Source organism: Pungitius pungitius, chromosome 11 (assembly GCF_949316345.1).
Source record: "Pungitius pungitius chromosome 11, fPunPun2.1, whole genome shotgun sequence".
Lineage (NCBI taxonomy): Eukaryota > Metazoa > Chordata > Actinopteri > Perciformes > Gasterosteidae > Pungitius > Pungitius pungitius.
In genome coordinates, this window is record NC_084910.1 from 12,554,233 (window position 1) to 13,087,881 (window position 533,649).

The 533,649-nt window shown below is 43.4% G+C and overlaps 48 protein-coding genes, 1 long non-coding RNA gene, 2 other non-coding genes and 1 pseudogene across 90 annotated transcripts; 25 read left to right on the forward strand and 27 right to left on the reverse strand.

The window, feature by feature from the left end:
* Positions 1–4,078: 4,078 nt before the first annotated feature.
* On the reverse strand, positions 4,079–7,371 carry alg2 (ALG2 alpha-1,3/1,6-mannosyltransferase). Its single transcript, XM_037454481.2, has 5 exons — positions 7,146–7,371; positions 6,303–6,474; positions 6,048–6,185; positions 5,695–5,862; positions 4,079–4,912 (listed from the first exon to the last, which is right to left on the reverse strand). The coding sequence occupies exons 2-5, from the start codon at positions 6,471–6,473 to the stop codon at positions 4,172–4,174; spliced, it is 1,218 nt and encodes a 405-aa protein (XP_037310378.2). The 5' UTR covers position 6,474; positions 7,146–7,371; the 3' UTR covers positions 4,079–4,171.
* A 207-nt stretch (positions 7,372–7,578) lies between these two features.
* sec61b (SEC61 translocon subunit beta) lies at positions 7,579–10,606 on the forward strand. The gene is made up of 4 exons (XM_037454482.2): positions 7,579–7,737; positions 8,241–8,338; positions 9,244–9,348; positions 10,105–10,606. The coding sequence occupies exons 1-4, from the start codon at positions 7,735–7,737 to the stop codon at positions 10,190–10,192; spliced, it is 294 nt and encodes a 97-aa protein (XP_037310379.1). The 5' UTR covers positions 7,579–7,734; the 3' UTR covers positions 10,193–10,606.
* A 43,533-nt stretch (positions 10,607–54,139) lies between these two features.
* Positions 54,140–73,381, forward strand: nr4a3 (nuclear receptor subfamily 4, group A, member 3). 5 transcript variants are annotated; one of them, XM_037454820.2, is made up of 9 exons: positions 54,140–54,582; positions 57,447–57,617; positions 58,420–58,501; positions 61,232–62,064; positions 66,046–66,175; positions 66,781–66,944; positions 67,045–67,244; positions 69,805–69,983; positions 71,664–73,381. In XM_037454820.2, exons 3-9 carry the CDS (start codon positions 58,438–58,440, stop codon positions 71,924–71,926), a joined length of 1,833 nt encoding a protein of 610 aa, XP_037310717.1. In that variant the 5' UTR covers positions 54,140–54,582; positions 57,447–57,617; positions 58,420–58,437; the 3' UTR covers positions 71,927–73,381. The 5 variants fall into 5 exon arrangements, with proteins under 5 accessions (XP_037310717.1, XP_037310719.1, XP_037310718.1 ...); XM_037454821.2 differs by lacking the exon at positions 54,140–54,582 and adding an exon at positions 56,476–56,789; XM_037454822.2 differs by lacking the exon at positions 58,420–58,501.
* Positions 73,382–75,829: 2,448 nt separating this feature from the next.
* On the forward strand, positions 75,830–84,636 carry stx17 (syntaxin 17). Its single transcript, XM_037455075.2, has 7 exons — positions 75,830–76,268; positions 77,037–77,245; positions 77,350–77,415; positions 78,899–79,213; positions 80,175–80,225; positions 82,110–82,196; positions 83,678–84,636. The coding sequence occupies exons 2-7, from the start codon at positions 77,123–77,125 to the stop codon at positions 83,912–83,914; spliced, it is 879 nt and encodes a 292-aa protein (XP_037310972.1). The 5' UTR covers positions 75,830–76,268; positions 77,037–77,122; the 3' UTR covers positions 83,915–84,636.
* On the reverse strand, positions 84,627–98,287 carry erp44 (endoplasmic reticulum protein 44). The gene is made up of 11 exons (XM_037455074.2): positions 98,137–98,287; positions 93,751–93,823; positions 92,559–92,598; positions 92,170–92,285; positions 89,674–89,858; positions 89,476–89,591; positions 89,222–89,396; positions 89,006–89,117; positions 88,760–88,901; positions 86,646–86,748; positions 84,627–86,558 (listed from the first exon to the last, which is right to left on the reverse strand). Exons 1-11 carry the CDS (start codon positions 98,194–98,196, stop codon positions 86,448–86,450), a joined length of 1,233 nt encoding a protein of 410 aa, XP_037310971.1. The 5' UTR covers positions 98,197–98,287; the 3' UTR covers positions 84,627–86,447.
* Positions 98,288–98,443: 156 nt separating this feature from the next.
* Positions 98,444–115,857, forward strand: invs (inversin). 2 transcript variants are annotated; one of them, XM_037455069.2, is made up of 19 exons: positions 98,444–98,526; positions 99,085–99,180; positions 104,198–104,297; positions 104,939–105,105; positions 106,105–106,278; positions 106,854–107,021; positions 107,157–107,337; positions 107,682–107,791; positions 107,979–108,150; positions 108,959–109,114; positions 109,269–109,390; positions 109,669–109,776; positions 109,864–109,970; positions 110,064–110,273; positions 110,908–111,119; positions 111,324–111,900; positions 112,580–112,731; positions 115,106–115,183; positions 115,263–115,857. In XM_037455069.2, the coding sequence occupies exons 2-19, from the start codon at positions 99,178–99,180 to the stop codon at positions 115,376–115,378; spliced, it is 2,913 nt and encodes a 970-aa protein (XP_037310966.2). In that variant the 5' UTR covers positions 98,444–98,526; positions 99,085–99,177; the 3' UTR covers positions 115,379–115,857. The 2 variants fall into 2 exon arrangements, with proteins under 2 accessions (XP_037310966.2, XP_037310967.2); XM_037455070.2 differs by having other exon boundaries at positions 104,942–105,105.
* Positions 113,257–113,328, reverse strand: trnat-ugu (transfer RNA threonine (anticodon UGU)). The gene has a single exon. It is a non-coding gene; the product is annotated as a tRNA-Thr (tRNA).
* trnat-ugu (transfer RNA threonine (anticodon UGU)) lies at positions 114,859–114,930 on the reverse strand. Its single transcript has one exon. It is a non-coding gene; the product is annotated as a tRNA-Thr (tRNA).
* A 44-nt stretch (positions 115,858–115,901) lies between the features above and the next one.
* On the reverse strand, positions 115,902–124,344 carry tex10 (testis expressed 10). Of its 3 annotated transcripts, none has more exons than XM_037455071.2 (16): positions 124,270–124,344; positions 123,478–123,669; positions 123,184–123,371; positions 122,785–123,111; positions 122,480–122,692; positions 122,080–122,332; positions 121,882–121,994; positions 121,481–121,728; positions 121,090–121,225; positions 120,420–120,589; positions 119,427–119,604; positions 118,409–118,625; positions 117,042–117,122; positions 116,774–116,958; positions 116,453–116,663; positions 115,902–116,346 (listed from the first exon to the last, which is right to left on the reverse strand). In XM_037455071.2, exons 2-16 carry the CDS (start codon positions 123,658–123,660, stop codon positions 116,224–116,226), a joined length of 2,826 nt encoding a protein of 941 aa, XP_037310968.2. In that variant the 5' UTR covers positions 123,661–123,669; positions 124,270–124,344; the 3' UTR covers positions 115,902–116,223. The 3 variants fall into 3 exon arrangements, with proteins under 3 accessions (XP_037310968.2, XP_037310970.2, XP_037310969.2); XM_037455073.2 differs by having other exon boundaries at positions 124,201–124,274; XM_037455072.2 differs by lacking the exon at positions 124,270–124,344 and adding an exon at positions 123,960–124,178.
* Positions 124,345–124,537: 193 nt separating this feature from the next.
* Positions 124,538–132,755, forward strand: si:ch211-197h24.6 (uncharacterized). 3 transcript variants are annotated; one of them, XM_037454384.2, is made up of 13 exons: positions 124,538–124,649; positions 124,942–125,034; positions 126,234–126,264; positions 127,159–127,236; positions 127,328–127,467; positions 127,555–127,680; positions 127,949–127,994; positions 128,088–128,153; positions 128,230–128,633; positions 128,734–128,838; positions 128,949–129,051; positions 129,203–129,233; positions 132,533–132,755. In XM_037454384.2, the coding sequence occupies exons 2-13, from the start codon at positions 124,960–124,962 to the stop codon at positions 132,738–132,740; spliced, it is 1,413 nt and encodes a 470-aa protein (XP_037310281.2). In that variant the 5' UTR covers positions 124,538–124,649; positions 124,942–124,959; the 3' UTR covers positions 132,741–132,755. The 3 variants fall into 3 exon arrangements, with proteins under 3 accessions (XP_037310281.2, XP_037310283.1, XP_037310282.2); XM_037454386.2 differs by lacking the exon at positions 132,533–132,755 and having other exon boundaries at positions 129,203–129,480; XM_037454385.2 differs by lacking the exon at positions 126,234–126,264 and having other exon boundaries at positions 124,572–124,649.
* rbm12ba (RNA binding motif protein 12Ba) lies at positions 129,614–132,601 on the reverse strand. Of its 2 annotated transcripts, none has more exons than XM_037454390.2 (2): positions 132,497–132,601; positions 129,614–131,565 (listed from the first exon to the last, which is right to left on the reverse strand). In XM_037454390.2, the coding sequence occupies exons 1-2, from the start codon at positions 132,544–132,546 to the stop codon at positions 129,873–129,875; spliced, it is 1,743 nt and encodes a 580-aa protein (XP_037310287.2). In that variant the 5' UTR covers positions 132,547–132,601; the 3' UTR covers positions 129,614–129,872. The 2 variants fall into 2 exon arrangements, with proteins under 2 accessions (XP_037310287.2, XP_037310285.2); XM_037454388.2 differs by having other exon boundaries at positions 131,744–132,519.
* Positions 132,756–132,769: 14 nt separating the features above from the next.
* On the forward strand, positions 132,770–141,774 carry tmem67 (transmembrane protein 67). The gene is made up of 28 exons (XM_037454383.2): positions 132,770–133,109; positions 134,822–134,910; positions 135,045–135,135; positions 135,301–135,400; positions 135,794–135,857; positions 135,945–136,016; positions 136,110–136,172; positions 136,547–136,701; positions 136,847–136,955; positions 137,082–137,168; positions 137,327–137,392; positions 137,500–137,653; positions 137,736–137,856; positions 137,960–138,065; positions 138,228–138,284; positions 138,408–138,506; positions 138,924–139,022; positions 139,317–139,403; positions 139,505–139,604; positions 139,706–139,845; positions 139,925–140,065; positions 140,203–140,283; positions 140,372–140,488; positions 140,597–140,713; positions 140,810–140,917; positions 141,079–141,181; positions 141,272–141,414; positions 141,498–141,774. Exons 1-28 carry the CDS (start codon positions 132,863–132,865, stop codon positions 141,576–141,578), a joined length of 2,997 nt encoding a protein of 998 aa, XP_037310280.2. The 5' UTR covers positions 132,770–132,862; the 3' UTR covers positions 141,579–141,774.
* Positions 141,775–142,591: 817 nt separating this feature from the next.
* On the forward strand, positions 142,592–148,522 carry pdp1 (pyruvate dehydrogenase phosphatase catalytic subunit 1). Of its 2 annotated transcripts, XM_062565624.1 has the most exons (10): positions 142,600–142,692; positions 143,048–143,087; positions 144,263–144,545; positions 144,639–144,806; positions 145,173–145,384; positions 145,606–145,687; positions 145,928–146,022; positions 146,113–146,281; positions 146,387–146,605; positions 146,883–148,522. In XM_062565624.1, exons 3-10 carry the CDS (start codon positions 144,294–144,296, stop codon positions 147,261–147,263), a joined length of 1,578 nt encoding a protein of 525 aa, XP_062421608.1. In that variant the 5' UTR covers positions 142,600–142,692; positions 143,048–143,087; positions 144,263–144,293; the 3' UTR covers positions 147,264–148,522. The 2 variants fall into 2 exon arrangements, with proteins under 2 accessions (XP_037310731.2, XP_062421608.1); XM_037454834.2 differs by lacking the exon at positions 143,048–143,087 and having other exon boundaries at positions 142,592–142,692.
* A 2,009-nt stretch (positions 148,523–150,531) lies between these two features.
* cdh17 (cadherin 17, LI cadherin (liver-intestine)) lies at positions 150,532–160,670 on the reverse strand. The gene is made up of 19 exons (XM_037455012.2): positions 160,577–160,670; positions 159,163–159,217; positions 158,636–158,731; positions 157,970–158,107; positions 157,726–157,861; positions 156,892–157,050; positions 156,451–156,603; positions 155,836–156,041; positions 155,572–155,703; positions 155,331–155,481; positions 154,461–154,670; positions 154,299–154,375; positions 154,025–154,213; positions 153,276–153,520; positions 152,255–152,385; positions 151,927–152,151; positions 151,716–151,826; positions 151,124–151,240; positions 150,532–151,004 (listed from the first exon to the last, which is right to left on the reverse strand). Exons 2-19 carry the CDS (start codon positions 159,208–159,210, stop codon positions 150,922–150,924), a joined length of 2,607 nt encoding a protein of 868 aa, XP_037310909.2. The 5' UTR covers positions 159,211–159,217; positions 160,577–160,670; the 3' UTR covers positions 150,532–150,921.
* Positions 160,671–161,855: 1,185 nt separating this feature from the next.
* On the reverse strand, positions 161,856–164,045 carry gem (GTP binding protein overexpressed in skeletal muscle). The gene is made up of 4 exons (XM_037454180.2): positions 163,363–164,045; positions 162,989–163,065; positions 162,701–162,908; positions 161,856–162,618 (listed from the first exon to the last, which is right to left on the reverse strand). Exons 1-4 carry the CDS (start codon positions 163,715–163,717, stop codon positions 162,335–162,337), a joined length of 924 nt encoding a protein of 307 aa, XP_037310077.1. The 5' UTR covers positions 163,718–164,045; the 3' UTR covers positions 161,856–162,334.
* Positions 164,046–167,685: 3,640 nt separating this feature from the next.
* On the reverse strand, positions 167,686–179,034 carry rad54b (RAD54 homolog B). The gene is made up of 16 exons (XM_037453694.2): positions 178,913–179,034; positions 177,967–178,142; positions 177,504–177,696; positions 172,751–172,966; positions 172,125–172,421; positions 171,872–172,034; positions 171,524–171,749; positions 171,143–171,229; positions 170,939–171,059; positions 170,691–170,830; positions 170,306–170,596; positions 169,982–170,145; positions 169,644–169,905; positions 169,030–169,096; positions 168,742–168,939; positions 167,686–168,654 (listed from the first exon to the last, which is right to left on the reverse strand). The coding sequence occupies exons 2-16, from the start codon at positions 178,111–178,113 to the stop codon at positions 168,434–168,436; spliced, it is 2,793 nt and encodes a 930-aa protein (XP_037309591.2). The 5' UTR covers positions 178,114–178,142; positions 178,913–179,034; the 3' UTR covers positions 167,686–168,433.
* Positions 173,156–176,032, reverse strand: LOC119197420 (fibrinogen silencer-binding protein). The gene is made up of 2 exons (XM_037453695.2): positions 175,166–176,032; positions 173,156–174,582 (listed from the first exon to the last, which is right to left on the reverse strand). The coding sequence occupies exons 1-2, from the start codon at positions 175,570–175,572 to the stop codon at positions 174,033–174,035; spliced, it is 957 nt and encodes a 318-aa protein (XP_037309592.2). The 5' UTR covers positions 175,573–176,032; the 3' UTR covers positions 173,156–174,032.
* Positions 179,035–179,622: 588 nt separating the features above from the next.
* rnf41l (ring finger protein 41, like) lies at positions 179,623–182,856 on the forward strand. Its single transcript, XM_037453696.2, has 7 exons — positions 179,623–179,755; positions 179,862–180,104; positions 180,196–180,402; positions 180,534–180,673; positions 181,603–181,765; positions 181,878–181,998; positions 182,274–182,856. The coding sequence occupies exons 3-7, from the start codon at positions 180,197–180,199 to the stop codon at positions 182,655–182,657; spliced, it is 1,014 nt and encodes a 337-aa protein (XP_037309593.1). The 5' UTR covers positions 179,623–179,755; positions 179,862–180,104; position 180,196; the 3' UTR covers positions 182,658–182,856.
* A 420-nt stretch (positions 182,857–183,276) lies between these two features.
* Positions 183,277–196,612, reverse strand: virma (vir like m6A methyltransferase associated). Its single transcript, XM_062565496.1, is given in 27 exon segments — positions 183,277–183,710; positions 183,800–183,946; positions 184,601–184,950; positions 185,079–185,242; positions 185,454–185,550; positions 185,822–185,976; positions 186,067–186,207; positions 186,464–186,596; positions 186,714–186,931; positions 187,026–187,275; positions 187,378–187,613; positions 187,709–187,864; positions 187,959–188,347; positions 188,868–188,961; positions 189,280–189,362; positions 189,458–189,612; positions 189,711–190,238; positions 190,329–190,564; positions 190,566–190,790; positions 190,882–191,612; positions 192,157–192,402; positions 193,542–193,661; positions 193,800–193,962; positions 194,052–194,100; positions 194,913–194,999; positions 195,887–195,999; positions 196,491–196,612. Coding segments are annotated over 27 exon segments (5,592 nt in total). The 5' UTR covers positions 196,554–196,612; the 3' UTR covers positions 183,277–183,447.
* Positions 196,613–197,282: 670 nt separating this feature from the next.
* On the forward strand, positions 197,283–207,052 carry esrp1 (epithelial splicing regulatory protein 1). Of its 5 annotated transcripts, none has more exons than XM_037453778.2 (16): positions 197,283–197,651; positions 198,053–198,217; positions 198,343–198,459; positions 198,769–198,880; positions 199,315–199,458; positions 200,025–200,079; positions 200,189–200,299; positions 200,424–200,556; positions 200,680–200,722; positions 200,891–201,210; positions 201,862–202,086; positions 202,180–202,426; positions 203,345–203,525; positions 204,206–204,347; positions 204,780–204,869; positions 205,763–207,052. In XM_037453778.2, the coding sequence occupies exons 1-16, from the start codon at positions 197,520–197,522 to the stop codon at positions 205,895–205,897; spliced, it is 2,352 nt and encodes a 783-aa protein (XP_037309675.2). In that variant the 5' UTR covers positions 197,283–197,519; the 3' UTR covers positions 205,898–207,052. The 5 variants fall into 5 exon arrangements, with proteins under 5 accessions (XP_037309675.2, XP_037309677.2, XP_037309676.2 ...); XM_037453779.2 differs by having other exon boundaries at positions 197,284–197,651; positions 202,180–202,414; XM_037453782.2 differs by having other exon boundaries at positions 197,284–197,651; positions 204,780–204,902; positions 205,763–205,902.
* Positions 207,053–208,235: 1,183 nt separating this feature from the next.
* On the reverse strand, positions 208,236–222,401 carry epb41l4b (erythrocyte membrane protein band 4.1 like 4B). 5 transcript variants are annotated; one of them, XM_037453776.2, is made up of 23 exons: positions 221,526–222,401; positions 219,482–219,586; positions 219,355–219,397; positions 218,924–219,002; positions 218,645–218,689; positions 217,705–217,757; positions 217,112–217,232; positions 216,412–216,499; positions 216,242–216,330; positions 215,798–215,867; positions 215,511–215,680; positions 214,638–214,747; positions 214,076–214,109; positions 213,727–213,760; positions 213,503–213,606; positions 211,361–211,500; positions 210,694–210,815; positions 210,501–210,599; positions 210,346–210,401; positions 210,096–210,248; positions 209,797–209,917; positions 209,518–209,651; positions 208,236–209,178 (listed from the first exon to the last, which is right to left on the reverse strand). In XM_037453776.2, exons 1-23 carry the CDS (start codon positions 221,823–221,825, stop codon positions 209,115–209,117), a joined length of 2,334 nt encoding a protein of 777 aa, XP_037309673.2. In that variant the 5' UTR covers positions 221,826–222,401; the 3' UTR covers positions 208,236–209,114. The 5 variants fall into 5 exon arrangements, with proteins under 5 accessions (XP_037309673.2, XP_037309672.2, XP_037309671.2 ...); XM_037453775.2 differs by having other exon boundaries at positions 210,346–210,404; XM_037453774.2 differs by having other exon boundaries at positions 210,346–210,404; positions 210,501–210,602.
* Positions 222,402–223,401: 1,000 nt separating this feature from the next.
* ptpn3 (protein tyrosine phosphatase non-receptor type 3) lies at positions 223,402–235,450 on the reverse strand. Of its 4 annotated transcripts, XM_037453171.2 has the most exons (27): positions 235,316–235,450; positions 234,508–234,578; positions 233,849–233,991; positions 233,369–233,503; positions 233,184–233,226; positions 232,927–233,008; positions 232,734–232,778; positions 232,592–232,644; positions 232,290–232,407; positions 232,099–232,186; positions 231,917–232,005; positions 231,777–231,840; positions 231,176–231,378; positions 230,967–231,092; positions 230,714–230,875; positions 230,437–230,500; positions 229,725–229,802; positions 229,531–229,587; positions 228,927–229,083; positions 228,624–228,796; positions 228,273–228,363; positions 228,002–228,063; positions 227,755–227,901; positions 226,969–227,097; positions 225,734–225,879; positions 225,476–225,611; positions 223,402–224,047 (listed from the first exon to the last, which is right to left on the reverse strand). In XM_037453171.2, exons 3-27 carry the CDS (start codon positions 233,915–233,917, stop codon positions 223,973–223,975), a joined length of 2,592 nt encoding a protein of 863 aa, XP_037309068.2. In that variant the 5' UTR covers positions 233,918–233,991; positions 234,508–234,578; positions 235,316–235,450; the 3' UTR covers positions 223,402–223,972. The 4 variants fall into 4 exon arrangements, 3 of the variants coding, with proteins under 3 accessions (XP_037309068.2, XP_037309067.2, XP_037309069.2); XM_037453170.2 differs by lacking the exon at positions 234,508–234,578; XM_037453172.2 differs by lacking the exons at positions 227,755–227,901; positions 234,508–234,578.
* A 2,946-nt stretch (positions 235,451–238,396) lies between these two features.
* On the forward strand, positions 238,397–252,753 carry l3mbtl1b (L3MBTL histone methyl-lysine binding protein 1b). Of its 7 annotated transcripts, XM_037453181.2 has the most exons (22): positions 238,399–238,760; positions 244,242–244,376; positions 244,688–244,883; positions 244,990–245,069; positions 245,190–245,333; positions 245,538–245,589; positions 245,901–245,995; positions 246,111–246,215; positions 246,286–246,421; positions 246,508–246,599; positions 246,694–246,845; positions 247,068–247,171; positions 247,346–247,431; positions 247,543–247,653; positions 247,738–247,852; positions 248,091–248,190; positions 248,624–248,818; positions 249,536–249,637; positions 249,741–249,805; positions 249,940–250,112; positions 250,360–250,422; positions 251,347–252,753. In XM_037453181.2, the coding sequence occupies exons 1-22, from the start codon at positions 238,758–238,760 to the stop codon at positions 251,473–251,475; spliced, it is 2,433 nt and encodes an 810-aa protein (XP_037309078.2). In that variant the 5' UTR covers positions 238,399–238,757; the 3' UTR covers positions 251,476–252,753. The 7 variants fall into 7 exon arrangements, with proteins under 7 accessions (XP_037309077.2, XP_037309071.2, XP_037309072.2 ...); XM_037453180.2 differs by having other exon boundaries at positions 238,397–238,760; positions 244,990–245,333; positions 247,068–247,144; XM_037453174.2 differs by having other exon boundaries at positions 238,398–238,760; positions 244,990–245,333.
* Positions 238,984–241,614, reverse strand: LOC119197135 (putative transmembrane protein 244). Its single transcript, XM_037453182.2, has 6 exons — positions 241,471–241,614; positions 241,137–241,222; positions 240,423–240,496; positions 240,219–240,344; positions 240,099–240,143; positions 238,984–240,004 (listed from the first exon to the last, which is right to left on the reverse strand). Exons 1-6 carry the CDS (start codon positions 241,501–241,503, stop codon positions 239,910–239,912), a joined length of 459 nt encoding a protein of 152 aa, XP_037309079.1. The 5' UTR covers positions 241,504–241,614; the 3' UTR covers positions 238,984–239,909.
* A 1,586-nt stretch (positions 252,754–254,339) lies between the features above and the next one.
* Positions 254,340–259,787, forward strand: LOC119197973 (uncharacterized). The gene is made up of 2 exons (XM_037454721.2): positions 254,340–254,881; positions 255,523–259,787. The coding sequence occupies exon 2, from the start codon at positions 255,537–255,539 to the stop codon at positions 256,362–256,364; it is 828 nt and encodes a 275-aa protein (XP_037310618.1). The 5' UTR covers positions 254,340–254,881; positions 255,523–255,536; the 3' UTR covers positions 256,365–259,787.
* Positions 259,788–259,795: 8 nt separating this feature from the next.
* On the forward strand, positions 259,796–262,322 carry LOC134132902 (sperm acrosome membrane-associated protein 4-like). Its single transcript, XM_062565762.1, has 2 exons — positions 259,796–261,821; positions 261,929–262,322. Exons 1-2 carry the CDS (start codon positions 261,626–261,628, stop codon positions 262,123–262,125), a joined length of 393 nt encoding a protein of 130 aa, XP_062421746.1. The 5' UTR covers positions 259,796–261,625; the 3' UTR covers positions 262,126–262,322.
* Positions 262,323–262,392: 70 nt separating this feature from the next.
* msh5 (mutS homolog 5) lies at positions 262,393–271,496 on the reverse strand. The gene is made up of 25 exons (XM_037454720.2): positions 270,721–271,496; positions 270,501–270,624; positions 270,294–270,374; positions 269,933–269,986; positions 269,637–269,758; positions 269,338–269,447; positions 269,059–269,094; positions 268,736–268,818; positions 268,589–268,634; positions 267,952–268,090; positions 267,787–267,849; positions 267,566–267,694; positions 267,403–267,475; positions 267,159–267,268; positions 266,965–267,045; positions 266,780–266,867; positions 266,601–266,668; positions 265,858–265,976; positions 265,561–265,687; positions 264,854–265,003; positions 264,526–264,600; positions 263,042–263,188; positions 262,790–262,927; positions 262,641–262,714; positions 262,393–262,555 (listed from the first exon to the last, which is right to left on the reverse strand). Exons 1-25 carry the CDS (start codon positions 270,829–270,831, stop codon positions 262,435–262,437), a joined length of 2,469 nt encoding a protein of 822 aa, XP_037310617.2. The 5' UTR covers positions 270,832–271,496; the 3' UTR covers positions 262,393–262,434.
* Positions 271,497–271,736: 240 nt separating this feature from the next.
* Positions 271,737–275,069, reverse strand: si:ch1073-228j22.2 (SPRY domain-containing SOCS box protein 4). Its single transcript, XM_037455176.2, has 3 exons — positions 273,757–275,069; positions 272,151–272,944; positions 271,737–272,066 (listed from the first exon to the last, which is right to left on the reverse strand). The coding sequence occupies exons 1-3, from the start codon at positions 273,822–273,824 to the stop codon at positions 271,936–271,938; spliced, it is 993 nt and encodes a 330-aa protein (XP_037311073.1). The 5' UTR covers positions 273,825–275,069; the 3' UTR covers positions 271,737–271,935.
* Positions 275,070–275,426: 357 nt separating this feature from the next.
* LOC119197343 (rano class II histocompatibility antigen, A beta chain-like) lies at positions 275,427–277,446 on the reverse strand (annotated as a pseudogene).
* Positions 277,447–278,312: 866 nt separating this feature from the next.
* fam171a1 (family with sequence similarity 171 member A1) lies at positions 278,313–296,900 on the forward strand. The gene is made up of 9 exons (XM_037453966.2): positions 278,313–278,995; positions 285,042–285,269; positions 285,868–285,960; positions 288,021–288,179; positions 288,781–288,957; positions 291,497–291,613; positions 291,886–292,000; positions 292,446–292,563; positions 292,864–296,900. Exons 1-9 carry the CDS (start codon positions 278,884–278,886, stop codon positions 294,409–294,411), a joined length of 2,667 nt encoding a protein of 888 aa, XP_037309863.2. The 5' UTR covers positions 278,313–278,883; the 3' UTR covers positions 294,412–296,900.
* A 777-nt stretch (positions 296,901–297,677) lies between these two features.
* Positions 297,678–305,287, forward strand: nmt2 (N-myristoyltransferase 2). Its single transcript, XM_037454347.2, has 12 exons — positions 297,678–297,921; positions 298,417–298,534; positions 299,351–299,498; positions 300,049–300,167; positions 300,636–300,727; positions 300,864–300,980; positions 301,086–301,256; positions 301,373–301,481; positions 301,579–301,749; positions 301,834–302,001; positions 302,240–302,377; positions 302,710–305,287. The coding sequence occupies exons 1-12, from the start codon at positions 297,809–297,811 to the stop codon at positions 302,728–302,730; spliced, it is 1,485 nt and encodes a 494-aa protein (XP_037310244.1). The 5' UTR covers positions 297,678–297,808; the 3' UTR covers positions 302,731–305,287.
* Positions 305,238–307,330, reverse strand: rpp38 (ribonuclease P/MRP 38 subunit). 2 transcript variants are annotated; one of them, XM_037454348.2, is made up of 2 exons: positions 307,181–307,330; positions 305,238–306,721 (listed from the first exon to the last, which is right to left on the reverse strand). In XM_037454348.2, exon 2 carries the CDS (start codon positions 306,712–306,714, stop codon positions 305,875–305,877), a length of 840 nt encoding a protein of 279 aa, XP_037310245.2. In that variant the 5' UTR covers positions 306,715–306,721; positions 307,181–307,330; the 3' UTR covers positions 305,238–305,874. The 2 variants fall into 2 exon arrangements, with proteins under 2 accessions (XP_037310245.2, XP_037310246.2); XM_037454349.2 differs by having other exon boundaries at positions 305,238–306,743; positions 307,181–307,320.
* Positions 307,331–307,570: 240 nt separating this feature from the next.
* acbd7 (acyl-CoA binding domain containing 7) lies at positions 307,571–309,856 on the forward strand. The gene is made up of 4 exons (XM_037454731.2): positions 307,571–307,728; positions 309,052–309,169; positions 309,259–309,321; positions 309,429–309,856. Exons 1-4 carry the CDS (start codon positions 307,717–307,719, stop codon positions 309,500–309,502), a joined length of 267 nt encoding a protein of 88 aa, XP_037310628.1. The 5' UTR covers positions 307,571–307,716; the 3' UTR covers positions 309,503–309,856.
* Positions 309,857–312,037: 2,181 nt separating this feature from the next.
* On the reverse strand, positions 312,038–319,695 carry LOC134132848 (uncharacterized). The gene is made up of 2 exons (XR_009957043.1): positions 319,268–319,695; positions 312,038–312,073 (listed from the first exon to the last, which is right to left on the reverse strand). It is a non-coding gene; the product is annotated as an uncharacterized LOC134132848 (long non-coding RNA).
* Positions 319,696–320,060: 365 nt separating this feature from the next.
* On the forward strand, positions 320,061–327,543 carry LOC119197978 (peroxisomal carnitine O-octanoyltransferase-like). Of its 2 annotated transcripts, XM_062565277.1 has the most exons (18): positions 320,061–320,232; positions 320,733–320,856; positions 321,365–321,489; positions 321,592–321,773; positions 321,874–321,998; positions 322,090–322,198; positions 322,679–322,772; positions 322,900–323,028; positions 323,132–323,233; positions 323,385–323,468; positions 323,543–323,650; positions 323,758–323,888; positions 323,979–324,102; positions 324,235–324,313; positions 324,429–324,522; positions 324,836–324,955; positions 325,913–326,870; positions 327,109–327,543. In XM_062565277.1, the coding sequence occupies exons 1-17, from the start codon at positions 320,068–320,070 to the stop codon at positions 326,031–326,033; spliced, it is 2,016 nt and encodes a 671-aa protein (XP_062421261.1). In that variant the 5' UTR covers positions 320,061–320,067; the 3' UTR covers positions 326,034–326,870; positions 327,109–327,543. The 2 variants fall into 2 exon arrangements, with proteins under 2 accessions (XP_062421261.1, XP_037310627.2); XM_037454730.2 differs by lacking the exon at positions 327,109–327,543 and having other exon boundaries at positions 320,129–320,232; positions 320,717–320,856; positions 325,913–326,562.
* A 593-nt stretch (positions 327,544–328,136) lies between these two features.
* crot (carnitine O-octanoyltransferase) lies at positions 328,137–334,535 on the forward strand. 2 transcript variants are annotated; one of them, XM_037454728.2, is made up of 17 exons: positions 328,137–328,267; positions 328,752–328,891; positions 329,385–329,509; positions 329,609–329,790; positions 329,891–330,015; positions 330,107–330,215; positions 330,907–331,000; positions 331,128–331,256; positions 331,360–331,461; positions 331,657–331,740; positions 331,815–331,922; positions 332,031–332,161; positions 332,252–332,375; positions 332,492–332,570; positions 332,686–332,779; positions 332,933–333,052; positions 333,454–334,535. In XM_037454728.2, the coding sequence occupies exons 2-17, from the start codon at positions 328,777–328,779 to the stop codon at positions 333,572–333,574; spliced, it is 1,842 nt and encodes a 613-aa protein (XP_037310625.2). In that variant the 5' UTR covers positions 328,137–328,267; positions 328,752–328,776; the 3' UTR covers positions 333,575–334,535. The 2 variants fall into 2 exon arrangements, with proteins under 2 accessions (XP_037310625.2, XP_037310626.2); XM_037454729.2 differs by having other exon boundaries at positions 328,768–328,891.
* Positions 334,536–334,646: 111 nt separating this feature from the next.
* On the reverse strand, positions 334,647–347,319 carry abcb4 (ATP-binding cassette, sub-family B (MDR/TAP), member 4). The gene is made up of 28 exons (XM_037454727.2): positions 347,208–347,319; positions 346,969–347,089; positions 345,484–345,553; positions 344,695–344,854; positions 344,561–344,609; positions 344,227–344,418; positions 343,712–343,883; positions 343,448–343,572; positions 342,830–343,001; positions 342,606–342,719; positions 341,615–341,725; positions 341,399–341,524; positions 340,923–341,126; positions 340,662–340,832; positions 340,236–340,397; positions 339,919–340,134; positions 339,177–339,323; positions 338,975–339,079; positions 338,426–338,503; positions 338,072–338,155; positions 337,765–337,968; positions 337,586–337,686; positions 337,342–337,482; positions 336,619–336,775; positions 336,315–336,512; positions 335,674–335,880; positions 335,373–335,519; positions 334,647–335,226 (listed from the first exon to the last, which is right to left on the reverse strand). The coding sequence occupies exons 2-28, from the start codon at positions 347,031–347,033 to the stop codon at positions 335,020–335,022; spliced, it is 3,885 nt and encodes a 1,294-aa protein (XP_037310624.2). The 5' UTR covers positions 347,034–347,089; positions 347,208–347,319; the 3' UTR covers positions 334,647–335,019.
* A 3,737-nt stretch (positions 347,320–351,056) lies between these two features.
* Positions 351,057–360,109, forward strand: rundc3b (RUN domain containing 3b). Its single transcript, XM_037453246.2, has 11 exons — positions 351,057–351,297; positions 353,635–353,750; positions 354,239–354,372; positions 354,593–354,678; positions 354,890–354,979; positions 355,247–355,327; positions 355,418–355,592; positions 355,940–356,097; positions 356,427–356,573; positions 357,252–357,373; positions 357,450–360,109. Exons 1-11 carry the CDS (start codon positions 351,203–351,205, stop codon positions 357,593–357,595), a joined length of 1,350 nt encoding a protein of 449 aa, XP_037309143.2. The 5' UTR covers positions 351,057–351,202; the 3' UTR covers positions 357,596–360,109.
* Positions 360,110–360,139: 30 nt separating this feature from the next.
* cnfn (cornifelin) lies at positions 360,140–363,304 on the forward strand. 2 transcript variants are annotated; one of them, XR_009957074.1, is made up of 5 exons: positions 360,140–360,206; positions 360,542–360,667; positions 360,769–360,905; positions 360,986–361,523; positions 363,248–363,304. XR_009957074.1 is itself a non-coding variant. In XM_037453251.2 (4 exons), exons 2-4 carry the CDS (start codon positions 360,544–360,546, stop codon positions 361,073–361,075), a joined length of 351 nt encoding a protein of 116 aa, XP_037309148.1. In that variant the 5' UTR covers positions 360,140–360,206; positions 360,542–360,543; the 3' UTR covers positions 361,076–363,022. The 2 variants fall into 2 exon arrangements, 1 of the variants encoding a protein (XP_037309148.1); XM_037453251.2 differs by lacking the exon at positions 363,248–363,304 and having other exon boundaries at positions 360,986–363,022.
* Positions 363,305–363,340: 36 nt separating this feature from the next.
* Positions 363,341–366,584, forward strand: tlr21 (toll-like receptor 21). The gene has a single exon (XM_037453222.2). It carries the CDS (start codon positions 363,366–363,368, stop codon positions 366,291–366,293), a length of 2,928 nt encoding a protein of 975 aa, XP_037309119.2. The 5' UTR covers positions 363,341–363,365; the 3' UTR covers positions 366,294–366,584.
* Positions 366,585–366,771: 187 nt separating this feature from the next.
* On the reverse strand, positions 366,772–370,841 carry si:dkey-250k15.4 (uncharacterized). 2 transcript variants are annotated; one of them, XM_037453243.2, is made up of 4 exons: positions 370,711–370,841; positions 368,269–369,500; positions 367,513–367,646; positions 366,772–367,381 (listed from the first exon to the last, which is right to left on the reverse strand). In XM_037453243.2, exons 2-4 carry the CDS (start codon positions 369,485–369,487, stop codon positions 366,782–366,784), a joined length of 1,953 nt encoding a protein of 650 aa, XP_037309140.2. In that variant the 5' UTR covers positions 369,488–369,500; positions 370,711–370,841; the 3' UTR covers positions 366,772–366,781. The 2 variants fall into 2 exon arrangements, with proteins under 2 accessions (XP_037309140.2, XP_037309141.2); XM_037453244.2 differs by having other exon boundaries at positions 370,730–370,800.
* Positions 370,842–371,021: 180 nt separating this feature from the next.
* Positions 371,022–374,212, forward strand: pafah1b3 (platelet-activating factor acetylhydrolase, isoform Ib, gamma subunit). The gene is made up of 6 exons (XM_037453249.2): positions 371,022–371,099; positions 371,399–371,492; positions 371,839–371,928; positions 372,071–372,187; positions 372,351–372,473; positions 372,790–374,212. The coding sequence occupies exons 2-6, from the start codon at positions 371,412–371,414 to the stop codon at positions 373,048–373,050; spliced, it is 672 nt and encodes a 223-aa protein (XP_037309146.1). The 5' UTR covers positions 371,022–371,099; positions 371,399–371,411; the 3' UTR covers positions 373,051–374,212.
* A 1,633-nt stretch (positions 374,213–375,845) lies between these two features.
* Positions 375,846–380,407, reverse strand: LOC119197167 (carcinoembryonic antigen-related cell adhesion molecule 5-like). Of its 2 annotated transcripts, XM_037453242.2 has the most exons (10): positions 380,209–380,407; positions 379,726–380,013; positions 379,087–379,365; positions 378,720–378,983; positions 378,212–378,487; positions 377,841–378,092; positions 377,462–377,749; positions 376,969–377,220; positions 376,463–376,556; positions 375,846–376,319 (listed from the first exon to the last, which is right to left on the reverse strand). In XM_037453242.2, exons 1-9 carry the CDS (start codon positions 380,258–380,260, stop codon positions 376,480–376,482), a joined length of 2,028 nt encoding a protein of 675 aa, XP_037309139.2. In that variant the 5' UTR covers positions 380,261–380,407; the 3' UTR covers positions 375,846–376,319; positions 376,463–376,479. The 2 variants fall into 2 exon arrangements, with proteins under 2 accessions (XP_037309139.2, XP_037309138.2); XM_037453241.2 differs by lacking the exon at positions 375,846–376,319 and having other exon boundaries at positions 376,326–376,556.
* A 1,532-nt stretch (positions 380,408–381,939) lies between these two features.
* On the reverse strand, positions 381,940–384,723 carry LOC119197342 (carcinoembryonic antigen-related cell adhesion molecule 1-like). The gene is made up of 4 exons (XM_037453555.2): positions 384,669–384,723; positions 384,273–384,581; positions 382,416–382,697; positions 381,940–382,298 (listed from the first exon to the last, which is right to left on the reverse strand). The coding sequence occupies exons 1-4, from the start codon at positions 384,721–384,723 to the stop codon at positions 381,940–381,942; spliced, it is 1,005 nt and encodes a 334-aa protein (XP_037309452.2).
* Positions 384,724–391,875: 7,152 nt separating this feature from the next.
* On the reverse strand, positions 391,876–394,898 carry LOC119197172 (hemicentin-2-like). Its single transcript, XM_037453247.2, has 5 exons — positions 394,257–394,898; positions 393,888–394,145; positions 393,137–393,418; positions 392,775–393,050; positions 391,876–392,666 (listed from the first exon to the last, which is right to left on the reverse strand). The coding sequence occupies exons 1-5, from the start codon at positions 394,321–394,323 to the stop codon at positions 392,557–392,559; spliced, it is 993 nt and encodes a 330-aa protein (XP_037309144.2). The 5' UTR covers positions 394,324–394,898; the 3' UTR covers positions 391,876–392,556.
* Positions 394,899–397,020: 2,122 nt separating this feature from the next.
* Positions 397,021–409,841, reverse strand: LOC119197169 (carcinoembryonic antigen-related cell adhesion molecule 5-like). Of its 2 annotated transcripts, XM_062565616.1 has the most exons (12): positions 409,554–409,841; positions 408,391–408,717; positions 407,117–407,389; positions 406,610–406,876; positions 404,703–404,975; positions 404,195–404,461; positions 400,555–400,827; positions 400,191–400,439; positions 399,460–399,574; positions 398,875–398,921; positions 398,623–398,663; positions 397,021–397,981 (listed from the first exon to the last, which is right to left on the reverse strand). In XM_062565616.1, exons 1-12 carry the CDS (start codon positions 409,597–409,599, stop codon positions 397,754–397,756), a joined length of 2,406 nt encoding a protein of 801 aa, XP_062421600.1. In that variant the 5' UTR covers positions 409,600–409,841; the 3' UTR covers positions 397,021–397,753. The 2 variants fall into 2 exon arrangements, with proteins under 2 accessions (XP_062421600.1, XP_062421601.1); XM_062565617.1 differs by lacking the exons at positions 404,195–404,461; positions 404,703–404,975 and having other exon boundaries at positions 409,554–409,837.
* A 1,741-nt stretch (positions 409,842–411,582) lies between these two features.
* On the forward strand, positions 411,583–414,032 carry LOC119197341 (carcinoembryonic antigen-related cell adhesion molecule 1-like). The gene is made up of 3 exons (XM_062565529.1): positions 411,583–411,975; positions 412,199–412,525; positions 413,728–414,032. The coding sequence occupies exons 1-3, from the start codon at positions 411,930–411,932 to the stop codon at positions 414,030–414,032; spliced, it is 678 nt and encodes a 225-aa protein (XP_062421513.1). The 5' UTR covers positions 411,583–411,929.
* Positions 414,033–414,600: 568 nt separating this feature from the next.
* On the forward strand, positions 414,601–436,417 carry LOC119199372 (carcinoembryonic antigen-related cell adhesion molecule 5-like). Its single transcript, XM_062565530.1, has 9 exons — positions 414,601–415,232; positions 415,641–415,967; positions 425,755–426,027; positions 426,279–426,545; positions 433,674–433,946; positions 434,321–434,587; positions 435,552–435,824; positions 435,940–436,145; positions 436,280–436,417. The coding sequence occupies exons 1-9, from the start codon at positions 415,187–415,189 to the stop codon at positions 436,415–436,417; spliced, it is 2,070 nt and encodes a 689-aa protein (XP_062421514.1). The 5' UTR covers positions 414,601–415,186.
* An 8,180-nt stretch (positions 436,418–444,597) lies between these two features.
* Positions 444,598–452,955, forward strand: LOC119198231 (carcinoembryonic antigen-related cell adhesion molecule 5-like). Its single transcript, XM_062565531.1, has 14 exons — positions 444,598–444,662; positions 444,756–445,076; positions 445,516–445,791; positions 446,135–446,383; positions 446,555–446,618; positions 449,478–449,506; positions 449,573–449,625; positions 449,724–449,790; positions 450,083–450,412; positions 450,758–450,863; positions 451,275–451,312; positions 451,687–451,758; positions 451,908–451,991; positions 452,183–452,955. The coding sequence occupies exons 1-13, from the start codon at positions 444,623–444,625 to the stop codon at positions 451,955–451,957; spliced, it is 1,695 nt and encodes a 564-aa protein (XP_062421515.1). The 5' UTR covers positions 444,598–444,622; the 3' UTR covers positions 451,958–451,991; positions 452,183–452,955.
* A 330-nt stretch (positions 452,956–453,285) lies between these two features.
* On the forward strand, positions 453,286–457,535 carry LOC119197339 (nectin-3-like protein). The gene is made up of 7 exons (XM_062565718.1): positions 453,286–453,494; positions 453,587–453,659; positions 453,952–454,284; positions 454,487–454,589; positions 455,181–455,215; positions 455,303–455,358; positions 455,504–457,535. Exons 2-7 carry the CDS (start codon positions 453,596–453,598, stop codon positions 455,627–455,629), a joined length of 717 nt encoding a protein of 238 aa, XP_062421702.1. The 5' UTR covers positions 453,286–453,494; positions 453,587–453,595; the 3' UTR covers positions 455,630–457,535.
* A 352-nt stretch (positions 457,536–457,887) lies between these two features.
* Positions 457,888–529,133, reverse strand: grik5 (glutamate receptor, ionotropic, kainate 5). Of its 5 annotated transcripts, none has more exons than XM_062565714.1 (24): positions 528,570–529,133; positions 528,117–528,262; positions 524,872–525,222; positions 523,593–523,671; positions 523,167–523,384; positions 483,787–483,948; positions 483,060–483,224; positions 480,420–480,517; positions 479,957–480,122; positions 476,552–476,730; positions 475,858–475,911; positions 475,001–475,159; positions 474,497–474,649; positions 473,255–473,359; positions 471,529–471,636; positions 470,168–470,371; positions 469,092–469,205; positions 468,378–468,487; positions 468,004–468,177; positions 467,723–467,888; positions 466,417–466,642; positions 464,145–464,273; positions 462,865–463,031; positions 457,888–461,698 (listed from the first exon to the last, which is right to left on the reverse strand). In XM_062565714.1, the coding sequence occupies exons 6-24, from the start codon at positions 483,896–483,898 to the stop codon at positions 461,069–461,071; spliced, it is 3,219 nt and encodes a 1,072-aa protein (XP_062421698.1). In that variant the 5' UTR covers positions 483,899–483,948; positions 523,167–523,384; positions 523,593–523,671; positions 524,872–525,222; positions 528,117–528,262; positions 528,570–529,133; the 3' UTR covers positions 457,888–461,068. The 5 variants fall into 5 exon arrangements, with proteins under 5 accessions (XP_062421698.1, XP_062421699.1, XP_037308710.2 ...); XM_062565717.1 differs by adding an exon at positions 462,279–462,315 and having other exon boundaries at positions 461,504–461,698; positions 462,910–463,031; positions 523,167–523,671; positions 528,570–529,130; XM_062565716.1 differs by adding an exon at positions 462,279–462,315 and having other exon boundaries at positions 461,504–461,698; positions 523,167–523,671; positions 528,570–529,130.
* On the reverse strand, positions 505,899–510,410 carry LOC134132872 (uncharacterized). Its single transcript, XM_062565532.1, has 3 exons — positions 506,522–510,410; positions 506,030–506,332; positions 505,899–505,967 (listed from the first exon to the last, which is right to left on the reverse strand). The coding sequence occupies exons 1-3, from the start codon at positions 509,828–509,830 to the stop codon at positions 505,899–505,901; spliced, it is 3,681 nt and encodes a 1,226-aa protein (XP_062421516.1). The 5' UTR covers positions 509,831–510,410.
* Positions 529,134–533,649: the final 4,516 nt, after the last annotated feature.

Sequence of the window (533,649 nt, forward strand, 5' to 3'; positions counted from 1 at the left end):
TGGAATGAGGCTAATTTACTTCACTCGTTTTGAGAGTCAGATATAAAAATAAAAACGCTGTTCATCAAAGATGGACCCATCACCATATTAATGTGTCAACAGGTTTAATATTTCTCCATCCATGTCTGTTGTTTCTTATCTGACTGCACCTCCTCACTACTGGTGGACGTTTCCTCACACCTTAGCATCTGAAACAAGACTCCATTTTATGGCCAAACCTCCTGTGAATTAGATGACGTCTGATCTATGAAATCTATGGACTTGTTTATCTTTAAGCTATAAGACGGTTTAGACCACAACGAGCAGTGTAGAACAAGTCATAATGCTTCTCTGAGCCATAAAGATGATTTTAAAGAGACTATGTATAATATTCCACTATTAGAGATTATATAGAAATTTTATTGTGACCTGTCACAGAAAGAAGAGCTTTATGTAGCTTTAGTAAATTATTCCTTTCCTCTGTGATATCAGTTCCTCTTGTTTTACCAGTGTTAGTGGTAACATTTATGAGGTGCAAGCTAATATATTTTAATAGTTTATGGAGACAGTAAAGAGTGAAATACATAATTTGCTAACATATACCATGTAAAACACCTCTTAAAGATGAGCTATGAATACAAAGCAGATTCCTCATTTCTTAAGCATTCATCCAGCAGTAAAACTTCTCCTGTGCAAAATGGGAAAATATTTGCAGCGAACAAAAAGCCATATTGTTGTTGTTACATTAAAACCAACATTGTATCTTTACGCATCACACATAATTGCAAAATATAATTGAGTAGATGCAGATTTTTTTTAATGCCTATTCAATTTATTCCTGATTAGAGCCCCTTTGGAGACATCTAAGAAAAATGAACATTTTGTATTTTTGCGTTTGATAATTAGGATGAAAGAACATTTGAACCTTTTGATTGCATAGAATGAAAGACAGAACAAAGGCAAGAGAATATCTACCAGCATTCTATAAGCTGATGCAACATTAGTGTCAGACTTTACATTTTAAACTACTGATGCACACTGTTTTTGTTTTCTTAGCCAAGTGAGAAATCTTCCTTTTTTAACGTTAAAACTAGATCAATAGCATCTTAAAAATGTCATTGTGTAAGACTAAAGAACTCTGAATCCTCTGTCAACGGTCAAATCTGAATCTGTTTACTTTTATAAACTTTTCTTTTACATTTTTATTTGTTTGACTTTAATAACGAAAACGATAACTATTTTAAAATTAAATCAATGGACTACTATATATTTAAATAGAAACAACCCCGATGAAGATGAAGAAAATACGATATGAAACATGTAAATGCGGACTTGTATCTAGGTAAATTTAAGTGACATAAAAGTAAAATACTCCATTTCTTATTAATGACCTTTAAGAGCAATGGATGTGTTTCAAGATCTTATAATACTAATCATAACTTTTCTTTTTTTTGTTTAATTCAGTTCTACAAACCTTAACTCTTCAATAATCAAATGTAAAATATTTAAATCTGCGTAGGACACACACACACACACACATACATCCCGTTGTTGCATTATTTTTAAATCTCGTGCACATTTCTCTGTTTTGGGGAAATGAGTCCATGACCTGGTTCAGATTGATGTATTTACTCTAAATGTGCATCTCATCATCGGCTTCACTTAGCCCCTATGATTAACTCATCATAAGGTGTGATTAAAAGTCAGAGTAAAAATATTCCAGACATTTCCAATATTCCTCTAATAATGAAACCAGCTCCCAAACTGCCAACGAAATAGATATACAGCCATAAAACGCACACACATACATCTCTTCTTTCCTCGCCTGAAAACACACACCTAAACATTTGGTGGCTATCTCCCCCCCCCACACCCCGGTGCTGCCTAGGTGGAATTAGAAAACCAACCCTGCGGTCTCATTAATTAATTAAACGCCATGTGCCAGTGGCACCTGGGTACCGGTTATCACTGCCACTCAGACACACCGTGATCTCAATAACCACCCCACCACGGGGCACTGAAAGGGGGGAGGTGGGGGGTGGAAGTAAAGGATGGGACGTGGATTCTGCTCACACAACTTTGAGGTAAAAGACAGTTTATGAGTGAGGAAGAAAAGAGATTTAAGATGCGGTCTTTCTGTGGAGGCAGTAAAGTGGGACACATATACACTGAATTACTCTGTTTGTGGGTCTTTCCCTCCCATGGAGGCTCCACAGGCCCTTTTTATCATCTCGCCTAGCAGGGACCCTAAATCACTGCAGCTACACCCTCCTCATTATCTATTCTTAATACCCCTGCATGTGAAAAAACTGCTTGAACACACACACACACACACACACACACACACACACACACACACACACACACACACATAAACCAACACACAAACATTAAACCAACGCAGAGTTTTAACATTTAACCGTTTTTTAGTGTCTCAAAATGTATAATATATATTCACAATGCACATTCCTTTACACAACTTTAAAATAGCAATCGACTATCTAAAGTTCAATTTTATTTCTCTATGTGAAGGATTGTCAACAAATATTGGCCAAGCCATGACTTAGAGTGGGTGTATTCTTTCATTTTCTTTACTCATTATATTTGCTCAAATCCCAAACTGTAGGATCACTACCAATAATTGACATCAGCCGATCACTGTGATTGTCCAAATACTAGACCTTGATATCTATTCCAAACCAAACCCACCTGCACTAATTGGATCTACAGGGACAATCGGTTTTCAGTTTTGAAAAACAAGCAGCATTGCTGTTGCTTTTCTTTGCGTTTGAGCTTTTGAAATCGACTCTGAAGAAATGTCGGAATCAATTGACTTCATATTCTAAAAAGACTGAAGCAAATATCAGAATAACATATTAGGCAGCCTATCGTCTTTAGTTACTGTCTAGGCTATCTGCAACTACTAAAGGGGTTTCAACTACTACACAACCTGGCTTCAGCATCCAAATAATTGGGAAATGCACTTCAGTCCTGTTGACCTAAGCACACAAGACAAACTCTGAGGTAAAACAGTTTAGAAAACTCTATAAGCTCTAATTTAATGTTTAATTGTTACGATTGTCAAAATGAAGAATTCCTCACCATGAACAAATTATTTATTTACTCTTTTATTAGACTCCCTTTATGCATGTGGATACAACTCAAACCCTGGAATTGATAATGCAGACGGATGGAGGCTGTAATTTAAGATCTTCTCATGAAAGCCATTTGTCACACTGACTTTGATAAGGAGTCTAAATAAAATAAATAGATAAAACTCCCTGGCTTCAATGTTGTCTGAGAATGTCCAACTCAAAAGAAAAAAAGGATGACACAACATTGACAACCTTTCTGTGCCTCCCTTCTGACCCAAAAAAATCCTTTAGGGAACCCAGCCAAAAAAAAGAGAGTCAGAAAAGTATGTATCCTCTTGTTTATTAAGACTTCAGGAATGTCAACAACAGTGTTTCTACACAGCAGAAGGGCCGAGGAGGCGACATTGACCTTCTACTATTCTCCTCGATGATAATGACCCAGACAAAGCCCCACTGCCCATCAACCAGACCTCTAATAAAGCCAAACACTCTCTATCATCTGCTAATAACCTCACAGCAGCCAGAGTCATGAACAGGCCAGCCAGTCCTCTGAATGCGAGCGGGGACAACAGGGCTCGGGGGGGGGGGGGGGGGACAGGAAGTAGTGGAAAGCATCCTGTTTATTGATCTGGGACGGTGCGCTGCCTGATGGCACGTGGTGGTGGTGGTGGTACCAACGTTCTGATTCTTTGTTGTTACCATAGCGTGAGACAAAACAGACACAGATCAAAACATTTCATTTCATCAATCTTTTCGGTACGCTCATTTGCTACTTTCTACACGTGTACAACTACACCCACACAAACGTACGCACTTGGCGGCGTGGAATTTCTTCCCAGAGATGGGGTAGGTAAACTCGTTACTCTTGTCTTAATTGGTATAGAGATTCCATCCTTTTTTCCCCCCTCAGCAACCCCTCCAGGGGAATGCTGATTGATTGTCCTCGGAGTCTTCGTAATACCAACCACACCCCCTCCCCCCACCCGCCTCCTGCACATTTACACACACACACACATTCTCTTCAAGGAGACATCCTCTTCACCGCACTGAAGACCCTTCTCATCAACAGACGATTCCCAATTCGATGTTCGTTCACATCACTGGCTCAGCCTGACGATGTACCCGTGCAGCTGGTTTGAGAAGGCCTGGAGAGAGAATTTATCTTGAACCCTCCTTCTCCCGGCTTGTCCCATGTCCCTGCGGAGCTGCGGCTCCCTCACGAGCCTCTCCATGGCCTCAGAGAAGGCCTCCGCCGTGGGCTCGCACAGGAAGCCCGTCTCGCCGTCTGCCACGCTCTCCAGGGGGCCCCCAGAGTTCACTGCGATAACGGGGCAGCGGCAATACATGGACTCGACGGGAACGATTCCAAAATGCTCTCTGCTCGGGGTGTACAGCACAGCTGCGCTGCCCCGCAGCAGTGCCACCTTCAGTGAATCAGAGGGGGAGCGCAGGAAAGTGACAAAGTCTTCCAAGTTGAGCTGTGCTGCGAGCTCTCTCAGCTCGGCATAATGTTGAACGTTCTCAGTAACTCTGTCATCGTAGCCCCCCGCCACCACCAGGTGGATACCTGCACTCTGGCCTGGAGGAAGGCTTCTCTTCAGGGATGCAAGAGCCTCCAGAGCCAGCCCCAGATTCTTCTTCCTCTCGTATCGGTTCAGAGAGAGAAATAGGCACGAGGTTCCCTCGGGGAGCAGCCCTTCCAGGCCTTGTGCTTCACTGGACTGCTGGTCAAAGGTACGCGTGTTGAGGGACGGATAGAGGACATCTGTCTGGACTCCTCTTAGAGCACGAAAAGTCTCTGCGAAGATGCCTGCGGTGAACTGGCTGTTTACCAGAATCTATGAAGTAGTACAGAGAGATTAGTTCATGACAATCTCACATATATCACATGCATTTTAATTCCCTATGAAGTTGATGGAAGCCTGCAGTCGTTCAATATCCTGAAGTGTAGACTATGATGGAAATGTCAGGTTATTTCCTGTCGGAGCCCTGAGCTCTTACAACAGCGTGCTCATGGAGATCAGACTGTAATTATTATATTACGTTATAGATTTAGCAGTAATCAAGTACCAAATAAGTCAAGAGGAGACACCTCCACTCTCTTGACCTGACAAACAACATCTAGGTGAAATTAAGTAAGTAATTCTGAGCAAAGCCACTCTGTTCTCCGGTGCAATAAAATAGCTGGAAAATAAATGTTCACTAGTTTTTGGATTGAAGGCAGGAGTTACTTGTCATAGAACTGAAATCCTGTAAACAGTTTATTATATCCATCAGGATAAACTTAAACAAAAAATGATGTGTAACCTCATTACTGCTCGGAAATCATTTTCCTGTCTGCAATGAGCGAAATGCAAAACCGATCCAAAATCAAATTGAGCAACTAAATCGTATCATCCTACTAGTCCCTGAGATAGTCTGGCGACTTGTCCAGGTTGCGCCCCGCCGTAGCCAGACACCTTGTGACCCATAACAGAATAACCGGCTATAGATAATAGATGGACGGATCATCCTATTAGTTTACTAAATTGATTGAGAATATCTTATAAGACATCGTTATGGTGGTCTGCAATCAGACCACCACAACCTGTGTTGTGTTGCAGCCTCAGCTGTAACGCACCATATCAGCCATGCCAGTGGTGCGTTCCTCCAGCCAGTCAATGGGAGCGCGGTAAAGCTTCTTCAGGGTTGACTTCCTCTGAGTCAGTAGCTGGTCTGGAAAGTGACAGTAAAACAAAACCTTCTTCCTGAGACGGGACAACCGCAGCACCGGGATACACACTGACACCTGAGTGAAACAAAAAAAGTGTGTAGACAAAATAATTTCCTTTTCTGAGTAAAAAGAAAAATAGGGAAGCAAGAAAATATTAAATATGATATATTCACAGAGAGACAGAGCGAAGATAGAGAGGGCTTGGGGACTCAATGAGTGACGCCCATACAGACAAATAGTTCCTCTGGTATATGACTCACCTGGTCGCAGAAGACGACGTCGTACTCCACCCCGCTGAGGAAGACCAGGTAGAGGGCCACATAGATCATCCTCAGGTAGGCACACAGAGCATGCAGGTAACCAAACACACTGGTAGGCAGCCAGTCACCCACACACACCTATTGGAAGAGTTATTGAAACAAGGAAAAAAATAAGTATCATCGGAGTTTGACTACTCTGTCGTTGTCGTGTTTCTTTAAGGGACGGTAGTGGGTGCAGCGGGTGTGTTAACGTACTACAGGCAGCTCTGGGTCCAGGGTCTCCGAGAAGCAGTGTGCCGGGTCGTAATGGGCCGTCCAAATCTGTACACTACATCCCTGACTCTTCAGAGCGACAGCGGCATCTACCACCAGTCTCTCTGCTCCGCCGATGCCGAGGTCTGGATGGAGAAACACCACCCGCGCCATCCTGCACAAAACAGTGATTTCGGGTTCAAATTTATTCGGGAATCGAATTTTGGAATATACAAAAAAATGTTTAAATTCCAAGGAGTTTACACATATATATATATATATAAAAAAAACTTAAATGGACATGAGGTAAACTGATCTGATGAGAATGCCAGTAGACAATGTAAAGCAAATCTTCAATAGCTTAAACCATTGCTTGATATACAATAGAAAACCAGATATTTATAAATCCTCTCTCCTACACCCAGATAAACTATTCAGAATTGTATTTTTGACGATCTTTTCCTTGTGGTTTGATAACATTTTAATCAATAATTTATATCACAGAAGTCAATTCATGTCATATATAACGTTAACTTAAAAGTACTGGCAACTATTGTGGCAGAATGTCAAGTTGTGTGCCATATCAGGTCACTAAAAGGAACACCTCTAGCTGGCACAACATTGGCAAGTAGGAAGTCAAGCTTTTCCTGAAACAAGTTGTCCAACGTGTTTATAGCTCATGTAAGTTGACTTATTTAAGTGATGCGATTAAGCTTGCTAGCCTATGCAACGTTAGCTTTTGAAATGATAACACTAACACTAACTTGGTGAGCAGTCGTCCTTGTAAATGAACACAACTAACGTTTATATCTCCGCACCAGCTAATTATAAAGCAGTTATATTTACCTTCCGATCTCTCAACCACCGTGCTTAGGGTCGGCTACCTGTGATTGTGCTCGTCTGTATGCACCATTACTTCTCGAAGTGTCATGAAACTCTATCGCTTAGGGCGCCATGTTGGCTCAAATCATCTTGTTCTGATCGGCGCTATTTGCGGTCTTTGAGCAACAATGGCGTCTGTTTCCTCAACGTAACGAGACGCGCTTCCTGTGAGACACGTCTCCTTCAGAATCATAGAAGACCATAAATATGCCTTTCAATTAAAATACAATTACATCGAAACTCAATCTGCCAAAGATGATTTTTTATTTAAAGAGTTTCTTTAATCAAACTGGTCCTAAGAGAGCTCCTAAAGTATGTATTATAATATTTATGGTACATTTATTTTGCGGTGGGCTGGTCAGGCTTCTGCTAGGTCTCCTACGCTGGTCTTGATTTTTGCAGTCGTGTCCTTTTTTAGACAAGCGTCAGCTTTGTGGGGTCTCTTCTTAAGTTTTTACCAAATACACACGGATTGTCTGCTGTTCATTTGACGTGGACATCGGCTTGAAGAACGGTTCCAAGTTTCACCTCGCATCGGGAAAAATAATACAAAATGGTAAGATACTGAGGTCCATTTGAAACCGCTATCTTACCGGCTCCATTGCGCTCATTCAACGTTAGACGAATGCTAGCGTTTTGCTATGTGTTAGCTACGTAACTTTCTAATGTTCGCTCATCATTTGTGGACGTGGCGCTTTTTGAAACCACTCCACACTCCCAAAGACAAAGTTTACGATGGCACAGATCTCCATCAATGAATTATAACTACATATTTCGGTTCGACATTTTATTAGAATGAATTGAATTGAATACATGGCATAGTAGGGAAGGCCTTTGCCATCAGGCTGTGCCATTAATACACTGTACAGTTCACAATCAAAACGTAAATAAGCTAATCAAGAATCCTCGTTAAGTCTATTGAAAAGCTGTCAGTTCAGTTCATTGCTTTCTTTCTTTTTGCCAGAGATGTGTGAATGTGTGTGGAAGTGACAGGCAGCATGTGAGTATGTTGGAGTTGAATACCATGGCTGTATATTCATTCTGGTGTCTTCTCCTCAGCCTGGACCAGCAGCAAGTGCAACTAATGTTGGGGCATCTAGCCGATCCCCAAGTAAGACTGTGGCTCCCCGTGCAGCAGGATCCACGGTCCGACAGAGGTAAGCACACACTAACAAACCTTTATCTTTTCTAGAAAGATGGGGAAGTGCTTCCTTGCTCCTTATACATTTGTAAAAGACCTGAATATGAAAAAGAATCAACATAATGTGAAGCCTTTCCTCCAGTGTCCAGCATTTGCCACATTTACATTCAACACTTTTAAACCTTTTACTTTGACTTGTTGGGTAGATCACTTTGTTATGATCAGCAAATCATCTGGGGTATTCTCTTTTGGAAGATTTTAGTTTATCACTCTAGTAGAGTTCAAAGACTTGTAGGTTTTGGGCTTAACAAGACCAAATCATTATAGTTTCCTCCATTAAATAGTTATGGTTTTGTTGGACAAGTTTGCCTTTTCTTTAAACACGAGATATAAGGTCTGTTCATCTCTCATGCTCACATTCTCTTATTTGCCAAATACCTCAAGTGTCGACCCTGCCTGCTCATGTCATGATGCCCTAAGGAGTGATTGATGATTTTCGGATCCCCTTTCCCTTTTATTTTTGTGTGCCCTGTGTCGATTAGATCAGCAGATGGATGCTGTGCTGTGGGCTTAATCAGCATGTAATCAGAAGCTCACTGTTACCTCTCATTATTACCCATTACTATCACCCTCTTCATTACCTCATTAACCTCTGTTTAATCTCATCACACGTGTGAAGCGGCCATGAATCACTGCGCTCTTTCATCGGCAGCTATTATAGTTTGTTACATTGTGAATACAGTGTTTAATCGCAATTATTTTCTATATTTTAATGGTTGTTTTTAAGAGACTGCTGGATGAGTCAAAGTTATTAGTTTTTCCCCATAATTGTTTATTTAAAATCAGATTTAGGTATTTCGTAAACACAATGCAGTGTTGAAATATCCTTGACTTAGGGTATCTGGTCTTTGTGTTCCACAGAAAAGCCACCAGCAGCAGTACACGCAGTGCTGGCAGGACCACGGGATCTGCAGGTACAGGTGGCATGTGGCGCTTCTACACAGAAGACTCGCCAGGCCTCAAAGTGTAAGTACAGTTCATGAAAGCAGAACACAAGGACTTTAACACGAGCAAGATCATTTAGCCACTGACATTTCCAACTTCCAAACACGCACTAATTCTCAGGGCTTCCGAGACTTTATGTCATTAGTGTAATATATTTTCATCAGGTAGAATGGGAGCAATGTTTATTGACAGGAAATTGGAAAGACGTGCCTTTGTGGTCCAACAAATAATCTTTGTGTGGGATTGGAACGCACACTTTTATAAAACTCAACCTCATGAACTTTTATCCCACTGCATCCTCGCCCTGAATATTGGAGCAGGCGTTGGGTCTCGTGGCCATAGCCGGCTATGGTTGATCGATGGTGCTGTGGTGGTTATTGAGTGCCTCTGCAGCAGTCTAAGGAGGGCAGACTCGCCATTCAGTTCTGTGTATCGAGTGTGTGTTTGTTCCTGCGTTAGACGCTGTCCTCAAAGCTTCATTAAAGGATGCACTCTGAAAGGTCAACTCAATTACAGCCTTCTGACAGGGAGAGGAGGGGGTCGCTGTGGAGATGGTTGGCATGGCAATGCTGCTACTTAGCGCTGAACCCCTCCACCCCCCCACACACTCAGTCCCTCCTTCAGAGATGAGGGTGCCTCCTTGTTTCCTAAGCTCATCAATAAAATCAGCCACTACACTAGGACTCTTGCTGGGGTTATAGTTTGAGCAAATTATGGGATTGTGTATGTCTTTGGGTGTTAATCTGAGTGTCGATCGATTTGTCTTTGCTGTGACAGTGGCCCGGTACCAGTGCTGGTGATGAGTTTGCTCTTCATCGCTTCGGTCTTCATGCTGCACATCTGGGGGAAATACACGCGCTCTTAAACTCTGCCCGATGACCTCTGACCCTGCGGCTTGGCTTCTTAACACATCGGACCTGGACCAAACAACAAATGAACAACATCAACAACAAACCTTACTCCCCTGGTTCCCTTCGGCACTACAACAAACAACTTGATTTTAATTTTTTGTATGCATCCGATTCAGTACATGATCTCCATCTGCACGGATGTTGGTATCCAACTTGTTGCTTTTGCGCTTCCTGTGGTTTTAATATCTGAAGGGTTGAACGGGAGGAAGCCATGCAAGCCCACCGCCGTTGTCATGTGTGTTTGTGGCTCACACTTCAAGCAGCGTGTTCCTGCCACGGCTGCCTGGTGTAGTGCAGTACACAAGGACATAATTGTTTTTATGTCCCAGCAAACGGTTGTCCCTTGCAGCCTGGATTTTTTTTTTTTTTTTTTCATAACCGTATTTGTACAAATTTAATTGTAATATTGTACAATTAAAAAGAGAAAAAAAAGTGACGTTTACCTGTATTCTCTCAAATTATGGTTTTGCGTTTCAATGAAATGAAGATGTTCTTCAACAAATTCAGGTATGTGTGTTCACTCACTGCTTCAATGTTGAAACAATGGTATGGACGATTATTAAGAGAAACGTTAAGTGTTCATTTTCAGTGTAATTGACACCTCACTAAAGGCTTAATTAAATTCAACACATTAAAGTTACCCTCAACATAATTTACCAAAATTTCAGCCTTGATCCCCATTTTAGGATTGACTTGGATTATTCTCTTACATCAATCTCCATTTAACCTGGCCCTTGAGGATAATTGACCTTAGGAACCAGTTGGGTTGGTAGAAATCTGCTTAAATTTTAAATTTAACACTTTTTGTTTAATAATTTTCTGAAAAACATTTAGTCAACATCTTTTTGTAGGTTGTTTGAAGCAGAAAATTCTACATCTAGGTCTTTCTATATAATTAATGAAAACCTTCTGAATCCCAGCTGTTTTTCTGTCTTTTCCTGAGGGGGGCACTACAGACTGTTTTCTGAGGAGCACTGACTTACAATATTGAGATCTAACTCGACACTGAAGGCACAGACGCTCATTCCCCCTGAGTCAAATGATCAAGTCATCATGTAACGTCTTTGTATCAATGGCTTATGTGTAGTCGCTGTGTGCCCTAAGGAGCAATTACCGATGCATCCAATAATTTTTAGTTACAGCCTCACTAAAACGTGTTTTATTTAAACTTGAGGTCAAATTATCAGTTACTTTTTATGTATAGCTCATAAAACATTTTTTTGTAACCCGAGAGTTTAGTTCATTTCATTTTCTAAATGAAAATAAATTTCCATTATATGAGAGGAACAAAAATGAATTATTAGAATCTGCTCGGATTAGAATCGTCCACATGGGGTTGAATACTGAAACCCCAAGAAGAATTAATGACATGATCAGCATAATGCTGTGAGTTGTAGAAGGGGCTGTGGCCCAACCTGCACTACCAGGATACCTGTGTGGAATACAAAATCACCGGCAGGCTTAAATCTGTGTGTGTGTGTGTGTGTGTGTGTGTGTACGTGCGGCTGCTTGCACCCAGTGTTAAACGTAGCATTCTTATCCTGTTCATTAATTCATTCTGTTGCTACAGCTCTGCGGTCCCAAAGGCTTCCAGTGTTCGTGGCAAACTCGGGCACAACTGCCACATGGCTCGCTCCGTCGTCCCTGTCCTGTGCACACGCACACACACACACGCACGCACACACGCACACAAAGAGACACTCGCCAACTCCGAGGCCCAATTCATGGTGGCACAACACGGCAGTGAGCCAGAATAATTTAACAGAACAATTAAATATGAAAGAGCCGTGGCGACGCTGTCCCCCCGAATGGCGAGGAGTCGAACAGGCCCGGCAGCACGAGGGGGGCTCGACACAGCTAGTTACAAACTCCTCCTGACACCGTCCATACGAGTCAACCGAGCGCTTCATCAAGTACACCAAGAATCAAGGGCAGATTCTCAAATCCTTGAGTCTGACAGACACAGGCTCATAAAATACTCTATTTAAGCACACTTTTTTATTTTATGTTTCTGCAGTTGGTGCTTTTTTTATTTTTTTAGATATGTCAAAAAAATAGTTTTGCAGTTGATAGCACACACCGGCTGTAAAGGTTGCTGGATTCTATCCCAAAGAAGGCAGTTTGCCAATATATTGATCTACAGAAGTCACAGTTAGTTTGCAACTTTCTTTGCAAACTAACCGCAAGAAGAGATTATAATCAACGTGCATGTTGAGTGACCGGCAAAGACAGATAAGCAAAAGCCTAGAACTTTCTCGTTCGTTTACACAAACCGTCCTGAAACACGAGGCGTTTGTCTTGAGGAATGAAAGAATGGAGTAAGAGATGGAAGGAGAGAGAAAGTAGAGCAGTTTTCTAAAGAGTGCTTCCTCTCTGTGTCTTTTTTCACCAGAAAGCCATATCCTGTGAAGAAACCACGCGCTTTTGGGGATGGCCCCTCACATAGAGAGAGTTGAGCATGCACATGTGCGCACACACACACACACACACGCACACACTTGAAAACTGTAAATAGGTCACATGTATTTTTTGTTCATGACATGCTGCTCTGTGGTTTCACATGGCGGAAAAATCAACTGTTTGAGTTAGTTTCTACCGCTCATGGGTACGTCACGAACTCACTCATCCATCACATAAGTTCACGCTGAATGTCCCAACCTGCAGGTAAATGAAGCTATCAGGATATCAGGTGCAGCAGGGGGCTTAGACTCTTAAACTCGGCTCTGCTTTCAAAGTCTGCACAGACTATTTCTTCTTGAAAAGAGTTTGAGTGCTCAGTCATGCACACATAGATTTCAAGTATGTGTGTGTATTTTGGAACAGATCACATGGTTGGTAAAGCGTGGAATGAATAGTCAGGCGGGTGGAATCGATCCACTCTCACCAACCAAGTGAATCCTAAGGGGTTTGTCCCGAAAAAATTAGGGCAGGTTAAGGGGAGGGATACCTGTCTCAGGAACAGTGAGATGACATGAAAGCTTTACACAGGCGTCATATGTTTAACAACAGCCGAGTAGTATACAGGTAATGGCTAAGGGGATTTAAGAATTTGGCTTGTTTACTTGGATTAAAAAGCATTAAGTCAATTGAATACAATTTATAGACTAATATCATGCATTGTGATTGTACATAGAATACAATGGACACATTTAGTCTGTTCTTTTTGCTTTTTTATTCATACGTAAACTTGACCGTTTTTCAACTACATGATCTATTTTGAGTAGTTAAGAGAATCAGACAGTTGAGGAATACATATTTCCATCTTTTACATTCTCCGTGATGTGGGCAGATGCTTGTTGATGCTGGCTTGGTCGCTGTGGTCATCAGACCAGAGATCAGGTCGTCACTAGTCAGTAGAATAGCAGCTAATTGGTGCAGGCCTCTGGATGATGGTCTATGATCAGCCGGTCTGCCTTAAAATGATCTGATTACATATTTTGCATCCAGACCACATGGTCTCTGTCATATGAACTGTTCGGGTCACGAGGGTCGGCGGGAGCGGTGACACGGAGAGATAATTTATGAATGTGTATTTGTGAGTGTGTGTGTGTGTGTGTGCGCCAGCTGGAGGCTGCCTTGTCTTTCAAGACTCTCCTATAGAGAGAAATAAGAGAGGCAGAGTCGCAGCCAAGACCATTCTGCATCCATCAGTACCTCAGTTCTGGCTCTCTAATCCTCTAAATGTCACACACTCACTTTGTGTTTGACAGCCATGAGCCCGTTCGCCCTGCATAGAGGTGGAACTGTCATAGGAAACAAACCTTCAGATCCTAAAACACAACAACGACTGTATTGTAGTAGGCTTCAAAAATGTATTGTAGTGGAATGTGCATCATCTCACCAGTTGATTTGCCAGAAATTTTTGACGCAACTGTTGAGTGGTGCAGATCTGGCTGCAGCCTCAGACCGGCCTCTCTCAGTGAGACCATGTTCACAACATTTATTTCATCAGATATCAGTGCTCTTTGTTTTCTTCTCCTTTGTCCTCCACACACTCTCCCTCATATCACTCCTCTTCCCCCACCGACCTGTCCTCTGTGATCCATATTTCCTGACAAAATCAGTTCCAAGCCATCACCTGAAACTGTCACGGTTTGGGTTCTTGTCTTTTTTGGTTGGAGTGGTTTTGATTTGTTTTTTGACTATTAAAGTCCTTTTTTTTTCGCATACTCTGCGCCTGAGTCCCCCCTCCTTGCCCACGCACCCCCCGTACTGACAGAGACATGGTGATGAGACTAAAGCAGGACACCTGAAATTGCAACCAGCTTGGACTGATAATTCTTAGATTTTCTGCTAGGATTTTCAATATAATTACTGCAGAAATATCTTAAATGTCTCATCATTCTGATTTGAATGTGCTTTTATCTGTTTTGAAAACAGTGTGTTAGCATATGTAAAATATCCTGCAAATATACCGTTTTTTGCAGTTTGTGGAGTATGAATGACAGAATGTGGTCATTGAATGCATTTTGTCTGAAAGCAATGAAAAACGATTCACAGTTTGCTCCGTATTTCCTTGTGTGTCGCTAATGTGTGAAGAGTTTTGAAAATGGTTTCAGTATTGTATACAATGCTTTTTAGCAATTGAAAAAAACTGTAAATTGACAGAGCACAATAACTGGCTAAAATCACATATGGTTTATGATGGATTTATAAATTAATTGAAATTCAATTGGAGTGGATGAAAAAGATAAGAAAGATATAGTAAAATACAGGACATTTAAATCAGTTTGTTCTACCGATTTGTTGTATTTAAAATATATGCGAACAGGAAAATCATCAGAGGTTAAAGGACATTGAGGAAAAAGAGAAAGAAATGTAACAATAGATATCTAACAAATGAGACTAAAAGTTGTTTGAAAAAAATCAATAGACAAGTTGAATAGAAAAGGAAATTGAGGTCTTGAAGAAGATTATGGCTCCAACAGATTAGGTGAAAACAAATAACAACAACAACAAAGAGTCGATACAAACGACAAACTAGCAAGAGGTAAAACAAAGAAAGAAGAGACACAAGATGCTTTAGAGAGATAAAAATACCTGCAGGAAGATGGAAACAAGTGGAGACAGTTGATGGCGGTAGAAAGCCGAAAGACAACGAGCAGGTCTGCAGCGATGATGCATGCAAAGATTTTAAAAGAATGGAACAATGTGGAGGCTCAACTAAGGTACAGGAAACCAAAACATCAGTTCAAATACAAATAAATTGCATTGCTATAAGTGGCTCATAAAACAGCAGAATACACTGTGAAAGTCCAACTTAATTACACACAGTTAATTGTCTTCATGTGCCTTTGGGTTACGATGAGGAGAATCCCTGAATGGAGGTCAAGGTGTCCTCTGCAACCTTTTCACACACATCCCGTCCCATCAAACCTGACGATGGCCCATGTGACTGCCACAGGCATGCAATGGCAACTGGTTTGTGATGTCATAAGCATGTGTCCCCCGTTCATCCCCCGTCACCACGGCAGCAGAGCGGATCAGACTGGACCCCGTGGCCACGGCTGCACATATTTAAGGAGGAGGGCTGGAGTACACAGCTGCGCTGAGTGTCTCAGTTGTCAGCCTTGTGCTTACTAATATTATAGACACTTGGTGTGTGTGTGCGTGTGTGTGTGTGCATGTGTGTGTGAGTGTGTTGTGTGTTCTTATGTGTTTGTAAGGGTGTTTATGTGGAACGTATTTTTAGGTGACTGTATTTTCCACTCCTTGTGCAGCGCTCCAGGGCAGCCACAGAATGAAGGGGGGGGGGGTCCATGGGGATCACCTTGTGTATATTAATGTTCCTCGTGATGGTACATTAATATAGTCTTAAAGAATGTATCAGGACACTCTTCATTCATTTATTTTTTACACCCTTTCACTGAATATAATATTCACAAAACCAAAATGTTTAGCAGCAAACAGTTTTTTTCAAATATTAAGGAGAGAGCGTTCATCTTTGCTTATAGTTGTCATTTTCTTGGCTTGAATCATCTCTGCTGCACTACTACATCAAAGACTTCCTTCATTACACGAAAATAAAACAATACTCTCTGAAAATGAGTGTCGTGGCATCCTTGAGAAGTGGGGAATGAGATTCGATTAAAGGGATTTTTGTCTCCGTGATGATCATATTGTTGCAGTTTACGACTTTGCCACAAATGATAAATGTGTTCACATACAGCTGTGTGCTAAGATGGGTCCTTTAAAGGAAAAATGTTGATTATTAACAGATGTGTCATTCATAAATACGAACAATCGCTCTCTGTCGCTCTCTCTCTCTCTCTCTCTCTCTCTCTCTCTTTCTCTCTCTCTCTCTCTCTCGCTCGCTCTAAAGCGGCATCATGCCAACCAGCTTGTACACTACATACAGGCGTGTCGGTTTTGGGGTTTATGATGTCATAAGCTTTACACAGGATGAATGGAAGAGTCATGAGCTTTACACATGAAGATAAATTAGGAAGGCCGTCACACAGAATAAGTGCAGACTTAAATGGAACATGTCTAACTAAACTAACAATAAGCCACGTTATACATTATTTTACCCCATCCACTATCTCTATTCCTGTGCTTCCCATCCAGACAAATTATTTCCTAAAAGGTTGTAACAGTGACTAAATGCCCTTTTAATTGAAATGGGTAATAAGGGACGTGTTGGCCACTCCTGTGCAGCAGAAACAAGTTGTAAACAAAGCACACAAAACGGAGCAGTATTAGTGTTGATTTGGCCTCGAGCACCAAAGGGCAGGGAACCTATTGTTTTTGACGAGGTTGTTTTAAATAGATTGTTTTATCAAAATCTTCACACTCTGCAGAGTGTTTGGAAGGTATTTGGGCTCGGGAGGATGCAGCAGGCTCCGTGACGGCCAAAACGCACACGCCACGGTTCGGATAAAGTTCCCTTGATGATCCCGAAATTTGGCTCTAGAATGAGTGTATGCGCCAAATATGCTGTTCGATGAAAAGCCACGTCCACAGGTGACCTGTACACAAGAGGAGAGCTCCCGCTCATTCAATTTGTCCAAATCAGCCCTGTTTGTTGTTACATTTTAGATGTGACATCATCAAGGTCATTCTATAAGTGTGTCTGCTGCGGGCCTGAAGTCAGAGAAAGGCATGTGGATGCAAGGAATCCTGTGTCCTACCAAGTTGATCCCAAGGCTTTTCTAAACTCTCATCCAGTCTCTCCCTGGGTCCCAGCAGGCAGCACCCACTGCCCTGACTCACACATTCTGGAGGGGGGGGGGTTCTCTCTGCTTACGTGATTTATGAATTTGCATATTGGTAAGGTTTGTCTTTTCTGCACATACCGAACTCTTGGTGTGACAGATAATCTTTCTCTCTCTGCCTACCTCTTGCAGGTTTGAGCAGGGAGATTCCCTAAAATGCTCCAGTGTAAATCAGAAGTGCTTGGGGGGGGGGGGGTTCTGTGCGTGGATGCATTTGTGTGATCAAACACATGTCAACGCCCCGGGCATTAGAGCAGGTAATACCATAATGACAGGCCAGTCCTGCAGTCAGTTCTCTTTAGTGGCCCCGGGGGTTGAGGTGTTGGTTTGTGTGTGTGGGGGCTGTGAGGGGGGGGGGGGATAGGAGCTCATTCTTCTTGTGTTTCCTCAGATATTCTACTTTTTACTGCTCGTTGAGGTGTAACTAGTTTTGATTGTTTTGGTTTATTGAGTTAAACCAAAAAATTAGTTTGGTTAAAAAGTAATTTCCTCTGAAACATAAAAGTATTAAATAATAAACTGAAAATGGTTAAATATAGAAGCTGAGTAAATACACATAGTTCCCACCACTGGTTTCTTCCTTCTTGTCCTTTCGCTGCTCTGGGCTCCTGAGCCCATTGTTCACTAGTTGCTCCCATGAATAAAATGATGAGTAAAAGAACAGGTGAAACAAACCTCAAAGTGAAAAATGCAGACTTGCAGATTTATCACACAGAGATTTGTCAGGGTGAATGACTGATGAGTGGGGCCAGAGAGTAAACACGAGTAAACACGAAAGCGGGAGCGTGCGTGTGTGTGTGTGTGTGTGTGTGTGTGTGTGTTAGCTCTGCGCATTGGACTGTTTTTCTATGCATAATTAAGAAACTGGAGGAAACAAGGAAACACAGGAGATTGTCTTGTTTAGCAGGGAACTTGTTCTTCTCTGAGGATGTTTCATATTGATGACTCTTTGGTGGTCAAACGGAAACAACTTTGATTCAACTTGGTCTTTTGGGAAGTTAATGTTGACCTTTTGGATGCAGTCATTGAAAATGGTTTGACAGGTTGATAAGACTGGATTAGTCACAGATTTACAAGGTTACACAAATAATCACTGGTGCAACTGTGTGTTTGACTGGCTTTGAGGACTGGTGGAAACAGGTTGTCCTCGGCTGTCACTTTTAATATCGTCACATGGCCACTGGAGCTCTATTATTCATGAGATCAATGTTGAGATTCAACAAGGCCTGATATAGTACAACCATCCCCCCTGAGACTCATCTCCTCCATTTTTCCTCCTCCGAATTTCTCAGAAGATTATTTTCCCTTCACAGTGCTCTTTTCTGTTGAGATTGAGTAGTAAGAGCTGCGAACATGAAAACTGATCGTGTTCGCCTCGGGGGGGAAGAGGAAGCAAGGCGGACACCAGTGTCAGGTACCCAATAATAACCTTGTGCTGATGCTCATTTCATGGGCACTGCATGGTAAACTAACATTTTGGACACTTTTGACTCATCCTCATTGCATCATTGTACAGCAACAGCTGTACGGCAATGTTGCATAACTGCAAACTGATGTTTTGTATAATTCTATTGCACGTTGTCAATATATCATCTCCAGGTAATTCGACTTTCTAGCCTGAAAAGTACCAGGTAAAGAATGTTTAGTCACTAATAAATGATTCTTTAAAAAACTTATCACATGGTATAACAAACATCTGCATCGCCAAATCTGATCAGGGACATAAGGTTGACAATCCAATGGCGATCCTTTAGCTCCTACCCTTACTCATGATGCCCTTGTTTGGGCCAAGTGTGAACCTGTGCAGCTTCACAAATGCATCGTGCATGGTTGTGACAGAATCAGTTTGTCAAAAGCTGTCTTCTGTGGTTATTTTTGCTACTGCAGGAGTCTCCAGGACCACAGATTTGTCTCGATGACACACACACAAAGATTTACAAGCAGAAAAAATGAAAGCTATAAGCTATCATGGCTGGTAAGAATGTTCCATATCGCAGTCAAGCTTTTTCACAGATCCTCCAACACTCTCCATGCAAAAGGTTCACCCACACAAACATGCGTTTTATATTCTTGTGTGTGTACAACGTGACTGGTGTGAAGATGAAACTAAAAGCAGCTAAATGCAATTCGGCCATGTGTGTGTCAAAACCATCAGCCACAAAAGGACGTTTCCTGAATAAATTATAATCATTATTTATATATATATATATATATATTTATCAAGTTTGTGATTTATGCAATCAAATAATTAGAAAAATAGTCAAACTAGTGAAGTTAATGCAGGCCTACCATAAATATTCCTTTAGAACTGCAAATGAGAGTGGCCAACCAATGATGAATTAATGATAGTTGCGGATACATATGAAACCAGTCAAAAGTGTGGACACACTGTCTCATGCAAATGAATGAGAAGGTGCACAACAAATTTCAGAGAGCTAAATTCACTCTGTGAGGTTCAAGTTTAACTCCAAGCTGGTGTTTATACTGTCCCAATCTTGTCAGTGTTAAATCAACTCTCAGCGAAGTGTTAACAATTTAACTCGGAATAAGTGTCAAAAATGTATCTGCTCATTGTTAAATACAAAATCTTTTGGCTAAAGTAACTTACATTGCATTTTTAACACATGGTGTTTACATTTTAGCCCAGGGAGCAATTCAGGGTTAGGTGTATTGCTCAGGGGGGACATGGAAGAGCCAGAGTTTGAACCAACAACCTCATGGTTCCCAGCACACCCTCTCTAATCCATGCACCACAGTACATAGAGTTAAGCACTACACCAAGAAGTGTAAGACTGTACAGTGACATTTCAAATCTATCAGAGTGAGTTTAACTCTACTAAGTGTTGCAAATGAATCTGATCTTGAAACTGGATAATGACTCCAACTCTTTCGTATAATTGACTCTGTAAGAGTTTGCAGTGTGATTTTTTGCCCAACACTGCACTGAACTACAGCTTCCACGGAGGCAGACGCCAACGTGTCTGCGGGTCAGTCGCCATGGCTTTGGCGTCTCTGCAGGGTTCTGGCCTGAGCCGCCCGTGCGTGGACGCCTGCGCAGTGATGTCAGCGCACAGGCTGCGCTCAGCGCAGTCGGGGTTGAGGTCTGGGACCGCGTGGAGCGGCAGCAGCTGGAACAGGCCCCCGAGGGAAAGCTGGGAAAGTGGCCACAAACCTACACCCTCCCAAAGGACACAGAGAGACACGCATAGGGGACGACCCTGACTACAGTGTGTTATTAGTGGATGCATTGTGATGCTGTTCTCTGTCTATGTGCCACATTGTTGTGCGTAATCACTAAAATCATCTTGGGGATGTGTGTGTGTGCGCGCAGGAAGCAGTGGGGATACTCTCACACCGCCCACCATAGATATAACAACAAAAAATCCCACGTTTCTCAGGGACTGTCTCTGCCGGCCAACGCACACATGGAAAACTACCATTGGGTTGTTGTGTTGTTGCATTGGCCAGCTGGTTGGTAAGCTAACTAACACTGGCTCAACAAAGGCTGTGTCAGGACACGTTAGTCTCCGTATGTGTGTGTATTTGTGTGTGTTTAGGGACAGCGAGAGAGATGATGGCAAAATAAAGTGGTGCACACACACTCACATGCTTCTCTCTTGACACGTGTGAGGACAAACACGACTTCCTTGACTGACGTTAACACGGTGTTGAGTAAACACACTCGCACCACGGCAGCCACAGACGACACCCCCCCCCCCCCCCCCCCCCCCCCCCGCACACTCGGATACCTATAAGCACCTCGGCTGCGTCTACATGCACCTGGTTAACCACTACGGGCCCAACAAACAGTTCACACACCAGGTCAGGGTTCAGAGCAGCTACAGCTCCCGCGTGCACATTCAGCCACAAACACAGCTCGTACCTGTATTTTGGCTTAAAGGCATGCCCTTGTCAACACAGTCCACTTTCATGCCGCATAGGGAAAGAAACATGTCACACTAAAAATCACTTTCTATTCTTCCTGCACTCACGCTCAAGGCCAAGTCATTTATTTTGTGTTTACAGTAATCAACAATAAAGAATATATCAAGAGCAATGGCTTGGGTTAACCTGCCTGTTGCTGACCAATATCTAAAATGCTGGGTCTTATATCTTGATATTAACCAACAGTAGTAATGCGATGCAATGTAGTCTGACATAGGTTTTTGTGTAATTGTGTGTTATGTTGTGAAGGATTTTAGTGGCTCCCCTGCAGGGTGATGAAAATGTGTTTCTACAGGCACAGTGGGAAGTTATTACAGGGGTTGTTGATTTTTTTTTTTTGATCTACATTACTTATATGAACAAACAGGATAAATGCGTAATTGGGTTGATTGCTTCAGAGAGTATGTGTGTTTGTGCACTAAGTGACAGAAAACCGAGGCACAGTGACTCAGTCCTGTGGGGGCACTCATGATCCTGTTAATAAATTCCTCCATGTACCAGAAACCTGAGAGTCAGCTGTGCTTGTTTATTTGTGTGCGTACAACTGGAGTCACCCCATGACAGAAACAGGGATAACTCCTACTATTATTTCTACACCTCTATAATTTAGAAGGAAATATTGTCCTATTTACTCAGCGGCCCTTTTTTCATATTTCATTTCAGTGGATGCTTACCTTAGACATCTCATTCAGAATTCATGCAATATGTGTGTCATCTTATGAAGTGGGAGTCACTAAGAATCAATGTTCAATCAATGTTATAATTATGAGGGGGGCGGAAAAATGTACCCTCATGTACGACGGCCCCTGGACCAAAAATGTCCCAGGGCCCCTGCTTTAAGTTTCTGAATTTGTGTTCATTCACATAAGACATTATTGAGTGGCATTTTATAAAATAGCAGTATTGTTAACTTCAGAACATTAAAGGATCCGAATGCTTCCTTCCTTCCTGCTCAGCTGTGCATGTTGCTGCATATGTGTGTAATTAACCACATTTAAACCCCTCCACCAGCGTTCTGTCCTTCCTAATCGCTGAAAACGGGTACAAGGGTACAAGTCCCCTTTTTCTTCTTTAATATGAAGAGACAGAAATCTGTGAGAAATGGTGAAAGAAAGGACTGAAAACGTTCACAGCGGCAGGGAGAGGATGTCCAGAAGGTGCGCGTGTGAACGGGTTGTGGGGCTGCTGGAGCGTGGTGAGGTTGGGTGTGTGCAGGAACATGCTAGAGGATGAGGCGTGTCCCCTTTGGCTGAAGCAGTGCAGCGTACATCCAGCAGTGCCATCTGATGCCTGTGTTTGTGACGGTGCAACGGCGTGCGGCCGAAGCTGAGAAGAGATCTGGCAGCTATAAATAGCCGTTGTGTTAAAGAGGCGCGTTGTAAATATAGTGCCCTGGTGTGGTGTCACTTTACACACCCACCACCACCACCCCGTCTTGTTCTCAGCTCCAGCCTCTATACCGGAGTCCTCTTAACGGTTTCATTATGCCAGAGTGCGTCATGAGCGCTGGAAAAAAAGACCTGAAAACACAGGAAGAAAGAATGAAATGAAAGACGGGGGCTGGCAGCAGGGTAGCAGTGTGTGTGTGTGTGTGTGTGTAGGTGTGTGTGTGTGTGTGTGTGTGTGTGTGTGTGTGTGTGTGTGTGTGTGTGTGTGTGTGTGTGTGTGTGTGTGTGTGTGTGTGTGTGTGTGTGTGTGTGAATGCGGCCAGGATTTCCCGGGTCATCTGGTGTCTGCAAATTTTGGAACCCTCCAAAGGACAAGAGGAAGGAGAGGGAGGTGATCCTCCACTCACTTCTTTTCCTCCTCACCCTCTCATCTTCTCTCGCTTCCATCTCCTTGCCTAACCTCTCCACTTCTCCTCTTCCTCCTCCTCCTCCTCCTCCTCCTTTCCATTCCCGCTTCTTCTTCTCTCTCATTACTTCCATTGGCTCCTCATCATCTCTTTCTTCTCCTCTCCATTTCGTCCCACCAGTTTCTCCCCTGTCCTCCCTTTTGCCTCCTCTCCTCTTATTTCCCCTCCTAGTTTCCTCTCCTCATTCTTTCCATTCCTCGTAGCTTCTATCAAATCATCTCATCTCTTCTTTCTCTCGTGTAATGCTCTTTCCTCTCTCCTGTCCTGTTATCTCTTCTCTCGCTTTGTTTTTTATCCTCACCTCCTCCGTTACCTCGTCTCTTTTTCCTGCTCCTCTACTGTATTTTGTGCGTATGGGTAGAAGAATTCCTCCTATCGCATATAAAATCCTTCCTATGACATCACTCAGTGACGTCCCTTGACATTCGGAAGGCCGCCAAACCAGGTTTTAAGGGCACAGTGTGAGCATGCTTGCACATCTGGCAAAGATTTTCTAGATTTTTTTTTTGTTCTTTCCTTTTCAGCTTGAACAAGTGACTTTTTTTACAAAATAAAATTCGGACACTCTCAGTCTGTCTCTCCAACACACAAGTAATGAAACACACACTGACACACAAACACTGTGACGCAACAGCCACTGGTCATGTTCCCAAGGTCCTGTTGTCAGAGCTGACTAGAGGCCTTTGTCTACGCTTACTTTAAAAATAAAACTGGAGCAGGGTTACCACACACACACACACCATCACTCACTCTTTGTGCATGAACTAAGCCTGACCCGAGGTGGAAAAGGACTCCACTGCCAACTCATGATGCTGTTTAAGTAAAGTGTGTATGTGTGTGCATGTATTTGTACTACCATACTGTATCCATGTGTGCATAATTCCACTCAGCCACCTCCTTAAAGTGCCATTATTGGATTGTGTAACACCCATGTGTATATGAGCACGCACACACACACATACACACCTTGAAGATGATCACACCACCTGCCGTTTAACGGCTGTGCATAGAAACATGATCCCCCACAAACTTCAGGACCAATATTAAACTCGTCAGGCTGTTCATAGCTCGAGGAGACTTTCTGTTCTGACAGTGTTACTTACTGACCCTTCCCAACACTCCCATTACAGTACTGCAGGAACATCCCAGTTCAGCACCTGGGAGGATTAAAGATAATAATCAGAATCTAGTTTCATCCACTGAGGTTCATCCACTGAGATCTCACCGCTGTCAGCTGCACATTTGAGCATTATGTAGCATTATGTAGTTATATACAGTTGCTTTATTAGTAGTACTGAATGATCAAAACCAATGACCCTTAAGTACATTACTTTTCTTTTACCAATTACAAATGCTAAATTAATACATCGTGGTGAGAACAAGACAATGGCTCTGGTTTTTCTCTGCTGCATGGACATTTTTGGGTTTTTACGGCGCTTTGAATTTGAGAGTTAAATAGCACGTTTCCACATGCAAGCAAGGGTACGCCTTCTGCCTAACATTCATCCAAACTATACAAATGACCCTTAAAGTGCCACATGTGTTTACATTGCTATCATGAACGCCGACACAGGAGTTTAAAAAACTACACTGTGCCATGTTTTACCAATTGAGAAACACTCAGCTAAAGACACACTTAATTAGCTTTGTCAACTAACTCCCAGATCCCTTCCCTTCTCCATTGGCTTCTACTCCAAAAACACCTCAGCCACAAATTAATCATTGCCTTCCTGGGGGCTTCAAGGGTGCATGTTGAAACAAGTACAGATTCAAGTAAGAGCTCTTGCAGCGGATTAGCAAGCTTTGCCCCAAGAGTTCCACATCAGCGATAATAAAGGCAGCAAATGGAAGAGCCAATTGGTTAAAAGCAAAAACTCCCCTTTGTCATTTATTTTTTGCCATTATCATATCAGTTCCACCTCTTTATTATATGAAGTAAAAAGCTGACATTTCAATTAATAAATTGCACTGTGAGCATTGGCAGGGCTCTCCAAACTCTTCAGCCCCATCCGTCTTGATTGAGGAAAATGGCCGCCCTGGTTTCACATAGTGTGCGAGTCGGCGGTCGGGCCACATCACAAGGCAAACCCTCCTCGGGACACTCGGAAACCTTCCAAGGAGCCGGAATAACCGCGAGGACCTTCAGGGGGGGGGGGACACCTGCTGAATCAGGCGCTTCTACGCCACAGAGTGTGATGGAAACTGATCCACTAATATCAGCCGCGTAGCTATTAGTGTCCTGTGCAAACACACTGCTGTCCGTTAATACTGTAACCTGGCACACACACACACACACGCGCGCGCTGCTCTATAAATGCACACTCACGCGGTGGCTGTCATGCATTTCTGATCTGGTTTCTGCTGCACAAACCTTGCCGGCAACACATTATACAAGCGGGTAGGCCCACACATGCACACACACACTCTCAGTAGTAGACACTTGAAAGGACACCCTAGAGAGGGGTCCTTTTCACAGTAATAGTGCCCGGCAGCACTTAGCGCGGACCGGGTGGCTCACTCCCACTGTACCGAAGGGGGTGAGGGTTCTCGATTCCACTGCAGCCCACTCTTCTCTTCCCGCCGAGTGGGGGGAAGAAGAGTCTTTCATGGACACAGCACTTCACCGGCTGCGCGCTCACGCACACTCCAGAGCCCTCACTCGCCCATCGTCAACCGTGGAGTGCGAGATCTCAAATTTGAGTGAACGAACAAGTGGGAATTGGCGATGAGTGTGAAATATTTCTGATTATATTCAGATGGTTCACACTCAAAATGCTGAAACTCAGCTGCCACAACAGAATGGGCACATGCAACAAATGCCCAGCATACACATACAGATGGATCAGTGCTACTTGGAATAAAGGCTCCAAAAGGCTGCTGGAGGAATGAGTGACGTCTGCTGCTTACCTTCAGATTGTAAAGATGGAGGGTCGTCGCTATAACTTTCCAGGGTTAGTACATTTCTCCACAGAAAGCATAGTTTTGTTGTGGCAGCTGATCCTATTCTATTGTCTCCCTGATACCTGAAAGAACAACAGGTCCTGCACCAACACATCCTCTTTTGTTCATTTGATGTAGTGCTATTTCTGGTCTGAAGACAAAAGTCTCCCATTGCTGTTCAATTTGGTTGAGATCTGGTAGCTGCATATGCCGTACGCACAATTCACATTATTAAGGTATCCCCTGTGTGGAAGTATCTTCATTTGTACAAAGATGAATATGTGTAAAAGAAAACCCCTTTCACGTACTTCTTTTAGGGACTGTTCTGTTTGCTGACCCATAAAGACTAATTACCTTAAATTAATTACTGTTAAATGAAGAGAAGAATGGTTAAAAGCGACAAGACGAAAGAGTCTTTTCAACCTTGTGGCAAAGGTTTGGGGATGGTTAGACTTGGGTAGACTTTATGATGACCTGGCCATAGATTACTTTGCTGTTGTAGCAGTATATTAAAGCCCATAGTTTGGGTTTTAGATTTTCCACAAACATATGCGGGTTTACTGTAGTGTTTAGGTGTCCACATACAAACTCTGCGGCTCCTTGGCCCCAGCTGACTCTTTTGTTGTCTAAACACAGTGGAGTTCGGACCCTCGCTTTACCCTCATTGTGGAAAAAGAGGCTGTGAGTCTGAGACGGACGGGCATGAGAGCAGCGTGAGGGTAACAGGAGGTCTCACCTCCACAGCATGTATATGGGTTAAGCAAGACATCGTCTTCTAACAGGTTTTCGTCTTTGTGTCCTGTCTTTGATCCTCTCATCTCGTCCAAACGTATTAAACGTATTCTGTAGCCTCTGTGGTATTCCCGTGTGCCTTTGCCAGCTCGGCATCACCGTTGGAATTCATCCCTCGTGGTTTGGCACATTTAAGATTGCAGCAGCATTCCCTACTGCTCGGCCAGAGCGTAAATTCAGCTCATCAAAGAGGATATCTGGGCTTTTATACGGTGTGTTTCTTGGCTGAGGATCTAGACAAGATGACCGTAATACTAAGCCTTTAGGAATCAGGAAAATAGTTCTCGGGATGCCTGGAATTCCTTCCGGAAACCTTACTGTCTGACACACAGCCGGTGTATTAAACTCTAGTGTGCGTCTGTGTGTGTGTGTGTGTGTGTGTTTGTGTGAGTACATTTGAAACAGAGAGGGTGAAAGTAATTGGCTCTACCTCTCTCTTCCTTTTGAGGCCAGAGCTGACTGCAACTACTCACAAGACTAAAATTATGGGACAGTTATTCGGAGAAGCCTATTATGGTATGAGGACACAACATGTCTCACCCCCACGCACACAAACACACCACGTTACACCATTGCAGTTGATAGTAATCAGGCTGTTCCAATGTTATCGGACCAGAATGTGATGCTGCTGTGGATTCCTCAGATACCTAAGTGATCGGGTTTATTCCTCCATTGAGACATTGCAGACACTTGGCTAATAGCAGTCCGAAGCAACAAAATATAATTTGTGATTTGCCTGTTGCCCCATGAAGTCATGCGGAGGAAAAAGAAAGCGGTTCACAGATGAATGGAATGCAGAGGGAAAGTCAAGAGAGGGACAGAGGATGAATCTGTCAGAGTATTTACAAACTTTTAACCATGTTAGCATCAGTTCAGAGCCAATTTACACTCTGTTGCAGGTAGAACTCTGTTGCCATCACAAAAAGACAAGAGTTTACGCAGTAATGTGCAAAGGTAAACAATGTCCCAAAAGGTGATCTAAATATTGTTTACAAGAGATACTTCGGGTTGTGATTTATACTTATACAACCACAAAATAATTACATTTGAATCAATTACTTGTTGTACCTGAATATTTGAAGAATACTTTTGTTTTTGAATTTGTTCACCCTGGAGGCATGAAAGAAAAATAAAGAAAAGTCTGGACGTCACATGACTTTGTGCATTGAAGCAAAGAAATCTATCCATTCATAAACACTTCCTAAACCCATGAATCTTCCTATGATAACTATTTAAAAGACTTGTCTAGACTTGTACAAACATGTAGCAAGTAAGTAAGTAGGCGTGAGACTGTTTAAGTAATTAGGTACATTTAGAGGACGGCAGAAATATCCAAACTGATAGCCGGCCTGTATAGGTCAAGCTTTAATTTTAGCTTTGCAAAACTCCTCCAGAGACACAGAAGACATTGCATATACACTCACCGGCCACTTTATTAGGTACCCCATGCTAGTAACGGGTTGGACCCCCTTTTGCCTTCAGAACTGCCTCAATTCTTCGTGGCATAGATTCAACAAGGTGCTGGAAGCATTCCTCAGGGAGTTTGGTCCATATTGACATGATGGCATCACACAGTTGCCGCAGATTTGTCGGCTGCACATCCATGATGCGAATCTCCCGTTCCACCACATCCCAAAGATGCTCTATTGGATTGAGATCTGGTGATTGTGGAGGCCATTTGAGTACAGCGAACTCATTGTCATGTTCAAGAAACCAGCCTGAGATGATTCCAGCTTTATGACATGGCGCTTTATCCTGCTGAAAGTAGCCATCAGAAGTTGGGTACATTGTGGTCATAAAGGGATGGACATGGTCAGCAACAATACTCAGGTAGGCTGTGGCGTTGCAACGATGCTCAATTGGTACCAAGGGGCCCAAAGAGTGCCAAGAAAATATTCCCCACACCATGACACCACCACCACCAGCCTGAACCGTTGATACAAGGCAGGATGGATCCATGCTTTCATGTTGTAGACGCCAAATTCTGACCCTACCATCCGAATGTCGCAGCAGAAATCGAGACTCATCAGACCAGGCAACGTTTTTCCAATCTTCTATTGTCCAATTTCGATGAGCTTGTGCAAATTGTAGCCTCAGTTTCCTGTTCTTTGCTGAAAGGAGTGGCACCCGGTGTGGTCTTCTGCTGCTGTAGCCCATCTGCCTCAAAGTTGGACGTACTGTGCGTTCAGAGATGCTCTTATGCCCACCTTGGTTGTAACGGGTGGTTATTTGAGTCACTGTTGCCCTTCTATCAGCTCGAACCAGTCTGGCCATTCTCCTCTGACCTCTGGCATCAACAAGGCATTTCCGCCCACAGAACTGCCGCTCACTGGATGTTTTTTCTTTTTCGGACCATTCTCTGTAAACCCTAGAGATGGTTGTGCGTGAAAATCCCAGTAGATTAGCAGTTTCTGAAATACTCAGACCAGCCCTTCTGGCACCAACAATCATGCCACGTTCAAAGTCACTCAAATCACCTTTCTTCCCCATACTGATGCTCGGTTTGAACTGCAGGAGATTGTCTTGACAATGTCTACATGCCTAAATGCACTGAGTTGCCGCCATGTGATTGGCTGCTTAGAAATTAAGTGTTAACGAGCAGTTGGACAGGTGTACCTAATAAAGTGGCCGGTGAGTGTATGTTTTCACCATAATAAACAACAACTTGTAAACTGAGCTATAAAAAATCAGCGGAGCCTTCCTTTGAGTACAATCTTATTATTACTGATTTTAAAAAAAATTCAATCAGATACGACTGGGATCATCCGTCCTTCAGTGTGTGTCTGTTGTTCGCTGATTTCAGCTGAGACAGTGGAAACAATGGTCGTGGGTAAGTTCCAGGATTTGGTATCAACGTGATGTTGGATGAACAGCACACCTTGTGGGACGTTACAGCGGTTTAGAGGGGAAGAACATGACATGCTTATCTTACATCCCTCACACACACACACATACACACACACACAAAGGGCTCATGTGAAATTAACCAATATGTGCAGTTGGGCCTCACTCATTTCTGCTGGGAGCGAGGCACGGCCTCCCCACCACACACACACACACACACACACACACACAAAAAGACACTTGTACAATGCCAGATTCAGAACAAATGCATAATACATAATACAGTTGGCGAACTATCAGTCCATTTGTCAAACTATGATTTGTTTTAAACCATAATGTAGCACACACTAATGCTTGTTTCCCCGCTGCTGGAAACTCACAACACAAGTGAATAGTGCCATTGAGATCCTTCTTTTTCCATTTTGTTTTAATGGCACAGTTTCTTTTTTTCTCTCTTACCCTGGCTGTGGAGAGCCATTCCACTTTGGGCTACGTTTTTTTTATTTCATCTTTTTTCCCAGAAACCCTCCATCACCCGTTCTCACAACTCACCTACAATAGCCCACGAGGGACAACCCAAGTGTTGAAATATGAATATCTGGCAGACTTTTGAAAAGGGTGAAAGGATTCTGCTAAATTACTGTGCAATAAATCCGAATCGTAAACATCTCGTAGACATCTCGCAGACATCTCGTAGACATCTCGTAGACATTTCGCAGAGATCTCGCAGATATCTCGCAGATATCTCTCAGACATCTCATAGACATTTCGCAGACATCTCACAGATTTCTCGCAGACATCTCGTAGACATCTCGCAGACATCTCGTAGACATTTCGCAGACATCTCGCAGACATTTTGCAGACATCTCACAGACTTCTCGCAGACATCTCGTAGACATCTCGCAGACATCTCGCAGATATCTCGCAGACATCTCGTAGACATCTCGCAGACATCTCGTAGACATCTCGCAGACATCTCGTAGACATTTAGCAGACATCTCACAGATTTCTCGCAGACATCTCGTAGACATCTCGCAGACATCTCGCAGACATCTCGTAGACATTGTCACTTCAGCAAATCAAAGAACCCAATGGATTCGAGTCCACAGAGAAGCAGAGCTGACTGACCGATATCGCGGTCATTCCGCAGATAAATGGGCAGTCACTCGTATTGAAATCTTTGATCCCAAAATGACCTGCTGATTCTCCATTGTGTGTGTGTGTGTGTGTGTGTGTGTGTGTGTGTGTGTAATATCTACTTAGGCTCCTAGCACTATAATAACGAGGATACGGTTGGCGTCACACACAGCTCATATTAACCCCATGGCCCTTTCTGTGCCTGCAAGATTTGGTGGTTTTGTCTTAGTCTTAGTCTCTAGCAAATGTACACACACACATTCTGATGTACTCATGCGAGGGTAATTTAAGTGATTTACTCCTCTTATGGATGATTATGTTGAGTGAGTCACAGAGGGAATATAACAAAGTCTTTGGCTCAGAGCTACGGCTTGAGTGTTGCCTCGCTCTTCTCATGTAATCTCATCAACCATCTTTATCAAGCCCCGGACCCTTTGGTGACTGTCTTAAACTTTTGCGGTCACCGCCCTGAGAGAAGCCATGCACCAAAAAGAACTCAATAAGAACGATTCATGCTTTCACACTATAGGCTGTACAGGCGCTAACAGAATGAGACATTGTTACTCGCACACATTTAAGCCGATGTGGGTGAGCCAGAGGTGAGCGAGAACCCCCAAGAAGTCCCAAACCAATTTCACAGAGAACTTCAGTGCAGAAGAAAAATCAACACAACGAAATGTTTCAAGAGCAAAGCTTCAGCCTCATCCCGTCGATCCCACACTGCCCTCCCTGCTTGACTCCCCCTCTCTTGCTAAAACAAGATCCATGAGTGGCTCCCGAAGATATCTAACCTGGCAAGCATATGAATGTGTGTGTGCACGTGTGTTTGTGTGTGTGTGCGTGTGTGCGTGTTTTCCTTTGGGTTGTCCCACAGGGGATACGTGTGTCTTGTCTGTGAGTCACATGCTGGCTCTGTGTCTGTGAAGCCGTCCATCAGAACACATTAGCATCAACATCCCCTAGTTTACCCTCAGGCAGGCGCACATACCCCCCCCCCCCCCCCCCCCCCCCCACACACACACACACACACACACGCACACACACACACAGCACACACACACAGAAGCTTACACACATTGCACATCGTGAAACCTCCCCAGGGCCGTGTGCTATTCCCCCACATCCCCTCAAGCTGAAACCTCAGTTTCTGCCCTCACCTCACTTTCCGCGTCGGAAAGGCTGTTTCCTCACACTGGACAACGGCTAGCATATGCTTGTCCTTCCGGGACTGGATGACAAACGCACGTACACAAAGTATTCATATTCAAACTACGTTATGGCCTGCAAATGGACAAAAAAAAGTGTCCCGATCAAAAATAGAAAAGTGAGTTTTGGTCCTGACAATGGTGTTTTTTAAAACAGATTTCCACAAAAAAACTTCTTATTCCCACAATTGTTAAATAAAAATGTCTTGAAAAAAACATTTTAACAAAGCAAGTAGGATAAAAATAATGATCGACCAAATAGAATAGACCACTGAAAATGACTGACTGGCCCACCATAATAAAAAAAACATTTTTAATCTATTGAATTATTAAAATAATACGTTTTGACGTTGGGTTGAAGCAAAATGTTTCGCATTCACGGATTGGCAGAAAACAGGAAAAGAGACAAAGACACAGAAGCAGGAGAGTGCGGACTCACTGAGTTGAATAGCAGGATTTTATTCAGAGTGCTTAGCAAGGCTCTTAGCTCTGAGAGTCATTATCAGTCTATGACACAGATGAATGGAACATTAGCATCAGGGAGCATGTGACATGACACATGGCACACACGACCCACTCTCCTCTTTATCGCCTTTCTCGCACCAAAAGTGGACTGTGACATATTTGTCCTGGCTGCAGCGTGTGTTTGCTTGTTTATGTGGCATATTCACATGAGTGTGTGACTCCGGCATCCACAGCACAGTTCGTCCCATGAAAAGAGTATAGGCCATCATACTCAATCATGCTGCCTCAAACAGCCGTTAAAACGGTATGCAGGCTGTGTGTGTGTGTGTGTGTGTGTGTGAAGAGAATAAAAGAGAATATAACAGCTATGCAGAGCTTCACTGCGTAGTGAGTGTTTGATAAGAGCCTCTATTTGGACTTGCGGCCTTGTTTGGAGTGTGCCTCTTTCTGGTGTGTTGTTTGACGAAGAGGCTCTCAGAAAATACACATATGCACAAACACACACACACACACTCCTCACAAATGGTATCAATGGTTTTCTAGCACATGAAAAATTAGTGCATGTTTAGTGGATGAAAGCGGCATTCCAAGGTCGTCCATCCGTTGACTGTTCTGCGTTCGAGATAATACGTTTCTGGGACTATTCCCAGGATGTGGACGGAGCCGTGCATAGGACAACGTGGTTAAGCTCTGGGTTTCCGGTGAACTCGCCTCAACTCTGCTGACAAGCTCGAAGTGGCTTCTTGGCTTCCTTCTCATCTCCTTTGGCTCACTGGGCCAGCAGTGTGCACGTTCACAAAAATAGCAAGGGGATCCTTTGTGCGTATAAGGTGTCCTCCTGATGCAGTGGCAGAGTGCCACTTAAGCATCTTAGAGCTGGGAAACACTGGGATTGCCTGGCCTATCCATCCACTAATAATTGGATTAGCATTTATCTAAAGAGGCCAGGGCAAGGCTGCAATTAACTAATGTCCTAATTGGATTAGTGAGTGTGGCTATGTGCGTGTGTGTTTGTGTGCGTGAGGGCTTCCCCAGTTTACTGTGTCACCGGCGGGTATAGTAATGCTGCTGGAGTGAGACATGCATGTAGCGTCCTTCTCAGAGGCCACTGTATGGTCGCGGTTGTGACCCCGTGTATCCCGGTGCCGAGGCAACACGAAGAAGGGACATTGCATCACCAACGTTATGCATGACGTCACTGATCAAGTAGAGGAAAGACACAGAGATAAAATATGAATTCACAGAACAGGGTCCAACCAAGCAACTTGTAGTGAGTGTGGGGATGGGCTCTGTTGTGTGGGACAGTTCAAGAACCCAGGAACCAAGTGTGCCCGTTACCACGGTTACGTGACCGAGTTAAGTGCCACTTCTACTTGGATTACAAAGAACAAAAATAATGACAAAATCCTTTTACAATTAAAAAAATTTGCCATCAAAGGGGCTCAGAGAGCCAGAATCCTCTTTGTTTAGTCAGCGAATATCCTGTGTCAAAAAGAGGGTGTCGATTAAGGGTGGAGGACTGTATTTTCTTCAGGGTGGATGAGTTATTAGCAGTTTGGTCTCATAACGAGAGGATCCTAGGTTCCCTGAGTGCTCGCTCATAATGAAAAAACATGCAAGTACAAAGTTCAAGTTCAATTGCTCATAGGTTGAAAAGTGAATTCCCTGCGATTTATTGTTGCCAAGGTATAATCTGCTTCCCAGCCAGTAAATGCTAAACTCCATTAAACCCTGAACAGGTCAAAGCAAACATGTGTAACTTTTGCTGGACAAATGACCAGGTTGATGAAGAATGTTTAGCCACTGTTAATGTCTGTTAAACAGAAATGTTTATCTAAAATGAGCTGTCATTAGCCCCCTGGACAGACCAGATCAAGATAGCGTGGAGCAACAATACCCCTGATTGTCTTGAATTGATGTACAATTTATTTTGATGTTGCCTGGAGATTGTAGAAGCCTCTCAACCCACATAAATTGAAACAAGTAAATGCGAGATGACAATAAAACCACCATGAAGGGTAAATTCTCTGAGAAACTAGTAAAGTAGTCTTCCTATTTAATTTATAATCCTGGATATGTGTGGTGGATTTATCTTTGTGCTTTTAAGGATTCAATAAAACATGATCACACAACTTCAATAAATGAAGTTCTACAGGCCACTAGATGCAATGGCTGAGACACTCATGACACAAACTTATTTCCAAAAATGGAAAGCACACCCACTCGTGTTATGATTGCTTGTGGTATCAGCATTGGCAATGTTCTTGAAGGAACAGCATGTTCTTCTGATTCAGTGCAAGAGGCATTGTGGTTAGTTTGAAAGAGCTCTCTGTGTGTCTGTCCTTACGTTCTCCACAACGCACAAACCAACACCAACTAATTACATACTCAATACAACAGGTCTATTGACTAGATTGTTTGGTGTATGCGAAAGAAAAGTCCCCCCTGTCACCTCAGCAGTGCACCAAAGTTTGAATCTAGTTTGGGCTGCGTTTTAGTGAGCGGGGGCAGGGATGCTGGATGCAGCAAATCCATAAGCCCCATCGACAGGAAAAAACCTCTCTTCTTCAGCCGGAAAGAGCATTCGAGGAGAAACACTCTGACGCTAACTGGACGTCCTCAGAGTTCAAAACACACAAACACACACACACACAGCAGGAAGGCAAAGATTTCGAGAATTGAATTTTGACAAAAGAAAAATTGTAGACAGAGCGGGACGACTTGAACAAAATGAAAATCCTAAAACTCCTCTGCATGTTGTTTTCTGTACACAACAAAATGACATGTATTTAATTAGGAATAACCTATCAACAATATCTGAAACAAAATATTGTCTGTCTGGTTTCTGGAGTACATTACAGTATGTTTTTTCAATTAGTCGGACTGAGCTTCCAGGCAACAGTTCAATAGTGCATTACAGGAATTGTGTTTGAGGGTGAGGAACTTATTTTTTCACAAATCTCTTGTGAGGCCATGCAGATTTTCTCGGAATATAAGATTGATGTATTACAAGAACTGGATACGGGACTTTAACTTTAAGATTGTTGGCCATTGACTTCAATGATAAATGTTTGCTCATAGTGTTTTTCCACTTCTTGGTCGTGTTTAATGTATGGCTCACCGCACATTAGTTTTCTAAAGAAAAGTCCCTTTTATGAAAAATCATTACTAAATCAATAAATCCATTCGTTGGAACTTTGAAGAGTTTTGTCAACAGTTCTATAGCCATCTGCTATAATGATAAAATGCATTTTTGGGGGGTAGGGTATTTCTTACATTGCAATACCATGAATGGGCATCAACAACTTCTTTTGTCGGCTGACCTAACCTCAGAAATCATATCTTAAAGGCAAAGCATGGCAGGGCAAGGTAAAGCACATTTCAACAACAAGGCAATTCAAAGTTCTTGACATAAAACCATTAATAATATCCAAACATATAGCAAGGATATTCAAAGACATTTGAGAACATTGATTCAAACATAAAAGAAAAGCCATCTTTAAAAAGACCACAGTAAAACAATGGAATCAAATATGAGTACCAAAATTAAATTGCTTAAAGTAAGCAGCAACAGAAAAGTCTTTAATTTGGATTTAAAGGAGCTGGGGGACTCAGCAGACCGTCAGCTTTCTAGGACTTTGTTCCAGATATGTGGAGCACAAAAACTGAACGCTGCTTCTCAATGTTTAGTTTTGATTCTGGGAACAGAAAGGAGACCAGTCTCAGACGACCTAAGGGTTGGTGGCAGTTCATAAGCTTTCAGCAGATCAGAAATGTACTTAGGCCCTAAACCATTCAGTGCTTTATAAACCAACAGCATAATTTTGAAGTCAATTCTCTGTTTGATAGGAAGCCAGTTTAAAGACCTGACAACTGGGGTGATGTAATCCACTTTCCTGGTCCGCGGGAGGACTTCAGCTGAAGCGTCCTGGAGCAGCTGGAGCTTTCTGAAGCACAATTTTCAGTGCAGTTTAACTCTGGAAAAACACAATGACATAGTAATACACTTCTCTTTACACATATACAGGACACACAAACCAAGCAAACCCAGAAGAGAAGCATATGTCCACAACCCATTGTGACAGAATGATTAGTTATTGTTATTGTTGTAGAAGATTATCTGGAGCGTCATTGTGAGAGGGTGTGTGTGTGTGTGCTCGTGTTTTTAAGCGCTCTATGTGGCTTGTTACCACCAATCTTTTATGGCATGCTATTAAACATTCAGCTCTTCATCTAAATAGCCCAAGAAGCAACATAATGCTGCAGGGATTTGAAACATGAGGCCTCGACTTTCGGCACGTTGCATTTCATCAAAGTCACCAAACAAAAGGATAAAGTGAACCGTGACCCCCCATTCCCCCTGACACAACCTGTTATTTTGAGGCCCATCCCCTTCAAGCTCCACTCATTCACACATCAATCAGGCATATCCTCCCACACAGGCCACAAACACCCACACACAAGCACTTTTGGCACTACATTAGTAATTAGGTACATGACTGCACCTGTCCTCTGTTATTCTCCCCCAAGAAATACAACCTCGGGGTTCCCATAATCCATCCATCCAAGGCACGGTGGATCCATTTAGACTCCATACATCCATCCAGACTGTGTGAGCGCAAAAGCCTCCCGGCGTTTCAGTGTGTACATACAAGCATGAACACATGTACGTTTTTGAGCAGGTGGCCCAAAACCCAATATAATATCCCGTAAGCATTTACGAAATCCCTGCAGTAAGGTGGAGGAGCAACCTAATAACTAACATGCAAATACCCGGGCTGACGTTTCAACATTCCTTAAGTGGCATCAAGTCAAGTGATAAATACTAAAGGATACAAGTGAGAAGGAAAGCTATGAATTATTGTTTTGACAAATATATACAGTATATATAAATATAAACATTAACAGATTCCGTTAAATTAAGAATTATCTAAAAAAATGAAAATCATATTTTATTACAATTTGGAGGGCAAACCTCACCTATTGATCGAGATACTTGGCCCAAGATGACGTTGTTTACTGTGAAATTAAGTAATCGCCGTCTTATTGCGATTATTTTGACTGATGTTAGATTGCAATATCAGTCGAAGTTCATTTTTGTTATTTTTATTAAAAAAGAAATACAGTACAATTTGTGAAGGTGTATTCGCAAAACAAAAATTATTGAAGTTATATTTTGCAATTTTCATTCAAATGTTAATATATATTTTAATCTGTCTGGAAATCAATTCAAATCTTCCTTTTAAAAATGTTGTTGTCATTAAAATATACAACCAGTTGTCATTTCATTGAGTAGTGAGAGATTTTAGGTGACCATATATCTTACCCACCATCAAGAAAGAAAATAAATTACTTGAAAAATGTTTTTTCCACAGTCAAACTTTGAAATATAAATTTGTTCTTTTTGGAGTAGGCTTGGTGAAAAAAAAACATAATCTCACCCTTGGAAACAGGATCTTTTTTAATCAATTATCTCTAAAAAATAATAAGACCAACATTCTGTGAGTGGACACACATATACACAATTACATACAAACACCAACTCTTTCACAGCCACCTCAAAGACGCACAGCCTCAGCCAATGAGAGGAAGCGGGGCAAGGAGGAAATTACACTGTATGTGTTCATCATCAGCGCCGACAGAAATAGCTCCGTCAGAGAGTAAACAGCACATCCCATTCATAAAAAAAACAGCCCTCAGACGCCTACTCTCCGACCATGCAATGAGAGGAAAAGCAAGAGATAAAGACAGAAAGAGTAACAGACAGAAAGATGCACAGGGACAGATTCAGAAAGACACAAAGAGAGATGGAAATTTACACACAGACAAAAAGAAAGAAAGAAAGAAAAGAAAGAAAGCAACAAAAGATCAAGCAGGAGATGTGAGGAGAAAGAAAGCCTGTGATGATGACATCACATCCTCGTCACTGCTAGTTCCACTTCTTTGGTTTGGAAAACACCAGAAACCTACGTCACGTGGTGAGACATCACTTCCAACTCTCGATCTTTCTCAGTAAGTCACACACACACACACACACACACACACAAAAAACATCCACTATAAATAAAGAAATAAATGTATGTATATATACAGTATATATATACTTACACACAATCATTGATAATGTAACGCTTTATAACACAGGACTCTTTGCATCCATGAGTGCTTATAGGAGTCACAGCTGTTTCCCGCCCACACATTGTGCCATTACACCAAACCACTTTCCATTCACAAGCACGCGCCCAATCAAACGCACACACATCATGGTTACCACGCAATACCAGATAAGGAAATGGTAAGTGCCGTTGACTTACATGCATCTATATATGTGTGTAAGCGTATGCATGGCAAGTCACCAAGAGGAAGTGATGCAAGCTGTAGTGGAAGGTACATTTTTAGAATTGAGAGGAAGTGTCCATCAAACCTCCACATTAGCACATGAACGAAATACAGAAACACACACAAACACAAAACCCAGTGAAAGCGCACACTTCCTCCACAAACACCAACACTTTCATACAGCAGTGCACAACATGTTGGATCTGATGTGTGTAGAAGTTTTAAATAAATGAAAAGAGGCAATCATCACTGGCAGGTAATGCTCCTCCAATGAGCACGCGGCTCGTATGAAACTTTATTTCATATGTACGCACACACGCCCACACACAGAATTTAAACAGTAACCTGATACTACCAGGTGACGATAAAGCTGTGTCACTGCAATACTGTGCACATAATTGTCATACGATCGAAGACATGTGTGTGTTCTCACTTCCATTTACATCACAGGATGAAACCAACAAGTGAGACTTGAGTGGGCAACGTTGTCCGAACCTCCATCACTGGAACGCAATCCCGCTTTCTATGAGACCAGAGGGGTCAGACAAAATAATCACAGTTTTAAAACTGCTGCAAAAAACACTGACTTGTTTTTGAAATGCAATCAGTTAAATATTTCCAAAATTCTACCTCCACTCAACAAACACACCTTGTCTTAGGCCTTCTACAAACCACATTACATTACATACATTGGTGAAAAGGTTGGGCATAGAATATGTCTTTTAATTGGTTTCCCGGTTTTCATGTTGTACGACAGAAGATCCAGGTAATCCATAGGTAGGTAATCCATTGCAATAAATTGTATCCTATTCAAAGAAAACATCAGGGGTTAAAGGTAAGTTACAAGCACATACTGCTATAAAACTGCATTTAGCTGCTGAAAGCAGTCATTGTTGTAACTCACCCTGGTGTATGATGGGACAGTGCTGTCTTCACAGAAGCTAATGTAAGCCATCACAGCCTCTGCGTACTCATCCAGATCACTGCTAGCATACCTGCTACCAGCCAGATGCAGCGCAAAGGTACTATAGGAAGTAAAACTTCTGGTTTGTTTTTCACCTCTTATTTTTACAGAATTTTATAGATTAATAAAAGTTTTAAGTGGTTGTGGAAAAACTGGGCAAAAAGAGAGGATGACATTTTACAAAATCCTCAATATTATGAGGATGCAACATTGAGGCAGCGAAGAGTGTGATAGACTAAAACATTAAAATTCAAACAAACAAACCAGTAGAAGTAAAGGGAGGAGAACAGTCAATACGCCTTCTGATGTTATGGGGACTCCAAAGCATGGGAGAAAGAACGGGAGATGGTGATGGTGATGTTTTTCGATGCGGAATCGCATTTTTCAGAAGCAACTCTAACCTTCCACAAATAAAACACATCAGAACACGGTCGCACACTTACCACGAGTACAAGGGCCGAGCCTGTCGGACCCCTGCGGGTCACCTCGAGGGCGGTTTATGGACGCACTCACTCACCAACCCTAAAACTTTCCTCCCCCCTTTAGCGCATCTTCCACTACCCCCTGTCCTCCCACTCCTGTCTTTTTCCCACTCCAGTAGTGTTTTCCACACCAGTGGAAACAAGGAAGGGTGGGTGGCAGGGCCTCCTCACCAGCATCCATAGTGTACACGGGAAAATGGGTCAGATACAGGATGATGGAGGGGGGGGGGGGGGGGCTTCTATGTCGACAATCGAGCAATGCACGTGCCGGGGGGCGAATGTGTGAATGTGCGTGTGTTTAGAGGTGACTGGAGCGAGCCGGTGGTGAGTGGCTCGAGGGTGGAATCACCTTCCGGGACATGCTGCCGGTGCTTCTCTCTCAGAGACACAAATAGTGGAATCAATAATTAACCTTACACATTTGAAGGGAATTCTGAATCCCAATGTTTCAGTTTTGGAGTTATATTTTTCCGTTTGTTATCATCAGTCTGAGGAGGGTAAACAACATATGAATTGTATCTCGTCAACAAGTAACTCTATTTCGATGCCGCTGTTGTATATACGTTTTTGTGCGTGTGGGCGCCTCTGTTGTGTGTGTGCAAGCGTTTGCATGAGTGCATGTGTGAATGGTGTTGATGCGTAGGAGACGGTTACGTGTTTTGGCTTACAACATGGCTGTTGATGGCTTGAGTTGTCATGGCGATTCTTAGTAGGACTTCACCATGGTGACCATGACTGGACACACAGAAGCACTATTTTAATCCAGTGCAATAGAATATTTCGTAAATGAGTGAATGTCACACTTTTGTCTGTTTTTTTTGAGTTTCACACAAGGCAGTTCTTTACAAGCCACAAAACAAGCTTTTTGTAAAAATAGCTCCTGATGCCAACAGATCCTTTTTTAACGCGGTTCAAAACTGCCTTGAATACAAACCGAAGGAAATTAATTGGAGGTGTTAACTTGGTTCCTTGTAATGTATATCTGAACCAGGACCAGGAAGTCAAGCAGGGTCCCATTGTATTATCACATGTTTTGGTTCCGTGTGTCAACTAATCTAGTGGTTCCAAATGAACCTGTTATTACTTTGCTATTGTTTCAGGTCCTTCTGCAGCCAATGTTGGTGTTCCTTTTCTTTTTGGGTTTGTTTGGGTTTACAACTGTTTGAATCAGACCTAACTACCCGCAGATATTTTTGCATTAAGGCAGACTTTCTTTGGTTTCATTCAGATTTGGTCTCTTTTTGTTTAAACAAATGAATGAATGTTGGGTTGATTTTCTTTTGAATCTGGTCAAAAGTCTGATTTTTTAAAAATTTGTCTTATTTCAAACTCAAACTTTGAAGTCCACCATGTTTATTTTTTCCCACATGCAGCATAACTCGACCCCATCTCACACATAATTTTACACTGCAGTGACCAGATGGACGCAATTGTCCTACTGTGGGTTAAGGGGTCAAAGATGGACCATTTCAACAGCAGCTCTTTGTGGCGCGGAGAGCAACACCCACCCACACGGTATCCCCCGCACACACACAGGACGCACTTTTAGACGTCAGCCAATCAGACACAACAAAGCTCTGACATCATGGCTGACATGACAGCAAAGTAGGAACAGCTGTCGAGCAGTTACAGGCCGCACCAGAGGAGAGTGACGCAACAGTGTGTGTTGGCGTGCATGCGCTGCATGAGAGTTCAGGTCAGCGCCGCGTCCGTGTAGAATCGACAACACTGGCGTGGTCAGCGTGGGGGAGATGAGTCACAAGGTCAAAGTTACAGTCCAGTAAAGGGAGAAGAATATAAAAGAGAAGTCAGAGTAAGCGAGAGCTTATAAGTCAGAAGTCTGGTCCAAAAGAAGAAGTGGACTTTACGAACAGACAGAGGCAGTTTATGTTTAACAATTTGATGACACATCCTCATCTAAAGAACATTTTGGAAGCCAAAAGCACGGCTCTCATGAACGAGTTGTGGGTTAAGTCCACACAAATGGACATTGGTGTTTCCGTGCTTTTCTGTGCTACGTGTTCATGTTGCGTAAAGATAGTCGTGTGTGAACGGTTTGCTCCGGTGGGGAAAAGAGGGAAACCTGCCCAGACATTCCATGGGACAGATTCCCAAAGACTTTCCACTACAAGGACGCGCACTCAGAAACACACACAAACACACAAACACATGCTGCCTCTCAGCATGAATCCCTGTATACGGTACAATGGGAAGCTAAAGAAGAAACTTGATGGAGCAAAGACTCTCTGACAGCTCCCAATCTATTGGTATTTTAGCGTCATGAAGAGTGGCAGATAAGCACACAACAGGTCGGGCTGAGTCAGGGAAACACAACATACTATTAAACACTGCACCTTCCAAATTCCTGAACAGCTCATAGCTCAAAATGGGACTTCCATTTGCAAAGTAAGGACAGCCCCACTGATACAGAACATCTGAATAAAAATAAAAAGACAACGTTGAAATATGGGAATGTCATTAACGTCACAGTCATGTGGAATACTATTGGATGAATACCAATTTTAAAGACTGCTTATTTTGACGAGGGTTAGACAACGGCATGTGACACTTCACAAAACAGTGAACTGACTAATGATACCAAGTGAAACCTCGCAGTCAAGTGAAAGCAGAAGGGCTCGGGTTTACACAAAAATTGAAGTAAGCACAACGTTCCCCCTCTCGTTTAACCACATTTTTCTGGCAGTGCCACAGTGCAACAGTTCCTCTTCTTCATCCAACCATCAGAGCCCCCACTCCCCATTCATCCCCTGCCCGTCAACCACCGTCCCCACTGAACAGAGTGGGACAGTGGAGCATTTCCACAGCCGTGGCCAGGAGAGCTTCCAGGGCGTCACGGACACACACAATCACATGATTGCAGCTCCACAAGCTTTCCAGATACACACACATGCCAAGAACTATATGTCCCATGGCACAACTTATATGACGACCAGATATGGCGACTATGGAAAAGGTATACACAAAGAAAGACACAGTCGGTCATGGTCATTGTTGGGTTAACGGGTACTGCTTAACGTTACCTCATGTGTTCGATTCCTGACAGCTTTGAATACAATGACTCCTACTATGTGTGTGTGTGTGTGTGTGTGTGTGTGTGTGTGTGTGTGTGTGTGTGTGTGTGTGGCCCTGTGATGCTGCTACATACGTGTCTTGTCAAAAAATTGATGCTGATAAGTAACCAATTACAGCAGGTGTCTTTCAGGAGAAGATCAAAAATGACACGTAGACAGCGAGATATGACCCTATTTTTTTATGGTGGAAAGGGGATCTTTTTAGGATGGTGTGTATGTGCGCTTGTGTACATCCAAGTTATCAGTCTGTGTGTGTGTGTGTGTATGTATGTGCGCCTAATGCCCCCCCCTTCCCTCCCACACCCCACCTTTTTGGTGTGGAAAGTGAACGGGAGCAGCGTTGTGTGTTTCCACAATGGAAGCCTGTTCCTGGATGAAAGCTGCAGTGGAAGTTCCCTCTCATGGAGCAGAGGAACACAAGGAGGGGAAGAGGAAAGACGGAGCAGAGGGAAGGACTGAGTGGTGGGTTTAAGGAGAGGGCAGCAGAGAGAGAGGAGGGCGTACACTCGGGGACTGCAAGAGAGCAACAAAGAGTAAGGGGAGAGGAGAGTGGAACGGAGCCAGTGATGGTGACGGCGATGCGGGGGAGGAGGGGGAGGAGGAGGGGAGGGAAGAACAGGGGGGCCCTCGGCATTGGCTAAGTGGGTCAGTCTGAAGTCGAGACCTGCCGTTGACCCGCGTCTGTTCTGGCAACTGTCTGAGAGACTTGAAGAGCAGCCGCTCCAACAGAATGCCCTGTTCAGAAAATTGATATTTATGTTAAAAACAATGAATTATAGGTAGCCTGAGCCATTAATGGCTCGGAGGAGTGAATGAGAGTGAATGAAAGAAACATTTTAAAATGTTTTAGACGTTGTTAAGCACTTTTATATATTTGTATATATAGAGTGGCCGTAACGTGAGACACAAAGTAAAGATTCACTTTAAAGAAAGGTCTTGATTATGATTATGAGGGCCACTACATAAGAGCCACTAACCAGGAAATCACTGTACATTCTAAGATGATGACATCACTCATTTCTAATGAACCTCAGGTACTTATTGGATGAAGACTTCAAAGCAGCACAGCAGCCAGACCGAGGCTCAGAGGAAATTATTTACCTGACGAGCACACAACTTTCCAAACATTACACAACATTACTGACCAAACATTCAGAAAACAGAACCCTCTCTCCAACAGATTTAGTTAGGTGAATCACATCCGGTGAGTAATCAGATTATTCAACAGAGGGAAGAGAGGAGCGCTGTCTCCCTCGTCCCCGTCACTCCAACTTTTCAAAATCACAGATGATCAACACCCTGCAACAGCTCACTGTAACGCTACAATGAAGTTTAATTTTCTCTAGCTGTGTAACATCTGTGGCTCTTGAAGAAGCTCAAAGTTGAAAAAAATAAACCTAATGTTGCTGTAAAGATCATCACTCGATTGAGTAGCATTCTGGGAATTCTAGGATTTGCCTCTTTGCACGTCTCTGCCTCTCGGTCCATCAGCACCGGTCCGGCCCCCTCCCAAGGCTGCGTTCGTTCCCCTCTGCTCTGCTCCCTATACACCATCAGCTGCACCTCCAGTCACCAGTCCGTCCATGGTTGTGGACTTGTGGAAGAACGCAGCCCCACCTTCCCCCATCACCCTGTGTGACTCCCCTGTCACCACTGTGGATTCTTTCCGATTCCTGGGCTCCATCATCACCCAGGACCTCAAGTGGGAGCTGTCTTGTACTGTATTGTATTGTACTTGTATTGTACTGTCTTCTGTCATGCACCAACCGCCAAGTCAAATTCCACGTATGTCTAACATATAATGGCAATAAACGTTTCCTGATTCCTGATTTTGGAGCTTGACATGACAAGAAACTAAAAGTCAGTGTACCTCTGCTGCTTTGATTTAGATGGCTGTTCTTTTAATCAATTTTTTTTTAGGTGTAACCACTTGAGAATAGGGTTTTATTTACCATTCAAAGATCAGCAGAGCCTAAATAAATCACATCGACCTCACCCACGCAGGTGTGCGTTTGGGGTGTACGAATATTCCTGAAAATTGTAAGATGGGATTCCCGGAGTCTCCTCTAAAAATCTTACGTGAGCAAACTAATTATGTGGTGGAAGTCTCTCCCACACAGTCAGTCAAGTCAGCACCTCCGGTAATAGGGAGCGGCATGCGTAAATACTTGCTCTTCAGGTATGCTGCTGCTTGAGCATAGCGAGAGGCGTCCAGACCCACTGTCACCTCAGGAAACCTTTCTCATGTAAATTTCTGGGAGTGTCTTTCACCGCGTGGAGCAGTGGCTTCTGGGAAGATCACAATGGCCACCGTGGGTGGTTTGGGGTTTATGAGTGCCCACGTACAGCCTCGGTACGCCATGGTGCATTGGCTTGATTCCCGTACCCAGATAATTGTCAAGAACCGGGTTTTCGAGCGTGAGAAGGAGTCAAATTGTAAATGTCAGATTTGAAACACGGTGAATCATAAGGGGTGAACTTTTATAAAAGAAAAGGTCGAGGCTCAAAGGGAGCCAACTTAAATAACATGATGAATCCTCTTGCACAACTCATAAGATGTTGTTCAAAAGTGAACCGCAGCTGTTATCATGTTGTAGCACAGTGACTTTCAAAAAGAATGAAGGTCAAACACAATGTCCAACGAGAAAGAGCAAATCATCAGTGGTAATCCTTAAGATTTCAGTCCAAAACAGATTTTGAATTTCAGTTTTAGGGAAAACAATCAAACTGTTGTTCAAAGTTTACCAGTCTGGAGTCATTTTTCAGGCTGATTTTTAGAATTCATTCATCAAATGTTATCAGTGGGACATAACAATTACCAGTGTTAACCTCCTCCATTCATAGATAGCAAATATATATTTATTTAACAGAACATTTTAAGATTGCCTTTCAAACTTCAAAGATTCTGGTGACTGCATGCGGTTACTTGTGGGGAGATGGTGGCGCATGGAGTAGTGCAGTGTGCTGGGGGCTGTAAGGTTGGTGGTTTGAATCCCGGCTGCCCCATGTGCCATGTCGAAGTGTCCCTGAGCAAGACACCTAACCCCTAATTGCTCCCCAGGCAAAAATGTAATGCATGGGTTATAATGCAATGTCAATCGCTTTGGATAAAAGCGTCAGCTAAATAACATGTAATGTAATAAATAACATGTAATACTTAAAGTCAATCCTAAATGAACACAATTACATTACTAAAGTGTACAAGGTTTTATCACCCAAGGCACAAAACAGTATACAGTGCATCTTTGGGTGTTACATATTGACTATTAATTCATTCTTATAAAACATGTATATACTATGAATGATAGCAAATAGACCATGTTTTTCAGTGATTCTTTTTTTTCTGATGTTATTGATAACTCTTTATTAAATGTGTATTATTGAAGAAGATTTGAATAAAGTACACCTCTTTGGTCCCATCCTCTCTTGCACATCTCCATTACTGAAACATAGATGTGATTAACTGGAGAATGCTGTGTGGCAAATTCATGAAACTATTGATTTTCTTCTTACGGAAGGAAGTTCACTGGAATACCGGTTGAGGGTTAGATCTATGGATGTGAAAACAGATTAAAGATGAAAACCTCTGGTCATCTCTTGATTGGTTTTACTCTCATCGTTGTTGGCTTTAGCAAAATGTACCAAGTGTGCAAATGTGCATAGCAAAAACCAAATATCCTGAATGCATCCCAAAGGTCAACCATCCCTAAACTATTAAAACATTCAAAGGGTAAGACTATGAATGAAATGATGACACTTAGTGAGTCAACTCATAAACCAACGTGGAAAAAATTTATACTACGCAAGCACTCACAGATACATACGAATGTGCTCCCTCACTGACGGCCCCGGGCACAGACGTGATCGGACAGGTTCCTCATTACAAGTTAACATTTGCTGCTCCCTCTTTTTAAGCTCAGCTCCACATACCTGACGTTTATCAAACATAAACCTATTATGTCCATTCACAATAGACTCTCTGCACTCTCATGCATTCAAACACTGTGAGTAAGAGAGTGATTTGACTTGCCATTGATAGTATGAAATAACCCCTGGATGTATCATTTAATTATATCATTAACTAAATGTATTACGCAAGTCTGTGTATTGGATCCATAAATAATTAGTTAGATTAGGTCATACTTGTTTTTTTTTAAAGCTGACAATTAATATGCAAACATTATTAATCAGTGATGATGCAATCTCATTCTATCTGATGCTGCAAAAAGTGAAAACAAATTTGAACCATTCTTTAATCAAGGTTCACACTGTTTTCTGTCGAAAACACCCTGTTCACACCCTCACACTTTTACAACCAGTACAGCCACAATCTGAGCTGATAACCTTGGAGCAACTAAACAGATAAAGGATCAATGCACAAGGTGCCTAATCATTTTCTTTCAATTATCTTTTTAAATTGTTGGAGTTCTCTTAAAAATACATAAAAACTAGTTAAACTGCATAAGAAATAGAAAATTGTCTTGGTGCTTTGTGCATACAGAGCGAAGCAAAATAACGTACATTACAATTAAGAATATAATATAAAAGTAGTTGCCAGGATATCTGTATTCTCAGCAGTATGACTGGAAACCACTGTCCACTGCAGGTTTAGTGCATTAGAAACAATTCAGATAATTCAAGAAAGTATCAAAAGTGTCAGCATGGGGGATAGCCCAAACAAGGAAACTTTCCACCTCTGCCCACCACTGTGACTCATGCAGAAATGCAACTACTTGTTTATCTGCAAGTGCGTGTGGGAGTGTGTGTGGATGTGCGTGCGTGTGTGTGTGTGTGTGTGTGTGTGTGTGTCTACCCGTGCAAAAGCTCATGTGGTCAGTGTGTGACCCAGAATGATGTTACTCTGAGCCACAGCAAAGCGTCAAACACTGAGCACATAATTAGACCCTGTACGCAGATTAAAAATCACAGTATACACACACACACACACACACATTCTGCTCAAGTGTTGAATATCTGTAGGGTGACGAAGACACTGACTCAACCGCCAAAATGTCATCTCTTCTTTATGAAAAGATTAGCCTAAGCTGTATCGCTGATACCTGGGCTGAAGTTGTGAGAATGGAATGAGCGGAGATGAAACTAATAGAGGTGTACGGGACTTTGCCTCCGCAAAGCAGGGCCCAGATGGGATAACTAACGGGCATCGCTCCCTAATATGAATACTCAAATACATAAAGAAACTCTTGCATTCATACAAAACATCCATACTTTAAAAATAGCATCCTGGGTATCAGTGGTGGCCTTCGATAGCGGGTTTTCTTTGAAGTGGTTTTAATTTACTTCATGCAAATATTAGGGTAATCTTCCATCACTTGCTGCATTCATCACTGTGTCTTTTCAAGTGTATCTCCATCCAAATACTCCAAGAAGGGGAATTCTGTGATTTTTTTAACTCTAATGATAGAACAACGTCACACACCAATACGTGTTCCTGTTTCTGAGACCTAGAAAATTGCCTTTAAACAACTGCCTACACTGAGATGACTCATATGCCCACTGTTCACATATTTTAACAGAATATCTTACAAATCACAATTTTCAACTGGTAGTTAAGTTGTAAACGTAACAGTAGTGACAATTATTTAGTTCCAATAACCTTACATGACAAGGTATTGATCAGCAAGATTGTCTATAACCATAAGCATCAAGGGTTTGAAGATCCCCATTAGACATGCTTAATTAAAAATGATAATACCTAAAACATGATATCTTAAAATCGTTCTAAAAAGATGTGTCCTACTGACATGTTGCATGTTGGACCAATTAGCTTGCTTGATTTCTTGAATTTTTAGTGTGAAATCCTCCACATCAATTCAATCTCTATCCCCCACGTTAAGTAACAATGAGTAAGTGGACTTGTTTACATATTTACCTATGTAAATAAGACATATATGATTATTTATATTACATATTTTTCTTCTCAGGTTCTGCTCTCTCAAACTGTATGGATTTACAGATCAGCCGTTTGTGTTTCTCTGAATTAGACGGTTGCACACAGTTGTACCTTCACCCACACCGGATCCCGGCTGCTTCTGGTCTGTTCAACCCTTTATGTGACTGACAGGACTTGTATCCTCATCCATCAACGGTCCAGACCCCTACAATGCAACTCTTACTGTTATTACTCATCTGCTGTGGCTGATGCGTCTCATTAAAGATGGAACAACTTCTGTCAAACATCTGGTTGAATACTGTCAGCGACTGTCAACTTCCGCCCCGACACATAACTGCAGACTGGCTAATGATGTAGATATCTCCGAAATGGTGGAACGAGCTCTCTGATGACATCAGGATGGCAGAGAGTCTGCACATCTTTCGCAGCACACTAAAGACACACGTCTTCAAGACTACACCTCGACTAAAAACACTAACAAATTGTAGCACCTAAATTGTACCTATAATGGCTTTTATCTATAACAAGGAGAAGAATTATACAAAGCTTCTATTCTACCCCTAAATTAAATGTTTAATTGAATCATAAATGCTTCTTAACAGATGTAAAGAGAGTCACACACATAAGGACACTGAATATCTTTCAAGACCAACATGTCTACTCGCCTGACTCTGCACATGTGCTCATAAGCTTGTTTGGACTTGACCGCGCAAATACATAAGGCATATACAGAGTGTGTATACAATAGATATAGTTCTTTGCAACCGTGCAAACTAATGCTTAATCCTTGAGGGGAAATGTATGCAAGCATGGTGGAGTCCTGTTGAAACTGCACTCAAGCTATAAACAGACACATTAACACATGCACAACAGACCACAGATAAATGTGGTGTCAAAAAAAGGGGCTTGGTTTTAGTTACAGTGCCACGCACTCCCAAAAATGTAGGCACGTCGATGAATCATGCTGTTAAGTTTTATTACAGGGTAACAACAAAAAGTGATAAATCGGCCATCAGACAAGAGCGAGGGAAACTAAAGAACATTACGCACAAGCTGCTGCGCATCACCGCTCTCACACTCCGTTGAGACATTCACACCAGAAAAAAAGTGTAAAAACCCATGATGATAACATCACATAATGGCCCACAATCCCTGAGTGATATACAGTTCACCTCCTGTGCCGTGGCTCCTGGAACACCTCTCTACACTCCTCTCCCCTGTCTTTGGGCACTGGTGTGATAAGGCAGTGGTGGGTTGTATTACTTCACTTGGGTACTCCTAGGGGGAATCCCCCTGGTAAGCTGTGTTGGTGAGTGTGTGTGTGTGTGTGTCTGTGTGTGTGCGTGTGCATCGCAACAGAAAATAGGGAAGAATGCAGCCATTGAGCGCCCGGCCATTGCGCCAGCAATCCTCTCCCCCGCACTTCGGCCCCTTCCCGTCCTCGCTTGCACTCTGACGTTCAGTTGAAGCAGATTTGGTGACATGAAGATAAAAGCCTTCCTGTGTTTCTGTGCTTTCCTCTTTCTCCAATGTCACCAGAGCGCTGAGTGCTGGTGCCTTGGACGTAGACATAGAGAGCTCATTCAAACGGACACAATCACTTTTCACAGTGTCTCGGTGCAATATGCTCAGCAGCAGCTCTGTACAGGAGACCTAAAGATGATGAACCACTGTATATACCACAGCTGTGCTCTCACGACTGTCACAATATGGCTCCACACAGAAAGTTTCTATCCAAATGACTCATCAACCTGACTCATAAATATGATTTGTAAAATTGTATTTGTGTGGCAGGAAAATTGTGATTCCAGAGATTCATTCACTGTACATCCATGTACATTTTCATGTAAATCCCACCAATGACTGTCCCCAACCACAAGTGCTTGTGTTTGTGTACATTACTGTCTTTATGAATGAGTCACATGACGCGCAGCGGTAGTGGACGCAGTTCATTACCCACACATCCAATTCTATTAATAGGACAAGGTCATAATCTCTAATCACTTCCACGTCAGGTGGAATAAGAGGGCAGGTTAATCTGGATTACACGTCACCATGTTGAGGTGGTGACAAAAAAAAAGGCAGCTGAAACAATGACTAGCCAGGAAGCGAGCGGGAGAGAGACCAGGGCAAACACAAAGATAGGAGGAGGCCGGAGTCAAACAAAGAGGTATAAAGACTTCTAGAAACGCCTTCCTTTTATAAATAAATGATCCAATGCTCATCCGGTTCATTTTATGTGACCAAAGAAGGCTTATAGATGCTGATTACTAACATAAAAAAACAAATTATTGAGTGAAATAACAGAAATAATAAAAACCCCTCTTATGAAATAAATGATTCATTTATAAGGGCTTACACTCTATGAGCCGGATCTAGCTTTAAAAGCAAAAAAAAGGGAGAACAGCATGGACTTGAGGACAGACTTGTGATATATGCCCATAGGAAATATTTATCTAATAAACCCATGGGGATGGAATCAACTTAACAATCAAAAGTATGGAAAACGGATTATTCTATATTACATTATACGATTGCAAATACAACGACATCTCAGTTATCCATGAAAAGGGTTCAACTCAGGGGTCACCTGCTGACCCCAACCGGGTTTCAGCCCCATCAGATGACAAGAAGAATCCTACAAATTATTGACAGCTCTTTCAGTGTGAAATACGCTTTTTTTGTTGTTGTTACAAACGAATTTCGCATGGCTGCAGTGTCGAATGCTCTGCACATTACAACGCACACTTGAATGAGACAACCCGGGACAAATTGGCTCATTGTATGTTTTGGTGTCTTCTCTCTCTACTGTGCACACGTGCATAAGCAGACGTTTGGCTTCCCTGTCTGTGTGTCAGAGGTGACACGCGGAGAGGGACTTCCCGGGGTGGACAGGTGCACGTTGGTTTAACCATGACCGTGTTAACCACGCACACTCTCCTTTTCACGTTGTTTTGTCACAACAGCCTACAGATCTGCGCCAGTAACACAAAAAAAGCTCTCCTGCGGCGCAGATGTGTCTCGACCACTGCGCTTTGTACCCCGTTGGCGCTCTCAGCTCAAATAAAAAGTGAAATGTGCTCGGCTGGTGGCGAGGAGGCAGCGCTGCAGTGGGAAGCTCGCGACACACAATAACGTCCACAAACCTGCCGTGCGTGTGTCTGATTGAAGACCCCAAGGTTAAAAACGTGTTCGCGTCTACGCGCTGTTGCAGCCGTGAGTCCCAGGGAAGAGAGAGGGGCGCTGTGAGCGCTTCAGAGTGACTCTGGACAGTTGGGTTTTTTTTTCCTTTGGTGTGACGGTTGTGTCAGCTGACTGTATAACCATGTCTTAACCGAATAGCACGTTGACTGAGTGTGCTGATTTTGGAGCCGGGGCTCACTCCCCCCTGTAACAGATATCGGCCCAGTCGCTTTTGACGGAGGGGAACGGGGACACGCTGTACGGCTAAAAATACCTGTCTACGACTATATTTGGCTTGGCTGGATCACAAACGCGACGCTGAAATAGTCGGTCCCGCCCCGGGACAATGAATGGGCTCTCTGCTATCTCACCCTGCCTCCGTCGGCCAGTTATTTTTAGCAACAAGTCTTGCGTCAATCACGAGCCTCAGTGCGTCAAGGCTTCCCCGCCCCCTGGATCTCGTCATTGGTCGGAATCATGACGCTACGTGCCTTGTGATTGGCTCTCGTGCTTTACTGTTCTGAGCCGCTCCGGAGGCAGCTTTTTAATTTTGAGGTTGCCGGGGAGGACGGCTTCTTTCATTTCCCATCAACCCGGATAGTGTGCTTTATCTGGAGTCGAATTAACTTCAGTCAAAATGTGTGTTATATTTGAGATCTTTTTGCTAGGCCATGTAGTAAACTAAAACAAGGGGACCAAATAAAAATGTTTTTTAAATCAGACAAAAAAGCAGGTAGTTTCATTAAATGCATTCAAAATGTAATGAATTAGATTAGAACATGATTCTACTGGTTGGATGAGAAGATTCGACTTCCTCCTGTGCAATTTATTTTACGGGAGAATTTTTCTTTTTATTGCCAAAGGGTCAATATCTTGACAAAATAAGGCTAGACATTGCTATGTGATATCAGGGTGGTACGTTGAAACAAAATCATTTGATTTGGAAAAGGATCTAATAAAATCATTTCACTTCACCAAAGAACACAACCTGGCAATGATATAAGTGGAGGCTATACAATTAGATAGACTTCTATCATCTATCTATATTAAATATTTTGACAGGCGGGGCAGTTTGTCTAAAAAAGTAAAACATATCCATAAAAGATTGTCAAGGCTGAGTATAGAATTGAATAACATTTAATGAAAATCGCCTTCTCAAAAGTGTGCAATATAGTAATCAAATATTTGTTGAACTGAGGTGTGACTTGGCCTTTTATTAGTAAGATTAAGTATTTAGGCAAAGTAAAATCGTACATGTCTCACTGATTAGTTGATTTTGGTTAGCCCTTGTTCAAGCTAATTACTAATCAATTTGTATTTTCTTCCATGTCTTTACTTACCATCATGACGGTGATATTGGAGACTGATATAAAGGGCCTGGTGTAAAAACCACGAGTGTGCCTTTGCCAGTAAGGGCCCCCCTTGGCTTCCTCCCCTACAACCATCAAACCAACCGCCTCCACTTCTCTCTCTCTCTCTCTCTCTCTCTCGCTCTGTTTCTGGCACTGTGAGTGGGACTTGTGTGTCTGGTACTGTAGTGGAGAGAGAAAGAGAACGAGGGAGAGCGAGTGACGTCACCTCTCCCATGGCGTCACATTGACGTAGCGCATACCAGCCGGCAGAGCCCACATAAATGCACTATTTGACTTTCTTCCTTCAGACGGCGCACATAAACAAACCCGCGTTGCAACTCCACACTTTGCACTGACACACTCACGGGAACGGACGAAGACCCTCTCCCTATATCCGGGAGTTTTTCATGTTTTTTAAATTCCGCTTCATGTTTTCTACATTAAGTTAGAAGAAGAAACTTTTTGCCGCCGATGCATCCCGATCCTCGCAATATTAGCTCTACTTTTTTTATACATATTTCTCTTTATTACTCCGACTCTTGGTGATTATTCTGGATGAAAATGGGATACTTGATGCGAGGTTGTTACCACATGTAAAGACGGAACCTCTACAGCAAACCAGTGAGTAAACTGTGAATGAATGACTCTCTAAAACTCTTCAGCGCGTACCACTTGTTGGACTACCGCACTCACACAGAACTAAAACATATTATCTCTTAACTGTGTATTTACTCGTATTGATATAAGGCCGACCTTAAATCTTGAAATCGATACTGTGTTATGATCATTCGTGTCTGCTCTGTCCGACATGGTGCGTCTAACCTGTTGATATGTCAAACTCTAACACGCTGCTCGTATCGTATCCCCCTGTGTGGCGTCTCCAAATAGCAAAAGGAAGCTGAATTACATTTCAATTTACGACAGAAAAGGTATTATGTCCTTTCTCGTTGTCATGGTAATGAGATGCCTCTCACTGAGACATTGAATAGTGGAGTCAGGCGCACTAATGGTCTGAGTGGAGAATAGTGTAACCTAAATTCAGAAGCTGAGAGAGAGCAGAGTTAAAGCTGCTTGATGTCAGTCTCCAAATGTGTGTGTGTGTGTTTAGAAGGGTTGTGCTGTTTATGAGTAAACGGGGTGCGGGTCTGTGTTTACAATCTGACGGATTAGCCATGAGTTTAGGTTATTGTTTCACAAATGAAACGCAAACCGCGTGATGCTTCTCGGCTTTGGTTTACCTTTGGGATTAAAGCGCCACAATCAGTCAGTGTGAGCTGTCCCCCGACTGTCTGTCCCCTGTCTAATGTCTCTGTGAAGGAATAGCCTCTCATTCCACTGGTCGCATGAAAATACCCTCTTCACCATAAAGCCACATTAAAAAAAAAAAGTATTTCCTTAAAGCACCTGATGGCATCACAGACAAAAGTAAGGCTGGGTGCTAATCATAAAACGTGTTGAAACGAGGTTATTTTCTAGTTGTATTTAGCTTGTTTTTCTTCTTCCTTTCACACACTCAGGTTTAGGCACGCACGCAACCGCGCACGAGGGGACTTCTGACACCCCCCCCCCCCCACACACACACACACACACACCCTCCTACCCCCTCAGGACTGATTTACAGTACTCACATATTCCTCTGGTCTCTCCTTAATGTCCTCTCTTTTCTCTGTCTCTGTTTGCTGTCCGGGGTTATTGGTGCAGGGGGCTACCGGGGGCTACCGGCGCTCCGGGGCGCGTGCTTTGCAGCTCTTGTGCCGTTCTCCTGGTTACCGGTGCGCGCAGGGCCAGAGCCCCACCGACCGGTTCGGCCTGAGAAGAAAGCAATGGGGGGGGGGGGGGGGCGTTTGCTCATTTTGAGAGAAAAAAAAACGACCGAATGTCTCACTTTTTCAGTGTTTGTTTTATCTTTTTCCTTTTTTGAGTGAATATTGTCTCAGCTTTATCTTCACTCTCCTAACATTTCACAAAAGTATGTGATAAGAGTACGTTTACGCACAGTTGGGCTCTGCACTTCATAAGCTGAGTAAAGAATGGGGCTCTTTTGCATTCTATTTCAGAAACTGCCATAACCAAATAGCTTTATTGGCATAACGTTTTGTTTTCTCCACTGAAATGGTCCCACACAGAATTGATTGTTTTAAAAATCAATCCTGATCAAGTAAGTGTTATACAGCCGGAATTGTTTGTTTACTCTGGTTTGTCTTCTTACTTTCTTCAAACACATTTCACGACTCGTGAGAATGGTGGTATGGTTGTGGAGAAAAGTGGCTGTTGTCCAACGCAAAGTGGAGGAGTTGCACTTGTTGACACAAGAGATGAGAGCGGACTGCAGTACCCTGTAGCTCAGGTTCGGTCCAGATGCAAACTTGGAGGTCTAGTGGTCTCTCTATCTGGCCGTATGGTCGCGATGCTGTGTCTAACAGAGAGAGAGAGAGAGAGAGGGAGAGAGAGAGAGAGAGAGAGAGAGAGAGAGAGAGAGAGAGAGAGAGAGAGAGAGAGAGGGAGAGACAGAGAGAGAGAGAGAGAGAGGGAGAGACAGAGAGAGAGCGAGCGCGTTAGTTTATTGGAGAGTGTAGCTATGACAGAAAGGGGGCGCTACGCGCCTTGGAATCCGGCGGCCATGGTGCGTCCTTCTGCAGTGAGGGAGTCGGAGGCGCGCGGCGCACTGAAACGCACTGGTTCTGTTTCAGGTCCGACTCTTACACTTTAAAATTTCTCTCTGCATCTGGGTGAACCCCGAGCCCGGCGGTGGCGATCACTGACAGCACAATCGATGGCCTGAAGGGACTGGCAAAGACGGCTTTCATAAAAGTATTCACCTTTGAAAGGTCTGTATTTGTAGAAGCTGCGTTGAGCTGCAGAACATTAGACTCTTATTATCCAAAGAGAGGACAGCTCACTGTTGAATGAAACCTTTCGCCCACGTAAGTGCAACTTTTGAAATGAGCTAAAGTTCCTCAGTTGTGGTTCATATTAATCTCTCTGTGTGCACTGTTTAACGTTGGTCTAGGTTTCATTTTAACATGCACATGTTACTTCTGCTTTGCCTCGCAATGGCTTTTCAGAGAGAATTGCAAAGATTTGCCGTTTAGGCGAATTGCATCTGGAACGATGTTTTAATACCATTTCCTCGTTCTGCTCATTTTCATCCATCTTTACTTATTTGTTAGATTATACTTTCCACAAATAGTTTTTATATATTTAAGTGCAAAATTAAGTTTGGCGTTTTTTCATAAATAGTGTGGCTTTATCTGTTTTTTAAAAATATATTTAGATGTGCAAAGAACGTTAGCCGAATGAAATCCGACCTCTGTGAGGAAATTGTCCAAAGGGAGTTTGGGAAAAATAGGAAACATCGTTTATTCGAGTGATCAGCTCCAATTTCTCCTTGCTGCTTTACGGTGATCACTGAGTGCAGGAACCGCACAATTTGGATTCAGCGGGCCGCCCCATCACCGCCAGTAACCCAGACATCTGTCCTACAGAACCAGGTTCGGAAGAGCGAGCCCGGCCGAGCTTTCAGCACCGGAGATCGGACGTTTCCTTTGCGACGCCCGCCGAATCCTCCCCGCTGCAGGAGCCCTGTCACGGCCGCTGCCACGCGAGCCCACACCTCCGGACACTCAGCACCATTCAGCGCGAAGCTCCTTCACCAGGTAAAGACCACAGCCTCTTTCTCTTTCAATTTCATCCAATGTTTTTTTTCTTTTTGTCTTTCTCTGTGTATTTCTTTCTTCGCGTCATCTCTGTTCTCAGTTGATGCGTGAATCCGACTGTTGTGGTTTATGACTGTTTTTGTTCAGCTATTAGTGTTTAGGTGTCTGGTTACGTTCAGTTTATTATTGTAGAAAATAAATGCAGTCCCCGATGAAGTAAATTGTCAGCTTGATTGTGAGATCAGAGGTTGCGTGTAGAATTTGTTGTATTTAACTTCCGTTTACTGCGTTTAAAATTGCATGACAAATCCCCCAAAAATGTTCTTTTGATCTTAAAATGATCTTTTCGTTGTGTGCGAGTCAGCTCATGTGCTCTTTGTGAGGGATTGTGTGTGTCGGCTGGCAAATAGTGACTGAACTGACTTTTCAATATTTAGATTAAAATATTTCTGAGACCGGAGACTAAATCCCGGGGTCAATCACATAGGTCAAAGAGGGCGATCTTATTTAACATTTTGGTACTGTTTCATTTTGTTTAGGCCTATTATTTGTATCCTGGTCAAGTGAATATTCAATCACATGATAACATTTCCGAATAAATTGAAAACATGATAAAAAAAATCATGATGGGTACTTCACACACGTCAGTGGTGGATGTGTTCTTTTGTGTGGCCCGTGTGCGTATACATCACTTTACCTATTGTGTGAGGCCACTGAATGGAGTTTATGTCATAATTCACTGACCAAAAAAAATAATCTGTCTTTGTATTTATATCTGCAACTTCATGTTTTTATTTGTTAGATCTATGGCATTCTGACAATGAACAAGCGCGCTCAGTTATTGGAACAGCTGCAGTTTGTCCAGTTGAAATGCACACCTCGAGGTTAGAGACTGTTTCCCTTCGCCTCAATGCTGCACCACCTGTGTCTGACTCTGCTTGGGTTATCTGTCCTCTGCTTGTGCGCACGCACACACACGCACGCACACAAGCACACACACCTGCTGAAAAAGACAATCTAAGTGTGGTGTTGGATAAAGGTTTCCACGCTAGTTGCAGCAGCATGAAAATAAAGATCCTCCACAGATACAATTCTATTTGTATTGTTGATTATGAGTGAGAGGGTGCACTTGCATGTGTGTGTGTGTGTGTGTGTGGTGTGTGTGTGTGTGTGTGTGTGTGTGTGTGTTACTGAGAGAAAGCTAGGAACACAACCAGAGGTAAAGCACAAAAAATGTGATTGTGTGCAGACACTAGAGGTTTTACAGGTTTTTCTCAGCATAAGGGCTCGTGTTATTGGAAGAATAAGCACATGCAGGTTCATGTTGACATCTTGGACACGTTTACTGGTGAAAATATTTGTATGTGTGCGTGTACGTTTCTGTGTGTTGGAGTAAATAAGTCGTCAGAAGCGTCTTCCGTCACTTGACAAACACGTTAAACATACGTCACTACAGTTTGTTTTGCAAAATTGATTGGCCTCTCTCTTTTTGTCATTCTCCTCTTCTCTGGGGTATGAATTCCCACTTAATTTTATGTCTGCATACACAGCTGTTGATAAAATACTGTATTAGTTTGAAGTCATAAACATTTGGAACGCACACACACACACACACACACACAAAGTACACAACATGTAGTAACTCTCCTGTGTCCACAGGTAAATTCCTTCCTCTGATGCCTCTCATCAGTTGCAAAAGTACTTGAGGTATAGAAAGGCCCCATGACGCCCACGTGTGTGTTTTTCCAAGTGGGTTAAAGAGCTGGTCAGTAGCAGAAGAAGGAAAAAAACGTAAAGCACACGTAGGTTGACAGCTTGACTCATATCCTCATTTCAACAAGTGTAGGTTAATCCGCAAATGCTTCGTCTGCACCCAATAATGGATTTAAAGTTAAAGTTAGATATCACCGCCATTCTTTTCAAATCAACTGCAGGTTTATTAACTTTTTCCCAAGAGGTCAAGTGTAAGAGGTCAACTCTCTTTTTTTAACCTTTTTTTTGTCTTGTTATAAGAACCACAAAAATAAAATTACAAAATGAAATAAATGAATAGGTTAATAAATCGATGAGTGTCCCTTTTGCTTTAATTAACGCTTTGAGTCATCCTTTTGTTCCTCGAAACCCCGCAGCCAAAACGCAGGCTGCCCCTTAAGGAATCATTTAATTGTGTTAGAGCAGCTCAAATGAATGTGTCACTGAGTCTGCTTTTGCCATGACTGACATCCGTGCACCGCAGGCATATATGGCCGCAAACTAAAAGTTGGAAGTTATCATTTCAGATGTATTATTATCAGCCTACAGACGTTAGTTGCACATTAATGCAGAAAACGGAAGAGTGGGGGTTATTTAGACAAAAAGGTTGGGGGGGGGGGAGGGGGGGGGCATTCATTTTCCTGACCGAGCCTGAGCGCGTCGCTTTGGATTGAGGTATTTGTGAGCTGCTATAACAACAGCGACCCCGTGTTTCCCCATCTTATTTGACTAGACAAACATGACGCGCGTTGAACGAAGCCGATTACGGCAGCGCGCATGCTGGGCGTCAAAGGGAGCTGCGCCGTGTTGACAGTTCCCTTCTCAGGAGCGACGAGCAAACACCACAAAGCCCTGCCTGCGCTGACACTCATGACCGATTAACCCGCCCACACACACTCATCATGCACACACACACACACACACAGGTGTGGAGTATGGCGTAAGGGGTTTGATAAGACAGGACCAGAGTCTACAAACTCGCAGATGATGAGGAGGTGGCCTGCTGCTGTGACGGAATCAAATCAAGCGGAACAACTCAAGACATGCCGACTGGCGTCTGTTGCAGTTAAAGGAAATATCTGAGTCTGTGTGTGTGTGTGTGTGTGTGTGTGTGTGTGTGTGTGTGTGCGTGCGTGCGTGTGTGCGTGCGTGTGTGGGGGGGGCAGAAAACATCCACCATAGGATTCCATTATTATTTGATGTTATCTCATCTGCTTTCCCATCTGACTAACCAGCTTAACCCACCCACACACACGTGCAACACAAACACACACATCCTGGTTGCATACTTCAGCATTTCAATCGAGTTTCTCGTGCTGATAATCTGCAGCTTCTCTTACTGAACTAATGGTGGGAGAGTCGACAGCGTCTGCGGTGGTGTGTGCGTGCTCCAAATGGTTCTACTTATTCAGCGAGGTGCATGAAGGGCTTAAGCAGGAAATTGAGTAAATGGTGGTAAATGGAAATATTTAGTCCTTAAAAGGTGCATTCAGAAAACTTTTATAACTTTGCAAATGCTCTGACACCTCAAGAGCTGAAAAACTGCCTGTTCCAATAAAGCTGTGCAGAAACTTTTAGTCATGCACTGTTTAATTGTTGACCCTGTTTGGCACTACCCTGCATGTAGTTACAGAAGTGCCCTTCCTGTTTTTGGTTCTGTGGGTAATTTCCCTCCTGATGTCCTGCTTTTCTATTTAAATTAGTGGTTAACTAATAGGTAATTTCCGCACTGACTATCCATAGCCATACAGCTGTGCATTACTAACACCAAAAAAATGCTTTTGACTGAAAACTTTTGTGATACACGTGGTCTGATACGCGACGCAGCTCTAACCTCCGTGTGTCCTCTGTCTCCCTGCCAGAGATGCCCTGTGTGCAGGCTCAATACGGGCCCGCCCCTCCAGGCTCCGCCTACTCTGGCCAGTCCTTCAGTTACCAGGGCGACAGCTATAGCTCTGACCTCATGACCCCTGACTACACCAAGCTGGACCTGGGTGGTGGTGAGATCTCTGCCGCCGCCACCACCTCCCTACCCAGCTTCAATGTCTTTGTGGAGGGCAGCTATGAGCCCAAGTCCTCCTGCCTTTACCAGATGCCCACACACAGGCCCATCAAAAAGGAGGAGGAGAGCTATCCGACTGCTCCGCCACTGGAGGCCATGTCGTCCTCCACCATGTACTTTAAACAGTCTCCCCCGTCCACGCCCACCACCCCGTCCATGCCGCCCCAGCCTGGCACCTCATTCCTGTGGGAGGAGCACCACCTGGCCCCTCCTTCGCACCCCCACTCTCTGGGTTCCGGCCTGGAGACGGGCCCCCTCAAGTCGCCCCGCTTTCAGCACTTCTACCAGCACTCGCCTCCCCACAGTGGGGGCAGCGTCGGCGGTTACGACAGCCTGGCTGGAGGACTGGTGCGCACCTCGTCGTCGTCCTCGTCGTCGTCCTCCTCTGTCTCCCACCCTCACTGTCCGCCCCTGGAGCAGCCCATGTACCAGCTGCACCGCGGGGCCGGGGGAGGCAGCCTTGCCTTCCGCTCCCTGGCTCTCGGGCCCTGTGGCCCCCTACTAGGAGACAGCCTGCCGTCGCCTCCGCCGCGGGGACCCCAAGGAGAGGGCACCTGTGCGGTGTGTGGGGACAATGCAGCCTGCCAGCACTACGGCGTACGCACTTGTGAGGGCTGCAAAGGCTTCTTCAAGGTAAAAAACTTAACTAAAAAAAACAAATATGACACTGAGGGTTGCTCCAAAAAAGAGAAGGCCTCACCTCCGTCACTTCAAGAAAGAACTACTTTTATTCTTTTGAAGTACCCCTCTGGTGCCTCTGTGGCTTCTGTCCGACACACACACACAAACATTCCACCTCATCACTCGGTAGCTGTGAAGAAGCGTTTGATTTGAAACATGTTTCTTGCGGCTGCCTCGCCTCCCGTCTGCACTCGTCTCTGCGCTCTCCAAATCGCCTTTAGAGTCATCATGAAAGCACAACACTCCCACAGGGGCTGTCTCTCCCAGGGCCAACTTGTGTCTTTTTGCCTGGTCTGTCTGTGTTTATTTGTTTTGCTTGTGTTAGGTGAGAACACAGGATGATAAAAAAACAAACAAATACTCTCACTCATGCTATGAGTCAAGTGGAAAAGGAATCCTCTTTTAAATCTAAGTTTCCTTCCAGGGCTTTTTTTAGTGAATCGGTAGCCACAAAATTGACCACATTTCACTGTCATCTACTGAGGACGATATGAGTCAGTTTGAGATGTGGTCCCTCGAATGTGAATTAAATCAAACATTTTTCAGCTCACGGTCTGACATCCAATTCAGCTCCCGCGCGCATACACTCAGTTACACAAAGTCAAGAAACATCATGTCGTTTTTACATCTATATTTGAATCATCTTCGTGTCATAAGAGACAATAGACACAACAAACTTCTCTGACACGTGGATGTGGTACACTGCCTCCTTCAAATAACAGCAAACTCACACTCGGTCTGTGGAGGGATTTCTTTGCACAGTTTTTGATTGATAACATTTTCTGGTTGTTAAGCGTGGCTGAATGAGACAAGAGAGAGCAAGAACGAGGGGGGGTGGGTGCGAGTGGGGGGGGGGGGGGGGGGGGCACAGAGGTAATTGAATAATGCCTCTGGTAGGTGGAAATGAATTATCCTTCTTTTCAATTAGTTTCACAATTAGTTTTTATTTAGTAATTAATGAAAGCAGCGTCTGGTGGCAGCAGGCCGCAGGCTGTCTGCTTGCTTGCAGTGCTCAGCAGCCTGTCAAACCTCACCATGTTTCCTTTGCACACGCATGCAAAAGCAACCAACCGTGCACACAGCAACGTGTTCATGTCTATCAGTTTGTTTCACCCTTAGTCGGGGATGCAACAGTAAAAGCTGAAACATGCTTTTCAAACACCTGCTCATTTGCATGTTATCAGCCACATTACCTCCATTATCCTGATGGTTTTATTGTTCCCGAAAAATATTTTTTCTGATTATATTTAATTATCCCTGAATGGTTAATACACATTAACAGAGGCTTGCTGTCACTTTTGTTATTCATTAGTGCAATTTATGGAATATTTTCAATGTCAATTAATTTGCACTCTCAAATCGATTTTTTATTTTTTTCAGGAGAACGTAGTCCATTCACTGGTTTCTATAAATTAAGTATTTAGAATATTTTTTGTTGAAATAAAAACAGAACTCAGCTGTTGTACACGCAGTATGCTAGACACAACACATATTAGTAAAACTGACGTGTTTTATACTTTCCTAACTAGTGAGTTACTTTCATTGCACTTTTGAGCTCACATCATTTTGATCTGACAAAGTTTAGGAGGTGCTGTCTAGAGGTAGAAGAACACTGGAAATCAAGATGTTAAAATTGACAGAACTATATCACGTAAATTGAAATATATTTAATTAATTCAGGAAATGCAACATGTTAAACACCCATACATACATACCCCATACCCATACAACGTTAGGTCTATATTTTCCGTAAAGGAAAACAATTTAATCTGCCTGGAGATACACATAACTCTTTAAATAACCCTTTCGCTTCCTCTGCAGAGAGAGAGAAAGAGAGAGAGATTGCTTTGAATTAAGAAGCAGAGGATCTGAGGGCAGATAGGAGGCAGTGGGAGGAGAAGGGGAACAAAGTCCCTAGAGGCTTTTAATTTAGGCTTAGGCCATTAGCACATGTTACATGTCAAGTATTTGCCTCCATCCAGCCCCTAAAACACGCAGCATGTGAGCTCCTGTATAAGCGTGAGCGTGTGAATGGGATATATGTCTCATTCCTCAACTCTGAATGTCAACATTTGACTGAGCCTGTTTTCATTAAGACCTTGACCTCGCCTACTGCCAACCTCCACTTTCTGATGCAGGCAAATTTTGAAATTAGTCAGTGTCGCCCTCAAATTGAAATCCAACCAGTATTGCCTTGAAAAACCAGATAGAGTATATGAATTGACCAAGAACAATATATTAACCATGCTTTTAAAAATACACATACAATGAGCTTAGCAGCAATGAGCAAGATAGCCTACAGATTTCCTAACCGTATTGAGATTATTTGGTTTGACGATCAGAGACTGATATGTCGTGTCCCTCTGAGACGCCAGTCCTGCCCCACGTTGCTTATTAGAAGGCAAGGTCACAAGAGCCCCAACCAAACACACACACACACACACACACACACAAAACAGTGGCGAGAGACATGAGACATAGGCCTGCGCATGACCTTAATTGATCATTCCAACTTTAGGCTTTTATTGGAAGCAGATTTATTATTCCACCCTTTGGTCACCAAAGCAAACCAGTTTACACCACTTATGAATGAACAGGTAAAAAAACACGGTCATATTGCAAAAACTTGAAGAAGAAAAAAATGTACACCTCAAATCCAAACATCAGAGTTTGACTCCACGCAAAAAGTTGAACTCAAGCATGTTAATTCCAGACGCGAAAGACTGTGCACGTGTACACATACATATGTCATGCAGCCTGCACACAGCTTCACGTTTAGTTCGATCTCCCACTAAACGGATGCTATTTACTCTCAAACACATTAATGACGATAACTAACTTATCCCCGCGCGCACGGGTCACTGACCATTGCAGGGATGAGGGGGATTTAATTCAGAGCGATCTGCGGTGCCATGGCAACGGCTCTCATCCTGCGCTGGCGCCCATTACGCGCCAGTTCCGCACTCGCGCCGGAGCATATGGAATAATTGGTGTGTTATTGGTCTCCCGGGGGCACGGGCATGTGTGGCGCGAGGGGTTCCCTAATTGGATTTATTTGTTTTGATGTGTTTTAGAGGCGTTAAAGAAGAGGAGAAGCTGCGACACTTTCCATGTTCCATTTAGTTTAATTTGGAGTTTGTTCTGGTGCTGTCTTGTCCGAGTGGACTCCTGGAGTATGAATGTAAACACCGATGCAAATTACACTTTTATCATCGCGTAATTCGCTGTAACAGATTTGCACCTCAGGCAAAGACTTGCTCATGTCGAATCCCCCCAAAACGTCTGCAAAGGTTGTCAGCAAGCACCAGGAGACCTCACCGGATGCAACAAATTTACTGTACCGATTGTATTCACTTGTGGTTTGTTTATTAACAATACTGACCATTATCACACTGCGGACGAACATTAGGCTACTCTGTTAATATTGTCTCTCATCTCAGCTCGTTTCCGATTTCATTTTAATAAGGTCAGTAATAATCGCGCCGGCCAGCCGAGGAGAAAACAGCTCCCGCGGGGCCCATTGAGAGAGGGGCAATGCACAAGGCCCCGGAGCTCCCGTGAACTGACCCACGAGCTTCACAAACAATCTGATCACGCAGCTCTTACGACCGATGCGCCCCCCCCCCCCCCCCCCCACCCAATCGCGCGGGACCCGCCTCTGTCCGCCACACGCTCGGTCCCCATTGTCAGCTCCAGCGCTAATAAAATTGTCCCTCCTGCAGGCGAGGCTTGTTGGGAAATTAATTTTATCTAATTATACTGATGTCAACGCCGCCTTTCAGAGCGTAATTAAAATCTGACCTGCGAGATTCTGCTTTCGTTCTTTGACGGGGAAAGAGGGGGGGCAGAAATTGAATTAAACAAATGAAATATTAGTTGGCTGATTGTGTTTTGAGGCTTATATCGGAATGTGGGTTTCTTTTCTCTCTCCAGCGCACCGTGCAGAAAAACGCAAAGTATGTGTGTCTGGCCAGTAAGAACTGTCCCGTGGACAAGAGGAGACGCAACCGCTGCCAATACTGCCGCTTTCAGAAGTGTCTGAGTGTAGGCATGGTGAAGGAAGGTAAGAGAACATGAAGTGACCACACGATTTAGACACACACACACATCCGAGCGCAACTTAAGTTTGACCTCTCCAGTCCATGATGATGACGTTTGTTTTTGCAATGAGGGTTTAAAAGGCCGCTAATGACGTGGCTGATGGCAGCACAGACGCATCCATTGAACAGTCACCTTTTCTACACGTAGACAACTCGTACACGAAGGCGCTTAGACATTCTCACACTTTCTCTGCATTTGCATCATCGCATCTGATACAGCTGACTGTTGCTGCACAGTGGGAATGTCTGATGTGAAGAGGTGCAATGACACATTCCTGCATTTCTCATCTATTTCACACGCAAATTCCCTCGTGAATGCAAACAAACCTGAACGCACCTCTTCATCCCGTGGAGCAGCTCCACTGCCATCTGCTGGCTAGTGGGCTCCTGTGTGTGGATTGTGGGAAGGTTGGGAAAGCTACAGCGATAAAAGCCTCAGTCATAATTCTACCGCTATAAAATACTGATGAATCAGTTAGCGAATCGAAGTTCTTATTGTCGATGCTGCATATTGGAAAATTAAACTGACGAACATCTCCGTTGTCTACTCTGCATTTCTTGTTCCCAGTGGTTCGTACTGACAGCTTGAAGGGGCGCCGAGGCCGTCTGCCTTCCAAACCAAAGAGCCCCCTTCAGACAGAAGCGTCTCCTCCTTCTCCACCCCTCAGCTTGCTCTCCGCTCTCGTCAGGGCTTATTCTCACTGCACCCCCCGGGACCTCGACTACAGCCAGGTAGCCCAACACGCACTTTACATTTTAGTTAAGAAAATGCATTGAGTGAGAAACATGGCTTGTTGAGAGGGATCATTCAGTCGTTTATTTCCCTCCCCAGTTCAGCGCTGCCGACCCTCCCTCCTCCTCCTCAGACGCCGAGCACATCCATCTCTTCTACAGGCTGCTCACCATCTCGATGGAAACCACACGATGCTGGGCAGAACGGCTGCCCGGGTTCTGCGAGCTTCAGCGTGACGATCAGAACCTGCTCATTGACTCTGCATTCCTGGAGCTGTTTGTCCTGCGATTGGCTCACCGGTAAGATATGGCGAGGGGGTTTGGTGCCTGAACAAAAAAGACAATCGATGACAGCTTTATTTTCACTTTTTCATCTCCAGTCCAAATGTGTGCATTTAAAAACATATTCCACTATATATTTCAAATACACACCTAGGGCTTTATTAAAAACTCAGCCTCCTTTGGCCCAGGATACTATATTGGGCATATCCCTTTACCATCACACTACAGTGTGTACCTGGCCTGCTATAGTGCATATCCAGTGTAGGAGGAGCGGAGCTGAGCAATCTCCATTTGAACCAAATTATGAATGGAGTCTGTAGCTACGACAGCAGCTCCACCCACAGAGTTCCGGTCCTCACGCCTGATATCTGACGCACAGAGAGCTCTGTGTGTGTGTTCTGCGGGCTAAAACTGTGCTAACATTGTGAACTGTGAGTTGGCAGGATCAATTCCATCTAAAAGCTAGTCAGCTGAGAAACTGAAAAGGACTGTTATAGAAGGAAATACATATTCTATTCAGCTGACTGAAATAAAAAAAAGAAAGAAATCGACTTAACTTCCTTCAAGCATCCATTGGTGTGTGCGTGTGTTTGCGTGTGAGCGTGTGTGCGTCTCGCTCTTGGATACCTGTGGTGCCATTATGACTGCCCTTGCCCATCATTGCCTCAGAATTGCCCCTGGTTACCATTCTGTTCTCGTAAGGCATGTGGCTGGTTATATTTATGAGGAGGACGGGGTTGGGATACAAGCTCATCCCTTTGTCTGCGCTGTCGTCTCGTGAAGAAAACCAACACAGTCACACACTCAAGCACACTTACTCACACACACTCACGCACACTGATGATGTAGAATCCCAACCTTCCCTCCTCCTCCCAGTGAAGTTCCAGGTGCAGGGTGGGTAGAGGACGGGTGGTGGCATCACAGTCCCAGCAGGAGGGGGATCATGCTGGAACTCTGACTCACGCTTAATGGTGGACTCATACGGGCCTCCGTCGAACACACACATGCTCACGCACACCGCCCATCTTCCCATCAGCCAAACTCCCACGGCACAGAAGAAAACACACAAACACGGCCTTACTTTATCTGTGCAAAGGATGAGGTCCACGCTCCCATCTCATTGTTGACGCAGCCTTACATTGACCCTGTGCTGAACTCAGGTGTCTCGCAGACCTCTGTGCAAGAATATATCTGTATGCTTGTGAGGCTCTGTGTGTGTGTGTGTGTGTGTGTGTGTGTGTGTGCAGGGTAAATTTGCTCTGCTTTTCTGAGTTGGCATTGCCGTAAGCACCCCGTTACCAAACAGTTTCTGTGGTTATTGGTTGATTACCGTGGTGACAGTGTAGTCAGGAGTGAGTGGAATGTGTGGCAGACATCCAGCTGAGTGTGTGTGTGTGTGTGTGTGTGCGTGCATCTGCCTGGCTGATTGTTTGCCAGCCTGTCTGCGTAGTTCTGCTCATGTGCTACTATCAGACATGGGTCAAATAGAATTGTGTAACTCACTGGTAGCTCAGTGCACCAGAGGGGGATTTTACTCTATCAGGGTAATTCACCGTATCAACTAGGTCTCATAGACATTTATAGTGAGTTAGCCCTAAATCCTATTGAATTCCTAACATGCTGTTTCTTCTGTTTTATATTAATCTGAAGTAGAAGATTATATATATTCCCCCATACCAACACTCGATTCATAATCTTAAATGCGCAATGTCAAGAAGCATTGCTCATAAATGCTAAAACCTTTTTTAGAAATCCCAAATATTGAAGCCATTTAAAGTTCCAGGGGTTTATTTACTACGACCATTAGCGTAAAAAATCCCCCCCCCCCCACCACCACCTGGTTCTTTGTTTTTCATAACTGCTAAACCAATGTTTATGTGTGGGATGTGATTTGATGCTTCTGCCCCCCCCCCCCGTCTCTGAGGCTTTCCCTCTCTCATCATCTCGTCATGCAAGCACACACTTTCTGCCCTTGACCCATTTTCTCGAGATCTTGCAACCAAACACTTTTCCTGGTCTCTGCAAAAAGACCCGCTCTTCATTTAGGCGGTAATGAAGACTAGTCATCGCCCTCCCCCAGTCATTGGTTGTTGTCTTTCCCTCTCCGCTCGATGGTAAACAAGGATGTTGTGTTTCGTGAGTAACTGATGGCTAAATGCATCTGAGAAGCCTTTTCATTTCCTCATTAAGGCTTTGTGTTACCACTGCACACCGCAGGCCGGGCACATTAAAGCTAAAGTAGTTCACCTATTTGCAAATACACACACACACACACACACATGGAGCAGAACTTTGCTCTAACCCCCTCACCCCTTCTGCCAAGAGGAAACACAGGAATGTTTTAAAATGCTATAATTTGGAAAACACAACCTTAATCAGCTGCATGCTTGTGTTTGATGTGCGTCCCGTTTGTTTGTGAGTGCGCATACTGCCAGGTTTTCTCATTGTTTTTATTGTAATTGTTTCCTTGCCTCAGTATCTCAAGCCATATTTACAATACATGAGGGAAACTGCAGCGTTTCATTGGAGAAGAGCTCTAACCAAAAATCCGTCATCTCCTCTTTCCTCTTTGTCTCAGGTCGATGTTGTCGGAGGATAAACTAGTGTTCTGTAATGGCTTGGTGCTGCACAGGTTCCAGTGCCTTCGTGGGTTCGGAGAGTGGCTGGACTCCGTCCGGGACTTCTCCACCCACCTCCAGAGCCTAAACCTGGACGCCTCCGCCTTTGCCTGCCTGGCCGCCCTTGTACTGCTCACAGGTAAAAAACCCAAGCCAATGACTTTCATATCACAAAATCACAATCAGGAGAAAATCAAAATAAAATACGTATGAATGAGGTTGACAACAAATGAGCGTGTTTCAAAAAATCATTGTCCATCATACAAGGTGTTACATCATACAATCTTCGATCTAGATCATACAATCTTGCGAAAATATACGGATGAAAATCCACAAACACTTTCTTTATCCAGAGCCTTTTCCTGTGAGTGAACTCATGTGACAGTGATCAGGTGGATACATCCACTAACGTCACACGTACGCTCAAGGACACAAATGTGCATGCTTGTTCTCCCACATCTCTGCCTGAAACAAGAACCCGATATCCTGCAGCACCTGCTGCACCTGCCTCACACCTGCCCATCTAATCAGTGTGCATGTGTGAAAAAATGAGGGATAGTCGGAGCTCTGCAACTGCAAAGAAGAGACAATCAGGAGTGACCAGTAAAGCACATTAGAAACAGTCAATTAGTACTCAAAGGTGACGGAGGAGGCCCGTGCAATTAATATTCCACTTTTGAAGCTTTTACCTCAGAGACACCGTGCTAGTGTGTAATGGGTAAACCCCCCCCATGTTCATCTTTCTTATCTCACTCTGCCACCTCCTTCTCTTCCTCCACCTTCTCTGCCTCTGTCCAAGCCCCCCGACCCCGTCCTCACTCTCTGGGGGAGCACTTAACTCTGTGCCTCATCGACCAGCCCACCGTGGAGCACAGCTCTGGAATGGCGTCTGCCCCGCTCTCAGTGGCTCTCTGCCACCTCGGTAAAGCACACAGAGAGCCGCCACGACAGGGCCGCCAGAGCCGCCAGGCGATCGACCGCTTCAGAGTGGCCCCTGCAGAAAGGCAGTCATTGATCCCTCCCCGGGAGTTTGCGCGCATAGAGAAAGGAGGGATAGGGAAAGAGGGGGAAGCGAGAGTGTGCGCGAGAGGTCTGAAAGCTGCCGTGAAAGCAGGGCCGCAGTGACTCCGTGGAAGCAAACCCGGGACAAACAAAAGAGTCATATTAACAAACAATAAATAAGCTTCGGATGCTGAATACCTCAAAGTGAGACTGGTCTTACTGACAGCCTCCCTGCAGATCATGTGTGTGCCTCTATATGTGTGTTTGTGTGTGAGGCTGGACACCCTGTTCTCTGCAGAATGAGTTAGTGTCACATTAAGCCTGGTACGGGTGCCACAGGAGTTGCTATGGGCAGCAGTGTGTGTACATGCGTGTGTTTCTAATTGAATTTGGCGGCTCACAGGCCCGAATAATCAGCTAATTGTTGAACACTTTTGTTTTTGTCAGTGCCTTAAACTGCAGGGACAATTTGTCTGTTAGTGTGTGTTTAACTGTTTGTATAAGCTATGTGTATATATATATATACATGTGTGTGTGTGTGTGTGTGTGTTTGTGTGTGAGTGTGTGTTTGTGTACACAGTGTACAGGGGGCTAATTAGGTTAGACTGCGTATTGATCCGTAGTGAGTGAGACAAGTTAAGGCCTGTTAAGAACATTAGCTATACCGGCTAATGAGGTGGAATTCAATATAAAAGAAGATGTAGCTAATGCTCTGTCAGCTGTACGAGCTCTGATGTATGTCTGCTTATTTATAGGATGTAATTTCTGCTGCCTAATGGGTAATTTTCCTAATGTCTCTGTCTCTGTCGATCCGCAGAGCAAGTCCCAGGTCTGAAGGACTCAAAGCGGGTCGAGGAGCTGCAGAATAGAGTGATTTGTTGTCTCAGAGACCACCTGGGTTGCAGCTCCGCTTCCTCCTCGTCCAAGCCGGTGCCCCCCCTGAGTCGTATTCTGGGTTTAAGAGCAGAGCTCCGTTCCCAGAGGACCCAGGGCCTTCAAAGGATCTTCTACCTGAAGCTGGAGGACCTGGTGCAGCCCCCACCGTTGATTGACAGGTTCCTGGACACTCTGCCCTACTGACTGGTGGGATGACCACACAGAGAAATAACCCCCTCCCCCCGACCTCTCCTGGAGCGCGCGCACACATTCGGAGAGACTCTCACTCCCCTCTGACTGTACAGAGCAGAGAGCCAATCAAATGCTTCGCACTCAACGGGACAAGCAACTGAACGCTTTTCTCCAGTTTAACAGACGATCACACAAACGCTTCACCGCTTTTTATTTGATCCTCTGGTTTTTCTCATGCGGGGGGGGGAAGATGACGAGGTTGGGATGGACCGAAAAATGACTGTCCTCTTCCAGCAAAAAAGAAAGATGGTTTATAAATACTGTTTATCTGTGTTTTTGCTGACATCCGTTATGAGGACTCCTTTTGAATAGAGAGGGAGGGATGGTCCCAGTGAAACACAAATTACTGTGTATTCTACATCCTCCTGCTGAAATTCGGAAGGGGCTTTTTTTATACTAAAAATGTCCTGAAATGGCAGAGGTCATCCAACAAAGCAGACACAGATATTTCATAAACACATGGTTGTTGGGCTCTTGATTCCAAGTGCAATTTCTTAAGTGCTGTCTCGCCGCAAAAGGAATAAGTGGAGAATTAATGGTTTAATGTCAAACTCTAAATTATTTCAACGGAAAGACTTGTCTTGTACTATCAGGAGCTAAACAGTCCACGTCTGGCTTTAGACAGCAGAGGAGATGTTGTGCACTAACAATTGATGACTGAGTCACCCAGACTTGAACTCGCTGTAGTATGTTTTTTTTTTTTTTAATTAACTCATTTTTAAACCATAGGTCATGAATAAGAATGGAGGAATAAACGTGGACAAAAATTGGCTTTTGAAGCACTTACACCCTGACAAGGGCTAGAAGCACAGACACACACCCTACCTGCTCCCCTTGGGGGTGGCGGCGAGTCGGGGAGAGTAGGGTGCTCGCCAGCCGTATGTCCAGGGATGAAACATTCCGCAGTCATGCTCTTTTTCTATTTGTTTCTATGTGGAGGCTGTGTGAGAGTGTGGATGGATTAGTCGCATACTGTCTTTGTGTGTACGCTTAGAGAAGGGTCATATGCATGGTGGGTTATAAGCTGTCACGAGCTGCCATATCCCGTCAAAACAGCTGTGTTTGTGTCTCAGACTGTGGCTCTGTGGGGATCTCCCTGGGCATCCACCACCCACTCACAGTCTCACAGTTTAAAATATGAAAAAAGAAAATTATAGAGATATAAATATATATATATATAAATATATATATATACAAAACTAATATTTTGAAGTGTTTTTAGCTTTTTCAAATATTGTGGTACAAGTCGTGCGTTGTTTTTTGAAGAAGAGAAAACAAAAAAACAAAAAAAGTTGGTGTTTTTCAATGTCCCTTTTTGGTTTGATTTTTATTTTCTTTCTCTTTGGTTCACTGGATTTTCTGTTCAGCACTTTGAAATCATAAACTAGTTCTGATTATTCTGCCAAACTGCGTCCTGTGCTTTGATTTGTACTTTGATTTGTTTTATATGACTTGTACACAAAAGCCCCAAAAATCAGAATTACAGTTTTTCAAGACTAGGCCTAAATTGAGCTGATTGTATTCTGGATTCATATGCCTGTCTGGTGAGACACAAAAGCCTCTTGACAGGTAAAAGACCCTGCCTCTCCCCCGGGGGACCCTTGGGCTCTCAGAGAGAGTAGAAGGGGATTAGGAGAGTGGGAAGGGGGAGGAAGAGGGAAGCCCCAACAGCTTCATGTTAGCATGAGGTCCAGATCAGCCTCCAGCCTCGTTAAACACCATCGATCGCCATGGTGACATTTCACAGCACATGCCATCCATACTGTCACTGCCATCACTCACTCGTCCTCCTGCGCAACAGCACGGGCACTATCACACACACACACACATACACACACACACTTTGTTCCTATGGCAGCCAGGTGATTGATAGTAACTGTGGTAGTGAAATTGTGAACAGCTTCTCTAACTGTGTGCGTGGGGAGAGTAAAGTTCAGAGTGAGTACCGAAGTGTGGAGTGCACCATGTTGAACGATATGACACCACACAACACAAAATATTCACTCCTAAGAATTCACTCCCTGATTCTAGAATCCAAGACTTTTCAGGAACTAAAATAACGCTATGACCAACCGGGAAAAATATATTGTCTTCTAAGTGTGAAGGCGTTTCACGTCGGACAATAATCTGTTTGGGATGCAAGCTGAAAAAAAATTGATGTGAGTGTGTTTGTGTGCACTTGTGTGCAGTGTGTGCAATGTTACATTCTACAACGGCGCCATCTCTGAGGGACCGGTAAAAAAACAACAACCAAGAAGCAGAGAGCTTTCTTCAAGCTTGAAACACACACTCAAACTTGCATGTGAGCAGACAGAAACACAAACACACAGTGAGCTGTCAGTCTTGTGGCCGATCGATTATTGCTGACAGATAGCAGATACCCCTAGAGTCTTAATTAGAGGTCCCATTTGAACATACACATACACACAGATACATTTGCACACGCAGACAGATGCAAAGTGTGTCTGAATACCTTCAGAAAATGAAAAATGACCCCTTTAAGACTGATGATATCAGAATGTGTTCATGTGAAGAGAGACGTGCAGGTTGACAAAAACTCTGTATAGGCCTTTTAAACAGAAGATAGTTTGACGTGTAACAATACTAAAAGCACAAGTGTAAACAATGAAAGGAAATACGACTGAATTTGTTTTAGCTGCTCCAGTTTCATGTTCCTGGCTTTGTGCATGCTGGCTCACTGCAACACATGAAGAGAACACACCGTCTATGTCAGGAGCACCTGTGCTTTTCCTTCTATGACAAGTCTACATGTCCCCTGTGGAAAAAGTCTACATCCTGTGAGTCATCAGGGTGTGCTGATCACAAAAATAGTAAGTAACAGAGCTCCATGCAGGCTTTCTCTGACAAACGTACTGGATTACACAAAAATACATTTTTGGGTGATTTGCTGTTTAGACTTTTACTGTCAACTTTGCTCCTGCCCTTCAGTTCATGACGGGAGTCCCCTGGAAGTGGACAGACAGACTCACACAAGTACAAGAACACACATGCATGCACAACATGTGTACAACACCAGGGGAAATCCCCTGTAGCAGGGGACTGCGGGTTTTACTGTGGCCCCTTGACGCATCCGCTGAAGGAAGAGTGTGTGGGGGGTTGGCCTAAATGTCAAAGGTAAAAGGTGCCTAAGAAGAGCAGTGGAAACATGCAATAGACCCACTCAAAAAGGCTGATCTCAGAGCAGCAGCGGTGGGGGGTGGGGGGGGGGGGAACCCCACTTCTCTGTCCTCGCCTCTGTAACCAACCTAAAACAGACAAAAAAACTCGCTTTATCTTATTTTCCACAGGATTGACGCTGTCTACTTTGAACCGCAAAATGGAAATGACAAACAATAAAATGTTTTTAAAATATGTTCAATTAAATCAAATCTGGGTCCTGTAACCTAATTGTATAACAATCAGATCTGTTATATTCAGTGGAGTTGGGTCTTTAGACTGTAACATTTTGATTTATTGCTATCACAGCTTACAATATTAACATGTTACCCATTACCCCATAGATTAGCTCGGGCCAGTCTTTTGTACATTTTATGTACCACTATGTCCAAACATTTTTTAAAAGCTCGCCTCCACGACACCACTATTTTGACTGAATATTTAATGAATCAGAATAAATTCAGTTCTGATTGCTTTGGTAGCAGAAACTGGTGGCAATGACAAGGTCGTCCATTAAGGCATGAAGAGGTTTTTGGGGCCCATTCTAAAAATGATAAGCAATGACAATCAGATTGTATTTTGAACCAAAAGATTTACCATTACTTGAAAAAACAGGAATAAATAAATAATGATTTGTTCATTTAGTGCAAATTTTTCCTATTGTCTTTTTTTAACCTAATTAACTCTTCAGAAAGAAATGCAAATGGCCAGCAACATGGCTTGATAAAAAGTGATATACAATAGATAATGTTAGAGTACATTTAAAGGGAAAGAGAGTGAGATTTGGGGAGAGGCAGACATTTAGTATTGTTTATAGGCTGCAGTTCTTAATATAAAAAACGCAGGATCCAATATAATGGATCATATAACCGCGTGGCAGTGACTTGTCGTCACGCAGAGGAGGAACACAATGTGCTGCGGTGACTGTTTGACGTCGGAACCTATTCACGGACGCACTGGGAAGATAATTGTTTACAAACAACGAAGTGCCAGAAAAACACGAAATCGTCACCGAAAATCAGAAAATGTGGCCCTTCTATAATTCCAACGCGGGTAGAGAACCATCACAGTCATAACAGCGAGTAGAAATCGCGTCCTTCGCGGGATATTTCCATTGGTGAGTTGAAGTTAAGTGTCACCTTATGTCCCTTAAAGTTTCGTTTTCCTGGCCGATGGCTACGTGGCTTCAGGTGCTTCACGATTGTCTGGATAAATCAGCGAGTTAACGCAAACCCAAATATAAAAAGTGTGATTTAACAGCCAGTACGAGGCTAACAGCTAACGTCATGCTAGTCCCTTTATTCACCTGATGTCACTCGGTGAAAAGTTTCTATCCAGCTGTTAATAAGAAAAGGAAACGTGAACACATCTCATCTCACACTTCGATCAACTGTTTCATTCAACGTTTACATCGAAAGCACAACCAGCTCGTGAGTTACAAAACAACCATGAGAATGGCAGCTTATTAGTAAAATATGGTATCCACTTCTAATTGTCATTAATCTAACCCTCACTGACTGTACAGCAGGTGTATCGTAAAGCATTATTGTGACATTTAAATGAGACATTGTTGTGTAGACTACCTGTTGCCAAAAAAAAAGGAAAATGTTATAATGACCCTTGTTTTCATTATAGATGATTCTGTCACGTGGTATCAATAAACTGAATAATTGCTGAGTTCCCCGTGTTGTTTCTCCCCAGATGTGATACTATCAGTGTATCATGGAGGTTATACGTCACTTACTGTTTTCACTAAACAATGTTGGCAATACAAAATGGATTAGTCTTATGGAGGTGCCAGTTTCCGATGTGTAGGCATACTCGCGCGCGTGTCACATATTTGATTAATGTATTCATTAAAGGCGTGCTCTGCTGGTATTTACAGTGTGTACGGGGGCGGTGATATAAAGCCGAGCAGGTGCAGTGTCTAAGTTACGAGGCGGCGTTGGCTGCGGGCCGTCGGCGGGACACATGGCCGAGGAAGGCAACAAGCTGACACTGAGGCGCTTGGAGGCACCAATCCACAAGTTCATTAAAGTGGCTCTCCCCACGGACCTGGAGAGGCTGCAGAAACACCACAATAACATACTGAAGGTGACGGCTGAAATCTGGCTGCACACATGATCGCACTCTTGTGTCTACACTTTTACTTGTGCTCCACAGATGGGTAACAGACAGTTTCTCTTTCATTCCCGCAGTACCAACAAAGCCTGCAATGGGACCGGCTTCATCTGGAGCATATTAATGCCAGCAGAACTGTTCAGGTATAAGATAACACTCTGTAAACTAAAACAGTAGGTGTGTGTGTGTGTGTGTGTGTGTGTGTGTGTGTGTGTGTAAGTCAGAGCCTGGCAGTGAGCCACACAACAATGAGTCACTACGCACGCACCAACCGGATGTTACTTTGTTGTGTATCAACGGAAAAACAGCAACTTGACAAGAAACACCATCCGCCTTCTGTCTCCACGCAACACTAGTTCCAACTTACTTGTTGTCCCCCTCAACCCTACCCCCTCCCCTCCTCCTGCCCGCCCGCCATATACAAACTTTTCTAAGGACAAATTTTCTCTCTAAAGTCATATGATTACATCTAAAACCATCTCCATGACAACTGATGAGGTGAGCAAAGAGATGTCCAGTAAAGACATACATAAAAAGACTCTCTGTGTAAAAATTCACTCTTAGAAATCAGGGCAAGAAAAGAGCTGTTACCAAAACTCCAAAGCACCATCTCTTGTGTGCGTGTAAGTACTTGTGGCCTTGTTCACATGGTGGGTGTGAAATGTCTCTGAGGATGTTGTTGCCTGGAAGCCGCCATGTCTCTGAAGGTGAAATAACTCCAAACAGGCACAACCCATCCTCTCACCATTACCCTGCAAACTCCAGGGACACCCACAGAGTGCTTTGCCATGTCCTCACGGTGTTAATCCAGAGTAATGGGTTAGTCTACTCTGCTTTAGGTGTGTGTGTGTGTGTGTGTGTGTGTTTGTGCTTGTATTCCATAGCATAGATAGATAGAATATGCGCTACTGAGGAGATGCTTGGTTGATCTGTCAGTGTCTTTGAGCATCTCACACTCACAATTAATTTGCAGGCTGACCTGTGCCTGCCTCGACTGTCTCTCTGTTAATTAGTGTGTGTTTTCAGGTTTTTTTGCACACGCGGATGAGTGTATGCATGTATGTTTATTCATGTTGTGTAATTAGCCGAATGTGTTATCGGCATCGCGTTGACCCCTGAGCCCTGGTGGGGCTGCGGCCTGAAGGGCTGATGGCTGGGATGTAATCCTCCTGTCACCCTCAGGGCACAGTGGGAAGAAAGGCCTTATGGTCCCCAGCCTCATAGCTGAACCTTATTAAGCCACACCACAAAGCATGCACGCAAACACACACACACACACACACACACATTTCCCACCACTTGAACAGTTTATTGGGATGCTTAACCTGTCAGCATGATCACTTGTTTCCAAAAGGGGCGACCGGCAAAATTAATAATAACAAGGATTTTTTGTTCATTTTATGATATAGTATTTTACAGTAGACCCATCTCTTTTTATTGGGATAAATGAATATTATTGGAGTCTCTTGTCTCATCTGCATCTGCAGTGAATACGTGATGTTCCCACAGGTTTTCTTGTACCACGTCTGTCAATGTGTCCCTTAGATTGAGTCAAGCATCCCAGTAGTAGTGTCCCTCACTAAAAATGCTCGGACATGACACCGTTTCTCTTCTGTCTCCCTGCAGCAGCTGAGAGCTAACGTCAGAGAGATGGAGAAGCTGTGCACACGGGTCCGTGCCGAAGACGCCGACGCTTTGGAAGAGCTGGTCAAGCCGGTCAGAGATCGGGCATCGGCCGCAGCACGAGACTTCTTGCTTTTGCACTCGAACCCCGCGCCGCAGCCAGCGCGAGCAACGCCGCCGTCCAGCTGTGTGTCCAGCAGTTGCCATACGGATGACAATATGTGCGAAGAGCCAGTCTCTGGCAGACAAATTCAGCTGCAACTTCCAGAAATCCCTGCTGATCAGAGTGCAGCGGAGTCCTGGGACAACCTGGAAGAGGTATGAGAGCCACACCCTGACACACACGCTGGAAATATTGTTCTATTTAATACCTATTTTAAATTAAGAGTCATTTATTTTTCAATTGAAAGCAGAGCTTGTTTCTTGACTTGTTATGGGCCCTTTTTTATATGAGTGTAAGGTGTGCAGCATATTCTTGGTGTGCAAAACAATGTTTCAGTTAAAGTAAGCTTCCTGTTGAATTTTAAATTAAAAAATGTCGGATTAGATCAGGCACAGTCCAAATATGTAGCACCATCATGTTAATTGTCTCTTGTGATTCTTACCAAAGGAGTTGAATGTTTGAGCATCTCGCTTTAACCAACATTAAATCCACTTAAACCGTAGTAATCAACCAAACTATGTCCCGGAAATCTTGACTTAGATATTTGGCAAAAGTAATGATTCATAACTGTGTTTTGAAATTGTTTTCGTTTTTTTTCTTTCTTTTTTAAAATTTTATTCTTTTAACCAATAGCTGCCAGTAATAATATTTCACCTTGGAAAAAAATGGAATGCTTTAAAACGTTTCTTGAATAGCACAAGAGTTTGGAAAATGATGTGAGCCAGCAAGCAGAATAACCCTGGAACCAAAGCAGCTAAATTAAATTGGGCTTTTCCTTCAAAATGTTTCCTTCAAAAAGGTCAAACTAGAACCAAAGCACTGAGTACATGAAAAGGAGTTTCCAATAGACTAGACTAAAAAATGTTGCTATGGTTACCTGCATTATTCAACATCATTGCAAGATGATCAGATGCCACTGACCCCTCGTTCCTGCTCTACTGGGATACATACGACACACATTCATATTGATGTTCATTAGTTAAAGTCACTGTCGATCCCAAACACGGACAGTTTGGACATAATGTAGCTGTAGATTTGTGTGACAAGCATCCTGATACAATGAATCGGGGAATTTCTCTCTCTCTCTCTCTCTCTCTCTCTCTCTCTCTCTCCCAGGACCTGAAGGAACTGGGCGGTTTGGTGACGGAGTTTTCTCTGCTCGTCCACGTGAGTACAAACACACAACTTTACTGTGTGCTTCCTGGCTGATACAATCACTTCTCTCTATCTACATGTGTGCAAAGCTACCCCATGTGAACGATAAAACAATGTGACAGAGGCCGTTTGCCTACAGCATGTCCAGGAAGGGGTGCGTATTTGGACGTGTGCGCCGGTGTTGCCTGGTAAAGCTCCTCCGAGAGGAGGTTACACAGATCGGCTCAGGACTACCGCTGGGGCCTCAGAGGCCCTTCACCCGGGCAGGAGGAGAGATTGAGGAGTAGACGAGGGAGGGAGGGGGGGGGGGGTTGTCCACAGGGGGAGAGGTGGAACAATAGATACATCGGAGCAGGTGGAGAACAGAAGGCTCAGATTATCACTTTATCCTCAGGGATAGGAAAAAAAGAAAAAGGCCGAGCGAAGGGGAGATTAACGGTGAAAGGGAAAGACACAGAGAGGGAAGATGTAGTTAGGGTAAAAAATAAATGATAAAAAAGGAGGGGGGGGCAGAGAGCATAGACATGTTGTTGTGGTGTCTCAAGGGTGAAAACATCGTTATGGGGAGTAATATTCCCGCTCTGGGACACAGTGGAAATACTTGTGTTTGTGTCGGTACATGCTTCACGTTAGTGGCTGTTTCTTTGTTTGTCTCCTTACCTGTATGTTATTTCTTTGTTTGTCTCCTTACCTGTATGTTATTTCTTTGTTTGTCTCCTTACCTGTATGTTTTTTCCTTGTTTGTCTCCTTACTTGTATGTTATTTCCTTGTTTGTCTCCTTACCTGTATGTTATTTCTTTGTTTGTCTCCTTACCTGTATGTTATTTCTTTGTTTGTCTCCTTACCTGTATGTTATTTCTTTGTTTGTCTCCTTACCTGTATGTTTTTTCCTTGTTTGTCTCCTTACTTGTATGTTATTTCTTTGTTTGTCTCCTTACCTGTATGTTTTTTCCTTGTTTGTCTCCTTACCTGTATGTTTTTTCTTTGTTTATCTCCTTACCTGTATGTTATTTCTTTGTTTGTCTCCTTACCTGTATGTTTTTTCCTTGTTTGTCTCCTTACCTGTATGTTTTTTCCTTGTTTGTCTCCTTACCTGTATGTTTTTTCCTTGTTTATCTTTCATGCACAATTATTTGCCCATTGTGTGATTGTACTTTATAAAACAACAAATACAATCTAAAATTCCAGACTGACAATAGCTTATTTAGTTTGATAAAAGGGTTGAAAAATGTAGATGAAATAAAAATAAATTTAAAAGGAAGCATAATTCTTTTTTTCTTATCCTACCTAAAGTACACGCCTGTTTAAGAACAGGTTTAAGATCATTTAAGCCATCAGAAAGAAACTGACAGAGCTGAACCTGTAAAGTAACTTGCAGCAAGGAGGTCAAAGAGGGAGAAAGGGTGATGAGGAGGAGGAGGAGGAGGAGGAGGAGGAGGAGGAAAGTGCTCTAGCTGTTGTTTGGTCACTGTGTCCATCCAGGCCTCACATGGAGAGAGACAGCTGCCTTACTGAATATTTCATGAGATCTACACAATACCACTCACACACACACACACACACACACACACACACACAATATGACACCCCCCCCCCCCCCCCCCCCCCTGGCCGGTGAAACATCCTTTGAATATACTTCCCACGTTCACACACAATCATTTACATCTTTCCTGCTAACCTGTGCTGGCGAACAGAAATTTGGAGGGATAAAAGAAAGCTTAATACACAACAGGTGGTAGCTCTATCAAGTGTGTGTGTGTGTGTGTGTGTGTGTGTGTGTGTGTGTGTGTGTGTGTGTGTGTGTGTGTGTGTGTGTGTGTGTGTGTGTGTGTGTGTGTGTGTGTGTGTGTGTGTGTGTGTGTGTGTGTGTTAATATATGTTTGTGTGTGCATCAGTCCCAGCAGGAGAAGATTGACAGCATTGAGGACAACGTCAACACAGCCGCTGCTAACGTGGAGGAGGGGACCAAGAGCCTGGGGAAGGTGTGTGCTTGTGTGTGTGTGACTTGACAATCTGATGTGTGTGTGTGTGTGTGTTTGGGAGATGGGGAGATCGATGGCACTTTGCCTCCCAGCCATTCCACAGCATTTGTCCCTATTGATCCATTCGAATTCGGAGGAAAGCTGCAATTAAGGAAATGGGGAAAGGCTCGGGATCGAGAGGAGTGGAGAGGAGGAAGAGTGATAGAGAGGTAGGATGAGAGGGGTGACAAGAGCCAGCCTGTGTGTGTGTGTGAGTGTGTGTGTGGAATTAAGAAGGGGTTTGAATGACTGTTAAATAGTTTTTCAGGCGCAGCATTCGGCCTCCCAAAATCAATACAGTACACAACACACTGAGTGTTACTCCGGAGGACAACTCAGTGGCCTCCTTCACACAAATCACGCGCTTCAAATGTTGAACTTTTTGTCTGTATTACTCAGAATAAATCACCTGTTTTTGTTCATCTACAACACATACACAAGTGTAAACTTTTTTTTCTGCGTAGGATTTTGACATTTTCTAACTGTCTAACTGTCAACAGTGTCAGCATCAGGACACGAGGAAACAAAACATGGATAAACACTAAACTCATATAATTTCATTTCAATTACTTTTAATTCACTTTCCTATGAATGCAGGAATTATGTGCTGATGTATTAAAATAGGCAATAAAACCACATTTGGATCGGCGGATACCAATAAAAGGAACTTTGGTACTAACATTTCTGAAATAAATGCTAAAAATAATTGAACATTCTTTTGAAATTGAATTCACCCAATTGGCAGAGCAAATAAAGGTTGCCCTCTCTGTAAGGTTGCTCGTAGACGCAGTGGGCTGCACATTAGACGGGGTGTGTGGAGAGATAAAAGAGATGAGGGGTGTCTGATGTTTTAACGTGTTTGAAAGCTTGTAATCTGTCATCAGGTCAAACCGCATTACACACACACGCGCACACACACACACACACACACACACACACACACCTCCTACCTTCACAACCTGTGCCCAGAGTCCTTTTAACTCAGCTCAGATGAAATTAAAATTCCCTCGAATGCCACGGGATGTGGACAAGCAACGCTCGCTTTTGAACTAGATTAATTTAACGGTGAAGTGTTAATCAAGTGCGTGTCCCTGCACGCGGGCTTGCGTGTGTGTGTGTGTGCGTGTGTGTGTGTGTGCACACGTCTTTAATTGTCATCAGCAAAGAGCACCTTCCAGTCTGATGATAACAGCCGTAATAACACGGAGCCCCCATCTCTCTGATTTCTCCTAAATGGATATAACATGAAAAGTCTTTGATGTTGATTTACATTTACACATGCAGGCTTATTTGTGGGTCGATGTGTGATCATGAAAGGATGGACGCATCCCAACTCTATCGCGGACTGTCTTGAAGCCACAAAGTGCTAATGACTCAAAAGGTGTGTATGTGGATGTTAAATGAAACCAGAACATGTCTCTTCTTCTTCTTCTTCTCTGCAGGCCGTTGGCTACAAGTTGGCGGTGCTGCCGTTTGCAGGGGCGTTGCTGGGCGGCGTGTTAGGAGGTCCACTCGGCCTGCTGGCTGGGTTCAAAGTCGCAGGCGTGGCAGCGGCTCTGGGAGGGGGGGCTCTGGGGTTCGCCGGTGGCAACATGGTCCAGAAACACCGCAAAACCCGAGTGGATCTACAGATGAAACAAATGAGTGAACCGCCACCAGAACGGAACAAGGACAAATGACCTAACAGTCCTGGCCTCTGACCCCGGGGTCCCGACTAATCACAGAGGCCTCCGTGTTGACTGAGCAATCAGCAGCACAGAGCAGAAGTCGGGGGGGGTCCACAATGCCTTAAAGAGACTGGACATGAAACGGCGTCTGTCGACACGCACTGCTGTGGTCAACTGTCTGTCAGCATGACATCATTGATCTTTACTATTACTACTAAATAAATCTGTCATTAAATTAAGACCACAATTGGACACCTCAGCCATTTTGTCAAACGCTATCACTAAAGCCTGCGTTATATTCTACGCAAAAATGGTGCGACTTCAATTGTGTGGGAGTGTAAACCTGTGAACACGTGTATGGAGTGTAAATCAAGCCGTTTATTAAGACATTGTTTTTACTCCTCGAGCTAGCATCCTTATTTCATATTATTGTTCTTCACCTATGTTTGCCAGAAGTTCCTTCTTGTGCAAATGTATATCGCAACGTGAACAGCTGCACAAATGATGACTGATGATATATCACAATGATATATGGAGAGAAAGCATCCATTCAGTGTCAAAGTGAATATTCTTGAATGTTTGAATGAATTATACTGTTTGTACGGATCCGCTTTTGCAACGTGTGAGACGCACACACTTTCAATAATATCATTCATTGGATAAACATCACGTTGTTCAGAGACACTTAAATATAAAAGCATCAGACAAACACCACATTCTGTAAAATGTTTTTTTTTAATTTACCCTTTAATTTATTTTTTTTACTCTTCTTCAGGCCCTGTTGCTCCTCTGTATGTGGGCTGATATGTCACTATGCAGGCATTGGTCGGCCTCTATGGAGGGGCACAGTACAAACTTAGCAATGGTTCGGGCTTCTGCTTCTGGATTCATTCACACTCAGAGGATCTCAGAGAACAGGACTTGTACCAAAAGCTCAAACACATATAAAGAGACAAAACCAGTTTTAAGAGAAGTTGTATAAAGTGGCCGACTGTATATTTTCACCATTCATCACAGTCTCCCCCCTCCCCCTCTTGTCTTGTGAAAGCACTAAAGTATTTTCTCCCCCAGCATGATGACACATTTGACAACAGATAACAGAAAAAACAGCCATGTCATGAATTTGGGATCATTTGAAAGTACATCATTGCAAAACAAATGTGTTTCTCGATTAGATCCCTGGGAGCACAAATGTATCCAGCCCCCTTTGACTTTTGAGATTTTACAGTGGTGGCGATCATGAGCATTTGAGCCACTGCAGAAAAATAAGATACTCCGATTTCTTGGATGAATTGCACAATTTTTCAAGTCCTTCAAGACAATAATTACAAGAGGCACCTTTGGCAACAGTTACAGCCTTATCAATAGGCCTGTAACAGTTCTACACATCTGGACGTGAATTTTTTTTTCACATTATCCTTCGAAATCCGGTGTAGTTTTAGCTTAAGGTTAGAGATAGTAGACATTTATCTACAGCTGTACGTTTGCACCAGGAAGCCGCCCAGCTACCAAGGAGCCCGCCGGGCTTCCTGTTTGGGTCATGATCTTTTTTGTTTTGCTTTACTAAACACAATTTAGTATCGTGGCCATAAGGCTCATCCGCTTTGACATTACAGTATTTTCTCTTGATCAGGGTGAAAAATAAAATCCTAATTACATCCATTGTTGTTAAACAGTGTATAAAATCCGAGGGAGCAATACTTTTTATAAGCACTGTAAGATACACTATTATCAATAACCATTTAGTACCAGGGAGAGAAGGGGTGCATCTCATAGGGTGGAGTAGACTCTTAATCTTCTGTGTCAAGTCATGGTTTAAAATGATGACTGCTACCATGTATTTCAAATTGTATTTTTTCTCTTCTTTCAGAATGTGTGTGTGCAGAAGATGTGGAGATAAAGCTACTTCAAACGGTTGTATTGTGATAACTTACAAATTTACAAATGAATTAAACTAGAGTTGGTCATGTTGAGATGCGACCATGCAGTCATGGACACTCAACAAAAGTCTCCTATTGGACAGGCTAAATTTGACTAGCCACAGATAAGAACCGTACAACTGGAGTGAGGGAACAGCTGTTATTTTTCTTTACAAAAAGCGGGGTGATGTAAAAGAAAGGAATAAAATAAAGAAAACTGCATTTAATTTAGACCAGCAATGAGACTCCCATGTAGCATAAACATATTTACAAGCTCCAAAAAATAAAAGTAAAAACACTTCTTTTGATGCCCTAATGCCCCTAACCCACACACGATTCCTTCTTTACCCCCCTCCTTTTGATCCAAAATAAAAACTGTACGTGAAAGAGTTATGAAAATATAGGTTATTCCAACGTGGTTGTGTCGTGGACTGAACTCCCGTTCTTCTTTTTCTCCTTCTTCTCCCCCCTTAATTCTCCTCCTCTTCCGTAGATCTCTCCCTTCAGTGAGGGTGTTGGGTGTTGTTGTTGTGTCCCGCTGCCTTTCCCAACCCTAACCCCCCTCCCTCCCTCCCTGACCCTGGGGCATGGCATTGAGTCACAGGCTCACTGGAAGGCTGTTGAGGTCACAGCTCGTCACGGTCCCGACTGAGGATGGTGTAGCGAGTCTCACTGGGCGCCAGCTTCTGGAACGAGCTCTCTGGAGGGCTGCTGGCCAATTCCCCTCCCGTCTCCTCCTGCGGGGAAGAGTCAGTACAAACGTGACGACGTAAAACAAACTATCAGTGGCTGCGTACGAGTGTGTGCTGCCGCTGCATTCAGACCTGTCCGGGCGTACTGTCCGTGGGGTCAGGGCCATGGTGAAACTCTCGGTGGAGCTTCCCAGAGTGAAGGTCCAGCACAAACTGTCTCAGCTTGCCAGGGATACTAGAAAGAAGAAAAAAAACACATTGGACAATCAAGCAACAGTTTTCTTTTCTGAGAATGATAGTATTGCTTGAATGCTTTTTTCTGTTTAAGATTTCCTTCTGATTAGCGTCCCCTGTTCATGAGTAGGTGCTTGTTTATAAAATGTATCATTAGCATATTTGACTTATGTGGGAACTATTTTGTTTTTACCAAACTACACCCGGCAAACAAATCACCACGGAGGAGCAGCTACTCGTGGACAAGTGGCTTGCGACAGCTCAAGATGAAAACATGAATGCTGTCCTCCTCGGCAGTAATGTTAGCTCAGCAGTGCTGGGTAAAAGCAGCAGAGTGTTAATGGACACTTTCTTTCTGCGCTGTGGTTGAAAGAAAATTGTTCGAACATGAAAGTGAGCACAGCGGGATCTGGATAATCTGGAATGAACGGGTCAGGATTTCAGCAACTCAAACTATTTAGATCGTTCTTACCTATCGCACAATTTAGCAAAGTATGTATTTTTGATTTTGTGGTAAACTGTCCCTTTAACTATGTTGCATCAGCAGGAGTCAGTATACAAATCACCAAACCTGCAATCAACGAACAACCTAATCTGCATCCTGAAGTTGGTACATAAGGCGCAAACAATATGACAGTCAGGGGGGAGGAGGAGAGGATGTCATGGTGACAGGATGCGACACGGTCAGGTGTCCTTTTGAAGAGCTTTACCCTGGACGGCCACCTGCAAGTGGATCTCTAGGCAGCTGTGATCCAAAGGACTTTCCTTAACAGTTAGTAGACAAGACAAGTAGTAATGCTAAATGATACCAAAAACAAATAAGAACATGCATATATATATATATATATATATATATATATATATATGCATTCAGGATTGTATTGGGATTCTAAGATGTTTTTTCCCCCCTTCGTCTGTACTTGACTCGTATAACAGGACTAAACCAGTCTTGAATTTCATGAGAACAACAAAATGTGTAACTCATGCGTGCCTCTCAATAGAAAGTCTGTTCAACGAAAGCATTCCAATATACCAAGTTAAGAAATATAGTTGGCACAAGACGAAGCAGCTCGTGGCAGTGGCAGATGACATCAGCCCCTCCAGACGTGTCTCTAAGCAGCATTAACCCATATCAACACTGTCCTGTGAAGTGTGCTTGTTAATGACAGGTCATGGGCTGTTGTCATATCACAGAGGGAGAGCATGTCTCCAGTCTCAGCTAATCATGTCTGTCAGAGCAGCATGGACACATGCACGCAAACACACACACACACACACACGTATGTGTGCATGTATATATATATATATATATATATATATTAAATACACTGTGCTAATGTAATAACAAGCTGTGTGCCACATGCAGGGTTGATGTGATGTAATTAGGTTGTGCAGGGCTGGTCAGTCCTCAGGGCTTCTGTCTAGCTGATCAAACTCTGATTGGGGACTGGGGGAGGCCGAGAGGTGGGGGGGGGCGCGAATAAATAAGATCAAATTAGATTGGACTGGATTAGTTTAGCACTTATTGCACGTGCCAAATCATGTCACATTAGCTCCAGTGTCCTGGCCCATTCATAAAGGACAGATTTTAGGAGGTGTGACATTTCACTGTTGTTGAGTGCATAGGGGATTATGGTTTGTGTGTGTGTGGTGGGGGGTGTAGTTGGTGAATAAAATAGGATTAATTTATGGAGATCTCGTTATGAACATTTTCATATATGGTAAAAAAAAGATTGCTAAATATATCAGACTAATCTGACATGTGGGTGATTATTTGTTAATTTCGGCTGCATTTATGGTTTTAAAAAAAAAAGTCCATATTTGAAAAAAAAACCATTTTTCTCCATATATACAAAAGGGAAGTGCCCACAAAGTTGCATTGCAAAAGAAAGGTGTAAACCTTGTTCAAAAGGACAACACAAATAAATTAGCAGAGAGAGATACTATGCATATTTAAGGACCATAATGCTGCACACATACAGTTCATCTTAAAGGGGAAAGGTGGCACTTACTTGAGGTCTTTAAAGTCGGGATAGACATACATGTGTCTGAATGAGTCGATTGCAATGACGGGACAATCGGCAGGAGTTTTCTGGATATGGAGCAGAGGATGACGGAACTTCTCGCAGTCTGCGTGCAGGAAGTTTATAGATCCTGAAGAATGGGACACCAATGTCATTAACACCACTTCTGCACACAAGGCCACAAGGCTTATGAGTAAAGACGGGAACAAAATGCCACAAAACACACAGCCTCACCTTTCTCGCTGATGAGCTGGCGAGCTACTTCATGCTGGAACTTCTCCAAACTCTCGGTGTCTTCTTTAACGTGGAATAAAATGAGGAAAGGGATTCCTTCTTCCGTCAGCTCCTGAAAAAATACAAATACGCACAATGACAACATTTTGTATGAGATAAAAAACAAAAAGGTCAAGCAGACATTCTGTTAAAAAAATAAAAAAAGATGTCACAAACCTCTCCATTTTCAAAGGTGATCTCCCTGACCAGAGGGACACACTTGTCCTGGGTCCAGGCGTAGGTCAGATCAAAATTGCTAAGGGAGCCGAGGTAGACCATGTCCGGGGCGCTTTCCCCCATAGGCTTGTAGATGACATTGTCTCCACTGAAGCGTTCGGCCTCAGATACGGCTCTATAGTAGCACAGAATGGAAGGAATTGTTAAGGCAAACAGCAACTGAAGAACTTAGTCTAAAATAAATATGAGCTCACCCAAAGGCAGCCAAGAACGTGCAGTCATCACGGAGTATGTTGGCAACTTTTGAAAAGGCGTGGTAGTTTTCAGAGTCCCTTTTTTCGAAGTAAGCAATGACATTTCTCTTGCTCCTCTGTGGAATAAAAAATGATACCGTTTCTTTTTCATAAAGATGTGGGATTTGCAATGTTTTGTAGACAGTGTGTGTCACTCACATCAAGAGTTTTAATCTCCTCCATTGAGTTAATCTCTTTCACTGGGTCGACCTGCTGCTGGCGGATGAAGTCAGCAATGGCCGCCACCGACCTCTGACCCCTGTACTCCCTCTTCATCATCATCCCATTGCGGAACAACTTCAACGTTGGATACTTGCTGATGCGGTACCGCTGGGCTATGTCCGCTGTGCAGCAGGAAAGGGGAGACGTTAAGAAAAGAAAGACAAATCACTGATGAAGAGGAAGAAGCCGAGTATAAACACATGGCGATGCCTGGATGAGGGGCGGCGCAGTGACAGAGACGGCTGTCAAACCTCAGTCTGAAAACAGTGCCTTCAGTTGCTCTGAGGTCTGATCTCCCACATGAAAGCTGCCCCCTGCTAAGAGTAAATACTCTCTGTACACACACTGAATGAGTGTGTGTGTGTGTGTGTGTGTGTGTGTGTGTGTGTCAGGTGTCAATCTCCCTGCTGGGGGTCTCTAAGCCTCCCTTCTTCACAGGAAGCAGCAGTTTTGTCATTAGTCTTCAAACAGTTTGCAGGTCATCAATAATTCTCTTTAATTTGCTTTCTCAAAAGGCTGAGGCAGGTTTATGTTTCAGTGCTTTGGTGTCTAGGGCATCTACACTCACCGGCCACTTTATTAGGTACACCTGTCCAACTGCTCGTTAACACTTAATTTCTAAGCAGCCAATCACATGGCGGCAACTCAGTGCATTTAGGCATGTAGACATTGTCAAGACAATCTCCTGCAGTTCAAACCGAGCATCAGTATGGGGAACAAAGGTGATTTGAGTGACTTTGAACGTGGCATGATTGTTGGTGCCAGAAGGGCTGGTCTGAGTATTTCAGAAACTGCTAATCTACTGGGATTTTCACGCACAACCATCTCTAGGGTTTACAGAGAATGGTCCGAAAAAGAAAAAACATCCAGTGAGCGGCAGTTCTGTGGGCGGAAATGCCTTGTTGATGCCAGAGGTCAGAGGAGAATGGCCAGACTGGTTCGAGCTGATAGAAGGGCAACAGTGACTCAAATAACCACCCGTTACAACCAAGGTGGGCATAAGAGCATCTCTGAACGCACAGTACGTCGAACTTTGAGGCAGATGGGCTACAGCAGCAGAAGACCACACCGGGTGCCACTCCTTTCAGCTAAGAACAGGAAACTGAGGCTACAATTTGCACAAGCTCATCGAAATTGGACAATAGAAGATTGGAAAAACGTTGCCTGGTCTGATGAGTCTCGATTTCTGCTGCGACATTCGGATGGTAGGGTCAGAATTTGGCGTCTACAACATGAAAGCATGGATCCATCCTGCCTTGTATCAACGGTTCAGGCTGGTGGTGGTGGTGTCATGGTGTGGGGAATATTTTCTTGGCACTCTTTGGGCCCCTTGGTACCAATTGAGCATCGTTGCAATGCCACAGCCTACCTGAGTATTGTTGCTGACCATGTCCATCCCTTTATGACCACAATGTACCCAACTTCTGATGGCTACTTTCAGCAGGATAATGCGCCATGTCATAAAGCTGGAATCATCTCAGACTGGTTTCTTGAACATGACAATGAGTTCGCTGTACTCAAATGGCCTCCACAATCACCAGATCTCGATCCAATAGAGCATCTTTGGGATGTGGTGGAACGGGAGATTCGCATCATGGATGTGCAGCCGACAAATCTGCGGCAACTGTGTGATGCCATCATGTCAATATGGACCAAACTCCCTGAGGAATGCTTCCAGCACCTTGTTGAATCTATGCCACGAAGAATTGAGGCAGTTCTGAAGGCAAAAGGGGGTCCAACCCGTTACTAGCATGGGGTACCTAATAAAGAGGCCGGTGAGTGTATGTGTACATATATGCATCAAATATAGTGTAGAGTGTGTACATGTGTGTTTCTTTTCACCATTAACATCCAATGGCCATCCATTGGATCCATCGTATATCAATATTAATTATAATTTGATTATAATTTGGACAACATGTAAAAAAACACAAATTTAAGCTTCAAAATCAGTTAAATTTGATGTTCACTACATTTACAAAATAAATGCTTTGGTTGTCAAATAAATGATATGGCTCTGATGTGTTGGGCACGTTATAAATTACATGTTTAGATCATACAACCCTCCCAATTTTTCCGGGAGACTCACGAATTTCTCCCGGACCGACCTTTCTCCCGGATTTCTCCTGATTTCCACCCGGACAACAATATTGCTACACCATCAGTCACTGGGCGCGCCGTTTCAGACAATAATAAAGGTTACACCTTGAAGTCAAGCGCGGCAATTACAATGGAAAAAGATGAGACTGGCGCTGCAAAGAAAGCTGCTAGCACCCGCCCCTCCACCCCCCACCGTTGAACCCCCCCCACCGGTCCTTTCGAATATCTCCCGAATTCTGAGGTCTTAAGCTTGGCAAGTTTGGTTTAGATGTTAATCGTATTCATATAATGTTTGGTACGAACATAAAAAATAAAAAAGCTAAGCAAACTCACAGTGTTGGTCACAGTCGACACGGGCAAAGACCACCTGCTTGGTTTCAGGGAACTCCTCCCTCACTATGTTAGATGACTCCTCAAAGATTGGATGAAGCATCTGACTGAACCTGCACCTGTGAAGCGGAAGTGGTGAGAGGTCCAAACAATTTCTATAATTTGAAAGTGAAATATACTTTTTCAGTTAATGTTGAGAAATTGTGTTTGCCTCTGACAATTCATTAATGAATCAGATCAAATGAGAATAAAAAGACATGTAAAAATCACCTAAATCTCTTCCGCCAATAACTATATAATTGTAGCATTTGGCTTTCATTGGAAAAGTTAGCATCATAAGCAAAGATCATTTGAACATGAATAACATTCAGAGAGAGAAAGAAAACACTTACCAGTCTGCATAAAAATTGACTATTGCCACCCCAGCATTATCTGAAAGTAAAACAAAACAATAGAATAGAAGCCTTTATACTTTACTAAATACACTGATAAATGTACAACACCAGTCAAACATTTGGACACATTTTCTCATACGAAAGAATAAAAAAATCTGTCCTAACTTTTGAATGGTCCTGCATATTTTCCTATTTTGTAAAGCATATTAAGAAGTTTTAGCTAAACAATCTTAAAGTTTTAGTCAACGACAAAAAAATTGGCCTCTTTTTCTTTTCGCGCAAACTGTTTACCTGCATTTAACCAACGCATCCAAGAGCAGGATATTGTCCTATTCCCTACAGCGGCCAATAAAACAACTAACATAGCGGGCTGAAAAGGCTTTGTTTTTATTAGAGAAATGATAGAAAAAAATACAATATCTTAAAGACCAGAGGAAACAATAGTTCCAAATAAATGAGTATTTAATTATTATTTTGATATTTTGGAAAATACCGTTTCCTTGCCCGGTACTAGACTCAAGCGAAAAAAATAAAAATAATAAAAATATTTGGCTTGTTTCCTCCCTTCTCTTTTTACAAGCCAAAGCTTAGTTTATAGTGCGCACGCCAGGATACTCCATAATGACAGCCGGCGCGTGGGGCATGTTGGCTCCGCATGTGGACAGGGCGTTGGTTGGGCAACTCTGACTTTTTGTCCTGTGAATTGACTTTTGCATTAAATTAAATGATGAAAGCACCATATCTATGTCTAGGCATTTATACTTAGAAGGCTAATTTGCTTTTAAATACTTAAAAACCTTCATTCGGGTAAATATTTTTTTGCCAAATCGAACTGTTTACAGGTTATTCAAGCTTTGTTTTACTTCTAGGGCATGTAATACTTACAGTAGTCCATTATTATATGACACCATCTAAAGATAATTAGAATCCCTCCTCTACATTGTGGGCGTTGGATTGTGGCTTTTAGCCAGTTACACCTACAATCTTTGGGCCATAAACGGACCTACCTATGGGTTACACTTGTTGTATTTGATGCCTCACAGATTACTACTTCCTCTAGTTTTTCAGAAAATATTCCAGTGCACGGTATGAACGGCTCCGCTCATGTTTGGCGCCCGTGTTTTGGTGCCGTAGCTTTCGCTCCGCCAGTAAACGCAGATATAAAAAAGCTTAAATTGTGAAGCCTTACTTAGGACGTCATCTATGTTGCCTGAGTCCAGACTGGTGATTTCTGCTTGTACAGGAGTAAAAAGGCCCATCACCTACAGGCACAGGGAGAGATAGATCAGTGAATAAAACATGAAAAGACATGCATGATGGTTAAGACAACTATGTGGTTAAGTGAAGAAAATATTCTGAAGACAGTTCACTGTGCCAACATGAGCTTTTAGTTATTACCAGAGGGAAATTTCATGACCAAACACCTTTAGTTGAGATCACATCGATGATCATATTGTGCACATATTTAAAATGGTATGCGTAAAAAATAAACGTAGTGTATTTCAATATCAAAATTCCATCAGCTTCCTAAAAAGCAAAGCATGTAGCGTAATTGCACTACATTCTATTACACTTTTTAGTGGTTCAATCAAATTCACAGAATTTTATTTAAAAGACTAATAAATGAACACTGCCCAAATAGTCTGTTTCAATGAAGATGAAGTTAAAGCACAATGCTAATTTCCTCAAAACACCAAACAAGGAAGCAGCATTCATTTGCATTAGCAATCTTCTGTAAATGTTATTTTATGTCCTTTATGACATCCACCTAGTTGCATTCATATTTTTTCTGTCACACTAACGATATGGCTATTAAACAATACGGACACAAGTTTTTTAATACATCTTGTTTTGGTGATGTTACAGAACGTAAGATACAATTATGGTCAGTAGAATTAAACTATTTTTAGTAGTAATTCTACGGCCATAATTGTTTCTTTTCAGGAAAAAAAACAACGCTCACCAGCGTTGTTGAGATGCTGATTGTCAAATGAAAAAAGGCATTTGAATACTGAATAAAATATTTTCTTTAAAAAAGGCCCCATGTCTAACAATTCACACGTCGTGAAAGAAGCCCAAAGACTAACTATTATCGAAACTAACAGTATTTTAGTAAATAATTAAATAAAGTATTCAATTATTTCTGAATCACCATGACACCCACAGCACCTATTTAACATAAGCCACGGTAGTAAACTATGGAAGTAAATCTGTGCCATCGGGGGTTGAAATAAAAAGTTGATTGAATTTCTAGCACTGAATATTTATGCATTGAAATTATGTACCTGAATGTTTTTCAACATTAAAACACCGCAAAAAAATTCAACCTAAAAAAAAAAAATGTTGAAATATTCGAAATGGAGGCTACAATATTCAACCGCAAAAAATTCAACCTTGGCACACCAATATGCGGAGGCTACAATATTCAACCCAAATAAATTCAACCTTGGCACACCAACATCCGGGACACTAAGGTAGAGCAATCGATTCTAGATTCAAGATCAGTAGCGTGCGTCAAGCTAAAGGAGCGAGCACCCAAAACACCTTCGGCTTCGGATTGTATCCATGTCCAATAATAACGGGACTTTAACTCTTCTTCATGCCATCAGTGTGGCAACGTATGAAGAAATACATAAAAGAACATATAATGTTCACCCTAAACCAAAACGTTTGCTTGCCACTGACGATATACAACTCTATTAAATTATACAAATCAACTGAAATCGATTAAGCTCGGTTGGCCGAGTGGGTAGCACAGCCGCTCTGTGGCACTTCGTTATTTTGCGCGACACGGTTCGAATCCCGGTTGTGGCGGACTTTTAATAAATGTTCTTTTATGTATTTCTTCATACGTGGCAGTGACGTAGTGCTCACTTATACAATCGTAATCGCTGCAATGGATATGGGATGCATTTTTGAACATTTTCAGAACAATATGTTTGCAAATGTGTGACGACTCAAGTGACAGAGGCAGACAACATCTGCCTGCCGGGGGGAAACAAACACGCACCCGTAGCCAAACCAGTAGGTTCAAAAACCAGTAGGCACGTAACACCGGGGGAAAACAAACACGCACCCGTAGCCAAACCAGTAGTTCAAAAACCAGTAGGCACGTAACACCGTCACTGAAAAATGGGTTCTCGTTTCAGACTTTACGAGCAAATACAGGATCCCTTTGAGATAAATTCTAAAGCCTCGCATTAAGACGTACATCCCTTTATGTAAGACTCTGCGCTACTTGCAGATCGCTGTGTTGTGCCAGATCCTCAATAAAGTTTACCCATGGTCATGAAGACTCATTTAACGTTACGTGGACTTTGAATGTCGCTTAATACCCAACTGAGATCGGCTTGTGCCGCTGTGAAAAAGGATCCTTCCACCGACCACTTTCCACACTCGGCGCTACTGCGGTTATTCCTGCATGTCCTGTCGGGTTTATGCGTCTGCGCGCTCCGTTAAAGCCGCTGCCGCTGCCCCCCCCCCACTACGATACAGCGGCTCATCTGCCTCTTCAAGCGCGTTCCTGGTTTTCAAAACTCCGCCAATCACTCCTAACAGCTTGTCGAAGGATCTCAGCATCATTAAATGAATTCAAAACTAGAAGAAGAGGCGTATGTGAGCGGCTGTACGCTCTCGTTTAACTTCCGCTTAGTTCATGTCCAACACAGTCTGTTAATGTACAAATGTCAGCTGTCTATTACGGAATCTTACAGACACAAACCACACTGATGACATGAAGAAGAGTTAAAGTCCCGTTATTATTGGACATGGATACAATCCGAAGCCGAAGGTGTTTTGGGTGCTCGCTCCTTTAGCTTGACGCACGCTACTGATCTTGAATCTAGAATCGATTGCTCCTCCTTAGTGTCCCGGATGTTGGTGTGCCAAGGTTGAATTTATTTGGGTTGAATATTGTAGCCTCCGCATATTGGTGTGCCAAGGTTGAATTTTTTGCGGTTGAATATTGTAGCCTCCATTTCGAATATTTCAACATTTTTTTTTTTTAGGTTGAATTTTTTTGCGGTGTTTTAATGTTGAAAAACATTCAGGTACATAATTTCAATGCATAAATATTCAGTGCTAGAAATTCAATCAACTTTTTATTTCAACCCCCGATGGCACAGATTTACTTCCATAGTAAACACTTAACATTGCAAAGTCTTAAAAGACTTAGGTCTTAATGTCTATACTATGTGTTTCTGCTGTGTGATCTTTACTGACTATAGATTCTCTTCAAACAGAATATATGACAGTTGCTATCATCGTTGAGGCTATGACAAACAAACACTATTGGTTTTAAGGCAGGCTGCAAATTTTCAAACTGAAATAACCAGAACTGTCCACATGCTGTGTTGTAGAACCTCAAGATGTAACTGTTTGCGCAAACATAAACCAATATACATAGTTTAGCTAGTCACCGTCCTTCCCCTTGTTTAGAGTTGTTTAAGAGTTTCCTGGCTCATTTTGATCTGTTAATTGTGTCAAAGAACAAAATTACTAATATATATATATATATATATATATATATATATATATATATATATATATATTTTTTTTTTAATGCATGTATGTCTGCATGCACTTACTTAGCAATTACTACATTTTCAAAATGGTTTCTGCAACTAATCATGTCCATAAACTATTAAACCATAAACCATATAACCATTTAATAGACAGTACTCCACTATTCATCACTGTAGAGAATGTTTCTTAATTTGCTTCTAGAAGTTAAACAATAAAACGATTAATGTGACTTCTTACTGACATAGTTGCGTACAGAAATGAAACGTCACAGTTGCTGCGGATGGACAGACAACTCGGAGAGAAGTCTTCATTTCAGGCCCCAAATCCTCACCAAAGCGGAACAGCCACACTATATCTAGTTCCGGGGTTTCAGCCAATAAGAAAGAGCCACAACAGAGGAATTCTCCAACCGGCGAGAACCATTCAGAGACCTACAGTCTATAACAGATTCACACAATAAATGTGTATCGTTTTATTCGTGCAATAAAAAATAGAAACCTTGAAAAACCACCATAAACCCATGCATACATTTTACAAATGGCCAGTATATTTCTGCTGTCAAAATGTGGTAACATCCAATGCCAGGCCGACACTTTATTTCTACTCAACAAAGTTAGCAAGACGTCCAACGCCTATTTTGTAAACTTGGATTTGACGGTCTGTAAAGTGAGTAACATTTCGAATAGAAAAAATGAAAATGTTACTAACGTTACAGCTAACGTCACTCGGCACTACCGGTTAAGTTGACATTGCAGCTGGACAACTTGATTAACATTAGCTATGGGAGTCGTTTGGTAAAGCCCAGTCAAAGGGTCCTCTCAATGAACATGATACACACCCACACCTCCAGAAGCGAGTGGGATAGCTCATAGTCTCCTTAGCCACTATGAAAGTCACGTAACATGCCAGAAGAGGCTCATCGGTTAGCTAGCAGCTAACTGTCCAGCGCCAGGCTAACTGGCGTCACTTAAGCTAGCTCACCGTTAGCTGGCTATTCTAGCAAAAACACAGTATTTGATTCACATTCCAAGGCTGAGTTTCGAATGCTTACCAGCAGTACAACCGCGAAGAAGCGGATATCGAGAGAGGGAGATAAAACTAGCAGGTTCATTGTACAGTTTTGTTGTTGGAGGTGGTGCTGATGAATCTTGCCAGTTTGTCTCGACGCTGCACTTAGACCTCAGACGGAAATCGACGGCGAACAGATCTCACGGTGACCACGGAAACGCGAGTACACTTCCTGGTAGAGCTTAGCTTTGTGGGTAATGTAGTATTTGAACTCACAGAACAGCAGAAATGAGCGAAGCGCCAAACTTCAATCATGGTGGTGTATTACTTTACAAAACTAACGGGAATTGTAGTGTTTTCTTGCCCATACGTTGGCGTTTTAACGGGAGTAGTTGGAAGAATTGTTCCATCTAAGGGGAAAGGAAATCAAACGGTAAATATATCACGGACAACGAAGAAGTGGCAATGACAAGTTACCAGAATGCTATAGCATTTATGTTTTACTCAGTTTATTCGATGTCACATATTTGTTCTCCTGTGTATATTTAGCTCGCTTGTGAATAGCTTGGGGGGAGTTGCATGATCATGCTTCACTTTTCTGTAGTACCCTGTTCGACCTATTTTCTACCATCTAGCAAAGTATATGAAGTTATTGAGCAAAACGTTACTTCGTAGCACAACACTGGACTAAGTTAGAACTAGATCCATCTATGCTCTTCTATGTAAAATCCTTGCAAATGCCCTAAACCCCAAAATGTACGTGTGTGGCTGCTGCTTTATCAAACCCAGACTCCACAGCTCAACAGCCCGTTACTGAAACAAAATGTCATCGCACCTCAGAAGAAAGGCCTGGTTAACACGAGCAATGTGTCACTCTGGGGCACCATCTCTCCTGTAATCAGTTCAGTAGCAGCGATATGCTGGCTCTCGTTTGTGGAAACAGGTGGGCTTGTCTCAGTATGTGAGCGATCCTCTTCTCTTTCCCCTGCAGGAGCCAGGATCAGGGCAGGTAGGGGACCTGGACGTGCACCCACACCCTCAAAAGATGCCCTGAGCTGAGAAACATCTGCCCCTCAACGCAGCTATGGTAGAGAATCCAACACACACATACACACACACACACACACACACACACACACAGAGAGAGACACAGACAGAGTTGTTAACCATATTTAATTAAGGTTTATAAATCAATAGTTTTATTTGCTGTGGTTATTGGGCTCATCCGTTTGTTCCTTTTGTCTCTCTCTCTCTCCTGTACTACCAGTTTGTAATTCTCTCTCTAGAGTAAAACCATTGAGACTATGCGGGACAAACCTAATTCTGTGTGTTGGAACAGCCTAATTGTTAAGGAGATTAAGATGGAATGTTGAATTGAATCCCAGCATTAATATTTTATGGGCTAAAGCTGTCCACAGGGGGCTCACAGTGTGTTAGCAACTCACAGATGGAGTCAGAGGAGGATTTCTCTCTCTCTTCCCATCTGAATATCAGGTTGGGAACGGATCAGAATGTCTTTCCTAAGTTGTTATGCTGGAAAGAAAATAAGCTTCTTAATATCCAAAAAAAATGTCAGTGCTGTTACATATATCACAATATCTGCCCAGGTAGGAAAAAAACTCTTAAATTGAGTTGTTTATACTTTGTTGCTACAATATGGTATGGTATTCAATTTTGCCCTTATTTTCACTATGTTGCTACTCTGCTTTATGTTTTTAGCATATTTTATTCTAAGAAAAAACAAATCAGTGTAAATTGTTCAAATTCAGTAAAAACCGAAATAATATATTATGCCAACTGAAAATTGATAGATGGGCTCTTTCCTAGAAGTGTCTTAAAGGACAAAAGTTTAGGATTTACATTCATGTTTTTAGAAAAAGAGGTAGTTGGCATTTATTGATGGCTCTCCAAAGGCAACGTTAGTTTTCTTTAAAGAAAAAATTAAAGAAAAAGAAGCTGATCTTTATATAGTTTATAACCCTACATGTATACGTTGTGAGGTGACCTTGTCTAAAGACAGTTCAATCACTCGAACAGCTGAACACATGAACCCACACCGCTCTCCCTGCACTTTGCCTTTTCTGTTTTCGCCATCTTTTTCCATTTTGCATTGCTTCCATTGATTTTTCTGTTTGTTTTTCAAGCTGATTATGTCCCTGTACTCTTATTCGCCAGTGGGCAAATTGCTCTCTGCGCTTTAATTGGACATTTAATTAGATCACAGTTTTAGTTCAATTAGACTCAGAGGTGTTGGAAAAGGGTTTTGGAGGAGAGAAGAGGAAAAAGTCCCCGAGCTGGTCTCTGCCTCCCTTCCCCCTTCTGCTTCCCCCTCCACACTCTTTTCACTCATTTTCTTCCTCTGTCTCTTTCTGTCCGGCTTGCAGTCTCTCGCTCCCCTCCCTCCTGAGGGCGGCTCATTAGTGATATAATGGGATGACGCAAAACACACACAGCTCCCCTAACTCTTGGAGCGTCTCATGCAGTGTCTTGACCACACTCACAAGGTGACAGAGACTTTAGCTGAAGTGGTTCGCTTGTATTTTCGGTTTGTGACTTTTAGAAATCTTGCTCTCCTTGCCCCCTCACTCCTTTGGTACTGAGACTGTGGATGAGTAGGCATTGGTATTTTGTGACAGAATCTGGGTGTTATTAGGATCTCTGATTAATCTCCAGCACCGCCTGACAGCGTTCGAGTCACAGTCGAATCGACCAGCCTACACAAACATCAACGGCATGCTGGGCAGAACCCTATTGACGCAGTGGAGTGCTCCGGTGTGAGATCACTATACCTAATGAGACCGAGATAAGCCTCATTACCGGCACCGCTCATTTACATGCCAGTCAAATGCCTGCGTGCGCTGCATCTGTTTTGGCTCCCCGACTGTTCGGCCCTCGCCTCCCTCTTGTTGTCATAGTTCTCGCACAGAGCACTGACTCCGAGCATAAACAACACGGTACCCCAGTGGCTCAAAACACATGGGCAAATGTAAACACACACCCAGTTGTATAAAGATATGCACACACTTGCGCTCTGAGAAGGTCCTCGGAGAACACAAGCCAATCTCTGTGTCCCTCGAGCAGTCCCACACATCACCTTCCGCTCCGACTCCCTACTAACCTCCACCTGCAGGAGAAAGATAGGACTAACTTCTTTGTCCCATACTCTACGCACTCACACACCCTACATCACATAGTTGCACTGGTAATTTGCATGTTCCCTCTCTATATCTGTGCGTGCGTGTGCGTGTGTGCGTGTGTGTGAGAGAGAGGGAGAGAGAGAAAGAGAGAACGCCAGGCAGGGGTGTTGAAGCCACAGGCGTCACTACTTGACACCCGTGGCTGTGAGATTGACAGCTGTGGGCCCGCCTAATTGCATTACTCTCCCAGGTGATTGGTCCGCACCCTGGGGGCTCATTTGTCAGGATGCATTGTGGTAATGATGTAAATTAGCAGATCTAAGTGTCACTCAGCCTTCTTGCCCCCTGCTGATTGGCTCTGCTGTGCCCAAGGGCCCAACCCCCAGCTGAGGGATCCAGCTCATTGGTCCTCGGGGAAGCAGGAAGTCCCCTAGAAATAGAGCTTTACCGATAGGGCATCCCTGTGGACTGATATTATCCTTCCTTCCACCTCTTTACCTGTCCTTCAAAACCCATGGACCCATCCCTGCAGCCGTTGTCTCTTATCTAAGACATGGATACACACACACACACACACACACACACACACACACACACACACACACACACACACAGAGGGTTGTTGGTGGTATAGGCACCCATGACAGCCCCATGTAAGAGTCCGAACACACTCGGTCACAGCTGTATAAGCTAAAGATACATAGCTATGAAAGTGTGTCTGTCTGGAATTGAAATGAAGGCCAAAGACTCAGGTTCTGTTCCCCACTGCTTTCCCAGCATGCAGTAGCTATGTCCTCTATCAAAAGCAGACACCTTCATATTGAAAGACAGCCAGAGAAATACATATACAAACACGCTGAACACAAATATATACACACTGCCTCAAAGGCATCGTGTGTGTGTGTGTGTGTGTGTGTGTGTGTGTGTGTGTGTGTGTGTGTGTGTGTGTGTGTGTGTGTGTGTGTGTGTGTGTGTGTGTGTGTGTGTGTGTGTGTGTGTGTGTGTGTGTACAGGGAGGCAGCGGTACGTATAACTGCACTCCTGTAGTGTTGCTGAAAGGTTTCGTGGGAGTTTCTGGATTCTTTGTTAAACTCACTGCAGTTATATGAGGCAGAATATGAATAAGACTAAATAATGTCAGCATCAGCATGAATCAATACTTATACAGATACACAGTCACTTGGTCAGGACCTCGGCCCGTGATCAATAGTTTACTCTGAGCTATTGTCTTCATGTTAACAAGTGGAGTGCTCCCTGAGGAACAAGTATGAATGGCTAAATGAGACCACTCCAAACCTCTCAACAGGACCTGGTGTTGTTTTTATACCCTCCTTTGTTTGATTTCAGAAGCCTTTATAGCTACATTTGGATGCACTGTAGGTGTTTCCAAAACACACGCAAGTCCTCATGGAACTCTAATTGCGCTATGAATGTCCCTCACATAGATTAAAATATTGACATGTGTCCCTCATGTCAGGGTTTCTTCATCTAAGATTATTCATAAATCAATGCACATTTTTATTGTGGCTCCTGGAGCTTTCATATTGACTCCAGAAATGCCGAAAAAGATCAAAATAAGTCAACAAGAGCTTGAGAAAAGTACGGAACGATCTGGCAAGATTGGAAAGATGTAAAGTGGATATCTGTCATCTGTTAAAATCAGTTTTTTTCCACTGTGACCATGTATCTCTGCATGTGTTAGATATTAGTATTAGCAGAGTGTGTGTATGTGTGTGTGTGTGAGCGCACACGAATTACTGACTGACTAATCATTATGAATTAGTGATGTTTGTGGTTGTTTTTAGTGAAGCCCCTGTAAATACTCCCTCTCACGGAAAAATAACTTCCCATGCCGTGGCACATGTGCCAAACTTCCACACACACCGACGCCTTCATTTGCCGCACCTTCACCACCCTCCTTTACGTGCACATAGACCTACTTGGCAGTAAAATTGCATACGGTATATATATATAAAATTGCCTAACCTGTATCAAGTCCCCGCCACTACTCGACGGAGCGTGAGAAGGCGGCGGGCATGATGGGTAATTGCCATGCTGCACGCAGTGTCTACAGTAGCACGCTTTATGAGGTGAGGGAAGCGAAAGGGGGATGAGAAGAAAGGACGGATGACACTGGCTTCTTCCATCCTCCCGATCTTTCCGGGGTTTTTTTGTCAGCAAGATTTAAAAAGTTTTTAAGACTGTGGCCCAGGAAATCAGCCCACCCATGTCAACGTTTCCTATTAGTTGTGATGAATAAAACGGACAGAAGAGAATTTATTTGTTTGACCGATAATGAAAATGTCTCGGAGAAATCTCAGATTGTGGCATGAGTTTATGCCTCCAGCGTTTATGTGTTTAGGGCCAATAATTGATTTCTGTGTTGTGCCCCGCAGGCCTTGTCCCACATCTCTAAACCCCCCCCCCCACACACACAGCAAGGCATGCTGCAGTATTAATGAGACATGAATAAGACATGAAGAGAGACCCCCCTCTTACACGCTCACATAGGGTCTCCCCCCCTCCCCAGCTGCTTCCTGTCTGCAGATTACCCAGCTTTCACTGGGCTCTGGTTAAGTGGGGCCAGGAAGAGATTTAGCCCCCTCAGCAGGAGCAAACACACTGATATACACTCACAAGCGCACACATGCAACTCTGCACGGCACAGTGTTTTATTGTGTGGTTGACTGTGATGTTTGAAGATAATTCATTTGAATTTGCTCCTCTATCGCTTCCATCGACTGGATCGACTTCAAACGACAAACAAAATTGTAAATGATGTTTGTGTATGTGAAAGTTATATAAAAAAAACATATATTCTTTATATGTGGGGATTGGGAGGGATTCTGAAATGAGCATTAGGCATTTAAACATGGCTAGTCCAGGTGTTATTTGGGGTTCACTGAATGGTAAAGAGGTGGTCTAGACTAAACAGCTGATGAGACCTTCTATATGTTCGTGTTGCAGGCCTCAGCCACATCCAGCCCTGGACCCGCGTCTCTGGGCTCTCAGGTTCACGCTGCAGCTGTCAATGGAGATAGGAGCGCTCTCCTCAAACTCATCACAGGTAGTTTCAGTTTCTTGAATATATTACAGGTTTAATCTCTAAATTAACTGCATCACATAGGTAGAATCTTAGAGCCACCATGTTACTTTAAAAACAACTCTCATTAATTAGTTTAGTTTCGTTAATTTATTTCTTTATTGATTACTATTATATGTGTTTCTTTGCTTTTCCGGGATCCGTAGAAAGGTCAGAGTGCAGGGACAGCCGCAGCAGCGGGTATGAGCACAGATTACTGCAGAGCAGGTGGTCACGCCAGCTTGGAAGCTGGTACTGTGGTCCATCAGCTGAAGGGATGGTCTGCCCTTCTGCAGGAGTGCCGATACTATCTGGACTTTCGGCCATGTTGATATTTATAACCTTGAATATTTGAGTCTTCAGGCCTGCCAAATAGAAAAAGAATAGCATTCAATGCAAATGCAATTGCTCTGACCTGCTTGGTTATCAGTGTTATATCACTTCCTTATTGCTTCCAGCTGCCCTAAAGATATCGAGAAAGGTGGAAGTGGAATGGTGGAACAGAATGAGTCATCTTTTTAAAAATATTTATTTTTGTGTATCAGATCGTAAGTCACACAATTGTAATTGACTGACATACATCTCCATGCTCTCACCCTCTGGCCTGATCTGTGCTTTGTGTGTAGCAGACCCGCTGCTGCGGGACCGCGAGGACCAGTTTGGCCGGACCCCTTTGATGTACTGCGTGCTGGCTGACCGACTAGATTGTGCAGAGATTCTGCTGAAGGCCGGAGCCACGGTTAACAAGACCGACCAGAGCCAGCGCACCGCTCTGCACCTCGCCGCGCAGAAGGTTTGGACAAACACAAACACAGACGCGGGCATACACCTGAGCACACACAAATGTTGCCCTTGTGTCAGCCCTTTTGTGAAGTAGGTGTAGTTAATTCCTAATAATAGCTAAGTGGATGTGTATATATGAAGATGTATTGAATATGAAGACAAACAATCAACAGAAAAGAGAGAAATTGAGAGCATAAGCTCCGATGGGAAGCCAGTGCCCTCTAGTGGCTTTAGCTATGGCTTTAGGGGTTATGGGGTGAATACCAACTGAAAGAAAAATCCACGGATAAGGTCCTTTTTCACTGCAATTTTGCCAAGTAAATCTTATGCATCAAGACACGTTTAATTTTAATTTACGTCTACATAAGTCTTGACTGAGGAAAAATCAAAAGACTATAATAATGAGATCGGGTCGTCTGTTGTCTCTTCAGGAACATAGCTGCGGAAGAGTGGGATATGGTACTAATATATGTCCTTACAACTCATTTGTTTATGGGTGGCTTCTTTTATTGGAAGGCACTTATTCAGGATCATTGAAGAGAGAGAGGTGCTAATAGGTTATTGGGGTCTATCGTGTGTGTGTGTGTGTGGGAGGGGGTGCTAGTGATGGGAAGACCTGTCTCTTTGACATCTGATCAATAAATGGCTGAGACAGGGAGAGAGGCCAGGGATTACCGATCTAATTGGACTGAGAATAGTGAGAACGGGAACACACACACACATACTCTGAGTCTAGATGCATGCTCACACACGAGATAGATCCGTCAGACTGTGGAGTTGTGGTCACGGGACGGCAAATATACTAAACGCACTCAACCGCGTTCACGTTGGTGCACAATACATCATCCAGCGGCCTGGTGGTGAGAGACCAAAACTAAGGATGATTTGGAGGGAGGGACGCTGTTTACTGTCTAACAGCTCATCACAGAAGCAGGAGGAGGGAAGACGGATGACCTGCGGATTGAACCAGACGCAGCTGAAAGCCTTGATTTTGTGTTTTGTGTCGCAGGGGAATGTGCGCTTCCTGAAGTTGCTGCTGTCCAGGCGCGCTAACTGGCTGCAGAAAGATTTAGAGGAGATCACCCCGCTCCACCTGGCCACCCGACACCCATCCCCAAAAGCCCTCGCACTGCTGCTCAAACACATTGGACCTGGAGAGGTCGACACACAAGACAAGAACAAGGTACTACAGTATAGAGACACACAAGTTGTTGGAAGGCTGTTTGACCTCCGAAACCAGCCAGTCTGACCAGTAACCTGCAAAGAGATAAGTGACTGACTAAAGATAGTTCCTTTTGAAGCTGCAGGAATTTTAGGTTGCACACACATAAACAAGGAGAGGCCCACTCACACACCAGTTGACAGTTTAACAATATGTGTCTTTGTCCTGAGTTCTGCTAATAAGACCACAAATACACAAACAGTCTCCTTTGTCTGTTGTGGCCGCTGTGTGTTTGACATCAGTAGTTTGTTCTGTAATAATCCAATATGCATCATCGTGTCAGATGACAGTGGTTTGGAAAATCTCAGAATAGCTCAGTATGCCGCAATATCTAAGTTACAATCTCGCCTCACTGCTGGGTCTTCAATGAGAGCTTTGTGTAGCTCAAAGCCCTCATCCTTTCTGTCAAAGTGGAGTCCGCTTTTGAACGTAAATGGAAACGTCAAACGTGGTGTTACAACAGCCTCCTCTGTGCTGAGCTTTGTACATCATTTGTGGTTCTCCCTTTTCATCTCCCACTCCATCTATGCATACAGCAAACTGCTCTCCACTGGTCTGCGTTTTATAACCGGCCGGAACACGTTCGCCTTCTGATCAAACACGATTCCAACATCGGCATCCCGGACAGCGAGGGAAAGATCCCTCTGCACTGGGCGGCGCACAGTCAGGAGCCCAGCGCTACACAAACTGTCCGCTGCATACTGGTACACACAACTGTTCACACACACACATTCAGTTCACACTTCTATCCTCAGCCGTCATTCTTCATGTCTTTTTCTTTTTCTCTCTCTCTCTCTGTGTGTGTGTGTGTGTGTGTGTGTGTGCGCGCCTATGAGAAGGAAGCTGCTCCCACTGAATCCCTGTTGAACTGGCAGGACTATGAAGGCCGAACGCCCCTGCACTTTGCCGTTGCCGACGGTAACGAGGCAGTGGTGGAGGTGCTGACGTCTTACCAGGGTTGTAATGTGACCGCTTATGATAACCTCTTCAGAACACCGCTGCACTGGGCTGCTCTTCTCGGTGAGTGAACACACATCCTGTCTTATTTAAAAAATAATAATAAAACAAGATAAATTGTGAATATATTGACTGGCACTAACACGCTATGGTAAGGTGGCAAAAATGATAAAAATGTATACATGCTGATCATTATCTCAGGTAAGAGATGTAGAGGTTTATATAATATTGACACTTGACTTGGTGAGTAAATATGGAGTTATTATTCTTTTTTTACAGTTTGTAAAGTTAAATGAGAAAACATGCTGATAAGACAAGTTGGGCCTTTTGTCCAGCTCTTTACTGTATATCTTTGTCTTTGATCTGTGACACACACATCCCGTTAATGTAAGCATTTGTTTTTTCAGGCCATGCCAGAATTGTCCACCTGCTGTTGGAGAGAAACACATCGGGCACTATTCCCTCAGACAGCCAAGGAGCTACACCTCTGCACTACGGGGCTCAGAGCAACAACGCTGTGAGTTGCGCACAAACTTACGCACAAAGCTGGGAAATTGCTGAGTCAGCATCATCCCCTTTTAACACCCCAAACATTTTTGATAATTAAAGGGAGCTGTCTCACCCTGTATGTTCAGTATCCTTGTTATGTCCAATGAACAAAACTACTGCACACCAATATTGTCCATCCTCGTGTGTGTCTGCAGGAGACAGTGGGCGTGTTTCTGTCCCACCCGTCTGTGAAGGATGAACCCGATCTGGAGGGGAGGACGGCCTTCATGTGGGCTGCTGGGAAGGGCAGCGATGATGTCATCCGCACCATGCTGTCCCTCACCCCTCACATTGACATCAACATGGCCGACAAGTATGGAGGCACCGGTGAGCCCCTGAGAAACAGGAGGGAAGACTGAGGCTCCTCCAAAGTGCTTTGACCAACATCCCCCACTCTTCCTCACACATCTGTCCTATTCCAGGGCACAGGGGTCCACAAACACACACACTTTCCTTCTTCCGTTTGTCTTTTCCAGAGTGTGCCCGGCTGCTTGTTTTAGGCGTGATGATGTCACTGGGGATTCCCCCAAAATTGCTAAAGAGACAACGAGACTAAAGGAGAGAGGGAAGTGAGACTGTCTGCAAAATAACCCCCCTAAATAGACTCCCACCACTGCCAGCGCAGTCCTTTGACACACACACACAGACACACAAATGCTCACTAACGCAGACTATACGACTAAACTGCCACGCTCTAACCCTCAGGGCTGTTTGGGGCGTATAATCGCCATGGCGATAGCCCCTCTGCTCTGTCAGGCAGTTGTTGTTTATGCATGCATAACATGCATCGGTTGAGTCAGCCTAATGAACGGTGTGCAGGGCAGCAGAGCTGACTGGTGCCCAGATCACTTCCATGCACTTGGTTCTAGTCTGTGCTATCTGGGGATTGAAGATGGAGGGGGGGGGGTGGTGTATGGATAGCCACCAGCTTAAGTGAATTGCTCCTCATTAAATCTCCCTGTTTAACCCGCCATTGACGAGGCTTTAGCCACAGCCCAGAGCGGAGCTGCAGGCAAGTGAACAAAGCAAACGCAGACAAGGCAGAAGCAGTTGTCCTGAGGGTGTTTACTGTCCAGCCAGTTAGAGTCAGGATGTTTTTTTTAAAGTTTGTGTGTATGTCTGTGTCTTCAAACAGCACTCCATGCAGCCTCCTTGTCGGGCCATGTGAGCACAGTGAAGCTGCTGTTGGTGAGGGGAGCGATGGTCGACTCTCTGGATGTGATGAAACACACGCCGCTGTTTCGGGCTTGCGAGATGGGACACAGAGACGTCATACTCACGCTCATCAAAGGTTGGTGTAAATGGTACATAAGTGAAAGTGTTCCAATTATCTGCTCCCCTGAGTGTTCCTTTTTACCTTATTATTTAACAGACATGAGTGTGTGGCCTATCATGAGTCTTTTAAGTGTTTCACCTCGACTGAACTGTAAATGCAATAAACACAGGTTCTGCAAGTGTGGATCTGGTGGATGTGGATGGTCACACCGCTCTGCATTGGGCCGCACTGGGAGGGAATGCTGAGGTCTGTGAAATACTGATGGAGAATGGGATTAGTCCCAACGTACAGGTATGAATGCACACCCTCAGAGCATTATCCAAAACAAAGTACTTTACACCCCTAATTTAAGGAAGAAGATTTACATTTGATGTAGTGATAAAGCTTGTGTCATTTTAAATCAGTTTAGTCAGAAATGATCTCTTCTGTATGTGTGTATATATATATATATATATATAATGTGGAAATTATCTCATTCTTCCTACTGCTTTAAGAACAGTCCTTAATCCTGATGTACTTATTTAATTGTCCTGTATCTGACGTTTAATGATCTGACCTCTCCTGGGCAGGACCAGGCAGGACGGACTCCTCTGCAGTGCGCTGCTTATGGCGGCTACATCACCTGCATGGCTGTTCTCATGGAGACCAACGCTGATGTGAACATACAGGACAAGGAGGTTGAAACCCTACGCGTACATGTCAGCTATGTTGAGCTTTGAAAGACAATTCTATCTTGAACGGGCGCTCTCCTTATTGGTGCACAGGGGCGGACCGCTCTCCATTGGTCTTGTAACAATGGCTACCTGGACGCTGTGAAACTGCTGCTGGGCTACAATTCCTTCCCTAATCACATGGAGCACACTGAAGAGAGGTGAGGACCCAGCCAGTCAGGAGGGAGGAACTGGAGGCGAGGGCCGTGGAAGTGGGGTAACGTATGAGTGACACTGGTGTTTCGTTTGTGAAGGTACACTCCCCTCGACTACGCCCTGCTGGGGGGGCACAGTGAGGTGACTCAGTACATGCTGGAGCACGGGGCCCTGTCCATCGCAGCGATCCAGGACATCGCCGCTGCCTCCATCCAGGCGGTGTACAAAGGCTACACCGTCCGCAAGGCCTTCCGGGAGAGGAAGCAGCTCCTCATGAGGCACGAGCAGCTGCGCAAGGAGACCGCGAAGTGAGGGATGAGCAGATGCTTACATTTTTAGTGTCTATCAACACACAGAATCACACATGCGCCGAAGCCTTGCTTGCTTGCCGATGAACGTAACTGCTGTACCACTCTCGTAAACATCCCTCTCTTTGTCACCAAATACCTTCTTGTGCCTGACATTTGCCATTTGCATGCAAAGGATTCATCACTCACTATCTGTCTCGTTCCTCTTCCTCTTCTCCCTCAGATAGGAACAGTCTCACTCCGTCCATCTGTCTTTCTCGCTGTCATCTCTGCACACACATATGTCTCCACGCTGTCTCTTTCTCTTTGGGCTTGTTCTCATTTTGTCATTTGCTCACCAGTCTCACCTTTAGTCTGTCTCACACAATATGGGCGGCATGTTGTTTCTTTCCTTCTTAAAGCAGGCAGTTTTATGTATTTTATCAGATTTTTTTCGTATAAATATCTTGCTTTTTTATCAGATCGTTTTGCTAAGCCGGCTGTAACCAAACTTTTTCTTCTTCTACACAAGTTGCACCCAAAAGATTCTATGTGCTTGCTGCCTGGATCATGTGGTGTTTTTTAGACTAAACGGTCAGGCACGCTTTTATATATATATATGTACAAATGTCCAACTGCTTTTCTTTGTGTTTAGGAAACGAGAGGAAGAACAGCGGAGGAGAAAAGCTGTGCAGCAAGTCTCAGTGGCCTCTGCAGAGAAACGGAGGGTCCCTGTGGTGAGGGCAGAGCAGGAAAAGCTCTCCTTAGTGAACATTATAGAGGACTTATCCATGAATGACTCAGTGGTGGAATCAAAGAAATCATCCAAAGCTGAACGAGCTAAGAGCAAAGAGGAGAGACTCAAAGGTACAAATGTGCAGACAGGAAAATGCTTTCATAGAACTAATTATTTTAATAAATGGATGCAGGGCTGGAGAGGTATGATGTTGCTATTTGAGGCTAATACTTTTTTTCATCCCTCTTTCAGAGTGTTTTGCTTATTTAAACAAGGAGTCATGTTGATTATAAGAAATATTTATAATTATGTTTATTCATGCCTTCTCCTACCAGCCCACAAGAGCAGATCCTCCAGAAGAGGTAAAGCAGCTGAACCACACAAGGTTGCTGATGCTTCGAGCTGCCACCGTCATGTGACCGGTGACACTGTGCCTGCTGCTCTCCAGACCACCAGACTGAACGAACTTCTCTCTCCGGTCAGCTGCGGCCAGCCGCCCGGCCTCAAGCCAGGCCCCCTCCCCCTGCCCAAAGTCAGGGAACGACCTTCCTCAAGCACATTCCTCCCCTCCACGTGTGTTGCGGTGACGGACAAAACTGACACCGTTACCCAAGAATGCGTCCCTCTGAAGAAGAGGGACGCTCACGTGACTGTGCATACGGCCCGCGGCGAGACCGGCGCTCCGCGGAAGCACAGGAACCATAAGGAGCAGGCTTCAGAAAAGGCCGCCGCCAAAGATGCAACTCCCATTCCCTCGTTCAGAAGCAGCTCATTTTTAGACCGCAAGAGCCCGTCGAGAAAGACTCAGTCCGCCACGCAGGCACCCATCTCCACACGCGCACACAGGGAACACAACAAAGAGCAGCGCAGGAGGAACGAGGCCGCGCGCGTCATCCAGGGCGCTTGGCGCAGGTGAGTTCCTGTGTGTGTGTGTGTGTGTGTGTGTGTGTGTGTGTGTGTGTGTGTGTGTGTGTGTGTGTGTGTGTGTGTGTGTGCATGCGTGGTTGTACCTTGTTCAGTAGCTGAAGCCTCTCTGGCTGTGGGGGAGGAGGCCGTACCATGTGGTGCCCACATGTGCCCTCTCTCTCACGTACATGGCAACCCGTTCTTCCCCTCTCGTGCAAGCGCCACCCCTCCCCCCCCCCCATTGTTGGTCTGGATGCTATCAACATCAACACTTGGGCAGTTAGAGGGAGAGCGTGGGAGACGGGTGAGACAAGGAGGCCAGGGACAGACGAGCTATGATCTAGAGCGTTCGTACTGGTTTAACAAGAGGCTAAAAGTTCAGCCGTGCTGCTCTAATCGCTACCAGCAGCCGCTTTGTGCTTTTCTCTCGCTCCTACACGCTCGGCTTCCCTTAAGAGGTTGCCAGTCCGCCACAGGAGGTCCTCTGTTTCCATTCAGTTTCACAATTATATTCTGTGCGCGCTGCCTATTAACTGCCTTAAATTAATGTAGTTTACTTTGTTTATGCTTAGTGAGTCTTAGTGTTAAGACTTGCCAGCTTTTCAACCTTTGAACACAGTCTAGAGTAGTTTTTATTGAATCTTGTGCCTGCTTATTTTGCCCACGCACGGGTGCTTGTCTGCAGGTTCCACGCTTGCAGACGGAGAGAGGTACCGGCCTGCGAGAAGGTGGAGTCAAATTATTCAAACCAGGCCCACACCAGGAGGAAGATGGAAGTCCAAACTCAACCCAACAAACTGTCTACGGGTAAAAGCTCAGTGCTGCAAAGTATCTACGGTGAGATTATTGCTTCTTTCAAACTTTGTGCTGAAGAAGATGCAATGACCCAGATTAAATGGGCCATTCTTGTACTCTATACAGTATATATCAGCAATTACAGACGGTCCTTGAGAGTGGTGTTGGACTTTGTATATCTGGTGGTGTAATTTATCAGAATGATGGCACACTGTTTGGAAATAGAGAAGTCATTATTCTAACACAATGCGTCACTGTTTCCATGAGCCGTACAAATTTGCAGGTCAAAATTGAACAAATGTGAACTCAGAGTTAAGACTCCGTCAGATCCGGCTGGAGCATTAAATTAAAAAACTCATGAAAATGAATTCCTCTTGTTTGATCGATGTTTTGAGATTAATTTGGGAAAATGGCCTTGTGGGGACAAATGGTCTTTAGGCTGAGTTTCACAGAATGAAGATCTACAAAAAAAGCTCATATGAAGCTTTTTGACAGGATAAATTCAATTTTAATGCAATAGAATAAAAGATATCATACTGAATGTTTATTTTAAAATTTTGAAAATGTAGGCTCCAATGAGGTTTGAACTCATGACCCCTGGTTTACAAGACCAGTGCTCTGCCACTGAGCTATAGAGCCCTTATATTAGTGTGAGCTTCAGTTTGTCTATATAAAGACAACACCCTGCACAACCAGAGCTGTGTGACTGGATCGACCAGTTACAGGAGTGTCTGGGCTTTGTTATGCAGCACTAGTTGAAGTAACTGCAAATCTAGATGAAGATTTACAACCATTGTCCCTTGGCTAAATGGTTCAAAGGATAAGGATGCTGGGAAGTACTTGGAGACGCACCACTGACTGTGGCCTCAGGTCTTAGGATCTTATAATGGATTTCACCAGCATCAGTGCAACAACAGCGGTTTTCTAACCAACACTTGGGAAACCATTGCTGCCCGACCGCATGGTAATTGCCACATTGGAAACAGAAGTGGCCTGAGATCAGGATGGTTGATAAAATGGTCTGGATCGCGCTGTTCAGTGACAAACTCTAGGAACAGGAACCCATGTAAATGTCTGGGTGACGCTTTAATCGACAGACAGACGGTACAGTTTCAGCCTGGTGTCCTGTGTGGAACCTCTGGTAGAGCAGACAGGCCTGACCTTCATCGCACATCACTAGGTGATGATGGGAGAACAGGCAGGAACCTTGCTGCGCCAAAACATTCACACGTGCATGCCGCCACCGCTCACCAACAGACGGACGGAGCCCACTAACGTGTTTTGCCCCTCCCTCACCTCACCTCCCCTCCCTCACCTCACATCCCCTCCCTCTTCGCTCTCTGACAGTCCTGGCAGCGTGAAAAGTTCAGAGCTGTCAGGGGGAATGTCAGACGACTGCGTAGAGCCGTCAGCTGAACGTACACAGAAACCCCGACATGGTGCAACCCCCCCCACCCACACACACACACACACGCAGACTTGCACTTCTTTTTTTGTGTTCATTTGTTATGCTGAGAAGTTGGGCTTTTGACACAACTCTGGACAGGGTCACACTGTTCCATTCGTCCTCATTTCTTAATTGCCTGTTAATTGTCTCAAATGTAAATAGAATAACTCAGTCGCAGATATGTGCAAGTTTGATTGATTTGCACACATTTCCAAACATAGTTCTTAACATTGGATGAAACCAAGTTAAAGGTTTTTCATTTTATTTACATATCGTTTAGTTTTTTACCACAGTGTTTTGGATATCTACAAGATTTGAAGATATGTTTTGTAAAATTCCATAAATATTTCAGTTGAATAACTTGACCAAAGTATGTCACCATGATACATCCCAATTGAACATGAATACAATTGTTCTTTCTCGTCTTTTTTTAAATGTGTTTAAAATGCAGATTAGGCTAAATCTAAAGCAAACTTTTGGTGAATTGAGGCATTGTGTATTTTCTTTCTATTCGTCTAAAAGACAAAATAGCCCAAAATTTCACAATTTATCCGTCCAATTGTGTTTTTGGCCGTGGTGTTTTCTGTTAGATTCTTTATTTTTCTGATGCTGGAAAAGTTTTGCTCCTATGCATCTTTAATATGTGATATGCCACATTAAAACAGTGAAGCTTTTTACTATAACAATTTTTTTTAGTTGTATTACTAAATTCTTTAAAAATTTGGCTCCAATGAGGATTGAACTCATGACCCCTGGTTTACAAGACCAGTGCTCTGCCACTGAGCTATAGAGCCTGTTGATGTAGGGTGTTTTCATTTTCATAATTGAAGGCAACACCTTGAACAGCTTTAGGTTCAGGCTATTGTTATTACAACATGTTAAAGGTGTGTCCTAGGCGGTTTTGCAGCACCAGCTGCTTGAAAGCATAAACTGTTCACAAGGCAAATATTTTCCTTTACTGTCCTCCAGGCAACTCAATGGCCAGACGAGGACATTCTCTCCAGTCTCAGATGCTGCTGGACATGTCCTTACGCCCACAGAGCCAGTGTAAGTCCGACGTCCACTAATACACACTTTTAATGAAGTCAAAATCTCTGAAGAACTATTGTTTGTGCTTATTTTACAGTGAGCAGTATTGACTGCGTGCACCTGACTGACGTTGTAAATCAAGCCAAGCAGTACTCTTACCACCTGAGACCACATAGTGCGGGACAGGGGACCAGAGGCCGGGGGAAACACTGACCCCACACACACAAGTTTTCTCAGCTGGCTGGCGGCCTTACCTCTATAGAATTACTTTACATATTGTTCGATCAATGTGCCAAGTTTTCTAAAATTAAGCCATATGACATCAGAGCCATGACCTTGGAGGGTGGGGTTAAGTCTACAGAAACAGTGTGTGTAAAACATAACCTTTCATCCATTGTGACACATACACACGCCATCTCCATCACTCTCGCGCGCACACACACACACACACTGAGATAACCTTTCCTCCTGTTCTGCAGAATGAGGCAGTCTATCAACAGCCGGTCATAGAGATAGCCCACCTGCAGCCACGCAGGCACACACACTTACTCTCTATATAACAGTCTCTTAAGTGCTTTCTGTCTCAAGAGCAAGATGTATTTCTTAACTGTTCCCTTTGTATTTACTTAAATATGCACAAAATAATGGTTTCACCGTGTATTTTAGATGTACCTGAATGTTTTTTTTAATTGTTTTAAATTGTATAATAAATTAAATAAATTGACACAAAACAGAGCAAACTTGAATTAACGTTTATTTCATTAACCTTTTTGTATCAAAAGTCATCGCCAGGTGCACAGGACAACTTCCGGCAACAATGGTATGAAAAGGGCTAAAAGACGACAACAACCACCAAACTAAGAATGAAGCTAAAAAGCAGCTCAAGACAAAAAACAAATAGCTCAGAATAGAACACGTCTGACGACCGTATTCCTGTCTGACGGTGTTGTTGTGTGCATCTCATTGCTTTTTTGCTCTGCGAGTGTTTTGTTCATCAGTCATTGTAAGCTTTTTTTGTGAGGGGGAACTGGGAAACACACCAGGTGGCGATTCGGCGGTCAGTACATGTCTCGGAGGCTCAGGTTTCCGCGGCGAGCAGAGGCGCCATGAGCCACGGTGACGGTGTAACAGTAGAGTAAGTCTGTCAACCACTGCTCCCTGGTCGTCCCCCGGGTGTACCTCTGAAACACACACAGACAACAGCCGATGTAATAAGTTAACATCCTCAAGCCCTCCGTCGAAATTGTTTCTCAAAATCAGTGTCTGTGAATTGCGAGCTGTGTTTACAGTGAGGTGCTGTATGATCTCCTGCAGCAGGGCGGCGTTGGCCAGCAGCTGGTTGTGGATCGGCGTGTGCTGCAGCAGCATCGACAGGATCCGTCCAAGCTGTGGCAGCTCCTCTTCACTCAAATCTCCAACGCGCATCGACTGCAGAACCATTCGGAGGAGGCGAGGGACAGAGCTCAACGCTGACACACAAGCACCCCATATCGCCTCCCTGAAAAACGGGACACATGCGTTTTTTTGTGGAGCTTTATCACCCGATAATGGCTACCATCAAGGTCTGGAGTGAAAGCTTGTTTCAAGTTGTCGTCATTCGACACACACCTTTTGTGGTTGGTTTGGCCAGGTAACTCCTGCTCCAGGGTGATGAGCAGAGCCAGTAGGCTGAGGCAGCACTGGGACAGGAAGCGCAGCACGGCCTCGACGGGCAGGACGGACAAGTCCAGTAATCTGGACACAGCTCTGAGCAGCCCGGCCGCCATACTGTCAGGCACCACTCCCAACTTGGTCTGACACACGTAACGGGAGGATTATTCACACAACCTCGTCCTCAAAGCACATATTGCCCACTCAATAACGAACAGTTTCTTACCAGGTATTTGCAAATGCCATTTTGCAAGATGTCAAAGCACTGAGACTTTGAACCCAAGGTTTCCAGACAATGGCAGACTTCCTGTGAGGGAAAAACATTTCATATCAAAACAATATTTTTTCTATAGAATTGTTTGTGATAAACTGCAACCACAAGGCATTGAGCTTTCGGTAGATTTGAAAGGTGTTCTGGGCAAAGTTTAGCTTTTAACTATGCAGCAGACTATAAAAGTGTTTACCCCCCCCCCCCCCCAAAAAAAAACTATGACAAAAGAAAACATGTTTATGTTTCCTGTTACAATACTATGGATGCTATTCTCATAGTTTTATGGAAATTGACCAAATCCCTCTAAATTTTCATTTCCAGATGTCAGGTAATGAGAGTTGTTCTATGTAGAAAAAGCGGGTCAGGGTTGTAAAATAAAACAGCAGGAATGATATTATGGAGAAACAATTTGAGGAAAAAACTGTTTGAAAACATTAAACGTGCATTTATCAGACAAACCCCATCACTAATGTAAAGAAAACTCACTAAACGTTGTCTGTATTTAATTTAAAGTGGGACGGATACGAGAATCTGACAAAAACTTTACAAGTGAAAAATAGTGCTAGGCTTCTCCTCATTAACTTTGAATCCAAATCAATCTCTCATTAGCTTTTATCAAATCGCGTGCAGGAGAGAGTTGCAAGCCAGTGTGTGTCAGAACGTTGCACCTGTTGGCATTCTAGTCGTCATTAAAAACAATCCTGTCTCATTAGTTGAACCAGAGTTGACACAGTCCGTTCCTTAATGCCCACCCCCCTCCCCACCTCGAGTCCCCTCCCTCCTCCTGCCCATCACTTGCATGTGATTGACTCAGACAGAGAGATGAGAGAGGCAGGATCTGAGGGCTTAATTGAGGAGCTGAATTAGTGATTATAAGCCCCCCCTCCCCCTCCACACACATGCACACAGACACCTGCACACACACTTGCCCCAGGGCCTAGTAATGTTAACTGTAATTTCCTGTGCAGAAATGTCACACTCCCATCATGCCATGGGCTCTCATTAGCATTTGTGCATATCCGCTTTGCCCGATAACCACGCATCTTCAACATGCGCAACGCGATAAAGGTTCCCCTCTCAGCCGCAGTGCCACGATAAAGCTTCCACCCTCTGAGCTCTATATGAGAGACACAGAGGGACCATGGGAGGCTGAAAGACCACAGCTGTGTCCAGAATATCAACCCTTTTCAAAACAATGTCTTCTCTTCCAAGACCCTGCAAGTTTCATTTTTAAAGTTATGTCCAAATATTTCTGATTGGCAGTGGCCTTGGTTGAAGTTATCATGCATGCGAGTTTTGTGGCAATTGTGAAGTGAACGCACCTCAACGACATCCCAGTGGTGTGTGAACTGCTCCAGCGAGGTGGGGTACAGACTGAGAGGGGAGAGAGGGGAGGGAGGAAGGGCGTCGCCGGCCTCCTGCAGGGAGGCAAGCTTGTCGGACGAGAATCCCGTCAGGGTGGAAAACAAGAAACTGATGTAGTCCGCGTCCTGAAGGGCCGCTTCCTGGCTCCCAACCGACCAGCCACTCAAAGAGGACCTACAGAACACAATGGGTGAGCATGGTGAACAATGGCCTACTCAAAATCTGCGATAATCCCAGAGAACATCAACATCTCGACGGTGTGTTTCTGCAACTTTTCTTTTTGGACAAACAAACTTGATTTCAAAATAAATTTCCTGGTTACACATTCCTCATCCCATTTCCTATGATTATTCATGACGCCATGTTTTGTGAAAGCATCACATTGAGGATAATAGAGCATAGAAGTAAAGTTCTTCGTCCCGAGGGGAGAAGAGATCTGTAACAGTAGGAAACTCAATTTAACAACAAGTGTGGTTTGTGAAGCCCGGGAGGCACATGCAGGCTGAACGGTTTCCTCGATACTCCATGACGACTCTGCATTCCAGCCCACCAAAGAGTTCTTTGTATCATCCCCATTACACACACATCCCATCCGAACTCAGCACTCCCTGCCCTCTAAATTTCTACAACACTGGCACAAGTAGAAGGCCAGACACACAAATGCCTGCGGACACACACACACACACTTACGAGGAAAGGTAGTCTGTACGTGTGTATCAGAATACAAAAATATGGAAACAGCTGTTATTGTTGTCAGCCGTATGGCGTCCACATCAGCACCTGTTTACAGGCGGGCAAGAAAATCAGAAAAGGGAATGTGAAAGCACAATACTGCCATCTGAGGGTGACAGGGGGGGGGAGCGCTTTGAGTGTCCAACACAGTTTACTGATCGGGTGAACTCCAGGAGTGAGCATTCCGGTCTTTTAAAACGGGAGCGGCTACTCACACACATAAGGCAGTAAAGTAAAGCTCACCGAAAGTGTACAATACGAATCAGAGAGGCACTGAGAGCGGCAGAGATCCGTCCAGCGGTGCAGCAGTGGCTCAGATTGGCCAGAAGAGACGGGGACATCTTGGGTAGAAAGTAGAGCAGCTGCACCATTCGTTGCTGGGACTCTACCGGCAAAAGCACCATAACTCCTTCCTGCGGATCTACACACACACACACACACAACTGCTTAGAAATGACAGTGCACTGCACCCTCTGGGAAAGTAGGATGAACATTAAATAAATACCCGGAATATAAAAATTAGATATTTAAAACAAGGGGAAAAAAGAGACAGGCTTGGCTCAGATAATGTGTGTGTGTGTGTGTGTTGTTATGTCCGTCTCTGACGCACATGCTGATGTCAGAAGCCCCCGGACAAAAGGAGTCTTGTGATAGTGAACTGCTGGCTCTGCAGCAGTTTCTATCCAAGATCCTCCTCTCATGGGCCCCCTCTGTCACAAAGAAAACCCAACCGTCCTACCACCCTCGTAGCAGTGGATATGTTCAGGCTTCCATCTATGGTTCTAGTTCAGTTTGACGATGTTGCTGGGGGTGGGAGATGTGGAGTTATACTGCCTCCTACAGAGAGTATAGTGTAACATGTGGCATAGTAACATGTTTCTCTTTTGTAATCTGACCATTGCATTTTGTATTGAATGTATATAGAAATCAGAAAAGAAAATGTCATGCATGAATTCTTTTACTTTTCATTAATTCAGCAGTGGAAATAAAAATAATTGAATTTGAAATAAGAGATAAGAACTCTTATTAAGATGACCCTATAATACCTTTACGTAACTGAGTAATTGTATTCAACAAGTGATTACAAGCTTCAATGCAATAACATTTCTGTGTTGTCGATGTCTGCTTTTAAAGATATGGCAGAGAAATAAATATGAAAAGGGTATCTAATATTATTGCTAAAAGGATCTATGATAGTTGACCCCTTGTTGGTCCCACTAATTGAGTTTGCGTTACCATAAAGCATGCAGGCGTGTGTTTGCAGACTGTTGAGCAGGTCTTTCTGTTTCCGAGAGGCGGCAGCCTGGATTGACAGGATAAGTCGTGCAGAGAGAGCTGGGTTACGCTGGCCCAGCTGGGACAACTGCACAGGAAGAGATGCCAACCAACGACATAACACCTTGCTCCTTCAGAGAGAGACAGAGGAAGGGATAACATAAACGTGTCCATCAATCAGAAGCGGCCATAGTTAGACATAGGAATGGCATCAGGGGAAGGTTTTAAATCTTACGAATTTTCTTTTGGGACTCCATTGGTCAATTGTTGAAATGACAAGCGGCCTAAATAAGTTTGTCATATTTGTAAAAGGGTCTAAAAATAGATCAATACCATCGTAAAAACAGGATGCCTTGAATTAAGGTGCAGATCTGTATGAATTAGCTTGAGGAAGACACACACATAATACACAACTCCTTCATATGTTGTTTCAGTCACTGGTCTGCTTCTAACGCATTGTGCGAGGATATTTTATTTTCACCAACAGGGTTAGGTTTGAAAACATAACATTGTGATTCAATATTTAACAGAACCTCTACATTATGAAGCTACAACTATGTTCGCTGTGTAAAAGCATTGTAAATCCCCCATTTAATTATCCCACAGATTGACCAACAATGACGGCGGTTACCTCGCTACGTGTGCATGTCCTTGCTCTTGCAGGTAGAGCTTGCTGTAAAAAGACAGCAGCAGAGATCGTGTCTGTAGAGTCAGGTGCCTCTGCTGGTAGTAGATATACACCGCTGCCAACAGATCATCTGTCACTGCTGCACAAATTCAAAACATACAGATAATGACGTTAAAACAGAAATATCTATTCGTTCACCAACGAGTATCTGGATACCAACCCGTAATCTTGTCCTTAAGAACGGGAGAAACATTTACAGCCATAGATCTGTAGGTTTGTTCTGTAATCCCAATTAGTAACATGAATAAACTATTTTAATCTTGATGAATTTGTACCTTTGCATTTACAAATATCGGAAAGACTTTTACATAAAGGCGTTGCCTTACGTGCTTACTTTTGCTTCTCTGTGTGAACACCATCCTCCACACGGTACCCAGGAGCATGTGGAGCTGCCTGTAGGTCAGTTTCACTCCGCTGCCGAGAGTGTCTCGGACAAACGTCCTTAAAGGTGTCAGCCAGTCTCCATCTGTCTCTCGACCGAGTACTTGCCTCTGGCTGAGGGACACCATGACTTGGCATAGTGTGATGTTTAGGGCCAGAGGCTCCACTGTCAATCCTGGGACGGCTGCAGTCTGCTTACTCCTAAAAAGGGAGGGCCGAGGGATTACAGCAGTTTGAGCAAGTCAAGGTCTTCACACCAGAAATTAGTATTACAGATCATTGGTGTCTTCCACAGGGGGACATTCTAAACACTATGGAAGAGCAAAGAAAGTTTTTACCATTGATATTACTTACCTTTTCAGATCAACCTTCTTTTTATGTCTTGGTGTGTCCCGGGAACCATAGGGAAAGTTTTTCATGAAGTGCTGCTTAAAATCTTTGAGGTATTCTTTGTAGAACCATGCATCCTACTCAAAGAAAAGGAAGTTTTAATAAATATTTTCATGTAGAATAAGAAAATACTATGTGATGCACGTCCTCTCCTTGTCTCACCAGTGCATCCTGGTGCTCCCTCTGTGGTGCCAGTTTTCTTAGCAGTTGCAGAATAAACAGCACCTGGAACATTACTGACATGGCATCTGGGCTGAGAAGGTGAGCGCCCTCGGTGGTGTTCCAGGGACAGTCACTGGTACTGGCTTCTACCCACACCTCAAGTAGAAGAGGAACTAGTGTGGCGGCAAAGCTTTGAACAGCCTCCGATGAGTCCAGATCCTCGCCCACTGTGGGCCCAGAGTTCACCTCCGCTCTACAGACAGAGAATAAAATAAAGAATAAGATTAAATTGAATTGTTTAAACTCAACTGAAACTAATTATTTGTTATGTCATAGGTTCAAAATAACCCTGTCTCCGTTTCCTACTTATAGATGGTACCAGAAGATTGCATTATTGTACCTGAGTCTAAATGTGGACTGGGGGGATGGTTTGGCCCCAGAATGTTCATACACCTTCACTCCAACTTTGCTGTAGATGAGTTCTTCCCAGTTGAGATACAGAGGAGTCAGCTTGCCTTCGCCACTGAAGCTAAATGCTCCATCAGTTGGGATAAAAATATCACTTTCCTCCCCCGGTCTTTCCTCAACTACTGCCTGCAGAAAGCGTCCAAGCCTGAAATACAAATGACACAAACCAAATCATTAGCAGCTAAAATCTTAATTTAACTAAATTATTTAGAATCTGTGTGCAGGTGGGCTCCATACCTGAGGAGAACAGACAGTCGCCACTGCTGACTAGTTACAGCCCTGCTGAGGTTGACAGACAGTGCCCAGGTCCGTCCCTTAGAATCCTGGGACTTTTTGGCATTTCCACCATTTTGTTTGTGAGAGATCAACTCTAGGAAGTTAGTGAGGAGTACTGCAGGCCGTGCAGCTAGCAAAGCTGGGTAGTGTTCCAGCAACACATCCAGGACCTTCATGGCATCTCCCTGGATGCTTGCCTCGATGTGGGTCATGGCACAAGATAGGTGCGCACTGAGGACGGGGTAAAAGGGAGACACCCGTTCTGCAGGCACAGACTGTGCAATGAACCTGGAACAGTTTGGATCGTTTAGATTAAACATGTTCAATAAAAATATAAAAAAGGCAGAAAATGCCGCTAACCTTAGCACACGAATAGATGCGACGCGAACGTTGCCATCCTTATCTGTGAAAACGGCTGCCACTTCGGAAAGCAGGCGAGACAGGTGCTGCTCCAACAAAGAAGGATGAACGGAAAGCAACTCTCTCAAACCCACCAAGGCACTATGTTTCACATTGGCATTGTGATGGTGGAGCTGAGACAGCAGCTCCTGGTGCAGTATAAGAAAGGGGAGACAAAGTAGGAAAAAAATGACTGTTTGTATTCCAAAATATATGTAGTGAAAGAAGGGCTTTGCTGACAGGTAAATAGCTTACATTGATACCAAGCTGTCTGTGCGTGGTGGGGCAACTCGGGTCTCTCTTCAGCTGTTCGGTTAGGTGGATTCCCTTTGAGCGGAAGTTGGTGTTGGTGGCGTTATCAGCTTTGGGCTTCGTCTTCCCCACCTTTAACTTGACCTTCTGGAAGTCATCCTGTCTCTTCTTTTTCTTGGACTTCATATCTGCAGTCTATACGGTTGTCGTGTAACCATGCGTGCATGTGAGATGACGGAATTGAATGAGTGAATTGTTTTCAGCACGAACCACAGGGACATATGTTTGGTACCGATAGCTAAAGTATTAAAAACACATTGTGTGGCATAGCCTGTGCAAACTACTAACGTTAATCGTTTTCTGCGAATAGTTTATGTTAGGGGAGCGCTTGTCATAACGTCAGCTAAGCTGAGTTAGCTAGCTGGAAGCTAACTTATTCGAATCACGGTTCAGCATCATACATGACAGTCCCGTTTTTAACTTACCAATTAAAAAAGGCCGCGGCTTCTACAGTGATAGGTTTAGAAAGCATAAAACACTCTGCTATTCAATGTCAATAAATATATAAAAAGAAAGCGTTCTGTTTTCAATCTCGTGTTGATGCCACGGGTCCTCTGACTCCCTATACCGGTGCGTACTCTTACAAAGGTAACAATAAAAACATGCAACCAGGATTGCGACACCATAGACGATAAAATATGTCCGAGAAATATTGCATGCACCTACTTGTCAATGGAATTAATTTTACACAATAGTTTCCAAAGCTGACATGAGAAATAAAAACGTGTTCAATACCTGGTTAAATTTTGATCCAGCAAGGCATAACGGTAAGCCCTGGTACACAAAACGAACGTACTACATAGTTGTCCTCACATTTGCCTTTCAAACATAATTATCAATACACACGATCAATTAATTAATTAATTTGAATGGCTTGGAACTTTAAAGAATATATGAATTATTCTGATTGTGTTTTTTTATTCTACCCAGTTTGGTTGTACAGCACAAAGGTAAACCCGTGACGTTATGTGTTTTTAGACTGGCAAAAAGCACTGCTTCCTGTTATCTGAGGCGGCTTTGGGGCTTGGGAATTGTTTTTTTTAACGTCATCGCACTGTTCCTGTTCTGTAGATCGTTCGCTTCGAGGAAATCGTAGTTCGCGTTAAATAGCTTTGGTAAGTCACGTAATAGTGTGTTGTTGTTTAACTAGATTAAATCGTGGTATTTTGCGTTTGGATTTGATACTGTTCGGAATTTGGAATAGAATGTTGTAGGGCAGCGGGTAAATAAGGCTGGACTGGGCCTGCGATCCTACGTAACAACACAATGAACACAGCAATGCTCAGATCACATATGCAACATAGATCGAAACATAATACCGACTAATGAGCCCATGTCTCTATGCTGGAGGGGGGAATTATTTGTAACTGGCGTGTTTTTGATGCAATCACCTTCTTTGTCCCACAGAGGAGAGAAACTGAAGAAATGGAGGCTCAAGCTTCATTCATCCAGCCTGCACATATAAATGGGCCTCAGTTAAACCAAAAGAGAAATGCCAGGGTAAGCACCATGATAAAATGTACAAAAACACTAACGACACAAACCATTACACCCGCACCTCACGTGTGTCACTTCAGCCGGTCGTCAAGAAAACATGATTTCCTCTTGCTCTTTTTTTTTTCCCCCTCCTCCTCCTCTTCCTCTTATTGGTGTTTTTGTACACTTGTCCGCCTGCTGTGATGCCTGATGCAGAGTCAGGCGGCAGCAGTCCTTTGGCATGTAAACTTGGTGCCAGTCCTTGTGCTCTCAAGGTTGGTTGTTTTTGCACGCTGGTGCATGAAGACCCCACTCAGTGGTCCGGCCCTCCCGTCCGTGGCCAGTGTTATCACTGTTGTGGTTTAAAGGAATATCTTCGCACCAGTTTTCCACTTCATTGGCTTCACGATGCAAACATTTATCCGCCGTCCTGAAACTGATTCAAGTTTAAACCGTCTCTCAGATTTCACACTTAGTTTGATGTGGGACGTGAGCAGGGTTCTCTGAACCGATGTCTAACGGCTACTCAGATTTTACACCTGAGTGCCGTTACGTCAATAACCAAGAAGACCCCCGTTTAGTAGCTGCTGGAGGGATCTTGGTAAAAATGTTTTGAAAGCAGTAACTGCATTGTTACATAGATTTATTGATATCCATGAAATCCCGATGTGAATTAGTTACATAGCAAGAGATGAACCCAAAACCAGGGCACACAAATATTGACGGATCTGCCTTTTTAGTTGTTCTCAGATCATGGATGTTTACCATTTGAGTCAGTCAAACGTATATTTAGTGGGCTCCCGAACACACCAATCCCGGTGTAAGGCCCTTGGAAAAACAATGTCCTGCTGCAACAGCTTAATTATATTCTTCTGGGAAATGTTAGTTAATCTCTGAAATTGAAAAATGTACCCTTCATTCAGACTACCAAAGCTTTTACTTTCATATCTGTTCAACGGGGAATTTAAATGTTGCTGTTGTACATTCTCATTTAATGAGAGCAATAGAGTGATCACCAGCCCACTTGATTGAAATACCGTTTACATCCCTGTCTCTTTGACTGCCACTGCTTGATGCAGAGGTCATAGAGGATAAGGAACACTGTGGCATATATAGTGTGGCGGACATGGACGAGGAGTTCCGTCCTCTGCCAAGTGTCATCCTGTCACTAATGCCTGTATGTGTCTCTCTCCTTCATGTGGGTTTATTCCCTCCGTTGACAGAGAAAGCAGCCGCAGCACTCTGCTGAGATAGGTAAGTCCTTGCGGTGCCACTTCCAGTGCTGAGAGTTGAAGCTTGAAATCTTGATTTCTCTGCTTCGTATCGTGGGTGATGGTGGCATGTTCACCACTCTCTGGGACTTGCTCTCTCAGACGCAGGGGTCTGTTTTCTATTTTCAACACTTAAAATATACTGAACAATCTTAGAAATTTCAACCCATTCTCTTAAGATGTTGCTGCATTGAAGACCAGCCCCATACGCTCCTCTAGTCCACTGGGACAACCACACATGGCACATGGTTGCTGATGAAGATTTAACTTTTTGTGCTGGGATTGTATTTTTTTTCTTCCTTCCCGCCATTAAATATTTGAACACTGCAGAATGCAGTAATCATTTATTTTCAGATGCCTTTGCTACACTGGCTTGAGTGACAATTTTTTGTAATACATTACTTCTTAAAAAAGCAATTTTTCTCATTTCAGATTATACAGGATTTGTATTGTGTTTGCACTTGGACTGCTTCATTAGTGCGACACAAGGGGGATTTCCCCAGTGGGTGAGCTCAGCGAGAGGCAATGCATCATGGGAGCAAGTGTCCCGCAGCCCAGTTTTGGGCCAAGATGGGGGTTATCCAAGAATCGGTGTCCCCGTTCTTCCCCCAGGCTTCAAAAGCACACATGAGTTTGGGTTTCTAACGGTTGTTCAGTTCATCTTGACTAAATAAAATGAATTTATCCTCACCAGACACTGCAGGTAGTGCAAGAACACGACATAAATTCCTAAATCCAGTGTCCTCCCAACTAAGATTAATACATTGCACGTTTCTGGATTAGTATGTCGGACACAAGCCTTGTCGTCTCACTTGTTTATCAGTTGTTGGTCATTATAAAGCTTTTCCTTGGTGTTGACGTCTGTTGTGTATTCCAGTGTATTCCAAAGGGGCATCCATCCAGACCATGCCCTCTCTCGGCAAACTGCTGAAGGGAATCACCGACTGTGTCATTGGTAAGCAGAAGGCCTTTTTCCCCCCACTTAGTTCCTCCCTGTTCTGTATGGATTATAATTCTCTTGATCAATGACCACCACGCGCCTGCAGGTCTTCAATATGTGTGGGAGTACCGCAGCCCCAGTAAATCTGTCCCACCACACTACCAGTGTAAACTCTGTGCCGTCTCGCGCTTGCAGCATGATATGCTTGCCCACGTAAGAGGCTGGAAACACAGCTTCAGATACTTGGTGAGTATTGCTTCTTAGTCTGCCTCACAGGCTTAATATTGCAAAACATATTTGTTCTATTTGAATATTTCTCTGCCTTGTATACAGAAAAAGGTTCACCCTGACAAGGTCACACATGAAGAGGAAGAGGCCATCAAAGACCCTGTTGTAAGGAAGTCGATTAAAGAAGTTTCCGCTGCGGTGGAGAAGGCGGAGGGAAGGGGGCAACTCAAGGTGAGGGTTGGACCTGCAGCAAGTCTCGTTTTACACTCCTGGTTTTCTTGCTTGTCAAGCACTTTTATTTTGAAATTTGTTTGAGCAAGAGAAGGTCCTTTCACCCCTTCTGCCCTTTTTTGAGAATCCCAATGTTTATATAAACATTCAATTAAATATATACCATTAAAGAAAAACAAGGTTTGAAAAAAAAAAAAATCTTAAACTGGAATGACTGATTTTATACACAATTCTATTTACATTTGTATATTGCTGCTGTGACTTTCAGGTGATTCTGAAGGAGCCCTGTGAAGTACCTGCGTTCAAAGGACTCCGTAAGTTACTCTGCTGAGTTAGTTAATAAAGCTTTTACTATTGGTTGGCAACCTAAGTCATGAATGTCTACCATGTCCTTTCCTCGCTCACAGGTACTGCCATTCCTAAATTTATACCTCCAACAGGACCAGGGATGGGACCAAAGGGACCACCCTTCGGTTAGTCATTGAAGCATGTAACGCTGTGCATGTAGGCCATTTTTCTAATTATTAACTACAAACTTAAATGCAACAGGTCCGTCAGGTCCCCGGTTCTCTGACCCGAGGTTTCCAGGGGAGTATCCACCACAGGGCGGTCTTCTCTCCGACTATCCGGGGGGAGATTATGGGGAGCCTGACTTCGGTGGCTTTGACTATCCGAACAGGCAAGACTCCCATGACTGCGGTATGGATCGAAGACCTTTCCCAGACGGCATGGGTCATCGCCCAGCTGGGGCCGGAGATGGCTTTGGATCAGGCAGTGGGAGAGACGGCTATGGAAGGAGCGGACTCCTCGAGGATGTCCCAGGCAGGATGCAAGCCGATGCGTACCGGGGCGGCTTACTGGACAGACCAATAGACAAACCACTAGAGAGGCCAGGCCTGATGGGAGCAGCTCCGGAAAGTAGCAGCCGCTCTACTACACTTCTCACTTACCTGGTACACGACTCGCTCCACTGGTTCCTCCGCAACGTAACTTGTGCATCTATTCTCCTCCATCTTTGTATTCAGAGAGTAACTTTTCTGGATTCATTTTTAGGATACCTTTCGGATTGAGAATGAGGACGATGCACAGCTGGTGCTGAAGGTGACCCAAAAACTGACAGATGTGCTGATGGAGTACAGACTGAGGAGTGTATCGAGGGTATGGAGGAATCCTTTCAGAATTTGATCTAGTTTAGAAAGATTTAAAGATTAAAGTTCCATGAATCCTCATTTGTTGATTGACGAGTCAGTGTGTCATGTCCTCCTCAGGGTTCCAGTATGAACAGCTTGTCAATGAGCTCCACAGGCTTCTCTTCTACAACCCCCAGGATGATGAGCAATAGCGACCGGTTCTCGTCCAATAGTCTCCTGGGTACGTAAGCAGTCGCCTTTCCGTTCATTGCAGTTGTGATTCGAGTGTGTTTTAAGGTCTGTTACCGGTATGTTCTCTCAAAGACACCCACCATATTTGAAAAGCATCTTTCGATGTTCTGCCTTTGATTTTTGGCATGTTGTCTCTGCAGGTACACCCAGGTACTCTGATGGTCCTGCCAGGTACTACAAATGACAATCATTAAATGTGATTCCTCATTCTCCAGAAGTCGAGCGTTGATTTTGTGTAAATGTTTAAGTTTAGGCGATTTCTTTTAGTGTTATTGTTTTAAACTTGTTAGAATATAGGAACATTTTAGTTTTATTTCCAAGTTTTACTTGTGCATGTTTCAGCAGCTATGACTGAACTAAGTGTATCACCAATGTTCATTTCCCATGGCCCTATTGTATTAAACCAATGGAGAAATTGTGTTTTTTGAAATCCATTTAATTCAACTAATCCTTAAATAAAATCCTATCTCTGGATACAGACTAATTGGGAATACTTCAATAGTTGTCCTGGAAGGGTTTATGATTACACCTTATAGCATATCCAGTGTTTCCCCCCCCCAAAAGTCAAGAATTTTGTCCACTCCTTGCTGTCGCATGGCAGTTCAGCCCCAACCCACGCGCACGCCTATCCTACTTAAAGGGCAGATATGTAGCGGTATGAACGCGCATCACCAGAAAGTTAAACGAGCTTTTATTTTTTTAAATGTTCAACAGGAATGTGAAGAAATGCTAAATTAAAGCATGACAAAAAAAACTTTTAAAAAGAATAGATCCATCTTTGGCCAGGGTCTGCATTTGAGCTGCAATAACTTAACTTCCTGGCACATTTCTTGTCAAGATGTCCTCCACCTGAGTCCCATTTATGAGAGTGAGAAGCACTCTCGTCCCCAGGAAGTTCTGCCCGTTGAGCTGTTGAGCCAGTGCAGCAAACTTTTGAGATTGAAATTGAACCACAGCTTCACCGATACCGTTGCCATCCCTGTCATGTAGTGAGATGATATTCTCCTCAATCACTTTGAATTTTCCAAATAGTCTTTTAATATGGCGTTTCTTTACATTTGCGGGCATGTTTCTGACCAACAGGCATGTCTTTGCTGCCGGGTCAGTAATCGGTTTCTCCCACACATTTGATTCACTCTCTCTATTTGGTTTGTTCTTCTTTGAGCCGGTGTTTTGACATTGCTCTAGTTTTCTCGGATGCGTTTTGGCAATCATTTCCCTCATCATTTTTCCCCCGATTGATCTGACCTCAATGGCATTGGAGCTGACGTGGCAGCCGTTGAGGTTTATTGCATACTCGTAGTCCTCGGTGCAGTTAAAAATAAGAAAAGCGACGTCTGTTCTGTTGCCTTCCTTGTCGAGCAGATGTTGTACATTTTTGTGAGCAATGTTGGGACATCCAAATAGTTCTTTTATCTCAGTCTTAGTCATAATTTTGGGTAAATTGGTGACCATGACAACATACTCCGGAGTTGAAGATATCTGCTTTTTTGGCGCTTTAGATGGCCATTGGTCAACAGCTCTCCTCTTGAGCTTCGGTGCAGAAGTGGTTTCTTGTTTGCGGTTTACAGCTCCCCCGGGAGGCCTCTGCTTTGGTGTCGCTCCCCCGACCTCAAGCGCACTTTGGCATTCCTGCATCGCACTGGTCCACATCTTCTCAGTGGCTCCACGTACCTCCACACAGATGGGGCCCAGTGAGTGTTGGTTGAAGAGGAGAGCGTCGCATGCCTCTTGCGTGTTTGCAAACTTAGCGAGGCAGACGTGGCTGCGTCCCAACTCGACATTGACTATGGCTTCCTGTACGGTCAGCCCCTTAAAAAACTGGCAGATGTCCTCTTTTGTAGTGGTGCCCGGCAGACCGAAGAGCCTGACGTAGCCCGGACTAGAGTCCGGAGTTGGCTTTTGTTTCCTTTCATCACATGTGACCGTACCATCGGCCATGGGAAAATCTCCTCTTGGCACAGTAGCGCTGGTTTCACTTACGGGGGTTGAATAGAGACCTTGAAGGACCGTACAAATCCCAAGCAGAAAGGCAGTATTGGAGTCAAGTGCGTGTGAATTCACGCGTGGTAGAGTTGCAATATCTAGATTAAGAGGCGGTGGCAAATTGGCAGTATTTGGTTGAAGAGGATGTGCATTCAAGGGTAGCGCATTTGCATCTGTAGTTATAACAGGGCTCTTCACAGTGGGCTGCATGGGGGAGGGTTTCTTCCTCTTCAATGACGACTTCACCTTTTGCTCCAGCTCTGCCATGCTGCTTATGTGTAGAGTCACTTTAGACCCTTTGAGGAATTTCTCAGAGTACTGCATTGCAAGCTGGGCATCTCTGTAAATGGTGAAGGCAATAAAGGCCTCGCTGAGACTTCCTCCTACTATGTACACGCCACCGTCAGGGATGTGAAGGCCTGCAAAGAAGGTCCGTATATCTTCAGTACCTGCCTTCACATCGAGGCCTTCCAAGCGCAGTATTATGGTCATTTCTCCACACCAGGCGACGTGGTGGCTGAAAAGTAAAATCGAAAATGGCGATAAATGCAAAAGTAACTGGTTGTGGAGGCGGCACCATGAGGCATCAAGCGCAAAAGAATACACGTGTGGCAAACCGCAGCACAGGAAGCGAACGAAAATCGACTAACTTCTAAACCTTTTACTTTCTCTGTGCAACATGCACCAATACTCACCACAGGCACGTGCAATGGATGTTTTTGCGCGCGCTAATGTTGACGTAAAAGGCTCTACATTCTGAAAGCGAAATTCTGTTTTAAACTCGCTTCATATCCTAAACAGCGTAATGTGCGCGCTCTCTATCCAAACTTGGGTTCCTCTCTCTATTAGCTCTTATTCGTTTACCGTGTGAATAATGTGTTTGGCGCACATTACCGCCACCTACCGGCCTGGAGTGTGAGCTACAAGCATGATAAGCTCTTAAAATAAATTCCGTTTCTTGATAAGTGGAAAATTATATTTAATGAGGATCCATGCAATGGTCCGCACTGCATTAGTAGGCCACATGAACTTAATTATTTAGTATGTGAAAGCAACTATATTATTTTCACATTTTAGCAAGCTCCTTCTTGTCCTAATTTATTAAAAACCACCAACTCCATCACACACATTTCCAGTTTGGGAAAAATGAAATTTCCTTTTGTTTAGTCCTGGTGATAAGCCCCTACACAGGACTATTAAATAAACCGTGGTTTGACTCTCACCCCACCTTTTGGTTCCCCCTGACATCTACTCTGCTTCCTCTGACGACTGCATACTGCATGAGAGGCCTTCATGAAATAATACGAAAATATTGTTTGAAAGATACCAGGACTGCTACAGCTTCTTTCTTACACACGCAAAATTCAACCGGTGTTCTAATGAGTCTCTAAATGTCATCTACTATATTTCTTTCAGATGATGAATAATTACGTGATCGGAATACTTACATGGTTCTCTCTCTCTCTCTCTCTCTCTGCCTCGAGGATGGCCCTATCATACAACTTTCAATCAAAAGGAAGTGAAAAAGACTGCCGTTTCCTGCCAGAAGTTGACACCCCCATCCTGTATAGAAACAGATTGATCCAGAAAAAAATAAACATTTTTCCACTTATTAACCAGACATATCTACTGAAACCCTCAGAAGGTGATTTTACACAAATGACTAATTTCCCAATAAATATGATTTTTTAGAACTAATTTAAAACTCTCAAATATCTCTTTCCCTTGTTTCAAATTTTTATTTTGCATACTTTAAGTTAAAATAATATTGGCCAACAGCGGAGCTTTAGTTGGTCGTGACGTCATCGCGCTTGATGAATGGAATTGTGGGTAAAAAAGGTAGACCGTTGTTTACCATGGCGACCAGGACGCTTGTGGCTGTTGCTAACAGATACAAAGTGCCTCTAACAATATTTCTGTTAATATACCTGGATTTACTTAATTGCCAGCAGTACGCAATTCCATTTAAATCTCCTTCAGATTGTACGGATGAAGAATTTTTCGATATCTCGAGTCTTTCGTGTGTGAGGTGCGGTCCAAATCAGCGACGGAGTACAACAGGTCTGGTACCATCTCCGCCGCGCATCACAATAACCAACGTTAGCTGATAAACTGACGATGATACGACATCAAAACGTGTGGTCAGTCTTAATGCGTTTTAACAGTGAGTTTGACCACCTCACTGTCCCGCACAACGAGACACAAAGCGCCCAATGCGCTGGATAGTCGTTAGCTAAGTCCGGATCGCTAGTTAGCGTCAGCTAACTAAGATGTTTAAAATCAGTTCACAACCACTGTTAACTTAACTGAAAGAGATCATTTACAAAAAACACTCTCTGCAGTAATAAAGAGTAAAATCAATAGCTGCTCCCAAAGACAGATATGGGAAATTAGTAGCTAATATTTAAACTAATATTGTACTGTTGCCATATATATTGTAAATCATTTTGTCCTAATTAATGTTTGTTTATCTATCATATGAAAACCTCATACGAACAGTCAAACAGATATTTAAACTAATTAACTGGGTTCTACCAACCCAACCCCAATATTTTAGTATTTATTATTGAGTAATTCATTTTATAATGCAAGAAAATAGCTACATTTTCACATCTTCTTAAGTAATATAATTTCATTGTTTCTTTAGTCCTTTTTTCATTTCAAAAAGACAAATGAAGTTATAACGTTTGCAGCAAAATCCGAAACCAGGATGTCAATAAGTACTTGATAGATTCATTGGTTATGCATTATTACGGAAAATATATCCAAAAGTTAAGTTAGGTATCAACTTTGCGAAATTTCAGCAACTTCGTAATGGATAACATGATACTTTCATGAATTGACCTTTAACATATCTAAGCGATTCTTGAATGGCAACATCCATCCCTCTTAGAGTATAAACAGCAATAGTCAGTTTTATTACCACAAATTCTTCCCCTCAGCTGCAAAGGAAAATATACTAAACTAAAAGTAATAAGAAGAGCATTTTAAATGACAAAAACGTATATACTAGGGATTAGTATTGGACATTGAATACATTTTTTTCGACTCAAAACACCTTTCAACAACCCTTTAACCTCAGTCTATACGCGTAACGCGCTACTTCTGCAGCAGCAGTGCCCTTCCTTTCTCAAGCAACATAAATAACTTCTCAAAGTCCGGTGTGCAGTATATTTATTCAAAGTAACAATTTATTTAATTAATACTGTTAAGATGAAACACTTAGCTTATTAGCTGAAGAAGCAGCGAGGGCCGGAATGACCTAAATGTGGACTCAAAGACAAGTCGAAGCAATCAATGTACTTCTATTGACAAAGTGTATAGGCTGGGAGTTATTAGCAGACAGGGTTACATGTCAAGTAAACAAAACTCCATGTAACAACAAAGATAAGAATACACAGGGAAAGGAGGGAGTTAACTAGGGCCAACAAGCTTGAAGTGGAACTAATGAATGCGGGGCAGACAGGCAATCTACGCATGCCATTACCTACAGTGCCATACTATTTGCTAATAAAGTTGCAATGCATCGAATGTAAAATGCAATATGCCAGTTTCATACAGTTGTACTTTACATTATGAAAGCCAACATGCGCTTCTGGATTTTCTGTTTTTACAGACCGCTTATACAGAAGCGAGAAATTAACAAAGGTTGGAAGTAAAGTTAGATTCAATGATTGATTAGGAGAAAACTTTTAAACTTACAGGAGGATGTAACTAATATCTCTACACTTAACACTGGTCATCCTTTTAACTTTTCACTGGCTTTTCTGCAGGACTAAGCTGCATTTGCAAGACTGGGTACCAAACTCTCACCTCTGACAAGGCATCCATTACCTGTCAAAAATGTCCCGCTGATAGACCTGTACGTGCAATTCAACTTTACTGTCATTCTCTGCCGTTTCTTGCAAATTATACTATTATACTGCATCTCCAATTCCATACACAGCTTCTCATGCCGTTTGTAGCAAGGATTTGACAAGTTGTCTCTCATTACAGGCTGTAACTAAAGATGGGTTTGGGTGTATTGGCTGTCCAACCCGTGTCAATGATGAGGGGAAGTGCCAGTGTCCAGCCAGCAATGTCCTGGGTGGGTCACCAATTAAATGACCCATTTCTGAATTGTTTCTTAACCTCTGAACAGTATTTAATGTTGGATTTGCTTGCTAATAATTTAATGCAAGGCAATAGCATAATCTATCATTCATTTGATGTATAAATGGCTGTACATTATGTAATATTGTCTGTTTTTCAGTGGAGAGAGATGTCAATGGAAACCTTTTTGATGTGGCCAGGTGTGAAATGTGTAATGAAAACTCCCCTAGTTTGTCTGTACCAAACATCAGTGGAGATAGGTATGTATCGAAAATATTAAAACACTGATAAATTCAGATTAACACTTGATTGGTTGACCATGGCATCTGCGGTCGTAAACCTTGAAAAACCCTGCCGAAGTTTTAGTTCAAAATATATATTCAAAAAAGACTGAAAAATCCCATTTAGGGTTTTATTAATTCAAGCCAAAGGTTTATGTTATCTTGTCTCAGTTTATGTTGAGACATACCCAAACACTTACAGGCAAATAGAGAGTCTCGTATAGTCATTACAAGCTAACAATAACCAATTTGTTTTACCTACTCGACCAAATTTTCTGACAGGGGTTCCCTGTTTACTCTGCTTTCAATAATACATGTTAATGTACAAAGTGCTGTCAGAGTATATATACAGTCTCCAAAATTGTCTTTCAGGTGTGAGAGATGTCAGGCTTCCTTCGTTAACACCTCCTGTGTGTGTAGCTCTCCTAATGTCCTGGTGAGTTCTGCTGAACGCCGTACCCTCCTCCCTACGCACCATTCAATTCCAGACAATGAGAATACGTTTATGGATGTGTCTTTCCAGGCAGGAGGATTATGCCTTCCTCCAAGCAGCCTCTCCACCAATGTGAACCCAAGTGTCAACTATGCTCAGTTGGTGCGTCTATTTTTCTTTTATCGCTCTGTCGCTCTACCTTTTGTTTGCTTTGATGTTTTCTGACTTGTATTTTCTGCTCTCTTGTCCCTGCAGAAGATCAGTTTCCAGTCTGCCTGGTTTTTCAAAAACCTCTACTCCTCGTCGGCAGCCTGCCTTGTAATTATATCTCCTATCTCCTATTCCACGTTTCTTGTTAAAAAATAACTTTTTGTTGATTTAACATCACAGTAAGCCATTTCTGTGCCTCAAGATGATTTTATTAGCTTTGTGGTGGTTTTATTATCATAGTTGTGGTATCTGCGTTTATGACAAATCCTTACACATAATCATCAAAATATGAATCCTAAATGATAGAAAAAATCCATCAAATAAATATGCTCATGTAATTTAAGTATGCAAAATGTGTTTTCTTCTTGTTCAAAATAGCTTAGATTTTTTTATTAGCTTATTGATTGTTGCTCAGAAAGACAGTTTTATTTTATTTTGTGTGTGTTTCAGCTACTGTGTATAAACAACTTGTGTGGTTACAGGTCTTCTCCAACCTGACAGCATGTCAGGCTCTCGGGAACATGTGTGTGATGAACATGCACTCCATCAGTGGCGTCTCCACCGACGCCTGCGGTCTCTTTAACACCATCTTCAGATCTAGAGCTGCTTTCAGCTCAACCCAAGATATTTCCTACTGGTAATCAATGCTATCATGGCATATATGTATTTTCTGTGGGAATAAAACCCTGCTAGTTACAGTTGTACTTTTAGGACAGAAAATTATGAAGGTAATTAGCAAGTTGTCACTCCCCTAAACTGTAGTTGGGTTACTTTGTCTCCAGGAGAGTTAATCTTCCATGGCTTTACTATGGGGACGAACCTGGGCTGGCCAGTCGAGTGCTTCAGAACGATCCTGTTCCCATTAAGTTTAGTTTCAGAGGAAGAAACAAGGTAAGTGGTAGTCTCCAGTTATCACAAAAAAAGATTGTTTCATGAGTGTACAAAATGTGCAGCAACTTCAAATTTTACAGAAGCATTTGTATTATTGGAATTTAACTAATGCTGTTTGTCTGACAGAACACTGACATTAAATTACTTGCTGCTGTCTATAATATTGGAGGAGAGTTCCTCAGATGGGAAAAAGTAGGAGGTGATAATCTTCAGGTAAGATGTCCAATGACGGAACACAACATAAACCTTTTTATTAAATGTTAAAATGCCTCCACTCTTGAGCATCTTAACACAAAGTATTCAATTGCTATAAATTGATTTTCATGTGGTTGAAGTATTAAAAATACACCACCTCTCTTCTGCTATTTTAGCTTTGTCCCGAAACCACCGCCAAACGAGCAGCCGCCTTCACTTTTGGAACCGCTTACCAAGAAAGTGTGAGTGTTTCTTCTGTCATTTCACTCAGGCATTGTCGACAAACTCTTTTGCAATGCCAAGTTGTAATATAAACTCTTATGCTGTGTGTGTGTGTGTGTGTGTGTAGTGTGATCTCTCCATAGCAGAGCTGTTGGGTTCTCATCCCGAGCCATTGTTCTATGATGTGTTTATGGATCTTGGTGGAGGAGATAACAGAAAACTTCTCTCCCTGCCTACACTTGTCTATAACCAGCAATACAACGGGCGGTTCATCAACCAAGGTAAAATTTCCATTCTTGTGTGTTTGCGTGTGTGTGTGTGTGTGCGTGTTTTCATATTTTCTTTAATACAAACTTTGTACAGAGAGCATGAAAAACTGGTACCTTTCTCGGCGTATGTTTGCTGTCGACACACTGAGCGGAAGAGAGAAGAGCATAAGTTCATTGCCCAAAGTCATCCGTGTAGCGAGTAGTGTCAAAATAAGGTGAGTTTCGGCTGTGCACACCACAATGGTAGAAAAAGAGGGAACAAAAGTTGTAACTGCCTTCAGACACGGTGATGTTTTTAATCAAATATGCGCTTGGTAGGTTCCAGCTGGTTCCACGTACCCAAGAAGGACAGGTTTATCCTCCTCTAATGACTGTGACGTACACAGACGTTGCCATCACGGATATCAATACACAAACTGTGTCTGTGAGTTGGCGCGCACGCACACGCACGCACGTTTTCCATCTCAAAAAGTAAGACTGACGTTTTTCTTTAAGACTTTCGTTAAAGAGAAAAATGTCTTGTCTTTGTTTATATCTAACAAGCGGTTGGTTTGTTAATGCGTTGAATTAATGTATCTGTTTCCAGACCACGTTTGCCGTGGAGTATGAGATGGATCAGAATGAGGCTCGCATAAAAACAGATGTGAGTAGCACTACAAATGAAACCTTTAAAGTTAAATTACTTTGTTCCTGTGAGCGACTGATGCTCATCATGGTTCCCAGTGATACAGTGTCAGCCGGGCCTCTCATATGTTTGTGTTCACAGACCGCTCTCGGGGTGCTTGGCGGATTGGCCCTCATGTACTCTCTGCTGAAGACTGTCAGCTGGAAGAGGAGGATTGCCTCCCCCCTCATTGACGTGGAGGTATTTAATCTCTCACACGTCATGGATTCAATGCTTATATCGGTGTAAAGTTTGACGGTAATCCAATTTTTGGAAAAACTGAAAATGATGTTCCACCTTAGTTCGATAGAGAGTGTGTGCTTGGTATTCTGGGTCATCGGATAACCAAGATGTTTGTGCGTCGATGTTTATAATCTCGTGGTGCCAAAGATGATCGTCTACATCCGAGGTCGACAACCAGCACTTGGGTTTTGCCCAGAGTCCCCCCAGTTTTAACACACTCTATCTTACAACTATGTATTCCTGCTCTGAAGAAGACTTGATGCATGATTTGTGTGTGTGTCATCTCTGTCTCCTGTTTGCAAACATTAAATATCGTGTTTTGATGAGTTAACACTGGTGTCGAGTGAGAAGTCTTTCTCTCCTTCTCTGCCTCAGACTATGCTGAAGTTTTTGTTGTTTTATGCCGGAGATCTGGCCAATGTTTTCTTCGCCGTCACTGTGGGAACCGGACTTTACTGGCTTATCTTTTACAAGGTCAGTCTGATTTCTTTGGGACTATATGTAATATTTCAATCAGTACCTCCTGTCCGTAACTTTTTCTTTTTGAGCCCTTTTCTATTTAAACTTGATTTATTTTCCAAACACAAATGGTGTTTTTCTTTTCTCGGACTTCTAACTCTTTTTTTCCTCTTTGCGCTCTTAAGACTTTAAAGGCAAGTAGCTCTCCTCCTTTACGTTCTTCTCCCGCACATTTTTTTTCAATGCATACAATTGGTTGTCATATAAATGGCTGCTTTCTGTGATTAATTTGTGTATGCATCTGTTTAGGCTCAACAGTTTGTATCTGTGCTGTTACCACTGCCTGCACAGGAGGAGCAGTTTGTGACGTACATTGGTTGTGCCTTTGCTCTCAAGGTTAGACCCACAGATTTAAAAATGAGCAGTATTGTTTTTTAAACCTATGGTGCTTCTATTAGAAATATTAAAATGGCATTGTATGTGTTTTTCTTATCCAGGCTGTCCAGTTTCTGCACAAGTTGATCCTTCAGGTGTCAATTGATGTATTCTTTATAGACTGGGAGAGGCCACGAAGCAAAACCAGCAGAACTGTGCAAGGTATAAATATAACTACCTGGAGCAGATGTTTTGCAGTCTTAAAAGAAGAAACAATTCAGTTTTTTTGTATCCTATATTCATCGCATTCGCTGCTGTTTCAGCTGCTGGGGAGTTGAATCGTGACCCCTCTTCTGTCAGCATCTGGAGAACCTACTTTGTGGCCAATGAATGGAACGAGCTCCAGACCATCCGCAAGATCAGCCCAACTTTTCAGACCATGGCTGTCCTCTTTTTTTTCGAAGTACATCCTAGAACAACACACACACTGCTTTCGTTATGTCCCTTCTCCTCATTGATGACACATCGCCTGTTTTGTTCAGGTGTTGGGATTCTCTAACTTGGCCTTGAGGGACCCCATGCCTGCTTTACAGCGCTCCCCAGAGGCATATACGCCCTCATACAGCCTGATGCTGCGCTACGGTCTAGCCGCCACGCTATGGCTCGGCATTGGGCTTTTGCAGGTATCAGCCATTCTCATTGCATCCTTTGGTCACGACCACTTTAATCTCTCACCTCTTCCTGTCTTTGTTAAGAAATTAGATGAATACAGATACAAATGTGGAAAGCTAATTTAAAAGATTATCCCATGTCGCTACAGGTGATTTTCTTCACTGTGTTTTATGAGCACTTTGTGGAGGACAAAATCCGTCAGTTTGTTGATCTCTGCTCAATCAGTAATGTAAGTATCAATGTCCATATTAGACTACATTTTAAACACGTTGTATTGTCGTTTCACGTCGGTGTACTTTGCCCATGTCTATGTAAAGGTTTCTGTGCTGCTGTTATCTCACCGTTGTTTTGGCTACTACATTCACGGACGTTCAGTCCACGGGCATGCAGACACAAACATGGAGGAAATGAACAACAACCTGAACAGAGAAGCGGTAGGTTGCATCAGACCACATGTTGTGTTAACAATTGTAGAAAATGAATGCCGCTGTCGATTGGACGGTGTATATATATATATATTATTTCTATTGTTTTGATCCAAGGAGTCCCTGTGTGGTCAGAGAGGTCTACTTCCAAATACAGAGGTCCAGACCTTTCAGGTGTCCCTCAACAACCGCCTGCGGTTGCACTATGACAGGATACGGGAGCAAATCGGACGGGTCTGTGCTTTCTTTGTTGTGTTATTGATTAAGCTTTGACCTGTTAATCCAAGCAAAACATTGACTCCCTATTTTGAAAATAAATGGTTGTTTCAGAGAAACGGACGATCCCGGCTGATTGACGCAAACTCGGCTAACCAGTTTGAGCAGAGGGCCAGAGGCTACCAGACCATGAACCACTTCCTGGGATCCATAATAGACCATGTTTGTATAAATGTTCATATTTAGACACACACAAAAGCACATTTAAATTGTAAATGCATTTAATTGTTAGATTCTAAAGAATATGTGCTCTTTCCATTGACCTGAAGAATTTTGTACGACTGAGTTTTTTTCTGTCTCTAATGTTGCACCATCTACCTCAGGCGCACCATGAAATGGACTATATAGTGAAGGACAAGCTGATGTTTGAGAGGATCATAGGGATGGAGTTCCTTGAACCCAGTGAGAAAAGCATATTTTATAATGGTAATGACCTCTTGGCCCAAGCAAGCCTTACATTTATGTTTGTTTGTATACAAACAGTTTATTTATATGATGTATATTTTCCCACTGCAGATGAGGCCCACTCCTTCAGTGATGTACTGTTTTACGGAAATGAGGCCACGCTGCTGATCTTTGACACTTTGTTCTTCTGTGTCGTCGACCTCGGATCTCAGAGCTTTGTTCTTGCTGCTGTGCTTACATGCGTACAGCAAATGGTCAGTGCTTGAAGTATTAACCCTGTGAGGCCTTTGTTGTGCTAAAATGAACATGTATTAAACACCCATCTCATTTATTACAGATATTTCGTTTGATCCGTAACACTCTGGGAAGGAAGAACCTTGTCAGCAAGACTCTGGTGGACGAGAGATTTCTGATATAGATCTCCCTGATAGATAATTGGTAGTGCTGGTTTGTTTTATGGCATTTCTATCCAAGATGTTTACAGCTTGTGCAGCTCTTTTTTTGTTATTTTCGTTTTGTGCACAGTATTTTTGCTACTGTTTACATGGTTTTGTAAATACAATTTTTGTAAGGATTTTCAATGTTTTTTAAATTAAAATGTTTTGGTATCTTGTTTCAAGTTTTGTTTGACATCACTTTAGTTCCAGATGACAATCACAAAATTCATATAATTTACTAAGAAAAATCTCTATGTAAAACAGTATGTTTTATGAATTAGCTATACAACAGACATGTTTTGTTTTCTTATTGATATTGCAATATGGATACAGCTTGAAAGAGGTTTGCTTGGAGTTAGATAGAAACTGAACAATCATCTTTTGACCTTTTACCGAGAACACACCGAGGAAGCCATTGTCTTCCTCTGCCTTTAAATCTGAAAAGCACCAAAATGTGAAAACCACCGAATATTTTTAGTTTGCTTTGTCTTCATATTTTATTATTTTAGTAAATATTTGGGTTTCCCCTTTGATGTGTAGTTTGCAGGCAGGTCTCTATTACCTATTTTGTGGTTTGTTTACACAGTTTAGTTATTATTTAGAAACATGCTTGAAGGGTTTTGTTGCTGTTCAAACTTTTGTTCAATTCTCCAAGTCCAACATTATTCATTTGCAATTTTTTAGCTGTTATTATAATCATCTTTTCTTTTAGTGAGACATTATATGACGAAAATGGCTATATTATTCCATAAATAAGATAATACGAATAAACTTGACGCTCTCAATTTCGCAAAATGAATATATATATATATATTAAACTCTGCTTTTTGGGTGTCAAAAACTCAACTCACAATTGTTTATTTTAGTGTTTTCGGAATATTTAAATTTTTAACTGAAATTGTCTCATCGTGAACACAAAAACTTCAAGAGCAGCAGAGTACATAATATTTTGTTTTGAGGGGTCCAATGACGTCACTGTGGCTGAAAGAGCTCAACCAATCAGCGTTCACTGCGATCCAGACTGTTACAGAACGGAGGGGTCGACAGCACCAGGTCGCAGTTAAGTCATGAACTTCTTCACGTCTATCTGTTAAGGTGAGTGTGAATCTTGCACTCTGCTAAAATGTTGACATCCAACCTACGGCTAGATAGCTTTTCGGCTGGGTCTTTCCCGTCTTATCGAAGCAGACATCATCCAGTTTGACGGTAGCCGGGTGGGTGTAACCCAGACAACATTAGCCACCATTAGCATGTAGCTTCTCTCCCTGGCTGACCGACGCTCCCCGGATCCATCGGAAAGCCAACGCGAGCGTCACCGTGTACTAAACAGCGTGTCAGAGCCTCTGGGGTTTTGAAAAGAAAGTTCAGACCAATGCTCGGATGTTAGCTTGCGAACGCCTTGCTTTGCTCCTAGTTAGCTCAAGTTAGTGATGTCAACTTTTTCCTGCAGAGCTCACAGCTGGGACGGGCCCTCCCGGGTCTTTCTGCGGGTAACACGTTACAGGAGGATGTTTGTCTTCTCTTCTCCGCTCACGAGCTGCAACACAACGTGGTCACAACACGCAGCTAACATCTGCGCCGTTGCATGTTTCTCCCTAACCAGACGGACACGAATGAGCGATCTTTAGCCGCACATGGGATCAGATATGACGTATCACAGTCTGGAGCAAGTTCAGTAGGTCATGGTGACCGGCAGAGGATTGCTCAAGACCCAACAAGTCAGGGCTGAGGTTGTTCCGAAGCTATTTCCAGCCATGCCGATCTAAAGTTGGAGGCGAGAGCAGCGCTGCAACCCAAGTCGCCGGAACGTGTTCGGGGTGGCGCTGCTGTGTCCTAGCAACGCTACTCGTCTCCATCAGACCCCCGGATGAAACAAAATAAGAATGTCAGCTGCTGCAGAAAGGCTCTTTGATATATCTTTGTGTTTCAACATCTAACAAAGCTATAATAATATGAGCCAGGTTTGGTGTTGCCATATGTAATGCAGGATGTTTGATTGGGATCAGCGTGCAAGTAGAATATATCAATCCGAAGGAATTAAGCTTGATGCGCTCTGGTTCCCTTTTTAGAAATCCACTGTTTATTCGGTAACCGTAGCTCTAACTAACAGTCCCGCTACAAATCCAACCCTTGTGAGGGTCGTTAAGAAACTACACAAGAGGTGTTGATTCAACTGTGTGGTCATTTTGGAGGATGCAGTTTGTGGGGTTGTTGAATTATATTTAGCCTACCTTGATTGAAGGGAATAATGCAAACATCTGTCGGTACAAGGCAATACTATCCAACAGCACCTCAATGAACATTATATTCTGCTAAAACTGACCATACCGACCTCCATGGAAGAAGGATCTGTCTTAGTAGAAAACATTCACTTCATCCACCTAACAAGCGGGTAACCAAACCAGGGCGCGGAGAAAAGTGATGGACTGTATTTCCAGAGGTTCTCCAATACAATCAACAGCTGGTTTAAAACATTGATCTGATTTTTATATATATGTGTATGGACTTGGATTTCCGAAGATTGGACTGTAAATAAATAAGCTCTTTCCAGGAACACAATGTTTGCTTAATGGTGTGAGGAGACTGTTGTCTGTACACTGATGCCTCTTTAAAAGAAATGCATCCAGCTGTGGCTTTATGAGATCTCTATGTATGCCTTCAATAGGGTTGTGCATGGACCTGGTAGCCCTTCAACCATGCCTGTGACATCTCAGCTGCTCAGGGGTTTCCCCCGTGCGACGGCCTTGGCCTCCAGCCTGTTACCATGCCAACAACACCAGGCCCAGTCAGGACCCGTCGCTCACCGACCCCCTTCAGGGCGGCCGTCCCGTATGTGGCACGGCCACCAGCACTCCCGAAGTTACCAGACGACCTCAGTGCTCGGCAGCTACATCCTTTCCCCCCCGCAGGTCAACTCTATTCTGAAGGCCAACGAGTACAGCTTCAAGGTTCGTGGGGTCATTCATGCCAACGGAAAACCCATCTGGCCGTCTCTACATCTACGTTTTCATCTTACCCTCATTTAAATGTTGTTGTTCCAGGTGCCTGAGTTTGATGGGAAGAATGTGTCGTCGGTGATGGGTTTTGAGAGTAATCAGCTGCCGGCCAACGCTCCCATAGAAGACCGCCGCAGTGCGGCCACGTGTCTGCAGACGCGAGGGATGCTGCTGGGTGTGTTTGATGGCCATGCTGGCTGCGCCTGTGCACAGGTGAAGCTCACTCTGTTTTAACAATCCCCTTTTTAATGTAGTAATACATGTACTGTTCATTAGAGGGTCCAACTTCAAGTTTCATTGTAGTAACCCATCCAGTGATGAGGCAGCCTCCTTATGTCCGATCACTATTTACAATGACCAAATTGAGTGTGTTTTCTATTATTTTGCAATGACCGTTATCTTGGGTTAAATATGTTCAATTTGTCTGCGTTCAATATATTTGCATATACAAATGCTTAATGGAGCCTGAAGCATGATGACATGACGTTGTAAACATAATAAACAGGCTTGTTTGAGGGACAGATACATTCTATTGTGTTTGGTCATACCCTGTCTTCCTACTCTCCTCTTCTCTGCCAGGCGCTGAGTGAGAGGTTGTTTTACTACATTGCCGTGTCCATGCTGCCGCACAACACATTGTGTGAGCTGGAGGCGGCGGTGGAGGCCGGCCGGGCGCTCAGCCCCATCCTGCAGTGGCACAAACACCCCAACGACTACTTCAGCAAGGAGGCTCAGACTCTCTACTTCAACAGCCTCCGGACCTACTGGCAGGAGTTGATAGATCTCACCAGGTGAGGATTCAAAAGGGTATCGCGTGCTGTCGGATTTCTTTGCTTCTCCTATCATTTCAAACCCAATTTCCTCGGAAAACCCAAGGAACTGGAATTCCTTGCAACACGCCAACACTGAGCCCTGTGTTGTTTTGCCAATATTGCTTTTCTCTTGATCTGTTCTTGAACTTGACCTTTCTCCTAATGTTTAATACACATCGCTCCTTTTTCTCTGTTTTCAGCCCGGGGGATATTCCAGAAACCCGCGAGGCGCTGCTGAATGCCTTCAAGAGGCTGGACAGTGACATTTCTCTAGAGGCTCAGGTAATCACTGCGTGCTGTGTTAACATGAAAAAAGTGCTTCTATGAGAAACTCTGATGATCCCCTGGGAGTCCTAAACCTAGAAAATCCCAAAGCAGGATTTTGCACGTTTACAAACATAGTGAAATAGGCTCTTGATTGAATAAAACTGTGTTTGGTTCAAAGTGAGATCTGAAGTTATGCATCACACATGACTACGTAAGCCCTTCATTGTTAAATCACTTTGTTGTTCTGCCACACAGGTTGGAGACCAAAATGCTTACCTGCATTACTGGGTTCTGAGAGTTGCCTTTTCTGGAGCGACGGCCTGCGTGGCTCACATCGATGGATCAGACCTGTAAGGAGGATAAAATCACACACATACGCGCACACATTTGAACCAAACTGACCTTCTGAGCCTGGTTTCGTCATCTTTCTGTTCAATAAGGTATATAGCAAACTCCGGGGACGCCCGGGCGGTGCTGGGGGTGCAGGCGGAGGATGGTTCGTTCAGCGCTCACACACTCTCTAATGACCACAGCGCCCAAAACGAGGAAGAGGTGGCTCGGATACGAGGTGAACACCCTCCATCAGAGAGGAAGACCGTGATCCGACAGGTGATGCACCTACTAATCTGCACAGAGAGGTGGTGGTGGTGGTGGTGGTTGCTGCAGCATTGATTAAAACCTCTTTCCCTCCCTCTGTCTCACCTTCTTTCCCAGGACCGTTTGCTCGGCCTCCTCATGCCGCTACGTGCATTTGGGGATGTGAAGTTCAAGTGGAGTATTGAACTGCAGAAGGGCGTGTTGGAATCCGGACCTGATCAGCTCCATGAAAACGAGCACACCAAGTTCATCCCTCCAAACTACCACACCCCCCCCTACCTGACCGCCGAGCCGGAGATCACGTACCACAAACTGCGGCCACAGGATCGCTTCCTGGTAAATGTCTTTAATGAATGTACTGTTGATGCTATATATTCCCATATTTGAAAAAGAACAGTCGATCTTTAAAAGGAATTACCCAGCTTTTAGGGTTGACTCTTTAGTTAACAGACAAAAGCCGATTTTATGAATAATTTTTCTCCAGTATCAGTATGGAGATTTAGTGCTTTGTATTGAAGTCATGAGACATGACGACGTATGTGAGTAACTTAACTTATCTCGTGTTACACTTGTGTGTTTTCGGATTCCAACTCTCCACCGTCTGTGCTTGCAGGTCATCGGCTCTGATGGCCTCTGGGAGACCCTCCACAGACAGGAAGTGGTTCGTATTGTCGGGGAGTATTTGACAGGGGTGCACCTGCGTCAGCCCCTCAAAGTCGGCGGATACAAAGTCACCCTGGGACAGATGCAGGGGCTGCTCGACGAGAGGAAGGCTCGCATGTCTTCGGCTTTCGAGGATCAGAACTCGGCGACTCACCTGATCCGTCACGCGGTGGGAAACAACGAATTCGGCACGGTTGACCACGAGAGGCTGTCAAAAATGCTGTCGTTGCCCGAGGAGCTGGCTCGCATGTACCGCGACGACATCACCATCATCATCTCTCAGTTCAACCCTCACGTGATTGGAGGACAGAGGCCAGAAGAGCAGAGCTGAGTTGTATTAAAGGGCGCGCACTTGTGTAACTGTGTACATTTACACATGGGTACACTCTGTGGACAAAAAGGTCATACTAAGAAAACATCTGTCCAGCAGCTGGAAGAATTGTTTTAACTTTAATTATATAAGGAATTTGTTTGTATGCAGTGCTAGAGGAGACCCGGCTTCCTCATGAAGGTAAAGTTATCTTCCCTGGATTGAAGTGTCATATTTACATACATATATATACACAACATGCTATTTGTGAAGCTCAAATCCTCTGGCTTCATAGCCATTTATCTACGTTGCTAAAAATACATTGTTACAGAAAAGTGTCAACTTCCTTGTTTGCTGAAAGACGATGCAGGGGTGAGACTCTCCGAGGTAGTTGAGGACGTCCTGACTTGACCTGCTTCTCTTGCCATTTGATCTCCTTCTCTTCTCTCGGGGGTTATTTGCCTCCCGGGCACAATTTATCTTACTTTCAGAATCTGTTACAACTTGGGACTGTTTCATCTGTATGTTTTTATTCATTGTATGTCAGAGTATGATATAGTCATACTGTCCAAATGTAAACCTTTATACTTAAGTCTGTGGGTATTTAGATGAGGATGATGATGATTACACACTGGCTTTCACGTAAAACAGTGACTGTCAAGTTAACTACTGACTTTAAGCTCATATGTGTGTACATCCAAATTGGGTTAACAATTTAGTCCCCTAAATTAGACTCGAGAGATAACACTGATAATGCAGTGCTTACCACGCTGCGTTGCACACTCTAATGAACCCAGAGATCGGTTTCAGGGGTTCCAAGATGATCAAAAACTGATCTATTTTAAATCAAAACTGGATACCTTTAAATTCCCTTGAGTATTTCACAAGCCAAAAGTTTGGAAACCACCAAGCCAGAGTTTGTTTTCATTTCTAATCTTATATGGTGGAGCAAAATGTACGGAGTCATGCAGTGTGCACCACTGCTTGTAGGGGTTAGAAGTAACAATTATGTGTATTATACTCAAGTCAGTGAGTAGTCATGCTAGTGAGTAGTTTATGTTTGACAGGTCCTTTAGAAAGTTGAGTTGGGTTCGTATTAATCATTTTGACAAAAAAAACGAGTGAGCAGAATGTACATTTCGTGAAACACTAAGTGGTAAACATTTATTCAGCTCTTTATGTTACATGGCTTTTCTAAAGTCGTATGTATAAATTATGCGTTATAAGTTATGCGGGTTACATTTTGTATGTGGAACGGTTTAATAAAACACTGAATACGCCCCTGACTGTGTGTTTTGTCCTCCGGCTGCAGGTGGGGCAGCCTTTACTGGGACCTCTGCTGGAGGCTCAGGCGCCACAAATTTGAGATACTTCACTTTATGTATTTCCATTTTTCTCCTTCAGAGATTAATTGTTCTTTTCACCCCACAGCTTTAGTTTCCAGATTCTAATGTAAAACTAGGAAATCTGTTTGCATTGCTTATTTTATTCTAAATAAATGGGTGTCAAGTAAATAGTACTTCCTCCACCAGTGAGAATAAACACTGATCCACACGACAAATCCGTTAACCGCCGCTAGATGAGGCTGCAGCATCAAACAGTGTGAGGAGGGTTAACTACACAAGCTCTGAGATAATATATCAAACCGCGATGTAAGATTGACAATGTTTATTTACAAAAGATCCTTTTGATTGAATCCCATTTCCTTTTGTGTCACAAAGAAGAAGCTTGGCTTTGAGGCATCAGCTTTCGTTGCTTGTCATAATGTTGACATGCTGTAGGAATCCAGAACAACTGGTGTGTCTGGTTTACAGGTGACATCCAGTCAGTTTACTGGGAAAAATCCTGTCTTGGTCAGTCGTGTGTTTTGTTTCCACTGCAGCACGGATGTATTTTTTTTCTAGGACGAGTTTGTGAAAGGAGGCTGAGTGACATTTGTTAACAGAAGTTGTTTACATGCTACTTTAAGGTGCTAAAGTTGCAGGGTGTGTAATACAACTCATGCCAGACTGGAGTTGTGTTACACATACAGAAGACTAAATCCCAGACTGTCTTTCTCTGACCTACTAACCGAACAGAGGAGAGCTGCACGTCTAATAGAATCTGATGATCAATTATCAATTGTCACAATTTGTGGCAAAAATCAGTTTTTAGCCACACAGAATGAACTATTATTTATAAAGCGTAGTATAGTTCATTCTTAAAAGCAGAATGGGGCATTGAAGAATTTATTCCAAATTATAACATTTGACAGAAGTTATCTACTGGTTTCTTTACACACCCAAAGATCTACAAGTGATAAATGAGAAGAAGGTTTCCCAAGAGAAACTGAATTTCAGTTTTGTGCTCTTTTGCAGGACAAAGATGGTTCGGGTAATAGCCAGGAATATCCAACAACGAATTCAATGTAAAATTGAAGATTTTTAAAGATAAAGGAATTAACATTGATGTGTTTTAGTAAAATGGGAAATTAATATGAAAATTCTGTATTATAAATTAGGGTATTCATTGTTTCTGTTTTTTAACCCACACTCTTCACGCTCTGTCTTTCAACTTCTCCCACCAAGTCTCCAACACTGTGTGTGTGTGTTGTGGAAAGTGTTGCCGGGATAGAGTGGAGGAGAGAGTTCAGACGTAAACCCTGGAGAGGCTCCATGTTGAGTTTGTCACCACGAGGCCATCGCTCAGTCCACTCCTCTGACACTGTTCTTGGTTTTGCCTTTTGGAAGCTGCAGCAGACCAGTGCGATGACTCACCCCGAACACGCTCACAGTTACTCACAGACACGGCGCATGGACGGGGAGGAAGCGCGCTCGTGGCAGCACATGCGACAGCCACATTCAACCCTCACGTGGATGCGTCACTTTCTTTCGTGCGCAGCGGCCTCTTTGTGCTGCATCAAAGCCCACGATCCTGCCAATTCATCCTTTCAGCGGTGCTAACAATCAGAGGCCCGTCTCCCGCTGTTAAGGAGATGACTCAGAGCATCACTGTCTGCAGTACTCTGACTGCTAAGCGACAGACTTGGAGGGCGGGAGAAAGAAAAAGACTAATTCAACAGTGCTGACTATAAGCACAGAGTAAATGCTGGTCAGAACTACAGAGGGACAGACAGTGCACTGCTGTTCACACGCACACAGGCCAAAACGCACAATGACAACGTGAAAACCAAAGTGGTGGCCAGGTTCTTTGTTTATTGGAATTAGCAGAGGTTGCTCCTGACAAAAGTAACTTTCATTACAGACAAAAATGTCTTTAGTTGTGCAACCTCAATGCACAAGAGAATTACAACACAAAAGCCCAGGGCTAAAAACTAAATGATGTATTTGAGGTGATTAAAATACTAATGGCACCCTGAGTCCAGGAGAAAACTTCAAATAAAATACGTTAAAAGGCATATGCATGATTAGAATGGGACATCTGACTGTAATTAGGTATTCAAAGCACTGACAAAGCGACACAAAAAATAATGTTATGTATAAGTGTGCGTTAATAATTCATTCTTTTTTAAAGCAAATGCAAAAATGTAATTATTGTAAATAGCTATAGAGTTAGTCTAGGGGTCTTGGTTTGAGGATGGCATTTAAAAACCACACATTTATTCAGGTGCCTGAAGGCGTAATTGTGACAGAGAAAGTCCTCACAAGTATAAAAGTACAAATAAGGTGTTCGTGTGTGTCTACATCATGGCGGCCCTCTCTTCTCCTTCAGTCTTCTTGCCCCTTTTATTCGCACGCCTGATCACTATGACGAAAGCAATAACTGCAACAAGACAAAAGCAAAAGGGAGTCAGCATCATCCACTCAGAGCTAGATGACAACATCTGAATGTACCGGATAATGCACGCTGATCCATGTGTGAGTTTTGTATGAGCGACTTACTGCAGAATCCTATAACGCCGCCGAAGATCCCGATGGTGGGTCCTATCCCAAAGCTAAGGCTACGCTCATCTGGTGCCATGAAGCAGTAGCCCAGCTCTGTGCAGTTACACACTCTCACTGTCATACAGAGGAGAGAAGCAACACATAAATGTCGTTGAGTTTGTATAAGACACAAACAGTGTTAATTAACCAAACCTGTTAGTTCACCTTACAAAGCCAGTAGCATACCAGTAAATTCCATTTAATTTCATGTCTATTCATGCTGAAATCAAAATATAAAGGCACACTCTAAAACACAAGCACCTTTGTTCTTTCTGAAGACTTAATGACTAAAAAGTTGGTTATTATATTTTCATTGAATTTAATTGGAGAAAATAATATATTTGATGGGGACTATTTTCAGCTGCAAATGAATATACTTGTACTTACAGCAACAATGTAAGGAATGGGATTAACTCATAAGGTTAAGAGGTTCACATTAATGATGTGTCGCTCAGTGAATTAATTGTGTCTATAGAATGCTGGTTATTGTCTTTTGCCAGTTTTGGTCACCAGATTTAACCATTAAACTCAACTTATAGAATGGACTCACCCTCAAACATTTGTGTGATCCCCATGCCTGTCTTGTCTTTAATATTAATGGGGAGAAGGAAAGTTTTATCTTCAGTTGGAGCTTTCTTCAGGGTCAGCTTAGCTGCCGTACCTGCATGACATAGAAACATAACAAGAACAATGCAATGATCTAAATGGTACACCATCTTTACCTACATCACTTCAGCACAGCTTTAAGTCTGTCGACTTACCTTCAATACTTTTCAGTTCCCAGTTGGGGGATTTCTTGCCATGGGCGAAAGCGAAGGTGAAGGGCTGTGAGAAGGGGGCGCTGTCTGCGTCCTGGGCCTTGATGATCACAGGTTGGGGCTTCTTCACACAGATGAAGGCCTGGGTCTCAATCAGTTTGGGCACGTTGTCGTTCACGTCCAGCAGCCTCACATGAACGACGCGCTCAGACAACTTTACCGGATTATCTTCAGAGAGGAACCAGGGAGTATGAAAATGCCTCGTTTGTTGAAGATGATGAACAATATACAACCATATATAATACGCTCTTATAGGAGTCTTATATCTCACCTTTCTCAAACGCAGTGACAGTGACTTCAAAAGTCTCCTGGATCTCTCTGTCCAGCTTGTCTCTTGTCTTGATCTCTCCTGTGGCGGCATCGATGGTCAGCCAGCCCCGAGTGTCACCGTCCATCTTAAAACTGCACAACACACATACGCGAGTAGATGTTAGAAGCCCTCCATGATCCGCGGCCTGGGGGAACACCGGTAGTCGGTTTAAGAGCAGCAGTGATGTTAATAAACAAAGCCAGACCTCATCTACCGGAATAATTCCTAAAATATGAAATCCATGCATGTGTGTGTTCGAGCTCAGGCGCCTTTCGTACACTACGTCTTGTTAAAGCTCAAGATAAACATGGACATGGTGTACATAGTGGAGCACACTAAACAAGTGTTTAGTGGTGGTCTTTGTCGTTCTGTGTTTTAAAGAAACTGTGTGCAGGATTTAATTAAATTTAATGGCAAGATTGCAGATTGTATCCAAGTGAAGACTCCTCCACTCACACCTCCTCTCCAAGTGTGTCAGAGAACTGCAGTGAATTTCAGGTCAGATAAAGTCACAATAGGCCCATTATTTGGTTTGTCTCTTCAACATGGCTGACATCGCTCCGTAAACACAATACTTTGTTTCGTGTTTATTTCGAAAGAATAGTAATGAATATCTTTTTTTCCGATTTCTGCCAATCAATCGACCTAAATCCTACACAGTTAGGTTGTGTCTACATTATGTTCATTGCTTATTGGGTCCTAACACACATTTCCCCAGTTTTTTAGGGTCCATGGACAAACTGTGGCTTGGCGTATAAAGCTTGTGTCATTTTGAATTTCTACTGTTGTCAACAGAAACCACAAAAGGCCCCAAAACCAACAATAGGTTAGTTGGCCTTCAGCTTCCCAACCCTCCACCACGTCTGTGTCTCTCAGCTGAAGACCGACATCTTAGACATTCCGTGTTGACGGATGAATTCATTACTTCTGGTGATTTGATTTGCTTTATTTTGCCTGTGTGGTCTTATTTCTGTTTCTTCACCTGATCTCTTTGCCCTCTGGATCTTTCGCCTCCACAGTGAGCAGCACCGATCCCTTGGTGATGTTTTCGTGCACAGTCACATCCAGGATGTGCAGACTGAACTCTGGAGCCTCGTCCACGTCGGTGAGGGACACCGAGACGAAGGCCGTGGAATTGCTGCCGTACTCCAGACCCTTCAACAGCGGCTCCGGGTTACGAGCATCAATCTGGAGCTTGTAGGAGGCGGAGGACTCAAAGTCCAGAGGCTGTTAGGAGACAGGCAGGCCGCAGAGACTATGTTGAGGTCTTTGAGCTGGAGTATATTCTCCGCTTATCCTAGACATTTAACAATCTAAGTTACGATAGGCACCAACACCATGACAATAATTGAATATTATCTCATTGCTTCAAACAAGTGGGTCAAGGACAAAAGGTAAATCCATAAAATAATAAACTTCATTTCTATGGTTTTTCTGATATTGCGAGGTGTTTTTATATTAGATTACTTGGGTTGTCAAAAGGTTTTACTTTTCATATCATTAGAAATTTGACAATAACCAACGATTTTAAAGAGGACACATTAGACTGAAGGGAAAACTTCACCCGTTTCTGACATTAAATGTATTAATAAACACCTTAAATATGTTAATAAAAACAACAAAACAATAAACAGAAATTATCAAAAGTATATAAAGCACAAACAGGTGAATTTGTTGTATGAAATGATCTGAGTGTTTTTGTGGGAGACGCATAGACTGGAGATAAGGTACCCTAACTACGACCACATGGCCGACGCCTTTCCCGTCGGTTTCCACGGTGAAAATCCCCTCGTCGTCGCCAGCAGTGATTTGGAACTCAATCAGGGAGCTGCCGCTGTCTGGGTCATCGGCGTCTGTTGCTCTGATGGTCGCCACCGTGTGTCCCACTGGCGTGTCCTCCGCTAGAGTGTGACCTCCGTACTGCACGCAGACACACCGAAACATGAAAGACAATCAGCCCAACAGCCCGAGATCCCCGATGCAGAGAAGGCGTTCCGGTACTTACATCGCTCTTCTCGAAAAGGGGCATCTCGTTGTTGACGTCGATGACCTTGACGACGACCTTACATTCTGTGCTGAAAACTGTGACGGGAAAAAAAGGACCTGAGGTCAAAAAAAGACGCGCCTCTATTCACAGTTGTGTTGAATCTCACAGTTGGCGCGTTACCTGGGTCGGTGACTCTGACGTTGAGGTGGAAGACCTGCTGGTCCCTGCGCTGCAGCGGGCGCAGGGCCTGGATTCTTCCAGAAGCGGCGTCAATGGCGAAGGCGTTGGCCGAGGTGGGTGGATTTTGGGACAAGAAGGCGTAAGTCAGCTGAGAGTTCAGTGTCCCGACTTGATCGTCGTCATGGGCCAACAACACGCCGACCAGGCTGCCTGGAACAACAAGCGTTACAAGCGTTAGAATGAATTTAAGGGATCTCCAGAGGGACCCGAGTAGCTTTCTCTTGTTACAGAGCGGGTGAATCCCGCTGTGCGCCATCAGGCCAACAACAAAAACTGAGCTAGATTCAGAATCTGCTTGCAGCTGCTTTCGATGCATCTTTCACTGCGCTGGTCCTTCTCCGTCTCATGTTATTTGTTCTTTCGTTTAAATTCCAGCCATTTCACTGTTATTTTGGTATACATTGGTTTGTTCACGTGATCACTCGAGAGCTGCTCCTACATATACTTTAACTACAAATGGACTTGGTCATTAGTATTTCATCCTCATTTTTAGTTATGTTGCTTTGATGAATTTAAAACATGGATCCAAACTACAATCAAAAGATAAATGGTAATGTACTGTAATGTAATACTATATAGTATTTATAAAATGACATGTTACATTATGCAGAATATGCATCTTTAGTTCTGGTAAATATTGACTCAGAAACAGAAAAAACAAATGAAGCAATGGAGAGAGGAGAATTTTAAGATAAAATTTAGCATCATGCTAACCTTCAAGCACACGTAAAACAAGCTCTGTGCCATGATTGTGTCATGTCATGATCACACACACACACACACACACACACACACACACACACATCTTACCTACAGGCTCATCCTCCTGCACCTCAAACACAGTCTCCTGATTTGCACACACTGGTGCGTTGTCATTCACATCCTCCACCAAGACCTGAATCTCCATGGGTGAATCCACCTGTTTGTCATCGTTATCTAATGCAAATACCACCAGGATGTACTGCAACACAAACAACACAAGTTCAAGAACAAGCCCTGGAACTGGATTATGGTTTTGTGATGGAATAAAAGAGATGCATGTATTGTGTACCGTGTCTTTGTCTTCTCTGTCCAGCTCCTCTGTCAGATGTATTTCTCCATCCGCTGTAATCTGGAAGGGGAATTTCTGCTCTCGTTCTTTCTGCATTAACATGTACACGGCCTCTGGCTCATTAGACTGGACCTGGATCCACAAAGTGGGAAAGAGGCCAAGGTGGGACGGTTATTTACTGGATATGGAATAGTTGAAGTGAGCGCGTGTACTTCAACATATCTGCATTTGTGCCATTTTTGCAGAGCTGACATGCCGCCACACCTTTGCGATGACCACAGGGTAGGTTTCCTTCAAGTGCTCTCTAACAGTAATCGGTCCAGGATTGACCCACAGGTTCTGCTGCACAACAATGTGCACCCTGGTGTTGCCACTGAGCGCGGTCTGCGACGCTCCCCCCAGGTCCTGCACGCGCACTGTCAGGGTGTAGTCTGGGTCCTCCAAGGGGTTGACATTTCTCCTCCTAATTTCTGACATCCCCGAAGAAAAATGAAAGTTACAATTTAAGCCGGAAAGAGTTAAAGGTTACGGGATGTAAAGTAAATCTCCAAGTTTGTAAAACTAGGTCATGGAGGCTTAACCACTCTCCCCCAGCTGAACTCATCAACTCAACACCCAAAGAATTTCTAGGAGCACTAGTCCCTGGACAGTGGTTTTCTAGTTACATTCTGCGCTTACCAGCTCCCTCTTAAACATACAACTAACACTGTCTGTAAGGTCACTCTCTCACACACACTTTGTCTGTAAGACTTTTAAGATTTTAGAAGCCAATGTGTCAAAATAAAACAAACTATGTGTATGACATTGTGAGCCACACTCGATTGGAGGCTTTTTCATTTTTCTGAGAAGTTTCATCTTGTTGTTCTGCTGGATACAAACCTGCCCTTTCCACACAGGTGAAGAAGGGGTTTTCTTCGAAGGGGATCTTCTGCACTGGACAGTAGTCGTTAAACTTTGTCCTCAGAGCATCAATGCTGTGATCTTCTCCTCTGGCATAGTGGATGCCTTCTCTGGCTTTAAGATGCTGTGTCCCTGTCAAAGAACACACGTACGTCAAATGTGGTTCAGGACAATGCCAAAGAGCTCGCAGATGTAAACAGCCATCTTCAAACACAGCGTCATTGTGCTCACACACACACACACACACACACTCAAAGTAATCAGCGATCAGCATGTCTCCACTGAGCTTTTAATCTTGATCACCCAACATGAGTCGTGTAATCTGGATTAACGGTGGCACTATAGGGCCAGATTACAGGGAGAGATGGACATATTATAAGCATTCCCCCAGACAGAGCACCTAGTTCTGACTGCTGTCACCTGCTTCTGTGGTGGAGATCTCTCCGGTGTTAGTGTCAATCTGGAACAGGGGGGTGGGGTGTTTGTTGGGGATCTGGCTGACCAGGCTGTAGCTCAGCTGAGCGTTGGGAGTCTCTGGGTCGTCATGATCCAACGCAAACACGCGAAGAAATGGGACACCTTGAATAACAAAGAAACCGATGTTAAAGTCTCAATTCAGTGACAAGACATCCTGAGTATGATAAAACAAAGAAGTATTATGACTGGATGTAAATGGGTACATATATCATTCTGCTTAACCCATATACCTGCTAATCATCATTTACAGGGTAGCCTTAAAGAACCAGAATGGTGCTGGTTGGTTTATTTATGTACCTCCTTAAAATTCAGTTTTCGACTTTAATTTCCCCTGAAGTAGCTTATAAATCGTAAAGATTACGGTATGTAAGTACCGAATATTTAAATACTTATTCTAACATTACGTTTACATTAGATGTCTTATGAATAAGTTTAGAAGATTAAGGTGGGCTGTGGAGTGTGACCAACCAGTGGGAAAGAAGACCTGAAGCTGCCAAAAAAATGCAAATGTTTGTTTTTACTCTGTCCAAAGGATTTCTTGTTGTCTCTGACTGAATGGCTTTTGAAATAAAATGCTTTTGTGCACGCAGTTGAACACTACAGACCTCAGTGATTTCACACAATTACATTAAGGTGGCACTTATGCGCAGGAAGGCCAAAGCTCAGCAGGGTGGAGGTGGAAGAACTACGGTCCTTGAATCCCATTTATCTTAAAGTATCAAGTAACAGTTTCCATTATTGATCCACATTCGAATGGATGCCACCGTAAATACACACCCGCTGGATAGTTTTCCCTGACCACAGCTGTGTACGCGCTCTGGTTGAAGAACGGAGCGTTGTTGTTGACGTCCAAAACATTTATGGTCACATAAACTGGTCCTTCCACAACTTCATCGTCTGCCAGCGCCTCCACCTGTTAATGGATGCACATGTAAACACAAGTATGTTTAAATACACGTGTGATTGCTGCTGTATTGTCAACGTTTTATGTTCTTTGTTAGAAGAGAGAGAACCACCGAACCATTAAAGTGTAATGGTCCTCTCGAGACCAGTCCAGAGGCTTTTCCAGGTAGAGCCACCCGTCCTTTGAAATCATGATGTCCTCTTTACCTTCTCCATTCAACCTGAAACTATTAACCCCTGGATGGGCCACTTCAAACTATATGAAAGACAGGGAAGAGAGTAGAAATATGAATACAACATTACAGTAAGTGTTAAGCCATTTAACGTCACATGTCCTCACATCCAAACAGCAAAAAAGGAAACTAGTGGTTATCAATCTAGGAATTGCCCTGAATAAGGCAGAGGGGTTGTAAGATACTTAGAAGTTTTATTTTTTACTTTTCCCCAATAGTTATGAAGCTAGTATACATCGAAGAAGGTTCCCTCTGAATTCAATGTAATCAATGAATTAATTGAAGAAATCAGTCTTTGGTATAAAAATAAAAGGGCCTCCAGATTTAAGTAAGGTTTTATACAACATTTTGAAAGCCCAATGCCAGATCTCAACTTAAAAATTCACAACTATAGCTCTTACTAATGCAGTTTAGTAAAAAGCTGAATATTTATCTTTGAAATGTCATAGAGCAGAAATGTAAAGTAGTCAAAAGTACCAAGTAAAATTGTTCTTGAATACAACACTTAAGTACTTATCTACTTTCCACCACTGCCGGCATGTGTGTAATACCTGATACATGGGATACGGCACTGGTGTTCCCTCTGGCACATCCAGCTGTGTGTTCACGAAGGCGCCCTTCTTTTCCTCCAGGTCCTTCCCAGCAGCCTATCAGAGCAGAGAAACAGAGGTCAAAGGTAAGTGACCATACTACCGACTGAGGTAGAATTGACCTTCTCTCACTCACGCCCACATTTGCCCTTTAACACTTTCTGTACTGGAGCTGAATGCAGTCATGTGTCGAGGCCCGGATTTTACAGCCCAGTTATTTATTGAACCAAAATGACGAGTGGGAGAAATCTCACATCCACACTGGGGAGGGGAGCAAAGTCTACAGACAAAGGACCAACCCTCAGTTTAGTAATAATTCTGACTGTATTTTAGTTTCAAATAAGTTACCAAAGCTTTTCAAACACACCTTCCTTTAACCTTTGATGTTTGTACAAGATGCAACAAGCATTATTTTGCAGGTTGCTGTTTATGCATCTACTGAATATGTATTGAAGGACGGGGGAAACAGTTGGCAGTTATGTACTTACAATGCTGCAAAGGAATGGAAGCAACCACAGATGCATCAGGAGCGTCATGTTCACACTGTGGCAAGGAAAAGGGGGAGGAGGAGACAGGGGGGATATGAATTAATGGAGGAGGAGAAAGTAGGCGGTTCGGGAAGCAGAAAGGTGACATAAGAGGAGGATTTAAATTAGACAAGGAAATTATTCACTGTTTAATTCACATCTGATGCCTGTAGAAATAATGAAAACTGATGTGGATAATTGTTGCATAACTAAAATTTCCCGGACTGTGCCTCACTACATTACTTTCTACATTCTGCACAAGGAGTTATTGATTAATAAAGACAGAGAAAATCTGTCATGTGTCTCAGGGTTTCCACACATGTACGTGACTCCACCCACACAAGCAGGTTAACCTTCCAGCTCAGCACACCGAGGAAACTGAAAGTCAGAGCTTTGCCTGCAATGCCAGACTTGGGTCAAATTTGTCCACACTGAGGCGTCTAACCTCAGTGACTTTACAGCAGTCTGAGTTTAGAAAAGCAGCCTTCCTTGTTTAGGAAGGCTGCTTTTTAGTGTTTAGTAGGTGCAGGTGTGGTCATTTTGTTTAAAAAGAATGATAACGAACACATTTACTGTCTCTCTGACACACAGAGGTTACATAATAGATGAACTATCATTGTATATCATATCTTTTGGCCGTACTGAGCAAGAATCAAGCAAGATATTATAAAGTGTTAAATTCTAATGGCAGATGAATACATAAAGCACTGTTTGAGTTAACATTGCATGGACAACGCTTTGGATAACAGGAAGAAATTAGTCATTTCATGTCAAAAAAGACTGTCATAGTGTCAGTATTGATAAGGGAACAGGTTGAGGATCTGCAGACTAAAGTGCAGGCAAAGAGAAGAGTAATGTCAGCCGGCCCAGACAAGTGAAGGTGACATTGAGTCATAGCTAATGACCTTTTTGTAGCATAGCACACATGTACGTCCCCACCCTTGTGCACTCATTTTTAAGAAAACACCAATTTTACTTTTATCATCAAATATTTTAATACTAGTATTAGCATTTCTGTCTCGATGCTGAAAAATATCTCTGCTGTCAAATTTTAACTAACAAACCATTACTACAATCACAGATTTTTCAGAGATTTGTTTTAACATATTTTCCAGATAGATGTGATAATCTTCCCTTTACGCCAGGAGCCGGCAACAATCCAGGAAGCCACGACGGAAGACAGGCCACTAAGGCCCCGCTAAAGTCAAGTGAAGATCAGGGTACTTTTGAGATAAACTCAAACCATGTGACACATCAAACTGCGTCTGTTAAAACCCACGGTGGCAGTCCAGTTTGTGTCCAATTCACACAGCAATAACTACTCCACAGATTCAAAATGTCCAAAGTGGGGAAACAGGAAAGTGAGGAGACTTACCTTATCGGAGCGATTGAGCGACTCACTCCTGAGGCCTCAGTGTGGTCTGAGCAGCTGCATCCTTTTCTAGTCAAACGTTAACTTAGTGTTAACCAGCAATGTTTTATTGGATCTAATGATTGTCTAATCACCCTGCCCTCATGTGGAGCGAGCCAATGGGGAGTAGCTGACAAGAGACAGGAAGAACAGAACAATGCTACGTACGGTACTGTAAAAGACCAATAAAACGTAATATTAGCCGCCGATTTGACCCTCAAACGCTTATATATTGGGTTCTGTTTGTGGGTTATATTGGCGAAAAACCAAAAAGTTGAAGGAATCTCACATTAGTCAAGTGTTTTAAGAGTGCACGTGTGTGATTTATGAACAAAAACCCGTCTATTAATGGGGCAGATTTTTCCACACATCCGGTATTCGGCATCAGTTTCTAATGTCCCCTCAGACTTTGACCTATGCACCTCTGCGCCGTTTCCTGTCGGATTTTCCATTGGGAGCAGTGCCTGATAAGGAGCATTGTGTATAGACAACAGGGGTAACAGATCACACCGACTATCTATTGCATCATAAGAATGCAAACCTATGGGGGTCATCTGGTGTGATTCAGCACGTCGAGGCAAACACTATAAAACTGTGATTGCCGCTTTGTCTCAAAACCTTTCCAACACTGTGAAAGTGTGTAAGTGAATGCGGGATTACCTTCACAACAACCTAACATCACACATGGCTGGGTGTATCTTACCAACCACCTGATGCACACCACCCCACCAAAGCCTGGCTAAAAGCAGCGAGCTTAACATGCTGCAAACAAAAAAAAAAAACAAGGCAGAGATTTTAGTAAACCTGTAACAGCTGAAAAAAAGTGAGTCAACATTTCACAGCACCGTTATTTAACCAGAAGCTGGGACTGCCCTGTTGACGGTTCAGCGGATGAAGCTATAAGAGGGGATATTGTGGCGGGTGTGAATCAACACCATCTGCCTGATACTGAACCTACCAAACACTCTTCGCAGGCTCCTCTGAATGTTACCATAGCAACATATTTGACTGTTTTTACAGTTTTGGAGCAGGACCGGTGGGAATGCTCAATTCGCTGAAATCAAGGTTTAGGGGACTAAATTTGTTTCTGAAAGTTCAGCTTTAATGTCACTGACTCATCACTGTTTTGTTCTGGTTTGCATAAGTGTCTCTCTTTTGTGTCAAAGCTGAGTCACCCATTGTAATATTTCATTAGTGAGGTTCAGATGACCGACAGCAGAGGCAATTTTCTCAAATTGGATAATGTCGCTTTATTTATAAGAGCAAAATTAAAACATACAAATAACAAAATACAACACATCTCTTTTTTAAACACACATTGCTAATAAATAAAAAAAGATGTTCATCATGCAAATTATCAAAGAGGAAAGACGTTTATCGTTTAAAACACAAAAAAATAACATCCTTCTCTCAGTTTCTAACCTCCAGTCTCTAACAGGAAACGTCGCTTCATTGGCCCAGTGTTTGCGCTCCATGACACAGGATGAGCTGCGTCCACTGAGTCTGGTCTGGACCTCAACATGTGGATGGCAGCGCAGGAAGGTTGCAAACCCCCCTCTTGTACACCACACTGGCTCGGTGTCAACACACCGAGGAATGAGCCACCCGGCTCGGAGCCCCGAAGAGAAGCAGGCGCCCACCAATCCTGATCTCCAAGCGGCAACGTGTTCACATGCTCAAAAGGTTTGGCGTACATTTAAAAGCCTGTTTCTGCCTATGTTTCTACAGCACAGAAAGATCATGGCAGGACTTTGATTTCAGCCAGAACGCCACGCTGGGATTGTTCTTCGCCATCACCCTGTCGAGGAAGCGCTTGGCCTTCACAGGGAGGCTCTCGCGCCGCGCGTTGCAGTACGTGTGCCTGCGGCGCCTGTTGGCTTCCTTGGAGTCTCGGCGTAGCCGCAGCTGTCGCACCATGCCGCGGAAGGCCTCCCAGATGTTGTGCTGCATGGCGGCCGAGGTTTCGATGAACTTGCAGTCAAACACGGCTGCGCAGGCGCGACCCTCTGAAACGGAGAGGCAGCGATGAGCACTTCAGCATGTAAGGGGGGGAAAAACCTCATCGCAAGAAGCACTGCGTCTCCTCACCGTTGACTGACACCTCCCTGCGTCGAGCCAGGTCACATTTGTTCCCCACCAGGATGATCGGCGTGTGCTGCGCAGGACGGAAGCGCCGCAGGGTTATCCGGAGCTCGGAGGCTCGCAGGAAGGAGGCCCGGTCCGTTACGGAGTAGAGCAGCAGGTAGGCGTCGCCCGTCTGCATGTGGTGCTCCCGAGCACGACAACCCTGGTCAGTCTGTGAAAAAGGGCAGACGCGGTTAGATAAAGGAGCTTCAGGGTGCGCAGCGCTGCCCCCGTGGTCACTTTTCATCTCACCTCTGCATCCGATGTGTCCAGCAGAGTAATAGTTGCAGGTTCTCCATCCACTTCAATTTTCTTTTCACACACTTCATCTGAAAATGATAGACAAAACAAGAAAACATTTGTAGGATTATAGACGTTGTCTTTTTGGTGACAGCAAATTGTAATACCATAGGTGTAATAATAAGACAGGAAATAAACAAATTCATGATGCTCGAAAGATCATAGTGATTATTATAATATTGAAGTGCCGTGATGCATTTATTTATTATTACTAGTATTAGGTTTGTTTGTGGTCTTGAAAGGTATTCTAAAAATAAGGCGGATCTAGTTAACAGCAGCCTAAATCAGTCCTTAATCTCCGTGTAGTTCTCTTTTCTTTTTCTTACCGGCACACAGCTCGCAGTCATCGCTGTCCATGCTGTCCACCGCGCCGGCGAAGATGCTGCTGAACGCCGTTTTCCCCACCCCGCTGGCCCCCAGGAGCACCACCCGGTACGGGCCCCCGGGTGCCCCCGGCTCCCCGCAGGAGTCGGTGGAGCGGACCGAGTCGGAGGACGACCAGCTCCTGCGGCTCCCGTCCGACTCCTCGGCGGAGCAGGTGCACGACTTTGAGCGGGACATGCAAGCGGGGACCCGGGCGAGGAGCCCGTCCGGGAGCAGCTGGCTGCCCGGGTCGCCGAGGCTCCACCGGTGGAGCTCGCTCTGCAGGCGGAGGCTGCGGCGGCGCACGCTGGACAGCATGGCGCCGGGGCACGAGGACGCGGTTGATCTCTTCTGGGGATATCGAGTCGAGGTCTTCCTTAAAAGTTTTAAAAAAAAAATCTTTAACTCCCAAATTCTAAAAAAAAGAAATTGATGTTACTGTAAATGAATGCGTCCGTAATGAGCTTTTTCTTTAAACGGAGATATCTCTATCATCCAAAAACACAACGAAAAAGTTTTTTTTGGCTGGTAAAAGACAGAGCGACACGGACGGCTGGTGTCGTCTTCACGTGTCTCCATCAGAGTGGGTCTGATGCTCCGATAGGCTTTCCCTGCGGTTTAAATGAAGAGGAGGAGGGTGGAGGCGAAGGAGAGGGGAGGGGTGTGTGTGTGGAGGGGGGGGGGGTGCAGTACGATATGACTTTGATGGGCATTTGGGCAACTGGGATTATGATTATTGAGATTATGATTAAAATTAAGATTAAATTAAGATTAAGTATTAAGTATTTTTTAAATTGATCTATGATTAAATATATTCTAGAACAGTTTTTAATTGTCATTTTTAAATTGAGAGCTTCTCAAAGCCTCGTTCTTGTTTTGTTCCATCCACTGCTGGCTTCGTGCAGCCTTTATCTTTTGCGCCATGCAGGCTGTTTGATTCATGAAAACGCTCAAACTGAATCATTCAGTGTTCATAAAAGCAAAGTACAGAGGGATCGAGAGTCCTTGTCAGAATATAGCAGTGTTTTCTCTGGACCAGGAGCCAGCCGTAACTTTATGGATAAACATCTAGTTTCCACAAGCAGTCTTATTAAAAAACCAAAAGCAGAAACATATGAATAACCCTTTGAACATCAGACATGTGGTCTTTTCAAAGAGGATCCATTCAAAGTAGTTCAATTTCTTTCCACACGGACACACGCTCAGTCAACTCAGCACACATTTCTCTCTGGACTTCACATATGTGATGAAATGTTCAGCAACAAGTGGGAAAAGATTAGCCAGCAGCATTGCTCTTTCCATCTACATGTCTAACAGTCAGCTGGTTGCACATGGGGCTGACAAGGGGAATGTTGATAGTGAGGAAATCACCCGACTAGAAAAGAGAGAACAGATAATGTTGACAATCTACATCACAGTCTGCAGAGATGTGTTAATGAGCGATATATCAGATTTGGGAGCCTTTCTATTGGCCTGCTAATGCTATGAATACCTTATAGAGTAGCTTTTAAAAAGGTCTTTGAGGTGGAATTTTTTTTAAACGAATGATTAATGGATATGTAAAAATAAAAATAAAAAGATTATCAATCTAAATAACGTTCAGATCCTATTTCTTTCATCTGCAGAAGTGGTATGAGTGGTATACTAAAGTTGGTTTGGTTTAATGATCCTACGTAGCAACATACACAACCGCCTCGACTCGCCATCATCAGTTTATTTGCCGAAGCACTTCATGGTTGAAGTTACCACAGTGCTGGTGGGATGGCACGTTTTCATTGTGTTTCGGGACGTCTGGATCGGGTTGTGGCCTCGTTCGCGAAAAACCCGCTGCTGTGTATTAGGAGCCTGATCCGTTCTGCCCGACAGACGACATTAAGAGGTTAAGATCTTTGTCCGACATTAGTAAATCCTTACTAAGCTGGAGCAGCACCAGGACCAGGAGGAGGGGGGAGTAGAACAGAGAGTTGGCTGCAGACCGGCAGCTTCGTGGTCCATGCTGTCGATGGGAGATGAGCGTGAATTGACCTCTTTCTTTCCAGCTTTCAGTTGATTTAAAACAAGATAGTAAGACTAAAACAGCATTTTGAAATGATTAAGATGAAATATACTAATTACACTTTTTTCTGCTTGACCAAGTGAAGGCATTTCGTCCACCCGAATCCCAAGATCAAGCCCAATTATACATCAATCCGATTTCAAAGTCTCAACTTATTCACCTTCGATAAGCTTTTATTACTTGATCCGATCTAAAAAATGAAATGGAGGCTACAGGTTCTGGATTCCAAGCCTCGCTTTTTCAACCTCTATGAAGAGAGCACATAAACAATAACAAGTGGCAAAGAATATCATGAGTAGAGTAATTCATATTTCTCATCTCATCTGCCATCAGCCTAAAATACCAAAAACAACAACTGAAGAATTTATGCACCGGCATCTTAACATCTCCTCAACGAGGAGAACGCAAGAGAATCCAACAACAATGATTCTAAGACTGATAATCAATGTAATATGAGAATTCTGTACTCAGTGTGTACAAGATACTTGGCCATCTGGACTCTGTACATTCACATCTTCCAAAGGTCCTGGGATGACAGGGAATAAACTTAAGAATCTGTGATTCAGTCACTCCATCAAAACAACTCAATCTCTTTGGCACCTTCTAGCAGTGGAAAGTCATTCATTCGATCCACACGTCAGGTCTTCGAGCCGTCTGGCTGGAACAAGAGAGCTTCACAAAGATCAACAGAAAAATGGTGACTCGTGGACACACCAGCACATGGCCTCGGAGACTATTGGAAGAGGGATTTGGATCAATATGCCAATTGGATGTGTGGCACTCGTCTGCCGAATACGTGTTCAATACCAAATGGTGCTGCAACAGGATTCCTCCTCAATACAAACTATAATATTGCCAAAGCCGGGGCAGTTGCTCGGGTGACAGTTGCTATGCCAACACTGGTTCATCTGTGAGGTTCAATCTGGGGCAACGCAATAAAACAGCTATAGTAGAGCATTTCAAAAGACTCGATTGGCTACAAGAGGCCAGAAAGATAAATATACACTCACCGGCCACTTTATTAGGTACCCCATGCTAGTAACGGGTTGGACCCCCTTTTGCCTTCAGAACTGCCTCAATTCTTCGTGGCATAGATTCAACAAGGTGCTGGAAGCATTCCTCAGGGAGTTTGGTCCATATTGACATGATGGCATCACACAGTTGCCGCAGATTTGTCGGCTGCACATCCATGATGTGAATCTCCCGTTCCACCACATCCCAAAGATGCTCTATTGGATTGAGATCTGGTGATTGTGGAGGCCATTTGAGTACAGCGAACTCATTGTCATGTTCAAGAAACCAGTCTGAGATGATTCCAGCTTTATGACATGGCGCATTATCCTGCTGAAAGTAGCCATCAGAAGTTGGGTACATTGTGGTCATAAAGGGATGGACATGGTCAGCAACAATACTCAGGTAGGCTGTGGCGTTGCAACGATGCTCAATTGGTACCAAGGGGCCCAAAGAGTGCCAAGAAAATATTCCCCACACCATGACACCACCACCACCAGCCTGAACCGTTGATACAAGGCAGGATGGATCCATGCTTTCATGTTGTAGACGCCAAATTCTGACCCTACCATCTGAATGTCGCAGCAGAAATCGAGACTCATCAGACCAGGCAACGTTTTTCCAATCTTCTATTGTCCAATTTCGATGAGCTTGTGCAAATTGTAGCCTCAGTTTCCTGTTCTTAGCTGAAAGGAGTGGCACCCGGTGTGGTCTTCTGCTGCTGTAGCCCATCTGCCTCAAAGTTCAACGTACTGTGCGTTCAGAGATGCTCTTATGCCCACCTTGGTTGTAACCGGTGGTTATTTGAGTCACTGTTGCCCTTCTATCAGCTCGAACCAGTCTGGCCATTCTCCTCTGACCTCTGGCATCAACAAGGCATTTCCGCCCACAGAACTGCCGCTCACTGGATGTTTTTTCTTTTTCGGACCATTCTCTGTAAACCCTAGAGATGGTTGTGCGTGAAAATCCCAGTAGATTAGCAGTTTCTGAAATACTCAGACCAGCCCTTCTGGCACCAACAATCATGCCACGTTCAAAGTCACTCAAATCACCTTTCTTTCCCATACTGATGCTCGGTTTGAACTGCAGGAGATTGTCTTGACAATGTCTACATGCCTAAATGCACTGAGTTGCCGCCATGTGATTGGCTGCTTAGAAATTAAGTGTTAACGAGCAGTTGGACAGGTGTACCTAATAAAGTGGCCGGTGAGTGTATATTTAATATGTAAACTAGGCATTTTAGCTTTGGACTGGCAGTTTAAAGTCACACTGTGTCCACAAAGACGCAGCAGGCCACAGAACTATGACCGCCAAATGAACAAAAGAGAAAGCGGAAAATACCGCACACCTGTTTATTACACAACTAAGTTGCTTAAGAATCATGCAGAGCGGTGAGGACCCAGTAAATAATAATTGACTTCCTCACAATAAGTAAACACGCAGTGTACTGAAGCTCAGTGCAGACGAACCCGGGCACTAACGTGATGTGAATCCATCACACGCAACTCACACGCAGCAGCTGTGTGCTGAAGGGCGCGAACACATAAGAGTTCTTAAAACAGCATTAACCGTAATTCACACAGTAAACATAACGCTAGATGAATATATGAGGAACTCTTACATGCCTTTTTACAGTATAGATTTATCAAAACATTCCCACTGTGTCTCAATATTAAATGCTTCCAAGGATGAATTCTTAAGTTGATAAAAAAAAAAGGTTTATTACATAAATTCCTTTTGAATACCATTCATTTAATGACATTTTATTGTAAATGTGTTTCAATAAATAATAAAAAAAACAATAAACAATACAAAAGATTGGACAAATGTTGCTTATTTAGTGCTGTTGGCAACACTTTTGAGTTTAGCTTTGTGTTGCATGTGGTGACAAAGCCCAGTGAGTCTGAACACAAACATATGGAAGTGTGTGTGTTCTTCATCTACAATGCAATCCAGCGGCAGTTTGTTCAGCGCGCTGTGTGAGAGATGGTGGTCTGGAAGGCGAAGGTGATGTGGTTTCGTGCCAGGTCAAGGTAAGGGTCTGAGAAGGTGTGCGTGTCACCCGAGAAATGTCTCCACTGCATTAGCTCGGACATGCTGAGATGCTTCTGCGGCGCTCCTCCGCGGTCGCCTTGACGACCGAGCTGGCACGGCCTATCAGACACCTGCTGCTCTTCCTCCAAGACAGCTGACAATGAAAAAATGTTTTTTTAAATAGCCGGTAGATAAAGTGAAATATTAAGTTAAGAAGGATGTTTAATAAGGATGTGCTTACGCTGGACCGAGCCGTCCATGACACAGCTGCAGTTCAGCAGGTCGTGGGTTAGGGAGAGTGTGTCCGTCAGGCTGAAAAGATCTCGCAGTTCGCTGGTGGAGAAGCTGGTGTGCTCCGCCCTTTTGCCCAGGTCAACCACTGTCCCAGAGAGCCCTTGTTTGGACACTTGTCTCTGGAATATCCGCTCCTCAATAGTGCCTGCAGGACAGCCCACAGACATAAAGACTCCCATCAGACTGGTTCGTAGTTCCATAAACTTTGTCATTGTGCGTGCTCGTGTTTTCGGACCTGCAGTGAGGAGACGATAGATGTGCACAGGCTTCTTCTGTCCATCTCTCCACACTCGAGCCATGGCCTGGACAGAGCATGGAGGGAAATGTTGAAGGGGGAAGTTAAACATATTTGCACAGCACCATCTGGTGGTTGTGTGTAAGTGTGATGAAGTCTGAGAGCTGAGAGTTTTTCACCTGTTGTTCAGTTCATCTGGTCAAAATGGAATAATTCTCAGTTGAATTAAAAAAACATAATTCATTTTCATTTTCTGATTGAACTGCCGCCCACCACATTAACTTTGAAAGCATTACTATGGTTACTAAATGACCAGCACACATACATATATATGTTTAATATATACAACTATTTAACAGCAGCTAATAGAAGTTTGGCTTTAGAATTTATGGGACACTATCTGCCATAATAGAAACAAACCACCATATCCCCCCTTGAAGTTGATCCAGACAGTCTCTTTACAAGTGTTGAGTCTTTTTGGAATTGGATCGATTACTTTCACAACAATAGAACCTCCCGCACTAGTTGGTTTGACCCAAAACAGACAGGTGTGGGCGCAAAGAAAACAGAGTTAGACATGAAGCTGTATATTCCTGTGTGTGTGTGAGTCTCACCTGAATGTCATTTGCAGGGTTCCAGTCAATGTCATACAGCACCAGGTGGGAAGCCCCCACCAGATTAAGCCCCACTCCACCTGCTTTGGAGCTCAGTAGAAACACAAAGTTCTGAGAGTAGGCACTGTTGAAACCGTCAACCAGCCGCTGTCTCTGGTTGGTGGGGGTGTGGCCGTCAAGTCGGCAGAAGGTGTAGCCCACGTGCACACACAAGTCCTGGAGCAGGTCAAGTGTCTGAGTGTAGTTGGATACTACAACCACCCTGCAGGGGCAACACATCATTCATCAGTATGTGTGCACAACAAACACCTGTGCAAATGCAATCACCAGACACCCACCTGTCTGACGGGCCGAGTTGCCTGATGGCAGTCAGCAAGTCCGCCAGAACCAGAAGTTTTCCAGAGTCAGCTGTGTTGAATCCACCCGAAGAGTAGGATTCTGGGAAGAGCTCAACCAAACCCTCGTATAAAGAGTTCTCTGAGGCGCAAAGGTCTGCCTTTTCCTAGAAAACAGCACTGTTAGGGTTGGTGCTAAATCTCCACACGCCAACGTAAACCCTCAGTCTAACTTCAATACAGGATTACGCCATGCAATCAAATAAGATCAATATCTAAATGCAAGATGCCCATTTCACTCCCCGACGGAGGGACAACGATCTTCACCTTGGCAGAGGAGTAGAGCAGACCCGGGTGGTTGCACAGCTTCTTCAGCGCGGTGATGCAGGCCAGGTGTGTGTGAGTTTGTGTGGAGCCCTGAAGGCAGGCTCTGAAGACTCTGTGGGAGAGCAGCCGCGTGTACAGCTCCCGCTGCAGAGGGGACGGTTTGCAGAACAACGTCCAATCGAGTCGCGGAGGAAGGTAGCGGTTGATGATTTCCTGTGTCCGTCTCAGGATGAACATGCCGGTCAGGCGGGAGAGCTCCGCGGCCCGCTCCTCTCCCAAAGCGCTCTCCTCCTTTGGTCAGGGACAGGTCACAAAATCACGCCAGATAAAAATAAGTCAACGTATAAGTTACTATGCATAAAAGTAGGAAGGGAGGTGGCGTTACCCTCGAGCAGGAGGGTTGTCTGGAGCGCAGAATTGGCTCCTCGTAGACTTTTCTGTACGCAGTGGACGACCCGAGGATCCCCGGGTTCACAAACTCTATGATAGCATAGAACTCCTGCAGGTCATTCTGTACTGGGGTGCCTTGAAAACACAAAAGGCAATATAGTATAAAGACATTATTGTGGATCAGAGTCCTAAAACATTTCTCATCTCTCATTTGCATCTCTGTGCTTCAGAGTGTGTGTGCACCTGTTAGTATGACTCTGCGACTACAGCTCAGGCTGCTGAGGGCCGACGACGTTTTGATGCTGCTGTTCTTTAGTCTGTGGCCCTCGTCACAAATCACAAGACCAAACTCCACTTTCTGAACCTGAAGGCAGGAGAAAATGCAAGATGATGACACATGGGGATTGTTTTTACAAAACAAAGCGAGACAAAAGGGGGAGGGAATACCTGCTCCAGGGAGCGCAGCAGCATTTCATAGCTGATCACAAGAACGCTGTGCAGAGGGGAGATCACAAACTGCTCTATCCGGTGGTCCTATACATGTCAAAAAGAGGGTCCATTAAAGATTTAATACATCAACACTAAGGCAAACGAGTGAACCTATGTTTGAAAAACCCATTAGATCAGGAGAAGTTAAAGATGTTAACAACATTTATATATCATTATGCATTTATAAGTATTGTGATTACAATTTTGGGTTTTGTTAAACTATCTTAAATACAAGTAATGTTCTTTATGAATCAAATTGCTTTCCTGCATGAGAATTGGAAAAGAAGGCTTGAGCGCCTTGTAATTCCAAAATAATTAGTTCCCCCCTCTTCTCCACACCTGATCCACACTGAAGACGCTGATCCTCTCACGGCCCAGCCACTTGTTAAACTCTGCGGCCCAGTTGTGCACCAGGCTGCCTGGTGTGACCACCAGCACCCGCTTAGCGACGGCTTTCCCTCCGTACGGTCCTTGTTTGAGCAGCGTCCAGGAGAGTGCCACGCTCTGGAGGGTCTTCCCCAGACCCATCTCATCCGCCAGAATGGCCCCATAGCAACCCCCAACTCTGAGGGGCGCACACACCATGAGATGCATCAATAGGATTCATTAGGCATCCCTTTTTCTACTGGCAGGTTTGTGTATTTAAACAGCATGTGACACAAAGCCACGTGCAACAAGCACCGTTACCTCAAACCCATGACACACTCATAGAGAAAGAGAATGCCATCTTTCTGGTGCGGACGCAGCTGATTGGTCAGGAACGGGTCAACAACAACATCGACGATTGGGAGCCCAGACTTGTTGTTTAACCACTGGTGATTGGCAGAGGGACGAGGCATGACCAGCGCACCTGTAAAAGATCAGGAGAACCTGGGTGAAGTGTGCGTACACAAAATGTTTGAGAAGCCAAATCTTCTACCAAGGATGCCAAAAAACCGACCTGGAGCCAGTGGGTCGTGGCGAGGTCTGCAGGTCTGTTCCTCATCCCGTTTGGGCACAGATTGATCTGCTCTCCCAGACAGCGTTGGGGAGCAGAAGCGCTTGGACACCGAGCCACGAGAGGGAGGTGGAGCTGCATTACGCGGCTCCTCATTGTGTACCGCCACCTCCTGAAAGCAGCGCCCCCTGGCGAAGTCCTCTGCAGATATGAGCCCCATCACTTCCACCTCCTTCCCTCCGATCATCAAGGTCTCTCCCTCGGACAGGGAGGCCAGCACAGACACCTTGTAGCCACTTCCTAAAGAAACACGCACAAGCACAACTAACGGACTCACAATGATCGTGTATATTGGGAGAAATGTTGTATCTACTTAAAAAGGCCATAAACTTCGTTGAAACATCACATTTAAAGTCGCATTACAAGTTACCAGAGGAAACCAGGTTACATTTGCTCTGTTTCTTTAGAAGGTGAAGCTCAAAACACTTGGTATTGCATTATGATTCAAAAGGTTTTGCCATGTGCTTGACAGTCACATTCAACGCGGGCTGCCGTCACGCTGCTCCGTCTCACAGACTCAGAAGTGACAAAGTAAAAACTTGAATGACATTCTGGTGTCTCGGTCTCACCCTTTCCGATGTCCTTGCCCTCCATGTCCTTCAGCGTGGCCGTGCGTCCTCTGGTGACCAGGACCGCGTCGCCCTCCCAGCGCTTGTGTTTCTTCTTGCTGGCTTTACACCACATCACACTAAAGTAGCGCACGCCGTCCAGAGGGAAGGCCGAACTCGGAGCAGACTGAGTGGTTTGAGAAGACCCGGAGGTCAACTGAGGGTATCCATCCGCTCCTGTAACACCAAGACATGCAACACAGTGAGAAAACACACCTCGCCAGCAGAGGTCACTTTTTCACCAAGCCCGCATGAGTAGAAGACCCTCGCATTGTGGAGAAAACCTTCAAGAATTAACATCTTCAGAAGGCTGAATTCATGGGTACGGGACACAGGTTTGACAAGAAATACACAACAAAAAAAACAAAAACTGAAAGCAAATCAAATTTACTTTAATAGAAAAAGGTTGACATATGGACAAAGTGTAAAAGAAATTTACATCACATGTATAGAACGCTAGAATACAATTAATATTGTAGTCACACACATTAAATAACAATTACATTGTGGAACCAAATCCATACCTCCCGTCTTTTGATCAATTCACCCACGGGAGTGATTTTTACACCTGAACAGCTTTCTTTCACTACTTCGTAAATTCAGCAAAAGGATTTGTCATCATTAGCATCTTGTGATTAAGGCCCTCGACTTGTGCTTCAGTACTGGGTATCCGAATATTCAAAACACTTTTTACATTTCTTAACAACAGAACTTTGATCAAGCGCCTTAGTTCGGTTACCTATGAATGATTTTTTAGTTTGGAACATTCAATCAATTACTGGGAATTTTTCTTTACAAATAATTAAAAGAGCACTAATATAATGATATGATCTGGGCAAACTCACACTCCAGTATAACATAAAAGTTAATACCGGTAGATCGTCAACACTTTAATACAATTCATGAATTGTAAATTGTTGGGAGATCCAAGCAGGAGAAGCACCACCGTGGTACAAGCAGCTCTTCTCTTCCAAATAGCTGGACGTTCACATTTATTTCATCTATTTTAGCCGATCAGTTCAAAAGTTCTCCTTCTGTTTCTGTCAGTGAGACAGAATGTCAATGTCGGAAATGAACAGACTGAAACACGTGCGAGCCTTACTCTGCTATAAGCAAATAGGCTTTTGTGTCTGTACGAGGCACTATATTCGCAAAAACAAATCTCAAGATTGCTCCTCGATTCTTCTCAACACTCCTTCTCCCTCTTCCTAACACTGGACCCAGATGTGCGCGCTCATGCTCTTTACAGAGTAATCGGCAGTCCGTTTCTCAGTCTAGCAGCCTTTAGTTTCTCCACTTTGATCTTGGCTCTCAGAAGTTCCTCCTCCAGGTCCTGTTTCCTCTTCAGCCCCTCCCTCTTCTCCTCCAGGTACACGGCAACCTTCCTGTGATTGGCCAACACCAACTCGTGCTCCTCTTTGGCGAGGTGCAGTGGGCGAAGCCTGTCATGCTCGTGGTGCGGGTAGATGTCATTGGGGTAGAGGTCGTGGCCTAAGGGCAGCGGGGAGGCGGAGAGGGGGATGTTATCGGAGGAAGGGACGGGAGACAGCGACGCTTCAAAATCCTGCACGCTGTCCGAGTCCTGCTCCTCCTCCTGGCTACCGTCCAGCCCTGGTTCAGTGAGTGTGGAGAGGATGGGGAGGTCTAGGGGTGGTTTAACGTCCTCTTCAGGGTCCAGCTGGACCACCTCATGGGGGAGACTTGGGACAGCTGCTGAGTAATCCTGGAGTCCGGCCAGAGAGGAGCTGCTGCCAGGATGTTCGACAGGAGAGTTGTGCTTGCTGTAGATTAATCTAAAAATGGGAAGAAGGATAAAAATGATTGACTCATGAGTGCTTAAACGATTATTCTTTATGCTGTTTTCAACCTCACGGATGCTATTTTCTTACCGATTTGTAGAATCATAAATAGTGAAATTATTTGCGATAGGGATGCTTAGGTAGGTATTCAGATTCATTTTTTTCATGGAACTTAAACTCGTGATTATTTTAAAGCTTAGTTACCTTCTAGGTAGTTTCTCAAACTAATACAAATTATCTGCCCTGGCCTTGGTTTTCCAAATTTATTTAGCATTAATTAACAAACTAGTTCCTAAGAATTGATTTGATTTCCAATTTGTGGTCTATAACACTCTTGTTTAAAAAAATTAAAATTAAAATGTGAAAAAACAGCACGACAAACTGCACTTTCCTTTTTAGACTGATGATACAAGTCTGTAATCTAATTGGGCCATTTGAGTTCAGCCCCTCCCTTCCATCCTCCCTCTCCTCCTCCAACTGTTGAATCCGTGTCACGACTACGTACTGTTAATGATGTAGGTGCACGTTAAACTCTCCCCTCTCAGGTCTGTGCTCCCAAGTGATTATCACACTGTACCTGCGCAGTGCCTGGTCCTTTTCATGGATGGGCACATGGTGAAACAGGTGAGGGATCATCTCCATAATTCTCCTGGTTGGCTCAGAGATGCTTGCTCTGTATTCTGGCTGGGCGTGTCTCCGCTGCATCACTTCCTGCTTGGCTGACTCCTTTAGCCTCTTGTAAAGGGTCCTGAGGCCCTGAGCGGTGCGATGGGGTCGGTCTCCTCCCAAGGCGTTGTATTGCTCAGCCACAGTGTCCCAACACTTGTTCTTGTCCACGATGACAGCATGCTTGTTGGTGTGCTCCTCCAGGATGCGAATGTGAGGACGGACCAGCTTCAACAGGTCCAGCTTTTCCGAGAGGGTGAAGTTTGAGGAGCGAGCTTTACCCACCATACTAGACAAAAACACAGAGCTGGATGCCATCTTAAAGCATTGCAGACTCAACGAGATCGTGTCGAGTCTATGGCTGTTACCGTCCAGCAACCATATTCAACACTAAGGCCCCTCAGTCTTCCCACCTGTCTTTTTTTTTGTCCCTGCTTGCTGGCTTCTCTTGGTCCACGGTGATGAAGCTAACCCTGGCCTTACTCCTACACATTTCCCATTTTCCTTCTTCTAAATCAAACATAAACTATGTCTAAAATGTGTATGGATTCACACACTGCTCCTTGGTTGTCCCTCAGCCACGTTGCACAACAAAACCAGGCTGTGCTGCATACAATAAGAATCAGGCTTAACTAGGCCAGCCTCGTTTAGGCCCCCGCCTACCGCGGAGGGCTTTGGATGAATTCCTCCCAGCTTAGGCTGACGTAGCTAAGCCGCTTAAACCCAGCCCGACCTACTTACAGCTCGGTCTCTCTAAACCCCAAACCAAGCACAGCACAGAGCAGAGCATCGCGCGGCCAACCTGCCTTTACACCACAAAAACAAGAAATCAGCACGTTTTAACCCGGGGACACGTTTTTACGTTTTTGGTAACAAGTTATTGGGGTCAGGGGTCTATTTTCTTGAAGTGAGTGACGCTCTGATATAGCGCAGGTTTAACTAACCGAGGTGTGTGGGAGGGGGAGGGGTTTCTGAACACGCAGCGCGTGCCCGCGAAGTCAGAGGCGCTTAAACCTTTTTTCTGCATAACATAAAATAAAAAAATAAAAATCACACATCCGAGTTCACGCGATGAAACATGTGCGTCCAGGCGCGCGTGGAAAAACCAAACCGGAGGAACCGCGTGTATTTAGGGTGTAAAACAGCGGCACTAGTTGCTACTGCGGGGCGAGGGGGCGGCGGCTCACTGATCCGCAGCACGGTCCTCATGCGCGCGGCGCGTCACTACCCAGCTCATTTGCATAATGCTGGTCCTGCTGTCACTCAGACCGTCTGGTTTAACGTCCGTCGCTAGTGTGTTGCATCATTAGCTCACAAGATGGACGGGACTGTCGGGTGCAGCAGATAGAATTCGCTGTCAATCATTAAGGCGGCGTCACAAGGTTGTTTTTGTGATTTAAAACCAATTAAAAATACCTTCCGAGAGAAACTAGGGACGTTAAGTCAGAGCATAACCGCGCCAAATTGTTTGCACAACGCTCGTCAAATCAAGTGAAAGCATCGTTTCTATTTTGTTGTTAAAATGTAGTTGATATTTTGCAAGAATTTCGGTGAGAGATCATGTAAGGGGGTTTGTGATTAAGCTTCCAGATATTGCCCTGACGCCCCCAAAAAAGGCTTCTGCATGTGCAGATTTTGCAACAAGACTAAACCTGTACCAGAAGGAATTCAGTTTCCCCACAATGGCAGCGGACAGGAGAATATGCAATGACATTTTTTTCAAACTTAGACAATTTCCCATCAATAACTGATAAGTGCCCTTCACAACTGTGTCCATGCACATGTAGTCCATTTGTGAGGCTGATTATCAAGTCTCTGAATAAGTTACTCAATGTAGATTGCAGAATTTAGCAGCTTTCCAGACGGGCTGTCTAAAATCTTTATTATTACATGCAATAAAAAAGTAGGTGCATTTATATACTGTATTGGGGTCCTAGTCAATAGGTGTAAATTATTACATTTATTTTACACTTACATAATGAACTACTATCAGCAAATAGGAATCTTGTCAACACTGCTAAAACTCGCATAACATGAACATTTTGCCCTTTTCCAGTTATGGACTGTCAGCTTATGAATATCTCAGAGAAAAAATAGGGTCAGTCAAATGTTTTAGTCAATTTGTCCAATATGATAATATTGAGATATCTCTTAATGAAGTACCCATTAATTGTCAATAACCTAATAGTGGTAATAACACATGAGTAAATATAAATACAAAAATGTAAGAACACATCTTTGTGTCGTACCTGCAGGTCTGTTGTTTTCTGTGCGCTCTTCCGAGACATTGTTGGGATGATCTGACGCCTCATTTTCCTTACTTTCTGCTGTGCTGAGAACAAGAGCCAGAGCCCTCGACAAGGCTGGAAGAGGCTGAGCAGCTTTGGGCAGAACATCATACTCTGTTTTATCTTTAGCTGGTGCTGCTAGACTTCTCTGGACCTAGAAGATAAAATAAAGATAAAGTTATTTTGGTTGACTAGTACTCAGCTCAAGTTTAACATGAACCAGAACTCCGATGGAAACATATCAGCACTCAAAACTTCATCTACCAAAAGAACAAAAAGCGAGCCATTTGTCCAAAAGGCTTGGAAATTGTTTGTCGATTAGTCCACACACACTTACACACGTCTGAGAAGAGGTCTGATAAGCAAGAGAACCTGAAAATAACCGTATGAGTTTTAAAAACCTTAAAAGTTGTGAATAATTTACCTTTTCCAGTGCATTTCCTAAACCAGGTTTAGGTGAAAGGGGCTTGAATCCAGCTACGAGACCGGATGTCGATGCTGCAGGGGCTACAAACCGGGGCTTTTTCACAGCATTACCCAAGAGCTGGCTCGGAGCTCCTGAGCGCCGCATTTTGCCACTGGCAAACTTGACTATATATCCTAAAGACAGACAAAAAGGAACACAAGCAATCATTACTTTTAGACATTATTTAGGTCCTATTCAACATATTGTCATGTCAATCAACTCAGGGCATCAGACTACCTAACCAACTGACTCAATGTTTGCTTCAGTAGTTCAGTGTTGTGCCCTTGTCCATAACAGGAATGTTTCTAGTGTGTACATTATACTGTATACTAGACCAGCTCAGACACAAGAGAATTCAAACCATTGTGCTTAATATTTTGATATACATAATTTATCATGAAAATATCATGATGGATTTAAACTCTGACAGACAAAAACATAATATAAATGCATGATAATATACAACACATGCATTAGTCCCCTGCTTCCAAATACAGATCGAACACACCCTACCCACATTAATGATGCATTTGTAAGGTACCGTTTAATGAAGACACCAATTCTACTCATGAAGCTAGCTTACGGTGGACCTATTCAGCAAATCATGTAAGAGAACTCAAAAAACTGTAAAACGATAGATAGAACATTGTGTCTCTAGAGTCGATGATAAGTTAATCGTCTAATGTATTAATAATGTTCAAAAACCTCTAATTGACAGCTTTCTAACGTAACTGTCACCCTCTTTGAAGCTGTTAACGTTAGTTACATTAGGTTAACCTTTAGTGTAAGCGTTTCATGTTAGCAAGCTAGCTAGCGTTAAGCTAACTTACTAGCGTCAAAATACTCCTGACACTTTGGTTTAAACTTGGCGGCAACATCTTGTTTGATAACGTGTCATACATACCGATGTGAACTAACGTTAAACGTTTGAAGAGAACACTAATGGTCACAACATCGTCACTAAAACCCCCCTGAAACAATTCGTCTTGTGTATTTTTTCATTAACTCTGGAGTCTATTCGGGTTCTCCCGCTGAAGGATTTGAGGAACGTGATTGGTTGACACAAGGCAGTGGGCTGGCTCAGAGCGAGGGGGTGCGCTTCATTTATTGTACATCGAACTAGTTCATTGTTAACCTCCCCCGTAAGATTCCGCCCCCCCCCCCCCTCGTTAGTTAGCTAAACCATTAATCAGGCAAAAACTCTAGTACATTTAAAGCGTAAACTCACTTAACTACCCGTTCATTTGGCTTATTATGAGATATGTGTGGGTTTTTAATGTAATTTATGTAATTTTGGAGAGAAATGTTGCATGGTTTCAACACTATATTTATTTGAAAAATGAATTATTTAAAAATAAATCAGCAATCAAAACAGTATAGAATATTATCAGTACTACACTATGGTACAACACTAACTTTTGATACACAACTTTTTTATTTTGTAAAAGTCACACACACATGCTCTTTCATTTATTTACTGCAGTAACAATTCATTGAATTTCATAGAATAGAACAGGGCCGGGATCAGTCCAGTTGTTTTAGATTGCTCTTTGATTTTTGTGGTCTGCCAGTTTGTGTCATCTGACATTCTGTAATCCAATCAGGGAGGAAGACAGAGAGAGTGTAATCCATGGTAATCCCACATCCAGAGAGCGAGACTCGGATAGGGATTGGTCACTAAACAGAGACAGAAAGAGTTGAAGGACAGCAATAGTCTCCGAAGGCACCACAATCTTTCGCTTTATGGGTGAGGCGGTGAGGAAAACGTACTACTGCAGAATGCATCTGTTTCATTGTGTGTCTCTTCGGCTGCAATTCTGTCTGTCTCTCTGATCTGATCTCTCGTCTGACAGCTGCCTGCCTGGGCCATGAACAGTGTTTGTCAGGCATACATCTCCATGGAGACGGACTCCCAAGGATAGGGGAGGGCTTTCGAGGGAAAGGAGACCCTCACCTTGATGGTGTAGCAAGTTAAGAGAGAGGATGAAGAAGAAAGGTCACCTGTGGAGGAATAAGTGAAGCTGATTGAAGAAGAAGAAGAAGAAGAAGAAGAAGAAGAAGAAGAAGAAAGAGGTGGATCAAAGTTATTTCCTCAGGTAGGGGGGTTATTGTTGAAGTCAATAATACCAAAAAGAAGAAGAAAACCAATGAGACAACACTGTTGCTGTGTCCTCGTGTTTGTTGTAGGATGGGCTATGATCTGGAGCGGTTTGTGGGCTATGTGAACGAAGGTCTTCTGTGCTGTGTGTGTCGAGACGTGTTGGAGCGCCCCCTCCAGGCGCCCTGCGAACATGCCTACTGCAGCTCCTGCATCAGCAGCTGGCTGGTCCATCACCACTCGTGTCCGGAGGACAGACTTCCACTGGACGTGAGCAGTCTAAAACCTCTGTACCGGTCTGTCTCTGTCTTTTATGACCTCTCCAAATTCTAACTGTTTATTATGTAAGTGTTCACAACTATCCATTAGGGTCACACGCTGCTTTCTGTGCCCACTCTCATTTCTCTGACGCTGTATTTGGTGACAGGTACATGCGTAACGACCTGAACCGCCTGCAGATACGTTGTGTAAATGTAGGGCAGGGTTGTGAGGTGGTCTGCTCCCTGGAGAGCCTGCACACCCATGAGGATGAGTGTGAGTTTGCCTTCATCTCCTGCTCTAACACAGGTACGAAACAGAGCTGATGGCATGTGCCATATGTCATGGTTCTTACATCATTATCTTTGTGGAGGTGTGAAGTATAAAGGTAACTTGACACCTGTGTGTAAGTGCAACAGGTGGCTCTTTTGTTGTCATGGCTACCTACCCAAACTTACGCACCCGTGGGACTTGTTTAGCTATCGCAGACCTCACATGGAGTGTATTCAGGGTCAACTTTCCATCACTCTTTAATGAGCCTTTTAAAAGTGTGTATTTATCAACAAGCATGTGCTCTTGTGCTCACAATGTGTCTGTCACCTGTCATTGGCAGGTGGAGAGTACACATGTTACCATTGTGGTAGGTATAGTTACAGGGTGAGTGCATGCAGTGTGGCTTTTTGCGGTGTTAAGTACTTCATGCACGTCAGCAGCAACAGTTTTACACAAGATTTACTGATCTGTCTGCTGTGCTCCAGTTAATGAGTGTGTTCGAACGAGAGATTGCAGTAAGGAGAATAACAGGCGGGATGGTCTAAATGTTCAGGGGCAGGAAAAATAAAGTTAACGTTTCTCTTTATAAGTCACATGTTTTCCTTGTGATTTCTTCCTCGAAATTTAATTACAGAAAAGTCAACCAGTATGGTGTCAGAAAATCTAGAGTATATTTCGTTAAATGTGCAATGAAGTCAGACGTTTTAATCTTGTAATCTTTCTTATGAGGACACTATTAAAAGAAATGAAATGAAATCTGAAATGGAGATTTGTTGTTTGGATGTGTGACTGTGGCTGATACATCTAAGCTAAGTTACTTGTATTAGTAATTGGACCATCAAGTGACTGCATTTGTTTTCAATCCAAATGTACTTTTACAAATTGTTTCTTTACATTTACATTGCTATTTAAATTGAGCACACAGTTGCTTCATGTGAGGCTCGTCCTTCTCTGTGTTCTGTTAGGCTGTTCTTTGCAGGTGGAGAGGCGGGGTTTGGAGGCTCACCTGTCCGAATGTAACTTCCGCAGCAGGGAGTGTCCATACGGCTGTGGCCACACCCTCCTCTCCATTGACCAATCACAGCATAACTGCGTAGCAGAGCTGCGCACAGAAGTGGAGATGCTCAGGTGTGTGTGTGGAAATGGCAACACTCTCTTAAATCATGATTCAAATGGATAAGTGCTCTAGTTCACATTCATTTTTTTATTGCACTTTTGTCTCACTGAATATTCACGGCAGGGCAGAGATGCTGTGCAAGGTGGAGGAGGTCAGGCGGGAGATGGAGTCTCGGTTGGACTCTCAGAGGAGACACATGGTGCAGAAAGAGTCGCAGCTGAAGAATGACGTGGAGGAGCTTAAGGTGACCTGTCAGTCCTTCTCATTAATTTAACTGCTCTACTTTTAAGGTGACAACAAAAGGGCTGAAGGAAAGGTTTAAGGCAATGGCACACTTAGTGGTGAGTGTAGTAATATAATGTTATTAGAGGTTATGTACATTTAATTTAATTTGCATACAAAACACAAGATAAACTCATTTTGTGTTGGGACAAATAAAAAATACTGTACAAACTACTTTTAGGACCTTTTGTCAGTAGCAGAAAAGTCTTCTGTGAACCATGCTTCCTGTCTGTGCAGGTCCAGCTGTCCTGCGTGATGTGTGACATGCGAGCCTTGCTGGGAGCGGAGCGCCTGAGAAGACAGGAGCTGGCAGAGGCGGAGCTGGAGAAGAGGGAACTGTTGGAGCTCCTCAGAGACATGCAGCCAACCAGGAGCCAGCATCCAGTTGAAGATGCATCCAGGGAGCAGCATCCGGGAGCCCAGCACACAGAGCCAACCAGACCCAAGCAGCGGGAGGCGTCTTTACAGGCCTCCAGTCTGTCACTGCATTCAGCTCAAGTCGTTAATGTGTCTGGTCCACCTCCATCACCTCAGCTGGGAGAGGGGACACGCAAGGGTGGGACCAGGAGCCTGACTCTGGACTGCATCAAGAGGAAGAGCCGGGAGGTGACAGTCATCTGAGTAGACTAGATCAGTGAAAGATTAGGCACATTAGAAAAGGTTGAATCTTCCTTTTTTTGTAATATTTTGCAGTTTAAAAATGAAAATTGAGTTTTCTTTTATCTGATCAGTGTGCAAATTTATTATTTCATTTTGAAAAAGTCCGCTGTGGAAATAACCAGGTTTGGTTTGAAATGTCTTGATTTGCACCAATAGATCATTATTTAGGGTCTCTCGGATTTTGTATCCCTGAAGTTTTAATAAAAAATATTAAAAAAATAAAAAAAAGTAATATTCTTCAAGAGTTCCAGTTGTCAAAGGAATGCATTTTTGTGTCAACTTTTGTACATTACGCTCCTTTCTATCAAATGTAATTTCTTTATTGCTGCTTTTAGTCCTTAAACACAAGGAACTATTTCCAAATATGGTTCTAAATGCCTGTCAGGCTGAACGCTAGTATTTTCAAACTAAAAATGTCATGCACACCCTTCAGATGTGTAATTTGATCTTTCTCAAGATGTTCAGTGGAACATTTGTTAAAGTGTCACTTGAAGGCCCCTGAGGAAAGCTTGTTTAATGGGTCATTGTGGTTGTGGTCAGTCCTTTATTTAATCGGTTTTCTTCAAATCAAACGCACGCGCTGTTACTATGATCTTTATTTTCCAAAATACAACTCATGATAACAAAACATAAAACATCAACTCAGAGTCCTTACGCCATCATCCACAACGTTTCCATGGCGAGGGTATATTTAATATCCTTATTGGTCCATATGTTGCAGTGAGGGGCTGCAGTCATTTCAAAGGTGAATTTACCTGGTGAAGGAGCGAACATGTCTTCCCCTCCCACCTCCATTCCCTCCGCCACCACTGAATTTACTCCCCTGAGATCCTCTCCCCCCGCCTCCTCCACCTCCTCCTCCTCCTCCCCCACCACCACCACCACCTCCTCCTCCACCTCCACCGCCACCGGCGTTACCGCCACCGCCGCCGCCTCCTCCCCCGCTAAGCCAGGACAGGCCGGCGCCTCCTCTTCCCCTTGGGGCTCTGTCCCGAGGAGCCAGCCGATATGCACCTGACACACATAAAGAGAGCATTTAGAGATCAGTGTTTAGAAATCCATAGTGTTGAATCTACTAGAATGTCCTGGTGTGAGCTTCATACTTGCTGGGGGTTGTCTGGAGGGCAGCGGTCCACGTGTGAAGTTGCTCTGGCCTCCGCGTGGTTCACTGTAGGTTCCTCTGTGAGTGACACCTGGAACTTGGCCGCTCCATGATGAACCACGGCCTCCGTCTCTGCGAGTGTAGTTACCTGCAGCACCGAAATACAGGGTTTAGTTCCCTCTGCTGGCCGGTAAGTAACTGCACTGCAGTATGCCCTAATTCAAAACTACTACTACACACTATTTATTTAGCAGTATTATAGATACTTTTTGTTGTCTAACTAGCTTTTTTTTTAGGTTTCATCAAATCTCATGCTGAGTATGCTCAGTTGTCATTACATGACCCAAGGGTGGATGCTGCATTGTTAGTATGTGATATCCTGTGTCTCCTGCTTGCACATTCAGTGGCTATTCATGTGTTGGAGTGGTGAGGGTGGACAGATGGAAAATTGGGGACCAAGATGGAAATAAGTCCATGTCAGGTTATTCCTGATAACATCATATATGTTTTCTGCTGTATTTGAATTATGGAAAATAAACTAAACAGGTGAAAGCAAACTCCATCTACTGATGAACAATAGGAGTTAAGGGGGACCTTGACGTAAGATTTTCTTAACAGCTTTTCAGCGACAGGAATTTTAATGGTCGGGTACAAAAAACAGTAAGAAATACACCAACATTAGTATACTACTGAATACTATTGTTAGGAGTCTGGGCAATTATTATACAGGCAACACATTAGAATAGATATTAAGAACAATACTTGGAGGATCATGAGCACAGACGTGTGTGCGAGTACGTACCTGACAGCATTACACCTTTAGGCTGTGGGGGAGTGAAGAAGCGAGTCTGGTTGTGGAAGGTGCCTCTGCCGCGGTTGCCAGTGAACAGCCCTCTGGTGGGGGGTTTGGGAGAACTCTTGGGTGGCCGTTTAGGTGGCAAAAGTCCAAGAGGGGTTGTGATGTCTTTAAACTCTGCCGCCACAAAGTCATCCACGTGCATGCTGGGAGGTCGGGAGGTGTTCTGTTTGCGCTGGCGGAAAATGTCATGTGGTCGACAGAGATTCTGTCCAAACCCTCCGCGACCTCCGCGGCCGCGAGGAGCGGCCATGATGTGGGCTCTTTTAGCAGGCTCAATGTAGTCTGATTTCCCGCTGCAGAGACGAGCACGAGACGACGTTGACAGTCGGTTGATTGAAACAAGAATCAAGATGTTTGTTCTCCGCAAAGAATGCAGAACAAACGTGGAAGAGTTGAATGCAATTAAGCGTTGGAACTATACCTTGTAATGAATGTCTCATGCTTGTGTTTGCCCAGTCGGAAGCCTTTTGGAGCCTTATTGTCGCCAGGAGATGAGGGCTCAGACATGAAGGAGCGCTCAAGCTCTGCCTTCAGGTCCAGTTCTGGACAACACTCCTGAGCCAGACCCACCAGATCCACCTTCACCTGAAGCACAAAGTGGCAAATCAGACATACCGTTCATCCCATTGCAGACAGACGCAGGGCTTAACAACAGTACAACACATTTAAATCACAGCCAGGATTCATCAAGCTTTCATTACATAGAAGTGAAGTTGAGAGAAACACTTAACATAAACTAATTCATGGTCAGTGTCTTTACAGTTTCTTGAAAGTGCATGTACACAAACACACTTACCATATCAAGGTCCACTTCGATGTCATCAGTTTGGAAGGGGGAGAACCACAGAGTCTTCAGCTGCTCATCCAGAGCTTCTGACAGAATGAATACCGTCCTACAGATAACAATGCACAGAAGAAGGATATATCCATCATCACAGCCGGTTGCTTCTTCCCACTTTTGACCAAATCGATGCACACGGCACATCTTAGAACAACATCTGTAATGAGTTTGCTTGTAGTTTCAGAGAGAGATGTGGCGCATATTCCCTGGGTGGGACGGTGAGGTCCTTCATGGGATCGACAAATTAATTTTCACATGGGTAGAAAAAGCCGATGGATTAAACCAATATTGGAGCCCGTCGTGTACTTTAGTGATGCTTGTACCTGTGATTAAACTGGGCCCCGAGCGCCTCGGGAGCCGGCAGAGTGGGCTCAGTGTCGACTGCAGCAGGCGCGTCAGTGGCCGTCTCCAGCGTCTGCCTCAGAACGATCACGGTCTCCAGCATCGTCTCCAGTGAATCATCGTCCTTACATAGTTTCTACAGACAGAGTAACAGACTTAGTTTGGTGCCGATGCACCATCGACACAGACTTAACACAAAACCTATTCACAAGCGTATGAAATCTACCGTAATCTGTTTCTCTAAAGTAGGAAGTGGATGGGTTTCGGACTCCTCCCACTGCAGTAGAGCTTTCATCTCAGAGCCTGTTAGCAACCGTGGAGGAGCAAAAACAGACTCCTCGCCGGAGCCCTGGACTTCATCTACACACTGGATTACAACACAGCCAGATGCTCAATTAGTAATTTAGTCACACCTCCCACTTGCCCATAAATTCAGACTTAAAGCACTTTGTATTATAACTTTAAGCATTAAAACTTTTACAAAAAAATATCAGCTGTCACAAACGTCAAATTCCAAATGCTTCCGACAAACATTTCATATGTTCTACAGTTTGACAGCATGTACAAACATTCGGAACAAATTGATTCCAATATGAAACCAGCAAGTAAAACCAAATACAGACCATCGTTTCTGTGTTGAGGATCTGTCTCAGGAAGTCAAGAAGAGCTGACAGCAGATCTACCGAGTCTTTGTTGAAGGCCAACACCAATCTCTTCAACAGAGAGCTTAAACCAGTACCATACTTCTTCAGAGCTCTGAAACAAAGATTATGTGACTTATTTTAAGTCTTGTTTGTCTATGAATGGGATGCTATGCCTGGTAGAAAGGGAAAAGGTAATAATGCCAAGAAACAAGAAGAAGTTAGCATTTACACTTTGAGGTGGTAGAGCCCATAGTCGTGCTCAGTGAGGAACGTCAAAGTCCTGATACAGGTGAGAAGAAGTGGAACACTGCACTCTGAAGTCCCTAAAACCTCCAACAAGGCGTTGCACACCAATGGCATCATCTCACGGACTGGAAGGGAATTAGCAAGCTGCTCTGCCTCGGTCACGCAGCTTTCCCCAGGTGGAGAAACCACCAGAGAAATGTCCTGGTGAAGGAGACAGATTCCCATTTGTTAGACGTTGTCCTTTTGTACTGTCGGGACTCGTTCAGAAGGCAGTGGCCCTTCATATTCTGCTTACCTGGTCACACAGTGACTGTAGAATTGTGCCCACTAGTTCGCTGCATTGCTGCTGCGGTAAGGAGTGGTCAGCTGGAGGAATCAGCAGAGACAGCAGCAAGGGGAACAGATCGGCCACCTGTTCGTCTCCAGACACGGAGCCGGACAGAAGGTGCAGTGCGGCGCTCTTACAAGCTTTCTGTGACACCAGAGCGTCCATCAAAGAGAGCAGACGCAGTACCTGGCCCCAGCACACACCTTTCCCCTCCGGCCTGCAATGTTAGCACATTGCACCCACTTAATAAGTACAAATTCAGGGCATAAACCCAAGCAACTGAGGGTGTGTGTGTGTTTGTTTGTGGTTTCCAACTCACGGCTGCAGCTCCTCCAGCAGCAGCTCCAGCACGGTCTTCTCGATGAGTAGTGCGGTGGGCGAAGACAGATCCGCCAGCTGAACGCACATTCTCCTCAGCATGGCCAGGAGAGGAGGGCAGCTGGTGGCACACACACATCTCAGCGCCTCGGAGAGCACTTTCCACTGCGCCCGTATGTGCATGCTCCACAGCTTCCTCGTGTTTAATGCTACGGCCACATCTTGGACGGATATCACCTGCGGAGCCACAGGATAGCCCGTGTTTATCATTTCCAATCATCAAATGGTTAAGTAGAGGACAGATGGGTAACCATTAGGACCAAAGGAGTTACCTGAGTGCTCTGCATGGGCAGTGGAAGAGGCAGGAGCTCCGACAGCAGCGTCAAACCAGAGAACACACCTTCAGGAGCTTTTAGGAGTGAGCCCAAAATCTCCTTTAGCATCAGAGACCACGTGTTACTGGCCAGAGTCTCCTCTGTATGAGTCACCTACAGAAAAACCCACAAAATTGATTAAGAATAATGAGAATTGTTGTACAATTTTTTGAACAAAACACGCCTGTGTTTTAACTCATTCACACACCTCTTCATTAACACCTTGCGTGAAGGTGAGGAGCACATCAACAATGAGTGCCTGCACTCTCGTCTCCTCTCCCTCCAGGCGTCCCGACGCGGGGATGGAGCAGACGATCATGTGGAGCGTCACCAAGACGCTGGCCACACGGGTGTCCCGGAATTGAAAAGCTCCTCCGCGCAGCAGCTCCGTCAGCATGGTGCGCAGCAGCCGCAGTGTGCTGATGCAAATGCTGAGGATCATGCAGCGCTGCGGCGTGGGGCCCATGTGTCCGTGCACACGCCACGGCTGCAGCAACAGGCTGCATAGCTTCTGTAGGACACGTACACACATATCCAGGCCCTCGCCGGAAAACAGCTGGACCCCTGCAAGACTCCACTTAAGATCCCTCTGCTGACCTGATAAAAGGAGGCAAACGTGAGAAAGAGGCAACTGTGGCGGTCAAAATCAATGAACACAATTACCATTTTTTACATCTTTAAGATTCATTGTAGAGTTTTTAACCAATATTAGCTACTTGTGCACATTCCCCACTAAGCCACTATTCTATGGGAGGTAATAATGTGGCAAGAAACACAGTAATGGGCCGGCAAAGGCAAAGAGAACGACTGCCAGCAGGGTCAAAATTGATGCAAAAAGGATTTAAAATATTTTTCATCTTTTTGAAAAGAAATGACGGGACATTGAGGTTTTGTTAAACCTTTTTGGTTTTGTTAAACCTCAAGGACGCTACAGTTTATTTTGGTGAGAAATATTTCTGTTTGCTTAGAGAAAAAAATATAGAGCAGTGCAAAACAAAAACGATATAGAGCATATTTAATATATATATATATATATATATATATAAATTATATATAAATGTAGTATATATAAACCATTATAACAGGTTATTACAGAAATAATAATTGTCGTATTTACCTTCTACAGCAGGTGGGGGGCAGGCGATGAGACAAAGGACCCTGAGAGAAGTCACTAGTCCAGTTCCCTCAGCAGTCAACACATTTTCCATATTCTGAAGCAAAGAGGAGACATACGTTCAAAACAGCATACAGCTCTGCAATTTCCATAAAGCCTGGACGAAACCAGGATACACGGCAGGCACATGTTTCAGACTTGTCTGTGAAGCTCGATACACTGAGCGATCCTGTAGATCCAGAGACCTTGAATCCTTGATTAAAACAATGGACTACCTGAATAAAATGTTGTTGACAAAACACTGCCAACTGAAGAGACGGATCACTCACTGAATCACTCTCAGGGTTTGTCGCGGGGACATGAATAAAATGTTACCCTACTTCAGCAGTTTGTAAATGGAGGTAGAGACCTGTACCTGTTTGATGTAGTCTATGAGTGTAGGAATGCTGCCAATCTCAAAGCGAAGTTTTTCCAGGGGCTCAAGCCATTTGCTAAGCTCTGAAGGAACAAAACATTCACATAAAAAAAAAGAAAAATACACAAAAAGTTGCAAATATGTCATGACAGTGTCATGCAACCATTATAATATCTACCCTGTAACTTGGCATTGGTGTCGTCAGCCCTGGCTATGGCGAGCAGAGGGGCTGCATAGTGTTCCATCATCCGCAATTCATTAGAGCTCTGCACCACCAGTAACACCAGCATACAGGCATAATTATATGTCACTGCTTTGCGAGCTTTGGCCTCACTTAAAGAAAAGAAGACACAAAAAAATAGCAGTTCTGAATCAATACACAGGGGCTTGACGTCCTACAGGAAAAGACACAGAGAAGAATACAGCCGTACCCATGTCCGTCCTTGCTGTGGTGCTGCAGCAGAGTGACCAGACACGACAGGTTGTTGTCCAGGCTGAGGACGTGTGCTACAGCGCTGCGGCCTGTCTGTGTGAAGGTCATCAGGTAGAGCGCGTGGAGCATTCCCAGCACCTCTGCGTTGTCACCTTCCTCTAGCCCCGCTCCTCCTTCTCCACCTGCAGCCACGTGGCTCATGAGCTCCGACACACTCTGCAGAGCATGCAGCGCCTGCATTAGCCACACGCCAAAGCCCTCTTCGCCGAACCCCGGCCCCGACACGCTTCCCTCTCCCCCTGTAAAGGTGGTCTCCTCGCTCTCCGCCTCGGCCATGGACGCCAGCAGGCGCAGCAGGAGGTTGGTGGGAGTGGGCTGGGCGAGGAGGAAGAGCAGACCTGACTGGGTGAGCGACAGGAAGCGCAGGAGTTCTCGAACGGCTTGGGTGACCCCTAAGTGACCTGCCGCTGCAGCCGCCGACAACACCGCTGCCATGCTCTCCAGGAAATGGCATGCATGCATGTACCTGAGAAAGGAGAACATTAATTAAAAATCAAAAATGCATTCAACGTCACATACTGAATGAAGTCCTGGGTCATGTGTGTCTCAAGTCTACCTATACAGTGTTGGGTACGGATCGTCTCTCTCCTGTGGTCCTGTTATTCTGGCAGTAGTAGGAAAGGCTTTCCCAGGGGGCTGCACCATGCAGTAAGGGGCCGTCTCTAGGAGGTGATGAAGCTCATCCAAAACCCCAGCCAGCCTGTCAAGCTCTGCCTCGCTCACAGGAGAGGAGCTCAACGATGGTTCCTCCTCCATGGGGATGTCACCATCCTCCATCTCCTCCTGACAACGATAGGCAGATATGGTAATCATGAGAAGTGGACTTAATCTTGCAGTTAGTGATGTGTATGTGTGTGTGTGTGTGTGTGTGTGTGTGTACCGGCTGGGGTTCACTCCATGCTTCTGCTGCACGTTGCAGGTCCACCAGTATCTCATACATGTGGCTTTTCTGCAATATAGTGTTGCCAGCTGTAATGACCCTCACGGTCTCTTCACGCAGGAACAGCTGGACTAAACGCTACAAAAGACATATAGCATGTCACATGTTAGGCTCTCACCTGGTAGACATGAGAGAAAATGTACGGGTTTGAATACTTTGTGATGCGTACCTGATAGCCACTCTTCTCTGACTCTCCTGTGTGTAGGAAAGCCTCTGCGCCAGCGGGAGTGCTGGTCAGAGCCCCAAGGGCCCTCAGGATATTCAGCTTCAGCGTGGAGGAGACGTGGTCAGCTTGGACCAACTCCAGCAACACACCTAGGGCCCCTTCGCGCAGCAGCACCGAGAGGCCCTGTGGACACTCTGCGAGGTGTGATGCTAGCTTTGCACCGGCTTTCAACTGTCTGAGATTTAGGGCGATGGGTTGGGTGAGAGCGATCTCCATGCTCAGAGCTTGGAGCGACCATTTGACCAAAACTCTGACGGCCTCCTCCATCTCGCCCTCTCCTTGTTTGATTAAATAAGCAGACCCTTTGACTAGTAGTGCGGGGGCCTGCTCTAGAGCGGTAACCCAGCGGGCATCTCTGTCGTCTCCAATACTCGCCAGTAGTTCTTTGAGCTGTGCAACGGCCTCAGCCTCCTCTCCACCTGCGGGAGCTTCTGTTCCACCGGGGTCCCTCGGTTCCTCCACACTGGCCTTCTCAAACTGGGTATCAAAGCGGGTCTTGAATGGAGGGATGAAGTAAAGCAGGGGTCTGAGTTCTCTCTCATACGGGTCATACTGGACAGGTGGGACAGATGCCAGGTCCTCTGGAGTGTAGTCCATGTCAAAGGTGGGCAACTTGAAACTGCCGTTATCCAGATCATCCTCGTCGCTGGAAATTTGCTCATAGCCGTCATCACCTAGAAGGCCGGCAGAGACGAAAGTGTGGATCAATTTAACAACAGTGAAACAGTGGACAAGATACTGAAGATTCTTCAGTAAAAATGAATGAAAATGAGGAGGCCAGCGACTGCTAAATATTCCCTTGCTCATTCACACAACCCTACACCACTCCTACATGCCGGGTCGGTTTGACATGCGGGATGTCACTACAGCACAAGCATCGTCCATGGCTGTGAGGATGTGTGACCAAGACCTCCACACGACAGCTCAGTAATGTGGATCACAAGCCTTCAGAAGCCCTGGGAGGGAGGGGGGGGCTCACTGAGAGTTCGAAGCACCGAGCGGTTGTAGATGGAGGCGGCATGCCAGAGCGTGCACACATTCCGTCTCTCTCTCTCTCGCTCTCTCTCTGTCTCTCTCCAAATGTCACTCAGTCCCAAATGGACCCTGCTCCTGCGGCCCCTGAGGGACGACTGAGGAGTTTGTAGTAACAAGGGGTTCAGGACCAGGCATCCATTTGGGATTGCAGACCATCCTACTCTCACAAAATAACTCCCCTACCTTCCTCCATCTCCTCTTCCTCGTCCTCACCCTCATCTTCCTCCACTTCTTCTTCCTCTTCCAGGGCGCTTCCCTCGGTCCGGGCATCTTCCTCCTCCTCTGGCTCCTCCTCTTCCTCCTCCTCTTCCCCTTCTTCCTCTGGTTCAGCATCGGAGTAGGTTTCGTCAGCAGGCAGAGACCTCTCAGGGGACACGGCCTCCAGGTAGTCGTCACGCCCCTCACTTGGCTCATCTTTGACAACACCAACTGTAAATGTTATCGGAAGGGAGAACGGAGGGACAGTTCAAGTTACATTATCACAGGGAACATGCTAACATGCAAAATATACATTATTTAGATAAGTAAAGGCCAACTTATGCAAAACCGCTTATGGTTTACGGCTGTGTTTTTGCATGTTTTAACACAATGCTCATACTTTTCACGAATGCCAGCCATTATGGGAGCAGGACAGTTGTGTAAATACGTTTTCTCACGAGGCAGTTAGTCATTACTCTTCATTGATTTTGGTTTATTGAGGTAATCGGCATGCAGAGACATGATTAGGAAATGTGACGCAACACAGTGATTAGGGCTGCACGGTATACCGGTTCAAACGGTATAAGATTTCCCGCACCGTTCATAACGGTGTTACGACGTAACAACTGACGTTGCTTTTTGGCAGGCGGCAGAACATACTTTTACACCTCACCATGGCAACACTAGCAGCCACAACAAGCTAACACGCTAACAAGCAAACTCGCCGGCAAGTTACAAGGAAGTTGGCCAGTGAGCGGTGAACAGCTGATCGGGTAGATGGGGTCAATGAATTCATGTGTAAAAACCAATACCGTCATATACTGTGATACTGTCAGAATCTTTAATACCATGATATGGATTTTTGGCCATACCCTACAGTGAATATTATGTGCACTTTACTTGGACGAGGACACTTATCCAGGCATTTTCAAAATCTCTAAAAGCCATCGTACCATAATGGACAATCTAAAAATAACTTGGCATAAGCAAGATACAGCTATGCTTTGCCTTTTCTAAACTTTGGGGCAACCCGCTGATTAGGAACATTTATTGGTACATTGGTATATAAATTTATTCATTTAAGGACATAGATTGAAGCGAATTGGGTAAACATCCAAAACAAAGGTACTTCATCATAATTTATTCTGTTACAGCAGAATAAATGATGACTATGGTGAAAAGGGTGAATTTTATAATTACACTAGCAAGGCAATTGTAGGCTAATTGTTTCTTTAACTTTTCACTTGAATTGAGACTCATGATGAGCATGGACCTCACAGATTGAGAAACTAAGTCAGTCTCTGTTATTATGGATGAATCGGGGATTTAACAACGATTGATATAATGTGATAGATGTGTGCAGTTCTGACCCGTCACTTGAACTTGCTCTTCATCATCATCATCTGGGGGCGGAGGCCCGGGTGGAGTACGAGGCCCTCTGGGTGCTGGTCTAGGTGGGCTACCGTTGTACTGGTCATCTTTTTCCCATTCTAAAAAACAAATAAACGAACATCAGATTTGCATTATAACAAGCAAATCCAGGGAAATAAGAGTGTATTGGATGTTTCAGTTTGAGGAAGTGCGTTAGAAGGCGAGAGCGCCAGGTATTTGTGCTTCAGGCTGAGCACCTTGTTTAATGAGTCGCTTGGCCCCGCTTGGCTGTTGTGGGGGTGGAGGTGGAGGAGGAGGAGGGGATAATTGGTCATGCCCATGTGAGCGCTCGGCGGTCCCGTACACCGCTATAGTCAGACTGGTGTACCAGCCGCGCAGCACAAGGCCGTCTGTGTTCACCTGCACGCATCCCAAAAAAAAGGCAATTTCGTCATTCACAAATCATAAAGAAAAAATACAAATGATCTTCTTTCTGCATAACCGTTTACCTTTCCACTGGGCCTGAACACGATGGACTTGTTCTCATCGTATTCCAGACTAAAGGCAGAAAGCAACACAGGGAAAATGAAAACATCAGTGCAAATATTTACCAAGGGCAATTCTTGAACTTATGAGCATATGCTTATCATCGTGGAGATGTTAGTTTTGGGAACATGAGAGCTCAATAAGATTAAGCGTCAATCCGACAAGTTTTGAGAGTCGATTTGATTGATGTTTTTGTATTTGACATACAAAATTACTTATCATGTGGTCATCAAAGAACATAACTGGCATGAAAAATCCTTCTTAAAAATAAAACTGCATTATCGAATTATCTAGATCATCATTTGTAAAAGACACTGAAAATAGCTACAAGACTTGTTTGAAAGAAAAAAAACTCCTAACTCTCCCAGCAGAGATAATAACTTGGGTGTGCCGTATTTACACCTTTCAACCACTCTTACACAATAGGCACCCTTTCAATACATTTGGACGCTCTGGTGCTACTGTGCATGCCTCTGTTATTACGAAGGTGTTATAATAAAAAGTGTTGGACACACTCATTCACCTAGTCACGTATCAGATCAGGACATAAACGTTTTGTGTGTCGCTTTCAGCTCCTTTTTGGGTGAGGCTGAGTTACTGGAGAGACCAGTTAGCCAGCATCAGAACAAAGAGACTTGAATGTGGGTTGGTGCAGGTGCACACATGCACCCACCACACTGGTTTGAGAACAGGGCTCAGATGCTACCATGACTGGTTCTACAGGTGAGGCAGACAACTGCATCTGAAGCAATTTTAGGACTTGATAGGGAAGCACAGAGATAGAGTTTCGAAGAAGGAACATTGGGAGTGAAATTCATTCTGACCTGCCAAGCCTGTGAAACGTCGGATTGTTGGGTTTTGTGGCATTATTAAAGAACAGCTCCAACTGGAAGGCATGAGGTGATGTCTCTCTGTAATCACAGAAACATACAATATTGACACGGCTGCTCTATCAAGCCAATTCTATTGAATATTTAGCGACACATAAACATTAAGGTCAGCAACCATTGTGAGGATATTGTCAGTTGCAATGTAAATGCAAAAGATCTATTTAACCTTTATTTATAATGTTGAGTAGGTGTTGACAGCACCTCTATGAAAGTAGCCTTTTTGGAATAACTGTAATAATTGTATTTGTCTGTATTAGATTGTAGAGGTACACCCAATAAGTAGCACAACAAGCAAGTGTAATATGAGACAATATGGATTTGTATTTCTATTTAATAGGCTGAATTAGGAAAAACAGGCACAATCAGCTTCACAACAGATTTTTTTAATCAGTTTACTTCATCAACTGTATATCCCAAATCCTGCAAATACACTTTTCTTTTAAAAATTCCAGACATTTTTAGGGGGCGGGGGCTGTTATAATGGTAGAGGAAACACTGCATAGCAAACCAACTTGCCCGATTGCTTACTCCATTGGGAAATGAGGTTACGGATTGCTTGGAACAAGGGTTGAGAGACCCAACTGTATGAATACTTAAGAGCTTTACCATACCAATTCCCTCCTCTTCCCAGAACAATTATCTTTATGGCACACTTTGTATAAACAATGTTCTGTTCAGCGGTCTATATGTGGAAACGCTGAAATGTGTGATAACACAGACAAACTGTATTTATTGTGAATCTGCCACATTATAATAAATACCAAATACGATTAATGGGCATTTTGACTTAGTGAAAGGAACGATTTACTGCAAGGCTGCCTGATTAAACTGCATTTGATTGCTCTAGGTGGACCTCATAAACTGTCAATTTACAGTATCTACTTTGAAGATGGCAATGTTGCTCTTACCCAAACGCTCTGCTGTCAGGTAAGTTGCTGTGCGCTTTAATCCCTGGAGGAATGACCCGCACTTCTGTGATCAGCACCCCGCAAGGAAACCGCACCACATCGACGTTGGTTAACTGAAGCAAATTCAACACAATAATTCATATAATCAATTGGGATAAATATCTTGACTAACCACACAAACCAGAACTACACAATTGAAGGGTCTCTTTTGCCCCGGTGAAGATGACCGTGATGAGACTTTACGGTTAACGTAGCATTTGCCTCTAAACTCGCAAAGGAAACCAAATGCGCAAAGTGTGCAACAAACAGCGTCGGGGCGTTCTAGCGTTCTGTAAATGCAATGATATTTTCCTAACTTTTAACACACTTGGTACAACAGTGGGTGCATTAAGTCAAGTGTTTGGTGCAACAAAACTGTTGAATCACAATGTTACCGCAAAAAGCGCGATACAATTGCGAATGTTAACGTTAGCTATGTTGACATCGTTAGCTTGGAAGTTTAGCATCAATCCTAAACATGCTTCAGTATAGGTGATGTGGGTATTGAATGAGGGAAGTTCTGAAGTTACGGTAGGCGTGGGTAGTAATACTTGGGATATATTACCTCTGCACTCTGGTGTTTAAACGTATCTATAAAAAGAAGCTCCGTTAAAGTGTCCCCCGCCATCGCTTGCTCCCTCTCTGTCGGGCCAGGGGTTCACTTCCGGTGCCGTTAGTACTTCCGGAGTAAAATCAACAGGAGAATGATCCCAAATCGTCACATTCGTCGATATGTTTATGTTAGATTATTGGCATACTCCAAAGACAAAACAAAAAGCAACAAATGCGTCTAAATCATATGACTTTATAATACTATTAATGTATTTTAGTAATATGCATTTTGGTGACTTTATTGTTTTTGTTGTTGTTAGAGTAAAGGAAAATAATAGTCTACAAGTTCACTTATAAAACCATTTGTTTTACTGTATTATTGTACCTATGATGACTTTTCATGTTTCTCACGCAACGAGGGTGACACGAAATTTGCATCGTTGCTCACTTGATAGCTCACAATGAGTTTTTGAAATGTGAGAATGAAAACATCGTAAAATTACAACTCGATACACTCCAGCCTCCATAAATTGTAGGATATTCTTTCATTTGGTACTAATCATACAATATTTTTTTTTATTCATATTCATTTTTTAAAAATTATTATAAATACAAATTTATGGGTGTCCTCTATTGCAAATACACCTTCATACGAAATGTACAATTGCTTTTGTTACCCTTAAAAAAGTATTATGCATAAGAATGTACAGATATCCTCCACGGTATGCCACGTCCTAATCAACAAACCACCTGAAGGAGGGAGGGGGCAGGTACAGAGTCACGTGGACACACAGGTAGATGCTTCACAGAAACCGAGAACGTTCAGCCATTACTGCGCTATGGTGACTGCGGCAGGCTTCACGTACAATTCGACACGCGGCGAAACTTGGATTTACGCACCTCACCGTTGCGCTCAGGTGTCAAATTATAAGTGATTTTACTCCCGCGTGTGTCTCCTCTCCGGCGTATCTCCGATAATTGTCCTTCGGCCTACTTTTGTGCGGAATTAGATTATTCGTTTTTCGGGGGGCTGTGTGTCCAGATGACGGCACAGGTAGACTACCTGGTGGTGTTTTTCACCGCCACATCTGGTGCGAGCGGAGCGCTGCTTGGATCTGACGAGAAGGAGCTCGAGCAGTTGGTTTGGCAGCTCGTGGACGTAAAGAACAAAAAGGTAAAACGTGGTACCAGACGTCTTATTACCTTTAGTTATCGTTATTCCTCATTGGGAGTTGCAGTGGTAAATACAGGAGAGGACAGGTAAAAACTTGTAATGGAAATGGACTCGAATACAAACAAAGTGCATTTATAATAATTCTGTGACTTTGGTGAGCGGACATTTAAGGTCTCAAATAGGGTCTGAATTTGTTTTGGTATGTTTGGAGGACAGAAATAATCTTCTAATGACATCTCCAATGTAAGGTCTCATATTATGATAGTATAGTATGTCAAATGTAATAGAGTTCTATATTGCAGACATTTAATGCTTTTGTAGCAGCCTACAGCATGTGAGTCTGTAAGGAGGCTTCTGTTTCAAGACTGACGTGTTTTTTTCTTTCTCCCCCTCTTAACCAGTTGAGCAAGGTGAATGAGCTGCTCATTAAGCCGGACCTTTCAGACTTGGCTGAGGAAAAGGAGGAGGAGGAGGAGGATGAGGTGGAGGAGAGCGCAGAAAAGGAGAATAAATCCAGAGCAGATAATGTGTTCACGGCCACAAATCTTGAGACCGCATTGAACTTGGTAATAACCTCACTGTCGTAAAAAAAAACATGATTTTTTTTTTATTACATAGTTACTATCACTGCCTGGGGTTTTCTTGTTTTCTTCTTCTTTCCTTTAACGTTTGGCGTTTATTCTTTTTGCAGTTTTGTTTACAACTGACGAACGAGGTGAACAGCGCGGGCGCAGGCACGTCGGTGTGTTTGTGTACAGACGGGCCCCTTCACATCCGCCAAGTGATTCACCCCGAGGCTGCCAGCAAGGTGAGTGAGTGAGCGAGCTGGATGGGTGAACGCCTTGCAGCATGGGAGGACAGATCACTCAGTGCCACAGGAACCGTCAGTGCTCTCACACAGCCACAAAGGGATGTGTTGTGTCAGCACTTGTGTGCTCCTGGTCTATAGGACCTGTCTAATGACTGACGCCCGTGCGCATGAAGATGTCTTGGAACCTGTGTGAAGGCTTGCACAGAGATTATTCTACTGGCTTGTGCAAACACCAATATGATGGCAATAAAACGGCAGCTGCCTCGCAGCCCTGTGTTCACGTGCGTTCTTTTTATTTCTCTACAGAACATCCTTGTCCCAGACTGTTTCAACTCTTTCTTTGACCTTCGGAAAGAGTTCAAGAAGCGCTTCCCCACATCTGACCTCAAGGCTTTGAATGTACACAACATGGCAGAGTGTATCCTTTAACATGACAGCTGTTTGAGTTGGTTGTGCCAGTGAATGTCTGTGAACGAATACTTTTTGTGTAATGCATTCAATGTTCAAGACTATTTCAGACACTAAATGGTTATTTATCTGCATGTTCAGCTTGATCTATTGAGCGCTACATCACTCAGAAACACACAACACACACACAGTTTATAAGCCACGGGGTGTTGGCTGCAAGACTAGAGGTTTTGAAATGCAAATAGGGAAACAATGGCAGCGCCTTGCTTAGCGCTCGGTGAGCGAGTGTGTGTTCAGCCAACAGAACAAACCACTCACACCCACTGGAACAGGATAACTAACTTCTCTGGGTTTAGTTTCTCTTTCCTTGCTTGCTACTTTCTTGTGCCTTTTTTGTCAAACCCTGATTCCTTGTTAGCTTTCCTTGACGGCCCCCCTCCTCAGCTCTTAGTATACCTGTTGATTTGCCCGCTATCTGGGACCCCTCAGCCACACTGGATCCATCAGCCATATTGCCGGCAGAAATAGTAGTCCAGCTGGTCCAGATTATGGGCAGCATTGTCCTTGCACTGCTTTCTGAGCCATCTAGTGAGTATCATTTTTTTGATTTCCCACTAAAGTGAAACATCAGGAATGTGTCAGTTAGTTGGATGTAAATGGCTGCTCTGCCTTTTGAAAGGCAGATAAGAAAAGTTTGCAACTTCCAAAGCACTCATGAAAAGATAATTAAGGAAATGGAGACCTGAGTGAAAATGAAAGATTAAATTAATCAAATCATCGTTTGAGTCTTTTCTTAAGCAAATATTTGAATTATTTCCTGGTGTCTTCTCCAGTAGCTGGGACTTGCTGCTTTTTAGGCATTCATCATTTTAATACTTTTGGATTATGTCTTATCGGTGGTTGGACAAAACAAGACTTAATAATCTTGCGGTATCTTCCCACAGTTTCAAACTTGTTTGATGCCAAAAAATCAGTAGATGGAGATATTGATTGGCAAAGGCATAACCCGTGAAATCATTTGAGTTTCAGCCCTTAAATTATTTGCCGTTTATCTTGAGTTCCCACAAAAGGAATCCTAAGTATTTTAATATTTTATTTTAGGTGATGTGGTGGAATTCATAATGTAAAACTAAACTCTCATGCTCTCCCGTTAGGCCACACATTTTCTACCGAGGAAAGAGTTAGTGAGAAGTTTGAGACTGGTACTTGGTAAGTAAAGTTTGCTCAACATGCATATTCTTTTTGTTCTCTGCCACTAATGTTAACTCAGTTGACTCCTGTGTTGTTAATGTGTGAGTGTTTGTGTTTGTGTTTGCAGCAGTAAAATGGAGAAAGTGTGTGACAACACAGTCATCAGAGCTAGGGGGTTGCCATGGCAGTCTTCTGACCAGGACATTGCTCGATTCTTCAGAGGACTCAACATTGCCAAGTGCGTTGTAGCTATACTAAAGGCCCACTCACTTGTGAAGACCTTGTATTGATCGGCCAACATGATATATATTTAATGCTGCTATTAACATGAGGTTCATTCTCCGTAACGTTGTGTTTTATAGAGGAGGTGCTGCGTTGTGTCTTAACGCTCAGGGGAGGAGGAACGGGGAAGCTCTTGTTCGTTTTGTCAGTGAAGAACACCGAGACCTGGCACTGCAGAGACACAAACACCACATGGGCAACAGATACATAGAGGTAACCCATCTGAACCCAACTGCGCATTTTTTAGTCTGGTGAATCCGCTGCACAACCTAACCTTAAGCCACACATGAAATGACAAGAAATCCTTATGTCTGCACCGTTCTCTTCTTATGGCAGGTTTACAAAGCTTCAGGGGAAGACTTCCTGAAGATTGCAGGAGGTGAGCAGTTATAACAATGTGCACTGCAAAGTATTTGACCTTTTCATTAACATTGGTCATAACCAAATCCCTGTGATACCTCTCAAGTTCCTCAACAATGCATAGTTAAGATGTTTCATGTCAACAGACGGTCAATTGTATTCCTTTATTTTGTGTGTGTGTGGCCAGGTACCTCCAATGAGGTCGCAATGTTCCTGTCCCGTGAGGACCAGATCATAGTGAGGATGCGAGGTCTTCCTTTCACTGCCACAAACGAGCAGGTGCTCACTTTTTTCTCCCCGGAGGAGGGCCTCAAAGAGACGTGTCCGGTCAGCGGAGGGAAGGATGGCATCCTTTTTGTTCGCTACCCAGACGGCCGCCCCACTGGAGATGCCTTTGTTTTATTTGCCTGTGAGGAACACGCTCAGTGTGCTCTGAGGAAACATAAGGAAATCCTTGGGAGAAGATATATTGAGCTGTTCAAAAGTACGGCAGCAGAAGTTCAACAGGTACGTCGATGTGTCCGCCTGAATGTGGGTGTGGTTCTTTTTGCAATGTGTGGTATGCCATGTGCATATTTGTGGGTGTGTTAATTTTTAGCCTCTAGAAAATGTATATGCATCATTTATCTTTAATTAAGTTTATTGAATGATTATTAGTTTGTGTGTGCACACAGTGTGAGAGATGTATCCCCCTAAACACAAATGTGAAACATTACTAGTCACTTTTTTAGGTTGGTCTGTCTCCCTCTCATGTCAGGTGGGTGGGAGCAAATTTTCTTTTCTTTGTGAACTAATAAGCTCGCAGCAACCCACAACAATATCATATTTAGACGCTTCTTCTCCTGAGTTTTGCTTGACGGACTGAGGAGTAAAAAAAAAAAATAAAGTAGCAAGCTTCTCACTGATGTTTCAACACGCAGATAATGATTTGTCTTTGTTGTACACGCGTTTTGTGCTTAAATTTACTCCAGGCTGCATGTTTCTAAGTGTGTATACACTGTATACATTTTTTATGTATGTATTATGGTCTTTGGTTTAAGTATTTCTTTTCTAGAGATTTGAGAAAGGACAGTCTTTCCTGAAATCAACTCAGTTCTGTGTCCTTGACTGTCTTTGCTGCAGGCAGGTTAAGCCATTTGTAACTGTGTGTTCTTTTAGGTGTTGAACCGGTACTCGTCGGCCCCTTTGATCTCAGTGGCCCCTGCCCCTCTGGTCTCAATGCTGCCCTCGGTGTCTCTCCTGCCCCCTCCTGGCAGGATGCGGGACTGCCTGAGGCTGAGGGGGCTGCCATACACGGCGAGCATAGAGGACATTCTCACCTTCCTGGGCGAGTTTACGCAAGATATCAGACCGCATGGCGTGCACATGGTCCTCAACCAGCAGGTACCGGCAACAGGCGCACAGACACGCCCATCACCCTTCGCATGCTTTCTGACACAGAGCTGCCGAGTAATTTCTGACTGTCTCTGTCCCCAGGCCCGTCCATCAGGGGACTGCTTCATCCAGCTGACGTCAGCAGAGCGGGCTATCCAGGCCTCACAGCGGCTGCACAAGCAGATCATGTCCAGTCAGCGGGGGCCCAACAGCCGCTACGTGGAGGTGTTCCCCTGCAGCACCGAGGAGATGGGCCTGGTGCTCATGGGAGGCTCGCTCTCCCACACACATACACATGCACACATCCGGAGTGGGACAGGGCTCAGCCCGCCGCCATGTAAGTCCAGACGTAAGTGCTGCTGGGAGCTCGGGGTGCTTCGGGACTGCAGGGTAGGTGGTCTCCTGCCGTGGGGGGGCGGCAGGGTTTTCTGGGTTTTCTCCAATCGAGTACTGTAGGAGGTAGGGGACATCTGATCTGCCCAGGAGGATTCAAAACTGTGTGTGTGTGTGTGTGTGTGTATTACCTCTTTGTAATTTATTGGGATTTCAATTAGCCGCCTGCATGTACTGAGAACCCCGACATGTTTACAGTTTATTCTACACTTTATTTTACCCGTTTTCACACATTCTGATTGTAGTTTATGTATTTTTTAGCAGCATGTTTGTTACCCGTTCTTAATTTTACAACTTTGACACTGCTTGATTACAAAAATCTGACAGGGTTGGAAAAGTGTTGGCAAGGCAACAAGCCTATGACATGTGAAAAAGGCTCACAACTCTCCAGCCCTTTCAGATTTATTAGTGGTGGTTGTGGGATTCAGCCTTGGTAGGTGTGTGTGTGTGTGTCTGTGCGCGCGCCTCCTGTGCTTGTCCAATCCAATCGAGCTGTTGGGAAGGTGGGTAGAGCTGAACGCCGGTGCGTAGAAATGTGCTTTGTTCTCCGTGTGTGTAGTCCTTCCCCATGAATGTGCACTGGTGCACTCCCCAAATTTTCCAAAGTGAGGAGAATTGTTTGTATATAGAAGGGAAGAGCATTCGACACAGCGATTGAGACGTGTTCGGTTTGTAGTGAGAACGAGATGAGGTTCTTTTATGATTGATGGGTAGAACAGGTGCTCAGTAATGTTGGTCATTGTTTGCATGTTTGCATGAGCGGCTCTTTCAAAAATATACGATTACCAGACTTCACAATCATGGCTCTCTATTTCCGTATAGTTTTTTTCTTTTCGTAAGTATTGTGTCTCTCCTTCTGTTCTTTCTTCTCCAGGTTTGACTCCACCGTCCTACTCCTTCGCCCCTGCTCCACCCATCATGTCTGCAGAGGCAGCTGCTGCCCTCTACCCTTCCATTGGTCAAATGATGCTGGCGCCACGGCCCTTACCACCAGGACACGCCTACTACCCCGCCTCCACTCCGATGTACATGAATTACACGACCTACTATCCTAGGTAGAAATACATTTTATTCCTAGGGTTACAGATGAAACAGTGCTGGAACACTTTCAATACTATTGTCTTTCTGCAGAATGATATCCTGATAGAATATGGATAAATAATATTTTAGGGCGTATGTGTATAACTAACCATGTTTGAAAATGAAAAGTTTAATTTCATTAAATAAGATGAATTCACTCTACATGTTAATCACACTTGGAATTAACCACTTCAAGAAGGATTCAAGAGCAAGCTTCTGGCTCCAGAATGTCAGACAGTGTTTACTTACATGCTGAGTGTTGCTGAGTACGCAAATAATACCTGAACCTTCTGTTTGCACAGGTAGGTTTAACCCTAACTCGAAGAACACGTGTGCAACATTTCCAGAAACTGTATCTAATTACATGTCATCCATTGCTGACAGCTGCTGAACTATTTACTGCACAGCCACAATTACAAAGTAATTCTTGTTAAATTGTGTGCTTATCCACTTCAACATACTCTACTAAATATACAAGGAACAGTATAATGCTTCTCGGCAAAGAGAAAAGGCTGCAACAAGAGTCGCTAACAACTGAACACGGTGGTGTCAGAGGACTTGATCAAATTAAGTGTGCACGTTTTTTCTGTTTAATGAGAAACACCCACCTTCCAGTCTTTTTCAATTCTTTTCTTTTTTTTCTGTCTTCCTGCAGTCCACCAGGCTCACCTACCACACTAGGTTTCTTTCCCTCCCCCTCCTCCCTCTCGTCCCCGGGGGGCTTGATTCGCATGCCGGGTCTGACCTACAATGGCAACGGAGTTAAGGACCTCATCAACGCAGTGCAAGGATACCAGGTAAAGGACTAGTCCCAACAAATGAACCTAAATGCTTAGTTACCTTCATCAGAACAGTTAATTATACATGCAAATGCTGTGTGCCTCTCCCGAGTTCAGGATTCCAGTGGATTCAAATGTCCTTCTCTTGTGGTTGTCTATTCTCAGCCATCCACTGTGTTTGCCCAGAGGTCATTAAACTAGTTTATCCTGTCTACTCTCCCTCTTCTGTCACACACACTCAGCTGCTTGCTTAGACTTGAATTGGAGAAAATCAGCTCTTACTTAAACACAAAGAGAGCGAAGAATCCCAGGGATATGATCAGCAATAGTTTATACCAAATCAAGAGACAAACCACCCTGGAGTTTACAGATCTGTGTGGCCTCTAGGTTCATGGTTGCTTGTCACTCAGCTTCCTCTTTGTTATTCCTCCCCCCTTCACCACAACACAGTATGCCCCCGAGGATGCTCTCATGCACGCTCACGGGCATGTGCACGCTCACGACCCGACCGGGACTTTGCTAACGCAGCCCAAAGAATGGGTGTGTATTTAAGGTGTGTGAGGCGGGTGGCAGGTAAGGATTGGCTGAGGGCTCAGCGAGGGTGATTCAGTTTATGGCGGTGGTTGTAGCTGTGGCTTGGGGCTCAACTGGTGATCAGGGTTTAGGGGGCTCAACACAACAGCAACATTTCTTTGTAAACCACACACATCAGCGACAATAGGCACAATTCTGATTGGGTTGAGTGGTTAGATAAAACTGTTTCGCTTTTTATGGCACTGTGCTTTATCGAATCACATTTCTGTCCTGCCAAGAAGTTATTTATGGGCTACAGCTATAGCAAAGGGTTAATTGACCGCTCCGTGCGCTCCACCTCTGATCAGTAACAATCACAGCCTACGAACTGCAACAAGGACAGCAGGCCTGTCAAGCTTTGGATTCCTACACATGCCATAACGGCAAAGCAACTCTGTATCTCACGAATTTGGATATCCGTGGATTCTTATTGTGTGTAGCCTACTGATTTGTCTCTGCTAGCGCTGCGAGTTAAAATATCGTTACGACAGCCGAACAAACAAAGACCACACGATGGCTACAAAAGATACAAATAAAACAAAAGAAACTGTTCAAAACACACACCTGTAACGCCATAAGTGCTAGCAAAGAGAGTAAAACGTAAGTATTGTAACTTTCATTGGTAAAGTTGACGCAGTTATTATTGTGTTGTGCAATGTGAAGCTTCACAGGCGTAGCGACGGTTACCACGGGTGGCGTTGTTTTGCGAGCGGTCAATTGGTGGTGTAGTGTAGTGACAACAGGCGGAGCCTTTATTTGGCTGAGAAGGTGATGGGTTATAAATGGTGCTAGTGTAAGGGTTCCTGTTATTTGAAGCTGTTATGCCAGAATAATATTCCTTTCTTCCTCTATTCCTCCAGAGTCCCGCAGAGTCTGTGTCTCTCCTGAGCAGCAGTCTGATTGGTCAGCCCAGCGGAGGAAACGCTCCTCTCATGTCCCTCCCAGCTCTTATGACCAACCAGGCGGGGCCGTACCTTGACCTGGCCCTGCTGTAGGGTCACAAATTTAGGTCATATGACAATTTGATAAATATCAAAGATTTGTATGTATTGTATTGTTAGGATTTTGAATAGTCTTTTAGACTAGTTATTTATATCTTTAAGAACCAAAATTAATGTATTTTATACCAAAATCATTGTCTTTAGCCAAAACAGCAGTTTTTTGTCTTATATTGCACATTTTAAAGCTTTATAGAGATTTTTTTTTACTATGTTACGATATTATAACCACTGATATATTTGCTAGCCAAACAAAAAAAGAATGACTGTGAAAGTTTGTGTGTGTGTGTGTGAGAAAGAGATGAAAATGAGTATTATGCATGGCTGTGTTGATACGTCTTAATAGTCTCTTAATCTTTTGATGCAAAACATTTTATGTTTTTTACATGTTGGATGCAGTACACAGTTATTGTATTGGAAGCTTTAGTGCATGAAGAAGTCAGTAGTAAAACTTTAAGATGTTTACATAATGCCAAATATCAATGCACTGCTAATCAATAAGACTACAAATGATTAAAATAGCAGTACCTTTGAACGAGAACATTTGCGTTACACTGTGAGCTTGTCAGATAGAGTCTGATCCAGACTTCACTTAAGCAAATGTGACACCTCACACTTTTACGGCCCCTCTTTTCCTTGTGTACCCTGTTTCCATGCTGTGTAATCCCAATGTCATCTTTCCATTTGTTTTGGACTCCCCTTTTTAACGGAGGACAGTCCGAGGGCTCTTCAACATAAACACAAGAACAACAAGAGGACTCATGTCACAAGTTCTCATCTTAGTGAGTGAATCTCTAGAGTCAGAGGTACTTTCTACTAAAATGGACTTTGCTCAGACAAGACAGCAAACATGAGTCCATCGCACTTGCCTTGTCTTCTTTCCATCGTCTACTACTCTGATGTCAGGGATGAAATTAAGCAAACACACATTTCTCTTGATTACAAAATCATTGGGTAGTAGATGGAATATTAAGAAGGAAATGAAGGACACCTCTGATGTGTATCTTATTTTCCATTTGCACCCTGCAAGGTTGCTCTTCGGGCTCCATGTTTCTACAGTGGGAATTTAAAGTCACGTTTGTCCGGAGAAATTATGAAAAGACAATAAACACAACATCTTCCCGCTTTCAGGTGTTTCATTTCACTATTTTCCTTTACCCCACTTGGCTTATTGGGCTATGAACTTTGGGAAGGAGCACACACAGGTGGAGTTGTCTGAATGACAGAATTGGCCGAAGGCAAAACTGTGGGAACTCCCTCTCTGTCCTCAGTACTGTCCTTTCTCACACACACACACACACACACACACACACACACACACACACACACGCCATGGTAAAGAATGGATACCTCTAAAAGGATGGCCTTTTCATTTATTTTCTTTTTGGAAAAGGTAAGAATACAGAGTGTGGGAATGGGAAAGAGAGAAGTAAGGCATATTAAACCAAGACAGACCCCCCCGCGGGGCTGATTTAGCATTGTGTAATACAATCTTGTGCACCCCACCCAACTTGATCCCTCTTAAATACACTCACTCATACTCCCACTGACAAAACACTGCCTTAACCAGCATAGTAACACCTTTCGGATACAACAAATACAACAAAGTCTAAGATACTTTTGTTTAGAACTCCCATCACCTCCTTTGGGGAGTTTAGTGGGAAATACTATATTATTTCAAAGGAAGCTATAATTGTGTTAACCCTGACAATAGTTTACACATTTTTCGGCATTATACAATTTGCACAAATTCCGTACGTTCAAGAACAAGATTTAATTCTTTGTGTCATGCACAACGTTTATAAATGAGTCTTTTTCTCCTACCCTTATATGGAAAAGTCATTTCATTCATTTTCTATTTAGCTCCAGATCCCAAGCTTTCCTAAAGAACATTGTTATTTTATTAGTTCTGCTGTGTTCTCCATTCCTCCCAAATCTGTAAACCTAGGGGAAACACTGAATTAGTTATGAGGTTAAATCTAACGAACAGTTTCATAAAAAATAACAGCGTTTTGAGGATGCCGTATATAGTAAAGGCACGTTTTAAAATGTCTTAACTCATTCCAGATTCTCTCCATTGCACCTTGCATGAAGATGATTTTCTAACATGCTGTGCTTCAATGAGAGAGAGAACAGAGGGAAAATACACATTGACTCACTGTACCGTACCTGAGACTGTAGGTGTGTTAGAGGCAGTAATAGCCTAAAAACAACATTCCCTCACTGGGTGGGTGAGGCATGCATATACACAGAAACCACAAAAGGCATGCAAGGTGAGGCCATACCACATTGTCATGTCAGTGCAAAGACCAAAGATGCTGCTATAGAGTTGTCAAACGGATGACGTAACTTTTATTAGGACCCAACCACAATCAACACATATAGTACAGCAGCAAATTATCAGGCCCCTCTCATGTGGCTGTGACAAAACAAGTGGTGAAACAAAGTAGTGAAGCAGCTCAAAACAAAAGCACACCAATAAAATAACTTTTCGTCTTTTCAACCAGTGAAACTGCATTTAAAAAGTTGTGACGCACAACCCTTTTCATCTGAAAACCTGTAATACAGGATCAAAGTGCTCGGCTGCAGATATGTCTCCTTCTAGTGGGTGAACTGAGACTACAGCTGCGAGACAATCCGGACAATGAGCAGATTCGGTTCACCTTCACTTCGTTCTGTTCAGCAACGTTCTTAAAAATGCTGCAAAAAGGCTCTCTGACACAAGGAACGTGGCATTTTTATTGTGATGTTCGGAAAAACTAATAAAATTGACTTTTACTTTGGCCGGTTTAATTTAAAGTGCAGAGATCGATGCTTCAACAGTCGCCGTCTGAAATACAGTTTAAGCCTGAACATGGACACAGTGTTGATGGGTTGATGACATAAAAGTTAGACGCAACCCGACAGTAAGTCAGATTAATAATTCATCATGGAGCATATTTATCATGCAGGCAGCACCGGTCACATCTGTAGCTTGTCTGTGATGTGTGTGACAGTTTCACTTAGATGCATTTAAAGAACCGCCCTTCTAAAATAAACAATCAAGCAAATATATTATATTGCATTTTATGGAAATATATATTTTTAACTGAATGTATTATGCAAATATACAAATGTTGACCGTGGCCAACAGCTTTCGGTCCTATGTTCTCGCTTTCCTCACCAAACGCCAGGTCTGACGATGATGACGTCACAGTGGTGAAGGGTCAAGGTCTCAGAGCTCCGTCATCAGGAGGGCTCTTAGTATCTTCTCTCTGTCCAACCTCATTTCTTCTCCGCTACAGACATAGAAAAATTAAAACCTCATGTCGTAAGAAGTTTGAAGATTGGAGTCTGTGTCTTTGTCACACCTGGTTTTGAACTCTTGGTCAGACCAAAAAAGACGTTTGTCACCATGGGCTGTTTTTTTGTCTTTATTTAAAACCATTTTCTCATCTTAGAGACAAAACTAGAAATAGATTAATTGAGACAATATTCAGCATGTTAATGGATAATGAAAATAATTGTTAGCTGCAGCACGGGTTATATGGTTTGTCTCCTAACCAGTAGACCACGATGCCCCAGAATCCTTACTTCAGATCTGTGGAGGGAGATTTTTGCAAATTGTGATGCGTTACCTGTCATTATGGGCAGCAAGGTAAGGGGCCAGACGAGGAATGGAGCTATGGTAGTAAGAAGGGGAGGGATGGGGAGAAGGCGAAGGAGAGGGACAGCATGGACTACTCAGCTCCAATGCTGGCATTTTATCCACCTGGAATAAACATCAATGTATAGACACACGCACACAAGCAGACACACACACAGACATTCCGCTGTTTACTTACAAGTAATCCTAAGAGGCGTTCAACAAACATGCGCTCTGGATTTTTGAGTTGTGTGTGCGTGTGTGAGAGCACCTGTGGGTAAATGGACGGCTGTATCTGTCTGTCCAATGAGCCGCTAGACCCCGACCCTGCTGCACTCTGGGAGGAGATTGCCGCAAGTGCTTCTGGGAGATTATCTTCATCTTCATGGTTACTGCGTAAGAGATGGGTTGAGAGGGACTAAATGACTCACACAACCTGCAGATTGAGCCGAATGGCATGTTGCTGCTTTCGGTTTTAAGTACTCCGCGGCACAATTGTAGGGACGCTTCCTCCTGTGAACGCTCAAGGGCTGGTTGAGAGATAGAAAATCGTAGGTGATGTGCACTCACAAGCTGAACTGTCTGACCAGTCGTTTCCTGCGGTCGGTGCTTGTTTGGTCTTTGCGATGAAGCCTCTCCGGCGTTGGGTTCAGGTCTTGCCGATGCTGTGTCTTCTCTGCTGTCAGACTGGATGCAGCCGAGTCTTGGGACGAGCTTTGATACCTGAGGACCAGAGTCACGGTCACATGGGGAGTTAGTCCGAAAAACCACGTGTGTAGAAACACAGTTGAGCACGTGACAAAAGAACGATGGCACCTGCCTGTCATTAAAGGTCTCGTTTGAGCGTTTTCCTCTCGGCGAGGAGCTTGGAGCTTCCTTCTTCGACGTGGAGGAAAAGAGGATGGCTGCTGTTATTTACACCGCACAGGACACAAGGCTACGAGGGTCAGGGCTGGCGCCGGCATCGGTACTCACCCTGAAGGCCGCTTCCATCTGGGCCTTGAGGATGTTGCACTTAAGATGGTCAGGGAGCATCGCCGGGGAGTTGGAAGGGTGAAGAGACTTTTCAGACAGCTGCTTCTCCTCCCCCTGGCAGGGGAACATGGAGTAAAGCAAATAGCGGGGGGGGGGGGGGGGGGGGGGGGAGTGTTTAGGGGCAGTGTCTCACCTTGTTGTCCATGTTGACGTGCAGAGAAGGCCAGGAGGGCGATTCACTATCCGCCTCTAGAGCCTTGAGCAGGGACTGGGATATATCCAACTCATCTCCAGGGCAGTGAGGAGCTCGACGTTCTAATGCACACAAAGATGAATGACAAAATTAACTCCAGGCTACATTAGTCATTGTGTGGACATAATATATTTTGAACACCATTGATTATTTGGCATGAACAGACTCATTTGGTTAGTTATGGCATAATTGATGAATTCAGTGTAAATAATCGTATCACTGTGTTATCTCACTCTAACTAAAGTGATATTGATAAATTAGCGTCATAACATTTGACATGAAGACACAGTAGTGGATTTTTACAGAAGCTTTTCTTTTGTATCAATAAAAAATATATACATTGTAAAGAAAGAAAGATCCTAAGGAAATGTATTTAAAAAGGGGAAGTTTAGAGAGATACCGCCACAGTGCACTTTCAGTAGAAGAGACGGGGGACAGAACCTGCCGGCCTCATCACTAAACCATATTTAAATATGTCATACTTGGATAGATTATCTTTATTTTAGAGCAAAATCAATCATCAAAGTGGCAAAGCATGTTTTCTGTCTGATTCTTCAAGTTATATTTTTGTAAATTGACATATCCCGGATTGGCTGAGCCTACTCACTGTTCTTGTTGTGTGTGTGACACAGCGTTTCCTGGCTGTGTGTGTGGCGGCGATGATGGTGGTGGATTTTGCCAGAATACAAAGTCTCATTTTCTTCAATGCTGAACTGATGGTCTGAAGCAGGTCCACTCAGAGGGAAACTAAAGACAACAGGTACGGTCAAGGTATCGTCTTTTTCCGTAAACAATGTTTCCTACTATTTCCCTTTGAATAATAATAATTCAAACTTTCTGTCACAAGGATCTTAAGAATAGTCAACGAACACCATTGTAGATGTGGAGAAAGACGTTATGACTGTTACAAGTGGGCAAAAGTTATAAAACAATGAATGACCTTTGTAGATTTTACATTTTCTTTGGAATTATAAACATTTAGTTTATTTGAGTTAAGTCCACACAGTATAATGCAAAACAATGGCCACATTTCTGTAAACAGTTGGTTGATTCAACATAAGCTACTATAATAACATAATGTTTACTCTTTGAAAGCATAACAACACATAACGCAGGATTCGATTTCATGCCTCTTTTTCCCACTGAACTATACATTTTAAAGCAGCTCACTCCCTAAACCCAGCATCCTGTATGTGCTTAACCCTTCTATCTGTTAAGAGTGACCTCATTCTGAAAGCACTTCTTACCTTATCTCACTCTAACTAAAGTGATATTGATAAATTAGTGTCATGACATTTGACATGAAGACACACGGTAAACATCATGAAGGATTAAAACACATACTACGAGTACACGAAAGGGTTCAAAAGTAAAGCAAGGCCCAAAGCTATTAAACCTAGTCCTATTTTCATTTGTGTTCTAGTGGTGTGATTTACTCTATACAAAGGTTTTTAAAACTCTGACACTTTATATTTGTGTATGAACCATGTTGATGAGACATTCTGAGCCTTAGACAAACACAAACACCAACAACTAATATTCAGTAGAAGAAGTATTAATGGATTTTGTCGCTTCTATTTTTGGTATTCTTACTAACAAACATGCTGTAGTTTTTAGTAGAAATTTGGTGGATTTGGGATCTGTAAACAGGAAATATATCAGTTTCACAAAAGTTATTGATTTCGCTGTGAGCTACAACTTTACATTTTGGCAAACTTGCAGCATAAAGAAACATTCCACATTAGCTATGAGCTTCTCCAGTTTAAGGGTGCAGGCATGAGACGACTATGACAATGTTACTTTGACACTGGAGAACATTTAAAAACATGTCCTGGAATTAAAGGTGCAATCTATGGTTTCCACGTAGATTAAATGCATTTTTGTATTATAGGCATGTAAAAGTCATACTTATTCAAAAGATGTCTTTGATTTATTGTCTTTTAGATTTGACTGAGTAACTGCATGAAAGGAGCATTTACAAAGGTGGTCAGTTTTAAAGTGCCTTTTGGCCTCCACGAGCTGCGTGTCACAGCAGCTGTCCATGCAACTGTTGACAGTGTCAATAAGAGGGCATATTTAAAACAACTTCCGGTTGCACGTGTCCCTTTCCCCTCACGTCTCTCCCATTGCTTCTCTTCGGGACATCTCATGACGGTGCACAGTGAAACAGATGAGGCGATGCGACAAATGGATGGTGACAGAGGTGATGGCGATGATGCGGCCAACTTTTCCCATTGAATCCTCAACGGAGCCTCTCTCCCTGGGACACCAGTCTTTGTAACTCTCAGTGAAAAGAGCCTACGTTGCGAACAGATTTCCAGTTCAAACAGAGGTCAAAGTGCGGTCATGACCTTATCCCTGTAAACCACACTGATTGATCCAGGGAAGGTGCCGCTGGTTCGCTGTGGGACGGGAGGATGACCGGACACAGGACTTGCAAACTCGTGAGTAGGCCTGAACGTCACAGAGAAATGGAGGATCACACACACACACACACATAACACACATGGAAAGCATGGAGACAAGACACACACAGACTTGTAAGGTTTATGAGTGGCATGGATTGTGGTGAAAAAGATCGTTTGGAACGTGAAACAAGTGACCCTGTCTAAAATAAAGAGACGTGCCGTCCAGTCAATTACTGATCAAGGACCCCTGAGATTCACTCACATCCTCTTCTCAAAGCAATTTAAAAAACCAATATGCTGGAGTATCTGTGCACCCTGCTTTCTGTGGTTGATGGTCTAACCTGTGTGGTGGTGTGTGTCCGGCGGGGTGCAGGTAGACCGGAGGGGTGAGCGCCGTGTGGGGTGGGTGCCACGGCTCGTGGCCAATGGGAATGTTGTGCTGGTACTGCAAGGGGAAAACAGGAGGCGGATTGAGCTGAAATGAAATGTTGTAACAAGAGTGGAGCCCGATCAGGGCCTCTTGCGCGTATGCGTGCGTAAAAGTAGGTCATGCGAGGTCACTCACTCGATGCAGGCTGGGATCAGGGCTGGCGTGAGAGCTAGAAAATATGGACAACGATCACCGGTAGCAGAAAACAAACTGAAAACATGAACCTCTTTTTCATACAAAGCAAGCAAGTATTCTCACAAGGTGAGAAAAACCCTATAAAGGGACAAACATTTTATTCTTTTTTTACTGAGGGCTTTTTTTGTGTCTGCGTTAAGATTATCCAGGGCGTTACGTGGATTAAGGTTCACGTTAAAGGATAAGGAATGAATGTAATAAATGGAATGTTTTCACATGTACAGTAATACAAATGACATATGTGTATTCTGTATATATATATATATGGGGTTGTTTTTGTGTATTTTACCTGATAAGCAACGGCTTGGCTGGAGAAATGGCAACTAGAGAGAGAGAGAGAGAGAGAGAAAATGACTATTTGTGGTTTTATCCTCATTTATCTGAACTGTCATTTATTGTGTAAATCTGTTTTTTACTCCAAACCTTTTGAGTATGTGTTGTTAATCTGATGCTCAGCAGTTATCAAAACTTCATTGGTTCATTTGTATTTGTTTTTACAGGGCTAAATGACTGTAACGGTCCAATAAATACAAGGTTTGTGGAAGTAAATACAGTTTACAACCTGCCCCTGATCATTCATGTATAAGCTACTATAGCTCACAGAAGGTGGGGATATATTTTTTGGACAAGATAGAAACAACCTACTTAAGTAAAAGCAACCTTTTGAATTAGTACCTCATTTTTGGACTATTTTACAAGCTGCAGGTTTTGCATTTCTCTTAAATAATCAACCTTTCCAAAATGACAGTGAATTAAAACAGTATGTGACCTTTGTGATATTTGGAGCGGCACATAAAGGACTAAGTAGGTGCTGTTAGTCATCAGCTTTTGCATGTGCTGATAAGACTCACCTTTGCCCAGCGACTGTGTGCGGGAGGGGTATCTCTTGCTCGGCCTTCTCTCGAATGTGCTGGCCCTCCTCAGTCTGCCTCCGTGAGTTGCCTGATACTCGGTTTTTCCACTAAGAAAAACACAAAACAGTATCTTTAAGGATAAAAACAAATTGTGGCACCAACAGGGAAACTGCTTCTTTTAGCTGTTTGATAGATATAATCTTTGAGGAGAATATTGTTCCTTTATGTTTCAGAGGTTTAAATAATATGTATGAAGTAGTTCAAAAAACAGAAATAACGCAGAATTGCAATTAAAGTAATTCAGCTCTAGAAATTCACAAGCTGTTTAAGTATATTTCTATTTAATTTACTTTTTTTGCTCTTAAATTTTTTCTTTGGCACCCTCAAATACTCAGAAACCGGCACTCAAAAAACACCTCCGCATACATCAGTATGTTTATCACACTGATTACAGTAAACCCTACAGGTGTTCCTGTTTTTACGTCCGCCGTCTAGGTTTTGAATTCCTGACTGAAGTGAAACTGACGTTGTAACGCTGTAACTCACCACTCTATCAAATGTCAGGAACGGCCTTCAAGTGTGAGAATTTGCTTTGACCATCTCTGATAATAGTCAGAAGAAAACAAACAATACGAAGGGAACATTTCAGTCGCCATAGGAACTGGTCCATGTAACCATAGATACGCTGTAACCATAGATACACAGGCTCTGTTTAATGTGACACGCCATCTCCCATGTGCCGGGACTAGTGCTGGCCACAACTACCTGTGTGAGACAACTTGTCCTCAACCCTCCGTAGTGCCGTTTCAGCTGTTAATGATGTACTTCGTGAGTGGGAGGAGCCTTTGTTGGTCCAACTCTGGCGTCTACCTGAATCTGAAGCGAGACCCGAGTCGCGTGAAGTCGTTGCGGCTGGCCTTGCCCGTAGTCGGTTGGCGTAGCCGAAAGAAGGCGTGGCTCTCCACGGCACACTTCCACAGGTGCTTGCAGTTCTTGGAGCTGTCCAGCTGGAACACAAATGTGTGCTCCTGCTCCCGGTCCTGAAATCAGAAAAATACATTTACACCGTTAGACACTTTGTGTGTGTGGTTTTTGTGTGTCCTCTTGCGATTCTTTGCGCCCAAGGTGTGGGTTAGTGTTTGCGACAGGATACAAACCTGATCGTCATCCTCCACCACGACCAACGTGAGTCGACTCCTTTTGAAATCCAGCCGAGTGATTTTTGGCCTGGATAACACACAGAGACACGCATGAAGAACAAAACCAATGGCTCTATATAACTCAGGCTCAAATCTCATTTTTTAAGGTCAAGATAATTAGCAGGGATTTCCAAACAATGGCAAACCATAGCATCAGGTATAATAATACCAATATCATTTATTTAGAGTAGGCCTTTTCTCATTTACGCACAACCCCCCCCCCCCCCCCCCCCCCGCATATTATGTTATGTTGCTCTGCGGACTTCCTGCTCGATATGAAATAATCCATTTAGACATTTACTGTGATTCAAAGAGGACAGACTTTGTTGCACCCCCCTCCCAAAGGTACCACAGCACCCACACAGGGAACCATTGGTTTAGAGATGCTTTCAATGTACTTACCAAAAGAAGAGGCCAATTTTGTTGTGACCTTCAAATACTAAAATGCCAGTAGGAGTGAGACCGAGTGCATATTCACCTCCGTCTCTGCCCTAAAGAAACAAAACAAAATCCTTTAGTTGCAAGACAGTTTCAATGACTTGACATTTATGAATTCAAATACACTCACACACCTTGACAAAGTGCATATCTACTCCGTAAAGTTCCAGCCACTTGCATTTGTTGAGAAAAGAAATCTCTGCTTCTGACGGGCTCTTTCCCCTGCGGATTTAATCATACGTCATGTTAAGTTTGTAAAATAACAAATATCACTCTGTCAAAAACGCCAATTGCTGCACGACTTCCACCGGTAATTGGTGTGAGGAGCGGGCAACCCTCCGGCTGCGTCCCTGACTCAGCCTCTGTGTTGTGCGTTAGAATGACTGTGAACTCAGTGTGAGTCCGTCCGTGTGTGGCTCAGTCGGTGAAGCGCAGCATATGTGTATGTAATCTAATCCGAGATGGGAGCAATCAGACCGTGGCTGGGTTAAACACTGCCCGGAATCAATCAGGACCCTCCAGGGATTAATCCCTTAATCCTTCATACAACCAGTGAGAGCTGGGCTGAGGGTGAGGAGAGGGGGAGGAGGGGGGGGGGGGGGGAGATTTAGATCTCATCAGTTCAAACGCTGGCGCTGAAAGACAAGAGGAGAATGTCTTCCTTTCCTGCCCCGTTTTTTTCATCCAATGAGGAGATGAACCCGCTCGGTTCCCCAGACACCCTCCCCGTAAGTCACCTTTGTGGCAACAAGTGCAGACGCAAGGGTTGGAATGTGGTCGAAAAAGTAACAATTATAGACGCAAGTCTGACGTCGAGTTCATGTACAAACTCACCGGAGGTCCAACCACCCGCCAAAGATGTCCGCCTCCATGGGCCCGCTCTGTTTGGGAGTGAAACGAAACTCAGACACCAGCTCAGGAGAGTGCTCCAGGGGATCACAGTCTCCCAGCTCACCTGGATGTGGAAGCAAAGACACATCAAGTACAAACGCACACACCAAGATATCAACAGTTATATTTTCAGGAAGCTCGGAGCATTGTACGGATGTATGTGATGCACTTATCGTAAGTCGCTTTGGATGAAAGCCTCAGCTAAACGACATGTAATGTAAAGTATGTTAAGTTTATCTTGAAACTCTCCATTTGTGGCGGCAACCTCTGTGGTTGCTCACATTCTGCTTCAAAAATGAAATTAGCTATATAGAGAAAGTTTTGCTGGCATAGATTTCCTACTTGGATGTCAAAGTAAACGCATCCCTGAGAAAGAAAAACCTGCTCCTCCACCTAATGATAAATTAGACAATAAATAAAAAATAAAATTTCACGAGGGGACTAAATGTTGCAAGCAGATTTTCCTATCACAGTGAAACAAATGGAGATTTATTGCCTTCCAAAAACGTGAAAAATCAATTTAAATGTCTACTTACTTTGTAAACAAAATGCCGCCAGCTCTACTGAGACATCGTACGGACATTTCAATCTGACCGGAGACAAAGAGACACTGCTGATGAGCAAAACGTTATTATCTGTTGGATTGACATAATGACGAATGCCCTACACTGTGTGCGTGTGCGTGTGTGTGCGTGTGCGCTTGTCAAGGAGAAGAGGAGCAACCCTTTTACCTAAAATAAGCAGCCCTCCGCTGTTCCTGATCTTGAGCTTTATAATAGAGCCGGACTCTGGGGATGGGTGGCCCAGATAGTCAGGAGGAGGGAGAAGGAAACCACGCTGTCTGAGTGTGTTTGTGCTTGCAGGCTTGTGTTTGTGTGGAAGTGAGCAAACGTGCCCCTTAACTGCAATGTAGGTGACCCGTGTGACGTTACTCTTGAGCACCGGCATTCTTGACAGATAGAGAGAAATGACCCCAAAATGACTTTGGCATAATTCTGAAACTCTTTTTCTTATAAACCAGGATCATATTCAGTGTTGTTATTAACTTTGGGCTCTCCATTGGTATTATAAATCAAGTTATGGGGTTTAGAATAATTGGTCGCACACCATGCATTTGCAATGACTGAGACAAGGCCAGCTGTTGCTTCACAGGTTCATTAACATATCAAACAACTTGAACTCATAATAACCACATTGACAGGTGAGTAATTAGGACAAGAAGTAATTGTATGTTTCCACATTTTATAAGGACCTTGTAACCTACTTTCTATCGTAATTATTTGTAAGTACTCGTTCAGCATCAAGTTCTCCGCTTCGGTTTTTCTCTCAACTCACTGACAGCAAATAAACACATTCCCAAAAATATCAAACTAATGTAAAACACAACACGTAGATATGGGTGTCTATGCATCCATGTGTCTGTCTGAGTATTTCACACTGTGATGTTGATGTATGTGTGCGTTAACAGAGACTTACTTGCCAGACAGAATGTCTTGACGAAGCTGCAACACGAACAGATACCTGTTGGTGTGAAAAGAAAGAAAAACAACACAGAGTGAGAGGCACACCCTCCATAAATCAATTAAAGTATCACAGACTTTTCCTCATCTATGATGTTTGAACAAGTCTCTGGCCGTTTGGCCTGGATTTGAATCCGCTCACAGCAGCAAAGTAATTAGCCCCACATCCGCTTTGGAGCTCCGCACGGGCCTCCTGAGAAAATCCATGTGTGTGATTTGTGTGTGAGATTTTTACCTTGTAAATTCCTCACGCAGGTTATTTGGCTCCGAAGAGTAAAATTTCACTCTGAAGAACAGCCTGTATGGAGGCCCGTCTAAAAGTGAAAAATGTAAAAACAATTCTGTATGGGTGCAGGAGTGTACACATGTAAAAGAGTGGACATTAACAGGGATACGTAGTTAGTTATCAAAAATGGAAAAGTCGTGGATTAAACTTCTCTTTTGAGAATCCCTAACTACAAAAGGACGGCAGAGCGAGCAGGGCCCGGCAGTCTCTCCTGTAACATTCATCCCTCTGTGACCGAATGCACATGCTGATCACCATGTCAACATTAAACAATGCGCCACCTGCTCCCCACTTAACTGCTTCCACACACACACACACACACACACACACACACACACACACGAGTAGGCGTAACTTTAAAAGCAGTGAGTTCAACTTACCTCGAATCTGTTTCTTTATTAGCTTGGACATATCCAGCCAGTGCTAGAAGAAGAAGAATAGGAAGGTGAAAATGACTTTAATCAGCTTCTGTTCGACTATGAGAGAAGTAAGAGGTCCGTTACTCACCGAGACTTGCTCTGTGTCCATGTACTGCAATCCAAAGTAGTCCGTCTCCACCAGATCTATGTGATACATGATCTGGTCAAAAAGGTCCTGGCCTTTAGACTTGCTCTACAAAAGAAGAACAAAAGGTCCAATACTGTGAGCTTCATGTGTGTTTATTCTCATTTCCTGCGTTGTTGTAACCTGATCCCCTCAAGGTGAATTGAATCTTGAAACTCGAGTTTCACCCAATTCAGCCACAAAAGACGATAAGGTGCAAAATGGGTTAAAGGCGGCGGTCTGCGTGTACCAGTGGGTCAAAACATAACACACAAGTGACTGCGCTTATTGCACAACTGGAAACATTGTCACCCAAACGTCATCTGAACAATTCATGAGCAGATGTCCCTCATGAAGACCCGACCCCGGCCCGACCCATATTCCACACACAGTGGTGGTGTAGAAAGATGACAGCCTTGTACTTTGGATCCTGATAACAGCTTCCTGGTGGGCCTATGAAAGTGTGGGGAAATCAGTGGTATTAAGGGATTGGGGACGTGGAGCGAGAGGGGGCACATGATGTAGCAAAAATGTGACACACGTGAGTTAATATTTGACTGTTTCGGTTCCACCTTGGGTATTGGCTGCATTTAGCCTGAAGGGACAGGCTAATGAGCTTTACTGGGAAAGTCTCTGCTCAGCACACCTGGTATGCACCAACTTGTTCCAACACACCTTTGACTAAGCCACCAGCTTGAAGAGCTCTGTGTCATTTTGTTGTTGCAGCTGTTGCTTCGTGTTATTGCTGTAAGATCCCCGTCGGGCCGCGAAAGAAATACTCTGCGCTCCGAGAAGCCATTATACACCGTCCGAGCGTTTCAGAGGTGACGCATGCACGCAGCAGCTTCGGTGACACACGCAACCTTCAAAGCGTAAAAACATCTTAGGAGAAGCCACTTGCGCACGAATGCCCACACACTCGCTCATCATCCCACCTACCCTTCACACACTCGTAGCCATTGTACGTTGCACAGAGTCCCCACGGTTATAAATCAGATCAGGGAGTCAGGGAATAGAGGGAGATGGATGGAGAACAGGCGAGGAAAGGAGGAGGAGGAGGAGGAGGAGGAGGAGGAGAGGTGATGAGGCAGTGTGAAAGAGTAATAATCTGAGCAAGGGAACAGGCCGCAGAGGGAGCGTGAAAGAAGATTAAGAGGGGAAAATGGCAGAGAGACAAGGGGAGAGCAGAGATTACATTACATTTTGAGATCTTTCTTGAAGAAAATCAGATACAAGCAAATAGAGTCAGAAAGAGAGAGAAGACAAACAAAGTGAAAGGAAGATGTTGTAAAAGAGCAAACAGGTTTGGGCAGCTTTAGTTTCCGTCTTAGGTGGGTTTCTCGATGACTTGGCTGGTCATAACACCATCTGGAGCAGCTACTCTCACAGGAAAGAGGCCCACACACACCAATATGGCCCCTATGACACTACAGGCAGTGAAACTTTTCTGGGCCAAACTTCTAATAGACACTTTGTTCTTGATCCATTAGAACTTTAAGTGCAAAGTGCATCCTTTGTCAACTGAATACATAGTATAAATAGTTTAAACTGTTGAAACTGAGTTGAACTGAATAAATAGTTGTTTATATCCAAAGATGAGGTCTCCATATTGATCGTTTTGCCATCCGTCCAAATCTTCTAAGTACTTTTTAATTTACATAAAATGGTGAAAAATAGCCAATACAGAAGATTAATTTTCTAGATGAATGGTAAATAAATATTTCATTTTGAACATATTATCTAATCGGGACTGTGTTCAACTCATTAATGAGATTACATTTCTCTTTATATCTTGAATTTAAAAAAAAGTGTAAAGCAAATTGACCAGGGCCCTAACTCCAGGATTAATATGCCACATTTCAGTGCAGTTAACCTGTCTCTCACTTTCACACCGAACCACCAGGAGCCCCCGCTGGGTCCCCACGGGGTCCCCACGGGGTCCCCAGACCTGGCTCTATCACCTCGTCAACGCACAGAGCCGCGCACCGGCTCCAGGGCACTCACTCACAGGCAAATCCACGTTGACATCCGAGCCGTCCAGCAGCAGCACCCGGCAGGTGATGGTGGTCCTCGCCGTCCCGGCCGCCGGGATGTGAACCGACGCCCCCCCGCTGACCACGGCGGGCGCGTGTACGACCTGCTGCTGATGGGCCAGGAGCAAAGGGTTCCCGGTCATCCCTCCTCCTCCTCCTCCCCCTCCTCCTGCTGCTCCTCCTCCCCCCCCTTTACCGTCCCGCTCGTCCCTCTCTCTCGCCAGGAAGCGGCTCCGAGAGCGGCGGCTGAAGGTCCGGCGCAAAAAGCCCATCATCTTCCCGGACCGCGAGGCGCGGAGGTCCGTGCCGTGTCCGTAAAAACTGCCCCTCACAGCGGTCGGAGAAGCCGGGGTCCCGACGCGTCCTCCTCCTCCTCCTCGTCCTCCCCGGGGCGAGGAGTCACTTAGCAGGCACGAAGGAGACTTCGGGGGCTTCCGATCAATCCTCAGGCTGGATGTCGGCAGCAGGATGGGGTGTGCTGGGTGGCTGGGAGAGACTCCAGCCGCATACTAATGAAACTAACACGGATCGACCACAGAGGCGCCAAACTGTTGATTTTCAACCATTCGCCCCGGTGTAAACGACGGGACTCTCTCGCGGAAATGCAAGCAGCCCTCCTCCTCCTCCCCCAGCCTGCCCTGTCCTCTCTTGTGCACCTGCCTCCTGCTTCTCTCGCGGTTGCGCACCGACTCTAAAATACCGGAGAAAACCCTTCCGACGCCCCGCAGCGAGAGCCGCACTGGGCCGGGGAGGCGGGTGTTAAAAGTCGAATAATCTCTGAACCGGACTCCGGTGGCTGTTGTTCATCAACCCGCCGGCGAATCGAAACTAGTCTACCTTCACAGGTAAAAGTCAACCAACGAAACAGGACAAACAGTGTCATCTGCGCATGCGCACAAACACCACCAAACTTCAGTTCCTCGCGACTGGCTGACCCATCCGTGCCGGTGAACCGGCGCCCCCTGTCGTCCACCTGTCTGTCACAGGTCCGCCATAAGGATAATGCTGTGTGTCACTATTCCTAAAGGCGTGCCCGGGACTGTAGAAATAAACATTTCATTAAATAATAACAATATTCATGTAGTTGTCTATTCAAATATATTTTCTATAAAACATCATGAATATCTAGTAAGGTTTCTCTGCAGTGCCGGGAATACGATTCTGGCAAGAAATATGAAATATCTTATTTATTTTTCATCTTAAAACTGAGTAAATCAGCGTAAAAATAATTGAAATGACTTTGTGAATTTTCTTTTTTGACATCAAGAGAGATTTTCTTGGGATTCTTAGAATTAACTAAAAGTCATAACTTCATCGGTGAGTGTCCATCTACCTCAGCCATATGTTTCTATACATTTACAAACTACAACCAGCAGATGTGCATCTATTGCACCAAACATGAAGATTGCTTCTGTAAAATAGTCTATAGGTGGAATGGGGTCACACCTTTGGGGTTTTAGTACTTTGCTAAGTGCACAGCAAACTCTTCATGCCGGCTTTATACTGTACTTAACTAGTAAAGAACTTAATTATTAAACATCATAAAACCTGCAGAGATAGTGAAATCCTTGCATAGTACATTTAGTTGTGGTGCAACTATATTTTGCGAGCCATTGCAGACGCTTTTGGTTTATGACGACATAGTTTCACTGACATGACGCCAGTTTGAGAGGAAGTCATTGGAGTATTAAAGGAGCAGAATACTCTACACTTCAGTTAGTCGATTCGTTCTGGACAGAAATACATTTTAAAAATGCCCATTTTGGACTGTGAAGAGTCAACATAAAACATCCTTATTAAATTATGTTATTCATAACAGTCACTATAACAGGAAATGACAAAGCAAACAAATGAGTATAAATCAGTGTTTATTTAGTGTCTTAATAATTTAAGTGTTGAACAGTTGTGTTTGGCACTGTGCGAACCAACAGCCTGCGGCGCTGCACCATTGTGACCTTACAGTATCGGAGTAGCTCATTGTCTCTGGAAATACACAATCTTTATAATTTTCGTTTTTTTCATCTGCCTCTGCCGCCCCGTTCGGCCCATGGACTGGGAGTCGTCAGCCTAAGGCCTGTGTGGTTAAATAAGTAGAAGCAACACTCCTTCCATGGCCTCTTTGACAGAACTTCACACCTCAAATCAGTTTTACATCAGTCTCTATGGAGACCGCAGCCTCTACTAGCGTAATGCATCAGGAAGCACTAAGGCCGACTGGGTGTAGGATTCATGCTCTTGCATTGAATTTAGGCTACACCTAAATCGCAGACAGCTGTGCTCTGAAGCTGGTTATACTCTCATTATCCAGTCTGTGTACCAGTCCCGCAGTGGCAGAGGTTAATCTGTTCTAGTCCCTTTGTGGCAGTCGCCTGCAATGAGATGAGGCTCAGTGCGTCTGTTCTGCTCCTGTTGCTGATTTGGGCTACGGTGCTGAAGATCCCTCTTGTTCCCCTTTGTAGACTCGCAGAATGGCCTTACACACAAACTGGAACTGACACTGAAACACACAACAAACAGCGCGTTAGTAGCTGTTATGCAACAGTAAAAAATTTTTTTTTTAAAAGAGTATTGCTGATTATATTTAACTACCTTTCATGAAAAGAACAATGAACTGAACCTACCAACAAGTAATGTGAATAAGTATTTGTTCAATCGGTTACAAAATACATGTAATAGGCATAACGATTTCACCAGGAACGCTAGGTGAGGTCACATGATACCTTCAACCCCAAGAACAGTTATTGTTTTGTGTAATTAATGCTTGGAATGTACTACCTCCTCGTAGAACTCATACAGGTAATATTCTGTCATTTAAACAACAAAGGCGCACTTCAGGCTGTTAACCACTTGACGTTTTCCATTACTTCTACTCTTCTGATCCTTCTTTGTAAATTCCAGATGCACTGGACAATATAAATCCTAGTCCTTGACTGTATTTTTTTCTGTTTGTTTTACGGATTAATACGCAGGTGAAACTAGTCCCCTGAAATATGCTTTTATTACAGTTTGAGTAGCATTGAGTATCAAACTGCAGCCCCCAGCTGTTTTAGTCTTTTCTTAATGGGCGCTAAGAGCCCACTGCAGCACAAGCTGCTGGTATTTAGCAGGTATACCATTTGCAATTATCAACACCGTACTTTAAAATGTTAGCATTTGCTAATTACCACTAAAACCAGAGGTCGATTTAATTATTTATATTTAATTTTGCTGATACTCTAACCCAAGAATTGAACATTTTAATTTTTGATTCTTTAACTGTTGATTTGTGAGGCATTTTCAGCATGAAGCCCATCAGGCTCGTAGCAGTGTGTAAGGAAGACAGACATGGGAATGTGGGAAGAGACTTGACACATTGCAGAACAATGTAATCTTTAAACATATGGCTTCTTGACTCGGAGGGTTGTCCTTTGACGCTGCATGTTTTCCATCACTGTCAGGGACACAAACAAGGGGAACCTGAGGAAACGTTCCATCAGCATAAATACATCAGAGAGAAGAATCCTCGGGGACCGGCTCGCCTTTCAAAATAAGGGTTATAGTGGTGGCGGTAGTACTGCCATATTCCCAGCACTGTCTCCCATCAAAGCAACGAGTGACACTTTATTCTCCCTCGACAAACACTGCTCAGGTGCCACAGAGCGAGGCGTCTAGCCTCTGCTTGCTGGCTCCTCTGCCATCAGTATAAAAATGTGGCCGCCACGATTCTATGGTTTAATGAAGGTTGAAGCTGACAAGACCCTGCAGTTGTCTAAAACCTTGACCACTTAAAAGAAGTAGAGGACAAATCAGCAGAGTCTTCTGATAATTAAATGGCTGAGGTATTTGAGGGCAGCTTAAACTTCTCTCAAGCAACAACTGACTACGATAAAGAATTTTAAAAAGTAGAGAACACTGGGACATAAAACCACGTCCTGTTTCTCCGTACCGTGGTCTGAATCATCATGGCTCGCTGATCTCTTAATGTTTGAACAATGTCCAGCGGGAACACCGGCCGACCTCCATCCAACAAAGTTAGAGCCGTTTCCATGGTGATCAGAACACCCGTCCGTCCAATTCCAGCACTGAAATTCACAACAACCCACAATTAATTGTATAGTAGTGGCAGGTGAAGCACATAAATATGTGTGTGTGTGTGTGTGTGTGTGTTTGCGCGAGAGAAATAAGAAGAAAGTTTGTGCGTTACCTGCAGTGTACCATTAGTGGCTCTTCACCTCTCCTCCTCTCCCTGACAGAGGTGATGAACAGCAGGAAGTCTGAAGGGTCGTCGGGTACGCCGTGGTCGGGCCACGCAACATACTGCAGGTGTGTGACGGCCCGTTCCTCCCCCCGCTAACACACACACACACACACACACACACACACACACACACAACATTAAAATCATTTAACCTTTGGTGAATATACCACATGTGACTAACAAACATTTTGAAAATATTTAGCATGTGAGAAAACAGAAGGGTGTAGTAGTGGAAACAGCGAGCAGGTGAGGAGAACACGGCAGCACGTGATCAGTAGGTTACCCTCGGATTAGAAAGTGAAGAGGGACACCGAAAGATGAAAACCGGTGGTATAACAGTCATGTGGCCTGTGACTCCATGCAGGGATTAACTCAATCCGCCAGAAGAGCAGATGGGCTCACACAGCAGTATCTGTGTGTGATTTCATACTTCATGCCTCCTTGAGTTGAATCTGTTTATTTGCCTGTTTGCTCGAGAAATCAATGTGAAAATCACCTCATATAAAATCAGATTATCTGCCATATTAAGGGTTTTAAACTGTTATGGATGAAACCTTTCAGAAAGACCTCCACATACACTTATTTAATATACACTAACACGCCCACGCACATACAGACCATGCCATCCATACGGAGGACTCTATGTTTGGCTGTGGATAGTTTGCTGCCTGCGGTGAACTTTGTTATGGGACATATGGCACAAACACGGCACATGTCACTGCAAACATACAAATAGAAAAGCTCTGTGTTGTGTGACCGTGACCATGCTTATGTGTCACGTGGATATGGAAGCAGGTGTGACCTTCAAGGAAACTAGGGTCACAACTGATTATTTATTTTCTCAATTATATTCATGCAGACGGTCTCCTCGCTTAATTGTTTGGGTTATGAGATCAGAAGACCGTTACAGGTTCTGTGTGAAGTCTTTTGAAACATATTCATTAATATTATATCGCATTTCTGCAAGTAGACCCCTCGTAATACCACACACTCATACGAGCTTGAGCTGGTCTTGCCTGACCATAATTTCCAAATCCCCAGAGTTTTGAATTGACTGATTCGGAGAAGGAAAAGCAGCACATTTTCACATTTGTACTTTAAAATTAAAACCTACATTTATGTAATAATCCAAATGGATGCAATTAATTCTGTATTGACCGGCTAATTGTTAGTTACTGTACCTGTGTGTGTGTCAGAGTGAACTGCCGAGTCACATACGCCAAGTTACACTCCTCAGAGTGACACTTCACCCGCATGTGCCCATAATCCTTCACTTCCGGTGGATGTGGCCAGTACTGGTGGCACTTAGTCTACAAGTGTATGACATCACAGACAAATTACATTACATGTGGCATGAGTCATCAGTCAGAAAACAGTGTATGACTGATGCTGCGTCAGCAGCACTGTGCTATATAAAATTCCATATTCAACATAGAAAATTATGTTCAACCAGGCGGTCTGAGGAACCAAAGCAATTCATCAGGAGCAGGATGTGAACTGATTCGCAATTTGTGTGCATGTGATTGTCAAGTAGACTGAAACTCCTGGCACTTGACGATTATGAGAAAAATGATCAATTAATGAAAGCATCTGGTTACCAAGCAACAGCCGAGCTGGAGACATCTTCATTCAAGAAGACCTTGGTACGTCGCCGCCTCTGTGTCCTCACCCTCAAATTATTTCTCTTTGTGCCATGCTCACATTTTCATTTAGCTGCTCTCTACACTTTAAAACCCTGTAATCACTCACAATGGTGAAAATTCATAATTTTTGTGAGCAAACATCCCAGATGAATCTTGTAATTACAGTAATCACATATCAAATAAAAAATGAATCATCATGTAATAATGTGCAAGTAGGGCTTGTAGTTATCACTGTCAATGCAACGCTGATATTGAGCTGTGTAATTTCTCACTCCTCGTGTCAATGAGGCTGTTTACGGGGTAAAAGTATGAACGCATGTATACCCGTCCCCTCTCTGTCAGAGTTGTTAGCATGATGATGGTGTGTATCTGTTGCTCCCAAACAGTCTGCCAAAAGTGAGTGAAGGTCTGTGGCAATGGACCCTGAGCCGCAACATAACGTAAACACACACCAGACACTGGGGGCACCATCTGCGAGACAGACAAGTAAAACACAAACACACACGCCTCACACAGATGATTACATTAAATGTTGTGAAGGAAAGACACACGTCATATTAGCGATGCACACCTTGATGTGGCTGGCGTTGATGTAGTCCTCTGGGCCCTGCAGCACCACTCTGGTGGCATCGTCTGAAAGGAGAGCAGGGGCAGCAGTGTGTGAGGGTCATCATTGAGCCTCAGAAGCACCACAGACTCCAAACCAATTAAAGCTGATGATGTGATACAGCGGTGGGCTATCAACTCAAAGGTTAGAAAGGGGAGCACAGAGCTGCAGGTGGGAGGGGAGGGCAAAGAGCAGGGAACAGACACACAGATTAAAAGGGATATGCAGTACTTACAAGGTAAAACGTCCTTATATCGATTCTTTTCTGTGTTCTCACGCAGCCGGGCACAGTTTAGAGATAGACCAGGCTTCCTCCTGTATAAATTCTAGGAATTACAAGCATAGAAACACACACTCTGCACGTAAACACACGGAAACATGCACAAACAAGAACTGCAAATTCCAGGCGGGTGAGGGCATCTTTGTGTTAAATTGTTGGTTGTCTGAGTAAAGATTAGGACCCCGAAAACATACTCATTATGATCCAAAATTACTGTTTGTCGGCCAGCTTTAAAAATAGGATTTATTTGGTTTGGCTTTTTTAAATACCTGTACAATGTTTCGCTCCCACTTGCATTTTAAATACCTCAAAATGAAAACAGAGTGTGCCGGACTGTATTCCTCTCTCCAGCTGTCTCATCGATTCCTCCACTGTCGTGACCCGCTCCGACTGGCCTGTTGACAGCTTGTCTCCCTGTGATTGGCCGGTGAGCGTGAGGGTGGGAGGTAACTGCAGCAGGGGTGCCACCCGGCCGGGACCTGGAATGCAAGGACGGCTCAAGGCTGTGATAAATATTCATAGAGATAAGACGGTGTGCGCTTTTGTATCGTATGCTGCTTCAGCAGTTTTGTCTCTCTGTGACACACACGTACACACACAGACACACACCTTTACGTCTGATGAGCAAGGCCAGCTCTCTGGAGTGCGACTCTCTGCTGGCGCGTATGAACATGACAACCTGATCGTGTGTGTGTTCAGAGATGTCTCGGCCGTTGATGAGTACCACCAGGTCTCCCTCCAGGAGTTTGGGCTCACATCGCCCTGCCTGCAAACAGCACAAAGCTGACTTCTCCACACCAAACCTCAATCGGCCTTTCAGTGTAGGACTTAAGAGTCGGAAGGGTACACCGACTGATAGGAGTTGAATATAAATCAGTATCAGTGTGTATGTCAGCCAATTAGAACAATTAGAAACAACAAACTATGTCCTTTATAAACAGTGTCACCATTACACTACCTGACCACCAGAGAGCACTGTCAGGTTGATGTTTCAACTTAAAAATGTCTATGTATACATATATATATACATATATATATATAAAACCAAAACCAAAATGATTTGCTCCTTGGTGAAGGTAGTTATAAATCATATTTCTGATGAACGACCATTGAAGCAATCAATATATTGAGTAATTGTTACAGCTTGTCTATTTATCAGTTCATATTGTGTTTACATTTCATCATTAAGTTATTTTGACACCAGGCTTCTTACCGGAGAGTCGAGTTTAACGTGTGAGATGGCTAAAGGCATCTTCTGGTCCACTCCACCCTAGGAGGAGTTGGGAAATTAACAGCAGAGGAGTGACAACACAAACACAAATGTGTGAAAATAAATAGTATAGCACTATAAAAATGCCTGCCACACTTGAAGGTAAGAGACACACAGAGTGTAAGAGAGAGACCCACTTTAACATTGAAGCCAAACTTGCCGTCATGATCGGGGGCAATACATATGAGCATCAAGTCCCCGTCGCCCAGAGCCCCCTGTAAACACACACACACACACATTGATGGAAATTCCGTTTTTACAGTCAGGTCCATACATATTTGAAGTTATTTTCATCATTTCCTGCCCTGTACACCATCCAGTGGATTTGAAATAAAACAATATGAATATGAAGTCCAAGGATCTGTCGCCATCAGTGAAGCAAGCCATCATTAGGCTGAAGAATTCAAAACAAACCCACCAGATAGCAAACACATTAGTTATGGCCAGATCAACAGTTTGTTGCATTCTTAAAAAGGGTCTGTCGTTGACGACTGAAGAATTCTTCACCAGTTGAAGAAAATCCCCTTCACCAAGTAACTAGGAGATGTATAGGATTGGTGAGGACAGGAACACCAAATTAGAAAGGTCCTGGAACAACATCCGATTGACCGATGAGACAGCAATGATCTAATGACGTTATTTTGTCCAATTAATTTTGGTCCTTTCAAAAGGGAGGGTTATAATTCACCTGATTTGGATGTTAATACCCTCAAATCGAAGCTGAAAGGCTGCACTTGATGCACATCTTGATTCATTTTAAATCTATTGTGGTTGTGTACAAAGCCAAAATGATGTCCCAACGTTTATGGACGAGACTGTGCATTTTGAGTTGATGGGGACATATCAGACCTTATCGTAGTAGTGTGAGATGTGGTCACCATCCTCCTCTCCTATACTGTCGTCCGTTCCCTGGCTATAAGATTAAAAGATCAATTCAGGACATATTTCCCATCCTGATTTGCCGATTAAGAAACTACTTTAGATGTGATACAATTCTGACATATCATTTTGATAAAATTATTTCATTGACACTCTTTGACCAAACTTGCCATTCCAACTGCAATTATTTTTTTTTATAAATAAGATAAAATTACCATGTCGACACATTGCTCTAAGTGGTACTCACTGGTGCGGTGAAGTGTCTCCCTCACTGTCCTTGCTGCTGCTCAGAGACGCCCGGTATGTGTAGAAGACGTCCTCCCCCTCAGACATGTCTTTCAAGTCATTGGTTAGTTCAGCCGAAGACGGGCGAGGTTTACGGATGCCGTGGCGAACTCGAGGACTTCGCCTGTCGGAGAGAAAAAACAGCAAAACTGATTTATGTTTGACTGCAGCTGAGAACATAAAACTCGTGGTTGATCCGGACCGGCAGGTCGTACCAGTTGGGGGTGTTCGGGGGCGATCTGGAGGGCAGGCTCTTGGTTTCGAGGTGGTCCGATGAAAGTGACCTCCGCAGGACCGGGTTCCACACCATCCCCCCCACAACACGCTGGCATATTGGACCACTGCAAATAAGACAGGGAAGTTAACTTTTCAGTGTTTATGACAAGGATATAAGTGCGAATAAATACGTTCAGGCAACACTCACCTCTCCAATTTACTGATGCCAAGTCCCAGGTGTTGTGTTATCAACTTTTTGTAGGACTGAACTGTGGTGTTGTTATGTTTGGGGCTCTTAGCAGTCCGGTTGGAGCAGAAGAAGGAGTGATGATCGACACTGGACCTCCACAGGTTCTTACAGGTTTTGGGACACGGCAGAACCAGAGACACCTCACAGTCCTGGGTCTCGCCCTGCAATAAACAGAGTATAGTGTTTAAAATATGGAGTTCTTTGCAACTTAAATAATCACGGTCACACCTATAACCAAAGATGCTTGTGTTGTCTGCTTCCAATCACATGTTTTATGAATGATTTATTACTTCTAAACTTCACTTCTAAACACTGAGAAACACCTGCCATTTCAAGGATATTAACTATTGAATCAATACTATACCATGAAAAGGCTGGGAAATTTTGTTGAACTCTTATTTCCCAAATTCAGCTACACCTACAGCTCAATATAAAAGCAATCAAAATATGTGTTGAGTTCCCAACTTTCAACGGATTCATCCGCCAGGCGTGTAGAGCAATAAACAACAACAATTTGTTCAGAGCTATTGAGAATAAACAAATGGTAGCGGGGACTCACATGTTTACGTTTCAGATGTATAAGAAAACGTTTCCTTTTGAATGAAATCTTGATGATGTTTGCCCTACATGGGATGAATGCAATTAATTGAAGAAAGAAGAAATAAAAACAGAAATATAATTGACGTCGCCATCACTCACCAGGGGAAAAAACTGGAGCAAATCCTATTGCAGAATATTGCAACACCGCTGGAGGCCAAACCCACCATCAGAGGGGCGTCATTGGTGTCCTGAGAGACGATGAGGGAATGACGAAAAGTGTCAATAATGAAAGTGAAATGAGGAGGAAATGCATAAAAGTTTATGCGAGGGAACCTCTCTACCATGGCGCCATGCAGCTCCACGCCATACAGCTCCAGCGTCCGTGCTGTGTTGAGGAAACACAGCTCTGCCTCGCTCTGCTTCAGACCCCTGGTAACACACAGAGAATCCACATCCATCACCAGAAACCAACAAGCACGCAAGCTGTTCTTCTGTTGGTGGCAACTAGATGCAGTGAAATGGTCGGGATTACTTGTGCTGTGGATGGAGATCCTCCACTTTAGACGGCAGGTCTTCATCCTGCCCTGGAATGAAGTAGCATTTGGCGAGGTAACCGGGGAGGCGAGATGGGCAGTGATCCCCCATCTCCGCTGTAGGCGATAGGAAGAGACACTGAGCATTGACACATGGCCAGATGCACACATTCACCGGTGACATCTGGGGTCATGTAAGAGAGCTGCTGCTCATTGAGAGCACCCTTAACAGGACTAAGTGTGTACTCAGTTGTAATTAAGTCATTAATCATTTGTTTGTCTACGAAGAGGTTGAACTTACACTGAACGGCGTAAGAGGCCAACACTACAGCTGCACTCAGCGGGCACTGCAACCTGCAATCACACTCCACGATTACACATTGTGTTTGCTAAAGGCATACTATGCACAGGGTGAAGAGCGGTGGAAGTTTTGTGTTACTAACCGTCCTTCTCTAATGTCACTCCTGATCTGGAGGAAGTACAGGTGCCTGTGAGTAGGAGACAAAAAGGAACTTTACAAACCCACGCCTTTATTCTTCTCCATAATACCACCAAAAAAGACCTTTATGAGTCTTCTCTGGATCGATATCTGGTGATATATGATAGAGCCCAAAAACGCAAGGCACATGTACGAACCTCGTCTGTTCATGCTGCAGAGAGTTGGGATCAGACATGAAGAATCGTACTCTGAAGTTCATATAGAAAGGTGGTGCAAGACCTGCAGGGAAGCGGTATGAATCTTTATTTGCAAGGTCACCATAGTCATCTTTTATATGATTTTATATCGTTTATAAATGTATAGTAACATGGATTTTAAAACATAAATGTACTTGTGTAGAGAAATAACTTCAGCTAAAAACTGAATTCCCAGGAGCGAGTAAAAGACGGTTTACCTTTTAACTGCTTCTTCAAGGGTTTCTCAGGCTCCAGCCATCTCTGAGAGAAAGAAAGTCATTAAGTATAATGGCTGGCGCAAAAAAAAGCCCATACTGTGGTTATCATCGTCTAAACAGCAATCAGGGACTGCAGCATGTTACATTCCCAGCCCAAATGCTCAGCAGAAAAACAGTGAGCTCACAGGAGAGTGTGTGTTGGCTGTGATTGAGGCGATGGCTGTGCCGGATTCTCTGATCTGCAGACTGAAGAGCTGCCTCTCCTGCAGCCCCAGGTGGTCGCACACTTGGTCCAACAGAACGACCCCTTCATCTTGCTTCTAAAAAGATGGAAACAACCAACAAACATTAATATCAGCCCAAACTGACTGACATGTACCCGTTGCTTAGTTGTAAATGTAAAAAAGAAGCACTGTGCCATGTGTATGTATGGTTATTTTAAATATTAAAATTGGTTTTATATCATACAAAAATAATTAATAATGCATATATTCAGTCAAAAAACATGTTGTGGTTTACCTATTACACTGAGGAATACCATGCAGCTTATCTGCATTTTCTCCACTCTTTGTTACAGGAACCACATCACGAAGGCACCATGTTGGTGTGTATAGTTCTGTGTGTGTCTGTGTCCGTGCGTGCGTGGGTGGGTGTGTGTTACGCACGCTGACTCTGAAGGTCTCAATAGTGCTGTCCAGTAGCTGAACTAGGCAGAGGAGGTCCGGTTTTGGCATGTCTGTTACCACGGTAACTCTGCCTCCCTCTCAAGACAAACACCCGTGCCCTCGGTTCGTTACTCAACGGGAACCTGCAGAAGACAGGTGCGTACACAACGACAAAAAACGTGTTAGATGTTTCCAGACTGTTGTGTTCCGGTGTGCCTCCCTCAGGATGACATTGGGTGATGAGTAATTTACGTCCTGCGGGGAGCATCGCGCTGCAGTGAGTAATGCAGCATGAATGCGAAGGAGTGACTGTGTAAGTGTGTATGTGTTTGTGTAATTCCTTATTAGTTTGGCCTGGGTCTGAACACGTCTCTTCCCTCTCCCTGCTGCTCGCCCTGCTGCTCGCCCCGCTGCGACTCACCGCCTTACACAGGCAGCTGAATGATAAGAATGTTAAACATTTTGGGAGTTTAGCACTCCCAGCTACACTATGCGAAGAACGATCTCAGACCAGCCTCTGGGAGCAATGAACACCACAGGACTACAAACACACACATACACGCATTACCAATACATGCTGAAAGCCAGTAAAATCAGCTTTGAAGATACATATATACGTGTGTATATGTGTGTGTTTGTGTACATGCAAGTGTAACTACCTTCATGTGTTCGGTCTTTGTTGTGCAGGTGAATGATTAATGGATCAAGAGCAGCCTGTCTCACACTGATTCTGAGAGGACACACAGTGTTTGAGTTAATGTTTGAACACACTGACAAACTCAGAATATATTAAAACCTGAGCTGTTCCCAGTGTGGAGACTTGTTTTCCATAATGGCCCACTTCACAGGCAGGCCTCCAATACATTTACAAGTAAAAGCTTTATTTAAAAAGGATGGGGGTGATGTAGAGATGGATGATCTCAATGGGTGTTCTGCATACTGCATCTTGGTCTGATATAAAAACGTTTGTGTCAACATGACGGCTACAGATTAGGAAATTAAAGTTGTTTTTTTACACTATTATGGTTTCAGACATATTTCCTGCCATAGATGTATCTGCACAAAAACGTGTACATTGTGGGACATACAAACACCTCGCATTGATGGCCTCTACTGCTTGATCAAATGTCCACACACACAACACTGAATTTAACCCCCACACAACACACCACACTATATACACTTATCAGTGCATTAGAGACATATTCAAATTGTCCCATTGTCCCAGTCTGTCGATAATCAACTCTCCTGTAACCTCGCTGGACTTCGGACCACAGCGCCAACAAGGAACCTGTTGACAAGTTTTCAACAGCGAGCTACACCCAAAAGGAGGAACACTTCCCTGGCAAACTGTTCCTCCAACCACAGCGGCGCTCGAAGCTACAACTGCACCAAGTGACGGTCCTTTGGGGAGAGAATGTTTACAAAGACGCCCCCCCCCGCCCCCAAAAGAGAAGATATTTGTACCTCAGTCGTTCAGGGACGAGTCATATTCCTCAGACTCTCCGTGGGTGACACGGAGCCAGGTGTAGTCAGGTAACTTTGTAAAATATCCGGGACGAGTTTCTCATCCCGGGCGCGCGCTGTCCCGCCCCTTCGCCGCGCGCGCACCCGATCTGGTGGGGCGCGCACGCAAAGCAGAGCAGGGGACATATACCAATAAATAGGACAAAGATTGTACTTAAATCCGTCCACCTGATTCAAATAAATCAAGTAGAAGTCCTGTGCTGACAATGTTACTCAAATAGGTGTCCGGGAAATGTATGTTTTATGGGGTTAAGGTGAAGAATAGTGAAAAATTAGCCTTTTTTACTTCATAATGCTGAAAGTCGAAACCCCCAAATCATTAAGAATTTATAGGCGTAGTTAAAGAGCAGATTCACAATTATCGTATTTCAGAATCATGAAAAGTTTGTCATTTTTGGACAAATAATTCGACAGCAACTGGTGCCATTTAGGGTTCTATTGCTTCTTTGAACTTGTTGATTCATTTGTACATTAAACTGTTGATACCATTAAGTAAGTACCAGTAATAAATAATAACAGTCATATTTTATATTTTTTGTTTATGCTAACATCTTCACTAAGTAATTATAATTCAATTTGTGTAATGCTTGGTGGAGTAAAATGTTTGTAGTGGAAGTAGAAAGTGATATTGAAAGAAAATACTTAAGAGAACTACAATTATCTTTAACTTGTACAGTAAATGTACTTTATATTTATATTGCTTTTATTTTCCTTCTATCATTTTTGTCGTTTTTTCTTATTGTTTACACTTGCTTTATTTTTGTTGCTCAAAGACAGAATGAAAGTAACTATTATTTTCCTCATTCATTTCATACATTATATATTGAATAAAGTAAAACAAATGCCCTGCACATGTTCTTACAGACCAAGGGGATGTCTTCAAATGTATCTACCTGTGAAAGAGTGCAGATCCCAAAGATCCTCAAAATATTAGGATGTTAAATTGGATAAAATTGAGATGCTGGACTAATTGAACATTATTAAATTATCATGAACTAATTTCCTTTTAGCATTAAGCATTAAATAGGTGTTTTATTTGTTTGTGTGACAGACTTTAAAGTTCAGTGACACGTCAGAAATATGTGTAAAAAGGGAAATATTGACTCCCCATGTGCTAAACTGATGTGATTGAAAAAACAACCTTCCCTTGACACAAGGTTGATGGTAACCCTGTTTTTGTCTTTTAATTAAAGATACAAATTCCTACCGAAAACAAATAAATTAAAATTCCACCTCAAGCGATCATCTGCTCTCTTGTCTCCATCTACAGGGGGGAAAAAGTGTTGCTGTGTTCAACATGATGTACTGTTCATTCTAAATGCTGTAGTGCATTAAAGAACACCTAATAACTACTGTAACACACCAAAAACAACATGCTGAAGGCATTCATGCACATTATTTATCTTATTTATCTAATGCACTGTTATGCCTAAATTAGAATTTGATGATAAAAACTAAGTTGTGGATGGAATTGGTTGGTGTGAAATACTGTCCTGGTGAATCTGAGGCAGTTGGCTAAGGGGAGAGGGGGGGGGGTCGTTACCTTCATTAGAATCATCCGACCATTGAGGCAATACATGATATGGGTTTTAAGAGTAATTTTGCAGACAAAGTTTGAATGGTGTTCAACCTTCCACCTTTCGTTAGGCTTAAGGCTGAAGCAGAAAGCCTGTTCTTTCTGGTGCCCTCCTGATCCGCTGAATGTCTTATGAAAAAGGCTGTTAGAGTGTAAATACATGCGACGAGTTCAATGTCCGCTGTTACAGGCCGGGAGAACCAGCCCCAACTCGCTCCGATGCCGTTGGGGTGATGGGACAATGGAAGTCCGACTGTAGTTGGTCAGTCGTACCAGCAGAGACCAGTTAACTTTGGGGTGGCGGTGGGGGAGCTGGCAGTGCAACAGAAAGGGACCCCCCCCCCCCCCCCCCCCTCCCCCCCGCTGCTGTTCAGGGATCAGGTTTCCGCCACAGTAACCAAGACACCGTGTACCAACTCAGAACCAATGCAGCTCCCAATTTAGAAACAGACACATTCACAAACTTGATGTGATTTCACATCTATACTTCATGTCCAGTTTGTCTGATTCACACTCTCTTCTTCTGATCTCATGCTCATTCATTGCTCAAATCATATTTAGGACAATCCTTCCTGTTGATCCATTGTGCTCATTCTGATAAAGGCCAGTTTCATCTCCTGAAAGAATTCAATGTTTATATTTAATTTCTCTTTTGGCGATGGAAGAGAGGGCTGAACCTCTCTGTCTGTCCCTCAAGAATTATCTAGTACCAGACTCAAGACTATTTTTAATTAAGGAACAACCAGCCACTATTCTGAGATGCTGCAGGAGTTATGTCACATATCACACGTATGAAACTGGGTCTGTGATATCAGGTGTGCAGCAGTCACATTAGAGAGAAAGACAAACACTGAGCTGCCATGTGCTGGAATGCTGTCATGACTTGCCACATGTTGTGTAGTTTCTGACTCCTTGACTAGCCTCATAGGTTCCAAATAAAAGTACTTGCTGCCAATCTCTGGTCATACTTAAAATAAGGTGTGTTGTGCATTGTTAATCTTTTTCTAGACTTTAGCTATCATGCACATTTATTTAGTAGCCTATATCAGCCTCACCGTCCACCCACAAACTTTCTAGTGGTTTGCATTGCTGAAGAGACCAACAGAAAAGAAGAAAAAATGCTCAAAATCAATTGTGTCCATTCACCAATGGATTGGGTACAAACAGGCAGATTAATTTGGTGCCCCATTCAAATAAGACCCTCTGATGAATGGCTTTAGTCTAAGTCTAAAGCTACGACCTATGGCAAAACAAATGTTCATTTCCCTTTAAGTCAACCATGTGCGCGTGCGTCACGATTATGACATCTCCGAGGGCACTTGAACGCAGCATTGCTGCCGGTACGCTGCGTCTGCTACGTAAGAGGTCCCCAAGCAAGCAGCCGTCAGAATTATGAATACTGGATTATTAAAGTGAAAGTTAAGTTAAAAACATATCGCTGCTATTTGCGATATAATTCATGATAATAGTTCCATCACTTCTTTAACGTAGGTAGTAAGTAGCTACCATTTGCTAAATACCGTTACATGTGTTTGCTCCTATGGAAGGGGCAGCTACGTAATGGCTCTGCTTTGGTTTATGGCTGTGCTCAAAGCGATAAAGTTGGCTGCTGGGACTTCCGATGCAAATGTATTCCAAGTTAGCAATTCTGCGAAAATGAAATACACACAATTGTAAAATATTTTTTTTGTTTGGGTTGTAATTTAAAAAAAAAACGCGTGTAGCTACTGTTTTTGACCTGCCTGAGACCCAGAAACCGCTGTAGCGAACCAGCAAGCTGAGAAAGAGAGAAGGGTGAGAGAGGCCATGGTGAGTATAGAGTTGTTGTTATTTAAGAAAGACAGAGGTAAAGCTTAATTTGACTTCCTGCCCTTTCCCTCCCCCTGTGTCTTTTCTCTGCTCAGTGAAAACAGTCATCTTACAGTAAGACATTTTACCAAATGATGCCAGGAAATAAGTCAAATTTGACTAGATCCATAAATCAAGGACATTTACCTTGTTTCCTTTGCTTAAATTTGTGGTGACCATCCTGCAACCAAAACCATGTTTTTAATTCTCTAGCAACTCTTTTCCCATTTAAATGTTGAAAACAGCAATGTCATCATCATACATACACAATTTTGTTTTAAAGATTCAACCAATTATTGGTTTATTCACAGCTTTTCTACTACCTTCAGGAACAGGTCTTTTCCTGAAATCAGGGCGGTTTTATACCCTGCAGAAATGCCCATGGCAGGAGGAGCAAGTGGTAGGAGTGATTAGGAAATGGAGGGCATTTATTATCGGTTTTAATCAATTGGCCGTGTACTGGAGTGTATTTATTTCTTTTGACTATTTGGACTGGCCCCTGTGATATCTGCTGCATTGACTCAGAGTCTGTCTGTGCCTCTGTGAATGAGCGATGTCTGGTGGCATTTCCAGGATTCACCTTCATGAACCTGGTGGAGATGGTGGCAGCAGAGACGGTTTCAGAACAACACTGAATCCTCTGGTAGCATGTTAAAAAATATTTGTTGTTTTAATTTATCATAAACGTTTACATTTTTTTTAAAGGAAGGATAAACTCAATCTGGAGCAGCTTTATGTTTAAACGCATAGCATTTATCTTTAAAACAAACATTGCAAGTTTCCTGTTCGGTTTTACATTCACAGCATACAAACGAAAAATACTTTACAGGCTGCTGTAAAACCTGCTCAGTAACATTGTGCAGCACGATCAATATCCAGGGAACATCCGTTTGTGGCATTTACATAAAACCAAATACTGAAACACAAATTGAAACCAGTTTAGCCTGAAGTGTGATGGTGTGGAGTCTGATTTTAGTGACAAACACAAAAAGCCCATCACTTTTGAGAACCAAGTGGGTGTCTCCAGGATGAGAGGACCCGGTCGGACCCTTTTCACATCACTTCAAAAGACCGGCCTTCGAAACATTTCATACACCGTGCGGCTCTCTGTCAGTAGATACTGAAGGAGACGTAGCTCTGGTCACTCTGGCAGGTGAAGTATGCAATCAGCTGACCGTTGCATATCATCAGAAACAAGCCGCTACCTATGGAACAACAAAAGAAAATTGAAATAAAAAAATAACTCTTAGAGTTAAATGTATGAATTAACAGATAAGTTGCCAGTTATGTTTTTGTTACCTAAAGCCAGCCACCACTGCCACTCCGTGGGAAACTCCCACATAACTGCAACACAGAAACAAATAACACAGTGATCAATTTGTGTACCCGGAAAGATGTAGTGTTTGGATTTCTGCTCACCTAGACTGCTGATCACAACATGCAGAAGTGTGACCGTGAGGGCGTAGTCCCACACCCTCCTCTTCACCACTGCAGCAAAAAAGAGGCCGCTGCAAAAGTAGGTGAGCTCCAAGGACAGCAGGTTCACTGAGGAAGAGACAAATAAATAAAATTATACAACGTTAATGCCTATTGTTGATTGGCTGTGTTACTTAAGGGGCTTACCCAAGTATTTGGAGTTGGATTCAGAAAGTTTGGTCTTAAAGTCGAACGGAATTAATCCGTCAAAGTGATCCAACCTAAATGAGATGTTAGAACTAGATTAAATGTCCAATAAGAGACTGTTGCCATACATTGAAAGAGAGTTAATGAAACCAAGTTTCAAGTACAGGTGAAACTCGAAAAATTAGAATAATGTGCAAAAGCTCATTACTTTCAGTAATTCAACTTAAAAGGTGAAACTAATATATAGACTCATTACATGCAAAGTGAGATATTTCAAGCCTTTATTTGATATCATTTTGATGATTATATAATATATATGTACTGATATATTAGTTTCATCTTTTAAGTTGAATTACCGAAAGTAATGCGCTTTTGCACGATGTTCTAATTTTTCGAGTTTCACCTGTATATATTTAGTATTGTATGTTGTCTACTTAGCAGCAGCTAAACAAATGCTCCAGATATAGGCCACGTTGTGTGAATTAATACTATAATATATAACTTTCCCATGAGGCAAAGGTGGATCCATAAATAATGTAAGCCACTATGGGGCCATAGTCAACTAGAAACAGTTTTAACCCCATTGGGCCTCTTGGTTTCCTGCTTTCTGTGCATATCTACATGTACAGACCGCAGACTACGCATGACATATTTTGTCTACAAAACAGTAAAATACATATCGCCCGTGCGCATGCGTGTTAGAGACCTTCTCACCTGAACGCACCGAAGCACACACTCCCAATCATGTAGAAAAGAGAGTAAAATATCACCAGACAGAGCAGCAGGTTAGAGAGGACGGTCTGCGGGATAGAAACCGAATATTATCACAATATACCTCGTGATCACCAGCCCAAATCCAGTCAGCAGTCCTACGTGCTAACAGGTTTCGGATTATCATCCGTATACCACAACAGCTAAAAACAGACTCGGCACGTTCACATAGCTCGGCATAGTCTCTTTATTATTTAATGACACGTGATTTGCATAATCGGTCGCCCGCGACAGGCGGACAGCTCCCGTAGAGCTTAATGTTCAAATGTTCCCTCACCTTCGAGTCGACCGCTTTGCCTTTGAATGCCATCTCATGGTTTGTACTTGTTGTATTTGAAGAAAATACATGAACACGAATAATTGTAGGCTGCGGAACGATGCGCGAGCCGGTTAAATCCCTCTTCTTCTTTTTTGTTTTTTAAAAGTGGACTGATTCTGCCACCTAGCGGCGAGACGCGGGACGGCAAGCAGCGCCGCCGCTCCACGCCGTCCTCTGGACTCGTTTCACCTCGGCCTTTGTTGACTGAAATAAATACTTCTCCACTCCATGTACCTGTTAGCGTTAGCTGCTGGACGCGCGGCCATGCATACGATGGCGATGTATGTGGAGACTGCGTGTATTCTATCAAAAGTATGGCGGAAACGGATAACGCAAAATAAAAATCAGTAGCTTTATTATACCGGAGAAACCATAACCGCCCTACGTGGGAGGGATTGAATGCAGTAAAACATCTTGAGAGGATGCGGTTTCAACATGAGTATTTTTACCATTAGCAACTAACATATACTTCATATCGATCTAAAAACACCAGGAAGGAATACGCACCACTGGTAGCGCTGTTAACTTAAATTAGCTGTCACAATAAAGCCATAAAGCCCACATCCAGGTGTGCCAGCGGAGGTGACTGCATGCAGTCCGATACACTGGCAGCTCGGGTGTTGAATTTTTCCCAGATGTAACCCCAAAAGTAGGAAAGACGCGTTTTAAACGGAGTGTTTCATACAGGTTTGATTAGGCTAAACTCGACCATCCTGTCCGACTTCATTCAACGTTTACGGGTTTTATCAAGATCGCATTCGTACTAACCAGCGGACGTAAGAGGGTTTATTTTAATACCTAAATCAGTCCTGACTCGTGTAGCGGTGTATTTCGGGTGGGTTTTCTTTCTTTTCGGGTGATTTTACAGGCCCGCGGTATTTAATCCCACAGTTAGCAACTGCGCGTACAAACTGGTAATCGCATCAAAAACGTGACACACACTTGAGCAGTTGGACGGCAGTGCGGGGTTAACATTTGTTTTTTATGGGGGCGAAAAACCGCCCGTTGGTCAACAAGGGGAACCAACCGCTCCTCAACGGTCACGGGAGAAACACACTGCGGGCCCGCTGCGCTCCTCCGACACTCAAAATAAACAAATAATTAGGAGCGAACCGGGAACGTGAGCTCCGGTCTGTCGGTGGCACTTCGTCCTAACGGCACCGAGCTGAGTTTCTGGACGTGTTATAAGTGTTAACAGGCCGAGTATTGACCACCGACAGTGAACCGAACTTTTCCGAGACCCAAAGTTGTCAGGCAGCGCATCTTTCACGCATGCGCATCCTTCCATCCAGCTCTAAATAAGAGTTAAAACAGAAACGAGGTGAGTTCCACATTTCTAAACAATACGGGCGTTAATACTCATTTATTGCCGTTAACAGTGGCGTAATTTGAAAAAGCGGCCATCGTCTGGCTTATTATCGCTCGTTTAAATTATTTCCACTCTGATTTAAAACGGCGAAAATAAATCGTTTTTTTCAAGTTTCTATTGAAGAAATTAATCAAGCAACATTGTTGAAGCCAGTAACAGTAGCGCGTCGCGAATGTAAGTATTATGCGGAACTGTGCGAAATATTAGCGTTTTGTCAAATGCGTTTTCCTATTGTTATTAACCGGGAAACTTATTTATTACAGATTGTCCTTAGCTGGCTGCATCCAGCCCCAATGCTACACGGCTAGCCCTCTAGCAGCCCTCAGCTCAGTTGAACGGAGTGGAGCTAGCTGACTGTTAGCTCTCTGTCAGCGCTAGCTAGCAACCTGGGCTGACATTCCGTGACAAGGGGAAAGTGAAGAAAATAACTCGAGTGACGGAAAACACAAAGTCGGGAAATTACACCGCAAGCGTGTGTCTCTGTTCGACGTCTAGCGCCTTCGCATGATTTGTTTAAATGGGTAACTTGAGTAATTTAAATAGTTTAAACGTGTTGGTGGCCTCTTCCTAGGCTCCGCCATTTTGTATAAGACGAATGCTAATCATGGGCGCTCCTACATACACTTTATTTATGGCTAGAATAAAATTGACATATCATATGCCAAGTCAAACTAAATCCACATCCATGAGCTCGGGCTGTTGTTTACTTTTCACATGGTTATGACCACCATGCAAACGGAAAATACCCCCCTTTATTCGGTGTTGAACATGCGTCAAGACTAAAACGTTATATCGTAATATTCGTCGGATTAAAACGATTTTAAGTTCAGCCAGTGAGTGCAGGAAACGGTGTTCTCTTTGAAATGGATGATCAAATGACCCTCTCACGCGTTTATGGCAAGGCAAAAAGCCGGTTTTAGGAGATACTGTTAAAACAAGGAAAATATGAACTTGTGTGGTTAACTTCAAGTTGAGGCATCTTTCCTCGTGTTTGTCAATGATGCCGATGAAGGTTCATCCCGTTGGGACCGTTTGTGCACGTATATCCCCGTTAGATGACCAGCAAAACAGTATTCTTATTGACTGTTTTGTCTGAAATCGAAGTGCATGGTGTATCCTGCAAGCCAGCACAGAGTCGCCATCTAGCGGCGGTGTTCGGTAATGTTGTTTACAAGTGCGAGTAGACTGCATTTGTCGTTGGGACCACGTTGTAGGTAAAACCATACATGGGGTGGGGGGGCAGTTTCACCGTAATAATCAAGCTTAGTCAGCACAAATTGGAGAACAATGTCATAATTTAAATAGAGATGTGGCCTGAACATTTAATTAGCTAAAGTGACTGTCATTGTGTCCTTTGCAGGTTGGGGATATCATAGGAGTTGGAATGACCGACACTCCTCCAAGGGATGGCCCCTCTCAGGGTGCTGAGTTTGATATGATGGGGGCTCTGGACTGGAAGGACGGTATTGCCACGCTGCCGGGCAGTGACATTCGGGTACAAAAGATATTTGCTCATGTTAATTATAATTTCTGATTGTGGAAATGTTGTGCACAAGTCTCTGTCCACAAAAAGATTTGAAAGAGAATGGTTTTCTGTTGTGTTCAACACAAGAACACATTTTATTAAAAATGTTATCTTTAATTGGAGAAGAGATTGAACAATTCCACATATGTTATCTCATATGTTAAATGAATGTGACTATTTGAAGGGCTGCTTACTGCATTTTTCATGAAACAAAATTAATTAGGGACAACAACAACTTCCTTCGGGATGAGCATTTCTGTCTCCTCACTTGTGTCTTTCAGTTTCGCATGACAGAGTTCGGGACTTTGGAAATCGTCACAGACCTAGAGGTCAAAGGACAGAAGACAAAGCCTGAGACGTTGGACCCGGCACAGTCTCACACTCCTACACCTCCACCAGAAGGACAATCACAGACTAGCAAAGCCACAGCTCCAGCTCCAGTCAATCAGAGTCAGCCAGGATTATCTCTAAATAAAGGTATGACAGAACAAACTGTACAACACTTTTATTGTAAAGAATAGCAGTGTTTACTTTTGATGCTCCAGGTGTAATTTTCAGCTCTTCTCTCTACTTTGTCCTCTAGTTCCTGGTCCTGTGCTTCTGTCTTTAGAAGAGGGACCTAATGCGGAGGGCCCCAGTGTGGAGGTCGGTCCCAGTGTAGAGGTAGGCTCTAACGCAGACGCGGGTCAAAATGGGGAGCTGTCAAGGTGCCGGGCCTGTGATGGCCGCATCCCCCCAGATGCCCTCTTCCAGGGCAAATTCTGTTGCTCCGTTTGTGCTCAGCCCTCCAGCGGCAGATCGTCCCCAGGGGAAGCAAGGGAGAGTCAAGCAGCTGATGGTGAAAGGCTGGGTAAACGTGTGCGCAAAAAGAGGAAGATGTATATGGATTCCGGGGATGAAGAGGAAGACAACCAAGAGGAACCAGAGGTAGGGAGCTCAGTCTTGTATTTAGTTCTCTTTCGAAGCTTCCAGGCCAGTCAAGTGTTAACTGATGTCTTGCTTTGATAGATTTGGCCACAAAGTATCAAATTACAATTTACAATAATTTTTAACTTAATCCTTCCGTATTTAGGTTGAGAAATTATCAAGTGTGGTTTGTAAAAAGAAATTATTTTACTGCACTTTTTTTAGGAAAAGGCCAAGACTACCAAAGGGAGGAGAGGTGCCAAAATTGCCAAACTGGGTAGGTTACGCTGCTGCCACTGTAGAGGGGAGGATGGAGGGAGATATTTCCTGCCTTGTTACCAAATCTTCAAAAAACTGACACGGTTAACTAATTTCATTAACACGCTCACAATACACAAGAAATTTAAATCAACTACTTGAATATCGTCTTATATTATATTTTATGTATGCATTTAAAAAGTAAATTATCTTTATTGTACTGGATTAAATTAAAACCATGGACGAGCCGTTTGCATGGCTTTTCATAAATGTGTTGATGGTCCTCATGTACCAACCCCTGTCCGTAATTGTAATGTTTCCAACCCTCAGTGACCGGCCCAGCCCATAAGAAACGGGCATGGAGCTGGCCTTCTTACTTGGAGGAAGAGAGGGCCATCGCTGCTCCTGCTAAACTATTCAAAGAGGTATACACCATACACCATTTATGCTGACCAACCTCAGAGCTTTTCTTAAAAAGTATAAGCGGATGGTTTGTGTACTTGGTCTCAGACTGCGCTGTGGTGCTCATTTGTCTTGCAGCACCAGTCACTTCCTCAAAGCAGGAACAGTTTTAAAGTGGGAATGAAGCTGGAGGGGCTGGACCCATCGCACCCCTCCCTGTTCTGTGTTCTCACTGTTGCAGAGGTACGTGTGCTAATGGTTGTGTGTGTGACTAGTCTAGAGACTAGTATTTTACTGTCCCTTTTTCTCTTAGATACAAGGCTATAGGGTGAGGCTCCACTTTGATGGTTACCCAGAATGCTACGACTTCTGGGCCAACGCCGACTCTTGGGATATGAAACCAGCCGGCTGGTGCGAGAAGAATGGGCACAAGTTATTGTTACCTAAAGGTAATGGCCCACACACATGCACACACAAACTGACATCCATCCGTGCTTTTATGAACACATCTTCTAAGTGTGTATGTGTTTTGTAGGTTGTAAGGATGGAGAGTTTAATTGGAGCATGTACGTGAAGAACTGTAGGGGACAGCTGGCCCCAAAACACCTTTTCAAGAGTCTCAACACAGTAAGTATTAAGCACACAAAGCCTGTATAATCTAAATCCAGTATATTGTACTTAAACTAAGGATTTGTATTTGTTTTATTTTGTCCCATTTCAGTCTGTGACTCCGTCTGGGTTTCGAGCAGGGATGAAGCTGGAGGCAATTGACAGAAAAAACCCGTCTTTGGTCTGTGTCGCAACCATTGCTGCTGTTGTTGACAACCGGCTGCTCATTCATTTTGACAACTGGGATGATACATATGATTATTGGTAAGAGCCTGGTTTAAGCCTGAAGGAAGGGTTATTACAGATTAACCCACTGCTGTCATTGGTTAATCTATTTACAACATCAAGATAATGCCTATGAACTATGAATGAAGAATAATCAGAAGGTATTTGACAGGGTTTGACACCTTTGATGATCTGCAGCGATTTAGTGTAAAAGTTGGGCTGTTATTGTGTGCTTGTTTACCAGTAGTTGTCTTTGTCAAGGTGTGACGCTAGCAGCCCGTACATCCATCCTGTGGGTTACTGCGAAGATGCTGAGCTTACTCTGACTACTCCAGCTGGTAAGACACAGACCAAGACACAAGTGGGTCAGTATACACTATTTTATTATACTTTAGGGATTGCAGAATCTAACATTATCAAAAATCAATGCGCATGCAAATGTAGTAGTTAAATGTATTGTCCACCTTTGTCATATCTCTCCAATATTACGGCTAAAAAGACTTGAACTTGAACTAAAAGATCTGATTCCCTCTCCTCAGAATATAAGCAACCCAAGAGCTTCTCATGGGAGAAATACCTGGAAGAGACAGGCACACAGGCAGCTCCTGCTCGTGCTTTCAAACCAGTATGATTCTCTCTTACACACACATACGTATATACAAGTACACAGATTTAGAATATGTACGATAGGCGATATAGGTCTATTTATGTGGTCATTGTTGCGCTCTGTTTGCAGCGACCTCCACATGGCTTCCAGATTGGGATGAAAGTGGAAGCTGTGGATAAGAGAAACCCCATGCTCATCCGTGTTGCAACAATAGCCGACACCGAGGACCACCGACTAAAGGTACTAAAGGTCCCCGTCTCTGGATGTATTTCAACATGTTCCGTGTGCTGCTTCTGTCTTAACTTTTTTTCAATTTTCATCTAGATTCATTTTGATGGCTGGAGCTCAGAATATGACTATTGGGTGGAGACAGACTACCCGGATTTGCACCCTGTAGGGTGGTGTCAGAAAACGGGACACCCGCTACAATACCCTAACGGTGAGACACACTCTCACTCACACACTCTTCTGTTCTGCTGTCCTGCTTGATAATCACTCTGTGAATCACTCAAGGTTTGTTAGTAGAACGTTCCAAATTGTTAACTGTAAATTTTAACTTGTGAGTCAGGGCAAATTGTCTGTGCCTTTCGTTAACTTGCAGGAATTTATAATAAATCATTAATGGTTTTGTGAACACTCTCTCTCTCTCTGTGTGTGTGTTTTATTTCATATTTCAGGCTCCAGTGATTTAGTGACTGCCCCAGGTCAAGGTTGTCCTACCCCAGGATGCAACGGGGTGGGCCACATCAGAGGACCCCGCTACGGGACCCACTATACGTTAGTTTTTTTGTGGTCCCAATTGTTTTTCATTCTTGATGTTGGTTTAATTTTATATCTTACATATTTCTTAATTAATTTTCTGTATTTGAAAGACAAAGTGAATGAAAAATGTACTTTATTTTAATTTATATATTATGCAGTGTCTAACACATGGACAGTTAAGTCTCATTTGAACAATATTTGGGTAACGTATATGTAGTGAGTAGACCAGGAGAAGAATGAGTCTCTGTGTTCTTAAAGGTCAATTGTACTTGTGTGGGCTGTCCGCAGTGTGACGTGTTGCTTGTGTGGGAGTTTTGAGTCTCGTAGGTGATTTCTTGCTGTTTTTGTATTCCAATTTGTTTTGACCTGCTAAACTGCAGAGCATCAAATGTAAAATGCAGCGGTTACGTGTAGGCCTCCGTAAAGTTTCTGTCTTTTGTGTGTGCAGTCAGGTGAGCTGTCCCTATTCGGAGACCAATCTGAACAAGGAGGGCTTGCTGCCAGACCGCCTAAGTGGAGAACGGCCCCTCGCCCTCAGTGGACCTCATCCACGCGGGCGCCGCCCCGATCCTAGTACTAACACCACGACACAGACCTCCTCAGCGCCAGACCAGGCGGAAGGAGCTGAAGACTCCCACAACAGGTGTGTGCCTGTCACTCAACAAAAGAGCATGCGGTGCACTGTGTAATGTCTGGGCAGACACTCCGAACAAATAGAGGGCGGCATTTGATCTCTAGTTCTAGATACCAACATTTAACGTTTATGTTTTTACTAGTGCTGGGCAAAGACTGCACTCTTTTATTTTAAAGTAATGTTAGCAGTTTTATTTTTGTTTCTGAACAGGTACCAAACGAAACATTTGTCTATTATCAGACAACAGCATATTGCAGCGTATGTTCAGTTGTAAAGATCCCTGTTAGAGTGAAGTAAAGTGGTCTAGAATAAAAAATGATTTTTCTGTAAAGACTAGACTTTCTTTGAATCTCAGTCAGAGAACATGAACACTTAAAGTGATGCAGGTTGAGCAATTACACAATGACAAAATGAACGTTTAACGTCCACTTAACATTTTCTGACTCCTCTGTACCAAGCCAGTTGCTAAGACACACATGGTCAATTATGTTTGTTTTTTTTATCGCGAGATTAACGGGTTTTTTTTAAACGGCCTAACAGGGATAACATTAACAATATGACCTCTTCACATTCGGTATATACGTTTTTTTTTTCAAACGAAGAGTCTGTCCGCAGCTTCCATATTTTATATCTTAAAGTCACAAACACTCCCAAAGGCACACCCTTCTCTGTTTCCCTTGCACCTCTGTCCCTTTCTTTGTATCTGAGCGGATTGTCTGTTGCTAGGAAACCGTTGACAGTGGAGGCTGAGCGCTTGGCACGTAACACTCAGCCTGAGCCACCGGGCGGAGCCAGTGAGCAGAGTCAGAATGGAACAAGGCCTAAACGGTACAGTTGTGAAACCATCGCACCTAGCTGGGCTGCTGTAGTCCATTGCAGAAGTTGTCCTGCTGTATGAAAGAGGGACTTCTAATTGTGTCTGTCTCTCCAGGACTGCTCCAGTTCCCAAATACCTGAAAATGCACTACGTCAAAGAGGAGATTGACGATGGTAAAGGTGCGTGTGTGCGTGTGTGCGTGTGTGTGTGCGTGTGTGTGTGTGTGTGTGTGTGTGTGTGTAAGAGCGACACGACGAAGCATGTAAATCCTCAACTCTCCCACTGACTGCCGGGTTCCCTCCACTCTCCCTAGCCTCTCCAGACGCCATCTCTCTCCAGCAGGCCCTCCACGAGTCTGTGTTTTCCCCTGGCCTCTCCGCCTCCCCCCCCCACCGCGTGTCTCTCTGCTGGGACAAACATTGCCAGCTGCTGCCTGAGGTCCTGGGGCTGACTGCCAAGCGAGTGGCCACTTGGAGCGCAGAGGAGGTCAGACATGCTCACACGCTCACACTGCGCCAGCACATGAAAAGCCTCCAACATGAAGGCACGCAGTTGTTTAGGGAAACATCAACTTGATGAATATTCAAGGAGAGCTTCTCTTTCTGCCTGCTGGTTCGATGAAGGCGTACACCAGACCGCTTTTATTTGTAGACACGCATTTGTTGATTAAACATCTTGTGCTTGACAGCCCGTCTATGGCTTTTAGCTTTAAGTTGTTATATTTTCTCACCAGGTGGCCACTTTCGTCAAAGGCCTTCCAGGATGTAAAGAACACGCCGCTACATTTAAAACAGAGGTAAGCACTTCATTCCTATTTAGCTCTCGACAAACTCACAGGGCTCGAATAGTGATTAGTTCAATTGAAGAGTTATTGAGGGTATTTTTTGAATTCTTGATGAATATTAGTGTTTTTATTACATTAATTATTACATTAATTACATGTCATTTAGCTGACGCTCTTATCCAAAGCGACCTACATTACATTTTAATCCATGGCTTACATTTGGCCTGGGGAGCAATTAGGGGTTAGGTGTCTTGCTCAGGGACACTTTGACATGGCACATGGAGCAACTGCTCCCAGCGCATCACGCTACTCCACACGACACCAACACCCCTTTTTAAATTATCTGTGAGTCAACAAATCAATGCATTGGTGTTGACTTAATAAATTCTAAGTGTATGTATTACTGCCTACTTTGTAGTCTGTGGGGAAAAAAAACTCACTCACTCACAAGTAGCTGGTGAAGACAGTGAAGCATTTAGGAACTAAAGAGTCTGACACCTCTCCGCATTTGGTGGAGCCCAAAACTAGTTTGTCCGGGACTCCAAAACGTCATCACCCAACCTAGTCGCCTTATAGCGTCAATGCGTTTCCTCGCATTCGTGCAGTTAGATTTTTACTTTTCCCGATGTCAGTAAATCTTCAGAAATCACAAAAGGGGTGTTCAGTGGTGGAAGTAATTTTCGTGCATAAAGCGTGGAAGTTTCATGAACATTTTACTTTCATTTCTACAATAATCCAGTGTAAAATCCCATGGCCTTCTTCTCAAGGTGACCAGTGTGATGCTAATTGCCTCTATTAGCCAAAATTGATAATTCACCCCTGCAGGACCCTACAGGAATCAACTTAAAATAAATGAGATAATTGTTAAAATAATAAGAATCTGTTGGTATGTGAAGAACAGTGACGCAGAGCAAGTGTTTCCTGCTTTCTGTTTAGCAAATAGACGGCGAGGCCTTCCTGCTGCTCACGCAAGGGGACATTGTCAAGATCCTGTCCATCAAGTTAGGACCCGCCCTGAAGATCTACAACTCCATCCTCATGTTGAAGAATGCAGACGAAGAGTAAGACCCTAAAGACTTGGCGAGGAATCACTGCCTCCTCACCGGCCCCTCGGCTCCGGTTTCATCAACACTCGGCTGGAGGGCGTTTGATTAAAAATTTGCCCGAACAGGTTTCTTCTGTCGATCTCTACAACGGTGCAGCTACACGCCATCACAGGAGAGCATCCGTCCCTCTCCCTCCTCGCTCCCCTACGGACAGTGCTGCTGGACCTGAGGGAGAGTTGTACAAGATACCGTATATCGTTTTTTGTTTACTGATTCATTTAAAAAAAAAAAAAAAAAGAACAACATCAGGCACCTTCAACGCTCCTCAACATGTACAGTTTATTATTTTGTTCTAATGTCACAATTCTGTTGCATATCCTTTTTTATTTGAGTGGTATCGGTGCTTGAGTTCAGAGCAGAGTGAATACGTTTGGTTGTACTTGTCAGACTTTTACTTTCTTTTTTCAAAGCTGCAAAATACAATCGTGAGTTGGCGAGTGTTTTTTAAAATGTGAAACCCAGTGGAACAGAAGCACTATGTAGTTCAGCCTTTCTCCTCTAGATGGAGAAAGTGGGAAACTCCACAGGCCGAAATTCAGAAGAGAGTTTAATTCAATTGGAGTTTGAGTTGGCTGAAGCTCAGATTGATGGGGGATGGGAAGGACTCGCTGTGTGTGTGTGTGTGTGTGTGTGTGTGTGTGTGTGTGTGTGTGTTGCTTTTCTGGTCAGATAAAAGTTTGACAAGCAGGACTAAGGGCTAAATGTCAAATCAAGAAAACATGCAGTCTTTTAAGGTGGAAGGAGACGACTAACAAGCTCCGCTCCTCCTTATCGGCTTTGTTGACTCTGGGAACGGCACATGAATATGAATGTTAAAACAAACAGCTATTAGTGGTTTTGTTTATGTTGTTTGATTTGGTTCATTGACATTGTAAATAATATACAGCTACAAAACAACTGTCCCTAACAGAGTTTACTCCCGCTTGGTTATGCAAAGGCTTGACGTCTGTCCACAAGGAAGGGCTCCGTAACAGCGAACTGAAAAATACGAGCCTCAATTGATACAAAGATTTTGAGAAAAAAAAAGAAACAAGACAAACCTTGTCAGTGTCTTTGTAAATCATTGTGTACTTCAAGTTGGAATGTGTACATCAGCAAATGTTTATATGCAAACAGCTTTTATTTATGTATTCTAATTTAAAGGGTAGTGGGACTCTGTTTCGGGGTCTGAGGAAAGCTGCGGCTGTTTGACAGAACGCTTTTGAATGAGTGGAAATAAATGAGATGTACACCACCGGCTGGCCTCGTTTAACCCGTCACTTTAGCACACGCGGATCATCTGAAATTCTGGTGCTTGTTTGTTTACTTTACAGTTGTTTTGTAAAACGCATTCCCTCAAGTAAAGAAATGCATTTTTTTAGGTTCAGCAGTTTGACAAAAACTGTCTCTTTTTTTTGTTCTGGAGCTTTCAGCTGTAAAATAGTTCTTCACCAGCGGATGGAGTCCCCTTGAGTTTACCTCGACATCTGTTGACGTGCAAGCTCTGTAGGACATCTCGTCTTTGTTGTTGAGCAAGTTAACCATCAAAGTTAATGGTGGAGAGTATAATGCAATTAGCCAAGTACTGTATTTCTGTTAAATACTTGGCTAATGTTTGTCTTGTGTCCCCTGTTTCAAACCTCCGGTTTAGATGTGTAGGACTAGCTAGTGATTCTTCCTGTAAACTTCTCACCTGGTTTCATTTAAACGCTTTGAGCCCCCCGACAAGGAGTTAAATGAAACCCTACCCCCCAAAAATGCAAAGGTTAGAGAAAAGTCAACATAAATAAGAATTTATGTAGCACCACTTTTTTTTTCTTCTTTTTTTTTTCTTCTGGTGCCAGATGGGTCAACAGACATGACACCCACAGGAGTCCCACACTGCGTGGTGGTTTGAATCCGGCCTATTTGCAAATGGGTCATGCGTGGAAAGTACGCAAACATGTTTGAAAGAAAGAAAGAAAGGCTACAGTGCTCATATGGGTGAGCGCTCCTGATATTGACAGCTGACAAATCTCCCTCCGCAGATGAAGACTCGATGGTGGAAGGAGCGCTGTGACACCCGAAGGGCAAAATATATAGATGCCATAATGTTTTATTAGATTCATGTCTAAAGCTACTGATGACTTTAGTTGTGAGGAAGTTCCACGACACCAGCTGTGTGGGAACTATCCGAGCAGAAGCATCTCGGAGCACGTCTCCTCTTTGATCCCATCTGTCTAAGCATAACACAGCTGCGTGGAGGAAGGAGAAGGTGTGAACTTCTCTGGCCCTGGTCCTAAATCTAGTCGGACATATGTTCCTTCCTTCAGGTCTGGGACCTCGTTGCCTGTCTTCATCACTTTAGGATAAACAAAACCAAGGTGTTAACCCTGTCAAGCAGAATAACAGGTCTGTAATGTCAAAGCTCACAAAGTCATTTACGTTTTAAAAGCATGATTTTTTTTAAACTTAAACTTTAGGTTTGATTATAATTTTTACGCCATCAATTAAAACCTTCTAACAGACACAGTAAGTTTTTTCTGTTTCCCAATAGTTTCTTTGTGAGCAGTGGGTGGCCGGCAGGAAGAGACTGCAGAGACTGCAGTGAGAAATAAGAAGTTGAGCCTTTGCCCCCCCCCCCCCCCCCCCTTCAATTTGTATTCTTCAGCCCCAAACCGACTCTTGACTCCAGTGACATCACTTTGATGACATCGATTTATCAGACGCATGCAGATGTATTTTCTGGTTTATGCAACTTTCTGTCTCTGCTTTATTGAAGCTTCTGTCAATCACACCCTAAACCATTGAATGGAAAACCATAATGGCTGCCTGCAACAGTGTGAAATAACACTGTAAGCCTGTAAAATCTGATTCAAAAGTCACATGTGTAATACAAGGCTCCTCAAGGAGCACATACCAGCCAGTATCGTCCTGTCTTTTTTTTCTTTTTTTCTCTCTCTCTACATCTGGGTTTCAGTGTGCCTGCTCGCAATTGGTGGCTGCTGATCACTAAGAATAACTGGGCTCATCGTGGGACTGGCCTGCATCAGCCACAGATTCCCACGACCCCTCCTCTCCTCGCACACAGAGAATAATCCAAACACAGGCTGCGGAGGCGCACAAGCAGCGAGGACTCGCGCAGCGGGAGCGCCTTTGCACCACTTTTTACTGAAACTGTGTGCATTACAAAAGCTTCATTTGAGGCTCGCTGTTGCGCTTCACGCCGGCTCACACGGCAACAAAAAGAAGAAAGGGTGCAGAGGAAGAAAGACGCCGTCTTGGTGTTTGTCGGAATGCGTTGAAAGTCCGGATTTAACACGCGCAGGGAGTGGGAGGAATACGGGTTATTCCTTTGGAGGATGCCGAAGAGCCAGCCTGTGCTCCGGATATACCTCAAGAACAAGGCAAGTACCCACTCCGACGTGACGTGGAGCTGCGTTAAAGTGGACCAGCAGCGAGTTGCTGCAGTCAGCAACAGTGGAGCATCGTGAGTTTAAACATAACACAATGCGTAAAAGCACGCAGGGGACGGCGCTGCGTCGTCCACGGTTGTGTCCTGTTGATTCGCGTTGTCCTCACTCGCCTCGGGGGGTAGTATGTGTGTGTGTGTGTGTGTGTGTGTGTGTGTGTGTGTGGGGGGGGGGGGGGGGGGGGATTAGAATTATATCATTAGTTGCTTTTTTTAAATCTTATTTTCATGAGCTGCGGTGAAATTGCGAACTGAAAGCACACCGGGGGGCCGGTCGTCTTGAGCTCCCCGTGACTCACTCCGGTCCCGGTCCAGAGACGCTGGAGAGTCTCCGAGTGGCTCCACGGAGACACCGGAGGGGCTGCAGAGAAGCTGGCATCTCATTAGCGCAGCCACATGTCTTATTAAAGCAGCTATTTCCTGTTGTGTGCGATGCAGAGTAAACTATCAACAACCCCCCCCCCTCCCCCTCCTCCTCCCCCTCCCGCTCCTCTTTCCTCTGGTGCAGGAACTTTGTTCCCTAATTCCTGTCTTCCTGCTCCTCCCTGTTGTCTCCTCCTCCCCCTCCCGGTTCAGTGTGAAGCCAGAGGATGACGGCAGCCGGTCCCGACCGCAGCAGCCCCGCCTCCTCCCACTCGTCGCGGTCATCGGCTCTTTGCCTCCCGGCGTGTGCCGGGCACCTGTGGAGGGGCAAGGCCTTCCGGACCAAACTGCCCCTGCGCTCTGCCCCGGGCGTGTGGCTCCTGCTGGGCGTGGTGGTGGTTCTGGTGGGGATGGCCGTCGCGGTGGCGGGCTACGTGTCGGCCGCCCCGAAGCCCGCCGCGGGCGGCCGAGGCAGCACCCGCGTGGAGAGGATGAAACTGGCCGGACCCGTGGTCATGGGGGCGGGCCTGTTCATCTTCATCTGCGCCGCCACGCTGCTGTACGAGAACCGGGACCTCGAGGTCCTCAGGCGAGAGGCGCCGGACGACCTGGAGGATCTGAAGGGAGGAGACGGCTGGGAGGACTCGCAGGAGCTGCCCAGCTTCGGCTGTCGGGAGCAGTGGGAGTGTAAAGATGGGGGGCGGGGGTCCTGGGCCCCTCCGACCCACATGCTGCCCCTCTCGGACCACGACTGTGGCCCGCCGCTTCCTCCGCCTCACAGAACGCCACGCCACGCCAGCTTCCGGTCCTCGCAGTCGGCCCCTTCGGAGGCAGGATGTAGAGATGCGGAGGAGGAGGAGAAGGAGGAGGAGAAGGAGGAGGAGGGCGAGGCGGAAGGAAGGGCGATTCTGCTGGCCCAAGTTCTGCACCATCAGGAGCCAATCCCTCGCCCTCCCTCCCCTCGCCCGTCCGCCTCCCACTCCTCCGTCCACTCGGACTCTTGCAACTCCAGCGAGATGAGCTTCGACCCGCGGACAGGCTTTCCTCCACCCTGAACCCCGCCCCGCGCTCCGACTCCCGCCGCCTCATCAGACACGCGTGATGTGACGAGCCTTCGCTCCTTCCTCCACAGCCGGAGGAAACGTTTGGGCGGTGTGTTTGGGTGGTGTGTCTGGGTGCTCTGCGAGTGGCGCAGCGGCTCTGAGTCACCGTCCGACGTCGTTCTCTTGACTCGCCCACGTTTGAAAGATCGGAGCCAGGCCCGTTTGATGTCAGCTCGCCTTCTTGCTTCCTTTGAACTCACCCATGCCAGAAATCCCAAAGGCCACCGCTCCTTTGACCATATTTGGACGTGAGGGGGATTGCTAAAAACTTATTTGGGTGCAGGCAGCGAGAGATGGACACCCCCCTCCCCTCTTCTCTCTCTCTCTCTCCCTCTCTCACACACACACACAAAGAGCATTTACTTTTCCTTGCTGAGGAGGTTTCGGTTAAGAGGATGAGCCAGATAAGGTCTTAAATGCGTCTTTATCTAATCTCACACATACTGTTATCTGCTCTTTATCTGAGGAAATTGTGTCTTTGTATTAACACGGGACGAGGCCACACTCCTCATTGGACACCTACGGCCACGCTATAAATACCAGCTGCTTGCTCTGCACGGTAGCGCGTGTGGACTTAAGTTTCCGTGATTTACTGTAATTCGTTTTTTAAAACGTTTTTCATCCACGGCGTCAGCTGTTCATTCCTCTCTTCTCTCGAGTGTGGTGAGGCGAGATCTTGAAGAATTGGTGAAAAATGAAAAGAGCAATGACTGAAGAAAAAAATCAATCAAAATCTGGCGAACTGCTATGAGTTATTTCTGACAAAGCGGTGGAATGAGTCGTGTAACTGAAGCCTCGCTCTCCCACCATCCCGACCTTTCATCTCCTCTCGCTTCATCATCTGATTCCTACGCTTTATTCAAATACCCCTCCGTCCTCCATCTCACTTTTTCTGGCTTAAACAGGGCAAAACAACGCGGAGAGAGGAACGTTAACGGGTCCAATGAAGCAAAAGCGTGCGTGTTGGAACAGTCTTGAGAGCTGAAGGAGGGAAGATGTTAATTATCGCCAGCATTTTCTCCTGCAGCCTCTAATGACACGGGGGATCAGTGTGAGGGGTTTTATGGGTCCATTAGGAGCGCACAGTGTTTCCTCCTCCTTTGGGCCCATGCTGGGATGCTGGGATGCTGGGATGCTGCCACCCAGATGACGACGGAGGCCAAAGCGTTCGCTAATTTGCAAACATTTCGCTTTCCTCGCCGAGTACAGCACCCATGTCTCACTTACACACACACACACACACACACACACACACACACACACACACACACACACACACACACACACACACACACACACAGGTACATTATGCTGTTTCAAGATGCTAGATTTTAGAGGCAGGTACAAGTCAGGGAGAATGTGTCTGACTCGTCAGCCTCTTCCGCACTCGTCGCCTGGAAAAGCATCTCTCTCTCTCTCTCTCTCTCTCTCTCTTTCTCTCTCTCTCTCTCTCTCTTTCACACATGCATGAGTCCTCGCTGTGAACGATGCTCCGATATGTTTACACCCAGAGGGAAAGATCTGCATGGATGTCAGAGCTGCAACCAACGGTAGTTACTGATTCATTTGTACTTATTACCGTTGTATCGCTGTTAAGTATTAGGTTCACTCCTCTTAACCTGATACGGTCTTCTTTCCCCATGAAGGTCACATGCCCCAAAAGGATTTTATAAAGTTGTCAGAAAATAATAAAAAAAATGCTATCACAAGTCTCTAATTTGCTACAAATCGTTCGATTTCCTAGTTATTGATCCTCTTTGAATCTGACATTAAACTGACCAGAGGGAATTTTTCTTGTCTTTACGCACATGGACGACATGTGGCCGCAACCGAGGATACTGCAGCGACTGAGAATACAATAAATCATTGAGTTGGACAACAGTGATGTTACGTAATTTAGGAATGCACATCTTTTTTTTTTCTTTTTTTTTTGCTGCATTGAGAATATGACTGAATGAGGATGAGTTGAATCCCCTCCTGCCCCCCATGTTTGTAGATACATATCTATACAAATGGAAGGGAGGCTGTAAGCTGCTTAACCCTGCGCTGACTCAGGATACTCCGGCTTCCATAAGAAGGAGACGACCTACGATGAACATTTTCTTTATATAAAAGATGTGACGGACTCAGGATCAACCGACCAGGAAATGCAGAGAATTTTATTTTAACCTATTATAGCTGTAAGTGGTATTAAGTTAAGAAGCTTTAAAAAAGAAGAAGTAAAAAGAGCCTGGTTGGCAGAAAGGTTTATAACCACCAAGTAGGGTTTTTAATCCCCAAAACACAGTGTTATACTTGATGAAAACAGGGGGGTGAATCACCAGCTGCACAAGCCATACAACAAGCTGAAAAACCACATTTTCTGACATCAAAGGCGATATGAAATCTTTCTGCACGTCCCACCGCTCAGGATTGTCTAATTGGCAAGTTATCCCCCAAACTTTGGTGCTTTGATCATCTTCACTTCCGCCTTTTAGCAGCTGTAGGGTGTGGACAAATAGCAGGTCTATTCCTGAGCTAATCCAATCTGCAGTCTCCTCAGCAGACCTCATGCTGCAGTCCATGGGAGACGCGTCTTGCTCACAATGAAAGGACTAGTACTCTGTGTTTTTGCCGTCGTGATGCTCACACCTGCTCAAGGTAAGGGGTTTTATAGAAGCCGGACCTCAGCAGTATCTTCTGCCCTTCAACACAAAGAACAGTATCTAGTTCTTAATGTACAACTTTTATGTTTAAAAAAAATCATATTTATTTATAGTTGATAGTTATCCATGAACAACAGATTCTTCTTCTTATTATTATATTGCGTTTTCTCAAAATTATGAATTATTGAATGAATTATTATCTGATCAGTGTTAATGTCAAATGAGTAGGCTTCTTGATTCGTGAAATATAAACAAAGCCTATTTTATCAAAGGTCCATGCAATAAAACAGGACTGTAAATATCAATTTCTATAATTGATTAATCTGCTCATCCGTTTACTTGGTTAATCTGAAATCCACACAGTAAAACAGTTCAATTCCAATCTGACACGCAACACTGTCTATTTATTTCAATTACAAAAATACTACCGTCAACAATGAAAAGCACCAAAGCTTCTTCACCTTTGAGAGGCTAGAAAGGTCACCATTTTGGTTTTGCTTAAAGGTGTAGATTTTGTTGGAACACCTTTTAATAGTATCCGGTTTGTTTTGGAGCGGTTAAATCTTCTCTCGTAGTTGTTTACCCTTAGTGATCCGTGATCGGTTTACAGATCACCTGGCGGAGTTCGTTACGCACTCGAACTGCGGATTATTGCAGCTAAACGTTAACCATCAATGTGTGAAATCGGATCAATATCCGCAGACCTTCAGTCCGTTTTCACCCTTTTCCATATGATAATGTTACATTGTAAAAAAACAACTAACAGGGGATTTATGTGGAAACATGGACCACACCTAGACATAAGAAACCATGGAAACGTGTTGTTAATTAATCCAACAAAATAAAACGAGGTACCAGAAGAAGCTCCTGCTCTGTTTCATAATGATGCGTTCAGGCTCTGTCCAACCAAAATGAGTGAAGTGAGCAAAGCCATTTAATGACGTGATCATCAAGTGTCCACTCTTGATCTCATGATCTGCAATGTTGGCAAAAAACTTGAATTACTTGGGCAACTGTGAGTGAGCGGGTCGTCCTTCGAGGAAAGGATTGGCGCTTGGATCCCCCCCCCCAAACCCCTACAGATAATCCCGTGTCCTTGGGCAAGTCCCTTAACACCAACACGGCCGATGTTACTTACTGATGGTGTGTAACTCCTGTAACTTCAGTGTAGCAATGGGAGCTGTTTACACTGGACTAATCCATCATTAAAAACTTTGAATGTTGAAAAAGCACATGTGACAAAGTTAAAGGATAACAATTATTCATGGTTTACTGAACAAGTTATTTGCCATAGTGAAAAAAAAGTCTTGATTAGTGGACTAGCTGCTAAAATGAAACATCAAAAAGATCTGCCAATATGCATCATCAATAATTGGCAGCTAGTAACAGAAGTTATATTTGTGCTGATCCGATTCAAACCTGCAGTTTTCACACATCTGCTCAATGAATGTGGGGAAGAAAATATAAAAACGCAGTTCGACATCACCACAAACTGCATATGTTGTTGAATCAAAACCTGAGCATGACAACACGGTCACCAGGGTAGACTTGACTTCAACACGGATTAATTGGACAACACTAGAAAGGTAAACTGAGTGTAAGCTCTCCACATAATAACCCCAAACGACTTGTTCACCTGAGCTAGCACAAGCTAACAAGATAAGAGGGGATAAGGATTTTGGGTTTCACTGAAAGACATCTTATGGACCCGAGCACGAGATCAGCCCTTTTTCCAGCAGCTCTGTCGCTGGCAAGAAAGAAATGAAGCAAAAAATTGTTCAAATCCAAAAACCAGATGGATCATCTTGTTTTTGTTTCTGAAAATGAATTCTCTTGCTTTGAATATAAAACGGGATGGTATGAGCTTGAAATTACAACTTTTACGTCACTTTGGCGCACATTTGACACTGCCCATAAATTATTTAGTGAAGGAAGAGGCCTCTTTGCATTTTCAAGTGCTGAAGTGTGAACATCTGGTCTTCAGGCTCTGCACATTCAGTGAATTATGCCGATGAGGCTTAGATAAGGCGGTGTGACTAATGAGGGTTCATCTCACTCCTGCAGAACACCCTACTGTCTTTCTAGTAATTACAATATTTGTCTGGTAATAAAAACGTAAAGAAGACATGGACCCCTCTCAAAGAAACAAATTCCAGACTGTCGCAGAACAACAAAAAATATTTCTCAGATTCTCAGTATTTGGCAGAATGTGGCTCATCCGTTTGGCTTAATGTCCTTAAACAGCGACGCGTTCACACATGCAGCAACCCCTGAATAATAAATGTGTCCAACAACACATTATGTAAATGCCTCGAAATCTGAATAATTCAAAGGTTTTCTTCCGTAAAACTTTTAATAAGTGTATATTCTCTGTTTCTAGCTTCTTTGGTTATCTTTCTGTCCTGCAATCTTGGTGTAAACAAGTTCACAATCTCAATGATAATCAACTAGTTAAAGTTTGTCACTTTAACTCAATATGGCAACATCATTTAGATAATCAAGTCGTAATCTTTTTCCAACGTGGCTTTGTCATGCTCCGTCAAAATTCATTCCATTAAAACCTCAAACATGACTACTGTATCAAACAGTTTTGTGTTTCTGTGCTGTTCCTTGGATTCAGGTGAGGAAGAGTCAATGGCATTTGAGGTGGCTGAAGAGTTTCTAGAGTGTTTCCGTTGTGACTTGGGCTTCTGGGATGCCTGCTATACCACCCAAATCAACTGCAGCGTCGGCGAGCGCTGCTACACGGGCCGAGGGAAGGCAGGTGTGTTGTGAAAGCAGTTTTAAGCCTATTAATTAATATTCAGGCATTAAAAGGAGTCAAAAGGCGACCAGGACGTGACATTTAAAACCAGCGTCTTGTCTTCACAGTGGACACCCTGGACGTTAAGACTTTGGGATGTGTTAAGGCGGACGAGTGCGACGTGGAGACCACCGTGGAGCTGTTCCATAACAGCACCATCTTTGTCATGACCAAAAAGTGCTGCGACACCCCCTTCTGCAACTCAGCGCACAAACTTCCAATCGCCGCACTTTTGTATCTCACAGTGTCTCTCCTGACTCTCTGAGGCCTTCACAGAATGACAGTAAACAAGCTGCATTTATTCATGTTGTCCCAAGCTTTACAGAATTTTGATAACTGAACAAAAAAATACTACTTTGGCAATAACAATTATTTTAGAAAGAGAACATTTCTGTGCACCATATTTACTGTGAAAAACTGAAAAACCAATGCAATATAATAAAGGCTTCAGTGATAATATAATTCTTGAGATGCCTCACTTAAACCCCTCCTCCTCCAAAAACTAGCTGAAAAGAGTGAATAGTGAATGGACAAGCCGGCCACAGAGCGGCACAATCGCGTCCGCAGTGTCAGTTCAGCTGTGCTTCAGCAGCTCCCCAGCAGAGGGCAGGAGCTCCTCTGTCAAGAAGTTCTGAAGGTCCAAATCGTTGTCGTCCAGGTCGAGGCTCAGGAACGCCTCCACCAAAGACCTGCACCTGTCGTTCACACGCGTACAAACGTATCTGGTTCGCATACAGTCGCTCTGTTGTGTTGATTTTGTGTGGCTGCTTTTTAACAAACCGGTTTGCTCGCTCCTCAGATGACGCTTTGTCCATTCGCTTGATGAGCCGCCCTGTCCTGAACAGCTCGGACACCTGAACAAACACAGACAGTTAGTCTATGTGAGCATGCTTCTGCGTATCTGTGTGTGTGTGTGTGAGTGTGTTTACCTCCACTCCTCTATGCACAAGGCTAGTTGGCAGCCCTGCCAGCGCGGCAATGTTGGCAGCGTAGCTGGACTGGCAGATTCCTTCCTTCAGTTGGTACAGAAACACCAACTCATCCCCGTCCACTGCGGTCTCCAGAGTCTAACACACACGTTCATCAGCAAGTTGTTCATTTGGAGGTTTTGGTGGTTTATATTCATGAAACCTCACTCATTCACACAGGTCATGCAGGCTCAGTGGAGTATCTGTCAGTACCAGAAGAGACAGCAGGCCAGAGGAGGGCAGCAGGCCCAGCTGCAGCAGGCTGTGGAAGTTGGTAGCCAACAGGACATGAGGAACATCCTCCAGAGGGTTGCTCAGCCAATGAGAGATCGATGCAGCCAACAAAGAGAGTCCATCCACCTGAAGGACAAGAATAAGCCGTGGTGTATCCTACCGAGGACGAAGCGTCTTTAGTCTTAATAAAGGTTAAGCTCCTTACACAAACCCTCGATAGCATGAGATAATGTTGGTCAATAAATTAACGAAACATTCCGGCCTCAATAAAAAGGTCTTCTAAGCAACAGGTCCTCTTTCTTTGTAATTAAGCAAAAACAAACGCTATCTTAGCTGATTCTAATCCCCAACCCCACTAATAGAGAGTATAGTGCAAAACTATAGAAAATCCTTCCTGTAAGTAATTCTAGAGCCTGTAAATCTTGATCATGTAAGAAAAGTCAAAGGTTGTATGTTTGCATTGAAACGTTTTTGTTAAATAGGCGTCACATCTTCCAGACAGCAGGCAGAGAAAGCAGCAGCAGTTCAGTTCTGCAGGTGTAGACGTTGCACTTTGCATTCCGATAGTGTACATTAGAAAGAAGACGGAGGGATGTGACATGCAGCAAAATAAACAGGCCTTGCTGTAAGATTTACCACCCAGAGGCAGCAAAAAGGTTCAGCTGTTTAAATTTAAAGCACGTGTTACTATTTGTCCTACTTGAAACGCTGTTGTTTGGTTGTTCTTCGGTTCTACATAAATCATTTGGTCTCTACCTACTCCTTTGGGAAATATCTCACTCATTAGCTGAAAAACGCTTTACCATCTTTACAAGCTTGTCACAACGGTTTCTCTCTGCTGTTTTGCGCTGAGCCGGTATGGTAGAGTGGTGTTTTAGTGGAAAAACAGAAAATAAAAATATTGATTATAGCTGTTTTCAATATTTGTTGTTGACAAGCTAAGACAGAAGTAACTGAACTCACATTTGTAATGTTTGTTTTTATTGTTTCCTTCTGGGCTCTGCCTCCCACACCTGCATCTTTTTTTTTAGATAGATTAAATTGGTTTGGACCCCGTCCCTCTCCAGAGTAACCTGGCAACAGTGATGGAGGACAGCCAACATAATGTTACCCAGAGTGAGCTCCTAGTATCCGGCAGGAGACATATCCCAGTTGCATACACTGTAAAAACAGTATTTATGAGTATTTATGAGTGGCAGTCTTTGGCTGCACACGTTGCATAATTGCCTTGCTTCTTTTGCACGGACAGGGCACACATTAACGTCTCAATGTCTGCGGGTCTGAACATCTGCTGCCGCTTTCTTGCTGATAGGTGGCACATGTTGGGCTGACCTGAAGGTCTGTTCGTGCTGCAGCTCCAAATTGGAAAATACCGGCTGGGATTGGTTTCAGGCGCCTCACAATAATGACACGTTGTGTCCTTGTTACATGTATACATACGTATTTAATTAAGTTTTCCTTACTGTGTTAGTTCCCTTTCCAAATTCATCGATGAGAACCAATGAGTTACCAGTACTGCTGTTGAGAGCCTTGGCCATCTGGTGAATAGAGACACAATGTGTTATAATACATTTAGTTGTATTTTGTATGTGTGTGTGATGGCTGGGGGGAGCTTTATAAAAATGTCTTGGCAGGTGGAGAGTGGGAGTGGAGCTTATCAACTTTAAAGGACAGTATCATTGGGAGTTCACACCTTTTATTCCCTCACCCAGACACACTGACACAACACATACACACAGGGACACACACAAGAAGCTTGTGTGCAGAAAGGTCTGTGAGCGCGTTAGGTACCTGGTTGAGGTCTATCATGAAGGTGCTGAGGCCAACAGACACAGACTCTCTGCTCTGCATTCGGGTGAACATCCCGTCCACCAGACCGATCTCCGCCTCCTTTGCAGGCACGTCGGAGCCAATCAGAGCCATGAACACAATCAGACCCACCTGGCAAAGGCAAATCACAACCAGTGGGTGCTGTGGACTTTAACAAGTGGGAGTGGAGTCACATCAGCATTTAAATCAAAGCTCCTCCTCATTTAGTGTAGTGTGAACAAGAAACCTGATTGTCGCCCTTTATTGAAGCATTAAATGTTAATTAGTAAATTCCTGCTTGGAGGCTTCTTCTGATATCAGCAATTAATAAGCTAGATGGACCAGAGCAGGAAAACACATCATAGAGGTTACTATTATGTAGCGCAACTATAACAGCTGAAGAAACAGATGTTAAATATAAAGATTATGTTTTCCTTAAAGTATTCTGTACCACTTTACCACTTGTCAATTCTGGTTTTTTTTGCATTAGTAAAAGAAAATGAAAAAAACATATTTGGCTTCAAAACTTCAAATGACAAGCCATTTTTAGGCAGACAGGAAAGTGGTCACATATAGAAAGAGACATGCCCACACAGTGTCACAGCTACACAACATATGGAGTATGATAAATCAAGACCAGAAGCATTTTATTACGTTGCCAGTTGTACTCAACTGTTGATGGGTCCCACCTGTTTGAGGTAGATGCTCTTGCCAGATGAGTTGGGACCGGTGATGATCTTGACCCTTCCCTGTGATTCTGAGCTCTGGAAGGAGTTGGCCACAAACACGGGAGAGCACAGCTCCAACAACGGGTGTCTAGAGAATTGTAGAATAGAGACATTTATCCGCCCTGTGCCGCAATGTATCAAGTGTGTGTGTACTGCGCATGTGACAACCTTTCATGCCCTGATACTTCCCAGGTGTTACGTTACATGAACAATAAGCATCCTAGGACACCGCTTTCCATCTTGTGTGCGAGTGCCTACCTGCCCTGTGTGACTGTTATCTTTCTGTGGCTGGCTAGTGTGGGGCAGGTGTAGCCGTACTCTTGAGAGGCGGTGCTCATTGCCATCAGACAGTCCAGCTCAGCAGTGAGATCAAGAACCTACACAACACACACAGATTACACCCGGACTGCTCTGAACAGAGACGTTTTGACCAAGGAAAGAGCAACATGTGATCACAAACTTACAATATGAAACTATTTGTACATGTATTATAGAGTCAAAAGCTGTGTATTTAGTCACATTTTGTGGGAAATGTGAGTATGTGGAACAAACTGAGGAAGTGCATTGTGTTCCGGGAGCAGTGCGATAACTCTATTTGTGTGTTTTTGGTAGATGTTGTCACCGTTGTTACCATGGTGAGGGATTAATTTCTCAAAAGAGAGATTTGAAATCCTACAATCAGTTTTCATTACAAAGTTGGTTTTAATAAAATCAATTTTGTAAACAAAGATATTCATCATCTGAACATAACAGTCATTCTGCCCTAAAAAAAAGTGTGCAATAGTGACATAGGCATCTGGTTGGCATGAGACAAACTTGTCATTGGATCCGGACATGTCCCATTACCAATATGTTCAAAACAACATGACCAAGGAAAACATGGTAGCTGATCACAACAAACCACTTGCAAACATTAACAAATCGTCACTATCATGCACACAATCATTTCATGAGAGTGGGAGTCATGTTTTAAACCCTGGGACCTGGAGGTGCAGACCGACCTTGTAAAGGGACGCGCTCCTCTCCAGTATTGCGCTCTGCAGCTGTATCATCACTGCTGTCTCCATGTCTGAGGAACAGGCAGTGTAAAATTGGGAAAACGCTCAATGGTACAAAGTCAGGCACACAGTGATCAGGTAATCACATGTTTTTTTAGTAAGTTAGTAAGAAGGTAAAAGACCTCTGATGACACAGTGCAAGTCTCCTAAGAGGTCGTCTAGCTCCTTGGTTCTCTGGCTGCGGTAGTGAAGACGTTCCTCTGAGAGAAACTAGCCAACATGGAAACAAGGAAAGGGTTTGACAGTGGATGAGCATTTGTTATTCTCAAGAAAACCAACAGTATGTTGACAAGATAATAAAACAAACCATGAAATCAAGGCCTTCTATCTCAAAATCCTCTTTCTCCACCATGCTGGGCAGTCGAGGGACAGAGAGCAGGAATCCAATCTGTAAGGAGAATTAAACAATTACATGTTGACCATCGTTATTGCAACAGTGACACACAGCAGATGAGTGAACTAAAAAATGAGCTGTGAGCTGTGTCGGCATGCAGCACAGACCAGAGGGATGTAGATGACGCAGCAGGAGGGAATGTGGGCGTCCAGATGTTCCAGCTCTCTTCTGGCTACATCTGTGAGGAAGTCAGACAACCCCATCATCTTTCTTTTCTCTGAGGAAGAGAGCATAGTTAAGACTAAATCAACTACCACGCAACCGTATCAACGCAGCCTTACACAAAGAGTGGGCCTTTTAACCTGTATTGGGATATTGAGTCTGTATATATGTCAGTATGGGGACACTTACTCTCATCGATCGCTGGGTCCACGTTCGGTTTGACGGTGAACCGACTCTCCGCTATGCTGGTTTCAAAATCCACCTACATGTGACCAATCAAAGATGGAGTCAGACCCATTAACACCGAAGAACAAGGGTGAACGAGCGGCGTGTTATTTTGAGTGAATCTCACGACTCGGCTGATGAGGGAGGAAATATGGTGGAGGTCATCAGAGAAACCTTCACTGATATCACGAAAGAGATGAATGGACTGCGGCAGGTGTCGCACCGTGTCCCTGATACACACCACATTGTACACTGTCTGACAGAAACACAGAAACACAACATCTTCAAACACGTTTAACTAACCCCATCGCCCAGACATTGTGCGTTAGCTAAAACTGAGGCTCCAACCTTGTAGAGGCTCCGCCAGTCTGACACTTTAGTGTGAGACAGAGACATCCTGTGCAGAAGAGTCTAACACAAGCACACACAGACCTTCAGGTGAAGTCATGGTTTCTTTGTTTAGCATGCAAAGGGACACATGATCAAATGGGATCAGGAGTCATAATTAGTTACTGGTATGTTACTGATATTGCGTAGCGAGGATTGCAGGGTGTTCAGGGTGTCAGAGTTCCGAGGTGACGTGAAGAAACGTATTACTTCCTGTCTCCTGTGTAACACGGCCAGGTCCTGTGTGGGCCGAAGAAACCACTGGCTGGAAAGGAGAGGAAACCACAAACATCCATGCCGCTTTATAGAAAAAGGTATAAACTAAAAAACGTCTGCCAGCGTTAACAAGATGTTGTGTGCATGCAAAAAAGAATGGTTGTGCAAAGAAAAATGGAATAATTCCACATATGTAAATTCCCACAACAATCATAGCAAAACCTGTTTAAAGCTGAAACATTTATATTTACATTTAATAAATTAGCTAAAAACGTATCTGCATATTAGAAGTCATAATACCGAGTTGTAGTAGTGGTGGGGCTGCAGCATTACATGTGACTGTTACACAACACGGTGGTAAAGTTTAGTTGATGCTTGATACAAAGAAAAAAAGCCTTCCCTAATAAAAAAAACTTGAATTAGGTATGAGTTAATTTCAGTATAAGGAAAGGCCCATTCGTTATTTTGTGGTTCTTGCAATAAAATACATTAAACATTTGAAAAGTATTAATAATAAGTAATAAAGATGAAATAATGTATTTCTCACCGTAGCAGTTTTGAGCCAAACTTGCACCTGCACCGGTTCAGTATCCCTGCAAAACACATTATGAACATGTATTTCTTGTAAAAAAACATGATAGGACAGAGATAGCAAGTAAGGATGTCCTGAATCGGCACTTTAAGGCACACATACCATAAAGACTGAGTCCTTCCTTTTCACCAGAATGCAGCTTGTACACTGATGGGTGGACTTCCGATTTGAAGATCTGTAGTACACTGATAAAAATACAAAGTCCATGGTGATCTCTAAACTAATGAAATTAATTCATTCATTAAGGTTACAGAAATGTATAAAATAAGGAATGAAGTGCATAATATAAATAATTCTAAAAATTCAAAAGTATTAGAGAAATTGCAGGTTTTAGTTGTGGCACAAGGAACAAAAAAGTAAACATTTAGTAGATCAGCGTCAGCTGTAGGGGACATGATGAGCTATGTAGTGGAGAACAATCTTACCTGTAGGTGTCAGGGTCAATGCAAACAATACCTTTACTATATTGGGAAGAAACAATACACATTTGAGAGAAGCATCATTTTCATTCATAAAAACTACAAAAAAATGTCATTTTAAAATTTACTATGAAACACAATACCACAATGCACATCTTTTACAGCAGAAAACCTGTGTGATTCAATACAGAGAAGTACCTTCCCTCATTGACAAAACTCTTTCAAGGTCCCCATTACATGTTTGTGTGTGTGTGTGTGTGTGTGTGTGTGCTTGATGTGTCTTACAGCGTGTAGGCGTTGAACTGTAGGATAGGAACTCCAACACTGCTGTCTTCCAGCTCCACTCCCACTCTCCTCCTGTCCAGACATTTCAGCAGAGCGCCCACTGCCCTCAGCTATCCCAACGGATGCACACACACACACACACACACACACACACACACACACACACACACACACACACACACACACACACACACACACACACACACAAACCAAAACATAACTTATTTTGGGGGGTTTGAGATCAGCTCCTGCACAACGATGGACTGATGGATAGGATGACGTGTGGATATTTGGCTCACCATCAGGGGTGAGTCAAAGGAGATAGAGGAGGAGATGTAGGACATTTTGTCTCTCTCTGAAATGTAGGCAGGAAGGAAAGGCAGATGGGCAGAAAGTAACCTCTGCTTACCGACCTCCAGACCTGCAACATGCCAAACCAACTCAATCCATTCTTTCTGGAAAACCATTGAAAAACACATAGATTCCTGCCTAAAATATATATATATATATATATATATATATATATATATATATATATATATATATATATATATATATATATAATATTGGATATTATAGGTGGGCGTCTGTTTACCAAAGTCAACATATGGATAAGTGACGACCTCCGGTTTGTAGTCTGGGTTTAAACCTGGAATACAAGTGAGGCAAGTTTGAAAAAGCAAAATGAAGAAATATTGCATTGTATGAAAGAAAGAGTTATCATTAAAGTAGCGGTTTCACATGACATAATTGTGTGGGTAAAAGCCTCTAAAGGGTATGTGTAATAACTCTAATCTAATCACTCTTATCCCTTATCACACTCTCTGGCTGCAGTTTAAAGCATCCCGAATCACATTCCATTCCCTTGACCTGGAATCTACTTGTCTCATATCATGTCAAAACCAAATATTTCCCCGTCCTATATTGAGATAATGTTTTTGCCCCACAGGACTCACCAAGTTGTTGCAGGAAGCGTGTCATGCAGCGTTCCTGCTTTGCACTCGTAATGATGACATGAGGGCTGACCTCGCGCACGACTAAAACACGTGGACGCAAACAGAAATGTCCGTTTTGTAAACATCAAACTTATTACGGAGCTTTTGAAAATGATGTGAAGGCTAAAGACAGGCTGAAATGTGTGAAACAGGCCGTGTGTTCTTTACCTCTGGCCAACAGGTGGAGCTCGTAGGTGTCCGGAGTGTCTCTCATGAAGTGCAAAGAGGAGTCCTTGCTGTCATAGAAGCAGAGGCCCATCTGTCCCTGCTGGGCTAAAACACTCAGTAAAACCTGGTAAATAAAAAACAAACACAAGAGTGTGCCACCGGCTGCTGCAACTATATACTAACGCTGCATTGCCAGTGTGAACGTAGCGTCTGAGTTTACTGTCGGTGAGTCTTCCTCCTCGTCTTCATCTCGCTGTATGTCCGGTGGACCAAAGTTCCTTCCTCCTCCTCCTCCTCCTCCTCCTCCTCTCAGACTTTCCAGTTCTGCCATAACCAGTTAATTCTGCACACGACCAGGCAAATAAAGCATATATATGAATACAAATAACTATATTATGACACGTTCTCAGTCGAGGGTATTAATTAATGAAATCAATCAACAAAGGCAAACCGCCAATCAGCTAGCTAACTTTAGCCACGCGGGGAAGCTAACGTTAGCTTTAGCCTAGCTAGCCGTCTAGTTAACGTTAGCTATTAAAGACTAATGTATAGGAGCTACTTACAGGACGGACAGACCAAAGCTTGAGGATAGTTGTTGAATGTAACGTTATAATAAGCTTTTCTTCCGGAGCGCAGCACTCCGGTATCGCCCGTAATTATGTTTCACCTTACTGCTAAAGCGAGTTTATAGGTTAGAACTCTGTAGTCACCTCTCACCCTTTAAAGTCGGGCTGATGGAAAATACATGATAAATAATTTAATTAAAATCTAATTTGATTTGGCAGTTTCTGGGCTGCCAGCCAGAGAATCTGAGCACTCTTTAATATTCCCACCCAGATGTTCATTTAAAGATGAAACATTAATTTTGTAGTTTGTTAATATTGGACAATGCAAATTAGGTTAATCTTCAAATGAAATGTATTTATTATTCATTCATCACAACGTAAATCGTTTTGTAATAAAAGAGGCAACCAATTTGTTTGTTTTATAATTTAACTAGTTCATTGTCAAAATTTATCCGGCCATTTCGTAACATGTTTGGTGTAACAATGACTCTTTTATTGTCAATAATAGCCTGTCTAACCCTTCATGTGTACACTAGGCAGGTTTTCAGTCAGTGAAAGCAGATGTGGCCTCATGCAAACTCCTAGTGTAGAATAATTTTGTTGTTTTTACTAAATGTGGTTTATGTTTTTCTCCTTTATAAAATAATTAAAACTGTAAAACATGACAAAGTTCAGTTCAAATGGGAGTAATTTATTAAACATACAAAGAAACAAACAGAAAGAGAACACCTCACTGTTAATGCTTTAAAAACTAACTAAATAAGATAAATAATATATCCATTTGTATGGCTATATTATGTATACAAATAAATTATATTGTTTCACTTGCGTGACCAACGTTTCCTATTGTATTTTTTTTTGTGCATGAATTAGTAGGTGGAAAGCAGGTAGTGCTGGAGACAAGGGGGGAGAGGCAGTTTGTCCATTTCAGTTTGCCTCTTTTGCCCTAAAAACTGTCGAATTGACAGTCCACACAGAGCCATCAAGGCAGGGGGGTCACCTGGAAAGGAGAGGGAAAGAAAAAGAAATTTAGTATGTGTTTTAACAACTCAGGTAGACCTCACCAAAGCAGATAAAAACTCACGCGTGGCGCCGTTCAGGTATCGTAACCTTATGATGGCTCCTCCTCTCACGCTGCTTACAGCTGGGAACAGCTCCACTCCGAGAGGAAGGTCTTTGAAAGCCACGTCGAGAAAGCTGCCATCAACAACAAATCCCAGAGTCCCTGCGTCGGCGTCCAGGACCAACAGGATGCGCTCAGGGATAGAAAGAGTTGTCAGTGCCACCTTTGTGTGGGATGAAGTGGAAGACCGGATCCTAAAACCCTCCACAGCCTCAGAGTGGCGTCTCCTCCTCGTTCTTGGGTAAGTACCAGGACTCTTGCCGGCATGCCAGAGCTGATTGGTTTTGAGTTCCCAGCCCCAGGACTGCGAGTCTCGACCAATAAGCACGTTGTACCCAGAGGCCTGCAAGGGGCAGCTCTGCCTGGAAACGCCTATGACGGCATGGCTTCCCCTGTCGTTGGGGCTCCACAGCAGCTCCCACACATGAAGCCCGCTCTTCACCCCCATTTCTGCCCGCACCCCATCGCTGCTCAGCTCAACGGGTGACCGCGTGGCTTCCTGTTTGCAGGCCGACAGCAGGAAGTGAGGTGAGCGGTGCACCGGGCTCCAGTGTGAGCGACCATCTGCTGGAGCGACCGGAAAGGAGTTCAGAGTGACTGCCAGGCGAGAGGATTTGGGGACTGCCAGAGGGGGGAAAGCTGACGAAGAGGAGAGAGGGCTACTGTCTTCTCTGTTGCACAGCCAAACTGACAGTAAGACACCCATGGAGGTGAACACACGGGCAGGGCTCCTGCTAGGTATGATCAGAGAACAGCTGTGGAGAAAACAACAACAACAACAACAAGTATTAACTTTCAGCTCCAGGCAGCTCCTAGTATACCAAAAATACGTTTTGTGATTTCTGAACTCAAAGTATGTTGGAATAATGGACAGGAGAAAGTATAGTAGAATAAGGTACGTTCAGTAGTGGGAGTATTGAATCCTTTAATGAAGTTAAAGTAGGATGCACTTGTGAAATACTCAACTATAAGTATTCAAAACTGCAATTGATTAAGGAATTGCTAAATTGACTAAAAGTTAAATATGAAAAACACACTATTCACACAAGTTATAATGTATTCCATAATTGGTATTGTTATTATTTTTTAATCATCACTGATGCATTGACATTTAACATTTTTATGTAGGTTGAATTCAGCATAAGGAAAAAGCATTTTACTTATCCTGTGTGATGAGATGCTATCTCATGTGACTTTAGTTCTAAGGAATGTATTAGCACCCCTAACTTTAGCCTTTTCAAGGCAGAAGTAAAATGCTTTTTCCTTATGCTGTCCCAATATATGAATTCACCCTACAGGCTGGGGTTTGAATTTACAGTTTTTTCAAAACAACGTCATTAAAGGTTTTTAAAAATGCATACTGGCCAAGCTGTCAGATGCATCTCTTTAAAAGTATAGAGAGTTGTATCTGTTCTTTTCACTTCTGGGTGTGGTAAAGCAAGACAGACCAACCAAAAAAAAGTAGATCCACTGGAAACAAAAGATACAACGTCTCCACCTGCACGCATTCGAGGTGTCTTGTTCACCTGTTGGGGCAGCTCACTGAAACGGTGTGTTTGAATCTTACCGGCTCGTTTTTGCAGAGTCCCCTCTCTGCGGCGGCTCAGCTTCAGGCTGCTCGGTGACGTCCTCCATGCGCGCGCTTATACCGGTCTCTTATCGAGCATCTCTCGCGTCTTATCGCAGCTCGGTAACGTAACCGTTACGCCCTTTTTTTCGGGACGACCTCCGGGCCGGGAACAGCACAGTCCATCACTCGAGATTGACGCAGTGACAAGGACGAGATCCCGTGACGTGTTTGTAAACTGAAAAGAAACCGTGGTGATAACGTCCGACATCCGCGGTCCATCCTGAGATCATCAGCTGTTATCAGTTTGTATCTTCCCCCCTCCCGTTTTCTTATCGCGTCCTGTAATGAATGTAAACATAAATGGCGAAACACAAGAAGAGGATCAAACTTGGGCTTTTGATTAGCAAAAAAAGGAAAATAAAATAGATGCCGAATCGACTCATTATTCCCGAGCGCGCATGCGCACAGAGAGGAACGGCGAGATGGGCGATTTAACCCTGGTCGCCGTCTTCGACTTTAGTTTGGCAAATTTAAATCTATACTTATAGTTGTTCTTGCTTTTCAATATATTGATGTATGCTGCCGTCTAATTTGCTATTTTATTTCTTTGGCATTCATTTAGTTTTTAAACGAAGCCGATTTACAACTTATTATAGATAAATTGTATTTATAATGGCTCTGAACTATAATAATGCTACTATTTCTTAGCGTTTTTAGTCGAGGTATAGTCCGAAGAGGTGTGTCTGTGGAAGATGTAAAGGCTTTCTGTGGTCCTGATGTCACCAGAGAGCTCGTGTGAATGGGGAGAATTCAACTTAATCACTTCTGCGAGATACTTGAATGAATTTATTCATCAACGCTGCCTAAATGCATTCATTTGATCTCATTTGGGATTTGTCAAATGTATATTAATATATCTTAACAATGGTTGCTTTAAGATAAGCTAAGTTTATTTGGAGATGGCATTAAAACTGGTTAGTGCAAATTTGCATTCCTCTTGATATAAGACCTGTAGTGAATTAGTAGGTCCCAAGACAAAAAAGTTTAGTAAACACTAAATGAAATGATTATTAAAAATATATTTGCAAATTTGTTTTGTGTAGCTTTTAAAAAAGAAACCCTACCCACAACTCTGTCCCCTCTCTATTTTGTAGGACTAGTAAACAAGGTTGATGTTCCCAATCTGTTCAGCCTTGTTAAGGCTACAGCCATGACTGAGGTCTGTATTGCCTGCAAGCCTGACCTACTTTCATGCAAGGAAAGTAGGTCATCTACAGTAGATTTGTAACATTTCTTTTTAATTTAAACAAAGGTAAGACACCTAAAGATGTGTCTGCACACATATTGGATTTAAGAAATGTCCTTGTACAAATCCCCACAAGCCACTGGGATTTTAACTGGATTGGTATTTGTCATATTGCTGTGTAAAAAGGCCCAGGGCAATTGCTATTTATCATCTGCTAAATTTAATTTGATCTTGTCTCTCACCGAGAGAATGTTCTTCATCTTGTAGCTGGTCTCAGCACAACTGAAAACAACAGACCTATAGTTTAGTACAGAGTGATATAACTTTCCAACTAGATCTTATTATGCACAATAAAACCTAAATGATCGGTGCTTCAAGTATAATAGATGTATGTTGTATAGTTATCAAATTGTCCGTGAATTATCTTGAAGACATGTTCATGCTACATACACTGCTCTGCTTGAACAATCCTACCAGCTGACTTAGTTACATAATGTCTTTGTACTTCTTTGAAGACAACCCCTATCAAATAAGACAGATTAGAAAAATCATATCAGAAGATAAAGGTGTTTGTTGATTCTGTATGAGGAAGTTTACCAGCACACAGATAAACAAAGCTCAACAAGTTGTGCTGTCCTGTTGGTGAGGTCAGTTTCTCCAGCAGCCGCCGTTAAACAACATTAATGTTTGTTGTGATATCAAATTCACACAGATGCGTAACTTCAATAGTTACAATATTATTACATTACATGTCATTTAGCTGACGCTTTTATCTAAAGCGACCTACAATGAGTGCATTTCAACCATAATGATACAAACCCAGTAGAACAAGAAACAAGAAAGTGAAAGTGATTTCATCAAAAGAACCGATTTACAACTTGCTATAGATAAGAGCCATTATAAGTACAATTTAACAATGGTCTGTTTTACCTTCTTCTCTGCTTAGATGATGGCGGTACTGCTTTATGCAAGATTTCATTGTACAGAAGCACCTCCTGAGTCAGATAGCCAAAGGTCAAATACGGGTTGTAATCAAACTATTTTATGGAAAATATGCTCTCTTAAATTACTATATATATATATATATATCTTCATATACTAGAGGCACTACATGAAGTCTGGGTAACTTGAAAATATGAATATTGTTGTTGACCTCCATGCTGTATGATTTAAAAAAGAAGATGGTACAGTGATGCAATGTTACAGCAACATCGAAAGCAGAATATTCCAAGTATGTCTTTGTAGTCTCTAAGAAAAGGCCTATTTATCTCAGGAGTCTCGTTGCCACAGGTGGCACTGTTACGTCCAAAGACTTTGATTCCGGTCACGTGTCTCCAGAGCTCGTCTCTCACCAGCATTTTCCTTCCACCTGAAAACAAAATATTTCACAAGCATTGAAGTAGATTTCCATACTGAACAATATCAGTAATTTGAAATTGTCTTACCGTAAAACTGTTAAAAACAAAAAGATCTCTATTAAGTTTGCAGTGATAAGGATACCTCCCGTCTCACTCTTACCCCAACCGTGGGCTGCGTGAGGCTGGCGTGCTCCACCACGCAGGAGATTTCCTCTCCAGATCTGGGTGCAAATTCCAGATACGAGTGTATCTGGTAGAGCGAATTCCCATTGGGCAGTTCTTCAGTGGACGTCACATCGGGTGTGACATTATTTCCATTCCTCAGCCAGGTCACTCTGATTTGTTTGGGATAAAAGCAGAGCAGCATGCCCGGGAGCTGCTGTCCGCTGCGACGAGCTCAGCCTGTCGGACGGCTCCCTATAAACCCACAGACAACAAGTCGGCATGAAACAGCAAAACTGTCACTTGTACGGCACCCATGAAGTGGAGAGTTTTGGTTACACAAAAGCCCAGACATTACTTTGTATGAATTTTATTAATGTAGTTGTATTTTAATCAAATAGGCAGAAGAAAATAATCTGGCGGCCGGTCGATTGTCAGGTGAATATTTTGAGTAAAACCTGTACATAATGAACCGTCATAATATATCCCATTTACATCAATACAATTAATCATAATAGAGTTTCAAAACATTCAATCACCTGTTTTTTAAATGAAATCAAATGTTGATGGGTCTTTTGATTGGCATTTCTCTGCATTCTTTTTATGCCTCAATGAAGAAGGTTTTTTTTTTAGATTGTCTGCAAATTCTTTTGCTTTCTCTGTGTAGCCAGTGAAATTTCCTATTTGATCAGCAACTTGTCGAGGTAGTACTGCTCCAAATAAACGCTCTCAAACAACAAAGTAAACGGGCAGTAAACCATGAAGAAAGAGAGCAGCTGAAAAATAAAGCCTTTAATTAAAGCAACTAACAGCACCTTTAGTGGTTAACCGCATAAACTTTATGGATAATGGATTACCATAAGGAACATCAGCAGCATAATAAAAAATTTAACAAATACGGCAAGTATCTGAAGTCAGTAGGTGTCAAATGATTTTTTTTTATTTTTATATTTAAACTATGAAACGTTAAAGTACTACTAGTATGATTGCACTACAAATTCTCATGTAAACTTTTAAGGAATTCCTTTTAATTCCTGATGTTGGGCTGCAGGTGGCGCTTGAAGTCCGTAGATGAGGAGCCGGGTGAGCAGGCTGTTTGTAAGTGCTACAGACACATGAATGTCACAAGACCTTTGGGTTCAAAAGCATTCGATTCTTTTGCCGTGTATGAATACGCATATGAAAATTTGACGCGTATAACATGTGCTTTCAATTTACATACACAGCACATACAATAACGAGAATATACAAAAAAATTAAGAAGGGGGAATTTATTTTTCTTACTTTTTGTATATTCATTATTAAGAATAAAAACAACAAAAACAAAAACATTTTCATCAAATATACCTGTTTGAAGAAAGACAATAAACTACTAAACATCTAAGAATTTTGTGAAATTATTTGTATATTAACATACAAGTATGATTCATCTCAAGGAAATTCATTTTTTATTTTATTTAAATACTTAAATACATGACTTTTGATTTAAAGCCCAATGATTTGAAATGTATATATTCATTCAAAACCCCATAATGGAAACTTGTGTATTTTATTACATGACAAATTAAAGACTGTTACTACTGAATACACTATTGTGTGTATATAAATATATATACACATCATAAATATTGGTAAAAAAATAAAGACATAATATATTATACACACCAATTAATGGTAAAAACAAAATATAAAACTGGAATAATTAAATACTTTAAGTTTGCTTGTTTTTAAACAATCTAATAATACTCTTGCTTCCTTAAAAGGAAAAACCTGTTTTTTTATTTTAAACTAAATTTACTAACTGATGCATTTTGGACATGGTCCTATAATATATTTTTATTAACTGTGTTAGTTTACAGAATCGTTATTTTCAATTCTCCATTTTAGTCATTTGATAAATACTATTTTTTCGGGCGTCATTATTTTTTAGCCCAAATCAGGAGAATTTGTGCAGAGGAAAACGACCCGCAGACGTTCCCTTGCTTGGCCGGCAGGGGGCGCTGGAGCTCCGCAGATGCGGGTGCAAGGAGTCGCCTGTTGGTGATGTTCTCGGGCATGTGGCCCAGAGGAAAAGGGGGCAGTCTTCCTCTCTGACCGCTCGATGAAAAAAAAGAAAGAAAACGACCGAGCAGCACAAGGGCCGAGTGATGCACGACGGCAGCGGGGGAACGCGGCTGTACAGGCGGAAAAACAGGACTACTGGTACCGCCGAACATGGAGCGTCGCCCCCTCTGCGGAATAAACCCGGTGTACGCTGATGTGGCCAGTCAGTGAGTTCGGAAAAAAAGCAAAAGCTTTGGCTTCTACTTTTGTTTTTTTGTGTCTTTTTCAACCGATAAAAAACCCCTCACATCTGCAATGATGCGGGCGGTGGACTGGAGACGAGCCGCTGCGGTTGTACTCTGCCTTTTCGGATGCGTCGTCTCCGCAGCCGACGCCAAAACGTCCGCGGAGGGCTCTGCCGCGGAAGGTAAGAGTCCGTTAACGTTAGGCACGTCCTCCGTGACAACGAGCTAACGTTAGTTAGCCGAGCCGCCTTGGAGGCTAACGGCTCCCCCAGCCGACCTGGATGCTGATGCGACCTACACTCCGCGTTAGCTAGCCGTAGCAAGTTAGCTGGTCGCGAAAAGAGAGCAAGAAAAAAAAAAACCTTCTGTGAAATGTTAATTTTTCCAGCCTGGTGTGAAATCACTGTGGTGTGGTCCCATGTGGGCAGTCTCTCGAATTGTCCAGAATAATGCAGTAATTAGAGGAGCGTGTTCAGCTGCTGCGATTAGTCATTTTAGGCTTAAAAAATAATCACTCACACGTTCTCGCTCTTGTGTGAGTGCTCACCTGGAAAGAGGAGACGACCACATTTGAACATAATGTAGTTTGAAGGACTTTCCCTGTTAAAACCTTTCTTTTGGTGGAAGGAGGTTGCTTTCCCGCTGCTCAGTGACCGTAAACATCCACCTGGTTCAGGTGTCAAACAGGAAGTAGATGGATCCCAACAAACGCACACTTGTGCTGGAGCCGAAGTTGACTGCGTTTGTCCTACCAAAACCCCAATGTTGACTATTATAAAACATGATCACATTACTATAAGTATTGATGATTCACACTTCTGTGTGAATCAATACTAATAACTATTTAATCGTTAAAGTCATATTTTGAAAGCTCAAATGCTAGTGTCAGATTGTTATGAATAATTCTTCACGTTTGACTGAGAAGCCTATGACTAGCCCTGCTCAGTAAAATGCGTGCGTGTGTGTGTGTGTCTGTATGTGGACTTGCAATACGGATTTATATGCACAAATTGAATTTGGTGTCATGACATTAGTTGGTAAATTATCTGGTGTCTGCAGAGATTAGAGTCTCTTACATCAACAGACTCATTCAAGGTTTGAAAGTCTGCCTGATTTACTATAATCTGTTGGCGTCTCATTCAGTCACGAACTTTGAAGCTGAACTGTCACAGTAACTTCTAAAGTGGAGTCACATCTGTTTTATCCGTCACTTTTATCCCTCACATGCATACGCATGCAAACATTGCACACGTTGTCTGTATTCACTTACATTCGTGTCTGGCCTACATTTGGTCCCCTCCCTACAAGTCTGGTTACTTTACAGTACAAATATAAACATACAGTAAGCAATGCTGTAAATCAACCATGGTTTCAATAAACACATGCAGAATGTTTAAATTATTAAGTTAGTTAGATATTTTATATCCATGATCAATTAAGGAGATATGTCGGGCATTTTCTTGCTCATGACATTTGTACAAATTCACAACACGAGGCTCCGGTAGAGAACAAGCTAAAGTCTGTCCAGGCTTACTCTTTGTTTTTTCTCTTCTCACTCCCCTTTTTCGGGTGTTTATGTTGCCTCAGATAGACCTTCAGTTGTCCAGGGTGAGGTTATGTCCAGGTCGATACTGAGGACTTTCTCCTGGTCAATCCTGCAGACAACATGGATGAGTGGAGCCAGACAGACGATGTGCTCTGAGATATAGATCTCACTCACGTCGCCAAGGCTTCCAAGAAGTAGACCAATCCAATCAAATCTTACCAGCTGGGCAAACTGAATGTTAATCCTGTGGTATGAGTGCCAGCAGCAGATCCTCTTCTAGGAAGATGCATTGGTTCATGCAAAAGCACAGTGTTTTGGGAGGATGTCAACATCCTGCAGAGGAAAAATGGTAATGGGCAATTGTATTGTATTATCGTGGATGGGAATGTTAGCTGTAGTAAGACGAAGAGAGTCCATGTGCTCTCCAGCCAAAGATATGATAATGTCACCCACTGAGTTAATGGGATCAGCCCTCGCTATCTAATCTCACTTTTAATCCAGCGAAGGGAAAATAGCAGGCCGGGACACCTATTGATAGTCCTTTTCTTTAGTTGTGTGTGGGCTGAGCTGTAGTTCAACAGACTGAGAATGAGATGTTTGTTTTGGCATTTGAATGGTAAACAACTAACTTAATTTCTTGTGTTTTTTGTTTCGCTGTGGTTGAACGAGTTATTACACCCAGAATGACACAACAGTTCGTTTGGAGCTTGAAGTTGACATGCTTTAGTGTAGTTTTCCTATAATTTAATCCTTAACTGCAGTGCTTTTTTTTCATTATTTGTGATAAAATACAAATAAAATAATTGACGATATTGTTTGATTTCAACGTGCCAATTTTACAAGAGCTCTTGCATTCCTGTCACCTGATTTGTCTCATATTTAACCATGTGCTCCCGCTTCAGAAAGTGATGAATAAAGTTCAGTTTTCTCACACTCGTTAACATTGCGTGTGGCTTGTCGAAGATCTGATCTTATCTAACCAAACCAATTCCGCATTGTTGAGCATTCTCTCCAATTGGGTGGGTGCCATTAAATCATTGCAAAAGAAGAAGACCGGGTATGGAGATAAAGTCATTTTTAAAAGGGATAATGGTGGAAAACAGTCTTTAAAATTGAGTGATTTTGTTTTGTCAGTTATTAGAATTGGGGAAGGTTACGGTCTCCTCGTTGCCCAACACGGTTAGGTTTTATTAGCCTCATATTTTGGTCTTTGTCTATTCTGCATTTTTACTGAACTAAATACACTTAAAAACAAGTTTATTGTGAGTAAATCAATCACTGGGTTTCTGGACAAGCCTTTTGTACAGAAAGTATATGCCCCCCTACCAGGGATGGGGACTCGAGTTTGAGACTCGGACTCGAGTGCGACTCGAGTCGCACACACGCGTGACTTCCGACTCGACTCGGACTCGAGCTTTGGGACTCGTGAACAATGTTTAATTTTAGGAAAAATCTGATGAGCTCGCTATACCGCTCCCTCCGTTACCTGCCTACGTAACACGTACATCGACATCTATTGCTGGCTGCGCGCGCGCGGCCACACACGAGAAAGACAGCAGCCGCTGCTGGGTGGCGCTGACGGTGGGGGGGGGCTGGCGCTGAGGGTCCGACCGACGGTTCGCTGACGTCGGGACGTATGCGTTTACTCTGCGATCTCCTTAAACTGTCTCTGCTCTGCTCACTGAAGCAAAACAATACGTGGACAAGAGCAGCGAGTGTTGTCACCTACTGCTGCTAACACATCCCGTCAGACCAGGCTTATTTATTTATATCCGTTAATGAACTTTTCTCCTCTTGTTACCCTGGTAACCGCTGTCATTAGAAGGTTGCGTCGATTCTTACTGTGAAAATCTACGTACTTCCGGTTTAGCGGCTACGCTTCGTATTTTCATTTTATGGGGAAAACCACAAAAAAACATTAAGTAAAGAGTAAAGGAGGAGTAAAACGTTGTTGGTATGTTTTTTTTACGGTAAAAGGGACGTTGATAAGAGATGGGGACTCGAGTTTGAGACTCGGACTCGAGTGCGACTCGAGTCGCACACACGCGTGACTTCAGACTCGACTCGGACTCGAGCTTTGGGACTCGTGAGCATCTCTGCCCCCTACCGACCCCCCCCCCCCTTCTCTGTTTGTAAGAGCACCAAACCCCCTCACACACCCCACGGATGCCAGCCATACCACGCATTTCCAGTTTATCACACCTCATTTTATGGTTCAGCAACGCTTCGCCTCCATGTAGCTTCTGATTTAAGCAATTAATTCAAGATTTAGTGGGCTGAAAAACATACCCTAGTCTTTCCTGATTTCTCCTCTCTGTTTACTTGCGTTCAGACACACTCGACCACCCTGCTGCTCTGGCTGCTGCTGTCTGGTATAATTGGTCTGAGATCACAGTGTTGGTCAGGCAAAACTGTCTTTGAAGCCTGTATCCTCCATATGCTAACCAAAACACTCCGATAAGGAGTCACTACAGCGCGGGACAATTCTGGAGCTGCTGGTTTAGCCACAGAATGGAGGTCTTCGTTCATTCTTCAGGTCGAACATCATGTCTTTCCTGTGTGTCGGAGCAAAGAGGAGACTCCTAGCTTGTTTAACGATGATGTCATCACAGTAGTGATTTATTGGATAAGCGTTGGGGGGGGGGGACTGTTGCATTTGTCAATCTGGAGTCTCCCAGGGGAGTTCTTTTTGAATGTGAGCACAGCTGGTGCCCCTAACAACATATCGCTGGGAGTGGGACAGGAAGTGAGGTCATTGATCCCCTTCTGTGAACCCCCCCCCCTCACACACACGCACAGTTGTTAATGCAATGGGTCGTTCCTGTCTGACGTCTTTTTGTTCTCTAGTCCTCTCTTTGTGACGGTTGCAAACGTAATAGCAGTGAGGAATGACGTTGAGGGTTCGGAAAGCAGCCACAGAGCAGATCTTCACACCAGACCTCTCAGGGTTATGACGGGGTCTGGGTTAAAAATCAACACGTCGCTGTGCAACGGTATCATTTGCTGCCGCGCTGTGTTTTTAGGCGGAGCCCGCTGCACTCGGGCTGAACTCTTACCAGATTTGTCACAGTAGTTCTTTGCTGACCGCAGGATCTCTGAGTGGGGGAGGTGGGGGGCGGGGGTCAGTCTAGCCAGGGGTATGCTTAGTGTGTGTGTGTGTCAAGGAGGGTGGGATTTCAAGAAAGAGTTACGATGAAATTCAGTTGCAGTGAGTAAGGGGGCGGTGGGCATGTTTAGGTGAAGGCGAAAACCCTTTCAGCCTTGATTGAAAGGTCAGCGGGGGTCAACCAGCAGCCAATGATCAAACAGGGTTTATGCTGCTGTGTTTGCAAGCACAGAGAAAACGATTGTGGGTTCTGGTAGAATTTCAATTATAGTGTTTTTGCTCGATTTTTGTTTATATGGTCCCATACCTCTCAAATTGAATAAAGTTGTGATTTTTTCCTGCTTGGGATGTAATTAACTTCACAGCGGTTTGACCTGCCTCCCAGGGGTGAAATAAAAATACTGTATGTGTGCGTACCTTGTTTGGCAGTGGTGGAAAGGAACTAAATTCAATGACTGCACAGTTTTGAGCTATGTTACATTATTCAATATGTCTTCTACCACTTTCACATATTAATATATATATAACATGCATGCATGCATGCATGCATATATATATATATATGCACGCATGTATGCATGTATGTATGTATGTATGTATGTATGTATGTATGTATGTATGTATGTATGTATGTATGTATGTGTAACCTTTTGTTTACTGTTATTTTGCAGTTTCATATTAATAATATAATACATGAACTAAAATATATGAGCCTCACAACACTAATCCAGCAGGAGCAATGGAGCAGAGAAGGGGATTTTTATCTTTTTCCAAAATCATTGACTCCATCTTTAAGATGGAAACATTTGTTGCGATGGATAAGGCTTTATTGATACGCAGGGGTGGTGGTGGTGGATTCAAAAATTACTCATCAGTATATAAAAATAAGCCCCATCCTATCAGCAACATTGTACAAAGAAGCACGTCTCCTGCAGTGACATCCAACCGTTGTCACATAGAATGTAACCGCAGATTTATTTCCATGTGTGAATTCACCAGCACTACGGCAGTAGCTTTATGGTTTTGCTCCGTGGTCAAAACGAGAGAGAGCAGCACAGACGGATGTTCCAAGTTCATGACATGTCAGTTAAGTGTGTTTTATTGTAGGGCTGCATGAAATGAAAATTTAATAATCCACAGATTTTATCAATTTATTCAATGTAGCATTTCTTTCTATAACCTAGAATCAGTCCGACAGGATCAGAAGATTTTATTGATCTTCACCCTCAACAGGCCGTGTGTATATTCTTTAATTCCTCCTCACTTTTTTGCCAGGTGTTTATAAACCGTTGTTTCCTCCCTCTGGACCAAGGCTTCTTAAAGAAAGGGAAACGCTCCATTGTTGTACAGGGGAAGTGCCATTGGCAAGAATCTCGGAAATGTCTGACTTATTGTGATTGGCCGGGATGTGGAAGGCTCTGGCTCTGAAACAAGCCCAGTTAAAGAGAGGACTATTCTTGAGACGGCAGTGATTATAACACCACTTTGTTTGAGGTCTGGATATCACTCCTCTCATCACACCCCCGCTCAGATATATATACGCACACACGGCTCAAGAACCACTGTTTGTTCACAGAGGTGACTCTGAAGGTTCACCTGAGCGATGCCAGCACCCACCAACCCCTGGCAGGAGCCACTGTGCAGCTCTTCACCAACCACACTTCTGTAACCACGGAAACCTCATCTCCCGATGGCAACGCCTACCTGCGCTTCCCCTACCGCCTTGGGACACTGTTGGTCGTCACCGCTACCAAACAGGGATATGTGCCAAACTCTGTGCCCTGGACTCCCTCAAGATTACCTGGTAAGTGTGTGTGTGTGTGTGTGTGTGTGTGAGTGAGACAGAGAGATATTTAAAGACAAATGCAAGGAGGATTTTATTGCACACATTCAGAGTGTTTGCTTGCGCTCTAAGTGTGCAGGCATTTTGATGTGTGTATGTTAGAGTGGAATAGAAAGATTGTGAGTTTATGCCAGGTGTGAGAACCATTGCTGAGTGAAGCGCTCCATTACTCATTTATTACAATAAATACCAAAACCCAGCGAGGGGGCTGCCTCCTAAGTGGCGGCAGTACAGTGTGTAGGAGTGTGTTGCAGCAGGGGGGCTATTATGAGCCAAGGGAACAGCGGCCAATTGGATTAGCACGCTTACCAGCTCTGAACAATGGAGGGGCGAAAAGAAGAAAAAAAGTGTAGCTTGCAGGGTCAGACTTGTGTCCTGCACAGCAGACAGGATGGGAAGCAAGACTATTAAAAATGGTTGAAGATGGTTTATTGACTTGTTATGTCAGATAGCGATCAGTAAAGAGGCCAGGTTGATTGCTGCAGTTTATTTCCTATCTGATGGTGTATTTATCTGCTGATGCACTGTCTACACTTTATGGGGTTCATTTGTGTTCCAGTATTTTCCTCCATCAGCCTGGACCTGCTACCAGAACGAGCTGCTACTCTGATGGTGTATGAAGATGTTGTGGAGATTGTTTCTGGCTTACAAGGTAAATGCTGTGTGTGTGTCGGCGAGGGGAGTAGACATTTTGGCATGGTTGTATTCAGGTCATTGTTTTTACAAGTTGACAATTGTTGGTATTTAATATCTCAAAAATGTGATTTTATATTTTATTTATATTGCATATACAAATTGGCTGACCATTCACCCGCAACAAGTCTGTATTTGCAAGTGGTTGTTAATGTTATCGTTCTGGTGTTAGAAATAATTTTTCCTCAAATCCGATTCCTTCATGTTTATTTGTGTTGTTGATTTTTGATTTTCTAACTATATTTGATACCCCAAATAAACAACAATAAATTCATATTTATTCTTTATAAGAAATTAAAATATTGCATCCTACATTTTACATTAAATGTCAGTAAAAACCTTGCACCCACACATATGCCAACTATGAGTCCATTCTTGTTGGCTAGCTGCTTTTTTTGTATTATTATATTAGAGAAGGCTTTCCTAGTGAGACCAAATCAATACAGCCTCATTTTTGTGTTGTGTCATTTGTGTGACCGACCAAAAGGGGAGTAATTTGAGGTGTCAGCTGTGTTGTCCAAAGAAAAAAAATCCCAAACTCGTTAATATACAGACACCATTAACATTAAAAGTCTTTGAGTGCACGTGACCTTTGATGCTCAGGGGAGTGATTCACTTGGCATTGGCACGAGGAGAGAGAATAAAAGGGGCAAGAGGAGGATGATATGCTATGTGCTGGAAGATGGGGTTTTAGGTGGAGCAGTTGGAGAGAATAGTTGGGGGGGCTGGGCATAGCAGTGTCCAACAGAATTAGTAACAGACGAGGTGAGAGGAAAGTGGAGGGGAAAAAGACAAGAGTTGAGGAAGGGAACGCACAAAGAACAGAAACGGGGTCATTTCCTTTCACAAAAACACACTCTCACAAGGGAAACAACACTCACACCTGAGGACCAGGACTCCGACCAAAACATGGAAGTTATAAAAGATGTTCATACTGCGTACAACTAGAAACACAGTGAACTCTCATATACAGCTGGATGTGTGTGCCTCACTGCTCAGGAATGTGCACCCGCTGCAGTCGGACCACAATGACATCACCTTGCTGAGTCCAGCTAAACGCACTTTTCCCTATTTATTCTTCTTTATGTAAAATGTGTTAATTGGCAAGTAGAGACGGGAGGGGGAGAAATGAAAAGGCAATCACACTGGCTGAGAGAAAAAAAGTAAAGCGGTGCATTAGCTCTTTGGTATCGATGCAGAGTTGCCTCCATTAGGCCTAATTTGATGGCTACATTTCTAAACACACATTAGTAGTAAATGAGGAGTAATGACATGTAAAACATCCTGGAACAAGACCAGTGTACACAAGACGGCAGGCAAAACCTCCTGACGTAAATTTCTTCATTGAATTTGGAGACTGAAACTTACTTATTCATATGTACATATTTTAATGTTTACGTTTTATTGACATGGACATTTCTTTTCACATTTAATTATTCCAAAAATATTTTCATTGTAAACTGTATTTTAAAAATCAAAACGGATTTAGTTTGTCCACAAATTTTTAAAAAATACGAGGAACAGTTCATCAATTATTTGACAAAAAGGATGTGAACAATGCAACAATAAATTACTGCACCCTCATTCAGCCTCCACCCCGCGGTGCCGCCTGTCCCCTCGTCTCTCCATCGTTTGGCTTGTGAGGCGAGGCGTGTACCGGTTTCAGCGGTGTTTCAGAAATGATTTTGCAGGCCGCTCTTAAAGGTGCGGCGGAAAAACGGCACAAAATGAATCGTCCGGGGGGCGATGAAGACGCTGTGCTCTGCAAGAGAAAATCTTGGGTGGTGCTTGGGGAATGTATCAAGAGGGACATTGGGGGCGAATCCGGTCATTTTACAAAATAAAATATTTTAAAGAAAAAACAGATCTACCAGGATCGGTCTGCGGACCGGTGGTTGGGAACCTGATTATCTCAACCATCAAGGCCAGAATCATTTGAAATTGTTCTTAGGCTGAAAGAACTCTTGACATTGGTAATGTCCATGTTTTCTGAAGCCTCTCTGTCTGTCACGCCTCAAGGTCTCCGCCCTCAGCCCAGTGTCCATTTCCAGCGCAGAGCTCTGACACTTCCCCCCAACATCTCCTACGCCAACCTAACTGCGCTGCTCACCGTGGCCAGCTCCCCCTCGCACATCCAATACTTTCCCCACCTGCAGGTCCTCAGCGGCAACGGCACAGGTGAGGCTGGTGATGACGTACTCCACTGTAGCAAATCGGGGTCGAGGGCAGAATCGAGCACAGGAGACGGGAGCAGGTAGCCGAGGGTGTGGGGGAGTGAAGAGAACCGAAGGGGCAGTGGTACACGAGAGAGACTTTACCCCCGAGAGAGGCCTCTCTATCTCTGCCTGACCTCCTGAAACTCGATTGTGTGTGTGTGTGTGTGTGTGTATGTGTGCTCTTCTGTCTAACACTAGCCTGCACGCTTCCAGGCGTTCCCATCCACGTCCTTATTCGAGTTTGTGCGTCCTTCAGCTGGAATACCCCTCAAAAGCTCCCCCTCCCCAGCGCACCTACCTTCTCCCTCAGGGCAACACAAGCATGCTCGTCCTTTGTGACACTTTCCACCCTCTCAGCTTTTTCCCCATCCACCCCGTTTCCTTCTTTCCTGTATTTCCCTTGTTTTCTTTCCTGTCTGTCTCTTCTCTGACAACTCTGCTTTATCTATGCCCCCCCCCCCTCCCCTCCTCGTCTATTCTTTCTCTGCTCTCCCTCCTGTGCACTTTACTCCCACTCACCCTCTCTCACTTTTTTCTCCTACTCTCTCCTGCTTCTCTCACAGGGACAGAGGAGAGGTTTGAGTTGACTCCTGTGGCGGCCATCTCTGTTCACTTATTGGCCGGCGACGGAGTGGAGCTGCAGGTGAACGAGCCAATCGCAGTCTCCGTTCCCCTGCCGATCGACAGTGGCCTGAAAGAAAATGATCACATCCCCGCTTGGAGGTTTGACCCGCGCTTAGGTATGTACTGAGTGACTAAAAAGCTGCTTCAACTTCTCAGCACAATCCTCTCCTCCTGTGAAAAAAACTTCTTTTTAAATATGCAGTGCTGTTATATGACTACTTCTGTGTGCGGTTGAATGATTTTGTGAAATAATCAGAGTAGACCATGTGCACATGCACACGGTGCAGCGATGTCACGACTCTCTGGAAGCTGCAATTCTGAGCAATGAATCAAATTATTCATACGGTCTTATGAAAAATATGGCTCCAGATTAATCTGCAAATGAAACACAAATAGTGCCAAACATCACAAGATTGCAACGTGGAGGTATAATCTACTGGAGCTAAATCTTGAAGTAAACAAAGAGCTCTGCGGCGCTCAGAGACCTTTCTGGCCTCTCTGGACCCTTTTTGATTCATCTCAGCGGTCTTGAATGTGTGTTGTAAGACGTCCCGCAATGTGACACACCCAGTTGTTCTTGGACACGCTGAGCTGAAAGACGACGACGATGAATAGACCATCAGTTGAGTCAGGCGTGTCCGCACAACGAAGCATCCTTCTCTGTGTTCCTTAGGATAATAACATTTCTACATCCACTGTGTGGTGTGTTTCTGCTCTGTCAGGACCTATTAAAATTCTTCTGGTGGAATGAAATGCTCTGGGAGCTGCATTAAACATTTTAGTCCTCACTGTGTGATAAAAATTCTTGCTAAGTGAGGAGCATGTTATTGAGCCAATAAATGATGAAAATCTGGACCATCTCTGCTCTGTGATTGTTTTAAAATATGGTGAGGCTCGGTTTAAAGTGCCCAAAGTATCAACATCCAGAGCTTATAAAAAGGGCTTTGATAAAAGCTGAGAGAACACACACACACACTCACACATTTGTTGCCTACGCACAGCCTGTAGCAGCAAGTATTTCCACAACAGAAGTCATCCTGGTCCCCTCACTCCAGGCTACATCTTGTGTTCCTTAGCAACCTACCAAATAAGTAGCATAACAGAGAGGCCTGTCTCCTGATTAAGTTTCTTCACTTTGTGTGTTTGCGTGGTTATGTGTTAAACCGAGGACCGAAAACCAAAACAACCAAGTCATTTTTTGAAACCCGCCCGGGGTCTTGTTGGAAGAGTAATTCAAACTGATAAAAGCTCACACAAAGAAGTTTAGTTTTGTTTACAGTTTGCACATGGAACCTGTTTCTCTTGTACAACCGACAGGTCCTTTATGTATTGTTGCATGTTATTGGAGCGTGAGGCTAAATGATGTCACACGAGTGTGTGTGTCATCGGTAAACAGACACACCTTCACCCTCAGAGGAGTTTGATGATGCAAATCAGCTTGCTCAGGTGAGCCGACCACTACTTGAACTAAAAGACCCCAACGTCAGCTGTGTTGACTTTGCATGAGTGGGCGAGAGGCTGAAGTATTGCACAGGCTGCATCGGCATTGTAAATGTTTGCTTAGTGCCCAGGCAGTCAGAAGACTCTGTACAGTGTATTGAGGCGTGGGAACAGACTCCTTTTGAACGTCAATATTACACAACGGTCACGCCGACAGAGGACTCCCCTGTGGAAACAATCGGACAACCTGGGTGAATCGGGGGAAGACTTGGTGTGTGTGTGTGTGTGTGTGTGTGCTTGTGTGTGCATTTGGTGCTGTGTCATTCAGCCGTGCCATTTTCTTAGCCTCGGTTTCTCTCGTGCCATTGCCCTCATCTCTTCTTCCATTGCTCCCCTTTGATCTCTTCTCCTTTCAAACTCCTCATAGGCAGTTCTGTCTTCATTAAATATCTTCCCCTTCCCTTTTGTTTTTGTTTCCTCGGCCCAAAAGATTGATTCTGATTCCTGACCTGTTATGTTGTATAACTGGAAATGAAGAAAAAAACAAAGTGGTTCACTGTGTAGGTCCAGTGACCCGAAGTTGGGGAGGGCACAAGTGAATGTTTCCTCTTGGAGCAGAGTTACTGTGAGCCAATCAATCAGTGACTCCGGCTTTGTTCTGGCACTGCTGAAGCTGGTGTTGCCCTTGTATTCAAAGGCCCTTTAGTGAGATTTTACTGAGCATGCTGCCTCCATGTGGGAGAGTTGAGTATTGTCAAAACACACTGTTCTCACATTGCAGAGCAAGTTTGCGTTTAAAAAAAAAGGATCATTTTTTGGGAGTTTTTTGTCGGCTCCTCCAGACCTGTAGCAAACATTGTCATTGACTCACGAACAAAAGTGAATCCACCATTTTATGCTTGTTTTAATTGTGTTTATATCAGGAGTTGATATCAAATACAGCAATGTATTGCTAAAAGATCACTTTATAAACAAATGATTCTTGGCCACATTGTCTGTATTTTTTTCCTATTATACTTTTATACCACAAGTATTATATTGCATTATACTTTGAATCTTGGTTTTTAAAAAAAAAATACTTAAACCTGACCGAACAGTAGGAAAGTAGAGTGTACAAGTTGTCACTTTGCCACCAATGCACCCTGCAATCTTGCACAAATAATTTCTGGGAAATTAAATTTCAACCTCAAGTCACACGACTGTTTGTGTGTGCAGGTGCCTGGATAAAGAGCAGTTGGGGTCATGTGCAGCGGGACGGCAACCGGCTCAGTCTGACCTACATCGCTCCTCAGCTGGGATATTGGGTGGCCGCCATGTCTCCAATACACTCAGGTAAGAAACTGCTTTGGAAAAAGTTTACAAGACAGAGTGGCGTGAGCACATCTGGCTGGTTTGTGAAGAAGAAGATGATAGCAAAGTGGACACTTGTTTTGAGGAAAGATCCACTGAATTAACATTTAAATCATTTGTCTTGTTAAAGTCGTTGAGCGCCTGGAAAACAGCGTTATGGATCAATACAGCTACCCACTGGAGTTGTGGACCTGAAAATGGGCTTGCTGTGAATGTGAAGTGCAACAGAATCCGTTTCTGCGTCTGACCAACAGGTCCAGTGTTTGCAAAGGACATCAGCATGTACCACACCGTATTCCTGTTGGCTATACTGGGAGGCATGGCTCTCATCCTGCTGTGCCTGCTCTGCCTGCTGCTGTACTACTGCAGGTGTGTGAAACACTTTCCAACTCAACAGTGTCCAAAGTCTCCAAAACGAGGAAGCAAAGGCAACATTTTAGGAGTGCTAGAAGTGACAATAGTACAGTTCTTGTGACTGGTTTTGTGGAACATGTGAATGCGCAATAGTTGACTAATTTATGCTTTATATCTGTTTGACTTGACGTTATCTACTATCTACTAAATAAATAACACACATTGGTGTCTTCATTTTTTGTCTGAACATAATCATTTAGCCTCTAAATGATTGTGTGTGCGCTTCAGTTACTAGAGTCCCATTATAATTTGGTAAAATGACCATGAGCAGCTAAAAGGTTATTTTTGTCTGCGTGTGGGTCCTGGATGCCTGGATTAATTTGTTTGGATAAGAATAATTCAAATTTAAACTGATTCTGCAGATGTAATCATAATGTATGTTTGTGTCTGTGTTGTGCAGGCGTCGTTGTTTGAAGCCTCGAGGCTCTCACCGCAAGCTCACACTTTCCTCTGGTCTAGACGGCAGTAGGAGGGACCAGGCCACCTCCATGTCCCACATGAACCTCATCAGCAACGAGGTCTGTGTGAATTACAGCTTCAATCGCTGCTCTGACATGCACTGTTTTAGTGACCACTGGAGGAAATGCTGGCTCCCTTTGTCACATCTGCTTAGCTGAGGGATGATCCATCAACAAACATTGACACAACAAAAATAATTCCTTAAACTACAAAGAATCAATGGTGTTTCAAAAATCCTCCCAGATGTTGTTTGCTAGACATGATGTCTTCGTTGGTTGGTGTTGGCTTTATACTGTATATGACTTCACAATGAGTGCATTTAGAAAATGTGTTACAGTTGTACCTGTTGCACTCTGCAGGTGCAGCTGGAACTCGTGTCCACGGCGACAGAGCCTGACATGACCACACCAATGCTGAATCCTTCCTCATATGAGCACCAGGACAATCATCGCCAACACAGCCTGATCCATCACAGCAAACACAGCCGCTCCTCTCTCGGTAACAGCCACCACGGCTCATCTCTCGGCAATCTGACGCCTCGCAGCAGAGACTACCTGCAGTCCGCCGAGACGTTCCAACTGAAGCCTGCCCTCTCGTGCGGTACGGACAGAGGCTGCCGCCAATCGTACACCTCCGTCTGCTCGTCCAGCAATCCCGTTTCCGACGCGTCCGCCAATCACGTGGCCGCTAACCACCTGATCGGTGTGGGGATCGTTGACTGCATCTCCCCTTCCTCTCCTCCGCATTCCCCCAGTAGAGGGGAGGGCTGTGAGTGCAGAGCTCCGGACTACCTTCTTTCCCGCTCTGTGGACCACCTGGAGCGTCCCAGCCCCCCGTTGCTCTCCCGGCCGGGCCAGCTGCTGTGCTGCGGCTCTGTGGACCTGCTGAGTGGAGGAGAGGGCTACCCGAGGGTGCGCCCTACGCTGGTGATCCCGGCACACTACATGCGCCTGCCCGGGGAGCACCCGCTGTCTGGTCAAGCCCTCCTGCTGCAGACGGATCAGCAGAGTGACCTGGAGACCATCCAGGCTGAGCTCAATGCCTCTCATTCCCAACAGCCCCTGGGACAATCTCCCACTGACTGCGCCCCCTGTCCCAGCAAGCAGGGTGACGCAGAACGCCACGGCATGTCAGAGTCCCTGTCGATCCCGGCAGCGCTCGGGGAAACGGGCCTGGTGGAAATCAACAGCGAGGACACCTTGTGGGCCGAAAAGACTTTAATGGCGCTAAGAGGAGGGAAGCCTCTGCCTCACCCCCGGGCCTGGTTCGTGTCCCTTGACGGGCGCTCCAATGCTCACATCCGCCACTCCTACATTGACCTGCAGCGGGCTGGGTGCCACAGCAACACGCCAAATGGAGGCGGTCAGCAAGGTAACAGCAGTGGCGGGAGGCGCGGCGGGAGGCGCGGCCAAAGCAACGACGCCAGTCTGGACTCCGGTGTGGACCTGAACGAGCCAAGAGTGGGCCGCAGGGGTAGGGACGGGGGGCGGGTGGAGAGAGAGATTGACCGGTCAAAAGGCCCGGCACTGGCCACGGCCTACACTCAGCTGGTGTACGTGGACGATCTGGAACGGGGAGGCAGCGAGGAGGAGTCGCCACAGGCCGGTCCACAGGACAGTGTAGCAGGATGCGCCCTGTTGCCCGACGCAGAGGGTCAGAGAGGGGACCAGGGCCCGGGTGATGTGGAGGGGCTGCAAATACATGAGGAACCGCCCTCACTCTCCTCTTCATCCCCTGCTTCTCCTCCTCCCCTGCCCACACCAGAGGGAGAGACGTTCAGGACCGTTCATGCGCTGCTGTCGGTGTCTCCTGATGACGATGCTGCACAGGAGGATGGAGAGGGGGAGAAGAAGAGTCCCTGGCAGAGGAGAGAGGAGCGCCCCCTGCTGTCCTTCAACATAAAATAACCACTTCAAGGATGGGACCTTATCTTGAATAAATAAAATACTCACATGCCCTTATGCAAACTAAAAGTATTTTTGGTTGCTGTAATTGTTCCTCCTGTAAAATACGGGTTCTTATAGTCATTATTCTTTGCTTCAATTCATGCATAGAGGCTTTTGCAGTCAAGTCAGAATCTCTCCAAATTACCATATTTTTTAATGGATAGAGGACTTTTTTATGACTGAAAGTATACCAGCTACAAGAATAAAAGCAGAAAAAGTAAAAAAAATCAAAACTACCTAAAACTAAAACCGATGAACTCTTGGGTCAAAGTCGTACTTTAAATTGAATAATAGTAACATACTTTTTATAATGTCTCCGTTAAAGGAATGTATGTGTGCGCAAATCATTGCTAAAAATGACGAACTAGCTTGGGAGTCATGTTTTTACGTCTTCAGCTGTTCTTGCATGGATACACTGCAAAGGAAAAAATGAGCACTGTCTGCTATATTTAAATCCATCTATGATAAGACATCTACGCTGCAGTTGTAGACAGAAGGAACCATTACAGATACTAACATTTTTGGAGATATGGGCACGTCAGATTTGTTGTGAGATTGAATTGAAAGGAATATGATCTTGTCCTTTAACCATGATGCGCCCCTCCCCCGGCTGCCCAGGCGATAACGTGAAGGATAGAACCATTTAAATTGTCTTTTTTTTTAATGGAGCACTGAGACAACACTTCAGCACTGGGATCTTTTTCTATTCCAGAGTGTGACGGGCCGATTCCGATCCGTCATGAACATCAGCGAACACTTCATGAAATGACCACTTCGACATCCTTACGACGCTTTACATGAACTGACCACTCATCAGGAAAAATGTACAAATTACCTGAGGGAGACAAATAGACCTTGAGGGCAAGAGATTTTAATATTTTATGCACAACAAATGTATGCCTTTTTTATATATAGCCTTGTAATCGTAGAGGAGCTATTGTAGAAACATGATGGGTGGAGAACTACAGGAACCCTTTTTCTCGAGCCATATTGGCCGGAGTCCTCTGACTGTAAAGAACACACTAAACCTTAGATCATAACCCTAATTGTTTGTGGAGCAGCTGTGAAAAATACAGCAAGGGATTTTACTCTTTTTGACGTTTGTAAAGATCTTCAAGCGTGTTTCTGCACCACAATCAGGCCTGACACAAACATGTGAATTCTGTACTTTGAATGGTTTTAAGTGTGTAGCTTGACGCGAGCCTGTCAGAAGGCTGTTTTGGGTGTTTACCCAAACACAGTGGGGTTTGGACTGAAGAAATTAAACCACTATCCGCACTGCAACAGATAATGTGACACACCACTATGCTGGTGGGTAAGGATGTAATACCACTACAAAACTAGTTCCACCCAAAATAGTTGTGAGGTGTGACAGAATGAAGGGTTTTGTAATTGTTGAACCACTGACTTGACATATTTTTGCTCTTAAGGCTGTTCATCACTTTTATACGGCTGCTTTGCCTCTTTTGTAATATTAATCAGTGATTTTCAATTGCCAACGTGAAGTATTTTATCCTAATAATAGGCTGTTTTTATTTCTATTGAGTATTTTAAGGGCTTTTTCCCCCCTCCCTCGCCTTATTGTTATACAGAGACAAACATAACTGCTCTTCCCTGAAACCAAACTATTTTTGCATGCAATGTTTCACCCTATTTGTTTTTACCATTTCCTCATGTTCCAAGTGCCTTTGAACAACCTGTCGCTGCATCAACTTTTTTTGAACACTATTTATTTCTCACCTTCTTTGGCCTTCATCTTTTCTCCTCTACCTCAGCCCTCCCTCTTTCTCCCACTTTTGAAAGAAAGCATGCAGTAAACTTTGCTCAACACTAGCGTATGACAAGCTACACTGCAGACATATCCGAAAACGTCTACCAGCTCCTGCAATCATAAAATCCTCCACAGTAATCAGCAAGGCACCTGTCTGTGTAATCAGTTCAGGATTAACAAAAAAGTGTCAGTGTAGTAAGGGATAAATGAAGACAAGTGTGTGTGTGTGTGTGTGTGTGTGACTGATGTGAAACTAAACAGCAGGTCATTACGGTGTGTTTTTTTAGTTCTTTTTTTTTGTGCTTGTAGAGGATGAATGTTTCTTTCAAATGATTTTAGGTGTGCAAGGCTGGTGGTTGTAGTGTTCGTCTGCAATGCTGCTGGCTGCCAGCTTGTGATGTCAGACTGTGTGTACACGAAGAAGAGCTGAGAAATAATCAAGATGCATCCACTCGAGGCTCATATAGTCCCACAATCATAGAACAGTCTGTTTAGTTCTTTCCTTTCCTCTACCTGGTCAAAATGATGTGAGTTGGAGTTGTGAATGGCCTCTTCACTCTTAGTGTCCCACACTAAAATCCAGAGCTAGGTTGGGGTTGAATTACAGCATTCTGGGTGTGTTACTTGATTACATGCATTATATTTAAAGCTTATTATTCAGAATAAACCACCAAACTGGAAAGAGTTTTTTTGTTTTTGGACAAGTGAACAAACACAAAAGAAGTCAATTGCATCCTGCGATTCTTTTCCTCATTTTTATTAAATGTTGTTGTCCTTAGAAACCCCCTCCAAAGAAAAGACTGTCAGGATTGAGTCCAGGCATTATCCATCATTTGTCATTTTTAAACAACAGCCTTGATCTGGCAAAATATTTTTTAGAGGAATATGAATACAATTAAGAGTAAAATCACATTTTAAATCTTGTTTTCATTTATATTGATGATACAGTTGGATAAAAATACCTCAGAGTTTGTATTATTAAGTAACATATATTCCACAGTTTTATCACTATTACAGTGTGTATCTTATACTCTGTTGTACTTCATAGCAAGCAACCATGGAGTTTTGAAAAACATGGTGAGCATCTCATTATTTACGAAAAGATATTTTGTATATAATATATAATTATATACACATAGATGTACCCCAAGGCCCCCTACACCTTAAATTAACTATTAATCATTGTTTGTAATTTAATTAGTATTCATTTGTTTTGGAATTTGAATCAACAAAATATAGTACTATATAAGACATTAGATCATTTGTGTTTTTAAGCTCTGATGTTATATTGTCTGTACTCACATGGTGCGTATTGTTTTATACAGTTGAGTTTATTCGAAATCCAAGGCAGACAGCGACTGATGGAATAACCGGGGGCTGATCTCAGTTGCGTTAATATTAACAGTTCAATTTGGATCGTTTCCACGTTACAATACAACGTTATTTGACTTGTTCTCCCTCCATTGGCCTCTAGGCGGTGCGGTTTCCTTCGGCACTTTCTTTGTGTTTCCATCTCTCGCCTCTTGCCCGTGATCTCTTATCATATACGGTGGGTGACAATTTTTTTTTTTTTTAAACACGTTTTCTATGATGGCGGAGGACAGTGAATCCGCGGCCAGTCAGCAGAGCCTGGAGCTGGACGACCAGGATACTTGCGGGATAGACGGGGACAACGAGGAGGAGAATGAGCATATGCAAGGGTAAGGGCGGCCTGCCCGGTCGGGCAACGCAGTAACGTTATTTCAGCGTGTTTGTTCGCTGCCTGTTTGTGTGCGTGTGTGTGTGTGTGTGTGTGCGCGGCTCGGGGATGGCTAGCGCAGTTAGCTAACGTTAGCCAACTGAAACAGTTTGCTACAAAGGCCTTCGTTTCCAGCTAATAACCATGGGAGAAGATGATTTGGATCCTTTGCGGTGTTGTCGTGTTTGTAGTTTGTAAGCGCATCTGACTTCAGGTACGAATGTATACTGTCAGCGAGTGACTGATTGGATGACAGGATGACAGCCAACCGTTAGGACGAACCGTTAGCTTGCTAGCTAACGCTCGGCTAACGTTAGCTCAGCTGTCATTCGTTGCTATGGTAGCTAACGTTAGCTCAGCGCTGCTAGGGCTGTGGGTCGAGAGACGAGTGTGAGTCAAACGACGTCACCCCCCCCCTGTTTAACGATGTGCTGTGTGCTTGTGTTCAAATCGGTAGGAGTCCGGGGGGAGATCTGGGGGCCAAAAGGAAGAAGAAGAAGCAGAAGAGGAAGAAAGAGAAACCCAGCTCGGGGGGAGCCAAATCTGACTCAGCCTCTGACTCTCAGGAGATAAAGGTGCGAGGATGAAATGAAAAGACATGTAAAAAAACAAAACCCCATAACACACTAACCCAGTGGGATCACTTGCCAGGCTGATGGGAGACCGGGTGCCAGGAGTAGTTGAGGGTAAACGCTGAAAAGTCTTCTTGCACACTACCAACCCAACCCTTTTTGTTTGCCAGAAGTATGAATGTAGCAACCTTGCTCTGTTAATTGTATACAATTTAACCTAAAGTTGTCCTGATTAACCTCATTTAAAGGAGGGATTTGTTAGTGGAAGCAACCTTGAAATGTTAAGAACATTCCCATGGACATTACTATTTCCAGTTATGTCTTGTCCAAGTACACATCATCAGCCCTTATCCCAGTTATGAGAAACCTCAATAGTGAGTGCTACCTTGAGCATTTAGATACAACACTTGATGCAGGTCTTTGATCTTTGCAGGTACCTGTCACGTGGACACGTACCTGCAAAGCTTGAGACATCAATAAAACCCAAAACACGATGCAATTCAATGCACACTGAAACGACAGTGTAAGTCGGACGGTTGCGTAAAGGATTAATTAAAATCGTACTTCCTCCCTAATAAATAAATAAATAAGACCTCTATCTGGATCTACACAGACAAACAACATGCTTTAAACTGGCACCAATGCACCATGGCCAAATTCTAGTTATATTCATAAAACTGTGCAGCTGTGTTCAATGATGCTGCATTTCATGTCATAAATGCTGGAAAAAGTTCATTCATATTTTATTTTAACTTGAATGCAGAACAGTCTTTTAAAAAAACGTTTTTTTTTTTACACATGTCTCTTTTCTACATGAAGAACCCTGGCCTGCCAATTCAGAAGCTGCAGGACATCCAAAGAGCAATGGAGCTGCTGTCCTGCCAGGGTCCAGCAAAGAGTATTGATGACGCTGCCAAGCACAAGCACAAGTACCAGTTCTGGGACACCCAGCCTGTGCCGAAGCTAAGTAAGTACCTATGTAACTTGGACAGAGTGAGCAAAAGCATTGTTTATTTGGTTTTATTGTATTTTATCTGTGCTGAAAATATAGTTTGTCGCTCAACAATCAAGTTATAATTAATCATCAGGTTTGCCGATTGATTTCGGGAACTTACTTAATTTGCTTCCCTAATTTGAACATTGTTACCTCAGCTGGGGTAGCTTGAACACTGTGCCCTTTGCATCAGTGCCATCTGCTGGTCTTGTTTAGTCATGATATGTGCTGCATCAAAGCCGTTGTCCCAAAGAGCATGTCAGGTGTGAAGTTCAGCACGGGTTCAGCAAGAGTTCAGCCATGCTGCTTCGTAGCTGTCTCCATGAAAAACGATTGGCCAAAGAGCCAAGACTGTGCAGGAGAGCTGCTGCCGTGAGCTTTTTCCTGACCAAACACAGCCCAGGCCCAAAATATTTTAAAAGAAATGTCAGCTAGTTAGATATAAGATAATTATGTTTGACTGAGGATTACTGTTACTTGAGCAAAATTCAAAAATGATATATCTATCTTATTTTTTTTACAGACGAGGTGGTGACAAGTCACGGGCCCATTGAAGCAGACAAAGAAAACATTAGACAAGAGCCATATTCCTTACCTCAAGGGTTTATGTGGGACACTTTGGATCTCAGCAATGCCGATGTAGTAAGTACTGTGTCTGACACTAAGCTGTTATGTTATTTTATTGATTCTGTACACATGATGTCTGTTGCCATCTGAGGAGAGGGAACCCTCCACTGTTGCTCTCCCTAAGGTTTCTTCAGGGTTTTTTGTCTTTCGCCAATGTGAAGTTTGCACAGGATCAGTTACAAGTGCCCTGATTGTAAAGCCCTCTGAGGCAAATTTGTGATTGCTTTATTAAAAACAAATACAATTTTTAATTGTAGTTAAATAAACTGTTAATGTGCAGATTATTTTATTGATGACTTAGATTAGCCTTGCAAGATTACTGTATTGTAAAGAGCAACTGATCAAATGTGTTCCCAAAAGTGGGACATTTTTTCAATTTCTGCTTTAATAGTCAAAATATTTTCCAATGGTTGACTAATGATAATTGGATTTGTTTAACAGAAATGACGCACAAAAACAATCTGTTTGCTGTGTCTTTTCTAGCTAAAGGAGTTGTACACATTGTTAAATGAAAACTATGTGGAGGACGACGACAACATGTTCCGATTTGATTATTCCCCAAACTTTCTCAAATGGTAAGCTTCTAAGGTCTCGCGTTGTTCTTGTTTATTTATTTATTTTTGATGTTAACTCAAATGCTCAAAAAAGATGAACTAAATATATTTGTATCCACTATCTGCTCCCTCACCGATGGTTTCCCGCCCCCTTCAGGGCTCTGCGTCCACCCGGCTGGTTACCACAGTGGCATTGTGGAGTGCGAGTGTCCTCAAATAAGAAGCTTGTTGGTTTCATCAGCGCCATCCCTGCAGATATACGCATCTTTGACACGTGAGCATTCGTCACTGATGATACACATTTGAAGCAGGGCAGAGGTGGGAGTCAAAAGAGGCCCCTTCACTGTAATGACCACCTCCTTTCCTTCTGCTGATCTAGACTGAAGAGGATGGTTGAAATCAACTTCTTGTGTGTTCATAAGAAGCTGCGCTCAAAGCGCGTTGCCCCAGTGCTAATCAGAGAGATCACACGGAGGGTGAACATGGAAGGAATATTTCAGGCGGTGTACACGGCAGGAGTAGTGCTGCCTAAACCTGTGTCCACATGCAGGTATGCAATGCAGTATCCAAACATGAAACACGTATGACACAGTGTTAATAATTTAAAACCAATATCCCTTAACTCTCTTTTTCTAATGCTTTTCTCTTTTTTTCTGTCTGTGGCAGGTACTGGCATCGTTCTTTGAACCCCAGAAAACTTGTGGAAGTAAAATTCTCCCACCTTAGCAGGAACATGACGCTGCAAAGGACCATGAAACTCTACAGACTACCAGATGTAAACACCTGCCAGCCTTGTGCCTTTCATTACAATTCCTATTAACGACGGGAACCTATTAGAACCTTTTCCTCCTGTGCTATTTAACCCACTTTAGAGCACCAAGACTCCAGGTTTGCGGCCGATGGAGAGGCGTGACATCCGCCAGGTCACCGAACTGCTACAGAAATTCCTGCAACGTTTCCAGCTTGCACCGTCTATGGGAGAAGAGGAGGTGGCTCACTGGCTCTTGCCGCAGGACAACATAATTGATACATTTGTAGTAGAGGTATCTGGAATGAGTTTCTATCCTCAAGATGCTTGCGACTGTTGATTTTTCTGTCTGTTAACAGCTCTGCCTCTATCCTCTCAGGGTGCCGGCGGTGTACTCACAGATTTCACTAGTTTCTACACTCTGCCCTCAACTGTGATGCATCACCCTCTCCATAGGAGCCTGAAGGCCGCCTACTCTTTTTACACCGTTCATACGCAAACCCCACTACTGGACTTAATGAATGATGCACTGATCCTGGCCAAGCTGGTAATGTTACACTCTGTGTAGATTGTTATAAAACACATGCCACTAGCAACAATGAACCTGCTGTGTAGTACTGTCAGTCAACTTTAAGTTTAGGGAAATGGAAAGAAGACTCTAGAGCTACAAATACATGAAAAACGGGCACAATCCAAATATCTTCAACACTGTTTAAAGTTAAACTTTCTTATTACTTTGTTATATTATGTTATTTATTGGATGGCTTTCTCTTTGTTTTTAACAGAAAGGTTTTGATGTTTTCAATGCCTTGGATCTAATGGAGAATAAGGTGTTCCTGGAGAAGCTCAAGTTTGGCATAGGAGATGGAAATCTGCAGTATTACCTCTACAACTGGAAATGTCCCCCTATGGACCCTGATAAGGTCAGCAGCATGATTTGGCTGAGTGAACATTCAATGCAGATAAAGACAAAAGATGTGAAGCGAAAAGGAATAAAGATATTTGCTGTATTGCAAAATGAATATTTTTTTTATTTGCATTGGGTTGCATCAATTTTCAAATCTTCAGTAAGTCTGTGTGAAAAGTCCCTTTTTTCTTTGTAAATCAAGTGGTTTCTGCATGTTGTGCTCAGCGCCGACATTATTCCAACATCTGGTGCAGTCGGCTTCGGATGTATGTGTAGACTGATTTACAGAATAGTTGAACTATTCATGTGAAAACTCCCTTTTAACCACAAGTTTCCTCTTTGTTTCAGGTTGGCCTTGTCCTTCAGTAGCAGGGCTCTTCGTGGCTGCTGCACAAACACTAATCAAATGGTCGTTATCGACTTCTGGCTATTCCTAACCTGGAATACTGACACACAGGTAGCCCAAGCGAGACAATGAGAACAACAACAACAACAACAACATTAAAACCAACCTGGAGACGGTTCAAGAACATTCTCAGAGAAAACTCTTAAATCATCAACATCTTGAATGTGAAGTCATGCTATGCCTGAGATACTCGTACAGTATAACGCTCCTGACATGCACCCTCACATTTACATCATACCAGTTGGACATACAAGAGGATGCCGTGACATTGTGAGTTCTGTTTAGTTCTTCTTCGTCAGCAGACACCTCTGCTAGAAGGGCCTGGCATGTCATTAAATTAACCGACTGTAAATTATTAAGATCCCCACAACACCAATCAATGTTGTTGTGGCCCCACTGTAACTCCAGTAAAAGAGGGTCGTGGAGGCATTTGAAGCGTTATGGTTAGATCTCTCTCTCATATCATTGTGGTCAAATATTTCTCTGCTGGCTGTTTTGGGCCTCAGTAGAATTTAGAAATGTTAAGAACATATTTCTGTAATAGCTGACTTGTAAAAACATGTTTTCCCCTCAAGCATTTACAGGTCACAAAGAAACACAAACACTGTCTAGGGACAGGAAAAAAAACAATGTCTTCATAGAAGGACTCATCCAACTGGTGCATTGATATACATGTTTGTTTTCTTTCTTTTTTTTTAAATTAAAATTATACGCTTACCTGTACATTTAAAGCAAGATCATATTTATTCCTGTAGTGTGAGTTTGGGGCTTGGGAGGGCTGATCCAAAGTATTTTCCTCATAGATAGTGTAGATGTCACTTCGTTTGTTCAGATAACGTGGGTTTAACGTGTTTTTTTATGAAGAATGTATTGCATCAATTAAGCACAATTTTGGAGTTCCTTTAAAATGCGAAAAGGTCTTATTTCTTGTAATGGTTCATATTTCAAAATGGATGAGTTGCGGTACAGCCTTGTTTTTTACAGTTTTCATGTTATAAAATAGTTTCTGGAGTAGGTTTTGATAGAACATCTGCACCACATGTTTGGTTCTGTTCACTGAGGTACTCCTGCAGCTCAGGGTTATGTGAATGGTGGTGTGTTCAGTAATGATGTTAAATAGGCAAAAAGGATCTGCTGATAAAAGGACAGAGGGCTACAAGCCGGGATGACAACAACAAATACCAATTCAACTATAACAAGGCTGTATCATTTAAAAAAATAAAAGTTCTCGTTTAAGTCTTGTTTAAAGCAGCAATGGTCAGTTATCTTAATTTAGGGATTGCCCCTCCGATAGAAACTATTGCTTGTTACTTCTTTGCAAAGCAGGTGCCCTTAAGCAGACCTTCCCTCCCCTGCAGTAGAATGTTTAACGTGTTGTTAGTGAAACTCTCAGTCAAATAAAACAAAGACAATTTGAGTTTACTATTCAAAGTGTCGATGTGGTCATTTAACAGCGTGTCCACACAGCCCCTGAATAAATCCGTATCAGTAACTGCATACATTTGAAATTTGAGCTTTTCCTGTTTGAGGTCCATTTTGTTTTTTTTATTGACTTATCTGGATTTTGTTTTTTAAGCGTACTGTATTTGTGTCTGAAATATATACTGTGGGTCTTTTGTCGTAGTGCTAAACTAAAACATTTTAGCGGTCCTAATATTTGTTTTACTTTGCCAAATGTTTAAAGACATAAGTCAACTTCTTTCCAGTATTTCCCCAAATTTTCCAGTTAAATAACCGATTTTTGAGGATTTGGCTTAGTTGTCATATATCAGTAAGATGAAGATCTGAAGATGAAAAACTGTTGTCCCATTGCTCATTCTGTGCTGCTGTTGTACTCAAAGGTTCAAATGCTTTTGAAATGTCTTGCTCCCAAGTTTGTTACTTTGTGTCTGATGCTCCTTTTCATGTGGCTCCGCATAACTCAAGAGGTAAAGGCTGCTGCCATTTTTGTTGTACATTTCCTGTGTGTGATGTTATTTCCCTCTTATCCCTTTATATAAGGAAACAAAGGGTGACCAATCTAGTCATTGCTTTAGGGCTCAAAGATTTTATTTTTATTTTTTTTTACCATGGAAAGGGCAAATGAGTTGCATTGACAAAACCCAATGTTACTGGCGTTAATCTAACAATGAAACTGGGTTATTGAGTCATTGGTGTGCCTCATGGATGTGTTGCCTGTAGCTGTTTGAATGAACTTCTAGCATGTCAGTTTTGCTACCGTGATCATTTCTAGCATCGATGTTACTAGCTACACCCTTGAGTGAGAACCCCAACTACCTGCCTTATTTAAAAGTTTTTTTTAATTAAGATTTTGGGGTGAGAGGAGGGTTTACTTTTGAAACTACAGCTTTCTCTAACTGAACAATATTTTTATTCAAATCCATTGCAAGCTGTGAAAAGGCAGAAGAACTTGTACCAGCATCATTTTGACATGACCCCATGCAAATAACAATCGGTTTCAACACACACGTCAGCTATACCAGCATGGATATTTGTTTGAATAAACTCACTTTAAAAAGGTCCAAGAGTAGTGCACTTCTTTTTAACATAACAGGGACAATGGAAATACAAAGTTAGCATTTTCCATTGGGTGCATTAATTCCGGGTGTAACTGTGAAATAAACTAACATCATTTTTTAAATTTCTGTTTAATGTTAAATGTTTTATATTACCAAAAAACGTGAAAGACGCATCCAGTCACACAGTTTCAGTACGGAAACCGATCTACTCGCTGTAAAAAAAGGTTGTCCATTGAAAAAAATAAATTAAGTAGTTGACACATTGTTAAATGTAGGACTGCAACTACCAACTAGCCTAAAGATAGTCAATACAATTTCAAAAGAAAAAGCTGCAGATCCTCATTTTAGAAAAGCTGAAACCAAAAGATGAAAGTGTTTCAGATCTTTATCAATGTAATCAATGGTGGACCTATCAAGCATGCTTTGATTCATCGCAAACTTTGAACACAATCGATCAATATCTGCCCAATATGAGATTTTATGTGAATGAGATACTGCAGTAGATCCCACCTCTTGAGCCGGGGGGGTTCTAGGTTTTAAAAGCTAGCAAACAGCAATGGTCCTGATAATATCTAGACAGAGTCCGATTTACTTGACAGACTTGGTCTTCAACTTTTTTCTGTTCTTTGCCGGGTTCGCAATAATTCTTTTCACTTTGAGAGGTTGCAGAGTGCAGGAGGATGCAGACGCAGTGACTTCCCCAGAATCACACTCAAGTTTCCTTTTCCGGCCCTTCTTCTCTTCAACCTCGCGCTCCTCCTCCTTTTCCATGTCAACGTGGTCCTCTGGGGTTTCTCTGGGTGCCGCCGCTTGTAGCCATGCAACATTTAATGCAGGCACTCTGAGCGAAATGGCCTCAACAGCGTCAGTGAATACGTCCCCTTCTCTGGAGGCACAGCGTCTGAATCCCAGGGCGAGGACGCTTCTCAGACCCAGCGGCTTGGACACGCTCTGGCTCAGACGAGGCACTTGGCAGGCCGGCACACCTCTCGTCGCGCTCAGTGCGATCAGATGATCCGTCATGTGCGCCGGCTTGACGGACTTGCACACGAGCAACAGTTTGAGCTCGTTCCTCTCCAGGGCTTTGGTGACCTCGTTGATGCCAATGGCCAATTGTTTCCGCGCTGCCACATCTGTCCAGCCGTTTTGGGGGGAATCCTGTCCCTGTCCGTCCTGGGTCACATGGGGAACAAGTTCTGCTGTGGCAGCAGGTTTCAAGGCTTTCTTTTTTCTCCACGGGCGAAACACTTTCACCTCTTTTTTTTCAAGACCAGCAGAAACCAGCTTGTCCTTGATGGTTTTCAGGATGAAATGCATGTCTTCTTGTGGAAGTGGGCCCCATTTTGAAGTGAAAGGTGAAGTAAAGGAGGTCTTGACTGGAATATGCTTTTTGATTTCCTTTTTAACCGGCTTTCCTGTGCCTGCCATACGTCCTCTGAAATGAACAAAAGAAAAGCCTGTAGAAATTATTTAACTGTTTAATAAAAACACAAAGCAATTCTTATAACTAATAAAGTTTTTTTTAAATAAACGATACGTTAAAAATAGAATAGATACACATCTGGAGGCAGGAATACATACACATGAAGACAGAAAGGCCATACTTGACAATTAACCTCCACTTCAGTTTAATGAGAAAAGTTAATGGATTACTATATAAAATGTTTGTATATAAAGTATTCCATCAATATCACACCAATAACTAAGCTGGGCAACACAAGTAATAATTATCAATAGAATAGAGACAATTACAATTTACAACCTAACGTGATATAACGTGGTGCTTCTGTTGCGAGTGTGTCCGTAGGAAGGTTTAACGGGTGACTGCTCTGAACATAAACATCCCAAAATTCAACAACACACCGGACTAAGAAGTGGTATTTAGTTCCTTTACCTGATTTCTAATGCGGCGAAAATGAATTCAATAGCTGCGTTCACATTATTTGGCAAACAACACGGGTGGGTTACCGGGCGCTGCCATTTTGTTTGAATTGAGCAAACTTTATTTAAAAACAACGTCAACAGCGCAAAGCTGCATTCACGGTAGCGCAACGTTAACGACAGCGACGACGGATTCGATGAAGGCAGAAACAATGATTTCATAAATATATAGTTTAAGTATTAATGTTTTTAATTTTAATAAATCATTATTGTTGTGTTATTTCTTTATTTTTAAAAATGACAATTCGATCCCCTCACTAGTTGACAACGGTAGTACCACGCCTACGAGGCGGTTCTTTATTTATTCTTTCTCTCCCCCTCTCGCGCTCTGTGTGTGTGTGTGTGAAGGTGCAGCCAATCAGATTGCCAGCTGCTCTGCAGGCCTCTCCTCTGCACATTGAATTGCATCCATCGGCGGCGCTGTGATCAGAGACATCCAGCCGACGGGAGGAATACTTTCACCTGATCTACGTTGTTCTATCTGCGAAAATGTCTAATCGGGTAAAATGATTTACTGCTCTTCTCTTCAAGTCAGTGGCAGTATACCGAAGTAGGGTTATAGCTATGAAGTAAATAAAGGTTGTAACGACAGCGTATTCACGTAATATACTGAATGTAATGTCATCCATCTTTGACAGTAGAGCGATTCGATGTAAAAATAGCGAGGCGGAAAATATGTATCTTATTCTGGCTCAATGCTTCCTCTGGTTCTGCAACTACAGTCAGACGAACCTAATCCTTAAGAATGAGCAAGAAAAGCAGATTTCATTATTAGGCTACAGGAAAAAGAAAAAAATACTCTCGAGGAGATGACATTCCTACACAGCAAAATCCTTACAGTTAATTTACCAGTGTCAGGCAAAAGTGTTGAAGTGCAGAGTTGAAATCACACTTGAAAAAAGATTCAACTCTTTCAGAGTCAATTGTATGAAAGAGTCGGAGTCATTATCCAGTGTCAAGATCAGATTCATTTGCAACACTTAGTAGAGTTAAACTAACTCTTTGATAGGATTGAAATGTAACTGTACAGTGTCACACTTCTTGGTATCAGGTTTAACTTCATGTAATATGGCGCAAGGATTGGTGAGGGTGCGCCAGGAACCACATGGTTGTTGGTTTGAACCTTGGGTCCATGTTCCATGTCAAAGTGTCCTTGAGCAATACACATAACCCTGAATTGCTCCCTGGGCAAAAATGTAAACTCCATGTTTAAAAAATGCGAACTTAAGTTGCGTTTGATAAAAGCATCAGCTAAATAACGTTGTATTCAACACTGGGAAGATTTATTTTGACACTTATTCCGAGTTAAATTGTTAACACTTCGTTGACAAGATTGGGACAATATAAACAGCAGCTTAGAGTTAAAATTGAATCTCACAGAGTCAATTTAACTAAATTTGCTGTGTAGACTATACATTTAAGGGATTCCATGTTTTGCCGTTTGTGCAAAGGGTGTGCAATGGTTTATAAATATCTGCTACAACGGTCTTTTGTGAAGTAAGCTATTCAAATAGGCACCAAAGCACTAGAGCCTTGAATAAAAGGCCATTGTTTATCTCCAAGTTGTGCAACAATAGATCTCCCTAGTTCTGCAGCATGACTAGAATACTATGCTCAGATTTCCTATTCAATGTTGTTTATAACCGATTAATATGCACATATTCAAATTCTCGTATTCTGTGATTTCTGCAGACGTTTGGTGAACCATAAAACTGTTTCATTTGTCAGTCTTGGGAAAGAGCAGGATACAACAAGATATAGACGTGCAAACTGAGCTCTGAAATACAAGGAATTATTTCATTTCAAAATGTCTACTATCCGTAGGCAGAGTTTGAGAAGATGGCAGAGGATGTGAAGAAGGTGAAGACGAAGCCTACGGATCAGGAGCTGCTGGACCTGTATGGACTTTATAAGCAAGCAACAGTTGGAGAGATTAACACCGGTATGAATTCCTGCAGGAATATGTAAAAGCCACGCAATGTTCGCTGGCTTCTCAACATGTTCTTCTCTCTGTGTGCATCACAATTATAGATCGACCAGGAATGATGGATTTCAAAGGAAAAGCCAAGTGGGACGCCTGGAGCTCAAGAAAAGGTATCAAGTGTGTTATGTGTTTGGGTTTAAAAGTGGCCAAAAAAAGCAACAAATGAATACTTTTTATTACTTTAAAAAATATGAATATATATATATTTCTCTTTCAGGAATGTCCAAGGACGATGCCGAGTCAGCCTACATTACACTTGCGAAGGAAGTCGTCAGCAAATATGGCATATAAGGCTCGCGATAAATGGGAGAATTAATGGAAAATGACTAAATAACTCAAAAACTTAAATGTCCTTAGCTTTACAAGTATCCTTCTGCGTTCAGAGGCAATAATTACATAGGATAAAGTTGAATTTAAAATTGACTATGATTTTTTTTTTATCAAAGATTATTAATTGAATAAGTGAAATGTAGCCTTGGACTAAAATATAAAATCGTTCTAATTGCTAATCATCTCATTTATGTAGTTGATTCTTGCAATCTCCATTTGCACAGCAATATATTGTATACACATGCACTGTGATATGCAGCTGGATTACTGTACAGGACAGACTGTCTAGCATGAAAATAAAAACTCTGAAAAATGTTTTTGTTTTGTGGGTATTTATAACATAATACAATTCAACAGCAACACAAACCACATCTTCCACATTGCATCTCTCCGTAACAGTAACTAACAAGGATCATTACAACCTAAATGAAGGTATGGTTTTTTGTAGGATTGTAATATTAGACCACATTATCTGTTAGCTAATGGTCCCTAATAAACTGGCTGCTCAGTGTACTTTTGCTTAGACGTCCGTAGACATCGTTCCACATTGTGCACTGTAAGCGCCAGAGGTGTGGACTCGAGTCATGTGACTTGGACTCGAGTCAGACTCGAGTCATGAATTTGATGACTTGAGACTCGACAAAACGTACACAGACTTGCAACTCGACTTGGACTTGAATACCGATGACTCGTGACTTGACTTGGACTCAACCTTTTGACTCGAGAAGACTTGCTACTTCTCATGAAAACTGGGGGAAACATTTTCACACCACCGCGCCGCTCTGTTTATCTGCATCTGTCAAAAAATTATGCGCCACCTGTATGCAGAGAGCGCGCGCTGCCTGCACGATTTCCAATCACTGCAGTCCATTTGACCGTATCAACGAGACAGCTCGTTCATGCTTACAAAAATCGGGATTTTTGAACCCGGATTCAGACTCCGATGGAAATCCTCGCCAACATTATGTCAACGTCCGTTTTAAAGTAGTGTAATGAGCTGAGTTAAAGTTATTAGTTAATCAGTTATGCAGATGTTGCATGTGTTCACGTTATGCTCCGTTACCAGCTGTAGTTACGCGAGACAACCCGAGTTTTGGGGGGCCGTGTATGCGGAAGTGTTCGTTCGGCGTGGTGACGGCCAACAGTGACCGAAGTCGAGTTGTTTTATATAAATAAATGCAGCGGAGTTGCAAGCCAGTCATCGCCTCCTTGTTTACGCTGCAGCATTGGGGTGAGCGTTACAGTACTATAACACAGTCACAGTCGATCCACCATTACCCTTCCCTTCGTAGTCTAGGTCTGTGAGGCAGCGCACCATCACCCAGGGTTCCCCGTCCCCACTATAATAAGATGACTCGAAATGACTCGAAACTAAAATGGTACGACTTGTGACTCGACTTGAGACTTGTTAGTTGTGACTCGTGACTCGACTTGGGACTTGCTTCGTCTTTGACTCGATTTGACTCGGGACTCGAGGGCAATGACTTGAGACTTGCTTGTGACTTGCCTAACAGTGACTTGATCCCACCTCTGGTAAGCGCAGTAGACAGGGATTGCTTAATGACCTGTATGTCATGGTGCCCCTGTCAGACCCCTCCCCCGCCAGCTCTGCTCCACTCTACTCCTGATTCCCACCAGCTGCAGTCAATCACCCTCGTCACCTCATCTCCTCTTAAGGAGCTGCAAAACCTCAAGCTGACGTCAGTTCGTTGTCCTTCAACGTTGACATGCCAGGTCCCAGCCAAGCGCCGTCTTGTCCTGCCTTACCCTCTAACTGAATCTAACCATTGTTCCCGTGCCTCAGGAAACCACTTCCGGAGTGACGCCAGTGGGGACCTCCTGCTAAGCAGTATTAGGAGGCCGGCAGCCTCTGTCGCTAACCGGGTTAACACCTCCAGCCACGCTGCCAACCATCCTCAAGTTCGGACCTCATCAAAGCCAAGTCCCTGTCTGCCACGTAGTAACAATAAACCTGTTCTCTCCTACAATTTGCCTGTCATTTCTCTGGGTTCCAGCGCCTGGGTTCGCTCTGCCTGAAAATCATGACACTGTATGAATAGGAGGAATGATTACTCCAGGCAAAACCTCTTTCAATGCAGGCGTATGAATATTGTTTCAAGGCATTTGAAGCGATCCTTCAATGATTACGCTTGGTTTGCTTTAATCCAAACCGTGGATAAAGCTGAGCCGGTTCATAACACCAAAAGTATGAAGCCAACTGTGTCCATACACTAATGGCTGTGTGGTGCGTTTGCAAGAATTGTCTGGCTTTGCTGTTGAGAAAGGTTTCCCGTGTCATTGACCAGTGTATCTGCATCCAATAATTAGAAATACACACAATGTGGTGTGATTGTCTGTTTAATTTCTTAATTAAATGAATGTTATGCAACCTTGGCCCTTTTACTGGTTAAAAAGAAGAAAAAAAGTGGCGCATGTGTAACGGATGTGTTCTGTGCATGCATGAAGTCAACCCTGCAGAAGACAATAAAACATAAATAGTGCCTTCTGGTGTTTATTTTGCACCTCAGCTTCCTTCAACAGCGTAACCGATCTGTCTAGCAAAATAATTATGACAAAAGGGGGAAAACCCACAACCCCAAGTAAACAAAATAAATAACCGAATGACAACAGTCATTAAAACAAAAAAAAACAAAAAAGACACGTACCTGCAGAAGACAATAAAACATAAATAGTGCCTTCTGGTGTTTATTTTGCACCTCAGCTTCCTAGAGGAGAAGATATGAGTCAGTGCCACCGGATGTAGCTAGTACAAATGGCGCCAAATTAAACAACCACCAAAAGTATATTTAACATCTAAAACAATGGCACTTCGTCAGCTGGATGTCGTAATATTAATAACGTAATGTTGCTCACAGTAATGGTCGCTGATACAATTACGTTTTTTATAAAGAACATAACAAAATAGTACGACATCATTTTCCCCACAACCTACCTTCAACAGCGTAACCGATCTGTGAAGGAAAAAAAGGACGGGACTACGGAAGCCCAGGAGGCGCAAAAGAGACGTAACGCAACTTCCGCCAAAACAGATCCAACTCATCGAAATAAAATTCACACACACACTAATAACTAATAACCAAAAAACAAGAGATGACACATTGAAAAAGACAACATGTATTTCTGTTACATTCACCCCCACTGAATTTTATCAAAGATGAGCACTCAATACTGATCGCATTCCAAAGAAAACATTTCAAATTTACAACTTACAAAGGGCCAACATCAACAAAACCATCAAAAATGTATCCCATAAGGATGAAGTGGTACGAGAGCAGAGTTTGTCTCTCAACCCAACAACTGGCAACAGGGTGCCTTGTACACCCCACAAGGCCCAAACACAAAGTGCAATGCAGTACAGACTCATAACGAAAAAAACAAAACAAGTAACAGTCTGTAACCTGGAGTTACAAACAGCCTCATGGCTACTCATGAACAACATCCTGCCTGGACATTGTCTGTATAAGCCTATTTACAGGGTTGATTAAACGCCCAAATCTCGACCTGACCGGGGCATTGAAACGACCACAGTGTTCAGGTGCGATCTGAACCACAGTATGCAAAGAGTCAGACGCATTATCTGTCTGTGTCATGGTATCAAGCGCAGCAGTCAAAGGACAAGAATCAGAAGTCGCAGACTGATCAGTGGGGTCGTCTTCAAGTGAGATAGTTGCGTTCTTGGGATCCGAAGCAACAGTTGTCGCATCAACAGTTCCCGCCTCAACCAGACTTGGCCCAGACAACTGAGTAATCCATTCAATGGTTCTGCTCTCCGAATCCACAGGCACTGCATCAGCAAGAGGGGCCTGTCCATCTCTCACCGTCTCAGGAGATCCACTGTCACTTTCAATGCCAAAGCTTTCATTAGCCACACTACGAGACTCACCCCCTCTCTCAGACAAAGCGTCTTCAGCCTCGTCACCATCATCTCCTGAAATGGAGGATCCTGTTCCAAGCAAGGATGAGGCCAGATCAGATATGTCACATGTATCTCCCACAGGAAGAAAATTGACCAGCATCAGCAGATTCCTGTGAATCACCTTCTCCCGTCCAGTGGTTGTATCACAGATTCTGTACGTGTGTGTCTCCGTATTCACATCTACCACAGTGTAGACGGTCGAGTCCCACCTGTCAGCGAGCTTCTTTTTACCCCTCTCCTTTCTGTTGGCCAAGAGCACCCTGTCACCGATCTTTATATTGGATCCCTTTACTTTCTTGTTATACAGCTGGGCGTGTCGATTCTGCTCTTTTGTAGCATGAACCTGAGCAATAACCATTGCTTCTTTGAGATCATTGGCGAGACACGCCACATACTTCTCATAACTCACCACAGACGAGTCATGAAGAACAGCACGAAAGAGGACATCAACAGGTAGACGAGGGATCCGGCCAAACATGAGGTAGAATGGGGAATAACCTGTCGTCTCATGTTCCGTGCAGTTGTACATGAACGTCAAAGTCTGCAAACGTCGTGGCCAGTCAGCCTTTTCTTCCGGGGGCAACGCTCGAATCATACCACCCAGGGTCCGATTGAAACGCTCCACACTCCCATTCCCCATTGGGTGATAAGGGGTCGTGTGTGATTTCTTGACACCAGAGATCCTGAGAAGCTCACTAATCAGCAGACTCTCAAAGTTAGCCCCTCGATCGCTATGGATACGTTCCGGGAATCCAAAAACACAGAAATACCGGTCCCATAGAACCCTGGCCACCTGTTTAGCTGTCTGGTCCTTACATGAAAATGCTTGAGCCATCCTCGTGAAATGATCAGTTATCACCAGAACGTCGACAGACCTGTTTTTTGAATCCTCAGCCGACCAAAAGTCAATGCAGACCAACTCCAGCGGTCGAGTTGTCATTATACTCTCCAGGGGGGCCCGCCCTTCAGGCTCGACTGTCTTGCTTACGATGCATCGCTGACAATGACGAACGTAGTCCCTTACGTCTCTGTCGAGGTTCGGCCAGAAAAACCTTTGTCTTGCCAAGTTGAGACTCCTGGACTGAGCTTGATGTCCAGCCCTATCATGGATCCCTTGCAGAACCTCAGTCTTCAGTGAGTCAGGAACAATGTATTGAAAACGCTTTGCTTTGGTCTTCTGATCTCTTGAAGTCCTGTACAGTACACCATCCTTCACAGTCAACCTATCCCAGTGTTTCAGGTACCTTGTGACCAGAACAGACTCTTTGAATCGTTCCCTTCTAGAAGGCCTCCGATGTCTCTCAACATAAGACAGAACACGAGAGAGGGTTCTGTCTCTTGACTGCATATCGCAGAGGTCCTTCACAGTGTAAGCAGGTAAGGCGTCTTGTCCAGGAAACAACTGAGGTAAGTGCTGCAACACCTCAACGGCACGAAATCTCGGGCCCTCATCCCATTCAATGTGTGACTGTAAGACAGCGGACACGTCCTCCTTGGCAACAGACTGAATGTGCATGCGCAGTGGGCTGCATCCAGACTGGCCATTGTCACTGAAAGGGGAGGGCTCCCGGTTATGACTGGATGACCGAAAAGCATTTTGGACAGAGAAACTCGACATGTCTTTGACTTCTGTGAGGAGGCCCGCATAAGGTTCAGCGAGCAGCCTATGACCAACACTCGCCTTGACAAACGGCACACGGCTCAGGGCATCAGCTACAATGTTCTGCGGCCCAGGAACATATTTGATATCAAAGTCATAACTCGCCAACTTGGCAACCCAACGTTGCTCACAACAGTCTAGCTTCGGCTTTGTCAGAATGTGCGTCAACGGGTTGTTATCTGTCCAGACAGTGAATTTGTGGCCTTTCAGCCAATGACTGAACTTTTCGCAGATCGACCACTTCAAGGCTAGAAACTCCAACCGATGAGCCGGGTAGTTCTTTTGAGACCGAGATAACGACTTGCTGGCAAAAGCGATAGGTCTGGCATTTGCCTCACCCTCCTGGATTTGGGACAGAACCGCACCAATGCCATCCAAGGACGCATCAGTGGACAGCATGAAGGGACGGTTAAAATCGGGGTGAGCTAAGACAACACTGTGGAGCAGTGAGACTTTCAGACTTTCAAAAGCCTGTCCCTGCTCAGATGTCCAATCAGCCGCATACAGCTTCCTGCTCAACAGTTTTTTTGGGGGGGTTTGTTTACCTCTCCTTTTTGCACCTTTCAGCAGGTCAAATAGCGGCTTGGCCATTGCGGAGTAACCAGGCATGAAGTGTTGATAGTAATTTATCATCCCTAAGAAGGACCGTATGCGTTTCGGGGACGGAGTCACACCATCAGACTCCATGAGGTCAGTGCTTACCATGTTAGTGATGCTCTCAATCTTGCTAGGGTCTGTTGAAACACCATGCTCATCAACAATGTGGCCAAGAAACTTTACAGACCTCCTGAGGAAAAAGCACTTCTTAGGGGATAACTTCAAGTTGTGTCGACACAGCTTCTTAAACACCATCTCCAAGCGCAGCAAGGCAGTCTCCTCATCAGGTGCAAACACCAGCAAGTCATCCAAGTAGCATAAAAGACTCAAATAGTTTTGGTCACCAAAAATGCTCGTCATCATGCGCATAAAGCTCCCGGGACTGTTGCAGAGACCCTGCGGCAGACGGTTGTACTCGTACAGACCCATGGGGGTGGTGAAGGCCGAGTACTTCCTGTCGTCTTCGTGAAGTGGCATATTGTAAAACCCGGAGGTCAGGTCCATTGTGCTAAAAAGGCAGTTCCCCCCCAGCGCTGCCAAGCAGTCTGCCTGGTGGGGAAGAGGATGAGCATCCTTCAGTGTCCTTTTATTCAACCAGCGAAAATCTGTACAGATGCGTAGATCCCCGTTCTTCTTCCACACAAGCACCAATGGTGAGGCGTATTCACTGGTTGACTTTCTGATGATCTCCTTTTCCTCCATCTCGCTTAGTACCAGGCGCAGCTTCTGGTACTGACCAGGGGGCACTCTCCTGTACGGGAGTCTGAACGGTCGGTTATCTGACAGGTGTATGCGATGTACAAAGTCTTTTGCCTCTCCACAATCAAGATGGTGGCGCGAAAAGATGTCCTCATACTGCATGACAAGATCAGCCATCTTCTTCTTACAGTTCACAGACACTTCGCACGACTCAATGTCAACAGCACTGAGCCCAATTGAACCCAGCTTTTCTTTGGCACAGCCTGTATCAGCAGTAGGAGGCGTGACTGATTGGGTGCAACCTGCCACCTCTGTCAGTTCAGTAACATCCATGTCCTCAAGCGCTGCACATGTAAAAACATCGGCTACCTTTGCATTTCGCCTCAAGAGCACAGGTCTGTCGGATGTATTGATGAGCTTCAGCGGAACCTGCCTGTCCCCCCAAAGTGTGGTTACAATCTTTGCGACCAGAACACCTCTGGGAGCCGAACGGGATGAAGTAGGCTCTGTCATGACGGTGCTTCCTGGAGAAATAGGAGTGTTCTTAGGTAGTTTTCCCCAGATGAGGTATTCACGGCCAGGCTCGAGACAGGTAGCTGAGTTACACCTGACTGTACCAACATTGTCAGGAACATGACTACCTCTCCATGGACTCAGACCTGAGAGCATAGACAGGAAAAGTTCAGTGTCTGTGTCTCTGTCTGGGCAAGGGCCAGACACTGTCCTCCAATAGGATTCACAGAATTTAGACTGATGTAGGATGTATTTTATAACATTCGTCCCTATTATTAACTCATCATACTGTCCCGGGACAACAAGTGTTGGGACAAACATCTTGCAGCCATACACTTCCATCTCCACACCAAAAGCGCACTTGGGCCTCACACGAAGTCCACCACATCCCACAAGAACTACATTGACATCAATCTGGTTTTGGTCAGTTATCACTCCAGCTTCTCTCAGTCTCATCTCAGCTGTTTCACTAATACTACACGCCATGGAGCCACTGTCCAACATGCCACCTACTGTAACTGTCCCACCCACTACCGCACGTGTGTAGAAAAGACTGTCACTACTACCAACTCTGTGAATATTCTGGAAAACAACAACTTCAGACTCATCACACGAGTCTCTCACAGATGTGTACACCGTTTCAGCATCAGACATGTCATCTGTTTGGGAGTTTGTTGTGTGACCTGTATTGCCTCCCTCCGAATACAAGTCGTCTAGTTTCCCTCTGCCTGGTATTGGGTTGAGTTTTTGGCAGGGCAGTTCAGTTTGGTGTGGCCAGGAGCGTGGCAGGAAAAACAAAGTCGGTCAGACATACAGTGTGAAATGGTGGTGTGGCTCGAGTCATTACAGACCTTACAAAATGCCTCTCGGGAACGCTTTTCACGGGAGACATGCTGCAACCGCCCACCAAGAGTTGGATGTAAAGTGTTGCGCGGCTGCATTCTCTCCATCATCTCCTGAAACATGTCAACCATACGGGTGAGAAGCCTCTCTTCCGACTGTGGGAGATTATTTCCATGACAGGACTCTCCTTGAACTGGGACTGATGATGGAGAAGGGCAATTAGGATGACACACTTGATGCTGAACTTGGAGAGGAGGAGGCAAGGGAGTCGCAGTAAGGCACTGCGCAGACACCACCATATCAGTCGGTGACGTACTAGGCTGCCCAGGGGTGACTGCAGTGATGTAGTTTTTCAGTTGTACAGTATCAGCGCCACCACCACGAGCCCTCAACTCACGCTGATAATCATCAATCCTTAACTGAACATCCCGCGAGGTCCATTCGTGAAGTGGTTTAAACTTTAGAGTGCAGGACAGTTCTGGATCAGGGCAGTGTTTGACAAACATGAGAGCCACTTCATTGTTCATGTTCTCCGTCCGCTTCCCTTGTCTGCGCAAGCCCTCAAGCGCAAGGTCAGCAGCTTTGTTTAATCTTATCCAGTAGTCAACTGGGTTTTCTCTATGCTGGGGCAGAGTAGCATAGAAGTCTGCAAGGGGAAGACATGAAGGAGCAGCACTGAAATACTGGAGGAGAACATTATATATCCGTTCAGGTTCCTGTTCGACGTCAAGCGCAAGATCACTGCGCAAGGCAATCTTCACCACATCTCTGGCTTTGCCCATTAAATGACACATTACTTCCTCTGCTTGGTCACAAACAGGAATCTGTCGTTTTCTGAGATGTGTTTTAGTCATGTCAATCCAGTCCTGGACTGGATATCTGTCGGTACTGTCCCCTCTGAATGTCTGAAGTCCTTTATCAGAGTTCACATGAACTGTCACATGTGGAGGACGGTCATGTTGATCGACATTACTGTGTGTGGTCTGGGAAGTAGCAGTCTGGTGCTCATTGGTCATGTTTACAACACCAGCTGACATTAACTTTTCGACAATGGACTCACCAATCTGGGCACCTAACTGCCCTACCATGGTAGTGAGATGATGTATGACATCAACATCACTGTCAGGAGTAGACGTAAGAGGACCCCCCGTTAACCCACCAACAGGAGTACAATTTGGGCTCTGACCTAACCCCGTGTCACGGCTATCAGGTGTTAGTTTAGGGTATCCCACATTCCTACTGCCAGCGATATGACTGAGCCAAACACCCCTGCCCTTTGGCAGACTTGGGCTAGCAAACTCATCCATATTTACGGCCGTTTATATCCAATAGATGCACTTGCGTTGTGTATTTAGAACCAAAACCCAACAAAAACGAAAGATAATAAGAATAAGGAGAGGGGTATATATATTGAATTATCAAAAGTGGATAAACAATTTGAAACACTATGTCCTAGTTCACAAAAAAAAAAAAAAACTTGATATGACCACAGAAGAGTGCAAAGGCAGATCAGGACATCAGCACAGCATCCACGGCGACGAGCATCAAGCTGATCTGATGATCCGGGTCACGGCACCAATGTAACGGATGTGTTCTGTGCATGCATGAAGTCAACCCTGCAGAAGACAATAAAACATAAATAGTGCCTTCTGGTGTTTATTTTGCACCTCAGCTTCCTTCAACAGCGTAACCGATCTGTCTAGCAAAATAATTATGACAAAAGGGGGAAAACCCACAACCCCAAGTAAACAAAATAAATAACCGAATGACAACAGTCATTAAAACAAAAAAAAACAAAAAAGACACGTACCTGCAGAAGACAATAAAACATAAATAGTGCCTTCTGGTGTTTATTTTGCACCTCAGCTTCCTAGAGGAGAAGATATGAGTCAGTGCCACCGGATGTAGCTAGTACAAATGGCGCCAAATTAAACAACCACCAAAAGTATATTTAACATCTAAAACAATGGCACTTCGTCAGCTGGATGTCGTAATATTAATAACGTAATGTTGCTCACAGTAATGGTCGCTGATACAATTACGTTTTTTATAAAGAACATAACAAAATAGTACGACATCATTTTCCCCACAACCTACCTTCAACAGCGTAACCGATCTGTGAAGGAAAAAAAGGACGGGACTACGGAAGCCCAGGAGGCGCAAAAGAGACGTAACGCAACTTCCGCCAAAACAGATCCAACTCATCGAAATAAAATTCACACACACACTAATAACTAATAACCAAAAAACAAGAGATGACACATTGAAAAAGACAACATGTATTTCTGTTACACATGCGCAGTAGGATCTTCCGGCCTCAGCCGGTGTTGTGAGACAACGCAGCTTCAGTGGGTCAAAGGTAAACACGGTCTGCAGACAGCAGCACGCATAACTTCACTTGTGTGGACGCAGGGACATCAAGTCAACACCATCATTTATCAGGTCAGTATCGTTCAGCATCGTGTAGAAGAAGCGAGGAGTTTTTACATGACGTATTTGCACTATTTAACGTATTGTTAAGTTGCACGTCCGACATTGTTGTTGACAGTAACAGAGAGTAACGTTCTCCACTTCGCTCTCACGCTGATCCTCTTGCCTTAAAAAAACGTATTTTCATCAAGTTAAAGCTCTAAAAAATGCTGATTTAAACAATAGAACTATAGCCTACAGTCTACATAGGCTTCTGGATAAATAATAGTAACTGTGGATGTAAATGAGACGCGGGCTGTTGTCACAGTGATTGTTTGTACTTGAACACCTCACAGTAATTATTGAAGCTGTTTCCAAAGATAAGTCTTGCTTTGCAAAGTAAATAGTTCCACATAAACTAGAATGACAGCTCTTTAGTTCTGATTACCCTGTATGTAAAATCTCCAACATTTGAGTCAGGCAAAGATTGTCACACATGTTTATTTTTTGTATTCAGTCTTAATTCCTTCCAGGAAGAAGAAATGGATAATGTTGCATCAGAGTCTCTGGTGGAGCGGACCTTTCAGTACCAAAGCAGCATGCCGCCCTTGCCTGTCCCGTCCCTAGAGATGAGCCTCTCAAAGTACCTGAATGCAGGTAGGATCGCAGCTTTGAACAACCCCATGAGTCCCAAGTTCTGTTTACAATATCCAAACTTCAAATTTTGACCAAAACCACAGCTGTAAACCACTATTTAGGATATTCCACCTCTGCAATGAGCCCGTGCAAGATGAAACACAGGAAAGTCAACATGCTCCCTGCTGTTACTGCTATTTGCATTAAAGATACATGTTGTTCTGTGAGAAGTGTTATTCTGTCATTTGATCCTTGAGCCGTTATCTTTGAGCCTGAACAAAGTTCCTTTGCACCATTGTTCAAACAAGAGAATGCCCCCAAGGAATTTAAATAGGTCACTGATTCCTAAATATTTAAATAGGACACACACGTTTTAATTCCAGGCTCGTATGTTCAGTATGTTGTGTGTTTCATTTTGGTTGTATACGTGAGCATTTTGTACCTTTAGTGCCAGCAGAATTAAAATCAACAGCTTTCTCATCACAAGAGGCTGAAACTGACTCGTTTCCATTGACATGTTTTCCATCAGTTCGACCCTTTGCATGTGAGGACGAGTTTAAGGCTACAGTGGACATAGTGAGGAAATTTCAAGAGGGAGTTGGCAAAGAGCTGCACCACAAACTACTGCAAAGAGCCAAGACAAAGAAGAACTGGGTGTGTAATTGAGTGCTGAATGCATTGTTTTGGAGTTACAGATGACCTCCTCAATCATGGATGTTTTACTTATGTTATTTTTTTATTTTTTTTATCCTTCAGCTGGAAGAGTGGTGGTTAGATGCTGCGTATCTGGAGGTCCGCATCCCCGCTCAGCTGAACGTGAACTTTGGCGGCCCGGCGCCTTACCTGGAGCACTGCTGGCCCCCGGAAGAGGGAACTCAACTGCAGAGGGCCAGTATCAGCACATGGCATACACTGCAGTACTGGGACCTGATCCGCACGTATGACACATTTTGTGTGTTTAGAGGTTCTTCTCTTTCTTTACTTAAAGTTAGTTATATATCTAATGTGCTCTTTTTGTCCTTGTCCTCCGTATTTTAGGGAAAGACTCCCTCCCCAAAAATCGGGCAAAATCGTATTAGATATGGACCAGTTCAGAATGTTGTTCAGCACCTGCAAAGTACCTGGAGTAAAGAAGGACTCCATTCGTAACTACTTCAGGACAGGTAGAACAATCTTATCTCTTACTTTCGCACCCCTCATCCTCGGCTTACAAGTCACCGTTGTGTACAATGTACATTTTCTGCTGTGCCGCAGAGCGCGAAGGTCCATGCCCCTCCCATTTGATAGTGATGTGTCGTGGAAGGATCTTCACATTTGACGCAGTCTGTGATGGACAAATTCTCACCCCTCCAGAACTACTGAGGTAGTGATGTACACGCACCACTCAAGCTTCATGTTTAAGGCTTCAGTGCTTTCTATTTTGCTAACAGCTCTCCTTGCCTCCCTCACACTGCCAAATAATAAATCCTTGGTTCCAGGGCATCTTCAGCCTTGTTGGTTGCTTCAAACTGTGCCACACAAACGAGAGCGGCAATTTACACATCACACTACTTGATGAAAGACCTCTGTTTATAATACACTTGTATAAGTCATCTATCATGAGGGCAAATGTGTGTTTTCCATTTGGATAAATTAATGCTATTAGTCAAAATGTTACATAGATATATAATACACATTTATGTTGCTTTTAAATGACTTTCTTTGTGGTGTTAAACGGATGTTACCGAATACTTTATGACACTCAGGAATCCTGCAGAAACTGTGTAATTGTGAGCTTGAGCCCAGTGTTGTCTCATTTGTCATTTCCTTTCGTGTGTGTGTGTGTGTGTGTGGACCTATGTAGGCAGCTAAGCTATGTGAAAGAGTGCTGTGAGGGAGAGCCAGAGGGAGACGGAGTGGCTGCTCTCACCTCAGAGGAGAGGACTCGTTGGGCGCTGGTAAGTTGGGGGACTTTTGTCTATCTTGGTAGAAAACTTCTGAAGCCCATGGATTACATTTGGGAAGGAAATTCTCATAATACAAAAGCATTTTTGAAGATCATCCCTGTCACCAATTACTCTGCAGGCAAGGGAGCATCTAACAAGCATTGACCCACAACACAATAACACAATCCTGGAGACCATCCAGAGCAGCCTGTTTGTCATTTCTCTGGATGAAACAACAACGTACTCCACTCCAGAGAACTACACAAGTGTAAGCGCTGCACAGGGTTTGACAACTAAAGATTTCATAACAATGTTCACCATTTTCTAAACGAAGAGAGTTAGATGTGTTCTTGTCTGACTTCTGATCACAGTTGACCATGGAAGCTCTCACAGGAAATCCCACCATCCGCTGGGGCGACAAATCGTACAATTCAGTCTCGTTCGCAGATGGCACGTTTGGAACCACCTGTGATGTGAGTTTCTGTGTGTGTGTGTGTGTGTGTGTGTGTGTCTGTGTGTGTGTGTGCGCAAGGTTAAAGGATTTTTACCACACTGTTAAATCCAATGGTCCAAAATCAAATAATTTTTAATAATATTTGGAAATAATATCTTATTGTTTTGCAGCATGCACCATATGATGGCATGGTAATGGTTTCTATGTGTTGGTATCTGGACCAGCAAATCAAAGACACAGAAGGCAAATGGAGGGTAAACATAGACTCAAATTCATTCTCTACATGTAAATAGTTCATCCATCACACAATGATGTCTATGCTTTGTAGGGCTCAGGCACAGTGAGACCCATACCCCACCCCGAAGAGATGGTGTTCACGGTCGACGAGAAGGTCCACAGCGACATTCGTCACGCTAAACGGCAATACTACGAGTCGGTGAGACCCTTTTAAACACCAATGCACAGTAACACAACAAGCCAGGTGCAGAATAACTTGTCTATAGTCACAGTTGTGTGGGTTACACTCTGTCGCTGGCTTTATAGACACAGGACCTGCAGGTTGTGTGTTACGCCTTCACAGCATTTGGAAAAGCAGCCATCAAACAAAAGAATTTGCATCCAGACACCTTTGTTCAACTCGCTATGCAGTTGGCCTACCAGAAAATGCACAAAAGGTACGGACTAGTTTCAAACCTGGCCATGCATTTACTGATTTTTAAAGCCTGAGGGGAAAAGCCCAAACTCTCTCTTCTTGCCCCCCACAGGCCAGGAAGCTGCTATGAGACAGCAATGACTCGCAAGTTCTACCACGGCAGGACAGAGACAATGCGGCCCTGCACCCAGGAGGCTGTGGACTGGTGTAAGGCCATGATGGACAATACATGTGACGTGAGTGAGTGAGTGAGTGAGTGAGTGAGTGAGTGAGAGAGAGAGAGAATCTGTAGCAGAATCCCACACAGCATATGGAGGAAGCAGTCTCTGCTTTAAAAAAAAAACATATCACAATAAATATTCTTCCAGGTTGATGCAAAGAGGAAAGCCATGAGGCTGGCCTTCATTAAACACAACAAACTGATGTCTGAAGCCCAGGAAGGAAAAGGTTAGTTCACTCTGCAAACATGTACACATGAGTGTTCAAGAGTTAAACAATCCTGTGCTCAGACTTCTGTTTCATTGGGGTGTAAATCAATGTCATTTTGTCACATCGTGGCCAGGTTTTGACAGGCATCTTCTCGGTCTGTATCTGACTGCCAAAGAGGAGGGACAAGCCACTCCAGAACTCTTCCTGGACCCCCTCTATGCAAAGAGGTACCGGCTGTGAAGGTCATCTGCTTTTTGACACAGTGTGTCTGCACCGGGGTCTGCACTGGTTGTAGCGTTGTGTCCGTTGGTATCAAACATGCTTTTAGTAGATTTTTAAAAAATTATACAGGTGCATCTATTGTGAAATACATGGTCGATTTAGTATGGAAATCCTTTTACTTATGTATACTATTGTTGGCCTGATGCTGAGTACTGGATGTGTAGAAGGGACTTCCATCTATCTAACTAATGTATTGTCTCAATATCTGTTGATCCCTCTTATCATTAATTTGTAACCGAGTTGTGTATTTTTTTGCAGTGGTGGTGGTGGTAACTTTGTGCTGTCGTCCAGTCTGGTGGGCTACACCACCGTGTTGGGGGCCACGGCTCCCATGGTGCACCGTGGCTACGGCTTCTTTTATCGTATTCGAGATGACAGGTGAGCAGACAAGACAAAAGCAAGTTTTCTAACTACCGTAAATCCTCAAATAGTGGCCGGGGCTTTTATTTACATAGGCTGCACAGCACACCGGCCTGTATTTGGGGCAGGCCTTTATTTCTTACCGGTATCTTCTGTTATAGAATTGTATTATTTAAATAAAATAATGGGCATAATTACAGTAGGCTTATATCATTCATTGCATATGCATTCAGCACTTCCTGCAACCATTTACCAATAGGCTGCCGGTAGAATGAAACCGGTAGACCTAGAGCTAATCAACTTTCTGGAGACTAACCATAGTGTCAGTCTTAAGATACATCGTTATTTGCAGATATTTTCCAATGTTCTCAATTACAATCAACCCCCGGCCTGTATTTGGAGCCCGGCCTTTATTTGTCCGTATCGACCAATCCCCGGCTACTATCTGAAGCCCGGCCACTAATGAAATCCCGGTCTTTATTTGAGGATTTACGGTAATTACATTTAAAAAAAAATGGAAACCACACAAAATGACACACAAGAAGTGCTTTGTTTTTTTACAGCGCTGCATTGGACCTATGAGCCTCGATGCCACATTTTTAAGAGCTATATCTATCTGATATGAATGGCTAGTATTTTATTTTTATCTGCCAAAGTTTATTGCTGCATTTTGATCAGATCACGGGTGCTGCCGTCAATTGATCGTTTGTTGATGTTTGTTTTCCAAAAAGATTGATTGGTGGTTTCTGTAATGGCAGAAAGTCAAACAGATAGCACATTGATATAGACTTTGTGCATGTACTCACACACAGAAGCTCACTGTAGCGGCCAGCTCAATTCAGTTAAATTGATACAAAGCCCGTAAACTAATGTATATTACATCATGTGGAACCAGCCAAAACAATTCTCGCTTGTTACTGTTGACATCACTGTAACTTCCCTGCAGTCATGTCCACTCTGTCTTTTTCCCTCCAGGATCGTAATCTCCATCTCAGCGTGGAAATCTTGCCGTGAGACAGATTCTGCGTCATTATTTAACAGCTTCTGTAGCTCCTTGCATGAGATGTTCCACTTGGCCACCACATCTCAGCTATAAGTACTCACAAAATAATGCACACGGGACTTTCGACAACCAGCGAGAGTCGTGTTTGTTCTCAGTAAAGATCAATGCAAAGGTACACAATTTGTGCGGCAAGTGAAGCCACCAGCTTTGGCATTATTACGCATCTATTCCCTTTATTAAATAGTGGTGAATAAGACAACTTGGGGTAAATTATTTTTCTGAGTTCATACTTTATAACTAAATAGTATTCATTTTAAATTGTTGCCTTTTAATAATTTACATTAAGTTGATGCTGACACTCGAGTGAGTAAAAATTTAACTGACACATTCTTACGGTGGACAATGAAGAAAAAAAAACGTTGATTGTTGTTGGCATTTGATGTTTCTGATATGATGATAGCACTTACGTTACTCTGTGACTCTGTACATTAAATTTTCTATATAAATTATTTGAATTTGAAGGTAACCCATGCAGTGTTGAGACTGCAGGGCACCTGTTGGTGGGAACTGTTTCAGGATCCATTGAATAAAGTCAGCTCACACTGGCTGGCGTCGCCAGGAAGTAACGTTCCTACTGTATTTTGATCATTTACACCGATTGAAATTGATGCTTTAAAATCCAGTTTAAATTCATCCTTTAGAAAAGGAATTGTCGTGTATTTGTTAGGGACCCGATCTGCATATCTGTTGTTTTTTTTGCCCTGTCTGTGTTTTTGTTCTATTTTGTCAATCTAGTTTCCACCTCTGTGCCCCGCCCCTCTCTTGTGACCTCAGCTGTGGCTCATTGCAGAAATCACCTGTGGCGGTTATAAAGGCTTCAGTGTTCCCAGGCCCGTCGTCACTTTGTCCCAGTTCCCACGCTGGTCTCAGGTGCGGGTTCATATCAAGCAGAGTTTGTTCACCTGTTTGCACGTGTTTGGGTCCTACAGTACCAGAACTACGGAGTACACGTTTGTACGAGACTTTTGATTATGGTGTTGGACCTCAGGTTTCCACACCAGAACCCTGCCCCATCCCCTCGGACTGTAAGACGTCGGTGGAGTTGCCCTCCTGACTTCTGTTTTATATTTATATATATATATATATATATATATATTTTCTCTTTCAGGAATGTCCAAGGACGATGCCGAGTCAGCCTACGTTACACTTGCGAAGGAAGTCGTCAGCAAATATGGCATATAAGCCTCGCAATAAATGGGAGAATTAATGGAAAAATGACTAAATGTCTACTAACTCAATAACTTAAATGTCCTTAGCTTTACAAGTATCCTTCAGCGTTCAGAGGCAATAATTAAATAGGATAAAGTTGAATATAAAAGTGGCTGTGATTTTTTTTAATCAAAGATTATTAATTGAATAAGTGACGTGCATCCTAGGACTAAAATATAAAATCGTTCTAATTGCTAATCATCTCATTTATGTAGTTGATTCTTGCAATCTCCATTTGCACAGCAATATATTGTATACACATGCACTGTGATATGCAGCTGGATTACTGTACAGGACAGACTGTCTAACATCAAAATAAAAACTCTGAAAAATGTTTTTGTTTTGTGGGTATTTATAACATAATACAATTCAACAGCAACACAAACCACATCTTTCACATTACATCTCTCCGTAACAGTAACTAAGAAGGATCATTACAACCTGAATGAAGGTATGGTTTTTTGTAGGATTGTAATATTAGACCACATGATCTGTTAGCTAATGGTCCCTAATAAACTGGCAGCTCAGTGTACTTTTGCTTAGACGTCCGTAGACATCGTTCCACATTGTGCACTGTAAGCGCAGTAGAATGGGATTGCTTAATGACCTGTATAAATAGGAGGAATGAAGGATTACGCTTGGTTTGCTTTAATCCAAACCGTGGATAAAGCTGAGCCGGTTCATAACACCAAAAGTATGAAGTGTCCATACACTAATGGCTGTGTGGTGCGTTTGCAAGAATTGTCTGGCTTTGTTGTTGAGAAAGGTTTCCCTTGTCATTGACCAGTGTATCTGCATCCAATAATTAGAAATACACAAAATGTGGTGTGATTGTCTGTTTAATTTGTTTATTAAATGAATGTTATGCAACCTTGGCCCTTTTACTGGTTAAAAAGAAAAAAAGTGGCGCATGCGCAGTAGGATCTTCCGGCCTCAGCCGGTGTTGTGAGACAACGCAGCTTCAGTGGGTCAAAGGTAAACACGGTCTGCAGACAGCAGCACGCATAACTTCACTTGTGTGGACGCAGGGACATCAAGTCAACACCATCATTTATAAGGTCAGTATCGTTCAGCATCGTGTCGAAGAAGCGAGGAGTTTTTACATGACGTATTTGCACTATTTAACGTATTGTTAAGTTGCACGTCCGACATTGTTGTTGACAGTAACAGAGAGTAACGTTCTCCACTTCGCTCTCACGCTGATCCTGTTGCTTAAAAAAACGTATTTTCATCAAGTTGAAGCTCTAAAAAATGCTGATTTAAACAATGGAACTATAGCATACAGTCTACATAGGCTTCTGGATAAATTATAGTAACTGTGGATGCAAAATGAGACGCGGGCTGTTGTCACAGTGATTGTTTGTACTTGAACACCTCACAGTAATTATTGAAGCTGTTTCCAAAGATAAGTCTTGCTTTGCAAAGTAAATAGTTCCACATAAACTAGAATGACAGCTCTTTAGTTCTGATTACCCTGTATGTAAAATCTCCAACATTTGAGTCAGGCAAAGATTGTCACACATATTTATTTTTTGTATTCAGTCTTAATTCCTTCCAGGAAGAAGAAATGGATAATGTTGCATCAGAGTCTCTGGTGGAGCGGACCTTTCAGTACCAAAGCAGCATGCCGCCCTTGCCTGTCCCGTCCCTAGAGATGAGCCTCTCAAAGTACCTGAATGCAGGTAGGATCGCAGCTTTGAACAACCCCATGTTACAATATCCAAACTTCAAATTTTGACCAAAACAAAAGCTGTAAACCACTATTTAGGATATTCCACCTCTGCAATGAGCCCTGTGCAAGATGAAACACAGGAAAGTCAACATGCTCCCTGCTGTTACTGCTATTTGCATTAAAGATACATGTTGTTCTGTGAGAAGTGTTATTCTGTCATTTGACCCTTGAGCCGTTATCGTTGAGCCTGAACAAAGTTCCTTTGCACCATTGTTCAAACAAGAGAATGCCCCCAAGGAATTTAAATAGGTCACTGATTCCTAAATATTAAATTGGACACAAAAGTTTTAATTCCAGGCTCGTATGTTCAGTATGTTGTGTGTTTCATTTTGGTTGTATACGTGAGCATTTTGTACCTTTTATGCCAGCAGAATTAAAATCAACAGCTTTCTCATCACAAGAGGCTGAAACTGACTCGTTTCCATTGACATGTTTTCCATCAGTTCGACCCTTTGCATGTGAGGACGAGTTTAAGGCTACAGAGGACATAGTGAGGAAATTTCAAGAGGGAGTTGGCAAAGAGCTGCACCACAAACTACTGCAAAGAGCCAAGACAAAGAAGAACTGGGTGTGTAATGGCGTGCTGAATGCATTGTTTTGGAGTTGCAGATGACCTCCTCAGTCATGGATGTTTTACTTATGTGAGTTATTTTTTTTTATCCTTCAGCTGGAAGAGTGGTGGTTAGATGCTGCGTATCTGGAGGTCCGCATCCCCTCTCAGCTGAACGTGAACTTTGGCGGCCCGGCGCCTTACCTGGAGCACTGCTGGCCCCCGGAAGAGGGAACTCAACTGCAGAGGGCCAGTATCAGCACATGGCATACACTGCAGTACTGGGACCTGATCCGCACGTATGACACATTTTGTGTGTTTAGAGGTTCTTCTCTTTCTTTACTTAAAGTTAGTTATATATCTAATGTGCTCTTTTTGTCCTTGTCCTCCGTATTTTAGGGAAAGACTCCCTCCCCAAAAATCGGGCAAAATAGTATTAGATATGGACCAGTTCAGAATGTTGTTCAGCACCTGCAAAGTACCTGGAGTAAAGAAGGACTCCATTCGTAACTACTTCAGGACAGGTAGAACAATCTTATCTCTTACTTTCGGACCCCTCATCCTCGGCTTACAAGTCACCGTTGTGTACAATGTACATTTTCTGCTGTGCCGCAGAGCGCGAAGGTCCATGCCCCTCCCATTTGATAGTGATGTGTCGTGGAAGGATCTTCACATTTGACGCAGTCTGTGATGGACAAATTCTCACCCCTCCAGAACTACTGAGGTAGTGATGTACACGCACCACTCAAGCTTCATGTTTAAGGCTTCAGTGCTTTCTATTTTGCTAACAGCTCTCCTTGCCTCCCTCACACTGCCAAATAATAAATCCTTGGTTCCAGGGCATCTTCAGCCTTGTTGGTTGCTTCAAACTGTGCCACACAAACGAGAGCGGCAATTTACACATCACACTACTTGATGAAAGACCTCTGTTTATAATACACATGTATTTGTCATCCATCATGATGGCAAATGTGTGCTCTCCATTTGGATAACATTACTCATGAATACTCATGGCTTAGCTTAACATAGTCTTAAGCTGTCCTATTATATACAAAGTAATCAAGTAGCAATTTAAAAGAAATACACCTGTTGAGGCACCACACGATTGTACTGAGAGAAATAACCCACAAATGGCTACAAAAAAAAATGATTACAAAAATAACGTAGTCCTTTCCACAGCTTCTCTATGTCCGGGTTGCATTCCTTAAATTAATGCTATTAGTCAAAATAGATATATAATACACATTTATGTTGCTTTTAAATGACTTTCTTTGTGGTGTTAAACGGATGTTACCGAATACTTTATGACACTCAGGAATCCTGCAGAAACTGTAATTGTGAACTTGAGCCCAGCGTTGTCTCATTTGTCATTTCCTTTCGTGTGTGTGTGTGTGTGTGTGTATGGACCTATGTAGGCAGCTAAGCTATGTGAAAGAGTGCTGTGAGGGAGAGCCAGAGGGAGACGGAGTGGCTGCTCTCACCTCAGAGGAGAGGACTCGTTGGGCGCTGGTAAGTTGGGGGACTTTTGTTTATCTTGGTAGATAACTTCTGAAGCCCATGGATTACATTTGGGAAGGAAATTCTCATAATACAAAAGCATTTTTGTAGATCATCCCTGTCACCAATTACTCTGCAGGCAAGGGAGCATCTAATAAGCATTGACCCACAACACAATAACACAATCCTGGAGACCATCCAGAGCAGCCTGTTTGTCATTTCTCTGGATGAAACAACAACGTACTCCACTCCAGAGAACTACACAAGTGTAAGCGCTGCACAGGGTTTGAAAACTAAAGATTTCATAACAATGTTCACCATTTTCTAAACGAAGAGAGTTACATGTGTTCCTGTCTGACTTCTGATCACAGTTGACCATGGAAGCTCTGACAGGAAATCCCACCATTCGCTGGGGTGACAAATCGTACAATTCACTCTCGTTCGCAGATGGCACGTTTGGATCCACCTGTGATGTGAGTTTGCGCACACACACACACACAGACACACACACACGTGTGTGTGTCTGTGTGTGTGTGTGTGCGCAAGGTTAAAGGAGTTTTGCCCCACTGTTAAATCCAATATGACACGTTTTTAAGATCAAGAAAGTTCTCGTCCAAAATCAAATAATTCTTAATAATATTAGGAAATAATATCTTATTGTTTTGCAGCATGCACCATATGATGCCATGGTACTGGTTTCTATGTGTTGGTATCTGGACCAGCAAATCAAAGACACAGAAGGCAAATGGAGGGTAAACATAGACTCAAATTCATTCTCTACATGTAAATAGTTCATCCATCACACAATGATGTCTATGCTTTGTAGGGCTCAGGCACAGTGAGACCCATACCCCACCCCGAAGAGATGGTGTTCACGGTCGACGAGAAGGTCCACAGCGACATTCGTCACGCTAAACGGCAATACTACGAGTCGGTGAGACCCTTTTAAACACCAATTACAAAGTAACACAACAAGCCAGATGCAGAATAACTTGTCTATAGTCACAGTTGTGTGGGTTACACTCTGTCGCTGGCTTTATAGACACAGGACCTGCAGGTTGTGTGTTACGCCTTCACAGCATTTGGAAAAGCAGCCATCAAACAAAAGAATTTGCATCCAGACACCTTTGTTCAACTCGCTATGCAGTTGGCCTACCAGAAAATGCACAAAAGGTACGGACTAGTTTCAAACCTGGCCATGCATTTACTGATTTTTAAAGCCTGAGGTGAAAAGCCCAAACTCTCTCTTCTTGCCCCCCACAGGCCAGGAAGCTGCTATGAGACAGCAATGACTCGCAAGTTCTACCACGGCAGGACAGAGACAATGCGGCCCTGCACCCAGGAGGCTGTGGACTGGTGTAAAGCCATGATGGACAATACATGTGACGTGAGTGAGTGAGTGAGTGAGTGAGTGAGAGAATCTGTAGCAGAATCCCACACAGCATATGGAGGAAGCAGTCTCTGCTTTAAAAAAAAAACATATTACAATAAATATTCTTCCAGGTTGATGCAAAGAGGAAAGCCATGAGGCTGGCCTTCATTAAACACAACAAACTGATGGCTGAAGCCCAGGAAGGAAAAGGTTAGTTCACTCTGCAAACATGTACACATGAGTGTTCAAGAGTTAAACAATCCTGTGCTCAGACTTCTGTTTCATTGGGGTGTAAATCAATGTCATTTTGTCACATCGTGGCCAGGTTTTGACAGGCATCTTCTCGGTCTGTATCTGACTGCCAAAGAGGAGGGACAAGCCACTCCAGAACTCTTCCTGGACCCCCTCTATGCAAAGAGGTACTGGCTGTAAAGGTCATCTGCTTTTTGACACAGTGTGTCTGCACCGGGGTCTGCACTGGTTGTAGCGTTGTGTCCGTTGGTATCAAACATGCTTTTAGTAGAACTTTTAAGAATCATTCATTTGTAACCGAGTTGTGTATTTTTTTGCAGTGGTGGTGGTGGTAACTTTGTGCTGTCGTCCAGTCTGGTGGGCTACACCACCGTGTTGGGGGCCGTGGCTCCCATGGTGCACCGTGGCTACGGCTTCTTTTATCGTATTCGAGATGACAGGTGAGCAGACAAGACAAAAGCAAGTTTTCTAATTTTCTAACTGCATTTAAAAAAAAAATTACAAACCACACAAAATGACACACGAGAAGTGCTTTGTTTTCAGATCACGGGCGCTGCCGTCAATTGATCGTTTTTTTTATGTTTGTTTTCCAAAAAGATTGATTGGTGGTTTCTGTAATGGCAGAAAGTCAAACAGATAGCACATTGATATAGACTTTGTGCATGTACTCACACACAGAAGCTCACTGTAGCGGCCAGCTCAATTCAGTTAAATTGATACAAAGCCCATAAATTAATGTATATTACATCATGTGGAACCAGCCAAAACATTTCTTGCTTATTACTGTTGACATCACTGTAACTTCCCTGCAGTCATGTCCACTCTGTCTTTTTCCCTCCAGGATCGTAATCTCCATCTCAGCGTGGAAATCTTGCCGTGAGACCGATGCTGCGTCATTATTTAACAGCTTCTGTAGCTCCTTGCATGAGATGTTCCACTTGGCCACCACATCTCAGCTATAAGTACTCACAAAATAATGCACACGGGACTTTCGACAACCAGCGAGAGTCGTGTTTGTTCTCAGCAAAGATCAATGCAAAGGTACACAATTTGTGCGGCAAGTGAAGCCACCAGCTTTGGCATTATTACGCATCTATTCCCTTTATTGAATAGTGGTGAATAAGACAACTTGGGGTAAATTATTTTAAGTTGATGCTGACACTCAAGTGAGTACAAATTTAACTGACACATTCTTACGGTGGACAATGAAGAAAAAACGTTGATTGTTGTCTGCATTTGATTTTTCTGATATGATGATAGCACTTATGTTACTCTGTGAATCTGTACATTACATTTTCTGTATAAATTTGAAAAGAAATTTGAATTTGAAGGTAACCCATGCAGTGTTGAGACTGCAGGGACCTGCTGTATTTTGATAATTTCCACTGTTTGAAATTGTTTGAAATTCATCCTTTTGAAAAGTTATTGTGTAGAGATTTCACCCTCCAATAATTATTGGCTTCATTCCTACACACATTTTTAGTTGTAGTTTTTGTCTTTTGCACATGAAAGTCCTTTACGTCTGTACGTCCGCCACATAAAACAACCATGTGACCATGTTTCTGCCCCACTCTGAACCAGCATTTCCTCAACTAGTGCAGGTGGAGACAGATGATGCTTAAACTATTAAGCTCTGGATACGATAGCTAATCTTCCAATCTGTTGAGGTGTGCCACATTTCTAACTTCTGTACATCAGAGAAAGTGTCGGTTTGTTGATGAATACCTTTTATTCAGTCAGTGCACCTTTCTTTTATTTGTGTTGTGTGTCTGTGTGAAAGACTGCTGAATGTTCACATGGCTTTATACCAAGATGACTGCTGTAATCATAAATTAACCTTAAAAACTGTGACTCTGTTCCCTCTGCACATAAAATCTTGGAAATTGAGTGATTATGTGAATAAAATAGTATTTTCTTGAAACACCTCAAAGAAATCAATATCTCTTTTTGCAACAATCCTAAATGTAGCAAAACACATTTTTATCTCTTGATTGTTTTGTTAAATGGTAACCAAAATATGAAAATAAGGCAATGTTTCAGAAAGTAAATACAAAACTTTATTAGTTGCAGTGAGGAAATTCGAGGTTTAAGTGGTGCATTTGTAGAAACAAAATGAGAATTCTTCAATTGTACGTTAGTTATACGTCACAATGTGTATTTAAACCAGTTCTTCTCCAAGTGTCACATGAAGCAACAACTAATGAAAAGCATAACAGAAGTTACACATAGCTTTTTGGCTAAAAAGTGACTAGTCTGATCCGATCATAATCAAACTATGAAAGGCTGAAGTTCCCGAGTTAGATTTCTAAAGAAAGTTTGTGATGAATTTAGATCGTAGCTGTTCCATGTAGGCCGGGCAGGAAAACATGAATACCTTGCAAACAAAGATATAAAACAACAGGTCTACTCATTTCCTCTGGTGGCCCATCTGTTTGTCCACCAGCATGTGGTAGACTCCCTTTTGGGCCAGCAACTGTTGATGCGTCCCCAGTTCGATCACCACTCCTCCATTGAAGACGGCGATGCGGTCTGCATTTTGGATGGTGGACAGACGATGAGCCACAATGATGCACGTCCTGCCCTTACTGGCCTCGTCCAACGCCTCCTGCACCACCTGGGAAGAGAGGAACGAAGTACGAGTTTACCCCCCCCCTTAAAAGGATCAAACTTTTTGTTCATTGGTTTTACTGTTGCTAGCATTATTTATTTAGAAACTGGTGACTTCGTTTGCCCCCCCCACCCCTCCACCTCCACACTGACCTTCTCACTCTCGGTGTCAAGTGCAGAGGTGGCCTCGTCCAGGAGCAGCACTTTGGGGTTGCGGAGGATGGCGCGGGCTATGGCTATGCGCTGCTTCTGGCCGCCTGACAGCTGAGCTCCTTTATCACCTGCCTGAGTTTCATACTTCTGCTCACACAAACGGAGAGAGAGGGGGGGGGTACATTATCGATATATTGCTAAAATAATGACAGATTCATTGCTTAATCCATTCATCTTTTTTCAATTAATAAACTATAAATTTGCATTTTCCAACACTGTCCAAATTCCTCCCAGCAGTTACCTGTGGCAGACTTTCTATGAAGTTGTGAATGTTGGCGGCTTTAGCAGCTTCCTGTATCTCTGCTAAGGTTGCGGTGCGGCTGTTGTCTCCGTAGGCAATGTTTTCTCTCAAAGTGCAGTCGAACAGCACAGGCTCCTGGGATACGATGCCGATCTGTGATCTCAACCACTGGAGGTTCAGCTGTTTTGCATTTTTATTGTCCAGCAGCTGAAGAAGAAATCGTTCACAGTAATCAGTTATACACGTAAGAGCAACATTTTCTACTAAATACTCCCCCAGCTATTTGCTTTGTAGCTCTATTTTAACCAGGTCTCATTCTTGAAACGAAGATCTAGTTAATAACTATGTGTTTGTTATTAAAAAAACGTAAGGATCACTTAATAATTATTTTGTCAATATTATCATTGCAATAAATACTTTTTTCCCTCAGAAGCCCGTCAAGATCAAATTAAATCAATATAAAACACACATTCCTAGTACAATCTCACTATCGGTGTCTCATCAGCACAACAGTACACTACAGTGCTGTAAAGAGGTCACAAACACGTTGGCCAGCTAACCATTAGCCAGGAGACGAAGGTGAGGTAGGTGAAGAGGCAGCAGCGTTAATCAGACAGTGTGGGCGTGTTTCACCCTCTCACCACTCTCCCCTCCCTGGGGTCGTAGAACCTCTCCAGCAGCTGGATGGTGGTGCTCTTTCCGCAGCCGCTGCTCCCCACCAAGGCCAAAGTCTCTCCCTTGCTCACCTTTAGATTCAGCCCTTGGAGGACGGGCACATCGGGGCGTGAGGGGTAGTTGAAAAAGACACTTTCAAAGTGCACGTTACCCTCGAACTTGTCCTGGTGGTTTTGTGAGATGACACAGAAGAGGCGCACGTTATCTTGGGTGTAAAGAGCTGTGCCATAAAGGACGTGTTTGGTGCGTGTGGGTTTTGGCGTTACGCACTGGTGACTCCCCCTCCTCTGAGAGATTGTCGATGGCGGACACTTTGTTCATCAGCATCATGAGGTGGGCGGCTGAGATTTTGGCCTTAGCATAGTTTGGAGCGAAGGAGTTGGCCTCTCCGAGAGCCATGGCACCGTACAGTATGGCGGAAATGACACTGCGACGGAAAGTCAAACATTCCTTAGTGATATCTCTCAGCAGTGTTAAGTTTTATTGACCTTAAATTACCATACAATATTGAATTACACATTTCCATTTGAAATCCTTTTTTAAAAACACATTTAACAATGTGCATCACTTCCTAAATATATTTCCAAAACTCAGCCGGAGCTGGTATCTCGGGCTCTTGGAAAGAATAAAGATTAGCGGGTTTACATTGCATGTGTGTTGCATAAATGAGTTTTATTTTTTATGGTTTTATGTTTATATCACCTTTGGACTTCCTCTTTATGTAACAGGTGGGATATGAAGGCTGATGCTTCGTTGTGTTAGTAATGTGTGTGTGTTTCTCCTGGATCAACAATTAACATTTTGTGTGATGATGTCTCTTGGTGAGGAGCCAGTGGCCTCTCACATGCTTCGGGCCAAGAGTTTATGATTTAAAAGCCATTTAGAAAAGCTTCTCCTTCTTTCGTAACCCATGTTTGCATGCAAAAAGTTTATCTTCTCCCACATAAACTCAATTTCAATCTTCCGATTAAAAGATAGTTATGCTTTACTCACAGGAATACTCCCTCAACGTCCATCCTCCCCGTCACAATGAGCCAAGCTCCGAACCGGAAGCAGCCTGCGTAAGCAAAGTAGATCATGGCCTGGGTGAGGGAGAAGGTGAGACCGTGCACATGGGCGTTCTTCTGCGAGTTCCTGCTCAGATGGAAAGAAAGGTGTCATTAGTATTAAAATAGATGTATAATAGTAGTTTATATCTCCCCCGGAGACGCTGGATTCGTGGTTTAATGACTCGTACTTGTATGGTACTTGAAGGTTTTCCTGATACAAACTCTCAAACTTGGGTTCTCTGTTTAGAGAGACGACAGTTCGGATATTCCCGATTGCCTCTGTAGCAATCTGTTGAGACAAAACCATAATAAAACGATACAGTATAATAGGCATGTTACTCTGGCACATCTCATTCCGAGTCCCTACCTTTCCAGCCTTCTCCAGCTCCTTCTTGTCTTTGGCAGCGTATCCGGTGAGGGCTTGCATCTCCACAGCTCCAGCCGCCGCCATGAAGGGCACCACAGCCAGGACGAGCAAGGTCAGCTCCCATCCGTACACGAAGGAGATGACCACCGAGGTGCCCATGTTGGCTACGTTCTGCGCCAGCGTGGCCATGCGGACCCCTGTGGCCTGAGCGGGCGTGAAAGATGGTGAAAGATGGGAAGCATTCTGAGTGACCGAAACACCGGTATTTGTGTGTGCGTGCGTGCGTGGGGCGGCTGTTGAGACTTACTCCTTGCACTTGAGCTGCGTCTGTGGCCAATCTCGTAGTAAGCGCTCCAACACTGTTTTTGGGGTGGTCAAACCAGCCGAGGTCCTACAAGGAAACGGGGACATTTCCGTTGGCCTTGAAAACAGCTCCGTTCTCTCTTAATAAAGCTGTGGTATTGCAGGCCTGACTCACACATCCACACGTATGGTAAATTGATCAATTCAAGTGTGAGGAAGCTAAACACAGAGAGAACCTATACGCTAAAACGCCAATTTTCACAGAAGGCCTTGGGAATTGCCTCTTACTGTGAGACATTTCATGGAAGAACTAAACCCTGAGAGCAGGAGACGAGAATAGAGGCACGGTTACACTTACCTGTCTCATCATGGCTTTAAAGCCGTCGCGTCTCAGTTTCATGGTCAGAATCTCTCCAGATTTACCAAAGCAGAAGCCCTGTTTACAGACAGACGGCATGAGCACACGTGAATATTGGCTTTTGTTACTAACTGGTTTGTATATACCATCTGGATAAAGCATGTGTCTGTGCAAGTGATAGAGTCACAATCCTAATGTAACACCCTAAGCCGGTGTGAGAGGTATACGTTTTTTTTAACTTTTCTAACCGTTGGTTTTAGTAAATTAATGTATTCTGGGGTTTAGGCATATATGGTTAAAGAAATAGGGAAGTTTGTCTATTGGCTTCTCTTGTTTGGAATGACATGCAAAGATTGAAACTAATGTTCTAGTTTACACTAACCAGGTGCTTGCTGTGGGCCTTCAAATATATTTGAATGACAAAAGAGTGAAAGCTTATCATCTGTCACAACAACAAATCAAATGAGTGTATTTTCATAAATATCAAGTTCCTTTGAACCCCCATATTGTAAACTAATATACATTAACATGCATGTGTATGTGTCATACCTGTAGAAACATGGTGATGAAAGTTACAGCTCCGATAACAACAAACATCAGAGAGAAGAATGAAGATCTTTGCCTGATAATCTCTGGATCCGGTTCCGCAAACACCTGAGATGTGAAAGGAACGATTGTTTCTAGATTTCTACAACACCTGATAACTGTTGCATCATGACACGTAACCTTTGTGTTACACAGAGAGACATACGGTGATGATCTTGGAGAAGATGATAGCAAACAATGGTTGCATAGCTCCGTTAATGATGGCACAGATGGTCCCAACCAAAATGTACGGCCACTCGTTACAGTTGAGGGAGAGCAATTTAGGGAACGACATGGGGGGAACATCTTCATCCTACAGCAAGATATTCATGAAATGTGGGGAAAGATCAAGGAGAGAAGAAGAAAGTACAATGCTATCAAAACGATCTTTACAACTGGGTTATTGTGGTCATAGTACAGCGGCAGGTCTGCGAAGGGTGAGACCGAGCCACCTGTTTCCAAACCGGATCCAGATTAAAGTTCACAGACTTTAAGAAGGAAAGGCTTAATATATATAATATACTGGAATTAACAAAGATACAAAAAAATGTTCTTTATGTATTTTGGACATTGTTTAAAATCTTTCCTAATTCTTGTTCAATTATTCAAGATGAAGCTAAATTAATATATAAGACTGAATGCCTACTGTCCCCTTTTTAAACCCTACCAGGACCATTCAAACATCCCACAAACAAAAGCTTTTGGTTCAATAGCAAGGGAAATCACAAAGGGGAGGAGGCACAGCCACCATGCAAAAACCTAACTTAAGGTCTTGGCATCTAACAATATATTAACTCAATGTGGCAGTGGAGTATGACAGTATATAATATTGTTTTCCCTGCATTGACCATATTGAGGAAATGTTGACCCAGCCTCTCAGAGCCCAGAGGTGTCTCTCCACAGCTCACCTCTTCTGTCACGCAATCCTTCAGCTGCTCTTTCCCCGCTTTCTCTCCCTTTGGGGCAGTGAAGGAGGGGCCCCTTGTGGACTTCCTCCTGTGCAGAGAGGACTGAGAGAGGCTCCTGGCTAACGTGCCCTTCTTGTCCGCAGAATGCTCCCACTCCGCCTCCTCCCCCTCCTCCCCCTCCTCCCCCTCTTCCCTCTCCTCGATATTTTGAAAGGTCTGCAGCAGAGAGAGAGAGACGGGAGGAAACCACCAAAATAAACAGCATGATTCTTGGCATTGGGACATTACAAAGTTTCCCACGGCCTGTGTGTGTCTACCTGCATGGTGACCAGTGTGTGGTAGACTCCCTGTTCTTCCATCAGCTTGCTGTGAGTTCCCAGCTCCACTACTTCTCCTTTCTGAAAGCCCGCAATGACGTCTGCGTTTCGGATGGTCGAGAGGCGGTGAGCGACAATGATGGTGGTACGACCCTGTCGTACCTGCACAAAAAGACATTTTGCCTTGTTTTTGCTGTGCCAACATTTACTAGAAGGAGCTAAAAAAGTTGTGCATTCACAAAGATACAGATGTTGGTTACAAACAATAAATATTTCAATCTGGACCAAAGTGCTGGATCAGCAGACCGACCAATGCGGCCATCTTTAAAGCCACACCACTAGTGTCGCTGCAGAAAGTGACGAACCACAGTAAAAATGCAAAGTAAGCTAAAGCTAACGAAGCAGATCATGTGTCCGTGTATCTACCTTGTCGAGTGCAGCTTGAACAATGGTCTCACTTTCAGAATCAAGTGCAGATGTGGCTTCATCCAACAGAAGGATTTTGGGGTTGCGGACTAGAGCTCGAGCGATGGCAATCCTCTGCTTCTGTCCTCCACTCATCTGAGTCCCTCGGTCACCTACCATCGTCTCAAACCTCTGCTCAATGAAAAGAGTCTCAACGTCAGCAAGTTGTGGACCGAATTCTTGATGCAGGCCGGGAACGGGGAGCCATGAATGCAGTCATACATTAGGAAGGTCCATGATGAAGTTGTAAGCGTTAGCCTCCTTGGCGGCTTGCGTGATCTCTTGCTCCGTCACGTCAAGTCGGCCGTATCTGATGTTCTCGGCGATGGTGGTGGCGAAGAGGATGGGCTCCTGACTCACCACTCCGATCATCTCTCTCAGGTAACGGACGTTAAGAGAACGGATGTCGTGTCCGTCAACGCTCACCTGAAGTGCCGGGGGTCAAACACGCAGAGCATCTTAATCCGAACACAGCATGAGTATCAGCAAAGAGCCGACCCTCTATTGTTGTCATAATAGCCTGATGTCTTTGGTTGGATGAGAGGAAGCCAGGCACAGTGAATGGCCAGCAGAGACATTGGGAATACAAGAATTAAAGTAAATGGGCTGAAACAAACGGAACTCATTGAAGGAAACATAATAAAAATCAAAATGCTGATAAATCCTGTGAATGAAGCGGTTTGGAAAATTGTACTTACAGATCCTTCTTGAGGATCGTAGAACCTCTGCAGCAGCTGGATGGTGGTGCTTTTACCGCAGCCGCTGCTGCCAACCAGGGCAATGGTCTGCCCGCTCTTCACGCTCAGGGACAAGTTGTGTAATATCTAAAAATGATAACAATGTCAGTCAGGACGTACAGCTTGAAGTAAAATAACGTATGTTCCAGTCCAGTCAACCTTCTAAGGGACACTTACCTCGATATCCGGCCTGGAGGGGTAGCTGAAGTGGATGTTCTTGAACTCTATGTTTCCGGTGATGGAATCAGGCTTGAAGCCGGCCTCTGAGTAGCTGTCGATGGTCGGTTTCTGTTGAGACAAGAGTTTTACTTGTAATAACTCAGTTCTTGTTTTATTTGTAGTTCGGCCGCAGTTGGATAGCGAAGGGGATCTTATCACAACCTCAAACAGACAATGGGAGGAAGGCGACTAGCCCCCCAGGTTTTGGTGATCGTATTTAGAAGAGAATAATGCTTTCTTCCCACATCTCTTTGTATTTTCACTGAACACTGCAAATTCTCCCTCAAAGGCTGAGCTCTGTGTTTGACCAAAGAAGGAGAAGGTTTTACTTCCCTCTTGGAAGGACTCACACTTTTGTATTTCAGACTTCACGGAATAACCTAGACACTACAGTATGTAGGAGCTGACCCGATCAGACGTCACAAAGTTTTAACTGTAAAATACCTCTCAGTAAAGAGGTTAAGAAAAGTGCCAGACTTCTGTTTCACCTTGCATGTTCATCAGTGAATGAATGTGTGTGAAAGGGCGAATGGTGACATGTAGAGTTAAACGCTTCCAGTGGTCGAAAGCCAAGAAAAGGGCTAAATACAAAAGTACAGTCCATTCACCAGGGCCACCAAAATCATCAAAACGCCATGACAAGGTGGTGTACGTTTGTGAGATGGGTACAACATTTATAACAGTTATTTTACCTCGTGATACATTCACAACTAGTTCAGGGTTGGGGAGCCACGGCTGTGCAGAAACCAGGTGACCTGACAGCAGGTGCTCCAATTAGAGCAGAATTTGACAAATCGGTTGGCTGCATTAAAGCAGCTCCCCAGAGAGCCAGAATGTAATGGTGCGTGTTCAGTGATACAAACGGACATCTGTCCAGCAGCGAAAACATTGCGAAAAACCTCTTCGTAACACGTGTGCTTTTGGGAAGAGTGTTGCATGCACCGCTTACATGATCGATAATGTTGTACACTGTATGGGCAGCACCTCGAGCAGTGGCGAATGTCTGGATGTTGGGAGAGGTCTGACCCACAGTGAAGGCTCCAATGAGCACGACGAAGAACACCTGAGGAGACACACACCAAGTGTTAGCTGAAGCGAGCTCCTTTTCCACGGTCTCCCTTCGGTTCAAGCGGCAGCGTTTGGAAGGACTTTTGTGATGATTCGTCCACTCACAGTGAGTACAGTTCCAATGGTGTACTCCTCCTTCAGGATGAGCGTGCTTCCGTACCAGAAGGCCAGAGCGTAGGACAGGTAGATCATCAGGAAGTTGATGCCAAATGCAAAATTGGCATATGTCGCCTTCTTAATTCCCATGTTCTTTGCATCCTCCAAGTTTTTTATATATCTGTGGTGCAAGAAACACACGGACACAAGAACGAGGGCCAGTTCAACAGAAAGCAAATTTAAACACAAATGAGATTGCAATGACATCATAGCAGCGTCAGTAGAAAGCCCTAATCTCATTCCATTTTATGGGTTTTAACCAATTACAGCTTTCCCTGAGGGGATGTCTTGGACTTTATTTAGCCCTGCATAGATGTCTTGCTTGAATCTGACAGATACTTTCCTACAGATTATTTCTGCATTAAAATTTAAGGGCAACATTTTGGATTTGGACAAAGCAATATTCAAATTTGTTCCCACAAACACCATTAATTTGTTTTCTATCCATAATAATTATTTGCTATTATTTAAAACCTCTTTTTTATGGGAGTTTTTCTTGTTGTGTGGAAGGTGCAAGGCAAATAAAGCTGTATTATGTTTATATATTTCATAAATCACTGTACATACCTCTTGATTTCTCTGTCCTGACCACTGAAGGCAAACACTGTCCTCACAGCAGAGATTACCTCTGATGCCACAGCTCCAGCTTTGGCATATGCAGCCTGCTCTTTAGAAGTGAAAGTCGCTAGCAACTGTGCAGAAAGGGGGAGACAGACCTAATGTTAATAACTATTCCTGCGCAGGGCCGTCTCCTTGTGGTACACACGTGGACAGCAAGAGGAAGGCAGAAAGGTGGACTGAGAAACACAAAGATGGCGGGGAGAAGCTCACCTTGGAGAAAATTCCAGCTGAAATGGCGAGCGCAGGACTCACAGCCAGAATGACGAGAGTGAGCTCCCAGCCTTTGATGAAGCCGATGGTGAAGGCAGTGATGAAGGTGCTGAAGGCCTGAATAAGCTTCCCGGCCTTGTCACCAATACCCTCTTGGATCTTATACACATCACTGTGCATACAAATATATGCTTGTGAATGAAGGAAGAAACATCTGCTGCGGTCATGGACAAACTGTGAAACTTAAGTGATCCCGATTCTAATCTTGATCTTGAATCTTGATTGAAATTCATTTCCTTGTTTGTTTGTCATTTTACGTTTTTCTGAGAAAAATTTCGCGAATGGTTCGACTGGTTCCATTTGTTCAATCACCTACATCTTAGCATAATTAATAACTTCTTGTTCAATTGCTAAATTCATCAACGTGGGCGTTGAATAAAAAGGCAGAAGCTGGTCTGCTTTCCAATATTTTGGCTTCATATGAAATAGTGTGCTATTTTCTCACTGTTACCCACTCTGTGAGACGTGTGTTGAGCTCTCCTGTTTCGGAGACATCGAACCAGCCGATGTCCTGCTGCATGATGCGGTGGAAAAACAAGGTGCGGATGCGTTTCGCCTGCCGCCCAGCAGACAGGGTCCAGAAGGCCACCTGCCCGTAGGCTACCACCAAGACGACAAAACCCAGTATGGTGTAGCTAATGGCATATCTGGAATAAGAGCAAGTATTCAGCTTAAGGCTCAGAGAAAATGTCCCTTCGGTATTTGGTTTAATGAAGTGGATGTTGGTAAATGACATTCAATTGAAGATATGCCCCTCCAAGTTATTATGCTGATAATAGAAATTCTTACCTTGTCATTTCCTCCTCTAAGGTGCTGCTTATTGTTATGTTGGTGTAGTCTAAAGACGCAAGGTAACAAACAACTGTGTTAAATGGTGTTTTTTTTTTTCTCAACGTCACATCTGTCAATGGCTAGAAACTCACCGGTGATGTTTGGGTTGATTTGTCCCGAAGAAGAGGTCACAAGGCTGTCTGTCATGTCCCCAAACACAATACACATGAGAGGAAGCGTTACGCCGTTGGCGATGGCACAGACTGTCCCGGCCAGGATCAAGAGGATGTCAAGGCCTTTAGCGAACCTAAACTTTACTCACATAAAGGAGCGTAGTTTAGGAATGACCAAAAACAGAACAGTACAAAATCAGTATCTGTATGTGAGCTCCTGAACATTTGTGGGATGTAAGAACTTTTATGCAATCAAAAGGGGGAAAAGACTTATTATATTCTCACAGCAGGGGACACGGCGAGTCAAACCCAAAACAAAAGGAGGATGTGCCGCACCCCCCCCCCCCCCCCCGTCCTCTCCCCACTTGTCCCCTTCTTACACCTTGATGCAAGTGCTTGTATGATCATATCACATGCAGAACCAGTCAAAAGTTTGGACACATTCTCACTCAAGACAATGAGAAAGTGCAGCAATACTTTTATTATCAATCTTTTTACTGCGTAACCTCAGGCTGATTTAAAAAACCAACACCAAAAAATTACAACGACATCATTTTCAAATACATTACATAATTTCATTCCAATAAAATTCATTGAATTATAGGGAATAATTAAAACCCTAATTTCACTGCAAAATTGCAGAGGTTTATATCCAGGTTACTGACATATTAGTCGGAGAGCAGAGAAAGTGAGCCTGTGTACAGAGTCATTTTTGGGCCATTATCTAGAAAGTATAAAGCGTGTTTCTGACAGAAAGAGTACACTTACCACATCGATGGGCCCAACCATGGGCAACTTTGGCCCTTTTTCTTTCTCCTTGCTCTTGTCTTTGCTTTCACTGTAACATTTTTAAAAAAAGGATGCGTATACATTATATATATATTTTGGGCCAATATCAATAGACACTGTTTAGACACTGTTTCTTCATTGAAATATACACTCACCGGCCACTTTATTAGGTACCCCATGCTAGTAACGGGTTGGACCCCCTTTTGCCTTCAGAACTGCCTCAATTCTTCGTGGCATAGATTCAACAAGGTGCTGAAAGCATTCCTCAGGGAGTTTGGTCCATATTGACATGATGGCATCACACAGTTGCCGCAGATTTGTCGGCTGCACATCCATGATGCGAATCTCCCGTTCCACCACATCCCAAAGATGCTCTATTGGATTGAGATCTGGTGATTGTGGAGGCCATTTGAGTACAGCGAACTCATTGTCATGTTCAAGAAACCAGTCTGAGATGATTCCAGCTTTATGACATGGCGCATTATCCTGCTGAAAGTAGCCATCAGAAGTTGGGTACATTGTGGTCATAAAGGGATGGACATGGTCAGCAACAATACTCAGGTAGGCTGTGGCGTTGCAACAATGCTCAATTGGTACCAAGGGGCCCAAAGAGTGCCAAGAAAATATTCCCCACACCATGACACCACCACCACCAGCCTGAACCGTTGATACAAGGCAGGATGGATCCATGCTTTCATGTTGTAGACACCAAATTCTGACCCTACCATCCGAATGTCGCAGCAGAAATCGAGACTCATCAGACCAGGCAACGTTTTTCCAATCTTCTATTGTCCAATTTCGATGAGCTTGTGCAAATTGTAGCCTCAGTTTCCTGTTCTTAGCTGAAAGGAGTGGCACCCGGTGTGGTCTTCTGCTGCTGTAGCCCATCTGCCTCAAAGTTCGACGTACTGTGCGTTCAGAGATGCTCTTATGCCCACCTTGGTTGTAACGGGTGGTTATTTGAGTCACTGTTGCCCTTCTATCAGCTCGAACCAGTCTGGCCATTCTCCTCTGACCTCTGGCATCAACAAGGCATTTCCGCCCACAGAACTGCCGCTCACTGGATGTTATTTCTTTTTCGGACCATTCTCTGTAAACCCTAGAGATGGTTGTGCGTGAAAATCCCAGTAGATTAGCAGTTTCTGAAATACTCAGACCAGCCCTTCTGGCACCAACAATCATGCCACGTTCAAAGTCACTCAAATCACCTTTCTTCCCCATACTGATGCTCGGTTTGAACTGCAGGAGATTGTCTTGACAATGTCTACATGCCTAAATGCACTGAGTTGCCGCCATGTGATTGGCTGCTTAGAAATTAAGTGTTAACGAGCAGTTGGACAGGTGTACCTAATAAAGTGGCCGGTGAGTGTACTTGGTCAGAGAGAGAGAGAGAGAGAGAGAGAGAGAGAGAGAGAGAGAGAGAGAGAGAGAGAGAGAGAGAGAGAGAGAAAATTTAAAGCGCACCTTAAATGTCCGTTGGCTTGATGTTTGGCTTCGGCCAATTCATCATGTTTTTCCTTCACATCCATGTTCGGTTGTTGTCCAAAGATTGCCGTCTTAATATAACCTACTTATTTGATCTTCTCTGAGATGAAAAAACAAACAAAAATCGAATCAGCAAAAAGCCTCATCGGGATTCAAAGTGAACGGATCATCACTCAGCAGATTACAGTCCACCGGTAAAAAGGAAATAAAGCACGAACCTCTCCTCGTCCTGTCTCTCTCTCCCGTCCCCGGGAGCCTCATCCACACCGTCCCGCGGTGAACTGTAGACTGATAGTCACTTTACAACAGGAAGAGCCTCGGATGAAGCGCCCCCCCTCCCCTAACCATTACCCCCCCCCTCCCACCGCTCGCTACAAAGTGGAGCTTGCATTCAAGGAAATAATGAAACATTTTTTACAGTCGCTAGGACACATTTCTCATAATTGAGTAAGTATTGATTTGTGTAGTGATCTAAGTTTTGAGAAATGTGTCCTAGCGACTGTAAAAAACTGTAAACTAAGCCTGTCATAATGTATGTTTGACGGGTTAACACCGTTCATGGCATGGCAACCAGCAAGGACACTGTTGATGTGTATATATATAATTACATCATTCATTCTCCCTTACAATGTGAAAAAGATTGTCACTTATACTTCTTGTGGATCATAAATGATGATTCAGAGGGATTTGTATTAACATTGCTTTATTGAAAATGAAAAATGAAAAAAATCAATCATTGTGCTTTATAAACAAATAAAAAACTGGGATAAGTTGTTGGGATTGACCCCTGACTAAAGATGAGAGTGCAATCACTTTGTCTTATTTGTTTATTGGAGAACATTTGGAAACATGTGCGCTGTGTAATACTTTTACTTTTTAAGTGGAATTGTTAATGTTCAGTCAACTTACCGTTTTAGATAGACACATTGGTATTTTGTTAGTAAAGTCCAAAGGTTTAAGCTCGGCAAGTGCCTTTTTTGTGAGAAGAGCAGATTCCAGACTAGATGATGTAACAAAGGTACATAATGAACTCAAACTGAACTCAAAAACCAAGAATCAACAATGAGAGCAGCGCATGGAGGTGTGTTGTCTGCGTTGTGGTGTTGTAGCCTGTGAGGGCCGAGGAGATCTCGATCAATTTTGCTACATTTCAGAGGATTGTACTCTTCTTTTTACCTCATTTGGTTGACAGCTTTATTATAACAAACGTCACCAGTATCATAGCATTTGGCTTTATTTGAATACTTGTTTGTGGCCCACAGCTTCACAGAGGACAGAGAGAACCGATAATAGAAAAGTGCTGTTAATAATTCTATATCTTCACTACAGTCCTGTTAGTCCGATGGGGACTACATCATATATGATGTCATTGAGGATAATGACTAAAATACTGTAGTCAGTCATCTTCTATAGCGCTTTTGAAAAAGTGACCTAAGTATTGAGAAATGTGCCCTAGCGACTTTTAAAAACTGTAAATGGTGCCAGGAGGAGCTCTAGTTAATTTACATGGTACACCCTGGACTGACTGACATAGAAAAAAAGAATCACTCTCTCAATCACACCTACAGGTAATTTTAGAGCCAGCAGTCAACATAGCGTGCAAGCCCTTGGGAGTGTGGGAGGAAATCCGGGGGGAACTTGAGAAGAACATGTAAACTTAGAACAGAAAGGCCTCTGAGGCGTCAGTGCTACTTTATCATGAGATCTCAAATGAAATACATATTATCTATTTAACGTTTGACCATGATTGAATCAACCATAGCTTGATATCATGTGTTTTCGTCTAAATCTGTTGTTTTTCTGCAGTCAGAGAGATAACCAATTTAATAGACTTCAGTTAAGTAAATATAACAAGTAATCTCACATTGAATCTTCCCTTACTCTTTCTGAATAGAGTGAACTTCTCATATAACAAGTGATTGTAATGCATGTAATAAGCCATGTTGTGCTGTTCATTGATCAATGATCAAAGGCGACAGGCATCGATGTTTTTATTTTACAGTTCTTAACTTAGATGAACACAGACTCTTTATGAACTCTGACGTAGTGCTGATGAAGTGCAATAAAGTGAGACTTTACCCCATGTTATCAAATCCTGTTACACAAATTCTCTTTGTTATAATATCCTTTTTAAAATAACTGATATTTAAAAGTATTAAAATGAGTGTAAAATATAGACACACACAATATATAGTGTTGTGCAAATGCACCTGTTGTTTGAATCATGTTTATGGATTCCATCACATTTGTTCAAGTTAAACCAAAGCAGAGCAGGATAGTTATTTCTTTTTATTCAACACTGAGTCCTGTAACCCAGTAAAGGTCAATATTTTTACAGCAGTGTCACATGTTTCCATAAAAGGGTTGTGAAATTGACCTCACATCAGGGTAAAAGTCACTCCTGTGGTTTGTTGGACTCACGTGGAAAATAAAACCACACACAGTGGATTAGTCATGTGACTGCGAGACACGGCTAGTTTGGCTTGACACATGAAATATTTAAATGGAGGCGCTTATGTGTCAGCTTACGTGTCACGAGTTTTTCAAACATCTTTGTTTTGTTTTGAAATCCTACAAATAGTTAGATCCTCTGTTACAGGCCGCCACACAAAATGTATATAGAGAATTATCCCAAAAAGTAAAACATGTACATTTTATATAAGATCATTGTACAGATTGCAATACAGGAATATTTCAATATTTGTGACTTGACAGTCCTTGACAGTTTTTTGTGGCTATTTTGTTGTTTGCGTTTGCACCATATTTTCATGCAATGTATGATATTTTACTAAAGCATACTCCACATTTTTTGTACATTTCAAAGGCTTTATGGGGGATCATTATGAACATCTACATTTATTATTGTTTTACTTTTGTAAAAAATGCAGTAATATCATGTCATTACCGGCACTTGGCGCATGGACAAAGCCCCCCCTGTTTCATTATGTTATCTTTCATATATATATATATACATATACACCGATGACTCATGTCTCATGCGTCATCGGTGTATATGTATAGCCCCCCCCCCTCAAAGCCCCCCCTGTTTCATTATGTTATCTTTCATATTTATATATATACATATACACCGATGACTCATGTCTCATGCGTCATCGGTGTATATGTATAGCCCCCCCCCCTCAAAGCCCCCCCTGTTTCATTATGTTATCTTTCATATTTATATATTTATACACCGATGACTCATGTCTCATGCTTGCAAGTATTATTTAATAAATTACACAGTCACGGTCAGTTTTCTTTCAGGCCTCTAGATGACGCTCTTCTCCTTCAAGATGACTTTATATTTAACTAGTTAAATATCACAATCAAGGTGTCAATTTAAATGTGGAAAACACACCATTTGTTGAAAATTAAAGGACTGTTTCACGGTGACCAAACACTACTCACTGACAGCTAAGATTTGTAAGACATGAACACTGGAAAATACAATGAGAGTTTTACTATTCTGTGATGCTGTAAGAGTTTTTTTCATTGACAGATAGGAAAACAGATACAATCTTCTCATCACCGGGCATACGCACTCTTACATTAATGTTCCACCCTGTGTTCAATCTCAGAACTGCATGTTACAAATAAAATAAATGTTTTGAAGGAACAGACTATTCTGCTCCTTTGTGTATTAATGAAAATTACACTTACACCTTTCCTTCAGGACCCCAAACAATAGCAACAGTAGTCGTACAGACTCACATTAACAGACTACAAAGAAATCATGTTGTTTTGTCAAGACCCTTTGCAGCTTTGGGACAACTTCCTACATTCAGTCCTATTAAAAGGTTGGAAAGATTTACCTTCAAAATAAAAGGAGGACAACCGGCGCAAATTGAAATATTTAACTCAAAAACAGTATTTAGTGGAATACTAGTATGCTATGATGTATAAACACGCCAAATACGGTGCATGAAACACTCTATTGTTTCACACATGCCGGCCTATGCGTCTGCATTCTTACCTAAAAAAAACATTATATTAAATTACGTTAAGCGATCTGCTGCGGTAGCTTTTATTTTGAAGGTACCACCGGGAAGTCATTTTTACATTGCAGGTTACGTTTGTCCCCTCTTCCTCTGAGCAGCGCTGAGTATTCCTCAGAGTTGACGGACAGCCGCTAACCAAACCCGGCTGGTGCAGAGCGGACTGAGCCGGGGACTGCGCACCACCTCCGCCCGCAGCGGCCCGGACGAGGGCCGGGATGGCGTCGCTCGGCGCGGGGCTGCATGTCGTCCGCAGGCGGGGAGCGGGCAGGAGCGCCGTGGTGGAGAGGAGGAACCTGCTCACGGTGTGCAGGTGGGAATTCCTCACGTTCTCTCCTCTGATGGCAGGAGGAGGAAAACACGCCACAGGGTGGATGTGTGGATTCATAATTTGGTCATTCACGCTAGGTGTTTGTGTGAGGTTAGCTCGAGGAGCAGGACTGCAAAACCGGTCTCCACACAAATGCACATTTCTCCAAATGCACGGACAGTAAAACGATTCCGTGTCTTCTCTGAATGCAAAGCATTCAGTCATTATGGAAACAATATCATTGCTATGACTGCTAAATTGCTCTATTGTGTTTTGTAGGTTACCTTTTACAGAGATTCTCTTTCACTCACTCAAGATACATGATCAGTTTGGTTTAGAATTAAACCCTGAATTTCAGAATTACTCCGGTCATGAGTTAAAATTCCACCAGCACAACCCCACCCCAATACAAATTTTGGGTTAATGTTAGCTGCCAAAGAATTATTCTTAAAATTGTGTTTATTTGCATTATTTGTCAAATTTCTTTATTAATGTCACTGCAAATGTATGATATTCACATTCTTTTGGCTTTCCTTATTGAAAATGTAAAGACCCCTGAAACTTGCCTTGCCACCAAGAATATCATTGAAAATATTAATTGCACTTTCATTTTCACTTTATTGCTAGAAATTGATTAATTAAATTCCTCAATGGGTTTATGAGAGATACACCGGTTGAGAAGTGTGACTGATGGATGTTTAGATGTGCACAAACCTTTCACCTGCCCTTTACTCATGGCCTCTTCGTCACCTGACGCCTTCAGAGCATTGATTTGTGGTCTTTTCACAGATGTCATTTTCTGACTGACCGTCCTGTGGGGCATTCGAGTCGGAGGAGACTAATAGGTCAGAGAAAAAGCTCTAAGGAGGTGTAAAGGTTCACAAAACAAACTTGTCGCAGCTGCTCAGTGGTTGGTTGGTTGAAAGTGTGGGAGCCCCTGATTCAGGGGGATCTATCGGTAGCAACAGAATAATACAAATACGTATGTTGTCTTTAGTGTATATTCCCTCAAAAGCATGAATAGTTTCATTACCTTCGAATAATAAAAACTGCTCCTTTTTTAATGATTGCTCAATTTTACTGTATTCAATTTTCCCAATTAACCACAATGGAAATAAGCCCTTGTTGGTTGATGGTTTATTCCTGTGCTAAGAATGTCTTCTGTGCTGAAAATGGAGTCCTTTCCTGATAAAAGGTCAAAAAAGGACACAAAATTGGTGCCTTGAATTATCAGGAGTTTAAATGTACATTTTGGGATGGCTCATAGTTTGAATCCATTGTTTCATGTTGGTTACTCATTCATAAGCACAACGCTGTTCATTCATAATCCTTTTGAAAGGCAATGTTGATGATTATGGTCTGTTGCTTAGCGACAGGGTTCTCAGGACTTCAACCACTTTAGTAGTGACGTGTGCTTCCACATTTTAGGATTTCTGGGATTCATATTGACTGAAAGTGCAGAGCACACAATTTTTTGAATGTTGAAGCTCAATTTTTAATGCTGTGAAGAGCACAGTGTTTTTTTTTTTTCAAAGTGCCTGAAAGTTATTATACATGATATGTGATATAAATCTGCACTTATTCATGGAAATAAGAGCTATCAGTTATTTTCTTCTGTTGTTCCAGGCACGCACTCTGTGGTCACCCTGCTGCTAGGCAACGAGAGAGATAACGTCAGATTGTTTAGCTGATGTTAAAGGCAACACACAATTTGGTAGAATTTTCACAGCAAACACACGCACACATACACATACAACGCCGTGTTGTATGTGTATGTGTGTGTGTGTTTGCAGCCTTGTCCATTACCTCTCATGTCTTCCGGTCTAATCAGTTGCAACCAGATTAGACCGAGTTCACATGACTGTAGTCGGGCAGCACATCACAACTGCTTTCATCACAGGATTGTAATCGAAGCCTCATTTCAACCATGGAGGCCGTATGTGTTTAAATGAACATATAAGACTTTACGTTGTTTGTTTTATGCCAATTAGGATTCGTCTTTTGTCTGTTTGTCCTTTTGTGCATTTGGTAAACCTGGATTACAGGTAGTCGGAGTGTGTCTTCGTCTCTGACATCATTCAGTCAGGCACCAAACTGCAGTAGAGAACGCGTTTTAGGCTTCTTAGACACACTTGGACGGTTGTAGAAAAATGTTGACATCTACATTCCCTTCAAAAAAGCAGGGATCAAGATATTCTGACATTAAGTACATGCAACGGAAACGCTGGCCTTTACTACCCTTGTAATGTAACAAGTAGAACCTTTTGACGTGATAAATAACTATATAACTGTGCTTTAGTCACATTTACCCCAAATAAAGTGCATTTTCCTTTGCTTCAGGTTTTCAGTGAAGACTCTGCTGGACCGCTCCTGTTTCGAGACGATCGACGACGGATCTCAAGAGTTCGTTAACTTTGTTTCCATCCTGGAGCAAATCCTCAGTCATCGCCTCAAAGGTAAAAACTGGTACACATGTTGTTTTTATACTACGGAGAGAAATATTTTCTTTCTTGCATTTTCATTTTGATACTTGATAGTGTTCGCAAACATGGGAAGAGACAAAGGGTTGATCTTTAAAAATGGAAACGAGTAGAACCCTTTGTGGTTACATGTGTTTTCATAACAAAGACAATGGAAAGAGATGCAGAATTTGAATAAATTGCAGTGAAGTTTCGAAGCGATGGCAATCTCGTTTTCCGTTTAGTGAGATTAGTGTAAAAATGTAAATGTATTTTCTTATTATCCATATAATATATTATCAATATTCTGAGGGATCCACTTCTGGATAATTGAACATTTTTTCTTTGCATTTCTACCGACCCAAACAACTTAAACTTATTTCAGGTTCAATTCTTGAGTTTTGTTTTTCTGAATTACTTATAACATCATAAATGCAGATTCAAGCTGGTAAAACCTTGTTCATTTATTTATCTTTTCCTCTCAGGTCAGACAACTTGGTTCGGCAATGAGAGTCCTCGGAGTTTCTGGGATTACTTAAAAGCCGCCTGCAGCAAAGTCCCTCATAATTGCATCCGAAGCATCGAGAGCATGGAGAACGTGCGATCATCGAGAGCTAAAGTGAGGATGACACTTTCCTGGCATGTGAATTAATTACCTGAGGCAGGGAGGAATAAAATAACCTGGATCTCTAAATGTCAGACAGTCAAATACCAAAAAGTGTGTTTGGTTAGATGCATTTAGCCATATAAGAAAGATATAAGCAATTTGAGAATATACACACCACTACACCAAGAGCTCTCTCAGCTTCCACTTACTAAGCTTATTTTCCCCTCTGCAGGGCCGGGCTTGGATCAGAGTGGTCCTGATGGAGAAACGATTATCAGAATACATCTCATCTGCACTGAAGGACTTAAAAAACACAAGGTCTTAAATGAACTGCACGCTGTTTCTGCTTCAACCCAATAATGTATATATATTTTATCAAATCAAGTACAGCAAAAATATTTAGCATGCTGCAGGATAATGTAGATCTTCTTGCACACTAGCTTAATCCTTAAATTATCACACACCAGTTGACTAGATCTAGGAGTCGAATGGCTGCCAATAATGTGCTCACAATGTGTTTTGACTGTAGGAGGTTTTACGAGGACGGAGCGATCCTGCTGGGCGAGGAGGCGGGGCTTCTGGCTGACACACTCATCGCAATCAACACCATCGACTTCAGGTTTTATTCCCATTCCGCTAATTCTTCCCATGGAAAATTAACTTCTTATGTTTCATTGTCTTTCAGCAAGTTTCATGTTCTTTATTACAAAAAGCCCATTAAATACAGAGAAGCAATCACTGACAACAATAAAGAAGTAAACTGTTAAAATACACACTAAAATACACATAAGTATTCAACCCTCTTTAATTGGACCCTCCTAAATAGACTTTACACCTAAATCTTGTGCAGTAAAGCAGTGCTTTTATTTTCCATCCTGTCTTTTAGCTTCTGTCTGAAAGGAGATAGTCTGGATGGCAGCTGCCCCGCTGTGATCGACTACACGCCTTACTTGAAGTTCACCCACAAGTATGTGTGGTCAAATCACATTTGAATGCTCGGGGAGGCCACATGTATTTTCGTAGGACGGTCAGATTAAGACGCCGGTTCCCTGTGCAGTGTGGACAGCATCAGCAGCGACGAGGAGGAGATGAGGACGCTGGGGAGCAGCGGCAGCGAGAGGAGCACTCCCGACAAGATGGCCACGGCTGCCTCCATCTTCACAGAGCAGAGCAACTTGGTCAGCAAGTGCAAGCGCTTTGAGCAGAAGTACCGGATGGTGATTGAGCAGAAGGTGGTGTATTATTAGTTATTCTGCGATATGTATAAATTGGATGCTAATACCTGCAAATGTGTTCCAGGAGGAGATGTGATCCGTAAAGACGTTCAGCTTAATGCTGTTTTTCATTTCATCAGAACAACATCTGTAGTGTTTGTTCCATCTTTGTCATTCAACATTATTCCCCCAGCAGTACCTTTTTAATGCAATAGACACAATTGGATAACAGTGTGTGTGTGTGTGTGTGTGTGTGTGTGTGTGTGTGTGTGTGTGTGTGTGTGTGTGTGTGTGTGTGTGTGTGTGTGTGTGTGTGTGTGTGTGTGTGTGTGTGTGTGTGTGTGTGTGTGTGCGTGTTGTCTCAGGGTTACCTGGAAGAGCTGGTCCGGCTACGAGAAGCCCAGCTGTCTGAGGCTGTGTCTCATAACAAAGCTCTTCAGCAGAGCCTAGCAGACACACACCTCTCCCACACACTGGAGAAAGAACAGCTTAAGTACATCGTACTGGAACTGCAGGACCAACTGTAAGTTCATCCCGCTGCGTGTGTGCGTGTGTGTGTGTGCGTGCGTGCGTGTGTGTCTGAGCATGACAATGAGAGTCCGAGAATACTTACTGAGATAATTATGCAGGTAATAGTTTGGAAAATCAACAGTGAAAAACATAAATTGTAAATAAAGTTAATATTCTTTACAAAATGTTTCGCTTGGTTTAAAAAAACAAAAGGTTTACCTGTAACATTTTCATACTATATATAAAAAACAGTCATTTCTGTCAAATGTCCACGCCGGGTAGTGATCCGATCCTCTTTTATATTTTGAAGGTTGACTAACTCCAAACATCTATTGTCTTCAGGACGGTGCTGAAGAACAATGATTTGCAGTCCAGGCAAGAGTTGACAGCCCATCTGACCAATCAGTGGCCATCTCCTGTCGCCTTGGATACCAACGCAGTCGCCTTGGACACACTGCTGTACAGGAAGAGCAGGGGACAGTGGGAGGTGTATGTCCTCCAGCTTCCCACTTTTGAAATAGCTAAATCCAATTGAAATATAATTATTGATTTAATTGTTCACAAGCAACTTTGACATGTAATAATTATGTATCTATATTAACTAACTGGCAATTTCCAGTGACTCATGTTTGTAATTCACATGAGTTAGGGACAGATAGACAGAGTTAGATAAGTGGATGAATACTGATTGTTTAAAATCAAAGTCAAATAAACAAATTACTAGATCAAATGAACTCTACTTTTAAGTTTTGTTTGTAGCAAAGTAAAGTAGTAGAAGTAGTAAAAGGAACTTGGGCCTTAACTAATTAACTAATTGCATTGCTCTTATCCTACTTCACAAGAAATGTTAAGTGATGATCTTAAACTTGAACACTATTTAAAAGAAAATCATGACTAAAATGATGGCCAGCTGTACTGCAGCAAAATATGGAAATCATTGGTCTGCTGCGTTTTTAGATCCAAAGACACGTACCTCCAATCATTTATTGAAAATAAAGTGTGTCTGATCCCTCTTAAACCCCAAAGGTATCCAATACTTTTTGAGAGGAAGTAGGAAAACCAGCAAATGATTATAATTGTATTTTTGTCCAATGTTCACTATTTCCTTTTTATTGCCTGCTTGTTACAGTACTCTTTGTTAATCCGTCGTCCCTCTTCTAATTGCAGGAAGGGTTTCCCGAGTCTGCAGCAGCTGTCCGCAGACATGAGTCTCTCCCAGACGTCTCTTGAACCGTCGCACACCCCGAGTCTGGAGGGCCGGCCGGGCGGCACACAGTGGCGTCACCCAGGTACGTCTCCTTCTGGCGAGCGCCGATCCCTCGAGAGGGTGGTTGGAGTACTGATCGCCTGTATGTTGCTGTTCAGGTAAAGAGGAAACTCTGTCTCTAAGAGGTCTGTGTGGCTCCCTGACCTCAGTCGCCAGCTACAAGTCGCTGGGCAGCCTGAGGTCCAGCGAGTGTTTGGCCAGTCCTGCAGCAGAGATCAGCAGTCCTGGCTTCAGCCCCTCGTGAGGAACGGAGAGCTGGATGAACAGATCTCCACCAGGGGCCGGACAATGCAGGGACTTTTCTAAATGAAGAAGTTTTATATTGATTTGTAGACCTTCAGTGTGTGAGTCCAGAGCTTTAACAGATGCAAGTTGGGTTTACAAGTTGAAAATCTTGTGTAGCAAGTTCTTTGAATTGTGTTGAATCTCAGAAGCAGCTCCAGGAGATGTTCAATTAATGTACCGTTCAGCTAAAGATCAAAAGATTCCCCAAGAGATTTTAGCAAAATGCTAATGGTCCCTTTCCTGCAGATGATTATTATTTCCTGTGCCATTGCTGCTGCTGCTGCTAAAGCATTCATGTATCTAGTATTATCTTTGATTTACGATGAATGTAACCCCACTTTTGTGACATTCCGTCAAATATTTGCTATAATGCTGTGTCGCATTTTGTGTAAGGTGTAAGTGTTTTCTCAGCTTTTTATTTGATTATGGTTATGATGTCAGTGTTGTGCATAACTTGTGCAATATGTTTAGTTCTCAGGTGTTAATGCGTTTGATTAATGTTTACCATTCACGTCTAGGTTTACTTTAAAGTTCAGGTCAATGAGACAAAGACTCCTGTTATTATTTATGTTATTTATTTTAGTGCACACTGCCATGCATTTGTGTGACCATCAAAGGCTGCTTGCACAAGTTTAGCCTGCATTTCCTGTGTACCAGCAGCCAGGTCCTCATTTTGTCAAGCTTTCAACCTTGAACATTTTGAGTGTATCTCCAAATATAATCACAAATGTAAGCTGGTAAAGATCAGCAAAAAACAATGTTTGAATACGCTGTCACGTTTGTAAGATGATAGACTGTCAACTTAAATGCAGAGGACCAATGATCTGCCGCCCCAACATAATGAGTCATGTGGAATTTTTATTGAAGTAACATTTTGTGACTCCTCCCCGTTTATGGTTTTTTTTAAATAGTGGAATAGAAAAAATAGCAATCTCCTCAAGTAAACCAGATTGCTTCGTCAGATAAAAACAAAAAACGCCAATAAAGTTCCATCTGTTCAGACAAAACACTCTGCAAAAAATTGCAGCTGTGATTAACCTGTTTTGCACTTCACAATTATTTAAAGATTACAATAGTCCAACCTCTGAAAATGATCAAATATTTGGCAATAAAGAGTTTTACACTTTGCTGTTTCAAGACAACAGTAAGGTGCAAAACAAAATTAGTGCATATTTGTAAAACAGGTTTCATTAGCAAATCTTTTCTAATGGGGCTAATGGGGCTTAATGTTGATCTTGGATCTGTGTTGAGTGAGGGAACCACAGTCCACTTCCTTTTCTACTTTTGTAATATGGAAAGTTCTTCAAATAATTTCTCTATGCGCCCCACCTGCAATACCACTGCGACCCACTAGAGGGTCACACCCTCCAGTTTGAGAAACATTACAGTGGAGTATTCATCCCTGTGGAAGAACAAAATAAATAACTTTTTGAGGAATTTGTTAAGCCAAAAGGTGAGATCATCTATAATATGAATTATGCTGGGTGACGACTGATACGATTTAAGAAACTTCACGTCACCTTCCATTACAGCACTCTAGGAAAAGCAAAAGGAATTCAGTGCTATTGATGATAACTGTTATTATTGCTCTCAAAACATCTTTCTCTGCACAGACGTCTGTGTGTCCTTTTTTTCATAGGACTTTTCAACCCAAATATGTTTGTTTTGTCTTGGCGAAAAGTCACTCACTTTCGGTCAAACATTTTTTTTTAAATGTCATGGGGTAAAAAGCAATACAATAAGAAAGTAAAAATATATTTGGTTAAAAATGTAGAAAAAAAGTAAATAATAGGTGGTCAAATCTGAAGAAAAGTAAATACTATTGGGTCGAAAGGGTCATGGAAAAAAGGTTAAATCTTTTGGGATGATAAATGCCACGGAGACAGAGGTAAAAATATATTGAGTTAATAAATCACATGGAAAATGAGTACAAATATTTTGGGTAAAAAATGTAACGAAATTAATATCTTTGCATTTTGTTTTGACTAAACTCAAGTTTTATTTTGTGATTTTCACTTTTGTTTACTTTTTTTAACTTAAATTTTACTTATTGTTGTACATGAAGTCTGTTATAATTATTACAATCCACAATTATTACCAGGTGTTGTATTATTACCATCAATTTAACTGTGCTTGAGGGTCCCAGCTCATTTCCACCTGTGTTTTCCCATTGCTAGAGTTGGACCCACAGTGTGTATACACACCACACCTGCTATGAAGGGAAAACCTGTTTTATTAGTTGGTGAAGTACAAATATACCTTATATTCCCACTTTGTTCTCCATTTACTCTATGCTGATAAAAGGCCGTGTAATGTATGGTGCACCCTTTTTAAAGGTTGATACGCCCCAAAACTAAACACTCTTTTCAAAGTGAATGTACCTGCCCAAATGGCCAATGTTTGCCATGTGATAGCAGCACTGAAACTGGGCTCTGACGCAAGAATGATGTCAAACTGGGTATAAGAGTTGTGGCCATGTATTTGACCTCCTGTTTGTGTTTAGCCCTGGACCCTCTACACCGACACCACCTTTTCTCAGACCATACGCAGAACTCGGGAGGAGAGACCAGGTGAGATATGGAGCGAGGTTTCCTCCAAACCGTCGTCATGGAAGTCTTTTTGTTCTCTTTTAAAATGAAATGCATTGAACTGATTCGGTCAGATGTAATGCCTCTTTAGTACTATTAATGAAATAAGCTTAAATTGGCTCTGGGTGGAATTAAAACCTGGAGGATCTTTCAGGCCTGGACAGGGTATTTGTTTGGGAGAAACAAAAATAGGGCTAGAAAATGTTACTAAATTTAAAGTGAACCGGCATTTTTATCTTTATTTTGAATAATACTGTCCCTCACAACAAGGTCTGTTTATTGGGGGGGTTTTAATGTTCCTTCACTTCTACTCACAGCGATGGAATTCCAGTCAAATGTGATCAGCTCGCAGCCCCAGATCTCCGTCACACAGTACACCGTGTCAAACGCACAATCCGATTGGAGTTCAAACGTGTGCGACTGCTGTGACGACTGTGGCATCTGTAAGCGTTAACGCGTGTTCGTGGGAGTGAGCAAAACAAAACAAAAAACGACACAAACTGTGAAATGAGTTCCAATGTGACGCGGTACCTCTCACCCGCAGGTCTTTGTGCAACATTCATCCCTTGCATCCTGGGCTGTAAGGTGGCTCAGGACAACGGGGACAGCTGTTGCCTGCCCTTCCTTCCAGGCGCCATGATTGCTCTGAGGACGAGCATCCGCGGCAGATACCACATTGAAGTAAGTGTGCCCAAACGCACCCCAAAAACAAAATGGCGGATGTTTGTCACCAGTTAACGGCTCCGCGTGGTTCTCCCCAGGGCTCGGTGTGTGACGACTGGGTAATCATGGCCTGCCTGCCGCTGTGTGGACTGTGTCAGATGGCACGTGAGCAGAAGAGGAGAAGATAAAAAAGATTGGACGTTAAATCTGACTTAAAAAATGACAACAAAAATAAATGCAAATAAAGAATATTTGGTCAATAAGAAGGAAGACTTGAAACGGGTCGCACAATTTAATGGAAGGAAATGAAAAAATCTAAATTTTAAATCAGGCCTCTTAAATCATCATCATCATCATTTACTAACTGTGATGAAATTGTGTTAAAGGTGAATTTATGCATTTTTTGGAATTAAATAATACTTAAACATTGCTTTCCTTGCATAAAATATTATTCAATAATGTATATCATCTGGAAGTGATCAACTAGAATCCGACCATTCAGGATACAGAAACGCTGGATTGGGACCTTGTGACTGAAAGAAAAAGAAAAAAGGTTGCAGCCATGTTCCTCTTTCTGATTTACTGTGAACTCCAGATTTCCACGGTGCAGCACAAGCAGCTCGTTCAGGACGCAAGGTGAGGTGAACAACATTCACTTTTAAGGTCAAGCCGTAGAAAATAATGGTATTAACTTCAAAGTCAAATGTAGTAATGTTGTTGGATTTTTCTGATCACAATGAGAGACTAACTGTTTGTGTGTGAGATTATTATATATTATTATAAGAGGGTAACTTCTCAGAGAGGATTAATGTTATTCGCAGAAAATGTTTTTTTAGGGAAAAAGATGTTTAAGATAAAAAATATCTATATAAATGTACGTATAAATGTAGGAGGATGGAGGATTATTAGAACATAAAATGTACAAGCATGATTGACTAATGCAATTGTCACTAATGAACAAAATGTTAAAATAATTTGGTTGTCTTTTACTTTAGTCTTTTACTTTATTTTCTGTGATGGTCAGTATGTGTCAAATAACAAAGAAAAAGAAAAGTCAGGCGCCAGAGGAGGAACACAAGCCCAGAGAGAAAAGGGATATGAGATATATTTAAAGAGGAACCCAGATACGAAATAAAATACCTCAGACGGGATTTTGTTACAAAACACGGAAACGTGGTGAAACCGTATTTTTGGATTGAGTTTGGATTTAGGAGACGTACGGGCAGGCTTCACACACACAGATACTGCAATCAAGCAGTGTTCACTATTCCAAGAGGGTTATTGGTTCAAATAATGCTGTAACAATGTAATATAACTTTTACACCGGAGACGAACAGCAGCCCCGTGTTTGTTTGAGCCGCCACACCTTCTGTTATGCTGCGTTAACAATGGCCTCTCGAGTCACTTGCTCCGCATGGCGGTTGCTGAAATGCGTCAAAGTGCTCTGCCCAAAAGCAGAACAAAAACGTTCCCACGCGTTGCATGGGCCATAGTTTGAAGAAAAATGACCACGTTGTTTCCTGTTGACTGGACTGTAGGCTCCAATGAAGTGCGTCTTGATGGTTCCAGTCCTCTGCAGCGCTCTGAGGGAACATTCTCCTCTCAGAAGCACTTCCCTTTCAGCCTCTGCCCTGGATTTCATGATGCAAATAGGAAAATTCCATTCAATTCACTGACAAACTCGTTCAGTGACAGTAAGCTGGTGAACGAGCTTTTAATAGCACTTAATAGTCCAGAAAGCAGCAGTGGAAGTTGAAAGTCAAGGCCAACCAAGACTAATTTGATGACTTTTACATTTTGTTGTTGTCAAGTCGTAATGCAGTGTGTTTGGTGTGTGAGGTAAAATGACTGTGTTTTACATTGGAATCTTGCGACTTTTGGGAGAGTATATTGAATGTATGTTTTGTAATTATATTAATTGTTTTAAAAGGCCCACATGTATAAAACGGTTTACTTTGTTTTGATAAATGCAAAATTGATACTGCTGCTTGGACTTATTATTATTATAATTATTATTAATAGGAGTTAAAACATAAACAAAACAAACCTGCACAATTTTTGGATCCATCGTTCCCAGGAAGCATCCTTGACTTTGTAGAAAACCCTTTTAATTTGAACAATATGTGTACGTTATTCCAGGCAATGTGCTATAGCTCAAATAATATTTAAAACACAAGTTTCACACAGTTTGGCTTTCTTAGAAGAAGATAAACATCACACATAGCAACGTGTACAGTATGAATGCCGTTTTAAAGACAAAGATTGTGGTAGCAGCTCTCTATTAACTCTGTAAAAAGAAACATGGCTTTTTAAATGCAAGTGACTGGACGTGAAGAGTGAGTTCTGCTCTCTTTCCTCAGATTCCTGCAGGTGTTCGGCTGAATAAGCAGCTGCCTTCTTCACAGAGGTTTGCCACACATATTCAAATAAACGGAGGAAAGTAATCTGGACTGTTTCACTGATCTGAAACCAGACAACATGGCGGGTTTAACACATCAGCTGTTGTCAATAGCCGTCGTCCTTGGTGCGGTTCAACCAATCGGGGGCTACAGCTTCAAAAACTGCATCGAAGACTCGTACTCAAATCGACAAAGTTTCAACTGCATCAATCGCAAGGAAAGGAACATGAGTGCAATGATCGAGGACCTGCTGCCAACTGCTCTCAATCTCACCATCTCCTACACTTTCATTGATCACATTCCAAGCCAGAGCTTTGTTCATCTACCAAACCTTCAGAACCTCAGATTAGACCATAATCCCTTGACAAGCATTGATAAAGGTGCTTTCCGAGGCTTGAAGGACCTTAAGTCTCTCAATGTGTCCTTTAACAAGATATTGGAGCTCAACCCTTCAGTGTTTAACAACTTAAACAATCTGAACTATCTCTCACTGACAAACAACAGTTTAAAGCAGCTCCCCCAGGGCGTTTTCTCCAATCTTTCCCATCTTCACACTTTACTGCTGGGACAAAACTTTCTGACAAATTTCTCGCGGATTGCTGAGTCAGTGTCACATCTACAAAATCTGAGAGTACTAGATCTTTGTTGTAACAAGTTGAACTCTCTGAGCCATTCGAATGTATCCCTCCCCAAATCCCTCACTACATTATACTTATGTAAAAATAATCTAGTCCAATTGGGATGCGAGGATTGGTTTCTCGGGTTCATCCGGGTGTTGGATCTGTCCAACAATCCCCAGCTCGATTCAGGGGCCTTTGAAGAAGTCGATCTCAGGCGTATAAATTATCTGCGTCTGCGTTCCACAAGTGTGGATGTGCTGACGTTTTTAAACATCAGCAACGTCAATGCAAGTCACGTGGATTTCTCTGGCACAGGTCTAAACAACACCAGGCTCGGGGAGTTGTGCAGATTGTTAGGGACAAATGGGAAAACGATTAGAAAATTAAGCCTGGGTAATAATGAGATTAAGATAACAGATCAAATGCTGAACGATTGTCCTACGATCACAGGGATCCTGGATCTATCACGGAACCACCTAGAAAACACAAATTGTCTGAAGTTCCTCAATAAACAGAAATCTATAACGACTATCAATGTAGAGCATAACCATCTCACCTTCCTCAAATCCTGTCAAAAACCACATTTGGAGTATTCTAATAATCTGACAGAGCTGAGCTATCGCTATAACCGCATCTTGAACGTGGACTCTAATGCTTTCAATTCTACGCCGAATGTCAAGACGCTGAAGCTTAACATAAACATAATTGCTTATTTCCATTGTGACGCTCTCAAAGGGCTCAAAAGTCTTGAGACACTACGTTTGGATAATAACATTTTAACTGATTTGCTTAGATGCATGTTTAGAGACAATCACAATTTAAAAATCCTTAACCTACGCAACAATCGCATATCCGTTATTTTTAGAGGAACATTTGGTAACCTCGGCAGTCTAAACACGCTGGATCTAGGAGGTAATAAGATCACTCACTTTGAGCAATCTGGCTTTGATGGGCTGAAAAGTCTGTCTAAATTCTACCTAGATGGAAACAACCTCAGACAGATTGACACCTCTTTCTATCATGTATTTCAAGACACACTGACAGTGCTGGATTTACAAAGAAATCAGATTCGCTTCCTCAACGAAAAACCCAGTTCACCCTTCGTGAATCTCAGCAAACTCAGTGATCTGAAACTAGATGGGCAGCGTCCGCATGGCCTCACGGTTTTACCCCGCCATTTTTTCCGTGGCCTCCACTCACTGAAATCTCTGTGTCTCACCAACAATAACATCTATTTACTTGAACCGGATACCTTCGATGATCTGACAGGCTTGCAGTTCCTCACATTGGATAACTGCTGCGTGGGGGCGACTCAACTACAACCGGGAGTCTTTAAAAATATGCAAAATCTGACCCGTTTGATCTTAGAAAATATGGGCCTTCAGAAATTCTCAAAAGATGTTTTTGGGAATCTCACACAGTTACGCAGACTGCAGCTCAACCGTAATGTGATGCAGAAGGTTGATGTTGATGCACTAGAAAGTTTCCCCAGCCTCAACTACCTCGATGTACGCAACACTCCTTTCATCTGCACTTGCGACAACAGCTTACTGCAAAACTGGACAGTACATTCGAATGTTCAGGTGGTCTATCTGTACAATCTGCCGTGCCCACACGATGCAAAACAGAGGTTCTACAACTTTGACACCAAAGTTTGTTACCGAGATGTAGAAAAGTACCTGTTCATAAGCACAGCCGTCGCAATCTTTCTATTCACAGCAGCTCCTTTACTGTATGTCAAACTCTACTGGAAAATGAAGTATGGCTACTATGTGTTCCGTTCTTGGTTTAGTGAGCAGTGGCGCACACTCAGAGAACAAGAGGAAAATTGCAAATATGATGCATTTGTTTCCTACAATTCCGCTGATGAACAGTGGGTCATGGAGCAGTTAATGCCCAACTTGGAGGGGAACGGATCGTCTTTAAAGCTGTGCCTACATCACAGGGACTTTGAGCTTGGCCGGGACATCGTGGACAACATCGTCTCTGCTGTGTATAGCAGTCGTAAAACCATTTGTGTGGTGAGCAGGAATTTCCTAAAAAGTGAGTGGTGCTCCCTGGAAATCCAACTGGCCAGCTACCGACTCTTTGATGAGCACCGCGACGTTCTCCTGCTCGTGTTCTTGGAGGAGATCTCTCAGAGGCAGGTGTCTTCCTACCACCGCATGAGGAAAGTCATGTTAAAAAAGACTTATCTGCAGTGGCCTGGCTCAGACTGCACTAACCCGACACAGGCCCAAGAACTGTTTTGGAATCAGCTACGTAGGGCAATGAGAAGTGGGAGCAAACCAGAGACGGGAGAACAGCACAGAAAAGGTTGTAAAGAACAAGAAAAAAGAGAGACTGAGACCCACACATCATATGACAACAATTACTTGCTACCTTGAAATTATTTTGGGATTGTCAAGTTAATCCTCATCCCTGCTGCTTGGAGGGGGTCATTTAAAGTGGTGTAGATATGACGAAATGCAAGACTAATCCTTTCTAGAAAGCAGGAAAAAAATAGTTAATTTAATAAATTGTACTACTGGATCATGAATTTAGTATGTTTTGATTTAGCATGTATTTTATACCATTGCACAAATGTTAAGAATGTGTTTAATTCCAATTAAATGTGCACAAACAACAAAATATAAAATAGTTTTCACAATAGTACATTGTTAGTTAAAATCTTACCAAGGGTGCAAACAATATATTATGTGCTTGTATATCTCAGCTACAAAGGTCAAAACACAGAGGCAATTCTTGAGATGCCAGCTCTCACTATCGTGTTTAGTAAATATGAGCAAACAACACATCATTTTGCTGACTGAACAAAATAAATCTTGATGTATGAAGTAAAAGAATTGTTTTTTTTCTGCCAAAGAAACATTTATTAGTACAGTCGCATAGGAGGGAAGGACCAGCGGTCAGGGCTCGGGAAAAAAGAATGGGGAGCTGCCGTGCCTCTTTCAAGGGTGTGAGATGGTGGGTAACGGGTCATGTCGGGCAGGCTGGACCTGGATGGAGGGCAAGTTGAATGATGACTGAACTGGCTCAAAGGTTGGAAGCTCTGTGGAGGACGGGGAAGTTGAGCGGAACGGGAGGTATCATAATAGTAGCTGTGGGTTTCCAACGGCTCTTTGTCCAGGGGAAGGTGCATTGGCTCTGCTGCCAGCTGCATTTGATAAGGAAACAAAGGCTGCATGTCGCTGCTGCTGTATCGAGACCCACTGCTCCTCTCTGGAACTGCTTGGCTTTCAAAGGAATCAAACATGACACCATTGTTCTTCTTAGGCTTGTTGAAACCGTGTTCCCAGTGCGGAGATGCTGAGGCTGTTCCTCCCCAGCGTGAGGTGGGAGAGAATGACGTATCACTGGTTCTCCTTTTGGAGGGCTCAAAGTCCATGCAGACCAGAGGAGCGCAGGTAGGTGTGAGGAGATCATCCAAAACACTGAGAGAAGTCTCCATGGGGCTTGTCAACCAATCCGCAGACTTAACATAAAAAAATCAGAAAACAGAATCAGTTATGAGCTGTGTATTACAAAAGGAAGGCTTAGAGCTGGAGTATATTTGAAATAAAAAAACAAAAACAAGAAGGTAACAAGGAAAATGTAAAGTTTTACCTGCTTCAGGTTTTGGTGTCGCTGTGGCCTGGACTTCCTGCTAAAAGGTCCACTTCCCGTCATTTGCAAAGATGTGGTTTTCTGGGTTTCGAAACACGGCTGACCTTCTCCATCAGATTGAAACGCTGTTGCACCTGAAAGAAAAAAAAAGACAACTGTAAAAACAGCTGAAAAACTACAAAGTGAGGAGTGCTCGCCATTGCTTTTTTCAATCAAGAAATGTACTGAAAATGGTGGTGAAAAAAGGTGCTTGGTGTCCTCAATCAACTCCAGACACTTTAAAGGTCATTAGGATATTTTTACTAGTCCTTAACCTCGCTGAATGGAAAATAATGTCCGTGGACACATAGAAAGTAGATTTAATGCAACAATGTTCAAAGATGGCAAGCGTGCAGAACATGCAATACATGATTGGTAGTTGGCGGAGAGAGATGAATAAAATTCACCTGACATGAAAACTTAGTAATGCTCCAACAAAGGCAAAAAAGTTTTAGTGAACACCGATGCAAACAAGGAACGGTTCAAATTGTGCTTTGCAAATGTTTTACAAAAGAAAGAAATGCATTTTTAGGCCCCAAGGAAACCCTGAATGTGTTATAATGAATAACACTGAATGTAAACATCCCTTTTGTTGACAGGAAAACTCCTCAGGGCAGCTTTAAATGTGGATAACGATCATGGCATAGTAAACCGCATCATCAATATCGAGGTAAAGTTAACACTTGAAAACAACCATTAGTATATTTAAGTGCCTACCTGGAGGCGAGAGCTTGTCTGTCAAAGTTAGCTCCTCATCCCTGACTTTCTTTGTTGGATCAACACCCAAGCTGAGGCCTCGCTGCACCGCCAGGAGGTTCTCCTGAAGCAGAGGTCCATGCCTCTCCTGTAGAGCTTTCAACAGCACCCCCCTGCTCTCTGCCACCAGGTTTCTTCTTCTCAGAAGTGGGAACTGCAGAAAGTCACACAGACCTGCTGCCAGCGCACTAACAGACTTCGATGCCGGGCGAGCATCTTGCCGTCCGGGCTGTATGTCAAAGCTATCTACGGAGTCTGAGCTGGAGAGCGGAGTTGGGCTCATGCTGGGACCATGAGCTGGGGTCTGGTGGATGGGAGACTGCGGGTTATTTCGGGTGTGCTCCACAGTAGAAACTGTGTGTCCATTTAGCTGCCTGCGTAATGTCTTCACATTTCTATCTTTGACAGCAGTGAGAGTCAGCGGTGACTCTCGGCCCTTTGCTGACATGAGATGTTCTGTCTTCTTACTCTGAATTATGGCTGCATCGTGTGAGGAGATGCTTTCACGTGACGGATCAAACTGTTGCTGCGGCCTTTTCCCCGGGGTTATTTCGGATTGCTGACTGATTTTCTCCTCTTCCTTACGGCAATGATCAGGGGCGGATTTCCTTTGAAATGGCAGAACCTCATCAGAATCAGCAGCCAGTAAATCTTTAGCGAGGAACAGCGAAGGAACCGGAGATGATGAAGATGGACGTGAAGTAGAATTTTGTTCTACTTGCTGTCCACTTTTCCTCCGCTCACTTAGCAAGCGCTCTATGTCAATGGACTTCACCTCGTGGTTGAACAGGCCATGGTGTCCTATCAGGCGACGGTCCGTGATTATGCAGGGCTCTTGTGCCGTAGGAATGATGTTTGCAAATGGAGCGTTTCTCCGTGAAGCACAATGACAGCCACTATGACAGCGGTTCTGGGAATAGGCCATGTCTTGAGCCCTTTGGCAGTGAGGATGGCGATGGGCTTTGGATTTTGAGGCTTCTTTTCGGTTATCTCTCATCTGACTCCTCTCCTTGCGGCTCCTCAGTCGTTTCATTCTGTGCTGCCGGTCAGTCTTATTAGAATGGTTTAAACTTTGGCAGTCCGTAGTGAATCTCTTCACCAAGCTAAGTGTTTTGTCCTTGTTGAAAACATTTAAGAACTTTTTTTTGTCTGATACAGCCCTGGCATACCCAGGGTTCATCCTGCACCCGTTTCTGGAAGTAGAAAAACTCAATTAGTAATTTTCACATTTCACAACAGCTGGGCCACTTCTACAGAATGCTGTTGCATTATCATGTAAATTACTTAAAGTTTTTAATGACATTGGTTGAATACAAATGTTAAGCCTTGGGAGGACTGTGACATTTTGGATCATAAATACTGAAAGTTTGGTACTTCTCTTAATGGATATGGAAGATTGAGAGCAGAGTCCCTGCTGTGGATAGTTTAGCAGAGACATACAGGAGTGGACATGAATGGAAAAACTAACTGCTTCAACTGAGATAGGAGTGATCTGATTCTTTTTTTAAATAATTTGATTGAAACTTACTCTACAAGTGCTTTTACGTTAACGTTTCACCTATTTACCTTTTTACTGTTCATGAGCCTGTGCTCAGTGATTAGGACCATAAATAACATACTTTAATCTTTGTGGGTTTTCGGACATAAAAATACATGATAATTTTGTTGTTTGTTGATGACCTTTAGACTATTGTGATATAAACTGGAACAGCAGGTGACTAAAAACAGCCATAGTTTGGGGATTTTTGGACTTTAAATTAAAATTGGCGAGTGGATCCAGGCTTAACCCCCCCCCCCCCCTTCTCTGAGCAGATAATTGACTTTCCATAATGGATAAAGCATATCCAAGTGTCTCTTGTCAAATGCAGAATTTACATCTTCGAGAAACATTCAGATGTTCTTGTAAGTCCTTTATGGAGGGTCAACTTTAGAAGGAACCTTAAACCCAAATTGCAGTGGATGTAAATATAGTTCGTCATTTCGAACACATTTCTTCTATGTGAATCCTATTAAATGGTGTTAACTAACGTTTAATTAATATTCACACTGTCACATAAAATCAAAACTAAAAATATAGATATACACAGAACAATACGTTATGTGACATTTTGACCTGCTAATGGCCAACTAAACGATTGAATGCCTTCTCAATTAACGTTAGTCATACGTCAAAAAATGTAGCAAAACGGTTAGCTATGCTAGCTAGTTAGCGTTATGTGGTAAGCAAACAGGTGATAGGAAGAAATATCACCAGGTGCACAGAGAAGACCACATGTAGACCATTTAGCTATAGTTAGCTGATAAGACAAAAAACTAACCTTAACTCTAGGTACATGTCAAACGATTCAAGCACTAAATACATTTTATACAAAACTAAAATCACAAATTAGTAGCGCTGCTTACCAACACCGTTACTACTAACTTAGTTGGTCTTTGCCAGTTGTAATTCTCTCGTTGCTCAGCAACATGTCGAAGTTAGATGTGTTTCCTTGCGCAGCAACAACTCTCGCGAACACAAACGAGATGGGCGAGTCCACTTTCATAAACTAGTAGGTGAAACTATTTAATCTTTTAAATTCTTACTAGATTAAACAAGGTTTGATTCATAATTTCTTTATTATGTATGTTCTTTAATCCAATTCATATAATATATTAACCATAAAATATCGAACAAGCTTAAACTATATGTAAATATGTATGTTGTTGCCCAGGGACAGCAATGGTATTGGCAACTGTAGTGAAAATGTACTTCCTGAAACTGAATTGGGAGATGACGATTTTTTGATTTCATGGTAACCTATGTTCTCTAACGTTGAATGTAGCCGCGATAGATAGCTCGTTCTTTCCCTTTTTGCAGAATACAGAGTTGTATAATTTAACTTTAATAACGATCTGTTCATTGTTGGACCGGTATCTCGGCTAAACTAGCTTACATCATTATTGTGTTCCAGCAAGTAGGCTAGCTACTGTGGCTAATTCTACCAAGAGCCCTACATTTAGCTAGCAGTTACAGCTATTGTCTGTGCATGATCGTTTTGTTTACGTTGTAAAATAGTGCCAACAACCCTCCGTGATTGCTCTCCCAAAACAGATAGAGTCAAGTCATGAGTGCAGAAGACCCAAACCCAGCCGCCACACCCACTCCCTGTGAAGACACCCAGGGTGATGGACGATGGATTTCTCTGGTGTGTGAAACACTGTTACGAGTTTTCTTTTACATCCGTAGTTTTTGAAAAATGACAGGGTACCAGCCAGGAATCCCCAAGCTATCCCAGTCTGCATTGTCGCTAAAGTTCAGTTTTATGAAAAGAAAACAACAACCGATGAATAATTGATTTGTAGGCAGTTGATGAAAAAGAAAATACAATTGTGAAAGTAAATGAGCAGTTTTTATATCCAGCGAGGAAATCTTCCTTTGAGTATTACAGCTAATTTTCAATATATTGCATCTAAAAATGGCAATTTTGTGTGTATGGTTTTTCCATTTAGATTGAAGTCTTCATATTTGTCTTTTTCTTTAACTCTTTGTAGCACAACCGCTTTGTGTCTGACAGCAAAGACAAAGAACCCGATGTCCTGTTTGTTGGAGACTCTCTTGTTCAGCTCATGCACCAGTTTGGGGTAAAACATGAATCAACCCTTAACTGTGTCTGGTTTTGTATGCAGTGTTTGATAGAATGTCTTGTTTTCATCATTGATGCATGCTTTCAAATAGTGTGAACTTTGGTTAACACGAGAACGCTTTGGTGTGATTTTTTTACAGATATGGCGGCAGCTGTTCTCCCCTCTCCATGCCCTCAATTTTGGGGTCGGTGGTGATGCAACACAACATGTGCTGTGGAGACTGAGCAACGGCGAACTTGATAACATCTGCCCTAAGGTGAAAATCTCTGCCAACAATAGAGAACACGACTGGGCTTGTTTATTCACACAGTGGACTCATTGTGCTAAAATGTATAATAACGTCCAAATTCCAACTGTAACAACCCAAACTATCAATGACAAGTGTTGAGTAATTTATTCCTTCTCTTTTGTTGTTGTAGGTTGTGGTGCTGTGGGTAGGAACTAACAACCATGGCCAGACTGCTGAGCAGATTTGTGAAGGCATCATGGCTATAATCCAAGTCATCAAGAACAAGCTCCCAAATGCCCGGACACTCGTACTCGTAGGTCTTTTTTATGATTAATTACTTAAAGGAAGTGTTTATCTTCTCACCGGCAGAAAGCACAGTGATTTGATACCTTGAAATTTCATCTCAGCTGTCTGCGGTTACGAAAAAAATAGGTCTGTGTTTACTGTTTAGAGATGAGCTACAATTCAAATTTGATATAAAATGGGTCTAAATGGCAATAGAACTGACATGGTTGGAATGTTAACATCAGAATTAATCACAATTTTTATTCATTACTTTAAATATTAATATAAAATGGTAATGGGCGTTCTATCTCTTGAACAATAACACCCATACATCTGTGTTCCAGGGTATACTGCCGAGAGGTAAATCGCCAAATGCTCTGCGTGAGCGAAATGCCAAGGTGAACGAGCTGGTTCAGGAGGCTGTATTGTCACTCCCCCACGCTTCTTTTCTCAACGTGGACCCGGGCTTCGTCCACTCCAATGGTAGCATCTCCCACCACGACATGTACGATTATCTTCATCTGACCCCTCAGGGCTACCAAGCTGTGTGCGAACCCCTGCACGCCCATCTCAAGTCCATGCTAGACAAGCCTGCAGAGAACTGAGCCACAAAGGCACAATACTACACTACCACAGTGGTCCTCACCCCTGTTCTCAGAGAACATCGCAGTCTACTTATTACCAATTGTCTAATATATCAAACCAATTACTAAGTAAGTAAGTAAGTCCTGTTCATGGCCAGGGTTGATGACCACTGTTACAGATAATGGGACCATAAAGATTATTTTTGTGTTCATGTTACAGTCAAAAAATGAAATGTTCTGTGCTATAGAGAGACAAAGTCTTGTCTCAATTCCCAGTGTTCATCTGTTCCACTAGCTTTTTATGGTGATGAATATCATCTGATGAATATGACAGGGGGAACTCCCTGTCTGTCATCCATGGGGGTCAGAGCCAGACAGTGAAGGTGCACTTGGAAGAGATGAGACTGGATGACAATTATACAGTTTCTGTCGGTCTGAAGTTGGTGCACATGATTAAAAACGTTATTTATAACTGTGCCCTAGATCTCTTCCTTTTGCCTACAGGCCTCGTGAGAATATAAAGGCACAATTTGTCCACGGAATATGGACAGATATCCGCTTTTTAGGAGAAAATAACTTCTATGATGCAATACACTGTCTGCCTGAGGCTACTGGAACAGGAACTAGTTGGAAAGGTTGTGAGACTTTGGCTCTTTTGGTGCTAGGATATGTCTGGTTAAAACAAATCTGAGATATAAGAACTGCCCTTAATACGAAATTGCTGTATTTTGTTGTTTTGGGTTTGCAGTTTCACTAAGTTACATTTTTTTGGCAATAGCTTTATTTACTCTCGTGATGTCTTTTGTGTATGTTGTTAATTTGAAGGACCAAATGTTTTTGATTGACCATTACTGTTTACTTGCCTTTTATCATGTCTCATTATTGTCCTTGTACCTTTTTACTCCACGTATTGTAACAGCATCAGATTTTGACACAAGAGGCTGTGTTGCAAACATAGATGTAGTTGAGTAGCTTGTGAAGTTGTATAGATATATCTACAGTTACTTGTGCTTCAAGTTTAATCTCATCTGCAAGATAATGGCCAATCAGGCCATTTCCAACGGCTTTGCTTCACACTTGCTTCTGAGCCTCTTATTGAAGGGTTGTGCTACAGAACTCAAATGATGCTTCAGGATCCCTGATTGTGTAAGAAACGGAGGAATGCATTAAATGTGAAAAAGTGTCTTGGTGTTGACTGATTGATCAGCTCTGCATGTTGTTACTCAGTAAGATGATATGATGCGTGCCACTGATGCAGTGCTATATTTGTATGCCTCAACTACAGCTTCACTATGAGTACACATACACAGATAAGGTCCACAAGAGTTTAAAAAAATGTTTTGGTTGTTTTTGTTTCAGGCCCAGACGTGATTGTTAGCTGAGAGCAGCATTTCTGTCCCTTTTTGAGTTTGAACAAGTCTTGCGTTGCCCTTAACCGGCATCCAACACTCATTACATGTAAAACAATACTATATAATCACAATTCTGTCAGATTAAAGCACGCATTATCTGAAATTTGATATCCGATAATCTTATAGCCCTATCTGAATTGCATGAAATACTTGGACAGGAAATTATCCTTCACGCTGCATGCTATCCACCAACAAAGTTAGAAGACCGTGAATTCATTTTTTGACATGTCAGTTTCCTCTCATAGAGTGTAATACATGCATACTGATAACAAGACCATGTGGGTATATCTGGCAATGTTTTTTCAGTGCTGGTCTGTTTTTTTTTTGGCAACATAACAAGTTTCCTTTTTACAGTCAGCCACTGTGAAAGGTGCCATTATATGCAGCCTTCATGCTTCACATAACTGGCAAGTGATGAATGCCACGGGTATGATTTCAGGAATCAACACCGTCCTTTATAAAGAGCCCCAAAAACGACCACTTCATTACCTCGCTGGAGCTGAAGTCAATGCACATGCAAGATTTCTCTAGCGGGACCCTTCATTGGACTGGCGTACAACATGGGATCAAGAAAGTTGCTGTGGGCTCTCTTACTGCTTGTCTTTACTGACCACGGCCAAGGTATCATATACTTTATCAGAATGAGACAATATGCTGGGATAGAAAAGTAGGAAATGCAATCTGGTGCGTTTCATTTTGTTTTCTTTCATTTCTGAAAAGGTGTTCCTGAGACACCTGCAGAATCATTGGTTCTCAACAAATCCACCAATGGTTTGTAGGATTAATGTTGTATTTTAATTCACTCAAATGGCACTATCATTAACCTTTTTTTCAAGTTTGATGTCAATTGTTTTGTAGCTTCTGCTGTTGGAGAACTTCTGACCACTGCAAATCCAGTCAACATCCCAAGACGCCGTCCCAGACCGTGTAACTGTGACGGAGGAAGACGCATCATCAAAGGTTTGAAGTGAACAAAACGAATGACAGCATCTCTGTCTACATGTAATCAGAGCATTAGTAGCTGTGCAGTGCATTTTACACTGACTCATTCTGCTCTATTGTCCTTGTGTATTCGGCCCCCTAGGAATGGGAAGGGAGATTATGAATCAACACTGTAACTGTCAGCCATCTGGCATGCGCAAAGGCAAGGATGAAACATGGAAGTTACATATACATATTTTGAAATTCATGTAATAAATGTAAAATGTATTGATTTATCGGTCTGGATTTATTCAAACCAACAGGGAAAACATGGTGCCAGAGGAATAAAAATAAGAATAAGAAAGTGTGCCGCTGCGGCGGAGGACCGAAGATGAATGCTACCTGCAGGACGTTCGGTCCCAGTGTCCCTATATGAATAATGTACACACGTGTTATTCAACCGTATGTAGTGATGGTAACGCAATGTTTCGAGTCATACACGGTATATTTCTTCTTACATTCATGACAATGTTTCCCACACAAATGTTTGTATGAATAGAACTTTCTGAATCTGCATAAAGGCTGTATATCCTCCCAAAAATAAAAACACAAAATTGTTTCTGTTGATTATTTATTGATTAAGAAATAAATGACATGAGTTAAAGCTTGATATTACTTAAATTAACACACAGTTTTAATATCATTACACATGACTAACAATGAAATGATTTGATCTTAAAAACCTAAAACAGGCAATACAATGCTATGTTAATGAAAAGAAATCTGATAAATGGAAAGAAATCTAAGAAAAAGTCTGTCACTCTTTCATATTCTTATTCGTCTTTTCAGCAATAATCCACATGAACAAAAAAGTGGCATCAAATTAAGTACAATTATTTCCATTTTCCAATAAGATAAGATGAAATAAGATGAATCTTTAATTTGTCCTGCGGCGTCCTGCAGTGGGGAAATTTACAGGATCACAGCAGCAAAGGGGGTAAAGTGCATATAGACATATAGTTAAAAACACAATCAGTTCTGAATGAAAGTAATGAAGATGGTTAAGAGTGTAGTGGGAGGAAGAGGCCTCTCAATCTTACAGCGTTTCTCAGAGAACTCAGACGAACATCACAGGGAGGGACAATGCAAACAGACCCATCATTGTCACAACAGCTTGGGATGGAAAGCTGAAAGCTGAGAGACAGAAATAATGACAAATCAACTACATTTCTAATAGTGTAGCAACTATTGTGCTTTAACTGCTGTGATAACTTTATATACACATTTAGAGTGAGTCATAACCTTTATGATCCACACAAAGCCAAAAATGGTTTTTAAAAAATGGAAAAAACATTTTGAATGTGATAGACTTCAACACCAATTGCAATAACATTGCTAAATTCATTAACGTCAATCACACTGGAATATGTTTGTTATTTTTGTTTGTTCTGTGTAAATTGTCCTATTTATATTATGCACTGCAATTTACCCTTGTTGTGTTAAAATCAACCTCTCGAGCTGAAGGAAAATTTCTCTTTACTATTCATCTTTGGCTTGTCAGCTCATGTATTATCCCCAAATGACTTTTGAATAAAAACTCACTCACCAGCGGCAGAATAGGCTTTAGTCTGCAACATTGTGATGTTGGTCACAGGGTTTGTTGCCATGCAGGTGTAGATTCCCTGGTTCGCTTGGGTCGCAGGGAAAGTGATGATGGGGCCCGTTTGTAGACCCAGAAATAGCTGACCATTAAATGACCAGTGGAAGTTACACTGAGGCTGAGAAACAGCAAGGCATGTCATAGAAACCAGGGGACCCAGGTTTATTGGATTAGATATTGTCACACTCAGAGGTCCATCTGCAAACACACAGAGAGAGAGAAATGTGCTAAGTCTAAAGCCACATAGCCATAGGGGAGGTGATGTTAGTGTACCACACCTCATCATAGGTATGATGTTATACAAATATGCATTAGTTTCTTTCTTTACCAATCTGTCAGTGATTTACGCATTAATTGTTTTCTTTCATGCCGCAAATGTTAGATAGAAAATAGATTAAATCAAACCAAAAAAAAATCTATTTCTTTTTCTAACACTCACAGTTCACCAGGAGCTCATATTTGGGGCTTTTATGAGATCCAGTCAGATTGGTAGCCACACACTGATATGTCCCCTCGTGTTGCAAGGTCAGTGGAGTGAAATGCAGCATGTTGTTTTCCATGTAGTAGGTCATGTGAGGATTTACACCGGGAGGCGTCATGTTGAGGTAAATGTTGTCCTTCATCCAGTGGATCATATCATAGGGCCCGGTGACGTCACAGGTCAGAGTGAAGTTTTTTGAGTCAATTGGAACTGTGTTGTTACTGATCATCACTGACTGTATTGGCTCTGTGGAAAGAAAGAAACACAGCAGAAGTCCATGAATATTTGATTGGTTGTACAGTGATACAAAATGCATTTAAGGAGTCAATATTCTTACTAATCACTGTGAGCATCTTGGACTTTGCGGCATTCTTTCCTGTCACTAGATTATAGGCCTTACAGATGATTTCTCCACTTGTACTTGTAGACGAAATGTCAGTTGTGAACACTGAAGAGTTTCCCACTTTGGAGCCATTGAACCACCAGCTGAAGTGACTCGGCGGCACCGACACGGCAGAACAGTAGAAAGCTGCATTTTGTCCGACCTGAGCAAAATCTGGCCCCTCAACCATGGGTGTTTCTGGTCCATCTGCAACAGTAAAGGAGTGGACGGGCTGTCTTGGTACCTTGTGTATTGAAAACACTTCGGATGATGCACTTCAGTGTGTGAAAGTGTAAGTTAATGAATCCATCTTAAGCTTTACTCACAGTTCACAACAAGCACGTACGGATGGCTGGTCAGGATCCAAAGAGCAGTAGTAGCCATACACTCGTAGCTTCCAGCATGATTGCGCTCGAGTGGGCTGAACGTGACTGTCTTGTTATCCATGTTAAAAACAGTTGTGTTGTCTTCTTGCAGTGGCTCGCCATTTTTCAGCCAGTGAACCTGTGTAGCAGCTGCAGTTATATTGCATGTCAGCTGATAGTTATCACCCTCGTTTGCAGGAGTCATTGATGTCTCCACTTGAATATGCTTTCGTGGATCTTAAAAGAAAGCAAAAAAGCATTAGAGCTGCTGGTGAGCTCCCCTTCCCTCCCTTTCCAGTCTCAATGCTGAAATTAGCCAACGGGCTGCTGTCTCCAGGGTGAATTATTTAATCCAACTCGCTGTGAGACAGCAAATACGCACATATTACAAAATTTGAAATGTTTTTTTAGATCTTAAAATTATCTGAATGAGAGAAACATCTCTAAAATAAAACAATTCCAACCTTACCCAAAATCCTGATAAATGAACTTTGGTTGCTGAACTTGGACGTTACTGAGTTGTAAAATATGCATTGGTAATCTCCTGATTGACTATCTGAAACCATCTGCAGTTGAAGCTGTGGTCCAGACTGATTCAGGTACACCCCATTAAACGTCCACTGGATTGTTGCTGGAGGGCTGGAGTCCGCTGAGCATGACAGCGTGATGTTTGACCCTACTACGTAGTTCAACTTCATGGGCATGATCTTCATTGATGGGTTGCTTGGACCATCTGGCGGTACAACAAGAGGGGAATTGTTTTAATGGGTTGATGGTGAGAGGGACCCGTATACAGCATGTGTTTACTGTAAATAAAACATATCTCTAGTACTCACAGCTGATGTCCAGATACAGAGGGTGACTGCTTTCATGGCTCACACCATTGGACACATTGCAGCTAAACCCCTGGTGATGGCGGGTCACCCCGACTATGGTGAGAGTGGCACCTCCGTCGCTGAGCTGCACTCGCCCGTCGGCTGTGACCGGAGAGCCGTTCCTCAGCCAAGCGTAAGACATGTGCGAGCCGATGTGCGCAGAGCATTTGAGAACGACTGCGTCATTGAACTCCACCAGGTGTGTTGCGTTTGCCCACGTAGTCACATTTGAAATAGGCACTGCAAAGAAGGAAATCAGTTGTGTCTGATGGTCGACAAATCCACCTCCTGGACCCTGACTGAATGTCCAATATACGTTTTCATATCCACCTTACATTTAATCACTTCGATTGGTAATTTCTCTCTTTTGAGCTAGATTACTGCTAAAGATCAGGACATTTTGATTGAGGGTAAGTCCTTGATATGCTGAAGTTCAAGTACTGCCTCAAAAGGCCACCAGATCCAAACCCATAGTAATGTTTTATACATTATTATTCTTATTATATTAAAAAAAAAATAATTTCAATTTGAAGACTAAAACTAAATACATGACACCAACTTGGAAATTGTCAACCTGAGAAGAGATAAAGTGGCTCTTACCTTGAACTGTGAGTGTTAACTGAGCGCGATGAGAGTTCACCACCACTAAAGTGTACAATCCAGAGTCGTTCTGCTGCAGTGAACTTATGGTCAATGAAGAGTTTGAATTTAATATTGCCCTGTCAGTCCAATTTTTAGTTATGAGGGCATTTCCTTGTAACATCAACACAATGATTTCAGTTTCAAACATCCACACTGCTGCCTCAACATCGGCTTGGCTGTAAAGGGTGACGTTGCCTCCAACGGGTACCGGGTTCTCAGAGGCATAAAGCGCCTCCATGGATGCAGCTACAAGCAGAGAGCAAGGAACATTAGGTCACCTAAAAATGTAGTTTCATGTATCAAATGCTAAAAACTGCTTAAACACATACAGTTATAACTTTTTTTCCATCAAATGGGCTCAATAAAATATTTGCCTAAATTAACCTGCATCAATATTTAAAGAAAAGGCAAAATTAATTTAAAATTCAAAATATTTCTTACCAGGTGCAAAGGTGGTCGTGATCAGAACCAAGGAAAAAATCAAAGACTCCATTTCACTCTTTGGTTGTCCTTTGGTTGGAGTCTTCTTGGCCAGCTAAATCGACTTGGCTGGTTGGCTGGTGTGATTAATAGAAATCTGTCAGCATCGTATGGTCACAACCTAATTCTGATCGGCAAAAATTTTCTGTGCTGTACTTGAGCGCTCTGTTCTCAGGATATGAAACCTCCCAAACACCACCACCTCACCACCTGACTGTCCGGACTCCGCCTTGTTTTGCCTTTGTCCATTCCGGTCCACGCCAAGGATCCATTTACTGTAAAGACGCGTCTAGTGTGGGTCCTCTGATGCAAAAGGCAATGTGGGCAGAGACAACACGCCTGACCACGATGGTGGAGGAAAGTGAAAGAAAAGACTTATGGACAAAAAAGTCAAGCTCAATAAATTTTTTTGATCTTCCAAAGTTAATTAAACATATTTTTGATTTCTTATTAATGTGTTGTGCCATCGAAGAATCTTTCTATTTAATTCGTTTTTATTGATGAAATTGCACTTTCTTGTTTTTCTGAGTTTGTATCTCTACGGTTGAAATGCACTTATTGTAAGTGTCAGCTAAATGACATTTAATGCAATGTAATATTTTAAAACCAGCTGCATCATTAGTAACAACAATGACAGGATTTATCGGAAGCCCGTCTGTCCCTGTTTCTCTTTCAATGTCTTTGTTTAATGTAACTAAAGACCAACATCATTTGGATCAGCTTACCAACAAAGGATATCACAAAGTTTCACAAAGTTTTTCTTATATGTTTAGCCAGAAAAACATTAATAGTTTTTAGTCTGTGTAGTACAGTTAATCTACTTGTACTGTGTTTCATGAGGGTGTGCAAAGTGTTTTCTGTCCACTTTGAGTACTTATCAGCCATATTAATGTATACCAACATATACATTTATACATATACACAAGGCCAAAGACATAAATAATTGAAACAATCATTGTTATCAAATTTGTTTTTAATGTTGAAATTGAAAAAAAAAACATTTTAAGACACAATTAATTGGTTTTGATTTGCTGAATTATCACATTAAGGTTCACTGGATTTGATTAATTTCATTACATCAGAGTCTGAAATAGACTGAATCAGGCACTGATATCTGTAAAAGAGAGGCAGTTATTTGAGTTTTGGTCATGTTAGTGAGATTATTTTATGTTGGTTAATTACATTTATTAATTTAAAATGCCAGAATAATTTTTGATTTGTTGCTCCATTATTTAAGACTAAACATATTTAGGTTTTGTGAAAATTTGATCGTTTGAATCGCTTCAAAATATTATAATCGTATGATTGTAATCAGTCACTATTTTCTGGCATTTCATAAACCAAACTTTGAATAATGAAAAGGAACGGGTACCGTGTGGTAACTATACAGGTAGATAACATTGATACAGCCATTAACCTTGAGCACTTTGACCTTGATTCTGCCCTCTGCTGCACACATCTAACCATTCGACTCATTTTCAAGACGGAAGGAACGTAAGGGGCTCACCAATGTGAAAGGATAATACGCCTTTTTTTTCCTTCTAAACCATACAGACTTGAATCCACAAAGTATTTTAAAGAAGTGAATCAGTGTCATAAAGACGTTTATTCTACAACCTTTCTGGCACTAAAAAGAGGAACTCAACCAATAGCAGCAGCGGCAGGAGCATCACATTGATCGCCTGTTGTTGTTCAGACCTTGACGAAGTCTCTGTGGGGACAAACCAAAGTCAGACACAGGAGGAGGTAGGTGGACGCTGATGTCACCAGGCCAACAAACTCACTTGCTATCATGATGTGGGCCGTGATATTGCTGTTCATGTTGGTGTGACTGTTGAAGGCCAGACAGGAATACGGACCGCTTTGCTCCTCATCGACACTGAAGCGCTCCAGCAACGGACCCGTAGCGTTCACAAGCTGCCCTCTGAAAGCCCACCGAAGCTGAGCAGGCGGGTGGCACCGCGCCGAGCAGAGCAACGTCAGATTGGACCCCACGAGAAAGGAAGTTGTGTTCTGTCCATTCACTGTCAGAGCCATGCTGTCTGGACCATCTGGGAAAGAGATAAAGGTTATCATAGGAGGGAGAGGGCCGCATTTTAGAGCTCTGTTGGTAGATAAAGACCATCATGAACCAGAAAGGATGATTGAACCGACTCCGTCTCACTCACAGCTGATAGTCAAATTCACTCCATCACTGGTTCCATTACTGACGGGATTGAACACGCGACAGCTGAACGGCCCTTGGTCGTGGCGCGTCACATTCAGTATGGTGAGGGTGGCGTTTCCATCAGTGAGCTGAACTCTGTCCCTTTCTTTGAGCTCAGAGCTGGCGTTCATCCAGAGGACAGAGAGAGAGGATCCGGAGGAGACGGAGCACGTGAAGACTGCTGCACTGTTGAACTCCACCAGTTTGGTTTGATTGGCTCTCAGTGTCACATTGGAAATGGGCTCTGTGAGGATGAGACAAGGACGAACACTTTTCCACGCACTGTGTACTGTGAGGCATTGCAGTAGGAAAGCATACAGACAGAAGTGATGTTAATGTTTCATAGGCCTACATTTTGTGGCCTCTTTATTATATCTAGCAATCAAGAGATCATGTAGTCCAATACAAAGCCCTGCCCTGTTAACAATCTTTATGAGGAGGTCCAGTTTTTGGTGACATTGTGGTAAATGGGTGAATTTAGAGGAGAAGAATGTTGCTACTTTTCTTATTCAAAAGGAGGAAGTCTTTCCAAATCTGTATCAATAAAACTATCTTTAATAAACTATGCATCTTTTCTTAAGAGGGTTCTCCTAATCGTGTGCACGTATCAAAGATAATTACTGATATGTAGAGTATTTAAAAAAATTATTAAATAATGGTGTCTGTTATAAGCAAAGAAGTGTTTTATTAAAAGGTGGTTAAAAAATTAAATCTCATTTTCCAATTTTGTACGAAATCTATTATTAAGAGACGCTAACTATGTGAGTTGGAATTTGAAATATGGAACGGCCTTAGACATGTTGGGGGATTTCCACCCAGCAGAAATATGCTCCGTGGAACTGAAGGAACAAGAAGACAAGAGTCCAAAGGTGAGTGTTGACAGATACAGACAGAAAACCCTTTGAGCAAAACCAAAACACAGGAAGGCTTTCACAGCATTTGAGTTTGCTAGTTGTCAGTCTAAATATCACAAGAGAGGTGCATTATTCATGTGATGTTGTTGGCAAATATTGTTTAGGGATGCTCTCTTTTACTCAGAACAGGAACCTGTTCCAGTAAAAAGTGTGAAGTAAACAACTGATCAGCACATTTTTCTCTACCCCTCTTTGTGGTTTTGTGCATTTGTAAATTGAAAGGGATTGATGTTTCCTTTCTGAAAGGCTCCACTATGTTCTTTCTCATATGTTCAGTACCTTTAATATAATTATTTTTGACGATTTTTACTCTTTTACTATTGTCTGTCAAAACATCTTTATTTGCTCATGAAATTGATGCTTGTCCTGTTTTGCTGTCTCTTTATTACACCATATGTGGGCTGCTAAAACTGGTTTCCTTGTTGACTGTACATAATATTTTAAAAAAAGTTAAGCTGACAGCAACAAAAATAACATACTTGAGAATATGATACCACGACATTCTTTAAAAAACGAATAGTTAATGTAAATGTGAATTAATAGGTAAACTAAACAACACCAATTATTTTTACAGTTTATTTACTCAACAATCCCTAACTTCATTTGAATTGTTATCAAGCAATTGTGGAATAATACATATGTAATTTTACCTTTTGTAATATGACCATAATCAGCTTTCTTTCACTTTAAAGGCTCTACTGTGAAGGATTCTAATATTACTGGATTGGATTTTTTATTGTTTTGTGTTGCGAGTATTTCTGTTAGAAACGCTTCTCGCTGCTTCCCACCAGACTCCTGGAATGACCTTGAGTAACATTTCTCTGTCTCAGGGGAGACTTAGGAGTCTCTAAACGATGGACTCTCGAATGCAGTCGTGGAAAAAAAAGCCATTTGTTTGGTCTCACCGAAGACTGCGATGGAAGCAGTGGCCCTGAGGTCGGGGTCGCTGCTCTGCAGCACGTAGACTCCCGAGTCAACCACCCTGACGGAGGTCAGAGCGAGAGCTCCGGTGAGGACGTTGACTGCCGCCCTGCCGCTGTGACCGGGGAAGACCGCCTGCTGGTCCCCGAGCCAGGTGAGGATGAGGGACTCTCCCACGGCCCAGCTTCCGCTCTTCACATTCATCGAAGGAGACAGCGACAGCGTCACAGAGTCTCCAACTACAGCAGGGTTGATGGAGGGCTTGACCTCGACGGCACCAGAGGCCAGAAAACCTAAGGAAGAGAAAATATGTCCCAAACTGTTAAATCAATGACAGAAAAGCCCTTAAAGCCTGTATAGTTTTGTATGACAGACACTACCTTGTATTAAAACCATCCATACGATAGCCAGAGTTCCTTCACTTTTCTTCTCCATTTTGCATCGATGGTCTGAGGAAGTCCTTACTGTTTCTGCTCTATTATACTTGTATCTGCGTCCAGCCCCCCACCCATAAATACCTAAAGCAGGAACCCCAGTTCTTATCTGCAGGTGGTTTCTGGTTATTTGGTGTTTACTCTTGTCAAACTTACAAAAGGTGCATTATGCTTTCCGTTTAGTATCTTTAGTAAGTTCTGTGAATGGCCAATGAGCAAAATGACAAATCATGACAGCAGGAATGTGAGGCTGGATCGGGGGGGTCTGTGGGTAGTTAACTAGTATTCATTAGTGATTTTGGCTAAATATTCTGTGAGAGCATTATGCTATATTTGTCCCCATCACTGTCCTGTACAGCCAACACTTTCATCAGATAAGTGATATTTTTCTTTAACCTTCTTTCCACCCCTACCTCTGAAGTTTTGGTGTAAACATTTGTCACTTCCTGCTAATTTTTTTCCCCGTATCGTAGACAAAGACTTCGCTTCGATTAAACTCCTTGTGTTTTCAGCAGATTCACAGTAAGAAGGGAAATGCCTGCACCTGCACTAGTTCTGTGTATAAAAGCATTTGTCTGACCGGTGGATTGATTTGTAGTTTCGGAGTTGAATCTCCGCACGTCTCCTACCTTTCCCCTAATAAACGTTGAGTATAGTTAAAACATCAGATTTTCCACAATATCACTCGCCAAACACCTGTGCAAAGTTCAGTATCTGAGTACACCTGTGTTGTGTAGCAGACCCACAAAAGGAGAGATTGATGACTGCTCTGCGTTATTTGTAGAGCATGAAGGTGAGAAGGAGTAACAGCTTCTTATCATCTAACTGAACGGTACAAGGTTTATAGGACTATTTATGACTTGTCCTTATAAATGAATAATGCAAGTATCTAACAGCATTTAACTTAATAATACATGGTGAAGTCTGCTTGCCAGTGGAGTAAACATTGGACAGTTCTTAAAAAAGTAGGAATTGTGTTGAAGTTCATACTTAGTACTTAAATGCAGTGTGAGGCCTTGAAATTTAACAGATGTATGGGGTTAAGTTACCTCCTCATAACTGAAAAGTACTCATCCAGAATGGCCAAATTTAGAGAAATATATATATATATATATTAAGAATTATAATTCTCAATTTACCATCCATCGCTCTAATATTGATTAAAAGGTTTATTTATTATAAAGGGTTTATTTCCTTCATTACAACCTCAGTGTAACAGAGGCTTATTCCTGAGAATGTACAGAAGAAAAAACAAGCTTTGTCACCATCCTGCTTTTAAAAAAGGCAGGATAATAAGTTGAATGTGGGGATACGGGACAGGGTCACAAGGGGGAGCCACAGTAATTCAGGAGGTAGCTGGTGGGACTCTTGTTCTCTCTTCTGTGGTCTAATCAGATTGATGCAGGGCAGCTGGGAGGAGTGCACTCATCGCTGGCAGCTGCTGCAAGTCTTCAGGGAGCAGTTAAAGAGGGACATCTTTCAGAGGTTCGGCGCCGAGGGATTGCCGAGTACAGCCTTCCAGACACGCGTTTTCCTGGGTCCGGAGACTTCAGTGGCTTCCATTCCTACGTCACGAGGGAGACACGGGACGCTGCCGACGACGGCGGTGCATTGCCGGAAGGCCTGAGTATTCGAGTTGTTTTTGAGAGACATTCAGTTCTACGTTCGGTGCGGAGGATTGCCGGAAGGCCAGAGTATTTCAGTTGTCGTTTGGAAAGAGAGACAATAAATACGCATTTTGTGCTTATACTTTACCTGGTTCCGGCGTTTGCTTTTGGATCCCTCTCACGAGCCGTGACAGAATCCCTCGGCCAGACAACATGGATCCAGCAAACCCGGCATCCGTGCAGGAGGCTCTCAGCGCCCAGGGAGCGATGGTGGGGAGGCACGAGCAGATGCTGGTGCTGATGATGGAGTCCTTGGAGAGGCTGAATCGACGGATGGACCGGCCTGGGACGTCGGGGGCTGCGGCATCGGGAGGTCCGGATCTTCCAGGGAGAGAGGAGGACCAGGGTCCGACCAACGCCGCCAACGACCGGGAGCCGCGGGTTCCACTGCCAGAACCGTATGCAGGGGAAGCCGGGGGGTGCGGCCGCTTCTTACTGAACTGCGAGCTCGTGTTTGACCTGCAGCCCCGCAGTTATACCACCGACAGAGCCAAGATAGCCTTTTGTATGAATTTGTTTCGGGGAAGGGCGGCCCAGTGGGCGACCGCGTTGTGGGGGGGTCAGTCCTCGGCGTTGAGCTCTTTCGCGGGTTTTTCTGAGGAACTGCGACGTGTGTTCGACCACCCGGTGCGGGGGCAGGATGCTTTGAATAGGCTGCTGTCGCTGCGGCAGGGGTCTGGATCAGTGGCGGACTTTGCTATCTCGTTCCGGATCCTTGCCGCCGAGAGCGGTGCCAACGAACACACGCTAAGGACCATTTTTGCGCGGAACCTGTCGGAGACCCTGAAAGACGAGCTGCTCTCTCGCGACGCCACCACCACTTTGGAGCAGCTTATTTCGTTGGCGATTACGATGGATAATCGCATTCAGGAACGTGAACGCGAGCGGGGGAGGCGGCCGTCGCGTCCGCAGTTCACGGGGGGGGAGGTTTCGAGCCCGGTTGGGTCGGGGGGGGAGTTTTCGGGAGGCGCGGGCGAACCGATGCAGTTGGGGCGGGCTCGGTTGACTCCGTCCGAACGCGAACGGCGGTTTAGTCGTCGACTGTGTTTGTATTGCGGACGCGCGGGACATTATGCTAGGAACTGTCCGGAGTCCCCCAAACGGGGCTCCTCACCAGGCGGAGAGGACCTCCTGGTGAGTAACGCGGCGTCCTCTACTATCCCATCCCGTATTTCCATTCCGGCCATTCTACTGTTTCATTCCCATAATCACTCGACCACCGCCCTCGTGGACTCCGGTTCTGATGCTAATTTTATGGACGAGGGACTATCCGCCCGGTTGCGAGTACCGTTAGAGACGCTCGAGGGCGCCAGGGCAGTTAACGCGCTAGATGGTCGACTGATCAGCCGGGTCACGCATCGCACAGGCCCCCTCACGCTCCGTATATCGGGAAACCATTCAGAAACCATTCAGTTGCTAATTATTCCGTCTCCGGCGAGTCCGATCGTGCTGGGTCTCCCGTGGTTAAAACTTCATAACCCCATGGTGGATTGGACAACTATGGCCATCGCGGGCTGGAGCGTGGGGTGTCATGCCCGGTGTCTGCGGGCTGCGGGGGGGAACACCAGCGACGCTAGTGGTACCATCACTTCCTCCAGACTTATCCACGGTTCCATCAGTCTACCATGACCTTGCGCAGGTGTTTAGTAAGGACAAGGCTTGTACTCTGCCACCGCACCGACCTTTCGATTGTGCGATAGACTTGCTCCCGGGGGCTCCGCTGCCCACTAGCCGTCTCTTCAACATCTCCCGCCCGGAACGGTTAGCAATGGAAAAATACGTTCGGGAGTGCCTGGACGCGGGTCTCATCCGTCCTTCGTCCGCCCCGTTAGGCGCGGGGTTCTTTTTCGTTGAGAAAAAGGACCACTCACTGCGTCCGTGCATTGACTATCGGGGCTTGAATCAAATCACGATAAAGAATAAGACTCCTTTGCCGTTAATCGACCCGTCATTCGAACCTCTCTCTCAGGCGCAGTTTTTTACCAAGCTGGATCTCCGAAACGCCTATCATTTGGTTCGTATCCGCGAAGGTGATGAATGGAAGACGGCCTTTAACACGCCCATGGGGCAATTCGAGTATCGGGTCATGCCGTTTGGGTTGACAAATGCCCCGGCCGTCTTCCAGTCATTAATGAATAATCTGTTTCGGGATATCACCAGTAGCTTCGCTTTCATTTATCTGGACGATATCCTGATTTTCTCCCGGTCCCTCACCGAGCACCAGCAACAGGTGCGACTGGTGCTGCGGCGACTTTTGGAAAACAGGCTATACGTTAAACCCGAGAAGTGCGAATTTCACGTGGCGTCGGTTCGTTTCCTCGGGTTCGTGATTGCGCGGGGGCAGGTGGAACCGGATCCTGATAAGATTCGAGCGGTAGCAGACTGGCCGATCCCGGGCACGCGGAAGGACTTGCAGCGGTTCCTGGGGTTCGCAAATTTTTATCGCCGGTTTGTGAGGGACTTCAGTAGAGTGGCCGCACCTCTCACCGCGCTAACGTCCACCAAGGCACCCTTCTGCTGGACGCCAGAAGCACAGGGGGTGTTTAGTAAATTGAGGTCTCTCTTCACCAGCGCCCCTATTCTTAGGCACCCTGATTCCGCTCGGCAGTTTGTGGTGGAAGTGGATGCGTCGGAAGCAGGGGTCGGGGCCGTTCTGTCTCAGCGAGATCCGTCAACGCAGAAGTTACATCCATGTGCTTTCTTCTCCAAACGGTTGAGTCCGGCGGAGAAGAATTATGACGTCGGGAATCGGGAGCTGCTGGCAGTGGTCCTCGCGCTACAGGAATGGCGGCATTGGTTGGAGGGTAGCCTGCAGCCCTTCTGGATCTGGACCGATCACAAGAATCTGGCGTACATCCAGGCAGCTCGGAGGCTGAATTCCCGACAAGCACGGTGGGCCTTGTTCCTCAGCCGTTTCCAGTTTACGTTGTCCTATCGCCCGGGAAGCAAGAACGGCAAGCCGGACGCCCTTTCCAGGATCTTCCCGCCGCCGGCATCACCGGATTCCACGCCCATACTTCCGTCCGAGTGTATTGTAGGTGCGGCAACTTGGGAGATCGAGTCGGTGGTGCAGGAGGCGCAGCGGGGGGAGTCGGTGCCAGAGGGGGGACCAGCGGACCGCCTGTTCGTGCCACGGACGGTCAGATCGCAGGTACTTCAGTGGGGCCATTCATCGAAGCTGACGTGTCATCCGGGGGCGAGACGGACGGCTCTCTTCATTCGTCAGCGGTTTTGGTGGCCGGGACTGGATCGAGACACAAGGGCGTTTGTGGCGGCGTGCCCCGAATGTGCCAGAGGTAAGGCCTCGCATCAGGCCTCGGCGGGCCTGCTGCAACCATTGCCTGTCCCGGGCAGGCCGTGGTCCCACATCGGGGTGGACTTTGTTACGGGCTTGCCTCCATCCGACGGGAACACAACCATTCTGACCATAGTGGACCGTTTTTCCAAAGCGGTTCATTATGTTCCCCTCACCAAACTGCCTTCTGCGTTGGAGACCGCCGAGCTGTTGGTCTTGCATGTGTTCCGGATTCACGGGATCCCTATGGACATTGTATCCGACAGAGGACCGCAGTTCGCGTCTAAGGTATGGGGTGCGTTTTGCAGGGCTGTGGGGGCAAGGGCCAGTTTATCTTCAGGGTATCATCCACAGTCCAACGGACAGACTGAGCGGGCAAATCAAGACCTGGGGTCGGCGTTGCGGTGCATCGCGGCGCGGCATCCGGTGTCATGGAGCAAGTTCCTGCCGTGGGTGGAATATGCCCACAATTCCCTGTCACGTTCTGCTACGGGTATGTCGCCATTTATGGTCTGTTTCGGTTTTCAGCCCCCGTTGTTTCAGATCCAGGAGGCAGCAGTGGCAGTCCCGTCCGTCGATGACCATCTCCGGCGGATTCAGGAGGTGTGGGACTCGGCGCGGGCGGCTATCACCCGGTCGGGGGAGATCAACAAGAAGATGGCTGACCGACATCGCGTCCCCGCACCGGCGTACAGGGTAGGACAGCAGGTGTGGTTGTCCGCGAAGGACCTCCCCCTGGCAACGGAGGGCCGCAAGATGAACCCAAGGTACGTCGGACCATACCCTATCGAACAGATCGTCAACCCTTCGGCGGTTCGTCTGACCCTGCCGGCGGCCCTGAAGGTACATCCGACGTTTCACGTCTCGCTGTTGAAACCGGTGGGGGAGAGCGAATTCAGCCCTCCGGCCAATGCTCCCCTGGCTCCCCTGGTCATCGAGGGGCATCCAGCACACAGGGTTTCCCGGATACTGGACGTCCGGCGTCGGGGGCGGGGGTTTCAATATCTGGTGGACTGGGAGGGGTATGGACCGGAGGAACGAGCTTGGCTGCCCCGCCGGCAGATTTTTGGCTCCACATTATTCCGGGAGTTCTATCGGGACAATCCGGGTAAGCCCGGGCGGCCGCCAGGAGGCGCCCGTTGAGGGGGGGGTACTGTGGGGATACGGGACAGGGTCACAAGGGGGAGCCACAGTAATTCAGGAGGTAGCTGGTGGGACTCTTGTTCTCTCTTCTGTGGTCTAATCAGATTGATGCAGGGCAGCTGGGAGGAGTGCACTCATCGCTGGCAGCTGCTGCAAGTCTTCAGGGAGCAGTTAAAGAGGGACATCTTTCAGAGGTTCGGCGCCGAGGGATTGCCGAGTACAGCCTTCCAGACACGCGTTTTCCTGGGTCCGGAGACTTCAGTGGCTTCCATTCCTACGTCACGAGGGAGACACGGGACGCCGCCGACGACGGCGGTGCATTGCCGGAAGGCCTGAGTATTCGAGTTGTTTTTGAGAGACATTCAGTTCTACGTTCGGTGCGGAGGATTGCCGGAAGGCCAGAGTATTTCAGTTGTCGTTTGGAAAGAGAGACAATAAATACGCATTTTGTGCTTATACTTTACCTGGTTCCGGCGTTTGCTTTTGGATCCCTCTCACGAGCCGTGACATTGAATACATTAAAGTTCCACAGAATGCTCCTGAAAACATCTGACCTGTTGCTTAATGCCCCGATGCCCTGTAATCCAACACCCTGACCAGAGGAACAACATTTCCAGAGAAGCAGACTGGTGCAGCTGATGTGTTGATGACATGACTAATCAGTATCTAAATGTGTTTGTTGATAATCCTTCCTGGGTGAAATGTAATTACTGGAGTTTATGATTAATCACGTTATAATTTATCCTTTTATCAGATCGGACTTATTTGAATAAAGATTAAATAAAGTTTGTGTTTGCTGATGGATTGATGACCAATAACATTAAGTGGCTCTTAGCTGTTGTTGTTCACATTAAGGAATACAATGAAAATATGCCCTTGGGAATTATGTTAAAATGTAATTTCTTGTAACTGGCACAGCATCACCTTTTGGAAAGCAAACAGCAGTCCCCGACCAAAACAGAAGAGGAGAGCTAAGTGAAGGAAACACAGGAAAAAGCCTCAAAAGTAAATGCAAAGAATATGTTTTGTTTATTTAGACAAAAGCATTTGAAATGATTTTCTAGTTTTTCCTCCCCATTGCAACTGAACCTTAAGGCCAATAATATTTGAAACAAGTGGATGGATAATATGGGATGTAAAAGCATAATACACAGGAGACCTTTGTCTTCCTCATTTGTTAGTTCTGGCTGATTCTCTTATCTGTCTCATTTGTTCAGTTTCAGGGGGGGTGATGAGGGACTTTCCTGAGTCACTAACCATCTGTAGTTTAAAAACAAAGGGAGTTGGTTATTTTTTAGACAGAAATGAACTTCTTCTGGCATTTGTGTGAATTAGTCACCCTCCAGGTCATAAGTACACTCCACGTGTCCCTTTATCCATACTAGGAGGAAAAGGTGTATATTTGAAAACAAAGTATGTAAAACACAGAAATAACACAGAATTGAAACAAGAATTGCTGACAGACGAGTATTGAAATGTGATCAACTATGCCCCAGTAGCTTCCAAAAATTCGGCATTTGTAGGTTTATGCAATGGGTCAAAATTAGAATGACTTAATGGCAAAAAATAAAACCTATAACTCTGTTTTTTGTTGTGATGCGCTTTGTGGTCAGATGGATTAAATAACACAAAAACTGATCACTAAATGTATATAAAGAAATGATTCATCAGGTGGGCATCATCGTAATTGCTTCTCCAAGAGGGCAATACTCTCATTAGAATATACACACTAAAAGGGTAAAGAGCTGTGTGCATCAAAGAGCAGCAGGAATCCCAGGCTGACAATCATTGCTGAGAGTCCATCCGGATGCACCGACTCCGATCCAGAGAGAGGAATCCCTGTGTGGGTGAGAAGATGACACATCAACTCATTAAACTGGACTCAACGTGTAACTCGACGTTGGCGTGATAGCAGACACACAACAAGTAGAGAGAGCTTTTTTGTACCTAAAACTTGGACCGACTCAGTGGCCTCAGAAGAGCGTCCAGCAGCTGCATTTTCTGCAACACAGGTGAAGCTTTGGGAAGTGCCCGGTATGGACGGGGTCCACCTGAGCTCATTTTTATGGACTGAAAAGAAGCTACCGATGGGGAAACCCTCTCTGAACTGCCACCTGACCGTACAATCCACGTTTAAAGCACAGCTTGTCAAGCAGGTGAATTTACTCAATCTGCCAGGAAAGACAGCGCCGGGTCCGCCGATGCTCACGTTCCAAGGATCAACTACAAGACAAAATGAAGTTCAGTCCACTATGGGAATAACAGGGTAATAATTCGTGAAGCTATTCTTGACTTAGATGATGACTTACAGCTGAGCAGATAACCCAGGCTGAAAACCCTGGGCGCACGTGTCTCGCACAGGTAGAATCCAGCATCAGCAGCCAGCGCTGAGTCAAAGTGAAGTGTCAGGTTGTTCTGCAGCAGCTGCATGTTTTCCCGCAGAGTCAGTTTCCGTCCATCTTTGTACCAGATCACCTGATTCACCAGCGGGGAGGGGTCACCTGCTGCAGCACCACCGCGGCAGACCAGATCCAGCGGCTGGTTGAGAGACGGGACAGCGGTTGGTTGACTGATTTGAACAGACACTCGATCTGTAAAAGAGGACATTAGAGAACGTAAGAAGAAGAACCCACATCAGATAATGCACGTAAATTGTGTGTAACTATTTTCTGCCATATACTAAAAGAGTAACATATTTTTTTAAGGTAAAATATACTAAATTCAGGACAATTATTTGCTCCGTAAAAATGAAGGAGCAGAGAATTATGTTGCTTTTCCTTTGTGTCCGCCAGCTGCAACGATAACAAGCTGTCATTGATCTTTTTTGAGAGGCAATAGAAACTTTATACAAGCAAGTACTTAACATCTTATTTGTCAGGTGGTCCATAAAAGGTCCTAAGAAAAAACAGGAAAATTATAATTTCTTTCTAAAATGTAGTGAAGCATAAAGAAGCATTAAATGGTTATATTAAACTACCTCAGAACGTTACTGAAGTACAGTCATTTAGGTGTTAATAGTTCTCTCCTCATTGGATGTAGTGCTAAACAGGCTCTACTTACTCTTAATTTCTACAATGGAGGTGACACTGCGTGAGGCTCCTGTTTCCGGATGGAGCACAGTGCATTGTAATTCCACTGTGTTGTCCAGCCCATCTGGGGTCCAGGTTAATCTGCTCCCCTGGACTGTGTGGCCCTCAAAGGACCAGGTGTAGGTGCAGTTTGGCTGGCATGAAGAGGAACACGTGAAAGTGGTCGGGAAACCAGCCGTGACTTCACCGGTCCAGGAAATCTGCTCCCGGGCCTCCAAACCCGATGCACCTGAGGAGAGAGGAGTCAGTAACCCCTAACCCCTTATCACCATACAATTTCAAACTTTCTTAAAAACACATTAAAACATTAAACGCCGGTTAAACTACAAAGCGCTCTCACCCATCAGTGCCACCAGAAAAACGCAGTGAAGACCCCTGAAGGAGGGTTTGGGAGGAATGTTTGCCATGGCAGACTCTTCTGTGGGTTCAAAAAAAGAACTTCGCAGCTCTCTTCTTAAAGCTATCAGCAAGATTACTCACTTACGACTTACTTCAGTCACACCCAGCGTCTTGTTCAACACCAGAATGTACTCGATGACGAAATCTGACGATGGCGAAACCAAAGGGAGTTTGCTTAAACTATGTCGGGAAAATCTGAAATTGCCGTAAAATAGAGTTTGTAAACTGTGGGGTCATTTGTTTTTTTTTAATTCGGTGAATGGATTAGTCTGGGCGGCACGGTGGTGTGGTGGTGATTAGCACTGTCGCCTCACAGCAAGAAGGTCCTGGGAGGCCTCTCTGTGTGGAGGCTGCATGTTGTCCCCTGTGTCTGCTTGGGTTCTCTCCGGGTTCTCCGGCTTCTTCCCACAGCCCAGAGACGCGCGCTAGGGATTGGGTTGATTGGGAACTCTAAATTGCCCTGTAGGTGTGTGGATGTGAGTGTGAATGGTTGTATGTCTCTGTGTTAGCCCTGCGATCGGCTGGCGACCGATCCAGGATGTAACCGGTCTCTCGCCCGGAGTTGGCTCCCCAGCACGACCCTGTGTGCCTGAGAAGCAGATGGAAGCATTAGTCCAAATCCGAAGAAAACCGTGATGACAGAAGTAGAAAAATACGTTTGGAATGTTTGTCAGAGCATTGAGCATCAAACACTAGATGGCGCCGTCGTACCAAAGTTTGCCATTATTTGCTGTTCTCTTATCTTTTAAAAAGCCTACAATGAAAGTACAATAATTGTTGTTTTATACAGCAGCGTCTGCTGAGAAATTGTAAATTTAATAATAAAGCAGCTTTACATTGTGGTATTGTGCTCCTCTCCTCCTCAAATCCCCAAAATATAATTTCCTACTCCGATCTCTTAACTTTCATTATCTCCATTATTATATTGCCTCAGGCATGTGGTCTTATCATTACAACATGTAAGTAAGGATGGGCTTTTATTACATACAAGTTACTTAGTCATCATAGATGACAACTAAACTAAACGTTGTCTGGCTACAGGTGGGTTTTTTCCGTGGTTTTTTTTTCCAAGTCTTACATTTCACGAGGGTTAAATTAAGAGATTTAAGAGAACAAGGGAGATTACCTTTATACCTTGAGTTTTTGTGATGGCACTGGGTTGGCACAGCAACATAACATCATAGTGTACTCTGAATTTATTATAGTAATTTAAGTACTGTCATTCCTCAAAATGAAAACTCCTTCCTCCTTTTTAGTTTAGTTAAGTTTGTTTGAAAACAGTTATTGCCAAGATTAAACAAATTATACAATGATTCTCAATAGCAAACCGACTACTTTGCAGCAGTAGGGTCATTTCAGATTTTCAAAACACAGAATCTTCCTTTAACATAACTTTCTGATCCATTATTGACCTTAGACCTAAGACAATAATCCTTTCAAACATTATATAAAAAACTTGTAGAATAAGACTCAGTTTCTTCAACGTGATGTGTTATTATTGGCATGTGCAAAGTCTGCAAATTTCATCATCAGAATGAGCCATAAAATTATAAAAAAAACTACTGTAGTTACATTCACTTCCTTCTTTCTAAGGTCATGCATTAATCACATCAGATCACAGTAAATGAACGTTGCAGTTAGGTTAAACAAAAAGTAATGAAGTGGATACTGCTAAACAAATCATCAATTCACAATTCACTATATAAAAACATAATTACCATCCCTCCATAAACTACCACTAAACATACCAAAGCCTTAATATGAGATTGTGTTAGGTATGGTAGCCAGTCCATTTATTTCAAAAGGTCAAACCCCAAACTAAAAAAAGTGGATTCAAAAATCACATTTTTTTTTGATATTATAATATTCAAAACAATGTGAGAATCTGATTATTTAAAACGTTTTTTGTGTTAGAGGGATGAAAGTGGGAAGCATTTAGTTTACAAATCCTTCCGTAATATGCAGCTGAAATCCACAATGTGTGCAGCTCACATGGAGTTTGATCTCCACTAATGAGTAACTAATGGGGGAGGGGAAATCTGCCAAAGCAAACCTTGAGATGCTTCATCCTCTTCATATGAAAGGGGTGAAACTAAAAATAGAGGCTGTGTATAAAATGTGTGATGGCATTGATGTCAATCTGAAGCCTTGCTCTGTAAATACACATCTACTACTGATAGAGAAAGACGCTTGTAATTTCATGGATTTCTTGTGGTAACGTATGCAATCATGACCACTGTTCATATACTAAATCTATTTCATAACAACGTAAAAACAACGTGTAAGGGTCAGGTGGCTCCTCTGGATTTTCACCGAGCTCCACAGTGAGTTACAGCCGATTATGTCCAACCCGACTCTCACTGCGCTCACTGTGTCGCCTTTTCAACGGGTTTGGATTTGGATATTATTTTATGATATAATTGAGACTCAACTACTGTATTAACCTCAACGTGCACTCATCAAACACTGTGTCCTTCTTTATATAACAAAAAAAACCTTCCATGTGCAAACACACTTCCTCTAAGGCCTGGAAATACAGATATGTTCTACTTGCAATGTTTCACTTCATTGAAGAAGTTCCCTGTTGGCTTGAGGCCTTTGAGGTCAAACAAAGCATCATATAATTTGATCAAAGAGCAGTTTTTATTGACATGTACCGTAAGCGTAATCTGAATTACTTTGATAATTTCTTGTTGGAAAAGAGATAGTCCTGACTGGAAATAGTTTCCATTTCCCTTTCGTAAGATCTTCCAGACTTACGGTCATTATTGTTATTATTGTCCTAGATATTAAGCATATAAATGTTCATGTGTTTTCTTTTGATTATTTTTTTTTTCTTTTTGTGTTTCTTCTATTGTTCAAGTAAAACTTGAAACTTAATTTTGTTATTGCTCTGCATGCTAGCATATTGTATTATAGTGACAGCAGGGATAAAAACGTTAAACTTTAAATATTCAATTACAAAGATGTATTTGTCTATTTATCTTTGAAATGTTCCTTTGAACCACCATAAATATTTTATGTGATGGTCATTATAGTACACTTTCGCACTGACAAATGAACAAGCTCAGGGTGGGTCAATAACCTCATAGATGCCACTGAAAGGAAAATTACAGAATGTTAATTAACAATATGTTTAGTTAGTGATGCGCAGTGAATGTAAAAACACCAAACCTCTTTGCATTGACTGTACACGAACAAACAAAGAAACAAAGCTATTATGTGTCAAATGCAAACGTACAGGCCATCATTGTGGCGCCTGACCTCAGTCATGGCAACGGCTGTTAGAGCCTGGTGGATTATTAACCACTGCCAAAGTGCATCAACATGGTAAACACAGTTCAGAATGAGTCATCTACGAAGAACTGAGAGGGGAGTGTTTCATGACCACATATCAGATGCTTGTGGCCTCCATGTAGTCCGTCACATCCAGTGTGGTCACTTCTTGCGAATCTGAGCGTAAACCTGTGAGACGTTAGAAGGAGGCTGAGGAGCCCTGTTCTTCATCCGCTGCAGATGGGCATCGTAGGTGGGAGGGGTGGAGGCCGTTGGAGGATTGTTGTTCGCTCTAAACTGGGCATATCCTGATGAGTCAGGCTGTACCCCGAGCTGCACTGTGCCACCCTGTTTTTTGTGGAACATATTGATATCTGCGTAGTTCACGTCCTGGAAACAACAAAGTCAGGATGAAAATATACGGTTACATTTAGTTATATTGCATCGGATGAAATATTAGCAGTAACACTTCCCCAAACTAGCATTGTTTGAAATGTAAACACATTCCGACCTCAGGCATTCAAGTTAGGAGATCCACATGAAAGAAGCGCCCACTGACTAATGAAAGCTCAGTGAGCGGATCGTAAAATAATGTGAAGCAAATACAAATAAGTCAACGTCGGAAACCCATTTTAAACTGCTAAATACAAAAAGCAAAATGCAAATCAATGCAATGATATCATAGTTCTCATTGTTTGAATTTTCACTCAGTCAGTGATTTTCCAGCTTCTCACTATTTTTTCTTAGTCTTAATTTTAACTTTGACTTTAACCGTATAAAACTTTGTTTAAAAAATACTGCAATCTGCTCAGAGTACACTGGCCCATGTTTGTGGTTAGTTACATGCTTTAAACACTCCCCCTGCGTGAATATGATTGATAAATCCTTGAGGAGTTACCAATCAGTAACCGCTGTATATAGAACTGCGTAGGCAGGTAGTTCAGTGATGCTCTGGTCATGAGTTGAACACACTTTGAAGTACAGACTGCTGGTTTATATCGGTTATCTGGTTAATACTGGTTGACTTTTACCTGACTTCCTGTGCATGCTTTGTTGTCCTGCCCTTCAGCTCCTTCAAATACAAGAAAATGATTTAGAATAAAGGACTTGTTGCTCACTGTTTGCAGAGCGGACAACGCTAATTCTAGTCATGAGTCGCAAGTAATGATTGTGAAGAAGTCTTCTTGATTGAACCTGTACATTATTTCTTGGGGCAAAATCATGGCTTTTATTACTTTAATGAAGGGAGTAGATAATGTTGTATAGTTTATATTCTCTCATACCTGTTGCAGTGGTCGGGCTTCTGGTGGAGTGTTTGTTTGCCAGTTTTCTGTTGAGAGAGTTCATGCGTAAAACAGTAGATCGGCATTATATGAAATGTTGCCCCATAATTATATAAATATTGATATGATATTGTGGACATTCTCTTTTTTCCATATACACTTGAGTCCAAAATCTGTTTCTGTTTTAAAGAGGGAATTCAAATCTTAAATAATCCAGCACAGTTTAATATTTATACCAGACAACGCCTAATGTTACTCAGTAAAGTTAAACAGTGCCAAGCTGCAGCTCCATTGTGAAATAACAATAAAGAGTCCATAATGAAGGCGGGCTTAGCATTTATATGGAATATATAATAAAAGCAGCTCATAGGCAAGAGACGCTTTGTTGAAAATCAAAGTTCAAAGATATTGTCTGTCTGCTCTCTTCCTGTGCCGTGAAGTGACTCTGCTGTCATGCAGATCCCGTCGGGCCTCTGATTTTGGGTCCAAACATAATAATACTCAGTGGTCACCTTAACATAATCTTGAGTTTTATTCATTTAAAAAGAGCTCGCTGGTAGTTTCTTAAAGATCTTTTCCACTCACTTTTTGTAATAAAAGAAGATCCCTCCGCAAACTGCTCCTAAGACGACTAAAACTGCGATGACTATTCCAGCGATGCAACCAGCCGAACATGTTGATGGTGTGTCTGTAGGGTTCACTTACAACAGGGGATAAGAACAGGATTTATATACAGAAACCACAGCAAGTGTCTTAATTCGCCCAGCGATACAAAGCATACAACCATTTCTATTGGACTCCACAGTCGCTCAGTGACAACTACTGTTTACATTGGTAAGGCCCTTAATGTACATCTACTTTAGCTCGTACACATATGTTGGTACTGATGACAATTTGAGGTGAAACTAGACGGCCTCTGCGTTATGCTCATCTCGGCTTCAGGCCAGCTTCTCCACTGGTTACGAGTGAATCCCAGCTACCACGAGACGGGGAACACCCAGGACTGGTTACCAGTGCATAGCAGGGCCGATATAGAGACAGACAACCCTTCACTCTCACATTCACACGCCTGCAAGTCACTAATTAACCAATCCTGCATGTCTTTGTACTGTAGCTGCAGCACACAGGGTGTGCAATGTGATAGTATGCGATCACAGCCGAAAACAGCCCAAATCTCTGACCAAACTGTAGCCAATGAGTAACATTAAAAGAAGATAGAAGAAAGCTGTGAATAAAAACAACTACATGTGCTAGCAGAAAAATAATAAGATTAATAAGATTATCAACAAAATCTGTAATCAACAACACCTTGGTACCTGTGACAGACAATCCATGGACCGCTGACAATGTTCTCCCAGTTACATTATTCATCACTTCACAGGTGTAGAAGCCGCTATCAGAAGGTTCAGTGTTGATTTTGGTATAAACAGCAGAATTGTGTATCTCTGTGGAGTTCAGCATCCAGGTGTAAAGAGCAGGTACGGACTCAGCAGAGCAAGTTAATGTTAAGGTTGTTTTCAAATCAATGTCACTTGGACCATGGATTTGAACATTTTCTGGTCCATCTGAAAAACAGGCAATTGTAGTTCTTTAAGCAGCTTTAAACTAAATATTTAATTATTCCACTGTGATTTAAGGCAGTAATCATTTTGAACATTAAATGTGTAGTTTGTTACCTACAGAAAACAACCATCCTGTATTCTGCTTCTTCTTGGCTCACGGGGTTGATGACGTTACACAAATAAACTCCGGTGTCTTTTCTGCTGAGACTGTTGATAGACAGAACTCTGTTGTTCTCCTGAAGGGACAGGTGGTCATCTGGAGTCAGCTTTACTCCATCCTTCTTCCACTCTCTGGTGAACACCGAGCCAGCAGCGTCACATGACAAGTTGAAAGAGTTCCCTTCAATCGACAGGTCTGGTCCCCATGTGATAGAAGCACCTGATATTCTCTCTGTTGGGAACAAGATGAATGAAAAATATGAGGAACAGGAAGAAAAGTAACTGTGAATTATCTGACTAAATCATTTTAAAGGAACTTGAAAGACGCAGACGTGATGACTTTGTAAGATGTCGAGTGTCACTCTGTCCACACAACAGACTGTTAAACACAGTTTCGACCATTTTATAATTTAGAAAAATGATTTGATTTGACTAAAGTCAGTTCACACAATAAATAACATCAAAGCAGCTACTTATTTTAATGATTGACTAAATAGTTGACAGATTAAGTTTGACCAAATGTCATTGTTTCAATGTTTTAGTCGCATTAGATCAACACAACATTGACACGTTGTCGTTGTTGAAGTTAATGTAGGAAACATTTAGGTTACATATGCAGAACATACAAAGTCATATTTGGAGTTGTGTTTCTGTCCACTTGGTGAATAAAATTCACAATTCACAAGTTACACAAGTTACTCAAATGTATAATGATTTTCTTTGATCGTTGTTCATTGTTCTTGTTAGTTCGTTCCATACAAATTGATATACTGTAAGTGCACACTTACTTTAAGTGTTATCTTTCTGACTCGTCGATACTGTCACTAACAATCTAACAAAAATGTACCTAATAAGAGACAAAAATTGTTTCAGTTTTTTGTTGTTAAAGGCCTGACAGCTGTATTTCCCAGTCTGACTCATCTGAATGTTGATCAGTCTGAGCTCTGGTCCAGTATCAGACAGCAAGTCTCCATTCAGAAACCACAGAAACAGGACAAGAGCTCTGACCCTTCATCATGATAGTTTTGTGACGGAAATATTCTTAAGATAATATTTTCTGGGACGTGCAGCTCCTCCCTATGTGAAGCCTCATCATGCTGTGCCATCTACTTTGAAGCATGCATGCACATGGTGCAAAGAATCTGCACATATTTAAGCAATATGGAACGAGAGGCTGTACTTTATCGTTCAATAATGTAGCAGTTCGAGGGTGTAGTAAGCCTCATCATGCTGTGCCAGGAAGTTCTCCCCTGCAAGTCGGGCCTAACACCCTCGAACACTACATTATTGAGGATAAAGTACTGCCTCAAGTACTTTATTGCGTTTGTTTTAATAAGGTTACAAGGGAAATTATGAATAGTAAGTAAATAGCTGCCTTGTGAAAGCTCATGTGGCGAGTGGAACTCTGTGGGTGTGGAGCGCCTTTTTGGCCCGCTCGACACCGATGACACCGGCAACGCCACCCGGGGAATTTCACCCCGAGAATGGGATCGTACTATAATTAATTTAAATGCAGAAAGCACACAGGTTCGATTTATGCGTGAAGCCAGAGACGTAGTTCCGTTATAAAAATAATTTTATTTACTACAATTACTAAAACATCAAATATAAAATACCATTTAAAATACCCGACCTACTAAATATGGAAAATAGGTACTGAGGCCTTACCGGTGGAGGGACAGGGCCAACGGGGTGTGGGGTCTCAGGGAAGGATCACCCCAATCACACGTGCACACACAAACACACACTACAGCAAGCAAAACTCAAATTAAACCAAACGGGGGAAAACACAGCACACGCGAGGGAGACACCACCACCTGGGACACCGACACCACCACCTTCGGCACTCAGCAACTATGGAAGAGAGCATGCAGTTATTGGGAGGGAAAGTAAATCAATAAACCAAAAAATAAACAAAAACTACTTCAAGGCAAATCTAGGCAGCAAAGGTGTCTTAAATGGCTGCCTAGAGCCTACCAACCAGTTATGACAATAGACAATATAATCAACAAAATTAGTCTTTTCATTAGAACGTAGACAAAAGAAATATAAACCAAAATCACTTAAATCATAGTTTAACAAATAAACCCATAAACATAACAAACTCCATATACATAGTAGCAAAACACAGGCGACCCAAAAAGAAGGCAAACTATCATTCTGGTCGCAATCAGACAGCCCTGCCCGACACTTTGAGCGACAAATCCGGGCGCTTCAACTACAAGTTGTAGTTGGAATCAAATAAAACGGAGACAAAACAGCAGCGTGGCAGGGAAGGGAGGGGTTGGTGCAGATACCAGCGCACGGCGAAGCAATTTTACGACCCAGTCAGGGAGTGTCGCACACGTACACCTGCCGCCCTCATACAGCTACACACAGCCTGTTGCACAACCGTGAGCGCGCCGCGAACGCGAGAGGACCCAGAGCGGAATGTACCTCCAGCAACAAAGAGTAACGGGTCAAGATGTCAAACCCCCCGCCTATATAGCATGCAGTGACTTCATGATTGGTCCAAAGAGAATGAAGTGATTGAAACCACCTGCGACCAGTCAATCTGCTACACTCACATTGCCTCAAAACAATCATTCGCGGGATTTCTGTTTTTTTTCGGGGATCACCACCGAGCTAAAAGCTAAAATGTCAACTAACGGTCACGCAAAAGCTACCTTGTTACTTTGAGTGTGAAGGGATATGAAACGCTGGGGTCTGTGAACAGCAACTGTACATTATCGCTCAATAATGAACCCCTCGTGACTCACTTCATCCAATCAGAACGCTGGATTTCAACAACACGTATTCTAAAAGTAATACGTTTTACTGGATCACCGGTGTCATTGCTTAGAGGATTAAACATGTGACACCTGAATGGTCCCTGGTCATAGCGGGTCAAATGGACTACAGTGAGTGGAGCCTCCATCAGTGAGCTGAACTGAGCTGGAGTTCAGCCAGTGGAAAGAGAGAAAGAGAGGATCATAGTAGGGTTAGCTCTACTGTACTCCAACATGTTGGGTTTGCAGTTATCGAAACATTGCCCACATGCACTGTGGGTAAAACATATAGTGGTTGGTCACATTGTTCAGTAGAGTGGAGCAGTGTGCAGAATGGATATGACTCCTACTTAATGATATGATGCAAAGTGGACGTGAACATGTCGTCACAGGAATGTTTACTTTGATTATTATATAATATCTGTTGTTTACATTTAAAAACATGTATGTATTTTACTTAATCAGCCACGACCACATTCACCTAACAGACACAACATTTTAACTCAAAGTAAATCGATCACTTGCAATACAGATTGCAAAGCAACCCAATAAAAGGAAGACACTTCTCAAAGAGAAGATGGATTGGCCTTTTTTTAACCTCCTCATGTTGTAATCTTGTGACATCACCATAATCCGGCTGCTGTCTAATGGGAGGGGCTTAGCACAGAGAAAGGAGAGCTGCAAGAGGAGGGCTGTGTTTTGTTAATTCTGACTTTCTGTCTTCTCCAGAAAACTGCATTTCCCAGCTTTAAGATAATGTCATAAGATAACATCACAGGTACATCCTGTCATTTTTATATCCATCTAACAAAACCTTCCATTGAAACTTACTCAGTACAGAGATGGCTGCAGGCTGAGATTGTATCGATCTCAGAGTTTTATTGTTCCAAGCTTCACAGTGGTAGTTCCCACTCTGGCTCTCCTTAACATTCACCAGACTGAGCTCTGGTCCAGTACCAGTCACCATGGTTCCATTTAGAAACCACGTAAGTTGGGCAGCAGGTCTGGACTCAGCTGAGCACATCAGCTTGATTTCGGACCCTTCAACATAGTGGTCATGTGACGGAGATATTGTCAAACTAATATTTTCTGGGCCAACTGCATGTAGGGGTAAACAAAAGCAAAACTGCATTTTCATTTGTTAAGTCAACAGAATAAAAAATATCAAAAGTCTGTAAATAGAACAGATTAAGTCTGCGTCAAACAATTCTTACAGCTGAAAAATGTGTTTCTAACACTTTGGACTCTCCAATGTAGACAGAATTCAGAAGAAAGACCATTCCTCACTACATCTAAACTTTTCATCCAGAAGAAGTGAGCATGCAGGTCAGTAACTCACAGCTGATGGAGAGGTTTATTGGAACACTCATGGCTTCACTGACAGGGTTGGACACACGACACCAGAACGTTCCCTGGTCGTAGCGCGTCACATTAATTGTGACACTTGCGCCTCCGTCAGTGAGCTGAACTCTGTCACCGGCTGTAAGCTCAGAGCTGCCGTTGAGCCAGAGGAAAGACAGAGAGGATCCAGAGGAGGAGCAGGACAGAAGGACAGAGGTGTCCTCCACCAAGTCCCTGCTGCTGGCTGTTGCCGTGACACCAGAAACTGGAACTATGGATGACAACATAATGTTTGGATGTTTGCCACCACATGACTGTGGCTCAGTGGAGGGTCATCGTTCATTTAGAGGATCCACGATTTGATCCCCAGCTCTGTTAGTGTCCTTATCAATGTGTCTTTGTGCAAGACACTTTACCCCAAATTGCTTGCGTAGCTGTGACTATGGTGAGAGAATGTTAGTTACTGGTTGGCAGGCGGCAATGTGTATTGAGCTCCTGTCATCAGTGGGTCAATGATGACATGTAGCATTAAAGCGCTTTGAGTGGTCAGAAGATTTTTAATTGATGTCTTTGTGATTGTCTCAACGAGAGCTACAAGTGAAAAGCAAAGCAAGGCAGGAGAGTTGTGTAGGAATGTATTTGAGGAAACAGGTGTGTTTAAAAGATGGTACAGAGGGTACCCCTGTTTTTTGAAATTGTGGTGACATAAGGGATTGGAGTCATATAATGTGACAAGAAAAACTAATGAATAAACCAAATGTGTTTTAATTACGTAATAAGGTACGAGAGGCTGTGCTTCATCTTCAATAATGTAAGAGTTCATGGGTGTAGTTAGGCATGACACACCGGCAACCCTACAACAGTTACATTATTGACAATAAAGCACTTCCTTAAGTACCTTATTGCCTTTATAACCAGCAAAATTATGAATAGTAAGTAAATAGCTGCCCTTCAACACAAAATTGTTGTAGCCACCAAACATTGCGTCTAGAGAAAAAATAGTCCCTGTACGTAAATGTAAACAACATTGGGTCCCGCACCATCCCATTCATTCACATCGCTCACGACGTCCACCTTAATTGTCCGGTTGTGAAAGCTCACGTTGCCTCAAAACGATCATTTGTGGGATTTCTGGGGGTTTATTTGGCGATCACCACCGAACTAAAAGCTAAAATGTCAACTAACGGTCGTGCAAAAGCTAACTTGTTACTTTGAGTGCTCAGTGATATAGAACCCTGGGGTCAATGTGAACAGCTGCTGTACATTATCGCTCAATAATGCACCCTTTGTGACTTGCTTCAACCAATCAGAACGCTGGATTTCATCAACACGTTTTATAAAAGTAACTCAGAGTGAGTTAATGGAAAGTTTTACTGGATGACCGGTGTCATTGCTCAGGGGATTAAACACGTGACCCCTGAATGGTCCCTGGTCATAGCGGGTAAAATGGACTACAGTGAATGGAGCCTCCATCAGTGAGCTGAACTGAGCTGCAGTTCAGCCAATGGAAAGAGAGAGAGAGGATCATAGTACTGTACTCCAACATGTTGGGTTTGCAGTTATCTAATCATTGCCCGCATGCACTGGGGGTAAAACATATAGTGGTTGGTCACATTGTTCAGTAGAGTGTAGCAATGTGCAGAATGGCTATGACTCCTACTTAATGTTGTTAATTTTAATGTTGTAATCTTGTGACATCACAATAATCCGGCTGCTGTCTAATGGGAGGGGCTTAGCACAGAGAAAGGAGAGCTGCAAGAGGAGGGCTGTGTTTTGTTAATTCTGTCTTTCTGACTTCTCCAGAAAACTGCATTTCCAAGCTTTAAGATGATGTCATTGGATAACATCACAGGTACATTGTGTCATTTTTATATCCATCAAACAAAACCTTCCATAGAAACTTACTCAGTACAGAGATGGCTGCAGGCTGAGATTGTATCCTTCTCTTAGTTTTCATGTTGAAGGCTTCACAGTGGTAGTTCCCACTCTGGCTCTCCTTAACATTCACCAGACTGACCTCTGGTTCAGTACCAGTCACCATGGTTCCATTCAGAAACCACGTAAGTTGGGCAGCAGGTCTGGACTCAACTGAGCACATCAGCTTGATTTCTGAGCCTTCAACATAGTGGTCAAGTGACGGAGATGTTGTCAAACTAATATTTTCTGGGCCAACTGCATGTAGGGGTAAACAAAAGCAAAACTGCATTTTCATTTGTTAAGTGAACATAATAAAAAATATCAAAAGTCTGTAAATAGAACAGATTAAGTCAGCGTCAAACAATTCTTACAGCTGAAAAATGTGTTTCTAATACTTTGGACAATCCAATGTTACAGAATTCAGAAGAAAGACCATTCCTCACTACATCTAAACTTTTCATCCAGAAGAAGTGAGCATGCAGGTCAGTAACTCACAGCTGATGGAGAGGTTTATTGGAACACTCATGGCTTCACTGACAGGGTTGGACACACGACACCTGAACGTTCCCTGGTCGTAGCGCGTCACATTAATTGTGACAGTTGCGCCTCCGTCAGTGAGCTGAACTCTGTCACCGGCTGTAAGCTCAGAGCTGCCGTTGAGCCAGAGGAAAGACAGAGAGGATCCAGAGGAGGAGCAGGACAGGAGGACAGAGGTGTCCTCCACCAAGTCCCTGCTGCTGGCTGTTGCCGTGACACCAGAAACTGGAACTATGGATGACAACAGAATGTTTGGATGTTTGCCACCACATGACTGTGGCTCAGTGGAGGGTCATCGTTCATTTAGAGGATCCACGATTTGATCCCCAGCTCTGTTAGTTACTACGATGAGTTAATGCTACGTACTGCGAGGTGGCCTCGTGTGTATTGTAGCTCCTGTCATCAGTGTGTGAATGATGACATTTAAAAGCGTTAAGGCGATTTGAGTGGAGGATTTTTTAACTTGATCAATGTCTTTGTAATTTTCTCAGAGCTACAAGTGAAAATCTAAGCAAGGCAGGATAATTGTTTGGTATACAGGTGTATTTAAAAGCTGGTACAGAGGGTAGCCCCGTTTTTTACAACGTACAGTGATCGGAGTCACAATGCGATGAAAATAAAGTAATCACTAAACACAATAAAATATTGAATAAATTAATTTTGTAAAAATAAAAATAAAAGAACTTGAAAAGAAGTGATTTAAAATATGTTAGTGACTCTCCGAGCCAAATCACAGTAGGCTGTTCTTTCCAAAGTGGCATTGATGGCAAAAGCACTGGTCCCCATTAGTTTTATGTTTAGTATCTAAGGGCCCTAACTGGCAAATAGGGGATCAACATTTTGTCTACATATTAGGGAACACACCCATACATGCCATGAAAGTGAGCACTAAAATCTCAGATTCAATTCTAAAACAAACAGGAAACCTTTCAAGAGATTCTTTTAAAACCAGTGATTAACACAGATGGTGTGATCTGAACTAGTGGCAGGTGAAATGTCATAATCTGAGGGAAACCAACCCCTAAATCTGGAAAGAAAATACAACTTACAAAAAGTTTATTCTTGCTTTTGGAACCATTAGTTTGACAAAAAAGAAAAGCTTTCTTAAAGTTGATTTGCTTTTTTTTGTCTCAATATTAAACAGTTTTCATGTCATTATGCAAAATCATCCCAACCCAACTCTCATGCTTCATCTCCACCCAAATGCAAAGCAACATGTAAAATGTCCTCACCATGTACGTCCAGTTTTGTGATCCCATCCAGTATATGTCCATCCCCTTGAACAATGGTAACTCTGTACTGTCCACTGTCCTTAGGAGTCACGTTCCTGAGCTCCAGAGATGCAGTAGATATGAAGAGAGTGATCCTGCCCTCGTACTCCGGATCAGTGATGCTGCCATCATTGACATTGTAATAGACTATATTCTTCTCACCAAATTTCCACCTCACTGTTAGAAATGGTGTTTGTGGTGGAGTCAGAGTTGTGTTGAACATCACTGTCTCTCCCACAGCTACGTTCAGAGGACCGTCTGGCAGCACACCAGCTGCTTTGGTCAAACCTGGAGGAGACATTTAATTACAGGTCTGAGGAGAAACTCACTGCTGAATTGAGGAAACGGCCAAATTACATATTGTACCATAATGCCAAAGGAACACACAAAAAATAACAATTTCCATAATATTTTAGTATAGGTGTCTAATTATTGAAAACAAACAAGTCATGAAGCAACACTGGATGGTTTCAATCTTTAGTATTTGAACTAAATGCCATTTTTAATGTGAAATCATAGAAATTTACACATATAATCGGAAAATTAGTCTTATAAGTCAAACATGTCTTTTCTCTGAGCTACGTGCTCAGCAGACTGACAGACAGGGCAGAGCAGTTCTTACACCTCTGTCCAGTTACAGGTGGCATCAACAGAGACTCGTTTACGTCCGACACATGTGAGCCAACTTATTGTTGCACTTGTAATCTATAAACTGTTCATATCATAAAACATTTGAAGGGTTACATATATTTTTACCATTACAAGCTCTAACAAATCGAGCCATTTATCCCAGTGGGGTGATTATTTATTAAAGCCACCTGTAATATGATGGATCTTAATACATCACACACTTTTCAATAAAGCTACACTTTTGATCACTCTTTTAATTATATTTGCTAAAACACAGGCGTTAAACCCAATTATAAATACATTTAATGGATCAGGCATTAAGGTATTTCTATTAGTTATGAATATGGTCTGCTCTCCATGCTGCTATTGAGTCACAAAAGCATGACAAAAGAGATCCGGACACCTTTCTGGCAAATTAAATGATTTTTAAAGTTTATAAAAACATTTTTGAACACTGACAGGAGACAATTGAACTTCAAAATCAATGCTCTTACCTGTGAAAACCACAGCGACCGTAAAAAGTAAAGGAAAAATATCCATTGATCTGCCTTTGTGAGCGAAATGTTACTCCTTAAACTTTGATAGTCCTAATGAATGTGAGAATCAAGAAGCTGTAAGCATAGAGTGAGTAAAAGCAGAGCGGATGTGACAAAGTGCATCTTGAGACAAACCCACTAAGCTGCAGTAACCAGACGTTTCCCTCTAGTGGTGTAAACGAGGAGACGTGAATACAACAGTTTATTTAATGGTACAATTCATTTATATTTATAACTAATTCATTACTAATTAATTGATCAATTGTACTTGATGCATGTCATACAGAGTGGAATAGTGTTAAGGAGCATTGGACATCGGTAAATATCATTACATTCATTTTGCTTTCTTGCCTCGTAAGTTTCCATGGATCATGGTACTTTCCTGCCTGCTGCCACCTACCGCTTCTAACGCCATTATTAGTCCCATTACTATTGCTGTTCACAATAATGCACATCACTAACTTTATTTGTGCTTTCTTGCCTCACATCTTTCCATTGATGGTGGTTATGTCTGATGGAGGTTATAGCTCATTGTGGTTATAGCTCATGGTGGTTATGTCTGATGGTGGTTATGTCTGATGGTGGTTATAGCTCATTGTGGTTATAGCTCATGGTGGTTATGTCTGATGGTGGTTATAGCTCATTGTGTTTATGTCTGATGGTGGTTATGTCTGATGGTGTTTATAGCTCATTGTGGTTATGTCTGATGGTGGTTATAGCTCATTGTGGTTATAGCTCATGGTGGTTATGTCTGATGGTGGTTATGTCTGATGGTGGTTATAGCTCATTGTGGTTATAGCTGATGGTGGTTATAGCTCATTGTGGTTATGTCTGATGGTGGTTATGTCTGATGGTGGTTATGTCTGATGGTGGTTATAGCTCATTGTGGTTATAGCTCATGGTGGTTATAGCTCATGGTGGTTATGTCTGATGGTGGTTATAGCTCATTGTGGTTATAGCTGATGGTTGTCTGGCGTACACCTGGGTTATTACTCTCAATATTTGAATAATTTCTGCTTTAGGAATTTAATGAATTGTACATATTTTACTGTATAGTTACTTTTATTGCATTCTGTACATCTTGGGAGAGGGATCTTCCTCTGCCCTTCTCCCTTTTTATTTGTTGGAGAGTTTTTCTTGTGCCGTTGTGAGGGTTTCGGGACAGGGGATGTTAAATGTTTACAGACTGTCAAGCCCTCTGTGGCAAATTGGTAATTTGTGATTTTGGGCAATGAATGACTTGTTTGAGTCTATTTAAAATGATAGAATAGTGGTAACAAAATAAAGAAACTCATAATAATTAATGAAACATATTTCAACCCCATTTTGTTGTAATGCATCATGGGGATCTTGATCTATTTTCAAAGGATAAGGGAAGGATTTGACCAGCAGGTGGGGCATGAGGATATTTCAATCCGGAGAGACTTGTTGAAGTTTGAACACTGCTTTATTATAACATGCATGAATATTGAAATTTCAATGTGTTTGGGGCTTGGACTCCATCCTGCCGTAGGATAGACCAGGGGCCGGGATGCTGAGCCGAGCTATATCCCCCCCTTTGGGAGTCCAGACACTGGTGATGGTGGTAGAGAATAAGTTGCTCCAATTTCCTGATGTGCCAGGTACTGCTGTAGATTGGAGGTGTCAGGGGTGGTGGCGGGTCACCTTTGGTGCGCGCTGAAATGACAACTGACAGCAGAGAGAGAGAACAGTCTTTTAACGTTTGCCAGCACTGATGCAATTGGTTTACGTTAACATCACCCACATCTGGTTGGCTGGTACTACCTGACCGCGCCCCTAATCAGCTGGCCGTGTGCCCCCATGGGGAGAGGAAGCCTACCGGGAATGGCAACGCCTGTCCAGTCTTCCTGACTGAATTTTCGCCTAAGCTTCATTTCATGAAATCCCTCTTAAATTTTGTGGCAGTCCATCAAACTGTTTTTTAGATGTTAAACTAAAATTTAAAAGCACTAGCCAGTATGTGTGCAATGAATGTCTGTATGTGTGTATAAACAAAGTTTAAAAACAACAGTATAACATTGATATGATACTATAGTATATTATGGCGAGGATAGCTACAACAGACCTACAACAAGTCACACACTTCATTCAACTTCATCCCCTGTGGTTATTGATATAGTGTGTTAATGACCAACTACAGTGCAGACAAGTGGACCTTACAGGCCTATGAGAAGGACAAAATAAACACACACATAACTTCCTTGTTCTACCGTGATATATTTATCAGCCCACTTATTCTGAAAAATGTCAAAGCTAAATGAAGGAGTGTGATCTTGTTTCTTCTCTTGTCAGTGTAATAGTTCCACAGAAGAAATGGAAATAGCGGTGATACACTTCATCATCGTGATGGCCATGTCAGGTGAGCTCTAATCACATGATACAGCAGATATAAGTGACTACTATTATTATGATTATCAAGGTTCCTCTGTTGCTGTTGTCTACATGTATGTGGTAAGAGGCTTCTCGCACCCAGAGGTATACTGTAAAAAGAAAAAAAAACATTTTGAGGGTGAATAGTTGTTTTGTCTGCTAAATATTTGTATTTTCTGTAGTTTCTTGATCCCTGTAAATGTCTCCTCCAGGTTTGACCAAAGGAGCTGGTGTGCTGCCAGACGGTCCTCTGAACGTAGCTGTGGGAGAGACAGTGATGTTCAACACAACTCTGACTACACCAGAACAAACATTTTTAACAGTGAGGTGGAAATTTGGTGAGAAGAATATATTCGATTACAATGTCAATTTTGGCCACATCACTGATCCGGAGTACGAGGGCAGGATCACTTTCTTCATATCTACTGCATCTCTGGAGCTCAGGAACGTGACTCCTAATGACAGTGGACAGTACAAAGTTATCATTGTTGAAGGTGATGGACAAATACTGGATAAGTTCACAAAACTGGACGTACATGGTGAGGACATTTCACATGTTGCTTTGCATTTGGGTGGAGATAAAGCATGAGAGTTGGGGGACAATAAAAATCGTGTTATGGGGTTTGAAATTTGATCAATTAATAGGGTTCAAACAAATCAGCAAAAACAGAAGTAAAATTCATATTACATAATACAAACTGTTTAACATTGAGACAAAATAAACAAATCAACTTTAAGAAATATTTTCCTTTTTGTCAAACTAATGGTTTCAGAAGCAAGAATAAACTGTTACTGTAAACTTTTCTACGGTGGCCGAGAAGGTTCAGACAAATACAAAAGCAACAACACAACCGCAAACGCCACAACACAACACGAACGCCACAACACAAAATACAAAAGCTACATCACAACCGCAAATGCCACAACACAACACGAACGCCGCAACACGAAAATACAAAAGCCACATCACAACCGCAAATGCCACAACACAACACGAACGCCGCAACGCAACACGAACGCCGCAACGCAACACGAAAGCGAAAACGGAAGTAGCTGCCCACGGGAGCGAGCGTATTTTGGAGGAACGGAGCTGGAGGATGCCAGATCGTTTAAGAAGTAAGTGAAACATGATTCCTTGCGGCTATTTAACTAACAAACTAACGTTAGCTAGATGGCGCCACGCATCTTTTAGCTAACGTTAGTTAAACTTTAACTGTAGCCGCAAGGAATCATGTTTCACTTACTTCTTAAACGATGAAATGCTTTTGTATTTGTCTGAACCTTCTCGGCCACCGTACTTTTCTTCCCAGATTTGGGCATTGGTATATAGATTCACAAAATGATTATATTGAACCATTTCTTGTGTTTATGTATACTCAAATACATCCTACATAACTCTCCTGACTTGCTTAGCTTTTCACAGCTCTTGTTGAGACAATCACAAAGACATCAATTAAAAATCTTCCGACCACTCAGCGCTTTAACGCTACATGTCATCATTCACACACTGATGACAGGAGCTCAATACACAGTGCCGCCTACCAACCAGTAACTAACATTCACTCACCATAGTCACAGCTACGCGAGCAATTTGGGGTAAAGTGTCTTGCACAAAGACACATTGATAAGGACACTAACAGAGCTGGGGATCAAATCGTGGATCCTCTAAATGAACGATGAGCCTCCACTGAGCCACAGTCATGTGGTGGCAAACATCCAAACATTCTGTTGTCATCCATAGTTCCAGTTTCTGGTGTCACGGCAACAGCCAGCAGCAGGGACTTGGTGGAGGACACCTCTGTCCTTCTGTCCTGCTCCTCCTCTGGATCCTCTCTGTCTTTCCTCTGGCTCAACGGCAGCTCTGAGCTTACAGCCGGTGACAGAGTTCAGCTCACTGACGGAGGCGCAAATGTCACAATTAATGTGACGCGCTACGACCAGGGAACGTTCTGGTGTCGTGTGTCCAACCCTGTCAGTGAAGCCATGAGTGTTCTAAACAAATTGGTTCTCAGCTGCTTTCTGCCCAAAGAGGTTGTGAAGCTTTGAAGAGAAAATTTCACTATTTTTGACAATTTTTTTTCCCCTCTTAGTGATTTTTTTTAAAGATTTTACATAAAGCTGATATTTCAAAATGATTTTGGTTGTCTGACTTACTTTTCTTTTCACTTAAAGACGGCTCTGGAGGTCTTTCCGTTGGGGCCATTTCTGGAATAGTTATCCTTTGTTTAGCAGCTTCTTCTGTAGGAGCGGGTGGAGGCTGCTATATTTATAAGAAAAAGTAAGAATTTCCCCTTTTAACATGATTTAAGTATGAATAGATTACGGAAAGATGAACCCTTACTATAATCTCTAAAATTTGAAGGGAAAGGTTTGACCAGCAGGTGGGGCAATTGGATATTTTATGAGATCCCTCAAAACCTTAAATACATCAAACCGTCTTTTTTTTTTGACTAATATTTTAAAGAAGCTCAAGCAGAAGGTCAGGTGATTGGCTGGTATGTTTATGCACATGTGTGGCAAAGAATAGCTCTAACAGACCTACAACAAGTCACTTTGGTGAGAGATCTTTTCTTACAATCAGGAATCAGTTATAATGTTTCTTGTGAAGTTGTATTTTCCGTTTCTTTCTTGCAAGGACATAGAAGTCTACAACAGTCGCAACCTTCTTCTTGACATTTGAGGTCAACACAGAAATATTTATACATCCAAACCTTGGTTTTGTTATGCTAAAGAAACAGAGTCAGGCAACAAGGTCCCATATTTGAGGGAAAACTCAAGGCAGTCACAAATGTCTGATTAGATTTAGGACCTGGGCTGGAGAAATGTACACCTTCTCCTTCCTCCACGCAGCTGTGGTATGACAAATGGGATCAAAGAGGAGACGTGCTCTGAGATTCTGCTGTTCAGACAATAAACTAATGATTAGCTTTAGACATTAATGTAATGAAACTTTATGGCATCATTATATACACTGTGTTCGACTTTGTCACTTGTGGTTCATGATAAATTGTGTTAATGATAGACTACAGTGCAGATAAGTAGACCTTAGGAGGATGGAACATAATCAACTTCCTGCACATAACTTCCTTGTTCTACCTTCATATAATGAAATCAGCCCACTTTGTTTTGAAAATGGCGAAGCTAAGTGAAGGAGTGTGATCTCGTTTTTATCTTGTCATGGTAATAAAACCAAAGAAGAAATGGAAAAAGAGATGATACACCTCATCATCCTGATGGCCATGTCAGGTGAGCTCTAATCACATGATACAGCAGATATAAGTGATTATTATTATTATTATTATGATTATCAAGGTTCCTCTGTTGCTGTAGTCTACATGTATGTGGTACGACACATTTTACTAACAAAGGCTCAAAGAGAAGTTTCTATGCAGCTTTCTTTGCTTTAACATGTCAGCTACTGCAGCCTTTTATCACTTTGATGATCGCTTTAACTGCTCTGAGTAAGTATCTATTTCTGTTTATAGTGAAGATAAAATGTTAAAAAATACCTCACAGCCAAAACTGAGCCTTGAAAGAAGCTTCCCATAGCCAGAGGTGCACTGTACAAAAGCTTCTTGGGGGAGAATAGTTGTTTTGTCTGCTAAATATTAGTGTTTTGGGTAGTTTCTTGATCCCTGTAAATGTCTCCACCAGGTTTGACCAAAGCAGCTGGTGTGCTGCCAGACGGTCCTCTGAACGTAGCTGTGGGAGAGACAGTGATGTTCAACACAACTCTGACTCCACCACAAACACCATTTCTAACAGTGAGGTGGGAATTTGGTGAGAAGAATATATTCTATTACAATGTCAATGATGGCAGCATCACTGATCCGGAGTACGAGGGCAGGATCACTATCTTCATACCTACTGCATCTCTGGAGCTCAGGAACGTGACTCCTAAGGACAGTGGACAGTACAGAGTTACCATTGTTCAAGGGGATGGACAAATACTGGATGGGATCACAAAACTGGACGTACATGGTGAGGACATTTTACATGTTGCTTTGCATTTGGGTGGAGATAAAGCATGAGAGTTGGGTGACAATTAAAATGTGTTGAAGGGTTTGAAATTTAATGTAAAATGTAAAAACTATTATATAATAACATAAAAACTGTTTAATGTTGAGACAAAACAAACAATTCAACTTTAAAAAAGCTTTTTTTTTGTCAAACTAATGGTTCCAAAGCTTATTATTAATGTAGCGACGTTCCTTTGTTGTCATGCATTTCTAAGGCGCTATTAAGCTGCAGGCACATTGAATTCCTTTTATTGACACGAATGACAGGAGATCTTACGTTTGTTTCCTTTGGAATTTATTTACGCATTAAAAACGTTAAACTAAATACACATAATAAAACATTCCGTCACATGGTAGAAAAACTGTGCTCAAGTGCTTAATCATCTCATCTCGGAAATCACCTGTTGGAAAACCTGACGTCAATATTAGCAGGAAAATAAAGGGGGCGTCATGCCAACATATATCCAAAATAATACGTCCTCAACATAAAGAGGTCCAATTAAACAACATACACACTTTGGGCTCTTACAATTAAGTTATAAATTGTATTTACTTTCCAGATTTGGGGATTGGTACATAGATTCACAAAAAATGTCTTCAACTGTTCATTGTAATTATATATTAGTTCATTTTCATCACATTGTACGACTCCAATCACTGATATGATCAAAATAAAAAAAGGAGGTAACCCTCTCCAACATCTTTCAATTACACCTGTATACTAAATACATTGCTACACAACTCTCCTGACTTGCTTAGCTTTTCACTTGTAGCTCACAAAGACATTGATGAAATTAAAAATCTTCTGACCATGAAGAGGACATGCAGCCCTTTAACGCTACATGACATCATTCACACACTGATGACAGGAGCTCAATACACAGTGCTGCCTTTCAACCAGTAACTAACATTTACTCACAGCTACGCAAGCAATTTGGGGCAAAGTGTCTTGCACAAAGACACATTGATAAGGACACTAACAGAGCTGGGGATCAAATCGTGGATCCTCTAAATGAACGATGACCCTCCACTGAGCCACAGTCATGTGGTGGCAAACATCCAAACATTCTGTTGTCATCCATAGTTCCAGTTTCTGGCGATTTAATGGCAATTTAATGGCCATTAAATTATGCTTTTTACCATCCGGGTTTTTGTGCGTGCATCTGCGTTGTGCAATAGATCTGCTATTGCTCCTAGTGTCCCTCCCGCAGGTTTTGTAAAGCCTGAAAAAAGAATGAGAGGAGTTGAAGAAGTGACATTATAAAAAAACGGCTGTAAATTTAAATGGTTGTATTTATCATTTGTGGAGAAAAACCCACTAAAGATATGCTTTTCCACTCAAGATACATGTGATGAATAGTTGATTTTGCAGATACAACTGAGGCTCAAAATGCAGAATGTGTGAGGTTGTTCAAAAATAACGTTTGGAGTGTAACACAACAAAAGTAATTGCTTAAAAATACATCTAATACACAGACTAGTGAAGAGCATATTCACTCTGAATGCATATTACTTCAAGTTCATTACTTCAACTGCTGTGTCTATGAGGTGAATGTGGTGGTAGCTCATTTGGTAAAATAAACAAAATTACAGGAAGAAAACACTTTGCACTTTCAGTACATTAATTTGAATTGACAACGATTTAAGACTGTTTATAATAGAATAACAATGATTAAAGACAAGCATCAAATTTAACATCAATTCAAAACATGTTTTAATTTAAATCTTCAAACAAATGGTGTGTATAAGTGTATAATAGTATATATAGTATATGTATATATATGTAACTGCTAAATATATAGTGGATTATAATGTAGCTAAAACAACCAATATTTGTGGACTGCTACTTTTGTCTCATATTTTTCATTCATCTTGTTCCCAACAGAGAGAATATCAGGTGCTTCTATCACATGGGGACCAAACCTGTCGATTGAAGGGAACTCTTTCAACTTATCATGTGACGCTGCTGGCTCGGTGTTCACCAGAGAGTGGAAGAAGGATGGAGTAAAGCTGACTCCAGATGACCACCTGTCCCTTCAGGAGAACAACAGAGTTCTGTCTATCAACAGTCTCAGCAGAAAAGACACCGGAGTTTATTTGTGTAACGTCATCAACCCCGTGAGCCAAGAAGAAGCTGAATACAGGATGGTTGTTTTCTGTAGGTAACAAACTACACATTTAATGTTCAAAATGATTACTGCCTTAAATCACAGTGGAATAATTAAATATTTAGTTTAAAGCTGCTTAAAGAACTACAATTGTCTGTTTTTCAGATGGACCAGAAAATGTTCAAATCCATGGTCCAAGTGACATTAGTTTGAAAACAACCTTAACATTAACTTGCTCTGCTGAGTCCGTACCTGCTCTTTACACCTGGATGCTGAACTCCACAAAGATACACAATTCTGCTGTTTATACCAAAATCAACACTGAACCTTCTGATAGCGGCTTCTACACCTGTGAAGTGATGAATAATGTAACTGGGAGAACATTGTCAGCGGTCCATGGATTGTCTGTCACAGGTACCAAGGTGTTGCTGATTACAGATTTTGTTGATAATCTTGAATATTTTTCTGCTAGTACATGTAGTTGTTATTATTTACAGCATTCTTCTATCTTCTTTTAATGTCTCATTGGCTACAGTTTGGTCAGAGATTTGGGCTGTTTTCGAGATCACATACTATCGCATTGCACACCCTGCGTGCTGCAGCTACAGTCCAAAGACATGCAGGATTGGTTAATTAGTGACTTGCAGGCGTGTGAATGTGAGAGTGAAGGGTTGTCTGTCTCTATATCAGCCCTGCTATGCACTGGTAACCAGTCCTGGGTGTTCCCCGTCTCGTGGTAGCTGGGATTCACTCGTAACCAGTGGAGAAGCTGGCCTGAAGCCGAGATGAGCATAACGCAGAGGCCGTCTAGTTTCACCTCAAATTGTCCTCAGTACCAACATATGTGTACGAGCTAAAGTAGATGTACATTAAAGGCCTTACTAATGTAAACAGTAGTTGTCACTGAGCGACTGTGGAGTCCAATAGAAATGGTTGTATGCTCCGTATCGCCGGGCGAATTAAGACACTTGCTGTGGTTTCTGTATATAAATCCTGTTCTTATCCCCTGTTGTAAGTGAACCCTACAGACAAACCATCAACATGTTCGGCTGGTTGCATCGCTGGAATAGTCATCGCAGTTTTAGTCGTCTTAGGAGCAGTTTGCGGAGGGATCTTCTTTTATTACAAAAAGTGAGTGGAAAAGATCTTTAAGAAACTACCAGCGAGCTCTTTTTAAATGAATAAAACTGTTTCTGTTAAGGTGACCACTGAGTATTATTAAGTTTGGCAGAGGAAGAGAGCAGACAGACAACAAGGGACTAGAAAAGGGTTGACTTTGAACTTTGTTTACTTAATATACAAGAAGTGTCAAACAAAGCATCCTTTGCCTATGAGCTGCTTTTATTATCTTTATTATTGTTATTTCACAATGGACCTTGCTGCACCTTGGCACTATTTAATTTTACTGTGTAACATTAGGTGGTTGTACACTGTACTAAAACAATAACCATATTCGAGTTTCTTTGAAAAGGTTGCTGGTAAAAACGAAAAAATTGTGATTGTTATTGACTCTTTAAAAAAACATTTTGGAATGTTAATGGGAAAATGACTTTTACAATACATATATGTATATTTGATTACCACAAAATGTCAATATTCATATAATTATGTGGCAAAATTATGGAAAATGCTGATCCACTGTTTTACGCATCAACAGAAAACTGGCAAACAAACACTCCAGCAGAAGCCCGACCACTGCAACAAGTAAGAGAGAATATAAACTATACAACATTATCTACTCCCTTCATTAAAGTAATAAAAGCCATGATTTTGCACCGAGAAATAATGCAGCTGTGTTGGCACTTAAAACACAGCTGAGAGCAACGTGCACAGCAGGAAGAGTTACTAGTTCAACATGTTCCACCCGGTGCAATTCTGCGTTGGAGATGATCGAATGTGTGAAGTCTTATGTTTAAATTAACAATTAAACAACAATGTCTAAAACACACACTTTCTAAAGTGATCACCCGTGATCTATTGATAGCCCTAATATATATGTATATAAGATACAATAAATATTCTGTATACAAATACAACTGTGGATACGAATAATCAGATGTAACAAACTTTTTGTTTTTTGCCTAGAACAAGAATCTGCATACGACAACACATTCAACATATATGAAAACTGAAAAGAAAATATTAAAAAGGTGAGTCAATTGATTAAACTGTAGGAAAATGCACCTAGAAGTTGTTATGGAAATATTGGAACACAGCTTATATGAAGAAAATACTGTATGAACACTTGGAACAGACAGCTGATCAGAGCTAAAACACACAAGTGACATTTAACCTCTTTGTCATTTTCTGTCCAGCAGGCTACTTGAAAGACAAAGAGCTCCACAAGACAACATGATTATTACCTTATTGTGGCAATGCTAAGAGGGTAATCTGTTTGTTTTGCTATTATACACCAACAACGCCACCCAGGGAATTTCACCCCTGGAATTATCAACGGGGACCACCAATCTATAGTCAACCACAGGACACAGGTTGGGACAACACAAGGCACTGGATGTGAATCCACAAACAATTATACAAGTTTATTTTTAATATCAAATTGTTTTCTTTAAATACAGTTCACAAATGTTCAATTAAATCTATAATCGATGCAATATTACGCGAAATGGAAGACACACCTGAAGTGGACGATCCGCTCATTCATATAATCTCAGCGGCCCCTCCCTGTGATCAAAACAACGAGGATAATGGCTCACAGCTTGGTGACAGACTGTGGGAGGGGGAACAAAGATGGAAAACCACCTGATTTACAACACTCCAAAAACTCTGCCTCATTATTAATCTCAACAGTCAATGTGTTAGTAAAGATTTAATTCCTCTAATTGAGAGAATAAGTGGTATTTCTGCTGCATTTAGTGTCAAAGCCATTCCAATTTGACTCTCCTTTAACATAATGAGGATTTACCAGAGCTGTGTTGCTGTGAACTAGATCAGAGCCTCGTTCCTTATACGTAGCTGACTGAGTTAGCCGGACCATTTTCACGATAAGATTGCATAGATCAGGCTCCATGGTTCCATAAAGGAAGTTTGGCAAAATCACCATAGCAACACATCGGCGATCACAAAGATCCATTATGACATCACAACGACGGCCTGTACGAGCGCTATCAATGCCGCCCACAACGCATCATTTATTCACAAGAAGACCTTCTGGAGCCGTTACGTTACGTGGTGAACACCTCAGACCACAGCTGAGCTTTCACTGTCCCACACACTGTCTCACACACTGTCTCATACTGTCTCACACACACATCAAATAATAATAAACAATTTGCATGACAACCCCAATTGAGATAAAGCCCAGAATGCGTCACTTGATATTCTTAAAGTGTTTTGTATATTGGTGTGTATTCAATAAACACTTTATGTAGATCCTCATTGCCTTCTGTATCACTGCCTCTGAATACAACAGAAAAACATGTTTATAGATCCACATTAACATAAAGACACGCAGCATATTTCACCTTGTTAATCTTCTCTGGGATGAGTTTGGTCCTTTGATCACTTCTGTTGAAGATCTCTGCAGATGCAACCATGTACTGCTCTCACTTTAGTCACAATACGCTAAACGTATACATATATATGTTTATATATAGTCATATATATACATTGATATTTTGAACAGTCCTATGTACAAATAAGTTAATTATAAACCGTTAAACTTATTCTGAACTGTGCACCATTAAATCTTGACTTTATGATAATGCTCAGTCTATCAAGTAATAAAATAACTTCAGATTGTAACGAGGCGCTCAGGTCCAACACAAAGGATGCAACCATGTACTGCTCTTACTTTAGAGTCACAATACGCTAAACTTATACTTTGCTCTAGTTTTGTTGTAATGCATCATGGGGATCTTGATCTATTTTCTAAAGATAAGGGAAAGATTTGACCAGCAGGTGGGGCAATTGGATATTTCATGAGATCACTGTTGAATTTTGTGGCAGTCCATCAAAGTGTTTTTTAGATGTTGAAATTTGAAAGAAGCACGAGCGAAAGGTCAGAAGATCACCTGGTATGTGTGCGAACATGTGTGTGTTTTTAATGTCAGAGTGCCATGAATGTCTGTATGACCAAAGTGGTCGATAAACCTACCAAACAACAGAATAACATTGATATGATACTATAGTATATTATGGCGAGGATAGCTACAACAGACCTACAACAAGTCACACACTTCATTCAACCTCATCCCCTGTGGTTATTGGTATAGTGTGTTAATGACCAACTACAGTGCAGACAAGTGGACCTTACAGGCCTATGAGAAGGACAAAATAAACACTGCACATAACTTCCTTGTTCCTTGTAACGTGAAATATTAATATCAGCCCACTTTATTTTGAAAAATGTCTAAGTGAAGTTAAGTCAAGCTAAGTGAAGGAGTGTGATCTTGTTTCTTCTCTTGTCAGTGTAATAGTTCCACAGAAGAAATGGAAATAGCGGTGATACACTTCATCATCCTGGTGGCCATGTCTGTCAGATGTGTCGAGGGTGCAGGTTGAAGGCAGGCAGGCAGGACTCAAATGCAGGATTCAGATTTCCAGAATGTGCTTTTTATTTTGCACAAAAACTAACAGAAGCCAAAAGAACGTGCACCAACAATGACTGACGTTAGACAATGACGCGACAGGGGACAACAGACACACGGGGCTTAAATACACAAGGGAGGTGCAGGTGATTGGACACAGGTGGAAACACTCAGGCAATCACAGGACAAGGCAGGAAGTGAAGTTAACCCAAGACCACAAGGAACATGAAACTTCAAACTAAAACAGGAAGAGAGACCAAACCGTGACAGAACCCCCCCCTCAAGGACCGAATTCCAGACGGTCCTAAAGGGGAGCAGAACCGGAGAAAATCAGACAAGGGGAGGGAGGGTGGGGACCCGACGATCCTGGACCGCGAGGGGAACTCCGGGTGATGGCGGCCATGTGTCGGGTCCTTCGGGGGGGGCGGCCGGAACGGCGGCCGGGCCTCAGGGTCTCGGGGGGTCTGGCGGGGCGGCGGCCGGGCCTCAGGGTCTGGGGGGGTCTGGCGGGGCGGCGGCCGGGCCTCAGGGTCTGGGGTGGTCTGGCGGGGCGGCGGCCGGGCCTCAGTGTCTGGGGGGGTCTGGCGGGGCGGCGGCCGGGCGTCGTCGTGGCGGGGGGCGCCGAGGCGGGGGGCGCCGAGCTGTGCGGCTCCGGCGTCATCGAGGCGGGGGGCGCCGAGCTGTGCGGCTCCGGCGTCGTCGAGGCGGGGGGCGCCGAGCTGTGCGGCTCCGGCGTCGTCGAGGCGGGGGGCGCCGAGCTGAGCGGCTCCGGCGTCGTTGAGGCGGGGGGCGCCGAGCTGTGCGGCTCCGGCGTCGTCGAGGCGGGGGGCTCCGGCCCAACCCCTGACCCCACCCCCCCTTCAAGGACCGACTTCCAGGCGGTCCCAAGAGGGTGGGAGGGAGGGGTCATGGTCAGGCGCCGCGGGGCCGGGACCGGGGGCGTGGTTATCGGGGCTGGAACGGGCGCTGGCGGGGTTCTCGGGGCAGGAACGGGCGCTGACGGGCGTCTCGGGGCCGGAACAGGCGGAGACGGGGGTCTCGGGGCCGGAACAGGCGGAGACGGGGGTCCTGGGGCCGGTTCAGGCGGAGACGGGGGTCCTGGGGCCGGTTCAGGCGGAGACGGGGGTCCTGGGGCCGGGGGTCCTGGGGCCGATTCGGGCGGAGACGGGGGTCCTGGGGCGATGGTGTCGTACAAGCCCTGGATGTGGGCGGCCAGCTCCATCATCTGCTCCCAGCGTGCGCTGAGGACTTCCCAAAACGGGTCTTTAACGTTGAAGCCTGCTGAGTCCTTCGGTGGTCGCGTCATTCTGTCAGGTATGTCGAGGGTGCAGGTTGAAGGCAGGCAGGCAGGACTCAAATGCAGGATTCAGATTTCCAGAATGTGCTTTTTATTTTGCACAAAAACTAACAGAAGCCAAAAGAACGTGCACCAACAATGACTGACGTTAGACAATGACGCGACAGGGGACAACAGACACACGGGGCTTAAATACACAAGGGAGGTGCAGGTGATTGGACACAGGTGGAAACACTCAGGCAATCACAGGACAAGGCAGGAAGTGAAGTTAACCCAAGACCACAAGGAACATGAAACTTCAAACTAAAACAGGAAGAGAGACCAAACCGTGACAATGTCAGGTGATCTCTAATCACATGATACAGCAGATACAAGTGACTACTATTATTCTGATTATCAAGGTTCCTCTGTTGCTGTAGTCTACATGTATGTGGTACGACACATTTTACTAACAAAGGCTCAAAGAGGAGTTTCTATGCAGCTTTCTTTGCTTTAACATGTCAGCTACTGCAGCCTTTTATCACTTTGATGATCGCTTTAACTGTTATGAGTAAGTATCTAATTCTGTTTATAGTGAAGATAAAATGTTAAAAAATACCTCACAGCCAAAAATGAGCCATGAAAGAGGCTTCCCATAGCCAGAGGTGTCCTGTACAAAAGCTTCTTGGGGGAGAATAGTCTGCTAAATATTTGTGTTTTGGGTAGTTTCTTCATCCCTGTAAATGTCTCCACCAGGTTTGACCAAAGGGGCTGGTGTGCTGCCAGACGGTCCTCTGAACGTAGCTGTGGCAGAGACAGTGATGTTCAACACAACTCTGACTCCACCAGAAACATTTCGTCTCGCAGTACTGTGGATATTTGGTGAGACGGTAATAATCAATTACAATGTCATGGATGGCAACGTCTTTTATGAGGAGGACGAGGGCAGGATGACTTTCTTCATACCTACTGGATCTCTGGAGCTCAGGAACGTGACTTCTAATGACAGTGGACAGTACAGCGTTATCATTTTTCTAGATGGAAGAAAGATAGCGGTAGGGGTCACACAACTGGACGTACATGGTGAGGACATTTCACATGTTACTTTGCATTTGGTGATGAATAAAAAATTGTGTTGAGTGATTGTAAATAAAATCAAATTCGAGGTTCAAACTTAGCAGCAAAAACATGTTAATATGATATTACATAGTGACTTAACTATTTGATATTAAGACAAAACAAGTGAGTCAACTTTAAGAAAGCTTTTCTTTTTGTCAAACTTATTCATCAAAAGCAAGAATTACCTGTTATTGTTAATGTTCTTTTCTTTCCAGGCTTTGGGATTGGTTTCCCTCTGATGAGGATATTTAAGGTCTATATATCATACATTGACTGTAATTAAAATATCTGTCTTGCACCTGCCACTAGTTCAGATTGCAGTTCTGTGCCCTGGGTTCTCTTCAAGTGCTCCTTGTTTGTGTTAAAATTAAAAAGATTTTACAGATCACGTTCTGCAGCCACGTATGGGTGTGCCCCCAAAATATGTAGAGGAAATGTTGATCCCCTATTTGCCAGATAGGGGCCCTAGATCCTCAGGTGGGGGATTTTGTTTAAAAACTAAAGCTTAATGATATTTGGCTCGCAGAGTCACTGACTTTGGAATTTTAAAAAACTTCTTAAAACACATTTTTTCACAGTTATTTTATACATTTTATAGTGTTTATTTATCAGTTTGTTTTCATCACAATGTATGACTCCAATCACTGACCACCAAAAACATTGTTACCCTCCTTTACATTCTGTTGTCATCCATAGTTCCAGTTTCTGGTGTCACGGCAACAGCCAGCAGCAGGGACTTGGTGGAGGACACCTCTGTCCTTCTGTCCTGCTCCTCCTCTGGATCCTCTCTGTCTTTCCTCTGGCTCAACGGCAGCTCTGAGCTTACAGCCGGTGACAGAGTTCAGCTCACTGACGGAGGCGCAACTGTCACAATTAATGTGACGCGCTACGACCAGGGAACGTTCAGGTGTCGTGTGTCCAACCCTGTCAGTGAAGCCATGAGTGTTCCAATAAACCTCTCCATCAGCTGTGAGTTACTGACCTGCATGCTCACTTCTTCTGGATGAAAAGTTTAGGTGTAGTGAGGAATGGTCTTTCCTCTGAATTCTGTCTACGTTAGATAGTCTAAAGTATTAGAAACACATGTATGACTTATGAAATCAATTAATCTACATCACAATGTCAACAACTTGATTGTACAGACTGTTAAGGAATTGTTTAACGCAGACTTGTTATGTTATTTTTTTGAGATTTCTTTTATTCCGTTTGTTTACATGCAGTTGGCCCAGAAGACATTAGTTTGACAACATCTCCGTCACGTGACCACTATGATGAAGGGTCAGAAATAAAGCTGATGTGCTCAGTTGAGTCCAGACCTGCTGCCCAACTTACGTGGTTTCTAAATGGAGACATGATGCCTGGTACTGGACCAGAGCTCAGTCTGGTGAATGTTAAGGAGAGCCAGAGTGGGAACTACCACTGTGAAGCCTTCAACATGAAAACTAAGAGAAGGATACAATCTCAGCCTGCAGCCATCTCTGTACTGAGTAAGTTTCTATGGAAGGTTTTGTTTGAGGATGTTCCTATGATGACATTATCTTAAAGCTTGAGGCAGAAAGTCAGAATTAGCAAAGCACAGCCCTCCTCTTGCAGCTCTCCTCTCATTAGACAGAAGCCGGATAATTGTGGCGGCAGAATATAGGGGATCATTTTGTAGCTAAAACAAAAGATATTTTCCACAGGGTTTGGTAGAGGCATAAGAAATGGAATAGTGGAATTTTATTCACCAGATGGACAGAAACACAACTCCAAATATTACTTCATACAGGTGAAACTCGAAAAATTTAAATACCAAGCTAATTTCTTTCAGTAATTCAACTCAAAAGGTGAAAGTAATCAAATCAAATAAAGGCTTGAAATATATCACTTTGCATGTAATGAGTCTATATAATATATTAGTTTCACCTTTTGAGTTGAAATCCTGAAAGTAAAGAGCTTTTGCACGATATTCTGATTTTTTGAGTTTCACCTGTATGTTCTGCATGTGTAACCTAAATGTTTGCTACTTCAACAACGACAACGTTTAGTGTTATGTGTATGGATGATACCATCTATGGCACATATGTCAAACTGTGGCCCCGACAGGCCACATCCAGCCTGTCGGGGCGTATGGTGCCGTACCGTCTTCCGGTCAGATGGTCAGTGCCACTCCTCCCTGTGATTTTAATATTCTGGCAAGCGTGCAGTTGAAGTGGGCAATATCTGGCCAGAACCTGAAATGAGTTTGACCCCCCTGATTTATAGAGACTTCAAAACATTGAAACAATGACATTGAAACAATGACTTTGAAACAATAACATTTCATCTGGCAACTATTTAGAGTCAATCATTAAAATAAGTAGCTGCGTCGCTGTTATTCAGTGTGGGAACTGACTTTATTTTTCAAAGAAGTGAATGATTTTTCTAAAGAATGAAATGGTAGAAACTGTGTTTGACATTAGGCATTCTAAACAAATCGGTTCTCATCGGTTTTCTGCCCAAAGTGAATCTAAAACTGACAATTGAAGAGATAATTTCCCTGTTTTTGACAATTTTCATTTTCCTACTTGAACTAATTATTTTGTTGTCTGATTTATTTTTCTTTTCACTTAAAGACGGCTCTGGAGGTGTTTCAGGTGGGGCAATTTCTGGAATAGTTATCCTTTGTTTATCAGCTTCTTCTGTAGCAGCAGGTGGAGGCTACTATATTTATAAGAAAAAGTAAGAATTTCCCCTTTTATCTATATTTGAGTATGAATAGACCAAAAGATCAACCCTTACTTAACATTGACCTAACTATAATCTCTTATAATTAAATGTATGATAGAAGAGAAGAAGAAAGGATTTATTTTAGTAGATTAATGCCATTCTTAACATTTTCACAGGATCTTATATATATATAGTTAATTTTAAATGCATAACTACTTCAAGTGAAACTATAGCAGTTTTATTCATTTTAAAAAGTTAACAATCTTGCATCAAATTCTTGAAAAGTCAAAGTAGGTGTGGAACACCGTACAGGTTACAGCTGGAATTTGTAGTTGCATCTTACTGTTTGGCCACATTTTAACAATGCTTTATTTCTAATATTTAGAACCAAGAAGAACGCTACGCCCCGTCCAGAAAGTAACGGTTTGTATTTCTCTAAACCAAACTGTAATATATACTGTGTTTATATATACAGTATATATATAGAAATTAATTAATATATATCAGAGGTGTGGACTCGAGTCATGTGACTTGGACTCGAGTCAGACTCGAGTCATGAATTTGATGACTTGAGACTCGACTCGACAAAACGTACAAAGACTTGCAACTCGACTTGGACTTGAACACCGATGACTCGTGACTTGACTTGGACTCGAGCCATTTGACTCGAGAAGACTTGCTACTTCCCATGAAAACTGGGGGGGATCATTTTCACACCACCGCGCCGCTCTGTTTATCTGCACCTGTCAAAAGAATGTGCGCCACCTGTATGCAGAGAGCGCGCGCTGCCTGCTCGACTTCCAATCACTGCAGTCCATTTGACCGTATCAACGAGACAGCTCGTTCATGGTTACAAAAATCGGGATTTTTGAACCCGGATTCAGACTCCGATGGAAATCCTCGCCAACATTATGTCAACGTCCGTTTTAAAGTAGTGTAATGAGCTGAGTTAAAGTTATTAGTTAATCAGTTATGCAGATGTTGCATGTGTTCACGTTATGCTCCGTTACCAGCTGTAGTTACGCGAGACAACCCGAGTTTTGGGGGGCCGTGTATGCGGAAGTGTTCGTTCGGCGTGGTGACGGCCAACAGTGACCGAAGTTGAGTTGTTTTATATAAATAAATGCAGCGGAGTTGCAAGCCAGTCATCGCCTCCTTATTTACGCTGCAGCATTGGGGTGAGCGTTACAGTACTATAACACAGTCACAGTCGATCCACCGTTACCCTTCCCTTTGTAGTCTAGGTCTGTGAGGCAGCGCACCATCACCCAGGGTTCCCCGTCCCCACTATAATAAGATGACTTGAAATGACTCGAAACCAAAATGGTACAACTTGTGACTCGACTTGAGACTTGTTGGCTTTGACTTGTGACTCGACTTGAGACTTGCTTCGTCTTTGACTCGACTTGACTCGGGACTCGAGGGCAATGACTTGAGACTTGCTTGTGACTTGCCTAACAGTGACTTGTTCCCACCTCTGATATATATATAATACAATAAATATTCTGTTTACACATACAGGTGTATTAGATGTAACAAACCTTTTTGTTTTTGCCTTGAACTAGAAGAATCTGTGTACGAGAACACATTCAACGTATATGACAACTAAAAAAAAACTCAGCAATCAACTATTCCTTAAACAGGTGTGTTTTTAATTAATTAATCTAATGTGGTTGTAACCTTTTTCCTCAGTCTCCTCGAATTCTGTCTGATCAACTAGGTTCGGGTAAGGAGATTGGCAGTAGCACTAAAGCATGAGAGCAATAGATCCCCCAGCCCACATAACACACAACACAGAATGCGGTATAAATGTATCATATATTCAAATATTACATTTCTTCCAACATAAAATGCTCAGCCTTACACTTATTTAAATGAAATCACCAGTATGAACCAAAATCAGTTGACCTAGGTAAGTATCACTTTAAGGAAAAAGAATAAAAGAAATAAAAATAAATGTGTTCTTTCCCTCCTTTAATGGGTTTAATAGTCCTTATTTCTCCCCCGTCTCCGTTGTCTGTTCCAGTTTATTGACTTCCAGGGGCAAAAAAAAAGAAATGCTGAGATCTCAGAAAAAAAAGAAAAAAAAAGTTTTCAAATAAAACGTGTCACTCCTCTGGACTGAACCTTATCCTACCCCACCGATGTCCACACTGCGGTCTCGACGAACCAAAAGCTTCCATGCAGCAAAGCGGGTGGTACAGGTTGCGGTTGGAACGAGAGCCTCCACGTGGCAATGGCGGCGATGCAGGTTTCAGTGGAGCCTCCACGTGGCGATGGCGGCGACACAGCTGCAGTCGGAACAGAACCCGCTCCTCAAAAAAACCAGCCTGCACAATATGCAGCGCAATTATTTATCAACTTAACGCTGGTTACCTTTCTGGTTGTACATTAACAATGCAGCTTCATTACATGGAATATGAACAAGTGAAATACAGGGAATATGAAAAACATATTGTTTTGGTATCTGAGCTACAACGGCAGCTACGTAGCTAGCTTAGCCTCATTACCCGGCCGCAACTAAGCTAGCAGCTCTGAGAACTGCTAACCGTTCGTCACAATAACACAAAATAACATCACAAAACATGTCTCAGTACCATAACCATTTATCAACTATTCTGACTGGCTTTTTTCCGTTCTTACACTAAACCAGAATGATACTGCTAATGAAGCCGACGGTGTAGCTAACTCACCAGAATAGTTCAGGACTCGAGCAACACACCGTCGGAGTAGCTCCCGTGATCGAAATTCCTTCAACTCACTTTTAACGACCGTTATATCAGGGCACGAGGACACTTTGCTCCGCGGCCGTACAAGGTTGTGTTTTTCTTTTCCACCGAGAACTGCGTGCGGGTGATGCCTTCAGGTAAGCTCAGAAGTTCCAATACTAGACGGAAACAACGCGCATTCAAAGGTTTCTGTAAATTACAGTACCATAAAACTAACCAGGGTTACATGGTAAAAAAACAAATGATAAAAAAAATTTTTTGCAGGAAAATAGAAGACTAAATTACTGTATCAACCACTCATGGAACACACGTGACATTTCCCTTTTTTTCACTTATTGTCCAGCAGGCTACTTGAAAGACGAAGAACTCCACAACAAGACGACAAATTTATCCGACACAACATAATTATTACTGCATTAATCTCAATAGTTAATGTCTTAGTAAAGAATTTTTAGTCCTCTAATAGAGAGAAAATTTCGGTATTTCGTGCTTTTTGCAAAGTTCTGTTTGTTTATTTGGAGCTTAATAAACTTCTGGATGTTCCATGTTCACTGCTTAAATTGATCGAATTTCTGATTATGAATAATACAATCTGATCCGCAGTCACAACAAATGCCTGATTAGATTTAGGACCAGGGCCGGAGAAATTCACAGCTTCTCCTTCCTCCACGCAGTTGTGTTATGCTTAGACAGATGGGATCAAAGAGGAGACGTGCTCTGAGATTCTTCTGTTCAGACAATTCCTTGACAGCTGGTGTCGTCTTTTTCAAAAATGAAACTAATGATTAGCTTTAGACATTAATGTAATGAAACTTTATGGCATATTATATACACTGACTTTGTCACTTGTGGTTAATGATATAGTTAATGATTTACTACAGTGCAGAACAGTGGACCTTAGGAGGATGGAACATGACTCAACTTCCTGCACATAACTTCCTTGTTCTACCTTCATATAATTAAATCAGCCCACTTTGTTTTGAAAATAGCAAAGCTAAGTGAAGGAGTGTGATCTCATTTTGATCTTGTCATGGTAATAAAACCAAAGAAGAAATGGAAAAAGAGGTGATTCACATCATCATCCTGATGGCCATGTCAGGTGAGATCCAATCACATGATACAGCAGATATAACTGATTATTATTATTATGATTATCAAGGTTCCTCTGTTGCTGTAGTCTACATGAATGTGGTACGACACATTTTACTAAAAAAGGCTCAAAGAGAAGTTTCTATGCAGCTTTCTTTGCTTTAACATGTCAGCTACTGCAGCCTTTTATCACTTTGATGATCGCTTTAACTGTTCTTAGCAAGTATCTATTTCTGTTTATGGCAAAGATAAAATGTTAAAAAATACTTCACAGCCAAAACTGAGTTATGAAAGAACCTTCCATAGAGGTGTACTGTACAAAAGCTTCTTGAGGGAGAATAGGTGTTTTGTCTGCTCAATATTTGTGTTTTGGGTAGTTTCTTGATCCCTGTAAATGTCTTGACTTTTAAGACTTATTTTCCGATTAAATATGTCTTTTCCGCATTTAGTTCAAATGCTTATGAAACCATCCAGTGTTTCTTCATTAATTGTTTGTTTTCAATAATTGGACACCTATACTGATATATTATGGAAACAGTTATTAGGAAATGTTACCAATAGCTGATTTGGCCGTTTCCTCAATTCATCAGCGAGTTCCTCCTCAGACCTGTAATTAAATGTCTCCTCCAGGTTTGACCAAAGCAGCTGGTGTGCTGCCAGACGGTCCTCTGAACGTAGCTGTGGGAGAGACAGTGATGTTCAACACAACTCTGACTCCACAACAAACACCATTTCTGTCAGTGAGGTGGAAATTTGGTGAGAAGAATATATTCGATTACAGTGTCCATGTTGGCAACATCACTGATCCGGAGTACGAGGGCAGGATCACTCTCTTCATACCTACTGGATCTCTGGAGCTCAGGAACGTGACTCCTAAGGACAGTAGAGAGTACAAAGTTATCATTGTTAGAGGTGATGGACAAATTCTGGATGGGGACACAAAACTGGACGTACTTGGTGAGGACATTTCACATGTTGCTTTGCATTTGGGTGGAGATAAATCATGAGGGTTGGGTGACAGTAAAATAATCGTGTTGAGGGGTTTGAAATTTGATCAATTTATAGGGTTCAAACAAATCAGCAAAAACAGATGTAAAAACTATTATATAATAACATAGAACTGTTTGATATTGAGACAAAACAAACAATTCAACTTTAAAAAAGCTTTTCTTTTTTTGTCAAACTAATGGTTCCAAAGCTTATTATTAATGTAGCGACGTTCCTTCGTTGTCATGCATTTCTAAGCCGCTATTGAACTGCAGGCACATTGATTTCCTTTTATTGACACGAATGACAGGAGATCTTACGTTTGTTTCGTTTGGAGTTTATTTACGCATTAAAAACGTTAAACTAAATACACATAATAAAACATTCCGTCACATGGTAGAAAAACTGTGCACAAGTGCATAATCATCTCATCTCGGAAATCACCTGTTGGAAAACCTGACGTCAATATTAGCAGGAAAATAAAGGGGGCGTCATGCCAACATATATCCAAAATAATACGTCCTCAACATAAAGAGGTCCAATTAAACAACATACACACTTTGGGTTCTTACAATTAAGTTATAAATTGTATTTTCTCTCCAGATTTGGGGATTGGTACATAGAAAAAAATGTATTCAACTGTTCATTGTAATTATATATTAGTTCATTTTCATCACATTGTACGACTCCAATCACTGATATGATCAAAATAAAAAAAGGAGGTAACCCTCTCCAACATCTTTCAATTACACCTGTATACTAAATACATTGCTACACAACTCTCCTGACTTGCTTAGCTTTTCACTTGTAGCTCACAAAGACATTGATGAAATTAAAAATCTTCTGACCATGAAGATGACATGCAGCCCTTTAACGCTACATGACATCATTCACACACTGATGACAGGAGCTCAATACACAGTGCTGCCTTTCAACCAGTAACTAACATTTACTCACAGCTACGCAAGCAATTTGGGGCAAAGTGTCTTGCACAAAGACACATTGATAAGGACACTAACAGAGCTGGGGATCAAATCGTGGATCCTCTAAATGAACGATGACCCTCCACTGAGCCACAGTCATGTGGTGGCAAACATCCAAACATTCTGTTGTCATCCATAGTTCCAGTTTCTGGTGTCACGGCAACAGCCAGCAGCAGGGACTTGGTGGAGGACACCTCTGTCCTTCTGTCCTGCTCCTCCTCTGGATCCTCTCTGTCTTTCCTCTGGCTCAACGGCAGCTCTGAGCTTACAGCCGGTGACAGAGTTCAGCTCACTGACGGAGGCGCAAATGTCACAATTAATGTGACGCGCTACGACCAGGGAACGTTCTGGTGTCGTGTGTCCAACCCTGTCAGTGAAGCCATGAGTGTTCCAATAAACCTCTCCATCAGCTGTGAGTTACTGACCTGCATGCTCACTTCTTCTGGATGAAAAGTTTAGATGTAGTGAGGAATGGTCTTTCTTCTGAATTCTGTCTACGTTAGATTGTCCAGCGTATTATAAACACATTCATGCCTTATGAAATCTATTAATCTACATCACAATGTCAACAACATCACTGTACAGACTGTTTCATTTCCCACACTTAATCTGTTATATTTACAGACTTTTGAGATTTCTTTTATTCTGTTGACTTAACAAATGAAAATGCAGTTTTGGTGTCACGCCAACAGTTGTCAACAACTTGATTGTACAGACTGTTAAGGAATTGTTTAATTGTTATGTTATTTTTTTGAGATTTCTTCTATTCCGTTTGTTTACATGCAGTTGGCCCAGAAGATATTAGTTTTACAATATCTCCGTCACGTGACCACTATGATGAAGGGTCAGAAATAAAGCTGATGTGCTCAGCTGAGTCCAGACCTGCTGCCCAACTTACGTGGTTTCTAATTGGAGTTATGGTGACTGGTACTGAACCAGAGCTCAGTCTGGTGAATGTTAAGGAGAGCCAGAGTGGGAACTACCACTGTGGAGCCTTCAACATGAAAACTAATACATCGATACAATCTCAGCCTGCAGCCATCACTGTACTGAGTAAGTTTTTATGGAAGGTTTTGTTTGATGGATATAAAAATGACAGGATGTACCTGTGATGTTATCCAATGACATCATCTTAAAGCTTGGAAAGTTTTCTGGAAAAGACAGAAAGTCAGAATTAACAAAACACAGCCCTCCTCTTGCAGCTCTCCTTTCTCTGAGCTAAGCCCCTCCCATTAGACAGCAGCCAAATTATTGTGACATGAGGGGCTCAGCTGGCTTCAGGCCTCTTGTCCTGTTTCTGTGGTTTCTGAATGGAGACTTGCTGTCTGATACTGGACCAGAGCTCAGACTGATCAACATTCAGATGAGTCAGACTGGGAATTACAGCTGTCAGGCCTTTAACAACAAAAAACAGAAACAATTTTGTCTCTTATTAGGTACATTTTTGTTAGAGTCAGAAAGATAACACTTAAAGTAAGTGTGCACTTACAGCATATCAATTTGTATGGAACGAATTAACAAAAACAATGAACAATGATTAAAGAAAATCATTATACATTTGAGTAACTTGTGTAACTTGTGAACTTTATTCACCAGGTGGACAGAAACACAACTCCAAATATAAAGTTTCATGTTCTGCATGTGTAAACTAAATGTTTCCCACATTAACTTCAACAACGACAACATGTCAATGTTGTGTTGATCTAATGAGACTAAAACATTGAAACAATGACATTTGCTCAAACTTAATCTGTCAACTATTTAGTCAATCATTAAAATAAGTAGTTGCTTCGCTGTTATTCATTGTGTGAACTGACTCAATGATATTTCTAAATTATAAAATGGTCGAAACTGTGTTTGACAGTCTGTTGTGTGGACAGAGTGACACTTGACATCTTACAAAGTCATTACGTCTGCGTCTTTCAAGTTCCTTTAAAATGATTTAGTCAGATAATTCACAGTAACAGTTACTTTTGTTCCTGTTCCTCATATTTTTCATACATCTTGTTCCCAACAGAGAGAATATCAGGTGCTTCTATCACATGGGGACCAAACCTGTCGATTGAAGGGAACTCTTTCAACTTGTCATGTGACGCTGCTGGCTCGGTGTTCACCAGAGAGTGGAAGAAGGATGGAGTAAAGCTGACTCCAGATGACCACCTGTCCCTTCAGGAGAACAACAGAGTTCTGTCTATCAACAGTCTCAGCAGAAAAGACACCGGAGTTTATTTGTGTAACGTCATCAACCCCGTGAGCCAAGAAGAAGCTGAATACAGGATGGTTGTTTTCTGTAGGTAACAAACTACACATTTAATGTTCAAAATGATTACTGCCTTAAATCACAGTGGAATAATGAAATATTTAGTTTAAAGCTGCTTAAAGAACGACAATTGTCTGTTTTTCAGATGGACCAGAAAATGTTCAAATCCATGGTCCAAGTGACATTAGTTTGAAAACAACCTTAACATTAACTTGCTCTGCTGAGTCCGTACCTGCTCTTTACACCTGGATGCTGAACTCCACAAAGATACACAATTCTGCTGTTTATACCAAAATCAACACTGAACCTTCTGATAGCGGCTTCTACACCTGTGAAGTGATGAATAATAAAGTACATGTAGTTGTATTTATTTACAGCATTCTTCTATCTTCTTTTAATGTTACTCATTGGCTACAGTTCAGGTCAGAGATTTGGGCTGTTTTCGAGATCACATACTATCGCATTGCACACCCTGCGTGCTGCAGCTACAGTCCAAAGACATGCAGGATTGGTTAATTAGTGACTTGCAGGCGTGTGAATGTGAGAGTGAAGGGTTGTCTGTCTCTATGTCAGCCCTGCTATGCACTGGTAACCAGTCCTGGGTGTTCCCCGTCTCGTGGTAGCTGGGATTCACTCGTAACCAGTGGAGAAGCTGGCCTGAAGCCGAGATGAGCATAACGCAGAGGCCGTCTAGTTTCACCTCAAATAGTCATCAGTACCAACATATGTGTACGAGCTAAAGTAGATGTACATTAAAGGCCTTACTAATGTAAACAGTAGTTGTCACTGAGCGACTGTGGAGTCCAATAGAAATGGTTGTATGCTTCGTATCGCCGGGCGAATTAAGACACTTGCTGTGGTTTCTGTATATAAATCCTGTTCTTATCCCCTGTTGTAAGTGAACCCTACAGACACACTATCAACATGTTCGGCTGGGTGCATCGCTGGAATAGTCATCGCAGTTTTAGTCGTCTTAGCAGCAGTTTGCGGAGGGATCTTCTTTTATTACAAAAAGTGAGTGGAAAAGATCTTTAAGAAAATACCAGCGAGCTCTTTTTAAATGAATAACACTGTTTATGTTAAGGTGACCACTGAGTATTAAGTTTGGCAGAGGAAGAGAGCAGCCGGACAACAAGGGACTAGAAAAGGGTTGACTTTGAACTTTGTTTACTTAATATACAAGAGATTGATTTTCAACAAAGCGTCCTTTGCCTATGAGCTGCTTTTATTATATAATCCAAATAGTAAATGCTAAGTCCGCCTTGTGGACTCTCTATTGTTATTTCACAATGGAGCTGCAGCTTGGCACTATTTATCTTTAATGAGTAACATTAGGTGGTTGTAAACCGTGCTAGATAATTTGGCTCCCCAGGAATTAAAAATGTGTTATCAATGTTTTAAAACTCTTAAACCAATAACCAAGTTTCTTTGAAAAGGTTGCTGGTAAAAACGAAAAATTGTGATTTTAATTCACTTATGTTAATGGTAAAATGACTTTTACAATAAATGTATGTATATTTGATTTCCACAATATGTCAATATTCATATAATTATGTGGCAAAATTATGGAAAATGCTGATCCACTGTTTTACGCATCAACAGAAAACTGGCAAACAAACACTCCAGCAGAAGCCCGACCACTGCAACAGGTATGAGAGAATATAAACTATACAACATTATCTACTCCCTTCATCAAAAGTAATAAAAGCCATGATTTTGCCCCGAGAAATAATGTACAGGTTCAATCAAGATGACTCCTGTATATAACATACAATAAATATTCTGTATAGACATACAACTGTGGATACGAATAATCAGATGTAACAAACTTTTTGTTTTTTGCCTAGAACAAGAATCTGCATACGAGAACACATTCAACATATATGAAAACTGAAAAGAAAATATTAAAAAGGTGAGTCAATTGATTAAACTGTAGGAAAATGCACCTAGAAGTTGTTATGGAAATATTGGAACACAGCTTATATGAAGAAAATACTGTATGAACACTTGGAACAGACAGCTGATCAGAGCTAAAACACACGAGTGACATTTAACCTCTTTGTCATTTTCTGTCCAGCAGGCTACTTGAAAGACGAAGAGCTCCACAAGACAACATAATTATTACCTAATTGTGGCAATGCTAAGAGGGAAATTTGTTTGTTTTGCTATTATACACCAACAACGCCACCCAGGGAATTTCACCCCAGGAATTATCCACAGGGACCACCAATCTGTGGTCAACCACAGGACACAGGTTGGGACAACACAAGGCACTGGATGTGAATCCACAAACAATTATACAAGTTTATTTTTAATATCAAATTGTTTTCTTTAAATACAGTTCACAAATGTTCAATTAAATCTATAATCGATGCAATATTACGCGAAATGGAAGACACACCTGAAGTGGACGATCCGCTCATTCATATAATCTCAGCGGCCCCTCCCTGTGATCAAAACAACGAGGATAATGGCTCACAGCTTGGTGACAGACTGTGGGAGAGGGAACATAGATGGAAAACCACCTGATTTAGAACACTCCAAAAACTCTATCTCATTATTAATTAACAGTTAATGTGTTAGTAAAGCCAAATCTAATTTGACTCTGCTTTAACATAATGAGGATTTACCAGAGTTGTGTTGCTGTGAACTAGATCAGGGCCTCGTTCCTTATACGTAGCTAACTGAGTTAGCCGGACCATTTTCAGGATAAGATTGCATAGATCAGGCTTTTTGGTTCCATGAAGCAAGTTTGGCAAAATCACCATAGCAACACATCGGTGATCACAAAGATCCATTATGACATCACAACGACGTCCTGTACGAGCGCTATCAATGCTGCCCACAACGCATCATTTATTCACAAGAAGAACTTCTGGAGCCGTTACGTTACGTGGTGAACACCTCAGACCACAGCTGAGCTTTCACTGTCCCACACACTGTCTCTCACACTGTCTCACACACTATCTTACATGTCTCACACACTATCTCACACACTATCTTACATGTCTCTCACACTGTCTCACACACTGTCTCACACACTGTCTCTCACACTGTCCCACACACTGTCTCACACACTGTCTCTCACACTGTCTCACACACTGTCTCACACACTGTCTCTCACACTGTCTCACACACTGTCTCTCACACTGTCTCACACACTGTCTCACACACTGTCTCTCACACTGTCTCACACAGTGTCTCTCACACTGTCTCACACACTATCTTACATGTCTCTCACACTGTCTCACACACTATCTTACATGTCTCTCACACTGTCTCACACACTATCTTACATGTCTCTCAGACTGTCACATATTGTCTCTCATAACGTTTAACACACTGTCCCACAGACTGTCAGTATAGCCCAACATCACAGATGCATAAGGCAGTCTCTACACATGCAATTGAAATAACACAGATATAATTAATAATAAATAAAATAATAATTTACATAACAATCACAATTGAGATAAAGTATACAATGTGTCAATTGATATTTATAAAGTTTTTATGTATATTGGTGTGTATTCAATAAACACTTTATGTAGATCCTCATTGCCTTCTGTATCACTGCCTCTGAATACAACAGAAAAACATGTTTATAGATCCACATTAACATAAAGACATGCAGCATATTTCACCTTGTTAATGTTCTCTGGGATGAGTTTGGTCCTTTGATCACTTCTGTTGAAGTTCTCTGCAGATGCAAACATGTACTGCTCTCACTTTAGTCACAATACGCTAAACGTATACATATATATATATGTTTATATATAGTCATATATATATATTGATATTTTGAACAGTCCTATGTAATTTGAGTTGAACATTAACCATTATATTTATTCTCAACTGTGCACAATTTAATCTTGACGTTTTGATGAAAGTCTATCAAGTAATAAAATATCATCAGTTTGTAACGAGGCGCTCAGGTCCAACACAAAAGGAATTTAGCGATAGCTGTACTCTATCTTTATTATCATCATATTATTACTAGTACAAACACAAATCATTAATCTAAAAGGTTTGGCGAGACCAATGACAGAGGAAGGTCACATGTTTAGCAGCCAATGAGGCTCAGTTTGGTGTTTTACTGCTTTTGAAAAACTCCCTGAAATGTAATTTTTAGATAGAGACACACCTGGATACAGGTTGGATGATTTAAGAAAAAATACGGGTAAAATTCATATTTATCTCTCCAGAGCTCATAAGGTTCAGAAGGAGTGAAAGCACAACACCACACAAACACGTTGTGTGTTTTGTCGAGCGATTGAAGTAGGCACGATGAGGAAGCAGTCACACATTGATATTACTGTAAATCAATGTAATGTCTGCAGGAACCGAGATCAACCATTATTCATGGTGACCTTGTGTGATGAAATATCTAGTAATAGTTTCATTGCTGCAAATATTTTTGTAATAATAGCAGAGTATAGATGATTTGATGTATAAAGAAAAAATAATAAACTAATCTAACTGCCCCTACTTTGACTGCAAGAGAAAGCAAAAGTGGACAAATACTGAGTGTCACTGATAATTGGATACACAGTTCCCTCATTCAAGCAACATTCAAGAGTAGTACTATAGTAACATTTTTATTTAAAAGGTTTTTCTCTGTAGGGGTCAAAGGTCAACACCAGATTCTCATGAAAATGTTTGTTATAAACTTCTTCATTTAGCGATTTCAGGTGGATGAAGACAACAAGGCGAATGTCAAAATGTTGTTTTAGTCTTATGATTGAGCCTGTTTATTATTGCATATGAATAAAGAACACTATACTGCATTTTGGAGACAATTGGTGAGATTCTCTGTTTTTGAAAAAATGTATGTGTAGGTAATTAATTGTAAACCATTTTTTTATGCTTTACATTGAAACGCGAAGAGTTCCCCCCTCTGGACCCGGGTAAAGGCTGGGTTAGGTCTCCCTCTGGTGGATCTGGGAGAGGTTGGCATTTGCACGCACCTGTCACTGTTCCCGTAATCACACACCTGCACCGGATCTACAATCACCGGGGTATAAGAGGGAGAGGCTGACAACCAGCCGACGTTGGACCGTTGCTGATGTCGACCTCAGGTTTTGGCAAGTCTCAGTTGAGCGTCATCGAGTCATCGAGTGAAGCCGAGAGCTGTTTGTTGTTTCGTGTCAGTCAGTGTCCCGTTAGTTATCTCTCGTTTCACCTCCTCTGTGCCAGTTGTACCTGTCTGTTCCTCCATGTTGGATTATCACTGGACACCGTACACCGTCTGGGAAATCGTCACCTGGGATTCACCTTCATCACCTGCACTCCCCCCCCCCCCGCTCCGGCCGCTCATCTACCATCGAGTCATTCAATAAAACAGACGTTGTTCACTCGCTATCTGGCTGCCGTGTTGTTTTGTTCTGCGTTTGGGTTCAGCCTCATAACAACCCTGACAGTTATTTTCAATTTCTCATTGCTCATTATTCAATGCTCAATCTACATTTTGACACGTTCAGCGACACACAAGTGTATACGGACCTAACCGTGAATAAAATGTCACTGCTTTCACCACATTTTTCAAAATCCACAAACACTTTTGTCATTCATACTCCACAAACTACAAAACACTGTATTTGCAGGATATTTTTCATACGCTAACACACTGCTTTCAAAACTGATAAAACCACATTTAAATCAGAATGATGACAAATTTCTAAAATTTATGGATTAATTATTTTGAAAATTATCAGTCCAAGCTGGTTGCAATTTCAGCTCAAAACCAACCCAGGTGTCCTGCTTTAGTCTCATCACCATGTTTCAGGTGATGGCTTGGAACTGATTTTGTTAGGAAATATGGATCACAGAGGATATGATATGAGGGAGAGTGTGTGGAGGACAAAGGAGAGGAAAACAAAGAGCACTGATATCTGATGAAATACAGTATATGTTTTGAACATGGTCTCACTGTGAGAGAGGCCGGTCTGAGGCTGCAGCCAAATCTGCACCACTCAACATTTGCGCCAATAGTAGACATTTTTTGCTTGTTAGCAATAAAAACAATTGAAATATCATGATATAATGTCTGTCTTGTGTTTTTCATCAACTACATTCCTGGTAACTCTTCAGGAACCTCAATGTTTTCAGTCTTCTCTGGACATGTTTATTGTAGTGAACAAAAGGGTTTGGATTTGAATGCACACTGCGTCTTTCTGTTGAAATGTGGTCGTCGTTTACATAACAGTAAACTTTACAGACTGACGGAATGACCAATGGATCCATTTAGAGCTCATAAAAGCACAGAGATGTAGCGTCACCACCTATGTTAGGAATGCATTTTGTTTCACATAAAACTGGTTTCTGTATCAGAGCACTTAATGGTGAACTTAGTGTATAGAGTTGTGAGTTTCAGTTTAGGAAAAGAAACATCAAGGGACAGTTAAGCTTGATTCTGTTTTGACACAACCAAATTAGCCAAATTACCTCAATTGCCCTCAGCGTCATTGAGTAACATTATGTTTACACTTTGAGTTATTGAGAAGCCACAGTGATGTTGTGACACAAAATGAAATTATTTTGTCAAAGAATAACACTTGTGTTTACTTCACAAGGTACATGGATTCAATGAAAGTACACCAGGTTTCAAAATACTGGCTATTGTTGACCTTACAAAAACTGCATAGACTTTTATGCTTCAGTTTTACAGGTATTTGCTTCCAAAAGATGCAATCCATCGATTTTACACTAAATTTTCACTTGAACAGTAATGCTCACATTCAAAAGCATATTTTCTTTTACTGTACTACAGGAGGTACAGTAGAAACATGATATGATAGAACAGAAAACGTTTTACAGTGAAGCTTACAGTGAACAAAATATCCATTAAAAAAAGAGCATGCAGGCCACATGTTTTCATCAACATCACATCTGATATTATCCAAGGCGATGCACCTGGGATAAAACCGCTTGGCACGTTGGATCCACCCCTGGCAATCATGAAATGTGATGCCCCTGCAGCCAGCATCCATGGCGTCAAGGAGGGACATCGGGTCATGTGGCTGATGGTCATAAACCTTCCACCTCCATGCAGAAAAGAACTCCTCTATGGGGTTGAGGAAAGGTGAATAGGGTGGAAGGGAGAGTCTTACCAGTCTTGGGTGGACTTCAAACTATGTTGTTATTGCTTGTGAATGATGGAAAGCCACATTGTCCCAGGAAATTACAAAGGTCCTCATGTTTTCACCCGCCTGACCCTGCTCTGGTACCAGGCGCTGGTGGAGATCATTGAGAAACGCAAGGATGCGCTCGGTATTATAGGGTCCAACCTGACATCTGTAAAGGAGTAATCCTGCATTTGCAATTGCTGCACACATGGTACTGTTTGCCCCTCTCTGTCCTGGCACGTCAACTGTGGCTCTTTTTTCAATTACATTTCGTCCACGTCAACGCCTTTTGGCCAGATTGAATCCTGCCTCATCTACGTATATGAATTCATGAGGGGTCTGGTTGGCCTCCAATTCCATAGCTTTCTGAAACAAAGTTTACGTAAATCATGTCATTACTGTATACCATACTGCACTGTACTGTTACTTATTACTGTAGGTTATCTACTTGCAAAGTGCAAAGCTTATAGAACTGGATATTGAATTGAATATACACAATACCTGGACATATTGTCGTCTCTCTCACTGTTCCTCTCAAAGGGAACAGGGTAGAGCTGCTTCATCCACACTCTGTGTTTGGACAATGTCGTGTAATGGTTGTGAGGCTGATGCTATCAATATTGTCAAATATCTTATGATCCTCCAGATTTCTAGTTTGAATTTCATGCAGTTTTAGTGCATTATTTGCAAAAAAACATTTCTGCAATGGCAAGCTCTTGATCATTGTTGAGGAGCTTTCCTCTTCCCTCAGAGGCTGGATGACGTTGCATTCTTTAGAGGGACAAAAAATGAGTCCATACAAGTCCTCCTTTTACTGTATAACCCCTGCCACTGAGTGTAAGCCAGACTGGAATCAGCTATGGTTGGCTCAACATCAATCAGCTGTGTGTCAATTATTCAATTGTGTGTTCATTATCAGCTGAGATATATTGTTTTTGAACTGATATCATTGTAGAAGCAGAGGTTTTATACTGTATCTAAGGTTTGGAATATTGTGGGGTGGTGTGTGTCAACATAAATACTAAAAAACACTCCATTGTTTTGTTGGGAGGTATAGCTTGTCTGTTAAAACACCGATGCTGGGCTAATTGTGTTTAGAGTTGTGACATGTGACAAATGGTTGGAAAAACGTTTGTTAGCGACTGAAAAAAACAGAATTTTTATTCTGGAGAGAGTTTTATTAAAAAAAAAAGAAACGCAAAAAGATGTCCAGGCACAGTATAAAAAAATCCACATTTAAAAAAACAATTCAAAAAGCAGTCTATCAGCAGACATTGGCAACTTGTTGGTAAAGCTGTCTGAAGGAGGTCAAGTGTCTCCTGGATGTCTTTGATCCTCCTGCTCGAGGAATGCTACGCCTCGCTGATCCTCCATCCTCTAAGAGACCCAAAAGCACTCACCGACCAGCTCGTAAAACACACAGCAGCTCTCCTCCAACACGACTCGGCCTGCTGATGCATAGTCAAATGAGTTCATCGGTATCTTCTGACTGAACTTAGACCCTCGGGAGTTTTGGTGTGTTTACTCGGTGACATCGTAAACAGTATTTGTGCTTTTCATTACTGAGTGAGCGGAAGGGGGGGGGGGGGGGGGGGGGCTGTGCTGTTGCTGTGTGAGGATAAAAGAGCAGGAGCCCCTGTGACTGTCCATGGAATCCAGAGAGCACTGAGAGACAACATACATCAGTCCTTTAAGGGTTTCAAGATGTTCAGGAGTGTTGCTTGTTTGGCGCTGGCTTTATCAGGTAAACTGAATCAAAATCATGTGGTTTTGTGTCACGCTTTTCTGATTTGTGGTACTATAACGAAACCTTTACTTTTGTATTTTCTGTGATCAGGTTGGTGTGTGGGTGAGGATGTCTTACCCCCGGGGCCTCTGAACGGCGCTGTGGCCGGCGCGGTGACGTTCACCACTACGCTCAAACCCCCTCAGAGTGTGTTCCTCTCAGTCCGCTGGAGCTTCAAAGACAACAACATCATCACCTCCACCAGCACTGATATCATTGATCCCAAGTACGCCAACCGGATCTCCTTGGACCGCGCCACGGGGACCCTGGAGCTCAGGAACCTGGTGCTGGAGGACACCGGGGAGTACACCGTCACCATCATACCGGACGCGGGGCTCCCCAAACAGGGGAAGGCCACACTGAATGTGTATGGTGGGTTCAATGTTCCCACGGTAAAAGCACCTGTGATAAGTTTTTTATCACTTGAAAACAATTCTTCTAAAATTAGTGCCTTCTTCAAAAGGATATCATATTATTAGAATTTTGATTCAGAAGTATTAGTTTAACACAAAGGAATCCATATCGCTTAATACAGCAACACCTTTGTGCGTGAAAATGCAATTTTCTACTAATACAGAATGCAGCTTTTTCCAAGCTGATAGCCTCACATTTATTAATTGAAAAGGCCCTTGAATGTAATTCCTCTATTTTTTTTACCCCTTTTCCTGGAAATGCATCGTCTTTTCCTCAAGGACATGTAATGTGTGGAGGGAAATGCAATGCGAGACAGAAAATCAAAGATCGGTACAGGGCAGCGATTGATTCCCGCATTCATCCTTTCATTCACCGTATTGACTTTCTGTTCCGTCAGCGCTGATAACTGAAGCCACCATCCGCAGCCCCGCAGCCGTCTTGATAGAAGGCAAAAGCTCCACCAACCTCAGCTGCGAGGCCCTCGGCTCCATCAGCACCAGAGAGTGGACGAAGGACGACCGGCCGCTCCTCCCGAGTGGGAGGGTGACCTTCTCCGCGAACAACAAGACGGTGTTCCTGCAGCCGGTTCACAGCTCCACCCGCGGCACCTACCAGTGTCGAGTCAGCAACCCGGTCAGCACCGTGACGGCGGCCCGAGATCTCACTGTCAACTGTGAGTGCGGCTCACTCAGAGCCTGCAGTGACATAAAGGAACTCAAGACCGTTTTGGGCATTTATCAAAAACTCTGCATGGAAGTTATGCATGGAAGAATGCAAACTTTATAGCACTCATATAGTGTTGTTTATGACTTTGTAAGTGCTATATATTCAAGTATAAATTTGAGGTACTTTGTAATTCTTATCTCATCCTTTCAACACCTTTTCAACACTTTCACACATTTCTCTGACTACTTACACACCGTAAATGGTGCAACATTGTAAATGCAAAGTGTCATATTAGTACTTTTATTCATATTAGGGGCCTCAATACTTATATATTTCTCTTCTCTGGGCAGATGGTCCACATAACATATCGATTATTGGACCGTCAGAAGCAGCACCGGGCCAGAGAGTCGCACTGCAGTGCACAGCAGACTCCGTCCCACCAGCCAACTTCAGCTGGATGTTCAACGGCAACGACACGCGTGTAAATAACTCTGTGTACACCATAGAGCGGTTTGAGGTACAACGCATAGGGAATTACACCTGCACTGCCAGAAATATGGTGACTATGCTGGAAAACTCCACAGTTCTGAACCTGAGAGGTGAGATTTCTGTTTTTAAATAGAGTCAAGAAGGCGATGCATCCATTTCATTTGTCAATAACATGCATGTGTGTTGAATGCCGAGGATGTTTTGTCAGTGTCGTCTACATTATAAGGCAAGCTGGTGCTTCCAAGTGCTGATGCTTCTTGTATCCGTCTTACCTCATAAAGCATCCTGCAGTGCTCCCCAGTGGTCGTATTTATTGCTTCTCATCAGCGCAATGATTAGGAGTTAGCAGGTGAGATTAATCTGAAAAAGATGAAATACCTGTCTAATCTATTAGTGCTTTCTAGGTGTCATACTCATTTACATTGTACATTTGTTTTCTCCAGTTTCCTTCTCCGACGCATCAGGACCCCGATGAAAATCAATAAAAATGTTCTCCACATGAAATGTTGATTTGACTCAATAGATATTGACGTTGCAGCTTGTCATCTGTGAGATGAATTGACAAATATCACATTGGAAAAACAATTATTATGTGAGTCTTTATTAAACAGACTTTGGCGGATGTAAGAGTACAAATAAACACCTGTGCCCTCATTTGGTCTCACAAAGAACAGCAGCCGGTGCATTTTCCCAAGTAACTGGTACTTCAGATATTATCACTAGTTTAATTCCAAATGACACAGAGCTTTACAGTTAACAATAAAAAAGACACTTATTCCCCTCACTGGAAATGGGAAATCCTTGTGGAGTTAATTGGAAAGAAGCTGATCACCTTGATAAGCCAGAACATGAGGACTACTTGGATTCACTTTTTTTTATCAGGGCTCACAGATAACCCTCCATTTTATAAAGGTTCCTTGCACATATCTCATTATTGTTCACCTTCAGGCAGCCATGTCTTAAAGAAATCACTTTTACTTCTACAAAGAAGCAGTTGAGTGAAACTAGATTTAGATTTCCCCTTCTGGGGGGACAAAGGGTTGCTTCATTTGTAAATATTGTGATCCTGGATTTTGACCTAGTTTATAATCTTAGCCCTGAGCATCGGCGTGTTAAAGAGTTTACATACAGCAAACCCCTCCTATCTCTGTCAAACAATCTGACTGACAAGGACAGTTCTGAAGAAAATTAGAGTTTGTGTGGGTGGTAATATGTAAGCCTGATTGCTCTTGATGTCTTTTCCTCTTTTATCAAACTGTATACGCATCTTGCATTAGTAAAAAGTTATGGATAATGACACCATTTGCTAAGTAATTATGAGATGCTGTTACTGTGGGTAATAAATATCTGATGGAGACGCAAAGCTGTATTTGCTGCAATGTTTAGCTATTGCTGCTCTAACAACACTCCACATCACAATGCTCAATGCACCACAGTCTCTGACATGGAAACGCAGTGTGAGCTTTGGCTCCGGGGAATGCAGAGCTGTGTCTGTCGTGTTGTTATTCCTGTCTTGCGCCGTAAGACCAGTAATTTACATGCAGGCAACAAGCTGAGTTCCACCAGCTGAAACAGGCAAAGCGTTGCATCCCCGGCCCCCGATTACTCTTCAGCACCTGAGGCCAATTCATCCAGGGAGCACGTTGATGATGTAGGAGACCTATGCTTTATGCTCTTTTGTTTCCTCATACTGGTGTCATCCGGCATCTCAACTAAAGATTTCAAGCAAAGAGAATCATACTGACCCCATCTGGTGAAATCTACACAAAGTACACAGACATAAAGAGGATATTTGACATTTGAAAACAAAATGATCATTTTGTGAAAAATTGCTAGTTGATTATGGAATTTTCCAACAACAGTTCTCTAACTAAATAAAATATGATGTAGGGTATCCATTATAATGGTGGGTTGTACACATATCACAACACAAATACCAAATTCTTATAGAAAAGAGCGATTCTGAAGACTGCTAATGCAATAATGTTGCTTTGCATATTTTAGGAGCAAAGTGTGTAGTGCTCACTTATACAATCCTAATCGCTGCAATGGATATGGGATGCATTTTTGAACATTTTACGGAGGCAGACAACACCTGCCTGCCGGGGGAAAACAAAGTGAAAACGTCACTGCCACGTATGAAGTAATACATATTGCGCCACAAAGCAGCTGCGCTACACACTCGGCCAACCGAGCTTATAGGAATTTAGCTGATTTGTATAGTTCTAATAGAGTTGTATATCGTCAGTGGCAAGTTTTGGTTCAGGGTGAACATTATATGTTCTTTTATGTATTTCTTCATACGTTGCCCCACTGATGGCATGAAGAAGAGTAAAAGCCCCGTTATTATTGGACATGGCTACAATCCGAAGCCGAAGGTGTTTTGGGTGCTCGCTCCTTTAGCTTGACGCACGCTCCTGATCTCGAATCTCGAATCGATTGCTCTTCCTTAGTGTCCCGGACGTTGGTGTCTCAAGGTTGAAATTTTTGGGTTGAATATTGTAACCTCCATTTCTGTTGCGAGTGAATATTTAAATTTCTTTTTTTTTAGGTTGAATTTTTTTGCGGTATTTTAATGTTGAAAAACATTCAGGTACATCATTTCAATGCATAAATATTTAGTGGTAGAAACTCAATCACCTTTTTATTTCAACCCCCGATGGCACAGATTTACTTCCATAGACTTGGCTTCCCCTTCTCTGGCTGGTCCAATAAATTAAGCCGCACCGAGCAGGTCACACTAAGTCAAGCGGTGCTTTATCACTTAGCCTCGATTTCTTCATTCTACTTTCGTGCAATGCCCCCAGGTATTGTGGGTCTGACAAGATTCCTCTTTTGATAACAGCATTCCCCATAGAGAGCGTATCAGCTGTGATCATTACCGTAGTCACAGATCATCTCTTTTCCCTTTTGACTTCATAATGATTTTGTTTTTACAAGATACAAACACATTGCAAGCTTCCCCTCCACTATACTTGTATAAAAAGGGCCAAATTTGACTCAAGGTCCCAACAATCATTTTGTCCAAGCAGCAAGCACAAACCGGATCAAATGCAACATTTATAGATGCATTTACATTTTTATCTTCATTTCCACGACGGATGAACCCTGAAACAAGTCACTTTCTTTTCTTTTTCTAAATATCCCCCCAGCTGTTGCTGTTCTTCTTTCGTTGGCGAGTTATTCGTCACTGCTGTGTCACAGTATCCGTATTGAGGTTGTGGTTTTGCTGTGTAAGAGAGTGTGTTCCTCTTTTCCAATGCTTTTTGTTCTGTGTTTCAATGCTGTCTTTCTTTCAGTCTTTGAGTTTTCCACTAAAGCCCCGGCAAAGCAGATCGACCTCTTCGTAACAGTAAGTTTCTCATGTGGATTTAAGGTAAAAGTTGATCAGCGTCGTTGTGTTACATTTTAATGGGTTTCTGTTATTTTGTCCTCTCTCTGTAGCTTTGAACAATGAAAACATCCAGCAAAGCACTTCTCACAGTTCTGAAGATGGTTTTTGTTTCATTGATATCAGGTAAAACAAAATGTCAACTTTTTAAAATGTCATTATGATGTAAAATAAGATAATATTGGTTTGAAATGTAACATGTTTGTTTGAGATAGTATAGCTTCATTAAATACTCTGTGATGTTAGTGACTATGTTAGTTTGACCTTTTGGAAAATGTGTTGCAAAACAAACTTGTGTTGAACGATGTGTCACAAAAGGAATCCTTATACACGCCTAAAACAAGGTGAAAAAAGGATTAACTCAGTGTTTGTTTGATTGATGAATCAACTCTCCTACATGTTTTGACAATTCTTGAAGCACAACAAGTCAAAGTCCTGCCTGAAGTGAGGGGATACCTCGGCCAAGATGTCACCCTGCCGTGCCAATTCATCTCAGGGTCAAAAGACACCGTTGTGTCTCATGAATGGGAGCTCCAAACACCAGAAGGAATGGAAATCCAAATTGCTGTTTCTAACATCAGATTAGGAGTTACTGTTCCAGACTCGTTTCGGAAGGGGAGAGTAGAGATTAAAGAACAATCTCTGATAATCCACAAAGTGGAAATGAAAGATGCAGGAAGTTACACCTGCACCATTACAACCTTTCCTAGTGGTTCATTTAAAGGATCCACCCAGCTTCATGTTCAAGGTGAGAGAATTAATGTCAGTATTACTCCAAGCCAGAAACTACATGTGAATACAATATTTTCCTTTTATGTTTTATAATCCCACCATCCATCACATGGTTGTCCCTATTAGTGGATTCATTGTTTGTCTCTCAACTGTACTCATCAATGCTAAATGAACTGTTATCATATACCATATGTTACACACATTGGCACATTCTGCCCAAAGATGACCTAAAACTGACAATTTACATTGAAGAGATGATTTCACTGTTTTGACCATTTTTATTTCCCCACCTGTGGTTTTACAAATAGCTGATATTTCAAGATAAATTGGTTGTCTGATTTTCTTTTCTTTTCACTTAAAGATGGCTCTGGAGGTCTTTCGGTTGGGGCCATTGTTAGAATAGTTATCCTTTGTTTAGCAACTTCTTCTCTAGCAGCGGGTGGCGGCTACTATATTTATAAGAAAAGGTAAGAATTTCCCCTTTTATCATTATTTAAGAATAGATGAACCTCTACATTTATCATTGCCCTAACTATAATCTCTTATAATTGAACTTGATAATAGAAGTACAATAAGTAAAGATTTATTGTATTACATTAATGCCATTCTTAACATTTTCACAGAATTTTGATGAAAATATATATTTTTAAAATTTAAATATGTTGATTTCCTTTATATTTATTGGAATTTAAGATGCATAACTACTTCAAGAAGCAAAATACTTGTGATTGTTGTTTTGCAGTTTTATTCATTTAAATAAGTAAACATCTTGCATTAAAGTCTTGAAAAGTCCTCTGGAACACCGTACAGGTTACAGCTGGAATTTTGAGTTGCATCACACGGTTACATTTTAACAATGCTTTATTTCTAATATTTAGAATCAACAAGAACGATACGCCCCGTCCAGAAAGTAACGGTTTGTATTTCTCTGATCCAAACTGTGAAATACAGTATATACTGTGTACAGTGGGTACGAAACGTATTCAGACCCCTTTAAATGTTTCACTCTGTTTCTCTGCAGCCATTTGCTGAAATGAAAAAAGTTCATTTTATTCCTCATTAATGTACACCCAGCACCTCATCTTGACAGAAAAAAACAGAAATGTATAAATTTTTGAAAGATTCTTTTAAAAAAGAAGAAGTGAAATATCACATGGTCATGTTCTGAATACTTTCCGTACCCATGTATATATATATATATATATATATATATATATATATATATATATATATATATGTTGTATGCAATTAATGTGGCCGGGATTAATGATATAAAATGTTTTAACGCAGTTAAAGAGTCACACCGGGGAGCTGAGTGGGCGGAGCCAAATTTTCCCAGAACGGCTGTTGTTTGTACGACAGGTCAGCTGCATAAATCACTTTTTTTATTTTAGTTGTGACACCTGTTTGCCAAAGACTTGCCATTGCTTGCCGCTGCCCCAAGGAGGATCTCTGCCCTGCATCTACTCCACCCAAATCACATGCAACAAACATTTTTGCCTTTTTCCTAGAACTAGAGGAATCTGTGTACGAGAACACATACAACGTACATGACAACTGAAGAAAAACAACTCAATCGTCTATTCCTTAAAAAGGTGAGTTTTTAATTCATTAATTTGGATTTTGTACGAAAATACACCTAGAAGTTGTTGCGGAAATAATTTAACACAGCTTATTTAAATTAAATACTGTATGAAACATTAAATGAACACTTGGAACATACAGCTGATCAGAGCTCAAATACTTGCCACGAGTGACATTTCCTTCTTTTTCACTTATTGTCCAGCAGGCTACTTGAAAGACGAAGAGCTCTGCAAAAACAACAACAACAACGACAAATTTATTCCCAAATAACCCGACATCAGTGTTTTAAAGAGTCCGTCCGTGAAGATACCGCCGCGTCGGGTGACACCTGCAGCTGCCACACCTCATGAGGACCCGATGGTTAACGTTAGCGTTACAGACACCTGACTGTTACCTGGTCAGTGAGAGGAGCATTTTCAGGATAAGATTACATAAATCAGGCTTTTCGGTTACATCTTCCGCCACAAACTAAAGACACACCTCTTCAGACTGTACCTTGACTAAAAAGACTAACAAATTGTAGCACTTAAATTGTACTTATAATGGCTCTTATCTGTAACAAGATGTAAATCAGCTTATTGATGAAATTGCGCATTCTTGTTTCTTGTTCTTTTGAGTTTGTATCCTCATGGTTGAAATGCACTTGTTGTAAATTGCTTTGGATAAAAGCGTCAGCTAAATGACATGTAATGTAATGTTTCACTGCTTCAATTGATCGAAATTCTGATTATGAGTAATAGATATTGATCCGCCCATACACAGATTCACACACTTATGCAATTAACTTGTTTGCGATACTTTGTCAGGCTCGTAGCCCTCACAGGGGGGCGGTTTCACTTGTTGCCATGATGAATAAATAAAATAATAATAGATGAATAACTTACATAAAAATCCCAATTGAGATAAACCATAGAATGTGTCAATTGATACTGAAGTTTTATGTATATTGATGTGTATTCAATAAACACTTTATGTAGCTCCTCAGTGCCTTCTGTATCACTGTTTCTGAAACATCTATCGTCTATCTATCTATAATATATGTGAATCTTCATATATCCCCAAAAACAGGAAAACATACTGATTCAGATTTTATAAGATTACCTATAAACACATTGCACTTTGACAAAAAGGGCCAAATTTGACTCAAGGTCCCAACAATCATTTTGTCCAAGCAGCAAGCACAAACCGGATCAAATGCAACATTTATAGAATAAAAAGATACATTTACATTTTTATCTTCATTTCCAGGAAAGATGAACCCCGAAACAAGTCACGTTCTTTTGTTTTTCTTAATATCCCCCCAGCGGTTGTCATCATCATATGCTCTTCTTTCGTTGGTGAGTTATTTGTTACTGCTGTGTCACAGTATCCGTATTGAGGTTGTGGTTTTGCTGTGTAAGAGAGTGTGTTCCTCTTTTCCAATGCTTTTTGTTCTGTGTTTCAATGCTGTCTTTCTTTCAGTCTTTGAGTTTTCCACTAAAGCCCCGGCAAAGCGGATCGACCTCTTCGTAACAGTAAGTTTCTCATGTTGATTTGAGGTAAAAGCTGATCAGCGTCGTTGTGTTATATTTTAATAGGTTTCTGTTATTTTGTCCTCTCTCTGTAGCTTTGAACAATGAAAACATCCAGCAAAGCACTTCTCACAGTTCTGAAGATGGTTTTTGTTTCATTGATATCAGGTAAAACAAAATGTCAACTTTTTAAAATGTCATTATGATGTAAAATAAGATAATATTGGTTTGAAATGTAAAATGTTTGTTTGAGATTGTATAGCTTCATTAAATACTCTGTGATGTTAGTGACTTTGTTAGTTTGACCTTTTGGAAAATGTGTTGGGTAACTAACTTGTGTTGAACGATAAGTCACAAAAGGACTCCTTATACACGTCTAAAACAAGATGAAAAAAGGATTAACTCAGTTTTTGTTTGACTGATGAATCAACTCTCCTTCATGTTTTGACAATTCTTGAAGCACAACAAGTCAAAGTCCTGCCTGAAGTGACGGGATACCTCGGCCATGATGTCACCCTGCCGTGCCAATTCATCCCAGAGTCAGAAGACGCCGTTGTGTCTCAGTGTCAATGGGAGCTCCAAACACCAGAAGGAATGGAAATCAAAATTGTTGTTTCTAACAACATATTTGGAGTTAATGTTTCAGACTCGTTTCTGAAGGACAGAGTAGAGATTAAAGAACAATCTCTGATAATCCACAAAGTGGAAATGAAAGATGCAGGAAGTTACACCTGCACCATTTCAACCTTTCCTAGTGGTTCAATTAAAGGATCCACCCAGCTTCATGTTCAAGGTGAGAGAATTAAAGTCAGTATTACTCCAAGCTACAAGAAACTACATCTGAATACAATATTTTTTGTTTATATTTTCTAATCCTTCCATCCATCACATGGTTGTCCCTATTAGTGGATTCATTGTTTGTCTCTCAACTGTACTCATCAATGCTAAATTAACTGTTATCATATGAACTCAAATTCACCGTCCTATTTCTTCAGAAGAGATGCCGTTATCCTCAGGGTTGGTGTCTGCTATAGTGATTGCTGTCATTGTGCTGTTAGTGGTCATTGCAGCCATTGTTTATTGGATCTTCATCAGAAGGTGAGTGTGTGATTATTTTGCATATAGGAATATAGCAGCCATAGAAAAGGAACATTTACCCCTTACCAATAACTGTATCAAGAATATATCAGCATTACGTATCCTACAAATACATATGTTGAAGAATAACTTCATATGTCAAGCTGACGGTAATATTTAACAATGTTTTTCACAAGGATCTTGAAATCCAAGATCTTTATTTGGAAGACAGACAGATGGTAAATTATAGAAAAAATCTAACCAAGTTTGTAGGTCTCCATGAGCCGTGCATGCATAGGATAAGAAGGCATCATTTTTCATTATTCTAAAATAATATTTTCTTTGAACACCACTATTTATTCATTGTCAAGATTGTTCTATGTACTTACTTACTTCCGGTTCTGAGATGCATTTCTGTTTTTCCATTTGTCCTTGGGTTAGGGTTTCACCTTAAATCATAAAACACAAGAGAAAAATATTTCGACTTAATTAGACTTAAATGAATGGTCAGATTTTTTTTCACTCACTTGTCTCTCAGAGCTTCTGTAGAAAACAGATACTTTAGATCGAAAGCAATCTCATAATCACAGAAGTCCTGATTCCTTCATTCAGATGTGATCCTACGGCCAGGCAGCGCGTCTCCGTAGGTGAGAACAAAATACTCTTTACGACTCCATTTTTTATACGTTTTGTGTGTTTCAGTTCCCCTAACTTAAAGTGTGTTTGTCTTTCAGATACAGGTGGTGCACAGGTGTGTGTGGGGAGACCATCCTTCATTGTAAGAGACGAGGTGAGCTGGTTTGGAACCACATGTCGGGCACATGTTGGATGCATTTCAGTCCGTTTAAATGTAGTTGTGCTCCCGCTGTTTCAACAAAGCAACATCTGATGATACAACTGAACAGGCCTCCAACTAATCTCTCTTTCTCCCACAGAGTGTGGTTTATTCTGACGTCAAGCTCAAACGGTCAAGAGATTCTGCAGTATCACACAATGAGAAGCAAACGGCCGATGATGTCACGTACTCCGAAGTCTCAATTTTGCGCCAGCAACTCAAATGACATTAAATATCTGCTGAAGTAAAGACAAAGTTAGCAGTTGGGTATGATTTAGTTAAATTAGAAGATCAGTCGCTTCTAAAATCAAATCTAACCTTTGTGGCTGCTCTAGAACTTGTGTACATGCTCGCATGTATTTTATACCCAAGGACCTGAGTTCCCACTGCAGCCTGACAGCAGGCGATGCAGGATAAAGGAAGTCTGCAGCGCATTCATTGGCTGCGGTATTCTTTAAAATAATCAATACAGCCATGCTGTTAGTTATGTGAGGCTGAACTGTGCTATAAGCTCACATTGACATGCTAACATGCTAACAACGACAACGTCACCATGTTTGTGTTTAGCAGGCTTACCATCTTCATCTTATTGGTTAAACATTTTAACGTTTTTAAATTAGAGCTAAACACAAAGCAAAGCTAAGGTCTATTTAGAAAATAGAAATTTTTCAAAAATATACTTCCTATTTTTACATTGTTTATAAGAAAAAAGGAGGAAGACAAAAAAAGGAAGCCAAAATTGTTCAATGCCAAAGTCCTGTTTATAGATGTTGCAATCTGAGCATGAGGGAAGTAAGAAGGTGACACGATTACACACAGAGCCGCTCTGAGTTGGCGGCTGGTTTTCAGCCGTATTTCGTCACAAGGGCATTTCGCGAGTGTGAGATCATATATCTGCTATAAAGTTAAACTCCCTTTGGGTTTCTCAGAAACATTATCTTTTAGAAAAGAAATGTCTATATTTGCTGGGTATAGTTTATCAAAATCCATACTTGAAAAATGTAATCCTTGGGTCTTTACATTCATATACAGTTAATATTGATTGTTTCATGTTAAGGGATTAGTTTTTGTCAGATGTGGTGATAAATGGCTGAAGTCTTAATGTTTTGTTTTCACACTCGTTAAATCGGTTTCACTAAGCTCTAAAACTGGAAGAGGAAGTAACCATTGTTTGCGTTTGCACCATTGTAAAATCAATAAGATACATTTTGTATTGAAAATAATCATTGCCGCTTGGGGCCCTGGGAGTGTGATAAAACCTACAGCAAAAGCATTTTTGTTCCTGTGGATTTACTTAAATGTTATCTTTCCTTTAATCCTAAACGTATTGTGCGCACAGGTTTTAATCCTAGTGATGTTTAGCTTTCTATGACAGCTGAGGTAAATTATCTCCCATCCATAATCGAGCGTTAAACAAACACCAGCCAGATAAAGACAAGATAACTGAAAATATTTAGGGGGTAATGGAAGAAGGTAAAGAGCCACTTGTTACTTTGACAATCTGGTTTGCACAGCTTCCGTGACAATTACAAATCAGGAAAACTAATTTGTAACTTCACCATATTACATGATCCTAATTCAATCACATATTCAAAACTATTGGTGTTGTCCTTGACTTTTATCAAATTTTCAGCACATCATCATGTTTTGGCCACATGATGTCTGCGTGCGGGTATTAATCAGAGAGGAACAAACTAGCGGAAGTCATGACTTCCATTTGAAAGAAATGTAAAGTTTAGTGTTTCTGGTATTCTGTGAATCTGAAAATATTCACAGTGACGATTTGAGGCACAACTCCCCTTGCTCTTCTGTTCATTTACATCAAGATCCCAGGTAAAAAGAAAGGTTTAAAATAAGTGTCACCTTTCACAGTTTTACATCACTGCTTAACTTGTAACTGCAACCAACACACTGATTCACGCTGTGGAACAAATGTATCAAACAAGAATAAACTAGCCTATTTCAAACTTGTAGTTTACTCGAGTACAGTTCTTGAATAATTGCAATTAAAAATGTTTCCTGTGTAAACATGGGAGGACGGCACCTCGAGGGACAGACTTTTAAAAAGACGACAACAGGAGGACTCCATGCATGTCTAAATATAGTAGCTGTCACGTTACTGTAGTGGCACTTTCACCTCAGTGAAATATCTCAGTACGTCTTTACGGCAGCGTTTCCAGCAAACAAAAGGAGAAATGCTGTTTGAATATTTTTATTCCAAAAGAAGTTTGTGTCTATAAGCTTTAAACAACAAGGCGAACGCTCTGAAGAACATCATTGCACCGTCGTCCCTACATCTCTAATCCCCCCCACCCCTCAGAATCACACTAAAGAGCCTCTTGGTCTTCAACAGGAATAACAACAACAACAATTGAATCATAATATTCATCATCAGTTCTGATAATCCATTTAGCACTAATATAGAAATGTGAAAAAATACCAAAGAAAAGCACGTAAAAATAAACAAAAAGGTTTGTTTGATGCGTTTACGGTTCAGAAATTCCAACTTTTCTGTTTTGTGACCCTCCCTTCCCTTCATACTTGGGATTATTCATACCGGCAGTTTGCTTTCTCGCTTTCTTAGAGTTCGCAGCCTTCTCTTGCTTCTCCACAATAATGGTTGGCAGCTAATAAATGTGTGCAGCTGGTGGCTTAAAGCTGCTCACACTTAATGGCTCAGTGGTGCCCTCACATTTCACGTTTTGTCAATTTGCACACGGAACCAACCGGAGACGAATTTAAGAACAACCAGAGGGTTTACAACCTTTAGACAATGAGGAAATAAGCTGTTAAGATTTCACGGATGGTTGTGTTTCTTTGTCTGTGTGTGTGTGTGTGTGTGTGTGTGTGTATACACTGGCTTCTCGTGGAAAGGGGCTCTCTCCTGCTGCTTTGTCAGCATTTTAAGCACAAAGGAAGAAATATACAGAGAGTAAGAAACGCATCAGATCCAGGCTTCGGCTGCTTCGGGTGACAGCAATCATTCAAAAAGACAGCGTAATGTTTCCAAACACCGTTATCACTCGTCATCTGCAGCGCAACTGTGTCGACAAATCCGTCCCACTGCAAAACTGCATAACTTTATGAAGCAATGGAATGTTTTTCCCAGACAACAGTGTCTGTATGGTATTATTTTTCTCAGGGGACGTGTAGGGGGCTGAACTGGTGGGTTTGCATGTTTTGTCGCGCACTTTGTGTTTCTGCTGAATTTTGATGGGTGTGAAGCCACTGAGGGATTGTTTTCCTGCTGTTTGGTGAGATCTGAGATGAGAGTGTGAAGCCCATGCAGCTGGCAGCTTTATGTGTGTTGGCGCAGACTCACAGGACTGAGTTACAGATTGATTTTTACTTTAATACCTAGGGCAAAAGAAGGGGGGGGGGGGACTCTGACTTCTAAGAATCAGCAGCTGGTAATGATTACATTCATAAAATCAGCCGTCACACCAGGAAACAGTGACACTGAAGAGGATGATGAGGAATTTAGTTATCGAAGACATTTCATTCAGCCCCAGAAAGAGGTCGCCCCCCCCCACCCCCCCCGACCCCCCGTGTTCAGGGGAGTATTTTGTGGAACGGATTTTTTAAATGATTCAATCAACATTGAGACACAACCTGCAGTTCAGAAAATGCTAATACAGCACTCAATTATGATTTCATATAAAAAATAGATATAATCTACGCAACGAGTGCAAACAAATCCGGACATTTTCTTTTGAAGGGAGCGTTTCACAGAGAGATCGTACAACAGAGAACACGGCTCACACTAAAGGGAAGTAATACTGCAGTAACCACAACTCAATCTTTTACTCCTGACTGAAAACGATTGTAATTGTGATTCTAAACATCAATGGAAGCAAGAAGCTAAGAAATTAATTTTGATTTAATAGAATTGCTGTTGGATGGTGTAGCCTGACTCACACAGCTCCGAAACTGTGACCCTCTCAGTACTCCTCTAGCATCACTTCTGAAAGTGTCAGAGACACTTGTCACCTGTTAAGTGTCTTTTCAAAAAAGACTTCCATCCAGAAGTTAAATTTAGGCTACTCATCAGTCAGATCAGTTCATCCATTCATTGTTAGTTTTGGTCTTTTATTTGGATCGGTTGCCAGTAATATAAATTTAGAATGTAAGCCTCATTCAGTAATGCGTAATTATTCTACACACTTGCTGTGAAAGCAGTGGGGAAAATGGAGATAAAGTGTCCACAATTTGAAAATAAAATGGCTAACATGAGCAAATCCACAGGTGTATATCCTTTATGCACCATGGCTAATATGCTGTGGCGTATAGTTTCAGTTTGGGAGTTTCACCAAACAGTAGAGCTGTAACATTAACAGCATAATTCAAAGAGACCAGGTTGCCTTCTGAGCTGGAGAAAAAAAAAAAACATGCATTTCCTTTTAAATCTTTTCATCAGCATGTTTCCCTGTGTTCAACCCCCTCCCGAATGAGCCCCCAGACACCGAGGGGAGTAATTAGGCGATCAAAAGCTGAGACAGTATTGACAAGGCTGTGTTGAGTCTATCACTCTGGCAGGAACCTCTGCTGTGTCTGGCCAAGTCTGCTGAACAGAGAGAAGGGAAGGAGCTGTGGCTACCGTCTGCTGGCGCATTAATAAGCCCCTCAGAAGATGCCTTAAATGAACAGATCAGGACACATCTAATCGTGGAACCAGGGACTCCTCATTCAGGAGTGTCCTTTCACTCTTTGCCTCTTTTTGTCTCCTCCCCTTCTGTTCTTCTCTGTCTATCTCTTCTACGCGGTGTGAGCAGAGGGGTGCCAACAGTTACTCGGGATAGCGAGGGACATTTATTTCACATTTCTCCTGTGACATTTCTTCTTCTATTGGGCCCAATTTGAACATTTCACTTTTAATGGTTCTCCTCACTTGAGTGATTACAGATTTACAAGGAAGCATTTATTTTATTTTTTTTACAATGCACCAACGCACAGTGTGAAGGAAGGCAGAGAGTTTCCTCTGCTGCCGTTTGCATTATGTGGTGTTGAAGTAGCGCCGTCCACCTTCCCTGATACCATCCAAAAAGCAGCTATTGTCCGAAGGGAGAGACACTTAACTCTTGGACACAATAGTTGTAGTCAAGCGTCTTACTATGTCATAACTCAGCATATTCTGGATTTAATTCTGTAATTTCAACTCAAAACAATGGAAAAAAACAGGAATAGTAAAAGAAAAAACAGGAAATAATTCTTTGAAAGTCTTTTAGTTGCGGTTTTGAAATCACATACAAGTACAGTATGTCCTCCAACAAGTCTTTTCATTTCATTTAATGGAGGAGGGAAGTGTCTTTTTCATGAAAAACCAGCACACTCAAATCGAAAAGGAAAAGGAGGCCAATAGAAACTGTCATCTGGTCATGTGATCGTCATAGTAGAGTACAGAAGCTTAACAGACACCTCACAGCGCACTTGAAGGCAGCTCTGCATCTGCATCTGCATGCCAACTGGTGAAAGGTTTGACTTTATTCTCCTTTTAAAGGTTGTTTTCTGTTGGCTGACCTTGAGGTTTTTGTCCTCTCCCTCTCTTGTGAAATGAATTTCACCAGTGGCGTAAATGTTCCTCAGTTACATCACCTTCACAGTCAATTTCTGCTGCCCTCTCCTCCCTCCCCCACCCCTCCCCACTCCTCCCCCATTGCCTCGGGTCTCAGTCCTGTTCAGCCAGCAGGTCTGTGGCTTTGCTGTTCTGCGGAGGTGGAGCGGGTCGGGAGGTATGAGAGGGTGGGCTGTGGTGTTGCCGCCTCGGGCTGTGCCCCGCTCCACCCTCGCTGTCTGTGTTGGATGAGGATGGGGGTGGGGGTGGGGGTAGCCTTGGCAGGGGTGCCGATGAAGGTGGTATCCTTGTTGTGGCCGACCCTATGCTGCTGCCCGATCGCAGGCCCTGGATCCTGCGGCACTCCTGGCAGATGCGCACGTGGGTGCAGCTGCGGACGGGCAGCATTACAGGCGCAGGGGCCGGTGGAGGAGGGGTGCTGTTGGCCCCCAGCGGATCATCTAGGATCCGCTGGGGTCCTGGGCCTAGATCCGAAGGGCCCGTCCCTCCCGCTCCCCCTCCTCCAGCTCCACCTGTCAGCGGACCAGCGCCACTGTAGAGCTTGCCGTTACTGAGGCGCATCTCCCGGACCAGGCGCAGGGGCCGGGGGGCCCCCAGAGCGATGCGTGTGGGATGGCGCAGGGCCGCGGCGCTGCTGAGGGGCCGACGGCGGCGCATACGGGAGCTCTTCTTACAGGACACAGCGTTTCTGAACTCTGTAATCATCTCCTGACAAACAGACACCTACAGGAGAAAAGAAAGGAGGGAAGGAAGAAGGAACGGAAGGAGGCAAATGTAGGAGGGGCAGGCGGCAGAACAAGACGGTGGAAAAGCGGTACGTGAATAAGGGAGCGGATGGGCGGAAAGGGGATCGAAAGGAAAAGCAAAAAAACAGGGCGGAGAGAACAGATACAGTACAGCATGGTAAAAGTTGCAAAGTTGCAAAGATGTTTTTTTAAACAGAAACGATGAGGCGATGGGGAAGAAGGATGTGGAGATGAGTAGATATGGGAGAACATCCAAGGAGCAGAGAGAGTTATTACAATCTAAACACACAAAACACCTAAATGTTGTTTAGTTTATGGGCTTCCTTATGGCACTAAGCACTATGAACAGACAGGCAGGCCTTCAAACTAAAGCACACATAAAAAAGGCACACTCACGCACACCCTCACACAAACAGCGAAGACACCCACAAGTCAATTCATCATCCCAGCCGCCTGAACGCCGTCATTTACACACACGGCCATCAAAATGCACCGACATGTCCACTACAGACAAACAACATTCTCGTTGAAATTATACAAAAAATGTGTGTGCTCACATAAACAGAAACAATACTTGTCATCCGAGAACAGACACTGATGAGAGGAGGTGTGTATGTGTTTGAGAGAGAGAGAGAGACAGAGACACGCGGTGAAATGGGTGAGAAGTAATCCAAGAATGGAAACGAAGAATACCAGCGTACACGTGAGGCGTGTAAAAGAAGATACATCGTGACATTTAATGCCAGGGAATAAGATCACACTAGTTGTTTTTTTTATGCAAGCAGATATTGGCATTTCTCAATATTGCTTATCAGTACCATCAAGTTTAGCTCACAAACACTTGCCCGCCATACTGTTAAACACCAAACACTACAAGGGGACAATGACTTTAAAACAGGCAGGACATGCAAAATCAAATGCAATCCAATCTTTGCTTTGAACGTCATGGACACTTCAGCAATTCAGTGCCGCACACTTGAACATTCCTCTCATCTCGCATGCTCATTCACTGAACCTCAAGTATTAGACCACACAAACAAACCAACACACAAACGGATGCAAAAAGCTCAGAGAAATCTACCCGCTCTCACACACGAAAAAGAAAACAATCAGAAGGGTTGGCAGGTCGCCATGGTAACCTACTGGGGTGTGTCTGTGGGGTCGGCGTGGGCAGGTATGGGGGCATACCTCATCGGTCTCTGCAGAGCGCCGCGTGGACCACACAAACTCCATGATGGCCACGAACACAGCAATGATCAGACCACAGATCAGCACCACGAAGATGCCCCCGATGTTCTCCATGCCCAGACCTAAGCACGCACCACGAGGGACAAACATTAGAAACACACCAACGCTGCCACGGTGTTGAATGTTTTACTTTACTGTCACATGAACAAAGCAAGAAAAGTAACACAAAACCTGTGAGAAACTTGTTTTATGTCTTTGGTGGAGCTGAGAGCTCTTACTGCACAATGTTCCAGGAGATACGCTGTTTGCTCTCTTAAAGCAAAGTGAGAACGTAGATATCACTCTCATGGAAGCTAATGCGAGGAAGCTTATTTCAGAACAATTTGAATTATATTTATACAGCGTAATATGATGAATCTCCAATTTGCCTCGGTGGGATCCCTAATCTCTAAAATGTACAACATTTTCCGTCCTTAGACTCTAAAATACATTTTATCCTGTGAAGAAATAAACTCTTACACGGATTAAACAAACAAAATATGACAGGTGAATTTGGTATATACTTTCCAGTCCTAATGCTTAGTTATATTAATCAGCAGCTGGGTGGTAGCCTTCTTATAATCTTAATGTTGGCAAGAAAGCTAGTAGGCAATAATCTCTTAATAAAGTGTGTATTTATGTCTAAGAAAATGACTGAAGTGATCTCACTGTTCTAATCTAAAGTTAAAGACTAAAGACTGAATATCTTTATTGACAGACAGCAAGCTGCTGGGGGTTTAGAAGACACGGCTATATCATTTAGTGCGGGTTAAACCGAAGAAATATGGATTTTGCAGTCTCTGTAACAATCTGGACAAACAATGTTAATGTCTCATTCAATTGAATTAAAAAGCTAAAATGACCCATGACTTGCAAACTGAGCAGAGCCTGATCTAGCAGCAGAGGCATACATGCTCCGGCTTTATTATTGTCATTTATACAGACACACACATTCCCATGTGACCAGAAGGACTAATTCTAATAAAACTAACATCACAAACCGCCTGAGACAAACAGACGACATTTGGGGAGTAAAGTGGATTGGGTTAAACCCCCTTCACAGGGACATTAGGTTAGGCACAAGCCATTAGCGGGACTGTAGCAAAGAGTGAGGAGACTATTACTGAGGAAATTAGAGAGGAGGAGGAGTAGGAGGAGGAGGAGGAGGAGGAAACAAGCAGCTGCGTTGGACTGACCCTTGGCGCGGTGGTCCCCCTCTTTGGGGCATTGGCCTCCCTCCCACCACCGCCTCTTCAGTATTTCCAGCCTGTTATTCTCCTGCAGCTGGAGGATGGCCAGCGTGATCTCATCTCTGAATGGAGACCCTGGGAAATGACAGGAAAGCAGGTTAAGAACAAGTGCTGGAGGACGGTAAGGAGGTGCAGCAGAAGTGCCCAGAACAAGAGCTGGGGGATATTTCACCAAAGGGGGAAAAACATGAAATGTGAAGAGAAAAAAGGAGAATGAATCACAGCCACAGAATTGCGGTTGCAGCCTCGAGATGGCGAGTGATGTGACTTTGAGAATAAAGAGAGGATTATCGAGAGATAAAGAGCGAGATTACAAACACACAGAGCCAGTGGTGCAGCCTGCTAGTCGTTCAAAGCGTTTCATGAACTAGATACCAGTAAAACCGATCGGGAGGGTTTAAAGGGCCCGTCACCAACGCGTTGTCGAGTCATGAAGATGATCAGCGCACCACAACGCCGGCAGTTTCTGAACCGTCGACGTGCTGTTTCTTGACCACCTGACCCAGCCGTTATCCTCTGGGTGGCGATACAAGTCCCTTCCCACCATCACAAACCACTTTAAAGACCCAACACAGCACTACACAGCCAGAGCTCTCCTCTTTCACAGAGGTTGATAGAAACATGCTTTTATACAGGGAACCAAAGTCCAAAATACAGTGAATGATGGGTATTGAAGGAATATTTTAAAAAGTAGCCTAGGCTTATTTGCTTTCTTGCCGAGAGTTAGATAAGAGTGTGTCCTGGTGAATATTTGCTTTAAAAAATATGATTGCAGGGTTTTAGTAGGCAAGAAGGTGTTTCCTAGCAAAAAATAGTCGGGAACATAAATCCACATAAAACCGCATTTTAAATATCTGCCCCAAGACATCTTTCTCCTCTTCTGTCTCTGCTTCCCATCAGTACGGCAACGACACTTTACCTTTCTCCAAAACATCCGTCTGTCAAATCTTACTTTCTGTACCTTCCTCCCTCTGTTTCGCCGGCCGTTCTTGTTCTTTGTTAAAACGGATCACTGTGGTTCTATGACACTACCTCTTAGTGCTCGCAAGGAAAGAGCTTCAGAAGAGCCGAACGTTCGTGGAAAAGCAATTAACTGCATGCTCATTACTTACAGTTGAAATACTTACAAATCCCTAGGATAAAAAAATGAATAAAGCACGTACGAGACATTTTTCAGATCTAATCGCAGTACGACAACATGTTTCTCTTAGCATAATTGATGTGATGTGTTTCTGCTTCTCCAACAATCAATTAAGTCTCTATTTCATTAATACAATAATATCCCACTGTTCCCCAATCTAGGGTTCAGAATCTCAAAAAGTCGAATGAGTTGGGCATGATATGATTATGAAATGAATCCTCATTGCTGTTAGATAATATTATTAGGGCTGGGCAGGTTAACGGGTTCATTCATTGATTAACGCCCATCCTCTGCTCCTCCATCACCGGCTGTACGCTGCAGCCACAGCCAAGGACAAGGGAAAGCTTCTCACTCTGCAGAGAGGGTGATCGGCTGAACTCACAACACAGTTGTGTAAGGTAGGGTTATCTGCTTGCCTATGCAATTTATTTTTATTTTTTAATTTATATTCCTCTAGTGTATATTCTTCTATAATATACTGTAAAATTGGACATGTCAAATTCTCCTGCTTTGTGTCATTTGTGTTGTTGTCCATCGTCTCATTGTCTTATTGTCCAATGCTATGCACCCGCCATGTCAAATTCCTTGCATGTCTAATGCACTTTGGCAATAAATGTTCCAGATCCCTGTCGGACCTTCTCCATTGCTGCCCCTTCCCTCTGGAAGTCGCTCCTCCAGCATCTCACCTGCACTTAAAACTCTCCTATTTAAGTCTGCTTTTAACCTGTGATGTTAATTATGTATTAAAGTTTTTGTTTTGTTTATTACCGAGATGATGTTTATCTTGTTATTTATTTTATTGTTTCTGTATTCATGAGTATTAGAAATAAAATGTATTATTAATATTATTATTTCACAACTATCACTATTACTGTAATGTGATAACAGACTGTATTTCTCTAAATAGAAAAAAAAACTAACTAAGAAAATGTAATATGCTAGTACTTTATGGAATATATAATGGAATAATAATACAGATCATTTAAGTGATGGATTGAACTCACAAGTCTCAGTTATTATTGTGTTGCAATTTGCTTTTGAGTAATAACCAGGTTTTTTATTCATTAGTGTTATTACCCAGCGGCATGCCGATTCCATAACCCTTGGTGTCCAGTAGGCCTCCTATCTTCGTGAGGTTACAGTTGAGGCCGCGGTAGTACTCGTTCATGGTGCTCTCCATCAAAAAGGCGTACTTAGAGTTGACGACGCGGGCGATGCCCTCCTCTGTGCTTTTCACAAATACACTGGGCTGCTTGGAGTTCATGTAGTTCCACATCCGTTGATAGGTCTGGTAACGAGAGTTCTGCAGAGGAATGGCGAAACAACAATGGTGATTAAATAGTGATTACATCAGCTCTCTAATTATTCATCAAATTAAAAATTAAATACAAATGAATAAAAATACAAAAGGAAAGAAAGAGGAAAAATAGAAAGAGGCGTGTGAGTGTGAAAAATGACGAGCAGAGTAAAACATCAATGGAAAATAAACATGAAGAGGACCGAGGAGAGTAGAAGGGGGAAAAGCAACATGAAAAGAGGAAAAATATTATCCGCTTTTGGCGTAGCTGATGCATCATCTTTCATACAGAGGGAGGTAAAAAAAAGTCCACAGGGGGTGGTTTAGGACTGAGCAAAATATGGTAAGCTCTTGAACAGGATTAAGTGTTTAAAGTGAACAATTACATGTTGCTTCTCTCTGTGTGATAAGAAAGGAGAAGAGAAAAGAGGGCGGCATCTGTGTGTGATAATGTGACAATGTATTTTACTTTTGTGTTTGTGTGGATTAGTAGGCAAACACAGACCACTCTTTCTTATATCCTCAATATGAATAAAAAACACAAGCCTGCAAAGCAAACACACAATTTGGCATGTAGCCATTCCCCAAGCATGCACACAAACAAATGATGTGTTTTATACACTCACTTACACACACACACACACACACACACACTCCCACATGCAAACACACCTACACACGGAGACAAAACACACACGCTCTTTGACAAACACAGATGCCGACACAGATGCTGCGAGCGCTCTAAAAAGCAAACACAGGCAGTCAGCCACTTATACAAACAGCCGTAAAGAAAACAAAAGAGAAACTCAGACATAATGTAACAACTATGGGGACAACTTACTCAAGGCACAGCAATAAAGACACAAACTGCAGTAAATCATACACGTACACGCACACTCATATTGGGAAACATTTACGCTAGAAAGACAACTCAGGAGATAATAATGTCATAATCTGGATTAAATCCAAACTTCTCAGAAAGTCAACACAATTTAACACGTGAGCACGGATACAAAAACAAACCCCGTTGGAATAGCCCAAAACACCTAAGCCAGCCAGAGCCGTGGCTGCTGCAGTGGGTCGTACCATGAAAAAGGTCATGGTGCTCCCTCCGTGGATGGTGCCGTACTCGATGTTGGTCTGGTCGGCCAAGTCGTCCGGAGACTCGATGGGGACTTCCATCCTCTGGACGGTCAGGAAGGCGGCCAGGTTGGCCGTGTAGGAGGAGATGATGATCAGCGTGAACGCCCACCTGTGACGCGGGGATGGGTAATATGGATAGAATTCATCAGTCCTTTATGGATCAACAAAATGTATAAAAAAAATAATGATGTAGCAAATTGTGAATGAAGACAACAGTAACTTACCACACCCCGCTAACACATCTGGTGGACAGGGCTCTGGGCATTATTTCTGATCCCTGCTGCATGAAGCCTCCGATAGGGAACCACAGGCTGTTTCCTAGCGTGTACTGGTTCTCCAAAATGTCCTTGCGCTCTCGCAGGCACGGGTGCGGGTTGTACCACTCATAGGGGCTCAGCCTGTTTGGGGGAACACAGGCATAGTGGAATGACCTTGGGGTCAAATGCACCTCTGTCGAATCGTTCGAGCCAACACAAATCAGTCATTTGATCCCTGCCCATCTGTCAGTGGGACAAGTATTTGTGTTGAACAAGATGAATGGCTTTGGAGCTGCAGAGCAGGGGTACAGTGTGTGTGTGATGTGTGAGGATGTGTTGACCTTGCAGCCAGAAAGAGCACACAGCTGACAGCCAGGTAGGCGAGCAGCATGAAGAGCCAGACGGCCGGAGAGAAGGGGTCGAGGAAGGAAAAGTAACCCGGCTTCCGACCCTGGTGCAGGGAGAAAAAAAGGGAAAAGGATGAAAAGAGATGGATAGAGCAACAGAGACAGATGGGGACAAACATAGAGGAAGTTATAGAGTGTTAGAAAACAAGGTGTCGTGTCTCAACCGTCAGAGACTGTCCCCTCGGCTCCACAGGGGGGCAGTGTCCTTCACTGCACGCCGATCGTCAGCCTGCAGTGCTGCGATACGCTAATGCCACAATCCATAAATGCTCCGTTTCACAATGCCGGCTGTTGAAGCATACTTGGCTGAGACCCAAAACCTCATTAGCAATGTAAAGCCGCCACTGTTACCCAGTTGCACAGCACTGACTTATTGAGCAATTGAAATTCTACGACTATAAATTTCACTGTGGACACAGTGGATGCAGCTCACTACATCAACCCAATCCCGGGCTTCAAAGATGAGATCAGCTCTTATGTAACGTTCAGTCCGATTCCATGAGAGTCATCGAACAAGTGGAGCCCGTCGCCTTCTGTGTGACCCTGCCCCGCTTGAAAGCAGCGCAAATAAAAGAAGTTAAAACTAAAACAGGACTGGTAGTGAGTAGCGTGCAGCGGGCGCCCTGCAGCTCCAGATAACACCCTCACCAGTTGAACTCTGTACAAGATGCTGATCCCCAGGGTCATAAACGGCTTGGAGAAGTCGATGACTTTCTCCCTCTCTGACGTGATGGTGAAGCCCGCTACGGCCAGGTCGGCTTTCTGCGGAGTTGACAAAGATGGAGGGTTGATAGTGGCGGGGGCGAGAGGAAAGGTAGAGGGAGCGCAGGAGAGAAAACCCACAAGTGTCAGGTAACGGCTTAAAAATAGAAAGACACTCAACGCCGCGCTGGGTGGATGAGAGAGAGCTCTGTTCAAAAATGACTTGCCGCATGAAAAATAAAAAGTTTCGACGGAGGCACTTCAAAACACATTTGGAAAAACATACATATGTGCACCGTTCTCTTTCTCTCTGGCACACACACACACACACATTATCCACTGTCCAAATGAGGCTAATTGCAAGTAAGCACTGGGTGGCTGGTCTTTCCACCTGTATAAAACCCTGCAGGTCTCTGGTCGCTCTGCCTCCCCTCCATCGGTTCCATTAGGGCTAATTGATGAACATGGACCGCTAATTAGAGCTGAGTGATCAGGCAGTGGGGGGGCCAGGAGGGAGACGAAGCTTGCAGTGCTGGGGAAGCACCAGTGTGGCAAGGCCCACATGGGGACCACAGTCCGGTAATTGAAGTATACCGTATGGTAATTAAGCAGAGAGGGGCTCTCATTAGCCTGCTTCAACCACAGCGTCTGTCAGAGGCGCACTAGGCCTGGAAAGGGAGGGAAAGAGGGGGGGGGGGGGAGGGGGGGCTACTGCGGGTAAAGATGTGGCAGACAATTTTAGGCAATGCTACCACTCTCTTTTGGAGAATTATCAAGTCAGCTTTTGTCCTAGATAAAAGTCTTACTCCCTTCTGAGAGCAATTTGAAACACGGGAAATTGTAGTTTGGGGCTAGAGTTTGAATGTGTGTGTGTGTGTGTGTGTGTGTGTGTGTGTCTGTGTTCAGACTGAGAGATTCTGTTTGTACAGACACTGGATAGAGCCTTTTTAGTCGCATGTTTCTGTGTTTCTGGTGTGATTGTGATACCGAGAGACAGAGGGGAGGTGAGGGGGAGGACTCACCCGGTTGATTAGCTCTCCCACCATACCAGTCCAAGAGCCGTTGGGCTCTGGAGCCCCGTACTGGCCGTCATTCACCAGCTTGATCTTGAAGGAGAATTTCAAGATGTCCGCCAGCTCCTTCAGCATGTCGACACAGAAGCCCTCGTACTGCTCGTTGCCCTGGAAGTCCTGGTAGTTCTGTCTGCGCATCACATACGGGTTCTCCTGAGCACGGGGGAGAAACGTGGGGCTTCAGTCCAAAGCCAAGACAAAAAGAGAACTAGCACAAAACTATTATGTGAATGGTAGACAGGTCGAGGAACTGTTCTTTCAGGTAGAGAGTGAAGAGAAGATCAATATTACTCTGAAACAGACAGCAAGCCTTGCTCTATCGGATGTTCTAAGATGTCATTGTGTGTGAACAAGCCGCCCAGTTTTTAATTTTATTGAAAGTATTGTGAGTCTCTACTAATTAAATCTAATTATTTTCAGGTAAAAATCCCACAAATGTCATACATCAACATGTAAACCACTTTGTCGCAGTTTGTAACCAAGCCTACACATAGAGCACATTGAGTTTTATAGAAATGGTACTTTAACAGGCAGGTGAAGACTTTACAAAATAATATATACAATCGTATTATGGGAACAGTATGATTCATCCATTTAGGAGCTTGACCATTACTTTGGACTTAAAGTCAGGATACCGGCCCGGCTTCTGCAGAATCCATTTAGAGCATTCTTTATCTGTCTGAGCTCCCAAACACGATGGAAGTCCAACACTAAAAGTCTGGAGAATTCCTTTAAAAATAAAATGAAATGGCTTTCAATCACTGGATCTGTTGACCTACAAATCTCATGTTTTATTTGCAGGTCTCACAGCAACGGGTAAGTGAAGGAAACTGGGTCTGAGAAAAGGTCCTGAAAGGTCCTGGCGAGAATAAACACTGTGCACTCTGAAGCTTTGTTTGTCTATGGGGATGACTTTTGTTCTACTGTATGATGATTTTAATAATGTTTGATGTTATATAACAGCACTTTATGGTGCAGTGCACTAAATGAGGTTGTTTTACACATCTACACTGACCTGAAGTTGATCAAGAACCATCATGTCACAGATTTATTGATTTTGTGATTGGAATTACTCATATGGAAACCAGAAGGAGAAAACATGTATTGTCTGAACAGTATCAGAACACCAGGGTTTTGGCAGTTTGCATTCAGTAACACAGCTCTGTCAGTTTCTATGACAGCTACGGTGACAGTGAAATTTGCAAAAACACACCAGAGCACAGCATGAGCTGCGGCACAGCCTGTGAAGCAACACAAAAACAACTCTGATCTCACCAGCGTGTTGGACCAGAAGATAACTGTGACCTTACCAGTATGGTGGTGACAATGAGAGTCTTGTTTGCCAGCGTCTCTGAGACATTTATATCTAGACTGGTGGAGTTCATCGCCAGAGTGTTGTTGGAGTACCAGACACCGATCTAACAAAGGGAAAGCGAGAAGAAATCAATGCCTATTGTGGGATGAATAATGTACTTTTAAGCTGCTACTTCACTGCAACTGTTGTGGAAGGCCACGCACCATAGTTTGTACACAAACACTACTGGTCAATTGAATATTTTGGCTTAATATCCATGAGCTGGGAGAAGATGAAACGCTCTCTTGAGCAGGAGTTTTATTGCAATATCTATTTTTACTTTTATTAAATTGCATTGCAAAAAGCACACAAATTTCCTTTTTATGAAAACAGTAAAGTATATGCATATAACCTAACTAGCATGCAGGGGTGGAACCGCAACTCAGAGGCATTTCTATTCATTGAACATTTTTCATTAAGTCAGAGGAGAAGAAATGACTCCTCAGAGCCACAGGTTTTCTATAACACCTCCGCCAGCCTACAGAGTGGGTGCTGAGTTAAAATGCTACAGACATGAAATGTGGCCTCTCGTATGGCTAAAGACTAGATTTAAGAATGGTTATCGGATGGTATTTCGTGTAAGCATGGGAGGATGTTGGCTTAGAGCAAAACCCAGCATGTATTAAGGGAAGGTGTTTCCTCCTGTCAATGAACCGCAACCTATTTCCCTGGATCTGCAGGTATGTGTGTACTTATGCTTTATTTAAATTCAATTTTGAAATGGTGGTGAAACATATTTTTATGTTTATCTTCGCTCACCTTGACAGAAAAACAGCATTAAAATGCGGACCGAACACCTCGTTGGCTGTTTCTGCCCACATTTTATTTTGGTTCTCTGTGGTGTCCAACTAACTAACAACTTTGTAGTGGCATATAACATGTGCATCAAAAAAGATGAAATGCCCAGACTGACAGGGGAGGTGAATGAATGAAGAGGAATTCAAGTGTTCCTGGAAGAAATTACACATTATTCTCTTAAAAAATGTAAAAATACTTGTTTTGTATTTTGCTGCGATAATTGGTCTGCAGATAGATAGTGATAAGTGACAATACTGAGCAAGTAATTATATTATTGTTATATTATAAAACATTCTGAAATTACCATAGTGAGAGTTGCCTAAGAAAGGCCACATCATCACAATTTTAACACTTGACGGTTTTTGTTTTATATAAACAACAAGGTTATGATCACATTGTCATCATTAAATTCCATTGTAAGGATTATATGGATTTAATGCCCAATGATTTTTAGCATGAGAAGAAATATAAACCAAACACATTTTTGCATGTCGTTAGATCAGAAATATCAAGTCAAGATCCAACAAACCACAACAAACATCAGAAGACATCCATAACACAAAAAAAAGACACTAGACCTCAAAACTACAGATACTACAACATTTTACAACCGTTTGACATTCAGTAGATGAATAAAACAAAAGGTCAATGTCTTCCAGTAGCCTTCAGATGAAATAAAATAAAAAATGGCTGTCAGGTGAACCGCGTCAAACTAACTTTACAAAGTGAAGATATTTGGCCGCTACCCTGGAAGGCTGCGAGGGCTGACATCTGTGTTCAACAGCTCCTGCAGCTTAGTGAAATCAGTCAGCTGACCTGTTTCCAACCCAAAGCCTAAGGGGGGTGTGACCAACGCTGCTGCATGATAACAGGTGACTCCTGACCTCTTTGTGGCCTCCTCGGTGTTTCTCCAGAATCCGCAGGGTGTAATTGGTCCTCTGACCCTTGCTGTTGAACTCCACACGCCCCGTCAGACCGTCGTACTCCACCTGACAGGCAGACCGAGAGAGAGGTCAGAGAGCAGGGAAGAGGAAGGGAAAGAAGGAGGAAGAAATAATGCGAACATGAAAAGAAAGTAGGTAGAAATGATGAGGAGACAAAGATACAGGCATAAATCCAAACGTTCTATAGTTATGAGGAAAAAAAACAAGGGTGATATACTTCAAGAAAGAAGGAGCTGGAGACCGAGGAAACGTCTGAGACTGGACAAGACCAGGGTGATTCATTCTGGATCAACAAGGACAAAGCGACTGACTGAGCGAGGGGCTCAGTCAGAGCAGCAGAGAGAGTCAACAGCCCGCTAACGAGACTCGGGACTACACCTTACGGCTCAGCCTCTCCGAAGCCCAGGTGCTGGCACAGTTAGCAAGACCTACAGTATGATGAATGGCACGGCGCCGACGCAGGAGCACGCCGCGATGTTGACTAACAAAGGCAGATGACGGGCCGGCGGCAGTAGGTGCAATGAGAGATGGGGCTCGGGCTGCCTTGGCAACAGGTGGTGGTCGATGGGAGGAGCACACAGACGACAAAGAGTAACAAGAGACAGAGGTTACATGCAACAGGATGTAGGAGGATACGGTGCGGTTGTCGTAGTCATCAATCAATACATCAACCTGAGAGATTATCGAGTGAGGAACATTTAATAATTGGACTGTGTCAAATGCTTTTGTCTGGTAAAATATTTGGATTTGGTTTTAGCGCTGTTGGTGCGACAAGACAAGCCTGCAATGATGTTCTTTCATCATCAATTAATCTTTAATTTGTTTTGTTTATAAAATAACATAAAATCCAGGATTCCAAGGTCTTTTCAAATGTGTGGTTTTATCTGACCAACAATCCACAACACAATTAAAATGACTGTCACATACAACAGAGAACAAACAAAGAGGCCACATCTAGTGAGTATGGAAAAAGCAAAGATGTGACAGTTTTTCTGTTGATCGTTTCAGGTCTTAATTCAAGGTGTAATCTTAATTTTTATGGCTATTAATTTAAAAAAAACAAAAAAACATCACAAGTTTGGACACCTAAAAGATGTAATCAAGCTGAGACCACACTTCAAACAGTATGCATGAGCAGGCAAGCAGGCACTGTATATCAGCAGGTGATTTTATAATACTTACCATGCGCAGGTAGTTCATAAGACTGGTCCCATGTTGCCAGATCTGGGGCGAGGTGCAGCTGAGCGGCTTCACTCCAATTTCCTGACTGCGGTTCAATTCCCTAACCGCCCCCACCACCACATGCACCGCATCAAACATCAGCGCTGACGAGAGCTGTGGAAGGGGGAGAGGAAACGAGAGAGAGGGGGGGGGGGGGGGGGGGATGGAAACACAGTGAGGAGAGACGAGGAATCAAGAGAAAAGGCAATGAGAAAAGATGTTCTAGCAGAAATGATTGAATGGTTAACAGGGAGGGGGGAGGGAGGAATGAGTAAACCAGTGGGGAGGAAGCACAGATGGATACATCAATACCCATTAAGTACAAGCAAAAGACTAGCCCGCTCTGTTTAACTGCTCCGTGAATCAGTGTGAGGAATAAAGCAGCTTAATGGTACGTGTGATACACACTGAGTTTTGAACATCCCTCTTGAATGTAGAGATGCGCGAGTACTCGAGTGCACTGACCGCAGGGCCGGGGTACGTCAGGTCACATCCCTCCCTCCACGACAGGTTCAGGCTTCTGATGAACTCCAGATAGAAGGGATGGGTGGTGTTAAACATGGAGAAACCCACAATGTTTGACTGCTCATCTACTATATCATCCAGCCTCAGCAGTGGGAAGTCCTAGAAGGCAGAAGAGGAGCATTTGGGGTGTTTGCAGAGAAGGAAGGAAAATTCTGCTGAGTGACAATGCTGACAGCGTGTCAAATCTTAGTACATACGAAAGGCTCTATGTATGAGATCAATAAAAGAGGGAGGCAACTCAGGGTGAAAACACTCAATGTCAGATAGAGAGAGAAAAAAACAATATAGACATAGAAAAATGGGACAGCAGTGATAAGGGGGGGGGGGGGGTGGGATGCTAGATTTTTCACAGATATACACACACGACGTGGAATCCAGATCCCATCATGTAGAGGAGTAAATAAAATTACCCTGCGCACGGCATAATGTGACAGATTCATTTTTTAATGGTGGAAGGAGATGTGAGTGTATCAAAGGGGCAGATGGTAGCGGGTGACACTCTGTCATCACCTTCACCTCAGACCCCCCCCCTCTCCTTCATTTTCTTTCCCATCCTTATCCGCGCGCCCTCATCTTTGTACAGCGTGTTCACTGCTCAGATCCATCCCTCGCTTTCCCCCTCTCCACCCCATCTCCTCTGTCTTCTTTCACTCTCTGTCACCTCTTCCCTCCTCCCTTTATCTCGTGCTTCCTCCGCCTTTGTACCTTCACCCTCTCGTAAAAGGGACAGAAGAAGTATAAAAGTGAGGAATAGAAGATGGACGACAGCATAAGGGGAAGAAGTGGTGAGCTCTTACCATTGTGGTGAGTATGTACTTGTAAAACGCTGATGTCATCCCCAGCTCAGACGCCTGCGGGACAAAGAGAACGAGAAAAATAAGGGTTGGATACAGAATGTAAAAAAAAGAGATAGAGAATGCAGGACAAGGTAAAAAAGATTGATGGAGGAAGAGAGAGGAGCCGGGGAGGTTTTAAGAAGCAGCGAGCAAAGGAGACGGGGGACAAAGTAGAAGGGAATATGGCGGAGGAGAGGGAGCATACGTTAATCACTGTTTTACATCATCGGGCTACAACACTAGGACATTTCGCTGAGGGCGGAAAGCCGCTCCGATGTGCCCAGTAAAAACATCCCGTCCACGTTCAAACTATGACTCACTGCGCTGGCTATCGGCATCACAGGCTCTACTGTGACCCAGAATAGTTACATCTGCCCCGCATCCCAGCAAAAGATTTGGCTTTTCTCAAATATTTTCTTAAGAGTGCAACCGATTGCTGCGGGTATGTTACTGTTCCCTGTGCAGACCCCGGAGGCCAAAGAAGGTACAAATGCTTAATTCAACAAACGACAGAGACGTTTTATCCTTTTGTCTCTCTGCATGTCCTACGTGACAGTAACATTTAGGAGAAAAGAGCAAATGCCGCCGTGCGTAACGTAACTTTGAATCCCGCGTGTGTATGTGCAGACGTGAAGAATCAGATGAGAGAGCTGACCTTCTTGAGGATGAGATAGGACACAGAAGCGTTGGCGTCGATGATGATGGTGGCCACCTTGTCGTCTCGGATCTCCTTCAGAAGCGGCGTGGGGTCCAGGTTGTCGTCCAGCATTCTGATTGACAGCGTCTCCCGAGAGATGAGAAAGCGGCGGACCAGTTCCTCTAATCTCAGCAGGCCTGAGGCAGAGCCAGAGCACAGATGAGCTGCATATCCACGTCTGTATCAGGAGGCGCAAACTCATATTTCCAACGCGAAGGCTCGAGGGGACCCGTAATAACCTTGATTTATCCACGTCATGTATTTGTGTCATTTGGCAACGGATGATCGATGGTCTGTCTGAATCTGCCGGAAATTAAACATTATTTAATGTGCAGTTTATAGTTTGTCTGAATTCAGTCTTGTAGATGGACTTTAATCTATTTTGATCGCCACCAATGGTTTGAAGTTTGAATCCACTGCCGTGAGTGTGTTTCTTTGTTGATTAACAGTGTTTCTGAACTCAACAGTGTGTTTGTTGAGGGCCTTTACACACATCGGGCATCACAAGAAAAAGTCACACAAAAAACAACTTATTTGCTGCATAATATTTGCGTTTTTAGGGAAAGCATTCATGACAATAACACTACAAAATACGTTAATTTTGAAATGATCATCCCTACAGACACGCTGATAAAGGCTAAGGTAAAGATAAATGACTTCCATGAGTTCAAAACATTATTTGTGTATTTTGTAACCTTTGAGCAGAAGTTCTGCTTTAAGGTCCACTCAGTGTAGATGCCCTGTAGGTTATTTATTGCACTATGACTGACTTTCAAATTAAATTTGATGTCAACATTTACTTGACATGAACATTTGTCAAAACATTTAAATGCAATGTGCAAATGCTACAAGTTGATAAATGTGCACATGAAGCCCCGTGTGTTACATCAAACGCTGATGACATTCTAGCCATACATATAGCCTACACTAAGATGACAAAATGTAACTAGAACTTAGTACTTACGCGTCCGACTCATCTGAAACTCAACCTTGTACGAAGCCCTAATATTTTAAGGTATGAGGCATCATCCCAAATTGATGGGGGGCCATCGGCCAATCAGTATGACACATTTCTAAATGTGTTCTATTAATAGTCTAATAAATCTAGAGAGTTGTTCCGCCTTGGCAGAGATATGCACTCTTTGAGTGCTTTGTAATTCATCCATCAAGCTGTGCTTTTCAGTTATTTGATGGGTGCCTACAATGAAAAAAGTATGTGATCAAAAAACTGAACCTTAAAAAAAAAGAAAAAAAAAGACTGGATGGTCAAGGAGAAGAAATGACGAAGTCTAACCCGATGTTTCCTAGTTGTAATTCCATAGTAAAGCACCTCAAGCTATGTAAATGGGTGGTGGGGCCGGCATGTGTGGGACGGAGGAGGAGGGCAGAGAGAGGCAGTGTGCAGAGCCCTTCAGCCTGAGAAAGCCTCTGTTAGCAGTGGGGTAATCACTGAACCAGGCCAAAACTTTAATTAGTTTGAAGAAGGAGGGGGAGAAAAAAATCAATGCGCTTTACAGCTTCCTCTCCTCCTTTCACCCACTCGCACATTTCCTCTCGTGCACACATGCGCGCTAACCTCTCCATCTCTCTCGTTTTAGCCCCGTGCTCCAGTTACCTCTCTTCTTTATCCATCCCGCTTCCACGGCGCCACCATCCCCTCCTCCATGTGCTCAGCCGCTCCCTCTCACTGTCCTTACCTTCATCCATCTCATGAAAACTGCATAATGGAATTAGGCTCAGATAAGGGCTTTGTGGCCCAGGCGAGGCAGGTGAAGATTTGTCGGAAACGACCCAAAATCTCTTTCTCATCTAACAGCAGATCTATTGTACGTCCCTGGGCTCTAAGGGGAATAATGTCAATAATGTCATCAACAAGGTGTCGCTAAAAGTGACCTGTTTCTAAATATGTTACTCAGTTAGGGTATGGTGCATGGTGTGACACTCCCCTCACTGACAAAAAAAAAGAGAATGCCTGCTTCACTTGAGTACACCACTCTACACTGGGGTAAACAAGATGAATAAAACAAGTGAGCTGGTGGTGAACATTGTCTGATGTTGAAACTCTGCAGAGTCTCAGCATAGACTCACAGAGCCATACAAGCACCCCAAAACCGCACTCTCTCACACACACACACACACACACACACACAGTCGTTCCGAGTGTGGAACAAGCCTGTTGAGTGGCAGTTAGCACCTATTCTGCAGCCATGGCAACCAGCTCCATGACGATAGATAGCGCAGCCAAGTGGGTCAGAGTCTGTGAGTGTGATAACCTTGTAAAGATCACCTTCAAGCAAAATATATTACACAAACGCACCCGTCAGTCTCTCCACTGTCGAAAGCTGCATCTTTGTGCCTGGTAAGTAACTGTGATCTTATCCACAGCCTTTAATTCTATACAGAAAAGGCCTGTTGAAAGATCGGGCTCTTATCTACACATTGAACTGATGATCAAAACTGGAAAGAAGATGCAGAGAGATACAGAGAGTTCAACAAAATAGTCCATAGGGAACTCAACTTACTTTCAAGAAAGCACAAGGGGGATGGCTACCTGCTCGGGAGATAATGGAAACACCCGATTGACTGAATACACGTCTCATGACGTCACAGCTTTTTGTTTGTCACTTCAATGGTCCCTCTTATTCTTTATGTAATTGCCCTTCAGTTCTTGTGCCGTTCATCTTGGCTGACGTGAGTCCACGGCTGCACAGCAGCTCGGGATCACTCGCACGACAAGTTGTACGACCATCCAGGGGGGATTTTGCTACCTCTTACAGAACATAGTGTATTATTTAATCTATTCATTTGAATAGATTTGATTTGAATAGTACGGCCACCATCCGACCGAGCCCTTTTATTCCTGGGACTATCAACAGGTCATTGCATAACACATCATTGACTTGCTCGTAAACAAAGAGTGCTATTGACTAAGCCCTGAATCCCCTGTGATGTTAAAGCTCTCTGCGTGCCTGCCAAGTCAAATCACATGTGCCTTTAATTCTTCCAATGCTGGAAAGTATTTCAAACACTAATATTTGTTGATTGGTTTGGCCTAAAACACTTGTGAGGTGCATAAGAGACGGTGTGCAAGCATGAGTAAAGAAAATAAAATAAAAATAAGCCGTGCTCTGAACTCTGACAACAGACAACACTTTATGACCAGACTGTCAAAATGAGTGTCCAACTGTGAACAACAGCCCAAACTGTGTGATTGTGCCAACACCCACACAGAGGCATTAATATACACACACACACACGCATACTAGATGAACAAGCTCACAAGAACGCCCACCCAAACAACAAACACAGCCGCGCACACGTCATGTGCTGCGTGTCTAGAAGGGAGGCTGCATGTGTACTCACACTCAGCCTTGGCACAGACTAGGCTGGCTGAGGGGTAACTGAACGAGCGCAAGATGGCTCCTATGGCCAGGCTCAGGTCCTCGTTGCTAGGGTACAGCGTGACAGAGGCAAAGCGCAGGTACGGCAAGCGGGGAGTCTCCTCCGGACCGATCTTGACATGAGGGATCTGAAGGTTGGAGAGAGGAGAGGAGAGGAGAGGATGGGGAAACATTGAGGAAGGCTGGCACACAGCAGGAAGCGTACTGAATGTTGAAGCTCCCATAGTGAGGCTACGGGGGTGAAAAGAGAGAGACCTAAAGGATGAAAGGCTATGAGGACAAAACAGTTTGACGACGGTTAATTATATGAAACCAAATGTTCACCAGGTTTGTGAGTCGGAGGCAAGACATGTCCGTACGCACATGAGACACCAATACACACAGATTTGTACATATTTGTGTGTGTTTGTGTCTTCCACACTCACCTCTTTTTCTCCACATATGTGACTGACAGTAGAGCCAGAGGCGGGGCTGGAGGCGGGACCTATCACAGACACGACGCCTTTGGGTAGAATCTGACACACTGAAACGGGGAAAAGGGAAATAAACACCGGATATGTCGACACACACCTTTAGCTCTGCTTCATTTGGTCATCAGCACAGAGGTGGTTTACAGTAGCAACTGTAGTTCGGGGGAAAGTGTTAAAATGAAGCAAAAAAATAGGACTCATTAGGATTTCACTTGAAGCGCTGATTGTATTGTTGCAGCACAATCCGTCTCATTATAATCTAATTTATTTAGCTATAAATACTGCAAAGACTAGAGCAGGGCTCGCCAGGCATTATTCACTTCTGGACAGTTGCTTTTGATGATTTTATGCTCTTTATCTCTGGCGTCAAAACAACTTTAATAGATTAACAAATGCCATTTTGCATCATTTCCCTTTTTGCAGGCAAGCATTATTATGGGGGTACTGTTTATACATTTGTTTATGAAATTAAATACAAATTACTCAATTATAGCTGTAGTAAACACCGTCTCTATGATCACGCTTACGGTGTGTCAAAGCATGAATTTCACGTTTCACTCCAAAATCTTGAAATCCGTGTTTCAAGGCTTCTTTGAGCAAACTGATTTGGGATTTTTTCATAATATATGTTGTCAACATAAAAAATAAATAAACGCTAATTATCTCCCACCTCTTGTTCCGATTGGCCAAAGAATCAATAGATAAACGGATGAGTCTTGAGTATTATATATATTTTAAATGACGAAAAAATATCAACTAAATTGTTTCACGAAGTATTCACGAAGCTAAGCATTACCAAAAAGATATAAATATATTTTTTAATCAAAATGCAACATACGTCTCCACGATGTTGATGATTCAATTAAGTAAGAGACAAGCTGTGTTCCTCTTGACAAATTGACCGCCCTGCGGTCCGTGTAACTGATCGATACAGTTATTCACTTTCTTCCTCAGGAATCAGATAAGAAGGCCAATGTCTCATGTTGTACGATACGTATGAGCCTGTGCTAAACTAACCCGGCTGAAATCTGTAGCTTCGGATTTAACCTACAGACAGGTGAAAAGCAAATGAGCGTATTACAATTCAAAGATAAAATATCTGCCATCGACCAGTGTTCCTAACACACCACGACGTTCTTTCGGGGCTTTCCCGCGAAAGGGATCCTCAAAGTGGGACTCCCAGGAGTCCGTGAATGTCCACATCAATTATTTGCTGGGAATCCTAAAATTGTGCTGTGGCGTTATAAGCGCATATCCACAGACGGAGACCACTTGAACCAATTAAAAAAGCATACCAGTTCTGTCCATTACTCCTGAAAACTCCTGAATGTGATCATTTCACTTGTCAAAGCAAGAAATTACAAGTGGTCTAACACTTAAAAAGGAAACTTGAAAATTCCCTGATTCAAATGGGAATTAATTAATTAATGAGCTTCAGTATTTAAGTGGAAAATATTTACAATAAAAACAGTTTATAGACTTTATAGATCCAAGCAGTGGGATTTTTTTACAAAACCCTTTTTATATTGACAATTTTTCATGTAGTGAGTTTTTGTTCATGTTTTCTGTCTACTCACCTGAAAGTTGATTTCACAGATAAACCAGCCAAATATTCCGGTGACTTAACTGTGCTTTTCTAATTGTTGTTAGCTCTTCTATCTGTGTGTGTGTGTGTGTGTCCCAGTATATGTGTGAGCATATATGCCCAAGTGTGCCTGTGCGCGTGAGTGTGTGCGTGTTTGGGCGCGTGTGTGTAGCTGTGAGACGATGAGCTCTCTGATCCAGAGACGAATAAAGGCTGCGAGCTAACAAGCCAATCAAGAGTCTCCTGCCCATCGGTCAAGGGCGCACACACAAGCCCATAAAAACACACACATTTCATGCATGCACGTATGTGCCCGACCCCTCTGAAGCACCCAGACATTTTGCCAGTGGCTCGTGGCAGGGTCAGCGGCCTGTTAGAACCGGAGCCGAGCGCCTTGTCTCCTCTGTGACAGGATTCCACAGTGCTGCTTCTCACTTTTACAAGGCTCCATACATGCTGTCATCAATACAAATTTCATGGAGCGACTATGCTTTCTGCTGTCCTGCACTGCTGATCCGTATTAGTGTTTGATGATTTGTTTTTGTCGTCACAGTAGGCAGTGCCAGCTGTTACTGGAGGGCACTGGTCCACTGTTTTTAATGAGACAGGCTCTCTGCCCCATTACTGGTCTCCAATGACATGTAAACTAATCAGCACAAGCCGTTACTGGCTCCTAATCACATGAAAGTGGTGGAGGTTTAAGTCATCATTTGAGGATTTTGCTAACAAAAAGGCCGCTTTTCAGGAAAATGTAAAATTCCCGCGCCCTTTTTGAGTTGAATATGACCAGAACTACTGTTCTTTTGTACTTGTGCTAGCAGTCAGTATTCATATTAATAGTTCAGATTAATAATAAGAGCTACTGGTATTTTCAGTGGTCACTTTATGTCAGTGCTAATTAGAGACTATGCCCTGCTGGACCATAGTATATTTAGAAGGACTTAATCACTCCGACGGGTCGAGGGAATCTGCTCCACTGGTTTTCTTCGGCGTGCATCGGCTCCACTTACTGGTGTCAGTAGTGTCGTACTGGGAGTCTTTTTGCAGCTCGTATATGTCCACCTCCACTCGGGCTCTGGACGGAGCCTCCATCACGCTGTTGATGTTCTCCCTGGCCAGGGCCAACGCCAGCCGCTCCCCACGCCCACAAACAGACTGGTCATCCAGGATGGCCGCTAGAAAGGGGGAGGGAGAGAGATTGGTGATTGTCTCCCCATTTGGCTCACTATCAGAAAGCAAACAATATATTCCAAGTAGAACAATTCATTTCATGTTTATAATTTCAAGTCCTCAAGTCCTCAAGTCAGTGGTATGTTTGTATTATTTTGTCATCTGTGTAAATGAGTTGTTTGCTCAGACAGTTCTAAATACTAAATTACATTCTGATTTGTATTCTGCATTCTTACAGATGAAATCCATTGATATTTAAAACATTGAAGGGTATCGTTGCAGATGAGAGCTCTTCCTGCTCGTGATGCATGCTTTTTTTTTAGGAATAGGTGCTTTCATTGTTAATATTGCATTTACAGAAGAGCAAACCGCCTTCAAAAGAAATTTGCCGATCTCTATCACTCTCTCACTGCATGGGGAGAACACTGTTCTGGTCACCAACAGGTATGTACCACAGGTATGGTATTAGATCTAATTTGGCAAAGGCACCAGAGTGAGAAAAAAACCCCACATGTTGAGTATGTTGAGAAACTTTCTGATGTAGGTGTAGTAAGGATGGCCACTCACCCATCCGGACGGAGGAGAGCAAAGGGGCCTGACTGAGGGAGCTTGGCAGCAGGGTGACTAACAGGAAGGGGACGACGTGTATTGACAGCAGCAGTGCTGGCAGAGCCGGCATCTTCTACTGCTCCTCATGGAGAATGTTCTGACGGTTGCCTGTACCACCACCTACGGGATCGGAGGACACACTGCGCGTTACTGGAAGCACAATCAATCTCCTGGTGCAACATGTCTCTCTTCAAATTGAAATCCCGCTGCTTATGTTGAGTCTGCCCTATCGCATTTCTTTGTAGTGGGAGCACCTGTAATTTGACAGCACATACAAGACAGACTTTCACACTGAGCTATGAAGATGTTCACTGTCGTATCACAGAGGCAGCCGAGTCCAATGCCCCACTGCCTGTTTAATAATGAAATACTGTAAACACATCTCTATACAGCAGAGAGTCTGCTGCTTTCAAAGTGACAGGGCTCAGACTTGAAGTAATCTCCAAGGGGTTCACCAACAACTAGATGCTCCGTCACATACTGGAAAAAACGTACAAAGAGACTGCAAAATGCAAAGACAATGGCTTTGAATGCACACCCACACATGGCCAAAATCCACTTGTATGTTTTCCATAAACTACCCCCCTACACAGTCACATTAACCACCAGAAAGAAGCCCTCAAAGAGAGCTCAGCTGAGCTCCACAGGTGCTAAGCCGTCGAGGAGTGACATGACCTTGCTCTGACAGACATGTTGACAGGCCAGTGTAAAAGGACGGCCAGATGAAGGAAAAGGATGAAGACAGAGAGGAGAAAGAGTGTTGTGTGACAGACAGGGAAGTGTTGGTAGGTTCTGCTGACCTGGGAATGTTTCAAAAGTCTGATTCACCGATTGGAGCTCCAGACGGACAGCTGAAAGACTCAGTTCATGGCCTTCAGTTGACCCCCTGGGCTGTAGACACAGGGATGCTGGAGTCAAAGAAGGCTTTGGCTTTGACAAGTACACGAGGGAAAGGAAGTACGTTGGCGTTTTGTGTTTTCGCATAAACTTGTGTGTACATCAGAAGAAGAATATGATGCAAACTGTTAGTCACTGCGTTGAGCGCCCCTCCCACCTCCATTATTACTTTTTTCAATACAGCCTTTTAACTTTCAGTTCTTATTTTTTTCACATCTTTCAAGCACATCAAAAAATATCTAAAACCCTGTGCCTTTAAATCCTTCTTATAAACCAACCATATTTTCCCTTCTTTTCTCCTGCTTTCTGCCCATTTACCTTCCTCTGTTTCTTCCAGTCTAACTATACTATACACAAACATGTCTGTAATACTAATAGCATGCGCCATACTGTGCAGATGGCTGTGTTCTCATTATGGTAGATGCTCAATGTGAGGGGGCAGGGCTAATGGGAGGTCATTCGTACACAACATATGATAACGGGCACTGACCAAATCTATTTCATTCTTTCTAAGCAATAGGTCTTAACGTTGTATAAAAAAATAAATATTGCAAAAGCAAAGAGACAGTGGTATGCTGTTGTCACTTTTGTATGCGTGTGCATAATTGTGCACATGTTCAACTGAGACTTTCATGTAACAGATGATTATTCCAACCCCACAGTGAGATGCCTACAGCACACTGCTGTCACACAGCGCTCCATTGTGCCGGCTGTTGCTACTGTGTTCAGTTTGCTCCCCCGTCAGTGGTCCCTTTCTCGATTTAGTCTTCATCAAAGTGTGTCCGCGTGCACGTGTGTGTGTGTGTGTGTGTGTCTGTGAGTGTGATGGTGTATCGATCGAGCCCAGCTGAAGTGGCGGGCCTTGGTGCAGTCGATCAAAACAACGGGGAACCTATCATGGGAGCACTGCATCGCACAGGAGACACCTGATTGGCTATTACCAAGAAGCAGATTGCCATGATGACAAATACGATCCTCACTGAGGATATGCCTTCATCAATCCGGGATCGAACCGGTGATATTTCATTGTTATTGAGAGGTATTGACAGCATTAGATAGAGAAAATTACAGAGGATGTGGAGGGGACGGGGATGGGAGGTGGTGGATAAGATAAAAAAGAAGCAAGGGAAATGGTGCTGGGTACGATGGGGTATGAGAGAACAGATTGTAAAGTGTTTCTGCAAAGAGGGATGCAGAGCAGGATGGAGACAGAAAGACAGAAGAACAGCAATGGAAAGTAACCAAGTGCTGCATTCAGGTATACTCTCTGCATTACAGTAGAAGTTATTAAACATAATGCATTGGCATGTTAATAATTACTTTGCAGCACTAATATTAACCTACAAAGTACATGATTCATTTAAAAAAATCGTATGTCGTCATAGTAGTATATTGATATTTTTTATTACAATGATTCAAAGGGATCAATAATAAAATGTGTTATATTGTAAACACTTGGTACAGTCACACTGCACAGTCCTTACTGAAGCAGCTAAACACTGTTCATCACAATGTGTGTTAGGCTTTATGGCATTACTGAAAACAAGCTTTAACTCTACCTCCCCCGTCTTTTCTCGCAGCAACTTCATTTAAGTGATCCACTTAATACTTAAACTTGGTGTTGGACTCTAATAGCTAGTCGGAAGGCTGAGTGAGTCTGAGCTTCATTTTATGCTAGTTCAATCTCTTGTAGATTTCTTCATCAGTCTGAGTGTGTGTGTGTGTGTGTGTGTGTGTGTGTGTGTGTGTGTTCGTGAGTGCGTGGGTGGGTGGGTGATTGTGTGCTTGCGATAAAAATATGATTCACAGTACATTATTCATTAAAAAAAACAGGGTGAGATCATGTGACTTCTGACACTTACATTCTTAGATCCCATAGTGCAGACTAACATGTAATAAACTGCCAGCCAAATTCCCCCTTTTCATTTTTTAAAGAGGATTTACTTTTTTATTTTATGACTCAAAATACATTTTATTTGTTATTTGATTAAAGGTTGTTTAACTTTAGATGATGTTCTTTTATTGTATGCAATATATTACCTTCTCTCTTTAAAATAATCTCTATGAAGGGGGCTCTTTTGTGAAATGAGGTCTTTTGATACGTTACAGTAAGTATACAATGCACCTCAAATGACACTTTACTTTGGTGACGTTTTTAAAGCAAGGCTATTTTTACATTGTGCCATTTGTGCTTTTACTTAAGGATCAGAGAACTTCATCCAACACTGCAGGACAGAGAAAGCAAAAGAGCGAGAGAGAGAGAGAGAGAGAGAGAGAGAGAGAGAATAATGTGTTTCTGAAGGGGGGAGGGACTGAGAGTCAATATTATTGCCGTGTTTAATCTGCGAGGACCGTGTGTCTGGCTGCTGTACGTGCTCTGTTGCTGCAGAAGCACACGGCCCCTGTAGCAGTCGGGTGTCAGTCTGCATAGCTGGAACAGAGAGGGGGCCAAGTGCAGCCACGCTCCTCTGCGCTGTACAAAAACCACTGCTTCCCCTCGCTCGCTTTCATCCCGCACCCTGCTGTAAATCACCCGGGACCCCGGCACCAAAGACAAATACACCAAAGCAGAAATATCCAGACTCGCTGTGTGCCAGAGAGTGTGTCTGTATGTGTGTAGGAGAGAGAGAGAGGGGGGGGGGGGGACATTCATCCTAGTTGGAGATTTATTTGTTTGGTGCATGTTTTCATCTTAGTGTGCATTTAAAGGCACATGCATATTTGTGTGTGTTTACTGATTAATGTGGCCGGGTGACTGTATATGTGTGTGTGTGTGTCTGTGTGTGTGCGCACGTGCGTGTGCGAGAGTGCGCAGAGACTTGGGTGTCTTGCTTGTAGTGTCTGCAGTGCCTATTATGAAAGAGAAAACCGTAAAATTAGAGATCTTAATTATCTAGAAAGCGTGTGGTAGAGAAGGGGGGAGAAGGAGGGGGTGTGTAGGCGATGGAGAGGAAGCAAAGGGAGGGCCAAAGCGGGAGGGGGGAAGATATGGAGAAAATGGGGGGAAAAAACGAGTGAACGCTACCACCCCTAACCCCCCCCCCCCCCCCCCCCTCCGCACCCACCCCCCCGGGCAGATGAGGAGAGGATGAACAGGGACTAAGACAGAGGAAGCAAGATGAGCGATAGCGAGGCAAGAAGGAAAGGACGCAGAGAAAGAGAAAAAGAACCGAGATGAAGAGGAGCAGCTTGAGGGGGAGGGCGGGTGAGACGAAGGAGAGGAGAAAGGTGACGGTGGGGGGGCTGGCAAATCATTTGTTTTTCCCCTTCTGCCTTATTGTATGACACAAGAAAATCTGACAGTTATCATAATAGAAGGATGAATCATTCCCATAATTGAATTTGCGAGTGGAACGGCTACAGAGGCTGTGGATTTAAGACGGCTGCACCGCCGGCCATTATGGCACAGAAACCTCACTCTGCTCGCTCTTCTCACAATTAAAAACCCTTGTTGACGAGAGACAGCAGGGGTGCTGTCCCTGATCAGGGACATTTGTCTCCCCCCCCCGCCCACCCCCGGACAATATGGATGAGCGGGGAGGTCGGCTCAGTGTGTGTGTGTGTGTGTGTGTGTGTCAGCGGTGCGAGGAACGAAAACCAGGGACCCCCCCTCGTTCGGCCCTTTTGGCTTTTGTAGGATCAAGTGTTTAGTACTCGGTGTCTGCATCTCATTTCAAAGAGGCAGAACAGAACACGTTCTTGGCCGCGCTGACTCAGCATTTTCACTCTGCAGCCGTTCAAACGTCCTCGCTCCTCTCTCCGCTCACACGTACCCGTCTCAAACGCTTTATTTTATCTGACCAATGTCCTCCACTCCATACCACATTATTTTCAATTCCTTTGGAGGAGTTTTGCTCTCGCCTCACCTTCTCTTTGCCATTCTTCGGTGATAGTGGCTTTTGAGAATTTGTATTGGAGACATGCCTGTAAGGTGAGGATAAACCTATTGAGCAAATATGATTTATTCATGTGATGTTGCCCACTAGGAAGCTGGCATGTAAATCTTAAATAGGAATTTTGAGAATGTTTACTTGACTGCAGGATACTGGGTAACAGGAATAATCAGTAGCTCGGCCTTATGAAATAAGAAACAACATGAACATGTACACCTATTAAAAATAAGGCAATTCAATACAAGTACTGCAGTAAACACAATCTCGTGAAGCGGGTTGATTGTTTGTTTCTCTAGTAAGGGGCAAAATAAAATGAACATCTATCAGATATTACAGCAACATCACAAACTGCAGCCTAAAAAATGAGTTAAATCAGCAGCACATTGCCATTTATAAAACACTTTTATAGTTTATGAAAGAAAAATGTGCCGTTCGCTGGCAGCTCATATGTGAGCAGCTGTTGCATTACTTTGGAAAATTATTGTAAATTGTCTTTATTTTAGTGTTACTTTCTGTCAGACCAAATGAGCGGTCTGAAAATGTTTCCTGAATTTAAGGGAAGTGGATTTTGAAAATCACGACTACATTCGGAATAATGATGAAAAGAGTTTTTATCGCAACATTTATTTTATGACCGCCATATTGTCAGGTGATTGTGCCCAACCCAATTAACTCCAGTCTGGCTTTCTGTCTGGCTGTGTGACTCTTATTCCCCCCCCCCCTCACTCTCCTCAAGCGGCCCCTATTTCTCCAGTCTCAGGAAGACTCTACACCCCCCTTTCCCTCTACTGACCCCTCTCCCTTCTCTCTCCCTAACTCAGCTCTCATCGGTCTCTTCCATCTCGACAGGACACTTTCTCTGCTGGAGTCCCCAGCTGACCCTTTCTCCCCCCCCCCCCCCCCCCTCTCTCTCTCTCTCTCTCCCTCCCTCTCCCCCCCCCCCCCCCTCCTCTCCCCGTCCATCGGACGCGGATACATGCTTCCCCAGTGTTCTCCTTGACAAAGAGGCCCTCAGTCAGTGACACAGCCTGCTCGGGGAAACACCGTACTCCTCTGACGCTGTCACATCCGAATATGTCACGCGAGAATATATATATATATATATATATGTATGCTATATATATATTACACACACACACACGCATCCACTAGCTGCACACACGTGGACCGACTCCCGAGAAGACCGCAGTGTGCTCCTCTTTGTTTTATTCACGTCTGCCTGCCTGCGTATTATGTGTTTGAACATGCCAGCAGTGAGTCTTCATTTCAGTCCCCCTGCATGCATATATTATTTACCCCCCGCTGTTTGGATCAGAGCAGTTGGAGGTTAGGGGGGTGAAGCTAGATGCACTCGATGTTCTTTTCAGTGTAACTGGCTGTCGACGCAGGTCCAACTGGTTGCATGGGCGGCATATGCAGGCGCAGCAGTTTAATCACAATTAGGAGGCTCTCCTTGAACCCCCCCCCCACCCCCCCGCTCCCCCCAGGCTTGTTTGAAGAGCTAACATTTGCATTCAAAACAAAGCCCTGTAAATACAAGATTGAAATACATAAGGCACTGAAAAGAGAACAATGTCTGAGGGAGAATACACTGTCAATGTAAATCAGTGTTGAATGTGAGTGGATGCTTTCACTTTCATCCTGGTATGGGTTTAGTTACAGGATTTAATATAATAGTAATGACATTTGACATTTTATATCTCTATAATACCCTTAAGATTTGTATTTTTACAAACTGGTGTAACTAGGTGCTAAAATGTTTTTGTGTTTTAATTGTAGTTTCCCTTGTTTTTAGAGAGCTTGTCACCATTGGTGGGAGCCTGTGAATTCCATTGGGGGAAAACTGGGTTTACTTGAACCGGCCGCACAAATGAACCTAATCTGATTTGACTTGATTTGTTGGAGTGGCAGGACTTCGTATCAGCACAGACATAATCTGTAACATTTCAGCTGACTATTGATGCAGAATACTTAAACAATGTCTGCTACTATAAAGCAAGAGAAGCTTTGTTTGAATCTGTGTCGGCGCACAAATGCCTCACAAAAGAGATGATTGTGAATCACTTAGAGGGCAAGTTGCTTTAAAATAACCCGATATTTGGAGTGAACATGAAATAGAAAACGGAAACTGCACTGCTATATGCAGTAAAGACAGACAAAGGTAGTGTTTGCACTGCCATAGCTCTGTGATGAACCGATGAACCGACTCCACGCAGCTGCCCACTTAAACACCCACACGCCGTACACACACACACACACACACACACACACACAACAGATACATAGAGATGTACACAAACCTATCCAACATTTTCACAAACACACACACACACACACATTAAATGAATCAGATGGCATTTGCTCTCTCTCTCTCTCTCTCTCTCCCCCCCCCCCTCTCTCTCTCTCTCTCTCTCCCTCTCAATGTCATGTTTGGCTGCCGTGGCAACAGAGTCGAGGATGAGAAAAGGAGGGACTAGGAGTGGGGAGGAGTGGGAGGCAAACGGAGAGAGAAGGGAGCAGCCGGTGATGGAGAAGGTAAATAGGAAATCGGGGGGGGGGGGTCAATGCTGCAGCAACACGGGGCTGGAAAAGATTGTTGCACAGTGCCCTCAACTTATGTGTGTGTGTGCAAATATGACTGTAAAGTTCTGTCAAACTGTCGGTTATCCATCTGAAAAAAGCGGCATCTGAGTGACGTAAAATGGCTTTTTTGATTGAAGTTTACATTTGGGGCTTTTGTTTTGTGTTTTCGTCTGTACTAATTTGCTCTGCATAAAGCAGCACGTACAAATTGGGTTTGTTTTCAGCTGCCCCGGGCAAGAGACAAATTCTCTCTGACTGCACTGCTCAGACGAAGTTCAACATGTAAAAAGGATTCACTTGCAACTATGCAAAGACCAAAGAATGTAGGGCAGGCCTGTGTTGCTCATTCAGGAGAGGAATGAACACGCTTTCTCAAACAGTGAAATAGTTGAATATTCACATGGAAGGCCAAATCTTACATCATGCTTTTTTTTCCCCCCCAGGATTTGTATCAGATCTTCCATTTGAGACATCTCACTATGAAATTGATGTGCCTCGATGTGTAAGACATCAGCAGGACTTTCATCATCTCTGAGTCACATGAGGTGCTTTTGTATGATCGCTGCAGGTATCATGGAAGGCTTTGATCAATACGACAAAATGAAAACCTCATCAGGAGTTTCCCTTCCTTTTCTAAACAGTCATTCAAAGTGATCATCGACATGGTCAGACAAACTGATGATTGCAAATGAACAACAACACAGGGGCAGTGAGTTCATAGTAATTAACATTTGTAAGCAGTCGGCAGGTTAAACCTCCCAGCTGAAACGAAGCATTCTTCATGTTATTCACTTCTTAATTTGAGTATAGGCACCTGTAAAAAGGATTTGATTTAATGAGCACAAATGTAGTAATTATCTTGTTTACTCCTCGTTTCTTATTCTGACATTGTTTTTCTGCATGTGTTTAGGATTGTGCCTTGGGATAAGGTCATGAAAAATACAATTTACTTGTGACGCTGCCTGCTGAAATAGCTGGAAACTTTGCATTGGTGCCAGATGGTGAAATAAGCCCCGAATAATGTCATGCAGCTCGAGACAGCGCAAATCCATGTTGACTCAGCAATAATCTTAAATCTGCATCTTAATAGATAATACTGATTTTGGCGCTTATGCTCACTGTAGCAGGATAATCTGGCTGTCACAAAAACAAACTCTGGAAACGATATCTACAATTTAGCAAATAAATAACTATTTATCACACCTAGACATGGATGTGCAAAGATAAAAGAACGTAAACCGTGAGCACTCCTGGTGGCTCCAGTGGATTACATAATTGATCAAATTATTTATGAGCAATTTCATTGCAACAGAAGAAAACAGCACCATCCATTTTAAAAAGGTCACAGAAGCGATAGGATAACACAATAGAGCCCTGAGGGATTCATTTTCATTGTGTCTCATGTTGAAAACAACATGGGTTTGAATATAGCTTATGACCTTGGTTTTTTTCTCTTCTGTGTTGTCTTTCATTCTACAATATCCAGCACACTGCAAATGCCACAAGAGTATTTTTTAATAATGTCAGATTATCAGAGTTGCTTTAATGCATAGAAAGTGCCATGTTGCTGGAGGATGCAGCAAAATGACTTTCAGTTTTCTATTTGTGTTAAGCCATAATTTATCCTTTTAATCTCCTTTTTTCAATTTTACCGCAAAAGCCTACGGACCATAGATAAATTAATATCAGTACTGTAACAGTGACCGTGAGCTTTTAATGGACCATATTTTATCATACAAATCCTAGGGCTGTGCATATGTTTTATCATGGCTGCTTGTTTCAGATTATAATTGTATATTGAATTGGTGAGTATTAATGTTAATGTAAATTGCAGGGAGATTTATACAAATGTAATTGATGTCATCCTAGTAGAGCTATTTAACCAGCTGCAACACATAATCAAATCAAATTAGTCTTCTGGTTTTTAAAGTTGTGGTCTAACCAGGGAGTAATGGTCAATATTTATTTGAAAGTTACTCACTTATAAGTATTTCACATTTTTTTCTGAATATGTTGCATGGCCTCATGATTCCTCAGGATGTGTAATTCTGTCACCCATGACTGAGTCTAAAATTGGTCATCTGCACTCAACACGCGACATCACACTATTAGGACTGATAGGGACTGACTGGAGAGGGAGGTGAGAATCAGCAAAATACGCAGAAATGGAGCAACTGAGGACTTTCCAAAATAATGTTCAGTTTTGCATTAAAATCTTTCTTTTAAGATAAATATTTTTCAATGAACTAAAACAGTTTTTTCCAAAGTCTCTTTTTACAACAAGCCACAAATTGCTGTTCTGCACATTAATAAAACATTTTGAATAAATATTCATGGAAGTATTCAAAGGGATGCAGAAGACATCTTAGCTGCCGTAATTACAAACAATTGATTTAGGAATTTTAAATGTGTTGCGCCTGTGTTGGGTGAAATGTATGAATAAAGGTTGAACCTTGTTGCGAGTAAATGGGCGCACCAGTAACATCGTTTTCAGATGCTGAGATTAGAAGTAAGCTGTCATCTGTAATATGTGTTTCATCTTAACATTGGTAGGATGGCAGCCAGTCCGAGTCAGCAGCTGAGCTCTGGTGTCCAGAAGTCTGAGACATAACAGCAAAGATGATACAAAACACCAGACATCAGACAAATGATGAACCATTGCTTGCCATTTGGGGCTGGATTCTAACTATAAATCAGTATTTGAAGTCGTCCCTCACCAGCAGGAGAGATTGTCACAAAACCACCAAGTGGGAGACCTGCTTTCTGCCAAAATATAAAACTGAAACAAAGTGCCAAACTGCTTAATTTTAACAAAACTGCAGGTTACTTTCAGGCTGTTTGGTGTTGTGTGTCATCATGCCAGGGTCGTCACCATTACAAGGTCAATTAAGTAATTAAATAAGACATTCAGGGGACAAACAACTGCTGCACTACATTCAGTTCAGCTTTCTCACCCTAAATTGTTGGTTATCCCTCTGCCACCTCTATGGTAATACGTGGTAGCATATGCTGAAAGCGATGTCTGTTGCAATATTTATGCAACCGCGCCATATTTAAGGAGGATTTGCATTTATTTGCTCCATTGTTCACTAAATCAGCAACAGGCACTGGTGAATAAATGCATACTCAGTTAGTTAGAGCATGGCGCATTAGCCTTAGAAGTTCTAACTACTGAAATCTGAATTCATACGTCACACTCTTTAATTAAAAAATTAAAATCACCATAAAAATTGTTGCTTAATTTAGGTCACACATGATGAATGAGAGATGTCTGTTCATTCAATTGATCATTTATACTTTTACTTCTTTTAGTGTACTATTGCCCTTTTTCATGCCTGACAGCAGTATTCTTCTAATTTGTGATACAGTCTGCACGGAATGTATTAAAATGACGTGGTTTGGGGATAAGAGTCACATAATATTCCCGATAAAGTCCCATCACATGTGATTTCATGTCTATTAGCATGCATTTATTTATATTTATTTGTGCCGCACATTCTGCCAGTAGGAATGATAATACTGCATTGCACAGTTATTTGGTTTCTTTACAGAAAGCACATAATTAGCCAGTTGGCATGCAGAACATGTACCCGAATTAGGTTTATAAATGTAGAGTATTCATAATGGCATCCGTCCTGAACCCAAAGGTCACAGGCTCCATCTAATAGATGAGTGTCGGGGGTGAGCTCCATGACACAAAAGCTATTGCACAGTCAACGGACCTGCTGCATTAAGCTCTGTAATCATTATGACAATATCCCCAAACTGCCTGGGAGAATAGAAAACAAACTTCCCTTTTCTAATAATCCATAAAAGAGTGCAAACACAACGTTACAAAACGGAGTTATAGGCGATGAAAAAGAGATTGTTTTAATTGAATCACCCTCATTAGCATTTTAACTGGGGTGTACGGGTTACTGTCCATGCTGCAGTGGTGAAAATCGAGGAGCATGGCTGGATTTGGCAACATCAAAGCACACAGTGGGGGGGGGGGGGGGGGTATTTAAAAAAAATAAAACAGCACTTTGGATATCCTGCATGTTAGAGATAAATATAAAACAACATAGTACAACGGCAAGGGAGACTTGTCGCAGCAGTTACTGAATTTATCCATCTGTTTTATTGCCAGTGTTCTCACATGGTCAAAAACATTACAATTTGAAGGGATACAATTTGAAAGTTGCCCTATATTTAGGTCAGAGGCTTTCAAATGCAGCCTGTCAAGTTGCCCTGCGTTATGCAGCACCTTTCCATCCGCCTGCCCGCCCGCCCGCCCGCCCGCCGGCCGTCCGCTTGGTCAGGTGAGTTATTGCCGGGACTGTTCCTTAAACACCCCCGACCACCCCACACACACTCGCACGCACACACTCCACGCCGTCCATTACCGCGCCTGTCACCCAAGCGTGCAATCAATACTCCCCCCTCCGACAGCGTGCACACATGTGATGGAAGGCAAAAGGCGCGCAAGGGAGGGAGACAGCGAGGGTAAGGAAGGGATGTTGGCGGGAGGAGACTGGAACGAGAGGGGGGCCGAGACGCTGGAGAGGAGGGGAGTGGCAGCGATGGGGAGCGTAGGGCTCGGGGGCAGCGGGTGAAGGCACAGGGGGGGGGTGGGGAAACGAGAGATGACAAGAGAAATGTCCGGAGACAAACAACATGGAGCGGTAATATATAACAAAACACAGAGATAAAGTGAGTGTGGGAGTAGGAGATGGAGGACCGAGATGAGGAGTGGCAGAAGAGAGATGAAAAATAGAGGCCAAAAAAAGAGAAAATGTGTATGTGGGACTGAGCAATGGAGAGAGGTTGTGGGTGGATGAGAAGAAGAATGCTATATATGATGGCAGATTCAGGAATAGATCAGAGTGATTGTGTTTTGTGATTACCTAACACGCACATCTGCAAACAGTAGCAGCCACGCGCTGACATCAAAGACCCCACTTACATAAATACTCACACACGCGCACTCATTGACACACATGAGCGCAGGAATACAGTCAGCAAAGTGATGCTGGCATACGGCAGCCGGCTAACCTCATCTTCATGCTGGACTGAACTAACTGTCCGCTAAAGAGCTTCTGTCGCCTGGCCTGCATTGATAACAGAAGCAAACAAACACAACAACTCGGACACAAAACACACTGCTGTCCTCCTATGAACACATCTCATACACATAAACAGATTCATTATCACACATAAACACACAGACATGGCTGTGTGGCAAACACTACACCCAACGCAGCCCCGCTACTCACGCTGCCACACACATGCACAAACAAACCCAACGGGCCAACAAGGGGCTTAATTGTTCGTTTTTTAGCTCTGCGAGAACGCTCACCTTCTTCTTTTGTGGTTTCAACGGAGCGCCATCAAAAAGGGGTTGGATACGGACAATCAAGATCCTGCTATCACCTGAAATTATATATTTTTAAGAGATGATTGGCTGTGAGAATTCACTGGGCTTCTTCATATTTTTGAAACAAAGAAACTCAAAATGCCTTAATACTGCATGTAAAGTATTATTATGGTATGGCACTCAGTGGATGAGTCAGACATGCAGGGCTCTATCGTCACGTCGGGTGTAATCCACAAGTTGAGCATCAAGTTCAGAAAACAGTGGCCATGATAAAAGTATAAGAGCAAGAATACTGACCTAAACCCTGCCAGTGCAGTAACAACAGGTCAACACAATAACATTCTTCATACACTCCATCCTGCCGTACGCAGGCGTAAATAAAACAGCACTGATATGTAGTCATTTCAAAATCTAAGAAAAACATTGCATTTTAGCACTAGGGACAGTGCTTCATAATGTTTGTGAATGTGTGTGTGTGTGCGCGCTTGACTGTGTGTAGACGAGCCTCTACGGTATGCCCGTCTGTGTGTGTGTGTGTGTGTGTGTGTGTGTGTGTGTGTGTGTGTGTGTGTGTGTTTCTGTGTCGGTGAGAGGGAAAGCTGAGGGCTCAGAGGGAATGCTACAGCCAGGGCACAGGAGGAGCCTCTCTCCCCCCTACTTAAGAAAACAAATCACTGACAAAAGTCAGCCATCACCGTGCGTCTCCTTAACAAGCAGTGGAGTCCAACAATATCTGAGTGGGGAATTAGGTATGGAGGTGCTCCAGTTTCATGCCTGCATAGAGCCGGCGGTGAGCCGCATGCAGCCAAGGTGATCCCTGCCGGCCATTTTGCCCTGCATTTAGTATTCATTTTCCAGGCGATCAAACATGCTGCCAGGAGGTAGAGAGCGTTTTTGTGTGCGTGTGAGAGTATTGGCACGCACACACATACTGAGTGTGTATGATTCCATTAACAAACACATGGTTTTGGATGTGCAAACGCAGGCTTAACGCCCTCCCAGACCCATGTGTGACACAAGTGTTGGTGCACATGCGTGAAGATGTGAGTAAGTTGATGAATTTGCAAACACGTGTGCATAGTGCAGCAGGGCTGAGTAGGAACACAGGGGCGGAGCCATAAAAGCCCAGGGGCCAGCAGACCCCCGGCTCCCTGCACACAGCCAGTGAAGGAAACCTGGATGAACACAGCTTCCTGCTCGGGAGGCTTAAGGGGGAGACGGGGGGGTGGGGGGACATAGGAAGTCATGAGAACGGAAAGAACAAAAGAAGCAGTGCAGAGGGGTGAAGAGGGAGAAGGAGGATGAGCAGAGGAAGAGGGTTTGGGGAGAAAACAGCGCAGCAACAGGATGAGCAGGAGAGGGGGGGGGGGGGGCAGGGGAAACGAGGGATAAGGGGCAGGGTGAGCGGAAAGAGAGAAACCAAGAGAGGGATGAAACTCCCTCTTTTCTGGTGGGGCAGGAGAAAAAGAAGAAGAAGGAGAAGAACACAGAAAAAAACGAGGCTGGACAACAAGAGGGAGGTAGCATGAGCGCCGAGGCCCTGGCAGCATGCAGTGGAGTCAGGCAAGATGGCTGCAGGGGACGGAGCACCAGGCCAAATATGGTCATCAGGACCCAGCTTTGTCCTACTTTCTGTGACGGGCTAAACCAAAAGCTGGATGATGCAGGAAGAACCAAGTGTGGTCAGCGTGCAGCCACGTCGTCCTGTCTTTTTGATGCGTTGTGCTAAAATGAGTAATGCAGGAATTGAGCCTAATATACAAACAAAGCCCTACAGCTACTGACACACACACGCACGCACACACACTAAATTCTCTGATTCCCTGTCTTTCGTGGTAAAGCATTTTGAGGTGTCGACCCAATCTCGGAAATGTTGGTGAGTGTTGCTTCTAGAGCGCGTGAGGGTGACTGAGCAGGTGGTGAATACATTGGACATGTCTATTTGTGTTTGTGTGTGCCTGCTGGCTTTTTGTGTGACTGTGGTCACGCCACCCAGGGTCCCACCAAGCTGTGTGAACGTCATCAATCTATCAAGGCTTCCCTCAGGTTTCAATTCAGGCTGCGGCGTTTTAGATTGGAAATGGGTACAGGCCGACCAACTCTGTGCACCAAACAGCTGTATGAACGGCTGCAATCAGGGATTTACAAATGAATGGACCAAGGGCACTGCTGCAAGTGGCTCTCCTTGTGTTGTGGCATTGTGTCCTCACTGGCTCTGGGACTGAAGGCAGTGCTCTCAGATCAATTGAACAGCGTATGAATGCTGTATGCTCTTTTACTTTTGAATCATTCACACTCGTAATCAGCCTGTTGTGTCCACGGTGTTTTTCCGTGCAATGTTGTCAACCCCAAAATTTGGGAACAAACCCCGTTTGACAAAGGCATTGCCATTAAAGCACAACTACTGATTCATCTCGTCTGTTTCAGCTGTCCTACGCAGGTCTTGTTGCCATGTTAGTTGCTATGATTGATCAGCGGGTCTCACATCCGTATACATGCGCAGCAAATTCCAGGTCTACCCGAATTAAGCCATTATATGACAAGCAATGCTCCAAAAAAAGGGGTCTTTTTCATTTTTGGCTGCAGTGAACAATCACAATGCTGCAGCTGTGGAAAGAACTTACACAACTCATTTAGTGCGCAGCAAAGCCATTCAGCCTGCAAGGAAATGCCTTCAAAGAATCAGCCTCCCAGGTGAATTGGCTTTAAATGTGACGTGTGAAGTCCCTTTACACTGCTTTATATATGGACACACGAAGGGAGTTGTCACTCTTATTGTCATTGAAGCGAATAAGTCTTAAACGATCCTATCATAAAGGCCTGCAGGCTAAAACAAGGACAGGGGGAACATATACAAGCTGTCGATGCAGTCAGGAAGGCAGCACATGGAATTGAAGAATTGTGCCTTTATTATTGAGGCTGAGAGGAGTGAACATATATTTTAGCAGGTAACTGAAATGTATCTGGCAGCATACTGCAAACACTGCCACACCAAAGAGGGGCTGTATGCACTGCGTTTTGTGACGGCCCACACACACAAAAAATGTAGCCATTATCGTCACAAAATATGCACAATAACAGCACATTTCTCAAATCCCTCCCGTTGGCCTAGGAAATGTGTTCATCAACAACCTTGGGGAATTGTTCAAGTGTTAAAATGTTACCTGCGTTGTTCTGCAAGGCAACAGCTTCTTCATCAACAGCGCATCTTGTGCGCACTTGAATCAAGCCCCACTGGGGGGCTTACTTACTGCTCCTCCCGACGGCTACACTTACAAGGAGGCCTGTTGGCTTCAGAGTATTGGTTAACATTCAGCTTCGATGCTTCTTAACACCTCTGCTGTGGCTGCTAAGCCCTGTATTTAATCAGAAAATAAAGCACGCCAAAACACTTCTCTGCATGACATGTTAGACAGAAACGCTTCCATTCTGAGTCCCGCTGAGCTGAAAAGAAATTGAAGAATTCTCCCAAAATACAGATTTCATCTAAATAATTACATGTGGACAAGTGGATCCTGGCAACTGCTTTATAATTCAGTTTTGAAAAATAGTGAGGCTCCAAAACATTAAAAATCCCCCAGTGGTCAGATGAAACAAAAACCAGAAATTTGACATGTTAAGTGAGTACATGTCAAATTCATTTAAGTTTAAGGGCCGAGGTTAAATGAGGTTGGACAGAAGGAAAATGGGATGGCGAGAGGGAGGAAGGCGGAGCTCTGAGTTCCTGTCAGGTGAGCTGACACTCAGTTTCTGACAGTGCTTTGTTACGGGTTTGCACAACATGTACGCTCACCGACGAGCAGAGAGCACGTGAGCGCACGTGGGAGCGTGCATGTATCCTGCATTTGTCCATCCTCGCAGAATACCCAGAAAAAGGTTCACGCGCAACTGCGTATGTGTTTGCGTACATTTAAATATGTGTGCGTTTGTGAAGGTGTGTCCGTCTCTGTCAGCCTTCAGAATGTAGCCAGCAGTGCGCTGCGTGGATGACACCTCCGGATGACAGTGCGCTCCGAGCAAGGACGCTAGTCATAACATAACAGCAGGAAGGTGGGAGGACATCACCTCCGAGCACACGCACACACACACTATGACACAGTGTTAAAGTCAAATCAAGGTCCTTATTTAGATTGGTTATTATCTCTGACCCCTCTCTCCATCCTCATTAGTTGGACTAGACAGCCTCTGCAGGCCTGACGCCGCCGCAGGCCCACACACAAGATGTCACATTGCTTCATCGGTGGAACAGTAACTAATACAAACAGCCCATAGGTTTCATCTCGCTCGTTTGGGGTGCTGTAATTGACTGTTTGATTGACACGCCGGCTTCTTATGAATGCCTTTTTGCTAATCTAGGACCAAGTTCCATACAAAGTCAGCATTGGTCTCTAAGAATCAGCATCTGATTTAAAACAGGTGACAATGACTGTTCTTCGACACCGGGGTTGGTAAGATTCGAAGAGGAACAGTAAGACTGGAGTAAATCCAGCAATTCAGTACTCACATGAGAGGCAGAAGTGGGTTCAAATCAGGCCTGTTTCACATTTCTCTCTCTTCACATGTTAGGTTCAAAGTACTGTCACTCATGTGCAAAAGACAAAGAAATAAAATTATACAATGACAAAGGGAAGTCCACTGCTTACTCCTTTAAAGTCAGATGTCAACATTTTAAAATGTCCCTGAAGTTCGACCTTAAAAATCAAAATAAAGGTTGAATCAAACATTACCTAAGGACGTTATCTGCCTTTATCGAGGGACCCCATCCAGCCGACCTAGCCTTTAATTATTCATTTTTAGCATGGGTGGCAGAAAGAAATGGCAGGTCTTCAGCTGGAGGACAAAACCTTTCATTATCTCATCTTTGGCCCCAGTCTTTGTTCATAATTCCATTTAACTTTCTCTTTTTTTCTTCGCCTCCACATGTCTCAAGTCAATTCGGCTCAGTTCAAAAGGTCTTTATTAGCGTGACCAACCCTGTGGCGAAGTGCCAGCTCACTGAGAGGGACCGCTATGATGGAACATCAACAAACCACAGGAATCTCAGCACCGCTACCCATCAGGTGAAGAACAATCGACATAGAGATGAGAAAATCCATGTGGGTGTGTGCGTGAGTGCGTGAGTGTGTGTGTGTAAGCGTAGTGTGAGGCGTATGCTATAATCCAGGATTAAGTATATTTAGCAAATTAAATGATTTCATCAAGCATACAGAACAGGTAAATGTGAGAAGGCTCTCGCCTACACACGTCTAGCTCGCTGTGACTGGTAGATATATTGGGTGTGCCATGCATTAGTCATGTCTGCAAAAGAGGATGCATCCCCAGCATGCCAAGCAGCTACTTCTGGCATCACAGAGAGACTTAAGAGACAGAGGAGAGATAGAGAGAAGGTAGTGATTGGAGAACCTCATTGACCTTAGGAAAGCAAGTGCTTAGCATCAGTGACATCACTTTAAGTTGTCTGATGGGAGGTTATAAAAGCCAGAAATGCTAAATTTTGGCTATGACCAGCAGCTGTGCACAGCTGGCGTGGTGTAAGCAAGTAGTAACAACCACTGCAGAGGGCAGTAGCTTTAGAAATCTACTTCATTATAAACATCCCCTTAATGGAGCAATCATTTTCTAAATTACCACCAAGAAACACTTAGGACAAAGCACTATTAGCTGTGGCGACTGACTTGCTTTCTACTAACTTTGGATTTCTAAACAGGAGTTCAATAGAGTCACACTCCTGATTCACTGTCTACAAAAAAAAACTCTATATCTTATCTTTATTTTAGTTTGAGGGCCGCACAACATACTGCTAAGAGTTATATGTGATATGAGCATGATGTTTTGGATGTGGTTACAAATGTCGATATGATCTGGAATTAGGGTTTTTCATCAGTAGAGAGCGGAAGTTAGACCCTTATTCCTGATAAGGGTCTAACTTCCGCTCTCTGTACAGACTTAATGTCCAATGGCCAATGCAGCGGCTGTTATACGGATACAAGAATAAATAAATTCTTATCCTCAGAGCCTTCAGAAGCAGTTGCAGCATAGTTCAACCTGTGCAGTTAATGTTCTTTGATCTCAATATGCGTTTCAACCACTGAAGGTACAAGAGGACAAATCATGTGCTGCATGTTCTACGTTACCTTCTCCAGTGACCTTATCTGGGATACAATGGCGGCTCTTGTGAATCGTAACTTGGTAATGAGCGCAGAGCTTCCACATAACAGCCTAATCAGCTCAACCAAGGGCGAACGCTGCTACACACTCTCACACACACATGCTATGTGTGCACATACAGACACCCAGGTGGTCCCATATACTCGCCGGTGTCTCAAGCCACATTACCTATTAGAAAACCAATCATGTTCTGCACCTGGGCCTATCAACCGTAGAGATTTGGGGCAACAGGACAAATGTGACTTGTTTTCCTGCAATCTGCTTATTTTTTGTCCTGCAAATTTGTCCATTGCTCCATTTGTCATAGAAGGAGAAATATGAATGCTACCGGAAAAACCTGAGCAACATTTGGTAGATTGTTTACATGGTGGAATAAATGCCTTGTGTCAGGCATTATGTGTTTGTGTGTCTGTGTGAATGAGGGAGAATGGAATAGAGGCAGAGGGAGGGAGGCTAAATAGGGCAGGGAAAGAGCACACAGTTTATGTGTACAGAATCACTTTAAACTCATAAATGACAACAACGGAGATGGCCTACAAAGGTCAAAATGGTCAACACACTCTCTGTCTTGTCAGATATTTTTTGGAACAATACAAATTCAAACATTATGGCGACTTCGGGGGTCAACACAACTCCATTAAAGTATAATACAATTCTAGTGTTGATAAACACCTTTCTGACAACAGAACCGCATCACAGCAGTGGCAGAGATGGTTATACAGGTAATATTAGCATGCTATGCTGTGTGTTAGCAGGCTAATGCCAGCATTCAAGTAACAATGCTGAACTTTACATACAGATGTGGTTCAGTTGTATTCAATTTGAAGCTAGTAGAGGTGAGTCTGAGAGGGGATAAATTGGCCACTGAAATAATGCTAAACTGTGATTATCGCCTAACAGTCTTTTTTTTTCCTTTGGTACCACTTTCAAGTCAAATTATAATTTCCTCACAAACCCTTCGCGACAATCGTCGTCAAATGAGCATCGCAACCTGACAAGCACACAATCCTACACACAAGGGCTGTAATTCCATATTCAGATTTCAAATTATCTTTCAAGTAAATATTTTGTCTGCTAGGCAGTGCCTGCTACTCAAAGAGGCAGAAACAAAGCAATGTGTATTTACCTCCTTGATTACATTTAGCGCAACGTCAATCACATGGATCTATGAAGGAGAACCAGATAACACCAATTCAACTTCTTATTGGCTCTCCAAACACATTCATGGGATAAAACATCTATACCAAAAAACTCCTGTGAACGTTTTAAATATTACTGGAACAAATGGATCATTTTGAAGTTACGGTGGTTTGAGATGCTCCGTAATATGTAGACACTGTTTTACAGCTGCTTCTTTTTTAATAATAGACCAGAATGCTTGTTGAGATGATGCTCCAAGAGTACATTCAAAAATCAAGCAATCTTTCCATACTGACAGAACAGACAGCTTTAGTCCTGCTGAAGCCCTCCGTTCCTCAGTGTAACTAGATTCAGACATGGGACTTTTAAGTGTGCTTGTGTCCTTGGAGACATTGTGTTAGCAAACTGCAGCTCTCTTTATTACGCTGGGCTCTAAAATATGGTATAATTTCATATTGAGCACTGGGGCAACACGTATTAAACACCCCTGATATTAGATGAGAAACCGATGCCACCACCTCTAGCAGCGCCCCCTGCCTCACCTTTAACCTGTCCCTCGACATGCATGATTGCACACACACACACACACACACACACTCACCACCCCAGTGCGCCATCCAGCCATCCACCACAATCACTTTCACAACACAGAGGAATAGAGAGAGGAAGGAGAAGCAGAGAAGCATTGTGGCAGAGTGATTAACTTGATATCACACATATACAGGTGGGATAGAAGGGAACAGTGAGCGGAAGAAAAAAAGGACAGCTGAGATGCAGGCAATTGGAACGAAGCTAATGAGAAAAAAAATAGATGGGCAGTGGGCGCTAAAATCGAGATGCGACGTTGAAGGCAGACGATGAAAATCAACACTGTTTAATTTGCATTCGAAAGAGAGAGGCAGAGAAAGAGACAAGAATTCCTTAATGGCTGAGTGTCAAAAGGACATCCCGAGTTTCTCCACAATAGTAGACAGAGGACGTTGTATGCCAATAAAGTTTTTTATTCACATCCTTCCCAAGCCGTAACGTGCAGGTGCTCACAGGTGCAACCGCTCCCACCAGGCGTAGCCCACCAACTCCCGATTACTCCACTAGGTGAGACATTTATACACCTGGGTCCCACCAATTCTAGGGCCCTAATCACATGGGGATAATAATGACCATTAACATGGGATACTTGTGCAGACCCGGTCTTACTAGATTGCCTACCCCATTTCCCTCTGTTAACAGCTCTTATCATAACACCGTACACATCCACCAATAATTCTAACAATGATTATGGAGCAAACCTCACTAACCCCACACAATTTACCCCCTCCTTTGCCACCACACTTGGTTTCTCCCACTACCCACAATGCAACAGCACAGGAATAAAGCACTGAGAAACAACCCTGTCAATCTTTTATTTGAAGTCAAGATGGCCGCCCCATGTCTGCTGACGTCAGGTGAGAAGGGGTAACCAGGGGTCACAGAGAACAGAGGGTGGCTCTGTGACACTTCTTCCTCCTTCTGCAGACGACCACTGTCGTCCCAAGTGTCAACGCTCCACCCCTCCACGAGCTGGGGTCACCAACCCATTTTAGTTATTTTCCTCCTCTGGGATCCGCGACAAAAAATCAGCCACCTTGTTCCTGGCTCCCGGGCAGTATTGCACAGTAAACTGGTAGGGCTGGAGAGAGAGAGACCATCTTGTTATCCGGGCATTAGAGTCTTTCATGCGGTCCAACCACTGTAGAGCCCGATGGTCGGTTTCTAACACAAAGGGTCTTCCCAACAGGTAGTACCGTAGTGAATCCGTGGCCCATTTGATGGCCAAGCACTCCTGTTCCACTGTCGAATAACGGGTTTCCCGAGGGAAGAGTTTACGACTCAGGAATGCCACCGGTCTGCGGTCTCCGTCCACTTCCTGTAGTAACACCGCCCCCAGTCCGACTCCAGAGGCATCCGTCTGCAGAATGAATGGCCTCTGGAAATCTGGGCTAAGCAAAACGGAATCTCCACATACTGCCTCTCGTAAGTCCTGGAAAGCTCGCTCACCCTGCTCCGTCCAGACCACCTTGTTGGGCGCGGTGGCTTTTGTGAGATCTGTAAGCACAGAGGCCCTGCCAGAAAAATTAGGTATAAACCTCCGATACCATCCCAACAAGCCCAGAAAAGATCTCACCTGTTTCTTAGTTGTCGGAGGTTGGTAACTTCGAATGGCCTCTATCTTCTCCTGCTGCGGCCGAATGACTCCTCCTCCAATCACAAATCCCAAGTAGCTGATCTCTCTCTTGGCAATTGTACCCTTCTTTGGGTTGATGGTAAGACCGGCTGCCTTAATTCTTCCCAAGACTTGCCGCAAATGTTGACAGTGTTCTTCCCAGGTCTCACTGAAGATGACCACATCGTCCAGATATGCGGCCGCAAACTCCCTGGTGCCCTGCAGGATCTGGTCCATCAAACGTTGGAAAGTCGCTGGTGCCCCCTGCAGTCCAAATGGCATAACCCTGAATTGAAATAGCCCAAATGGGGTTCTAAACGCTGTCAGTTCCTTGGCTCTGGCAGTTAAAGGGACCTGCCAGTACCCCTTGCATAAGTCTATGGTGGATAGATATTTGGCTCTGCCCAGTCTTTCCACTAATTCATCGATTCTTGGCATTGGATAAGGGTCTACCTTAGACACGCTGTTCAGATGTCTGAAGTCAATGCAAAATCTAAGGGTACCATCCTTTTTGGGGACTAGAACAATGGGGCTACACCACTCACTAAGGGATGGTTCGATCACCCCCATGGAGAGCATAATATCCAGTTCATCCTTCAGCACTGGCACCAGGCGTTCAGGGATCCGATAACTCTTCTGGCGGGCGGGAGTTATCTCCCTAAGGATTACATCATGTAGCACCAAGTTAGTACATCCCGGTTTCTCCTGAAACAGCCTGGGATCCAGCAGTTGCTTTATCTGGCTTCTTTGAGGTGGCTCTAGATGGGATATATCAACAGTTTGTGGGGTGGAGCTGGTGGGGAAGTACTGCTCTGTTGGTTCTTCTTCCTCACCGACCACTCGAACAAACAGTTGTACGGCCCCGGTCTCCTTCCTGGGGTGGAACTCTTTCAACAAATTAATATGGAAGTTTTGAGTTTTCTTACCCCGCTCTGGCATGGAGATTGCGTAGGTCACTCTACCCGTTCTCCGCAGCACCTCATAGGGTCCATGCCATTTAGCTAGCAACTTGTTCTCTGTGGTGGGTAGCAGCAGCAGCACTTTTTGGCCAGGCTCCAACGATCTCTCCTTTGCCCTTTTATCGTACCAAACCTTTTGGGTTTGCTGGGCTTTGTTGAGGTGTTCCTGGGCCAGTGATGTCATCTCTTCCAGCCGCGCCCTCATTTGGACCACGTAGTGGACCACACTGCACTTTCCATCTTTGGGTCCCTCCCACCGCTCTTTAAGCAGGTCCAAAGGTCCTCTCACCTGCCGGCCATATAATAGTTCAAATGGGGAGAAACCCGTGGAAGCTTGCGGCACCTCTCGATAAGCAAACAACAGATACGGTAACCATTGGTCCCAGTCGGACCCTGACTTGGAAACGAACTTGCGCAGCATGCTTTTGAGAGTTTGGTTGAATCGTTCAACCAAACCGTCCGTCTGGGGGTGGTAAGGGGTGGTCCTAATTGCCCTTATTCCCAACAGCTGGTACACCTGTTTTAACAGCACCGACATAAAGTTCGTACCCTGATCTGTTAAGATTTCACGAGGAATTCCCACTCTGGAGAACAGCTGTACCAGACAGTTAGCTACTTGTCTAGCTTTGATGGTTCTAAGGGGAAAGGCTTCTGGGTATTTGGTGGCATAATCACAGATTACTAAAATATACCGATTCCCATTCTTACTTTTCTCCAGGGGCCCTACTATATCCATTCCCAGGCGACTAAAGGGTGTGTCAATGACCGGCAATGGTAACAAATGTGCCGGGGCCACTCTCCTTCCCGATGTCATCTGACACTCTGTACAAGTATGAACAAACTCTGTTATATCCGTATATATTTTGGGCCAACTGAACCGACTTCCAACCCTTGCTAACGTCTTGGCCTTGCCCAAATGTCCTGCCCAAGGCACCGAGTGGCCTAAAGTAATCACGGTATGGCGCATTGCTTCCGGCACTGCCAATGCTTCAACCGCACCTTTCACCTGATAGAGTATGCCTTTTTCCAAAATGTATTTTTCCTCCATCAAAGCCGATCCACCCTCTTTCCTAACCCCATCTACCACAGACACCTTCTGGAACCAGTCCTGCAAAGTCGGATCATTTCTCTGCATTTCACCTATGTCCTCCGGGATTGTCATATTAACAGCGCAGTCGGGCAAAGGCAGTTCCTCACCTCCCGCTTTCATACTACCCTCAAACTTACACTTCCGCCTTTCTTTTTTTGATTTGCGTCTTTTCTCAACTGGCACATCAAAGTCAACATCTGCAAAAGGCATCTCCTGCAGGTCAGCTATCGCCCTCTGGGCTCGGGTTACTGCATAACAGGGCTGAACTTTGGGAACCAAATCACAAAGAATGGGAAGATCTTGCCCTAGTACTACCTCATGTGGTAACTGGGCCGCCACAGCCACCTCCATCAAAAAAGTCTGGCCCTGCACGGTTATGTACATCTCTGCAGTCGGATACTCCCTCACTTCCCCATGCACACAGCAAACTTTAATGGCCTTCTGGGTACTATATTTATGCACAGGAACCAAGCTGTCACGTACTAACGTCTGAGTGCTACCCGTATCCACTAAGGCTTTAGCCGACTGACCATTCACCAGTACTGGTGTCAATATGTCTGTGGTGCCTGTCTGCCTAGCCTCAGGTGATACAGTGTGTGGCTCGTAAGGGCGACGAACATGACAGACAGCCGAGTGCTTAAGGTTCCTGGATGGACAACTGGGCTTTGTATGTCCTATCTCCCCACAATAGTAACATCTAACTTCCTGCTTCTTAGTTCTATCCCCTTGCTTACCAAAAACACTCCCTATACCTTGGGCATGACCCCCTTCCCCCCCAGACTTACTTGACCACCTTTGACTTCGACCTCCAAAGCTGTGCTGGGTCTCCCGGCGGGCAGCCAGGTATGTATCTGCGAGCTTGGCTGCTTCTTCTGCTGTGGCTGGAGCACGCTCCTTAATCCACACTGCCATGTCAGAGTTTATCATTCGCATGAATTGCTCCAAGATAATAATTTCAGACATCTGCTGAATACTACACGTCTCTGGCTTCACCCATTTTGAGAAGAGATCTTTCAATCGTACATAAAGCTCACGGGGGTTCTCGTCTGGCCGAATCTCTACTGAGCGGAACCTTTGCCGGTAAATCTCTGCATTAATCTCATATTTTATAAGTATGGCCTCCTTCACTTTATCATAGTCCTCAGCATCATTCCCATCCATGGCTACATAGGCCCCACGTGCCTTTCCCGTCAGCAGGGGAACCAGTCTTATCGGCCAATTAGCTTGGGGCCACCGGCATGCCGTAGCCATTCTTTCAAAGGTTGTTAAGAACTGCTCAATGTCGTCCTCTCTGGTCAAGGGGTTTAACCTTGGCTCGATAGTTCCAAACGACGTACCTTCTTCTGTTGGCACTGGGCTTGCAGCGGTAGACACGGCCTGACTTGCCCTTTGGTCCCCTCCGGCCTGGATTTCTCCCACTTGGTGCTGGATTTGCTGGAATTGGTGCTGCATATTTCGCCAACGCTGGTCTTGTTTAGCCATTACTTGCTCCATTCGATCGTCACGGGCAACTTGGGACTGTAGGAGGACTTTAACCAGGCCCGCCAGTTCTGAGACAATTCCCTCTGTTGGGCCCACAGCAGGCGGAGTTACGGCGTCACCCCTACCAACAGCAGCTGGTTCTTGTAACTCCGTAGAGCTGGCCGGCTCCTGCTCCATTCCCCCCTGCTCCTCTGTGCCCGCACCTCGGTCTTGCCTGGTCTTGGGTGGCATAATGATCCCACTTCTGACACCATTTGTCAAAAGGACATCCCGAGTTTCTCCACAATAGTAGACAGAGGACGTTGTATGCCAATAAAGTTTTTTATTCACATCCTTCCCAAGCCGTAACGTGCAGGTGCTCACAGGTGCAACCGCTCCCACCAGGCGTAGCCCACCAACTCCCGATTACTCCACTAGGTGAGACATTTATACACCTGGGTCCCACCAATTCTAGGGCCCTAATCACATGGGGATAATAATGACCATTAACATGGGATACTTGTGCAGACCCGGTCTTACTAGATTGCCTACCCCATTTCCCTCTGTTAACAGCTCTTATCATAACACCGTACACATCCACCAATAATTCTAACAATGATTATGGAGCAAACCTCACTAACCCCACACAATTTACCCCCTCCTTTGCCACCACACTTGGTTTCTCCCACTACCCACAATGCAACAGCACAGGAATAAAGCACTGAGAAACAACCCTGTCAATCTTTTATTTGAAGTCAAGATGGCCGCCCCATGTCTGCTGACGTCAGGTGAGAAGGGGTAACCAGGGGTCACAGAGAACAGAGGGTGGCTCTGTGACACTGAGTAAGAAAGAGCATTACATAGAACTTGCCTGGAGGATATCACTATATTTATACTCTACTATGCCATTATTTATTTATTTCGCTCACTCTCTCCTCCACTGCTCCTTTTGACAGACCTGATTTTAAGTAAGATGCACATCTTTGTTCTTCTTGTTCATTAAGTGATAGAAATTGAGAAGACAAGGTCGCAAGGGCAAGTGGAGACCACACTGCTGCTGGATGGAGGACGACCCCCTCCCCACACCATATCCACTTCATCCTATCAGCAGCATTCCCTCCGGCTTGACTCCTCCCCCCTCCCTCATCCTGGGTAGCCTCGTTCTGCCCCTCCCTCCCTGACTCCCCCCGTACACAAAGCCCTCATCTTCATCTCATCAACCACTTTCTGCATCCACTCTCATTTGGCCTTCATTCCACTTGTCTGTTAATCCATTTTGTCTGAATATATCACACACTGAAGTGGCGTGGATCCTTTAATAAGATATCTGTAAAATAAATGAAAAAACAGGATATACGGCCATATTTATATGTATCAAAATAACTGCAAAATACCCAATAATCTCCAGCGAGGGTACGTGGAGGGCTACGACCAAAAAGAGTACCTAATGACTGAGTAATTAGTGATTAATGAGTCGTTACCAGTTTGTGCCGCCCAGCCAGTTCAGAGTTAATCTGGAACAGAATGATTAACGTCATTCCGGGTCACAAATGCTTTTGAACTGATTCATTGCTGTAGTATATTCCAGTCTCTCCTTTAGTACTTCATCATTATCTGTCATATGTTCTCAAGTCAAAGTTATTCAGGAAGTCATTTATCAGCCGATTGCTCCTCAATGACTACTTGATTTTGTGTACCAAATAGGAAACTGCCCCCCCGATCTCTACATGCCTACATGCCTTGTTTTAAATAGAACACTTTTTGTATGAGACTATATGTCACTCTATAGAAGAGCTGGATGAATAACTGTATTTTCCTGTTTACTCTGTATGCCACCCCCCCTTCTCCCTCTCCTCTCCTCTTCTCTACTCCTCCAACACATCCTGTTGGTAACAGCCCGATCCTCCAGCCTCGCTGGCCTATTACCATGGCAGCCGTCAGCCCCTCTGCGCGGCGCGGCCTCTGCGCTGAGAGTCTGTAAGGATGCGCGGATGCCAGTGTATCTGCGAGATGTGTCACGGCATATGTGGTTCAGTCGAGTGTGCGGGCTTTGGGAGCGCGAGCACCCATGGCGTGCAGGAATACTTACTCGTGGTAGAGAGTTGTGGGTTTTGATATGTTGGGTGCGCTTTAGTTTATTGTAGAGTCTTCTCCACCCCTTTAACTTGCCAGCTATATTTACCCATATTATAATATATATAATAATGGAACAACTTTGCATAATGAATGCTGTATGTCTTCATTCTGACCCGTAGAAGTCTGTGGAGGATGCAGAGTATTTGGGACATTGTTCCTGGATGGACACGATGCTGCTGATTTTTTCAACGCTAATAATGAATTGCTGTGAGCACCACACCAACACGAGGGGGGGGCGGGGGGGGGAGGAGAGAGGAAGCAGTAATCTCAGAGACGGATGTCTTGGGTGATCACACTATCTCAAGACTTCCTCCATTACTGCTTTCTCCCTTGGAAAGCATCGCCACAGCAACCAACGCCAGACAGGCCTCTAGCTGCTATTATTTTATAGGTCCAATAAAGCTTTAACAGTGCAACGTTGCCTGCAATCAGCTGCCGTAACTAAATATGTGGGTGCGTGGCAGTGCATTTGTCTTCTGTGAATGAGTATAGATCACTTTGTGTGTCTACAAAATGTATGTGGCCGTGTCATATATCACATTTAACGCATCGCTTAACTCACCAGCCATTCTCTCTCCTACTACCTTGGTGATGAGCTCTCATCCATCAATCGTTTCTTTTTCCCATTTTGCCCTATCTTTCTCACTGTGACACCTTTTACTTCCTCTCCCTGAAGCCTGTAATGCACGTGTGTATACACACACAGACACACACACACACACACACACACACACACACACACACACACATAGATTGCAGATTTGCTGACACAAGTATATTCTTCCTCCGCATGAGCCTTCTCCTCTAAGCTTCTGGTCAGGACAGAGCCTCCACACACCAGTAACAGCTTCTAGACGGGATTGCTTTGTCCGGAACCAACTGCACTCACACAAGGGCAAAGAAACAAATACAAAGTAACACAAGTGCTTTCTTTTCCATTATCCTTCACCTTTCCTGATGCCTACAGCCGTCTCTCCCTCCATTTGTTCCCTCCTGGAACAAAGGTGAAGGGCACAGAAGAGAGCAAAAAAGGTCAGGAAAGGGAGGGGGACTATAATGTTGATGTTTTTCAATTGGCTTGATATATGGCTGGCTGTTACTGTTACGGGCTGGAGGGACCAAGCTGGACAAATGCCCCAGCAAACATACAGTAAAGGTGGGACACAATAAAAAAAGAATCAGCCAGGCTTTTAGGACAAAGACAACCTGGGCTGTGAAAGATAGGAGAGCATGAAGGAATAAAGGAGTGAGTGGGAGAGAGATAAAGACTGGCAGAGGGTGCCTAATGAATGTAAAGTCTGTAACAATGAGGTGAGGTAAATTGTCCATTAACTCAAGAGTTTCTCATGCGTGTGTGTTGCCTCACCATAACATTCCAATTTAGCAGGTTACACTCTGATGCTTTCTGGACGGAGACATGCAAAGCGTCATTAGGATACAGAGTTGGGCCTTAAGTCAGGGAGAAGATTGAGGTGAGCAGGTGCAGAGAAAGGAAAAGGTAGGAGAGTGAGACACAGAGAGCAAGATGGAGGAAATGTATTGGTGCAGGAGAGATAGGGAAGCCAGAGAGGGAATATTGAAAGCCGAGAAAGAGAGCCATAGGGAACGAATGGTTAATTCAGCAAGAGAGGAGGAAATTCACAGAGGGGGAGATACCATCAGTTCTTCAGATACGGAGGGACGCAGCCACTGCAGAGGGACTGGATCGAGGTTTCAATACAGACTCGAAAGGAACCGCATTATCACACGGCAAGAAACACAATTATTAGTTTTGACTTTCCCCTGAGAGAGAGGAACAAAAAGCAGAGAGTGAGCCCGGGCAGCCATGATGCTTAACGAATGACACAACAATTTGGTGGCAGAGAGGGGCGAACCGGATGGGAGGTCGATGCTTTTTAATTGGTCTGTGCAATCACAGGGTGCGGTGAGGGAGATAATTACAGGAGGGACGAAATGACTTCTCACTCTGATGTGGCCTAACTGGCTAAATTGAGTCTGTCACATCAATGTCATTAAAGTGATTCAACAATGGATATCAAATGTCAGATATCAATTAATTCTTGATGAGTTGAACAAGTGCGCGGCGATAGATAAGGCACTTCTTGCTACGGAATGTTTGCACACTGAAGCGTTAGGGGGGGGGGGGGCAATGGGGGAGGGATCAGGTGGCGTTTACCTCAGCCACTAGATTCAGCGGTGCAAAACCTTCTGCCGATGGTCTTTGGAGGAGGACAGCGTTTATATGGCCACCGCTGCCAGGGGGTAGTTTCATGCACTGTTTTCCTTACGTTTAGTGTTGATGAATGCGAGTGTGTGTGTGTGTGTGTGTGCCAGTCAATGCCCATGGTTGTTGCCAATGTGTGTAGGAACGGAAGAGAGACAGACACACACCGTATAAAAAGGATTAGCTCACTATTATGGAGGAGCTGTCAAATGCCTCTAAGACCAAAACACATTTCCCCGCCCGTCTCCCTTTAACCAATGTTGCTTAATCTCCACCCAGATCCGCCCCAGAAAGACTTAAGAGCCGTTACTTATTGCTCTAATGCTGTCAGAGGAACCCTATGCACTGACATGTATTCAGTTAACAAGAAAAAAAAAATTAAAGTTCATAGCAAATAACACAGAAAGAAAGGCAGCGGAAAACTGTGCGTTTCACCCTGAGTGATGTGGGGGGGGGGGGGGGGGGGGGGGGGCGGTTCTGCAGCGGGTTACTCGTGCCATACTGCAGGCTATCAAACTCCAGTGAATGCATTAGCGGTGCGCCGGGAAAGGGTTTCTAATCACACCACCGCTGAACAGCCTGGGCTTATAAGGTGCTGGTTCATATTCTCACCCCTGGGGGGGGGTACCGGGTTGATAAACCAACTTCCCGTGGTTGAGTTGTAATCTGGAGCGGAAATTCAGGGGGAGTTATTTAATTGGCGCTATCGTTATCAGCAATATTAAACATTATCAACCGTTTGTTTTGTCAAGCTACCGAACCTTACAAAAGCACCTCAGAGATTAATGGTCCTCTTAATAAATGTACAGACAAAAACGTATTAATAGGTAGTCTACAACATAATTGGTGGGTTAAATTGAAATACTGAGCAATGAAGAGATATTACATGAGGAGATGTTTGCAATGCCCCCGAGGTTCATTTCAGCTTTCTGCAAATTTCTTTTTAATTAGTGGCTCCGTTGTATTATTTTTTTTTAATCAGTACAAGCGCGATTAAATGTACACAGGGTTAAAAATGATGAATACAAGCGGGGAACTTACAGGACCTTTCTGAGCAGTGAGTCATCGCAGCCACAGTTCTTTATATCACCATGGCCTCTCGGCCTCTAATGAGCACCTCACCTCCAGCTTTCCTCTGCCGGAAAGTAAACATTGCTCATGTGTATTCATGATATGCCGATATGTGCCACTTCAAACGAGTGTCCGGTTGGCACTTTCAAGAGAGATGCTCTCTTCTTCACACCTGGCCTCTCGCTCTCGTCCACGTTACAGTAGCTCTTCTTCGTCTTATTGCCAGAACTCAAGCTTTATTTACCGTACAGATTTCATACAGATAAACACAAGAACCCAGCAGCTGCCGTGCACACACACACACACGCACGCACACACACACACGCACGCGCACGCTGGCACGCTCTTCGATTTTTGGCCTGCGATCAGAGCAAAAAACTGAACACAACTGTTGTGGGTTTTCCCGTTGGTTTGATTACTCGTTTTTGTTGATTGTTCTCGCTCAACACACTAATTATTTATTGCTTTCCCTCCATCTTCAACCATATCTACTGAACCTGGACGTTCCAGTGAGGAAGCAGGGGCCTGGGCTGGAGGATGGGGTCAGAGGTGGAGAGGGAAAAAGAGACGACGTGGAGGGAGTTGGACCGCCCTTGCCTCTCTGCCCCCCCCCCCCCCCCCCCCCCTCGTCCGTTGACGGCTAATCAATGTGTTTGGGTTTCCCCCTGTGGCTGCAGCCCAGGCGCCTTGAAAGGTGAGCCCAGCCGATCTTTCGCCTTCCTCAATGAGGGGCGCGGAGAAAACCAGCCGCCTTAAGCCTGGCAGATTAGCTAGCTACCGGAGGACTTTACATCTTTCTGCTGAGCTATCGCTTCCTATCTTTCTCTCCCCCACACCCTACTCCCCCCTCTGGCTCCAACACCCCCTCACCAAAAGAGCCGCAGAGGATACGGTTGTACACACACACACTTCCTTTTTTTTTGCATATTTCTGAAATTTGGGTTTTCTCTTGAAATAAATCATTGTACAACAGTGTTTTAATATCAAAGCCTCGGTGGTTACGGTCTCCCAGCAAAGTAGTCCGACGTTATCTGCTTCAGAGCCACACTGAGTGAGATGGATACATGAATAATTGCCCACAGGTAGGCATTTAGGTGACTTACACACACACACACACACACACACACACACACACAATCATCCAAATGAAGCATCGATCTCTGCAGCAGCATGGCTCAAAAGGTCTGATTGCCAAATGAAAACAAAGGCTGCATGCACAGTGCTGACACACACCATCAGTCACAGATAGCCTGCGGTCACAATGATTACCTGCTGTATGTAAATTGAGCAATAAGGCAGGTTATCCCCCTGTGAGACACAGTTGTTATTATCTAGACAGGATATAGCCGGCGAGTGTCACTGGCCAACTGCTCGCCACTGATTATGTCCCGTTGAGACTGCATGGCAAAATTGAAAAACGGTTTTATCACGGGGCCTCGGTTAGACAAATCTTCAGGCGGTGCAAATGATGGCTGTGCCTTTTGTCTGAGTGGGCAGCGGTCTGACATTGTCGGGTAAACAATGAATCCACACTGGGGAAACATATAACTGGTAATTAGCTACCTGCAAGTTATTTCAACAAATAATTTCTAACTGTGCCATTCATTTTGCTGTATGCAATAGGGGTCATTTGCAGTTCAGACAAAGAAAATGATCATCTGAGTGTGCAGTTCCCCTCAGCCTCAAAGAGTGTTTTACCATTGTTGAGCTCATTGCTGTGTTTTAACTGGTGTGGTTAACTCCCACCGCTCCCATCTACGTTGTTGGCGCTGCACACTGCTCTTTCAGCAAGAAATAATAGCTGCCCAGCACCAAACAACACAGCGACGGAGGTGGGGATACGGTGGTGGACATGGTGGAGAATTGGTGGTAAGGTGGATGAAACCGATCGGTATGTTTCTCCCTATTCATTGGTTGTATAAACACGCAACTGGTTGAGAACAAGGCTCCGATATCAACTTTATCAGCAGGAAATAATAAGTCAGCCTGATGTTTCAAGTTATTGCTGGTTTAGATGCAACATAAACATAACGCCTGTAAAATACCTCAAATCTATTCCTGATCCACAATCTACTCGCCAACCCAACCCATTCTCAACGGCTTTATTGAAGCATCTTTTGAGTGAGACACCCAAAATGTTGCGTCCCACGTTATCCCTTTCTTATATCATCTTCTACTACCCTCCTGCAGACAGCAGAGCTGATACTTATTGCAGGTGATAATAAGCTGGTATCACTTGTAAGGATCAGCACATTATCTTCTCCCTCAGCCCGTAGTACTTCCACATGAAAGGCCCGTCTTATGAGCAGTCTGAGCGTGGCAGGAACGCAATTCATTGATTCTGGCACCAGCGGCGTGAACGATGGCACGGATGAAGTTGCCCCTCTTCCACAAGGTTTCATCATGCATGTTATTAAAAGAAAAATGCTAAACACACGGCAGCCAAACACGTCTTTTGAAGATATTAACAGACGGAAAAGAAGAATATTCCACAAAATAAGCCCTGTATGCATAAAGACGGCACACACATGCTACACGTGTGCATGTGTGACCAAACACTCACCACGCTCACTCAAAGGGACAAGCTCCTCCTCAAACATCTTACAGTATTTTTGCGATAAAATAAACCATTTCTGGGTTTGGTGAAGGGGAAAAAATCACTGCACTACTCGGAGATTCGGTGAGAACAGCGAGATAAATTGCTCTGGCTTTAAACTTTGATTCTTCAGCAAGTGAATAGCTCAGGAAGACTTGAAATAAACGCCGGTCAAACAACTCTGTGGATTACGTCAAGTACCACTGAAGCAGAGACAGCAATTGTTTTTCATTTGAACTGAGCTTCTCGGATGATGGGCTGCTTTTGTTTAGCTTAAGTGAAGCAGCGACGTATCGCCCGCCGGAAGGTGTCGAGGAGTTGAAAGAGTCATTTGGCTTTTGTGAAGCATTTTTTATTTTAGGTCACACACACCTCCACTTAATTACAGTCAACACTTCTTTCCCCGTGTGTCTGATTTAACGTTATACACCGTCAATGCAAAAGCCATACCCCCGAGAAGGCAACGATGCCTGAATGAATAAGACTATTTTGTCACATCTCTGTGTGTGGTTGCAGCGAGAGGAGGGTCTCATCACATCCAAAACCTACCGCTTGTCAGTGGGAATCTTTTTTTTTTTTTTTCTTCCTTAAAATCAGTTATAATGACATGGCTGGAGTTTTATGTTTCACTGAGCCAATTAAATATTCAGCCGTTGAAAAATCCGGCAGTAGCTCATAACCGACTGCTGCGTCACCGCTTGGACCGAGGCAGCAGAGCTGGAACCGTCTTGTGCGTCAATCATTTTGATTGGTGGAGCTGATTACAGGCTCTCGACTGAAAATCCTAAAAACCAGGGTTGTGAAGTCAATGACACACGGGGCAAAACGTGGCAGCTGAGGTGAAAGGTGGGCTCGGATTATATTTTAACAACAGAAGGCTCACCTACTGTAACTGTCTGAGCTAAAAGGTCGATCAGATGGCTAATTACACAAGTACATATCACTTTACTTTTCCACTCAACAGTTTTATTCCATTTTGTAAACATATGTTCAAGTATATTCAATCAGAATATTTAAAAAAAGTTAGGAACAGTGCCAGAAAATGAATAAAAATGAAATGTCGAAACATTGACATTTCATTTTATCTGCGCCGCACTGTTTTTCACTGTCTTTCTGATGCTGCACGTCTCTCTCTCTCTCTCTCTCTCTCTTTTTCTCTCTGTCTCTCTTTCTCACCCTCTGCCTCTTTGCTGTGCTCCTCCGCTTGTAAGCTCAGCCGCTCTGGGGGGGGGGGGGGGGGGGCGTGATTTAAACGCATGTCAAGTCCTCATGTCGGTTTTGCGTACGCTTCATCGGGGGAGCCAGACAGGTTTGATCAGTAATTGCAGTGCGACATCCTGGGTCTCTGTTTTCAAGCAATGGGCTTCACCTGCTCAGGATCTGATGTCATGGACCGACCCCCTTGAGCGGATTGATATGGTTACTACCCACTGGGCCGATTAAACAGTGAAACAGTAAAACACAGCTCTAATTTGAGTGACGTGCTTTGTCAAATTGTTAGCACATACAAAGTTTACCAGTCAAACTATTGACTCCCATCTTTTCTGATTGTTTTTTCATGCGATTTAATGTTTGCCTACAAACTAGCCCTCCTCTTGTGGTGCAATAAAGGCTGCATTTCATTGAGTAGAACAAGTAGATGAGACAAGCTGGACCGTAGCTCAGGTTCAGAAACATGACGGGCACGGCGACAATCGCAAACCCCTCTGGTGCCAATCAAGAAATTGACGTAGAATTAATGAGGGGTTCATTCCACCAGCAACACTGCCGCCAGCCTTGCCATATTCTCTCAGGGATATGTACTGACATGACCTCGAATCAGCCTTTGGTAACGACATCGACACTCTCACACAATCCACCGGTGAAACATTGGAAGTTTCTGAGCTTGCGAGGACAAGTCGGGTCAGAGCTGAGCCTCACACCGTGTTGGAAGCACACTGATGAAATACTGCCGTTATATGACGATGCTGAATGCAAAACAGTGTCACTGCCGCCTATAGTGTTTTCCTGGATGTAGCTGCTGAAATACATAATAACTGGAACCACACAAAGTGATCAACGCAACGGTACACATATAAAAACAATTGCGTTTCCAACCGCTTCGTACACATTTTACACATTTCTTTTATCTTCTTGCAATCCAATCTTAATGACTCCATTAACCAAGAGGCCATTAGCGGCATTCATTTTATAGCCATCCAAACTGCCCAGCCGGGAGCACATTATGGAAAGGGCATGTGTGTCCTAATGTCCGTTTGTTGTCATCCTCCTTTCTCTCTCTCACACACACACACACACACACGCTCGCTCGCTCACTCAATCTTTCCCCCCAAAGGCCAGCTAGCCTGAAGCAAGCAGGAGTGGACAAACGATTACGCAAACAGGGCCATTTTTTCTGCTCCATTAGGCAATGAGGAGCAAAGGGTTAGTGCAGGCTGCAGTGCCTCGCGTTGGTGGTCAAGCAGCGGAGGATTGAAGGCAGAGGGAAACTGAAGTGCTGCTCGGTGTTAGAAGAGATCTCATGTCCCAAATTAGCCCCGCTCTCTACGGAGCAGAGGCTGTCTGAGACACTTCGGGGGTGAACTACAACGCAAGAGGCAGCGCGGGGCATGATAGCAGATGCCAGTCACCGAACACGATTTATTCAGCGTCTGTCACAGTCTAAACATTTTCTTTCCCTGTGATAACACCATCGCACACCTTTTGAGATGTTTTCCCTGCTACATGACAGCTCAGATAAAAAAAAAATTACAGCTCCTGATCGCCTCTAAAGAAACAACAGCTGTTCCCACCAAAGAACCGCAAAATGCTTAATGATGCAGACAATGAGGAAATGTGTTTTGGCCTTAACAGTAAGTAGAGAATCATCAAGGAACACTGGTGTGAATTGGAAACAGCAAATACAAATCTGTGACATGGATTTAGAATATGCCTGAGGGACGATGGGCTCAGCGGTCTGGAAGGACCTCACTTGTAACAAACATTGGCATCGACAAGTTTGGAAACGCAACGTGAAATAATATCTTATGAACCGTGTGCATCTGGGCTCAGATTTAGATCAGGTCGAGTGAACGGATTGAAGCATACTGTACCAGCACAGTATAGCGCTGCCGGGCGGGAAAAGCACTAAAATAAACGGAGAGGGAATGACAAGGAGACATAACTGATCGTTTGGCACGTCACGTCCATATCGCCCCTTCTGTTTCTGCATGTCTAAACACGCTGGGCACAGCGTATGTGACTCCACGCGGATGCTTTACTGGTTCTGCCCGAATGACTCATGCAGTTATTTTGTGACCGTGGGGCTCCGCTGTGGAGGGATGGGGGTCAAAGTGCATTTGGTCACTGAAGCAAATGCACTCCATGACACGTACACGAAAGCTCCAGCGGATGACAAATGGGCTGCACAGGAACACGAACCTGAAATGGGTGGTTGCCAACGTGCAGTTGGTTCGGGGCTGTTTCCAGCTGCATGTTTGTGCCATGCGTGTCATATTTCATTGATCTTGTTTTGTGCCCTCCGCTCCGGCTTGTTATTTGTTACTCTGGTACTACAACATCCCATGCTAAATGCATCTTTTCTATTCCGTGCTCCCGGGCTAATCATAAACTCTGCAGGCAAATGGTTGTTCCCGCTGAGAGGCGAGTACAGATACTCTTTATCTCGTAGGAGGGGGGTTTGAGACCCGCCCAACCCCGGCATTAGATCACCAGTGCGGGAGCAGTGGGTTTCACACGCTTGTACTTTATTTCCACTGAGCAGAGCTGGACAGCGGTTTATGCTGCCCGCTGGTTTTTCCACTCTCCAGAGGTGTGTGAGACCATTTATCAGCCACCAGAAGAACATATATCGATGTGCAACACAGCCGGGGAGTTTAGCTTTTATTACACTTTAAACTGCAAGGTCAACTTGGCAGGAATCTGTGTCAAAGCTGTCGAGCGTGGAAACATGAAACAAATAGCCCAAGCACAAGATGTGTTGTAAAACACAGAGATAAGGGCCAGGCGTCTCAACGAGAGGGTTGGTTGCTGTTTACACATGTGGAATCAGCTAATACACTCCTTGGTCGACTTGCTCTTTGACGGCGCAACCTTAGCGACGGGAGGAGTCCAAATGGATGTCACCCAACCGAACATGACGAGACTCGTCCATTTGAGGCGCAAACCCGGGCGGAACGTCATTCTCGCCTCGTCGTCGTTTGTTTACGGCCACTTGTTATACTCAAAGTCCCGCCGCGTGTTTCCGCTTTCCCTCCGGGGCGAGCGGCGCCGAGGCGTCGTGGCGCAGTGGCCCTCGTGACGGTGTAATGCAGTCAGTTCTTACGCGCCTTTGATGCCGTCCTTTGGACAGTCCCCCCCCCTCCCCCCCCCCCCCCCTCTTTCCCGGGTCTTCAGACAGTGACAAAGGGCAGCGGTGAGTTATCAGCGTGCAGCCTGCAGTAATCGTATTATTTTGTAATCTTAATTCGGAGGGGCTGACCAACAGTGTGAACAAAGCGGGGTCTCGCTAAGCCCATCAGAGTGCTCCCGTGGAGCAGAGGTCTTTTCCTGCTCCGCCACCCTCCCTCCCGCCTCTCCTGTTTCTCACCCTCTGCGTGGCCTCCTCTCTGTTGCTTTCCGTCTCACACTCTCCTCTCTCTCATCCTCCTCCGTTCTTTCCCTTTCAATCTGAGGCAGGTTTCTCATTCTCCCTTTCTCGCTTTTTTTTTTCTCGCTTCTTTGTTTTTCTGTAGCGCTTTGAGCTGGGAGTTTGTGTAATAGCGTTATTCACAGTTCATTGGTCTGTTTGAAGGGACTATCTTGATTGAGAGTCTCCCGGTGCAGGGCCTGGTGACTGCGGGAGTGAATAAAGACAGGAATGTGTCCACGGAGATAGATGGGCTTAGCAACATGCAGGACATGGCTGGCTTTCAGTATACGGTTTCATTCAATGCAACACATGAGGACATAATAGGAGGCTAAAAATATATGGAGCTGGGATGTGTTGCTCAGGGCATTAGACGTGAAATGGAGGCAACAAGGAAGTAGTCAGGGAATCACAGTCATTTCCGTTAGCTGGTTCACCCTCTTCAGTTTTATCCCCTTTCTGTCTCCCCCCCTAATGAATGCAAGTACACTGACACAGAACCCAAAACCGCTCTGAGAAGCAAAAAACACTCTCCCCACTAATTAGTTCAAATTAACCTCAGGACCAATATGTTGGCAAGCACACACACAGGGAAAGGCACCTCCTTTGCCTCTTTCTGACACCACTGTGATGCTGGTGTAAGCTTGGCTGTAACATCAAAATCTCTTTCTTTGGCACACACACACACACACACACCTACACATGCGCAAAGTGCCTGGAGCAGAGGAAGCACAGGAAAGTGAATCCACAGTAAAGACACCATAAAACTAACACTGCAGAAAGACGGACCACGTCCGCGTTCTGCAGTGCGTGGACTAAACACACATAATGACATGCAGAATGTATCTGAACAAATACACACATGAACCCTCACACACACACACACACACACACACACACACACACGTGAAGGAAGAAAGAGAGTCCTACTTACGGAATGAATCGGACGGTATCAGAAGCGCTGTGCCATATTATCGCTGTAGTAGTGAGTCAACAGAGGCATGGAGATCTGAGACCACAGAGTTTTAGCACTTCGGGGGGGACACCGTGGGGGAATCAGAGGGGTTCACACTGTGTCATCCGGGGGTGAGGACACAAAGGGGGGGCTCTGGAGGATTCCACTGTTTGTACTCGTGGTGGAGCAAATAATCCCTTCAGAGCAAGGCAAGAAAAATCAGCAGTTGATGAAAGGAGGTTTGATTGTGTGCACAAAGAAAACGAGCGATTGGTTGGTCCGCAGTTTGTCTTTTCCTCCTCTCTCTGACTTTAAGAAAAAAAGTGAAAATCACAACACAGTCACTCTTGGCAATTTAGAAAAGGAAGAGGGGGGGGGGATTAGTCCATTGAAATGGGGCCCCACCTTTCCTTTTATGCTGTCTGGTTTTTTTTTGCTTTCTTCTGTCTGTCGGCGTCTTGTATTTCTCTGGAGCGCAGAGGGCCTGTGAGCAGAGGAACACCGGCGTCACAAAACCAATCACATCGCCACACGACCAGGGAACATAAAGGAGTAAACGACAAGCAGAGGAAGGGGAGGATTTCCAACACCTGCTCTCTCTCTCTCTCTCTATCCAACTTGTACTTCCCTTCTAGTAACAGCCTCCTCTCGCCCAGCCTGTTGTTTTTCTTGCCCGGGCTTGTCACAGTATACAGATGGATGCAGATGAGGTGAGGTCCTCCAGAAGCTAGAAACGCAGGGATGCTCCCCTCCTTTCTTTCTTTCTTTCTTTCTTTCGGTCTCTGCTTTCTTTCCTTCACTCTCTCTGTGTGCGTTACAGTCCGCACAGAATGACAATCAATTGCAAGCTGTCTACTGTGCCGGCCTCGGGTGTCTGTCTGGCTCTCTGCCTGACACTTGGAAAAAAGGCTGTGTGCCCGTCTCCCTGTCTGTCGATCTTCCTGTGGGTCTGTCTTACCGGCCTCAGAGCCTGTCTGTCAGTATAGCTGCCTTACCAGACCTTCCTTCAATATGTCTTCCTGCCAAACACTGAGATACAGACCAGGCAGGTGCAGAGCGGGGGGGGGGGGGGGGGGGGGCGGGGGGGGGGGGGGGGGGGCATAACCCAACTCTCCTGCTCAAGTGCCCCCCCTGGTGTAAATCCTGACCCTGCCCATCGGGCTAACTAGCCCCCAACACAGCACAGCCGAATTTGAAAAGAGACCCCTAAGTCTCCAAGAGGATTTGGAACAATAGAGAATAAGTAAATTTCTTCCTTCTCCTTCCACCTGCTTTCTTCTATGTTGTGCCTCTGTCCCCCTTCTCCTCTCCTCGGTGCCAGTCTCCTCGCTTGTTATCTATTCTGGACACTGCGTCCCTCCCCTCTCTCCGTCACAGAGGAAGGATGGAGAAGAATGGTGCTGCTTCATAATATATTTCTCCACAATGTATGAAAAAGATGGTGGAAAAAAAGGAGGAAAAAAAACTGGAAAGTGTGGGCCAAAAGGAAGGGTTTTCTGTTCAAATCCCTCCTCCCCCACAACAAATCAAAATAGAGACCCTCTCGGGGAGGGATTTTCAATTACTCGCTTTTGCCCACAAGCCAATCTGTAAAAGTGCCCCAGCCATGAGGTTTGCGCGAAAATGTCGTAATCTTGAGAGGATATCCGGGCGATAAATCCAGACAAGTCTGAAAGCTTCATACCTTTGCTCAAGCATCGCTGCAGCCTATTTCATTTCAGGCCAAGTCCAAGAAGTTCATTCGCATGCGCAACAGGTTGATTTGGTTCGTTGTAAGTCAACTCCTCCAAGGCCTTTCCCCCACCCCTCACCCCCACCCCCCCCCCTGCTGCTTTCATCCACTTCCTGTCGGCGGCTTGCGGTATCTCGGCCCAGCTTGACCGGCCTCAACCGCGCAGGTTCGGTCCTCCGGCGGAAGGTTCGGGCTGCCGGCTGGAGGTGGCGGAGGCGCTTAGGTGTGGAAAGCCCGTCGCTGCAGGGTGTATGTCGGCTTCCATGCTGCCCATTTGGTGTCCATCTCCGCAAGGCCTCCGATCTGGAAGGAGAGGAGGAGGAGGAGGAGGAGGAGGAGAGGCAAAGTAGATGGCGGGGGGGGAGTGCATGAAAGGTTAGTATGGTGACATTTGTGTCACTCTGCCTTATCCCGTACGTCATTCTCCTCCTCGTCACACTGCACCCCGCCTGTCATCCTGCTGTCTATTCTGTCCTTGTCACTCTTTCTCCGACTTTGCTGCCTGTTCGCTCCTTCATCCTCTCGACTCGCTCGATGATTTGATCCTTGCTCTCGCTCTCTCCCCCCCCCCCCCCCCCCCCCCCCCCCCCTCCCCCCCCTCTCTCTCTCTCCCAAACAAGGACCATCTTCAAACACTCACCTCTGACACGTCTCGCCCTCTATTCCCTATATCCAATCACGGATCTACACTTCGCCTGCTTTCATTGTATCATTTCTCCTGCCCTCTTCTATAATTCCAGTTTGGCTGTCCATCACACTTCAGAGTATCCAAGCTGCATTTGATGGAGTACGCCGGGGAAGGAACTCTGACTGGTAAATGTGCCGGAGGCAGCAGGGAGACTGGGAGTCCAGGCTCAAAGCATCGCTACAGGTACAATACGTCCCACTGGAGGTACACAGCCTGGTGTGCGCTGTCACTTTAAGTGAGGATTCAAACTAGCGAACGAACATAAAATATATGATCTGTTGGGATGTGTTGGAATTTGAAATTCTGCAGGGAGGGATTCCGTCGGAATGTGCATTGTGATTCTCTGCGCTCCCAAAACAAAGCGTCCCTCTGATCCACTGCACGCCCTGCTGCCCTCAGCGAACCCGCTCTGCTCTCCCCCATGAAGCAAAAAGGAAAAGAGCGACATTGAGAGCTGTGCTGAATGGATAATCACGACACCATCTCGGAGGTAATTGGAGGAAACATTCAGCGCCATAGACGGGGAAGTGGTGCAAAGGGATGTGGGTGTTGGCAAACTTTGTTAACTGCCTTAAAGCAACGCCGTGCTGTCACTGAGGAGGCTGCGGCGCCACGAATGAATGGAGCACAATTTAAGTCCCCGGTGTATTTTATGTCAAGGGTACATGTGTTTAAAGCAATTACATGTCAGTTAGAATTTGTTCCACCTGAAAGTGTCCCAGCGTCTGTATAGACTGGCATCCCCATGTCTCTCACGCTACTAAGGAGGTAATAATAGACAGCTGATGTCTCGCCTCATCATACAAGACACAGGTATCATGGTGTAAATCAATTGTGCTCTTGGGTTCAGTTGAGAATCTCTTTGACAAACAGAAGAAAACATCTTCTCACTAAGAAAAGGTGCAAATGTCAACTTATTTTCATGCTTTAACAAACCCATGTCAGATTTAGGGATAACACCAAAACAACATTTTCAGGCATCTGACGCGTTTGCCGTAACTTTTGAATTTGATAATGATCACCTGCATTCCATATATGCAAATACAGATTAGTGCCTTTTTTCATCAGATGAGCTTTATTTTACCCTTCGATCACTTGTTCATCTCCACGATGCAGTCACATTTAAGTACCTTTTCAATGTGCCAAAACATTCTAAGCTTTTCATCTCTCTCCATTCCTTCAGACTAACAATGTCGTAGGCAGACTGAAACGACTGATGACTGAAATAATGTTAATATCAAGGGGGGGGGGTCCTTTCCTCATAATTGTACTGCCTTTTGTTCAATAAAGATAAATCAGCAGCAGGGTGTAAAATCTTCACCTCAGGTATGCTTTCTGCTGTTACTATGCAACAGTTTGCACCTGTTGAATCTATAAAACTAGTTCAAATTAAAAGGCTCCCTGTTAAATTCAAAACTGCATAGAGAATCAAAGCATTGCTTTAAACGTGCAGCCATGTGTTGACCAAACAAAATAATCATCCAGGTTTAGTGACTTTCCAGAGTCTAGTGGGATGATGGTCCATTTAAATTGAAACACGCCATTCGGTGTATCAGCTCTGATCAATTCTGCTGTGTGGATAGATATGACCCTGCTGTGACACCCACATCCCCCAAGGACCATTTAGTATGACACCGTGTGTGTGTGTGTGTGTGTGTGTGTGTGTGTGTGTGTGTGTGTGTGTGTGTGTGTGTGTGTGTGTGTGTGTGTGTTTGTTCCACGTGTGAAAAGACGTAGGTGGGTGTGAATTGGTGTACAGAAGGTAGATCAGCAAGGAGTGCAAAGAGGATGTTGCGTGTCAAGCAACAGACTGTGTCTCTGTCTGTGTGTGTGTGTGTGTGTGTGTGTGTGTGTGTGTGTGTGTGTGTGTGTGTGTGTGCGTGTGTGTGTGTGTGTGTCTATATGTCACAGCTGTCATGCTTTCAGCAATTAATCACATTGATCCACTTCATAACCTTTTGTTCCGGCGGATCCCACACACTGTGGCTCAACACACACCTCTTTGCCCTCTCTGCCTTGTGGAACAGATGCACACGCGTGAAACGCCATCAACATGATTGACACAAACACAGAAATAGCAATCCTTTCGCTCACAGACAGACACACACACACACACACACACACACACAACACAGAGAGCATCGGTTCATCGTGAGGAAAGAGACTCAAACATCAGAATCCAAACAGAATGTGGAGAGGAGCTTGAAGAGATCAAATGGAAGTGACCCATACACATTTCTTCCAAACCCATCAAACTGGAGGTGGCCTGCTCGATGGATAGAGGGGGAGTGGAGAAGAGGCGGCGGGGGAGGGGGGGGGCGCATCAGTGGGTGAGAAACACAAGGAAAAGAAGGGAAGACCCTTCAGGGGTGAAAATGCTCTGAACGGAACATACGAGGAAGCAGAACATGCGAAAAACAAAAAAGTGAGAGGCAATAGAGGATGGACGGGGAGAGAGAGAGAGAGTGGGGGGGGGGGGGGGAACGGGGTGAGGAGGACGGACACTCACCCATTTCAGCGGGGCTCTCAACAGGCGAGCACAATCCCCGCTCTGTGATCCCATCCTGGGGGAAAAGGCGCAGCGAGAACCCGGAGCTCCCTCCGCTGAATACCAATGGGGCTGCTGCTATCAGCTCACACGCGCACACCCCGGCACTGTGGGGGCAAAGCAGCGTGCACACGGAGTCAAGTCTGGGGTAGTTGTTTAAACCAATGGGGGAGACAGGGGGGCGGGGGGGGGGGGGGGGCTGTTCAGTAATGCAAACGTAATTTCACAATATCAGAGACATTGCAGCACAACTGTCTCTTGCGCTCTTATTTTCTCTGTCTACATGGGGGGGGGGGGGGGGGGGATACACAAAAAGAGCATGAGAGGCACCGACTACAGGCATCGATCCACACACACACACGCACACACGGGGGCGCGCATGCACGGACATTCGCACCCTATTCAAATACTTACTGAGCACATCTTCAATCCCGGCGAGTCTCAAAGTCGACTCTTTTCTGGCTCACGGCTCCGCGGCTTCTAAGGGGGGAGGAGGGGGGGGGGGCGCAATTTCTTCCTTCTCCTCCTCGGGGGTGTTCCTCACAGCAGTATGTGATGCAAAGATCAAAGGATGTGAAGGCAACACTCTGGCCCCCTCACGTGCGCTGTACATCCAGTGTCCCCGCATCCATTTGTTGATTCAGGTCCAAACCGTCCGCGTGCCCGCGGAATTCGCTGTGATTCCGTGACACGCGACGGCAAACTGCATTCACTTAGTCACCCTCCCTTCTCTCCTCTCTCGTCTCTGTCTCTCCCCTTGCTCAATAGTATGCCAGTAACCCCCTCGGCTCTCTCCAATCTAATCAGCTCTGCCTCTCTCAGTCTCTCCCTCTCTCTCTCTCTCTCTCTCACTCTCTCACCCAGCTCCCTCCTCTTTTCCCAGCACCCACTCCTCCTTTCTCTCTATCTCTCCTCTAGGTATTTTTTTTCTCAAAGATGAATATCTCACAGCTCCCTCCCACCCTCTTTCTTCTCTCTGTCAGTCTCTGCGATAAGCATTGAAATAAGGGGGAAGGCAGAAAAACTGGCCATGAAGGAAACACACACACACACACACCAAGGGAGAGAGTAATCATGGGGATGTGTTACATCCCTAGCCGGGGTAAACTCCCTTGACAGAGTTTGACATGGCTACATGCTCAGGGTGACAAACACTATCACAACACCAAGCCACTGGCCTCACAGCCTATGACACACATCACGCACTGACACGCACTCACATATATAAATATATATATATAGATATACACTCACCGGCCACTTTATTAGGTACCCCATGCTAGTAACGGGTTGGACCCCCTTTTGCCTTCAGAACTGCCTCAATTCTTCGTGGCATAGATTCAACAAGGTGCTGGAAGCATTCCTCAGGGAGTTTGGTCCATATTGACATGATGGCATCACACAGTTGCCGCAGATTTGTCGGCTGCACATCCATGATGCGAATCTCCCGTTCCACCACATCCCAAAGATGCTCTATTGGATTTGAGATCTGGTGATTGTGGAGGCCATTTGAGTACAGCGAACTCATTGTCATGTTCAAGAAACCAGTCTGAGATGATTCCAGCTTTATGACATGGCGCATTATCCTGCTGAAAGTAGCCATCAGAAGTTGGGTACATTGTGGTCATAAAGGGATGGACATGGTCAGCAACAATACTCAGGTAGGCTGTGGCGTTGCAACGATGCTCAATTGGTACCAAGGGGCCCAAAGAGTGCCAAGAAAATATTCCCCACACCATGACACCACCACCACCAGCCTGAACCGTTGATACAAGGCAGGATGGATCCATGCTTTCATGTTGTAGACTCCAAATTCAGACCCTGCCATCCGAATGTCGCAGCAGAAATCGAGACTCATCAGACCAGGCAACGTTTTTCCAATCTTCTATTGTCCAATTTCGATGAGCTTGTGCAAATTGTAGCCTCAGTTTCCTGTTCTTAGCTGAAAGGAGTGGCACCCGGTGTGGTCTCCTGCTGCTGTAGCCCATCTGCCTCAAAGTTCGACGTACTGTGCGTTCAGAGATGCTCTTATGCCCACCTTGGTTGTAACGGGTGGTTATTTGAGTCACTGTTGCCCTTCTATCAGCTCGAACCAGTCTGGCCATTCTCCTCTGACCTCTGGCATCAACAAGGCATTTCCGCCCACAGAACTGCCGCTCACTGGATGTTTTTTCTTTTTCGGACCATTCTCTGTAAACCCTAGAGATGGTTGTGCGTGAAAATCCCAGTAGATTAGCAGTTTCTGAAATAATCAGACCAGCCCTTCTGGCACCAACAATCATGCCACGTTCAAAGTCACTCAAATCACCTTTCTTCCCCATACTGATGCTCGGTTTGAACTGCAGGAGATTGTCTTGACAATGTCTACATGCCTAAATGCACTGAGTTGCCGCCATGTGATTGGCTGCTTAAAATTTAAGTGTTAACGAGCAGTTGGACAGGTGTACCTAATAAAGTGGCCGGTGAGTGTATATCTACACACACAGCAGAATCAGATGTAAACACACAGGCGGGCTCACCCACTCGGGCACATATTGACATAACGTCTCTGATGTGCACACACATTGAGCGTGAGGTTAGATCAAACACGTGTGCATTTAAAGGAAGTCTGCATATTAACAACAAGTAATAAGAAACAACCATGACATCTTCAGCACTATTAGCCACATTTACCCATGACTAGTTCCAGCTTATTTAACGCTCTAATGCAAAGGGAAAATCCAGTCTTTACATTACGACTTTTATTCAACAGTTACAAGAGACTTTATAGATTAAGACGTTTACGATTTGGATGCATGCATATGACCGCGACTATCAGGGGGGATGCGGTTTACTTAAATGTAGACCTTGAGAGCCATATACACGGAAACTACTTTTTAAAATTGTCATACAATATTGTAGAAAGTGTAATGGTAAAATATGTTATAACATAATCTTATGCCAAAAGATTGATTATTGTCTGTAATGAAGCAATGTGAGAAGAAAAGGGAGACCCAAAAGTTGCCTTTTGCAGCTATGTGAAGGAGGATAGTCAAACTGGCCTTCACCCGAATGCTCGAACAAAGGAACCCTGTTACTCCCATCTTTGCCTTGATTCTTTTCCTGCTTGATTTGTAACTTTTCATTTGTGTTATCTCACAGGTGGTTTAGAGTTTCAGGCTTTAGTAGCTCTCGTGTCTGCATACCACTAGAAATGACCTTCATGTGTGTGTATAAGAACTCAGCATTTTCACTGCTCGGAGACGCCATCTCCACAGAGCACCGTGATACGTGCCTGTGTAGTTGACCTCCTGCTTGCAAGCAATAAATGGACTTTCTGCAACTTTGATCATTCATCAAGACTCCGTTTTATTAGACAAATCATTCTCTTCTACCGAGCTTATTGAAATATTCCACAACAATTTGGCGTCACGAACAGGATTCACTGACTGTCCGTCAGGCTCCGGGGGACCGTCCGGAGAAAAGGCCTTTTCCAGGATCACCAGCTGATGATCCTGCCTCATACCTCCTTAGACAAGAGAGAAAGGACGGGCGGAAACCGAAGGAGTCCTGATTGACGTCACGTGTATCCAGCGAAAAAGAATTAATTTCTACAGACTCGGGTAAGAAGTTGAAATTCCAATTATAAAGTAACAGTAAGAGTTGAACATAGCGGACACGGATGACTGATCAAGTGGTTGTTGTAGTCTGGGGAATATAGGCCTACATTTATTTTTTAACATTTGGGTGTTTTTGTTTTTATTATTTTTATTTTTATTTCATTTTGAGTACATGATTCCGGGATATTTCTGATGCATTATTTTATGCGAAGGTAGATAGGACTGTGTACGATGGCGATTTCACTCGGAACAAATTCTCCGAGATCGTAACACTCGCTAGACTACAAGTAGAAGAAGTAGGACTGTGCACGATAGAGATTTCACTCGGAACAAATTCTCCGAGATCGTAACACTCGCTATTGACTACCCGGGTAAAACAAGACCGTTGTTATAGACAACCAAACGTGAATTCTACCTGTAGAATAAGACCGTGGCTGTAGCACACGTGAGTTTTATGCTGAAGCAGGTAAAACGATATCACTGGTATTGACAACCATACGTGAGTTCTACTGAATTACCTTTAGAACAAGACCGTGGCAATATCGTAGCGTGAGTTTTACGCTGGAAACAGGCAGAACGATATCACTGGTATTGACAACCAAACGTGAGTTTTACTGAATTACCTTTAGAACAAGATCGTGGCAATATCGTAGCGTGAGTTTTGACTGGGGTTTTTGCAAAAGTTTTTCCTTGTATAAAGAAACTAAGCCTTACGGTGACGACTGTATTGTAATAAGTAAACCGGTAGGGTCCACACCAGCAAAAGATGGGTGGCCAGTCCGCAAAACACACGGAACCGTGGGGTCCGATTGTGGCAATGATGCAGCAGAAATACGGGAAAACATGTACAGAGTGTCTCCCATACTGGACAAAGGAGTTTGGGTTTCCAGAAAACGGCTCGTTGAGTGCCGCTAAACTTAAAATGTTAAGAGGGGATTTGGAAGCAAGGTTGAAAGAATTGAAAAGTGGTAAAAAAATCAAAGTGAAAGACTTAGAAATAATAGAGAAAAACCAGACATGTCTGGCACAATGGGAAATGGAATGTGAATGTAGGGAGAGAAAACAAATGATGAAGAAAATGACGTGTTTAAAAACTGAAAAACCTGACATAGAAACACAGAATAATCCATGTGTGTCTTCTCCATTGTATCCATCCCTGACAGGGGCAGGCGGTCCTCTCCTGAACACGTGTTATCAAATTCCTGCACCACCTCCAGTCCAACAACAATCATCACCACCACCGTACAACCCCAATCCAACGGTTGGCAGACCTGTAACACGCAGTCAAACCCGGCTGGGAGACCAGGGAGGTGCAGACGTCAAATCATGCTCACCCCTCAACCCATTCAAAGCTGACCCCACAGCCCAGTCCACCCCGGACTCTGCATGGTCAATCCACGACCCATCCTCCTGGAGGGGCACAGCCGGAAGAATTGTGGATTTTCTTAGTCCTAACACCACCATGGACAGTAAACTGGATGGGTCTTATATTCAAGCCCCCATGATTCAAGTTCTACGGCCACAGGATGGACTACCTGGGCTCGTATTCAGGCCCTGGACCTCCACGGACATTCAACAAGCTGCCTCCCATCTGCCCAACATAAAAAATGGTGTGGCTTTTGGAAAAGAGTTCCTGACGTTTTGCAAAGAATTCATGCCCACCGGAGCTGAGGTCCACCGCCTGCTGGTCAAACATGTGGGCCCAAGTGACTTCAGCAAAATCAGAGCAGTGGTCACTGGTGCCGGCTGCGACTCCCACCAAGTGCACCGCGACTGGAGCAATGAGGCAAACCTCAACTACAGAACATTCATAACAGCGATCTGTGATGCTGTGGTTGCGGCCTTCCCAGCGGCTGTCAACATGGCACTCATCAACAGCACAAAACAAGGTAAAG

Bases quoted from the DNA above. Each gene is read 5' to 3' on its own strand.
- alg2 (XM_037454481.2), bottom strand. From the start codon at position 6,473: ATGGCGCGGGTGGTGTTTCTCCATCCAGACCTCGGCATCGGCGGAGCA. The intron at 6,186-6,302 runs GTACGTTAACAC...CTCTTCCAATAG, and splicing joins TGGACCCAGAGCTGCCTGTA to GTGTGTGTGGGTGACTGGCT. The intron at 4,913-5,694 runs GTGCGTTACAGC...ACTACTTCATAG, and splicing joins CCACTGGCATGGCTGATATG to ATTCTGGTAAACAGCCAGTT.
- sec61b (XM_037454482.2), top strand. The intron at 8,339-9,243 runs GTAAGCACACAC...TGTGTTCCACAG, and splicing joins GGATCCACGGTCCGACAGAG to AAAAGCCACCAGCAGCAGTA. The intron at 9,349-10,104 runs GTAAGTACAGTT...TTGCTGTGACAG, and splicing joins GACTCGCCAGGCCTCAAAGT to TGGCCCGGTACCAGTGCTGG.
- nr4a3 (XM_037454820.2), top strand. From the start codon at position 58,438: ATGAACAAGCGCGCTCAGTTATTGGAACAGCTGCAGTTTGTCCAGTTG. The intron at 58,502-61,231 runs GTTAGAGACTGT...TCTCCCTGCCAG, and splicing joins GTTGAAATGCACACCTCGAG to AGATGCCCTGTGTGCAGGCT. The intron at 62,065-66,045 runs GTAAAAAACTTA...TTCTCTCTCCAG, and splicing joins GCTGCAAAGGCTTCTTCAAG to CGCACCGTGCAGAAAAACGC.
- stx17 (XM_037455075.2), top strand. From the start codon at position 77,123: ATGGCCGAGGAAGGCAACAAGCTGACACTGAGGCGCTTGGAGGCACCA. The intron at 77,246-77,349 runs GTGACGGCTGAA...TCATTCCCGCAG, and splicing joins ACCACAATAACATACTGAAG to TACCAACAAAGCCTGCAATG. The intron at 77,416-78,898 runs GTATAAGATAAC...GTCTCCCTGCAG, and splicing joins ATGCCAGCAGAACTGTTCAG to CAGCTGAGAGCTAACGTCAG.
- erp44 (XM_037455074.2), bottom strand. From the start codon at position 98,196: ATGAACCTGCTAGTTTTATCTCCCTCTCTCGATATCCGCTTCTTCGCG. The intron at 92,286-92,558 runs GTAAGTGTTTTC...TCCGCTTCACAG, and splicing joins GTCAATTTTTATGCAGACTG to GTGCAGGTTCAGTCAGATGC. The intron at 86,749-88,759 runs GTAAGTGCCACC...TCTTCTTTCTAG, and splicing joins CCCGACTTTAAAGACCTCAA to TATCCCTGGCAAGCTGAGAC.
- invs (XM_037455069.2), top strand. The intron at 104,298-104,938 runs GTAGTTTCAGTT...CTTTGTGTGTAG, and splicing joins TCTCCTCAAACTCATCACAG to CAGACCCGCTGCTGCGGGAC. The intron at 109,391-109,668 runs GTATGAATGCAC...TCTCCTGGGCAG, and splicing joins GGATTAGTCCCAACGTACAG to GACCAGGCAGGACGGACTCC.
- tex10 (XM_037455071.2), bottom strand. From the start codon at position 123,660: ATGAAGTCCAAGAAAAAGAAGAGACAGGATGACTTCCAGAAGGTCAAG. The intron at 122,333-122,479 runs GTACAATAATGC...CTCTGTCTGTAG, and splicing joins CAGTCCACATTTAGACTCAG to AGCGGAGGTGAACTCTGGGC. The intron at 121,995-122,079 runs GTGAGACAAGGA...TTCTTTGAGTAG, and splicing joins GGGAGCACCAGGATGCACTG to GATGCATGGTTCTACAAAGA.
- si:ch211-197h24.6 (XM_037454384.2), top strand. From the start codon at position 124,960: ATGGAGGCTCAAGCTTCATTCATCCAGCCTGCACATATAAATGGGCCT. The intron at 128,634-128,733 runs GTACACGACTCG...ATTCATTTTTAG, and splicing joins CTACACTTCTCACTTACCTG to GATACCTTTCGGATTGAGAA. The intron at 128,839-128,948 runs GTATGGAGGAAT...TGTCCTCCTCAG, and splicing joins GACTGAGGAGTGTATCGAGG to GGTTCCAGTATGAACAGCTT.
- rbm12ba (XM_037454390.2), bottom strand. From the start codon at position 132,546: ATGATAGGGCCATCCTCGAGGCAGAGAGAGAGAGAGAGAGAGAGAACC. The intron at 131,566-132,496 runs GTAAGTATTCCG...TTTACTTTTCAG, and splicing joins AGAGAGAGAGAGAGAACCAT to CCACCACGTCGCCTGGTGTG.
- tmem67 (XM_037454383.2), top strand. From the start codon at position 132,863: ATGAATGGAATTGTGGGTAAAAAAGGTAGACCGTTGTTTACCATGGCG. The intron at 138,507-138,923 runs GTATTTAATCTC...TCTCTGCCTCAG, and splicing joins CCCCCCTCATTGACGTGGAG to ACTATGCTGAAGTTTTTGTT. The intron at 139,023-139,316 runs GTCAGTCTGATT...GCATCTGTTTAG, and splicing joins ACTGGCTTATCTTTTACAAG to GCTCAACAGTTTGTATCTGT.
- pdp1 (XM_037454834.2), top strand. From the start codon at position 144,294: ATGCCTGTGACATCTCAGCTGCTCAGGGGTTTCCCCCGTGCGACGGCC. The intron at 145,688-145,927 runs GTAATCACTGCG...TCTGCCACACAG, and splicing joins ACATTTCTCTAGAGGCTCAG to GTTGGAGACCAAAATGCTTA. The intron at 146,282-146,386 runs GTGATGCACCTA...CTTCTTTCCCAG, and splicing joins GGAAGACCGTGATCCGACAG to GACCGTTTGCTCGGCCTCCT.
- cdh17 (XM_037455012.2), bottom strand. From the start codon at position 159,210: ATGACGCTCCTGATGCATCTGTGGTTGCTTCCATTCCTTTGCAGCATT. The intron at 158,108-158,635 runs GTATTACACACA...TCTTTCATATAG, and splicing joins TGCCGTATCCCATGTATCAG to TTTGAAGTGGCCCATCCAGG. The intron at 157,051-157,725 runs GTGTGTATTTAC...TTGTTATTCAAG, and splicing joins CAGGGAAAACTATCCAGCGG to GTGTCCCATTTCTTCGCGTG.
- gem (XM_037454180.2), bottom strand. From the start codon at position 163,717: ATGCTGTCCAGCGTGCGCCGCCGCAGCCTCCGCCTGCAGAGCGAGCTC. The intron at 163,066-163,362 runs GTAAGAAAAAGA...TATCATTTTCAG, and splicing joins TGACTGCGAGCTGTGTGCCG to ATGAAGTGTGTGAAAAGAAA. The intron at 162,619-162,700 runs GTGAGGAGACGC...TCTCCGTTTCAG, and splicing joins CAGGGAGGTGTCAGTCAACG to AGGGTCGCGCCTGCGCAGCC.
- LOC119197420 (XM_037453695.2), bottom strand. From the start codon at position 175,572: ATGGCATCCAGCTCTGTGTTTTTGTCTAGTATGGTGGGTAAAGCTCGC. The intron at 174,583-175,165 runs GTACAGTGTGAT...TCCCATTTTTAG, and splicing joins AAGGACCAGGCACTGCGCAG to ATTAATCTACAGCAAGCACA.
- rad54b (XM_037453694.2), bottom strand. From the start codon at position 178,113: ATGCGGCGCTCAGGAGCTCCGAGCCAGCTCTTGGGTAATGCTGTGAAA. The intron at 172,967-177,503 runs GTACGACACAAA...TTGGTGTTACAG, and splicing joins AGAAAACAACAGACCTGCAG to GAGCGGATGGATACCCTCAG. The intron at 169,906-169,981 runs GTGGGTGTCTGG...TTGCCCCTGCAG, and splicing joins CAACTCGGCCCGTCAGACAG to GGTGGTTGTAGTATCCAACT.
- rnf41l (XM_037453696.2), top strand. From the start codon at position 180,197: ATGGGCTATGATCTGGAGCGGTTTGTGGGCTATGTGAACGAAGGTCTT. The intron at 180,403-180,533 runs GTCTGTCTCTGT...ATTTGGTGACAG, and splicing joins AGTCTAAAACCTCTGTACCG to GTACATGCGTAACGACCTGA. The intron at 180,674-181,602 runs GTACGAAACAGA...GTGTTCTGTTAG, and splicing joins CATCTCCTGCTCTAACACAG to GCTGTTCTTTGCAGGTGGAG.
- esrp1 (XM_037453778.2), top strand. From the start codon at position 197,520: ATGACGGCACAGGTAGACTACCTGGTGGTGTTTTTCACCGCCACATCT. The intron at 200,300-200,423 runs GTGCGTTGTAGC...TGTGTTTTATAG, and splicing joins AGAGGACTCAACATTGCCAA to AGGAGGTGCTGCGTTGTGTC. The intron at 200,557-200,679 runs GTAACCCATCTG...TTCTTATGGCAG, and splicing joins TGGGCAACAGATACATAGAG to GTTTACAAAGCTTCAGGGGA.
- epb41l4b (XM_037453772.2), bottom strand. From the start codon at position 221,825: ATGATGGGCTTTTTGCGCCGGACCTTCAGCCGCCGCTCTCGGAGCCGC. The intron at 216,331-216,411 runs GTGTGTGAGTGT...TTGTTTCTTTAG, and splicing joins TAGATATGCACTTTGTCAAG to GGCAGAGACGGAGGTGAATA. The intron at 210,816-211,360 runs GTGAGTAGGCTC...TGTGTGCATTAG, and splicing joins TCACACACACAACAAGAACA to AACGTCGAGCTCCTCACTGC.
- ptpn3 (XM_037453170.2), bottom strand. From the start codon at position 233,917: ATGCCAAAACCGGACCTCCTCTGCCTAGTTCAGCTACTGGACAGCACT. The intron at 233,504-233,848 runs GTGCGTAACACA...CCATCTTTTTAG, and splicing joins TTGAGACCTTCAGAGTCAGC to AAGCAAGATGAAGGGGTCGT. The intron at 225,612-225,733 runs GTAACGCACAAA...TGTGAATTTCAG, and splicing joins CCACTAATGGTACACTGCAG to TGCTGGAATTGGACGGACGG.
- l3mbtl1b (XM_037453174.2), top strand. The intron at 247,172-247,345 runs GTCAGTATACAC...CCCTCTCCTCAG, and splicing joins ACAGACCAAGACACAAGTGG to AATATAAGCAACCCAAGAGC. The intron at 248,191-248,623 runs GTTAGTTTTTTT...TTGTGTGTGCAG, and splicing joins CGCTACGGGACCCACTATAC to TCAGGTGAGCTGTCCCTATT.
- LOC119197135 (XM_037453182.2), bottom strand. From the start codon at position 241,503: ATGGCATTCAAAGGCAAAGCGGTCGACTCGAAG. The intron at 240,497-241,136 runs GTGAGAAGGTCT...CATCTCATTTAG, and splicing joins GTGTGCTTCGGTGCGTTCAG to GTTGGATCACTTTGACGGAT. The intron at 240,005-240,098 runs GTAACAAAAACA...GTTGTTCCATAG, and splicing joins GCAGTGGTGGCTGGCTTTAG to GTAGCGGCTTGTTTCTGATG.
- LOC119197973 (XM_037454721.2), top strand. From the start codon at position 255,537: ATGACGGCAGCCGGTCCCGACCGCAGCAGCCCCGCCTCCTCCCACTCG.
- LOC134132902 (XM_062565762.1), top strand. From the start codon at position 261,626: ATGACTACTGTATCAAACAGTTTTGTGTTTCTGTGCTGTTCCTTGGAT. The intron at 261,822-261,928 runs GTGTGTTGTGAA...TTGTCTTCACAG, and splicing joins CACGGGCCGAGGGAAGGCAG to TGGACACCCTGGACGTTAAG.
- msh5 (XM_037454720.2), bottom strand. From the start codon at position 270,831: ATGGCAGAACTGGAAAGTCTGAGAGGAGGAGGAGGAGGAGGAGGAGGA. The intron at 270,375-270,500 runs GTAAAGAACACA...CACGTGTTTTAG, and splicing joins GCTCCACCTGTTGGCCAGAG to TCGTGCGCGAGGTCAGCCCT. The intron at 267,269-267,402 runs GTAAGTGTCCCC...TCTCTTCCTCAG, and splicing joins GGACCCAGCGATCGATGAGA to AGAAAAGAAAGATGATGGGG.
- si:ch1073-228j22.2 (XM_037455176.2), bottom strand. From the start codon at position 273,824: ATGGAGGACGTCACCGAGCAGCCTGAAGCTGAGCCGCCGCAGAGAGGG. The intron at 272,945-273,756 runs GTAAGATTCAAA...TTTTCTCCACAG, and splicing joins GACTCTGCAAAAACGAGCCG to CTGTTCTCTGATCATACCTA. The intron at 272,067-272,150 runs GTGAGTTTTTAT...TCTCCTTTCCAG, and splicing joins ATACCTGAACGGCGCCACGC to GTGACCCCCCTGCCTTGATG.
- fam171a1 (XM_037453966.2), top strand. From the start codon at position 278,884: ATGATGCGGGCGGTGGACTGGAGACGAGCCGCTGCGGTTGTACTCTGC. The intron at 291,614-291,885 runs GTAAGAAACTGC...TCTGACCAACAG, and splicing joins CATGTCTCCAATACACTCAG to GTCCAGTGTTTGCAAAGGAC. The intron at 292,001-292,445 runs GTGTGTGAAACA...TGTGTTGTGCAG, and splicing joins CTGCTGCTGTACTACTGCAG to GCGTCGTTGTTTGAAGCCTC.
- nmt2 (XM_037454347.2), top strand. From the start codon at position 297,809: ATGATGGCGGAGGACAGTGAATCCGCGGCCAGTCAGCAGAGCCTGGAG. The intron at 299,499-300,048 runs GTAAGTACCTAT...TTTTTTTTACAG, and splicing joins CCAGCCTGTGCCGAAGCTAA to ACGAGGTGGTGACAAGTCAC. The intron at 300,728-300,863 runs GTAAGCTTCTAA...CGCCCCCTTCAG, and splicing joins TCCCCAAACTTTCTCAAATG to GGCTCTGCGTCCACCCGGCT.
- rpp38 (XM_037454348.2), bottom strand. From the start codon at position 306,714: ATGGCAGGCACAGGAAAGCCGGTTAAAAAGGAAATCAAAAAGCATATT.
- acbd7 (XM_037454731.2), top strand. The intron at 309,170-309,258 runs GTATGAATTCCT...TCACAATTATAG, and splicing joins AGTTGGAGAGATTAACACCG to ATCGACCAGGAATGATGGAT. The intron at 309,322-309,428 runs GTATCAAGTGTG...TTTCTCTTTCAG, and splicing joins CGCCTGGAGCTCAAGAAAAG to GAATGTCCAAGGACGATGCC.
- LOC119197978 (XM_062565277.1), top strand. From the start codon at position 320,068: ATGTATTTCTGTTACACATGCGCAGTAGGATCTTCCGGCCTCAGCCGG. The intron at 323,029-323,131 runs GTAAGCGCTGCA...TTCTGATCACAG, and splicing joins CTCCAGAGAACTACACAAGT to TTGACCATGGAAGCTCTCAC. The intron at 324,956-325,912 runs GTGAGCAGACAA...TTTTCCCTCCAG, and splicing joins TATCGTATTCGAGATGACAG to GATCGTAATCTCCATCTCAG.
- crot (XM_037454728.2), top strand. From the start codon at position 328,777: ATGGATAATGTTGCATCAGAGTCTCTGGTGGAGCGGACCTTTCAGTAC. The intron at 329,510-329,608 runs GTGTGTAATGGC...TTTATCCTTCAG, and splicing joins CCAAGACAAAGAAGAACTGG to CTGGAAGAGTGGTGGTTAGA. The intron at 331,741-331,814 runs GTAAACATAGAC...TATGCTTTGTAG, and splicing joins ACACAGAAGGCAAATGGAGG to GGCTCAGGCACAGTGAGACC.
- abcb4 (XM_037454727.2), bottom strand. From the start codon at position 347,033: ATGGATGTGAAGGAAAAACATGATGAATTGGCCGAAGCCAAACATCAA. The intron at 344,419-344,560 runs GTAAGAATTTCT...CTCTTATTCCAG, and splicing joins TTAGAGGAGGAAATGACAAG to ATATGCCATTAGCTACACCA. The intron at 343,573-343,711 runs GTGAGCTTCTCC...CTTTCTGCACAG, and splicing joins CAGCTGGAATTTTCTCCAAG to TTGCTAGCGACTTTCACTTC.
- rundc3b (XM_037453246.2), top strand. From the start codon at position 351,203: ATGGCGTCGCTCGGCGCGGGGCTGCATGTCGTCCGCAGGCGGGGAGCG. The intron at 354,980-355,246 runs GTTTTATTCCCA...CCTGTCTTTTAG, and splicing joins ATCAACACCATCGACTTCAG to CTTCTGTCTGAAAGGAGATA. The intron at 355,593-355,939 runs GTGGTGTATTAT...GTGTTGTCTCAG, and splicing joins GGATGGTGATTGAGCAGAAG to GGTTACCTGGAAGAGCTGGT.
- cnfn (XM_037453251.2), top strand. From the start codon at position 360,544: ATGGAATTCCAGTCAAATGTGATCAGCTCGCAGCCCCAGATCTCCGTC. The intron at 360,668-360,768 runs GTAAGCGTTAAC...TCTCACCCGCAG, and splicing joins CTGTGACGACTGTGGCATCT to GTCTTTGTGCAACATTCATC. The intron at 360,906-360,985 runs GTAAGTGTGCCC...GGTTCTCCCCAG, and splicing joins GCGGCAGATACCACATTGAA to GGCTCGGTGTGTGACGACTG.
- tlr21 (XM_037453222.2), top strand. From the start codon at position 363,366: ATGGCGGGTTTAACACATCAGCTGTTGTCAATAGCCGTCGTCCTTGGT.
- si:dkey-250k15.4 (XM_037453243.2), bottom strand. From the start codon at position 369,487: ATGAACCCTGGGTATGCCAGGGCTGTATCAGACAAAAAAAAGTTCTTA. The intron at 367,647-368,268 runs GTAGGCACTTAA...TTTTTCTTTCAG, and splicing joins AGACAAGCTCTCGCCTCCAG to GTGCAACAGCGTTTCAATCT. The intron at 367,382-367,512 runs GTAAAACTTTAC...TTTTATGTTAAG, and splicing joins GACACCAAAACCTGAAGCAG to TCTGCGGATTGGTTGACAAG.
- pafah1b3 (XM_037453249.2), top strand. From the start codon at position 371,412: ATGAGTGCAGAAGACCCAAACCCAGCCGCCACACCCACTCCCTGTGAA. The intron at 371,929-372,070 runs GTAAAACATGAA...ATTTTTTTACAG, and splicing joins AGCTCATGCACCAGTTTGGG to ATATGGCGGCAGCTGTTCTC. The intron at 372,474-372,789 runs GTAGGTCTTTTT...TCTGTGTTCCAG, and splicing joins ATGCCCGGACACTCGTACTC to GGTATACTGCCGAGAGGTAA.
- LOC119197167 (XM_037453242.2), bottom strand. From the start codon at position 380,260: ATGGAGTCTTTGATTTTTTCCTTGGTTCTGATCACGACCACCTTTGCA. The intron at 380,014-380,208 runs GTAAGAAATATT...CTCTGCTTGTAG, and splicing joins CACGACCACCTTTGCACCTG to CTGCATCCATGGAGGCGCTT. The intron at 378,488-378,719 runs GTAAGGTTGGAA...CTTTCTTTTAAG, and splicing joins TTCATTTATCAGGATTTTGG to ATCCACGAAAGCATATTCAA.
- LOC119197342 (XM_037453555.2), bottom strand. From the start codon at position 384,723: ATGGAGAAGAAAAGTGAAGGAACTCTGGCTATCGTATGGATGGTTTTA. The intron at 384,582-384,668 runs GTAGTGTCTGTC...TCTCTTCCTTAG, and splicing joins ATGGATGGTTTTAATACAAG to GTTTTCTGGCCTCTGGTGCC. The intron at 382,299-382,415 runs GTGAGTGAGACG...TCTCTTTCCCAG, and splicing joins AGTGAATTTGACTATCAGCT to ATGGTCCAGACAGCATGGCT.
- LOC119197172 (XM_037453247.2), bottom strand. From the start codon at position 394,323: ATGGCAAACATTCCTCCCAAACCCTCCTTCAGGGGTCTTCACTGCGTT. The intron at 393,419-393,887 runs GTAAGTAGAGCC...CCTCTTTTACAG, and splicing joins CTCCATTGTAGAAATTAAGA to ATCGAGTGTCTGTTCAAATC. The intron at 393,051-393,136 runs GTAAGTCATCAT...TTTGTCTTGTAG, and splicing joins CCTGGGTTATCTGCTCAGCT to TTGATCCTTGGAACGTGAGC.
- LOC119197169 (XM_062565616.1), bottom strand. From the start codon at position 409,599: ATGGATATTTTTCCTTTACTTTTTACGGTCGCTGTGGTTTTCACAG. The intron at 399,575-400,190 runs GTACCAAGGTGT...CCCTGTTGTAAG, and splicing joins CCATGGATTGTCTGTCACAG to TGAACCCTACAGACACACCA. The intron at 397,982-398,622 runs GTAAAAGTCAAC...TGTTGTTTCCAG, and splicing joins AAGCATGCACAGGAAGTCAG to GACGTGAACTACGCAGATAT.
- LOC119197341 (XM_062565529.1), top strand. From the start codon at position 411,930: ATGGAAATAGCGGTGATACACTTCATCATCGTGATGGCCATGTCAG. The intron at 411,976-412,198 runs GTGAGCTCTAAT...TGTCTCCTCCAG, and splicing joins CATCGTGATGGCCATGTCAG to GTTTGACCAAAGGAGCTGGT. The intron at 412,526-413,727 runs GTGAGGACATTT...TGTCATCCATAG, and splicing joins CACAAAACTGGACGTACATG to TTCCAGTTTCTGGTGTCACG.
- LOC119199372 (XM_062565530.1), top strand. From the start codon at position 415,187: ATGGAAAAAGAGATGATACACCTCATCATCCTGATGGCCATGTCAG. The intron at 415,233-415,640 runs GTGAGCTCTAAT...TGTCTCCACCAG, and splicing joins CATCCTGATGGCCATGTCAG to GTTTGACCAAAGCAGCTGGT. The intron at 435,825-435,939 runs GTAGGTAACAAA...TCTGTTTTTCAG, and splicing joins ATACAGGATGGTTGTTTTCT to ATGGACCAGAAAATGTTCAA.
- LOC119198231 (XM_062565531.1), top strand. From the start codon at position 444,623: ATGTTCAGGAGTGTTGCTTGTTTGGCGCTGGCTTTATCAG. The intron at 446,384-446,554 runs GTGAGATTTCTG...TACCTCATAAAG, and splicing joins CACAGTTCTGAACCTGAGAG to CATCCTGCAGTGCTCCCCAG. The intron at 449,507-449,572 runs GTAAGAGAGTGT...TCTTTCTTTCAG, and splicing joins TGAGGTTGTGGTTTTGCTGT to TCTTTGAGTTTTCCACTAAA.
- LOC119197339 (XM_062565718.1), top strand. From the start codon at position 453,596: ATGAAAACATCCAGCAAAGCACTTCTCACAGTTCTGAAGATGGTTTTT. The intron at 454,590-455,180 runs GTGAGTGTGTGA...TCCTTCATTCAG, and splicing joins TATTGGATCTTCATCAGAAG to ATGTGATCCTACGGCCAGGC. The intron at 455,216-455,302 runs GTGAGAACAAAA...TTTGTCTTTCAG, and splicing joins CAGGCAGCGCGTCTCCGTAG to ATACAGGTGGTGCACAGGTG.
- grik5 (XM_062565714.1), bottom strand. From the start codon at position 483,898: ATGCCGGCTCTGCCAGCACTGCTGCTGTCAATACACGTCGTCCCCTTC. The intron at 474,650-475,000 runs GTCAGTGCACTC...CCCCTTCCACAG, and splicing joins TGACGTACCCCGGCCCTGCG to CTCTCGTCAGCGCTGATGTT. The intron at 473,360-474,496 runs GTAAGTATTATA...TCTGCCTGTCAG, and splicing joins TTATGAACTACCTGCGCATG to GTGGAGTACGACGGTCTGAC.
- LOC134132872 (XM_062565532.1), bottom strand. From the start codon at position 509,830: ATGCCACCCAAGACCAGGCAAGACCGAGGTGCGGGCACAGAGGAGCAG. The intron at 506,333-506,521 runs GTAGACCCTTAT...TTTGGACTGCAG, and splicing joins ATCTGAACAGCGTGTCTAAG to GGGGCACCAGCGACTTTCCA. The intron at 505,968-506,029 runs GTGAGATCTTTT...TTTTTCTGGCAG, and splicing joins CTCCGACAACTAAGAAACAG to GGCCTCTGTGCTTACAGATC.